This window comes from Ornithodoros turicata, chromosome 1, assembly GCF_037126465.1.
Source record: "Ornithodoros turicata isolate Travis chromosome 1, ASM3712646v1, whole genome shotgun sequence".
Classification (NCBI taxonomy): Eukaryota; Metazoa; Arthropoda; class Arachnida; order Ixodida; family Argasidae; genus Ornithodoros; species Ornithodoros turicata.
Genome location: NC_088201.1, coordinates 26237205 through 26769316, shown reverse-complemented (window position 1 = coordinate 26769316; position 532112 = coordinate 26237205). Strand labels below are relative to the sequence as shown.

The window sequence follows — 532112 nt, the reverse complement described above, 5'->3', positions numbered from 1 at the left end:
CCCCCCCCCGCCAAGGACGAAATTCTGGGCAAACCACTGTACCCGCAGGCAGACCTCGGCAAAACTCTCATGAGCGCGCTCACTCATGCTCACTCACGTTCAATTCGGCTAATGAACTGAGCGTGAGTGAGCGATCCTAGAGCTGAGTAGGCGGTGAGTGAGTCTGAGTGAGCGAGCCGAGAGATGAGCGGACCATGAGTAAACCCGAGTGAGCGAGCCGTGAATAGACGAGTTCAGAAAATCCCAGAGTGCTTAGCACCGCTTTGAACTGTGGGAGTTTACTAATACGAAAGAAACGGGTGGCCTCCAAACTGTTCCGATTTCTCCCCTATCGGTCCATTGTCCGTGACGTGTCAAGGTCAGCGAAAGCGAAATGTGAAGGATTATTCTTCGTTCCCCCGCTCAGCGAGCGCCCAGGATGCAATGCGTGCGAAAGAGCACTGGGATTTTCTGAACTCGTCTATTGAACGGGCGGTGAGTGAGCATGAGTGAGCGGGCCGAGAGCTGAGCGGGCTGTGAGTGAGCATGAGTGAGCGGACCGAGAAGTGAATGGGTAGTGACTGAGCGTGAGTGAGCGAGCCAAGAGCTGAGCGGGCAGTGAGTGAGTGAGCATGAGTGCGCACTGAGTGAACGTGAGCGCGCGATTCGAGGGTTGAGCGGCCAGTGACTGACCCCCGTATTTCCAACCAACCCTGAGGGCTCCCTATGTAACCTCTAGCCCTGAGGGAGGAGAATTTTGTTTCCCAAAGCGCCCGTATCTGCAAGGGGCGCCCCAAGGGCACGCGCCAGCCAAGTGAGCCCGCGAGCTCACTGTACGCTCCCTGAGGGACGCTCGCCTCGAAACAAACATGGATGGCATGTGCATTTGTGGATCGCGTCGTGCGATTCGAGCGTTATACCCTTACGGTAGTATTGCCGTAGTTCGACGAATTCTTGTGCTCTGTAAGCTATATCCAGGGCCTCGTCCACGGTTGGAGCTCCGGTGAGCAGGTCGTCCACGTAAAATGAATTGAGCAACGACTCAGCCAACTTTTCATCGAAGTCCAGAAACGACTTGAAGTGATGCTGCAGGGTAGCGCTTAAGACAAAGGGGCTCGCTGTCGTCCCAAATGGAACCCTCTTCATTCTCCAGCACTGTAACTGTGGGTCCTGATGGTCTGCAGTCGGAACCTCCGAAAACCACAGGAACCTCTTGACTCCGGACTTCCACTTGTAGAAAGGCTTTCTCGATGTCGGCTGTCAATGCCACTTTGTGTAGCCGGAAACGTAGCAGTACTCCAACTAAGTCGATGTTAAGCTTTGGCCATTTTTTCAAATGATCATTTAGAGACAACGTCCCCGCTGCATGTGACGAGGCGTCAAATACAACTCGTACCCTTGTTGTACTCGAGTTGTTCCGGATGACAGCTCGGTGTGGCATGTAATAGACCAAACTGGATCCCTTGTCCTCCTTGACTTCTTCGGCATGGCCATTTTTTATGTAGCTTCGGATAGCTTCATCATACTCCGAAAACGGATTCTACTGCAACCCGTCACTCTGGCACCTCTTGACTTTTCCTGAGACCAACTTCCACAGCTCGTCGCATCCGATGAGTAGTCCTATTTCGCCTTCGCTCTGTACACTAGGAAATAAGAGGTCATCGGCGATGAAGTTGCCGTGGACACGCACAGAAGACACGAATTCGTTACTGGCAGGAGGTTCTTCGAGGTCCTTACAAATGAAGTCAACGGTGGTTGCGCGAACCACATATTCCTTCGGTGCGAACTGACTTCGACGAACTTCGACAACTTTGCACTTTCGAATATTGTCCCGACTGGCATCGCCTGCGAAAGTGTTGAGCTGAAGCGTTGTTTGCCCAATTACTGGCACCTTAGGTTTGCGGGCTATGTCATCGCGTATAAATGTGTGCTGGCTTCCTCCGTCGAATATGCCTCTGAGGTAAGCGCATTCGGTGTCCGATGATGCCCAGGCACGGAACGTTTGCAGCATTACTCTTGCTCTCTCGCACCGTTGTGGATTGTTCGTTGTAGAGACGCTCGTCGTGGTAACCACTTCACTGACCGGAGCCTTTTCTACCGGATGTCTAGACGGGTCACAAACCGATTACGCATGTCGTCTTCGACATTTACTGCATTCCACTTTTAATCTGCAGTCCGATTTGACCGATAGCACCTCCTATCTTTGGCCAGTTTCTTGAATCTTTCCGCTAGGGTAATGTCTGCTTTGCAGTCATTACCCTCGCTGCTCCTCGGTGCTGTGTTCTGCGGCACTGCAGAAAACGCAGTTCCTTTTTTCGCTAGGCTGCCCAAGTCCAGCGTACAACACAGCTCCAGTCGTCATACCTCCAGTCCTTTTGCCCTTGGGGCGCTGATCGGGATACCTGTCACGGCGAATTTTAGTTGCGACCGGCTCTCGGCTCTCTATTTCTACTCGCAAGTATATAAGCAGCCTTTTCAACTCTTCCAGTTCTTTTGTCTCTGTTTCTGCGGTCGATTCTGACTTAGCTGCTCCTTGTCCATCCTAGTTAGCTTCGAAACTTTCTGAATGCATGGCGTCGTGTACAATCCTCCTTTGGTAGTCTATGACTAGGGCTTCTGGAAGCGCCGACAAAAGGATGTCCACCATCATGGAAGCATAACTTTTCTTTGTTACTCCTAACGCTCGAAGCCCTCTCACGTGAGCCTAGACATGATCGTAAAGTGCTCGAAGCCCCACGACATCTTTCGTTGACTTCACTGGTGGGAGTTTTCGTAACCTTGACAGGTGCTGACGTTCTATCTGGGTTGTATTCCCGAAACGTTGCTTCAGTATGTCTATAGCATCGTCATAGCATGCCGCTGTTGCCTGTAGACCTCGAATAGCTGATGCTGCATCTCCTTTCAACCAAGGTCCTCAAGTATTGAAATTTCTCACTCTTCGTCAACCTTGCGTTCTCATCAACTGCCGGACGATACTGCTCCCAAAAGGATATCCAGTTTGTCAACTCGCCTGAGAAAGTTTGGAGCTGCAACTTCGGGAGTTTGACTCCGCTCTGCGACTGCACAGGGTTGACTCCGCTCTGTGACTGCATAGGGTTGACTCCGCTCTGTGACTGCACAGGGTCCAGTCTCAACTCATCCAAACGTGACTGGATCTCCACTATGGCTTTTACGGTCTTTTCTTCGTAGGTGATTGCGCCCTGATACTCCTCTTCAAGCTCCTCCACTTCAAACAGAGGCTCGATTTCGTCGTTCACCGCTCCAAGAGCTACGTCAGCAGTCTGAAGTTTACCCAAGAGTGCTTTCAGCGTTACGTCCGTCACTGTTCGGTCCGCTCGGAGCTCGGCAACCTCGTTGCAGAGCTTCGTCACTTAAAGTGACAGTCCGGTCGAAAACATAGGTCTGGGAAACACCGCCTTATGATTTCTAATACTCCTCACAACAGCTGTGCAAAATATTTCAGAAGAAATCTTATCGATTTATAAGAAACGAAGAAGTTTTATAATCGACATTTTTCTATGCCGCAGTTGGTCCCGAGTAAAGGCCGCAGCGAGCTCTCGCGTGACGTGCATAAGAGCAATGCCGCACGTGACTTGCGCATGCCTGTTTGCGCGATAGTTGATTGTTGCGTGCTAGCATTTGTCCATTATGATGTTTTTGAGTAGCAATCACGCGTTATGTAGACTAAAATGCAGAGTAGCGTCAATGTAAACATAGGTATCACGACGTAGCCTTCTGCTCAGTACACTCATAGACAAAAACACCTCTCTGCATTCCCAGCAACGGCGCAGTCCTTCGCTCCACTTTGTCCATTGGGGACGTCATGCTCACGTGACGGCTGACGTACATAGAGGATCCTTGGGGCAAGGAGTATGCGAGGGAGAAAAACGAAACCGGATGTCTTCAGAGGAGTATTTCGTATTCGATATCTCGAAAACCACGCCGTTTTGTGAGCTGAAACTTTCCACCCAGCATGTAAGCTTCCGTGACAGTTGGAAAAAATCAACTTCCGGTTTTCCCGGTCTGTCCCTTTAAGCCCTTCTGGCCGCTCTCTTGCACTTGACCCGTTCCATTGTTGATGGACAGAAATCCGGATGGAAATTGCAGTGAGGTCAGGTTCCCGGGTTTCGGCACCATTAAATGAAGATCCCTCTTTGTGGAAGAAATGAAGCTGAAGCCTCGCAGCTTCTTCTTCTTCTTCATCCTCGGGGAAATGGCCGTTATCCGCCTCGCAGCTCTTAGAAAATCCAGCAACCTTTTAATCCGTCCACCTCGTCCTTACAGAATCGAACATACAGAACGTGCAACAAGTCAGTTGACAAAAAAAAAAAAAAAAAAAAAGAAACCATCATCCCAAAACTACAAACTCCGTCGTCTTTTACGTAACATATTCAACAATGCAGTGTCCGTTGCTTGTTTTGGAAATATCTGCACAGGAATAACGCAAGCACGTGATGATACGAACTAATAGTCCTCGAAAGAAGTGACAGGGCGCTGACAAGCTGGTGCATGATGAGAGAGGCTATTTGAACGTTCTCGACAACACGATTCGGTCTTTCATCTCCCGTTTTGATGATGGTGTGTTATTTGTCCGAAGATACGTAGATGACATCATTGTTCTTTTTGATCCCAGTGTCTATTCAGCGGAGAGTTTGGTCACCACCCTTACTTCCTTTGCCCCCGAGCTTAAATTCTCTGTTGAGTACCCCTCAGACAGTAAGCTGAAGTTTCTTGATTTAACAATTTTTTCTCTGTCAGGCATTTGTTGGTGTTACGGTAAGGATGGTGCCAAGCCTCTTCTGCCTCGTTCTAGCTCACACTCTAAGATTGTCAAATCCGGTATTATATCATCTTTGTTGAACGCTTCTGTGACAAAAAGTTGCTTCCATCATGTCAATTTCAGTTTGTTGCGCCAATGCTCCAGATTATGTTCTGCTGGGTATGGTTATGATGTCATTTCTGCTCGGGCTCTTATGTTGTTTCGAAAGCTATTTTATCACAACACTTGTTCTTCAGATGTCCCCCAATCTCACTCTGGTCAAATTGCTGTCATCCCGTACCATCACTCTGTGTCGCACAACATTTATGCAGTCGCCAAGGATTTCGGCATAAAGATCGTTTTTTCAAATGCTTTGAAGCTAAGCAAGTTAACACCATTTTCTTCTGTTTTTAAGGGATGCAATGTCAAGCACCGTGACCCGCTTGTGCCCTGTAACCGCTCTGTTGTCTATTCTATCCCCCTTGAATGCGGCTTTTGCTATGTAGGGCAAACGGGACGCTGCCTCAATGACCGTTTACGGGAACACTCGCGCAACAATGAACGGAGCTTTGTGTCGAGCGAACTCGTGCAGCATCTCCGTGAATGCAGAGGCTGTAAGCCGGTTTTCCCCGAGACCCAAGTTTTGTGCAAAGAACAGAACACTTGGCGTAGGTTGCTCAGGGAGACTTGTGAGATTAGTACACGTGGCAACTGCGTAAGCAAGCCTTCCCTCCTTCCTCTTCCTCCTCTCCGGAGGTTTTTGAATATATAGAGCTCTGGTAAATAAAATTTTTTGCTGTGTTCGAGAATTCTTGTTGTGTCGTCTCTCTCCTTCCCCGTCTCGGGTTCCGCCTCTCTCATAATAGTCCTCCATTGTTTGGGATTAGCTGCGTGACCCGGCGGAGCCAGACTCTCCGAAGCACATTTGTCGTCCCGGGCTCGGCCCGGAGCACACAGCCAATAACAAGCCCTGCACGGGCCCCCGACCCGGCCCGCGGGCCGAGCCGAGCCGAGCCTAGACTGAAGTGCCGGTTAATGTTGTTCGCTCTTTGGACGATGCCGAATGCAGTGACGGGAAGGTTCCCAGCGGAATTTCTCCTGGGCCAGAGACCGAAGACACTGCTCGATCGGGGATGTAGTTCCGTATCGGGACCACTGGCTTTTTTTAAAAGAAAAACGAATAAAAACAAAAATCTAACGCTTTTACGTGAAAGAGGAAGTAATAAGTAACGAAACTCAACAGGAATGTCCCTCGTATATTGCGTAAAACGTATAAAAATTAAATTTTATCGCCGGTTTCATGATGGCGATCCGCCATCTTGGCTGAGAACCTTACTGACCTAACCCGAGGCACAGTCTCGACGCCCGCACCGCCTAGTGCGTGCCTGGGGGGGGGGGGGGGGGCGCCCCCCCCAGACCCTCCCCAATCTGTAGAACCTAACTTAACCTAACCTCACTAAAGTGAGGTGATTTAGCCCATTTCAACGACCCTACCTTTCGCAAGACGACAAGTTTCGAATCCGTTAGGCTTAGCATTCCCGTGTTTCTCCTGCGCTAAAAGTGAATCAGATGGGGTTGTTTAAATGCATATAAAAAAACTTCTAGTCCACAGAATTTTATAATTCTTACATTTTTAGATTCAGTATATGATCTTCTTCCACTTTTATGCAATATTTACTTTCCTAACCGTTTCAGTAATTTTTAAAAACGAGTGGTCCCGATACGGAACTACACCCTCGATCGGATACAACCAAGCGCTCTTCAGCATCAGGAAAAGCAGCCGAAGTGGGGAGAAATGAAATGGGTCCGTCGTTGAGAGCAACTGCATCTACGAATCCAAGCGCACTGACGGTGTGGTGCAAAGAGTGCACACGAATCAAATTCGCAAGCACATGCAGAAGCCTGCTTCGGAATCTTCAGGCGACTGTTAGTTACCGGCACCAGGAGTGTCAGCTGACGAGCAACAATAAGCACCAGCCAAACGTTCTGGTACTTTGCCAGCGTGGGAATTGCAGGAACTACCACTACCACCACAGGCTTGCATCAATCGGAGGGTCGACGTCGGTCTCAACGAAAGAGGGCGCCTGATTTCTGCGGAACTCCAGTGCTGTACTAACTCGGAGGGGGGGGGGGGGGGGGCAAGAGTCTGTCGTGCCTCCCTGCGTATATACAGTCATACTCTCATCGTGCTTCTTGACGGATGCCACGTGTGTTCTTTGTCAACGTTTTGTCTGCTTTTCTCAACGTTTGCTTTTGTCGACTTTTGTTTGGACGAGCACAAGGCCCACATCGTGTACGAGTTGGGAAGAAGGCCTTAGAAGTCGTCCCAGGACGCACTTCCCCAGGGCGTTAGTCGTGACGTTGCCCACATCTGTGAGGCCGACAACGGCGAGCGCTTTCATCATCACCACCATCACCACCACCGAGCAAGAACCTCGGTCTCCTCGTACTATTCAGATATAGGATTTTGGACATATACGTAAGAGCGTAAAACGTACATTCATCGAACATTGGGTGTCATTGTGGGATGAACCGAAACCGCGCGCCTGAGGAACGCATGACTTTCTTCGTCGTCGGCTTATCCGGGCCGCAAACCGGCACACCGGGGCGAATTTTCTTATTCAACTCTGGCAACTCGGAGTTACTCTTAGCGGGCGAAAAATAGCCAAAGTAGCGGAAATGAGGTCATAACTCTGCGGCGAAAAAGAGCCAGGGTTAACCCTGGCAACAATTATTCTCTGCTCCGCTCCTAAGCGTGCGGCTTTGAGCCCTTTTCTGCTCGGTCTTGATGGATCTGCCGACTACAGATATCCGCGCGCGTCTGGGCGCGTTTTCCGAGGAGTGGACAGAACGATGGCCGCCGTGTGGTAGACAAAGTTACGTATGAGTAGCTCGCACACATTTTTGGGACACCATCCACCACACGTAATTTACTTCTACATTTCAACGATATCTGGAAATGAATGAACGCAGAAACCGTAGGAAACAATAACATCGGCACATGCTAACAGACATTTGTCGTCGACGTGGGTATACAGGGTGTTTCACCTAAAGTGATAAAAAATTCTACTGGCGACGTACTCGCCGGAGGATTGTATGGCTTTCGGCAATTACCTTCTGGGAACGTTTGCCGCCATTTAGGAAGGCTTTGGACAATTTTTAATTGAGGGAAATCTATTTTTTTCAATTGAACTTTGAAAATTGCTAAGCGAACCTTACTTTTTGTAACAGAAATATGAAGTCCTCCACGGATAACCACAGACCCAACAATATCGCGACAGAAATAGTCTAAAAATTTAGTAAAAATTCCGCTTTAGCACCGCCTGCTTGATTGTCGCAAAGAAGAGCGCACGGAAGGTGTGGGGAGAGGAGGAAGTGTTCCCGCCTCTTGTTTTACCTTTCTGTCCCCTGCTTTGACCTTGATGCTGGTGCAACCGTCTTATCACAAACAAGGCAAAGCAAATGAAGGCGGGGACACTTCCTCCTCTAGACGCACATTTCGCGCGCGCTTGTTTGCGAAAATCAAGCAGGCGGGGCTATTTGTTATATATATATATAACTTTATTTATTATATATATATATATATATATATATAAGTTGAAATAAACGAATGCGGTTGACCACGAAAAATAAAGGTATTCAATAAAGATCAGAAGTGGAGACGGTGCTTCTACAGGACAAGGAATAAAAGGGGAACTTTATTAAAAACTAAGAGGGAGTATTCGACGTTTCGACAGCAGCGCTGTCTTCAACAGGAATGGGATATTATGGTGACGCAAGACAATTGCAAAGAATGAGAGGGGAATATGTACAAGGGGAGAGGGCAGCACACGTGCTTTGTCAAACAAAGGTAAAAAGGTACAATGAATCACAGGCAGTCATATTCTTCGCCGGAGGGCAATGATTTCATGGGGTGACCAACCGGGGAGTCTGAAAGAGATACAAAAGAGTGTATGTATTTTGAGAGAATTAGGAATTTAGGTTGCGAACTGTTGAGAGGACGCCGGGGTCCTCGTTAATCTGGCTTTTAAATTTATAGATCAGGAACGATTCTCTTTGTTCTCTAAGGCGTTGGGATGGAAAACCCGATTGCAGAACGAAAATGGCTATGTCGTTATTTGAGTGGCCGGGTTTACTAAAATGTCGAGACACTGGCAGATTAGGTTTCTTTGATACGTCGGACCTGTGGTTGTTGAATCGGATTCTGAAGGATGTAGCTGTTTGACCGATATATTGGGCCTTGCACTCATTGCATTGAAGGAGATAAAGGACGTTAGAAGAGTTACAGTTAAATGGACCATTAATTTTTGTGCGATAGCTGGAATTTGTGCTTTCTACTCTGGTAGCAGTTTGCATTAATTTACAGATCTGGCATCTGCGTCCGTTGCATGGTTGACAACCGTTGTGTTCCGACGGCTTGTTTAACTTGGCGTTCACACGTCTGTCTTGGATGTTCCTTGCTCGACGATAAGTAACGCGGGGTGGTTCCGGGAACACCTGACTCATACGGTCAGATTGGGTGAGGATTGCATAGTGCCGTTTAAGTATGCGGTTTACGTCCGGGGCATAACCGTTGAAGCTAATAGTGAGGTTTACCGAAGAATTCTTATCGGCTCGGGGCTGTGTTTGGAATAGGTTCTCTCGATCGGTTGATCTAGCTCTGGCTATGGCATCTTTTACGACCTGATTAGGATATTTTCTATCTGCGAAAATTTCTTCAAGGCTCTCAAGATGATTGTCTAGTTCATCATCGGTAGAACATATTCTCCGGTAACGCAGCGCCTGACTATAAGGGATAGCTAGCTTAGTGTGTCTGGGATGGCAACTCTGGAACGATAGATACTGTTGGGAGTCGGTAGGCTTTCGATACAGACTGGTGGTTATGATTCCATTATGTAGTTTAACTTCCACATCCAGAAAATTAACAGCTGAGGAGGAGTAATTGAATGTAAATTTAATACTGGGATGTACTTGGTTAAAGTAGTTAACAAACAACTGAAGGTCGCATTCGGAGTGGGGCCAAATAATGAATATATCATCTAGGAATCGCTTATATAGGAGTGGCTTCAGTGCACAATTGCTGAGGAACGGTTCTTCCAAGGATGCCATGAAGATATTTGCATAGTTAGGAGCCATTTTTGTTCCCATTGCTGTACCATTGACCTGTATGTAGTGTTTGTCGTCGAATTCAAAGTTATTGCATGTTAGGATCAGATTCAGGAGTTCAGTGAGGACGGACGTATCATAACCCTGATCGGGTTGATTCTTAAATGCACATTCTGCTGCTGCTATTCCATCTGAGTGAGGAATGTTAGTATACAGGGAAGTGACATCTAGGGTTGCTAACAGACAGTTAGGGGGAACGTTTATTTTACGTATATCTTGAAGGAAATGGTTGGTATCCTTAACGTATGAGTCGAATTTAGAATAAAGAATAAAGTTCCCCTTTTATTCCTTGTCCTGTAGAAGCACCGTCTCCACTTCTGATCTTTATTGAATACCTATATATATATAATAATATATATATAATATTTATTATTTGTTCCGACTATTTCTGTTGCGATACTGTGCATAGTGTTTGTTGGGTCTGCGGTTATCCGTGGAGGATTTCATATTTCTGTAAAACAAAGTGAGGTTCGCTAGGCAATTTTCAAAGTTTCAAAGTTCAATTGAAAAATAAAAATTTCCCCAAATTAAAAATTGTCCAAAGCCTTCATAAATGGCGGCAAACGTTTCCAGAAGGTAATTGCCAAAAGTCTCACAATCCTCCGGCGAGTACGTCGCCAGTTAGAATATTTTTTGTCACTTTAGGTGAAACAACCTGTATACAGGGTAGGAAGGGAGTTGCCTCGGGACAGAAGCCGCCGATATTTCGAACAGAGACTGTTCTTCTTCTGGGGGGCACCGTCCTCATCATTGGCATGGTATTGAAAGGGTTAGGTGTGACGCGTTTAAAGGTTCATGCGAATTGTGGGTCAACAGCCCGAAGGGAAGAAAGGTTCCGTACGGGCTTCTACGGCCGGAGTGAATGGCTGCTTTGTTAGAGTGTGGAGGGGATTATGTGAACGTTGTGATCTAGGCTACAGACCGGTTACAGAAAAATGGAAGGTTCACGAACACGTTTAAATACCATGCCAATGATGAGGACGGTGCCCAGAAGAAGAACAGTCTCTGTTCGAAATATCGGCGGCTTCTGTCCTGAGGCAACTCCCTTCCTACATTCTACCGGTTCGCTGGATTTCTACCCATCTACTGTATACAGGGTGTTTCACGAAAATCCCCCGGTCGAATAATTTCGAAAACGGCGCCACCTATCGGGAAACTTTTTTCCGGTTAGCATCCTTGATGCGCCGGCCACAAACTGGCCGCTCAGTTTCTCATTTGCATGCGCTCGTTAATTAAATAAACATCCTGACTTTTTTGTTTTACTTCGCAGGGCTTTGGTACCTGTGCCGTAGCAATGGTCACCCTGAGACAGTGCCAAACCAGTAAAAAGATAGCTTCGACTTTTAGTGATTTCTTTCGAGTAATTAACTGGTTTCGGTTTACAAATTTCTTGCGCGGAGCAGTACAGGAATGCGCTCTTTCGCTCAACTATCCTGCGCTCAAATTCGTGTTCATCCGCTTGCATTGGTGGCGGGGGAGCCGCAAGATAAGGAACAGCCGCGAGCGAGGGTTTGATATGGCTTCTCGTTTTCTACTAAACTCGTAAACAGCATTGCGGTCGTGTCATTGAATGGGCCAGACAGTGCGCCTTTATCGCCATAATGACAATTAATCACTTGCCAATTTCTTTCTCACACTGCATTCTCTTAAAGTATTCTTTCTCTATGTGAAGGGGAAGTACAGTCAAACTCCTTTACAACGAAACTCAGGGGACAGCAAAAAAAATTCGCAGTAAAGGTATTTTCGTTAAAAAGGATGCCCATTATTGGACCTATAGGGCTCCAGCGGGACCGCAAAAAAATTTGCTGTAGTGGTATTTTCGTTAAAAAGGTGTTCGCTATAAAGGAGTTTGACTGTATCATAAGATTAATTTCTAATTTTGAGAAGCATGACGTCATAAGGGTGCTCAATCTGCAATGCGTCTGGCATCATTGTTTCCCGAATGTCGACTTCTCTCTTCGCACCGCAGTTGCTGGCAGACTTCCAACGTTCGGCGAAGAGTGGAGACGGCTAGGACTAGAGAGACGCTAGCTTTCGATGACGTCACATGCTGTTAGAGAGTCTGTATCTATGGAGCTTGGCGGCTTGTCTGGAAAATTCGTGGAACCGCGTATATTTGCCGCGCGGAGTCCTTGAACGACCTTGATTTATAGTACGAATCGTAGCGACACTTTAAGCGATTCCTCCGCGACTTGTTATGTCGTAAGAAATAGCGCGGAAGTCTGTAGGCGCTCTTGGTATTGAAAAAAAAAAAAAAAACTTTATTGACGTACGTAACAGTTAACAGACACTGCACAACATACGAGGCATGGAAAACAAACACTGGTCAGACATGAACTCGTACAGGTTCTCTGGAGGAGCGCATCCACCCATCACTGCGGCACGTTCAAAAAGGTAGAGAAACATGCACAGGAGCCATGGCTAAACGTTAGGCGATTAACGTCGCCAAAGCCATTTACTACGGAGCACGGGAATGGTCATTCCCGTGCTCAGTATAGTCCTAGTTCTCAATTACTACATAATTTGATTTTCATTCATTGATAGAGGCGTGTGAGTTGCAACACCAAAAGTAACAAGACCGCTTTTAATTCTAGCTCAAATGCAGTATCGTTCTGGCCGACTGTACCATGTGTTAGAGAAGAGCTAGCGATGGTTCTTTATTGTGTGCCTAGGATGAACATCCTGGCCAAGTCCCTGGTTTTATCGAATTCAGGTTACGATAAATTTAGCATTCAGAATTAAACTACAAAATTTGGTAAGTGACTATCACGCCAGAAAGAGGAAGCACAGGTGGGATTCCATGCTGCAGGCAGATCGCAATGAAATGCCACCCACCTATCAAGCAACAACCAAGACATGCGCTCTGATAAGATACACTGGCAAGGAAGAACCCAAGCAGCACAATGCACTGAAAGTCGAGTGCAATAGGGGTGGGCGGGTAGGTGGAAGGCCTTGAACAGACTTGTGAAACTGAAGGACATTGATAAGACACATGCCGGCCACCCCTATTGCACTCGACTTTCAGTACATTGTGCTGCTTGGGAAGCGAGTTCGCCGTCATGACTCCTAAGGCCCAGGACGCACATTCCCCCGGAGCGTTAGTAGTGACGTTGCCCACATCTGTGAGGCCGACTACGGCGAGCTCTTTCACTAGCACCACCACCACCTTCGCCGTCATCAAGTGTCGCGAAAAGGACGTGCCAGCAACGAGGTGTACTTTTAGAATTAACGTCAGGCACTTAGTCATGGCTGTCGGCGAGAGATAGGTTTGACGTCACGAAAAGAGTGAAGAAGAGAAAAGCTCTCTCATTGAAAATGTATGGCAGCTGGTCCATGTGCGTGACGTTATCGAAAGAGTGCTCAGGCAATGCCACATAGATAATAAAAGGCCTTAACACTCTTTCGATAACGTCATGCACCTGGACCGGCTGCCATACATTTTCAGTGAGGGAGCTTTTCTCTTCTTCGCTCTTTCGGTGACGTCACCTATATCTGTCCGCAACAGCGACAGCCCTGCCAAGTGCTCAGGCCTTCTGTTATCTAGGTGGTATATTGACCTGCCCCATTATCTCCCCTCTACCGGCTCCTCCTGATAGCGGCAGCGATACCCGTAACCAAACCCCGGTATAGTTTGCCGTAGCCGTTCTGCGGCTGTCATGCTGTCCTGGTAGTCATAACTGTTGCGGACTACTATGCATATTGCGTACGTTTGCTCTGTTTGCTTAGGTAAGTTCTGCATTTCGGCCTGTGTAAAACACTATTTGCAACTCTTGTATGAACGCATGCATATGACGGATTTACGAGCAACTCGAGTAGACTAGCACTGCCGACACTGCACGAGCCATAAGTGTAAATAAGGGCCATCCTTCGAAAGGGGGTATTCTAGGAAAAAGGACGGTTCGAGCGTCCCATTTTAGCACTCCACATACCGTTTGAGCTTCTATGATAGGACGGCGCCATCTTTGTCTGCTAGAGGGATAACTGGCCGAGTCACTTCGTTGGTTTTCCACTTTGTGAGAATACGTACGTATAGCTATGTTTATATATGTATATATATATATATATTTGTATGACATAGTTAACACTCTGCACACAACCACGTTCTGCGAAGAAAATAGAGTTCGTCACTGATTGTTATGCTATGGTAACTAGTACATGAACATTGTGAAAACACGGGACCAAAAGGCGGGCGTGCTCATCGAGTCGCAACTGAGAACCTTAAATCGACAAATGCGGGCTGTAGTAGGCCATGATGTCAAGTTCTGGACCTATATTACTTAATTACAAGTTACTTTGCTGGAAAAGTAATCAGTTACGTCTGCAGATTATCATTATTTCGACGTCGTTGGCCGATTGCTTCGAAGAGTACTCGCAAATTGCTTTTCAGATACTCCGCTGCACAGAAAAAAAAAAAAGAGTGAAGACACCAACAATGAAGTTCGCATTAAATATTTTGTAATATGAACTAGAGAGCGTCACAACATGGATTTCAAATGGGAGCTACTGAATCTTTGTGCTTACAGCCGTCGAACGCGCTAATGAGCATGGCAGGAAGCGTCCCTTCAATTGCGGTGCTTTATTAGAATAACGTAGCTGAAACAACGAGAAACCCTTTGGATGACACGCAACAGACACCAGGTGATATCCAAGCGCTTGTCATGAGCAATGAATTTCGTAAACACCCACACAGTGATGCCGTACGATGCAACAAAACAACGTCATCCTGCACGAGCATGCGTCGAGGAATCACTCCCCTGCAAGATTCCCTTCGGTTAATCTGGAGACCACAGATGAAAAAAACGGCGGGGACAGGGGAAAGAAAAGGAACGTCCATGAGTGGAATTGGCGAAGACTAAGGCGTCATACGCCTAAATGCGAAGGATGGAAGGGCCGCTTTTCGTTGCACATCAATAGTCTCACTAGTCTCTTCTCCCTGAAACGAGCGAGGAAATTTTCGTTAGGCGGCGAGACGAGTCACCATAGAGGCACAATAAAGGGAAAAGAAATCAGGAAGGGATGAGGAATAATGGGGGGGGGGGGGGGGGGAGTACAACGCTGTACGCTTTCCCTTCCTTTCTCAAGGGGCGCGGAGATGCCTCTGATTGGTTTCCTCAAGCGATCTCTGGCAACGATTGGACGTATCGTTTGAGGAGACAGAGACCGCTCCGCACTGTCGACCCTTAACAGTGTGTACCTTGGCTAGCCTTGCAGTCGGAGATCTTTTATCCATCTGCCAGGGGCGGTGTCACCCAACCGTACTTTTCGTGTGTCTTCACCAGGCTACGGAAGGAAGACTCGGCCAACTTCCGATTGAACTGCTTTCCAGGCCTGTTTGAGATGCGTGCCTGGCCCTTAGACAATGACGCTGCCACCTGCGAACAGTAATTCAAGATCTAAGACATACCTAATGGACAGTGCCAATATTCCGTGATAGGTCTTATGGCCGGGGATCGAAAGTTTGACCCACCTGGACTAAAACAGCTTCGACCGTGTAGGCGGAAGCCCATCCTCTGGGTGTGAGGAGCTCCATGCAGATAGCACCGCCTTCCATGACGAAGCCTTTTTCTACGTGCGGGGCCAACACACGAACGAAAGGTGGCGCGAAGGGAAAATTGTCCGGGAAGGAGACGTGGAGTTGTACGCACGATAGGCCAGCCTCTTGCATGTCCCGCCACAGTTGGCTCTCTGGGTCAACCTAGAAACGGTTCGAGAATATCATCATGTAAAGCTTGTACGGAACGTCACATTGCGGAAGAGAGAGTTACAGGTAATGCGTGATAATACGGTGATAAGAACAAGTACTGCAAGTTCCTTCTGCTTGTTTAAGCATCAGAAGCCTCCCGTTTGCCCTCAACCAACGAATTTCATCAAATTCAGCTCAAATGACAGTTCTGGAGAAAATTTTACGGATCACCGGAGCGGCACGTTTCTTCATCGAAGCGACACCCTAAGCAGAGATAGGAAGCAGGCACACTTATAGACGGGTGCCTATATGTTACCCAGTCGCTCGTCAGTAAGTATGTCCACTTCCAGCCTCTGCTAGCGTGTCGCTCCGACGAAGAAATACGCACGTAGTACCAAGTAATATACCAATGTTCCGTAAACTTTTGTCCAGAACTGTACTATCGTTTCAGGTTGGTATTCACCGTGCAAACATCGTTTGGAACTTTGGTTGAAGAGTTTGTCAGGAACAAGAAACCAAGTGTACGACTGTACCGCACACGCATATCCGTAATGGGCGAATACGCGATGAAGGAATAAAAGGTTTCCATGTTCTCGCGTCAATAAATGGGCAGCCTGCGCTCTAATATTATTCAATCAGATGAGCGAGTCACTGCGTACCGAGAATACTTATCTAAATGCATGTTTACTGGCTATGATGCAAACTCCCCAGTTGCCATGGACGATTCCCTGTTCGTAATTACCGTCACGATTGAACACATTGCAACGCTCAGCGTAGTGCTTCATTATCCACACGGTGCCGTCATATTCGCTGACGGCTGCCAGGGAGAAACAGTTGTGACCATTATTATACTTCGGTCGAGTAGATTTGGGCGCTGATCGTTTCATACGCTACCCCTGTGGCCGAGCAGCGGCGCAACGTCTCCATTCCTATGGGATCATCCCATCTACACCCGAAGACAAGTACAACTGGAACGTAGGTCGATGTTTCCTGGGCGTTCGGGTTGTCTTCCCTCAAAGGAACGGAAATCTTTTCCAATCGATTTCAAAACTATAGTGTCATTTTATTCCTCCTGGACCACTGACCACCGTATCCGAAATCCCACGCGATATCGAGGCTTAGTTCGACTGTTATTCGACGGAATACATGACAAGAGCACGTGCCGGGTGTTGAAAGTATGCCGGAATTCCCTCTCTTGAAAAACGATAAAACGTCACTCCCTAAGAACCAATGAGGGCGCGACCTTGAGAAAAGGACTGCCGCGGCTGTGCGGGCGTTAGAGTTATGGGGAGTCTGGACGGGCGTCTGGCGGAAGCAACGCTGATCTTTAAAACGGAAAAATTTAGCCGAGTAGATTGTCGTCCTACGCTGAACATAGTGGTATAGGCATGGTTGTTAAGTAACTAAGTAAAAGTATCTGTGTACGTGTACTTGGATACTTTTTGTGTAGCTTGAGGAAATATTAGGTACATTTTCAAACACGCACTTCTAACTGTAACTTAATTACTTTTTTCAGTAACTTGTATCTGTCTTTTTGAGTACTTTTTGAGTAAAAATCACGAAACACCGTCGCCGATCAGGAGGCGTAGCGAAGGGCGCACCGACACTGGGGATCCTCCATGCGCATGAGAAGCTGCAGCAACCCGTCGAGGCTCCCTAGCCGACACCAGGCACAAGCTCCACTCCCCTTCACCCTTGCTGCACGTGCTCACGCCCTCACAATCTCACGTGACATTTCTTGTTCCTCGCCACTCTCTTGGCGGCATTGGCCGTAGTGACAGTAAGAGAATGGCCGAATTTGAAGGCGTCGACGCCTCCTCACCTCTATTAACTTCAGTGGTCTGTTGTGTTTGCAGAGCGTAGATAGTGCTGTGCTGCACATTTTTTGCTTGTGTGATATACTGTATTCATTGTATACATTTTGTATAATTTACCCACCAGAATTGCAGTATCGCAGAGAAATAGTCGGGGCATAAGACCATGGATCTGATGGCCATGCGAAACTCGGTGAGATTTTTTGGAAATTAAAATTTTGTTGCTCAGTGAGCCAATTTTTGTCCCTGTCTCGGTTACCCCCAGTTTAGGCGTTGCTTTCAATGTTTTGCTGCAATTACGTACGATTACCCAAGAAGGGATGTCTCTGTGGCACCTATTATGAGCCAAAGGCGAAAGATATGGTCTGCGTACAGAATTGCAAAGAGTAGCTCCACCCTTACTCGGATACTTTTCTAAGGTATTTGTAACTGTATCTCAGTATTTTTTCCTGTCAGTAACTCTAACTGTAACTTAATTACTTTTGAAGCTGAGTTACTGTAACTGTAACTTAGTTAGGTACATTTGAAAAGTAACTTTATCAACCCTGGGTATAGGTTCCATAGATGGGTTTCTGGATGCGACCAACAACGGGCTACAAAATTATATTTAATTTAATTCGTATTATAAATCAACCTCGCTCAAAGACACGGTACACAAAATATAAATGGCGTCAGTGAACAGTGCGCGCTTCCACGAAGTTTTGAAAGAACCCGCGTAACTCCATAGATTCGGATTCTCCAAGAGCAGGTGCCGTCATCGAGAGTTGGCATCTCTCTGCTGGCAACAGCGGACGCGTTTCCCAACGTTGGAAGTGTGCCAGCAGCTGTGGAGAGGAGACGGAAATCGACCTTCGATGAGCAATGTTGCCAGACGCATTGCAGATTGCGCTACCACATGACGTCATCCTTCTCCAACTAGAAATTAATTTTATCGTACTTCCCGGCATTCACATAGAGAAGCAATAGTTTGGGAGCATACAGTGGGAGATACGTGGACCGCAGTGGCATCAGATTCTGAAGACACGAGGGTTTAGTCCGTACGTAGAATGCGTTCTTGGGTTCACTTCGCCTGAGCTAGGTTTCATCGTGCGTGCGTAACGTTCGCGTTTGTACCTGCATATACACAACGGCATATATACCCCAAATGCGATACACTGCCATTTCGGGCCTGTTGCTTGGTGTGAGCCCGCGAAACGTGGTTGCATTGATTGGAAATAGCCCCGCATATTTGGCCTCCGTCGATATATTTCGGTTACGCCACGTCGCTTTATGTTAACATCCACATAATCTTTGGCGTCCCGCGGGTCACAACCACGGGAATAGTCTCGAACGATAGGCAATTTATTCCTCTATTAAAAGTATCAACCGTGCTTTTTCCTGACAGAATCAGGTGGATATGCTTCTCGTTAATTAGGCGGACGAGCTGTTGCGGTCACTACGACACCACTGTTTACGTTGAACATCAAAGTAAGATGCAGGCGAGCTGGTGGCGGCATTCCTTGAGATTGAGGGACGACAATGGACGAACATGAAGCAACTTGAAGAGACTTATCATGTTGCTTCACGTTCGTCCGTTGTCGTCCCGCAGTCTCAAGGAATGTCACCGTGTACAGCACTGTTTACGTCTCGATATCCAAATCTCCGTTTTTTCCTACATCAATGCAGACGTCACTCTGTCGGCAGCGCATTGAAGTGGAAAAAGTTTCTATGTACATTTTACACACATCACGGAACACATCGCGCTTATGCAGCAACATAGTTACCATGTAAAGGCGCACGTGCCACTCGAAGAGGTTATCATCCACAAGGTCGACGGTGAAGGTAGGCGGCCGCATCTCAGCTGCTGCCCTCAGCTGTTGTCGGCTGATCTCTCGGTACTCCCGCATCAGTCTCCGCGTGCGCACAGCTAGAGCGTTGTTGGCTGCCCCCGCTGCTCCTACTGGTGGGTTGTTCTCTGCAGGCGCTACGCGATGACTGGGGCTACGCGTGCTTCCCATCATCAAGGAGGAACCCTTGCTGGCTGAGGCCCCCGTAGCGCTCTCGCGGGCAGGGACAACCGGTGGTGTACCGTCGGGTTCCACATCGCGGCTCCTACCTGAGGAAGAAGTAAATGCGGATGTTATACATTCCATTTCCCCCGACACCAAATATGAATCGACAAAAAAAAAGGGGGGGGGGAGGCAAACTGTTCGCCGACCTCAAGTTTATAGTGTAACTCATTTATCGCGTAGAATATGCAATTACTGAGCGAATGGTGCTCAAAAGCATTTAGCTTACGGAGAAAATCGTAACTAGCTTTTGTTACATTCTCATTTATAACTGCGTGCAGTGACACTTGGAAGCAAACGGTAAATTGTGGCGTGAAATGGCGGCTATTGTCAGTCAGTATGCTGCCTCAGCGTGGACAGAAAGGTTAGGAAATGAGCTTTCCTAACTACAATATATTCTTAATGTCCTGCACAAGGGTTAACGTTCAATTGCGACATGCCTTTCATCGAACACAGATGCCTTGGACCAGTGCTTCTCAACCGGGATTCCGCGAACATGAGATTGCCGAGCTCCCGCGAATGAAACTTGACTGACAAAGTTCTGACAAGTTCTGGCCAAGGGTGAGCTTGGTGAGCAAACCGAAACGTTTTCATGTACACCTGGAGCACCATACAGCATGATACCGTGTTTATTTTACCGGTGAATTCTAAAATGAAGGCGGTAAAAAAATATCAACGCAGTGAAAATCGCGTCTTTTGCATGTCCTATTTGAGGGTGAGAGGGAAACCTATTTTGCATGAGGTGCATAGGGTAGAGTGTCGCATCTCCCAATGACATAAAAATCGCATTTGGAATGTTTGAGAATGAAGCACCAAACAATTACTGTAAGGTACTGTAATGTAAGGTGCACTTTTCTCATTCGCCGCAATCTTTCGAGCACTCTCAAATATTGAAGAAAACATATTTTGAGACCTTCGAAACTACACTCTTCCCTCAAAGTCCTCTACCTGCACATTAAAAAAAATTAAAAAAGAGAAAGATATCGGTGATGGTCGGGCGGCATGTTTGGATCATTTGGCGTGGAATGGCCCTGCTGCTAAGTGGAAGACATGGACAGTACGCGTGTGGCGGGTCTTGAGGTTCCTACAGAACCTGTCTCTCACGCTGGGTACCGAAAATGCGTGAAATGAAGAGGAGTCGAGTTGAGTGTTGCCATGAAATGTTAGCCATGCTGATGGGTGCTCCCTTTACTGGACTTTGGTGACATGGCACGCAATACCGCTTGGTTTCTTAGAGCAAGCAGGAAAGCATGGCACGCAAACATGACGATTCTCATGAAAGCACTGGAACATTAAACCTCGGAGAATAAGATAACATCTGCAAGTATGGTCAGAGTTTCTACTGTCCATAGCTATATCCTTCAACAACTTACAGTTGTCGTGACACAAAGCTGTTGGAGTGAGCATATCTCGTTATTAACAAACATGAAAAATAACAAAAGAAAACAGAAGGTTTGCCAAATTGTTTCTGAATTAACTTCGTTGCTATCCGTGAAAGAATGACGAATTCCACTGGTCGTTGTAGTGCAGAAAATCTTACACTGGCTTGAGTGCATATTGCAATATGGTCGGTTCAGTGCGTCGCGTTTCATTGGTCGTTCCGTTCGCTCTCCGTTCGTGTCTTCGCTGAACCCACACCGGCACACCACACTGCACTGCATGAAAACAACCAGAGGAATTCGCCAAAGTGATGTGTTTTCCTTTCGTTATTTTTGTGGTTATGGAGATCTACTGGCGGTACGACGCTTCTAACATGGGAGAGCCACACTTATGCCATTTTCCCTGCAGAAGTAAAGGCGTAAAAGACAGCTAACCTTTAGGGCCATTTGAATTTCCGCTGCAGAGGCTGAAAAATCTGCGACTTCGGTTCCGTTCTTCGGCGCAGTTTTTCTTGGCCGACGCATCGTTGCTGCTAATCCGGTGTCGGTCCGGCCGGAAGAGCTTCCTCAGCGCCGCTGCGGCCATCACTGAGATCTTCCGTTCGACAGGTAGGCTCGTGCCAAGAGACAGTAAAGCTAGGCTACTTTTGTTTGGTCGAGTCTCATCGGCCACTCAAACAGAAGTGGAGTGATCGGTACCGTCACCATGGCATCATCTGCAAAAAAGGAGGCATGCATTACGTCAGAGTGAATATGGAACAGCCTCTTACTAGCGTCGTCTCGAAACTCGGAGTTATTCCAGTGCAGAAGAAGTTGAAATGCTAGCAGCAGCATACGTCGGTGTACCTTTATTTATTGTTGACCCGAGTCGGCTAGATAACCCCCACATCCACACTTCATTTCAAAATCTCGTTACATCCCAAGCGTAATGTCTAAACTGAGGGGGACGCACGCCTTTAATAGACAACTGGAACTTACGTCAATTGGAGAGCTTCCGCAATGCCCCAAAAATTGCGTTCGAATATGGCCACGTGTTTCACATACGCAGTGTGCTGTCTTGCCTGCTGACACCCGGCGTCAATTATTCAAAGCTATTCTTCTTCTTTGTTTTCGTCAAGTAATGTGGAATATGTCCTTCTTCCTCTTCCTTACACTCGCTATCCTGTTTGATGTCGCACCTACGAGCTTGTGTTTATTTCCTGGCCGCACTATTGCGCTTCAGTACGACCGTCCGTCAGCGTCTCTGTGTGACCGACGCATGGGTTTCCAATTCACGTCCGCACTTATGCGACGCTGCTTTACGAGAAATGGCTTACAGCCGATTCCGTGAAGTGAAGTAAAAGAAGATAAAGCAGCAACCGCGGCAACGACCGGCATTTCTTGCGTCGCTCCGTCCAAAAATTGAACTCTGCGAACCTATGCGTCCGTCGCTTTCGAAGGGGCTTGCGTCGATTCGTGGATGGACGCAACACTGACGGACGCATTGAAACGCAATAGTGCGGACCAGGCTTTACGCTTTGTCTATGTCCGTGTCTGAGCGCGTGATTTGCAACCGCAAAATGTTTTACCTTATGTTTACTTTTTGGCATTGCACTATAAAATCTGCTCAGCACGCCAATGTGCCTTTGTTACTTTGTTGTCTCCGCTGTTTTATTCGATTGAATACGAACGACTACTTGCCAGAGTGCGGTGTGACCTGTGATATTGTGTATGGCTACCAGGGTTGCGGAATGAGGTAACCCATTCCACTCCAATTCCATTTCGAGGAATGGAGATTGGTGATAATTCCATTCCTTTTGGTTCCTCGGAGTGGAAAGGTGTGGTCAATTCCCACTCCTGGGATGGCTCGGCGACCCCATTCCATTCCTTGAATTCCATCAATAAAAAGAAGAAGAAAAGGGAAGAAGCAGGACCGGTAACAGCCCAGCAGTGTTAGAAGACTTTGGCATTACCCGACACAGAAAAAGCACAAAGACAAGGTGCGGAGAGGTTCCTAACGTCACAACAACATCGGTACACTGCTATTTGTGATGATATTTTTTTTTTAAATTCGGAGATGTGAGGAGTCTTGCTGATATCGTGTGTTCCGGTACACAAACATGAGGTGCTCGAAAGAGGTGCCTGATAACCAACTTCGCTGTGTTGTCACAATATGCGAAGCTGTGGAAAATATTCGTTCCACGTCTGCTGAAGCTGCGCGGAGTTCTGGGTGACCGCGGAGAGCTTCCCTGTATTATTATTTTCGAAATGAAGGAGAAAGGAAGCCCCGTTTGTACATGCCGAATATTCAACAATGTTATTTCGCTTTTGCCCGTGTGCAGGTGCGGTGGGTGTGTGCAAAGGGCGCGCGAGGGCAGAAACCAGTGGGATGAAATCAAAACTACCACCGGAGCACCCAGACCATTCAATTCCAATAGGCCATTTGAAAAAGTTCCAGCATGAGTTCCAGGGAGCAGCGCGCGCTCTGGCAGGGCGTGCCGGGAAATCGTCGTCGTCGTCGTACTGGCGCATGCGCCGTCGCTGTCGGTTTGCACAGCATTTCCCGGCATGCGCGCTTCTCCCTGGAACTTTTGCAAATGGCCTATTCCATTCCTGCGAAAAAAGGCCTAATTCCATTTCCGCCATTCCATTCAAATTCATTTCCATGCTCTGTTAAATCTGGAATTGTTCCGGAATCATGCCAACTGCGGAGTGGCAACTCTGTGTCGTTTCGCTTTTCATCTATCTATCTTTGTACAACTACGCTGAGCGACATACAGGGTGTATTTTCGTTGTTCGTTACAGATTTTTTATAAAGAAGCTATGAGATCGGCAGCGATGCCGTTTTTGTAGTTGTGCCAGGCAGGCATCCTACCGCAGACAGTATGTAAATTCTAGATGACTCGTGAACTAAAATTCGCTAGTTAACTTTTTAATGACGGGACTTTGGGCAAAAGCGAGCGTTCAGTGTGAGAGACAATCCTCGATGAAAGCCATTTTATCTTCTAAAAACTCTGAAGCGAGCGCGTTCGTTAAAATATCCATCGCCGAACACTGCTATGCAAATGAGCCGAAAACGAAACTGCTCGCCTGAGAAGTTCGTGCCCTTGACCCATTGCAGCCTTATCTGGGCCGCAAAGCGGTTGATCTCGTCAGCTGACCTAATCTTCTCCATCGCTCTAAAGCACGTGGTCCTTTGACGTGATTGAACCCTCCTTCCACTTGCATCTGGTTTGCGCGCTTTCGTTTTCGCCTCATTTGCATAGCAATATTCGGCAATGGATATTTCAACGCACGCGCTCGCTTCAGGGTTTTTAGAAGGTGGAATGACTTTCATCGAGGATTGTCTCTCACTCTGAACGCTCGCTTTTACCCTAAGCCTCCTAATTAAAGAGTTAATTAGAGTATTTCAGGTAATTAATCGTTTAGTAGGTACATACTGTATTCGAGAGGACGTCTGCCTTGACGTGTAACTCAATTGCAAAAACGGCATTTGTGCCGATCTCATAGCCTTTTTATAAAAAAATATAACGAATATGATCGCAATTATCTCGCGACGTATAAAACCTCGAATTATTATGTAACGAATATAAAAGACACACACCCTGTATGTAGAGAAAGCCATTCCGGGTGGTTGGGTACCTTACTTAACTACAGCATGCCTTGCCGTAGCATTGGATACGGTGGTGGCGTTCGTCGTTCGGTTACCGACCGAACGTTCTTGCCTGCCTGTGCACATATTGCTACGATGCGCGTAATTCACCTTTGTAAATTCTTTGTACTAATCGGCTGTTGGGCGCATATGACACATACTAGGGAGTAGAAAACGGAGATGATGCCCCTTGAGGGGTGACGCTACTCTTTGTATTCTCAATGCATGTGCTCCTTTGACGAGCAGTTGGTTCGAGGAATGGCTGGATATAGTCATTGACGTCATAAAGACAGCTTTCTCGGCGGCGGTAGGAAACACGGAAAACATGGCAGCCACCGTAAATCGTGTTTTGTTTGCGTTCGGATCGCTACGCTGGATGAATGAAATAGAGTATGCGCATGTGTAGGGAGTTTGATTTGTTTACAATGTGTTTTGATTGCGAGAAGTAATACCAGTACTTTATTGTGTCACAGCCTTCACGTTGGTGCACAGTGAGAACAAAGAGACACACACAAACATTGTGAAGACTATATTTTTCTTTATTCCGAACACTATTTACAGGTACAGCCTCCATCAAACGAGAGCGATGAAACGACTGTAAGGTTTGAACCTCAATTTTTCCAGTTGTGCATTCCTCATGTATGCGTACTCTACGAACTACGTTATTGTTCTACTTGTCCTGTTCTTCGCACTGTAGATATATGGGTCAGTTGGCAACGTGAGGGTGTATAGACATAGCGCAGCAAATTAGGAACAGGGACACAACACAGAAGAAGACGAGACAAGATCAGAGTTGTGCCTAACGCGTTACAAGTAACTCGTTACTTGGTAACGGTTACTTTTTTTGGTAACGAAGTAACGATTCAGTTACTTTTTAAAAAATTGTAATAGTAACGGAATCAGTTACAAAAATTGGTAACTCGTTACTGACGTTACTCGTTCCTTTTCTTGAGCACTGGGAGCACATTTCGGCATTCCGTGTGGCGCAATGCCTGCAGATTTGACCTGCGTGACGTGTGACTCAAAGTATTATTGCAGTCCCTCACTGGATGTGTTGTTGTCCTTTCTCTTGTTTCCGTAATCTCTGACCATCACTCCTTCCCAAGAATGGCCACCAATTGTGCTATGGCTACAAAAAAACGTGTTTCGACTTTTCTTATCTTTGCTAAGCTTCTGAGCGCTCTAAATTATGACACAGCCCCTCGTCTGTTTTGGGGAACCGTTGGTGATCTGTGGCACGAAAACCAGTGTTTTTTTCTTGTTTTTTCGTAATCTCCGATCACCCCCACTTCGGAAACAAGGGAGAAGGTCCAGGCAAACTGATATAGATTCATGGTAACGGGCCGAGAGACACGGAACACGAAGGACGGACGACAAATTTCGAGTGTCAGCTCCTCCTGAAGTGCAATTCCTCATTAATAAAGAGTTGAAGGCAAGTGACGGCGTGTTTGTTGGCTCCTTTAAATATGCTGCGGTAACGTAAAAGTAACTCGTTACCTGTGAGTAACGAGAACTCGTTACTTTTGTATGTTGGTAACGAGTAACGTATTTAGTTACTTTTTTCTGAAGTAACGGGTAACGGTATTTAGTTCCTTTTTTTCGGTAACGGGCACAAGTCTGGACAAGATGCAGTCATCGTGTCTTGTCTTCTTCTCTGTTGTGTCCTTGTCCCCCGTCCTGTTCTTCGCTGTTTCTTCATCCAAATTGTCCTTATCCTCAACTCCTCAAACTCAGGGAGATGCTATACCGTCGCAGACTTGTGCCCGTTACCGAAAAAAAGGAACTAAATACCGTTACCCGTTACTTCAGAAAAAAGTAACTAAATACGTTACTCGTTACCAACATACAAAAGTAACGAGTTCTCGTTACTCACAGGTAACGAGTTACTTTTACGTTACCGCTGCATAGTTAAAGAAGCCAACAAACACGCCGTCACTTGCCTTCAACTCTTTATTAATGAGGAATTGCACTTCAGGAGAAGCTGATAATCGAAATTTGTCGTCCGTCCATCGTGTTCCGTGTCTCTCGGCCCGTTACCATGAATCTATATCAGTTTGCCTGAACCTTCTCCCTTGTTTCCGAAGTGGGGGTGATCGGAGATTACGAAAACACAAGAAAAAACACTGGTTTTCGTGCCACAGATCACCAACGGTTTCCCAAAACAGACGAGGGGCTGCGTCATAATTTAGAGCGCTCAGAAGCTTAGCAAAGATAAGTCGAAACGCGTTTTTTGTAGCCATAGCACAATTGGTGTCCATTCTTGGGAAGGACTGATGGTCGGAGATTACGGAAACAAGAGAAAGGACAACAACACACAGTGAGGGACTGCAATAATACCTTGAGTCACAAGTCACGCAGGTCAAATCTGCAGCCATTGCACCACACGGAATGCCGAAATGTGCTCCCTGTGCTCAAAAAAAGGAACGAGTAACGCCAGTAACGCGTTACCAATTTTTGTAACTGATTCCGTTACTATTACAATTTTTTAAAAAGTAACTGAATCGTTACTTCGTTACCAAAAAAAGTAACCGTTACCAGGTAACGAGTTACTTGTAACGAGTTAGGCACAACTCTGTACCGTCGTCACATATTCACTCAACACTGCGACTCTCTGTGGCCGCAGCGCTTAGAAGCAAGAAACGCAAGTGTTCCTACAATTCGAGCATTACTTCTCGTCATCTAAACACACAGTAGACAAATCAAACTCTTTACAGGTGGGTATATAATCCATTTCTCCGAACGTAAACACAACACGGTTTACGGTGGCGGCTGCCATGCACACGCATATTTTCCCTGTTTCCTGCCGCTGCCGAGAAAGCCGTGATTGATGACTGCATTGACCAGAACCGACCACTGGGACTGTGCGACTGTATCCAGCCATTCCTCGGAGCAGCTGCGTGTCTTCCAAAAATACCTCGACGTTGGACGTTATGGCACTGATTTTCATGCGCGTGATAATCTGGTAATTAATTATTATCTAAAGAGAGGTTCGTCGTCTCTAACGCTCTCGACAGTTCGCAACTTTTCGACTGAACTCGTGATCTTGTCAGCAGATTTTGAGTAACCTATATACGGACGAGAACCGTGGTATTCAGCGTGGTATGGCCGATAGCCATACTGTGATGCGGTTTCCAATTCTGACACCGGTCGGGTGTTTTTCTTGGGTTTTCATCAAACGATAGAAGGCAATGTCAGCATTGTTCCCTATAAAGTTGGCCCAAGACTCACATTCCCCTCCCACACTCCGAGCAGCGTGCTTGTCACATCGGAAGGCAAACAGCTCGGTAAGTAACAACATTACCACCACCATCAAGGAAGGTGCTACTACTCTAATGCTACACAACGACATGCGCACCCATGCAGAAGTGTGTAAAGTGAACTGGACACCATCATGTTCGCATAAGCCCTAGATTTTGCGGAGTCCTGTTTGAGAATATACTGCGCAGCGCTATGCAGTCAAGAATATTATCGTGGCATCCGATGACACGACTGCAGAGTCCGAGAGACCGAATCATTCTCACAGAGAATTGAGATGCTGGGAAGCCCAACAAGGGTTCCAAGCATTGCACGCTCTTGTGCGGCGTATAAGGACACCACCGGATATCATATGACACCTGCATGCGCATATGGATTAGATTAAACAGTTTCGCAGATACAAGCGAGAACTTTACACTTTTTTTATGCACGCGCTATCACCTGAGCACGAATTATAATGAGCATACATTGTCTTTGTAGGTGAATTTATTTGTTTTGTTTTGTCGATAAGCTGTCGACATTGAGCTTTACTGTATGTTATTAGGGGTTGCATCACAGTACTGTATACCTTGCAGGCTTCATTGTAAACTGCTTATTTTTGGTGTGTAAATAAAGAAGCAAATTACCTGTATCATAGTGCAATTTAAATGTGTTTTTTTTTTCGTATGTTTGGTACAGGACTAGTAGGGTCCGTAATACGAATCTCTCTCACCCCTCTCCTCTTTTAACCCCCATGTGAAAACTCTCCATAGAAAACATAAGCTAAACTTCCTTCAGCACTTGAGCTACATTTACTGTCTCGATAAGGACTTCCAAGTAGGTAGTTGGGTCCGTCAACGTTACGACCCTTCATTACTCCTTTCCGTTAGATAAAGTGAATACACACAATCTGGCCCCAATAAATCATACGGTGCCCATAGTGTTGTTCTTTTAGTCTGTGGTTATTGAAGTCGTCCATCTTTCGCTATACCCCGCATAAGCAGAGCTGTCAATGTGATGTGGTCAAAGTGTGATCGCCCTTTCCACATTATTTCGTCCTTCCGCTGCTTGCTATGCCTTTCAAGCAGACAGTTCCTTTTGTGTGTATTTCGCTGCAGACCAAAGGCAATCAGTCTCTCGCGCTGTCGTCGGCTGAAATGTGTTGACTGCGATTGTCTTTTGCAGTGGTGGGATATATAGTAGGATCTCACTGTGTGCACGCAACGGAGCTGCGACGAGGTTCGCCCGAAAGGTTGAAGGTTTCCTCTGCCGTCTGGGCATCCAAGCCGGCGGTGGTCTCCAGTCCTGACAAAGTTCAAGGTAGAACGCGCGTAAATCTGTTCTATCCAGACTTGTACGTAACGGGTAACGGGTAATTGTGTTACTAGTAATCAATTACTTTTCTGAGTAATTTGTAACGTAACCGATTACTTTTGGGGCCCAGTAATTTTTTGAGTAATTCAATTACAATTTTCAGTAATCAATTACCAAGTAATCGATTACTTGGAAACTAAAGAATCCACATTGTTCGGGACGACGCACACACACACATATGGGATGATTCACCGCCGCGAGAACACAAAACCAACTGCCCTCTGCAAGTTCGGTGCAAGGCAGCTGTCTTATCTCTAGGACTTTTCCCGAGGACCCCGAGATCAATTGCCACAGTGTTCCGACACGTGTAGTGTATTTTTGAGTCCACTGTCCTCTCCCCATTCATGTGTACTATCTATCCGTAACCCGGCCTGTATGCAGTACCGTAAGTTGGACTGTAGGTTGTACCGTGAACCTGATGAGTCATTTGTGGGAGTTCCAGTTGGGACTCCTTTTCACAAAACTCTCAACCTCTGTTGAAGGTGTTCCTACGGGACAACACTGCAGTTCCTTCAAGCGCGATGGTGGAGAGAGTGTTCAGTGTGGCTGCGGACGTTCTGACAAGAAAACGCGGAAAATTAACGGACGAAAACTTCGAGAAGCAGCTGCTACTAAAGTTGAACACTGCTCTTATGAAATAAATTCTGTTTCAATGCTGACTTCGTTTCGCTTCGTTTTTGGTGTTTCCTTTTTTTTTTTGTGGATATCTTTTTTTCTATATATCTTTTTATATCGTTTTCTCAGCTATCGAAAGTAATTGGCAAAGTAACGCGTTACTTTTCAAGGCGTTACTTCATTACTTTTTCCGGCAAGTAATTTGTAACGGTAAAAAATTACTTTTTCGTACAAGGTAACGGTAACGGTAATCAATTACTTTTTTTTAGTAACGTGTACAAGTCTGGTTCTATCCCCATGTTCAATTGGTTCAAGTGGTCCCTCTATATGTGCATATTCTTAATTTATGAGCTCGTTCTGCTGCAACGCAATTGTCTACAGCTTAGGCTTAGCTCAACTTATTCGGTGTGCTCATGCATGCCAACATCGACAAGGATGTTAAAATTAAACGAGGAAGCTTGTAAGAACACTATAGCGAGCACAAGTGAGCTGGAGTAGCCGGCCTCACACTTGTGGAGCCACAATCTCCATACTACTTATAAATCCAAATCCAATCCGGCACTAAAAGGGAAAAGAAACGAGGACTTATTAGGTGTTTTACCTCTTTCTGGGGTTCCAGAGAAAATGGTCCCGGGAAAAATGGTCCCATGCCCGACGATGGTGCCTAGAGGCTGCGTTTGTCGATGTATATGAAAAGATAGATAGATCCACAAAATTCATTGCTTCGTTTTTGGGGTTCCTGTACGTTTTAGTGACAGAAGGCTCGTTCAAATGAAATTCAGTTTTTGGGACCGAAGGGCACGTTTTGGAGAACGCCGTTCTAACGAACTAAAATTCAGGTTTTGGAATCATGGGATGTACGGCGAGTCAGCAGCCCGTATGAAACGACAAAGTATATGCCTTTTCCAGCATACAACACTCTCTATTATCTGAAAAAAATTCCACGAAGAGCTGGTATTTGATAATTGTTTCAGGAGGCTGTACGACTGAACTATGGTCAGCAACTGAAAGCGCCAACGCCTTATAAATGCGCAATTTTGTTGTTGTATGAGCGTCCTGGGGTGAAATCTCAAAATATGTATTGTATACTGCAAAGGTCATTCAAGGTTGACCGAGATTTTTATTTCTTTCAATACAATGGAAAATTCGGGAAGCATCAAACTACGTTAGTTTTTCAAGGTATTCACCGTGTGCATCTAGACACCGCTGCCACCTATGTGCATCTCTTTGATGCCGTTGGCGTAGAAAGTATTGGGCTGCTGTCGTAGCCACTGTAGGACATCTTTCTGGAGGGCTTCATCTGTGTGGAACGTCTTTCCTCGAAGGTGCTCTTTAAGGGGACCAAACAAACGGCAATCGCTTGGAGCTAAATCTGGGCTGTAAGGGGCATGGGGCAAAACCTCCCAGCGCATTTCGGCCAGGGCTGCTACCGCCGAATTCGCCGTATGAGGCCGGGCATTGTCATGAGAATGACTCTTCCGCACAACATCCCAGCCCGTTTCTTGAGAATTGCGTTTCGCACGGCACCCTTTAGTACTGGGCATTAACCGTGACCCCTTGCTCCAAGAAGTCCACATGGATGACACCTCGCGTGTCCCAGAAGACAGTTCTCATGGACTTCCCTGCAGACGTCTGCATCTTACTGTTCTTTGGCGGCGGGGAATCCTTATGTCGCTATTCCGTGTTGCTTCTTTTTGTCTCTGGGGTGAAATGATGCATCCAGATTTTGATTGTAAAAATTCGTCCCCGTCGGATTGAAACGGGTTCAGCAGCTGCTTAGAGACTGGTCACAAGTGAGGTGGGAAACCGATCTTGCATCAGACTTAGCGGAACAGTAAGTGCTCGTGATTGATTGTCTCCACACTGCCGACACCTACGCTGGGCTGCTATGTCCCGAAGTTCCGAACTGTTACTCGCCGGTTCTCGTGGATTGCTTGCTCAACGCCTGCAATGTTCACTGGCGTGACTGCAGTAGGACGAACGTGTCCAAGTGGTTCATTCGTCACCATATCCCGTACGTCCTTCGCCAAACTGTCTGCATCATTCGTACACTCTTCCCCTTGGCATCGCTTGTTCCCCATACACGTGCCTGTAATCTTTGCAAGATCTCAGCTGGTTTGACGTTCTCCTTCACAAGGGACTTGATTATGCATCACTGTTCCACAGCTACAGATACACTGCTTGCCGCCATGATAGCTGCCGCTGACCCGAGAAGGATTGTACTTTGTCCTCCGGAAATTTTATTCAATTACATTTACTCACTGGTTTTTCTCGAGCAAAAGTATCAGTCAACCTTGAATGAACCTTATATTTGTATTCCCTCTGCCTTTTGAGTATACTATGATACGGGGGAAGCCTTTTCAAGCGGATATGGTACTCTTCGGACATCTATCTGAAAGGGTAGGCACCTTCTACAATCTCAGAAAAAAACAAAAAGAAGGAGTAACGGGGGAGTAACTTCCCACACTTACTCCATTTCCGCTCCCCCTGTCAGTCGCTTACCCCCTTTTCTTCTTACATTTGCGATGTAACCCCATCACTGCAAATGGGTACTCCCTCTTGCCGGCCAAATTTGAATGAACAAGTGATGTGTGACATCACCCTTCTTCTCGTACGGTCACTTTTGAGTTATAAGGGAGTTTTAGGAAATCGTAAGCCCCCTCCGATCCCGACTCCGTATCTTTGTCAGTCAATCAGATATCAGCAACGTGATATCAGCCACTCCAAAGGAATCAGGCGATTGGCTTATCACGTTTTCGGAAACGTTATCGTGAAACTTCTACGTTCACCTAAAACTCGATCCCTACAAACTCCCTATATAAAACTTGTGAACTACAGTGCAACCATCCATATGTTGCGTCATTTTTGTTATATATATTCCGTGGTTTTGCATTAAGACTCTCAGTTGGTGAAGTTCTCACCCTTACGTGAGAGCATATCCTGAAATATGTTCTTTTGACACACTAATATTACGTCGAATACTTATCCCGGAGTTTACCGTGTTCGATGGTGCTTCCCAATGAAGGTTACTGAGGGAAGCTCGGACGTTTTTTTTTTCTTTTTTTCTAGTGAGTAGTTCCCTGGGACTACTCAAACTTCTTAGATGGAGATATCACACCCCCTACCTCTTGTACACTATCATAGCACATCCCTTCCTCTTTCACGCACAACTTTTCCCATCCCCATCGAGTATGTACTACGACGAGTTGCTTATAAGCGGATACACAGATATTCCCAAGTCCGAAATTTCATACATGATTCCAAAGCAGCTGCACAGGCACTGGCATAAATCTGTTTCATGGTGTCAGTATGATGCATGTAACTGGTGTCATGGTTCCTCCTGGGAAATGGATCAAAGTAGAACTCCCTCTTGGAGGGTGTTCCACTTCACTCCAAAAGGAACTGTTCTAAGGGACAAGCCATTTACTCCTCTAAAGGAGTTGTTTTTGTTTTGTTTTTGATTCCGTGTTAGCGCCGTGAAGCAGCTGTGGCTGCGTACAGATGTGGACAGATGGAGAGAGGACAGCAGGGAGGAGTGTGCAGGAGAGTGACAGGGGGGTTAGTATGCGTCCTGGGCAGACTTCAGGCGGAACTGTGCCGACATTCGTCGTGAAAGCCTTGGGAAAACCCAGGGAAAACCTCCGACAGCACAGCCGGCGGTAGGATTCGAACCCACCATCTCCCAGTCTTCAGCACGACCTTGGCTACCACCAAGGAGCCTTAAAGGAGTTGTGACGACACCAGTTTTCCTCAGAGTGATAGAATATTATGATACATGTAGTACTTCAACCTTGTGTATTATAATACAGATAGAAATAATTTCGGATAATGGGTATGATGATACATAATACAAATACTCAAAGGTATTTCAGTAATAGTATTATAATGCAAACATGGGCGTTCCCAGGATTTTTTCCAAGGGGGCAAAGCGCTTCCAGGGGGGGGGGCAAGAGTGCAACCCCCAATCCCTACGGTACCGTGTCCTCCCAATCTGCCGAATCCCAACTCGCCGAATGCATTGAAGGCCGGGAGACAGCTGTAATCCCTTGACGTCCAAATGTGCTGGTCCGACTGGCCGAATGACTGACATGTCCCTTCCCAATTCGCCGAAATTATCTTACCACCGTGACTTAGTGGCTAAGACCATCGCCTTCCACATCGAAATTGGGAGGTGACCCGACTGCGCTGTCTCGATGGGTTCTCCTCAGATGTTGGCAAGGTTCCCTATGAACGTGGCCCAGGGGACACCGTCCTCCCAGCCGTGCCGGTGAGAGAAATCACGGACCCTGGGGATGCAAGACTACGGAGTCCTGCCCGGACCCCCCTCACGTCTCCTGATGTTGGCAACCGTCGGGCACTGGATCGGGCGGGCCCGTGAAGAGTTGTGGGGCTCCATTCCTCCCCCCCCCCCTCTCGCCGGTCCTGTCTCCCAGTGTAACTTGTCTTCCACCGCACCGGCAGGCAGAACGCTCGGTAACTAACATGTCGTCAACCAATCAATTCGATTGTTCGTGGGACGTTCTGTTCTTCCTACGTTCATCTCTCATGGGGATTTTTCATTGCCTTGACAAGCATTACGCTTTCGCTGAAATTCATCCTCATAGCTAGCCACAACGTTACTATGACAGGACCTCTCACGATAGTGACGCAGAGTTTACGGCTTCTAGGTCTTGGAACCGTGGATTGGATTGGATTGGAAAAGAAAGAACCGTAATAAAATACCTTTAAAATATTTTAATAAAAAGCACAGAAAATTTAACGGACTGAAATGCCTCGAAGAGATAGGTTTCTTAGTCTAAATGAACAAATTACTAAACAACACACATATTGTTAATGAAAGAATGTGAGCTGGTGGCAAGGATTGAATACGAAAAAACCTAGAGCATAGGAACATAGAGAGATCACACACAAGAGAAGTTTGATACAGAGATGTCCCCCTTTGTTACTCTGGCCATGGATAAATTTATCGTCTTCCTATTAAACGCTTCAGCTGTGGCCTTATCTGCATATGCTGCTACGTCCCTTAGTCGGTGGTTTTCGTCATAAATATTGCTAATGATATTGTGATTCGTGGGTGTCATCTTTCAACATCATTTCTAATCCTCCAGCCACTGTTCACTAAGGGACTCAATGATTCTCGCACGTTTCTATAGGTCATTTTCCACCATACCCAACTCGCCGAAAAGCTCCTATATCATTTCCCAGCTTGCCGAAAGGGGTTGACCTTTCCCCTCAAAGATAATCCGCTTAACTGCATTCGGTGAACTGGGATTCGGCAGATTGGGCTGTGACCTACGGTACGGAACAAGAGATCCAACGAGTCAAGAGATCCACCGAGTCAGGAGATCCAACCGGTCATGTGACAGGAGAGTCAAAAGATCCAAAGCGTCAAGAGTTCCAACCCGGTCAAGAGATCCAACGAGTCAAGAGATCCATCGAGACAGAGGATCCAACCGATCACGTGACATGCGAGTCAAGAAATCCAACCAGTCAAAGCGTCATACTGGTCAGGATTCCCGACAAAAAAGAAAGTATATCCCTTACCATGTTCATTGCAGAACGATTGCGCTGTACATAGTATTAAGTTAGGAAGTAATATGCCCGGTAACAGTGAAGGCTTTTCGGTGTTTTCTCTCTTCTTACCACACACGCACACGCACAAAAAAAAGTAAGCGAGAAAATCATGAGGTTGCGCTGTAGGTTACGGCGGCGAGTCCCCCTTTTGCCTTTGCACGTTTATGTCCATTGCCCCTAGTGCCGTAACACGCTATGCCAGAACGAATGCTTGTTACCAAGAATATTCAGCTCAACTTACAAAGAAACGTAGGCCGCAGGGCTTAAAACTTATCCTCGTCGCGTTCTCTTCATTGGCCCCCACCCTTATCACATTATTCTATTCTTCTACTGACCGTGCGGGAAAATACTGTCTGACTGTGCTTTCCAATCAACATTGACATGTCACGTTCACTAACCTCAACCCCAAAATGCAGGGTATACTGCTGGACTCAGAGTTGTCTTCGTACTTTTGTGTCTTTTGGCGCAGCCGTCCTCACGTTATGCTAGAACTGAAGTTTGTAACCAATAATAATGGGCCCAGCCGCAAAGTGCTTTGTCTTTGTCCTTTTGTGGACGGCGGGAAAAATTAAGGGAAAACTTGATACAGAAACACACACACACACACACACACACACACACACACACACACACGCACGCACGCACGCACGCGTGTGTGCATACTATATTTTAGTAGGTACATCAGTTACAAACAGCGCTTCATTCGCGGACTATAACATTATGCACATAGCAAAATCCCAACGTCTATTACGCGTTTCAGGTACATTTCGACGTCTTCATATTGAACGGGGACACACAAAAAATAGGGGCGAAATAGTTCCATCTCTTCGGCATATCGGGCGTTCCTCTGCGGATTCGTGGCGTTTGTGGCTTGGGCAGCGGTGCAGGGTCGCATAGCAGAAGCCGCAGCTGGTACTTTGCGGCGTGCTGCACCTTCTGGAAAAATGCAAGCAGTTCCGCGAGACTTGGGTGCTGGTTCGGGAGTTGGTCATGGAATTCATTGTGCCAACCCTCAACCACATTCGTCGTGCGTGCTCCAGAGTTGCCAAAGTGGTTCTATACGTCACGGACGGGAACGTATGTCAGCCAAAATTGCGGAAGTAGGATATGAAGTGCTGCAGCAGAGCGCTCTGAAGAGGTGATACTTGCTGAGGTGGATTGGAAATGAAATCCTCGCTGAACGGGAGACGGAAATGTTCGGGGAGGAAGGGCAGGTGCCTTACCACCCTGAACCACTCTCGTACTTCTTCATTGTCCTGCAGACGGTTCTCAAGCAAAGCTCGTTCCACTTTTCATTTATCGCCTTCGCATAATGAAAGGCGCAGCCACTTATTTTTATCCGCTGATTCACACGTACAGCGCTGAACACTCACTGCTGCATTCATAGCTGCAACTTCGAAGTGAAACATCCAGTGACCTGAGCTTTGTAGTGTTCCCAAGTGGCTGAAACAGTGTAGGAGTGTGTCACGAATGACACCAAGGGTTTATTCATGGGCGGCTGTGTCACGTCGCCTGGTGACCGCAAGCATCACAGGGTGACACTCTTCTCGTATCGACACATATGAAGGGTATACAACGGGATTCATGAATTCTGGTGTGTTATGCTTAAAGTTTCCGTCCCAAAACACTTACTCGGCCGACAAAAGCGCTTCCAAGTCGCTATCTCCGCACAAGACAATCATTTCGCTGCCAGGGGTGGAGTCTCTGAATCGGAGGAATTCTTCTCCGTCCAAGCAGCAACAATAGCCCGTTTCTCGGTCAACCCGTGTTTTTTCCTGGATTCAGGTGACCAGGTGTGTGCACCTTTCCAACCCAATCTGGTATTCACACCAGATGATTCACACACAGGACGCCATCCCATAGGTGAAGGAGGCCACACTCTTAGAAATGAACTTCACCACATAGCACGCTCCTAGCCAACCATCATCCCGAATGACAACGTTCTCGCCCCTGATTTGCTGAAAACGGGAGGAGGAGCCTATTTTGTGGCCATTATGCACGGCACAAAATAGGCTCCTCCTCCCGTTTTCAACAAATCAGGGGCGAGAACGTTGTCATTCGGGATGATGGTTGGCTAGGAGAGTGCTATGTGGTGAAGTTCATTTTTAAGAGTGCATTGGCAATAAAGCGCAGAACAGCGACATTCGCATTGGGACCACTCACCTATAGGCTCTCCTCCTACACTCTTAAAAATGAACTTCACCGCATAGCACGCTCCTAGCCAACCATTATCTCGAATGATATCGTTATCTGCCATGATTTGTTGAAAACGGGGGGCGTACGCTATTTCTGTGACACTTATGCTGTTCATAATTGTCACAGAAAAGGCGTACGCCCCCTGTTTTCAACAAATCAGGGCAGATAACGATATCATTCGAGATAATGGTTGGCTAGGAGCGTGCTATGCGGTGAAGTTCATTTTTAAGAGTGTAAGTTTGAAAAAAAGAACGAAGGAATTAACGACCTCAACAATTGCTGGCCACTGACGTAGGCGTGACAAAAAAGTACAGAACAGCGATGTTGGAATGAGCCGCGTTTGAGACGGTCGATGGAAGGCGCTGCGTATCAAGCACAGAACACCGACGAGAACATTGACCGAGTGTTCTGTGTCCGTGGATGTAATGGCTCGTTGGACGTACTAGTCCGATGGATGTGATGACTCGTTGGATGTACTGGCACGTTGGATGTAATGACCTGTGGATGTAGTGGCCAAAAATGGATGTAACGGCACAATTGATGTAACAGCATGTTGGATGTAACGGCTCGTTTTTGGATGTAACGGCACGTTGGATGTAGTGGCGCGGTACGGGGCCATTACATCCAACGAGCTGTTACATCCCTCGTGTCGTTACATCCATCGATGGACGTAATGGCACGTTGGACGTAACAGCTCATTGGATGTAATAGCACGGTATGGATGTAACGACGCGTTTTCCTAAACCTCGCTATTGTTTTATTGTTTTTATTGCGTTTTCTGTGACGTCCTCATGGAAATTCGTTGCAAAAATAAAAATAAAGACAAGATAAGGTGTCAGAATGCTGTCGAATGTGAGCAATTTCTCAGTGTTCTGTCTGAAGAAATGGGACGTGCACGTCTACGAACAACCGGTCTGCCACCACAAATGGTGATTTATATATGTTCAGAATGCTGTTTGAGCACGAATGATAGCACTTTTATGACAGCAGTCTCCGCATACATCTTTGCTTTTTAGCGAGGCGCGGATTTACGCACAGGGTCGTCAGATGGTCGTGCTTTTCCTGCGCGTGGTCCCAGGAGAAGATGCAGCGAGGTAAGGCACCGTTGCCCGGGCGATCGATGCGACGTTGCCGTGATTGTACGGACAGCGTTTATCAGTGCAAAGTTTCTATCAGTCCGTACGGTATCGATGCATTTTAAGTGAGTTTTAGTGCATCGTACCGTACGCTACGGCCTTTGCGTACGTAACGGACAGCGTTGGTGGTTCTGCGCACGCGCAAGACACAAGCAGAGCTTTGCGCATTGTGCAGAACCACCCCACTATCTCTTATGCACAAAAGGCGACAGCGTACGTTATACTAAAACTAACTAATAGTGAGTTTTAGTGCATCGTACGCTCTCGCGTTTGCGTGCGTGATAGCGTGGTGGTTCTGCGCACTGCGCGAAGTTCTCTTTATGGTTTGCACGTGCGCCGGCAACGCTATCCCTTACGTGCGCAAAGGCGATAGCGTACGGTACACTAAAACTCTCTAATATCCCGCCTAGAGTTACTAAATAGGCTATTTAGAAGAGATTTAGAAGGCTATTTAGTGACTCTAATCGCGCCGTTAACCGTTCGCGTTCAAGGGTGTTGCTGTTCAGATAAACATTTCACGCGTGATTTTAATACGATATCACCATAGACGACTTTCAGTTTACGAACATGTGACGTCACGAGAAGACCGGTTCGAGGTTATATTTTGCTGTGGTGGGCACGAAGCGGGAAAAACGCGTGAACTGATAAAGCTGGTAGTGCCCACAAGCATGCTTTGCGCGGTGGTGTTACGTAATCAATGACGTAGGGGCGCGGATCGTATATCGGATAACTGTGCTTATTCGTACACATGTTACTGCTGGAGCGCACCAACAAGAAGCAATGTCTTCTCAACGGTAGATCATATTTGTCACCAACATTTAAACTGATTATATCAGTGTGGTCAGTGTATACAGCGTTTTCCAGTGTATAACGATCAACACGAAATATTCAGCGGATATCAGACACCGATGGACATATCATACACCAGGGGGTTTCCGTGGCATCCTTCGCTATGCTCTTCCACAGGCAAGAGCGTAGCAAAACATTTACCACATTTAGCACGTAGTACTTTCCTAGCACGGTCCGTTCGATATTGCACGGTGATGCACCAAATGCATAGCTGGACCTCCGAAAATCTTCCAAAAATCTTCGATGGACCTTCGATGGAAGTTGCGAGTTCGATCCCGGCGCCAACTCGGTTGCATGGTACACGATGTCTTTCGCGTGAGATGTTAATCCACACAGCTCCCACTGTGGCGTGGCTCATGATCATAGTTGTCTCGCGACACAAAGCCACGAATTATCATTAGTGAGTTTTAGTATATCGTACGCTATCGCCTTTGCGTACGCAAGGGATAGCGTTGATGGTTCTGCGCACGTGCAAGACCTAGCTTTGCGCATTGCGCAGAACCACCACGCTATCCCCTACGTACGCAAAGGCGACAGCGTACGATATACTAAAACTCACTATTATCATCAACCTCCGGCAGATAACGACCTATAAATAACAAGTATTTCTCGGCTCGATTTAGCGCAACGTTTGGTGAGTGCGAGACTTTTCTTTGAGGAGACCATACTTTTTAAAAATTGGCCCAATAATCAAATAAGCGCGCTGCATCTGAGTAAGCAAAACTTAAGCCAGAGAACAGTCTGGCAACGGGTATGATGGAGACCCTGAACAATATCCGTCTTTATGGTGCTCGGTGCGTTACCATGGTCGGATTATTCTTACAACACTGGAGCCACCATTGAATGACAGTAGAAAAATGATGGCTCTATGAGCTTTCCCACCAACCAAGATATAGTAATGCATTGTACTGAGATGAAGCTCGGATTGCTTTATGTCCTGCAACTAGGTGCGCAACTTAACCCTAATAACAATGATAATGGACTGGGGGTATCATAACTATTGATGGGGCGGGAAATGATGAAGTGCTTTCGTTCCTATCCTTTCTTGTGCATGGTGCGGGTAACGGCTTTACGGGATTACCCTCGTTATGGGCTCACGTGCGAGGCTATCTTCGTCTCAAGGCTATATATATATATATCTGTCTCCTATTCGCCTCGAGATCGAACAGCGTCGCCACCATGCGGCTGCTCCGTGAACTGCCTTTAGTGGGGACGCTCGGCTTGAGCCGGTGCTTTCGCTGTGGTCATCGCGCTCGAAAACGTGCTCGAAAGGCTCAATTTCTGAACACCTGAGCTGTTAAAATCGCTTCAAAATGAGTGAAAATTACTTGGTGGAAAACTTTTTTGAACTTGTCTAGTTCTCTGCACCAGCGCACTTAGCAGGGAAGAAAACTACAGAACGTGCATATGTTCCAGTATGCGGATCCACTATTTGTCACTGCGGTTCTGTGCGTCAAACAAAATGTACCAAGAGCTAAGGTCAATGGTGTAATAGTTTTTTTATCATATGTATAAAACTATGTCACAGTTACTTATAGAATGGTTTCTGTGATAGCTGTTCTAAGTTACTTCATAATGCTCACTTAGGATATTCTGCACGCGCTAAACACAAGTTGTATCGAATGTATTAATAAATGGAATATATGAATTCATGAATATATATATTTATGACACGGGTGTTTTTAAATGTGTGAATTTCAAGCTTTCATTTCATTTCATCTGACCGTATGACAGACTAGACTTTTATCTTTCACATATACGTAATCATTGGAACGCACGCATTCAAGGTAAAATGCTATCTCCACCCCTGAACGTAATATGTAAAACACACTTGTTTTTTGGGGTATGAAGCACGTGTGCAACAGCGTGTTTCCGAACATATACCTGCCGCTGGAACCAAAAACTTAGTTTATATGTAGTTATTACTTGACCGGTAGCACCCCACACAAAGTCAAGTCCACCACACAGGAGTGGTCATCTCGTAACATATTTTAGCACTACTTAGTGAATGCCCGCCCAGGAAACAAATCAAACCTCGAACCTCTCCCGTACTCGCTCGACGCAAAGGGCTTCAATACTTACTAGGCTATTCTGCCCTTATGTTACATTCTTGCACATTTGTACATTTAGATTTATTGTTATTGTTGATTAGTACATTGTACATTTAGATCAGTGGAGACAGGAATTTTGAGTGAGTGTTCTTTTTTTAAAATCCTTGTTGTCTCGACGTAAGATAAAAAGGTACAGGGAAAGACAGCAATACACAAGCCACGAATAAATGTTCGAGCGAGAGCAGCAAAAGACTAAAACAAAATCGCGCTTGGAACAAAGGAGGTAGTGTTTCCCTTCAAAAGCACACAGGATATTTTCTTTTCACAACTTCGCGACTGGAGAGCTTCGTAGTGCAGCAATATTTGTCAGCTTTCACACCTTATCGGCGTTCTAAGTATCGCATTTCAACACATCCGCAATATGTGAGGCACTGCATGACAGCGGCATTTCATCCAGAAACACTGCAATATCTGCGTAGAAAAGCCAGAGCCTGCTGCGTCCGATCATGCCGTATCCCCAAAGGGGATCCGTCGCAGCACCACCTACAGTTCGATCTCGAGGCGAATACATTTGCACGCTTGTGCGGAAATACAACCAGTACTTTCGGTTTTCATTTCGACAAGGCATAATACGATACGAGGAATATAACCTAATGGCAGGTACTAAGATACTAAAAAAGACGACGACTAAAAGCAAAGAGCTTACTGTTGACTACATACTTCCGCAGACTACTCTTTCTATGCAGTTGAAATTCATTGATGTTTCGCTTTTCGGCCTTTTTAAAGCGCAGATTCAAAACAGAGACACAGAGAGGAACACGAAGCACATGCACTACTACCGACAGTTTAATTAAACACCGAGATAAAATATAATGACTACCCAACGACCCGCTAGATGTGCTACCTTTGCGAATGCCTCAGGTAACTTACTATCTCCTTCGTGGGATGCGCAATAGGTAGGGTACTGGCGCATCCCGCACCCTGAAGCATCGGTGTGCACAAATGCCAACCATCCGTCTTTTCCACCTTCTATACATTTCGACGGTGATCACCTAATCTTGTCCTATATCACCTCATCCCATTGTCATTCATGTAGTTGTTGTCTTATATGGAATATCTTCCAGAGGAAGGGGGGACCCTGTAAACAACGTTGTCTGCGCAATACGGCGGCTTATGTTTTTCTAGGAACAACAAGCCCAATTTTCTCCCGTGTTAAAACGCAAGTTTCCACAAATTTCCTTTTACAAAGTGATGCACCGAAATGCTATCGGAACTCGACTAAGGTCAACGATAACGGCACCTACGACACATTAGAGCGTTTTAGTGCATCGTACACTACTATCTTTGCGTACTAAGGGATAACGCGGTGGTTCTGCGCACTGCGCGAAGCTCTCTTTATGTTTTGCGCATATGCGCAGAACCACCAACGCCTCCCTTACGTACACAAAGGCGATAGCGCACGATGCACTAAAACTCTCTATTAAAGAATAGAGCTTGTTACTATAGACCTACCATAAAGTGGCTTCCGGAGTACCGTGTCTACACCACACAATCAGCAGATAAGATTCTGATCAATGCTACGGCGCCTCACTACCGTTTTTGTTTTTTCGGCAGTTTTATTTGTGCTTGGTATTTATGCATGGCGGCCTAAAACGTTCTTTGTCCAAAACCGACTGCTTTGTCCGCAAACTTCAAACCGCCGAGAAAACAGAACACTTCAGCGTGCTATACCGGGCTGACCTCGAACTTCGTTACGAAAGTACCTAAAATACGTGCGAGCCGCGTTCCAACAATTGATTTTACCGTCCATGGTGTTGAAAGAAAAGTATGACAACGATTTGTTTTCGTAACTTCATTGCACATCATATAGCGCCGTGGTCGTTACATCGTTGTTACGACACACGATCTTGGATATTTCATTCCCTAACCTGCAGTGCACCGACGCAAGCCAGTTTAGACGCTTAGCAATGCGACACCATAACAACCGTCTCATTGTTGGCAAATCATATGCGCTCTAATGAACGAGTTTGAAATACTGCGATTTCAAAACTCGTAAACTTTATAAACAGCTATGGAGCAAGTGTATCCCAGGCTTTTGTGCTGCGCTTATAGGTCTATGCTATTGGGTTCCCTGTTTCGTAGTTCTCGTATTTCGCGTTGCAGTTGTATGGGGGTGGGGTAACATTTCTTATCCTTTTCTTATTTGGGGGAGGGGGGCGAGGGGGTTTGTATGGGAGTGGGAAAATTCATCAGGTGACACGTTTAATCTATTTCCTCGCGTTACGTTTAATCTATTTATTTTTCTCAATCCAGGACAAGCCAATCCATTCCATTTTCAAATTATCCGAAAAGAGTGATGGGTCCATTTATATGTGAAGGGCATCCTCATGGCAAAGGGATCCTTTTCGATCAAGAATAAAAGGCTTGATTCCTTCTCTCAAGGACACACACAAAATACGAGAACAACAAAGCCGAATGCACTGTGCGTTAGGCTTTCCCTCATTTTATATAACTATGCGGTTTAGCCAGCTTGCCGTTTCTCTCCTCCCGATCGACGGCATGACCCTGAAAATGCGGACAACTTTCGAATCTGTACTGCCACGAGCTCCGGGTTGCAAGTCCTCCTGAGTGGAGAATATTTGATCCTTGTTGTTCACACGCTGGAACACCCTGGGCCAGTGTACGCAGCATAGACGACTCCAGAAGTGATGAATAGGTGAGGGCAGGCTCCCCGGAATTTGAGCCTAAGTATTAATTTTAAAGACGTTGTCCATTGAAGTTCCTTTTTTAGCAGGTTATAGGTACAGTGTAGGTTAGTTTTCGTAGGTTAACCAATAACACAGGATACCTAGACCACGACTGAATCAGAGGAAATTTCACATAGGATGACACCTTCTGAACATACCCACATAATACGGCAGGCACTAAAAGAAGAGAGAGAGTGAGTGAGAGAGACAAAAATAAGCAAAAGCACTACGTCTGTACTGGTTAGTGGACACCCTTTTAATGGTAATACGTATTATCTGACTTAATGTAGCACTGTCTTATGTTTCCGAGGGCCTCCACAACCACCAGAAACTCTCAAGCCCCCCAACTCACACAAGCCATACACATAGAGAGAAAACGCATTAAAGAACTGGTCATCATTACCTATCGCCCGCCTGCAACATGAACTTGTTTGCTGCATTCAAATAATGTACTTGAGAAGGACAATCCTCAAGTGGGTTGGATTGGCACTGTGAATACATATATCGCAGTAAGCACAGCTGCTCAAACAACATCGACAGCTGAAACTATGAGCGGATCTGAGTAACTCCGGAGAAAAGCTACCGAAACACGAGCCTATACTTCGTAGCAAGCACACCAAGCAGTCAGATTAAACTGCATGCCGGTTCAAATCAATAACGGTTCTCCAGTGACTATCGCAAATGTGGGGCAGAAGCCGTGTTCGCTAAGCCGAGAGGTATGATGCTTCGGTGATACGAAACCGTGCCGTGTAATTGAATGAGCTGCCGTCAGTCAGCGAACGGTCGAACGTCTGGTCGATAGAATCGGAGTTATTTTTGAAAGCTGGAATCGCACGCAAATGGCCTTGATGCATGCGGATACCTGTACTTACGCATTCGCCATGCATACAGTATGCGTGTAACCCCTACCGCACTGTTAACGCACGTCTTTCCGCGCTGGTTGTTTTCGATACTTGGCGCGACGAGGGGCGCCGCACGGAACTCCAACTTGCAGCAGATGGAGGACACCGGCTTATATGGTAGTATTTTGCAATGTCACTGTAATATCTGATGGACGAGGCAAATGAATAAGAAGCGTATAAGCAAATTTGAAGTTATTAACGACGACGACTTATTAAAAGGAAAAAAAGGTTAAAACTTGGGCGGGTTGGTAACTCATATTTAAAATCTATAAAACCCTCAGTGCGGGGACAAAGACAAGGACGTATACAAAGAAGAAGAAGAATTGCCAACCAAAGAATTGAAAACGACGATAAAAACCAGAGACACGGAACAGAAAAAGACAACACGACACGTTCTCAAAACGAATTGAAACCGGATAACCGGATAACAGACATAGACTTGAACCTACATTTCAAGTGTTATGGCAGACGGGGTGTTATACCCGTGACACACGGGCAGGCTAGAACTCATTTGAAGTAGGGGTCCTTTACAGCTTTGAAGGACCCCTTAGGGCAAGGAGTTTGCATCACTAACACACGACAATGGCGGTCTCGCATTAGTGTATCTCTTAGTGCACTCCGGAATTGCTCAATGCCTCGGCGATACGGGTGTAGACTTCACCATTGTGTTTCGGTCCACGCAGGTCATCTAAATTGTCTCCCCATAACTTTATTACAGCCCATGTATCCCTTTCTTGCACCTGTACACGCGGCTTTTTGGGCGCGAGATTATTGCATTTATTATCACCAGAAAAAGTTATGATAAGGACCCTGTAAATTTGGAAAACTATTTTAACGACTGATAAAAATGTTGAACATAGGCATTTGTGTGTTAAATAATCGGGATCTGCTAATCATCGGCGGATGCTGCTATCGAGGCTATACGCCTTTTCGGTCGGAAATGAGAGAGTCCATATCCTTTTTCGAAAAGGCCCGTTATCTAAAAGGAGAATCTCCGTTATCGTGTGTCAATGGGCGCAAAAGCCGTTCCTGTAGGTGTCCTTCTCTGGAAAGACCTTTAGAGTGTCCGTGTGTCAGGGGTGTTAGACACTTAGAAAATCGGCTCCGCGAATACCGAAATTCATCCGACGGTGACATCACTGCGGAAAAGATCACGGTGGTTACTAGATCCAATATGGTATGGCGGTGTCTCTTGCCCCTCTGACGTCAGAGCTGGATGCAAAAATTTGTTCAAGGGTTTATATCTCGCCAACAACGACACGTAAAAAAATAATACTTTATTTTACACTATACTCAGTCGCGTAGTCAAGAGTGTTCCACTCGCTATTGGCCCCGTTTGTTTTCCGCATAACGTGCTTTTGAGAGTTTTCGTTTGGCAAAAATCGAGGGGTGCCCACCGGAGTTCCCAATTTATGGGAAATCTAGACTTCACGCAGACATTATCAGTCTGACGTATCGCAGACGGGCACGCTGTGTTTCCGTTGAAACATGAATCGGTACATGATTGAGTACCGTGTTTTTCTGCTCCGGACTTGTTGGAAAACTGAGTCTATAAAGGCGTGCCCAACCTCCGATGCGAGCATGGCACCCGATCGCGTCATCTCGAAGGGCCTGTTAGCCACCGAAATCGCCTGACCTTACAACTCCTGATTTCTTCCTGTAGAGCATGTAGAGAGGTAGAGTGTACTGGAACAAAGCAAGAACTAGCGGAGTACTAGAATAAAACGTGCGCCGCGAAATTACGCTCCTGAATGCGGAACAGCTGGTACGAACCTTGGATAAGATATAAACGTCACGTTCAAGCACGTCTGCATGCCAAGGGCGGCCACTTTCAGCACTTCACTTGACATCATCATTTATCGGAACAGTGCAGGGTTAGTACACCTTTAATTTAATTTCACCATACGTTGGGATATTTCGCGCGTTATGCGAAAAAAACCGGGGCGAATAGCGAGAGGGACACCCTGCGTACAATATGGGCATTGTGTAATGAACCACACATATCAAAGTCACGACCCCTTAGGAGGGGTCTACACTGTTAAAATAGAACTTCACCACGTAGCACGCTCCTAGCCATCCATCATTCCGAATGATATCATTCTGCCTCCTTATTTGCTGAAAATGGGAGGAGGCGCCTATCTGGGACACATTATGCATGTCCCAGATCGCTCCTCCCCCTGTTTTGAACGGATCATGATCATGACTCATGATCCGTTCAAAACAGGGGGAGGAGCGATCTGGGACACGCATAATGTGTCCTAGATAGGCGCCTCCTCCCATTTTCAGCAAATAGGGAGGCAGAATGATATCATTCGGAATGATGGATGGCTAGGAGCGTGCTATGTGGTGAAGTTCTGTTTTAACAGTGTACTTGGGCGTTCAGCTATTATTTAGGACGTAAGAGTTAGAGTGGGTCCACGTATCAGTGGAAGCTCTTCCTTCGATAGCACGAAGTGACTCCGTAAACTATGGGCTATGAAGTCTACCAAGCTAGCCCGCCGACTGTGTCGGCACCAAACCGCGATTTTAACTTGTTGACTGTGACACCTTTGATGATGATGATGATTGAAAGAAAAAAATGGGGATTGTAGCCCTCATCACGAGGGCCGGCTACCCCAGATCACCTAAGGAAAGGAAAGGAATGCCAGACACATCCACCCACACCCACTGGAGATGTCGCGAAGCGGCGACGAACGCCACAGTCAGGGTCATAGCCCGTCTAACAGCTTGGTGTCCCTTAAAAACTGTGTAACTGCTCGCAAAGCTGTCAGTTGAGTGCTCGTTGGCCATGGCCCCAGCACCTTCTGCATTCCGAAGGGTCGATTGTCAACCCGGCCTAACGCGGCTACAAGTCTGTCACGACACTCAGAGTATCTTGGGCACATAACTATAATATGTTCGACGTCTTCGATAGAGCCACAGACTGAACAATTGGGAGAGTCCGCCTTCCCAAGCCTGTACAGGAGTCTTGCACTGTATGGCACACTGAGCCGGAGCCTGTGAAACAATGACGTAAGCTGCCGTGGCATGGATGTTGGGAGGACCAGGGCTAGTTCGGGGTCAACCCGGTGCAGAAGGGAAGATCCAGCCTCGCCACAAAACCATTGATCTATTGACAGCTTATGGCTCAGAGACTTTAAGGCACTCTTGGCGTCCGCCTTCGTGAAGTAAACACTGCGGACTGTACTATTTCCATGTGCTTTCCCGGCGTAGTGATCGGCTTCATCATGTCCGGTGATCCCACAGTGGCCAGGTATCCACCGGAAAATCACGTCATGGCCAGCGGTCACTGCTTTTTGGTGCGCTTCTAGTATGTCATTAAGTACAGGAGCTGAGAGGTGGTGTGTACACTGTGTCATAAGGGTCCGTAAAGCGGCTTTAGAATCACAAAAAAATAACCCATTTTCCCTGGGAAGGCGCGCACGACATATGCTCTATGGCTAGAAGAAGAGCGTGTAGCTCTGCTGCTGTCGATAAAGTTCGATGCGATAGTCGAGCACTGCGCGCAGTATTCGACGCAATTATTCGACGCAAGTATTCGGTACAACGAAGGCACAGGCGGATCCTGTAGATATTGTGGAGCCATCCGCATATACCGCCTTGCGATCATCCAGACGTTGGATCAGTTCCAAACTCAGCTGTCGCTGCATGCAAGGAAGTGAGGACTTCTTCGACGAAAGGCCTGGAACTTCTGTATTGACTCTGAGAGGGACAACACCCCACTACGGCAAAGGCGATGCTGGAATGCGTTTATATGATGATGAGATGCCTCGGTATGGCAGAATGGCCTGGCGAAAAGTGGAATTAGCTCTCTTATTAATTGCTTCAACAAGGTGGTGCCGACGATGCCGCGTTGACAGTCGGATGAAGTGACGAAGTGATTCCTGAACTCTTAGAGCTGGTACCGGAGGTTCCTTCGCTTCTGCAACTGCGAGCTGGTTAGAAGCTGACCGATGAACCCCCAAGCACACTCTTAGGCTCCTGGCAGCCACACTCTCGAGGATAGATTCTGAGGTGGGGCACAGGCCTTGTAGAAGTGGCAGGGAGTACGCCAACATCTGACGAATTAGTGAATGATGCAGACCGAGCATAGCCGTCGGAGACGCTCCCCATCGACTGCCAGCGATGTAGTGCATGACATTAACGACGGATGTTGCTTTCTCCTTTATGCGTTGAACTTCGGCTGACCAGGACAGAGATCTGTTCACGATGACCCCAAGGAACCTGTGATGTGTTACTCTTCGGAGGAGTTGTTGACCATTGACTTGAAGCTGAAAGTTGGTAAGCGTTTCCTCGTGAACGGCATCACTACTGTTTTCTCTAACGACACATCCATGCCCCGTTGAGACAAGAAGATGGTAACCTTGTCTAGTGCCTCCTGAAGACGTGTACGAAGCGCTGACCACTGTTTCCCGGAGACTTCAAACATAAGTCATCAGCATACATACTTAGACGTACACCTCGTGGTAACAGGGACGGGAGTGTCGCCAGTAGCATGGGACTGAGTACTGCCCCCTGCGGCACTCCTGCGGTCACTGAGTGCTTCTGTGTATCCCCGGTGCTGGTACGCATGAACACCGCCCGGCCACTTAAATAGTTAGCAATCCACCTCAGCGCTCGCCCCCCTATGCCGAGGGAATAGAGGCCATGCAGAACATGAGGGTGCCTTGCAGTGTCATACGCCCTTTTGATGTCAAGGAACACAGCTGCAGTCATTCGTCCACCCGATCGCTCCTGTTCAACTGTTGATACCAGGTCCAGTACGCAATCCATTGTACACCTTCCTCTTCGGAACCCCGCCATCTCTTTCGGCAGACGATTGCGATTCCAAATACCACTCAATCCGAGATAAGATAATACGTTCCATAATCTTGCACAAGCAGCTTGTCAAGCTTATTGGGCGAAACGAGTCTATTTGACTTGGTGCTTTCCCCGGCTTCAGAATAGGTATTGCTCGCGATACCTTCCAGCCCTCAGGGATAGTACCCTTTTGCCATTGGTCATTCATCAACCGAAGCAATACCTTCCGAGCCACATGGCCAAGATGCATTATCATTTGGTACGATACACCATCCGGGCCCGAGAACGACCGGCGATTGCACGCTTGAATGGCTGTTTCCAGCTCCTGAGGGGTGAAGTCAAGATCCATCGCAGGAACTTCAGCATTGTGGTTTAAGTCGACAGCGCAAAGTGCCTCTTACGTTGACACCTGGTACCCAGAAGTTAAGGACGCAGTCGATGGTTTTAGGAGTAACGCACAAAATTCTTCCCCAGCAGCTGTTTCTGACGTACCATGATGCACGGTAAGAGCGCGGAATGGAAAAAGCTGACTCACCGGTGCTCGCCTTTCTAAGCCTTTCACAATTCGTCACATGTGTCCTGTAGTGGCATGTGGGTTTAATGTTTCACAGAAAGATTTCCACTGTTTGGAGGAAAGCTTCCCCAGATGTCTGTGGATAATGACTTTAACCCTACAGGCCTCTTCGTAATCTTCGATACGGCCAGTTCTACGGAAACGGCGCTCGGCACGGCGTCGAATTGCCCATAGGCGTTGGTACTCAACGTCCACCGACTGGTGTGCTCTTGGGGCTGAAGTGAGGATTGTCACTTTGTCCACCATAGCAGATATCTGGGCCTCAAAGGCCGCGATGTTGGTAGCACGCTGGACTGTGGCATCCGCTTCTATTTCAAATAGCTTCCAATCTGTGACCCGCACTCTGTGGCTTCGAGTAGCCATTAATGAATGTAAAATAAGCACTGGTACATGATCGCTCCCCATGGACTCCAAGTTAGTCGCCCAATGTAGGTGCTGCGCTTGGTCCTCAGAGCAGAAGGTGACATCGAGACAGCTCTGGTACCTTGGGCCTCTATAGAAGGTGGGTGATCCATGGGTGGGTTAACACATACTATGGCCCTGACTTCCTCTAGGCACAGTTCGATGATCTGCCCTCGCCCGTCAGACCAGGCGCTTCCCCAGACAACGCTGTGGGCGTTGAAGTCGCCACATACGATGAAGGGTACGGGAAGGTCCCTAAAAAAAGCTCTAACCTGGTCTTCGGAGATACGGACGCTCGGGGAGATGTATACACTGGCGACAGTCAGCCGTTGGTTATTCATCAATAGTAATTCATCAATACACAACACTGTACATGTTCAAAATGCTCGTCACTGGACACTTTCAAGTTTCCTGATGGTACGTCCTTTCGGACTGCTAACATAGCCCGACTCACACCGGAAACTCGTTGGGAAGTGTACAGGACATGGTTCGACAGTCAGAACGTCATGCCAACGTTAGGTTCACTGAGCGCAAGGATCGGAAACCGATGACGATACACGAAGTTCCGGAAATCGCCCAACTTAGAGCTTAGCCCATTGCAGTTCCACTGAAAAGTTGTACTCCTTTTATGTGTAGTCCTTGTAGAGCCGCGCAGGAATGAAAGTCGAACAATGGCTCCAGAGACAGCAACCCCTGCACTTCTGGTAGATTCGCTGATGCTGAAGGCAGAGAACGCAGAATAGCTCGCACCACATATAGCACGCTGCTAGCCAACCATCATCCCCAATGACAACGTTCTCGCTCCTGATTTGTTGATAACGGGAGGCGGAGCCTATTATATATCTGTTATGTATGTACGGCATTCTGGCTACAAAATAGGCTCCGCCTCCCATTTTCAACAAATCAGATGAGAACGTTGTCGTTCGGGATGATGGTTGGATAGGAGTGTGCTATGTGGTGAAGTTCATTTTTAAGATTGTCGAGCAGAACATTATGTGTACCTCCGTGTTGGCGTCTGATTGGGTGCTACAGTTCTTCAAATGACGTAGCAATGGATAGAGGTATCTGGATGGCCGTACGTCTACTCGCCCGTATCCGAAAAAGAGTGCGCATTTGTATTAACGCTGCACACGTTATGAAGGAGAAGTATTGGACAATAAATTGTAAATAGAATTACGAAGCGTAGAAGAACAATATTACACCTATTACACCCCTAACTAAATACCTTCAGATAGGAGTTCTTATCTCCTTTATAGAGTACATATAGTTAATTAAAATAAAATTTAATGCGCGTGCACATGTGAAACGTATATTGCGGTGTAGCAACGGCTTCGTTAGGAAGAGATTATGACGCCCTACACTCTTAGAAATGAACTTCACCGCACAGCACGCACCTAGCCAACCATCATCTCGAATGATATCGTTATCTGCCCTGATTTGTTGAAAACGGGAGGCGTACGCATTCTTTTGTGACAATTATGAACAGCATAAGTGTCACAAAAAAGGCGTACGCCTGCCGTTTTCAACAAATCAGGGCAGATAACGATATCATTCGAGATGATGGTTGGCTAGGAGCGTGCTATGCGGTGAAGTTCATTTCTAAGAGTGTACGCCCCACAGAACGTCGCCACATAACACGCTGAAGGCAACCGTTAGCACTCCCGATTTGTGGCGCGGGGCGTACGCCTTTCTGTGACAATGGACCTTTGTCACAAGGGCCTATGCGCATGACCTTCATGCGCTGGAAGGGTTATCTTCATCTTCACTAGATGGAGCAATATAGGGACGACAGAAATGGGGACCAGTGGGGAGACCGCACGAACGGCGCGAGCTCGTCGGTCCCACTCCGGACCGGATTGGGTCCTTGGTGCTATCCACGTGGATATGTTTTGGCGCAGCGCCAAGCGTGGTTCGCTGGAGAGCCGCTAGGATACGGCGCGTATATGAAAAAGGTCCATTCACGTAACTGCATATGTGCCACAAAAAGACCTTCCGTTTCCATGTTTCCAACAAATCAGGGGAGAGAACGACGTCATTCGGGTTGGTGGTTGGCTAGGAGCGTGTCATGCGGTCAAGTTGTAGAGGAGATGTTCCGAGGTTTCCCCCAGAGGGTTAGTCGTGACGTTGCCCACCTATGTAAGCCCGACAACGGCGAGCTCTTTCAGAAGCACCACCACCTGTAGAGGAGATGGTGTTACTCTAACATGAGTCCTGATTTGCGATGATAGAATGTCCCGGAGTGTCGGGTGTGCTGGGGAGCTTCTCAACCCATGGCCATTCCAGGACTGCACCGATAAAAGTGAAGCTTGCGCCATGGCACACGGTTGTAGAGGCGCGTCGTCGTCGTCGTCCACTGCTCGCCACAAAGTTCTGTTTAAGGGTGCAGGGAGTCGGGACCGGATATACTTTTTGGGAATATTTGGACACAAATGCAAAGTTAAAGTGACGGTCGCGTCCGGAAACCAATCTATGGAAACTATACCACTGTGTTCAGCATTGCCCAACAGTCTACCTGGCGCGCAGAGGAGGAAGTGGCATTCCTTTTCTCAAAGGCGTGCCATCATTGGCCGGTTACAGAATGACGTTTTCTCGTTTTTCCAGAGAGGGAATTCCCGAATATTCTCAACATCCGGCGTCCTCTCTTGTCATGTATTCCGTCGCATAATACTGAAAGTACACCAGTATTTCGCGTGGGATCTTCGATACCGTGGTCAGTGGTCTGCGAGGAATTAATGAATGAGGAATGAGTTTCGAAATCGACTGGAACGGATGCGACCGCCCCTTTAAGGGACCAATCCGACCAATCTAAACGTACTTCTAGGTTTGAAAATAAATACTTTAAAAATCTCTCAGCAACAGTGATCTACGCCAGGCATCTCCGGAACTGCGTGAACTTCCTAATGGAACTGCGTTCCATTAGGATGTGTTTACAGGTCCCAAATGTCGCCACACCAGCACTGGACAGCTGTTACGGCCTTCTTGGGCCTCTTCAGCAGTGCGCAGGTGGGCAACGTCCGTTTTCTCCTGTTCCATTAGGAAGGTCGTTCAGTGCCTTCCAAAGCTTGGCTTCCCATATCTTATACATAATCTATGGGTGAATTAATTGAGACGCATTTTAGAAACTAGACCGGGTCGAAAGCTTGAATGTCCAGTAAATTTAGTGGATGGCCGTATAATATGCATGGAAGCGCATTGATGACGATAGTTAGGTACCAGTGGCAGAGTGGAAGTGCATGCTTATTTACTGAGCTGTTTGTCTACCGATTTGGCGGCATGCTGCAAGGAGAGGTGGATTCTGGTTCCTGGGCCGACATCATAGGGAACAGCACCGACATTCCCCTCGGAAAACCCATAGAAAACACACAGACAGCAGTATCAGCAAACGAGCAGCCGTGCTTTCACACGAGCGACATTTCCCAGGTTACTCCAGTGGGAGACGTGAAAAACGTCATAGCTTTCTACCATCACGTGAGCGAAAGCGCTCAACGTCATGTCTTTTCGTGCTCTTCTAACAATGGGGAATGTCATGCGGTTCAGTCACAAGACATTCCTAGCAGACGACAGGGCCAATTGGTGTCGGCTGCTATGTCTGCAGTGCGCCACTCCCGATATCCTGCCGAGCGAATGCTCAGCCCGAGCACAGTTTTTCGCTTTTGCTTCCACTATAATATTCCGTTAGGATGTCGCTCGTGTGAATACATGGTAAGAGACATTTTCTATGACACAAAGCGCGTTAGGGCAAAGAAGGCGTAAATGGAAAGGTCGAGCGAAGGAGCCATATATACAGGTTTCTACATCGCAGATTGCACATTTGTGGTGTCCCGCCCCCAGTACGCGAATCTTATTTCGTGACTATGTACAGGAACTGATTTGAATAGATTGTCGTCGAAGACCGGGTGCTACCATTGAATTATTGCAAATGGGGCGGGTAAAAACAAACGTTTCCATTCTGCCGGGGACCGTGGCTTCACATTTTGCTGCGCGTTTGTGAGGGAAAAGGTCATATCAAAATGAATGGCCTCTTGAAAATACGCGAGCAGCGGCGAAACGCGCTTACTGGATGATGTGATAAAGAGATTCTCACATCCGTAGAAGGAAGAAACTAGAACGAAAAATCGCTGAAAAAGAAACTCGGGGGCGAGCGAGCTATTCGCGGTCTCCGAGTAGAATTCGACGATTGGCACGCACTTTTATCAGCGTCATTCGCAATAAGGCTTTCATATTGAATACGGCTCGCTCGCGCGTTCTTTCTGTATTTCTATTACGTTAGATGGTGATGTGATAAAGAAAAAAAAATTACGTTACATATTTCATTTATTATGCGTATGTGGCATAGCACTCTACTACGACACTTCGATTTTTATTATTATCAGAAATCAGGGAACTGCGGCACTCTTTCAAAACAGGAGACACCCATAGCTTCTTTGAATTGTATGTGCTGGTTTCTCTCGTTTAAGAGGGCAGCTCTTCTGCTTCACGCATTTTCTATGGGACATATATTTCATGCTTGGTCGCGGGAAGCGACTAACGGCTTCACTGACACGAGGACGACGATGAGGATCAAGATGAAGCAAATCACTTCTTGAAATATTGAAACGGTTTTTACGTTTTTTTGCGGAAACGTCTTTTACTTCTGGGGACGTTTTTTCAACAGCGGTAGATATAAATTTATTTGTCTGCACTCTGTACACATGCTTGAGAAATGTTTCAAGGGTGAAGAAACATCGACCTTCACTCATTCGCACTCCAATCCATGACGTGCACAAGTGGAGGAACAGTTTACTTCCCACCGCATCACCAGCCAAGAGTCTAAGTCAGGGGTGCCGAAGTGGCGGCCCGCGGCCCGCACGGCCCCCGAGCAAAAAGAAGAAACATATTCAGCCCAAGCTTCCTGAACGGCCGTGGCGTTATCATTGGGCTCTGTACTCGTGCAGTTTACCTTGCGTTAATTAGTGATAGAAAATTGTTGCCACCGACCTGTAACAGCCGATGACTCTCTAAGAGACCAGGGAGGCAGGTTGGCACATGACAACGGCGAAGACAACAAAGGTAACACAAAGGCACCCAGGGAACGTCGAACTTTTAACATTTAATCCTAATCAACCTTTAATCATGATAAAAGGTTGAAAGTTTGACTTTCCCTGTCTGTCTCCATGTTGCTTTCGTCGTCTTCGCTGATGAGTCTCTAAACCTGTCCCTGCGTCTGATTTCTACTTGATTAATATTACTAGTAAATTCCTACCAAAAGTTTCTGAGCACACCCTATACATGGCCGATGTGTAAAGGTGCGTCCTCAGTATGCCGATCAGAAAGGCCGATCGGCTCTCCCCGCTGTGCTTTGTCTATGGCTCGCTATGCCAATCGGCCTTGCAGGCCGGCATTTTGAGGATTCACCTTAATATTGGTACCTGCAATGCCACCAGAAACGGACCGGTTCAGTCGAAGGCTTGGTGACCTCCCGAGTGAATTCGATCAAAGATTCTTTGAGTGCAGGAGACTCGAAACGGAGCTTTTTGGCTCGCCGTTTTCCGCAGTTGTTGACAACGTTCCTGATGATTAACAAATGGAACTGATTCACCTGCAGTGCGACGCACCGATAAGTTCCCTGAAGTTGGTTAGTTCGTTTTATGCTTACGTTGGGAGAGAGTATCTCACGATTCGTATGTTGTCACGGACAAACCTGTCCATGTTCGGTACTACACATACGTGTAATAATAATAATTCGTGGTTTTACGTCGCGAGACAAACGTGTCAACATACTTGTGCGAGCAGGCGTTTTCTGTGATGAACCTGAAAAGTCACACTCCGCAGCTAACAAACGAACACCTCCTCGCTTTCACGCGATGTTGTGTTGTCGACGCAATAGTTAAAAACAAGTTTTGTCAAGTTTCCTAATGACACAGCAAATAAAAAGGATTGGTAACCCTGTGATTGAGCAACGCTAATTAACACAAATGTATACGTTTTATGTCGTTTTAAGTTATATGTTGTATCATCTATATCAGAAACAGGCTACCCTAAAGCCGTGGTATGCGGCCCGCGTAGTTCCTCCATGACTCAATGCGGCCCGCGGACACGAATGAGTTCGGCACCCCTGGTCTAAGTACAACGCTGCCGTTTCTGTCCTTCCGCCATCAATCGCCATGAAAGTCAGGGACCTCTTACTCCATCGTATTGAAGATCAGCCTTACACCAAGCTCAAAGACGCAATCATGAAGCTCACTACAGCGCCCAAACGTCGTCGGTTACACGAGTTATTGACAGCCGAAGACCTCAGCGACCAAAAACTTACGCAATTACTGCATCGAATGGAACATCTGTTGCGAGATAGGTATTTAGCGATTGACGAAGCATTTCTTCGTTGACTCTTCCTCCAACGCGTTCGCAAGTCTCTGTGTGTGGTACTAGCTTCTGTTGGAGGCGTTACGTCCTGTTGTTGTTGTGCTCAAGCTCAAGTCTTCTTCGAAATGGATCTTGTCCAGCAGCTTGCGTGCGTGTATGCTATTTTATGCCATTGCATAACCTCGCTCAGACGGCGGACAACATCGTATAGGTCTTTTCTCCAGTGTTGGCTACAGTCTCCCTGGTACAGCACTCACGAATAGCGGATCTACGCGCGGAAGTTGCGCGCCTGAGGGAGTTAGCACGTGGGTACGTGGAATCCTTACTGTTTCCCGTCGCTCATTGACACCCCGGTGTCACTTCTTCCGATCACCGTATACCCGTCCAAATTCGTCTCCTGCCAACGACTCCGGCATATCCTCTTACCATCGCAAGTTTTGCAACCGTGCCTGACGCTGTACTACGCCGTGTTCCTACAACACACGGAACAGGGAAACTACACCGCCCTGCACCAATGGCGTTGTGCGCTGTAGAGGCTCATGACGACCACAGTCACCCCCGTCAGATTCCTAATCGACACCGGTGCAGAAGTTAGTGTCCTCCCAGCAACGCGAGAGGATGGTCGCACCTCTCCAACCGGACACTTACAGGCAGTAAATCACAGCCCCATATCTACTTCGGTCAAAGATCCGCAACTCTCAACCTCGACCTACGGCGTACTTTGCGGTGGATTTTTCTCCTGGCAGACACATCATACGCTTTCCTGGGAGCGGATTTCCCCTTACTTTGGCCTTCTTATTAATATGCGCCAAAACACACCGACACTGTGACTAGCCTAGCCATTCAAGGCACCACCTGCAGCACGTCATCTCTGAACCTTACATTGTCATGTACAGAGATCCAAAGTCCATACAAGAACCTTGTACAGCAGTACCCCCAGCTTGACCCGCCCAGACAATCTCCTACCTCCAGTCAAGCACAATGTGACGCAGACACAAGGGGGGGGGGGGGGGGGAGACCATGCACTGCACCCGTTTTCGACGGCTTCCACCCGAGCACCAACGCATCGCCCGTCAGGAATTTCAATTCATGTTGGAGTAGTGTACTATAATACATCCATCATCCAGTGCTTGGTCCTCGGCGCTCCACGTGGTCCCCAAACCCACACCAGGCGACAGGTGGCCGTGTGTGGATTACCGTGTTCTCACCGCATCGCAGCTTCGGATACCCTATCCCGCATACTGAAGATTTTTGCTTCGAACATATCGACGGTGTCACAATCTTCCCAAGATTGACCTCATTAAGACGTATCGTATGGAGCCGGAGGGTATACCCAAAACAGCAATCACCACCCCGTTTGGATTATTTGATTATGTACGCATGCCTTTTGGTCTCACAAACGCTGCACAGACATTTAAACGGTTCATCGATGAGATTATTCGCGGACTGTACCATTCTGTTTCGCGTACCCTGACGACATGGTAATCCCCGGTCACACCCCAGAGGAACACGTTGAACATTTCCGCCTCCTCTTCAACCACCTCGATCAGTATGGTGTGATCATCAACTCCCCAAAACGTTAATTCGGTGTTTCTACCATTAATTTCTTCGTCCACAGCGTCGACGCCCAAGGCACCCGACACTTACCAGACAAAGTTGAGACCTAATTTCTACCGCCGGTTCGTGCATCCATGTTGTAGCCCTTTCACGGCCTGCTGGGTACTACTAAGAACCACGCGACCAGCTTGACATGGAATGACGCCACGTCTGCCGCATTCGTGGTTGCCCACAAGGCTTTAGCCATTGCTACATGTTGCTCATTCACCGGCAACATTGCGGCCTTACTTCACTTGCCGTCGACGCGTGAAACCATGCAGTTGCGGCCGTTTTACAACAGTATATCAGCGACACATGGCAACTCATTTTCTCATGATGACCTTTTTTTTTTCTTGTTCCCTCCCGCCCAACCAAACAAAGAGTGGAAGCCTGTAACGACCGACGAAGAGGAGGCAGAAGAGGAGGACGAGAGCAGGCCTTTGTGAGAACGAGGACACCGAGACCGCGCCTCACTAACGATAAAAATTTGATTGACTTCAACCTTAGAGGGTGTACAAGTGTTCACGGGAGTTCTTTGGATGCGAAAGCTATGTAGTAACGGCCTGTTTCTCTTGAGCAAATGTCTTGTGTACATCCTTCAAGTCGCGTTAGCACACTGGCTAGTGAAAAAAATGAACTTGATCCTAGCTGAGCTTGTAATATAGGCATATTAGCGCGTGTGTGCTACTTTTATTTTGTGGTCCACTCACTGTGTTCTTGGTGTTCTTTCAACGGCTATGCCGCTCAACATCGGCCATTCATGGTAGTACCCACGGCTGTACCACGGCTGTATACAGCTATCGCTGCAAAACAGTGGCTGGCTCGACGTATTCAGGACGACCTGGGGATCATGGAGCACAACTGTTCTTTATCCTGGAGCACAGAGGTCAAAGTAAGAACAGAGACAATAACATCCTCTGTTGTCCTTCCTCCAGCTGGGACGCTTCCTGCTCTTTAGTGACATAGGTATACGCAGCTTATTAGTCTCGTAAGTGGTGACCTGAAGTTGCACTTCATGCTCAGGAGTCATTACGACATTACGCTCGCCCTAAAGTAATCCTGGAGTAATCATCACCTTTTGTGATAAGACAGTGATAGTACTCAAGCCACGCAGCGCACAATTTCGCAGCAAATTCATGAGATGCCAAATTACGCACTTGCACCATCAATGTCAATCAATCCAGCCTCTGTTCCATGTGTGGGGTGCGCGGTGACCTCCATCACATCCTCCTGGTCGTCTGTGGACAGTATGATCGCGAGCGCGCCCTCATGGAAACTGCTCTGCAACGCGTCGATGAACGCCAGTTTGACTTGGCCAAATTTCTCGGGCCATGGTCGAACTCCTCACATCAGATGCAAGGTCTACGAGTTGTTGCTGAGTTCCTCTCCAGTACTCGAGTAATAGACGAACTCTAAAAGATCACCTTTCTATCATCATCACTTTCTAATCCCTTCCACAAGCACAATGGGGCAGTGTACCGCCATAACGGCGGTGAATGACCCACCACATCATCATCCCATTTATGTGTGTGTGTGTGTGTGTGTCAATCAATTCAGCAACTAATTGGAGAACTTGATATCCAAGCCATTGGCCTGCAAAAAATTAACTCTCTGCTCTCATGCAATACAGTCCAGAACCCGTTGTCCCTACAGACACATTAACAAGCTTAAACAGTCACCGCTGCGCTTCTGGGACGCCAAGGTTCAATCCCCTGCCGGAGGCTCGAATCTACCATTCAACGTCTTCAACTTCAGCGTATAGCGCAGGGGTGCCGAACTCATTCGTGTGCGCGGGCCGCATTGAGCCATTGAAGAACTACGCGGGCCGCATACCACGGCTTTGGGGTAGCATGTTTCTGATATAGATGACACAACAGAGAACTTCAAACGACATAAAACGTATATATCTGGGTTACTTAGCGTTGCTCAATCACAGGGTCAGCAATCCTCTTTATTTGCTGTGTCATGACTCATGAGGAAACTTGGCACACCTTGCGTTTAACTATTGCGTCAGCATCGTGTGAAAGTGATTGCGCAATTGCATGCTCAAGGACTGCGTTGAGGTGTTCGTTTGTTAGTTGTGAGCGTAACTTTGATTTATTCAGGTTCATCACAGAAATACCCCTGCTCGCAGACGTATATGTTGGCACCATTGTCTCGCGACTTGAAGCCACGAATTATTATTATTAGACGTATGTTGTACCGAACATGGACAGATTTAAAGATAGACCAAAAGCCAGGGGACATCACGAGGGGGCATAGGGTCTTTGGGGTGACATAAAATATTATACAGTGTTTTGATGGGTTTTAAACACAGCCTTTAAACCCATCAAAACACTGTATAATATTTTATGTCACCCCAAAGACCCTGTGCCCCACATGGAAGAATCTGGTGTTGTATACAGGTTGGAATGTGAACAATGCAGTGCCTGCTACGTCGGAGAAACTGGAAGAAAGAAAGCCACAAGACTGAAAGAACATCAACAACAGATATCAAAACCACCGGCAGTGAATCACCGCACAGAACTTGTCGAGCACGTGCTAAAAACAGCTCATTCTTTTGACTTTCACAATCCAAAGACCGTGGCATACGAGCATATGGGGGGGGGGGGGGGGGTAAGAAATTTTTTGGAATCTTGGCACATTCACCGTAATGATAGCGCATGTAACAGTCACACAGGGCCGCTACCTGATTGCTACAAGGTCATGACTAAGCTATAAGTAGAACTCGGATGGCGTACTTTTTCTTGTTTCATTCTGATGATGATGCTCGAACAGGCATCGAAACGTCATATTACATTTTGTTTCATTGTTACGTCAAGCCAGTGTGTGTAAGTTTTCCTCATGGACAGATTTGTCCGCGACAGCATACGTAGCTTTAGATACTTTAGTCCAACGTAAGAATAAAACGAAGCCGCACCAACTTCAGCGAACTTGTCCTTATCGGTGCGTCGCACTGCGGGTCAATCAGTTCCATTTGTTATTCATCAGGGACGTTGACAACAACAGCGGAAAACGGCGAGCCAGAAACCTCCGTTTCAAGTATGCTGCAGTCGAAGCATCTTTGATCGAATTCACTCGGGATATCACAAAGCCTGCAACTGAACCGGTCCGTTTCTGGTGGCATTGAAGGTATCAATATTACAAATAAGCATTGTAGGGTTTGCTCGGAAGTTTGGGTAGGATTGTACTTGTAGTAATATTAATCGAGAACATGCAGGGCAGGTTTAGAGACTCATCAGCGAAGACCATGAAAGCAACGCCGAGACAGATAGGGAACGTCGAACTTTCAACCCTTTATCATATGATTCACTGTTGATTATGATTAAAGGTTGAAAGCTCGACGTTCCCTTGATGTCTTTGTGTTACTTCTGTCGTCTTCGCTGTTGTCATGTGCCGACTTGCCCCGCTCGTGTCTTAGTTAGAGAGTCAGCGGCTGTTACAGGCCTGTGGTAACAGTTTTCAAGATAAACTGCACGAGTACAGAGCACAATGATAACGCCACGCCTGTTCACGAGGGCCAATTTTTTTTTTTTTTTGCTCGGGGGCCACGCGGGCCGCCACTTCGGCACCTTTGGTATAGCTACTGGCCAATAAGGCATTCAAATCATTCTTATACCCCTGTCACACGGATAGTTTTGAATTATCATTGAAACCACCGGCCATTGAACATGCGTAGCGCCACCAAACGTGTCAACCTGTCAGGGAACATTGGATCCAATGCTCTTTGAAAAGTTGACGCGTTATACGCTCGGTGGCGCAATGCGCATGTTCAATGACTGTTCATTGCGCATATGTTCACTTCACGGGATACGGCGCCAAATGAATGTTTATCAGAGTACTATGAATGACCAGAGCACGGCTACGTGATTAACAGCGGAACTCTCCTTGCTAACCAGAAGCGGCGATACTCCGACGTACAACATCACGACTTGCGTCCTAGAAAGCCTCAGGCGACCACTTCGACTCTATGTTCTTTCGGCACTGCCTTTCTGCACAAGAAGTTGCAGATCTGTCGAACTGCCTCACGTGTGAAGGACATTGACAACGCACATGCTGCTCCACTGCGGACGATATACCACCGGTGACATCTACAACTTCATCCAGACAGAGTTGACACTCGTCTCTTTTAGACGCGCGCGAAGTGTTGGGGCTTGGCCTCCAGCCTCCAGCAGGCCTCCAGCAGGCGTCGATGTTGGCTGCGCTCCCTGCAATTACCATCTTCATCCTAGACAACCAAACGCACAAAACATTCTGGTTGAGTCACATTTTAACGCGGAATATGTCTTCCCTATGGTGGATAATCTGTAAGATTTGTTTTGTCCCGTCGTGTAATGCCTGTCATTGAAGACTGGAGGATGGGACATAGCTTCTCAGGCAGGGGCGGGTCCAGACCCTCGTTTTTTTTTTTTTGGGGGGGGGGGGCGGTTCCTTTGTCGGAGCGCGTAGTGGGGGAGGGGAGAGAGGGAAATCCAATCTATAAACTGTCGTTTTGGGGGGGCGATCGCCTCCCCCCCCCCCCCCACGCATGATCCCCGCCTTCCACACGAACAACATTCCACGACACCGGTACAGGCAGGCGCTCGGCAATAACACGCCACCAACCAACGGCGACAAAATGAAGAACAAGGAGGCTTCATTTAAAAAGAGACTCCCACGTACTCTTGTGAAGACGCCCGTTGTTACCGCAATGTAAAAACGGCATGCAACAGCTCTCTTTAATGTCAGCGCTTCCTTATTATAAAAGGTTACGCCAAAGTAAGGGAATCATCCACCGAGTTTGAATTACCGGAATAATCACCCGTGAAAAGTTCGCTCTAATTGATAGAGGTCTTGGTGCAGATGTCTAGTCGCTCGTTAATTGGACTGCATCGGCCGTTATTTTTCGGATGAATCGAACAGTAATAAAGATGAAAGGCGTCGAGAAGCTTTATTGTGTTCCATTGTATTTGATCACAAGGTAGCGCGTCATCTTTTTTCGTCACTTCCCTTCTTTGTCCGCGTTCGTAGTGCGCTCATGCATTAAGGTCGTCGAGAGCTTCATCAAACGAATAACGAGTGTGGGTGCGCGAGAGCTATGTAATTAGAAGTACGTCGGTACGCTTGAGAACGATCGACGATACTGCACTTAATGGTTATGTTATTCCGTAAATATCCGGAGTAAATAATCGGTTTTGTGCACGAAGAGGAACTATAATTCAAAATAATCGTTCCTTTATGTTGTCTTTATTTCTCCCTTTTCATAGACCCCATTTTATGCGGTAACATTTTCAGTGTGCCGCGTGGCTGCAGCTTCCCCACGCGGATGGTGTGCACGAGGAAGTCAATACACGTAGTGGCAGATCTGTCTTTTTTAAAAATGTCTTCTGCCATGCGCACATGGTGGTACCCTGACGTGACGTCTTGTGTGGTGTGGTATCTTGGAGTTACCCACACCCTACAAACATAACTTCACCGCAGAGCACGCATCCTAGCCAACCATCATCCCGAATGACATCGTTCTCTTCATTGATTTGTTGAAAATGGGAGGCGTACGTTTGTGGCCAATAAAGGCGAGCCAATTGCGACATTACCCCCCTCTGTCTTTAGAGTGCAAGACGTCCAACAGGAGACGATTTCAGAAAATCCCAGTACTCCTTGCGCACGCGTTGCATGCTGGGATATTGCTGGAATGAGGAAGGGAGAACTGTCTCACGTTACGTTTTCGCTTACCTTGACTCCGACAATCGGTCGAGAGAGGGGGAACCGAAACAGTTTGGAGACCTTCTCCTCTTTTGATATCGGCAAGTTCCCATAGTTCAAAGCGGGGCTAAGCTCTCTTGGGGGGGGGGGGGGGGATTTATTGACAGAAAAAGAAGAAAAGAAAGGGGAGAGGTCAGCCATGCAGCTCTCTGGGATTTTCTGAAGTGGTCTAGTATTTGGGGAGTCGTCTCCGGTTGTGTGATGGCATTGCGGCTTTCCGGTGTCTACACACAGTCTCGTTTTTCTTCTTTTTTGACAATTTATGGTGATTGAGGTGATCAAGTTCAGCTCCACACTCTTAAAAATGGTGGTTAATGAAAGGGCTCTTAAAAATGAACTTCACCACACAGCACGCTCCTAGCCAACCATCATCCCGAGTGACATCGTTCTTCGCATGATTTGCTGAAATCGGGGGCCGTACCCCATTTTTGTGGCATTATGCAGTTCATAATTGCCACAAAAATGACGTACGCCCCCCGTTTTCAGCAAATCAAGGAAGAGAATGTTGTCGTTTGGGATGATGGTTGTCTAGGAGCGTGCTATGCGGTGAAGCTCTGTTTTTAGAGTGCAGGAGTCGATTCCACCTGCCTGCACTCTTAAAACAGAGCTTCACCTACACAGTACGGTGAAGGCCAACCACTGCACAGAATGGTACTGTTCTTACTCCTGATCAGAGCCGTCGCGAGAAGAGTTTGCGCCCGGGACAGGGCAAATCTGAAGCGCCCCTCCCTCACTGCCGTCAGAAGCCTTGTAAAAAAATAAGAAGAAATGAAAACGCTTGTGCGTGCGGTTAGGCGCGAGCACACGCACGATAAAGTCGCGGATGCGTTCCGGCGCGGTGCGAGGCGAGAAGTAGCGCACGGCCACCACGAGTCCTGTGGGAAGCTGCACGGCACAGCTGACGCTGGAAAACTGACGTACTTTGGCTTTTATTCCGTCGATAGCGGTTGTAAACTAGCGGGATTCTCCTCCTTACTCCCAGCGCTGAGCGCACATGCGATAAGATTTTGTGCGGACATACGAATGCCGCCGACGACGACGCGATCTCGGGAAAGTCTCCGCTATACAGCTGACGCTGTAAAAGGATCACCTGAGAACGCGCCCGCGGACTTAGCGAGACTTGGCAACTATTATATATCCAAGTTGCCACAAAAAAAAAAAAAAAAAGAAAGAAAAAAAGGCGCACGCCCCACTCTATTGGAATCAGAAGCGATAACTCTATCATTCCTGGCAATGGTTGGCGCACAGCGTGCTAGGCGGTGAAGTGGTGGTGCGGAGTGTGGACTTGATGTGGAGTGGGAGAGCATCTGCATCTAAATTATCTTGTACCTGTATCTGTATGTACGTGTATCTCTGCTGCACTCAGCATCTTCTTCTTCTTCCCCCTCACTGACGACACTTGCGAAAACGCGTAATCAAATTTGAAATGCTGCTGAGAAACTACGCATTAAGAGACAATATCGGAGGCAATTTAGTCGGAGAACAAGCATATTTCTTGCTTTTTGCGCTTCGCACATACGCACTCTTAAAATAAAAAAAAGGGGGTGAATAGACTTGCCGTTGTTGGCCACACGCGAGTGGGCATCGTCAATAGCAAAAAAAAAAAATAGCAAAAAAAAAAAAGGATGAAGGAGTGAAGGTGAGCTATGTACAGGATGAATGAACCCGATGAGACCGAAGTGCACCGCATGCAGTGCAGTGCATGTAGCTAGAGGGGTCTTCACCGCATAGCACGCTCCCAGCCAACTATCATCACGAATGCCATTTTGCTCTCCCCTGATATGTTGAGAACGAGAGGCGTAAGAGGCGAGAGAGGGTATATCATTCCGTGCAATGGTTGACCTTTAGCGCGCTATGTGGTGAAGTCCTCTTTTAAGAGCGCACCCCCCTCCCCCTAAAAACACGTACACCTGAAAAAAAAAAAATATTCCAGATAATATCTTGAGAGGATTTTTGTTTTAGTCGAGCACTCAAAACACCCCAACTCTCACCAGAGAAGGGGGCCAATGGTGGTGGCGTGAACACTTTGCCGTTGTAACACAAGCCACGTCCCTCAATGCCAACAGTAAGTCACTCCATTTTCTTTATTGTTTTCATAAAAATAACGAGCGTATACTCGAGCAGTACATCAGTGGTTTCGGTTCCTTCGAGATGTTCCTTCCTACCGAAGATGTTCCTTTTGGCAGTTTCCATTGGCAGTATCCCGAATAGAAGGCGAGGGATGAAGCTTTCACTGGGCAATCAACCTCAAACTGCAGAAAGAGCACCGCGTATCGAATTGCGCTTCCTCGGGAGGATTTTCTGTGATGCTATGAGGTTGTGCATTCATCAAAGCCGTATAGAAGCCATCAGGCTTATGTGCAGACCTGCAGAAGCAAAACCTGATTCGCACGTTCCTGTGTAGAACTATTTTGACTTAGGCACGTGCGAATAATTATTTTAAAACCGAAGTCGATACCACGTCAGTAGATACATCACCGAAGCGAATAGATACATAGCCAAAGCAAACACAAAACGAATACTTGTATATCCAGACCGGGTACATATACGTATTATATTCATACGGATCAGAACATTAAGTAACGGTACGCCACTTCGTTTTATGCCTTCCCCCGTGCCGTTGTCCGCCTTACCGTTGCGCTTCTTTGTAACTATTAGAACATATTCGGTTTGGAAGAAACATTGATTCGATGGAAAATTCAAATACGATTCGGAAATCGAATATAGAATTGTTCGCTTCGGCGTTCGAAAAATTCGAATCTTCGCACGAGCCTGCATGCTTTTGACCTTTCAGCTAAGGTATAGCTCAGAGTGCACGAAATCGCGAGGAATACCGAGTTGTACAAGTCTTGTTCGTACATGACTCTGAACAATCAACCACGTGACGTACTTTCCTGTACGCGTTGCCACGCATCATGTACTTGAACGCGAACGTTTCATCCCCCCTTCGATGGCACAGGACAATGACCTTCCACGGCTAGTGAAGCCATCGCGTTTGCGCGTTGACGTTTCAGTGTAAGTGTTGTGTATACGCCTGTCTGGAAGGTTGTCGACAGCCCCAAGCAGGTTGCCCACAGCCCACGCCGGTTGGAATACACGCATGGGTGTGGCCGCTGATGATTGTCGTTCCTTTTATAGGCGCTCTTCAGCTGTTGTCGACAGACGACCGTCGGTAGCAAAGAGAGAGAGATGCAGTATAAGGTCGACCTCCGTGTTTTGGGGTATAGAACACGTTTTACCTCATATACCCCGAGAAATGCCAAAAGAATTCGTGACTTTTAAGTCGCGAGACAATGTGGTCACCACGGTGGTCCGTCCACGGAATAACCCTCCCCCCCCCTCAAAGAGCACGGCACACCGTCCCTCGCGGAGGATGTCGTGTCTGAGCAACTTGTACCATGGTACCAGGTTGCCCGAAATCCTCGGAAGATCCCCATGAAATGTTCGACCCCCAGCTACGTTTTGTCTCGTCTTACCCTGGGTCGCTCTGTTTCTAACGAAGAGTATAGATCCTGTATCCTGATCCTGTATCCTGTATAGATCCTATATTGGCAGCTTTCTAGTAAGCGCACATCAACGTTGATGAACTTGAACTTTAAAGTATATCGGTCAACCATCGGCCTTATTGGCAAATCGGATTGATCGACCTGGATGGACGTTTTCTTGCTCACCGGCGGAGCATGCGTGGTGGACCCGGAGCGGTTCGCGTGGTTCGCTTGTCGTTGTTTCAAAAACGAACTCGCTCCTCCACGGAGCGCTCTTTCCTGCTCCGGCGAGGAACCTCGGATTCGGCCGGAACTCCAACAGAGCGCTGCCATCGCTTTGGTTTGGTACATGGAAAAATCAAATCTAGATTTTGGCGCTCATGAAGAGGACCGCCTATACTCCAGTCCAGCTAGAGATTAAATCAAGTAAGTAAACTGATAATTAAGGAGTACAGGAACGAAAAAGGAAATGGCAGACATGGTCGCGTGTCACATCACAGCTAGTACATCCTCCAACTTTGTGTTCTGTATGAAAATGCCCAAACGCCAGCCGGGCTTGGAAGTGTTTTGTTGACCCTTGGTGACAGGAGGGCATTCTTGTCGGGGACGATACAACCAATGGCGGCGCAACAATATCGCCGGGACATTACAGACAGGTCCTTGTTGCACGCCGTAGACACAACTTTGTCGTTTTCCCTCCCAGGCCGTTAGCCCCGTTGTCTCTCCTCCCTTCTGCATCGACTCCGCCTCAATGTGGTTTTCACCCCGCAGGTCAGACACAGACTAGGGTATGCTTCAACCAGCTCGTGTTCCAACTGCGGCATGGCGGCAGGCATTCAACACGTCCTCGTCGACTTCCCTCTATACAGTTCGGAGAGTGCAATGCTCCAGTCCCAACGGACTCGTATAAACAACGAGCCGCTCAGCCTTGTCGCAATCTTGGGTACTTGTTCTAACCCTGTACAGTACCGTCAATGCCTTCTTGACGTCTACTAGCCTGCTTGAACTCCTCTGACCTGAGAGCTTTTGCCATCAATGCGGAGGTGTGACCTTCACAGAACTACATCTCCGGTGACCGACCGGATGAACTACTATCCCCATCAGTTACGACGCACCTGCGTGTGTGATATCTCATTTGCGTGTGTCGTGTGTGTGTGCGAGTGTGTATATGCCCCATCTTTTTCATCGTCATCTCACTCATATATTAACCCACACGCACTGAGGTATGGTACCGCAATTGTTGCGGTGAATCACGTCATCGTCATTCATGTATAGTAGTAGTTGTTGTTGGAAGTGTTTGGCCGGGGGCAAAGCCCGCAGGACCTTCATCGCTCCCAGCGCCCGTGGCTCAGTGGTTAGCGTGCTAGCCATGTCACGTCGAGACTGGGAGGTACCCGGGTTCGAATCCCGGTGCCGGCTGTGCTGTCTGGGGTTTTTCCTGGGTTTTCCTCAGACGCTTTCAGACATATGTCGGCACAGTTCCCCTAGAAGTCGGCCCAGGACGCACATTTCCCCAGGGCGTCAGTCGTGACGTTGCCCACATACGTGAGGCCGACAACGGCAAGCCCTTTCAACATCACCACCACCACCACCTTCATCGCATCAAAATGTCCGCTCTCATTTCGGGCTATAGAATTGCTTGGAGGTGGTGCCGCTGCTGCTGATATCGTCGACAGGACTCTATGGTATGTCCTGTGTCTTCTACAGACCCGCACATGTAGCTTCCTAAACGTATGTATAGTAATCGCCCACTACAGGGCACATTTAGTAGAAACCACCACGCTCTTTCGTCGCCTTGGAGCCACCACGCGTTTTTCGCTAGTGGATTCGGATGGGATTCCTCAGTACCGGATTTGATTGCTCTACAGCTGATTCGGGTGCTCGCTTCTCAGTTTGCCATCAAAGCCCCCCCACATACACTGTTAAAACGGAACTTGACCAGATAATGTGTCCAAGCTATAGGCACCTTCTCCTGTTTTCAACAAATCAGGAGACAGAACAGAGTGTTATATGCTGAAGCTATATACGCTCCTATAGACAACCATCATCTCACGTCGTTCTCTCCTTTGGTTTGTTGAGAAAGAGAGGCGAAACGCCTTTTACGTGACCATTAACGTAACGGTATAAGTGTCACAAAAAAGGTGTACGGCTCCCGTTTTCAACAAATCAGGGTAGAGAAAAATGTCATTCGAGATGATGGCTGGCTACACTCTTAAAACAGAACTTCACCGCATAGCACGCTCCTAGTCAACCGTGACAAAAAGGCGTACGCCCTGTGCTTTCCAGAAATCAGGAATGATAAAGTTATCAGTCTGTGCAACGGTTCTCCTCCAGCGTGCTATTTGGTGAAATTCTGTTTGAAGAGAGTACACTCTTAAAAATAAACTTCACCGCATAGCACGCTCCTAGCCAACCATCATCCGGAATGACAACGTTCTCGCCCCTGATTTGCTGAAAGTGGGAGGAGGAGCCTATTTTGTGTCCATTATGCACGGCACAAAATAGGCTCCCCCTCCCGTTTTCAACAAATCAGGGGCGAGAACGTTGTCATTCGGGATGGTGGTTGGCTAGGAGAGTGCTATGTGGTGAAGTTCATTTTTAAGAGTTTTGGCGTTTTTGGAGTTTTTTGGCTATAGTCGTGACGATGCCCACTTGAGTGCGGCCAACAACGGCAAGCTACCTCGACACCCCCCCCCCCCCCCCTCATTTTTAAGAGTGTAGGGTCAGTGTCAAACGGATGTGCAAAAATTAACGCCATGAGAATAGCATAATTTTTGGAATACAAGCAGTTGGAGACGCTGCCGGCTGGTTTGAAATATGCAGTGGAATATAAGCGACTTATGCCATTTCTGTATCCAAAGTTATACACACAGAGCCAACATACAAACACCACCATCACGCATCATTCCACATTGACGGTTGAGAGCGCTATTATGTGCTTCAATCTGGACTAAATATAAACAAATAAAATATACCAATGATCATACTCGGAAAACGTTCGACTGTTTTGCGAACGATGCGTGGAAAATTAAATTTCGATTTCAGTAATTCCATAGTTTCCGAAATCGATATGTATGTATGTATATCGAGCGAATATCCCTCCGAAAAAATTAGTCGCGAGAATTAAAAACGTATTTCATCTGCAACACGCAGGATCCCGAATGATTATTTCGACCGCAGTTCCGCCTATACCGGGTGTTTCAGTTAAATCCCCGGGCTAAATAATTCGCGAACGGGTGCACCAATCCACGAACTTTCTTTTTTACAAATATCTGTCTGATACCACCTACAAGCTGCACACCGTGTGAATGAGTGAGAGGCGCTCATTATTAAAATAAAAATGCAAATGAGTTTCGTAAAAAAGAGTAACTTCTAAAGCAGGGCGCTGTCGGCATTAAAATGGGTACTACCCCTTTTGGGACCTTCAGTGGAAGCCTTTTAGAGAAAAATCTGCCACCGAAGCGGGTCATTTGTTGCAGTAATTAATTGGTTTCGGTTTACGTATTTTTGTGGCGGCTGGTCGCGGCGAAGCGTAAAAGGGCGTGTTTCATTGGTGTATTTCATTGGTGTATTTCATTGGTGTAAGGACGTAATTCATTGGTGGATAAGGGAGTGAAAGAGCGTCCTTTTACGCTTCGCCGCGACCAGCCGCGACAAAAATACGTAAACCGAAACCAATTAATTACTGCAACAAATGACCCGCTTCGGTGGCAGATTTTTCTCTAAAAGGCTTCCACTGAAGGTCCCAAAGGGGGTAGTACCCATTTTAATGCCGACAGCGCCCTGCTTTAGAAGTTACGCTTTTTTATTTGCATTCGAAACTCATTTGCATTTTTATTTTAATAATGAGCGCCTCTCACTCACTCACACGATGTGCAGCTTGTAGGTGGTGTTGGACAGATACCTGTAAAAAAGAAAGTTCGTGGATTGGTGCACCCGTTCGCGAATTATTTAGCCCGGGGATTTAACTGAAACATCCGGTATAGTATAGCGGTAGCTAATATTTCAGGTTGTCGAATGATCTTCAATACCCAGCGCAACAGACGGTTTGATTTTCCTTTATGCCCGAACGTTATTCTAATTTGCATGCATAGTGCACTGCTATGCATTCGAACAACAAAATACAGCGTTATTTAGTACAGTTTGATGCTTCTCTCTATATAGCCGAGCTTAAATATTTTTCGGCCCTTTTTGCTATTAATACGCCTTTCCTTTTTCCTTTCTTTTTTTTTTTTTATATACCAGGACGATTTTTGATTATAATCGCACTCTCATTCGTGGGCGCCCGAAACGCTATACGTGGCTCATGGTTCGCATAGGATGATACGGAAACGCGCACGAAATCGGGAGAAAAGAAACTTTTACACTGAAAGGAGACCCGAAAAATCTGAAAAGATTCTTGTTATACTCTATGGGGAACAAAAAGAAAGAGGGTAAATTCAGGAGCAATTACATGTTCTAGTTCCTTATAGATTGCCATTTACTCCCCATTTTAGTCCCCAGCGCCGCAAATAATCCCCTAAACTTCGCATAAACTTGCGCGCATTTTGTCCCGAAAGGGACCACTTGTTCTGCCAATCACCCCTAAATGACTAAAATTACTTTTGCTAACGTGAAACTGACTCTTAACGTGTTAACTGAAAAGAAAATGATCTTTTAACGGTAACTAATTTCAGGAGCTAGCATCTGCCTATAGACTCCTGTATACTTCGGGGGGGGGGGGGGGGGGGGGGGATATGTTTATTAAGAAAAAAGAAAGGAAGAATACTTCGATATTGTATGCATTGGGTTCTTCTCCGCAAAGGTGACGTGGATGGTGTACGGTCACTGGAACGGGTTCGAGTTCTTTGAACGCTTCAGTTGAAGGAAGGAAAAAGAAGAGCACAGAGAATAGTATAGAATAGAAGTAGAAAGGAAAATATGGAAACGGGGGGTAGGTCGCGCTGGTGCGACCTGCTGTTCCATGACGCTTGATGTGTTAAAGTACACAGAGAGAAGTATGAGAGGTACGTATAGATTCGCCAATTGCCATTCCAACCCACCAGATGATGCAAAAAGGCAGATAAAAATCGTACGAGGCTTCGAGCACGTTTTCGCGTAGTGCTCTTCACCAGGCGAGAATAATTACATCGCCTTGTCATTTTATATTATTCAGCCCGTTTACGTTTACTATGTATGCAGACTCCCCTTCACTGATTCTGTTGCACGCACGTAAGCTATCTCATTGTACTTGTCATCGTTCTCCCACTAAAACATGATAGGTTTCCAATAAGAAATTAAAATAATTTCGAGCGATATTTTTAATTTCGTAATCGCTTTCTGGACGCGTTCCGCTTCTTTTTATTAGTCGATTTTCTCCACTTTTATATCGGTGATCGACGAAACAGCTAAAAGGACACCTCGCTCTATTTTGCTAGCCCAAGAATAATTGGAGTCTGTTGCATTTTCGTATCGACTGTATAAGCTATTCTATGTTTTTGCCATATACCGGGCGTTTCACGAAGGTCTGAATAATTCCTAAACAGGTGGCGCCATCGAAGAACTTTCTTTTTGGTAAAGATCCTTGGGACGTCCGCCATGAACTGAGTAGTAAGCGGCTCATTTGCATACGCTCACTAATTAAATAAACATCCTCACTTTTAAATTTTACTTCGCACGCTTATGCAACCTCTGTTTTACGTATCGGGACCTTCGGAGAAAAATATTCCAAGAAAAAAAAAAGCGTCGGAGTAATTAATCGGTTTCGGTTTACATATTTCTTGCGCGGAGCAGTGCACCAATATGCTCTTTGGATCAGCTGTCCGGCTGTCAATTTCGTGTTCATCCGCCTGGTTGGAACCCGGGGGTGACGGCAGAAAAGGAACAACCGCACGACCGCAGGAGACGCTTTGGTGTTCCTTCTTCTCTACACTCTTAAAAATGAACTTCACCACATAGCACGCTCCTAGCCAACCATCAGCCCGAATGACAACGTTCTCTCCATTGATTTGATGAAAATGGGAGGCGTACGCCTTTTTGTATCAATTATGACGTACATAATGGTACATAATAGGCTCCGCCTCCCGTTTCCAACAAATTAAGGGCGAGAACGTTGTTATTCGGGATTATGGTTGGCTAGAAGCGTGCTATGTGGTGAAGTTCATTTTTAAGAGTGTACCCCACTAATTCGCAGCGCTTGCAGCGCATTCGTCATCATCCACATTCTTAAAAATGAACTTCACCGCATAGCACGCTCGTAATCTCGAATGATATCGTTATCTGCCCTGATTTGTTGAAAACGGAAAGTGTGCGCCTTTTTTGTGACAATTATGAACAGCATAAGTATCACACAAAAGGCGTACGCCTCCCGTTTTTAACAAATCAGGGGAGATAACGATATCATTCGAGATGATGGTTGGCTAGGAGCGTGCTATGCGGTGAAGTTTGTTTTTAAGAGTGCGTGATAAGAGCACGCTATCTCACCTATGGAACGACAGAACCGCCAGCGCTATTTACCAGTCGCTTTGAGAAGGAATACCAAAGCGTCTCTTGCCACTGTTCCTAATCTTCCGTCGCCCCCGTGCGCGAACCAGGCGGATGAACACGAAATTGACGGCCGGATAGCTGATCCAAAGAGCGCATTGATGCACTGCTCCGCGCAAGAAATATGTAAATCGAAACCGATTAATTACTCGGAAAAATCACTAAGTGTCGACGCGTTTTTTGTTTTTTTTTCCTTGGAGTATTTTTCGCCGAAGGTCCCGATACGTAAAACAGAGGTTCCGTAAGCGTGCGAAGTAAAATTGAAAAGTGAGGATGTTTATTTAATTAGTGAGCGTATGCAAATGAGCCACTCACTACTCGGTTCATGGCCGATGTCCCAAGGATCTTTACCAAAAAGAAAGTTATTCGATGGCGCCGCCTGTTCACGAATTATTCATCCGGGGGACCTTCGTGGAACACCCCAGTATACACCTAGCGGATTGCTTGCGGTCGCTTAAATATGATATGGAACATATTGCCACGCGGAGTATATATAAGTTCTTTCTTGTGTTCGATATCATAGGAAGTGCAGCGCCCCGCATGAGCGGCGCAGTACTGCATTATTGATATGTCTGGAGAACGGCTACTATATCCTGCCGTGTACCGAGGTGATCTATCACGCCGGAACATGCGAGCCAGCATCGAAAGTTCGAGCACAACTAGTACGGTCGCTATGCACTCTAAAAAGAACGTCGATCACCGCATGACACACTCTGCGCCAATCATGCATGGCGCCGAGTGATACAGCTGTGGCTTCTGATCTAAGGAGAGCGAGGGGCGGTTGCCTATTTGTGACAATTAGCATAACTGCATAAGTGCCACAAAAAGGCGTACGCCATCCGTTTTCAACAAACCGTGTTCAGGGAGAGAACGATGTCACTCGGGGCGATGTACACTCTAAAAACAGAACTTCACCGCATTGCGCCAATCATTGCCGCGAACGATAGGATTATCGCTTTTGATTCGAGGAGAGAGGGAGGCGTACGCCTTTTTGTGGCAATTACCATATACCCAAATTGCCGCGAAAAGGCGTACGCCCCTTTTCTCTTCTCGAATCTGAAGCGATAACCCTATCATTCGTGGTAATGTTTGGCGCACAATGTGCTATGCGGCGAAGCTCTGTTTTTAGCGTGTACTGTTAACCACCATTTCAAATTATATCAGTCTGTGTCCTGAATTTGTTGAAAATGGGAAGCGGCGCATATCATGGACACAGTATGCGTGTCGAAGATAGGTGCCTACTCATTTCCAACCAACCACGAGACATGATTATACCATTCAGAATGGTGGTTGGCTATGGGCGTGTTATGCGGTCAAGTTCTGCTTTAAGGGCTACTGACGGACGTCCTCTTCCCCGAAGGTTCTTGTGCGGAACGACTTTCAAAAACTCGCGGCCTCGTGCGCTTTCTTCAAGAAACGGGCCTAGCGGAAAGACCACTCTAGTGCACCTCTCATCTACAGTGTGCCTCCGTCCCATCAGTATCGGTCATCCTACACTCTTAAAAATGAACTTCACCACATAGCACGCTCCTAGCCAACCATCATCCCGAATGACAACGTTCTGGCCCACGATTTGTTGAAAACGACAGGCGGAGCCTATTTTGTGCCGTGCATAATGGCACAAAATAGGCTCCGCCTCTCGTTTTCAACAAATCGGGGACCAGAACGTTGTCATTCGGGATGGTGGTTGGCTAGGAGCGTGCTATGTGGTGAAGTTCATTTTTAAGAGTGTACCTATGCTTCACTTTGAAGTCCTCATCCCCTCTCCCACTTTCCTTCTTTTTTTTTTTTTGTGGCTATAGTCGTGACGATGCCCACTTGAGTGCGGCCAACAACGGCAAGCTACCTCGACCCCCCCCCCTGCTTTAAGGGTCCGGTGTATTATTATCCATATACACGATACTCTGTCGAACTCATTCGTGTCCGCGGGCCGCATTGAGCCATGGAGGAACTACGCGGGTCGCTTACCACGGGTTTAGGGTAGCCTGTTTCTGATGACACAACACACAGAACTTGAAACGACATAAAACGTATACATTTGGGTTACTTAGCGTTGCTCAATCACAGGGTCAGCAATCCTTTTTATTTGCTGTGTCACGAGGAAACTTGGCACACCTTGTCTTTAACTATTGCGTCAACATCGTGTGAAAGTGATTACGCAATTGCAATCTTAAGGACTGCGTTGAGGAGTAAGTTTGTTCGTTGTGAGCGTACCTGACTTATTCAGGTTCATCACAGAAAACGCCTGCTCGCACACGTATGTCGGTACAGTTGTCGCGCGACCTGAAGCCACAAATTATTATTAGACGTATGTTGTACCGAACATGGACAGATTTGGCCGTGACAACATACGAATCGTCAGATACTCTCGCCCAACGTAAGAATAAAACGAAGCCGCACCAACTTCAGGGAACTTATCGGTGCGTCGCACTGCAGGTGAATCAGTTCGGAACGTTGTCAACAACTGCGGAAAACGGCGAGCCAAAAAGCTCCGTTTCGAGTCTCCTGCACTCAAAGAATCTTTGCTCGAATTCATTCGGGAGATAACCAAACCTGCGACTGAATCCGGTCCTTTTCTGGTGGCATTGAGGGGGGCACCAGTGTTACAAATCGGCCATGTAGGGTTTGCTCGGAAATTTTGGTGGCAATGTACTAGTAATATTAATCAAAAAAAGATCAGACGCAGGGACAGGTTTAGAGACTCATCAGCGAAGACGATGAAAGCAACATAGAGACAGACAGGGAACGTCGAACTTTCAACCTTTTATCATATGATCAGAAAGGTTGATTATGGTTAAGGGTTGAAAGTTCGACGTTCCCTGGCTCTTTTTGTGTTAATTTTGTCGTCTTCGCTGTTGTCATGTGGCAACCGGCCCCGGTCGTCTCTTACCCCCGAATTCATAGATGTGACTTGACTTGAAGCCGCATTTTGACTTGTGCAAGTCTGCGCCAATACGTATCCTCGCTCAAGACGGTTTGCGTCTTTCATGAACCCTCCCGCTGGCTTATTTCGTCAAGTCGCAGTCGCTGCGTCTGGGAGCGAGACTTTCGGTCAAGTTCGCACTCAAACTTTGCTTTGCAGTATGAAAACGCGACATGTCTTAGCGTCAGGACTTATAATATGTGTCACACCTGTCATCTGGCACCAACACTCGTGCAACATCCCTGTAAATAAATTGTTGACGCATCAGCCCATGTAAAGCCAAACCAAGGCAAAATACTGAGTGTCATGTGGCTCCCCGAAGCTGTCGTACTGGAGCGTTATCCAAGTCGGGTCCAACAAGGTAGCCCGAGCGTTGACTTGAAATTTTCACCACACGTGTCAAGTCGAGCTCGCCGCGCAAGAACGCTTCAAGCTGAGCAGGTTTCTGAGGTGTCTCAGGGTTTCGCGTCCCAAAATTTTGCAGTATGCTGTCTCACCAACTAGCTCAACTTTCTGCGCTTGTTCAGTTTCTGAGGTGCATTGACACTCTTCCAAGGCATCTGCAAGTCAAGTCGAGATCAGGTCACATCTACACGTATTCGGGGGTAGTTAGAGAGTCATCGGCTCTTACAGGTCAGTGGTAAGAGTTTTCTATCACTAATTAACGTAAGATAAACTGCACGAATACGGAGCCCAATGATAACGCCACGACCGTTCATGAAGCTTGGGCCGAATATTATTTTGTTTATTTATTTATTTTTTGTTTTCCTCGTGGGCCACGCGGGCCGCATGGCACTGCTTCATAACATTATATTATAGCTTCTGCAAGAGCGTGCAATTCTAAAAAAAAAAAAAAGAAATGGAAACCTGAGACCAAGGAATTTTCGCACTCACTTTCTGTCGGTACCTCGCTTTTCAGTACAGCATTTAACACGTACGTTTTTCAAGCTTGTTCTATGGAACCAGAAATAATGTGCACCTCGAAATGAGGTAGAATTATAGCGAATCAATACAGAAACTATACAAGATATAATTCTGAAACTGAAAAGAAATCAGCGAGAAACTTCATTGGGTAACATTACTCCTGTTTGCGCCACCGCCGCTCCAATCAGGACATTTTCACTACAGAGGCCAATGAAACTTTTGGATTTTATTTTTGCTTACTAACTAACACTGAGTTTCCAGAGAGCTCATGACATCACACTTTCCACGCACTATTTTCAAGTACCGAAGTAGTGGGCTAAATGGTGGTGCATAGTGGAGTGACTTCTTATTCCTATTGGAAAGAACAAGAAGGACACGTGATGTCCTGTGACTATTGTGTGATCTCGAACGCGATTAGTATCGGCATAAGACATCGCAGATCAGAAGCCCCTGAAACGCTACTCATCGTGTGGACGCAGAATCACGTTTTGCTAATAACGTTAAGTAAGAATGTGTTAACGTGTTCCGATATAATAGAAAACATGCGCAGTTCCAGAACAGCACTAGAAAAACACAAGAAGAACGAGAAAAAAAGAAAAAAACAAGGAGACTTTCGGCATTCAACCATGATCAGTACCGCCTGAACAGATATGATTGCACCGGAGAACCATAACAAATACATGATGTCCTCGCATGAATTATTTAGTTAGTGAACTAGTTTAGTTAGTTGAAAGTAACTGGAGGGACCATTTGCTGTCCTCTCTCACCGAGAGTTTTGCAGCCGTGGTATCCTCTTCGGAAGGCCTAAAAAATAAATGCCAGTTTAAAAAATCAGCTCCTTGAACGTTACGTGAAACACTTTCCACATGGAACGGCTCACTTATCCCGCACTTATAATACTTCTGGAAGGGAGACGGAAGTTTGGACACCCGTCATTGATGCACCAAGTGATTCCCAAGTAGTGAATGTCTTTTCCCATTGGGATGCGTACAGAGGAAAAGCATCTTTGACTGAGATGTACCGGTTCTTTTCACTTAACCTTTTCACTGTCGTTTCCTTCTTTCGATGTGTGGCGTATTTTACTGCTTCTGCAGCAGCCGTGGTAGTGCTTCGCTGCGTTATCGTCAGACGTGATATGTGTGTGTATTCCCTTGTACAAAGCCTGAACGTCCCCGTGAATGGCTGAATCCATATGAATTCAGTCTGTTTGCGACACATGTATATTGGCTGCCGCGTCGAAGGATATATCAGCATGATGGTGACCTTGACTAGGCTTATTGATAGTCACCACGAACAACAACATCACGATCAAATTGACTCGGTACATCCTGCATGTGCCTATTTGTGTTTGCATATTGACGAGCATGTTTTACGATCACTTAAAGGAATAATAGCGAGTAACGCCACCCTGTTTTCCAATCATGAGCACAATCTCATTAATACTGAACCGTCAAATTTTACTAAATTTACGAGCGACGAATGTTATTTCTTGCTTGGTTTTACTTTTAAAAAATAAGCTCAGCAGACCAAATGCAGGTTGTGATTAAGATTGCATGTACTACGTATAATGAGCTGAAGTATCGCGCCTGGCGACAGTGCAGCTCATTATATTGTCCGTTAGAAACCTGGAAGAAGTAGCAGCAAACGGCCCTTCTTCCTGAGCAGTCATTTAAAATATACTTTAAAGAGCACGAAAATTGAACGGTTCCGTAAAATCTACCAGTGTAAACAGTGATGTTTTGCAATTCGCCCCTACGATATACATTTGTTATCAAGCTCACTAGTCTACAAAATGAAAGACGTCGGTACTCACCGGTGTGAGATCCTTCTTCAAGAAAGGCGAAGGATTATCTGCCCGATGAGATGTCACGCTTTTCTCGCAGCACGCTGTTTTCCCCTTGCCGGTTTTCCGAAATAATTCCTCCAGTTTCGAACGCAAACCAACGCACAGTTTTCCGATGCGATAGACCGAAATTTATTAGCGCAATATTCTCCTACTCAAAGATCAAAAGACGCCAGGGGCATGCAGACGACCCGACTGCGCCTTCCGCAAGGCGACACTGCGATAGCGTCACGTGAGCGCTAAAGCGCTTCATGACGTCACCCTGCACGTGCACCAGCTGCGACGATCCTAGCGGCGAGCTGAAGAAGTTAAAGCGAAGGGATAAAAGGAGGGAACTATGCGGGTCGATACGGAACAAGTCGATGCTGCAGCATTCGAAGAAAGAAGGCGATCTTTTCGTAACTTGCAGTTTCTGTCGCAGTGTTGCTGGGCAGTGGGTGGCGCATTTTACGGGTAGCCTTCTTTCTGCAGGGCATGCAACAAAAGGATAAATCTCCGTCTAATATTCGCGGAGAGAAAGCACGCAATTCCTTCTCTTTCTGGTTATGTTTTCTGCAGAGGAACTCGAGTTAACAAGTCGGGATTGCTTTGTTTTGTTTTTCTATCGAATGAGTGTTAGTTCTTATTTCATTTGGCTTGGATACGCTGCTCCGCATTTGGGTAGATGATTACTGTGAAGGATACGCAGTTGAGTAGTGTGTGGACCTCAAGTAGTCGTGTGTCTGTCTCTCTGTCAATGCCGTGAATACAATAGAGAGTCCAAGAAAAGCACAATACGATTTTATTGAGCTTGCACTACACGTGACTCGACAGTGTAGCTTAGAGACATTGTGCACGGTTCTGCTACCGATGCGCTTCTTTGCTGCTGCTTTGCGCGGAGAATACTTGAAAAGAAAAAAAAAAAAACTAACTGATTGTATTTTTCCCTTCCTATGATCCCAGCATAGTTTGCTCTGTGCCGTTCACAGTGATCTTGATAGCTCCATACGCAAAGTGCACCCATATAAAGCACGTGCCCCCGATGTGGAACAGCGAACACGCGTGCAAACCCGTGCAGCGCGACGTTGCTCAATGTCAATCTCTGCGCGGGAGAGCAGTGGCCTGTCTCTATTTAAAGGGAGCAACTCTCTGGCTGATTCGCTTTTGCCAGCATCTGAAAGAGCGATGCCCAGTGATTATGAGTCATGCGGACTTGTTTTCAGGGCAGCGTGGCTTCTACGAACACAGTTACGTAGCGTGTGGGATGCTGCGTGCGTGGTAGGGGGCAATCGACGCCCCCCTGCCGGGAAGGAGAGGAGCTGAAGCCAGTTGAGGTGTAGTGTGCGATGACGGGTAGGCTGCATTCGAAGGCGAAAAATAGAAACATTGTGCATAGGATCAGGCGTCAAAAAACCAAAGTGCGCGCTGCGACCACTGGCGTTGCGGACGGGTTGTGCGTCGAGGTGCCAGCATACACTCTAAAAACAGAACTTCACCGCATAGCACACTGTGCGCCAACCATTGCCACGAATGATAGGGTTATCGCTTCTGATTGGAAGACAGAGGAAGGCGTACGCCTTTTTGTGGCAATTTTCATATATCCAAATTGTCACAAAAACGCGTACGCCCCCCTCTCTCTTCGAATCCGAAGCGATAACCCTATCATTCGTGGCAGCGGTTGGTGTACGGTGTGCTATGCGGTGAAGTTCTGTTTTTAGAGTGTAGGAGGAATAAACTGAACGAAACCAACACGAAACAGTGCCAGCCGCTGATGTAAACAGCTAACGCCATCAGCCGTCAACTAGGGGCCCTATTCTCGTCAAAGCATCCGACCTCGATTACTTTGTGTCTCGGCTGTCATTGGTTGTTACGTGAAGAAGGCGTGAAGAACAGAAATTAATGTCACGCGCCCTCAACCGATAGTCGAGCTCTTGAACCTGCAATCTTCGTGATAAAGCACACTCTAAGAACATAACTTCACCGCACAGCACGCTGGCCGCCAACCATTGCCACGAATGATAGTGTTATCGCTTCTAATTCGAAGAGACAGGGGAGCGTACGCCTTTTTGTGGCAAATTTGGACATATGGTAATTGCCACAAAAAGGCGTACCCCCCTCTCTCTCTCTCTCTCTCTCTCGCTCTTCGAATCAGAAGCGACAGCCCTATCATTTGTGGCAACGGTTGGCGGACAACGTGCTATGCGGTGAAGTTCTGTTTTTAGAGTGTACACTCTTAAAAATGAACTTCGCCGCATAGCACGCTCCTAGCCAACCATAATCTCGAATGATATCGTTATCTTCCCTGATTTGTTGAAAACGGGAGGCGTACGCCTTTTTCGTGACACTTATGCTGTTCATAATTGTCACAAAAAAGGCGTACGCACGCGTAGATAAAGCATGAAGAGTGCAGGATCAAGTGCTCGACTATTGGTTGAAGGCGTTCACCTCTGTTTTTCACGCCTTCTTCACGTAACGGGCAATGACAGGCGGGACACAAAGTAATAGAGGTCAATTGCGAATATGACGAATATTACGAGGTCTGTGCGAATATTCAGATTTTTCGAATACAGAAGCGAATATACCTGGTATATTCTAATCATCTCAAAATAAAGTTGTTGTTGTTGCTTACCTGGTAGTACGGTCACGGAACTATTCACTTCGCATTTGGTATGACTATCCACGTATTCGCTTCGGGTTTGAAATGACTATTCGCACAGGTCTACCATCTACCACTGTAGGTATTCAGAACAACATTAACGCGTTATAAATTTTGTAATCAAAATATGTGTCCCTCAGCTCGGAATAAACGATTCAAATAGGTAGTCAATTTTACCTCAAGATAAAGAAAACGTATACGCGCAAATTTACGGCTCTGTCGGTGGTTCTGGTTGTGCAAGATAGGAGAAGAGAATGTAAAGCAGCTCCTCGTCACAAGCGTGGGAGCCGAGGGAGCCATCTCTAGTAATCTCTAGCGGAGCAAGGCGACAGCTCTGCCTGCTCGCGCGGGTGAATTATGATCGTCCTGTTCTGACATGTCTCTCGCTCTCGTCTTGAGCACAAATGCAAGTTGGCAGATGCGCCAACAATTTCATGCGGCAGCATGGCAAAAGTGAAACATCCGGTTTTACATCAGAAGACGCGGCAATGTGGTCTTCTGTGGTTTCAGTGTGGTTTTCGGTTTAATGTGGTTTTCTTATACGTTTCGAAAGACCCTGTGACCCAAGAGATTGAATGACGCGAAAGTTACAGTGTGGGGACTCGCAATATTTACACCAAGGAACTGCGGCTCATCACAATGCACTTCATTTTTAAAAGAGAAGTTCGCCACATAACACGCTATAGAGGCATGGTACGGAATGGTACCCCATCACTCTTTATTTGTGGAAAGCGCGGGGCGCACGTCTTTTTGTGACAATTAACGTTACTACATTCACATGCATACGTGTCACAAAAAGGTCAACAAATCAGGGGAGAGCAAGATGACATTCGTGATAATGGTTGGCTATAGGAGCGTGCTATGCGGTGAAGTTCTGTTTTAAGAGTGTTAGAAGTTGCGTCACAATGGACGCAGACATAAAGATACAAACTCCTACTGCCATTCATCACAATGTAGTACCCTTCGAGTACCAGTGGCATACCGGGTCGATGGGCAACAAGACCGTAATATGTTGAAACACAAACATCGGAGCCAGCGTTACGCAATCCGTTTCAAGCTTATATAACGGGACACTTCGAATTTCGTTATATTTCCGCCGTAGGAAACTGCCCACATCAAATGCAGCTTTTGGGCTGATGTAACCAATAGGGCTGAGTAGAGACGCAAAATTACTGGCATTTTTTTGAACTGCTGAAAAAAAAAAATTCCGGACCCTCTCATGTTTTTTTTACTTGAAACGAAAATTTCACCTAGCACGACTTAGATGGATCAGAGAACATTAGAGAACAAATTATATTGTAATGTAAATTATAACTATAGTTTTTATTTGTTTGGCGCACAAATACGAAATATAAAAGTTTAGATCAATTGAACCATTAGCGCAAGGCTTGGGTAGAACTGGCAAACGCATAAAGTTGTTATGTGGAGATGCAAAATTCCTGGTAATTTTGATTTACTGAAATTGAAGAATGACTGCAGTTTCTCAGATTTCCTTTTGAGGAAGCGTTGAAACAATTGGAGATCGACTAACTTTTCGTTGTTCAGTGACCAAGATTCATGAGAGTAGGATCGTTCACCGTATAAGTAAAATGTGGACTCTCCTTTATTCGATCTAACTCAAAAATTCAAAATATAGGGTACAACAGACAAACTCATGTTAAAAAAGTAAGTGCAATAGTTTATTAGAATGACTAAACAGGTAATTTTCGCCTCGTGTATACATTATTTTGGTACTGGATTTTATATGGTTTATTTTATTATCTCATTTCAAAAACAAAACAAGCCGTTTTTCTTTCGCCTGTCTTTCAGTTTTTTTTGTTTGTTTTTTCTTCCTGAGTTCTTACATCGCTAGTGCTGAAGCGCACCTGTTTTAGACACACCGTTTCTTACCGGCGCACAGTATTGATTGATTGTTTTTTAAAAGAAAAAAATTGAGATGTTAATCTCGAGCCACTCGGGACTGGCTACTCCAGGACGCGTTATTAAGAAAAGAAAGGGAAATTACACAAAACTCGACGCTTTGCAACAGAATGGAAACAGAATAAATGAGAACATCACCACCTAGCTTGGCACCAAAAGCGAAATCTCAATGCACAAATACAAAGAGCGTCACAATCTGTCAGAGAGGTCCGTCGAGACGAGAAATTGCACAAGGGCGCGCATGGCAGGTATGAGCTGATTTGCTGGCCAGCACACAAGAACCTTTTCGGTGGAGTATGGCCGATTATCCAGGCGGGACAGGGACGACACAAGGGTACAACGGTGTGCACTGTACCTCGGGCAGTCTTGGAGTATATGATCCGCCATGTGGCTATATTTGTTATCTTCGTTAGGACGATGTCTCTTTGCACAGGAGTTTCTTTTTTTTTTTTTTTTTTGAGAGAGAGAGAGAGAGAGAGAGAGGGACGTCAATCTCAACAGAGTAAGAATAAGCCGTGAAAGATGCGCTCAGGAAGGAGCTGATATAAAAGTCCATCAGTTCAAATATCGGAGCATTGACTGCGTTAAACGTCTTATCACACTTCGTCAATGCACTAAGATCATCCCAGAAGGAAGGTCCGGGTTCTGATATGGAAATCAAAGCCATTTTAGCCCTGGTATAGTGACACCGCAGAACTGAGTGCCTCTTTGTTTACTTTTATGAAGCGCGCATGCTTTGTCAGTCCAATCAAAAGCACCCATAATAACCCTTCTAAAGTTCTTCATAGTGCAAGAACCTTTCTCTGAACCTTTCCTATCTTCGAGAACGAAAGAATGGCTAAGGATCTCCTGGCGTCATACTTTTGAAGAACCTTTTAAAAGTGAAAAATACGGACAAGCCGAATAACTTTAAAAAGTTATCTTTTTCGAACAGTTATTTTTCTGTGTGATAAGAATGGCAACTCGGACGCATGAAGGAGAACTTTATAACATAGTTGTTATTACATTTAACTACGAAAATAAGTTTTGTCCAACGTACGTGTCACCTGAGGAAATCACTTGCATGCACAACGTTCAAAACCCTGTCTTCTTCATACGGAGAAAAAGAGGCGACGAAGAAGTGGATTTTTTTAGAGTGGGGCTGCGTCACCGGGGAGATTGTGTATGTACATAACTGTTGCTATTTCGCAAAACCCATAACAAGTATTGCTGGAGTGGAGCAACGAATGTCGTCCTATCTTCGTCCGTCTATTTCGATCCTCCTCAAAAAATGAGATTGCACAAGTAAGTTCAACCCGCACTGCTGAACAGATATCCAAGTTGTAATAGACAGTGGGAGTAGAATTTGTATCTATGGAGTCAACCGTCGCACACTCCAACCAATTTAACCGATATTTAAAAGGGCAATGTAAACCAAAGCGTTCAATGGCAGCAGCAAATTGTTTAAAGACTGGGACACAGATTACGCTTAAACTTTCTGACGGCGAAATAAAGACTGAAGCTCCCGATGAAGACCATGAAGCTCTAGAAGAGTTCGAATACGTACTCGAAGTGAATAATTGTGTATTTGATATGAATTCTGAATCGAATATCGAACTGTATATTCGAATGTGGAATCGAAGCGATGTCTCTTCCAAACGAAATATATTCGAATAATTTCGAAGCTGCGCTCATAAGCCCAGAAGAGAGGGTACAAAAAATGAGATAAGTGCTGTGAGCGGATTCACCTTACACGTAAATCTACTCCTAATTACTATTAGAAAAAGCGAGTGCTGCTTCATGCGAATATTCATATGCATGTGTCACGTACATGTTGTGTATATCCATTTTATATGTCGTATGGTGTTCGGTTCGGGTTGTAACTATTCTGTTTGTAAGCCATGTCAATGACACCAGCTCGTGCAATCCAACAGGAATACAGGAAATGGGGCTCCTCTCACACCAAGACGCAAGAGAATGTCAATTTTGAGATGCTCATGCCATTCATCATTCTTGCCCTGCGCTCAATCTTGAAAGCGATCCCTGGAGCATCTGAACTTCCGGAGGTGCAAGCTTTGCTTTCTCTGGAGCCGATGCTCAACATGTGTACCACACTGACCAGAAATGACCGACAGGTACAAGCTTACCATGTACTTCAGTGGAATATCAATGGCATGCAATCTAAGTTAGGCGACTTTCGCAATTTTGTGTTTAGGCACAATTTTCCTATGGGGTGCTTTTGAAAGGACATGCCTAGCAGCATCTTGTGCACCTCTAACGATGGAGACTTTGTTGGGGAGTTTGTTGTCTGCAGTGTTCTGTTCCGCACGCGAAGGATTGCTGTGGCTAGTATATACATCGCCCCCTCTGTTCGCTGACCTTTCCTTTTTTCTTAATAAACATATCATCCCCCCCCCCCCCTGTTCGCTCCATATTTGCTTCGGGTACGAAACCTTTCTTTTCGTAATTCGTACATAACTATTCGTTTTGTATTAGCTTCGGGAACCTAAGTATTCGCCTCGTATCTTTTCGTTTCCTATTTGCTACGGGTACGTAACTGTTCGCTTCTTATTTGCTTCGGGCACGTAGCTATTCGCTTAGGAAACGTAACTATTCGCTTCGCATTTGCTTCGGGTGCGTAGTTTCCGTTTAGTATTGACTTCGGGTGCGTAAGTATTCACCTCGTATTTGCTTCGGGCGCGTAACTGTTCGCTTCGCTTTTGCTTCGTGTACGTAATTTTTCGTTTGGTATTTGCTTCGGGTACATAACGATTCGCATCGTAATTGCTTCGGGTACATAACGATTCGCATCGTAATCGCTTCGGGTTTGTAACAATTCGCTTCGTATTTCCTTCGATCAGGTAACTATTCGCTTGCTATTCACTTCGGGAACGTAACTCTTCGCTTCGTATTTCCTTCGGCTACGTAACTATTCGCATCGTATTCGCTTCGGCTACGTAACTATTCGCTACGTGTTTGCTTCGGGTGCGTAATTCGCTTCGTATTTGCTTCGGGCATGTAACTATTCGCTTACCGTTCGCTTTCCGGAACGTAACTGTCCGCTTCGTATTTGCTTCGGGTACATAATTATTCGCTTCGCACCTGCTTCGGGTGCGTAACTTCTCCTTTCGTATTTGCGGGTACGTAACGATTCGCTTTGTATTCTCTTCGGGCCCGTAACTATTCGGTTCGGGTACATAATGATTCGCTTCGTGTTCACTTCGGATACATAACTATTCGCTTCGCATTGCTTCGGGCATGTAAATGTCCGCTTGCTATTCGCTTCTGGAACGTAACTGTTCGCTTGTTGCATGCTTGTTCCGGCTACGTAACTATTCGGTTCGTATTTGCTTCGGGTACGTAACTATTCCCTTCCTGTTCGCTTCGGTAACGTAACTGTCCACTTCGTATTTGCTTCGGGTACATAACTATTCGCTTTGTATTCGGTTTGGGAACCTAAGTATTCGCCTCGTATCTTTTCGTTTCCTATTTGCTACGGGTACGTAACTGTTCGCTTCTTATTTGCTTCGGGTACGTAGCTATTCGCTTAGGAAACGTAACTATTCGCTTCGCATTTGCTTCGGGTGCGTAACTTTCCGTTTAGTATTGGCTTCGGGTGCGTAACTATTCACCTCGTATTTGCTTCGGGCACGTAACTGTTCGCTTCACTTTTGCTTCGTGTACGTAATTTTTCGTTTGGTATTTGCTTCGGGTACGTAACGATTCGCATCGTAATCGCTTCGGGTTCGTAACAATTCGCTTCGTATTTCCTTCGATCAGGTAACTATTCGCTTGCTATTCACTTCGGGAACGTAACTCTTCGCTTCGTATTTCCTTCGGCTACATAACTATTCGCATCGTATTCGCTTCGGCTACGTAACTATTCGCTTCGTGTTTGCTTCGGGTGCGTAATTCGCTTCGTATTTGCTTCGGGCATGCAACTATTCGCTTACCGTTCGCTTTCCGGAACATAACTGTCCGCTTCGTATTTGTTTCGGGTACATAATTATTCGCTTCGCACCTGCTTCGGGTGCGAAACTTCTCCTTTCGTTTTTGTGGGTACGTAACAATTCGCTTTGTATTCTCTTCGGGTCCGTAACTATTCGGTTCGGGTACATAATGATTCGCTTCGTGTTCACTTCGGGTACATAACTATTCGCTTCGCATTTGCTTCGGGCATGTAAATGTTCGCTTGCTATTCGCTTCTGGAACGTAACTGTTCGCTTGTTGCATGCTTGTTCTGGCTACGTAACTATTCGGTTCGTATTTGCTTCGGGTACATAACTATTCGCTTTGTATTCGGTTCGGGAACCTAACTATTCGCTTCGCATCTGCTTCGGGTGCGTAACTTTTCATTTCGTATTTGCTACGAGTACGTAACGATTCGCTTCGGATCCGTAACTATTCGGTTCGGGTACGTAATGATTCGCTTCGTGTTCGCTTCGGGTACGTAACTATTCGCCTCCTATTTCCTCGGCTACGTAACTATTCACATCGTATTTCCTTCGGCTACGTGACTATTCGCATCGTATTTGCTTCGGGCATGTAACTATTCGCTTACCGTTCGCTTTCCGGAACGTAACTGTCCGCTTCGTATTTGCTGCGGGTACATAATTATTCGGTTCGCACCTGCTTCGGGTGCGTAACTTTTCGTTTCGTATTTGCTAGGGGTACGTAACGATTCTCTTCGTATTCTCTTCGGGTACGTAATGATTCGCTTCGTGTTTACTTCGGGTACGTACCTATTCGCTTCGCATTTGCTTCGGGCATGTAAATATTCACTTGCTATTCGCTTCTGGAACTGTTCGCTTCATGCTTGTTTCGGCTACGTAACTATTCGGTCCGTATTTGATTCGGGTACGTAACTGTCCGCTTTGTATTCATTTCGGGAACCTAACTATTCGCTTCGCATCTGCTTCGGGTGCGTAACTTTTCATTCCGTGCGTGACTATTCGCTTCGTATTCGTTTCGGGTTCGTAACTGTTGGGTTCGTATTTGCTTCGGGTATGTAATGATTCCCAGCTTATTCGTTTCTGGTATGTAATGATTCACAGCTTATTTGTTTCGGGTACGTAATGATTCGCTTCGTGTTCACATCGGGGACGTGACTATTCGCTTCGTATTTCCTTCGAGCATGTAACTATTCGCTTCGCATCTGCTTCGGGTGCGTAACTTTTCATTCCGTATTTGCTAGGAGTACGTAACGATTCGCCTCATATTTCCTCCTGGTACGTAACTGTTCGCTTCGTACAGATCCCGGCAAAAGTTTACGGAACACCAGAACGACGTATTTCTTGATCGGAGCGACACACGAGCAGTGAACAGGAGAGGACACACATACTGAGAGACGCATGGAATACCCAGTCACCTGTCTGTAAGTCTATCTGCTGCCGTTTGCTGCAAGGGTGTCGCTCCGATGACGATATATACGCCACTCCGGTGTTCCGTAAACTTTTGTCGGGGCCTGTACTTACTTCGGGTGCTTAACGGTTCGCATTCGCTTCGGGTTCGTAACTATTGGGTTTGTATGTGCTTCGGGTATGTAATGATTCGCTTCGTATTCGCTTGGGGTACGTTACTATTCTCTTCGTATTCGATTGGGGTAGGTTGCTATTCGCTTCGTATTCGCTTCGTATTTTTGCTTCGTGTACGTAGTTATGTACGTGTTCGCTTCTAGTACGTAACTATTCGCTTCGTATTCGCTTCAGGTTCTTAGCTATTCGCCTCAGGTATATACCTAATGGTTCCCTTCGTGTTCGCTTCGGATGCGTAACCACTCGCTTCGTATTCGTTTCGGGTACGTAAATATTCGCTATGTATTTGCTTCGGGTTCGTAGCTATATATTCGCTTCGTATTTGCTTCTGGTATGCAGTTATTCGCTTCGTGTTCGCTTCAGGTTCGTAACTATTCGGCGTGTATTCGGCTCGAGTACGTAGTTTCGGGTTCGTAACTACTCGGTTCGTATTCGGTACGAGTACGTAATGATTCGCTTCGTGTTCGCTTCGACTACCAAGTTATTTGCCTCGTACTTGCCTCGGGTACGTCACTATTCACTTCGTATTGGCTTCGGGTACATAATTTTCGCTTCGTATTTCCTTCGGGTACATAACTATTCGCTTCATATTCGCTTCGGGAACGTAGCTGTTCGCTTTGAATTTGCTTCGGGTACATACTATTCATTTTGTATTCGCCTCGGGTACCTAAATATTCGCTTCTCATTTGCTTCACGGCGCGTAACTTTTCGTGCCTTATTTGCTGCGGGTACGTAACGATTCACTTCGTATTTGCTTCGGGTACGTAACTATTTGGTTCGTATTCGGTTCGGGTACATGATGATTCCCCCTTCGTTCTCGTTTCGGGTTCGTAACTATTCGGTTCCTATTCGCTTAAGTAATGTAACTATTCACTTCGCATTTGTTTCGGGTGCGTAACTTGTCGTTTAGTATTTGCTTCGGGTACGTAACTATTCGCTTCATATTCGCTTCGGGAACCTAACGTACTATTCGCTTCGCATTTGCTTCAGGGTGCGTAACTTTTCTTGTCATATTTGCTGCGGGTACGTAACTATTCGGTTCGTATTCGGTTCGGGTACGTAATGATTCCCTTCGTATTCGCTTCGCGTACATAACTATTAGCTACGTATTCGCTTCTGGTACCTAACTGTTCCCTTCATATTTGCTTCGAGTACGCAACTATTCGTTCGTGTTCGCTTCGGTTCGTAACTATTCGTTATTATTCGCTTCGCATTTGGTTCAGGTGCGTAACTTTTCGTTTAGTATTTGCTTCGGGTACGTAACTATTCGCCTAGTATTTGCTTCGGGTATGTAACTATTCCCTCCATATTCGCTTCGAGTATAGGTAACTATTCGCTTCACATTTGCTTCGGATGCGTAAATTTTCGTTTAGTATTTGCTTCGGGTACGTAACTGTTCGCTTCGTGCTTGCTTCTGGTACGTAACTGTTCACCTCGTACTTGCTTCGGGTGCGTAACTTTTCGTTTTGGTATTTGCTTCTGGTACGCAACGATTCGCATCGTATTCGCTTGCGGTACGTTGCTATTAGTGAGTTTTAGTATACCTTTGATAAAGTTATCATCTCTATCGGAACCAATCGCACTCGTGCGTGACTCAGAATCTTATCCACTGATTGGTTCCGGTTGATACGGTGAGACGCTAGCCACGTTATCAACGCAGAGGCGTATCTAGGGTGGGGCAGGTGGGGACACTTGCCCTGGGCGCCGTTTCATGGGGGGCGCCGATAGCGCTAACCAAGGTTGTAAAGATGGTGCGTTAGTGATCGTCTTCGCAGAGAGATGGACGAAAGATTCATGTATTTGCGTGATACTGACGTCATGTTCGGATTCCTTCTCGATATCGAGGGTTGGAGAAGTGTAGCTGCTTCGGTAGTTTTTACGACTGTGATGTTGATGGGGAGCAACTCTATGAAGAAATTTTAGATTGCAGAATGTTGCTGTGAAGTCGTTCCAGTCTGAAGATAACGAGTCCTGAGGGCCTTCTTGAATTTATTGTTCGGTACGGAGACGAGAGCGTATTCCGCAATCTTCGTATCGCGATCCAGATGATGCTAACGATAGCGGTTTCTATCGCCAGCTGTGAGAGGTCTTTCAGTAAATTAAAACTGATACTTTCATATTTGCGGGCTTCCATATGGGTCAAAGAAGGCTCTGCGATCTTGCTCTGCTGAGCATAGAGAGACATGACACTGAAAAAATGGATTTCGATGACATGAAAGACAGTCTGACAGCAGCAAAGGGTTGGAAAATTGTGTTGTAATTGTCCAATCTGACAATTGTTTTTCTTTTTATGTCGTTTTTGTGTGTATTCTGGGTTAATAAAAACACAAGCGACAAGCCAGCGGTGTTCCTTGTTTATCGCGAACAACATCATGGGGATACACAGCGACAGGGGCGCAACTGCACAGCTTGCCATGGGCGCCGTCCTCTCTACACTCTCTAGATACGCCACTGTATCAACGGTCTGCTAAAACTCTCTATTCTCTTCGTATTTACTTCGGGTTCGTAATTATTCAGTTTGTATTCGCCTCGGGTATGTAATGATTCGCTTCGTATTTGGTTCGGGTACCGTAACTGTTCTCTTCGTAGTTGCTTGGGGTACGGAACTATTCGCTTCCTGTTCACTTTGGGAATGTAACTCTCCACTTCGTATTTGCTTCGAGTACATACCTATTAGCTCTGCATTGGCTTCGGATTTGCTTCTGGTACGTAACGATTCGCTTCGTATTCGCTTGGGGTAGTGTCTATTCGGTTCGTATTCGCTTCGGGTATGTACTGATTCGCTTCGATCACGTAACTGTCCGCTTCGTATTTGCTTCAGATGCGCGCGTAACTATTCGCTTCTGTTCGCTTCGGTAACGTAATTCTGTTGGTTTCGTATTTGCTTCGGGTACATAACTCGCTTTTTATTCGCTTCGGGAACGTAACTATTCGGTTCGCATCTGCTTCGGGTGCGTAACTTTTCGTTAGATATTTACTACGGGTTCGTAACGATTCGCTTCGTATTCGCTTCGGGTTCGTAACTATTCGGTTCCTATTCGTTTCGGAATCTTACCCTGTATTCACACGAGTCAGTTTTCTGCCGGCTGACGCTCAGGCGGCAGGGAACGTCACCGCTCTCTGGTGCCACGTGACCGGCGCTCTTCGCCACGTCACCACTTTCTGATCTCCGGAGCGGCAGTCGGAGGCAGCCGGATATCTTGTCCTCCCGGCACAGATTCTGACGACCGACGGCGTCTGCTGCCGGCAGAAGTAGAATGTGACGCAACGGATACTTATCGCGCTTGCTTTTTATTTCATGAGGATTTGTGGCGGCCCGTGTGTGATGACGAAGACGTGCCTCTGCTGCCACGCGCTACGGCGCTGGCACGGCAGTTCTACCGGCACCGTCCTAGCGTGAGGCCACGTCCATCTGCCCGCTGGGACATTCCATCATCGCCGGTCAGGACTCATGTAGGGGAATACCACCTCCTCTACATTTGGTGACCCGAACGACGAACACCATGTTCGGCATAATTCGGCCAAGCACCATCCCAAATTACTGCAAGCCCACCTCCGAAGGTACGGTGCAACGTTCTACCGAGGAACCGCTAGGCGACGACGTCAATTCACCGCGGCTCCACTCGTCGCAACGCCCGACCGCGCCACACCATGGTCCTACCCACCTTACCCATCTACACAGATCACGTCGCCATGGTCTCGCACTCTGCGTCACGTCGCCACACGCTTCACGATGGCACTCCTCGGGCTACCACCAGCGGCACCTTCCCGAGCATCACGCTCCTGTACCGGTCGCGGTACGCCGCTGTCGACCGCCCCACCCGCATCTGCTACGCTTGCGGTCCAAGAACCCTGCCCGCCTCGCCTTCCCACCAGGCTTCCATACAAGACACTGGCAGCTCGTCCAGATGCGGTCAAGAGGCTCCGGGACCAACATTCCACCGGGGACACGCACGGAGGCCACAGTGAGTTTTACTCCCGGTCTCCCCGTGCTTCACGATGGTCCTCCCCGCAGTCTCCTTGGCGACAACACTACGAGCCCAGCGCTCACGAACCGGTCGCGGTTCTGTCGCCCCACTCTCTTATCACTTCGGCCTACATGCATGCTCTCCGCTTTGGCCCGCCCCTGGAACCCTCCCGGCCAGCTCTTGTCCGCACCGTTCAGCCCGCCACTCCTGCCCACTCATCACAAGACGCAAGACCAGCCGTCCCTGTACTGCGTGTCGCCCGTCTTCCTCCTCTTCCTGTATCGACGCGGAATCTCAACCGCCAGCTCTACACCGCTCCGCGTCTGAGGGGGGGAGTGATGTGGCGGCCCGTGTGTGATGACGAAGACGTGCCTCTGCTGCCACGCGCTACGGCGCTGGCACGGCAGTTCTACCGGCACCGTCCTAGCGTGAGGCCACGTCCATCTGCCCGCTGGGACATTCCATCATCGCCGGTCAGGACTCATGTAGGGGAATACCACCTCCTCTACAGATTGTTCTGTATGTGTCCCATACAACGACATTCACTGTACTATGGCCAATTCTGAATTGGAACGCCAACGATGCTTGGCTTTACCGCGAAAGTGGTGCGACGACACACCGGCGCAGCAGCTTTGGAACAATTATGCAGTGCATAGATAGATGCCTACAATGTAGTGTTGCATAGGAAGCTTTTACTCTACGTCAGACGAAACAGACACGGAATACAAAGCATGAATTTTATAAACTCGGATATTTCTTTCGCTGGACAGACGTTGACTACACATAATCGTTCGCTTGCACCTTTCCAATACATGCATAAAAACAATAATTGGAAGCTACTCGTCCTAACGAAAGGGAAATAAAAATTGATTTAATTTAATTTAATTAATTATTAACTACCTGTAGCTCGACATCACAGCTTCATCGCCAGTCCATCACTTGTCAGCACGCTGTCGCGCCTATATTGATGCTCAGCATCGAGATACGCTTCATTAGTGGAAAATAAAACCGAATGTGACAACGTCTATTATCAAAATACTCCCACAGGCGTTAGGGTCGTCCACACGGAGATTTGGGTTAATGCTGTTTTACATTTCATAGCGATTCTTCGGAACCTATTCTTTGGCCCATATCTTGTCCCGTTTCTCACGTGAATGCATCTGAATCATCCACAAGGAGCACAAGCGCAATAAGTTTTTGCTTTCATTGGTCCATCCTACGCTAGACACAGACGATATGCAAGCGCGAATACAGAAGGGATCGGAAAACTGACAGCCGCCGGGAAAATGACTCGTGTGAATACTAGAGAACGAGCGGGTGTCTTCAGACGCGTAGTGACCTCGTTTATCTCGGATATCCTCTCTCTCCTTCCCGACTTGCTGCCGGCAGAAAACTGACTCGTGTGAATACAGGTAATACAGGGTTAAAGTGCCGCTCCGGACTCGGAAAGCAGCGTTTATTTTGTTTAGTCCGTGAAAAAAAGGTGCCTCAAGAATTCTATACGAGAAATTTCAGTCCTGTTTACGAACGCTGTGCATTTCTGTCAATTTTTGAAGATCTGCTGAGCCTCCACAAGTTTCGATGACGCAGAGAGCGGGTGACGTAATCATAAGCCCATAAACTGCAATGATATCATGTTCTGGAGAGGGCACACATCTCCTAGCAACGACACCGGCGTCCAGGGAGGGTCATGTGGTGGAGAGGTCACGTGACGCTGATCGAAAGAGGAGAAAATGGGAGAGATGTCTTCTTTCTCCTTTGTGTTTCCTCCAAGGTCGGAGCAGTCGGATGATATGTCACGTGGGGCTCCGCGAACGGAGCGCAAAAAGTGAGCCCTCCGGAAGACGCGAAGGGCAGCAGCGTTGCCAGATGAGAGCCGGGCGCTCCGTCAGGGCCTAACATGACGTCACAGTTTTTTCCCGTCACGTAGAGCCACAATATTTTGAGAAGAGACGAGATTCCAGTAACCTAACTTTGGTAGGATTCTGAAGACACGAGATTTAGTCGCGCTTCGTAACCATTCGGTTCAGGTACGTAAGGATTCGCTTCGTGTATGTAACTATTCGCTTCGCATTTGCTCCTGGTGCGTAACTTTTCGTTTAGTATTTGCTTCGGCTACGTAACGATTCGCTTCGTATTCGCTTGGGGTGCGTTACCATTCGCTTCGGGAACGTAACTGCTCGCTTCGTGTTTGCTTGGGGTACATAACTGTTGGCTTCGTATTTGCCTCGAGTACGTAACAACTTCGCGTCGTAATTGCTTCGGGTACGTAACTATTCGGTAACTATACTTGACTTCCGGTTCGACACTTTCAATTAGTGTATGTAAGTGCATTTAATTAACATTTAATTAGCCTCAATTACTTTCAGTTGCCCTTTAATTACCGAAAGTAACCGCAGGTTACCTGAGGTAATCTTGAATTTTATTCAGTTCGCTTTAATTACGTTTACTTGCTTTTCCCTTTAATTGACATTAATTACCTGCGGTAATCTTTAATTTCATTTAATCTTTCTCTTAATTACATATATCATACATTCATTACCTTTAACCTCAACTTTCTTGCTTTAATTACCTCTAGTTACCTTTAATTACTCTTACCTCTTACTCTTAATTACCTTCAACTACCTCAGTTTCATATAATTTACCTTCATTTACCCTCTGATCCCCCTTTACATCTCCACTGATACCTCTTCTCGGTGAGGCTTCACCATCTCAGACGCACACACACATACAGCTTTTTCCACTTTGACACTCCTAATGCTAACGCATTAATATCAACTAATATCTCACGGCGACAGACGTTATTGCTTACACTACACTTGCACGGTTTTCGTACATTTTGAGTGTTGAAAAGTTGGGAAGAACACAACTGACAACAACGCCTTACACAAACACAACTGACGCAAAGAAACAACTGAACGCAGTGCACTTCCGATATTTGCGACAGCCATGTCGACAGTTGAAACCTTATTATTAGGAAAGCAACCGTAACTATTGTTCACTGTTTCACAATTCTAGAGAAATACCTTGAAGCTGAAACCACAGAGTCGAACCGAACCCGAACCAAAAACCGTTATTAACGGTTATTTTTCGCCGAACCGGAACTGAAGCGAACCGAAACAGTCGACGCCATCTTGGAGCTGAACCGGAACTAAACCGTTAAAAAAAATACCGGTAACCGGTTCAAATAACGGTTCATACGGGACTAAAGGCGGAACTTTGCATTTTGTGCATTAACATAAAAACTACTTTTTTTCGTCTTTTCCCCCTTTCATTACCTTCGTAGCCTTCCTCTTGCTTGCCGAAAAAGTCGTGCCCTGCAGGAATGCTCTGGATTTTCTGGAGTCGCGAAATAACAACAACAAAGATGGTAACTTGAAACTGTTATGACTACTAATGTCTAAGACATACATATGAATATACAGGGTGTTTCACGAAAATCCCCCGGCTGAATAATTCGAAAACGGCACCACCTAACGGGAAACGTTTTGTTTTTTTCGGTTAGCATCCTTGATGCGCCGGCCACAAACTGGCCGCTCAGTTTCTTATTTGCATGCGCTCGTTAATTAAATAAACATCCTGACTTTTTTGTTTTACTTCGCCGGGCTTTGGTACCTGTGTCGTAGGAATGGTCACTCTGAGACAGTGCCAAACCAGTAAAAAAATAGTTTCGACTTGATTTTTTCGAGTAATTAACTGGTTTCGGTTTAAAAATTTCTTGCGCGGAGCAATGCAGGAATGCGCTCTTTCGCTCAACTATCCTGCTCTCAAATTCGTGTTCATCCGCTTGCATCGGTGGCGGGGGAGCCGCATGAGGAACAGCCGCGAGCGAGGATTTTATATGGCTTCTCGTTTTCTACTAAACGCGTAAACAGGATTGCGGTCGTGTCATTGGATGGACCAGACTGTGCGCCTTCATTGGCATAATGACAATCACTCGCCAATGGCGATAAAGCTATTTCGTGCGGGACGAAAGTGGGCTGCCCATGCCCTCGTATCGCTGGTGCCAAAGTCATAATGACAACAGAAAACGTTTTAGACTTCACAGGGATTGCAGCAGCGGTGACCGGAAAGGTTCTCAAAAAGGCACCAGACCGCTTTAATACGATGCCCTTGTATCCCAGCCCTGCGAAGTTTAAAACGTTTTTGGTACCATTATGACTTTGGCACCAGCGATACAAGCGCATCGTATTAAAGGGGTCTGGTGCTACTTTTTGAGAATGTTTCCGGTCATCGCTGCAAACCTCTGTGAAGTTTAAAACATGCTTTGTTGTCAGTATGACTTTGGCACCAGCGATACAAGGGCACTTGTCCATATTAAAGGGGTGCGATGTTGCTTTTTGAGAATTTTGCGACCATCGCTGCTGCAATCCATATTAAAGGGGTCGGGTACTCGACCCCTTTAACATGGACCAATGCCCTCGTATATCGCTGGTTCCAGAGTCATAATGATAACAAAAACGTTTTGAACTTCACAGGGATTGCAGCACCGGTGGGCGCAGAATTATAAAAAAGCAGCACCAGACCTCTTTGATATGGACCAATGCCCTCGTATATCGCTGTTTTCAAAGTCATAATATAACAAAAACGTTTAAACCTAACAGAGATTGCAGCAGCGGTTGCTGCAAAATTCTCAAAAAGCAGCACCTTCAAAACCCGTCACACTGACTTTAACTTCAAAACCCATCACATCACAATCACATCATATCCCTTCACCTCACCTCAGACCCCTCATTCTTCATGATGTGATGGTGAGTGAGGTCGGCGAAGGCCATCATGAGTGAATTCGCCGACCTATGCCCCCCTTGTCCACATGCCAAAAACAACACAAACAACAAGAATTGGCCGAGGCAAACCACAATTAGGGAGGACACAGACACGTAAGCCTCAGCAAAAAACTGTTTTTAGCTTAGGTGGTTAAGGTTTTTTTTTTTTTTTTTTCTCTACCCTTTTTCCGCTAACGATATAATGCGGCGAGACCATGTGTCAGGATGGCCGAGTGGTCTAAGGCGCCAGACTCAAGGTATTTCCTTACCTCCTATGGAGGCTGATATGAGAGTGTTCTGGTCCACGAATGTGGGCGTGGGTTCGAATCCCACTTCTGACACACACTTTTTTCCCAATCTGAATTGTGAAAGCCGCTAAGAGAGGTGCCCACAGACAACTTTTTGCTGAGCAAATTGGAATGGATTCAAACAACTCAGGGAAAAGAAAAAATTGGAATGGTGCAAGCGAGCTCATGTACTCGAAGGAACACACAAGACGAAGAAGACATACACAAAAATAACAAAGGCCCCCTGTAACGGGGTGTGCAGGGAGGAAAGGGCTCTGGAAAGGGAGGGAGATGAAAGGGGGGGACTATGGATAAATTTGGTGACGTGCCCCTAGCCAGAGCCGTAACGAGGCAAGTTTGCGCCCAGGGCAGGGTAAATTTGAAGCGCCCCCCCCCCCTCCAATACCGTCAGAAGCCCCGTAAACAAAGAAATAAAAACGCTTATTTGCACTGCTGAGATCGTACATTCAAATTTTCTTCGTTCCCGATTTTCACCTGTCCAACCAACCTGCCAGGGCCTCCCGTTCGGCGCCCTCTCTGGCAAGGGCGCCCGGGGCGGCTGCCCCTCTCGCCCCCCCCCCCCCCCCTTTACCTTTAGAAGCTGCGGAATCGCTTCGGCTTTTTCAAAAGTCAACGGATATGCAACATTCATGGGCGCCGTGACGGGGGCCCTGTTGCCCCCCTCCCTGGCTTTCATAAACGTAGGGTTTCTGAGCCAAGACAATGTAGTTGCGGGCGCAGTTGACGCCCCCCCCCCCCCCCCCCCCCCCCCCGAAAAAAATTCTGGCGGCGCTCCTGGCAGCATTGCAGTCATATATCTGTGCCGCAATGTTTGACATCTGGATCGAAAGCTGTGCACAAGGTAACATCTCGTTCTTTCTTTTTCTTTTAAGTTCCGTATCAGCGCCGCGAAGCAGCTAAGCGGCGTACAGATGTGGACCGATGGAGAGGACAGCAGGAAGGACTGGGGGACAGGGTCTGCACGTGTTATTTTTGTTCCATGTTCTACAGACAAGATAATAAACAAGACAAATGTGCCTGACAGCATCTGAAGCATGGAGGTAAGAAACCTCCATGATCTGAAGTGCCGTTCATTCCATGCGGACAGAACGACAGAACCAAGCGACCTCAAGAACGACCAATAAAAAGAACCAAACCAACACCCAAAGTAGACCGTTTCCTATCCTGTATTCTCCGCTCTGAACGCAACGCCATCTAGGCGTCGACATGGCATATTGATATTTTAACTTTTAACCTTCTTTAGTCTAGATCTAGATGGCGTCACGTTAGCTTACCCGTTTTTCTCAGATCAGATATGTTGTTTCAGTTTCCCTCAACGTGTACATTTCGGTTCGTGCGTTGTGTTTAAATGCCAGCCATTGCAATTTTATTACGTGAAGGGATCGTAATGAGCTTATGCATCGCAGCAGACCCGAGCTTCTTATATTTTCTTATGTCGTTCTCTTCATCCTGACTTTTCTGACAAACAAGGTATCTCCAAGTTCTTCGTGCTATGGCCACATTTCTTGTAACAGCTGTCAGCGGTGAAATGAAGTATTTACTGACTTCGCGGTGGTTGCACTCGACATGTTGCTATATATAATGCAGTTTCTTATTGAACACAATTGGAAATTAACCAAGGCAGACAATTTTTGTGTCGTCTGTGCCTTCTGTCTACATCAAGCTGGTGCTCAAAAACAGTGAAACGATAATTCATATTGCCTGAAGGGTACAGCTTTTTCCTGTGTCATGTGCTCGTTCATTTGGTAGTCTGTGCTTTATTTTTATTACGTTGAAGATGATACACAAAGAGTATAACGCGGGTCGAAATATTTGCTAAAAACGCACAAAAAGGCAGTCTGTTAATCTGTAACTTTCATATGCTTTTCAGTATGTCCTGACTGTGGAAGGATTCGCATACCCAGCTGTTTTTCAGAGGTAACTTGCAATCCGGTCCCTCCATGTTTCATTGTGTGTAATAATTTATGTGGAGCACATTAATATCTGTGTTGCAGCTGGCAAGTGTTTGCAGGGTTCGTTGGGTTTCTACTAACAGTACTTTTTTCAAGATGGAAATGGCACGTTGGATGTTTTGTGTAAGTAGTTGCGCAGAATATGGTCTGTACAATACAACAGAGCTGTACGATACATTTCATTCATTACTTACTTTTCAGAACTGTCGTCCAATATACATGGAAGACCATTCCTTTCTATACTCTAAGCATCTATGCTGGCTCACGAGCACTCACAACTCTTGTTAGTGTACTTTTGTTTTGTTCATTCTAATTGTCATCATTTTTGTTTGTCATTTACGTTTTTCTGCTATTTTTGTACTGTAGCCATTGGCCATATTTTTGGGAATTCATAATTCACTTTCGTTACTCCATTGTGGAATGGACCTGGATATCACTGAGCAGGTATATGTAACAACCGCAGTATAACTTAACTATGAATAGCTTCTTAATGAATGCTTTATTACTTGTTCCAGAGCATTTTCTTCAATCCCACTTCAAAACAACTTGTTGCTTTCATATCAGTTGCTGTAAGCAGCATGATGCTAGTGATTACAGTGCCAAAAGTGAGTATTAAAAACTGAAAACTGACAATCATTGCTTTGTTATTCATTCTAAGTGGTGAATGAATTTGGCAAAAGATTAGTTGGCCGTAGATACATTCAAATCTCCATGAATGCAACACTTTTCCTTTCAGAATTTCGGAAATGCCATGTGGTGGATGTTGTTACACGTCTGCAGTACTGGTGAGTAGATACCATTGAAAATGATTGTTTCTGATTGACGTTTGTGGCACGCCTATTTTGCACTTAGTCCCAGTTTTGGAACCCACAATTTGGTGTCCCAGTCCAGAGTACCAAAGATAGTCCAGAACAAGTCCCAGAGTTTTGGGTTTAGTGATGCTTCAATAGCGTTAATTCGCATGGCATCACTCACCAGGGAGCCAAAATCGCTAGTGGATTTCCAGTGACTTTATAGTAGATTTCCCACCATAATGTATATCCTGACAGTCGTGACCACTGGCATAACCACCGGCAACCGAGTTTGTAACTTCTGACGGGCCCAGCTCACAGCTCCTCACGTCTTACCTGCATCAGCCCAGCTCACACTGCCTCAGACTTTTACAAGATACTCCAAAAAAGTATTTAAGTTACTGAGTACCAGACAAAAAAAGTAACTGATTAGAGCACCAAAATACTCAACTTTGAAAAGCATTTGAGTGAAATAAATACTACATACTCATGGAAGTAACTCGTTGCTTTCAAGATACAATTTGTACTATCAACTTACAATTTGTAAAATTTACTGTCAAACAATTATGAAGAAAGTGAAAATAAAAACGGATACTTGTTCGGATGCTCTAGTTTTACCGCTATATCCTCTTAGTACACACTCTCCTCCCTGGATATCTCGCCCATGAACGTCCCTCGCGCGGATACCCGATGCTGCACTCAGAGGAGGTGGAAGAGCCATACAAAACAAACATAACCGAGCAAGCCACGTTAAATTATACCTCTTGTTTTAATCAACTCTCCATTTATTTTCATTCGTAACATTTATGGTTGTCCTCGCTCACTATGACTCTGAGACACCGGTCTTCTCCCATGGCTTCTACAGACCCTGAGCATTGACCAACATGCCCTTCTGGCCAACACATTGTCCCCCGCTCCACTAAACCCAAGGCACTGCATGCTTCTGCAGGCTACACTGCAGAATGATGGGCGTACACTGGTATATCTTAGACGAAAATGCACACACATGTAAGAGGCGTTGAGCCCAGCAGCATAGCCAGAAAATTATTTCGGGAGGGGTTCTATGGGGGGCGATCTCAAGCAGATTCAGGCAGGGTGGTCCGATCGACCTCTCAGATTTTTTTTGTTCCAATATATATTGAAGCCTAGTGCTTAGGAAGTACATTGGCGGAGGAAATAGGTAAAAATATCTTATTGTTGTTTTTAAAAAAAATGATCTTCAAGACTGAGCATTTCGAGCACAGCACTTCCTCACAATTTTCAGGCCTCATATCTTTGTAACCATTAAGGCCATGCAGTTAATTTTTTCCACACTTATTGTCTATGGGCTGCAGTACTGTTTGCTATATGTTTGAGGTTATAGGTTCTACAGGTGTCCGGATAAAAAATTGTGAAGTCGCCTCAATTGCAAAAAAAATCGCACTTTTTCGGCACGTACCTGCGTTTCTGCAAGCACCAGAAGGTTAACCTGAGTGACATCGTTCTGTTTGTCTTTAAACGCTGTTTTCATTAATATAAAAGAGTTTGTTGGAACGCGTTTAGTGAGGGATGGTAAAGCAAAAACTCGTGCATATTTTCGATATTCACCTTCTCGTGACATGGTTTATGTTCCTCACACATGTTGTTCATAACAAGCTCACACAGCGTTGTGAAAAAATTTCACTTCAGAAATGTCTGCAGTTCATTTTCGTGCTCTCCGCGCACACCTGCCGGGGTTGGTTCGTGACGGGCGGACAGCAAAGTTTCATGCCTTCGTGGCTTCATATTACATTTGAGATAGTCAAGTTCTGGTTTATAAGGTTTATTACAAAACAAAGTTCAAACATCGATCTACAAAAACGGGAGTTACGCTCAGTATTCTGGCATGAACGTTGGCCATACGCAGAAAACACAGTTTGAAAGCAGGTACGGTGCTTAATTGATGACAAAACAGAAATGGGACAAAGTCTAACAGTGGAAGACTACTTTCCCCCATGCACTCTTCGAAGTTTTTGCTGTGTACACTTCACAAACGCCATTACCTGTTCGTCCTGCTTTCCCCACACATGTGAGGACTGTATTCCTGGAACACACTGGAAGTGTTCCCATTCTCGTTTTTTGGTTGTATGATAGTTTGCAATGCTTTGCGCCGGCAGATGAAACATCTGAATATTGGGCAGCTTCGCATTTCTGATTACCTTATTTGCTGTACATCTCAGGTTGTACAGTGTGGCATTGTGCTTAACTACGCCACCGACACCATCACATCAACTCTTCCCATGTCCCGTTGCAGTAAACACCCACTTTGCTACTAGGTAGTTTTGGCTTCGTAGTTCTTACCACTGCAATGCTTACCACCGTTGTCCGCACAGAACACACGGTCTGCGCTATGAGCTCTGTTCATTGTACGCTCTTACAAAGGAGCACTGAGGTTTTTGTGTTCTCACGCACAGCAGGAATAGAATGTGTTCTGCCTAGACAAAGAGGCATGAAGACAACAGGAGCGACGGAAAGAGGCGCATTCTCCACTTGTGTCGATAGCCTATCCAACAAGTAGTGAGAGAGCAGATTATGTTTCACTGCTTTATGACACATGGTCTCATGCATCCTGCATGAAATGCGCAACTTCTTAGTTCGCACCTTGTGTGTGACCTTCGTCAAATTACGGCGCCATAAACTGCTACTACGGCTTCGACACAGCGCCATACATGTTACTGTGATGGGGTTATACTTTTGAGTGTCCGCAACGGAATCTCGGCCATTTCTGAAGTGAAATTTTTTTCACTACGCTATGCGAGCTTGTCATGTATAACATGTGTGAGGAATATGAACGACGTCACCAGTGGCGAATATGGAAAATACGCTACCGAAGTTGCACGTTTTTGCCTTACCACCCCTCACTAAACGCGCGTCAGGAACTACGTGCTAGATTTTCCAACACACTCTTTTCTATGCCATGCTTTTGCATTACAGGCAGACCTTTCAATGCAGAGCGGATGGCATGTGAGGCATATTTACAAAGGAAATCACACACCTCTAGTAGTGTTCTCCCCCCTCGCTATCATTCTGGGAAGTTTCGCGTTCCAACAGCAGCACAGCGGGGAGCTTGAAACCTAATTTGTGCGCTTTTAACCAGGGTTGGCTACCGGAAACGAGAAGCGGTAATTACCGAAATTCAACAGGAAACGCAAATGGAAATGGAAACAAAATTGTTTTAGTTTCCACTACCATTCCACTATGATGTGCATGTATGTGCGGCAACCATGATTGATGCCACGACAATGTGATTCGTTACTCATTTGTATACTGTTCACATTGTTTTATACATAAAGATTAAATTCCATGTGGTGCATAACGTGTTATTACCTTTCAGCTGTCTGTGTAATTTTTTGGTAAGCACACAAATATGTAATCAGTTAGATAACTGTATAGCATGATCGTGGATTGCAGAATACCAGGGAAATATTTTAACATTGTTAGCCGCATTATCTTGGAGGACGTTCACATGTACATTATGACCAGTCAAAACTATACTTTGGACATGTTGGTAACTGACTGGATTCATCGTTAAAAAGTGCTAAAGAAAAGAGGTGAAGGACTCCATGACACAGAGCACTCTGTGCCGTGTTGTCGTGTTTTTCGTCCGTTTTTTAATAGCGCTTTTAAAGATGAATTCAGTACATTATGGCCACCTATTGTCCAAAAGACAAATATAGAGCTGTTCTGCAAAGCTCTAATTATGGTAAATATGCATTTAAGTGCCATATATTTAGGTAAGTGCAATAAAATATTATCATATGCACATTTCACTCAGTGCTGTCACAACAGTTTCTCTGTGCGTGACATGAGTTTAGAAAATTGCAACAGCCATGCCTTAAATTTTTTACTTTAGCGTGTATATCGTCATTATCCACTTTTTGTTTTTCACACAAAAAACATCTTTACTGTCATGTGACAAAATCTTCTTTTGTCATGATTTAACGTGCCTTCTTGAGTGATCTACATTGTCGTTTAACTCAGAGTAACATAATTGTATGCAGGGCTTCCAGAATCCTGTTAGGGAATTCCAAGGCTCCCTAGTACCCTTTCAAAAACAAGGAAAATGTAACTGGTCAAAATACACGCTCAAGTCTGCATTCAGCAGTGCTATAACATTTTCGTATGCAAGTCATTAGGAAATAGAATACTAATAGTTTCTTAAACCGGTTACATTCATGTTCCAGGGACACTGTCCACGATAAAGCATGGCACCGAAGCTTATACTCATTCTTGCGTGCACTTTCCGGCACAGTGGTGTATTAATGTGTTACCTCAACTTATCAGCTGATGAGTGAGAGGTGAAGGCATGTATCAGGTGTAGCTAGAGATTTTAATGTATCTATTGGAATGAATGTTACTAATATTAGGATGTTAGTGAGTGAACCCACTTTCTTTGAAGCATAATACTATGTACAAAATCAAAATATGTACATGTTTCTGAGTTGTCAAATTATCCAAATGAGAAAGGAAAGCAACAGTCAACTCTCACGGCGTTGAAAATAGGAATGAGAGAGCGCCTTTCCTCCACACTTCACTTTACTTCTAAGATTTTGGAAGCAAAGCAGAGCTATCCAACACAGTTCTTTTCTCTCTCTCTCTCTCACTCTCTCTCTCAGGAATTTTGGTCAGCTGTGAAGTTGGAAGTTGACACGTTTCCGTATAACTGAATCAGGATGACATTGGTTCTGGAACATTATTTCCCGTATGTCAGGTCACTTATAATGATTTCCTGATAACCGGCGGGTGAAAAACTAATGGCAGCAAGTTTGCTTCTGATCACAGAGAATGGGTAACAAGTTTTCCGGTTAACTGGGTTACAAAAAGGCTAGACATGACTGTAATGTCAGCTGCCATCATTTGCAATCTTTGTGCATGTTTGAAGGCACGCAGTGGTTACTGGGCTATGAGGAATGAACTAGAAGCCATATACTGATTACATACAAATCAGGATGGTGCACTAAAAGTTTGGTGACTTTTCTGATTTACAGGTATTGTTCTAGCCCATGAGAAGATTTTTACGTATTGCTCAAAAACAGAGTAAGCATTCTTGGCATTCAGAGGGTTCCAAGAAGTACTCTATAGTGTGTAAATATATTGATAACTTTATTCTTTCTTTGTTTTCCAGCACATTCAATAGACAAGTTATGCATTACATATCAAGGTAAGCTATGTGAATTATCAGTAAACATCATTGATACTGGCCACGTTTACAGCAGTGCTCTAATTATTAAAGCACTGCTGTAAACGGTAACTGCAGTGGTAACTATTAGAGTCTAATAGTTACCACATGATACGACACTGCAAGGGCTCAGTGAATGGTCGTGCTCTGCATGTTTTTAATGTGGTATTGTAGCTTAGGTGTGACAGTATTCAGAACCAGGACTTCAATGCTCATCACAAGAGCGCATTTACTTTTACACTAACCATTTACTGGGTACACAATTGTTGTTGACCTTGTGATATTCATAGCCTTTCACCATCCTTTCCTCTAAATCTCCTTTCATGCCATATATTTTCATCAAAGATTGCAAACTATTTAATACTGTAAAAGTGGTTAATTTCGTGGTCTTAATAATTTGCGAATTCATGTGGGAGTGCGATTCGAGAATATTTTGCGGGACCTTAATTTCACAAATTTGTGTGGAAGCGGAAATCGCGGGATACTGCCGGCAGTATCATGAAGCTTCTACATGCCGGCCGGGTTATAGAATCTTAGCGTGAACTTCAATCCTGTAACAATGACATATGTGCTGGTTTTGTGAAAGCAGGTATCTGCAATGCCAAGTGACACAGTATGCAAATAAACTAGTGATGTTAAAGTGACATTTCGATTATAGAAATGTTTGACAAGAACAAATTTGTGAGAATAAAGGTCGTGAAGTAAGTTGATTTGTCTTTGTGGAACTCATATCATCGCCAACTCCAGCGCCCATACTTTTTCATCCCACCTACCGATATTTTGCAAAACCTTAAATTCGCGAAAAAAGTTCGATCGTGAAATTCGCGAAAATTAAGTCCTCTTTCTACTTTTACAGTATGCACCTAGACATGTGCTCCGATGTCTGTCCTTCACATGGTGTTGCATTTTCCACAACCTTTCTGAATGTGCCTTCTGCACCTTCAGAACCTTTCAGCAATCTGAATGTGCCTGTTCTGCAAGAACTAGTCCTGTATGTAGTGTGCCAGCACGGATTTAATATAGCTACATTTTCAACGGATGAGGGATGTTGATATGATTATGCGATGATCACGCAGTGGTGCTTTGATTTTTAAAAAATTTGAAATCCCAGGGTACAGTCGTGTCTCCCTTAGAGTGCTGCTCCAGCAAGAGTAACGTCTTAGAAAGATGGTCCCACGCACATGTTTTTGATATAAGCTCCGGCGCATCTTCAATATTGCCAGTTTCATCTTCGTCTTCGATACCATCACACTGCACCTGAGCTAGCATGGTGTCATCTGCCATGAAGCACGGATGTCTGCTGTGTCGTCTTCTGTAACGAAGTTTCCCTCTGTGCTTTCTGGTGCCTTTAGATGCAATGTGCGGATAGCTCGTTGAAGCTCAGCTCACACACATCAAAAGAGTCTATTACCCCTGAGGAAAGGGGAGCCAAACAGTACCAAAGGACCCGGTGAGATGTGACCCATTTACGGAACATTGTGAACACAGCGCATGCCAAGAACAGAGGACGATAACAAATATCTGGATAAGCGAATCAGAATGACATAGGTTGTGGAACATTGGTCCCTGTACTTGGTGTCCGGATGCGGATAACGAATTCCAGGTAACCGAGACAAAAGTCAATGGTAGCAGGTTCTTTCCCGGTAATATAGCTCAGATAATGAGTTTTCAGGATAAGCGAGACATGACTATGCATTGATTATAGTTAGTGAAGTAATACCTGCAAAATGTTCATGTTTGCTGCGTAAGCAAAACATGTTACAAAAGCACATTTGTCCGTTTCCTAATGACATTGCAGTAGCTTAAGCCATCTCGCCTACATTGCGTGTGCTTTGTGAGGAAGTGCCGAGCCGTTTCACGTTCACGTAGAACCTAAACCCGGGAGTTCACCAGCTTCAGCCAGGACTTGCCGTGTTTCAGTTATTCTTGGAACTCCAAGGCAGCGATGAAGGCTTCGAGCAAACAGGGTCCGAAGGGTATTTAATGATGATGTTGAGATCCTGTGCAGGATGGGAAGGCTGTAAAGCACGGTTGCCCCCACCAACACCACGTGAACTGCGAGCAGGAAGCGCTGATCACAGCCCCATCCTGAGCCAGAAATATGTTGAATTGCAGGGAGCCATTGCTGCACTTTGGTTTCAAGGTGCTTAATGTGGCCCATGAGCCCAGCGCAGGTCTGAGCCGAGTACAATGCCAAGGAAGCGATGGAAACGTACAGGCTCAAGCTTATTGGCATCAACCCAAAGAGGGAAATTTGTGATAGCCTTGCGCGTGAAAGGGAGCTCGATGCACTTTTCGTGTGAAAGGTCCATCCCAAGTTGGGTGTGAGATACGTATGGACATTATTTAAAGCCAGCTGCAAGCGACGCTGATGGCTGGGCATGATTTTCCTACTGTCCAAAGGGCGATGTCATCTACATACACGGAAAACGACACTTTGCGAGGAATTACCGATTCTAGGCCGGCCATCACCACATTAAAGAGTGTTGGACTGAGAAGCTTCCTTGGAGGACGCCTTGATGAACAGGATGATTAGGGCTTTGGCCTTGGGATGTACGTACAGCGACAGTTCGGTCCATAAGGAAGTGTTGGAGCCAGAGGAAGAGTCGACCGAATACCCCAAAAAAGCGCAAGGCGTGCAGCACACAAATGTGCGAGACGGTATCATACACGCGCTTGATGTCCAGGAAACTGGTACGACGAGCCGCCGAAGAGCCAGGTAAAAACTCCGATCACAGTGACAGAAAGCTAAACTGATAACCTGATAGTATAAAGTGACCATATTCCTCCGACCCGAAGGTTGAACATCCAGATTGAAAGGGGGGTATGCTGTCAGTCAACAAACCAAACTGTTCTTGTTGCACTTACACCTTGTTCCGTTATTTTCTCCTCTTTTTTGAGTTGCATTTTATGTACTACGTGTCTAGTGTGCACATGAGATACTTTGACAAGAATGTACTGTAGAAGTGGTTAAATTCGCAGGCTCAGTAATTCGCGAATTTTTGAGGAGCCTGCACCAGGCAATTATCTGCGGAACCTTAAATTCGCGATACCGAGGTACGTCGACCCTGTATGGGCCCTTCACCTTGAAGTTAACAAAAGGTACCACAACTGGGTAAATGACCCGTCGCATCTGTCTTTCTTTTGAGCGCTTGTGATTGAGAGGGCTGCAATTAGGGGGTGCTTACTCGGCTGGTACCTGGGTCATTGCCGAATTGCCATGTCTCCCGTCATTCTTGTCGCCACATCGAGCAGGTACGATTGAGACTCGATATAGTGATGCGGCAACTTTTACAAAGGGTGATCAGCGTGGCAAAGTGGCAACGCCATACACGCTTGCTGGATGATCCAGGCTTACTGGGAGCTGGAATCACGGGACGTGGACATCCAGGCGGGATTTGTGAAGTCTGGACTACTATCTCCACTTACAACGGATAATACCTGAACATACTGCGAGGCAGTGCAGTGTAATAGCGTAAAAGAGAGGGAGAGAGAGGAGGGGAGAGAGACACGAACATAAGTTACCCCAGCGTCCTGGTCAAATTTCTTCCATATTTCGTTCGCGTATTTTTCTGTCATTGGTTCGAATATTTCGCGGAAGTTAAAATTCGCGAAGAAAAGAGCGCTCGCGAATTTCGCGAAAATTAGTTCCTCGTGAAAATTACTACTTATACAGCATTCTCTCGTCCTGAACTTTTCGTTAAACTTTTACCTCTATTGCACTGTGATCGTAAGCGGAACCAAGACAATGCTCTCGCTGAGGCAGTTTGATGAGCAAAGCATACGCAACCGAGTGTTGGTCCCAACAAAATTTTCACTATGGGGGTGGCTCGTTAGCCATCATGCTGAGCAGTTTTATTGGCTAGGTTGAGGAAAGGTGTGAGCTGAGAAGGGGCCACATAGAAATCGATAGTGCTCCTGCTGTTTTGCTCTAGTCTTTCTTCCATTCAGCATTCGTTGTGACAGGAGTAGGACAAAACGCTGTCCCACGGGCAGGCTGGTGGCACAGCGGGACAACATCTGAAAAAGTTGAACCTGTCCCGCTAAATTGTGTCATCTGGGCACTTTATGATAGTGGTTATTTCATCTGCAGAGATGCAACAGATATTCCCCATTGTATGTGTGGGGATGGCTCAGTAGGCACCTTTCATAAATGCGCCAGCGCAACAATAATAACCTAGTTTGTAGACTGTAAATCTGGAATGATTTGATCTAATGTGGTATTGTGTTTAAAAAAATACACTGCACTGTGACAGAGCAGTAATACACATGCTCACAAGTGTTCTTGCCTCATTCTCTTGTGGCCTGAACTAGAGCCCAGTATGTTTCCCAGTTTTGCTAGTTGAAACATCAAATTTGCCTAGAAATTATTGCTTTTTTATTGCGGTAGAAATTTCATTCATCCTGCACCATATTCCAAAGTGAACAGTATAGGTAGCCTTGCTGTTCATTCAGAAAAATTGCATCTGAAAATCCTGTCTGCATTGTGCAATTGCAACCGTACGCTCTGTTATGCTCTGTTATGCTCCATTATGTTCCTACTTATCCTGTCATTCTTTTGTACGTGGTACGTGTCCTATCAGATAGGCGTTTGTGAAACAGCGATCCACTTTCCTGGTTTTGCCTTTCCTCCTTCCTTTTAGCTCATAGGTTCTGTAGCTTCCAAGGAATGAGGACAGGCAATATTTTCCCTTGTGTGGACAGTGGCAATGCAATTGTTGGCCACCAGATTTTATAGTAAATGTTATGTAGCCCCACATCGTTTAAGTTGGAATGCAGGGTGGTGCCTGTGGCTTTCCCGTTCTTTCAGAACAGAAATGACTATTATAGATATATTTCAGTTAGCAAAATTAGATTAATTAATGCAGCCCTTGGTTACGAATCATGCTGGAACAAAAAGGTCAATTTCAAAATATTAGCATGATTTTGGAAATTCTTAGGTGTGCGAGGTATTTATTAAAACTCAAGATTATGCCAGGTGATATACCTCATGCCTTTGTGTATGCAGTGACTCAGCTAAAATGCCAGAAAACCATAGTACAAGAATTATTTGTTAAAAAAAAGAAATGTGGAGTCCAGGGTATTTATATCTTGCGTGCTTTTCGTAATGCTAGAAGTAATCAAAACTTAATTTGTGAGAAATTGAATTTGTAGTTGGGACTATAAAATTTGCTGAGGTAAAGTAACATGTTCGAACCAGAAGTAAATACATGATTTACCCCACAAAAACATTGTTTGAACAAGTACAGTTACTGGGACACGCTCAGTTCTTTATCTGATAACTAAAAGGAGTGCAAGTGGGATGACGTAGACGTCCATGTCCTACTTCTTTCGCATTCCTGGCACTCGTAATAGAGGCGACAAAACAGCTGTGGTAAATCTGACATGCTTAGTTTCCCCGGTGAAAAAGCTACTCTTGGAAAGGTTACATTTATGTTCAATTTTGAAAATTCAATTTCTCGCACATGAAACTTCAGAGGATAGTTTTAGCAGAAAGTTCCTAAGTACCATTAGGGTTGCCACCAGGCCGGTATTATACTGGCACAGCCGGTTATTTGCTAGCTCTGTCGGTTGCCGGTAGGAAGATGATACCGGCAGCCTTTTGCCGGTATTCGTGGCTCAATACCTTTCATAGGGGCTTTTACAGGGTTTTTCTTTCAACATTCCACTGCAGCTTGAATAAATCTGGAGCACAGACCCAACTCCGTAGTCAACAGTCTGTTTCTTAGTTATTCATTATTATTATCATTGTTGTCTTGAGCGAGTACGCTGGTTCCTTCTTTCTCTCTCTCTATGTATACTCTCCACCACTCACCCACTTTACCATTCCCGCGAACATTTCCTCCTTTCCCTCTATTCCACTTCCTCTCCCTCAGCCGGTATTTATCACTACGAAAGGTGGCAACCCTAAGTACCATTGACCTCATATTTTTGACTGTGTGTTTGTTTGTTTTTAATGAGGTACAGTATTGGTATTCACAAGCAGCCTTTATCGTTACAGTTTTGTAATTCTGTTACCTACAAGCTACATTTTAGGTGAGTCTCGAATTTTTTTTTTACCTAGTCTACTTAATTGGAGCTAGTCCACCTAGCTGATTGCAATTGATGTTCTGAGGCTGGAACACACATAGAAAGGACAAATACATACAAAGCCTCAAGTGCCTAAGAAATTCAGGATGAATTTCTAGCTATTGCAATTTCACCTAGCTATTGCAAAGCTGTGCTAAAGGGTAAGGTTAGGATCCTAGAATGATTTATTTTGCAAATGGCGTGCTAATGGCTGTAGCTATTTGTTATTCTGCTAAGCATTACTAGAAGATAATCTGGTGGTAGTGGTTTGAACTTTTGACTATGTGGGCTCAAGAACAAACAAAGAATGCATTAGTTTCTTTCATTTGAGAAAATAGTGCATGATATTTGAATATCTGATAGTAGTTGTGAATATGTAATAAAGTTTCTGCATTTGAGTGCAAAGACATCACCTTTCTTCATGCCCATAGCTGCTGGTGGTAATGTGTAAATAACTGGCATCTATTCATTAGATAATATGGCATAGATGCAAGCAAGCTGGTGAACAAACTCCATCTTGAGATAGTGTGTGTCAGCCATTGCTCAGGCTTTCTCAAGATGATCTATTCATTACATTGATAACAATTTCCTCTTTTGCTGGGAGAAAGCGTGTCCTTGGAGACAATATCAACGATTGCTTATTATCTATTTTACAAATAATGCTATGTGTAATCATTACCTTTCATTTTGTGCTAATTAATCATTACACATTTTACAATTGTGTAATCAGCCTTCTTAGCGAACTCTTGGTACTGTGTAATAATTTTTTCAGGGGACTTCCATGCTGTACAGCACTATCCTTTTCTATCCTCTCCAGCTTTCTGGTCGACATTTGTTATAAGGTTTGCACGTCGTACTTTTGTGAATGTAAACAAAGAGAGTCCTGCTACATTCTCCACTTCTAATATTTCCTCTTTCCAATCAGTGGCATCGTAGGTTGTCTGCTTGCGTTGATTCATCAAAGTGCTCTCAGGGTAGACATACCAGAGATTAACCTCGTTGGGCTTGCAAAGGTATGTGCCTTCTGATATGTGGTGGAAATTTTTTGTAAAGCCTCTCTGCCTTTCATGACATACATACTGTACTGTTTCTGTACATGCTGCACATGTGCAGGGGTAAACATGGCAGAGAAGGGAGCATTTAAAGGAGCAGTGAAGTTTTGTTGCATTCTTCCATCAAAACCACTTTTACTTAAGCATGTGACCATCATGGCATTCGGTGCAAAATATTGGTGCATGGCTAAATGGCTGTTATACTAGTGGTAACTATGTACTACTAACATTATTTATTGTCTTTAACACTGTGTGTACTATTTGGTTAGTGGTATAATCTCGTCACTTTCCAGGCACTCGTATCATTATTGTCCTTGGTATTATTCGGCTTGCCACCTGTTCCCGAGCGTTACTTATTTTGGTAAGGTCATTTTCGAGTTGCACGCATGATTCTCAGTGTTCTTACTTATGTTATTACCATCTTTAGGACTACCCTCTCTTTATTTGGAGCCATGTTCTTACCGAAGGCATCAAATCAAGACTCCAATATCTGCTCGCAAGCTAGAGCTCGATGTACTCTTGAGCATGTATAATGAGATTTGCGCTGTAGAGTCGTAGAAATCAGGTCTGAATGGTCACAGAACATCAGGATAATTTCAAGATAAGGGAGCATTGAACGTGGTTCTTAGAAGCATAATTTTTAGGGCATGGAAATTTTAGAACGTGAGCGGTATTACATATTCAAGGTAATACAGTCAGGAAGGAGGTAACATATAGGCTTGAGAATAGGTCATTGTACTCCTGAATTCTTGTTGGGCGAGTTCTGTATGGCACTCAACTGTCGTAATGGAGGTGAGCATTTTTTTTGAAGATATGTATGCATTGCAGTGACATTCGTACCTTGAGTCCATGTCCGAAAAGTGTGAAAAGCATTAAGCTTGGTGAGTGATGAAGCAGTGAGGCAAGTTAATGAAAGTTGAAAAATGATAGATTATGAAGTCAATTTTCATATTGCTGCAATGCTGGGTGTTTTTTCTTTTTTAGAACAATAGCAAAACGTGTATAACTCATGAAATAACATGTAATTCATGTTTTCCTAAAGGACCCTTGGACTTGGTTAGTTTTGTAATATACGAATGCTAAATTCTGCTTGATTACTAACTTACCAGAATAAGAGGTGCCTGATAGAAGTTGAGGTCTGTTGCTTAAGTTAGAAAGGCACATGCTCGAACAATATCATTTGCTGTGATATCCATGTTGTCATTGTTCCTCCCCCCCCCCCCCCCCCCCATAAAGCTTTTCGTGTAACCAAAAGCATATTCTGTTTTGTTTTTTTAATCATGAGTTTGTAAATCATTTTGCTCTGTCTTACCTAGTTGCAGTTTTGAGATTGCTTGCAATAATTGGTCTGACACGTGAGCAAAAAGTGATTTTAATGTCAAAAACTTGAGATGCCATACATTGTTACTGTTGCAGTCCATATGCACTAACCTTCTGCTCTGCCGTGAAATTTATTTTTCGTTTATTTATCCGTTACTCTGTGGCTGTATGTATAATCCATGTGATACTTGAGTGCCTCATGAGAAGCAAATGTTGGACTACACAGATGTCATTCTGAACACATGAGTTGAAAAATGCAACCCATCGTGAGAACTTCACGAGAATATTGCTTGAACTGTACAGCTATGGACTGCTCATAGAAGTGATCAAAAGACAATACATGCTAAAGAGTTCATTTGTTGTTAGACCTGTCAGGTAGCTCTAGCTTGTGTCAAGCTCTTTAATTGTTTTTGTTTTTATTTCATGTAAAGTTTTTACACATATGTGCTAATCATTTTGCACTTTTGTAAAAGCAGTCCTTGGGTACATTTAGAAGTCATGGAGTCATGGACTGCTGTTGTATGTGTAACCACTGTGATTACATTTAGCTTGATAGTCCATCAACTGCTACATTTTAATTGCAATTTCTACCGCTATATATTGTTAGTTTTATGAAGAGTTGAATGCTCAGTTGTGAAATTGTATGAGTAACAAAATGCGTTTAACAATCATCTTCGCACGTTTGAGTTGAATGTGAAATTGCAGCAGAGTGAGAATGCTATTGAATGTCTTTTGAATTGCCCTTTGCAAAGCAAACAGCAGCTCAAACCCTTCATGTACCTTGTGTTATCGTGCCAGATTTGATCATTAGAAATGAATGAATGGCAGTAATTTTACGTCCCTGTGGAGTTTTAAATTTACTTACATTTCCAAATGACTACGGCAGCTACAGTAACAGTTAGCATTATCATATGGCGAAAGTTTACTCTTTTCAGTGACACAGGTGACACTCTACAGTTCTGTTGAGGGGAGTTTAGCGTAGTAGAAATATCTAAGTGAAAAACTCACTTCCTTTTGATTTGCCGAACAAGTGTATCTTTGTACTGACATGCATCTTTTTTGGAATCATCATTTATGGGTATGATACTTTTTGGGAGTTAGGTATATTGACAGCTGCTGACTATGCTGCTGACATGTCTGAGAAAAGTTATTTTTTATAAATTCAACTGTTCAAAGACGTCAGGTTTCCTGTGTGCTTGAATGCCCCTCACCTTTATTTGTATTCCTTCTGTGTACCTCTACAAATATGAAATGCATGGCCTTTGAATTACAACACTTTTGCGACCAACTCCCTTCTGGCTAAGCTGGGTTTGCGCTTGCTGATGCGCACATTGATACAAGGAGTTCTGCACACCCGAAGGATTTGAACACATCTGCACATTCCCTTGGGAAATAGTGCATGCCAAAGAGATGTAATGAGCAAAAGATGTTACTATTCGATGCATTCAGCTGATGCGCACATTGATACCAGCAGTTCTGCACATTCCCTTGGGAAATAGCGCATGCGAAAGAGATGTAATGAGCAAAAGATTGTTACTACTCGATGCATATTCAGCTGATGCACACATTGATACCAGGAATTCTGCACGCCCGAAGGATTGTGCACATATCTGCACATTCCCTTGGAAAATAGTGCATGCAAAGGAGGTGTAATGAGCAAAAGATTGTTTCTACTCAGTTGATGCATTCAGCGGATGCACACATTGATACCAGGAGTTCTGCACATTCCCTTGGGAAATAGCGCATGCAAAAGAGATGTAATGAGCAAAAGATTGTTACTACTCGATGCATATTCAGCTGATGCGCACATTGATACCAGGAGTTCTGCACACCCGAAGGATTGTGCACACATCTGCACACTCCCTTGGGAAATAGCGCATGCAAAAGAGATGTAATGAGCAAAAGATTGTTACTACTCGATGCATATTCAGCTGATGCGCACATTGATACCAGGAGTTCTGCACACCCGAAGGATTGTGTACACATCTGCACATTCCCTTGGGAAATAGTGCATGCAAAAGAGATGTAATGAGCAAAAGATTGTTACTACTCGATGCATATTCAGCTGATGCGCACATTGATACCAGGAGTTCTGCACACCCGAAGGATTGTGCACACATCCGCACATTCCCTTGGGAAATAGCGCATGCAAAAGAGATGTAATGAGCAAAAGATTATTACTACTCGATGCATATTCAGCTGATGGGCACATTGATACCAGGAGTTCTGCACACCCAAAGGATTGTGCACACATCTGCACATTCCCTTGGGAAATAGGGCATGCAAAAGAGATGTAATGAGCAAAAGATTGTTACTACTCGATGCATATTCAGCTGATGCGCACATTGATACCAGGAGTTCTGCACACCCGAAGGATTGTGCACACATCTGCACATTCCCTTGGGAAATAGTGCATGCAAAAGAGATGTAATGAGCAAAAGATTGTTACTACTCGATGCATATTCAGCTGATGCGCACATTGATACCAGCAGTTCTGCACATTCCCTTGGGAAATAGGGCATGCAAAAGAGATGTAATGAGCAAAAGATTGTTACTACTCGATGCATATTCAGCTGATGCGCACATTGATACAAGGAGTTCTGCACACCCGAAGGATTTGAACACATCTGCACATTCCCTTGGGAAATAGTGCATGCCAAAGAGATGTAATGAGCAAAAGATGTTACTACTCGATGCATTCAGCTGATGCGCACATTGATACCAGCAGTTCTGCACATTCCCTTGGGAAATAGCGCATGCAAAAGAGATGTAATGAGCAAAAGATTGTTACTACTCGATGCATATTCAGCTGATGCGCACATTGATACCAGGAGTTCTGCACACCCGAAGGATTGTGCACACATCTGCACATTCCCTTGGGAAATAGCGCATGCAAAAGAGATGTAATGAGCAAAAGATTATTACTACTCGATGCATATTCAGCTGATGGGCACATTGATACCAGGAGTTCTGCACACCCAAAGGATTGTGCACACATCTGCACATTCCCTTGGGAAATAGGGCATGCAAAAGAGATGTAATGAGCAAAAGATTGTTACTACTCGATGCATATTCAGCTGATGCGCACATTGATACCAGGAGTTCTGCACACCCGAAGGATTGTGCACACATCTGCACATTCCCTTGGGAAATAGCGCATGCGAAAGAGATGTAATGAGCAAAAGATTGTTACTACTCAATGCATATTCAGCTGATGCGCACATTGATACCAGGAATTCTGCACGCCCGAAGGATTGTGCACATATCTGCACATTCCCTTGGGAAATAGCGCATGTGAAAGATGTAATGAGCAAAAGATTGTTACTACTCGATGCACTCACCTGATGCGCACATTGATACCAGGAGTTCTGCACACCCGAAGGATTGTGCACACATCTGCACATTCCCTTGGGAAATAGTGCATGCAAAAGAGATGTAATGAGCAAAAGGAATGTAGCATGTAAAAGAGCAGGACTGCATTTGGATTTAACCATCGTACATTTATTTACTGATCCATTCACTCGTAACCTTTTGGATGTTGAAGTGCTTGTCCTTTGCACAGGTACTTATGGTATAGGATGTTTTCTGATTTGCTCCGCTTTGAGTTCACGCCGTAGATATTGTCCAGCTGAAGACTTGGGAAGTTGACTCACAAATTCTAAACCTCCATGTAGTTGCTTTGGGTATTCCACTTGCTCTGAAATTCATACAGTTCTGCTGTATAGTTTGCCCATGTTGTAATTCATAGGAGCTCCGGGATGATATCGGAAGGGCATGCAAAAGCACAGATTCTTCACTTCACTTACGTGCACTGTCAATGAAGACGTTTCTGAGCATCTCTGTTACCACTTATCTTCACATTACGTTAACACATGATTTTCGCAAAATCTCGTCTACATACGTATGGGCCACCTTATGGCCGTATTCGCAATCCCATGTGTCGCTGCTCTTATGAATTTTGATAATTAACTTTGTAACCATTAAAGATAAAAGTTCAGCGCAATTATACCTCTGCTCCTTTTGGTGCGCTGATCCCGTTGCCGTTTCAGAAACAAAAGATCGAGCCAATATAACAGCGTGAAATAAATGGCACCGGAAACAAAGGCAGATACGTACGCCCAGAAACGCGCTTTCTCCTTTGCCCTTAAAAGCGAGGGAGAAAGCGGCTGATCCCTGCGGCGAGGAAAAGGTTTAACTTGCACAAACGAAAGAAAAATCAAAGTATCACGGAATCAGGGCCGGCGTCTACATTTTGGTCCTGGTGGGCACGCTCCGAGATTCCCTTCCCTTCGTACACTCTAAGAGAAAAAGGAGTAAAATGGGGAGTAATTGCAGCTTTTAGTCCCCTAGACAGCAATTACTCCCCATTTTAGCACCCCTAACCCCGACGTTTACTCCCCAGGACTGCAAATTGTCGCTGAACTTCGCGAATGGTCTTCCGAATGCAACAGTCTACGTAAATATGTGCTCTTGGTCAATTTGATGCCACAAGGCTGTATAGAACTCAGCCAACTTCGAAGTTTTCCACTCACAGAGGAAGAAACAGTTAACGCTTCTTTCTTCGCAAATTGTGCCCTATGTATCTTCGCAAGATTTTATATCACTCAATATATCGCGGTTGACGGTTTGATTCAAAGTATTTTCATGCATGCACATGAATTGCGTACATGGGACTCTTACAACAGAACGTGAAATTCAGTCTCCACTCTGTGACGTTCATTTACTCCCGTGCGTTGACTCCCGAAAGGGACTATTTTTTGTGGCAATGCATTTAGTCCCCAAAAGGAGTAAAATTCTCCTTTTTTCTTAGAGTGTACCATACAACTTCTTTGACCGTGCGTTCCGTGGGTGATCCCTAAGCACATGACGCCCCGAAACGAAACAAAAGCGTACCATACGACATCCATGCAACCTTTGATATATGATATTCTATTGCAAGGATAGGCGTGTACACAATGCGTTAATATATGCCTTGCAAAGATCACACTTGTGACCGGCTAACGACGCAGCAGAGCTTTACAGACGACAGGTTGAAAACAGTGCACTGTGTCCCTCATTGACACACGCCCCAAGTAAGACTCCCGAGGTGTCCAGATAATCGATACATGACTGTATAAGTACGGAGAAGACTGCAATGGGTGTCCCCCAAAGGGGGCAAATCTGAAGCGCCCTCCCTCACTGCTGTCAGAAGCCTTGTAAACAAAGAAAATACAACGCCCATTTACACTGCCGAGACCGTAAATTCGAATTCTCTTCATTCCTACTTTATACTGTCCAACCGACCTGCCAGGGCTTGCCGTTCGGCGCCCTCTCTGGCGGTGGCGGCTGCCCCTCTCGCACCCTCGTCGCTACGGCTCTGGTCAAAATTAATGAGACAATGCCCTGGGAGTGTGTTAGTGCGGCCATAAGGTGGTCCACTTGACTTACTATATATGGGCATCTATTGTAATTGAAAAGTCATTTCTCTCTTTTACAAATTTCTCTCCATAGTTAGCACGGACTCGTTGTATGCGCATAATAAAAATGGGGATCCAGGGATGGGGGGGTCGGATGTCTTGCCCCCCCCCCCCTCAATTGTTGTCGTCACATAGTGCTTCAATCAACCTTGGGTAGTGTATGTAGCATGCTGTCCAAGGCCGGAACCCTCCTCCCTTAAGAAAAATTCTGGATTCGCTCTTCCGTATAGTATTCATTTGCGGAGCCGAGAGCACGCTTGTCGTTGAGTTGGATGTGAAGCTCTATGTGAACAATGTAATACCCCTGTCACATGGGCAGTCCTCAATGATTATTGAAACCAATTACCATTGAACATGCACGTAGTGCCACCAAGCTTGCAACGTGTCAACCTGTCAGGGACCTTGGACCCGATGCTGTGAACCGCGATGCGGTCCTGATATAAATGATGGAAGTATGAAAGAACGCCTCCGAGCGAATAAACATAAACGCCCTTGGTTGAACTGGACGACATCGCGACTTCGTTGTTGGAAGACTTTTGACCACCGCTGTGTAACTCCCACTGTAATCAATGGTGTATGAAACGGTAGTCCCGATGACACCGTTCGCATTTCGTCTACGAAATTGAGATAGCATGTTATAAAAGGATTGTAAAAATGGTCGTTACCAGAAACATATAGCAAAAGTTCTTGGGTGAGGGAGTCCTCTACTTCAGGTGATATTGTCACAGCCGGAATGACGAATGCCTTGGGAGCTTCGCCGAATTCTAGATGAGGCACTCCGACCACGACGGCTTCCGCAACACTCGGATGCGAGAGGAGGACCTCTTCCAGCTCAGCAGGCACTACGTGCACGTCGATGCACCGGATCAAGTCCTTAATACGTTCCACGACAGTCACATTGCCGTCATCGTCGAAGTGACCGATGTCTCCTATACCAGAAAAAAACTGCAGTTAACACTCCCATTCGTGCGCAACCTTTTTAACCTGATTGATTGTTTCACAAACCTGCATTACGTTTCAACTTTCCCGCGACGAAAACCCCCAATTATGAATTATCAACGTTTTAACTTGTTAATTAGCCTTCTGTGGTTATTCATTTCAATTTAAAGCAGTTTAGTGAAGCTTTTTGAAGCAATTATTCTCGCTTCCTGTATTTTCCAAAAACCGCCGATAACCGTGCGCCGGCAACTTTTTCATGCATTCGGCGAAAACGAGCCTTATCCGCCGCGAGAAGGTTCCAGCGGCCCGGGCTCCCTGGAAGGTCTAGCTGGCTAGAGCGGGGGCGCCAAGAAAGAGGCCAGGTACGAGTTGAGTCGAACTCTGTTGCAGGAAGCTAGACTCGACAAAAGTATAATGGAAGCAGTGGCGGCAGTCCTTATTGGTGGGCTTGGTTAGATGCGAAGGAGGCTGAAACCAGATTTTGATGAAAAGGCAGTGGCTCTTTTGGAGTGCATCGGCGTGTCAGATAACACAAAATGCCGGACAGTATTCCTATGACGTTGTTCGCGACAAATGGGACTCTGAAACGGAAAGGAACCTTCAGTATAATAAGCATTGCCATTGGCTGCTTTGTGACAATCTAAGGACATTGTGTCTCGTCAGGAAATCAGGGTTAGGTAACGATGTGGAAAACAATGTGGTGCGGCGAGCCCCCCCCCCCCCCTCCCCCCGTATGTACATGACAATCTGAAACAACAGAATCAATTTCGAGGTGTGTATCGCGGTGTGAGAAAGTATAGCTGCCCCCCCCCCCATTTTTTTTCGACTATTGTCGCCATGTCAGCCATAATCCAAATTTTCGAAAATTAAAAACGTTTCTTGGTTTCCCGAAAATTCAACTTTTTCACGCCGAATTTCGAAAATATAACCGCCGAAAACGAGGGACCCTAATTATAACCCAGTAGAATTAGGAAGTTTATTTCAACTAGTTTAGTTGAAGCAGGTAGCTTCGTTCTTTCGCGGGCGCTCAGCGTATCATGGCCACAGTACGAGGGTAATTCCAATGAAAACTGCAAATGAATCTGAGTAGGGCTCAAGTATGGTGCCCTGATGATCTCAGGACAAAGTGAGCATCAGTATCCCAGCCGGCGGTCACGTCCGAAATTTCTTTAGTCACGGTGACGGGGAGTCATGCCATTCTTTGCCATTCTTCGCTTGACCGCATTGCCTGTGACGGCTAATGATGAACCCATGATGATCTCCTTCGGGCTCGTAACACCGTAGCGACTCCTCACAAGCGTCCACTCGCCGTTCTCGCAGTTTGGGTGTCACTTGGCGGGTACCCATCTTGCGGACACCTTCCGATACTTAGCTCCTCACGAATGATGAATGATGTAGGCCGAGCCAACGCTCATCTGATGCATGTTGGAGATTTCTACCACGGTAATTCGCACATATATAATCCCCTCAGTGACACAAATATTCTCCTGATTAATGATTCCGTGCACCTAGTCTGGACTGCGGACGTCCGCCGTACTACTTTAAGAAATTCTTTAACTTGTTAGCCCACTCGTACGCTGCCTCTCATGCATCATGGTGAACCGTACTGCCTTGTCATCCGACGGAAAATTTCTAGTGGTTTCATATCTTCAGCGGAGAGAAGTATTATGACAGCACGTTTCTCTTCTTTCGTGCACATTTCCAAACGAGTGACTGTTTTTAATAGTGTCGTCACACTGCTATGGGGCAGAGTGGCCAGATCTGGGTGCTCTATGAGCACCGTACCACGCTACCGCATCGCTGTGCAAAGCCTTCAATGTTTATTCGCACATATGAAGTTTTCACTCGGATCACACCGGCAGAGAAAGCACACATAAAATCGGATACTTGCACTCACCGTTTCAGTGCGACTTCACACACTAGAGCACTGCACGGGCCGTATTCTTAGGCCCAGGCCCGGCCTTCCTTTGATTTACCCGCCCGAGCACAGCCCGACGGCTCCATACCTGGCCCGGGCCCGGCCCAAGCCAGGAGAATTTCTAGGCTTCCCGGCACAGGCACAGCTCGAGCCGGAGAAATTTATAGGCTACCCAGCCCAACACAGTGCAACGGGCTGTAAAAGTCAACCGTGGTTAACTAACAGTGGGGTAAAACATGCTCCTGGGCCCTTCAATGCACGGGCCACGACCCGGCCTGAGCACATAATGGTCAAACCCAAGCCCAGCCCAGGCCAGCATAAAGAAGGGTTTACCTGATCCGCCCCCGTCCAAGCCGGGCTCGGGCTTTCGCGTAAGCCGGAGCCCGTGCAGTGCTCTACCACACACATTCGCCTCACGAAACTTACCTTTCAAGCAACTCGGTTCACTTCACCTCATACACGAAACCTTTCATTGGCTCTCGAATGTCGCCATGAGGAGCCTCTTACACCCCCACTTTCAAAGCCCTTCTTAAGCTGCCTCACTCCCAGCCCTTCAACTCATTACCTCGTAACCTCTCATGGCGTCACTGCTCCTCACATTCCTTCGACTCACAGGATGGCCTCACCGCTCCTCCTTCTCAAATGTATTCCACTCGCATCACATCCCCTCAAAGCTTCAATGCCTCTCACATTCCTTCTCCTCGCAGGATAGCCTCACTGTTCGGCACCCTCACATGTATTGGTCTCCACCACATCCTCTCAACGCTTCCGTGCCCCTCACATTCCTTCGACTCACAGGATGGCCTCACTGCTCCTCACCCTATTCGACTCGCATCAAATCACATTTCCTTCAGTGCCCCTCACTTTCCTTCTCCTCACACGATGGCCTCACTTTACATCACCCTCACATGTATTAGATTCGCATCATATCACATCCCCTCAACGCTTCTGTGCCCCTCACATTTCTTCGACTCACTGGATGGCCTCACTGCTCCTCACGCTCAAATGTATTCCCCCTGCATCATATCACGTCCCCTCAAAGCTTCAGTGCCTTTCAAATTCCTTCGACTCACAAGATGACCTCGCTGCTGTGACCCTCACATGTATTGATCTCACATCACATCCCCTCGAAGCTTCAGTGTCCCTCACATTCCTTCGACTCACAGGATGGCCTCACTCGTCACCCTCACATGTATTGGTCTCACATCACATCCCCTCAAAGCTTCAGTGCCCCTCACATTCCTTCCACTTACAATATAGCCTCGCTGCTCTTCACCTTCACATGTATTGGTCTCACACCACATTCCCTCAAAGCTTCAGTGCCCTTCACATTCCTTCGGCTCGCAGGATGGCCCCACAGCTCGTCACCCTCACATGCATTGGTCTCAGATCGCATCGACTCAAAGCTCCAGTGCCCTTAACATTCCTCCGACTCGCAGGATGGCCTCACTGCTCTTCACATTCAAAGATATGGGGCTCGCATCGTATCATATCCCCTCAAAGCTTCAGTGCCCCTCACATTCCTTCGACTTACTGCTGCTCTTCACTCTCATATTTATTGAACTCGCATCATATCACATCCCCTCAAAGCTTCAGTGTCCCTCACATTCCTTCGACCCACAGGATGGCTTCACTGCTCTTCTCCCTCATATGTATTGGTCTCACATCACATCCCCTGGAAGCTTCGGTGCCCCTCATGTTCCTTCGACTCGCAAGATGGCTTCACTGCCCTTCATCCTCAAACGTATTGGACTCGCATCATATCACGTCTTCTCAAAGCTTCAGTGTCCCCCACATTCCTTCGACTCACAGGATGGCTTCACTGCTCTTCTCCCTCACATGTATTGGTCTCACATCGCATCCCCTCACATTCCTTCCACTCACAGGATGCTCTCACTGCTCTCCACCCTCAAATGCATTGGACTCGCACCGTATCACATCCCTTCAAAGATTCAGTGTCCCTCACATTCCTTCGACCCACAGGATGGCTTCACTGCTCTTCTCCCTCATATGTATTGGTCTCACATCACATCCCCTGGAAGCTTCGGTGCCCCTCATGTTCCTTCGACTCGCAAGATGGCTTCACTGCCCTTCATCCTCAAACGTATTGGACTCGCATCATATCACGTCTTCTCAAAGCTTCAGTGTCCCCCACATTCCTTCGACTCACAGGATGGCTTCACTGCTCTTCTCCCTCACATGTATTGGTCTCACATCGCATCCCCTCACATTCCTTCCACTCACAGGATGCTCTCACTGCTCTCCACCCTCAAATGCATTGGACTCGCACCGTATCACATCCCTTCAAAGATTCAGTGTCCCTCACATTCCTTCAACTCACAGAATGGCCTCACTGCCATTCACCCTCAAATGTATTGGACTCGCATCATATCACATCCTCTCAAAGCTTCAGTGTCTCTCACATTCCTTCGACTGTTGGAATCACTGCTCATCACCCCTACAGTGAACCCTCGTTAATATGACCCCCGATAATCTGACATACGCGCTTTACGACCATACTCCTGGGGAACAATGCAGTGAAACATCTGCAATCCCCCCCGTTAATATGACAATTCCGCATTATGACCAAATTTTTCGGGAACGACCATGGTCATAATAAAGAGGGTTCACTGTACATGTATTGGTCTCACATCGCATTCCCTGGAAACTTCGGTGCCCCTCATGTTCCTTCGACTCACAGGATGGCCTCACTGCCCTTCATCCTCAACTGTATTGGACTCGCATCATATCACGACCCCTCAAAGCTTCAGTGTCCCTCACATTCGTTCGACTCACAGGATGGCTTCAGTGCTCTTCTCCCTCACATGTATTGGTCTCACATCGCATCCCCTCACATTCCTTCCACTCACAGGATGCCCTCACTGCTCTTCACCATCAAATGCATTGGACTTGCACCATATCACATCCCTTCAAAGATTCAGCGTCCCTCACATTCCTTAAACTCACAGAATGGCTCACTGCCATTCACCCTCAAATGTATTGGAGTCGCATTACATCACATCGCCTCAAATCTTCAGTGTCTCTCACATTCCTTCGACTGTTGGCATCACTACTCATTATCCTCACATGTATTGGTCTCACATCGCATTGCCTGAAAGCTTCGGTGCTCCTAACATTCCTTCGACTCACAGGGTGGCATCACTGCTCTTCAACCTGGTATGAGACTCGCATCATATCATATCCCCTCAAAGCCTCAGTGCCCCTCACATTCCTTCGACTCACAGGATGGCTTCAATGCTATACTCTTTCATATGTATTAGTCTCACATCACATCCGCTCACATTCCTTCCACTCACAGAATTATCCACTGCTCGTCACCCTCAAATGTATTGGACTCGCATCATATCACATCCTCTCAAAGCTTCAGTGTCTCTCACATTCCTTCGACTGTTGGAATCACTGCTCATCACCCCTACAGTGAACCCTCGTTAATAGGACCCCCGATAATCTGACATACGCGCTTTACGACCATACTCCTGGGGAACAATGCAGTGAAACATCTGCAATCCCCCCCGTTAATATGACAATTCCGCATTATGACCAAATTTTTCGGGAACAACCATGGTCATAATAAAGAGGGTTCACTGTACATGTATTGGTCTCACATCGCATTCCCTGGAAACTTCGGTGCCCCTCATGTTCCTTCGACTCACAGGATGGCCTCACTGCCCTTCATCCTCAACTGTATTGGACTCGCATCATATCACGACCCCTCCAAGCTTCAGTGTCCCTAACATTCGTTCGACTCACAGGATGGCTTCAGTGCTCTTCTCCCTCACATGTATTGGTCTCACATCGCATCCCCTCACATTCCTTCCACTCACAGGATGCCCTCACTACTCTTCACCATCAAATGCATTGGACTTGCACCATATCACATCCCTTCAAAGATTCAGCGTCCCTCACATTCCTTAAACTCATAGAATGGCTCACTGCCATTCACCCTCAAATGTATTGGAGTCGCATTACATCATATCGCCTCAAATCTTCAGTGTCTCTCACATTCCTTCGACTGTTGGCATCACTACTCATTATCCTCACATGTATTGGTCTCACATCGCATTGCCTGAAAGCTTCGGTGCTCCTAACATTCCTTCGACTCACAGGGTGGCATCACTCCTCTTCAACCTGGTATGAAACTCGCATCATATCATATCCCCTCAAAGCCTCAGTGCCCCTCACATTCCTGCGACTGTTAGCATCACTGCTCGTGACCCTCACATGTATTGGTCTCATCAAATTTCCTCAAAGCTTCAGTGTCCCTCACATTCCTTCGACTCACAGGATGACCTCACTGCTCGTCACCCTCACATGTATTGGTCTCACATCGCATCCCCTGTAAGCTTCAGTGCCCCTAACATTCCTTGGACTCACAGGGTGGCTTCACTGCTCTACTCCCTCACATGTATTTGTCTCACATCACATCCCCTGACATACCTTCCACTCACAATTGACCCATTGTTCGTCATCGTCACATGTACTGGACTCTCATCATATCACATCCCCAAAAAGCTTCAGTGTCCCTCACCTTCCTTCGACTCACAGGATGGCTGCACTGCTCTTCATTCTCAAATGTATTGGACTCACATCATATCACATCCCTTTAAAGCCTCGGTACCCCTCACATTCCTTCAACTCACAGAATGGCCTCACTGCTCTTCACCCTCAAATGCATTGGGCTCCCATCATATCACATCCCCTAAAAGCTTCAGTGTCCCTCACATTCCTTCCAGTCACAGGATTACCCACTGCTCGTCATCCTCACATGTATTGGAGTCGCATCATATCACATCCCCTCAAAGCTTCAGTGCCCATCGCATTCCTTCGACTCATAGGATGGCCTCACTGCTTTTCACCCTCAAAGGCATGGGACTCGCATCAAAGGTTCGGTGTCCCTCACATTCGTTCGACTGTTGGCACCACTGCTCTTCACCCTCACATGTATTGGTCTCACATAAAATTCCCTCAAAGCTTCAGCGTCCCTCACATTCCTTCGACTCACAGGATGGCTTCAATGCTCTTCTCCCTCACATGTATTGGTGTCACATCACATCCCCTCACATTCCTTCCACTCACAAGATGGCCCACTGCTCGTAACCGTCACATGTATTGGTCTCACATCACATCCCCTCAAAGCTTCAGTGCCCCTCACTTTCCTTCTCCTCACACGATGGCCTCACTGTACATCACCCTCACATGTATTAGACTCGCATCATATCACATCCCTTGAAAGCTTCGGTGCCCCTCACATTCCTTCGACTCATAGGATAGCCTCACTGCTCTTCACCCTCAAATGTATTGGACTCACATCATATCACATCCCCTCAAAGCTTCCGTGTCCTTCACATTCCTTCGACTCACAGGATGGCTTCAATGCTATACTCTTTCATATGTATTAGTCTCACATCACATCCGCTCACATTCCTTCCACTCACAGAATTATCCACTGCTCGTCACCCTCAAATGTATTGGACTCGCATCATATCACATCGCCTCAAATCTTCAGTGTCTCTCACATTCCTTCGACTGTTGGCATCACTGCTCATCACCCTCACATGTATTGGTCTCACATCGCATCGCCTGAAAGCTTCGGTGCTCCTAACATTCCTTCGACTCACAGGGTGGCCTCACTGCTCTTCAATCCGGTATGAGACGCGCATCATATCATATCCCCTCAAAGCCTCAGTGCCCCTCACATTCCTGCGACTGTTGCCATCACTGCTCGTGACTCTCACATGTATTGGTCTCATCAAATTCCTTCAAAGCTTCACTGTCCCTCACATTCCTTCGACTCGCAGGATGACCTCACTGCTCGTGACCCTCACATGTATTGGTCTCACATCGCATCCCCTCAAAGCTTCAGTGCCCCTAACGTTTCTTCCACTCACAGGATGACCCACTGCTCGTCACCCTCACATGTATTGGTCTGACATTGCATCCCCTCAAAGCTTCAGCGCCCCGGACATTCCTTCGACTGACAGGATTGCCTTACCGCTCTTCACCCTCAAAGGTATGGGACTCGCATCATATCACATCCCCTCGAAGGTTCGGTGTTCCTCACATTCCTTCAACTGTTGGCATCACTGCTCGTCACCCTCACATGTATTGGTCTCACATCACATCCCCTCACATTCCTTCCACTCACAGGATGGCCCACTGCTCGTAACCGTCACATGTATTGGTCTCGCATCACATCCCCTCAAAGCTTCAGTGCCCCTAACATTCCTTCGACTCACAGGATGGTCTCACTTTTCCTCACCCTCAGATCTATTGGACTCGTATCATATTACATTCCCTCAAAGCTTCGGTGTCCCTCACATTCCTTCTACTCACAGGATGGCTTCTGTTAGCAGAGGGCGTTATATCTGTTAGAAGAGAGCGACAACTACTGTGGGCGTGCGTGCACTTTGTCGCGTGCCTCCGTTCTTAGCTGACTTTGCGCTGCCCACCCGCACAGTAAACCTGTCTTATTCGCTGGCATTGCCTGGTTTTTGCGTTCCTTCCTACAGGTTATGATACAGGCTGCGCTCTTCACCACTAGTTGCCTCCGTCTCGTTTGCTGGGTCAAGCCATGGGAGACTCCAGTAAGTTCACAGTGGCGAAGCTGTCGGATGGCAACTACCAGGCGTGGAAGTTTAAAATGAAAATGCTGCTGATCAGAGAAGACACCTGGACATACATTGCAGATGCTGCACCCGAAAATCCTCCCAGTTCGTGGGTTGCTGGAGATCGTAAAGCCCAAAGTACCATCTGTCTCAGCATCGACGATAGCCAAATAGTGCATGTTTGCAACTGTTCGACGGCAAAGCAGATGTGGGACGAGCTCCGGAAGGTACACGAGAGGGCGAATCTCAGCAACAAGCTATACCTGCTAAGGAAACTGTACCAATCCAAACTGGACAAGGACGAAGATATGCAAGGGTACGTCAGGCGCACATTGGAATTGGTGGAGCGATTATATTCATGATAATATTTAATAATTGATATAATAGATAATAATATGTGATAATATTTGGCTCGTTCCCTGTGAGTTCTGTCTATCTTTATCCGGCTACAGTTGCCGAGATTGAGGGGATATTGTGCGGATTAGATAATTCGCTGGCTGCTGGCGTCGACGACCTTAAAGTAAAGCCAATAAAGCACATATTGCCACTTATTAGTGACAAGCTCTGCTACTTGTGTAATAATATTTTAGAAACTGGTACCTTCCCTGACGCATTAAAAATAGCCAAAGTTACACTAATTTGCAAAGGAGGAGATGGAAATGACCTCAATAACTACCGCCCAATATCCGTTTTGCCACTCTTTTCAAAAGTGGTGGAGAGAATAATAAATGACAGACTCACCAGATTCGTTTTGAAACATAACATAATAACAAACGCACAATATGGATTTCAGAAAGGGAAATCCACTGAAACCGCATTAATGACAATCAGAGACCAGATTGTGGAAAATATAGAAGATAAGCGGTATACTGTAGGCATATTCCTAGACCTAAGAAAGGCGTTTGACTCGATACAGCATGATATTTTACTGCGAAAATGTTATTCCTATGGTTTACGCGGGAAGATTCACGAATTAATAAAAAGCTATCTGTCTGAGCGCTTCCAATACGTCAAGCTTCATGGTTATGAATCTAATAAGCTTTTAATAAAGTACGGGGTACCCCAGGGATCCATTCTGGGTCCACTCTTATTCCTTCTTTACATCAATGACATCGTCTCCATTCCTAACACACCAGATATAATTTTGTATGCCGACGATACTGACATCTTTTTTTCCCACCATAGCCTGTCACACCTTGCCACGTTGATAAACAGCTATCTAGAACACCTTTCCAGATGGCTAGCAGCAAATCGATTAAGGGCAAATGTCAGCAAGGCGAAATTCATAATATTTCGATCTATCAACAAGGTCTCAGACCCGACGTTCTCGCTAAGCATTAATGCGATTCCCTTAGAACAGGTTTCTGAGATAAAATTCCTCGGCGTATGGTTTCACGAGAATTTATTATGGAATACGCATGTTGATCACCTTACAAAACAACTATCCAAGGTAATCGGTGCTATCAGTCGCATTAGAAGAGCACTGCCAAGGTGGCTCATGAGCAATATTTATTACGCACTTGTCCATTCCAAACTCTCCTACTGCCTGTTAGTATGGGGCAACACATCAGCAAATAACCTAGGCAAATTACACATTCTCCAGAGAAGAGCAATACGTTTTCTAACAAATGCCGACTTCTTTACTCCTTCTCCAGACCTCTTTTCCGACGCTCACATTCTTACTGTTAAACAAATGTTCATTTTAAAACTCGGAATTCATATTCATAAAGAAGTTAAGGAAAATCGCATAAACCTTACAACTAAAACCACGACGTATGGGCTAAGGCACTTCAGGAATTACACAACGCCATGTGTGCGAACCAACTACGGGTATCAATCCATGGCCTATCTAGTGCCTCAATTTTTAAACAAATTTGCAAATTTTGTAAAGCCTGAGTACACACAGGCACAGTTCAGAGGACTCTTCCGCTCATATTTAGATGTCAATTATAACATTAAGCTATTTTAAAATGGTAAACCTTAGTATGGTTGCGTGTGCCTTTGGCTAAAGGACACTTTGCACAGCGCTGTATTTCTTTTTTCTCTTTTGTGTGTACCATCTAGGTGAGAGATGAACATCCACGAACAGTGGAGTACTTGTACTGTACATGTAAAAAATGTTATCGATGTTACTACTGCATAATCACGTTGCAATAGACACTGTAATGGCGCACAGATATCCGCCGACTGTTTATGTTTGTCTGTATGCATTCCTGTTTGTCGGTCCAGGTACCTCGTCAGGCTCCGCCTTTTGTACCTGGACCTCATTTCTGTATTTTTGGAAATGAAATAAATAGAAATAGAAATAGATTAAGGGGCATCGGGCAGGAAACGACAGATTTTCAAGTGGCTGCCCTCCTTCTAAGCGGCCTTCAAGAGACCTATGAGACGCTCGTCACAGCCCTTGATGCGCGCCCAGATGACGACCTTACTCTGGAATATGTTAAAGGGAAGCTCGTGGATGAATTTAAACGGAAGCAGGAGTCGGCAGGTTCGACACACGACTCGGAAGCAGCGCTTCAAGCTCATGGCCAGCGGAGTTCTAAGACAGCGGCTTCGACAAGAGAGTGCTATTACTGCAAGAAGCTTGGTCACTTCAGGAAGGACTGCCCTGCCTGGAAGGCGCACGGGAAACGTCCGCAGAAACAGCGGAACAGACAACGGGCTAGGACAGCGATGTCTCAGCATTCATCGTCGTCTGAAGTTTCTTTCTTGCTGACGAGAGATTCTCCGTCGAAGAACTGGGACTGGTACGTGGACTCCAGCGCCACAAGTCACATGTGTAACGATCGGAACTTCTTCACTGAGAACTACAGGGACAGGACAGAAGTTGTCACCGTGGCAAACGGGCAATAGGTATCTTCCCAGGGAGTTGGTGACGGCATCTTGCACTGTAGAGTATCCCCATCAGCAGTGAAGAAGGTTCGTGTAAGAAATGTACTCTACGTACCCTCCTTGGACAGCAACCTTCTATCTGTTAAGAAGTTAACGGAGCTCGGCAACGTGGTGTCGTTTTGCGGAGAAGAGTGCACCGTCACAAAGGGCAAGGTTGTCATTGCTACAGGGAAGATTAACCGTGACCTGTACCGTCTCTCGACAGCTGGAAAAGAGATGGCGAACCTCACGCAATCGTCGGACCACCGGAATTGTATCCATGTGTGGCATCACCGATTAGGGCACCGGGATGCTGATGCGGTGAAGCTTTTGCATACGGATAGTCTGGCGGATGGAATCGATGTCAAAGCCTGCAACCATGTTCTCAAATGCACTAGTTGCAAAAAAGGAAAAATGAAAAAAGCATCATTTCTAAAAGCGAGCTCTTCTCGAGCTCAAGCAGTTCTGGACTTAGTGCACACTGACGTCTGCGGGCCTATGAAGGTTCTTACACCAAGTCGGAACCGGTACATTTCTTACACTCATCGACGACTTCTCCAGATACACCATTCTCTACCTCCTGAAGTCGAAGGACGAAGTTGCCTCGAAACTTGAAGAGTACCTGGCGTTCGTGAAGAACAAATTTGGAACCCGAAGGTCCTACGTGCGGACAACGGAACCGAATATACTGGCGGCAGAACACGGCAGGTTCTGCGTTGCCGTGGTGTAGAGTTACAGACCACTGTCCCGTATAGTCCCGAGCAGAACGGCGTAGCTGAACAAAAGAACAGAACTTTGTGCGAGAGCGCACGAAGTATGCTCTTTGGGGCGGACTTGCAAGAGACGTACTGGGGTGAAGCCGTCCTGACCGCTTGTTACCTTGAGAACCGTCTTCCTTGTAAGGCCGTCGACAAGACTCCGTATGAGTTGTGGCACGAAACAAAACCCAATCTAGAGCACCTGCGAATGTTTGGAAGTCGAGCATTTGTGCATGTCCCAAAAGAGAAGCGCGGAAAGTGGGATTGTCGTGCTGTCGAGGGCACTCTACTTGGGTATGGGCGAGCTCAGAAGGGATACAGGATCTTGCTCAAGGGCTCTCACAAGGTAACAGTGACTCGAAGTGTGGTCATTGACGAGAGCCCAGTCATGGAGAAGTTCTGTTCCGAGTCGTTACTGAGCAGGTCAGCGCGTCCTCGCCCCGTGGAATACCCAGGTGACCGTACGAAGTATGGCCCGAATACGCCTCGGAGAGGAAGCGTTTCTGGACAAAGCGAGATTGAATTGGAGTCGTGTTCGGGCTCACCTGAGACGCAAGACGGAGCACACCATATGTCTCTCCCACGGGGGATGAGACCGCCACAGAAGCGCCTGGACCTCGACGATCAGCAAGGAGCAACAAAGGCGTCCCTCCAAGTCGCCTCACATATGTTGCTCAAGCGACAGTTCCTGCAGACCCGGCGAGCTGGAGGGAGGTGCAGATGTTGCCTCCTGTTGAAAGGACCAAGTGGATTGACGCCGCTCATGAGGAAATCGCGTCACTCCACCAGCTGAACACATGGGTCCTTGTGGAGTTACCCCCAGGAAAACGACCTTTCGGCTGCAAATGGATTTTCAAGACTAAGCGGGATAAGGACGGTAACGTTGAGAGGTACAAGGCGAGGCTTGTTGCCCAAGGGTACTCGCAGAAGTATGGGGAGGATTATGACGCTACATTTGCCCCCGTTGCGAAGCTGACTACTCTGCGAGTACTCCTTACAATATCTGCGGCACAGAAACTAAAGGTACGCCATTTTGACGTAAAGACAGCCTTCCTGAACGGTGACATTAACGAAGATATAGATATGAAACAGCCAGAAGGATTTGTTGCCAAAGGGGAAGAACACCTCGGTTGCAAACTGCAGAAGTCTCTTTATGGGCTGAAGCAAGCCGCGAGAGCATGGAACGTAAAGGCAAATGACGTGCTCCTGCAGGAAGGGTTCAGCCGCAGTGAAGCAGACCCCTGTTTATACTCGAGAACAATAGGTGGCGGTCGCATGTATATTCTACTGTACGTAGATGACATGTTGATCTGTCACGAAGACGACCTAGTCATTACCAACGTTTGGAGAAGCTTGAATCGGCATTTCGTGCTGAAGGACCTCGGTTACGTCAGCCGCTATCTTGGAATTGAGGTCGAAAGACGGCAAGATAATTGTTTCTTTATTCACCAGAGAAGCAAGATAAACGCTTTGGTGGAAAAGTACAGTCTGGTCGACGCTAAGACAAGGCGCACTCCAATGGACGTGGAGTATGCTAACTGGGGATGAGGACTTGCTCTCCAGCAATAAACAATATCGGCAGGCTGTAGGAGAGCTTCTGTACCTTAGTACGACCACCCGTCCGGATATTTCATGCGCAATTGCGGTCCTGTGCCGCCGCATCAGTAAACCGCGGCAGCGAGACTGGGATGCCGTCAAGAAGTTGTTGCGGTACCTCAATCATACTCGAGACCTCAAGCTGAAGCTTACAGCAGACCCAGGCATGCAGCTAGTGTGCTACGTAGACGCGGATTGGGCTGGAGACTTGTCGGATCGTAAATCGACCAGTGGATACCTGATACAATTCGGAGGCAGCCCCATCTCCTGGTCAACGAGGAAGCACCTTTCCGTTGCTCTGTCTTCTACTGAAGCAGAGTACGTCGCGGCAGCGTACGCTTCACAAGAAGTCCTTTGGCTACAACACCTTTTGCCAAGTTTTGGTCACCGTCTGGCTGAGCCCACTCGCATGCTTGAAGACAATCAAGGCTACATCAAGCTTGCGCTTGGAGAAGGTCTGAGCGCGAGAACGAAACACATCGACGTTCGCCACCACCACCTCAGAGACTTGGTGCAACGCGGACACGTTGAGTTCGAATATTGTCAAACGGGCGAGATGGTTGCCGACGCGTTGACGAAGCCCCTTCCACGACAGCACTTCGAGACCACCAGAGAGCGCATGGGCCTTATTAAGCCCTAGTTGTCGAGGGGGGGGGGGTGTTAGCAGAGGGCGTTATATCTGTTAGAAGAGAGCGACAACTACAGTGGGCGTGCGTGCACTTTGTCGCGTGCCTCAGTTCTTAGCTGACTTTGCGCTGCCCACAGTAAACCTGTCTTGTTCGCTGGCATTGCCTGGTCTTTGCTTTCCTTCCTACAGCTTCACTGCTCTTCTCCCTCAAATTGGACTTTCATGATATCCCCTCACATTCCTTCTACTCACAGGATGGCCCACTGCTTGTCAACCTCACATGTATTGGTCTCACATCACATCCTCTCAAAGCATCAGTGCCCTTCACACTCCTCCTACTCACAGGATGGCCTCACTGCGCCTCACCCTCAAATCTATTGAATGAATGAGTGAACGAATGAATGAAATTTATTTTATTATTTTGCGAGCTATGATTAACGCAGTCAAAGGCCTTTGTAAGGTCTAAGAAGATACCTAAAGTAAGCTTGCGATTTTCCATATTTTTAAGTATACATTCTTTTTGACATAACAATGCATGTTCTGTAGATAAACCTTTCCGAAAGCCAAACTGTTCCCTAGCAATCAGCTTATACTTGTCAGCAAATTTTCATAATCTAACGTGTATTATTGATTCTAGAATTTTAGAGAAAACAGGACTCACATCATATCACATCCCCGCGTCTGTGTCCCTCACATTCCTTCGACTGTTGCCATCACTGTTCGTCAGCCTCACATGTATTGGTCAACACTGAATTCCCTGGAAGCTTCGGTGCCCCTCATGTTCCTTCGACTCACAGGATGGCCTCACTGCCCTTCATCCTCAACTGTATTGGACTCGCATCATATCACGACCCCTCAAAGCTTCAGTGTCCCTCACATTCGTTCGACTCACAGGATGGCTTCAGTGCTCTTCTCCCTCACATGTATTGGTCTCGCTTCACATCCCCTCAAAGCTTCAGTGCCCCTTGCATTCCTTCGACCCACAGAATAGCCTCACTGCTCGTCACCCTCACATGTATTGGTCTCACATCACATCCCCTCAAAGCTTCAGTGCCCCTCACATTCCTTCGACCCACAGGATGGCTTCACTGCTCTTCTCCCTCACATGTATTAGACTCGCACCATATCACATCCCCTCGAAGTCGCATTGCCCCTCACATTCATTTGATTCACAGGATAGCCTCACTGCTCGTCACACTTACATGTATTGGCCTCACGTCACATCCCCTCACATTCCTTCGACTCACAGGATGGCCTCACTGCTCGTCACCCTCAATGTATTGGACTAGCATTATATCACAAACCCTCAAAGCTTCAGTGCCCGTCACATTCCTTCGACTCACAGGATGACCTCACTGCTCGTAACCCTCACATGTATTGGTCTCACATGGCATCCCCTCACAGCTTCAGTGTCCCTCACATTCCTTCGACTGTTGGCATCAATGCTCTTTCCCCTCAAATGTATGGACTTGCATCATATCCCCTCACATTCCTTCGACTCACAGGATGGACTGACTGCTTGTCATCCTCACATGTATTGTTGTCACATCATATCCCTCCAAAGCTTCAGTGGCCTTCACATTACTTCTACTCGCAGGATGGCTTCACTGCTCGTTGCCCTCAATGTATTGGTCTCAGATCACATCCCCTCAAAGCTCCAGTGCCCCTCACATTCCTTCGACTGACAAGTTGGCATCACTTACCGTCACCCTCGTGTTTATTTGTTTCACATCACATCCCCTCAAAGCTTCAGTGCCCCTCATATTCCTTCGGCTCACAGGATGGCTTCACTGCTCGTCACCCTCAGATGTATTGGGCTCACATCACATCCCTTCAAAGCTTCGGTGCCCTTCACGTTCTTTCGACTCACAGGATGGCCTCACTGATCGTAACTGTTACACGCATCGCTCTCACATCATATTCCCTCAAAACTTCAGTGCCTTTCACAATCCTTCGACACACAGGATGGCACCATTGCTCTTCAGCCTCAAATGTACATATTAGATTCGCATCATATCACATCCCGCTCAAAGCTCCAGTGCCCCTCACATTCCTTCGACTGACAAGTTGGCATCACTTATCGTCACCCTCGTGTGTATTTGTTTCACATCACATCCCCTCAAAGCTTCAGTGCCCCTCATATTCCTTCGGCTCACAGGATGGCTTCACTGCTCGTCACCCTCAGATGTATTGGGCTCACATCACATCCCTTCAAAGCTTCGGTGCCCTTCACGTTCTTTCGACTCACAGGATGGCCTCACTGATCGTAACTGTCACACGCATCGCTCTCACATCATATTCCCTCAAAACTTCAGTGCCTTTCACAATCCTTCGACACACAGGATGGCACCACTGCTCTTCAGCCTCAAATGTACATATTAGATTCGCATCATATCACATCCCGCTCAAAGCTTCAGTGCCCCTCACATTCCTTCTCACAGGATGGCCTCACTGCTCGTCACGCTCACATTGGTCTCACATCACATCCCCTCACATTCCTTCGACTCACAGGATGGCATTGGCCAAGGCCATTGGACAAGGTGAAGAGCTGTGAAGTCATTCTGACTTCACAGCTCTTCACCCTTAAATGTATTGGACTCGCATCATATCACATATCCCCTCAAAGCTTCGGTGCGCCTCACATTCCTTCGACTCACAGAATGGCCTCCACTGCTCGTAACCCTCACATGTATTGTTCTCACATCACATCCCCTCAAAGCTTCAGTGGCCCTCACCTTCCTATGGCTCACAGGATGGCGCAGTGGAATCAACATTCCACTCGAAATATGAGTTCTGTCTCCTTACCTGTGTGCAGCCATCCCTCTGCATCTATCGTCTGCTCTGTTGCTTCTTTCCTGTTGAGGTAACCCTTCATCACCTGAGGCCCTCTCGCACAGATCTCTCCGTCTTCATTAGGACCGAGCGATTCCTTGGTCGCAACGTTGATTATCTACATATGGTCATAATGTTCTCACATATTTCCTGATGTGCTCCAAGGACGCACAGAATGCGCCTTTACTGGTACCTTTATTTCCGTCATAGGAAAGGGTGCTCCTATGGACTCCGGGTTTGTTGTTGGCATGGTCAAGAAGCCCGTGAGCTCTGTCATGGAGTAGCCTGCGTTGGTGTAAAAAGAAAAGCACATCAGTACGTTGCATCGGCACTACAGTGTTGCATTGTGCACGATGTGTTCTTCGCTTCTGGAAGTGGGGATTCCTTTTAGTTTTCGCAGCCAGTACATTGTTGTTAGTTAGTGCACGGCGCAGGCCACCAAAAAGCCCACTGCTACGAACACGGTTTTCATGGCTCTGATATTATCACCTGAGTAGTACTGTGTCTGGCCGAGAGAGACCGGGGGCTAGTACGTTGTATGGACCCCTGGGCCCTGCCCTGAGTCCTGCGCGTATATGTTCCCGCGCGCGGCGGATTCTCCGCGCTTACCGGCGGGGGGAGGGCTGCGCGTGCGCTTATCGTAGCGTATTTTTCAGCCTGGGCCGACTTCTTTCGTCAGTTTTGCACCTGGGCAGACTTCCCTCAGAATTTTTTTCCGGTACAACAAGTGTGCAGTGGGCGGTTTACATGCAAGTATAGACATGCAAAGGATAGCCATACACAAAAGTACAAGTGAAAATATATTTATTAAAGTCAATAGTGCAAGGAATTATGCTGTGACTGTGTTGAGGAGAAAAACCCAGCCAAAAAACCTTCACGACCTGAAATAGAATAAATAAAAACACAATACAATACATGTAACAAAGAATATACTTATTACAGGTACGATACAATAGCATTGAATAAGTATCACAGATCAAACACCATATTTCTTATTAACTGTAATCATACACACAAGTTTTCAATGAATCAGAATTAAAATGCAGTAGCACATTTAATCAAAGAAGATATTCTTAACCAATACGATTACAATCAAAATTACAAGTTTTATTATAAAAAGTCTGAGACGTAAGAACCTGATAGACGTAAGTAATTTCGAGCACAATATGGAAGCTAAGTTTAATATTCCAACATGACACAAATTTAATTAATCAATTTCTTATGAAGTGAATAGCGCAGACATAAGGAAATAATTCGAATCAACACGATCAACACATAGCATTAATATAGAACCTAACCGACATATCCTTCAACATGTAGGGAAATAATAGCTACACAATACCATATCAAAACGAGAAATGTTATTGAATTTTGATTGAAGAAATTTGATTAAATGTGCTACTGCATTTTAATTCTGATTAATTGAAAACTTGTGTGTATGATTACAGTTAATAAAAAATATTGTGTTTGATCTGTGATACTTATTTAATGCTATTGTATCGTACCTGTAATAAGTATATTCTTTGTTACATGTATTGTATTGTGTTTTTATTTATTCTATTTCAGGTCGTGAAGGTTTTTTGCCTGGGTTTTTCTCGTCAACACAGAGTCACAGCATAATTCTTCGCACTATTGACTTTAATAAATATATTTTCACTTATACTTTTGTGTATGGCTATCCTTTGCATGTCTATACTTGCATGTAAACCACCCACTGCACACTTGTTGTACTGGAAAAAAATTCTGAGGGAAGTCGGCCCAGGTGGAAAACTGACGAAAGAAGTCGGCCCAGCCTGAAAAATACGCTACGATAAGCGCACGCGCAGCCCTCCCCCCGCCGGTAAGCGCACGCGCAGCCCTCCCCTCCGCCGGTAAGCGCGCAGACAACCCTCCGCACACGCCGCGCGCATTAATTTAATTTATTCCTACACCGAATCGCACCGCCGAAACGTTACATGATTTTTTTTAAAAATAGCATAAAATGGCAAAAATATGTCAGGAGGAGTAGAAAGTTGGATTAATGCACTGGAACACAGGCTCGCACAAAAAGTAAGAGTACCACGGGCAATTGTGGTGCGCAAGATAGCTTCCGTTTCTCGCGGGTCCGAAAAGCTCCTTCCCTCAGCTGTCAGTCTGCGACGTCACATCTACCACCCAATAGTGAGGCGCGCACTTTCTTTTAGAGCGCAGCTCTTGGCGCCCGTTCCTGCGTTGAGTGGCGTCGGCGTTGTAACCGGCAGAGCGAACGAGGAGCGAAGCGAAGGATGAAAGTACGGGAGAGCGGGAGGACGAAAGCAGCGGCGAAGCGTACGGTGAGAGTGAAGAGGGCGGGAGGAGGAAAGCGAAGAAGGAGGGCACGCTTGGGATGCCGGAACGCGTCTGGTTGCAGTTCGGTGAGCTTGGCTCCAAACATGCGATGCAACCGTGGCGGCCGCAAAATCGCACGTATGAAAATGTCGTGTACTCCTCTGCCAAGAGTCATCTGCAGAAGTTGGTATATACGTGGCACTGAGTCGCGCTACAGACTTAACCGGGCTGTACCTCACCAACGTGGACAACGACTTCACGCTCTGGAGTGCTACCTGAAGTACTATGTGTGGAGGATAAAAACAGTGGAGTATAACTCAACCTCAACAGCTGCGCTCAAATTTCGCATTACCGACTATCGTAATCGCCCAGTGATTTTTTTTTCTTTCTTTCCCTCTGGCGCCGCGCGACTCGCGTGTGACGCGGAATAGTCGACCGGTCGCCTTGGTCCCGAGCTGTAGCAGACGATTCTCGTCAGCCAATGGAAGTGCTCGGGTGATCTGACGACACAACACGCCACAAGGAGCTGGGAGAGTTTGCCGCCGCTGGCGCGCATTGTTCTCAACTAATTTTCTCAGGAAATGCGCCCTTCACAAAAGAAATACGTTGTATGACAGTTCTCGAAGGTAGTATGTTTGTATGACGTGGTAAAAAGTACAATCCTATCCTATATGTTCGAGGTGCCCTCCACATCAGCGATCGGAAACACGTAAATTCTACGTCAAAAAACTAAAATGCTGCTCACGTTGAGGTTTGTATCCATATGGGTGGGAACAACATCAACAACAACAAATACGCTGAGGATGATGAATGGGGAAATTCGCCACCTTGGAAACTGTATTATATAATACTGTTTCTGTAACACTTGGGTGTATTTGCATATATTGCTCGAAGTACACCAAAGTGAAGTATTATCTGCATTAAGACATAACAGGGCTTGTAATAAAGGGCTCGAACGGCCCACCTGCGCACTTTATCTGTAATTTCGCCAGCCAATGCCCCACAAATCATAGGTCACAAACTACTATTATCGATGTTGATGGTATCATTTCCTGAGCTTGAGGCGATGGTAGGGACCGGAACACAAACCACAAGTAGACAGGACTAGACTAGAGTGTGCTAGGAGCTAGAACTTGCTAGGTGCTAGACTAGAGTCTAGACCTGTCTACTAGTACCACCACCTCAAGCTCAAGGAAATGATACCATCGACATGGTTACACCAGCTTGCTTGCGTTTTAATGCTTTGTTCATACTATTATCGGTTTACTCTAAATTCTCCCAAAGACTCCTATCCAATATCTGAACTGCATGAGCTGGACTCAGGGCGGTGTCACTAAAGGTTCTTTTGCATTCTCATTCCTGATTTGGTCAGCGTCCCTACAAAGATGAGACGTTGAGCCAGTTGCAAGGTGCGTCCAGTCACTCTTGTTGCCAGTTGGGTATAAATGGTCGTACCGTCGTTAGGACATTAATCGTATATATATATCGTATCTATCGTATCCATGGGCGTTCCAAGGATATTTCCAGGGGGGGCAGAGCTTGCAACCCCCACACGCCACTTTTCCTGGAGACGTACGCGGCGGACTGTGGGGGTGTTCAGAGCTTCATATTATGACATTTGAGAATAATCATGACGACCTATGACTAAAGAGCGCACAACTTTCACGAGTGACCTTGGAGCTCCAGGAGGGGCACGGCCCCCCTTGACCCCTTTCGCGGCACGCCCATGATCGTATCGTATATCGTGTGCTAGAGCACTGCAAGGGCTCGGGCTTACCCAAAAGCCCGGCACGATCCGGGCTTTTGACCGTTGGGCCAGGCCGGGTAATGCCTTCTTTTTGCGGGCCCTGACCGGGCTCGGGTTTCACAATATGGGCCCGCGCCCATACATTGCCGGTCCTATATGTCGGGCTCGAACCTGTGTTACCCCACTTTTTGCTAGCCACGGTCAACTTTTACAGCCCGCTTCGCTGGACCGGGCCGGGTAGCCTAGCAATTTGCTCGGGCCCGGGAAATTATTCGGGCAGAATGGCGTAGATGCAGGCTAGCTGGTGGATAAACTCCATGATAGGCAAGCCTGAGCGATGGGCGAAGACACGTAAACAAAACACAACACAATGACTCAAAACCAGCAAAGACGTTTAATGGGGGGTGGGGGGGTAGGGATTTTCAGGACAAAAGAAGGTCACAGAAGGCGTCTGAAATCCGGGCGGACAAACACCCGGGCTTAGGACAGACAGGCCTGGACAGACACACGGGAAATTATTCGGGCTTGGGCCGGGCCACGTATGGTGTCGTGGGGACGAGCCCGGCCGGCTAAATCTAAGGGAGGGCTGGACCCAAGACGGGCCTGGGCCTAAGAATCCGGCCCGTGCAGTGCTGAATCACCGAGCTAATCGGTAACCTAGATAAACCAGGACTTCCCATGCAGTTATGCTCATCAAGTTACTGGCGTTCTTGCCGTGACGTTATAATAGGATATCCTGCTGCTTACCAAAGTAGACTGTTTCCAGCTGGAATTTGCGCTTGAAGGCTTCGATAACTGCGGACGGAACAACCCCACCTCCCACTCCAGCGCTGGTCCAGGTACTCGTGTTGAACTGGCCGACGAGGTCGCTATTGTGCAGCATCATCAACCGTGTAGGCATCAGGGGCATGTGGGTGATCTATGGAACAACAACAACTACATGAATGACGATGGGATTAGGTGATTCACCGCAACAATTGCGGTACCATACCTCAGTGCATGTGGGTTACTATATTAGTGGGATGACGATGAAAAAGATGAGGCATACACACTCTCACACACACATGACTGAGATATCACACACGCGGGTGCGTCGTAACTGATGGGGACAGTAGTAGTTCATCCGGCCGGCCACCGGAGATGTAATGCTGTGAAGATAACATTTCCGCATTCATGGCAAAAGCTATGAGGTCAAAGGAGTTCAAGCAGGCTAGTAGACGTCAAGAACAGATAGAATGAGTGCAGGCATTGACGGTGCTGCACAGGGCTAGAACAAGGACCCAAGATTTCTGCAATGCTGAGCGGCGTGATCTATGGAATGTGGCATGCAGATAGCTGATTTTCCGCGATAACACTGGATATGCCCGATGCGAACATTAATGCAGTCATGTGCTGACACGCAGCGGACGCGTGAGTGCAGAGGTGCTGCACTTGGGTCCAAAGTAGGAACACTTTTGGTTCTTACTTTTCCGCCACATTTATGCGTTTTAGTGCCCTAGAAATTGATGGTTACATCCATTAGACGTCTGGATACTGAGGGCATTATGGGAGACTACATACTGGTGTAGAGCAATTCGCTCCGAGATCGAACGATGTCGGCGCGCTGCGGAGAACGGAGAACTACCGCAGTGTGGACGCGTCGTCTGCTTTTACACGTTTAGTCCGCGTTCAGTGCAGTAGGTGGAGCACTGGGGAACCGAACAGTATCGTACCATCGCGGAAAAAGTGATCTTCCGGTGAATATACACAAGAATTGCGGAAAAGAACCATTAACTCCGAACATCGGCCCACGTGTTACCCACACTAGAATGGTGACAGTGTCGCCCCCTATAGGTCGATCTCGCAGCGAATAGGGACCTGAAAGCTTTGTTACATTGCTCAATACTTTTCTTGTTGCTCTATGCTAAGTATCAATGATGTTCCTCAAGCAGTGTAATACGAGGTCCCTAGAGGACAGTTGGTGAATGTGTAATTCTACAAAGTAGTCTTGCCACGCCTGCCCGAGTTTTTTTTTTTTTTTTTTTCTTCTTTCGCAGACACTTCCCTGGGAAGCTGCCTAATTGCTTGCCATTGATTGCTTACAGGATTGTAGTTACAAATGAATTTTTGATGAACCCGCACCTTCTCTACTCCGATGACCTTGTCCTGTGCAACTTCTTGTTCCCATAACACAATGAAAGTTCGCCGATTCAATGAAATTGATGTGATTCAAGCAAGTTCGACATGACAAGTGAAGGACAGAAAGTGACTGTACCAAGAACCGACACCTGCTAACACAAAGAAATTCCCCTAGGGTCGAAAAATTTAGTCAAGAAATATCAATCAAACCAGATTTTCAGGCATTAGGTTGCATTCAAGCTCATGAACTCAGATGTAGTCTTATGGAAAGAATAACGTATATTTTTAAGTTGCTGCTCATCCTTTCAATACTTGATTTGCGAACACAGTTTACTTCTTTCTCTTGGTATGTCATGTGGGGCCTCATTTACCCACTGTCCCGCACCACAATAAGAACACTGCTACTGTTCTTATTCTTGCAGGTATGTTCTGGTTATTACAGTCATTTCTTTTCTGTGCCACTTTCCATGACATAGTTTAAAGGCAATGCGACCCACGACTCGATCTGAGACTGGAATCTGGGTTTGAGGCACCTTGTCTAGCAAGTGTTGCATGATCACTCGTAAATCTACTTAAAGAACAATCAAATCAATCCAGGAATTAAAATGATCAGTCATCGCGCATCTCATTGTTCTACCGTTGGTCACAGCTATACTTTTGTTGTTAACGTTTCGCACACTTCCAAAAACTACGAAGTAATGTGTTGCATCTTACGCCATATTTCTCGACGGCTGCTAAGATGTCTCTGGGTTTATCAGATGACAGCAACACTGTAGTGCATCCTCTGAGACAGTTGCCCAGCACTGTAACTATGCCTGAGAGATGTACAGGGGACATCCAGTCCAGGGTAATTGGCTTGGCTGTCCTGGAGTTTGGCACAGGTAGCATCATAGTCCACCTGATTAATGAGCGTACGTAGTACAGACTCGTGTGTCATCAGTTCTAGGATCATTCCCGCATTTGTACTTACGCGTCCCACATGATCTGAGTGGCTACGAAGTTGTGATGCGTGAGCATGACACCTTTTGGTGGTCCTGTCGTACCTCCGGAATATGTGATGACCATCACGGCTTCTTTGGGATCTAGAGTGACTTCTCGAAGCCGACCGTCGGTTCCGGCGACAAGGTCAGCGTACAGGGAACAGCCAGGCGATTCTCCAAACGACGCTACACCCTGTGAGTGACGAAACCGACAACCGTAATAAGCTGGTTCGAATCCGCTCCTTAGAATCCTCCCACCTTGAAATTTTCGATACCTTGGGATGCCTCTAGAATCCTTGCGCAGTATTGCGGTTCTGCAAAGACTAGGACAGGTTTGGCGTCCTGCAGTTGATACTTGAATTCGCCTGTTAAAACAACAACTGCGTTACGTCAACTGCTCTGACTTTTCTTTGGGAGTTCATTGAAGCCGTAGAAGCCAGGGTGTCGAACCGAAACGTTTTTCGTTCCGGTTTTCGTTCCGGTTACATCATAAACGATCCGGTACTGGTTCTGCTCCGGAGCAAAAAAATAACGGTTCATACCGGTTTTTAACCGGTTCCGCTTCTTCTGGGAATATTCATCCCCCCCCCCCACACACACAAAAAAAAAAAATCAATGTTACAAAATGTAAACCTGTTTATTCCGCATACACGGTATTTAATATCAATACGTGTCAATATATCTGTGAAATTGGTAGCTCCTGGTTCCTGTAGGTTACTGTCTGTTCAAATGGGCTTTCTCCTTTATTGAAGCGCATGCTACAAACGGACTTGTTTGTCGTGATGTCATACGTAAAGTACTTTCTTGCTGGGTTGGAGTGATTGCGTCCCATCCGAATGTCTGTTGCTACTGTCTAGCCAGCAAGCACCACCGCACGAGTACGACGCAAATAGAGGAACACTTTCATTCACAAACGCGCTCGACGGCTCCGTTTTATTTTCTTCGTGTCCTGTCCACAAAAGAGTTGCACGGGCTAGTCCTCGCGTATACTAAATGTATTCAACTTAGCTGCTCTCAAACAAGGGACGCGTTGCGCGACATTACCGATAAAGAAGCCGTTATGCAGCCCCTTTGGGTCGCTGTTTAGTTGAGGAGAGTTTGGGGGGATCAAATTAAAACGAACACTGAGGCGCATTGCTAGAGAGTCACATGTACCTCGAAGTCTGTGTGCGTGCGCGTACTATAAACCATTACAAAGGGAGCCTAAGGGTCATACTATACCGACATACATTCCACCGTAACCGTAACCCTCGTATAGTATCCATGACATGACTTCAGAGCACACGACGTCTGTTTCGTTCGCCGTAGTCCAAACCGGCGAAGTTTTTTCTTGTACCGAAAACCGTTAAATATATTTTTCGGTTTCCCTCCTGAGCGAAAAAAACGTATACGGTTTCGATTCCGTTCCGGTTCGCACCAAAATAGTGTTTTTTTTCGGTTTTCGGTTCCGGTTTTCGGTTCGCTCCGACACCCTGGTAGAAGCTGCGATTATTTTATTCTGACGTTAGCGATACGTTCAGTAACATCGGCGATATTTTCCTTCTCAAATAACAATCCTAATGTCGCGTCGCGAACTCGGGGCTCCTAAAACATTTTGTTGTATTTCGTGTTAGCGCCGCGAAGCAACTGTGGCTGTGAGCGGCGTACAGACGTGGACAGGTGGAGAGAGGACAGTAGGAAGGAGTGAGGGACAGAGGGATTGGTATGCGTCCTGGGCCGACTTCAAAAGGAACTGTGCCGACATTCGTCTGGAAAGTCTGCCGGAAAACCCAGGAAAACCCCAAGACAGCACAGCCGGTGCGGGGATTCGAACCCGCGTCACCTCCGAGTCTCGGCGTCGAAAGCGATCACCGACCACTATGCCACAGGAGCTGGTGCTCAGAAAGTTGTGATACCAAATGTGGTATAGCTCGCGTTATCTGTGAACCTTTTATATCTATGTTTTTTTTTAATACGAAACTAGCTACACACATGCTACCACTCGCTTCAAAGGGAAAACCCGCAGTATCCATCCATCCGTCCATCCATCCATCCACGAGACCTATTAAAGGAACTGTAAAGTGAAATATAACCACAATCATTCAAGATACCATGATGTAGAACTTGGTGGTGTGATCACACACACAAGTCATCACCTCTCAGATCTTCATATTTGTCGCACTAATTAATTTTGAACACCCTTAGAAGCTGAAAGGTGGCGACCTCTCAACGTTCGCAAGGAACAAAGTTGGAGTCGGCCCCGGATTGGCGGACAGTCATCACGTGATATTGAAGTACAAGGTAACGCATTTGAGACAAGTTACTAATTACCATTGTACTTTTTTTTTTTTTGAAGAACAACAGCAATTCTTGAGAAGTTCGGTTTAAACGGGTAACGGTAGTAACGTCCGAGTTCCGTGCCTGCGAGATGATCTGCGCTATCTGTTAGCCTTTCTCTCTTTCCGCGTCCCTGTGTCGTCTGCTCTGGGCTCGCTGTATCGCTGCTGTTTGCAAAACCTCGCATCCAAGTGACTTAAACGTGTATGGTTTGTGTTCTTGTGTTCCGGAATACTCGAACCGTGCACCTTCGCAATAAAATGCTTACTGCACTTGACTGCAGTCGCGAGGAACGCACTATCTTGTCAGATGTATTGTCTAGTTGCTTGCGTTCTCAATAGATGGCGCGCGAGTCGCCTCAGGGTTGGGGCGCTTCTGGAGTCCGCTAGTTTGCTTTGCGTAGCAATCTTTGAAATCCGATTGCTACGAAAAATAAATGGAACGGTTAGAAGCATCAATATAGTTTAATTTGACAAGCTTTCGGACGGAGTCCGTCCTTCATCGCACCGGATGAAGGATGGACTCCGTCCGAAAGCTTGTCAAATTAAACTACTATATTGATGCTTCTAACCGTTCCATTTATTTTTCGTGGCTATTCCTTCCTGAACTTGACATGGTTTTTATTTTTCATTTTTCACTTCTCTGTTCAAATTCGATTGCTGAAAAAATGCTCAATATACAGCAGAACTATTACGTCCAAGCGTCCAAGTTACAAGCTTTCATACGGTTTCTACAGGTTTGCCACTCACTTTACAGTTCCTTTAAGGTATATAGTTCGCGCCTCGCCGATTGTTTCGTCTGCCGTTTCCTCTTCCTGTAGGATTGGTTCATGTTTATCACACGAGCTCAGTAGACTCCCGGTGAGTCGTGATGTTGCCCACCTCTGTGAGGCCGACAAGGCGAGCCCTTTCACCACCATCAGACTCCCGTTCGTCTTTTACCAGTGTAGTTTTGTCCGCGTGCATCACGTTACTAACAACGGCCGTCTGTGACTTACGTGTCGTCTGCCCTTTGAGGGAGAGCACAGTGCACCCTGCTCGAATGATGGCAATGGCTGTGACCAGGTACTCCAGAATGATTCCGCACCTGACCCCCACCAGGGCTCCCGTCTGCAGTCCCATCTTCTGCAGACTGCATGCCAAACGGTAACTGGTCTCAAGCACCTCCCGGTAGGTCTGTTTTCGGCCGCTTACTGCTCCAATCTGAAAGGCATAAGGATACCTCAACATTCTCCGCGCTGCCCTCTGGATTGCAACGTACATGACCACAAGTTAAACGGAAGTGTGTGAAACAGACCTACAAGTTGCTTGCATCCTGCTGTGCTTCCAGCGCTTTACTCAGGGGTTCAGAATCGCAAGCACGCAAAATATTGTGATGGGGGAGGTCATTATTATAATTACATTGTAAGAGATTTATATATCATTGCCGACATGTGTCTAAAGTTGAAATAACACCACCACCACCCCGGGGTGCACGAGAAAGAAAGAGAGGGGGTGTCGCCAAACATTTGGGGAGAGGGTGTAGGGGGGGGGTCTGTATAGATCACTGGACTTATTTATCCAGTTTCAGCTGAGTCCCAGAAGCAGCCCACCTGAGACAATACAGAGACAGCATTTCAGGGCACAGCCCCCTTCACAGGGGGCTGTGCCGGCATTTGTCTTATAGCGTCTGAGGAAAATCCAGGGAAACACCCAGACTGCACAGCCGGCGCCTGGATTCAAACCCGGGTCACCTCCTAATCTCAGCGTGGAAGGCCATCGCCGTATAGCCACAAAGCCACGGGAGCTGGAGTAATGGAGTCACACTTGAGCTCTTGTAATACAACTTCCTCACTTTGACAATGGCAGGGTGTACCGGTCATTTGCCACTTCCTGAGTTCGAGCCCGGCCGAGGACGTTGGCAACTTGCTGACATGGTACAAGTTGCTTATAGACACGTTGTCCTGCAGTGAGGGATGTTATATATACTAGTATCGTGTCGTCTGACATTTCAAAGCACATTAAAGAACCCTCATGTGGGCAAAATTCATCGGCGGACCGACCACTGGGGCCTCGCTTATGATCATAGTTGTCTCGCGACGTAAAGCTACCAGTTATCATTATGATTTGTTTCAAGGGCGCTCTCGGGGCAGCGGGCCCAAAGACATTTGTCTCCTCTCCTGTGCAGTTGTAGTTATACCCTGCTCCTCTACAGACACTTTACGAGTGGCGTAGCCTGAAAAATGTTTCGGGAGGGCGGCTCTATGGGGATTTTATAGGAGAGAGGAGGATACCAACCACGTTTCACTCTCTAAAATGCGCTACCAAGCGTACGATTTCGAGGGTGTACCCCCCCCCCCCCCCCCCCCCCGGCTATACATCACTGGACACTGCCAAACCATGCCAAACTTAGACAAAATATCGATCCGATCAAGAGTCGGTCGCAACGCTCCAAACCAAGCAACGCGCAAATTCACGACACCTGCCTGACATGTGGCAGCTTGACGCAGTGTCAGCCTAAGGGGAAAAACAACAGGGGGGAAACAACGTCGGTAAAATGCCGGGTCGACGTATGCGTCCGACTTAAAAGTCATTGGGCTGTGCTTGGAAAAAAAGTTGGGCCAAGCTTGGGGATTGACATTGGCCTTACTCGGCCCGACTTAATACCGCCAACCTTGGGCCAATGTAGCAAACTGACCTATAAAACATGGAGCAAACACAGGGCCAGTGTAGAACCAAGTCTGGGCAGTAGGCGGCCCTTAGTCGGCTAGATTATGGCCCACCGATTAACAGCAATGATAGGCCAACTCTGGACCACTTGTAACCAGGAGCACTGCCAATGGTTATGCAGTACTCTGATCAGCAGTGCGGTACCATCCCAACGGGAAAAACAACGTTGGGAAAATGCCGGGCGGACGTGCGCTTCCGACCTAAAAATTGTTGGGCCGTCCTTGCAACAAAAATGTTGGGCCAAGCTTGCGGATTGACATTGACCTTACTCGGCCCGACTTAATACTGCTAACCTTGGGCCAATGTAGCAGGCCGACCTACACTATTAAAAATGAACTTCACCTCATAGCACGCTCCTAGCCAACCATCATCCCGAATGACAACGTTCTCGCCCCTGATTTGTTGAAAACGGGAGGAGGAGCCTATTTTGTGCCATTATGCACGGCACAAAATAGGCTCCTCCTCCCGTTTTCAACAAATCTAGGGCGAGAACGTTGTCATTCGGGATGATGGTTGGCTGAGCGTGCTATGTGGTGAAGTTCATTTTTAAGAGTGTATAAGACATGCGGCCAACACAGGGCCAGTGTAGAACCAAGTCTGGGCAATAGCCGGGCCTTTGTCGGCTAGATGGCGGCCCACCGATTAATTTCTAAAGCAGGGCGCTGTCGGTATTAAAATGGGTACTACCCCTTTTGGGACCTTCAGTGGACACCTTTCAGAGAAAAATCTGCCACCGAAGCGGGTCATTTGTTGCAGTAATTAATTGGTTTCGGTTTACGTATTTTTGTCGCAGCTGGTCGCGGCGAAGCGCAAAAGGACGTAATTCATTGGTGTAATTCATTGGTGTAAGGACGTAATTCATTGATGGATAAGGGAGTGAAAGAGCGTCTTTTTGCGCTTCGCCGCGACCAGCCGCGACAAAAATACGTAAACCGAAACCAATTAATTACTGCAACAAATGACCCGCTTCGGTGGCAGATTTTTCTCTGAAAGGTGTCCACTGAAGGTCCAAAAGGGGTAGTCCCCATTTTAATACCGACAGCGCCCTGCTTTAGAAGTTACGCTTTTTTACGCAACTCATTTGCATTTTTATTTAAATAACGAGCGCCTCCCGCTCATTCACGCGGTGCGCATCTTGTAGGCGGTATTGGACAGATACTTGTAAAAAGAAAGTTATTCGATTGGTGCGCCGGTTCGCGAATTATTTAGCCCGGGGATTTAACTGAAACACCCTGTATATGCCCAAGCAACAAAGTAGTGTAGGCCAATCTTGGCAATAGCTAGGCTGGCCTACCCGGCCTTGGTTGGTACATCATCGGCCAACAAAGCTTGTTTCTTGATACAGACCTGTATCCTGGCCAATAAGTTGCCAAGCATTGACCAGCCTGCATTGTGCCAACTTAGGCTAAAGCAGTCCTGTGGCGTCGCTCGTATTCATACTCAGTTGTCTCGCGGCGTTAGGGTATAACGGCGTAGGGGAGAATCATAAAAGCTCGCAATATGCCCGAGACCACTAGAATCAAACAGCTCACAAAGAAAAGAAACTCCTGAGGTAGAACAGATACTATACATAGGTTGTCTCGCGAGCTTCCACAAATTCGAGAGTCCTGTTCGCGTGTGAGTCAAAATGAACGGTGAGGTGTCTAAGTTTAATTCTACGTGTACACAAACAACGCTGAAGTGAGGAACAAAACCTCTACCCGACAAACGTCATCATGACGTTGGTAGACAGCCCGAAACCAAAACAGATCGGAAGGGGAAAGCTGGGTTCCACGAATGAGCAATTGTTCGCTTAAAGAAAAGTAGGACCGAAAGTCGCGTCCCTTTCAGGGACCATCGTAATCCCCTCAACACCGTGTCTTTCAGGTGCGACCTTGTTCGCCACTATAGCTTTGAACGTAGTTCAACTCTACCAAACTCGTGGCGCTGTCGAACATTATGACGTCATTTGTTTACAAACAGGTAGAGGTCTATCGATTGTCGTATTAGCTCACCATGAAGATAATATCTCAGTTTCTTACTGCTTTTGGTTTGAGACAATCACTTGGCCAATCGAAAGTCGAACTTACGCAGTGCTACACCATTCCGCGTTTCCCTCTCCCCAGGGCAACATACCGAGATTGGACCAAGCTTGGCAAGAGCTTGGCTGGCCAACCTAGCCCTGCTTGGCAAGTGTTTGGCCGACGAGCTCGTTTCTTTCTATAGATCTGCCCCCTGGCCGACGGCTTGCCCTACCTCGCTCTGCCTATCACTATGCAACATTGCGCCAACGTTGGCTGGCCGGCCGAGAGAGTCGTTGGCCACCTGTCATCCGACGTTTTGTCAACCGTCCAAGCGCCTTTTCTTCAGCTGCGTTGTTTTCGAGTTTGTTTGCAGTGCAGAGCCGACATTGGTCCGTCTTTATTATGCCAATCTCTCAATACCACGCCCGCAACGCGTCGCACAACGTTCTCGGCCCAAACGTCGTTCGCCAACCACCACTGTGAGCGACATCAGACCAACGTTGGTTCAAGGTGCAGTGGCCGACTAAGTCGCTCGCCGACCAAAAACCGACCACTGGCCGATGGTTGGCAGTCGGCAATTTGCACTTGGAAGGGGGCGCTTCAATTTGTACGGCTGTGTGCGTGCAGAAAAAGGCTGTGTGCGTGTCTGTGTGCAGCTTACGCAGTTCAACTTCCAGTACGTTGTACCGCATGGAGCGAAAGCTTTATGGGAGCTAGTGTAGACCAATAGGTTCCCAGTAAACCAGAAATGTCCCAGGTACGTCTCACAAAGGTCGCACACGTCGCATACGTCCGCCACGTCTATGCGATGTTACCTGTATCTCCACAATGTGACTTGGAAAAATGTCTTACTTTCTATACCCCTGGGACATCTGGTAGATGTAAAAAGAAAGGAGCAAACGTGCGTTATTTTTCGGAGACATCTAGGTCACGTGATCCTTAGTGGCATGACGTAAGCAAACGGGGAAAATTTGGGGGGGGGGATTTTTTGGGTTTGCTACTTTATTTACCAAGTAATCACATTCTAGACGGTGGCTTGAGCTAAAAACACGATATTTGCCAGGATGGGGTGTCGGGAACGTTCGCAGGCATACGCTGACGTCGTTTCCAAACTCACAAGTTAACTGCAAAGATGTTGTCACCGTTGCAAACGTGGTACGCGACGCTACACTTCATGAACGTACTCCAACAATTTGTATTTCAGTATATGCTCGCTCTTTTATCTCTTCAAATCCGCATATGCGGTGGAGGGGACAAAAAGGGAACCTGCGGCTCATTTAAGGGTAAAAACACATTTAATAACGCGCGGTCTGCATTTTCTTAGATTATGGCCGAAAGGTCGCTGGGCACCCCTCCCCAAGTGGGGTGTGCTGCCAAAAGCAGATGCCTTTTTGTTCAGTTAGTGTTTGCAGCATTCATTTGCTATTGCAATCAATTACTATAAATTTCAAATTGATTCAGCACAAAAACAGCATACATTATAAAATATCCCAGGAACATCCAAATGTCCAAATTAGATGTCTATGCGACGGTTCTGGGATGTGAAAACAGTAGGAATCCGGCAGTCGCATGGATGTACTTTCTACGTAAACGGGCTCACTGCGAAGCTCCCACAGATATCCTAACATCCAATTTGCGATATCATCAGGATGTACCTGGGATGTATATGGTTTGCTTACACCTGAGCTTTCCTCTGTGCACAATTTTCATAACGTGCTATCAAACGCAGGTTCTAATGCAATACATTCCTGCTGAAGTGTCTAAAAAACTAACAAAGTGCTTACCTGACACACAGAGTCTCCATGCTTGAGCAGGGCGTTCACCATAAGCTTCGTGTATGTGAGTTCCCTCGGGATTGGTACAACTGGGTATACGGAACGAAGTATCTTACTTTCAGTATCGAACGACATTTTCTTGCCTGGTAACGGTGCGAAGAAACGTGCGAGTCTTTTTCGAGACTCCTGGTCTAATAAGATTCACGCAGGTCTCGCAAATTTTGCGAAGTATTGCGCAAACGGCCGGGCAACGAATGAGCGAGATGTCTCTCCGCACGCTCACTATCACTCAAGTGCACTATAGCTGCGACATCTCCCTCCTTTCTCTTTTTGTCTTTTTGTTGTTTTGAGAAACCGTAGCCTCCAATCTCTTTTATCTCGGGCCTCTAATCGAGCTTCGAGTTAATATCAGTGTCCACGTGTTGTTGTTGTATATCGAGTCAGAAGGTCATGTTTGTGCGGGTACAGGCCGTTCTTGCGGCCAGTTCAATTTTTATTTCATGACATTAGCCGAGTGGCCCTTTAGCCAACTAGAGTTAGGGCCATTTAGGCTACCCACCAGCGTAGTTTTCTTTTTTCTATTTTTTTTTTTTTTGAAGACCTTTTGTTCTTCTATATATACCCTTTATTTAGCCGGAAAGACTTGCTCTTCTTTTCTGGCAGCAGTAGTATGAACGATAGTTTATTTTGCTTCCATCATAACGGTTGTGTCATGTTATGTAGCAGTCTCTGATGTGCTGTTACAAGACGACGAAGGGGCGTCTTGTGATGGTAGGCTCGCTATGACGTAATTGGTCGCCGTCATGCACAGGATCATAGTATAGTTGGTCATCGGTTTATCTTCTTCCTGTGACGAATGAAAAAACGACAGCCGTTAAAATGTCTGAAGCAGCCAAAAACTTTTATTCATTTTTGTGTTTATTCAGTGTTAGCGCCTCGAAGCAACTGTGGCTATGGGCGGCGTACAGACGTGGACAGATGGAGAGAGGACAGCAGGAAGACGTAGGGGACAGGGGGGGAGCCAAAAACTGTGGAGCGGCCAGTGTATCCTATATGAAGCAAAAATCAAGCTTGATTAAGGTCTGTCCAGCAGGTTCCTGGGTTTATCATGTGGCATCAGAGTGCAATACTCCCTGTATGAGGTAGGTGATCTGGCGCCACTTATAGCATCTATATATACAATGGCAGCTACTCTGTGACTTGTCAAAGCTTAGTTCTGGAAGAGACCAACGGCATGGAGTGGATAAAAGCATACGCTCGTTGGTGGTGTCTCCAAGGTCGTGCTGAAGACTGGGAGGAGGTGGGTTAGAATCCTACCACCGGCTGTGCTGTCTGAGGTTTGCCCTGGGTTTGCCGGCAGACTTTCCTGACGAATGTCGGCACTGTTCCCCTTGAAGTCTGCCCAGGATGCATACTAAACCCCCCTCCCCGTCTCCCACCATTCTTCCTGCTATACTCTCTCCGTCTTTCCATGTATGTACGCCGCTCAAGGCTACAGTTGCTCGGCGGCACTAACACCGAATAAAAAAAAGTTCTGTGAGAGGAGCCACCACGTGTGCGACGTGTCTAGTATAAGGCGCACGAGGGAATGGAAGGTCAAATTTCGGTATATCGTCGAGCGTATTACGTCGGAGTATGGCGGTGTTAAAGGGACGGTCGCATCAGTTTTAGTCGATTTCGAAATCATGCTGTCATTTTATACCTCGCGGACCACTGACCGCGGTATCAAAAATCCCACGCGTAATAGTGGCGTAATTTGACTGTTATTCCACGGAATACGTGACGAGAGCACACGTCGGATGTTGAGAGTCGGCCAGAATTTCCTCTCTGGAAAAACGAGAAGACGTCATTCCCTACACCACCAATCAGAGCAAGGCCTTGAGAAAAGACATGCCGCGGCCGCGCGAGCGTCTGGACGGCGCCTTTCTCCTCCGAACGCCGCCCTCTGACTCCTCCTGTTATGGAGTGACGTCACGCCGCCGGAGCCTCGCTCTGCAGCTGCACGCAGAAGCAGCGCTGATCTTTAAAATTCGTTTAATTAATATCTAAGCACTTTTCCGACGAAAAAAAAAGCCAAGTAAATTGTCGGCCGATGTCGAACATAGTGGTATCGGTTTCATCGATAGCTTTCCGGACGCCGACCGTCCCTTTAAAAGCCATCTTCCCGAACCTCCTGATTATCTCAAAAGGATTACTTCAGGGACAAACCTGCAGGCAATTTAACGGTGTGACGAGTTTCTGATTGCACTGACTACAGAAAAAAGACCCCTCAATCTCGGGGTTTTAAATATGGAAACCCAGTCCTACCAGCTCACCTGCTTTCTCGCCGTTCTCTCTGCTACAAAAAGGAACATCTGGAATAAGGCAACTGACAAGATGGCGTATATGCAGGCCAGCTGGTGGATGAAATCCATAATGTAAAAGCCTGAGTCTGCGCGCATAGAGGGACGACACGAACTCACGACTCAAACCAGCAAAGTTTACTTTACCAGCAGAGTAAACTTTGCTGGTTTGAGTCGTGTGTTCGTGTCGTCCCTCTGTGTGCCCAGACTCAGGCTTTTACATAATGGACCTGGAATAAGGGCCGGTTCCCCCGGACAACCACTGCGTACGCACTTCCGGCAAAATATTTTTAGCCTGTGACGTGACACGGACTTGAGACTTGTACGCTCTACAACATTTAAAATGCGCAAAACTGGCTAAAATTGCAATATCTCTCTTCATATATGGGAACCCAAACTCCTTTCCCCGGGACAGCGATTTGATCAACTCAACTATCGTGGCCTTCATTTAACTTTGACAACCCTATACGGTTGCAATGCTACCGTGTCCTGCCTATGTTAATACTTATGCTAATATGTATTCCTGCTTACCCTAACTTGCAGAACCGTTAATTGCTCCTACGAAAGACGAGAGTGGTTTAAATCACACTGGAAAGAACGCTGTAATGATTCGTTGCAGATATCACCTACAAAGTTGTTCATAACTTGTGGGGAGTGGTCACACCATTCATTCATCACTACGACCGGGTCCCTGTCCTTGAAGATGCGTTTTCCTCTTCGGTGCAAGAAATCCACGACCTAGATAACGGGACACATCTTTATTACCACAAGCTGAGCACGCATTTCTGAAGCTGTATAAAAGGTGTCAAACTCACACGCTGAACGAGTATGTCTCTGGCACACTCAAAAGCGTGCCTTTTCATCTCAAAGCTCATCTCTGAAAAAGGACATGCTGGTCACTTGGTCATCAATGACACTGTCTGGGTGGCGGAAAAGCGCCAGAGTGAGACTCTAACCAACACCCTCTGATTTCCAGTGAGAGGCTCCTGCTGCTGCTGCCTTTTCGTCAATCACCTTTCTTTATCCGAAATACGCCATCTGCGTTTCATTCACCTCAGCTACTACCAGTGATTTATCCAGACCCCCCCCCCCCTCTACACCCCTCTAACACCCCCCAAAATCTGGAGGAGACCCCCCGAAAACTTTGCGAGATTGCGTAATATTGAGTAAAAAGCATGTAAATACACCCCCTTGCAGAACCCATCACCTCCCCCAAGGACGAAATCCTGGGTAAACCACTGGGCTACTACAACGTGGCAATGCCGCGACATAGCCCCTTGTCCGGCAACCATGTTCGGAATACTGAGGTCGCTCCGCATTTTTCCGTCTGTGTTCCCCGACATGTTGTGTTAACAACGGTTGCGAACCAACTTACGAAGACATTTACGGTGTTCGAATTCTACACATACTTACGAGTGACTTCATTTTATTCTTTGGTATCATCTTGCGGACGAAGCGGGGGGGGGGGGGGGGGGCTGTGAACGGTTATTCGGATAACGTAGAGGACTACTCGGCTTCAAATTGCGAACTATGAATAGATTCCGGAAATTTTACGGAGAAGTTTCCGGTCACTATTTTATGGAGTTTTCTGTCACCACGATATTTGACTCGAGATCGTTCAGGAATACAGGCACGTACAAAAATAAAAGTTTATACCAGGAGAAGTTACACGTAAAGAACTTCAGCATAAAGATCGATCGTATACTGCATTTCAACACCCACAGCAACGACGGTACCCATGTTGACACGTTGGAGTCTCATGAGCTGTGTCTGCCTTGGGCTCAAAGTATATTTTCTCGGAGCTTCCTCTCACAGTTGTTGTGCCATCTTTCTACACGCCCCCATAAGTGAGTCTTACGGAGGATCACAATCTAAGTTAGCTCTCTAACGTCAATGACTACAAGTTAAAAACAAGGAATATCCGGCGATCCATTGCTACTGTAGCTCAGAGATACAGAGACTGCTCTTCTGCTAGGAAACAAGTCGAAGAAGAACAGCCTCAGTCTGAAATATAGGCGCCAGATCTATATGTTATCATTCTTATCAATGACTACAGTAGTAATTAATATGAACGTGGAAATAAGAGAATACTTACCACAGAAGCGGTACCATTTCTTAACCGCTCGTTCATCGGCGTAGACGACAATAGTCGCTGTGGCCACCAGGACCAGCTGTGTGAGACGCATTACGTTCTGCTGTCTTTCTACTTTTGAAGCTGCATGAAAGCTGACCCATTACGTTTTGTGCATTAATGTAGACCTCTGTTTGTTCAGGTTGTAATTGCGTCCCAATTGCCTTCAGCTGCTTACATTTCTGATGTAATTGTATCGTAACGTGATTGTCCTCGTGGTACACAGTACACGATCATGCAGAGACATGAATCTTTTCAAAGGGGAAAACGGCACGCGGAAATCCGCCTGGTGACCAGCAGATTTTCTTGATAGCGCAAACGATACTTTAGGAACAATTGAAATTGGAGACTTACGTATATATATTTTTTAGGTCCGTGTTAGCTCCGCGAGGCAACTCGTGGCTATGGACAGACGGAAAGAGAATAGCAGGAAGGAGTGGAGTGTGCGGCTTCAGGGGGAACTGTGCCGACATTTGTCTGCAAAGTCTGCAGAAAAATCCAAGGAAAACCTTAGAACCTGCATCACGTTCCAGTCTCGGCGTGGAAAGCGATCATTCTAACCACTATGCCACGGGAGCTGGTTTCACAATAGTATGACGATGCGCAATTTTCACAAGTGACCTTGAAGCTCAAACCCCTTTCATGCATGCATGGAGATTGGACAGAGCGTCTGGTATTCTCTCTTACAAGGCAAAATTTTACGGGATTTGATGCATGTCCTCTAGTATGGATTTAGCTACTACGAGTAACGTTCTTTTCTAAGTACGGAAGATATCTTCGCATCCTTTCCGTATACGATGCACTAAATTTAGTGCATCGTACGCTATCACCTTTAGCATACGAAAGGGATAACATTGATGGTTCTGCGCACACCCATAACAGAAAGAGAGCTTCGCGCAAAATCCCTTCCGTACGCAAAGGCGATAGCGTACGATGTACTAAAACTCTCTACTATCATTCACATCACTACTCGTTAGGACGCATGCTAACCCCCCTGTCCCCCACTCCTTCCTGCTGTCCTCCCTCTATCTATCCACGTCTGTACGCCGTTCATAACCACAGTTGCTTCGCGGCGCTAACACGGAATTAAAAAAAATAATATTATTATTATTATTTAGGTAAGGGTACTCCGTGGGACGATGTGAGGTCGTGGATGTGAGAAATGTCATCGCCATTACCATCAGCGGCACACGTCTGTAAAAATCCAAATCAATCCGACGCTGCTGCCACCTGATTGCGGAAGACATGCGGAGGAGTTTCTGAACGCATTCCCTGACAGATTACCTAAAAATGCTGGAAAACTTGAGAGAAAAGTTCTATAGTGTGCAGCAGGATCTTACAGAAAGGTAAAATGTTCGATTACTGAACCCATGAGTTGCTGAAGTAACACGCATGGTTCGGAAGCGAGGAATTTTACAATATGCTAGATTGTTTTACTGAATTGTTGAACTATTGAACTACTGAACTATTGTTTTACTGCTACTGTTTAGCTCAATTGGTAGAGCCCTGGACCGGCAATCCAGAAGATGTGGGTTCGACTCCTACAGCTGGCTAACCTTTTCAGTGACTTTCATCTTTCACTGACAGCCTCCTTCAGAATTTGTGCTGAAAGAGATAACTGATCAAAAATCTGTGTTGCTAACATGGGGCCTTGACTTTCTGTTGATTTCGCTTGAAATTCGCTCACCCCAAGCGACATATATCCTGTATCTGCGGTATCTATTCCGCATTTTTTTGCTAAAAGCAAAAGAATGCACAAGCTGTGTTGATAGAGTTTCCGCGTTCGAAATATTAATGCAGGACACAGAAACCGTATTTTTCTGCGTATTCTGTACATATCGATGAATATACCATTCTCTAATAGCAGAGATCGTGGTTCTTTCTGGTGCATATGTTCCAAATCGAGCTTACTGCTCATAACCAGACCCCGGATTTTTTTGCACGAATGTCTGTGAAATATGCATCAACTTTGGAACACATTTACTTTTACTTACTGTGACTTGTCCACAGGCTACTAGCCCCTCAATGCTAACACGAAATGACTAGAGGATGGAAAGAAACACATTGTCATTCCCTACTTGTGGTTCTGGTGGCGGTACACTGTCATATAGTGCTCCAATCAGTGCTCCAAGTTCTCATGGCTGAAGCTCTGAGGTTTGTCTGTTAGCTTGCAAGCTGAGCAATTGAGCTCAATATCACACACTGTTGCACACAAGAGCATACTTGAAATGTGGGAGCCATTTCGGTAACATCTGCTAAGGCAGTAAAGCAGCAGGCCAACACCACCTGGATAGAAGGACAGCGTAGCTCTGCGTGACATCATCCTACTCGGATGGGTGTTGGCCAATTACACGAAAGTGCTGTCCCGGCAAAGCAGACGACACGCGCTTCATTGGACAGAAAGCATCCGTGTAGGCTGACGTATCGCGGGGGGATATTGGAGAGGATATTTCTTCTAGGTGGTGTTGATCAGGCTCACATTTGAACACTGCACAATTTTTTTTGAACATCTGGAAATCCAGGGTGTCTCGGAGGGACTGTGCTCAGTTTGGTGGTCAGTTATTTCTTGTTCAGATCTACTCCAAGCGTTATTGCAGTAGCTGCCAAATGCTGTTCAATGGACGACACTCCATCCAAAGGTTTGAGCAGGTTTTCGCGAGCAAAGATTCAAGCGGTACCTGAGTTCTGAAGAAATGGGAATGTTCATCACAATCCATGCACAACACAATCTTACCATTCGTCCTGTACACTTTGTCACTGGTCACCACTTCTGAAGCATAGTATACTATGCCTTCTAAAGCTCTTTAAAAGTAAATTATAAAGCTATAGCTTCAGAATTTTTGACCTCAGGCTTTTCTCACTTACATTTGTGTCTGGGTTCATTGAGCATACACTTGCCATTGTGAAGCATAGGTCAATCCTCCAATCTCATGTGCATCCAATAGATTTGAGAGGAACAGATCAGGATTCGTAGAGTTACCTCCAGACAAATACGGCACAACTTGCATTGAAGCTAGTCCAGTCTGCCCTGTCTCCCTGTGTCGTTACTGTCCTCTTTCGTCATCCCTGTCTGCCTGTCGCAATGTTCTGAGCCTCAGATGCACTGCCGTGCCAACAGGCCAGACTTTATTGTAATTTGTTGGCACGTCTTGCCAGTCAAAATATGCAATATTCAAAAACGTGCAACAGAAATCCAAATATGCACTAGCCTGCAAAATATGCATTTTCATGCATTTTTAATTTCTTCCTATTGCATGTAGTCCCAAAATTGTAGTTCTCAAAATATGCAAATGAAATGTGGTTTATTGGAAGCTGGACATACCCAGGAAAACGCATGGAAAACACGAAGATCCATTGTCTGCTCATAACACCAACAACACACTGAAATAGATGATGGGCCAAAAAAAACTGTGTGGAAGAGAGGGAAAGAAAGCGTCTAAGGTTTGCCACACAATATTTTGATTGTCGTAGGAATGATTGCGGGAAATCACAGCATCTGTCAGGGGGCTAAAATCGTTGTGAGAATACTGCTGAAGCTGTTCTTTTCTGCTGTCAGCGTGAAACGTTTGTGTTGGTCCGTACTGTTGTCACTGTAGTGATAATTGGCATGCATAACGGTGGTGTACTTCTGACTGGCTGTTTGACAAATATACTAGTGGTAGGAACTTCCAGAGACTGTATGTAGCATTTGGCTCCCAGTATCCATGGCCCAAGATCAGCAGGTATCCTAAGATCCCATTTGTCATGGAAAAATGTGGAATATTCAGATTTTGAATTTGGTCATGGAAAAACACAGATTTGTCATTTCAAAATAGCAATTCACGAACTTTATTTTTTGAGTGCTGAAAGACATAAATTTTGTTTCTCCTTGTGGAAGAAAATAGCGCTACACTTGGACACAAGTTTTACACCATTGCTTCGCTACAGCTTCTGGCGGATCATAGCAGCCAATCATAATCTCACATGAGAATGTGTGCAAGACCCTTCGACAGAAGGGAACAACCCATACTTTTTCGGGCAATCATCGTTCAAACTTGCATGCTTTCACAAATTGTGATACCCGTGCTTGAAGTCCCAGTTTTCAAGTTGGCTGACATAGAGCAGAGGTTCTGTAAATTAGGAATTTGGTTCTGCTCCCAATGCCAGCGCTTCAAAGAGGAAATTGTAGCCGGGTTGTTATACTTCTGCTTTAACAATTTTGTATTGTGGAGAGGTTACGTTTCAAAATTTTTCTGCTTCATGGGGATGCGTGTTACTTGGTGGTGCAAGTAACTGGGTATGTGTAGCCCGAAAATAACAGTAGTGACAAGCTAGGAGCTCAGTTTTATTGCAGGAGATGCGTGTGTAATGTTTCAGTGTTACCATTCGCATCGTGATGTGAGACAGGGCGAGATTATTATGCTGATGTGGGACCAGTATTATGTGTAATTTTTGTCATGGAAAAATGAAAAATTTGGATATTTTTGTGCGGAAAGCTATGATCCCTGATGATCAGCAACAGTGTTCCACATACTTGAATTGTACAAGTAACCGATAGTTATATCACATATGGCTGTGTTAGATTGTCTGAAATTCAAAAGTGCCCATGGTCGAACGCCCTTCTAGGCGATCTGTCATGATGAACGCCAATGCAAAGCGTATTGGCAGCGTGAAAAGTTGGAATTAGCATCATTAGGTACCATAAAACAATCATAAGTAACACATATACCACATTTACTAATATAAAATATCTAATTTGCATTAATCGCACTGTTGTTTACTGATGCAAGTAAGTGTTCTACATATGATGACTTGTCGGGTATAACCAAAGCACTGCTCAGACTTTTTGGTTTGTTTGCTATATATGCACAAAGTTCCAGCTTTTTGCTGCCTGCAGGCAAATGGAATGCAGCACTTTGTGGCACAAGACAATTTTTCTGTTCACACTCATGCAGACACAGGAACTGTGGTGTGCATCAGTTTTAGATAGGAATGTAAATGTATGGACTAAATCAACAATTAAGGACAATGCACAATGCCCAACAACCCATCATGAACAACAATGCCTAAAACAAGTCCAGGCACCCAGCTTCGTTGCTTATACATTGGCAATGCTACAGGTGTTATGTTTGTCCTAATTTTATGTTGATTCAGGCTCAGCATTCAAGTTTCTAGGTCCTCTTTAAAATGGCACATGTTTCCATAATAATGATAGAATCAGTCTGAAGAAACAAATCAAGAGTTAGCTCTATTTCTAGCTGTATTTCTTACATTTTGCAAAAAATATCTATGAAATACACCAGATGGTAAAAGATGTTTTTTTTTTTAATTCCGCGTTAGCGCTGCGAAGCAACTGTGGTTATGAGCGGCGTACAGATGTGGACAGATGGAGAGAGGACAGCAGGAAGGAGTGGGGGACAGGGGAGGGGGGGGGGGGGTAAAAGATGTGGGTAGTTGGATATACATAGCACAATTAGATCTAGCTAACTAGTGTCTCACAGAGGAGTAACTGGTTAGCGATATTTTCAACTGTACTTGTACTTTTTTGTACTTGTTTAACTTTCATTAAAAGTTTTGCTCTGCTTTCGATAGTAACAGAGAATCACGAAAATGAAAACGAAGAAATTCCTAAACCACCAATGATACATCACCAGCTGTGTAAGACACATAACAGCAAAAAAGTAATCTTTGAATGAATCTAGAGACCAAGGTCATTCTCATTTCCCACTCTAGCACACAAGCTGTTGGTGTGCAGCACTTGCTTATTGCTATAACTGTTTTATTGCAGTCTGCGAAATTTCACGCTAGGAGAGGCCTCTGCCCAAAAGTATGTATGTCACTTGCTTGTTATGTCTTGTCTGAAAGATGCCAATGTGTTAAAAGAGAAAAAATTACCACAAAAAAATGCATCTTTTGACTGCTTAGTGCTCATCTTGAAGGTACTAATCACTATTCTGACTTTTTTTTTCTTGTCAGGCACAAGTTAGAGCATGACTATGAAAGGCGTCTCACAAATGCTGGAGCAGAGCTACTCCATTAGTAAGTTAGTTCCCATTCTAGCTTCACAGAGGGAAGCAGACATTATTTTCATATCATAAATGTTAACCTTTCAGCTACCAGTCAACTTGGGAAGAAATTCATAATGGCAACGAAGAAAACGCCAAGAAAGCAGAAGTAAGTGTCAATTGCTTCCTACCACATAGTGCACTTTTGCATTTCTGAGAATATCCGTGCCTGTCATTTTCTGGAAATTTAGGAGGTGGATACTCTCATTGACACCATGCACTGCCAGTTCCATCAGCAGTTGTCGTGGATGCAGCAACTAAATCAGCAACTAGGACAACTACCAAAACTTCAACAAAATGTGCAAGATCTGATGAAGACCATTGGTAATGAATACATTATTCATTTCCTTTAAAGTAGCATAGAAGTCATTTTCAACACCCTGTTTTCTCTCTGTAAAACAGTTAAGCAGGCTAGTAAAATGCACCATGTGAAATAATTTACCCCACGGAGTCGTAATTATCGCAGAAATAGAATTTAAAGTGAGCCACAAAAAGTGACCATGGACGACAGTGGTGGAGGGCAGCACCAGCCTTTCACCTTGCGCTGACATGAAACTGACGCAGCTCGCTGACTGGTTCAGAGAAATGTCGTCTGCTAGTCAGCTGTTGAGGGCTCTGAAGAAGCTTTGCACACAGGGAAATTCCAGCGGGACAACGAAATCCTCTGTCACGGTCACCCTTTCGTTCCCTTGGGGGGCCCCCAAGGGAACAGATTTACCGACTACAAAAGGCCGCACAGTCACTATCACAGACGCTGGCTAAGTGCATCTGGTTTACCGACAACAAGATAGAAAGAAAGGGACAGGTGCTGACCCCGATTGGCCAGAACGCGCTGGCACTATTCGTCATCAGTCATGTGCACATCATGCTTCTCCTCCTCGTTTCACCCAAGGGGCGAGTCGAGAATTCACACGCGCCGCTATTCTTGTGAGAGTTTGTTTCTGGGAAAAAATTGCACACATCAAAACCTTTCGTGCTATGGGCAAATTGGCGCACACACTTTTTCCAACCGGCTTAAACTGAAAATATTTTGGGCAGCCCTCTGTGCTCCTTTAACAGTGGTAATGAGATCAAAATGGAACGAGAAAAACATTGGAATATTATCTTATGCCCCCATTTTGCTGAAAACATCACACAGAATTATGTCTTTCACTCGAGTAAAACAGAAATAGAATACAAGTCACTTTTAATTCTGTGGAGCTGCGCAGTTATAGTGGAAAATTTTAAACAATTAGCCATTTGTTTGCAGGTGAACTAGAAGGACTTTTTGAAGAAGTAGAACTGCATCTTGTAGGATTAGAAGACATCATAGAAACACAAGCCTTGCAAGAGAGGCAGCTGGATGAAAGGTTTAAGCTGGCTCTCTACAAAGAGAAAAAGATGGCTCACTTTGAGGAACTAAGAGGTAAATTCATATCCCAAACCAATCTCACAAGTGAAGACACGATGTGTGTTCCACAGTTAGTTCATTAAACCTGTGCACATGAAAGTGTGGCCTGTGAACACTTGGTGGTTTCCAAGGCTGCGTAATTAGAGCCCTGTGCTTTAGGGCTACCCGGTAAAACCCATTGTTACCCCCGATTTGCAACATCCTCACTTTGGGTAAAACCTGAAAAAAACCACAAACTTGCCAAAGTGCAAATTTATCCACCAATATGAGCACTGGAGAATGCTAAGCACTGCACATTAAATAAAGGCACTCAGCATTTTACCTGATTTTACCCTCTTTGCAGCTTCTGAAATAAGACCCAGTAACAATAAGCAATTGTGCTAATTGTGGTCTGTTAGGTCCTTAAATGCAACATGATGGGAAGAAAGGAATATCACATACGGCAAATTTCATTGAGTAAGCAAATTTTGCCCCACGACAGGCGTGGGTCAAGCGCTTACTCCCCCAGTGTCATCTGGGCTTCCATCTCCAACGGAATGCCATCTGTGAATGTTTCGTACGATGCACGGCGCTGAAATCCAAGGCTCTTTTCTGGGATTGGATTGACCGCGCACTGTATGTAGCGACATAGCCACACCAGGATTTCTCGGAACCACGACCTACCGTACATGGTGTTTATTTTTGTGCTTTACAGATTTTTGCTACAAAAAAAACTATGAGAACAGCATAGATGTTGTTTTTGCACTTGAGTTATATGGCCAGGCAGACATCCTCTCAGAGAAAGTACGCAACTATAAGACGACTGATTACCTAAATTCATGAATTAACTCTAGTTAAGATATTTCGTGCAAAAGCGAGATAGCAGAATGAGAGACTATCCCCGTTGAAAGCCATTCCACGTTTAAAAAATACTCAAACACGCATGTGAGTTAACATATCCATCCCCGAATTTTGATATGCAAATTAACCGAAACCGTGGTGACTGAGAATACAGGTACACAGAGCTCATTTCACGTCAGAGGGCCACATGATTTGCAGCGATGGAGATGATTCGAGATGGTACTCTAATTGAAGAGTTAATTAATTTTAGGTAATTAGTCATCTTGTAATTGCATACTTGCTTCGAGAGGATGTCTGCCTGGCCGTATAACTCAACTGCAAAAACGACATCTATGCTGTTCTCGTAAATTTTTAATCTCAGTTGTCTCACGACGTAAACACCCAATTATTTATCGTAGCTTTCTTATAAAAAAATCTGTAAACAATATAAATGAACAGCCTGTATGTAATAGTGCTTTTTTGTTAGTGTGGCACTAATATTGGCACTACCAATAACACAAACCCTTGCAGATGATTCTCCATGTGAGAAAGAACAGATATTTGGGGTCTTTTGAACATCACAATAACTGTCATGATTATGAACTGCTCCTGGCTGCTGTGGAGAAAGAGGAAAATTGAGTGTGGAAATTTGGGATGGACCTTGTTACTCTTATGTTGCACATGTGGAATTTTGAATGTGACAGAAATGCACGATTGTCTTTATAATGTGGGCACAAAATCTCAGTGGTGACCTACAAAGCAATGGGCACCTCTAATCAAAAACAAAAACCAGCTCCTTAGGCAATGTCTTATTCTTTTCTGAAGCCTTGCTTGAAAAAAGAAAAAACTGATTTTGGGGGGATGAAATAAAAGACAAAGTTGTACTCCGTTTTTGTGGTACAGTTTAACAGATAAGTGCGATGCCTCTTTTGCAAAGATAAACTAGAAGAGGACCATCAGCTGAGACTTCAACAGGTGGAAGAGCATGAGCGGCACATTTTGCAGGAAAGACAGCAGACTTTTGATGAAGTGTTTCGCAATGACTTGGAGCTCTACAAAGCACAGGGGAAAATTGAACGTATGTCTCACTCTTTATTGTAACAAGACAGATTCAGATGATGATGTTAATGTCATCATTACATTTTCTCAAAATGACCGTGGACCCTGGGGTGTGGAATATTGTCCGTGGTGACGACACATTGCAAACTTTGTGTTCCAACTAAGCCACCAGTGGGTTTTGGTGACAATGTTTAAGTGTTTAGGAGGTCAGCTTGCTGCCGGGGTAATAGCACTAGGTGCTATAGAGTGCAGCCGTGGGTGGCATAGAAACATGTTGAATTTAATACAGGTTTACTCAATCCCTCTGATTGAAAACAGGTATCCCTGCAAACTCAAACAAGCAAGCAGCCCTGGAGGAAATTGATTTGGAAGGTGATGAGCAAGCCCAAGCAGCCCTCAACGAATTTCTTGAAGACACAGACCCTCCTCTTTCAGCCGGTGAGGAGTCTGATTACAGTAATAAACTACTCCATGTACAAACTACAGGTTTGGGACTAGACTGTTAGAAGTATGTATCGTGTGTATGTCGAACAGAGAAAAATTAGTTTATGCGGTCAGGAAGTCATCAAGAGACATGAATGAATCAGACTTGAGCAAAAGTTCACAAGAAAGTAATTTATCTTCATAAAGTAGTTTTATCTGAATAAGCCAAAAAGTGTGGCTAGTCACGTAATTCTAGAGGCAGAAAAGGTTTAAAAGTAGAGTTATGTTTCAGAGGAAGTTCATCCTCCAAGAGTTAAAGGAATAAAACTTTCTGTTTCTGTTCTTTTTCTCACTAGACATCACTGATGATCACGCAAAAGCCCATTTGAAAAATGTTGTCACGTGGTAGTTTATGAAAATTTAGGAGAAATTGGGTTCAGAGTCTGTTCATGGGCTGACATAATGATGTTGTCTTGTGTGCTGTCCATTGCCAATCCAAGCAGGGCCATTTTTTCTGGGAATAGATTGCATAGTAGGTATTACATAGCACCTGCTAACTTACAAAGTAATAAACTGTGCAGTTGAAGGCGATACTATGATTACGAATCATGTACATGACAACGTTGACGACGATGGTGATGTGGCCTAGTTTGTACATGTTTCACAAAGGAGTGTGGGACATGGACAGACAAGAAACAAAGACGACACAACAGTGCTCCTATCAACAAGATTTATTTCACACAAACCAGCTTCTTTTACAGAAGTTACGCAGGTTTCACAATGTTTCTGAAATGCGCTCACATGTGATACTTCAATTGTGATATACTTCACATTTCAGTACCACTCACACATGAAGAATTAGACTACATTGAGGAACATTATAAAACCTGTGTAACTCGACAACATTCGAGACAACTTTTGTAAAAGAAGCAGCCTTCCAAAAAATAAATCTTGTTGATAAGTTAGAGCCTGAAGTGTTTGGGACATATTTTTTTCCCAATTTGGGGGGTAAAAATTGGGGAAATCAACATGTGCTCTAAATTGATGCAAATTCAGGTGGAAAAACTTCCAGTATGCTAAATTTGGGGAGAAATCGGGCTCTATTACTCAAACGAACTGTACTGGTTTGGTACAAACGGTGATGTAATTGCATTTGCTGACACAGCTACACGCTAGTGTGCATTACTACAGACGTTTCAGTGAGGGCAATTTGCCGGGTAAAAATCGGGTTTCACCCTAAAGAGGCAACCTCCAATTCGGGGTGCAAATTCAGGAAAGAAACGGGTTAAGCCCTAAAACGTCAGGCTTTATTGATAGTCTGTGTGTCGTCTTTGTTCCTTGACTGTCCGTGTCCCACACTTCTTTGCTTTGTATGACAGTGTGACAGTGAAGTTGACAATGATACAGGGTCAACAATGTCTTGGCATACGAGGCTTAGTAGGGTGTTTTAAGCCATTGGAAGTGAACAGCATGGTTAAACTCTTAACTTTCACAAGTTATAGGAGAATGGCTCAACCAAATGGCAATATGTGTATGATGTATTACCTTGTAAAATGTCCTATCCAAACGGTCAAGCAAATTTTCTTCTCCAGGTGCATTAGAAATGATAATTAATGTAGTGAAAACTGGCAAGTTACAAGCTGGCCATGTACTATATGGTAAAATGATACTGATAACAAGGGCACATTTCCGAGACAGGAACAATTTCCAGTGATGAGGAATGCTCAGAAGCATGGGAAACCAAGCTGACAATTGTTACATTACACGAATACATATTCCATTAAATTCTTTCAGTCAGATACGAAACAGAAGTATAATATGTATATTGTGGAGATCATTTATAGTCATATCGCTCATAATGAACTACCTAGTACGCTGAACTTCTTTGTGTAGATTACCAGACTTCTATCGATTGCCAGATTTCCATGCTGCATATAGTCACCTACCAGAGCAAGCCTGTCCTCCTAAAACTACTGCTTGACTGTACATAAAAAAAGTAATTAAAAAATCAGGAACGGGCTCAGTCATGTCCGAGCCGCAGTGTTTTACATGAAAACGTCACAATATCAGATTCGTTTGCTCGGCTCTGGATGCACTCCATCATCTTTGTAGGTCTCTTCACGCTCGAACGAGTCAAAGTTGCCCCACTGGTAGAGGGTAAGGTCTCGCTGTGCGCCGGCAGTCGCACACTCACAAAAGGTCCTACACTCCACAAAAGGATTCACGTGTTTTACATGACACCCCAGCCCTGTTTTTGTACGCAAAGGTAAACTGGATAAAATCTGGATAACACAAGTAGAAGTTGTATTGAATTGATCCTTTATTGAAGTAAACACATAAGCACTTGATGAGAACGACTGTGATGCAAGAATGGTAGTAAAAATTTACAATTTGAATCACCACAAATTTGGAACAATTTCGTGCAAATTCTGTGGTGCAACCAGTTATCAATATCCTGCTACTGTGTATTTCTTTATCATTTATGACTAACAGCACATACCTCCTCCATACCCCTACCCATTTTACAGACATATCATTTCCTTCTGGTGACACCAGTGAAAGTGATGCAGCTGTTATTGATGAAGCTGGATGCAAACCAAAAGATACAGGACTGTGTGATACTGCTAAAGCTTAAGTCATTTCATTGCACACAAAATATTTGAAGGGAATGTGCATACAGCAAGGAGAGAAATGCTATGATATATTGCCTTCCAAGTGTCAGATGGTAATGTGAATGCTAGTTTCACTTCTTACTGACATTTGCAGTATTTTTCTTATCTCTCTATGAGAAGCCAGTGGTAGATGTTACCCTGGGAATCTCTTGCAGCCAGTCATTTTCCTAGTAAGCAACACTGGTAAACCTCATTGGGTTTGACCAGATACTGTGTATGTTGAATGAAACGGGATAAACAGCAACGGGTCAGGAGAAGAATATAGTGAGCTTCTCTGCTGTGACGTTACAGCATGCTTTTTAAAAACTAGGACTACTTCGAGATCTAGATGTCAACTGTGATAAAGCTGTGAAGGCTCAAATCAGATGCTTGCTCTACATATGTTGCTTTTGTCCCAGTACTACATTAGTTTCATAATTTCTATTTATTATGACGCCATTCCCAAGGTTATGGATGCAGGCATTGTGTTTTAGTTATTTCACACACCTGAAATATGAGTACCGTAATTTCACGCGTATTAGCCGTGGCTTATACACGTTTTTTTTTTTTTTTTATCTCACGGGCACTCTGCGGCTTTCTGCTGACTATTTTTCCCTGGTACTTTCCCTATGCGCTGGTTTTAACGAAAGGTCCAACCGTGTCTCTGGAACAGCACCGCCCTGCCAATGCACAAACAATGCGTAACAGAGGTGCATCTACGTTCGAGTAGGCTGACCTTCCTGGTGGGTTCCCCCAAGCAGCTTTAACGAAAGTGGTGACAGTGATTCATGTCTTCTGGAAGGCCACTGACCCGTCAGTCCATGAAAACACACAACAAGGGCACAATCCGATCTTGGTAGAACACTAGAACTGACCTCCATTGTTGTACACCCTGTCGACCCCAGAGTATGGACCACAGGATTTATGGCCTTCTCTATGGTCTCCTTTATCGCACAAATCAGTCGCATCGTATTGCCCGCGGCTTATCTGCCCGAACATTTTCAAAACTTTCCTAAAAACGGGTGAAATTACGGTAATGCTATAAAGTACCATTGCCTGACACTAGGTTCCAGCAACACATCGGCACGGCAGAAGATTTATGTGAGTAGGATGTGATGAATCAGGATCTAGCGAAACTGACATCACAGAGTTGCTTTGCTTTGCAGAACACCTGATTGGATATTTCCTTGTAGAAGTTTGATGTGGAGTTTTTAATGGTTTAATGGCAGTGCAATGTTACATATTTGTGTGTGGACAAGTGTAAATATGTATTGCACAAGGTAATAAAATATGCTTTGTGCTTAGTGTAAAGTATACATAGTACCGAAAATAAAAAATATGGAAAGTGTGTATACTCGCCTATGAAAAAAAGTTGTAAAATTTGTATTTTACAATGTAACGTTGCACACTAAAGCATGGACTTTGATGGGGTTTTGAAGGTTCTGGCAAACATAAATTATGTGAACAGGCACCTTAAGCCATATGGAAAAGGTTATAAAAACAACAGTATGTTGTACAAACAACCAGAAATTATTGCTCTCTGCTGTGTTTTCTATTTCCTGGCCACCTTCTTGTGGTACATGCAGCCCACAGAATGAAAATGTGCACTTAAAGTATATTTGAAACAGGGAAGTTACACCACAGAAATATGCCTTCCCCTACTTCCCTGCTACCAGGAGGCCCATGTAAGACTCCCTCCTAACCTCTACCGTTCTAGGGTACTACCCTAGATCGGGTCATCTTTCGCAAACATTTGGTTATATTGAATGTTCTTTGAGCTTCGATCCTGCTGCAGAACTTAGTATTGCTTACCTGTACGAAATGTGCAAAGCCCACAGCTCTCTACATCCCCCATAAGTATTGAAAAGGTTAGAGATTTGCTCAGGTGCTGCAAGAAAGGTGGATAGCACAGAATGCTGACAATAACAGTGTTTGTTATGCCTGTGCATCAGGCTTTTCAACTTCTTAGCTGAAATATGAATTGCTAACCATAATTTTTTTACTGCTTCATGTCCAGTTAAGCTTTAGGGTGCCACCAACACTGACAGTAAGAAGTTCTGTTTGGTTGTATCCTAAACTAGTTAAAAGTTAGTTCTGATCCCTGGTCTGACCAATTTGAGATACCATAGAATGCTACATGAAAAGCTATATTACTTCACTTTGCCAGGCAAACTTGCTACTCTCAGTATAAGCGCTGTTCTGTGTAGGTGTTCGTGATTTCAATGTAAGGCTGTTTTCACCAGTAAAGTGTGCTCAGCCAAAAGGCAGTACAACTGACACTTTTGAAGAACTCTAACTTGGGAATTAGAATTCGCTATCCTCCCAAAACCCAACAAGCGCTTTAAATTTTGCTTTGAAAGGTTGTAACAGCTTGCTCTAGGCTTTCCTGAGTAGATATACCAGACTGTTCCTCACGTTAGTGCAGAACCGTCCGAGGCCAACCTCCGTCTAGGGCAGGATGACTGTGAAGCCTTCCCCCAAGAAGTACTGTCTAACGATTGCACAATAACCAGAAAAACAATTACTTGAATGATTTACATATGTGCTTTCCATCTTTAGCTATGCATGAATAGTAATAGTATATTCTGTTCCATAAATGTTCTGCAGTTCAAAGCTGTACAGAAAAGTTCTAAATGAAACGGAGTGACTCGGATATTAAGCGAATTCGAAAAATTCTATTCTGTGTTCTGCTGTGAAAACTCTCTTGGCCCTCGCTCTATTCCCCAGCCTTATGAGCCGCAGACACCTCACCCATCCGTTTCCCCTCTGGTGAAGGGGCAATAGCATCTGCCTTTCTCGCGACCTACTTGGAACGGCTCTGCATTGATGGGAACCAGCAATCCAAGTTACACCCTTCTTACAACAGGTGCCCTATGCTCCATCTCAAATGCTCCTGGGAATGTTCAGTCAATTCACGGTCGAAATATCTGTAATATTTGACAGCATGTTCTGGAGATTTAAACAGGGCAATAGGGAAACTGTGGATTGTGACGCTTGTGTAACGGGGTGTGCCACGCTGTGCTGCATGTGACAGAGGAGCATTTCATTCTGATTACCCTGGCATGCAGAGTTAGGGGCACACCATGCTGTGTTCCACTAAGCGTAGTGTCATCACACTTATGGCACCACTGTTTCGTAATAGGTCTCTAGCACTTGGTTACTGAACACAAAACACTTCACTGAGTGTCCAATGTAAAGAAATATCACAAGTATGGCAAAGTACTGCATCCAAGCATGTTGCACAACATGCCAAAAACCTGGGCGGTAGCTTGGATGAGAGAAATGTTAAGGATTAATGTTTCTCAGTTGTGATGAAAGCAGGCATATTGTCGAGCATGGTTCTGCTTTACATTTGCGTCTGCATTTTGCTGCCATTTCCTTTTACTTGCACTTCATGCACTTCAACAATTTCTTGTACACATTTATGTTATGGTAGGCTTCTTTTTCAATTTTGGCTACAGTTAAATAACATTAAGCAACATGAGCAAATTTTAAATTTGCTCGTTAATACTCAGCAGGGGCAGACTAGGATGAAAAAAATATACCGGGAAATAATCTCTGACTGACCCACGGGGAGGAGAGACAGGCAACTCACAAGACTCCTTTCTGGGCGGCCTACGGTGCTGCCCCATCGGGAACTTTGGGAAACATTTTGATAGAAAAGCATACACAAGGCAAACCATAACATGCTTTGTCATTGTAAAGGATACAAAATTGTTTCCACTGGGTATCTAATTTTGATGTTCAGTGTGAAATCTGGTGACTTCTTTGTGCTTCTCCAGGTGCTGAATATATTCTCTAGGTTCGTAGTAACTGAAATAGAGGCGTACCACAAATGACTGCAGTGTACTATAGTTGAAAATTATACTATGATGGTGATTAGTGTTGAAAACAAGTGTTGTTACATGATAAAAGGGTGGTTGATGGCCGACAGTGCCTTTTTATTGCAACTCTGCATGTTGTGTACCGACTGCAGCGAAGCTTGTATGTCTTATTCGTCACTTGTGCCAGTAATGCATAATTCGTGCGTGGAGCATTACAGATGTTTCATTAGGTGTGCAGCAGCAGCACTGTATAATATTCCTCCTGAAGGAGGAAGTGAAACCCACCAAACTTCTGTGCAGATTACAAGCACAGTATGGTTACAAAAAGATGTCCAAGGGAATTGTCGACGATTGGCACAAGAAGACCATGAACCACATTCTCAAAAAGAGGAAGGCAAGGCTATGTGGCAAAGATGAGTGAGAGTCATTCATGAGCACTTGCAGCTCAGAAAAGTCTGTGCACATTGGTATCTAAGGCATCATCACGTGATCAGAAGTCGCTGCGCATCTTCGTGTGCACAGGGTTTCTACGCTGTTTCCAGGCAGTACGAGAAAGATTCCTGCAACACTGTGGCTTCTTAAGGGGGTTGTGTGACTAATTTTACTATGGATACCAAGTGATCCAGCCACGAATAGAGCAATAGGAGCTCCCCAGAGTTCAAAGAAACATGGCAATGCCATCACCAAGGACGGTAACTCCTACGATATTCTGTATACCAATGGATTTCTCGTGAATTTTCTTCCATGGAGAGCCAACATTGAATGTGCAATACTATGCAAGTGCCCTAAAACAGAAGTATGCACAACATCTGCACAAAAGGGCTGAGAAACCTGTCAAACCAGTCAAAGCAGGATAACAATATGACGCCATACACAGCTCAAACGAGAACGAGAGCATTGGCGTCAATGGGCTGGCGAGTAATCAGCCGTCTACCCTTTGTCCTAACTTGGCTCAGAGTGATTCTTGGGTGGTTTTTGATTTGGCTCCACCTGTTTGGGCCACTTCAGGAGGGAAGAAGGCCTGTGCAGGGTGAAGAGCTAAATCAGTTTCACCTAGAGTGGCTATCCGATCAACCTGTTCTTCCTACACGACCGAAATACAGAATCTTATAGACGGATGAGAAGTGTGTTGAGAACTGTACCCCTACTAGTTACTTTTGTACATTTTGTACAATAAAAAGTCCAGGTCATTCTTGAACCACCATTATGCACAACATCTTTGTAGTGTGTAAATGTACATTCTTGAATCAAAATTTCCCCTTACCATTCCTGCTTGAATAGTCGTGAAGTAACCTTTCACTGCTGAACCCTGATACTGTAGTGGTCTCTTCGTTAATAATCGATTTCTACAGAGCAGAATTTTCATTTTAAAAGTGTGCTGTAGCATGGCGTGTATTATTTACTTACTTTGTTGCGGTGATCATAGCCATGATAATTGAATAAATTTTGCTGTTTTAGTCTAAGGTCCCCAGTAAACATAAATTCGTCACCAGGAACACCAGAGCTATGCTGTACAAGTCCAATTCCTTCATAGGCAACTTGAGCATAGGTCTGATGAGAAAATTGGGAAGTTTCTGATGCAATAAGAGAGCCACAGCTGTATTGCAAAAAGAACAATTCTTGCACGTTGCCATTTACCTGTATGCTACAGTCAAAAAGCAGCAACAGTTTGGCAGCAAATACTTTAGTGTTCCCTGGTAACGGAACTTTGATCATTAGATGCAGTATGTCCGGCTTTCCATCAAAGTTAGCATCATCTTCTTTTTCCTGCAAGGTAGTCATGCTAGTGGTGATCTTCAGTTCACCAAGAAGTGTAGGCAAGGCAGTATGCAGGAGTGCAAAGCAAGTGGATAACAGGTGCTGCCCTTGTGCAAAGTAAACTAAAAATCTGTTCAATAGAAAACTGTAGGTACGTCGTTTCTGTGTCGCAGGTTTTGAGTGAGTTGTCTTATTGACGGTGAATGACAACGAAAATGTCGCTAGATGTATGCACGGCTGTATCCATGCCTGCATCATTGCCATGGGAAGCTTGTACCGTGAACATGTTCCTGTTTGCCCCCATTACGTGCTCTGCTATGGAGAATATGCCACTTGAAGTGAAAGCTTCTGAAACTCATCAGCAGCTTTGTCACAGCGTGTCATGGTTGTCAATGCTTGGAGTACTGACGGTGTGCATTGTCAAGAAGCAAGAGCCCCGTGCAAAAAAGAAAAAGGATTGGCGCGATTGAGGATACGCTGACACTTTGCAGATCTGTCCGCACTTGATCTTGAGCAACATGCTGCTCAACGCGCATATCTTTAGCATTAACTGCATGTGCAGTGCTTACCTCAATGTGAGGCACACGAACACCAGATACATGATCGTTTAAAAATGGGTAAGAACTCCAATATATAGGCGTTTTGTCCGTTTCCAAGATTAAGAGCATCTTCCGCTTGAATCGGACATGAGGCTGTTCTTGGTACTTATCAATTTTCTTCCAGAATCCTAATACAGAGAAGAGCTACGATGAAACAAAGCACCTTATAGTGAATATCATTGCCAGCTTACCAAACCCTTTGTACGATAATACAAAAGGAACTACCACGGTAAACAATGTGACTACAAATGCAAATACGGCAGATTTCGAGCATAGGTTTGTCCGGTACTTTTTGCGAACGCTATGTGCGAAGATTGTGCAGACGGCCATTTTTAAACAAGAATGATGGTGATAAGGTGATGTCTAGTTTTCGCGGCATGCATAATGTAGGAGGAAGATACCTGTAATTCAATGGAACACATTTTTTTCTTTTTACGGATATTTGCTTTGCGAGACACAGCTTTGAGACTTTTAGGATGCTACAAAATTTTCGTTTCGAGAACCGCCATATTTGGCCTCCGTTTCGGTTTCGATTCTTCCGGTCAACGGTAGTTTGCTGAAGCGATTTGTCTGGTTAATTCCGATAACCAACATCTGCATCCAGTAGCGTAGCCAGAAAAATACTTCGGGAGGGCTTCTATGGGGACGTGGGGACTTTACATTTTAAGGGGAGGAGGTTTTCCCCCTCTCTTCCTCTCCCAAATGCACTACCAAAGGTACGATTTCGGGGAGGAGGGTTGAACCCCCGAAACCCCCCTCTGGCTACGCCACTGTATGCATCTTTCACCCTTCGTAGAAGGGCCTTCTTCGTGATTTGGATAGGGAATTGGAATTATTCCTCCTGAATGAATACTTCCCAGTAAGCATGAGTCATCATCCCGTCGTAACTACCGATTGGATGATTTACTAAGGTAAAACACGATCGGAAAGAGTAAATAATTCAGGGCAACTACCCTCTTCAACCCTACCCTACCCTGTCCTACCATGCGGCACGTGCAACTCACGGGGCGGATTTAGGGGGGTGGGGGGCAGGGCCGTCTACTTTTTGGTCCTGGGGGCACACTCCGAGATTTGCGCCCCCTTCCCTTGCGCAGCCCGTACGGTATCCCGTCCAAGCCACGTGAAGGACACTGTAACGTTACACCTTCTTTTTCTTAGGAACTAAGAGTGGTCTGCTTCCGACACTAGTCGGACACTATAGTTTGGGCAAGGCGATTGGTGCTGTGCGTGTTGTCAGTCAGGCTGGTCCCGCACCAAGCGACGCGGTATTGGCCATCGCTAAGTACGGTAGTTTCCGCACGCGGCCGCATTGGCCAAAACATATCCTGAGCTTCGCCGTTATGAGCAGCTGCGGCACAGCCGTTTAGATCCGGCATTTCCCTTGAAGAGCGCAAACCACAGTGCATACCACACCATGGTATGTCGTAGGGGTTGTCCTTCCCGAAATAAGGTGATCATACTTGTCTCACTTATTTTCGACGCAAACTTTCCACTAATACCCACTCGAGTAAGGTGCGGAAATTCAACCTACAGACCGACCACAATGACGTCGCTCGATGGCTACACTTATCTCGCGACACAAAACCACGATTTATCACTTCTAATACTCGGAAAAATTGCATCAAAAACACCTAGTTGGATTCCAATACTAGGTTTAGAGCGGCACTAAAGTGCAAAAATTATTCCTCGCCAAATAAAAGATGTCTTTACCTTGACAGCAATACAAAAGAAAGTGGATTCATCGATTCCGTGCCACTACATCCAACGTGCCATTACATCCAACGCGCCGGTACATCCAAAAACGAGCCGTTACGTCCAACATGCTGTTACATCCAGTGTGCCGTTACATCCAACGAGACGTTACATCCATTTTTGGCCACTACATCCACGGGTCATTACATCCAACGAGCCAGTACATCCAACGAGTCATCACATCCATCGGGCCAGTACGTCCAACGAGCCATTACATCCACGGACACAGAATACTCGGTCAATGTTTTCGTCGCTGTTCTGTGCTTGTTACGCAGCGCCTTCCATCGACCATCTCAAACGCGGTTCATTCCAACATGGCTGTTCTGTACTTTTTTGTCGCACCTACGTCAGTGTCCAGGAAGTCTTGAGGTCGTTAATTCCTTAGTTGTTTTTGAAACTTAGGAAACTTAGTTGCTTTGAAACTGAGTGGTCCCAGTGCGAATGTCGCAGTTCTGCGCTTTATTGCCAATGATCTCCTTCACCTATGAGATAGCGTCCTGGGTGTGAATCACGTGGTGTGAATACCAGATAGGGTTGGGAAGGTGCACACACCTGGTCATCTGAATCCGGGAAAAACCACGGGTTGACCCAGAAACGGGTTATTGTTGCTGCCTGGACGATTACACAGACTCAACACCGGACAGCGAAATGATCGTCTTGTGCAGAGATAGCGACTTGGAAGCGCTTTTGTCGGCCGAGTAAGTGTTTTGGGACGGAAACTTTAAGCATAACTCACCAGAATTCATGAATCCCGTTGTACACCCTTCATGTCTCGATACGAGGAGAGTGTCACCCTGTGGTTTTGCTCTCACCAGACGACGTGACACAGCCGCCCATGGTGTAATTCGTGACACACTCCTACACCGTTTCAGCCACTTGGGAACACTACAAAGCTCAGGTTACTGGATGCTTCACTTCGAAGTTGCAGCTATGAATGCAGCAGTGACAGTGTTCAGCGCTGTACGTGTGAATCAGCCGATAAAAATAAGTGCCTGCGCCTTTCATTATGCGACGGCGATAAATGAAAAGCGGGACTAGCTTTGCTTGAGAACCGTCTGCAGGACAATGAAGAAGTACGAGAGTGGTTCAGGACGGTAAGGCACCTGCCCTTCCTCCCCGAACATTTCCGTCTCCCGTTCAGCGAGGATTTTATTTCCAATCCACCTCAGCAAGTATCACCTCTTCTGAGCGCTCTGCTGCGGCACTTCATATCCTACTTCCACAATTTTGGCTGAACTCCGGAGCACGCACCGCGAATGTGGTTGAGGGTTGGCACAATGGACTCCATGACCAACTCCCGAACCAGCTCCCGAGTCTCGCGGAACTTCTTGTATTTTTCCAGAAGGTGCAGCACGCCGCAAAGTACCGCTGTAGGATGGGGCAAGCTTACGCTTGTCCCATCCTACAGTTGGCAATACAAGTACCAGCTGTGGCTTCTGCTGTGCGACCCTGCAGCGCTGCCCAAGCCACAAACGTCACGAATCCGGGAGAGGAACGCCCGGCATGCCGAAGAGATGAAACTTATTTCGCCACTATTTTTTGTGTGCCCTCGTTCAATATAAAGACGTCGCAACGTATCTGAAATGCGTGATAGATGTTGGGGTTTTGCCATGTACATAATGTTACAGTCCGCGAATGAAGCGCTGTTTGTAACTGATGTACCTACTAAAATATAGAATGCACTTTGCTATTATCAATTATGGCCGCGCTGCTCAAGAAACTGTGATCTTTTGCTGTTAAGTCACTGCTATACCTTTAGTAATGGTAGCGTTGCGCAACTATATAGCGAGAGCAGCACACAGATAAGATCATTAAAGCCACGTTCATGCTTAATTCATTTTATGTATTTTATTTTCAATGTCTGCCACACGTTGTGGACGTGAGGCTGGCAGGTCAAGTTAGCGCTTGAGCAGCTTCCCGTCGTGACGGGCCATCTTATGCTTGTAAAAGCTTTATTGTGTGTGCGTGTTTCTTTTCTTTTTCTTTTTTGAGACTGTCTGCGGTTAGTTTGTACTGGTTCACGTTTCAAGTTCGTCCGGGAAAGAATGAGGTGAAAATGAAAGCCACAATGCGATAAAGTTTTCGCATCGAATTTGGATGCAGACGTCCGCGCGTCCCATGTAGCGTATGTTTATTGAAAAAAAAAAGCGAGAAAAGGTTAGTCAGGCATAGGCCGACTTGCTATTCCTTCCATATAAAGAAAACGAAGAAAAGAAAGAAAGGAAACACACACACACAGCAACCGCCTGCGGGTTGTAGTCGTCTTGACTGTTCACTCCTGTCATTCCTAGTCCGGGCTTCGCCTCCCGTCGGCCTTCTTACCTCTCATCGCCCCCATGGCGACCCAGATTTTTTGGCCGTTACGTCCATCGTGTCGTTACATCCATCGTGTCATTACATCCATCATGCTGTTACGTCCAACGCGTCGTTACATCCATACCGTGCTATTACATCCAACGAGCTGTTACATCCATCGTGCCATTACGTCCATCGATGGATGTAACGACACGATGGATGTAACAGCTCGTTGGATGTAATGGCCCCGTACCGATTCATCCATGTTCTTGTATCATATCCATGTTCAAATGTCAACAATGTTCACAAGTAGAGGGAGAGGGTAACATTTGAAGTTGTGTTTAAGCGTCCGCCGTGTTTTTTTTTTTTTTGTTTTCGTTTTTTTTCAATAAACCTGTTGGTAGTGAGTGCTTGTACCTGTCCTTAACCTTCACTGTCTGTGTTCTGCCTACGTGCACGTCCCTTTTCCGATGGATTCATCCGTCGCGTCCTTCGTGACTTCAGACCCAAGGAAACCACAATTTACGCTTTTTCTCTTTTCTCCTTCTCAAGAGGCACAATGTAAATAAACTGCAGCGGTGTCCCGATTGCTGTTGCTGTCACGGGTCTCCTAACGACAAAACTTTCCGGAGTGAACAAAAGAAATACATACTTAATTCAATTTTTTTTTTGTAGACAATGAAACACCCCTCTCATTATCATCAAAATAAAACAAAAACAACAATTCTATTTTGATTATGATGATCGGAGTGTACTCCACCCCATTGGTCGGTAATTTGGTAGAAGTGAGCCACACAGTGAGAACGAAAGTCCAGACAGGTTAGCACTACTTTTAGGGCAGAACGTTACTGGGCTGGATTTGACCGTGGACCAAGTAGAGAAACTGATGTTCTGAGGCTGGAACAAACATAGAAGGGACAGATACAAACAAAGCCCAAAATTGCCTAAGATCCCTACAGCTGGCTAACCTACCTTTTCAGTGACTTTCATCTTTCATCATGGACCAAGTACTTTTGCCATAGTATCAGAGTAGAGCAGAGCATCAAAATAAAGTTGTTGTTCTGTTTCGTTTTTGATTTTGCGAAACAATAATGCGTTGTTTGTCATAGCTAGGGTTTGTGGTTTTCGGCATTTATTTTCAACCCAATTCGGGGGTTGTTTATCGGCATTTATATTGGGACTATAAATCGGATTTTTTCGGCATCTATATTCCGCCCAAAAAATAAATGCCCGAATACGGGCATCTATTTATTTCGCATGAAGGAGAGCCTATTTTCCGGGCGAAGTAACAACGAACCGAAAAGAAGTGAATTGATTCATGGTTTCATTAACAATGTCTTTTATTGCCTGTGCCAAACCAGCAAACAATGAGACTACCTCTTGTTGTAATAGATGCAAGCGTACATCATCATGCTCGCATCTGTCATAGCGGCTCGCTCCTTGCGATTAATAACAATGGCCATGTGTTGGAACGGGTCGTCCAAAACTGAATAGGATATTATATCCACCTGAGGGGCAGAGCATGCAGCATATTCGAAAAACTCGCGCTTTATATCATCCATACGAGATTCATCAACAGAGCTGAGGTCATCCTCCTATAAGCGCTTACGCACAACGAAACAAGGGTACAGCCCAAAGATAATGCCACGCTCGAGAAATAGTCGACAAAGGGAGATTCCAAGGGGATATTCCTTTGCAGTTCCAGGAATGGCAGCTGTCAGGATACGAGAAATTCGTATTTTTTCGGAATATTCCGAATCTGAAAAAAATCATTGGGGGGGGGGGGGGTATTTTCCGGCATTTTTCGGAAAATGCCGAAAACCACGAACCCTAGTCATAGCATACTTTTGCCCCCGAATACATTCGTGAATTCATTCGCTGTTTTGAGTCGACTTTTCGTGTCTTTATGGTATAATGGACGGATGCACAACGTGCAGCTACACCTGGAGCACCGCAGCCGCGTATTTTCAGTATTTTAGCAACATGTTGATGCTGCATAGTCAGCGAGCGGGGACAAGTTTGCTGGAATAACACAGCAAGGAGTCAAACGTACGATCCTTTTGCTGTTACGAGAGACACGCACGAGTGGTTATTTTTGACGCACCACGAGCTCGTGCGGGTTGACGTTGAGAGGAAGCGTCGATAAAGAGAATTTTCGCACAATATTTCTTGCGGTGGTCATCGTCTCTGTCAGGTCCTCGTCTACAATCAGAGAGTCGTCCTTCTGCCTGATCGTGCCATACTCTTCTTCCCTCTTGTTCCTGTCTCCAACTTCGACCTCATAATTGTTTACCACCGACTATAGAGCTCCAAAGTATTTACTGTCATTAGTCGTTCGTATAGTTCAGAAAACGTTTTGCGTATTTCCTGCGAATCTTAAACTCATATTAACGAGCGTCATATTGTATATAACGGGACTGATTGAAATGGGTTGGAAAAAGAGGAGGTAGAGTTATTTAGTGCATAAATTCGAAAAACATTCACGCGTACACGCTAGGGGTGTGCATAAGTACATTTTTACGTCTTTAAATACCAATACAAAATACATTGTTTAAACTTTTTAATTGTATTTTAAACGCACCACCCATCCCTGGAACACGCATGCCTATACTTCTTGGCTTTTATGGGCATATTTATCGGTTGTGACTCTACTGACAGTTATTATGGCTGCTATGACAACTACGTTCCCTTTTTCGCAGAAACACCTGAAGCTACCTTTTATCAGGCTGTTACGCGGTTATAGGAACACATTCACAGACAATCGCCGAACCTGTCAAGGATGTCCACTTTTCTTTTTTTTGCTCTGGAACTGTTTTTACGATACTTTACGATGACTTATCCTTAGAGTAAACCGAGCCCAGAGTGCACACGCTCCGGTTCACCTATATCTAAAAATAGATCACCGAGCCGTGCCACACCCTTTCCTCATTAGAATTCCGCCAGAAACTTTGCGTATTATACGGCATCAATGAGGTTAGATACGCGGTGTATACCTTTCTGCAGCACTCACAAGATGACAAAAAATTGCATGTCATGCTGTTTCCATTTTCTCTCTCTCTCTCTGTCTCCTTTGATTACTTAGGAAACAAAACAGCAAACTGAAATTCTAACCTCATTGAACGCTAGAAAAGTATATCTAACATTGATTCATACAAATGTGATTCCAACAAATGTGAGCGCGAGTGTTTCAGACTCCACTCAAGCGACACTCGCGCACCCGGAGAGTGCGAGACTCCGAGCCCCTCCCCGCGCACCCGTTTTGAAATTGGGGCTTTGAAGCAGACGACAAGCGCCCGGGTGCTTGAGATTTTTTCGTGACGAACTTCCGTTGAGCGCCGGCAGAACGACCTTCGAAGTGTAGTCTCGGAAGCAAAATACGGACTTACTATGTTACCCGATGATCTCATTTCGGGAAACTGCAGCTGTTTTCATTGGACAACTTCTGCACGGATATTGGTGGTTATTCGCGGGAAATGCAGTGCTTTAATGTAGACATCTTTACATCATGCAGTCACCTTCACAGCAAACAGCTCCTATGGTGTCTGTTACAAATTCCCACCTTTTCCATTTCATTCGCTGTTGCAAAGAAAAGTCTTCACAGCCGCCGTCGTCTTTTCCAACGTCGCTATAGGTTCAAACTAAGCCAACGTGTCCTCCGTCTGTGCACTGCATGAGCAGACATCAGGAAGCGGCATCAGCGTGCGAGCAGTGTGGCGCTCCAAGTTGCTTTTCGCTGTTTACTGGCAGCTCCGGGTGCCTCATACTCCCGTTTTGAGTTCACCAAAAGAGGGGCGCCTACATAACGCAACCTATACCTGCTAATACACGATTATTTTTGTCAGCTATGATTAGCTGGCGCTCACTCACCAAGGTTTCGGTTTCAAGATAGGTGCAAGTCGTAACGTAGTCACAGGTACATTTCATACAGGGTGTTCCACGAGAGGATGTCACTAAATTCCTAAAAATAAGTTTTACTTCAAAAACATATAAAACTACTTGGAATAGACTCATACCGACTTTTGCTACAGATTGAGGCCGTTTGTATTCGTGCCATGTATTAATTAAGCTAATTTGCATAATTAAACTCGAAAAATTGTCAAGAAAGGCACCATTTTTCTTTCTGAATTCGGCAGCCTGTGGCCACAACACACTATTCCAATCAAAATCACGAGATTTTTCGCAATTTTTCGACAAAAATTTGACAGCCGAAAATCAGTCGCTGGGCGAAGCGCGCTCGTTGATATTTACGTTTGCGGAAGCGTTGGCTCCATCCAAATACCCTCCCTCCTGTGCAAGAAGAAAAGAAACCACGCTACAATCCCACCTTCCGCCTTTATCAACGTGTCTGTTATCAGCCGCTAGCCAGCTGATAATGACGGGCTGCGCGACGAGGCCCTCGATCGGAATAAAACTGTGTCGCTCCTTTCCACTTCGCCTCGATAAAGGCGGAGCCAAGAGTTCCGCAAACGCAAATGTCAACGGCCATGCATCGCTCACACTCACCCCCATAGCACGCTCCTACACTCTTAGAAATGAACTTCACCACATAGCACGCTCCTAGCCAACCATAATCTCGAATGATATCGCTATCTGCCTTAATTTGTTGAAAACGAGAGTGGTACGCCTTTTTCTTATTTTCCGGGGGGGGGGGGGGGGGGGGCTTTCAGTGGGCTGCCAGCTTCCCGGTATGGCACTAAAAATTTGAGGTTCTGCTTCCTGCTACATTGCCCTCTTTTCTTGCTTTTTAGTTTAACAATGCGACAGGGACCAGATCAATGTTCGACGATAGCAAAGAATCAACCCATCTCCAGTTCACGGGAACGCACATCGACAGCTCCTGCAAACTGAGTTTACAGAACACTGCACAGTTGAGAAAACATGAAAATAAAATGCTCTAACATTGTCACAGTGACCTTTTATACAAGTTTCGACAAAATGGCCGTCACCGTTTTTGAACATCGCCCACGCTATAAAGACAGCTGTACTCTCTCGAAAACGAAACGGCGCACAAAACTTCCAACGAACATAGAGGAGATTTAGTGAACAAAACCAATGTGGGAGTGAAAAATCGATCTTTTTGTCACCAATGGGACAACGCTGACAAAACACAAAAAACGAAACTATATTTTACTCTGAACCACGCAATAAGTTATAGGAAAGGATGGGGTATTTCTACAAGGTTGGTCCTTTGTTGGTTCCAAATTGTTAACGAGATCGCGAAGTGCGACCGCTTATCGTTTTACTTTCAGTTCTCCAACACAGTTCTCTCTCTCTCAGAAGAGACTAGAAACAAAAACTGTGGCTGCGTGGCCGTCTACAGACGCGCCCCTAGCGGTCGCTTACCGGTACCGGCACTCCTCTGCCAAATGGCCGCGCCGGTTGTGCAGCGATGATGGTGCATACAGCTATGATCTCTACTAATTGACTGCAAACACCATGCAACATCGTCCGGAAGTAGAGGCCCGTGACAAGTAGGTGACTTTCACTACGTTGCATCATTGCGTTATGACTGTCGCTCACGCATATGCAAACCAAATCAGTTTGCATGTCTGTTGCGCGGGCTGTTGCATATCAAAGTAACTGAAGCCCCGCATGTATCGTCTGCTGTGCAAAACTCACGGCAGAAGTTGCGGTCGCCCCCCTGTAATGCGGTCTTATTTCGCTATCAAATTTGTAGGTATAAGTGACTCGTGCGCACATTGCATCCTGTTATTCAGCACCAGTTCTTATTGCACATAAATTTGAACGGAATACGCATGATTTGCTTTTGGAGGAATACAACACTTTCGTGGTGGAAGAAACCATTGCCCGGTTAGGCTTATTGGAGCAGACGATATTTTTAGCATTCCGGCCATTTCTTTAGGACAAATTTTACACAGCGTCATGAGCGGTTGCAGCGGCTCGATCAACCTGTGTGGGTGGATAGCGCTGCTTGCATGTGTTTCAGAGTATGACACAGTGTAGTCATCCAAGGCGGGAGAAAAGAGTTCGACTCATTAGTTTGCAGGAGTACAATCCGCTGTTCAAGGCCACTTCGTGGTGAACACAGAAGAGGAAACTGCATGCGTTGCACTGCGATGCAGTAACCTGTCTTTGGTTTATCCGACCACGTTGCTTTGGAAAGTTGGAAGGATTGTGGAAGAAGGGCACACTGAAACGCTTTCATCAGATGTAAAATGCAGCCATTAAACAATGCGTCCGCGTACAATTATTACGAGGGCACCTAATGAGTATCGTGTAGGTCGGGTACATTGCAGATACGTGTTGTTTTATATTTGTCACACTTGCTGGGGTCCTTTCGTTTCTCTGTGCTGATCACTAAATCCAAAATAAAGTTTTGTCCATGCAAATTTTTCGTATGATCTTACAGAAAAGAGAGAGAGAGAGAGAAGTGGGGGGGGGGGGTATGAGATATACGAAACGATTAAAAACCAGTGAGTGTTATACTTGTCTCTTCATATCTTATCAGTTATCACGTCGCCGATGTTTTAAAGCGCCGAATTGCGAACAGTAAATTTGAATTATAACGTACACTCTTAGAAATGAACTTCACCGCATACCACGCTCTTAGCCACCCATAATCTCGAATGATATCGTTATCTGCCGTGATTAGTTGAAAACGGGTGGCGTACGCCTTTTTTGTTACAATTATGAACAGCATAAGTGTCACAAAAAAGGCGTAAGCCTCTCGTTTTCACCAAATCAGGGCAGATAACGATATCATTTGAGATGGTGGTTGGCTAGGAGCATGCTATGCGGTGAAGTTCATTTTTAAGAGTGTAGGGGCATCCTCATCACAGGAAAAACATTCCCAAGTACAGTTGGTGAGGACGTCATGACGATGTCAAAAATGGCCACCAGAAAATAGAAATAAAAATAAGTGAGAATTTGGCGCGAATTTAAAGTGAAATAGAACACCAGTTATATGAGCATGGAAGGGTTCGAAAAAAATATGTCAGGAGGATTAGAAGTGAGGACTGTAGAAGCCTTGGGATATATATTTGCACAAAAAGTATGACAGCAGCGCGCATTCCTCGTGCACAAGAGAGCTTTAAATCTCACGGGGCAGACCTCTTCCCTCGGCAGCCAGTCCGTAACGTCACGTTAGCCACCCAATAGCGCTTCGTATACCTGAGTGACCTCTAGCATTGTTTGACGTAGCATTTTTCTCACATGGGGGCATAATTCATCGGTCGTGTTTCAGGAACAGTGCACACAGTTCGTAGAAACGCATCATCCCGTACTCTCACTTTCGAAAGTGAAGTTGAAACTCAGGCTTCACAATACCAGAATCGATAATGATTTCGGCCTTACTGACCGTATGTCGATTAACTTCCTCTAGCCGCACAGCCCGGTGCCATTCCGTTTAAATCGTATTTCATATTGGGTTCCTCCGTATCCCCTCGACGGAGTCGCTGCTATGTGTTCACTGTTATCACTGGGATGCCTTTTCACAAGGAGGTGTGCGCCACGAGTGAGTGACTCAAATGGACGTTACCGCTTCAGGAGTAGAAATTTTCCAGAAAGCTATGCAACTCCAGGAGGCATGCGCGCCAAGAGACTCACGACTAGATGGAGTAAAGATCTAGATGACTGCTTCAGCAGTGTGGGCTAACTTAGCTGTTCCTCAAGAAGTGTGTCTTGGAAGACACGAGTCAAGAAGCTTGGGGGCATATTGTCCACTAAGGGGACGAAATTCTACACAAGAAGAAAGGCTAGGTGGTCGTCGTCGTCCTTTTACAGCGAAATAATATCCATGAGCTTAGAACGTTTCTTGGACGATTCCTATCCTGTCGGAGCTGAGAACTCCTAGCTGAAGTAAGACACGACACAAGACAGGAGAGTACTGAGCCACTTGATTCAGAAAGGTTTGCACAAAGAACGTAGCGACTTCTGGCGTAGCTCTAGTGGTGCTAGACCTGAGGGGTATCGCGAACAGAGTATTTATTTATTTATTGAGCGATCAAGGGCGCGAACAAGACTCCACTACCCAGACATTATCGGCTATCATTTTTGTACTCTTTGCCCTCTGTCAGTTTTCCGTTGCCAATAATAGCTAACGCAAATACAGAGTTAGTGGACGATTTATCGGGCTGAACTTGGAAACAGTGTCGATCGATAACATATTACTGGAATCCAGCACGTAATAGTGCGTCCGTGAGTCGCATGCTCCATAGACCTAAATCCACGCATTTGCGGCAATTTTTATTTATATATATATATATATACAGGGTGTTTCAGTTAAATCCCCGGGCTAAATAATTCGCGAACCGGTGCACCAATCGAATAACTTTCTTTTTTACAAGTATCTGTCCAATACCGCCTACAAGATGCGCACCGCGTGAATGAGCGGGAGGCGCTCATTATTTAAATAAAAATGCAAATGAGTTTCGTAAAAAAGCGTAACTTCTAAAGCAGGGCGCTGTCGGTATTAAAATGGTTACTACCCCTTTTGGGACCTTCAGTGGACACCTTTCAAAGAAAAATCTGCCACCGAAGCGGGTCATTTGTTGCAGTAATTAATTTGGTTTCGGTTTACGTATTTTTGTCGCGGCTCGTCGCGGCGAAGCGCAAAAAGACGTTCTTTCACTCCCTTATCCATCAATGAATTACGTCCTTACACCAATGAATTACACCAATGAATTACGTCCTTTTGCGCTTCGCCGCGACCAGCCGCGACAAAAATACGTAAACCGAAACCAATTAATTACTGCAACAAATGACCCGCTTCGGTGGCAGATTTTTCTCTGAAAGGTGTCCACTGAAGGTCCCAAAAGGGGTAGTACCCATTTCAATACCGACAGCGCCCTGCTTTAGAAGTTACGCTTTTTTACGAAACTCATTTGAATTTTTATTTAAATAATGAGCGCCTCCCGCTCATTCACGCGGTGCGCATCTTGTAGGCGGTATTGGACAGATACCTGTAAAAAAGAAAGTTATTCGATTGGTGCACCGGTCCGCGAATTATTTAGCCCGGGGATTTAACTGAAACACCCTGTATACATGTATATATTTGACGACCCATCTTTTACCAATCCAAGTTGCATCGCTTGCTGATCTGAAGCTGATATCATCCTACACTCTTAAAACAGAACTTCACCGCATAGCACGCTCCTAGCCAACCATAATCTCTAATGATACCGTTATCTGCCCTGATTTGTTGAAAACGGGAGGCGTACGCCTTTTCTGTGACACTTATGTTGTTCATAATTGTCACAAAAAAGGCGTGCGCCTCCCGTTTTCAGCAAATCACGGCAGATAACGGTATCATTAGAGATTATGGTTGGCTAGGAGCGTGCTTTGCGGTGAAGTTCATTTTTAAGAGTGTGGGTACCCCTTGTAGAATGCTAGAACGTCGAGAGGCTTTTAGCGTTTGGAAACCGTCCACTTAACCGCAGGCGTGCGTTAGTATTTAGTGCAGTGGCATTTAATACGCGTGTCGGTGGCGCGCGATTGCGTTCACTTACGCAAGTTAAACTAAATATGACTTGCCAGCTACATTCTTAAAACCACCATCCCGAATGACAACGTTCTCGCCCCTGATTTGTTGAAAACGTGAGGCGAAGCCTATTTTGGACCATTATGCACGTGCATAGGGGCACAAAATAGGCTCCGCCTCCCGTTTTCATGAAATCAGGGGTGAGAACGTTCCCATTCGGGAAGATGGTTGGCTAGGAGCGTGCTATGTTGTGAAACTCATTTTTAAGAGTGTAGGTGTGAGTGAAAAATTATGTCCATCGCGATTGCGCACGCACTACCGGCACATACACTCTTAAAAATGAGGGGGGGGGGGGGGGTGATGGCAGGATAGGCTCGCCGTTGTTGGCCACACAGAAGTGGGCGTCGTCACGACTATAGCCAAAAAAAGAAAAGGAAGACGCATAGCAAAACAAAACACAAAGGAAGGACGGACGGATGGAGGATAGAGGAGGTTGAAGGATGGGGATGCGGTGAGGTGCACTAGTTCATCGGGGAGAGTACAGTATTAGATGGGTCGATCAGCAAGGCCTGTCTTCAGCAGGAAGAGAATGAGGTTTCTTGCTTTGGCGGAACGTTCGGCAGAAGAACCACCGGGGTAGAGCATGTCTGCTAGCGAGCCCGAGGTGGAGCGAGGGAGATGTGTTTCGCGCGCAGAATGGTATGCTCGGCAGTCTCGCAGGATGTGTTCGAGTGTTTCGGGTTGTTGACAGTGGCCACAGCAGGCTCTTAAAAATGAACTTCACCGAATAGCGCGCTCCTAGCCAACCATAATCTCGAATGATATCGTTATCTGCCCTGATTTGTTGAAATCGGGAGGCGTACACCTTTTTTGTGACACATAATTGTCACAAAAAAGGCGTACGCCTCGCGTTTTCAACAAATCAGGGCAGATAACGATATCATTTGAGACGATGGTTGGCTAGGAGCGTGCTATGCGGTGAAGTATATCTTTAAGCGTGTACGTTGAATGTTGGGTGTACCTCCAGGACCTGATGCAAGTTATTTGCTCACTACTCACGTTACTCGAATAACAGTTACACTGGGTGACGTGATACATTTGCATGCCGGATTTTGTACGACAGGTGACGCACAATGTGTAGCGCTTCAATGACTCAGGTTGTGTAGCTGGCACGGCTGAGTGCTCGCAGTTCCGTGTGTGGATCCCAATCCATATTAAGCGCTCTTCCTCTGTGTGAGCGTTCACCCCCAGACAAAAGCGCGTATGTTGTTTACGCAGTTTCGTCGTTTCCTCCCGCCGACAACATGCTGTCGCTCCCAGTGACGTTATACGTGAGCCCGTTATGTATAGCGCGCTCTGTAGCGTCGTACACTCTATAGAAACCAGTGGCGTAGCAAAAAAAAAAAAAAAATTCGGGACGGGTTCTACGGAGAATTTAGATGGGGAAGGAGGATTTCATCGTTCACTCTAAAAACAGAAGTAAACCGTATAGCACGCTCTATACGCCAACCACTGCCGCGAATGATCACTTTTGATTCCAAGAAGAGGTAACTGAGGTAACTTCGCCAATAATCGACCTCGTTTCTACAGTCCAACATGCTCGTGCACATCGGCGGATCGTTGTATCAGTTTTCCTCGACATCAAGCGCGCCTATATAATACCGTCTCGCACATTTGTGTGCTGCACGCCTTGCGCTTTTTTGGAGTATCTGGTCGACTCTTCAGCTGGCTCCACGATTTGCTTACGAACCGGACTGTCGCTGTCCGCACATCCCACGGGCAAAGCCCTACGCGTCCTGTTCATCAAGGCGTACGCCAAGGAAGCATTCTAAGTCCTACACTCTTCAATGTAGTAATGGCAGACCTGAAATCGATAATTCCTCGCAAAGTAGCATTCTCTGTTTATGCCGATGACGTTGCCCTTTGGACAGTAGGCAAATCACGACCAGCCATTCAGCGCCGTTTGCAGCTAGCCTTAAATAATGTCCATCTGTACATCACGCGACTTGGGATGGACCTTTCGCCCGAAAAGTGCGTCGAGCTCCCTTTCACCCGCAAGGCTATGAGAAATTTCCTTCTTTGGGTTGGTGCAAAAAAGCTCGATCCTGTACGTTCCCATCGCTTCCTTGGTGTGGTCATGGACTCGGACCTGCGCTAGACTCGCCACATTAGGCACCTTGAAACCAAAGTGCAGCGATGGCTTCCTGCAATTCGACATGTATCTGGCTCAGGATGGGGCTGTGATCAGCGCTTCCTTCTAGCCGTTCACGCGGCTTTGGTGAGGGCGACTGTGCTTTACAGCCTTCCAATTGTAGGGTACCGGAGACATAAGCGAGGAAGAAGAGGGTAGAGGAGAAAGAGAACGGAATAAACGTGGAGAGTCACGGTTGGAAAGACTGGACATATTACATTGGCGCAGCCGCAATAGGACTTTCTTGAAGTATGTGGGTACAATTGACGCTTCGAGGGACTGTAGAGTCCCCATCCGTCGAGAAATGCTGGGTGGACGACGACGAGACCTTTGATCTGTCCCACCATGAGGACATCCGGGACCTGGTGAACTTCATAGCAGAGAAAGCCAAGACCGATGTCGCTACTCTGCTCTCTAAGGAAACGATCAAGGTAAATATGAAGATGGGTGACTTCGAAAAAGAGGATTCGGCATCCCACAACGACACGACGACCTGCGGAGACAACAGATGTGAGCTCTTCTGACGACACATCTGTTCTTAAACTTCTTCGGGATCAACAAACGCACATGGCACAACAGCAAAAAATACTCCTGGATCTGGTGTCATCGTTGAGCCGAGGAGGACATTCGTACAGGACTACCATCCAACCAAGTCTGTTTGATGGTAACTCCGAAAGTGCTGTCCATTGGCTGTCAGCATATGAGCATGCCTGCGACGATGCTGGGCGACAATGGATGGGCAACCGATGAACAGAAAATAGACAATATCGGATATTTTTTGTCTGGGACAGCGAAGAAATGGTATGAATTTCGCATACTGCAACAAGAGAAGGGGACTTGGTCTTCATGCAGGGACAGCTTTGTGTCTTCGTTCTCCGAAAATGTCGTAGAAAGGTGGACTGACGCAATTGACTTCAAGTACAGCAGCGGATCACTCGTCGAGTACTACTTCCAAAAGGTTCGTCTCTTGCGACTAGCTGAAGCACAGCTTCCCGAAAAGGCGTTTATCGCTCTCACGCTTCATGGCCTCCCGAACGACTTGCGACAGATGATTCAGATACGAGGACCGAAGCAGTGTGAAGAACTCTTACAGTGCTTGCGAGATATAGGAGCAAACAGTGGGAGATCGGGTGCTTCTGTTGAAAAAGGGACGACGACCGCAAACGATCGCCCAGCTCATTTCCAGAGCCCTGGAGCCTCTCGACACCACAACTGGCGATCCAGGACCGCAGGAACAGCTGGAGATGAAGTCCACTGTAACGATGAGGAACGAAAAAACTAATAAATGAGGGCGACGGTTTCTGCCCTGAGATCCCAAACGAAACCGTGTATCTCTGCAACACCAAGTTGCTATACGTCAAAATGCGCGTCAATGACGTCGTAGTCAACGCCCTGGTGGACAGCGGATCCTCGATAACATTTGTCAATGGCGGATTCATATCACATGAACTAATTAAGCTTGGCAAATGTGTGCGAGTCGTTGCGTTTGATGGTGCGGCTAACGTCTTCAAAGACTGGGCTTGGGTTACTTTGAAGTACGCCGAAAATATCGTCACAACGCATGCCTTGGTAATTGAGAATGTTCCGTACGATCTCCCACTCTCGCGTCCGGACATGAAACGGTTGCGACTAAACATATATTGGGATGATACCATATCAGTGGCAGACCAAGATCTCCCACCTCGGACGGTGTCGGCATATTCCGGCACATCTGTAGAAATACATGACCATGGTGACGTCGCTAAGCACTATCCGGAGCTTATATCAGTGTCCGGATATCCTTCACCCACTTCTGCAATTCAGGTCCCCTTTGAATTGACAGACACAACGGTGGTCAGGAGAAAAGCATACAACATGACGCGCGAAAAGAAAGAATGGCTCAAAAATGAGCTGCAGGCCATGCTTGACGCAGGTATCATACGACCGTCAACGTCAACGTTTGCCTCGCCTATAACTATTGCACCTAAGGCTGACGGATCGTTTAGGCTGTGCACTGACTTTCGACTCATCAACAAACAGACAGAGATCATTCCATTTCCAATACCAAACGTCGACGAGATCATCAATGACACAGGTGGCAGCCACGTGTTCTCTACAATAGACCTCTGCAAAGGTTTCTGGCAAATCCCATTAACAGAGGACACCAAGAAGTACACCGCTTTCACAACGTCATTTAATCTCTACGAGTACAATAGACTACCATTCGGATGGAAGAATTCATCATCCTGGTTCCAGAAACTTACGATCTTGGAACCGTACAATGGAAAGTTTGTGCATGTCTACATTGACGATATAATCATATATTCTAAGAACGACGAAGATCATTCATTGCATGTCACTCAAGTTCTGGATGCCTTGAGGGAGGGCAAGCTGAAGATAAATCTGAAAAAGAGTGTTTTCTTCAAGCGGAACGTGGTGTTTCTGGGCCGCATGTTTGACGGGAAAACCAAGACTACAAAAGAGGAGTCTGTCAAAAAGATTCACAGTCTTCAAAAACCTCGGGACGTTCATTCCTTAAGAGTGTTCCTTGATCTTACAGGCCACTTCCGTGCATTTATTAAGGATTATGCGAAGAGGACAAAATGCCTTACATCTTTACTGCGTAAGGGAGCAGCGTTCCTATGGACGCCCGAGTGTGAACTGGCTTAATTTGACATGGTAAACACAATATCTTCCAATCCAGTACTCACGATTTCCGACTTCAGTTTACCATTCGAACTCCACACTGATGCCTCCCAGTACGGAACGGGTGCCGTGTTATATCAACGTGATGAGTCGAAACCACCGCAGCAGCAGCTAGCCGTTATAGGTTATTACTCGTACACGTTCAGCGACACCGAGATCAACTACTGCACCACAGAGAAGGAGCTATTGGCGGTCTTACGGGTGGTCAGATACTTCTGCACATACCTAGAGGGACGACCGTTTAAACTTTTTACCGATCACAAGCCAATAGAAAGTATTCTCACTTGTGCTGAACTCAAAGGGCGACTGGCACGATGGACGTTAGAGCTACAGCACTACGACATCAAGATTCACTATAAAGAAGGAAACAGCCTTACTGACGCAGACGCCTTGTCAAGGCTCGCACTCGACGGGCTTGTCGCGGCATCACTTGAAGATCCATTAATGTGGGAAGGAACAGAACAGACAAGACGCAAATGGTCGTTATGCCGTGCCGGAAACAATGAGGTCAAAAATTCTGTTAATGTACCACGACAGCCCTGAATCGAGAGGACATGACGGCGTGTCGCGCACATATAGGAAATTGTGTCAACGTTTCACGTGGCCGAAGATGAAACAGGACGTGAAAAACTACATTCGGTCCTGCGAGGTCTGTCAAACACACAAAGTCAAATACCGCCAGAGAAGTGACATCATGGTTCTGCCCAGCCACTCTTCCACGCCATTCGAAATTGTTCATCTGGACTTCGCGGAGCTGCGAAAGAAGTCAGAAGGTGTCAAACGCACCCAGTCCTTCTTACTAGCCATCGACGACGCCACAAGGATGGTATGCACACGACCTGGAGGAGAAGACACCAGCAGTGTTATTAAACTACTCCAAAGGGACATCTTTGCGTCTACAAGAGTGATTATCTGTGACAACGGTCCCGGTTTCACGAGCAAGCGAATGCAAGCATGGGCTCAGGAAAAGGACATACGTATCAAGTTCACGGCACCTTACCATCCTGCGGCAAATGGTATGGCCGAAAGGGCCATAAGGGACATCAAACAGTACATACATATCTATCATAACTTCCCAGGCGGATGGCGTTCTTGCCTAGAGGCCGCAACACACCATCACAATCGATCGCATAACAGCGCTATCGGATGTTCTCCATACTTCGCCCAGCATGGTCCGCCACCATTCCTGAAAGCAGACCACGACTTAGGAATTGTGACGTGATTTCACAAGCAGGAGTTGGCATTGCACTAGTTCTAGTTTTAGTCCTAGCTTGTTGAGATAGTTATATGGGAGTCAGTCCTTGTGACTGGTCTTCCGCCTCGATGCCAATACACAGTAGGAATTGTTCATAATATCAGTCTCAAGGAGGAACGGAAGAGTCGTCAACAAGAAGAAAAATACAGGACATCTGTCAGGAAGTACTTTGACCGACGACACAGTCCTAACATCCCAGACATTCACGTCGGTGATCAAATCCTAGTCCGTAAAGGCCTACCTGGTGCACCGACCTCACTTCTCGGGCCGTTCTTTGGGGTGCAAACAGCCACAAAACAAGGCATATTGAAAACTGTCGGTTATCTGGACGAAGCACACCGGTTTCAACTGGCTGCCATTAGAAACGTGTACAAATACCATCCCAGGAGGGATGGACATCAGACCCCCCGGCCTATGTAGGGTACCGGAGACATAAGCGAGGAAGAAGAGGGTAGAGGAGAAAGAGAACGGAATAAACGTGGAGAGTCACGGTTGGACATATTACACCAATCTTGCACAGGATTTCCAGAACATCATTAAATACCCTTAGTACGCTCTTTGCCCGAAGCCTTCGTCGCTGCCTTTGCGTTCCAAGAATGGCTGAAACACGGCAAGTCCTGGCTGAAGCCGGTGAACTCCTTGTGGAGGTTCTCCGTGAGCGTGAAACGGTTCGACACTTTCTACGTTTGCATACACACATTCCCCGTCACCCACTCCTCAGGAAAATTCGATACTGTCCTGAAAGTGATTTCCATCGCATAGCGCAGAGGACACGCCATGCTCTCACTGGCTTCATAGCCAAGGACATCACACCGCTGGACACCCCCTGGTCTCTGCCTGTGCCACCCACCTTCGTACGTCTTCCGGACCTCCAGGAACGAAGAGATCAGGTTCCCCCTCAAGTCCTTCTAGCCCATTTTTATGTTCTGGTAGACGCGAAGTTTTCTACCTCTGCCGCAGCATACACCGTTGGCGCATCTCGAAATGGCAAGACCGCCTCGGCATTCGTCATCCCGCCCGAAAGCGTAGTGCAAGGACGTCGCCTTTCGCATGAAACTTCATCCACAGCTGCGGAACTCTATGCCATCCTTTTCTTTCTGCAGCACATCGTTGATTTTACCCCGCGGGAATGGGTCCTGTTCACTGACTCTACATCTGCGCTGCAAGCAATTGAAAATTCTGGCATCCGAGGCTCCTCCGCACCGTTGGTGTTGGATGTGTTAATGGCTTACAACCTTGTCTACGGAGCAGGGCACAGGCTTGTTCTCCAATGGGTTCCAGCCCATAGCGGTGTCGAAGGGAACGAACAGGCCGACAGCGCCGCAGAAGCAGCTCTCTCGTCTCGGAGACGGACGCGTATTGCGCTGCTGAGAGGAGATCGTCGTTCCGTACTTCGACGCCTCGTGACTCCTCTGGCTTCCCGCCAATGGACCGCTGACATTCTCCCCCCAGCCATGCTGAGCAGAGTTGATCCAGCGCTCGCTTTCCGCATGCTTCGACATACCTCTCGTCAAGATGCCGCATAAGTTCATCGAATGCGCCTCGATGGGGCTTTTACAGCGCGGTGGCGTTACCGCTTGAGGCAAGTTGACTCTCCCCAGTGCAGTCACCGCGGTGCTGTAGAAGATCTAGAGCATATTCTTCTCCATTGCCCACACTACCAACCTTCCCGATCCGTACTCTCCGGATCCCTTAACGAGCTAGACTCTCGCCCCCTATCTCACAAAACTGCTTGGTCCCTGGCCACATCCAGCCCACCATAACGCTCTGCCCTCAAAGCTCTCTTCACCTTTCTGGATACCATAGGACTTCGATCCTTATTGTGAAGGGGCTCATTATTTCATCCCCGCGTCACCACCAGCAATGGGGTAGAGTATGGCCCCTTTCGATGAAACTTCCCATTCATCATCTCCTAATAAAGTTGTTGTTGTTGTTGTTTTTCGCCAATAATCCTGGTGGTTGCCGTGGTACAGGGAGCATCCCAATGAAGACTACTGAGGGATTCTCGCATCTTGTCTATGGTGGGTAGTTGTTCACTTGGACTACCCAAATCCCAGAGCAAGATGGTTAGCACACCGCTCCATCTCCTGTGTCACCATCTCTACCCTCCCTCTTTCACCCTCCCTTCTTCTCTTCCACTGAGTAGTGGGTACACCGAGCCGCCACTCCAGAGCAGGCTGACCGCACCTTCCCCCTACACCCCAACCCACCCGCGTACGCCTTTTTGTGTCAATTTGGATGTATGATAATTGACACAAAAACGGCGTCCGCCCCACTCTCTCTTCGAATCTGGAGCGATAACACTACCAATCATTGCCTGGCTGACATCTCCTTTGTGTGAATAAACATATACCCCCCCCCCTACCAATCATGACAATGGTTGGCGCACAGCGTGCTATGCGGTGAAGTTCTGTTTTTAGAGTGTTGTTTCCCTCTCCCAAATACACTACCAAAGGTACGATTTCGGGGGGTGGGGGGTGGACCCCCCTCTGGCTTCGCCACTGATAAAAACAGAACTTCACCGCACAACACGCCAACTATAATCCCGAATGACCTCGTCCTCTCCCCTGATTTGTTGAAAACGGGAGGCGTTCGCCTTTTTTGTGGCACTGGTGCAGTTACGTTAATTGTCGCAGCTTGGGACAAAAGTTTACTGAACACTGGGGAGTCGCATTTCTCCATTGGAGCGACACCCTCGCAGTAAACAGGAGGGCGCACATATACCAAGAGATGGATAGAATAACCGGTCACCTGTTTCTTATTCGATCTCTTTGTGATATCTAGTAGAGCGCCGCTCCAACGAAGAACCACACTAGTGCCATGTTCCGTAAACTTTTGTCCCAAGCTGTCACAAAAAGACGTACGCCCTGCGTCTTCCACAAATCAGGAGTGGTAATGGTATCATTATCTGCAATGGTTGGCCTTCAGAGTGTTATGTGGCGAAACTCTGTCTATAGAGTCGCGCTTTAAAAAAAAAAAGGTCATTCGTGACTTTACGTCGCGAGAGAACTACAATCATGACTCATGCATCAGCGACGCCACAGTGCAGTAGTCGGTCTTTGGATTATTGTCTACCGGAGCTTTTTTTCCCTTCTTCTTTTTGTATGTGTGTGTGTGTGTCTGCCTGTAACGCGCGCTGAAATACTAGCATACACGGAGGACGACGCGTCTGAACAACATGTACCGTACCACCAGATTGCTGGCGTTATCAGCGGGATGGAACCCACAGCCTTGGGGTCAGTAGGCGGACACGTAATACCAACTGCTACAAAGTTACTGATAATAGACACATTCGCAAACCCGTGGATGATTTCCTTCAGTGTATAATACCCTTGTTACACGGGCAGCGCTAACCACGGTTGGCGTAGTCGCGGTTTGCCGCAGTCACACGGCCGACCAAACGGAGGTTACGCCACTAACCGCGGTTATGGGTAACCGAGCTCGGCTACCTCGGTTTCGCGAGGTAACCGAGGATATGGATGGTTGCCTTAACCGCGCTTAGCGCTGCCATGTGACATTTCCCGCAAATAATCATGTGCGTACCGTATATTTAAGGATTGTTAAGCTTTTTAATTACTATTATGCCCTTTTCTTTTCACGATATACAGCGTAATCAAAATATACCTGGTGCTTGTGTTGCAATCACGTGGTCACTGCTAACATGTCACAAACTGCCGTGTGACAACAACAAACCGTGGTTCACTATAACCGCGGTTTTGTCGGGTAACGCGGTTAAGCGTGACCGAGGTTAAGAGTGCCCGTGTGACAATGGTATAAGTCGCACTCTGTGACATTTTTTTCTCCCCTTACCTTTCCTGGCGCGACTTGAACTGGAATGAGTTCAGATTGGTACAAGTTGAGCGCGGTATGAATTATTCCTTGGTATGAGCTGTCTCTGTATGAGTTGTCCCGATAGGAGTTGTTCCGGTATGAGTTTTCTTGGTATGAGCTGGGTGGTCGCCGAGTGAGACACCCGGAACGCCATTGAATCCATTGTTCCTGAAGTGTTGAAAATCAAATAAAATTAGCTCGGTCCAGATTGAATTAGATTGGTGCGTCACAGGCACCGGATTCGAATGCGTATAGTGAGAGAACATGTTATTGAACGCTGCGCATTAAAAAAAAATATTTATAAAAAAATGTATGCAGCACAACAAACATAGCGCATTGTACATTTCGTGCGAATTGGTTAGGAAGGACAGCCTATAACCGGAACTGTCCGTGAGTCCTACACCTGTCACTGTTCCCCGCGGACAAACGTGGAATTTACCATTACGGGTGTACTGCAAAAAAAAAAAAATATTTTTCGAACAAACATGGCAAGGGAAAGGTGGTTATATAAATCTAAAACTATTTCCAAATAACCGTGCGCAGGAAGCTATATTGAATGACGATGTTTTCCAGTCGGCTACGAGCAAAAGAATATCCGATTTATATTCGAAATATGTACTATATGCGCCGTTGTCGAGTGTGACGCTGTTTTGCGCTCTGTGACTACTCTGTCCTAAATATCTTTGGGAGTAACTTGCAAATACTTTTAAAGGCAGTATTGACTATCAACTTCAACACTTCTTGGAGGCAACTTGTACTCATTTCTTAAGTTGCTCCTAAGATACTTTCTTTCATTTTTATTATGTTTTTATTTGTTTTTCTTGTTGTTGTTTTTTGAGGGGAGAGACAGGGAGGTTCGGTGAAAAAGATGAGCTTCGTGTGTTTTTGTTTGGCGCTATGCCACTTACATATGCATAAATTTCATCTCAGATATTCCGGCGCCTCATGTGTAGTAAATACGCGGAACAATGGTTGGCCGGTGAAACGGATGCTCAAAAAGAATGAGAAGTTGCCTCGCAAAAACGCTTACTGTTCTCGGCAAAGCTGAAGAAAGACGCGACATTGGACAGGAGACTACCGAGCCACTTCACTCAGAAAAGTCCGCACACAAACGTAGTCAGACTCACTCCGTGCCGGGGATATCGCAAACAGAGCAGAGTCGACCAACGGCGCGAAAACTAGGCCCCTGCAAGGCTACGCTTCCCATCAGCAGAAGTGGTACACAGCTTACACAGTCTATGCTTCGGATAACTTCTCGTTGGCAGATGACACTAGAACACAGAATAGTGCTCCTGGTGTTAGAACAGTTTACGAGAAAATTCCTACGAAAAAGTGCGACGTGGAACTAAAACAATTCCCGTGATGCAATTTAGGGATGTGTGAAGGTTCGAAAATTTCTGTACGGCATTTGACTACTACAGCGATTTTCAACGTAATCTTCCTTTGTGCAGCACATCACTCTACATATGGGGCGCGTAAAGCCACTTATTCGAAATAGAAAACTACGCAAAACGGAATTATTTACGCTTTGTCTCGTGCTTCTTGAAAAAAGAAAGAAAAAAGAAAACATAGATATCGTGAATCTTTAGCGTCCTGAGCTCAAACAAGTGCAAGACATCTTCTCCGCACGATGCCACTTCCTCGCAGGGAAGCTCGCTTTAGGGAGATCTCACCAGTCCGCGTGACCTGCTGCTGGTTTAGATTACTTTTTCACTCAAAACGTGTGACTTGTGACTTTTTCACTCAAACGTGTGACACTGCGAAACGTGTGACTTTTAGTGAAGGCACAGTAATGTTCCTCGATTCGACCGTCTGGGCGTCTCTGCAGTCCCTGTAATTTTGTAGCGCATACAATTCGTCAACGTTAATAACACCACTCACGGATCATGCTCATGTCGTTGGAGATTTATGAGTTCCACGACATACCTCTTCCTATAGGAATTGCTGTAAATCGTTAGAACACCATATCGCCCCCTGGCGATGAAACTCTCCACTCAAGTTTGCTCTTACAACACCAGGAGCATTCAACGTTCACCTTTCAACGTATAGTTTTCTGAGGCATATTCCAAGCTGTACCACATGTATCTGACAGCGATGGGGTCGGATATCTGTGTTCAGTGGGGGGAGGGGGCAACCCCCGAAATCGTATCTTTGGTAGTGCACTTGGGAGAGAGTAAGCGAGGGCCACACCCTCTCCTACATATAGAGTTCCCTTAGAACGCTTCCCAATATATTTTTGTGACTACGCTACTTATTGCTGTTTTATTATATAATTATGCGTAGATAATTATATTATATAATATATATAAATGTTTATTATCATTCATATTATTATTATTATTTATTTATTTCTCAGCTACTTATTCCTTCTCCCAAATGCACTACCAAATGTACGATTTCGGAACGGGGGAGGGGGGTTGAAACCCCCGGAACTTCCTCTCCACTGCACGCAGATATCCGACCCCATCGCTGTCAGATACATGACGTACAGCTTATACTGTATCTTAGATAACTCAGACGACATTCCCCCATATGTTTCAGATGATGCTAATGGTTGTATTGCAAATAGGAAGCCAAGACACGTTGATCTTTTCCGTAAGGCTTCCGTTATCTTTACTTGTAGTATCGTATAAACCACGAAAAAGTGCACGTCCTTTTTCTGCCTTCCTTCAGAGCCGTTTCCTTTCGGAGACGTGGGTACAGAAACCCATCCGGCAGTCAGTCGACAGTCGCTTTGTGTCGCCACCACGTGATGCTCAGTGGAAACTCCATGAAGACAGTCACGTTCGTCCGCTGCACGTGTCCCGACTCGTCCTATTGACACTGTGGGATGAAGGCATGGGCTCAACGTCCTTGATGACGTAAGCTTGACTCCACGTAAATGACAATTGATCAGGCTATCTAACTGCGCAGGATTACGAAACATATAGAAAGGGGGGGGGGGGATATGTCTAATAGAGTGAATAAAAAATAAAACGGAAATGTCAGCCAGGCTATTGCCAACTTGCTATTCCGAAAAAGAAACTGAAAAATAAACAAATAGAAGGATGAAGAAAGGAATTGAGAATAAACAAATGAAATAAAGGAAAGGAAAAGACGAAAGAAAAACAGGCACACAGTGCAGTGCAGTACAGGCACGAAGGAAAGTTCCAAGAATGTCCAGTCAAGGGGCAGACGCAAGGCTAGAGTCATTTAAGAAGCGGAGCAGGGCTGTGGTATAGAAAGGCCTCTTTATGAAATATCCACAGTGTGGGGACAGAGTGGAATTTTGACGGCATCTGTATCCTTCCGATGGTTCGGTCTTGCTGGATGTCTCTATCAGGAAACCGTAGAGGTAAATTTTCTCCTATGCTCCAAGAGAAGAATGGTCTGTGTGTCCAAAAGTCCGGGAGTTTAATATACGCTATATACAAAGCAAAACGGGCTTGCACTTGGATCAAGAACTCACAGGGGGGGATGGTAGGGTCTCGGACATTCTAGTAGACGGTGAGCCCCGCTCAAGAACTCTTAAAATTATCTGCGTCCGCTTATACATATAAGACAAAATTAGCCGCTGCCTCGAGAATACATTTCCCAATAGCAATGCTTAATAGAAAAGGAAACTAACAACTTAATTGGATAAATAATTAGGTTGGTCACGCGATAATCGCCGCCCCGTGGCGGCACAATACGCTATCGATATTTACTGACGACAACCCTGTTTCAACTGACAACCTGGGAAGACGGAGGTGCAGCAATGGCGGTCGATGATAGCGAACCTTACAGTGTAGATAAGACATCTACGAGCATCATCCTGTGAAGTTTCCTTTTTGGTGGTTGCCAAATACACACTGGCAGTAAAGTAACAGTGTTAAAACAGGTGGTGGTAGAGCCGCTTGCCCTATAGTCGGCCTCGCTCAGGCCGCGCGTCGTAGGCCAACTTCAGAGCGAACTGTGCCAACATTTGTCTTAAAACAGGGGGTATGTCTGAATCGGCTCGCCGTTGTTGGCCACACGGATCTTCACGTCTATAGCAAGAAAAAGAAAAAGGATGGAGGATGACGGCTGGAGATGCGTAGAGGGTGCGTGAGTCCGTCGGGGCCTGCAAAGGGCTAGAGGGGTGGTTGGGCAAGACCCGCCTCCTGCAAAGAGAGAACAAGGTTTCTTGCTTTAGCGGAACGTTCGGCATAAGAACCACCGGGGGGGTAGAGGATGTCCGCTAGCGTGCCAGAGCTGGACTAAGGGAGGTGGGCTTCGCGCGCAGAATAGTATATGCTCGGCATTCTCGCAGGATGTGCTCGATTTGTTCAGGTTGTTGACGGTGGCCGCAGCCGGCGTCGCCGCTATAGGGCCGATCTTGAATAGTTGAGAGTTTGTGAACGCAGATCCAGTGCGTAGCCTATGCAGCATGGTCTGTATATGGCTCGAGGGAGGTCTATCATGGGATGATGCATGATGTCCCGTATCCCACACTCTTAGAAATGAACTTCACCGCATAGCACGCTCCTAGCCAACCATGACGTCGAATGATATCGTTATCTGCCCTGATTTGTTATAAACGGGAGGCGTGCGCCTTTTTTGTGACAATTATGAACAGCGTAAGTGTCACAAAAAAGGCGTATGCCTCCCGTTTTCAACAAATCAGGGCAGATTACGCTATCATTCGAGATCATGGTTGGCTAGGGGCGTGCTATGCGGTGAAGTTCATTTTTAAGAGTGCAGGGTGGCGCAGTTCAACAAGTAGCTGAACGGCCATTTGCATGTCGGTGTCGTCTTAAAACGGGAGAGGGGGAGGGGGGGGGGTGATGCCGGAATAGCTTGCCGTTGTTGGCCGCACGCGAGTGAGCATCATCACGTCTTTAGCAAAAAGAATAAAAAAATGAAGAAGAAATGTGAAGGGTTCAAGGTGAGGTAAGGGCAAGATGACACTGATGAGACTGAAGTGCAATGTGTATGAAAGAAAACAGGTGGTGGTGGTAGTGGTGGTGGCGGTGAAAGAGCTCGCCGTTGTCGGCCTCGCAGAGCTGGGCAACGTCACGACTAACGCCCTGGGGAATGCGCATCCTGGGCCCACTTCTAAGGGAGCTGTGCCGACATAGACAGAAAACGGGGGGGGGGGGGTAATGGCAGGATCGGCTCGCCGTTTTTGGCCGTACAGAAGTGGGCGTGGACAGAATACAGAATTGACTACATAACACGCTCCTTGCTTGCAGCAGCGCAGATGTAGATGCCCCGCAGAAGACCCCGAAGAAAAGTATCTTGTCTTTGTCCTGATGTCTCCTGGGTTTTCCTCGGACGCTTTCAGACATATGTCGGCACAGTTCCCTTTTTATACCCCTCCCCTGTCACACGGGCACCTTCGAGCTGCATTGAGCCAATGCGCATCAAACTCAATGCAGATCAGGCGTAGACAAACGGGCACCGCTGAGCAGGATCGAGCTTCAATGCAGCTAAGTCGGCCCAGGACGCGCATTCTCCCAGGGCGTCAGTCGTGACGTAGCCCACCTCTGTGAAGCCGACAACGGCGAGCCCTTTGACCACCACCACCATCTGTTTTAACAGTGTAATGCTTCTGTTCTGTCTTCTGCTCATTGCAGAGTAGGTAGGGTTCTTCGTTTTCGGGTTAAACCCGATTTTTCACGATAGTTCCTCCCGAACACGTTTTCAAGAATTCCGGTAAAACCCGACATCTACCCGAAATTCTTGCGGTCCTTCAACTTGTCGTTCTCTGTAAACCGTCGGAAAGGTGACTCATAATATCAGCAAAGAGAGCTATTTGTCACAACCTATTTGTCCTCCTTTTATAATCCCCTCCTGCAGTGCTTTTGTGGAGCTCGGGCAAGTGTTTGAATACCGCGGTCATCCACTGCCCCAGTTCCGAGCAGAAAAATATAAAGATTATTGTTTCTAGCCCCAGTGTCACAGCAGTGGCTTGTTTCATATGCCTTTCGTTTCACCCGAAAATTCCCCGGTGACATATCAAACAGAGATCATAGCGCCCGATTTCTCCCCGAATTCTCGGTTGTAGGGGCGCGCGCCTGGAGTTTAGCGGAACGACGCCAGCGCCAATTTCTTCCCTGTCGACGGAAGGCGAAACTACCGTCCCGTGTATGCCGGAGTGTGCTGCTGGGCGATTCCACGCGAAATGATCCAGCTGACCTGCTCGGCCCCCACAAAACGATCCCGAATTTTTACGAAAAATTTTTTTAGCAGTCGCTAATAGTGCAAAACGACACACCACGAAACATTTCTTCCCAAATCTCAATGTGGCAGGTGCTAGACACGAGTAAAGTTCGCAGCGCTGGCGAAAACCGTGCCTGGCGTGAACGGCAGGTGCGGCTCATAGAAAGCACCTAGAACTGTGTGGTTTTCTTTTGCGGATAGAGGAAACGATGCTCTACACAGCATCCAAATCCCGGTTGTCGTGCTGTAATCGGTGCAGGGATACAAAGGCCGGAAGTTTCGCAATTTTCCTCCTACTTCGCGATTTTTTTGTGGACAATCAAACCATTAAATTTTAATGAATATTTTTTTCTTGCCAAGGCCCCAAGGAATACTTCAACAGGAAAAATCGCCAGACACGTAACTTTCACAGTCATTGCAGGAAAAAAAGAGGAAGTATGCGATTTTTCCAAAATTCGCCACAATCGAGCGTAAAACACGCAATGAAGAGGTCGGAAGAGACGCCTGAAACCAACGCAGTTTTATAGAACGAGCCTTGCTCTACAACATACTAAAAAATCTCGAGGGTGTTTTTTCGTATACAGGAGAAAATATTTTTTTGTAGTAGAGGGTATTACGACCACAGAAAGAAAAGAAAAGGGCCAACAAAAAAAGCTGTCACCAAACTTCATCCACACGGGTGACTTCCTGTCTTTCGTTCTGACAGTGAAAACCCCGGAGCGGCATAGCTTTTGTAGCGAGGACAAGTCCTCAGCGTCCTATCATCAACTCGTGCACTCCAGTCCAAAAAATGTATCCCAGGGCAGTGGATATGTCTCTAAACCCTATGGAACGTAATTTCAGTGGGGCTTTGAAACAACAGTGTTGGCACTTTCCTTTTAACCACTGAAGTCAGTAACGCACCTTTGGCTTCCATTTGAGCATCATTTATTCAGTTGTTAGAACATTGCTACAGAATAAAGCAAATGTTGATATTCAGATAATATAAGCCACAAGTTTATTCGGTCTCACTGAGCTCATTGAGGAGATATGTAAAGTAAAAATACTCTAGCTTTGGGATTAATTCTGAAAGAAACGAGTCATCCCGAGTGACTACCACAGTCTGTGTCTCCTTCGGACTGTACACAAACAAAACACCCCTGGACAGGTTGAGAACATATAACTGGACTTGGATTTGAGTGTAGTAGCAATGTTGATTCCTTAGTGATACCTGTCCAGTACACAGCTCTAGATATTCTACCAAACATCGTGCACCATCTTCAAAAATAACGCTCCTGTGAAGTATGCTTCCACGTTCTCCACCTTGCCGAATCCACAAAATAGACGCAACATTGCCATAGCTAGGAAAGCACGGCGGCACAACGCAGAAGTAGCCGTTCACTTGCTCTCGCTAGAAACAGCTGCGCCTATGGCCTGGCTGGCGCGAGACGGTAATTACTCCGCCACCGCGAGTGGCGCTGTACGCAGTGAACTTGCACGCCACCTGGCCGAGGCGTTCCCTCTGTTTAGAAACACGTGACGTCATGAGAAGACCGGTTCGAGGTTATATTTTGCTGTGGTAGGCAAGAAGTGGGAAAAACGCCTCGGCTGATAGGCTGATAAAGCTGATAGTGCCCACCAGCATGCTTGGCGCGGCGGCGTTACGTAATCAATGACGTAGGGGTGCGGGTCGTCTATTGGGAACCCAGTTACAGAATGGCGATAATGTAGTGACCGTACAAAAGTCTATCAATCTCTCTTATGATCCATATCTTTATCGGTACACTGCAGATAAGGCGTCCTACCGCGTCCCAGTATACAGGGTGTCCCAGAAAACGTGTCATTGAATTATAATAAAAAAAAAACTAGGCCACCTAGAAATATGCTGTTAACGGCATTTGTTCTTATTAGGATTTTGCCACCTCCTCATGTGATTGTCATGTATCAAGTTTAATTATGTAAATATTTGCAAACTGAACTCGTAAATTTGCTAAGTGAAGGTCACTTTTTTACCCCACCAATATGGAGAGCGAGCAGAATTCACTCAAATTCATGACAATTGACAGTGATATCCATGAGCTATCCCATCGAAAAAAATAGCCTAACATCATGCTTTTCCGAGCACCGGACCATAACGCGCGATGGATTTTTGAGCGCAATCGCTCACAGTCCGACGAAAGGAGGTTCCAAAGCCAGCCCACAGAGTGATAGTAGAAAAAGTGACAATTTCTAAAATTGGGAGAGGGCAAGCATTATCCCAACGAAAGTCGGACGTGATAAGTCGTGATTGTGTTATCTCTTGCTGCGATGCCGCGGTGGGCTGGGTTTCCAACCTCCTTTCGTCGGACCGACAAAGATTGCGCTGAAAATTTCACTTTGCGCTATCCTGTGGGAGCTACGTAAAGCATGATGTTCGGCTATTTTTTTCGATGGGATAGCCCCTGAATATCCCTGTCAATTATCATTAATCTGAGTAAATGAGACACGCTCTTCACATTGGTGGGGTAAAAAAGTGGCCTTTACTTGGCAAATTTCAGACTTAAGCTCGCAAAAATTTACATTATTAAACTTGGGTTACGTGACATGCACATCAGGAGGTGGCAAAAATCCAGTAAGAGCAAATGCCGTTGACCGCATGACTCTAGGTGGTGTAGTTTTTTTATTATAATTCAATGACACGTTTTCTGGGACACCCTGTATATTAGGGCGGCCATGAGATTATATGTCGATGAACCTTTTATCAAACTGCTGTCGTCATCCTAATTGGAATCTGGCATTCGGACTAAATGTAATGGGGAAAAGAAGTTATGAAAATCGTGAAAAGAATATTAAAGTTGTTGGCACCACGATTAAACATTATAAAACGAGAATTAAAAATTACGACATAAGGATTAAGTACGGAACATATTGTCTCCTTTTCGACCGGGTACCCCGTCTTGAACATTAATGTACTTCATCAGTGCTTACGTCCATACTCATCGTGTGATCCGCAAAAAAGTACCGGCCGACTAGAGCGTAGGTAGCAGCGGCCGTGACGTATCTATCACACGTAATTTTTTCTTTTTTTGTTTCTCCCGTAAAATACCAAGGAGACTAATGCATTATTTTTTCGCGACGCCCACACCTAATGTGCATGACGTAAGGTACGGTAGACGGCACCCCGGAATAGCGCAAGTAACGGCCAAAATAAAACCGCTTAACCACCTGGCCAGCTGCGTACTTTGTACTTCCCCGAAAGCATTTGAAAAGAAGGCAGAGAATGAAACACGACACAAGGCCCCAGCTATATGGATGAGGGGACAGCAACAAAGGCTCTTGGAGCACCGCTATACGGCCCTGGTGTGTCACCTCAGAATATGAGTCAGTGGAAAGGATCCTACAAGGAGACACGATGTTTTTCTTTCCTTTTTTCTTGGTTTTTTTTTTTTTTTATCCATATACGGGTTTCTGGCCAACTGTATGAGTCACGGTATAGCGAGGTGCAGCCACCGAGCATGCGAGTGCGTGGCGGTGGTTTGCAGCCGATGTTTGCGGTGTGTGCTACTAACAACGGAGCTTTCTTGGAATGAAATAAAAAAAGGGGAGGCCCGTTGAGGTCGAAGAACGCCGAAGACCTCGGACCCGGTGACGCGTAACGAGGCAGATGTTTTTCGTTGCATCCATACTAATAAGCTAGCTTCTTAAGATGCTGGCTGCCTGATAAGATTAGTCCCCAATGATTAATTTCGAAGGCGTGAGTTCTGTTGTCGTTTTACAGTGCTGGTCTCGCAGGGACCGGCAGAAGGCCCCGAAGAAAAGTCTATGTTTTCTGATGTTTTGTCAAAGCAGTGCAGCATTTCGCGAGCGTAGCGTCGGCTCCGTGTTCTCGGGAAATCGTTGTTTGTATCTGTGCGAATAGTAATCTTAAAACTGAAGTGAATGCGAATCGAATAATTGTGTAACTGAACCGAATACACATACATCACACGTACGTTATAAGGTGGGGAAAGATGAGACACGGGGCAAGACGCGACATTTTTTGCCGCCTCTCTCACAGACGCGTTGCACCATGCGCTTGAAACATTACTCATTGGTGGCTCTGCGTCTTCGCTTTATTGCACGTGAGCATTGTCCGGATTGGTGTATGCATTGAAGAGCAAAAAAAAAAAAAAATTGGTTACTTCTGCCTAGAATATAAAGACCCGCCAAAAAGGCGCGATTTTCTGGAGTCCTTTTTCTTGTCATCTGCGCAGCAGCGTTTCGCAGGCTTATTCTGTCAATGTAAGTTCACATCCTATTTCTTTATTAATCCATCTAGATATACGCATAATATGGGCACTCTTGGTTATCCGGTGTTGAACAGAAAAATTAATGCATCCGATTATATGCACGGGGCAAGACGCGACAATTTAATGTAACTTAAATTTAATGTAATTTAGAAACGGATAAGTCAACTATTAGGTGGCTTTATGCTTGTTCCTCAGAGATTTGTTCCTTTTTCTTTTTCCTTATTGCGTAGGATTTTCCAGCAAATTTTCCTGTTTCATAGGATATTTCCAGCAAAGCAGAAGTGCACGCTAGAGCGAGCAACCAGCGACACATCAGACTGGCGGTGCCTTGTTTATAAAGGACGGTGGAGGGAAATGGCACCGGGTTCTGTGTGGTGGTGTGGGCGGTGGGCTCGGGGGGGGGGGGGGGGGGGGGGCACAGGTCGGGGAGGACAAATAACTCCCTGTGTTCGCATGCAAGCTTTATATTGAAGGAAGACGAAGTCCAAATCCAGTCTTCGCCGACACGCCGCAAAATTAGGGGGGTCCGAGTAAAAGAGATAAATACTTTACGACATATGGCAGACACTAATTTTAGCCAAGCTCCACGATGTTCATTGGTCATTCATTGGTGTATTTCGCAACTTTTTCACGTCAGTTGCTGTGCTATAAGTCCGCATCGTCATGCTCAACTGGTCATTGACAAATATACTAAATGCAAGGAATGAGTTCTAAGTTTGAAACAACGGATTTGAGCGGCACGTTGGGTGGATTGCCGTGAAAGCGCTCTCTCAAATACGTGATCGGCGCGACGATACAGCGAGAAGGACGAAAACTTTACGGCAAGTTGCCTCTCTTTCACAGTAACTTGGTTGTCGTGGCAGATTACCACATAGAATTAGTTTCCATTTTGTCTTCTCCTTTGACTGTCTATGCAGGCAGCTTCAAATCGCTCTTTTCGAACGACGAAACTAGCACAGCACTGCTAGACGCTGCTGGCTGGTACCAGGGCATTACGCCGCGTTTCCCCTCGAGGGGCCGCTGCCGTCGATAGAAAACTCTTGCGCACGGTGCCCATAGTTCATTACCACGGCGTGTCTCATCTTTCCCCACGCGGTGTCTCATCTTGCCCCGAGGGTTGGGGCAAGATGAGACAATCTGCATTTTTGAATTTCTTGTTCTGTGTTCATTTTAGGCCGGCTACGTCCGTTCTGCATTTGCAGGTCAGAAGCTCTAGACCCCTGATAATGTGTCTATGGCTAGTTTTTTCAAAAACATGAAAAATGAAAATTTCACGTTCAATTGCAAATTTCTGTCTCATCTTGCCCCACCTTACCCTATATTTTTTCTTTCGAATTCAATTCAATTGTGTTTCTGCCGCCGCACCCGCGTTCGCACACAGAGCCAGCAGAGCCGTTAGCTATGCAATGATCTTGTTTTTCGTTTTCTATTTTTGCAGGATACGTTCAACAAACAGCGCCATCGTCGCGCGGCTACCAGGAGGAAGTGATGTAAGTTAGATTGTGTCCTTCCGGGCCCATCTCACGACAGTGCATACTTGGTGAAAGCAGTCCATTGATACTGAGACAACGGAAAAGAATAACGGGGAAGTGCAGCTTTTTAGGATGTTCCAGGATGTGCGTTATACCTTTTCACGTAGGGGAGTCACGAAATATAAATTCAAAGTACGACAAATATCAGCCAATCAGAACAGCTATAGTTAACATTTGCGAAATTTACTGAATCAGCCGTTTTCGTCCGCACGAGAGTTCGGACGTGCCGACATTCCGGTGCACGTTTGTTCGCTTGTCGTTTCATGCACAGCTATAGCAAATCACTTGCTCACCGGCGGTCAAAGCTTGTGAACTGAGCATCTCAGGTTCATTAAAGGGGCACTAAAGTGCAAACATTTCTCCTCACTGAGTGAAAAAAATGCCGTTACTTTGACATCAACACAAAGGAACGAGATTTACCCGTTGCATCGTTCGTGATTTATCATCGATAGAAAAAACGCGCTTTCCTTTCTTCTCTCCTTCTCAAGAATGGCGGCAATGCGGAGAGGACGATCTCCCGCGATGATCGGACAAATCGTTTGAGGAAACCAATGAGAAGCCCTCTCCGGATCGTCGGCCATAAATCACGAACGACGCAACTGATGAAACTCGTTCCTTTTGTGTTGATGTCAAGGTAGCAGAATCTCCCATTCCGCGAGGAGAAATTTTTGCACTTTAGTGTCCATTTAAAAATGGTGGTCAAAGTCAGTGAATTAAGTATCAGAGATTCGAAACCGACATCTACGAGTGTGCTTCTAAGCTACGAGTGCTTCTAAGAGTGTGCCTTTTGCCTTCTTTGTGATGCTAAGACGGTTGTTTTGTTTTCTTTGTGATAAGACGGTTGTCACGAGCATCAAGGTCAAAGCAGGGGAATGAAAGGTAAAACAAGAGGCGGGAACACTTGCTCCTCTTCCCGCATCTCTCCTGCGATCTTCTTTGCGACAATCGAGCAGGCGGGGCTAAAGCGGAACTTTTACTTTTTTTCTTTCGACTGTTACTGTTGCGATACTGTGCATAGTTTTTGTTGGGCCTGTGGTTATTCGTGGAGGACTTCATATTTCTGTAAAAAAAAAGTGAGGTTCGCTTGGCAATTTTAAAAGTTTAATTGAAAAAATAAATTTCCCACAATTAAAAATTGTCCAATGCCTTCCTTAATTGTGGCAAAAGTTTCCAGAAGATAATTGCCGAAAGTGCCACAATCCTCCGGCGAGTACGTCGCCAGTTAAAATTTTTTATCATGTTAGGTGAAACACCCTGTATTACTAAGAAAAATGATGCATCTGTTATGTTTCGGTGGACACACGCGGTGCAATGTATTCCACGCTGCACTGTCGCAAAATTGTTTTCTTTGCTTTGCTTTCCTCCCGCGATTTAAGGAGGTACTGTAATCGGCGTCAGCGTGCAGAACATGCTAGCAAACGAGAAAGCCATCATTTTCATTCGCAGGGATCTGGAAACCTGCAGTACGCTGGTCGAATTTGTTGATTGCAATCAATGCCCCGAATATTACTGTAGGGGATGACATCATTTTGGTCCAAATATCACGGGCTGGCGTGCAGAGAGAAGCGATTTTGTTGCATCTCCCAGAGACTCCCATGTATTGAAAATTTGACAAACTTTAATTCGCAAAAAATTGGTGGATCGTATCATACCTTCAAAAATATGTCACCCCCTAGATAAACTCGAGGGGAACACGCCTGTACCTGTTTCGTGTAGAAATTCAGTGAGGTTTACGAGAACCCTGCGAACAAAAATTCCCGATAGACTTCTTAAGAGGTCAGTCCTCTTAACATGGCGTCCTGCTATGGGTCGGGGACGAACTGTGATCAGGACATCTCTCTGAGGGTCTGCCGGTAAAGCCGTGGGAAAACTCGGACAACATATCCAGGTGACGGGAGTGGAGCCCACAACCTCTCGGAGCAGATCCCAGCCACCAGCACCCGGCCATGCCGGTGGTCGATCTTGCCACATAAGGATTTTTACGAGTGGTTGCAGCTCCTTCTGGATCACGGTCAGAAGCACTGGTGTCTTTTTTGAGGGGGGGGGGGGAGGAGGTGGAACACCTCATCCCATCGGCATTACTTGGCGTGTAAGTGGTGCATGTGGTCAGCGCATGTGGTGTTGAAGCATTACGGGCCTACTTGACGATTACTTCAGATATTACCTGGGCGCCATTTTAGCAGCAGTGTAGCAACTTGCCGAACATCAGCGGAAGGGCATCAGTTTTCAGTTGAACGAGGCGTCGCTCTCTGAGAAATGTTTAAATTTGTGACAAATTTTATTTTTACTATCGTGTTATAGGAAATACTATTTTATTTCGCAGAAGGGACCCTTTCTATCAATCAATCAGTCGGCCCATAAAAATACGGTATTTCAACCGACAATAATTTACGCTGCAACGACAGTTTAGATGGTACAGGGTTGTGCAGAACTGTCTACAAGAACTCTCTACTGTATATGAAAGTGACACAATTGTGCCATGTTCCCCCTCGAATGGCTCGCTCAACAAGTCTTGCTATCACTGTACAACGCTATAAGTTTTAAAAATAATCATAGGCACATTTTCCCACTATGTGCATTTTTGGTTCGTGACAATATAACATCGATAAATAGCGGGAGATTTTACCCCTAATTACGTGTAAAAAATAGCACCGGATTTCGCCTACTGACGAGCTTATGAAAAGTACTTACGGTAATCCAAGAAGAGTTCCCCGAACTTATGTTATATCCGCATTTCCCAGTCATATAATATACCTCACCATACTATATTATACCGGGTGTTTCAGTTAAATCCCCGGGCTAAATAATTCGCGAACCGGTGCACCAATCGAATAACTTTCTTTTTTACAAGTATCTGTCCAGTACCGCCTACAAGATGCGCACCGCGTGAACGAGCGGGAGGCGCTCATTATTTAAATAAAAATTCAAATGAGTTTCGTGAAAAAAGCTAATTTCTAAAGCAGGGCGCCGTCGGCATTAAAATGGGTACTACTCCTTTTGGGACCTTCAGTGGACACCTTTTAGAGAAAAATCTGCCACCAAAGCGGGTCATTTATTGCAGTAATTAATTGGTTTCGGTTTACGTATTTTTGTCGCGGCTGGTCGCGGCGAAGCGCAAAAGGACGTAATTCATTGGTGTAATTCATTGGTGTAAGGATGTAATTCATTGGTGGACATGGGAGTGAAAGAGTGTCCTTTTGCGCTTCACCTCGACCAGCCGCGACAAAAATATGTAAACCGAAACCAGTTAATTACTGCAACAAATGACCCGCTTCGGTTGCAGATTTTTCTCTAAAAGGTATCTACTGAAGGTCCCAGAAGGGGTAGTACCCATTTTAATGCCGACGGCGCCCTGCTTTAGAAGTTATCTTTTTTCGCGAAACTCATTTGAATTTTTATTTAAATAATGAGCGCCTCCCGCTCGTTCACGCGGTGCGCATCTTGTAGGCGGTATTGGACAGATACTTGTAAAAAAGAAAGTTATTCGCTTGGTGCACCGGTTCGCGAATTATTTAGCCCGGGGATTTAACTGAAACACCCGGTATAGGGCCGGTTTGCACAAAAACTGGGAGGACCTCGATATTCCCGGTTGCGAAATCCCAGATCACCTAATGCAACCGAAATTCACGTTCTCGAAACAAGGACCATGAAGGAGAATGCTCGATTGCTTCGTAAGATGATATGTCGCGTCGAAAAACACGAACAAAAATAACTGTATTTTGAGACATTCCCCAAGCAGCACAATGTACTGAAAGTCGAGTGCAATAGGGGTGGACGTGTAGCTGGAAGGCCTTGAACGGACTCGTGAAAGTAAAAAACATTGATAAGACACATACCGTCCACTCCTATTGCACTCGACTTTCAGTACACTGTGCTGCTTGGGTCATCAGGTTTTCAGTTGGCTGTCCAAGTCGTTTCAGCCAATGAAAGCCACATTGTAGCGGCCGTTAGTGTTAGCAGGGCGGGCTCGACGGAACAGCACGTTGGCTAGTTTATTATTAGGTTAGTCTAAGTTCGCTGTTGACAGTTTCCCGCGCGCGACTGTGCATTTTATAGTCGGATAACATTTATTTACAGTAGTTTGATTTCGATCACTTTATTTCGAGGTACACGCCAAAACTTCTGCTAGGATAAGGAAAACCCTTAGCCACAGCTTTGGCAGTGTGTTCGGCCCTGGAAGGCCTGGAAGGCCCTGGAAGGTTCCCCGCACCATTTTTATGCACAACGTTTTTTCTTATATACATGCTGTCATGGCTGTGTCTCCCAACAAACAAGTCTCTCTGGGCTACGAGGCAACCCCGGGGGTATTAGAGACAATAGATTAGTCACGGTTGGTGCAGCACAGAGGAACGCATGGCCTCATCCTCTATAGGATCCCTCCCCCAATTCAAGAGTATATATCCGACGGCCAGCCACACTAGTACGAGCAGCCGCCATGCGAGGCAGCACTGGTTGCTCAGGCAGGATTTTCGGAGGAATGTCAAATCTACCCCATCGTTTTAATGGAAATGAGTGTGTGCATCGAAGAAACTTCGCAAAATGCGGATACCACAGAAATGCTGTATTTTCTGCAGCATAACCCACCATCGCAGACAGCTTTGCTAGGCGTCTGAGACTGACATCCTAACAGTCAGCCTTGTTTCACCTAGTGGCCCTAGTTTCGACTAGCTGTTCACCCTATGCGATGCTTTTAATGCCATTTAGTTTTCGGTTTCACTCTTTCTGTAACCGACTCAAAGGATTCACCTACTGCGGGGCACCTTTTATTCTGAAACAAGTGCATCGTTTAACACTCAAGAACGCTAACACATTTTTATTCACTTAATTGGTGAAATAAAACAAAAAAATGAAATCTGTCTCTTTTTAGTTCTATTCTTCTTTAAGCGACGGCTTTGAGCAGTATCAGGCCGACACGTATAGTTTCTAATCGCTGCTACCGCATCGTCTTCGGTAGTATACGTAAGAAGCTGACGTGAAATTCCTGGAAGGATTCGGAGACCGGCGAAATAAGAGAATAGAGGGCAGCCTCCGCCGAAGGTAGCACGATAAACACCGCTCACCTGGCAACACCGCATGAACGGCACGAGATGCCGAAAAAGAAAGCAAAAAGAAGGAAAGCGAAACTCGTTTACCTTTTTCTTTTTGTGTCTTGTGCGTGTAACGCATAAATGCGCCGTCTCTTCCAGCAGGATTATGTGACCTTTCGCCTTCCCCGAGTGCCGGAATGTACGATTACGAGGAGGGGAAAAAAGTAATAAAAGAGACACTACAGGAGCGTACTACACGCCTCGAAGCAACACACACGTCTCTCGTTTTGCTTTTTCTCGTTTCGAGGAAGATACGAGCGCAAGAAGGAGGATGCATTGTAAATAAAAAGGAAGCAAGATGGCGATGGACGTTGTATGTCCTCTCGTCGGCCGTTCATAGCTCCCAGGGAAGACACCGAAAGAATTGCTATAAAGCAAGCGAGCTGGTGACTGGAATACATGACGGTACAACCCCGAGACCAGGGACCACGTCTCTGTGTCCGTTCTCGTCGTCCCTTAGTCTCGGAGTCATGGTATTCCAGGGAAGACATACCTGGCGGGAATTTCGAGCTGCGCGGAGCGCCGTTGCAGGTGTCGCCGTCGGGATTAAGAATGCGTGGGAAAAGAAAAGTCTGGAATTTTCGAGGGTCTCTAAAGGTGAGGAATAAATAATATCCGTGCGACCGGCGGGGATATCATCCGGCGATGCGGATCGGCGGTATTGTTTTTCGTTTCGGTGCGCCAGTGAGGGCTATGAGTATGAGCCACGTTGTGCATTCATTAAATACGCTCTGTAATATGTATTATACGCTGTTAAAACAGAGCTTCACCACATAACACCGCCCAGAGCCAATCGTCATTCGGAATTATGTCGTTCTGCCTTCTGACTTGTTGAAACTACAAAGCGTACGCCCCTTTACGAAACATTATGCAAACTGTAGCATAGTGAAAAAAAAAAAAAAAAAAAAAAAGCGGATCCATCCTATTTTCAACAAATCAGGAGACAGAACGATGTCATTATTGGAATTTTTGGGTACACTCTTAAAAATGAGTGCCACCGCATAGCACGCTCCTACATCTGTTTCTCTCTTTGTGTGTGTGTGTGTGTGTGTGTATGTGTGTGCGCGTTTTTCTGTATTAAGTTTTCCCCGCCGTCCACAAAAGGACAAAGACAGAGCACTTTGCGGCTGGGCCCATTATTATCGGTAACAAACTTCAATTCTGGCATAACGTGGGGACGACTGCGCCAATGAACACGAAAGTACGAAGACAACTCTGAGTCCAGCAGTATAACCTGCATTTTGGTGTTGAGGTCAATAAACGTGACAGGTCAATGTTGATTGGAAAGCACAGTCAGACAGTATTTTCCCGCAAGATCAGTAAAAGAATAGAATAACGTGATAAGGGTGGGGGCCAGTGAAAAGAACGCGACAAGGATAAGTTTTAAGCCCTGCGGCCTACGATGCCTTGTAAGTTGAGCTCAATATTCTTGGTAACAAGCATCCGTTCTGGCATAGCGTGTTACGGCGCTAGGGGCAATGAACATAAAAGTGCAAAGGCAAAAGTGGGACTCGCCGCCGTAACCTACAGCACAACCTCAGGATTTCCTCGCTTACTTTTTCTTTTTGTGCGTGTGCGTGTGGGGTAGGAAGAGAGAAAACACCGAAAAGTCTTCACTGTTACCGGGCATATTACTTCCTACTACTAATACTACTTCGGCAATGGACATGGTAAGGGGTAGACTTTCTTTTTTGTCGGGAATCCTGACCAGTATGACGCTTTGACTGGTTGGATCTCTTGACTCGCCTGTCACGTGACTGATTGGATCTCCTGACTCGATGGATCTCTTGACTGGGTTGGAACTCTTGACGCTTTGGATCTTTTGACTCGCCTGTCACGTGATCAGTTGGATCTCGTGACTCGATGGATCTCTTGACTCGTTGGATCTTTTGACCGGAAGCGGCTCCTAGCCAACCATCATCCCGAATGACAACGTTCTCGCCAACAAATCAGGGGTGAGAACGTTGTCATTCGGGATGATGGTTGGCTAGGAGCGTGCTATGTGGTGAAGTTCCATTTTTCTTTTCAATGTAGGGTTTGTAGCCGAACCTTCTCCCGAATGTTCGTGAGAGCATTGGACAATGAATCACGAACCGCGAAGTGCGGTGTATCCTATAGTGCATCGTCCAATTTGAGTTTGGCGTTTATTTAACCTGGCTTTGAAAATTCGAATTGAAAAAAATTTCGACCTATTTTTTTTCTTTCTCTCTCAGTTATGAAAGCGGAGGAGGTGGGCGTATATCTCGCATCACGTTTGATTTACTTACGTACGCTCCGAGGTGCTTTTTCAGAAGATTATAATATCTGATTACGGCCAGACTCTCATTTCCAGCCAAGTATTTCATTTCACCCAAACCTTTCATTCAGCGCATACGTCCCATCACATCCAAATGGTTTAATCATACCCGAATTCCTTCAACATGTGCTAAAGTGCTTCATTACGACAAAACTGTGACATTCTGAACATGTCATTGCCCAATCTTCCGGTCAATGAAACCCGTTTTCCAATCAGACGTTGTGCTATAGCATGCACTTGAAATCATGGTTGCCAGATTTAGGGTTGTTGGGCTGGGCCAGAGGGCGCTCCTGATTACGGCATTCAGCGCCACTTGTGGCGATAGTGCTAAGTTTTCCAAAGTAGCGGTGTTCTCTGATCACGCACATGGTATGTGCTGTGTGAAAATGGCCAAGCTGTGTTGCGACTTTTATAAGGCAAAAGAGACCGGGGATTGTTTCCTCATCAAGTCGGAAGAAGGGAAACCGTCAATAGCGGCGCGTTTTTGGCGCATGGCAGAATATCATCGGACAGGCTCGAAATACGAGTAAAATGCCAGTGCTCCCCAGGTGCCGTAGATCTACTAGCTCTGAGCGAAACCTAACTGAAGAATAAAGCATGAATGCATACAGTTGGATATCTCTGGTTTCAAATGTTTTACTCGGGTTTACGAAGGAGGTGTGAGCGCCGGTGGAGTAATGATTTATAAAATGAACGGAGCGAGCACTATGCATACTTGTCAGTAGCCAGTAGTTGGGTCTTTTTATGAGCGTTACATTCCCTCTTTTGCTTACTCGAAACCATGCTACCACTTATCACATATCCGTGACTGTTTCGAAAGATAAGAATATGGGAGTCAGATCAGAACAGTCATGAGAACAAAAATGTAAATGTCTTTTTGGCTGGGATTACTGACTTTGAGGCATTAACTTAATGAGAGACATGTCTCGAGTGCAATACAACTTTCATAATCCAATGACCAATTGCAATGACCCCCGGTGGATCCTGCACAGGCCTGATCATTTCGTGATTTACATGCGTTCGTGATATCTCATACTTCTCCTGTGCGTGCCACGCACTCGCTGCCTAGGAATTTGTTCCACCTATATCTGTAGAATATGTAATTAAGAATTTAAAAAAACATAAATGAATGCGTAATCCACATTACTCATGATTTTCACATAGTACTACGCAGCCGCAGACATAGGTCTACGCATGGGTATACGTCTACGACAGAATGGCATAGATGCAGACGAGCTGGTGGACGAAATTCATTATAAAAAAAACTGAGCGTGGAGCACGAAGCAGGTACAAAAGACCGAACAGTTCAAGTTTATAAGCTTGCAGAATCACACAGCTATCAGCTTGAGTTTGAATGCAAAAAATAACAGGAGAACAGATATGATACAGGTACGCTCTGGTGTTCTTTGTGCAGTTCGTACATTGTATAACAGTAACGTGGTCCAGGCTTTTATTTTTCCCGTTCCACGGGCTGTACATTCCCAGATATTGCACGAAGCAGGTGGAAGGTCGTGCACAGCGCATGTAATCACATTCGTCGCCCGACGAGTCCTACTTTGAAACTTAGCCTCCCCGTACCACCAGGGGAGAAACGCAGCGCTAGTGTCGCGCTGCCAAACTCCAGGCGAATGTCCCTAATGACACCGAAATTTGGGCAATGGCGACTTGGCTATCTTCTGGCTGCTTTGCTGATACGTCATATATTAGCTGTACATTTGACACTCCAGCATATCAAAATCAGGGTAGTGTTCATTGTGGCGTCACATCTAATGCCGAAGTTACGTAAATGCGTTCATTTCTCTCTCCCTTGATGATTATCGCTATGTCACTCTGAGTCGCTATGATGTCCTTCGGACAGCCTTCTGTGTGCTGAGATTTTAACATTCGTTAGGGAACCCTATAGGTGGGTTACATTAACCGGTCGATCCCCCGCTGCGGTGTCGCTTGATCATGTTCTTTTGGGACGTCAAGACACAAACTATCATAAGTGTAAAGAGCGGCTAGAAAGCAGGTGAGCTGGTTATATCTGATCTCCATAACGAACCCTGAGACTGGTGTAGAACTGGGGTATAGGCAGGGGTTTGTGTGTTTCTGCCCCAGTCTCATGGTTCGTTATGGATATCATAAACTTTCTCTTTGATTAGACAGTGGCCATTAGGTTAGTCACGTTTCGCGTGGAAGCTCAGTCATATCGATATATCCATCGGACCCTGCTTATGCCGTTCTTTCTGAACATGTCGTGTACCTCAAGAACTCGACCCGAAGATTTTGCTGCTAATTCGTCCTTGTGCATCACGTATGCTCTAGTCTAAATGACAGTTCCGCATTCATCATTGATGGCTACACACAATTGGCTACGCAGAATTGGCTACGTACAAGGGAAATTGGCTACTTTTGGCTACTTTCTCAGGGCGCGTTGGCGACTTCAGAATTTTGACCCGACAGCCCTGCTTGAAATGCTTTCCTGCAAGACATGTGCGCCGCCGCCGTCGAGTATTTGTCACGCGGCGACGACGACGCCGGTGCCCATCCGGCACGTCGATGTGTTTGCGCGTGTTCATGGTTCACGTACGGACGCATGGCAACTTTCGGTTTTGTGCTCTTGGGGAGATCACTCAGACTATCAGACACCATTGACGTCGCAAATAGAGTTCCTGCTTGTGAAAAGGGTGCGCTTGTTTTTCGTTGATAAGACTTCACATTCACATAAAACGAGCGCAGTGTAGCGTTACCTTGGCGCTCTAATTTTGCAAGGTAGGGACAAAAAGCGAAAGAAAAAAAAAACAAAAAAAAAACGCTGTGACTTGTTCTGCGAAGAGTGCCTAGCGTGGTGGAAAGGGGGGGGACAAATTCTTCCGATGCGAAAAAATAAAGTGAGTTATGGCAACTGTTTACGAGGTGCTAGAGACGCCGCTGTGCATTGGCTTATTAATTTACCACCCGGGTTCTATTTTGCATGATTTCTCATGATGAATTTTCATTATTCTTTCTGTAGTCCTTGTTCTTCTGCTGTTACATCACCGTGCAAATTGTGTACCAACTACGCCGCATCAATCCGGACTTTGATTCCCCATTACGCATGCTTAGTGTGGAGAAACACGTTTTAGGTGTGCAAAAAAAAAAAAAGAGAAAAAGCAAGAAAGAAGACGAAGAAGAAGAAAAGAGTGATCAGTTGTTGTCCCTCAACGATTATTTCAGAACTCATTCACTACCCTATTTGCTTATCACATGTGGTTAGCGTGGCTAGATAACGGGGCTTCGATAGTGCCCATGTAGTATATGCCTGATTTCGCGCAGCCATCGCCGTCGCCGGCCATAATGCCATCGGCGCGCATGTGTATTTCCTGCTTTCCTCTCTCTGTATGTGTTTTCCGAGCGTTCTGCCTGCCAAACGGTAAGTGACGTCACGAGAGCGAGACTGCTGACTTAAACAATTCAGTTTCAAATAATTGACTGTTAATTTAATTGAACCCTTGAAATAACTAGAAAAAAAAAGGAGCGTGCGTGAAGGGCTCAAAAAATATGCCAGGAGGAGTAGCAACTAGAATGACAAAACAGGCGAGCGCGATCCTGGTGCGTAAGAGAGCTTTCAGTCTCGCTGGTCGGAAGTGCCCTTTCCCTCAGCTGTCAGTCTCTGACGTCATCTCGTCCGCCCAATAGTGAGGCGCACGCCTTCTTTCTTTCCTTCCTTTTGCGCTTGCATATGGCGCGCTGGCGTCCAACGTAGAGCAGTCGTCCAGTCGCCTTGCTCCCTTGCCATAGCAGGCGCTTCTCGGCAGCCAATAAAAGTGCTCGGATTATCTGACATCACTACACGCCAGAATGTGTTGCACTGGCAAAGCATAACTTCACCACATATAGCACGCTCCTAGCCAACTGTCATTCCCAATGATATCATTCTGTGTCCTGATGGGAGGAGGCGCCTATCTGGGATACATATTATGCATGTCTCAGAGAGGCACCTCCCCCTGTTTTGAACAAATCAGGACACAGAATGATAACATTCGGAATGGTGCTATGTGGTGAAGTTCTGTAGGAGAGATCGTCGCGCCGCTCTCTTTCGCAAATGAAACATTTTGCGTGACAGTTCCTGAACGTGGTATACTCGTATCACTCGGTAAAAAAAAAAAAGAAAAAAAGTTCCTAGTGCCTTCCGTGCTCCTTTCAGGAAAAGCAGAGGGAGTATAAGGATACAGTCGACGTCCTCAAAGCTGCAGGGTGCTGATCGAGAACAAACATTCTTATTTCTTTATTACACACAAGCTTTCATTTAGGAGACTACCTTTCTTCAGGTGAAGAAGTGCACAAATGAAGTCTCCTACATGAAAGCTTGTGTGTAATAAAGAATAAGGCTTCACTGTTTGTGTTCCATCGGCACCATGATCCTTTCAGGAAAACTATATAGGTTCCCCAGAGTCTCAGCGTACACAGAAACGACACGCTGTGTCGCCCATTTATATGAAGTACCCCTCCTGCCGTACCAATGGGGGACGTCCTGTCCGAAGTGTTGCTATGGATCACGGATCGAATAACGCACGTGCGTCCACAAGCGAGACAGATTCATCATCAACACTCGTCTCGCCAGCCAAAGTTCTGGCGGGATGCACTAAATTTAGCACGCGCCCTCGCAAAAACATCGCACGCCAGATGTGAACTTCCAAACGTGATCCATTTGCACATGGGCGGAGTTTGGGATGAATTTATCTGGCTTCTTCTGTCTTGTTCATGGCCTGGTGACTGTGACAGCGGTATGTTCCAACAAAGCGTCAAGTGATATCACTTCATTATACTTGTACTGAATGAAAACACGAAAAATAGTTCGAGAAAAGCCCAACTGGACAGGTACAGCTGGACGTAAGCATAAGTCATTTCACGTAGGGTTTGCTTCCTTGCAACCAAATGTAAACGTTGTAAAGCAGAAGGGCTGGGAGCCACTGAACAAATAAACCTTATGCCGACAGACTTGCCTGAAAAGGTCAGACACTTTTTACATGTACATTTTCAATGTTTCACGGCTCCGTTACAGCGGCCGGTCTGAGGATAAATCTTGCCCATCTGTGGCCTGAACGAGCACACAACGAACACACAGCAGACGGCGCACCTAATACCCCTGTCACACGGACACTTTCGATCCGTATTGAGCCAATGCTCATCGAGCACAATGCGGATCCGGCGCTGCTACAGGGACGTGTTCGAGCAGGATCGAACTCCGATCCTGCTTAACCCGATCCAGTTCGTTAAACGGGATTGAGATTCTCGAGACGGCTCGAAGACCGCCATTGGCATCCTCGAACTCAGCGAATTTGTAGCAGTAAACAAAAATATTACATTAATTTGCGAATGTTCCTATACAAGCCCATGGAATTTCACGATTACGGTTTTAGTCTAGGTATGACGGGCGACTGCGTTTGCTAATTTGTTTAATCTCGACCACTCTCGACACCACGCCCCCCGTAAAGGCTTAGAAAATAGCACTATGCGGAAGCGGATGCGGTTTTTCTCTACTTTTTTGGAACATATTTGTCAATCCCAGCGCACTGCCACGGGGCTTGAGAAACTCGATGCGGACCGGACTCAATCCGCATTGAAGGTGCCGTATGGCAGGGGTGTAACTTGCACTCTGCCTTCGAATTGCTTGCGCCCCCAAACAACCTGAAAGTGCCACTCCGGGCTGAATTCAGAATTCTAATAGTTCTTCTTCAGTTCTTCTAATATGGTGTACCAGATAGGGTGTGCCAGTAGTCCCTTGTGCCCGGAGTGTGGTGTGTCAGCGACCGCGGACCATGTGATCATCGCATGTCCCACTTATCGGAGGGAGCGTCACTTGTTGGCAAACGACTTTGCGCGGATTGACAGCCGACCCCTTGACCTCAGACTCATTTTGGGACCATGGGACACACGAAAGCAGATGTCCGTCTTGCGACCCTTCATCACATTTCTGCAAACTACCGGCCTGATCGACTCTCTCCAAAACCCTGTCAGCGTCGTCAGCATCATCCTCATCACCATCCTCTCATTTTTCCGCAATAGCAATGGGGTAGCATTCTGCTCAATGAGCGGAAGTCATCCCCATATCATCGTCATCATGTATTTCTCTCTCTCTCTCTCTTCTAATATGTATATCATTGAATTCTACATGGTTCGAATGGCGCTTTCGCAACATATATTGTTTCCCTGCGTGAGAGGGGGGGGGGGGGTTCTATAAACGAATTTCCGACACGAGGAAGCATCACGATGTACGTGACATAGCTCCCGCCTGGCAAGTTGCACGAGCGCCACCAGCACTACAACTGCTGGCCACAGGGCTGCCCCACGCCGACACAGCGAGGTGACCCGGGTTCGATCCGGGCACCGGCTGTCCTCTCTGTGTGTTTTCCCTGGGTTTTCCTCGGACGCTTTAAGACAAATGTCGGCGGAGTTCCCTGTGAAGTCGGCTCAGGACGCACGATCCTCCAAGCAACATGCCGCCACACCGGCAGGCAGACCGCTCGGAAATAGCACATCACCCACATATCGGTCCATGGACGATAGCGTGCCAGGTGAACGCAACGCATTCTGGACAGGTCCTGGTCACATGTCATTGCAAACGTCATGCAGGTGTACCATAAACTAAAGTCACTGGATGTGACCCCTACATCCAGTGACTTTACCATAGACATGTCCGCGCCTGGGATCAGTGGCTAAACTGATTGTAAACAACGCGATTGATGTTTCTGTGCGTTGTTTTCCAATCCATGACGACGACCCTGTTCCCACGTCGATGTTTCCTTTTTTACCTCCTAATCCTTTCTTAGGTGCTTGTGACTTCGTTTCTACATGTCTGTGGGGGCCTGTATGATATATATTGCAACGTCGTTTTGTAATTTCTTTCGACCTCGGCAAGTTTATCCGATATCCTCGCAGTAAAACACCGCAAGTGAAGCCTCGTACAGCTGACCACTCCCGCAAATGTGATAACGACAACGGCGCTACGACTCACTGAACCGATGGGATGCACTCATACTTCGATGGAATAAGCTATATGGCGTAACAAGCACCCCACAGTTTCCACTGGCAAACAGGGGCGGGGGGGGGGGGGTGATTTGTGGAAATCGTGAGACGTACGCCTTTTTGTGACAATTTACATAAATGCACAAGTGGCACTAAAAAGTGTACACCTCCCGTTTTCAAAAAAAATCAGGAAAGGGAACGATGTGATTTGGGATGGTGACACTTGTCTATAGGGGCGTGTTACGGTGGTGAAGTTCTGCTTTTAGAGTGTGATGTACACTCTAAAACCAGAACTTCACCGCACAACCCGCTCGATACATGCCGTCATACACAATCAGACTCATTCCTGATCATTTTGCTGAAAATGGGAGGCGAACACCTTTTTGTGGTAATTTAAGTATAGGTTCGCCAGAAAAAAAGAAGTGAAAAAGAAGAAGAAGAAGAAAACGCTCTCTCCTCAAATCAGAAGATGCGGATGCTATTTGTATCCGGTTGACGCAGAGCATGTTATGCGGCCAAGTTACATTTCGAGCGTGTATCGTGCAACAGTCATATATCGTTATGATACGACGAAGGACTGCTGCAATATTTTGCGATAATTAAGGTACTTTATGCAAAGTGCCACAAAAAATCTACAGGTCCCGTTTTCTAAACATCAGAAGACAGTACGGCAATGGTTCCCAAACTGTGGGTCGCGACCCACAAAGTTAAAAAAAGAAATGCCACGCCGTGCCCGCTATTTTGCGTTACCAGGAAGCCCGTGGCAGGAGACCCGGAGGTTTCTCATAAATGCGCTTGCATGCGGGGTACGCGACGCTTTCGATGCATCACACAGCCTCGCTTTCACGCCTGATTTCACTTGTGCACGAAGGCCAAAATATATGTCGTGAGAACAACACTCACTCCCACTATAAAGGCCACAGCGTCTGCGTCTATCGCGGCATACACGAACGCCCCGCCTTCACGGCGCACCGCGCACTCGTGGCGCATGGCGCACAGTCGTGTGGCACAGCTCAAGTCCTCGGTTATATTAAATGACATATCTCGGTTCTCAAGCTTCAGTTTGAGAAGTACTTCCCCAAGAGCCAGTTCAAGAGACATGGCTAGATCAGGGATCCATTTGGCACGATATCTCTTCCCGATGGTTTTATATCGTACAACAGACGAAGAGCATGTTCATGAACCTGAGTTCATATTCAAGTTTGAGGTTGCGGCTTCCGCCAAAAAAACACTTCCAGAATTTGGGGTAGTTTTGGCCACGGAATACCCGAATTGACGAGAAAAGCCATTAAAATATTACTTTCGTTTGCGACAACGTATACTTATGCGAGCTTCGCTTCGCCGCTGTGGCGACACTCGAAACAAAGTACAGCAGGTCACAGCTCAAGATCGAGCCTGGACTGAGGGTTGCGGTGTCAAGCACCGTTCTGGTTTCGAGAAACTATGCTCCAAAAAACAGGCTCACTCCAACCACTAGGGAGAGGTAGCTATGCTTCCATGGCACTGCGCTCCTGCCGTTGTGCAAGGCATTTTTGGTGCAGAGAACTCACTCTGAATGTAGCTCCAATAAAATGTCATTGTATCAGTTTGGCTAACCTTTTAGTGTGTGTGTGTGGGGGGGGGGGGGGGGGGGCGACGAGGTCGCTTCTTTTTCTTCTTCTTCTTTTTTTTTTTTTTTCTATGGGCCACGGGGCGCCGAAGTTTGGGAACCACTGCAGTACGGTATCAGGTCATCTCAGGTGCCGAGGGTTCCAGGACGTACATGCACAGAGGTGGTGGTGGTGATGATGATGATGATGGAACTGAACTTCGCCGCATAGTACGCTGTGCGCCATCCAGGTTCCAGGTGTAGGGTTATCAGAGTTAACCCTATCTATCATTCATGGCAATGGTTGGTGCACAGCGTGCTATGCGGTGAAATTCTGTTTTTAGAGTGTAGTATGAGGTCTCTTGCCCGTCCGTGACAAACGGCGTCAATGAATTAGGAAATGCAGGAAATAAACGCTCTGGTGCCCTATTCTGAAACTGTCGGTCTACTTTATTGATGACTTCAGCTGCGATGGATACACTTGTCCGATCATTTGGGCACCGTGAGTTTATCGTGAAAAATTCCAATTCCAACGTTGGAAAATGTGACAACATGTGGCCCTTTCCCATTAAGTTTGTCATTTGGGGCCATTCTACCAACGGGGACAGAACTTATGTGTAGCAAAGTTGTCGAAAGTCACTGCTGTTGGCGGTTAACACACCGATTCAAGGTCGTTCAACTGGGTTCAAGGCTACGTTTCAGTCACGTGTCACGAAAGGGGCTGTGTGCCGTCGCCACACAATAGGCGATGAGGCGCCGGTCACGCCAGAATTCACGCGAATTACTGCCAATGAAAGGATGGCACGAGATGGCAACATTGAGTAACACCGCTTATGTTCAGGCTCCTTACAGCTTTGCATTGCTTGACGACACCCCATTTAAAGGGGTGCCGTCACGGTGGGTGCACGGTAACGAGTTTTTGATTCATGTTTCACTGGGGAAGTTAAAATGTTTCATTATATAAATGCTAATTGTTCAAAATGTTTAAACGTTTAATAGAACTGCGGTTTTTGCCGAAAACAAGCTGCAGTGCTTTTCACGCCTGTATTTGAATTAAAAGTATAAATATTTTGCATAAAGCACCCCCAAGCACAGCGAAAACGCATTTAAAAATTGTCTTCCCCGTCGTATGCTACCCCTGTAGTGTTGAAGCCAGTGTGGAGAAATGGGCGAAACACGGAAAATAATTTTTTTTTGCGAGATTTAGACCAAAAATGGTGCACCCACTCCCGCTCTCTAAACACAGAACTTCACCGCATAACACGCTGTGCGCCAACCATTGCCACAAATGATAAGGTTATCGCTTCTGATTCGAAGAGAAAGGGCAGTACGCCTTTTTGTGTCAATTATCGAAATACAAATTGGCACAAAAGGGCGTCTCTTCAGAAACGATAACCCCATCTTTCGTGGCAATGATTGGCGCAGAGCGTGCTATGCGGTGAAGTTCTGTTTTTAGAGTGCGGACCGTACTCCTCATTCACAACAAAATAAGGCAGTCATTACAGTAATCACACTCAGTTCAAGATGGGGAAGTGTAAGCAACAAGAAGTGTGGAGATCGTGCCTTCTGGTGGCCCTGTACGGGATAATTTTCCAACAGCTCGATCCCTTGCAATTTTCTACACTCTCAGCCCGACATGCTGAAGCAATACGTAGCTTCTTTATCAAGTAGTCAGTCAATCAGACTCTTCAGAAACTCGAAAAATACGAGAGACAATCGAGATCTCGAGACTGGTCTCCTCTCTACCCTATAATCTGCCTGCGTGCCTGTGTGCTGTGTGTGTATTTTTGTGTGCTGTGGTTTTGCCTACCGTTCTGATGTCATACTGACTCCACTGACTATCCCTATTTAGCGTCGTTCATCACCTCATCATCAGGACACATCACATCCTGCCCCATTGTGCCTTGGGGTAGTGGGCCGCACCTTAAGTGGCGAATTTCCCCATTCATTATCATTAACTTATTTGTTGTTGTTGTTCGAGTATCTCTCGTATTTTTCGAATTTTCGAAAGGACGGATTGACTGGCGACTTGATAAAGAAGCTTCAGCACGTTGAGCTGAGAGAAAGATCGACTGTTAGGGCGGGGACAGTCTCTGAAAAAAGAAGGTGGTGGAGGATTTAAAGAGAAACGCATAAACAATAACGAAGGTTTGCACATTATTGTGAGACAACTCGCAACTGATGCTCACCGGGACGGCGTTGTACGTTGTCATGCAAGAGTTGGTTGAACACTACGTTCCATCAACTAACCTCCCCTACCGCGACTACCTTTTCGTTTACCGTGCTCAGCGACGAGGCGAAAGGTCTGGTGGTTGACAGGTCTCCGCAGCTTGGTGCCTTGATGGGGTCCCACGAATTTGGTGCATTGGGATGCTAAACAGCAGGATACTCGGAATGAACTACAACGTTCTTCTCATTTTTCTGGCTCTATTTTTTCACCCAGAAACGCGTTTTGGAGTAGCCAGTTCTGACTGGGTCGGGACTAACCTCTCCATATTTTTCTTTCTTTTTCCAATCCAATCCCAAGAAGTTGATCGCCGATAGCATCTACATATTTACAGATGCGTTCACTTCACAAGAGTCGTCAACATGTGAATTCGTTGTGCCATCCTCGAGAGGGCACCGTGCGAGCCGTGTCTCCAGGTCGTCTTCAACTGCTGCAGATCTCTACGCCATTGAGGACGCTCTCCTGCAAATAGAGCCAATAGAAACTAATAGAAAAAATCAATAGAAAGAAATAGAAATGGTCTCAAATTACTGCAAGGTGCTGCGAAATCCTCTCTTGCAGCAATAATCTCCAGCGTCATTGCAGCTAACAACTCTGCAGTAAAATAACCTCATAATACAGTGGGACACTGCGGCGGAACGGATCACACTGTTAATTTTAAAAACAGATGGGTGGCGGTGGTGCTGGTGAAAGGGCTCGCCGTAACAGAAACAGAAAACAGAACTTCACAGCACGCTCTTAGTCAACCACCATCCCGAATGACATCGTTAATTCTGCTCCCTGATTGGTTAAAAACGTGAGGCGTACGCCTTTCTGTGACACTGATGCAGTTATGCTAATTGTCACAAAAAGGCGTACTCCCCGTGCTTTCCACAAATCAGGAGTGCTAACGCCATCCGTTCTGTGCAATGCACTCTAAAAACAGTACTTCGCGCCGCATATCATGCTGTGCGCCAACCATTGCCACGATTGATAGGGTTATCGCTTCTGATTCGAGGAGAGAGGGAGGCGTACGCCTTTTTGTGTCAATTATGTATCCAAATTGACACAAAAAGGTGTACGCCCCTTTTTTCGAATCAGAAGCGATAACCCTGCACTCTTAGAAATGAATTTCACCGCATAGCACGCTCGGCCAACCATCATCTCAAATGATATCGTTATATGTCCTGATTTGTTGAAAACGGGAGGCGTACGGCTTTTTTGTGACATTTATGGTGTTCATAATTGTCATAAAAGGCGTGGCGCCTCCCGTTTTCAACAAATCAGGGCAGATAATGATATCATTCGAGATGATGTTCGACTAGCGCGCTATGAGAGTGTGCGTCTCAATGCATCCAGACGCGCTGTGTGCCTTGGCGAGCTATCTCAAGCTGAATTAATGCTCTCACGTTCATATCTCTCCATCATAAAAAAAACTCACCCGGTTCACGCTATTTACCTATTCCTTCGAGTTTTGGTCTGCGTTAGAAAGTTTCGTCCCGACCTTTCCGAGAACTACGTAAAGACATTCTATGGAACTTTTTCTTAATTCCGTGTTAGCGCCGCGAAGCAACTGTGGCTATGAGCGGCGTACAGACGTTGACAGATGGAGACAGCAGGAAGGAGTGAGTGGGGAACAGGGGGGAGCTAGTAGTCGTCCTGGGCCGACTTCAGGGGAACTTGTGTCGGCATTTGTCTGGAAAGTCTGCCAGAAAACCCAGGGAAAACCCCAGACAGCACAGCCGGTGCGGGCATTCGAACCCGTGTCACCTCCCGTGTCGAACCAGTGTCACCCCGCAGCCCAATGCGTACGCATGTTTCAGTTAAGCCATATGATCGTGACAGCACGGAATGGTTTATTGATGCTGAGGACACTGTCCATTAGCGAGCCACTTTTCCCAACTGACAGACGCTGTGGCCACTGCTGACATGGTTGCCAGCTTACTGATGCGAAGCGTACCAGTCTTGGTGTCGAAAGATGTGGCAAACAACAACAACAACTTCATTTTGAGATGATGAATTGGATATGGAAGGTCGTGGAAAATATTTTGGCCCAAATGTTCGCCATGAATCGGGTCATACACCAAAATCTGACGAGTTGGTTTTGCGCCTGCGGGTATTGCGGGTATGCCCGCGTAATCCGCGGAGGTAGTGCAGGTCTACCCGCACCTTACCCGCAACCCGCGATGACACGGAAATGTGTACCCGCAAACAACAAACTTGCGCCGGTACCCGCGGGTACCCGCACCGCACTCGGCACATCTTTAAATGTGAGCCCAAATATATATTTGTATTCGCTAACTTCTGCAATGACCTTTTCGTTACCGATGCTACATTAATATTGAAATACCTCTTTGATTGATCTTAACCACGAAGACAGGACAAATGGGTTTATCTTAGCCTTTGTAGAGGGGCATGCACATTCAGTATATGTCTCCGGCAAGTCTGTGACCGCTATCCAGCGCAAAGTTCCGAAGAGAATTGTTGTGCTGAAAATAACCACTGTACGCTCGAGGGCGCTTTCCAGGAACTGCATTCCACTTTTACGCCGTGAATCGTCTGCAATGAGTGTAACTTTCTTGTCAATTGGCAGATTGGCTTGCATGTGGAGCACTTTGTTAGTTACGCCTTCCTGCGAAACTTGTGGAAGGCGCACGAAGACAGCACGAATCGCATAATCCTCCTGCCCTTAGTAAGCTTAGAAGCAGGTTCATTTGTGTCCCTGTGGGCACTATGGTCCCGAGTTCTATGGCGAGTAGGAGCGAATAAGAATTGCAAATCCGTGGAGAGATTCCCTGGTGAGCTATATCAAAAGAAAATTAGCAGCACGTACGATAAGTGCTTATATCCCGTTTTCAGTGAACGCAGGCAGTGAATCTATAGGCTTCAAATAGTGCGCGTCTCTTTTTTTTTTCTTTTTTTTTTTCTACATCTGACACAAGGAGAAGTGAAGATAAGCAGGAGCGGGGACCTATACGACCTTCTGTCACTGTCTGTTCTATACGACCTCGGTATTAAATGCATGGTGTCAAGTACATCACGAAGCGGCTACAAGCAGAAGTGTGATTCGAAGAGAACATTAAAAGTCCTCCGAGAGAAAAAGAAACGCAGTCGTGACCTCAAGCAGACGACATTAAAGCGAGCAGCCAAGCGAGGAACAATGCGACGCATCATTCTTTCACCGCACAGTGTTGTTAACCTCGCCAGTATCACCTGCACAGTTATGAAAAAAGTATCGCAACTTGTAATGAAGCAGCAACACCATCATATATACTCTGTATATTTACACCTCTCCAACGGAGCGGAACAGAACGAGTCATTTTTGTATTCCCCCTTCCCTGCGAGAGTTCCGGCCTTGAGGCGACCCCTCAAAATGCACCCCTCTGCACACCCCTCCCTTCCATAGAGGGGTATCGAAAAACGTGCGTGTTGTGTGTATTTCATTCCCTCTCGCTCTACCCCTATTTTTCTCTCGCCGGCAGTATACCCGCAGTTGTGCCTCTGTTTGTTGTCTGTGCGAGTCTGCTCTCTCTTGAGCACGTGACTGCGAGGGGACCAGTCGGATTGGTCGGGTGGCGAGTCGGCGGTACCTCCGGCGGGACCACGAGGTCGGTGTTTCACCTACCTGTCAGTGCAAAAGTGTCTCAGGTGTCTGACTATACGATGTGGCTCAAGAAGGATATGTATGACAACTGTCTGTGATTGCAATGAGTGTTGCGGTTCACTGTGTCGTGACTATTTCGTTCAGACGTTATGGAGTATTGCTTCAAAGCCTGCGGAACGACAATGTTTGAAGAGAGGAGCAAAACGACTTCGCCCGGTGCTTCTCCGTAAAGGAGGAGCACAGCGGGACCTCAATTAGTGCATCCGCCGCTGAAAGTGGATTCAGACTTTGTAAAGGCGGTTCCGAGGATGAGTGTGAACGTGGCCATGCCCTTGGCTGCGCACAGCCGCCAGACTTCTGGTAAGTACACGCATACTATGTTCAGGGAATGTGGAAGCAATTGTGCATGTCTCTTCTCCGAGCTCCTTTTGTGCTCTGGAGCAACGACTTGCACTGCTGGGATGGGCGCCACCGAACTCCATTCTATATAGTTGCGCAGACACGCGCACGATATGGTGCATTTGATTATCTCGAATCTGTACTCAACTAATAGTTCTTCACACGGTGAAAGCTTCCAAGGGTTCTCCCTGACCTCAGAGAACCCAAGGGACCTGCCATCGTTGGAAGAAACATTCGAAATTGTACCGAATTTAACTTTAGTCACTTTAGTGTTGCGCCTATAGTGAGTATGCTGTGCATTGTAGCTTCAGCTACGTACCAGGAGAGGGGTATAAGCGGTATTGAGGTGAGATCGGTCTTCTGTGGTTCCGTCAGTTCAGATAGAATCCTTCTTTATTCTCAGACCGTAGCTCAACCGACAGGCTTGAAAAGAAAATACTAGAAAATGCAACGTGCGAAGGCAACGGAATGTATTTGAACAACTGCCAACTTGCCTGGAGACGAAAAATAACTAAATGGAATACGAGGGTAAAGGCGAATGACCAGCAAAATGACAAACAAAATCAGACAGCGCCCGGTAGTTCACGCGGTCGTTACTGCAACCGTGTGTCTCTCTCACACTGAGGGACAGCAATGAGCACCATGCAAAGCGGGTGCATCGCCGTTGTCCTGGCAACAGGTTCTTGTGGTTTAGGAAAGACCCGGATAGTTTTTGTGTTTTTATTGGGTTGGCTATACGTGTCAGAAGTTACGATAGTCACGTTCAACCTATACGAACGGCATCTTGGGATCTGTAGGTGAACGCATGCGTTTTGGATTGAACTATGAAAATAATTATTGCAAGACATGAATATGAGCAGAAACTATTAATACAATGTTTCAAACATTATATTGCCCTCTGGTGCTCAAATGTAGGGAGAAAAAGATACATCGACAGCGCCACGACTATAGGTAGTCCCTGGGAAGGGAACGTACCGGGCGCTGAAGAACTTGTTTTCTCGTTTTCTCAGCCGTTTTGGTTTTGTTGTGTTTGCCTCACGGTATCAACTGTGGTTTACCAGACCGGTAGATGTTAGAGTACGCTATTGCCAAACTAAACATGGAGCAACGTTAAGTTTGCAAGGTTATAGTTAAAGCTAGGTCGTGAAAATAGTAACTGAATTCCAGTACGTTACTTTTTAAGAAACGAAATCCGAGTAAACGTAACTTCCACTACTGTGCTACCGCAATTACGTAAAAACCCCTGTCGTAGTAGTATTGTTCTTTCTCGGAGTTCTCGTCAGTATAGGTCCTATCGCTTGAGATCACTACTGTTCTGTCTGGATGTCCTTGGATTTTCCTCATGCGCTATGAGGCAAATACTGGCTCAATTCATCGTGAAGTCACCCCAGGAACACGATTCCCCCTCCAAGCATCCATGCCGCCGTAGCAAGCAAAGAGCATTGACATTGATTACACTTCGAGGTACAGCCTTATAGGGGAGCTTTTTATCCTCAACATAGAAATTATTGGTAGGCCCTTCATTCCTCATTGGCCTTGGCTACTTAAGGAGGAAAGTGCAAAAATTCCTCGCGGAATGAAATATATCTTTACCTTGACATCAATGCAAAAGGAACGGGATTCATCGGTTCTGTCGTTCGTGATTTATGAGCAACCCGCAATTTACGCTTTCCCTCTTTCTCTTTTTCTCAAGATGCGCGGCAATGCAGAGAGGGCTGTCAGACTTGTCTACTCAGAGATTGTCCCCTCAGACAACCTCCCGCGATGATTGGATGAATCGTTTGAGGAAGCCAATGACAGGCCGCTCCGCATTGCCGCCCTTCTTGAGAAGGAGAGAAGACGGAAACCTTAAATTGCGTTTTTTCTATCGATCATAAATCACGAACGACACAATGGATGAATCACGTTCATTTTGTCTCGATGTCAAGGTAACACCATCTTTCATTCCTCGGGGATAATTTTCTTCACTGTAGTGCCCCTTTAAATCCAGAAAATCCAGAAAAAGAATGTCTGATCTGGCTGATTGTACCGGCGCCCGCGGTCCACAGTCGTCCTTGAGCCACAAGATCAGCTTTGATAGCGACTGCAGACGTCGCAGTTCGAGCACTGCACGGACAAGTTCGACAAACAACATTCGAATTTGTGATGATCGGCTCGCCGACGCAACCTCTCGCCTTGCCCGAGTATCACATTTCAATGCTACTGCTGTTGGAAGAACAAGCCAGGATGATGATGATGGCGTTGTGAGTGACGATAAATGTTGATTTGCAACGATACTTCTCGTGTAGGGCTGTGCGAATATGTATTCAGATTTTCCGAATCCTGAAACCAATAATTGTGTACTCGATTCGAATTGCGTATCGAACATAAAATACTACATATTTCGAATAGTTCCGAAGCTGCACGCGTAAGCCTGTCGGCACAGTTCTCTGTAAATTCGGCCCAGGACGCACATCCCCCCCCCCCCCCCCGAGCAACATGCCACCCGGCAGGCAGGCAAACCGCTCGGAAATGGCCACACCACCATCACCCGTAAGCCTGGAAAAGGCGCACGAGAAGATATACAACTGAGTTGCTACTTCATACGAAGATCTATATGCGCATGTAGTATATCACGTATTGATGCCGCATGTTTCGGATCGGTTATATAACCATTCGGTTCGAATTCGCTTCGGTTTTACAATGATTATTCGCGCCACCCGACCAGTTTCGTCCCATTCCCTTTACAAACTGATGCACATTGGATAGCAGTGCGAGTACCGTTATCAGGTGTATCAAAGCGTAGGAGCAGTGCATTGAAATCCTCCGGTATATTAATTTGCAGAATTTATTAGCAAAACACCCAGGGAGTCCCGCCTAGGTAGCAACTGCTTCGCACTGTACAATGAACCCAATGACCGATTCCTACCTCCGTAGCAGTAGCACTACAGTGATTGATGCGGCTGCTGCAGTGTGCAGTAAGCGCGCACGCAGTTGTCATTAGCGCGATGGGCACGTTGCAACTGTCGTCGCAAAGAGCACAAGCAGCCGAGTGCATGAGGTGGAATGACACGGTATGTATGCTACATGACGAACCCGTCTGCACATGCGCGCTTTCTTACGCGCACAAACAATTCTTTGGATGAGAACTCCTGAGATATTGATCATCCCCAGATGCACTCCACTCCGGCCCGAACGCTAGAGTGACGTCAGCGTGACGCATATATTTCAAGGTCACGTGCTGAGCAGCGGGAGAGGACAACCAGAAGGAAAGGAAAAAAAAAAAAAAAAGTGTAGCAGACGGCAGGTGCCGTGCACATACTAGAGTACGCAGGATGGGGGGGTGCGAGTGGCTGTCAGAAATGGACTGCGCCAGATGTCGACTTCGGCGGCATCGCGGGGGATCGCAAGAGAGGATTTTCAGGTTTGCGCATGCGCGCTTGCTCTGAGGTAGGCACGGCAGATTTTATCGGCGATGGAGCTTTTGCGTGTCACTCGTTGCCTTCGGATGCGTGTAAAGGTGCGTGTAAAACGACCAGATAATAGTGCCGCTCCGGTATGCTTCCCAAACACTTGTACAACCGTTCAACCCCAAAAGGGAAGATCATGCGCTAACGATACCAACAGTTATTCGTCCCGTCAAAACACGGTAATAAGACTAGCGACAAGGCACCACTTACGCTTCTTTCAATATTCCGAACCCACATTGGGTCAGTTGGATTCGGCGCCTGAGAACGGAACGAATTATTCCGACATGAATACTATGATACGGGTACTCCGATATCGTGGACTTGAGTATGAAACAGCGAAGGATTTGTCGGCTTTCCCATTTTTAGACTGTACGCCAGAATAGTGATCTGTTTTTTAAGCGCGAACTCCAAATGCATACATCTAAGAATACTGTACTTTGTGAATCGAGTGATTTGTGAATATAGGTAATAACTAAAAGGATTAAGAAAACATCCCATGATGGTCAACTGCATGAGCATGTTGCACGTACAGCAGTCCTGTTGTTTTTAGCTAAGTCAGATCCATAACAACTGTGAACGATGACATTTCGTCGTATGCCTATTTCCACCGACGTCCCAAATCAACCAAAAACTCATTTCATCCGAAAAAATGTTTGGACGTTCCGGGCTTTCGGGTGATCTGGGCACGGGGGTGGCAGTGACCCATATCCCCCAAATGCTCTTTTCATCCGAGCGCCCGGAACCGCCGAAAGCCGGGTACTTGAAAGAACACGCTTCCCCCGTTTGTCAGGGAGAGGAGGAAGGGTGAGCGGTTCTTGGGTGTGCGGGAATCCAATGTACTTCCTGCAACTGACTCAGAAGTGAAGTTTGCCAAGGAAAGGTATTATTGATGTCGATCGCGTTCAAGCAGTGATCCGATCCGAATAGAGAGATATTTTCCATATGAGTGACTGGAGTCCAGGCACTGTGTAGGTCATGATAGTGGAAAACGAATAGTAACAAAGCGCCCACGGCACAGGTCCCGAAAAAGGTTACAAGAAGGACCTCCTCCTTTACTTTTATTTAATGCTTTCTGTTAATACAGTTCAGACGTTCAGAAAACGCTCTATTAACAGGCTGAAACAACCCCTAGAAAAAGCTTGCAAGCAGTATGAATGCATGAAACCAACATATCATCTAAACCGTCAATCTCCTCAGAAGGCGCTTGAGGTTTGTGTGTTTTCCGCCGTCCCGCTATATGTTCCAGTCACAGGACATACTATTCCCATCATGTTCTCCTTCCGTGCCTCATGACGCGGACCTCCATAAGCTTCCGAAGATAGTGATTCTCCCGTGAGCAACGTGCATACGAATAAAATTCATTTTCGAAATATCTCTCTGTTCAGATCACTTCTTGAACGCGATCTCATTTGTACACACCGAGTGTCGTGTCATTTCTACCCACCCAAGCTCAGGCTTCTTTAATATAGATCCCGTGCATCAGCTCTCATTTTTATATCAGTCATATCTGTTACATCTCGCGGAGATCTAGATGCTAGACCTCTAAGGAGAATTATTAAGCACGGAAACAAAAGAAGCTGTAGAAGCCAGCGGGACCGCTACATCACGTTACAGAACATTTCGAGCACCGGATGAGTAGCACTCAGGGACCCACATGATGGCTAGGGTCACGTCACCCTCTCTGGTGAGCTGCAGGAAGCACAGCTCGAGGCAGACTTAACTGGAACGCGACTTCGACCGTCGAATCGGGAAGAGAGCCACCCTAGCGACGCTTAGGAGAAATACAGGGAAATAACGTTTCCACTGTCCTACTTATGGCGAATTCGGGTGGTCATTTTATGGCAACACGGCCTAGCGCTCGGAAATTGCTAGGTCGGCTCCCGAGCTGGATCACGTGACAGTTGCCACCCGAACACGAGTGCCAGGGATCTAGCGGTTTTAGGATCAGGATCAGGCTCGCGTCATCCCTTTTGAAGCAGGGCAGAGTTCGTACACTTGGATCAAGCTAGGGGCATCGCGGTCGCCCGTCTTCGGGTTCCGTCGTCTGCTAAATTACGTGAACTTCGACGTGCGGGCCAATGAGGGCACTCGTCACCGTTGCAGTGCGGATTTGACGACACCAGATATAGTTGGGCAACCCGCTGCTCGATAGTTTCGAGACCGCGCGAAAAACATCCTAGCTGGCAAATTCTGGGCGCTCGGAAAGCGCCACGCGAACATGCGAGGTTGCTTTGCTTCGCCCAAACGAACATGACTGTTCAGGATCTGGAAAAAAAGTTGCCACGAAATGATCACCCGAATTCGCCATTATGCTGCGAGGGTGTCCGCCTTGGCATGAGATGTGGACTCGGCATTACCCTCAACTGTGGTTATCATCGCGACGTTTGTTTGGGTTTGAGGCGATTAAAGGTGCATGCTGACCGATATCACGCGGATGCGATGCTGTTATCTCATTAGCACAGAAACGTGGACACCAAATCCAATAAATTTCCCACTAGACTCCGTGCATCCTCATTTGGTTCATCACAAATCTGAAAATGCCCAACTGAGCGACCGCGACTATCTTCGCCTGTATGAATGAGATAAAGTCATCGCATCCGTGCGATATCAGCCGACATACACATTCACATAATCGCCGCAAACACAAACAAACATCGCGATGATAACCACAGCTGAGGATAATGCTGAGTCAACAGCTCATGGCAAGGCAGACGCTCCAGCAGCAACAGTGGGACAGTCGAAACACAGTTTGCCTCTATTTCTCGTAAGAGCCGCTATGGTTGCTCTCTCCCCGACATTAGCTCCGCCAGTCGAAGTGGCTTCGAGCTGTACATTGGATACCCGCACAGCTCACCCTTCCTCCTTTCCCTGTTAAACGGGGGAAGCGTGTCCTTTCAAGTATCCTGCTTTCGGTGGTTGTGGGCGCTCGGATGAAAAGAGCATTTGGGGGATATTGGTCACTGCCACCCGCGTGCCCAGATCAACCGAAAGCCCAGAAGCTCCGAATATTTTTTCGGAGGAAATGAGCTTTTTGTTGCTTTGGGACGTCGGTGGAAATGGGCGTTTGGAGGATAGGAGCTGCCACCAGAAAAAGTCCAGGACAAGATAAGTCAAAGATAACATGCATCTCCGTAGATATTTCACCTTCACGCAGGAGCAGCTGCCAGGTCTGCGTTAACGTCAACCTGACGACCGGGGGGTGCGTTTAATTTGCCTGGAACTGTTTTCTGCAATGCTCTGCAGGAAAATAGCGATAGAGAACGTGCTCTCACTACAGAACGTACGGTTTGGCAACACGAACCTTGTGTAAGCATTTATGTCCCGTTGCGCCAGAGAGAGAAGGGCGATAGGCGGAGTTAGCATAGATCGAGAAGTTACCCGTCAAAAAGAACTCGTTAAAGTTAAGTTATCGTGTGGAAAATGTAACTAAGTTAATAACGAAGTTCTTCAGCCTTAAATGTAACTCGCAGTTACGGAGTCACTTAAAAAAAAAGAACAAGTTACTTCCAAGCTACTTCGGACACAAAATAGCACTACACAGGTGCAGCGCGCGCGAGCAGTTGAGTTTGACCTTGAGTTGCCTGCGGAGGAGTGCACCGTGCTTAGATTGTTTTCGTTTATGTCCAACAGCTCGAACGCTTCGCACCTTACTCCATGTGGGCGCACAATGGTTCAGCTTCATTTCAATGGCAGCTGTTCCTACTTCCTGAATAGATACTGCCATTGATTGAATATCACGCTTTATGGCATAAAATGCCATGAAAGAACCGGAGTAAAAGCAAGAAAATATGTGGACGTGAGTGAAAAGCGAATTAAAAGTAACTTGGAACCACAAAGTTACTTTGGCAAAGTTACCTGAAAAAGGAACGAGTTCCTCTGAAAGTTACCACGGCGTAAAAGTACCGAGTTAAGTTATAAGTTACCGAAAAAAGGAACTTAGTTACAGTAACGAGCTACTTGTAACGAGTTACCTCGAACTCTGGGAGTTAGTGTCGAGCCCTGCACGGCTGTTCTTAGGCTCGGCTCTATCAGATGACGTGTCCCTCTGTAGTTGTTGCGTAGTTATTGCGCTCTTGCATTGTATTTCATCACTTTAGATTTTCTTTGCGGGGACGGACATTGCCTGGCGAGTGCCAGGTCAGTCATGTACATGTTGTTTAGTCATATGTGCTTCTAGAAAGTACTTTCTTCTAACGATTGCAGCAAGCCTCGCTGAGGAATCGCTCCAGAAACGTTATAGTGTTTCTGCGTGTAGAGCTCCGTGATGTGTGTGTGTTGTCATGGAGGACATAGACAAGGTCTCTTGGACGTGACTACACTCGCTGCAACAGTTCAGCAGTACTTTCGTATTCGTTTTTTTTTTTTTTTTTTTCATCGCTGCGCACGCCCTGTGCACTCTCCTATTAGTTTTATAAAATTCCGCGTTTTGTTTCGGACAAGTTCACGGCCAGCCTGCACTTGGTGGTAAGAGGCGCAGTAAAAGTGCAACTGGGCGTCGAGCGAACGTATGCGACTCTGCAGCGACGGCGTATGAAAGGATACCACAGCCGTCTGCAAAATGTTTGCAACATTATGAAAGACGAAAAGCGACAGGGCGAGCACAAGGAGCGATATGGTGGCGACGTCTGCGGAGTGCCTCTGTACTGCGTCTTGGAAACGACCGCGGACTCGGAGCGCTAGTGTCGAAGCTGCAATTGAAATGTGTGAACCGTCACTGCTACGCTTACGGCACATTCGCGGAACCTTCCAGAACAAGTGCAGCCAAATCGAAAACACTTGTAGAGAACATCCTACCGCATAGGTCACGCTATGAAGACGATTGCTGCCTCCCTAAGTCTGACCTCGCTCCAATAGGCGATCGACCAATCACGATCGAGAAGTTTTTGGGATACAGTACAACGTGTATTGCAACCGCATGGCGATCCTTTATGCGCGCGTAGCAGCGTGCTTTACTGCTCACCCTCAGTCCACCGTTCACATAAGAAAGAAAAGCTAGCGTTTCGGTCTTTCTCTCTACAGAGCTGCACAATACGGGACAATTTGGCGTCTTAAATTTTAACGGGGGGGGGGGGGGGAGATCGCCATCGTTCTGTGGGGACGTTTGCACCAGAATAACGTCGACTAATAAAAACGGGAAGAAAAGACGGCGCGCATCTGTTGATCACCGCCACTGGGCCGTAAAAAATGCGGCTCTACCCCTCCACGTAACCGTTTTCACATCGCCCCCACCGCCCCGCACCATTGTTGATACCGTTCTTCTCTTTTTTTAAACTCATTTTAGCTGTTACACTTCTCCGTGTGAATTATGTGACCCTCCACCTGGAATACTTAGGTATAACCTTAGAGGAGTCCGACGTCCTCTTCAATGGTCGAAAGGTACCGCGTGTCTTTTTCGCTTTCTTTCGATATCCGGGTGGCTGCACCGTTATTATAATAATGCCCCTGAAAGCAACGTGACGGTGCATCGGAGATGAGGGGTCTCTGTGTTGGTTTCAGTCGTCGCTTTTTGGTTGGCCTTTACGCACCTGCGAAGTATGTGACTCCTTTTTGTTGTTACTCTTTGACATTCCTAGGTGCCCGTATTTTCCTTTTCAGCGGGTGCTTAGACCTTCTGTGCCCGCTCCAATTTTGCAGCGATGTCCCGAACGGTTGCCCTCCTGGGTGGTGGGGTGCCTTCTTTTGTGCTCGTTTGTCGTCGAGTGTAGGGGAGGGCACGTGTATTCCAAAAATCCTGCTCAAATTACCGTATTCTAACCAGCCCGCCATAGTCAAGCCAGTAAAGCCTACCCTGTAGCGCCCAGCCTAACGCGCGAAATTTGACATGAAATATGAGTAGCACCTAGTTCTGTTCTCTCCTTCTGTCTGTCCTCGTTACCTATAGTGCTAGTCCATCATGCAAGAACGACACCAACTTGCCCAGTTTATCACCCTAATGAAACATGGAACTTTTTCCCGTTTTGAAATATTAACATTGTACGGTTTTTTTAATCTCAAAATGACATCATATCTGCTGCACTTAATAATTACGTTTTGCTAGAGTGTGCTGTCTTTTTTTTTTTTTTTTTCATTCGTTTATTTTCTCCACAACGAAAGCGGCGACACGCAAGTAGTATATTCCACACTTGTCCATCCTTTCAATATGGTTTAAAGACGATCCCCTTACTCAAATATGGGCTATACGGAAACGTAGGACAAGGAAGACAGTGTCCCCCTGAAAGGCCCTAGTCCACAATTGGGGTAAATTTTTGGCGAAAGTGTTTGTAGTTGGTTTGGCTTCGTGCATGGCAAAATGAAATGGAGCGTGTGACGCTTATGAAGAGAGCCAGCTACTCCAGTTCTGTTAAAGATGAAATAAAGTAAGTAAAATGATCATTATGGAATAAAGGAATGGGGGAAAAAAACGGCAGACAGTCGAGTGTCATACAGTGTGCAGTGCAATGTTAACTACAAATTTCCACCGTCACAAATCCCTTACGAAAATCCCATTAATGTTGATAGTCCACTGCATGCCCTCTGATAGCGGTTCAATCCCGTACCCAGGAGTCTTTGTCTTTGGCGAGAATATGGAACGTAGGAAATTGGGCTATAATGGGTATTACATCACCAGAACTCTGTGCGAATAGCAGCGTTGCCGGTGGCATCCAGCACAACGACGTCACTTACATCTGACCTACAAATAAATGTCCGCTTTCGTTACGAGCGTGAAACGTGTCTTCCTCCCTTTGAGTGTTGATGTGCAACGAAAGAAAGTTGCGTACTGTATTTTGAAATATGTGAAACGAAAACGTAACGTTTGGAAAATTTAAAACTACATTTGAACTGTGTTGAGGGTAACAGCCCAGCTCCCCTCCCCATTCCCAGGTTTGATGACACGGTGGAGTTTCTCCGCGTCGCCGTGTTTGCACCCCCTCGATGTCAGGGACCTGTTACAGAAACCCGCCACACCGTTAGACCAACCCGCTTACCTTTTACCGTATAACCACACCAGCGACGTTCCCACCGAATATTCTAGTGGAAGAAAAAAGAAAAAAGCTGCTCACGGAGCAGAAGTTACGCCGCATATTACGTTGAGCATTCGCAGGGTGCCGCAATATCGGGACTGGAGTGGCGTACTGCGCACTTAGCAGCCGACGCCCTGTGCGTCTTTTCCTGTCATCTGCTATGGAATATCTTGTGGCTGCACCGCATGATATTCACCACGGTTACAGTGCACGAAAAGATATGACGTCGAGCCCTCGCGCTTACAGGCATTACGGGGCAGCAGAAAGCTACGTGACGTTTTTCACATCTTCCGCTGGAGCATTCTCTGGAATGTCGCTCGGTTGAAAACAAGGTTACTCCTTTGTTCAAGCGGAACGCGCCGTGATGTGTCGTGCTCTCGGAGCAACACCGCACACCGATGCGCTGTATCCGCCCCATCATTTCTTTTTCTTTTCGTTTAGTTGCACAGCATTTCATATGATACTGCAAGATGTCCGCAAATCGATTCCATATACCGGTGAACGAGAAGAAGGAGATTAAACTGTCGACAGTTTTTTTTAATCCTTCACATTCAGCGTATGGCTTCGAGGAAAGCGGTCGCCTTCTAGGAAATCGCCTGCTCTGTTCTTTTGCTTTTTAAGTTTTCCGCTCTCTCCTGCTTCGATTTTCTTCCCATAGTTCTTTCGTTGCCACATAACTGCCTTTCACTCTTTTCTTTCATTTCACGTTCTCAGTGGCTTCTGCCAACACAGTGTGGTCCATTCTCGGATACACTAATGTCGAAGTCCATTGAGAGAGCAAACTTTGACCCACGGCGGGCGTGGGTCAAGTGCCTACTCCCGGTGGCAGCAAAACGGTTTGCGTCCCCAATGGAATGTTATCTGCCCTCCGCGTGTGCAAAGCGTTGCAATCCGAGTCTCTCACTCCCTCTTCTGATTGAATCGACCACGCCATGCACATAGCGACGTAGCCACTCCAGGATTCCTCGGAATTCCGACCTACTAACCAGTGTAGTACTCGTGCGTAGTACCACCGTGGTAGTACCCTATATGACATTACTGGCCCTCATTTGTTGCGCCAGTGGAACATTTCGCGTCCGACCTGGTTCTGCCAACGGAACTTTTTTTGCACCTTCCCATGGGCGTTCCGAGAAGAGGCAAGGGGTGGGGGACGCTCCCCTGGAGGTCCAAGACCTCCTGTGGAAATTGTCCGCTCTTTACTCGCAGGTCGTCATAAGAATCTGAATCTTATTCACCGGATCCTCTGCATATCAGAGCGATTGCCGTCATTCTGTCGTATAGTGTCGATTGGTTGCTAGCACCCCCCTCGCCCCGCCCCGGTAACTGGAACTCTTTGCCCTCCCCGGGAGGAAATCATGCGAACGCCCGTGCACCTCCCCGAAACAAAACTTTGATCTAGCTTGGCCAATGGAATTCGTCATGACAGGAAATCACAGCGCAAATCAATGTAGGGCCACGTGACCTCAAGTTTTATTTTTGTTCGCTAGAGGGAAGGGGGTGAGAAGGAATGAGTCAAGGCACTACATCCTCGCTGTATCGCCAGCCAAGTTCTTGCAGGTCGTGGTCCGCTTTGCGGTATTGCTGCTGGCACTCACCGAACAATGGTTGCCAACCCCCTGTGAGACGGATTCCGTTTGTAGCGTGAAAGAACGTGCGCCTCTATGAAGTAAATAAATAAAAGATAGCCTGACAGGTGGTGCACCCCGCTGCGCAAGACTGGAAATAATAGTAGAAAGAAAAAGACTGGCAAGGAGGGGGAGAATCCTCCGAAGAATTCCTTCTCAGTTTATGGGCATTGTTATCATTATTTTCCTCTGGCGGTCGATTTTGGAACTCCTTCCCCGGCCGTTTTTTCGGGAGTCTTTTACGGGTTGGAGTGGCATTTTGAGAACGTGTTTTAGACTCGGTTTAGCAGCGGGATTTATTTCGAGAGGGTCAGGGGAATTTGAAAGCATTCGTAACTATCGTTGCCCATTCCCTACGCTTTGCAATACTGTAAGTGGTGGAACTGCTGTGTGAAAGGCAAGGCCCTGTACACGCCAAGTCTCTTTTCTCTTTCGAAACTGGTTGCCTCGAACGTGGCACCCACTTACTACATATATCATAACCAGTGGCATGGCTGGTTGAGTGGGTAGAGCCGCAAGGTTGCGCTAGAGATTACTGTACACCTGCCACAGCCACAGTTGCTTCGCAGCGCTAACACGTACTTTAAAAAAATATCTCCCATTCCAAGTGGAGCCAGCGCGTACAAAGGGGTGGACCTCGATATTCCCGATCTGGAAATTCCCGTTCTCGAAACAAGGAAAATCAAGGAGAATGCCTCGTAACATGGTATGATTGATTGATTTTTCTTTTAAAATCAATCAATCATGGTATGCCGTGTTTAAAAACACCAAATTCACGGGCATTCGAAGTCTGTCCAAGTTGGTTGGTTGGTGGTTGGTAAAATAACAAGGGGAGGTCCAAGTCGTTTTAGCGAACGAAAGCCAAATTTTAGCGGCTGTTAGGCTTAGCAGGGCAGACACGACGGAACACCACGTTGGTTAGTTTATAATTAGGTTAGTTCCAGTTCGGTGTTTGCATTTTGATGTCCAGGTTAGTCTACGTTCGCTGTTGGCAGTTTCCCGCGCGCGACTGTGCATTTTATAGTCAAATAACGTTTATTTCCAGTAGTTTATTTTGCAGTGGGGATTTCGATCACCTTATTTCGAGGTACACCCGCATAAAAAAAAAAAAAAAAACATTTCGTTACTTCAATCTGTCGTGCACGTGGCTTCGGCACTGATTACCTCGCAGTTGGCACTTACTACTCAAAGCAAGTAGTTCAGCTGTCTGCGCATCCCTCCAGTTTCCCTCTTTCCCCCATTACCCGTGGAGCGACCTGATTGGTCCCTCTCCAAACAAGGGGGCAACATTTCAAGGTGAGACGCACGTGGGTTCTTCTGTGGACCCATGCCTGTCCACGAATACCGCCTTATTGCTGCCTTGTGAGTGGATAGACACGTCGTCACGTGACTTCTCCAAACTTTACCCTCTTTCCTGTCGCAGCGTATTATGAGCGCTGACGAAGCCAGCACGTGCAAAAGATAAATTTCGTTACTCCGCTGGTTTCGACACTGGCTGCCTTACACGTGACACTCGCTATTCACAGCAATACAAGTGACGTTGTAGAACCCAGCACCTGCAAGATAGCATAACTTAGCGACATTCTCAGCGTGAACCCCAGGCCCGCTAATCCCGCAAGCCAAGAAGAAGAAGAAAAAAAAAAAAAAGAAGTAGTTTGGCGGCGCCGGGGTTTATTGTTCCATGACGTCACGGATAGAGCAGCCGGCGGTGCGTCCTTGACAAGGATGTCGTTGTTGTGCCAGTCAGTTGCGATACTGGCTCTGGTTGCGGGGAGCTTGGCTAGGTTAATCTGATGGCGGACGGGAGTGTAACCAGTCACAAAAGCAAGAAACTGGTAGGTAAGGCGTACGGACATCGAGGAATGTTGGGTCGTATCGTCGCTGGTCCACGGCAGAATATATATATCGCGGGGAGGAATATTGCACGTGTTGCAAGTTTGGGATTCGGCGATGTAATGTCAAAATGTTCTGTTACATCCTGATTTCTATGTGTCGACCGAAGAACAAAGATGACAAATAATGTGCATAATTAATACGGGATTTCGGTAGGCGAACATCCTTCCTGCTTTGGAAGACCATATTTTTATCACCAATGCAAATATTTCAAAATTACTTTCTCTGCCTCTATTCTCTTCTCGAGAGATTAGATTCTCTCTTCAATAGCTCAAGACATAAAATAAAATAAAACTGGGATTATTGTGCCGCTAAATGAGTACTGTTGAAAATAATGTGAGGCAGGAAGAATATACCTCTCCAGTTGAAGTCGTAGTCCATGTCAGAGTTGTGTGATGGAAAAGGGGCCTCATATTGTAACTGTCCGTTCCACTGACACACGTGCATTTTCTGTTCCCTGTGGTCAATAAATTGCGATACGGTCCTGACTTTTCTTTGGCAAGTACAGCGGGTATTTAGATGCCATTGCAGCAAAAATACTGAAAAGAGGTTCAACTGAGGTAACAGTAATATACTTTGGAGGGTCAACATTACTTTTCACCTGGTGTACGCGATAATATTGCCGTATCTGAACCAGTAACTCTCGAGCGAAATATATTTGTGCATCTTCGTTATTTCTCAACTGCTTCGAACCACCAACTTTTCTTTCCCCTTCTCTCTTTCTTTTTGCTTGCTGTACTGTTGATTGTTTCCTATAAGTGGTGCACGATGTCTGGACCCTGGCCTTAAGAGCACTCGCAATATTTGAAATTCGACATTAATCAGCCGCTTTGAAAAGTGCCGTAGGGTTATCTGTCATTCTTAGTAGTGCTGAAAAAAAGAAAAGAAAGTTGCTTATTATTTAAGAGTAGTCAGCTAATATCCGTGCAGCCGCGAGAAATGGAGCAAACGCATTGTCAAGCTCGTCCCCAAGGAAAGGAAACACATGAGAAGGAACGTCACGCAATCAACTCATTCCTTGGCAAGTGTATCCTGCAGGGTCACCTTCAACGCTAGGAATATTACCCCTTGCGCTCTGACGCTCATTTTACAGTTTTGCGTTACTCCTCGTGTAACAAAAAGACGGCCTATGCTTATTGTCTCCCACATTGCAAGAGGCGGGGATGCAAAGTGCTGCTTGTTGCTTCATTTTTTTTCTCCCTTTGCATCAACGCGTCTGCCTGGTTTGCCTTCCTATTGTAGACCGCTGGTTCTTTCATCGCTATTCAGGTTACACAAATTTGCCAATGGCATTTCATACCTGACAGATACTCGTATTTATTGAGAAAAACAGCTTCAAGGTGATCCGGCTGTCGTTTCATTATCGAATGAACGAATAAAAAGAACGGGGGATAAGAATCATCTCAGTGGATGCCGCATTTAAGTAGCTCGCTTATCTCTGGCCTGGCAAGAGAGAGAGATAAAGAGAAAAGAAAGGCGCACATTAGAATAGGAGACCTCAATCGTTTGAATCGACTTTTGATGGAAATGTTTGAACTGCATCGTAACGGAAGTTGGTTGCACCGTGTCGCGCTCTCTGACGAGTTCCTGTAGAGGCAGTTTACAAATGATGGCTGATCTGCGAATCAACTGCATTCCCTTTTGATTGGCATTTGCTGTAAAGATGACAATCATCAACCTCGTTCAACCGTTCCCGAAACCACCTAAAACGTCATCTAGTTTTTGTGGGCTTAAAAGCCCTTTTATATAACTATCAAATCCCACGGAACTTAATGGACCAATTACGCCAAAGCCTCAATTCGTGCGTTCAATAAAAGTCGCCAGAGACTTTCCGACGTCTATCTAACTCATCAAAAAGTTGTAGCCTATACTGCGGAATCATGTTCTCGACACGCGCAAGGCGTCTTGTTGCCGTGAGAGCAGGTTTCAACGAAAGTTGAGATTTTATGCATTTTTTTTATGAATTCCTTCTGCGTTTGGTATCACCTTTATTTCCTGCGTCGCGAAAGCTAGTTATTTCAACCAACCAGACTAATTAGCTGTTTCAAAGTTTTCGCGACCTTGGCGGATTTTAATTCTCGAGTCAAGCTGCGAAAATGCATTTTGGATGGCTATACATTTGGTGGTCAACGTCATTTCGTTGTCATTTCATTTCCAACCGATTATAAGTGTGTAAATAGCGTAGTTCTGCAACCATTATTACACCACGTCCAATATAAACCCAACCGTGCTGCGACAGTGGAAGGGGTAGTGCAAAAGCCTGCAAGCGCAATTATTGATACATATTTCATTACACACGTATATTTCTAGATATGTATATACTTCACCCGAGGATATTATAACTCAAACGTTGCCATACAAGCACTGGGCAGCTGTTCCAGCCTTCATTGACACCAAGCGCGCGCACACACATACCTTTTTTTTAAGTTCCATGTTAGCGCCGCGAAGCAACTGCGGCTATGAGCGACGTACAGACGTGGAGAGAGGACAGCAGGAAGGTGTGGGGGAACAGGGGGTTAGTATGCGTCCTGGGCCGACTTCAGGGGGAACTGTGCCGACATCCGCCTGGAAAGTCTTCGCACACACACCTGATTATAGCTGTTTACTGCACGCTCTGTAGTATAGTCATGTACATGTATCTCTAATTCAGCCTTTTTGGAACCTGCAAGCAGGCGTCAGAAAGGTATACGTGCAACGTGATTCCCGTCAGGGTAAGAGCCTAACCAACTGACAGCCTCAGTGCTTTCTGTGTTGTACCCTTTACTGGAATCTTGTATCGCAATACCGATACTCGTTAATTGAGTAAGAAGTAGCGAAATACCAATATGAATACTTCTGTTTTAAGGTGACGGAGTCAAAAAAAAAGTCACCCGATACTTTTGCTGAAAATAAGAAGTTGCGTGAAATCTGCAACATCGAAATCTCGCTTACGTGAACACTCCACTTGCATGATAGCGAATTGGGAGAATACAGTTTTTGCAAAAAAAAAAAGAAAAAGCCGAATATTTCTTATGCAGCTTAGACACTTTGGTTGACTTTTAGGACAATAGCTGGCGCTCAAAGTTTTCGCCTGTCATCCGAACCGCTTCCCTGCAAGCGTGTCTGCACAGACACTGTACAGACGTTCCGCTGAAGCACTAGAGGGAACTGCTATGTTCACTTTTGTTGAAAACACAGTGAACGCTCGGAAAGCTGTCCTCGTCACTGGTCCGCGCTAGGCGGACCAGTGACAATGAATAAAAGTAAGAAGTATGACCTGTGAAGCAGTGTTGTACCCGCTACCCGAAGAAGGTAGCGCAATACCGATACGCGCTACCTGAGCAAAAAGTAACGAAATCCCGATATCGTTACACGTACCTAAAAGTAGCGGAATACCGCTACCGTTACCCGTAAAAAGTAACGCGATACTTCATGCGCTACTTTTTAGGAGATCAACAAACAGCATCGTTGATGACGTACTTCAAACGTCTTAAAATAATAAATAATCAAATAAAACAATATCTCAAAATAATAAATCGACGTCCAATGGAGGTTACACGTAGGTTGCCTGAAGGCTAAAACTTTGAAAACCGTTTTTACAGATTTACTAAAGCCCACTCGGTATCCTGCATATCTTTTTCTCTTCTTCTAAAGCAAATAAAGCACAAAGCAAGTCTACCTATAAAAGGCTCAACAGCTTTGTCACAAAAAGAACTCGGATTGCCCGGAACGAGATTTTAGTAAACATACCATGGTGTGCTTTTTCAAATTGGACGTTGACTTCCTTGGCGCACAGATAAAGCTTTCCCACCGAGGCGCACAGTAGACATCTAAACACCACGCTACTGTTTTGTACTGTAGCAGGCCATGGTCCCTCCATTGCAGCGGACAAGAAATTGCAACTGTCAAGCACCTGAGCGTACGTGGTGCAATATCATGTGGAATGTCATGACTCATAGCTAGCGAGGACGGCTCCAGAATGGAGTGACGTCAGTTTGCAGACAATTCCGACAATGCACCAAATCTTCAAGAAGGTTCATCCCAAATAGGGAACACGTGGAGGACACATCCTCTTTGCTAGGTAACGGCCTCTGTGCCCTCCTTTCGGCTATTTGCCTGGTCCCAGAATGAGTTGTGATATCGGGCAGCTTGATCGAAGGCAGGCAGAGTGGAGGTTTGATAATAGGTCCAAGTTGAGTTGTCGCGAACCCCAGCTCGGAAAGTAGCGGTAGCGCTCAAAGATTGCGCTACCGCAAATTTGTAGCGGAAGTACTTCTTTCGTTACCGGTTTAAAAAAGTAGCGCGATCTCTACTCCGCTACCGAAAAAAGTAACGGATACGGTAGCGCCGCTACTAACGGCTCTACGTACAATACTGCAGTGTGAAGAAAGGGTGGGGGCACTAAGCATCGGTGACTATACGGAGATCGCGTATAGCATAAATTTATAACTGAAACACTTTCCCGATCGTATCGCTTACGGTAACGGCGTTACGTGCAACACTGGACTGCTAATCCAACAAAGCAAAAGGCAAAGGAAGACGAAGTTCAGTAGCAGCAGCGTTATGTACGGTGTTCGCTGTGGGCCTGTGGCTCCTTCATCTTCGTTAACTCTCGCTGTTGGTTACCCGCGTTCCAGAACTGGGAGCTCGGAACGGGCTTTAGGGGGCGCTGACGTCGGGAGAGCTGAATTACATGCTGAACTTTGTGATCGGTAATAAATCGGTCAAAAATTGTCATTCTTGTCTAAAAGTGATACGTATTACCTTTTGTTGCTTCCGATTAATGATTGCAGTATAACTTATGAAAGCATGACCGTGGTTTCCTTTGTTTTGAGTGGTTTTGTCAGCTTGGATTCCCTATTTTATTTCTCTCGTACCGTGTGGGTTACAAATTGCGAGTCATCTCCGACAGTTGGAATGTGAATTGTTGCTATACGCTGTCATCTGTGTTTAGAGGCCACGGCGGAGGCCAAACCCTCGGAGGGGCAGATACGTTAACGTTGCACCAGTCTCAACAAGAGTCAATCAAAACTGGCTCAATTTCGAAACGAGACCCGGCACGGAATGCAGAGTAAGCCAACCTGTACCTTATGTATCCTATAGCCGCTGCGCACAAAGAAATATGCCGTTACATTGCAATCCCCCTCTTTTTTTGTGCAAATGTAAGACCATGGCTAGAGCATCGCCGCACTGGTATCAATGGCTCAATCGCCGGCCGAAAACATCCTCAATCTTATAACGGGATACATTAAAGGAGCACCAAGGTGCGAACATTCATTCAGCGGGATTCATCGGTTGCGTCGTTCGTGATATATGAGAGAAAGAAAAGCGCAAGTTACGCTCTCCCTCTCCAGCGCGACAATGAGGAGAGGCCTCGGATTGGTCCCCTCAAGTGATCTCCCGCGATGATTGGACCCCGTTTGAGGAGACTCCGCTCCTCATTGTCAGCCTTATTGATAATCCCCACAGATACCCTATGCAAGTAGGTCAGCTTTCTGCGCAGCTCCCTGGTTTCACTCTCTTCCCTACTGCCCGTGGAGCGACCTGATTGGTCCCAAATAAGGGCGGCCAAATAATTTCAAGGTTGAGGCGCACCTGGTTTCTTCTGTAGACCCATGCGGCTACGAATTGTTGCCTTGTGAGTGGACAGACACTTCGTCACGCGGTTTCTCCAAACTTTTTCCTCTCCCCTGCGCACAGACAAATTGTCATGGCGTATACAATACGCATTATCGTAACGCACGCCCCGCTTCATGGGAAGGTGCGAAGGTGTACTTCTTCCCATGAAAACTCCCTGCTCCTCCGCAGAAAAAAAATATCCGTTTGTCCTGTCTAAACTATGCTGTCTACCGAGCTCTGGAAAGCGTATTCTTGTAGACGTTATTACAAGGGCAGCGTGTTCCGTAGACAAGTATGACTTTGTGTGTTGAATATATGGACATACAATATTACAAACGATGCATTAAAAACATGCGGTCAGAGATGGTTTCTCAACCCCTTTAAAGTATCCCCAAGCTTGCATATCCACTGATCGACCAGTATGGTTGTTTGAAAAATAATGACCGCCTTGGAGCAAGCTGTTCCCACGCTTCCCCTAACAAAGTTCCTCTCTCTCTCTCTTACGATCCCCAGAAGACAGGCAGGATGGGGTAACTCCGCCAGGTAATCCTGGCGGTTACCGTGGTACGGGGAGCATCCCAATGAAGGCTAATGAGGGATGCTCGCATGTTGTCTGTGGTGGGTGGGTGGTTCTGCGGAAGTATCTGAATTCCAGAGCCAAAGGGACTGCACACCCTTCCCTCTTCTGTGCCACAACCATCTTCCCCCTCCCCTCTTTTCCCTCTCCAGGGTGCACCGAGCCGCCACCCCCGAGCAGCACCTTCCCCCAACATCACCCCCCCCCCTTTACGATCCCCACTGTGTGCGCAATGCATGCTCCGGGAAGGATTGGTGAGTGCCATGTACAAGCGGCATCGGAATGATTCGACTAATGTATTCACCTACTTATCTGCTGTAATCAGTAACGACAAAATCACGTCACCAAAGAACAGCCTCTTACTGGTAGTATAAGCACGGCGTCTATACTGGTGCTGCTCCCCCCTGGTGTGGTGCTGGGTGCGTGTGTCCAATATGCGTCAGCCTTTCAGTGTGCCTTGGCAAAAAGAGCGAAAGGCTGCCTGATCAAGATTCCATTCTGATTCCACGTCTTGGCTTCTGTCCCATCCCTTCATTCATTCTTTCATTCATGGCAGCAAGTCTTGTTGGTCTCGACTCCGGCGGTGTGGATATCTATTTTGGAACGAGCTCCATTGTGCTGAAGGGCGCACAGAAAACCTGCAAACCCGTTGCGCATCTGTAAATAAACACGTTCTTTTTTTTTTCTCTCTCTCCGTCTTGTCTGCGGTTTTCTGACGCAGCTGGCATGGGGCTCGTGTCGCGGTTCAAACAATGGAGGCATGGAAAGTTTGCGTTAAAAAAAAGGTGCATTGTATGCAGCACAGATGCATTGATGCAGTACACGCAAGCACACGTCTTGCGAGTGTGCCGATGCTTGTGCCTAAGCTGATTGCGTCCGAAGGTGCTCTTGGTGCAATATTTGATTGGTTTCTTGCGTGCAGGATGATAGTGTAGACGTTAACTTTGACTGCAATGAAGTCTTTGTTCTCTCGTGGAGTGTGCCATCTGCTCCAATACAATAGCCCCTTCAAAAGTAAAATCCAGATGCGGTACGTTGGTTAAGAGTAAACAGTTAAACCTAGAACGTCCATATTTTAACATTTTTCTCTCTACCCATAAAGGTACTAAAGTTTTAATTGTAATTATCTGGAGTTTACGATACATGGACTGAACATATATGAACCACAATCATGCGCAGGCATGCCGCAATAAAGCGGAGGAGACCATACACACACACACACACACACACACACACTGGGATGATGATGTGTTGGGTCATTCTCCGCCGTTGTGGCGGTACACTGCCCCATTGCGCTTGTGGAGGGGACCAGCATGTAGCAAAACATTGCATTTTGTGGAATGCTTTCGCGGCATTTGCCGAAAAAGGCCAGCGTTCAAACGTTCAAAGAACCCATACAAGGCGCTGGACTCCCTCGAATTGTACGACACGCCCAAAGTGGGGAACTACGGCACGTGTACCTCCCTAAAATTGAATTCTGTCTCCCTGATTACCTTCGCCTCCTGCGTTCGGCTTCCCGCACGAAATATTGACTTGAATCCGAAAGTGAAACTGGTCGAAGCTGACGCCCGTTCACGCTTCCCGTACACAGCTCTTCATCTGCACGTCAAGGCAATGTCCACGGCCCACCAAGAATATTTCTGTACTGTTCCATCGTATTCTATCAGCTTCCCTTCTTCATACCTCGTTCCTACAGGATATTGTCGGGGAAGTGATGCATTCCTAGCGACGGCAATCAACGTTACGGCCGCCTTGAAACGTTGAATACAGCACTTATGCAATGTGACGCCACTTGGGGCGGAATGGAACGCAATCGTGACAGCTCATGTGTTTTTGTAAGAGTCTTCTTCGATATGTGAGCTATATGGCGGGTAATTAACCTCAAGGAGGTCATCCTCACATCCAAGGCCATTGGATAGAGGGCCGGGTTCTTCGGTTCAACTCACCTCTGGGGACAATGACGGAGGTCAGTGGGAAGTCTTCTCACAGCGGGGAAAAAAGTTTTGCTTCTTCTGTCGCTCGGTAGGATGGCGCGACTCCGCCCTGAATTACGATAACGCCACGTCGAAATTCGCAACAACACCCTGAACCCCTGGGTCAGTTCCTACTTGCAGGGTGTTGCGTGTAGGATTATTTATTTTATTTATTTCGATACACTCCCAAAGGACCCTTAAAATGGGTATGTATGTAAACAAAGGTTCAGCGGCTGGGAGAATTTTATAAAAAAAAGTGAAATAAAAATGCGAACAATCTCGTGTCTATCATATACTTCGGCCTTTACAAGTCTCACTTGTGGACAACGGCCGTTTGGCGTCGAGAAAACAATAACAATAGAGGCAAGCGTGAATTTTTGCCCACGCAAAGTCTTGACACACGCCAGTGTTGCGGTTCGTCTGGAAGTCTCCAGGTAGCGTTTCCGCACGAGTAGCACGGGACTTCCTCGCCCATATTTTGAGGTTCTTCGGTTTTTGCTAAGATGCACAGCATATTGCGTTTTGAAATGAAGAACTGGACGCATGCATACGCAGCATCATAACGCAAACTAACGCTGTTAAAGATCATCAATATACTACTACATCAAATGTATTGTATTGTAATGGAGAAAACCAAAACGAAAAAAAAAAAAAAAAATACGGAGGTGTAGCCTCCAGCCTCCGTGCCCAGCCTCCTTTCAAACTCACTATCAAACGCAGTGACGATAGTATAATGCGAGAAAAGATTGACTAGTCTTTTTTTTTAACATCAACATCATCATGGTACAGCACTGATGTGAAAACGGTCTACGAGTCACAATTTATCTGGGAAATTTGATACTCTCTGAAGCAGGTGCTGGGGAAAGGGGGAATACCGAACCCAAATCTAGCTCGTGCTGTACAAGTCTTCAGGAACGCAAGAAGCAGAACGGATATTATGCATATCCTCAAACACTGAAAATGGACCGCAAGCTTCTAAAAAGAATTCTGCCGCCAATTCATAGGGTCTGTATTGCTATTCTCCGATAAAAGCCTACATGGGTGGAGCGAATCGACGTCGATTTTACGCGCAGATAGAAAGAAATCTAAACGAAAAGCCTCAAGGTATTCCTTCTTTCTTTCACCCTTCCCTCGCACACTGAGCACCTCGTGCACCTCGTACGATTTAGGCAGCCCTTGAGGCATTGCTTGTAGTTTCCGAGCATTTCCGAGCTACGCAAGGTCGAACCAAACCCTTCCATGGGTGCGTGTTGTCGTAACAGAAATGCACCGAAACATCCGTCAGAGGTTCACGTGGTAATGTTGTAGCTTGAAAGGCGTGATCGTTTATCACGAATCAAAGAAAAATAAAGCTACTCAGCGCTATTCAATGCGACCTACATTACACAAGGCCTAGTTCATAAATAATTCTTATGGCGGATTCCGCTGGCCGTTCTATAGTGAAGAAAAAGTTACACTGGTCGCGTTAAAAGGGGAGTTCCTTGGTCAGTCACGTGAAGCCAGAATGAGAATGAAGTGTGGGCAAGTGAAATTAACCGCAATGTACAATACACGCAATACAGTTCCCCGAGAACTACGCCATCGTCACGTGATCTGCCCACTGGGGGGCAAAACGAGCACGCGTGGTCATATACGCCAGTACACACGAATAGTTCCAAGGGTGGCCGGCACCCACCACTGTGACGCTTCAGTCGCTGCAATGTTTACATAACACGTGGAGCTCTATTACGTCGGCAGCCGTGAATGACACTTTTGAGCTATGACAAAAAGAAACACGTGTGATTTTCGTACAGCTTTAGTAGAGGGACATCAACTATAGTACAGTAAAGGGTCGATAGTACAGTGCTGGACAAAAGATTATGGAACACGGGAGCGTGGGCACTATTCTCTCCCTCTGCGACACCCTGGGCGGTGGACGGAAGCGGGTTGGTGCACCCTTTTATAGGGGTGGACCAGTGGAAGTCCCTGGGGGCGTTGATGACGACCTTAACTGTGTATATTCACACGAGCGACATCCTATCCAAATATTCTAACGAAAAAAAGAAAGCAAAAAAAAAAAAAAAAGAACAAGGAACTGCTCACGAGGCGGAAGCTCCGCCGCGTCTTGCGTTGAGCATTCGCACGGTGCCTGAATATCGGGGAGTGGCGCACTGCGCACATAGCAGACGACACCATCGGTACTGTCGTCTGCTTACGCCTTGTGGCTGAAGTCGCAGGATATTCCCCATGGTTAGAAGCGCACGAAAAGAGATGACGTTGAGCGCAAAAGTTATGGCGATAATGCGCATCTTCCACTGGAATATTCTGGGGAATGTTCCTCGTGTGAGTCCACGGTAACGGAACGACAGTAACCCCTGGACTGTGACCCCGGGACAAATGACGCCGTTCCGTGTTCCTTCAACTTTTGTCCAGTTCTCCGGACAGACGTGTAGAATAAAACACTTGGCATTAAAATATGTCGTTCTGACCCCGCGACTGGCAAAAACATCGGAGTTGATGGACAACAAGACAGAAATCGGGGAAATTCCCAAAATTCAATGAAGTGCGAGTAGTTTATGGCAATCCTGCTCGGCAGGCTTTGGCATTGCCCGGAATAACTTGCATTTCATCGACGGTCAGTTTCGAGCGCAAATTACTTTCTGATATAACTAGCGAAACGTGATGCCAGAGATATTAATAGGCCGTTGTTAGCTGTCATGCGGAGTGGGACTTACTGGTCCGCAAACATAATCCTCCACTGTCTATATGAATCACTCGACTGGTTTTAATTAAGGGGGGGAAATGTCAACATGGTTTTGTATACAGTAAACGTCTGCGTACGTATCCTGCGTTTAGTTGTACACGCACATCTGCGTTTCGAGAGAGGGCAATTATACTATACATGCCACTGGGCCTAACTTAAGGAGCCTAAGGAATCTTCAGTTTCGTCATTCTTGTACCGTAACTGAACTTTTGCTCAAAGAGCGAGCAATAAAGTTTGTATCGTAAGATTGATCGAAAACGTGATTTCTTTTAGTAAAGCCCTACCGTGATCCTGAAAAAAAGATAAAAACAGTTATGGCTCGCCTATAAACGATTATTCTTCTGCGTCAGAGTTTCAGTCACGTGTGACGTCACTTCTTGCCGTATTGCGCCGCAGAGAAAGAGAGATGTCCCCTACACTGGCAGTGCTCATGGATGTCGTGAAGCTGGCCTTGAAGCGGGATATAAACGTTGAAAGGAATAATGAAGCTGAAATCAGGCGACATCAGCATTCTAAGCAGCACCAGATTAACAGTATGGGGCAATTTTTTTAGTAAAGCTATATGGGCTGATATTATTTTTCGAGTGGAGGTGACACTTGGAAATTTCCGTTGGTGGACACTTTCAAACAATTCAATAAATATTGGGACGCTAAGAGCTTACTCCTTCCATCCACTTGGTTGCTTCTCAATTCCTTTCCGACATCACGAGCCATTCCGAGGTTAGCGGATTAACCCGACCTCGACGCCACCGTGCGTTCGTACAGATTTGCATGCTGCTCTTGCTCCCATAGATTTTGCACCTCCAGCTACGAAACTGCAAACGCATATTTCGCACGTGGAGTTCGGTATCCCTCGATAGGCTGGAGTGGGTTGGAAAATAATGTGAGCCGCGGCTACTCCAGAATGCAGTTGACAGAGGAAGTGACAGGAAAGTGAAATGAGCAATTCAATAAGAGAAAAAAGAGGGATATCTTATGCGTGTGCAGAATTACTATGTGCGTGACCGCTAAATCCCACTCTCTTCGTGATACCGCTATGCGTCTGTGGCGAAGTCACCAAGCTATGGACACGCGCCACCAGAAGAAGTTCTACCCGGGCACCGTCCTATATAGCGTGAGGCCACGAACATATGCCCTCTGGGACATTCCATCGCCGCCGGTCAAGACTCGTGTCGAGGAACACCATCTCCTCTACACGTCAAAACTTGATGTCCGTTTGGATGTCCCGGAAATATGTTTCAACACTCGATGTCTGGCTTGGGAGTACCACAGCCCCACGGTACTTTGAGACCACTGAAAGGCCGGTTGTCCGACTGAGTGAGGAAACGCTGCATCGAATGTCCTGTATACCAGCTCGCGTGGCATAGGCATCTTGTACATATCATCATTGCATTAAAGTTTGTTTTAAAAAATACTCACGTGGCATAGTGGTTAGGATGATCGCCTTCCACGCCGAGACTGGGAGGTGCGCGAGTTCGAATCCCGACACCGGCTGTGCTCTCTGAGGTTTTCCCTTGGTTTTCCGGCAGACTTTTCAGACGAACGTCGGCACAGTTCCCCCTGAAGTCGGCCCCGGACGCATTTAACCCGCCGTCTCCTCTCGTTCCTGCTGTCCTCTCTCCATCTGTCTACGTCTGTACACCGCTTATAGCCACAGTTGCTTCACGGCGCTGACACGGAATAAAGAAAAAGTGTACTGTATCGATAAGTCCTCAAAGGGAACAGTATTTTAATTCGCGGTTTCTTACATAAGGATCTACGTGGTCAGTTCTCGTCTTACGCAATATTTGGCTGTGACATTTAGACGTGTGACATAGGTAGCGTTATTCGCATTAACATTTATTACTGAGCGCACATATTGCACGTTGCAGTGCGGACGTTTGACCCGCGGCGAGGTTATTTTGTCTTTATCGAACATGTCCCTGCACGCAACGGTGTCCCGACAGGGCCAATTGCAAGGAATGACCAGTTTGGGCATGAACGATCGGTCTCGATTAATTTCGCGGTAACGTGACCAACTACTGGCAGCAACGTTGCGGGTTTGAACCCCGCGAAGGACGCGAGCGTACAAACTGCTCTGACGCATCACGGTCCGCGAGGGCCGATGTGTACCAGTGACCAAAGCTTATCGCGAACCACCGTTAAAGTGTACCACCGTCAAGTGACTGACGCCGCCATATTGTGATCCAGAGTTGCATGGCGGTGTTTTCCAGCGCTTATAAAAGTTTCTAACAAATAAAGACAGCATAGACACAAATAAAAGTTTCTAAAATGGGTGATTGAAGACGACGTTGAGTGGCGTGGCGTGTTTTTTACTGTGGTAGATCGTTTAAACCGTTTAAACTGATCGTGAAGCGTTGCGGCTACTTCTGGCTACGCCGGCTGCGGTTTAGATTGGACTTGGATTGGATTCGTAGGATTCGTAGCACGCTACGATCAGCTATGAGCCAACTTCGGAGCACAATGTATCCAGACAAGTTCTACTTCGACCCAGATTTGGGTGGGGTATTGCTTGGCGCAATTGCTTGATAACATTGGGTCACAATATCGCTGCCACCAGCGCTTGGCGCGCCGAATAGGAGGAAATTAGGGAGCCTCCATGGGTTGCTGCGGAAATATACGGTATACACAAGCTGCTCAGGGAGGCATCCGCGAAGCCTCTCCACCTGCTTCGAAGCAGAAGGGAAAAAATCGTATGAAATGACGCATATTTTTTTTCGGAATAAAGGACTAACAACATGGAAGAACGCGAACTTGAGATGGTAACCTACGAAGAGCCGCAGTTTGAGTTCGTGGAAGCATTATCCAGCACCTGCCCTGACGCTTTCTACTAAAATCGGGACTGACGCAAAAAGAAGTATTGCGTTCCAATTACAAATGTACGTACTGAGAATGGAGACACTAAAGATGAAAAAAAAAAAAAAAGGCAAAGGTTGCTCTCTGCAAAAGGTGCGAATCCTTCGTTGATTTCCTATTTTACAATCGTCCCACCCTTGGTCGATCTGACGCTCCCGACTAATAAATATCCACAAACATTATCTCACTGACGCCAACTTTTATTCGCGTTAGCCGGGAACGTATTGTTACACGGCAACGGGGCCCAAAGGAATGTACGAAATGGCAGAGAGCACAGCAGGAAGGGACCTGCACTTTATTCGTGCTTTCTCGTAGTTCTATACGTGGTCGTTCATTCTACTCTGTGCACGCTGTCCATTGCATTGTTCATTGCCTTGCTTGCTTTCTCCGTTTGGGTTTACCAGAAGGAGAGTAAGGTCGAGGTTTTGCTATGAATCAGAATTGCATTTCGAAGCCATTATCAGTGCATGTATGGCAGCATCGGGGCCGCAGGGGTCGAAGATCCTATTTTGCGAAAAAAGCCCCCCCACATGCGCCACGGGACCTACACCACCACCGCATGTGGTAAATGGCGAAAAAGAGCTCGCGGTCATTGACGCTTCCATGCCACGTGACCCTATCCTCCTTTCGCTTGCTGCCCCGTGACGTCACCTCCCAGGAACGGACGCCCGGGTGTTGCTGACGTCATCTGCGGGCATACGGGTTTATATTGAGCCAAAGAAATCTCTTTTTAGCCAGCTCGTCTATATGGCTTGCCGAGCGAATTCATATTTCCTGGACACGCTTTGAATTTTGACGGATGGGGACACTTGCGAAACATTCATGATTGCGATGCGGTATCGAGAAGAGTACTTTCGAGACACCTCAGGGAACCTTCGGGATGGAAGTATGCGATGTAGTTACAATTGGGGGATTTAGGTTCGGTAGGCACAATATGAAAAATGCGAGACTGCAAGTCTTCGAGACCGAAAAAAAAAAGTAGAGAACTCGACTTGGCTAATCACTTTCAGAGTCACTAAATACAGTGTACCCTTCCTGCTGAATGACCCCTGGTGGCCATTATGTTAATGTGAATTCTGTGAATGGTGAGTGAGAAAAGTTCACCTCTTCCACGGTGATACAAAGCAGTTTTTTTTTTTTTCAGCAAATGTTTCTTCCCGCAATAAGGAATTAATATGAGCGCACGTGTATTGCACGAATTGCCGTTATTTTAAAATAGCTAAATATCCAATGAACTCGTACGGCAAAACAACCGCTGCTGTCACTTACTGCGGTTAGTTGTCTCGTAACCGCTGCACAACTTTATGCACGTCACTTGTTCTTCCTACATGTTTAATACCGCGCTTACGTATAGTACTTGAACACGTGCGTTATTATGCGGATGTAGCTTTTAGAGATGTGGATCTGGGATGGCGGGGATAGGGCACGATATGCCCTTTCATTGCATGCAACACGCGCATCCATATTGATGGAGCCTACATCTTCGTGTTTTTCTTTCTTTTTCCAGTATGATGCCGTTTCTTGTTTGACGTATCCCATCCGTCCAGCAACTGTTATCACCGTCAAAATTCTGTCGAAGAGCTGTATCTCGCGTTACTTGCAGTGATCATCATTCCTTATCGCTATTTTTTATGCACTTTGATTATATTTATTTCATTTTCTTTCGTAATCAACAGTGTTCAAATGCTCAGTACGTAAAATATAGATGCCGTCAGTGAACACTACGCGATTCCACGAACTTTCCAAAGAACCCGAAGACTTCATTGTTTGAGATTCTCGGAGAGCATGCGTGCGCGTGGCGTCATCTAGTGTTCTAACGGCGCTCTCCGCCTCACGTTGGAAGACTGTCAGAGGCTGCAGAAGGAAAGCGACCTTCGAGGAGCGATATTGCCAGACGGGGGATTGCGCGTCCTATTTGACATCGCATTTCCGCGCACACGGACTGATCGCCCACAATGAATTCCTTCTCTGTACATACCCGTTGGCAGCAACATTCGAAATGCATCCGTATGCCCTTCATTTTATGAGACTGCCGCGTCACACAAAGAAACAATATTTTGAGAGAATATAGTGGGAGACGCTTGGATTGAGCTCGGTAGGATTCTGCAGACACGGCTTGTGTAGTTTGCTCTTTAAAGGGCCGCGCCGATGTCAACAATACCACAAAAACGACGTGATATACGGGGATTCCGTGCCACTACATCCAACGTGCCTTTACATCCAAAAACGAGCCGTTACGTCCAACATGCTGTTACATCCATTGTGCCGTTACATCCAACGAGACGTTACATCCATTTTTTCCACTACATCCACGGGTCAATTTACATCCAACGAGTCATCACATCCATTGTGCCAGTACGTCCAACGAGCCATTACATCCACGGACACAGAACACTCGGTCAATGTTCTCGTTGGTGTTCTGTGCTTGTTACGCAGCGCCTTCCATCGACCACCTCAAACACGGTTCATTCCAACATCGCTGTTCTGTACTTTTTTGTCGCACCTACGTCAGTCGCCAGCGAGTGTTGAGGTCGTTAATTCCTTAGTTGTTTTCAAACTTAGGAGGAGAGCCTAGGTGAGTGGTCCCCATGCGAATGTTGCTGTTCTGCGCTTTATTGCCAATGATCTCCTTCACCTATGAGATAGCGTCCTGTGTGAATACCAGAGAGTGTTGGGAAGGTGTACACACCTGGTCACCTGAATCCGAGAAAAACCACGGGTTGACCCAGAAAAGGGTTATTGTTGCTGCCTGGACGATTCGACGGAGAAGAATTCCTCCGATTCAGAGACTCCACCCAGCTCAGGGAAATGATTGTCTTGTGCGGAGATAGCGACTTGGAAGCGCTTTTGTCGGCGGAGTACGTGGTTTGGGACGGAAACCTTAAGCATAACTCACCAGAATTTATGAATCCCGTTGTATACCCTTCATATGTGTCGATACGAGAAGAGTGTCACCCTGTGGTGCTTGCGGTCACCAGGCGACGTGACACAGCCGCCCATGAATAAACCCTTGATGTAATTCGCAGTGATGGCCAGTAGTTAACTAGATGTAGTTAAACTACTAGTTAAACTACCTGATTGTAGTTATAAAGTAGTTATCAACCACTTGGAGAAATGTAGTGGCAACTACTAATTAAACTACTATTTCGAGTAGTTAACAACAGTAGTTAGGTTACTGGCAGGCGCAAACTACTTCCGATTTTGCCGCAAGCCTTACGGCACGATTGTGCTTCCGACTTTTACATTGAGCTATTTGTTTGATGAGAACGGAGGTGCAGAGCAGTTGTGCCGTGCATGTGTACTACAACTTTACTTTTGATGCATGTCTAGTGAAGCCTCATTTGCCGTGAAATAATTCTGCAACTCAGTTTATATATTTGTGCGTGGCACATTGATCTGTGACGAAGGAGCCTGAGTGTAAATCTCGTACATGGTCCGTCGTATGTTGTACGTACCTTTATAGCGGAAGCTTTCACTCCATAGAAAATATTTCCGCGAGACAGAGAGTGGAAGAGACAGGCAGTGGATATTACGACAGTATGTGCATTAAGCGACGTAGGCACAAGGGTATATTCTAAATATCATTATCACTGCTTGTGATTAGGTGTCCAAGAACACTACAAGGGATTGGTGTTGATGGACAACGTTATAGATGTTACGTTACGACAACGTTACAAGTTATAGATGTAGTTAAAATACAGTGCAGTAGTTCAAAAAGTAGTATTACTCCCCTGAAAAGTAGTTGACTACTAGTTAAACTACTCCATCGCGAAGTAGTTACTAGTTATAGTTAAACTACTGTAGAAGTAGTTAGTGGCCATCACTGGTAATTCGTGACACACCCCTACACCGTTTCAGCCACTTGGGAACACTACAAAGCTCAGTTCATTGGATGTTTCACTTCGAAGTTGCAGGTATAAATGCAGCAGTGACAGTATTCAGCGCTGTACGTGTGAATCAGCCGATAAAAATAAATGGCTGCGCCTTTCATTATGCGAAGGCGATAAATGAAGCCGTCATGGCGACCCAGATTTTTGTGCCGTTACGTCCATCGTGTTGTTACATCCATCATGCTGTTACGTCCAACGCGTCGTTACATCCATACCGCGCTATTACATCCATCGTGCCATTACGTCCATCGATGGAACGTAACGACACGATGGATTTAACAGCTCGTTGGATGTAATGGCCCCGTACCATATACGGGGTGTCCGCGGATAACTATGGACAGAATTTTATTAAATAGCAAAATAGCCTTTCTTTTCTCGATTACAATAAATGGCGATATGGGTCAAGTAGACCACCCTATGACCGCACTATAGCAATCTCTGGGGGCATTGTTAACGTTAATCTTGGCCCTTTTCAACAGTTAGGCGCCATGACAACATCTGTTCGCTTTGGTGCGCTGATGCCGTTTTCAGCAAGGGGGATGAGCCAACATAGTGGGACGATATGACCACCGGAAAGAAGAAGAAGAAAAACGGCATATTTGAAGGCACCCTTGTCGCTCCGCCAAAAATGCGCTTTCTCACTTGCCTTTAAATGCGAGAGATGAAAAAGGGGAATACACCCAGAGAGCACGGAAACAAGGAAAACGACACTAATTCATCAAACGTCTTCATGCCGGCTGCACGCTCTTTTTCAATAATCGCGAGTTTATTTACATGCTATGTACACCTCCACACACCCTCGGATACACCGCTCAGAGGCCCGTACGGCAAATAGACAGCAAGAGCTAGCTGCACATTTCTGGAGCCACCGTGACCATACTTTGCTTCCAAGCCGATCTTCACGCCAGGATCGACATAGGAATAATTTTGCATTCGTTTCTGGAGTACGTGTACAGTCTGCATGCCTTTGCACTCTCCGCGAACAAAACACCAGTCGGATTCTTCTTGCGCGAAAAACATGACTGTTGATATAGAGTATATTCATGGTAACAGAGTGACGCAACCATATCTCGCACCTGTCACTTTGTACACCGGTCTGCCGGCTTGAAATGTATCTGTCACGAAACACAATGCGTGTTGATATAGGAGGAGCGCACGAATCTGCTTCGGAGAAAACGGCTTTGAACGGCCGAGTCCTACCTCGCAGGGACGCGCTGGAAGCGTTGCTTTTCCGTGATTGCGAAGTTCCTTATTCACCGAAACACTTTAACACTGTCTCCAGAGCAGCTGAAAGCTTTGCGCCTCGTTGCAGCCAGGATGACATCGCTTTTGCAGGTCACTACAATTTCCTCACTCGTCGTCGCTACATGTATTTGTCGTCTTCGTTACAAAATTACGTGAACGAAATGGCGAAATAAACAAAAATTTAACTCTCGTTGCATAGTGCCGCACTATTATCAGTGGCGCTGTCAAATAATATCGGTAAATAATATCGATACGATGCAGTCTCTTTTACATGCATGTCACCATCCACAGTTTCCTTCTATTATTTTCCTTGTGCCTAATTTCAGCGGGAAAAGGCTAATCGCCTCTTGAACGGGAATAAATATGGTAAATATAACGCCGGGAATGTTGCTGGATGACAATATCGCGTACGGGGTTACGGTCATTCTCCGTCATCTGCATGATCGTGGTATAGCAGGACTATGAACTGGAATAGCGTGAGTTTTGATTCCATCGCACATTAGACATCGTACAACATCAACAACCGATTGAGTGTACTCCCCATTTTGTCTCACCACAGACTGGCACTTCATCGCACACAATGAATTCCTTCTCTATACACACCCGTTTGGACAGCGACATTTGGAATTAATTCCCTGGAAGTACTTTCGAGTAAACCGTGCGTTCTGAGACAGCGCTGTCAATCAACATCCATCTGCACATTGTTCTGCTAGTGTAGCCCCATACTCACAGGCTGTATGACATTGAGCGAGAGATTTGTAGGCCTGTTGGCATCCATTCTTCACTTCATGTACTTGACTGTTGCGGTGCGTGGACACTTACGTGATTGAAATACGGGTGATGTGATGAGATGTCATGTCGGTTGAAACTCACACGGTCATCGGCTGTTCCCTGAGGTGTACTTCTTTGCACGTACAGGAACATTCCCGCAACGGTAAAGTTACTCATGTTTCTGATATACGTAGATGTCTGTTTTTCTGACACAACAGAGTTTTGGCAAACCATTGGCGGCCTCACTGTCGAAGCATCACCCCCACGTAGGTACGTTACTTCAAACAGGGTGCTCTCAAAGATTTGCTAAAACTGCCTGGTGTCTCTGTAGGTATATAGTAGTTTGAAGCTATATCCACAGCTTTGTAGACTAGAAACCTCTCGTTCCTGGGATATGCTTATCGCGGACCGCACTCCGTGGACGCTCCAGACCAGAGCAGCCATTGTGGGGAATATCCTGCGGCGCAGCCACAACATATTCCGTAGCAGACGACAAGAAAAGACGCAGACGGTGTCGTCTGCTAAGTGCGCAGTACGCCACTCCCGATAATCCGCCACGGTGCGAATGCTCAGCATAACACGTGGTGGAGGTTCTGCCCCTTGAGCAGTTTTTTGCTTTTTCTTCCACTAGAATATTCCGTGGGGATGTCGCGCGTATGAATACGCGGATGGGCTCCGTTGAAACCTCATGACCGTTCTTCGGTGTTGTTGCAGTCTCGAGAAGCCAGCTGTGACACAAAAGTCGTCACACTTAAAAATCAAGACAAGAGCACCGCCAGACGGTGCAAAGGCAATGACAATCGTGGCAGGGGCGACGAAGCGCGCAGCTGATGTTCGGTCAGACATAATGACCTACCCTGCGGCACGTGCAGCATGTCGCCACACAAATAGGCTGACTCACCTTACGTGTAAATCTACTCCAAGTTCTTGTTATTATTATAATGTCCGGCTGCTATATACATGCTCACGAACTCCTATGCGAACGGTATACCTAGCGCCTTTCTTGAAATTCCGAATGGCATCCAGAATGGGAATCTCGATCGTGACCAATGAGCAGAAAAGGAACGAAATGGACAGCTTCACAAGTTACGAAACTTGCTCGTAATTCGTTGGTTTGTTGGTTTGGTGGAAGAAAAAAATTACTATTCCACTTCTCCTAATTCGAAGAGGAAAGAAGAGAAATGAAACAACGAAAAAAGAAAAGAAAAAAAAAAAGCGGTGATACGGGGACCCCACAGAACTCACAGTCACGGTCACAGTGAATGTGAGTCCACCAACTTTGTGTCTGTAACATAACGGACAAATAGCCTGCAGGACTTGGAGATGTTTGATAGCAGGATCCTCGTGACGTCAAAAGGTCCGCTGACCTGTTGGGTCAAGGCTGCGCTTGCTCGTATTACATGTGTAGTTACATCGTTTTCTTCTTATTATTCTTCTTTGTGTGTGTGTGTGTGTGGTTTCTGGAAATTTTTCTTTCCGCCATGGAGACGTATGCTGCGTTTTGACGTTTCATATTCGCTTCGTATTTAGTTACAGATCGAGCGCGTTGACAATGGGCGATACGCAATGCGCAGTGCACCTGGAAATGAAAATGTCAAATGAAACTCGCTATTTTGCAGCGCTAAGTCGATCGAAAGTGTGGGGGGACAGAAGGTCGAGCTGCCATTACGATTCCCGCATTTGTTGGCAAAACTGCTGGTGCACGATGCTTCGCGTGTTCAGTACGTGAAACGTACAGATAACCGAGCAAGCATCTCGTCTTGGAAGGATCAGAGTCCACAGTAAAAAGCGTGAATGTAGTACCATGCTTGGCTACAAAGTGTTTGACGCGATTTTTCTGAATCTCGTATCGTCTAGAACCTGACCATTTCAGAATGGCTGCCGAACGAGAAATCGAAAAGAGCGCCATTTAACGGTTCGGCTAGCTGACCCGAAATAGTAGCAGGCAGTAGTCGCAGTATGGGCGAGCAGACAACACGTGTCTGTCGTGTACTTCATAACGGCCGGGGGAGGGGAACATCACTGCGAGTCATTTTTCCCCCTTGGTGAGATGTCTTTTCCTCGCCTTATCATAAGTTTACGACGTGTTTGATCGTCTCGGTTTGGTTCCGTCGTACGCACCTTGCATTGCCCTGAATGCCTTGCGCTGAAGTCGCTTAGTGAGTACCGATTCCGTTCTGAACCAGCGGAAACCTTCTTTTAATCATATGTACATTGTGGTTCGTTGTGTTACATGCAAATGCGTTTTCTACGCCTGCGGGTTTGTTCAACAAGAAGTGCTTAGAAAAGGCACTTCTTGCTGCAGTAGGCGTCTCCACAGCTGCGCACACACTTAGGAGTTCAGCTTCAAGAACAGCTCTTGAAAAAAGAGTATTTCCGGTACCGCCTTTGTCCTTCAGCCCGGATGGGCCCTGTTGCTGCTACAAGGGCTCGATGTTTCAAGGAAGAACGTACCTCATAGAGGTCAATAATTAAAAGGTATCTCAGTGTTTAAGGCCAATAAAATTTGTTACTTGCTCGGAGCCTGAGCAGTAACTATTTGAAATTTCGAGTCTTGCTAAAGATACCGTAAAGCATCAAACTTATAAAATGAGTTCATTCAATATGTAAGTCCTCAGAGTCTCAGACCATCTCAATTTTCGTCGCACTCACACCGAGTTTTATTAAAAATCAAAATCGAAAATTTCTGGCAACACTGTACACTACCTTCGCGTAGCCTGTGAAGTACGACTGCAAAACTACATTGCATGTGCATAACACTGGATATATCGAGGCGACGTCTACAACGATCGGCGTGAAAACCGATATTCCCAACAGAATGCGGGATCCATGAGCGCCAGTATTGCCCGCTAAAGTGAGACCTCTCTCACATTAGGCGTCGCCTCGACCGCGATTTTATCACAATTTTGACAACAAATTAAAAAAGAAAACGAACTTTGGAGCGACATATCACGTATGCGATACGTTGCGAGGTATTTATAAGCAACAAGTTCTTAAATGACGCCAAACATGTGAGCTGCTTGCTTGTTGGTGTCATTTAAGAGCCTGTGGCTTATAAATACCTCGCAACGTTGCACACACGTGATATATCGCTCTAAAAAGTTTAACTTGTTGTCAAAATTGCGACAACATTGATCGGGGCGACGCCTAGTGAGAGATAACCTTCATTTTAGCGGGCAACACGGGCGCTCGTGAATGCAGCATTTTTCGTTGCGATTTTGGTTTACATGCGGAGCCCCGTAAACGTAGGGTATTTTTCGGGTTAAAACCGATTTCCCCCGATTATTCCTTCCCGAATAAGTTTAGGGCCAATTCGGGTCAAACCAGACTTCTCTCCGAATTCCAATCACATACCACCAGCAATCATATCTGATGTATACATTATTTGAGCGCAACAGCAAACAATGCTAAGCACATTTGATGTTACAGTATGTGGTGCTTGTGACTATATAACTCGCGAGAAAGTCATATATGCATTATTGAATGAAGTAATTTTATGAGATTGTGAGCTGCTTTGCTGCTTGTGCCTTTATTAAGTTGATCCGACGGCGCTGCAAGTAGTGGCGGTATTTTTTTTTTTTTTTTTTTTCTGAGGCCCAGGTTATTTCGCTTCATGCGATGCCGGAGTCGAGGAGATGCCGTACGTCAACGCAAAATATCTAACGGCGCTTTCCAACTGCCGCGACGTGGCGCGTCGTAGCAATCACGTTGGTGAAAAGAAAATAGTGCCTGTCGATTCATTTTGCGACCTTCAGAAATTCTTCATCTTGGGTGTGCTGTTCTTGGGGTGTACGGGGATGTTTTGGGGCTTATGAAAACGGAACGAAATTCGAAATATAAATAAAACGAAATAAGTAGTATAAGTATAAGTTAGTATAAGAACCGCTGCCGTAGTCATATAGGTGTCCAACGTGCTGTAGTGTAGATTATTGAAAAAAATTACTCCGCTAACATCAGTACATCGTTTCCTATCTGACACGTGAGTCAACCTGCTCACTTACGTCAGCCTTCTCAAAACGTTTTTTGACGGAAGTATGCTGCCTCTTTTGTACCTCTCAGGAGATGGTTTCCAATTCCGTAGGTTCTGAGCTGGGCCGCTGAACATTCTGTGCTACGTGGTGTAGATCATTCGTAGTATAGTAGGAATCTGCCGTAAAGGAGAGGTTTCTGGAAACGTGTTACATGAGCATTCCGACTGTTCTGCCTAACGACGGTGAGCACGTCTCGGGATACAAGCCATCCTCTTCTTCTTACTCGCATTCGATGGGATGGCGTGCTTTTGTAGGATTGTTGTCGTTTTCGTATACGTCCGTAGTGCTACTGTGAACCGGATAACGTGCAAGTAAGCAGCATGATGGAAAATATCTGCTCTGAGGCTGGAACACACAACTATGACGAACACAACACAAGCTTCAAGGTGCCTATAAGCACAAGAAAGATTGAAATGTGGCAGTCGCATTCTTCTCGCATTATATGGCTTTTTCGACGGCCGCCACATCCCTAAGTACGCAGGAATATGCGGGACATCGTTTTGCAAACACTGTCTCATAGTGTAATTGGGATAGCTTCACCCAAAGGACAGACACAAACCTCTTGCATAAGTGTGCGCGTTGTCGCCAAACAAAACGCGGAGCAACCGTGGTAGTCCACGCTTGCACGGGGAGAGGGAAGAAAGGTCACCCGACCTCCGCACGCGCGCTGTTCCGGATTGCGCGCGGCAGCCAGGCGCCGTCCGTGCCTCTCTCGTGTGGGCAGCCGCCGTGGAGAGACGTCGACTGGTTGGGCAGGTAGTACGTACCTACATACATGGAAACGTAACCTTGCTTCCCGGAGGTGGTCTCATTACTGCCGCGTGATTCAGTGGACAACAGGCTACTTGACCCCTGAATTGTCTTTTCAGTTCGACCTCTTACGCGTTTAATTACGCTTTTCCAGTTAACCGCCAATGAAATTTGGTTTAGATCGATGTGAAGTCAAACAGCCTGGACGACCGCAGGGTTTGGCTGGTCTGAAAAAGTAATGAATATTCCCAATGAGTATTAATATTGACAGAGATCGAGACCGTTGAGACTGAGACTACCGAGAATGTTTACAGAGAGACAAAGTGAGACAACTTCAACGCGCGATACTTACTCAGTTAAACAGCACCCGCCCAAGCAGCAAAATGTACTGAAAGTCGAGTGCAAGAGGGGTGGACGGGTAGGTGAAATGCCTTGAACAGACTCGTGAAACTAAAGAATGTTGATAAGACACATACCGTCCACCCCTATTGCACTCGACTTTCAGTACATTGTGCTGCTTGGGCGTTTTATGATACTCGATTGTTCGTCTGTGTAATTCTGTTGCTTGATAATGACCTTTCAAATAACACTGCGCTTCCTTTAACCTGTGGCAACCATATTGGACGGGGAGTTGATCCAGCAAAAACAGTTTGGGGGAGGGGGGGGGGGGGCAAGTTGTAATGCGTGGGCATGACCGTCTGGTCCGCGCGATTTCTGATCGTGCCTTCACGGCATCAACTCAAGCCAAAGGTAAATCAACGCAATCACGGTGCAAAATCATCCGCAATCGATTATTTTCAATTGACTTTTATGGCCAGCGCTTTCGCTAGTGGGACGTCAACGTTTGTAACTTCCGATTTCTGTTCTACCAAACAATGAAGCCACCGACTCGACCCAAAACTTGCTGATTCCGCATATCTCAAAACGGTCCTCGCTCAGCGTTATCTCGGTCGCAAACCGCCGTGTGACGTCGGCCAAGATGCCCTGGGCTTAATAGTGAGTTTTAGTGCATCGTACGCTATCCCTTACGTACGCAGAGGCGATAGCGTACGATACACTAAAAAGCGAGTTTTAGTATGAAGTACGCAGTCACCTTTGCGTACGTAACAGATAGCGTTAGTTGTTCTGCGCACGCGCAAGACACAAGCAGAGCTTTGCGCATTGCGCAGAACCACCACGCTATCCCTTACGTACGCAAAGGCGACAGCGTACGTTATACTAAAACTCACTAAACTGTCCATTGTTTACGTCACCGCGAAATCGAAACTTGATGTGTGACTTGATGTGTCACTCTTGATGTGAACCTGCGCACTATTCGTTTTTCCTGTTGATATCATGCTTTGCTGAATGAAATTTCGCATATGGCATCTGGGCAATCCTAATCTAAAAATATCAGTCGACAGCTCTGGAGTGTCCCTTTAAACGGTTGGAGGAGAACATTTTTTGAACGTTTAAAACTGAAAACCATTTTGTCCTGCTGCGCAGTTCCATATCTGGCAAAGGTATAATTCAAACTGGAGCACCGCAGTTCGGCGTCAGATTTCATCTCTCTCTCCTTTTTTTTTTTTTTCGACTACTTTCGTTGATGCCACACCGGCACGCCAAGCTCACGCAGCGTAACAAAGTATCAAGCGTATCAAAAAGAGCACACATTAAAACAATGGCGCACTATATTTCTCCGTCTGGCGCTTTTCCTACGAGTACAAAAATTCATTGAACCCTCTTCTGAGAGTCACAGCCGGGGTTGCTGCAGGTGCAGACGTTCGTATTCCAGACGAGGTTTCACTACACTCATGATTCAGTCTGCGGAACACAATGCTGCTCCATGACATTTTCGCAGATGTCAGGCCTACAATAGGCAGGGCATTTTCCGTTATAAGTGTATAGTACCGTTCAGGGATTTGCGCACGATTTTCATCTCCGGGGTGTTGGAATTCCGTGTAGGGTTGTGACACCTGTCTCTGCTGGTTTTGGGGACATTTTTGACCTGTTTTGGAGGGGGGGGGTGTTGCAAGATATAAACACACATATAAACAACGTAAATGGAAAGGGCGTTTAAAGTCGTGCAGAAAAGCTGTTTCGCACCGAAAAAGTGCGATTGTTTGCAAATTATCCGACTTTGCGATTTTTTATCTGGACACCTGCAAAACCTAGAACCTCAAAGATAGAGCAAACACTACTGCAGCAGATAGGCAATAAGTGCGGAAAAAATTAACAGCGTGGCTTTAATGGTTACGATGATACGAGGCCTGAAAATTGCAGGGAAGCGCATGCTCGAAATGGTCAGTCTTGAAGGTTTTCTGAAAAACAACTATAAGGTATTTTCACCTATTTCCTCCTCCAATGTGCTTCGAAAAATCTGAGAGGTAGATCGGACCACCCTGTCTGGCTCTGCTTGAAATCACCCTACGGTAGACCATCTTTTACGATCAATGGCCACATAATGCAGGCACGAAGTCCACAATAATATTGCAGAAAGAAGCACTAGCGTACCTATATATCTGTAGATATAACTTGTTTCTAGCATCTGCGATGAGGGACGTCCCAGATGCTGGAAACGAGTTATATCTACAGATATACTCTAGTGCTTCTTTCTGCGATATTCTTCCAAGTATTATGTATTGTCGACTTCGTGCCTGCATGGAAAACAACCGGCATAGTCTGGCCGACCTTTTGTCCCATATCTCCAGCGTCCAGCACTATCTTCGTGCTACGAAGAGCCCCGAAAAACTGCCTGAATTGGAGTCACAACGTGGAGTCAATGGCGTGACCCGCGCTTGCAGATGGCGTCGACTAGGGCTCATGGAACACACCTGTTGCGGCTGGGGACCCACCTCTAGAAATCGATGAGACGGATGCCTCTCCGCCTTCCGCTCTGAGAAACTAGGTCACCAGTTCATGAATGGAGTGCTCTTCACTGACGGAGTTCATCCTGAAATTTTCATTTAGGAAAGGGAGCGCAACAGTCACTGCTGTTCTCTGTCGTGTACTTGACAGCATTTTGTGGTGATGTCCTCGTTATAGCACATCATTTACGTAAGGCACCGTTACGTACTGAGTTTGGAGTGTGCTTCTAAGCATGCTTGTCTCATGTTGTTTCCGACGAAAAGTGAAACGTAACACGCGACAACGCAGTTCCTCGTGCGTTTGTCTCACGGAACACATAAATTGGCCTTCTTCAGTTTCAACCGAACACGAACGCTGGAGATGATCTTTCCAAAATTGCGTATCTACTAATATGATTCGTTTTAGATTATATTCGCGATTAGCACTTGTAACGGTCCAATGGTTTTTGTGCAAACGCTGAAGATTATATGAACACGCGCAAATGCCAACTCATCACTTGTAAGCGCTCATATAATCTGTGTCGTAAATGTCGGCTCATCGCTTACTGTATGACCGCATTAACTGAACTCACTCATTAGTTAGTTTTTGTTATGCCTCTTGGACATATTTGATTGCATTTGTTTCGCTTTCTCCCTTGGGTGTTTGCGTTGTTCTTCCACCTTCTCTTCTGTTTACGTGTCCTGGGGTAGCCTATCCCGACTTTATCGGGACTCCCACACCCATGTTTTCCCTTTTTCATTAAATCAATCAACTCATCACTTTCGTACCCCTATTCCAGCACACGAAGACGGAGCAATGGAAAATAATCTTCTTTACAAGCTATCGCGGCCAAGTGACCGCGCGCCAATGTGCTCTCACTGTGTTTTCCTTCGGTTTCCCTCGGACGGTTCAAATGAAATACGGTGTGATTTTTTGCTAAAAAAATACTTACAATTTGAAACTTAGTTACCATCGAGGTAGTCCCCTTCCGAAACCACACACTTAGCGCAAGCGCTGTTTCCACTGACCGAAACAGTTTATTTTTTCTGTCTTTTTTTAAAGCCTTGCTCAGAACTAACAAATCAGATTCGTCTGAATCTCGTGAACACCCTGGAATATTTATACTTTGAACTGCATTTTGACGTGTTCACAACTTCTCAGTAACAGGGGGAGTCGCCCCGTGTGACTTTTTCCTGCTGTTGAAAGGAAACGTTTCAGTGTGTTTGTTAGTTCTGAGCCAGGCTTAAAAAACTGTTTGGGCCAGTGGAAACAGCGCTGTGTGTGGTTTCGGAAGGGGGACTACTTCGATCGTAACTATAAGTTTCGAATCAGTAAGTATTTTACATTTTTAAATAAAAATCCATCCCCATTACTTTTGGTTAGTCCTCGTATATGTACGCGATCTATCGTGTCCCGCTTTCACTTAAGTCACGTGAATTTGGCACGAATTTGTACTCCGAAGTGAATATGTGCTTTGGAGGTGCGCGAAACAACACACAATGCGAGCCCAAGAAAGCTTCGTTTCTGGGTAACGATTTCACAAGTAATTCTTCTACGGTTGGCCAGGGAGTCACAACATTGCACATGCAACGTGTGTCTCGACGACTCGCGAAGTAAATAGCGCAAATCATTATTTACGTACCCTCCTTAGAATCTCATGCATAGCTTAGCGATCACCCCTTGCACTGTGGAGCGCCCAAGGGCACGATCGATATCTCCTCTCAAGTATATTGATTGAGTACCGTAACACGAACCATTTGTTCTACAGAAATCGATTGCTGTCGAATGTGCGTCATGTCAACGTTTGCGTGTCCTCTCGGTTGTTCCGTTTTCTTAATAATGCATCTGTAAGCGGGCAGGCTTACGCGAGGACTTTAATCATTCAATGAAGTGAGCTGGAAGCGATTTCAGAATCAAGTTCTGACACATCACCGCTCCGACGGTTACGTCCCATTTCGCCTATTCCCATTTCGCCTAATGCGATTTTTAGGATTAAGAGGGCGAGTGGGGTGCATCTGCGTCAGAGTCAGGCCCGCGGCGCTTGTGGCTCGACAGTCTACGAACTCTTCTTCGAACGGCACATCTGGAGATATTGTCCTTTTCACCAAGCCTTGTGAATAACACTGCAAACAATACAATACTTTTCAGTATTTTCTGACTCGGCACTTCCAATCAAAATGTCAAAATATCACTTGTCTTCCCAGTGGTGTCAACCTCTGATTGCCTTTTCGCACAACTCGGCGAAGGCTTTTCGGAGACCCGAGCGAGAATAACGCTGCATTAGTCTGGAAGTTGTGGCTGCCCCTTCTAGGTTCTTCAACTCGCAACTTGAACTCTTCCTTTCGACCGGCAAGCTGAGTGACCAAGCTGTGACAAAACTGTTCATCTTCGGTTGTATTTGCTCATAGGCATCAACGAGTGAGCAAGAAGTGTTGTTTTTGACAACGCGGCGAGAAGGCAAGCAACTTGAAGTCGGCGAACGAAGGCTGTCGGACATCTAATTCATTAACTTTTTACATTCCATGTCAGCGCCGCGAAGCAACTGTGGCTATGAGCGGCGTACAGACGTGGGAAGATGGAGAGAGAACAGCAGGAAGCAGTGGTGTACAGGGGGATAGTATGCGTCCTAGGCCGACTTCAGAGGGAACTGTGCCGACAGCACTTGAACTGAACATTGTCGTTGAACTATGCTCGTTACCCTTTAAAGATATGTTTAGTTCTTCTGGCTTCCCCCATTCACCTCCGCATTTTTTCTTCTACCCATCCCCATCACCATCATCTGGCTTCGTGCTTCGCGAGTGAAAACTTTGAATGCAAAATACAACCTCGTTCAACACGGCGAATGTGTTTTCGTGCTTGTATAGGTGAGGTTGGCACGATAGGAGTGGAGAAACAAAATTGCTTAAAATGCGATCTTCAGTGATGGTCAAGCACAGGGCGCAATGAAAAAGTAGAACCGCATTCTTTCTTCACGTGACACGCCTCAGTAGGCGAAATGGGACTGCCTGACACATACCTTAGGCGAACTGGGACCCTGTGTGGTTCCGGGGGAGGGAACATGGCGAGGAATTGGGAGATAATCCGATAAGAAGCATTAGGCGAAATGGGAATAGGCGAAGTGGGAAGACACGCCAAAAACGCCCAGTAGCTGTTGTTCCATGATCAGACAAACAACCAAGAAATTAGCCTCTTCGCTTCGTTATTTTTTCTCAACGTGTCACTATTTTCTTTTTCTGCACAGTGGCATTCTCAAACGACAGAAGTTGGCACAAAACTTGGGATTTTCTGCTTCAACGAACGATGCACAAACCTGTCGCTGTGACGCACTGAAAGAAAAAAAAGAAAAAGTGGTGTTAGTTTCTGGTCATGCTTTAACTTTCTTTTCTTTCTGCTGAATTATAATAACGGAAGTTAATTCGTGTCATTGTTAGTTAGTATTTTTTCTGCTCGGAGCGAACACGCGGATACACGTAACACGTTTCCTCTGCATACGGCTGTACGCTTCCACTCATAATTACCCCGTAAATAATGGAGTACCTCTGAAACTGGGACAAGCGCGCTCAAAGAAGCCAGACGGGAAGGTATCAGTTGTTCTCATCTTGGTTGGACAAATAAGAGCTCGAGTTGCAACTTTCCATCGAGTGTGGCTCGGCGAAAAAAAGAAAAAGGGAAAAAATACTCGTTTTTCTTTCCTTTATCTGCGCCACAAGAAAACGAAGTGCTGTATTATTATGAAGTCTCATATATGTCACCCGGAGCTTCATTTATTTTTCCGGCCTCCCTCTTTTTGCCACACATGCAAATGACTCATACACTACAGGAGTTTAAAAAGCACTGTCCTTTTGCGTGTTGTGCTTGCGGATCCCTGTCATAAGCATTGGTGCTCAAAACTTCGGGAAGTTGAGGGTTTGCGCCCTTCAAGGCAGTTTCACCAAGCTTTGTAGGTACGTCGTTTCCGCTGACACAATTTGGAGACATGCCATGAAACTGGTTGCACCGTCACGCTAAAATAATGTAACTGACGAGCGTGTGGAGTCCGCACCTGTCTTTTGCAAATATGCTTTACAGATCCCGCTGCGTGATTACTGTGGGCTGCTACAGGCTTACCCATAGCTATCTGTGGCGCAAGGCGACGTGCTCACCACGATGACATAACACCGGGTAGAGTTATTGGGGCGTCTCGAGGGACATCACAATCGAAGGTGTCGCAAACGCCAAACATTGCGGTCGGCACTGTCTCTAAACTGTAGAGACGCTTCCAATGGGAAAGAGAAGATGTCCGTCAATGCTCTGGACATGGACGTCCACGAGCAAACACGCCTCGGGAGGAGTGACTTCCCGAGCTCAACGCCATGTAAAACAAGACGAGCACAGCGGGGGACATATCCAGGTACCTGGTGGCGGCCACAGGGATCGAGGCACACCGTGTACGAAAGTTGCACGGGCATGGTCTGTATGCGTGGATGCCCATGCGGGGCGTACCCTTGACCGTGGCCCACCGAACACAGCGGTAGGAGTTGTGTAGAGTACACACGTAACGGTCACAAGGGCAATGGGGCCGTGCGGTGTTCACTAATGAATCACGGTTCAGTCTGGAAAGCGACGTGTGAACACCTGGAAGGAACCCGTAGCAGGTTCAACCCACTCGAACATCCCCGAAGTGGATCCACTTCGGGGATGTTCGAGCCTCGAAGTGTTGGTGTGATGGATATCATGTTGGGCTCACGTTCGCTGCACCACCTCTTCGTAACGGCATCCTTCAAAAACATGTGCGACTTTTCCGGGAACCATTCCGTCATATCTTCCCCGCACGTACAGATCGGGACAAAAGTTTACGGAACACCGGGGTGTAACATTTCGCCATTGGAGTGAAACACAATCAGTAAAACAGGAGTGGACATGCATACTGAGAGATGGATAGAATAGCCGGTCACCCGTTTCTTATTCGATCTCTTTCTGACAGCTTGCTGGACGCCGCTTGGTTGAAGAAACACGCCAAAGCCGTGTTCCGTAAACTTTTGTCCCAAGCTGTACATGCACCGTTAAAACAGAACGTGATCACACAACACGTTCCTAGTCAACCATCATTCCGAATGATATCGTTCTGTCTCCCGATTTCTTGAAACCTGGAGGAGGCACCTATCTTGGACATGTGTGACGCCTCCCGGCTTTGGAGAAGACGGAGCACAAAGGGATGGGAAACGCTAACGTGGGCAACCCCCCCCCCCCCCCCTGTTTCAACTGCGTGGATGACACTGCCCATCCACGCATGGCCCGCATCGTGGAGCAATGCCGCCGTTAAGAATCCACCGTTTAAAACCCCATATGTTCAGAATCCCAAACGGCGCTATAGCATATAGCGTTGCGCGCGTGCCCAGCTGTGGGAAGCCCCTCAACCTCGTGCTGAACTGTCAAAAACAACCTAAACTAACCTAACCTCTGAAAAGTAACCTAACCTAACCAAATTCTGACACTGATGTGGCCGCCATGCAAAGCCTAACGGTCGCCAAAAAAACTGGCTTTTATTCCCGACAATGACTTCTACCGACGTCAGAATCGCGCAATACTGCGAGGTTTTTCTGTAATATGTATTATTCAACACTATCATTGCGCCATTCTTCATATTAAAGCTCTTATTTAGAAATCTGGGATTTTGAACATCTGGGATTTTTAACGGTGGGATATCGTGGCATCCCCCCACGGACCTCAATCCGATCGAGCATGCGTGGGGCTCTGCAACTGCAAGGAGAGGTCAGGAGGCGCAGAGCGCAGGAGTGAGATGTGCTTGTGGGCAATATTTATTTTTATTAGCTTTTTTTTTTTTTTGGCGACACGGCACCAGATTGTGGCGCATGCGCTTCGTCTGCTCCACTTCAGTGCACTCACAGATTGCCATCCGTGTCGATACGACATGTCACTTGATGGTTCTAGATATCGTATCTATGAAAGCGTTGTTCAGCACTTGGTTTTCACACCTGGGTAATACAAAAAAAAGCTTCCGTCTTTATTATTTTTTTTTTTCTGAAACACTAATGGTGTGATTAAGTCAAAGTGCGTTATGAATTGCGCGTGTGTGGCGTAACAAAGTCATGTAACACGTTTAAGTTTGTATCATTGTTCCCCGTCCAGCAAACTCTCCTCATTGCGTTTATAACCGAGCAACATGTCATATCCGTCCGGTATGCGCGGCGGCGACACTATTAGGGGGTGATGTAAGCCTGATCATGCTGATACACTGCCAGCCTTTTATCAGCTTGGCACAATCATGTTTTGCAAGAACGCTTCCACCTGAGCAGTGTGGTAAGTAACACGTCAGTAGTAAACGAGTTCCTTTTCTTTTCTTTTTTCTAATCATAAAACCAATTTATTACTTTTAAAAGGCAACGTATTTTCGTTATAAAAATTCATTAAAAAGTAGTTCGCTCGAGTTACTTTTACGAACGGTATTGCAATGGTATGTAACGTCACAAACTGTATTTGTTTTTGATGCTATCCTCAATGCAGCACGTACATTTTCCGTGCACAGAGTAGGATGCACGATAAGAACGATTGTCTTGTGAACATTTGTTGCTTTACAGAGCGTTTGCCCTGGAACAAATACCCGCGTCCCTGTGAGCAGCACCGATCCGAAATTACAATTTCACTGGGCGAGGGAAAATCCGTTGCCATAGTTACAGCGTGGACCGCGATGAGTTGGCAGTTGGTACCCTGGGTTCCAGGGATCCAAAGAGAACATACATCCTATAGAGGCCTTTGACCTTGGTAAACGCGCTTTCCACGGGGAGTTCGACCCAAGGTTGTCGGAATCGATTCGTGGAAAGGAGGAGATCCTGAAAGTGACGTTGGCTTCTCGAGCCGTGTTGGCAAAGGGCGCCCAGGCAGGATCAGGGGCCCGAGCTCTTCAGGCGGGGGGCCTTTCTCTGTTTTAGCTTTTAAAAATTGCAAAGCTTACATGTTGCGACGGTTCGCTGAGAGCTTTTTCCGCGTTCAGGCTTTTTTGCGCGCAGGACACTTTATAGACGTTTCTTGCGCGCGCTTCTTTGTTTTGTTTTTGGTGCTAGGATTGCATTACGTGCAGTGGAAAGTTCTGCGCAGGACGTTTGAAATCGAAGTTTCGGAAGATTGCTTTTGCGAACCGCATGCAACACAAAACTGGAGTTCAGAGATAATTTCTAAGCGGCTCTGCAATAACTCATACTCTTACACAAGACCGTTGCAATCAGAAGAAACTGTGCACGAAATGCCAACACGTTCAGTGCTAGCGAAAAACCGATACATTTGATCCCCTGAACTTCCATTACGGTTGTTCACCGAACAAGGACGTCGGAGGTGGGGGCAGATCTCAGACTGCGGGGGCCTCACCCACTTTTCACGCACGCATGGTTTTCCCTCTTTTTTTATTATTAAGGAAAACCTGTAACTTCGCCAAACAGTATAACCCATAGTATGGTCACACAAAGCACCACCGTTACTCACATAGAGAAAGACAACAAAAGGACGGTGCCCGAGACAAGGACAGAAAATGATCATTTCCCTTATTCCCGTCATTCTCTTATTAACCGAATTCCGTAAGTAGACGCTTTTTGCATTCATTCTGCACTGCCTGTTGTTCTTTTGCGCCATCTGCTGGTATTGAAAAGGTTCCTTATGTATACTACATACGAATTGTTCCAACTTCAGCTGGCCCCTTCCCCGTCATGGTGAAGGAACTTCCGACGTCACCGAATGAAACGTCCCGCTGTCCTAGCGCCCTTTGAGCTGTTCCAGCATACAGGTGTTGAGTAACCAATCGATGTTACGCACTAGGCGCTTTATCGAGATGTGAGGAGAGTCTCGCGGTTTTGCGGTCGCCGGAACACGCATAGGCACGAATTTGAATGCGTTAACTTCGAATGTTTGTGTTCACTTGTCGCTGTTTGCATATCTTCTGTCACGTCGCTTTGTCGTTATGTAATGTAGTTGGACTTTTCCGAAGGTTGGCCGAGTGGATAGGATAGACGTCGTCAAAATTGGGACCTCGGCTCGAGCCCTGGCTGTGTCGCCTATCAGATGGGCACTGTTCACCATCAAGCCTGCTTAGGATGTGCGAATATCGCCAATGCAATGCCAGAAGGTGAAGGATGTTGACGAGCGTGTTCCTTGAAATTATATGTGGTCAAAGAACGCACAAGGATAAAGCACACACACACATGGGAAGCGTTCAACTAGCAACTGAGGTTTATTCAGAAGCAGCTCACGCAGTCACTTCAGCAGTCACGGGCAACAAAGGCGACCTCGGAAAGGGCCAAGGTTACCGATCCTAGCTAACGTTATCGGAAGAACCTTCAATAAAACGAGACTAAACAATCTCTCGACCCAGACGGAAGCATGTAGAACAGTGGCGTTGTCAAACAAAGGGGAACAACTGTGACAAGACTGGGTGGGCTTGTAGGGATAAGGGGATGTCACTGGAGGAAGAAAGACCTGTGCTGACGAAGTCCGGTCTAATTGTTTATCATAGGATAGGGGAAATGACTAAACAACGTTCATCGCGCAGGGATTCCAGGGAACGAACTTATTCCGGCGATTCACCACGCACGAATCGAGGGGATGGGCGCTTGACAGCGGGAACCATTGCTGCGCTTTCATGGAAAACAAGGAGAGAGCTCGCGACTAAACAAAAGGAGCAGAACGGACTCCTGTACGCACGTAACGAGGGTTCGCGAATCGATACACTGTTTTATAAGTGACCACGTGAAACAGCCCTTTGGAGCTTTGGGTATTTCGATCCGCTTGAAGTGGAGGATGACGCCGCTTCCCCGACGGCCGAAATTTAAATTACGTACTTCAAATCAATACTCTACGTCGAAATTCCAAACGTGTATTCGAACACACAGTGAGAAAGGATTGCACACCAGTGGTACACACAACGCGTGAAACAACAATGGGACAAGCTCGAGGTCAGGATAAAGTTGCCGAGGTGCAGGTGTACAGTATAGCTGTTCCTCGCTGCGGATTGCGGTAATGCTTAACTGCTCTGAAGCCATGACTGTATATCTCATACAGTCCCGTCGGTAGTGGGTTAGTGGGCCACAACTAGGGTGGGAATTTCCTCATTCATCATCATCATTATACCTGTTGTTGAAATCATGTAACCAACGCGTAGGCGATTCAACTGCTTACCGGGTAGAACAGACGGGTGTAGCACGATTCACCCGCTCTCATTTCCCCCGCCGCCGTTTCTCTTGCGTGTCAAATCCCCGTGCGCTGATTTCCCTGCGGGGTCACAGCCCAATCTGCCGAATCCCAGTTCGCCGAATGCAGTCAAGCGGAGTTGGGGGGTAAGGTCAACCTCTTCCGGCAAGCTGAGAATATGGGAGAATGAGCTAAATAGGAAAGGTTCGACAGCTGACATTATCTTACAAGATGAAGGACAGCTCAGTGGCTCATAGCTTGGAATCACTTAGTGAACCATAGCCCGATAACTATAAATGGTGTAGAAAGATGACACATGTACCTGCGACCAGCCGGCTATGGAACGGTCAACTATATCCGAAATTGACGAAAAACGACCAGGGAATGTAAAAAGAACACACACAGAAACAAGGTGTTAAACATATCTGAGAAGTCTGATACGGAGATAACCCATTTGTTGCACTTGCTGTAGATAAATTTGTCATCTTCTCGTGAAACCTTGTCTCGCGTGCTTTCTTACCATTCTTGCAGCAACAATTCCCGTCCCGTTTTGTAATTTGTTCACTTACAATAAGGAAAATTATCTTGCGGCGCCTATTTCATTTCGAGACACTTCAGTCCATGAACGTTCGTCTGATGTATCGGATGTTAGATATTTTATTACGGCTTCTATTGGTTCATACACTTACCGTAGTAGTCATCAGCTCTGCGCCAGTCATGATCGTGAGAAGCGACTGTCCCGTTGCAACGTTACGGCTGGCTATGAGGATGATTTCAGGGCCTCTATAGCCACTTATGAACAACTTACAGCGAAAGCGTATTGCTCACCACGAATAAAAGCACTCCATGAGAGGGGAACGAAAGACGCAACACAACGTCCCCCGCACAACCGAATTCGCCGGCGAATTGGTTGGTTGGTGACGCGTTATTACCAGACCTGTAAAGTAATTAATTACAAGTAATTGAATTACTGTAATTAATTACTTCCTGAATTACATTAGGTTTTATGTAATTGTAACTGTAATTTAATTACTTTTACAAGTAACGCGTAACGCATTTTGAATTACTTTCGGAATTACTTTGAACGCTATTTGGGAAGGCCCAATGTTTAAAGTTTGGGTTAGTTCCACACCGTTTTCTTTTTCATTTTTTTTTTTCACAGTAATTACCCAAAGACGTGATTCAGATCGGTACATTTTTCGGTACAGATTTTTTTACATTTGAATGTGGAAGGAGAAAAACTCTTGCGCCTTGGGAAAAGGAGTACGAATTGTGGGTATCGACCCGCACTTCAGAGTCGTTAGAGTGCTTGAAATATCTTCCTTATGTGCTCGAGGTGTTCATGAAGTACAATGTTGGGCTGCCCAGCAGTGCACCAGTGGAGCGTCTGTTTTCGGTTGGTGGTCTTGTTACGACAAGGAGACGTGGCAGCCTTACAGACAAGAACTTTGAGAATACCTTACTCTCGAAAGCCAATGGACGTTACAAGGTGCACTCATGATCCGCACTTTGTTCACATACCTGAAGAAAGAAAGCCTTTTGACTGTGGTGTTCGGTGTTTCTAGAGACTTGTCCTTGTGTAAGATTTCTCTAACTTGTTTTTCTACCACGAGCACAACTATCACCATCTTTCAGAACATGCGCAATAAATATGTACAACAAATCCTGCAGTTTGCACGTCGTTTGCCCGTTGCAGTCAACTTTGTGAATGTAATTCAGTGTAATGCAATTACTTTTTTCAGTAATTGTAATCGTAGTTGAATTACAATAGAAAATGACTAATTGTAACTGTAATTTAATTACTTTTGTGAACATGTAATTGCAATCGTAATTCAATTACTTTGGAAAAGTAATTTTTACGGGTCTGGTTATTTCCGACAGATCTGCCTGTCGATGTGACGGCATGTTGCTCGGCGAGGACCGAGCGTCCTGGGCCGACTTCATAGGAAACTGTGCCAACATTTCCCTTACAGCGTCTAAGGGAAACCTAGCGAAAAACAGACAGACAGCACAGCCGCTGCCGGGATTCGAACCAGGGTCACCTTCCAGTCTTGCCATGGAAGGCGATGATCTTGGACACTGAAACACGCGCCGGTTGGAACCTTCAATGCCTTCGGGGAATTGGGATTCGGCAGTCACGCCCGGCGATACTTCGCTCCAAAGTTAAAAGGTCATCGGGAAAGGGTCGATTGCGGTCCCTTCTTGAAAGGATTCGATGAGTGTAAGACATAAGCAAAAGAAATAGACACGACATAAAAAACAGTGAAAAAGAAAAGCTGAAAGTGGTAAACTCCTTGAATACTGTGCTTCCTACTGCGGCCGCTTCCTCACATCTGCATCCGTTGGCCGTATACAGTATAATTAGAAGTCGATTTCCACGTAAGGTGCGTCATTTGTGCGGCGACATGCTGCACTATCCCTAAACCATTCTCCCGTTCTACCATTTCTGGGTTACTCAACTGAGGCGGGGGAAACGCGGGACGGTGAAAGAGTCAGTTGCTTTGTGCCGAGGGAATCGAAACGAAAGAGTTCAAATCGGGGGATCGTGCTCCATCCGAACAAAGACTTACACTCACTTCTCTACACAACGCATCAAACATTTCAGTGGTGCATTATGTGATGCTTCATCTCTGAAAGCATAGGCTCGAGTTAAACGAAATAGTACTCGATGAAGCTCTCTGACGCTGCCCATCCGTTCATCTTAATCGCGAGAGTAAACACCACTCTAGGTGAAAGATGGAAGTCACTGAAAAGGTTAGCCACCTGTAGGACTCGAACCCACATCTTCTGGATTGCCGGTCCAGGGCTCTACCAATTGAGCTAAGCTAACATATCTAGCCGCTAGCCCCCACACCCGGCTAACACACCCAGCCTCAGAACATCAGTTCTCTCATGACCACTATAGGATTTGCTCACTTGGAACGTTGAATAAAAGAATACGCACAGAACGACCGTTTTTCAAAGCCAAATCAATCTAGCAGCGTATGGGGCAACCTACGACCGCGACATTCTTGGGATGTGACGATTGACTTTGTGCTGACTTTTGTGTCTCGTAGGTCTCAACAAACGAAACAATGACACTCCAAATAAGCTTCGATAGCGCGCATCACTTGTAGCAGTACAAAAGGTCTCGGTGACTCATCCTACGAGAATCTGTCAATGACCGACCATTCATTGTCATTAGTAAACACAGGTACGGTATCACTCATTTGCACACAGGGAAACGATAGAGAAACAACTTAACAACTCTCCTTTTCAAGACCAAGATTCATTTTCGGCTATGTGGAATGAGAGAGGAGCACAAGTGCGACACGGAAAGGTTACCACTGGTGGTCTTTGCTTTGCTTACACGTGGCTTTTTGCTCGCTTTACGGTCGTTCATCACCTTTTAGTAGCAGCGTATTCTGTGCCTTCAGAACACATCGTTGCGAGTGTTTCCAAACTACGTTGGATCTCAGGTACGCAAAGTGGAACAAGCTGTCACCCTCTATGGGATGCGTCGAGTTCAAAGGAAACGAGGCAAAGACGGAAATAAAGTGGTATTCACTGAAAGTTCGTTTCCCCAGTGTATGAGCGTATTGTCCTCAAATGATACATCGAACATGAGGTCCCATCAGACATTGGACGCGACCGTGGGCAATCACGGAGCACACATCGATCGAAGCCTGCAACGCACGCACGGCTGATATTTGTATAGAAAGGCGGCCTCGCAGACAGTGTGTGATGTCTTTTTTCCTTCCTTTGCACGCTAAGATTAGGCGTGTGTTCTACAACTTTTACCTATTTTCTCTTTTACTTCTGTTCTTGTGTCTAGTTTATTGAAGGCACAATCCATAACAGTAATATTGAACCGCTCCCGACGGATTCGGTGTCACACCGAGCCGAGTTCAGGCAAGAGATTTGACAGCTCTGCGATCCATTAGTAGTTAACCCGTTCACCCCCCCTTTTCTTTCCCCGTTTCCTTGACTAAGTACACTGAGTGCTACGTGCGCGAAAAAACCGCGCTGCATTTGCGGTATTCCTCATGGTGCAGCGCGTTGTTAAATTGCCCTACCTCGTCGTCACGAGTTCTGAGCGTACAGCTTCACATTTTGGAGAGGAAATGAGGAATATGAGTACCGCAATGAGTAGACAAACGACGCATCACTGATGTTTTTCTACTGAAAGCGTCAAGAGCAACATCGCGATATAGGAATCATCAGGCGTTGAGGAGAACGTAAAAATTACGAATGCACAGCTACACAGTTCCTCCCCACGCTTTCCGGCCGTCCTACAGAAGAGTTGGTGTCCCTGCATTGATCTACAAGAAAGTGAAATTCTCCGTATCTACAGAAAAAGTTGCTCGCAACCAGGTTACGAAGCCAGAGTATCGCGTCCCGCTTGAGCCGAGGGAATTTCCGACGCGGACAGCTAATTTCCGGTGAGATGTAGTGCGACTTCCTTTGAATCGTGGGTCGCGTCGAGCGCTTCTCTGGAAACACGGTATGTCTCCATCGAATAGTTATCTCCCGTTTGAACGAATAGAGGAAGTTCATTTTGCGAAGCATTGAGAAACAGGCCGAAATCAGTACATTTTTGTTGCACATGGCCGGTCTTGCGAGGCATTTATGCAGGGAGAACTTTCCCATGCGAACGTTGTGGCCTCTCGTGGACTACCACCAGCGTGCATAGCACGCATTCCGTGTCGAACCCCTGTGTATCTAACTGGTGGTGAAATGACCTATCATCATTGCGAAATGGAGACACAGGCGGCCGATCGAACGATCCCCTCCCGCGGCGAGCAACCCGGCCACAAACAATGATGCACCTGCCATTTCTCTCAGCAGCGGTCGCCACAAAAATCCAAAGGAACGTATTCCGGGGCTACAACGAGTGCACGTGCAACACGGCCCAGACAACAAATAAAAAGCCCACTCGGGTCGGTCCGCGTGCAAGAGCAACGTTGAAGCTCGCGCTTCTGTGCGCCCCCGAGAGCCACCTTTTCTTCTTCATTTCCACGGGAGAGGGAGAGAGAAATCCCCGGGACCGGTTCCCCCTCGCTCTCCATAGGTGTCTCTTGGAGCGGAGAAAGGGCGAGAGGTCTCCAGGCTCGCGCTTCACTCTCCGAGTGTGACCTTGAGTTTCATAGCGTGGCACGTGGGAGCATGCACAACTTTCTCCTTCCCCTCTCAATCGCTCCCGGGGGTAAAATGGAGAAGGGTGAAAGAAAGAGAGAAGGCATGAGCGAGTTACTTTTTTGACCGCGTCGATTTTGTTTTTTCGCGGCCTCGTAGCAGACGAGCCAGTCGGTTATTACGAGCATACGAGGACGCGGGTCGCGCTCGCTTGTCGTCTGCGTGTAAGTTCGTCGACGTCTGCATTGTTGTGTGCGCGTCCTTTTGGAATGGAGCGCTGATGAAGTGGAGCCGGAAAAGGCAGGCGTCTCGCAGACGATGACAGTGACTCGGCGACGCGCGCTTCTCCGTCTAGCAACCGTGGTGGTACCTCACCGGTGATTGTACAGTCGACTCATGTGGACGCTGCATCTCTTTGAACCGCATGCATCGTCGAGAGGACAAACGCCCCAAAGTGAGGTGGGTTGGCTCGCCCAACGTAAATATTTCACTGCAGTAAACATGAACGTAGGCATTGCGTTGGTGTACGACACAGCCGGATGTTGTAGCACAACTGGTATCTTAGTAGTGGTGGTAACGCTTGGGTGTGCGCTCATCCTAGCTGTTGTAAGCATAAAAGTTGCAAACGTAAGCCCCAACCAAACGTACAGCAACAAACAAACGTATGCAAAAGCAGCGGTTGGTTATCACTCTGCTGACCACTGCTCTGGTCGCTCAAATTACGTTTTATCGTGCCTGTGCTCACGATAGGATAAAGTCTATTCAAGAATATATACAGATATGCGTGGAGCTATATCGTGTGTAAAAATAAGTGCCTTATCTCTTGTCGCGAACGGGGAGCATGAATCTGTGTTAAAACATTTCCGCCAGTGGTAAAAACAGAGAAAGGAACGCGTTGTCCGCTTGGTTTCGATTAAAGAAAAAGAAAGTCGAAACCGGTACCAGCCATTATAGCAACTCCAAGTCGAGCAGAGGAGCTGGCTTTGAGGGTTGTTTGCGGTACTATAAAGACCTAAAGAACGGCTGTTGTTGTTTGCACTCGTGCAAGCAAAAAAGGAGAACCTTGCATGGGCTCGAGTAGTGCTTGCGGCACAGGGCTGTTTCGGGTGTTCACATAATGATGTGAGATGGAACCCACATCGTCGGGAGGGTAATTCGGTTGGAAAAAAGGTGAGTCTAGTAGACATTCCACTTTCGTTGTATGAAAGCAGCATGTCCATGGGTCGAGCTGCTTACATACATGCTAGTTTTCTTTCCTAAATGTCTACTTTGTATGTCGTAGTATGTGTCCATTCACGGTGCTAGTTTCTGTGTTATGCATGCAAATCTGGATATGGCAGGTGTAAAGATAGCACTTGTGCACCAAGAAGGACCTTACATGCGCTATATTTGCCCCCTATGCTCATGTGACTCAGGTTGCTGCATCTGTTGTACTGTGCTGAGCGACGTCGGGCATGAGATTGCAGAGCAGTTCCAAGCGAACCATCTGTTCTGAACCCTCTGTGAATTTACAAGAACAGTTCTCGCTGAGGGAGCGTCTGAAAACTGCTTTGTAAACTCAGCGAGAGCATATTTCTGACCCCTAAATTGCTTTGCGTCATCAGTTCGTTAATTTTTACCGACAATATCTCTTTATTTGAAGTGTCAGAAAGCCTCTTGTGCTATCAACAATCCGCCACTGAAATACAGGATATGTATTTCTGCATGCAAGTATTTCCACGATGCCTCTAGCGTAAATGTGCTTGTTGCGATGCAACAGTGGGAAAGCACGGACGAATTCGCATCACGTTGGATGTGAGAGAGCTGTTACATACTCCGGTGACTGCGTCAGATGAGTTATAGTATAACGAAGTGCAAGCCACGACGTATAAACAAGCGAACACAAAAAAATACGGCCAACTTCGGCGAGCAACACAGGAGCACATCGGACTGCGTGGGCAGGGACGGCCCCATTTTCCTGTAGTGGACAAGCGCAGCAGGTGTACGTTCGACCTTTCTACGCATTTCTTGCTGGTGTGTGACTAGTGTGAGATACTCCCCCGTCGCGTGGTTGCACCTCGCTGCGTGCACGTGCTGCTGGCACCACGTGCGTTGCACCTGTTTGCTTGCTCGTCGGGGTTGTTGCCACCACTGGAGCGTGGTGGTCGGGCGACGCGTCATAGAAGTGGGCCTGATTTCTTTCTCCGGCACTGTGAGTGGGACAGGATTTTAGTTTGGTAGCCTATGTAAAGCTTCCGTGTTTCACGCTGCTCGTTGCCGGATCCTGACGTGTTTTACCACATTTCGTATTCCTTTACTCCTCGATTAAGTTAAATGTCATTCGGCGTTCTGATCAAGTGCATATTTTGGAGAAGGAGAGCGCTGTGTAATCGACAAGGGTACGCAGGCATCTAGCTTGTGCAGAGCAGGAGGAGTGCTTCGCCACGAGCAAACGTTTTGTACCAAGCTGTACGCACATACTGAAATTTATTTGGGATCCTCATGCGAGGTTTTAGTTTCAGCCTATCGAACAACTTTGTGCAGGTTTACTAGTTAGTCGTCTGCCACCGCGTCAACTCCATGATTTCACTGGATAGTGGTAACCGAACTTATTGGCTTTCGAGATTTCGCACATTTCTTCCCCATGCATCCCGGTTTTGGGCCGTCGCGTTCTCGAATACGAAGGCATGGCCGTGCGTGCGAGATGCCTCGACAGACACTAAATGAAAGCATGAATGGGCATATCTTGTAAAGGTTTCACCCGTGGCAAGTAGAGCAAACACCACGGTGGAAGCTCCAAAGGTCAATTATTTGTATTATCTTTTATGAAACCTATAGGATCCTACATCTAAAACCCCTTATATCATGATAAATTGCTCATATGCTTGTGCTACAAACTTGCACCCCAGGTCTCGCTTATTCTTACTGCCCTCGTTGTCCTCTGAATGCCTTTTTTTTTCATATAAATGTCATATACATGGGATCATAATTTTCCTTTTAACTTTAACATTTAACTTGAAGTTCATCACGTCCAGACGACCGATGTCATGATCTGGTGTGTCTGGATACGGTGTTTGTAAGCCTCTCAGTGGCCCGTGAGATCCCTCAGCCGAACTAGCTGTCTTTTACTTTCCCCAAGTTCCTTCTGCAAGTGTGTATGGTCGGTGATACGTAGAGTTTCATTTCTGTCGCGTTTTGTATGAGCGTGATCTGTAAACACACTTTCGCTCAGGATCCTGTTGTTCTAAAATGTTCATTTTTTCATGACGAAGTGTGCGAGTCTATTTTACCGCAGTTGTTGTACAATATACAGTGGTTGAGTCCAGTGAAAGACACACTGTGTATAGCTAGTAACTGCAGAAAGGACGTTAACAGAGTGTTGTTTTGTTAAGCCCATGGCTTCCCGTCAAAGCTTCCTGTCGGTTGACATCACAATGAGTGTCCTGACGTTGACTCATCAGTCGCCTCGTTCTCCTAAAATGGGAAATCATCGTGTACGTGTCGTAACTCTACAAGGAGAGCTTTATGGAAAGCGATGCTATATGCTCAATTTTTTGCAGTTTTCAGGAAGGCCCCAGGCACCTCTTAATTTACGTACTTCCGTATATATCAAGGGGAAACAGAACCACACAAACAATGTACAGTCCAAGAAACGTTTCTTGTTCTGTACAATTTATACCAGGTTTTCCTGGATGTCTTCTCGATTTCTTATTGGGGAAGAGAAGATTTCCTGTTGAATAGTCACGAATAGTCATTAACGTAGATTTACAAATTATGAGCCACAACCAGACTTGTGCGTAACGCGTTACTAGTAATTGCGTTACTTGTAATCAGTTACTTTTATGAGTAATTTTTAGAGTAATCAGTTACTTTACTGTCAAAGTAATTTTTCGAATAATCAATTACTTTTCTGAGTAATCGATTACTCAGTAATTGTTTACTTTTCCGGTAGAGATTAACTCATCTTTCAGATGTTCTGCCCCAAGTCAAGACCCTCGTGCAGTGAGCCTTTTTTGGACCGTTCTACTATACCAAGCGGAGGTCATTGTAATAAGGTTATGGAATTTCAGGGCCTCTCTCCCTAATTTCTTACTACACCAGTGTGGTGGTACCATTGTGGTAGCTTTGGAGGTGTAGTGAGTCATGGGAAGATCCACGCAATGCTCTTCCACAATCGGGTCAACGTCTTCCCAGGCGATAAATACAGTAGACGTACAGATCTACTTGTCCTGCGCGTTTTTGTTTTTCGTGTTATTTCAGTTGTTCCGCTGTTGAACGATTTCTTTCTTTCTTTCCCCCCTCTGAGGTACACAAAGACTGGTATAATTTGCGTGAATGCAGAGTAACGACCGGAGTAACGCGTTACTTTTCTACTCGTTACTCAATTACATTTGGAGTCCAGTAATTGGTAACGGTAATCAGTTACTTTTTCCGTACAAGTAACGGTAATCAATTACTTTTTTTCGAGTAACGGGCACAAGTCTGGCCACAACGAGTTGTAAATCAAAAGACACGAACGTGATGCATTATTTCATATAACAACGTCGCCGAACCCTTATTTTGGGCTGGATTCTTCGACGATTACAACAACAAACAAACGAATGTTTTATCATATCGGAAAAGTATAAGCTGGCGAGTTATTCGGCTGAAAGAAGTCCGTTACGAAAGCTTTCCCTTGCAAGGCGGTACAGCTAAAATCATATTGCCCCGCAAAAGGTGTGGGACTGGTTGGACCGACGACTGTCCGTATAGGTAACGGTGGGTTCGTGGGAGTATAGTTCTCGTTTGGGCTCCAGAGCATTGGTGAGGGGCATCACCAGTGTTCCCGTAGATGAGCATACAACCTCCCCTGCAAGCAGTTTGTGGTTTTTATTGTCCGACCAGGTTCATATCTCTTCACCAGGTGCTCTCCGTAAGTGACCTCAGCTTGCGTGTTGCAGCAGGCATGATTTTGGCTGTGCTTTCCAGATTTTCAAACCGAAATTTGCCGCATACTGTTCAAGTAGTGTGGGCAATCGCAAAGCATTGCGTGGGGTCTTGCCGTGTGGTGCTAAAACATTCTAGGAATTCTGGTGACTCTCAGTGAAATTAATTCCCCCTTTTCCTTTCCTTGACACCTTGTCCGAGCACGCTCTTAATAATCACATGTTGCGTAACATTAAAGCTACGAAAGCGCCACAGACAAGTAGAAGCTACAAAACTGGGTCCTACAAAAGCGTCCTCTCAGTCGATGACGGTTGACCACCTATTCTTGCTTACACTCCCACCAGAAATGACCAGCGAACTTTCACTACCTCCTACGTCACGATCAACCCGCTAACAGAGTTAACTCTGCTGGATAAATTTTCCGGCACTATTTATCACAACGTAGAGTGATGCGGCTAGCTATTGCAGCTAATAGAAACAAGCATATAGGGCGGGGTTTAACGTGCCGTTCTTATGCTGAAACACGACTTTAGTCTTATTGCTGACACATTCGACTCCTCGGTAGCGACCCGAAGTGCACCCGCGCCACGGACGCTTGTCCTCTCGATACGTGTTTTTCCGAGCCATCTGCTTGCCCGGTCTTGCTGCTTGAGGGCGATCGTGTGTCCTGGGCCGACTTCACACGGACGTGCCGGCATTTGCCCGAAAGCGCCTGCGGAAAATACGAGGAAAATTTCCACCAGCACAGCCGCTGCCACATTTCAAGCACGGGTCACCTTTTTGGTCTTTAGCGCGTGCTGTCTTCCCTGAACAGAATTTCATCCGGCATAAAACGACGAAGGCGTACCATTGCACGAGCGATCACTCCTGATTTGTGGAAAGTGCTGAGCGTACGACTTACTTACCGTAACTGCTTAAGTTCACTGAAAGTCGTACACCTGCCGTTTTAAATAAATCGGGAGAGAGAAGGACGTCATTCGGGATGGAGTGTTTTATACGGTGAAGTTACGTCTCCTCTCGGCAAAAGGGAGCTCGGCCTTTGGGTAGCAAGAGCCGTTATCTGAACTTTACCAAGAAGGTGTACATAACGTGCTACTCAGTTGTGAGACCACGGAACGTTGAGGATCACATGAAATGTGGCCAGCATTAGAGCCACGTGGTTTTTTGAAATTTGCCTTTCATTCTTGCGTTTCGGCTGCCACGCTCTCTTCCGAAAGCCGGAAGTCTGCTGGTGACGCGACGCACAACGTAAGCCTTTGAAATAGTTGAAGGAAATGAAACCACGTTGCCGGAAGGGGCTCGTTATTGCTACGAACGTGTAATGCACGTAAACAACGAGAATTGGCTGAAGCTGGCCACATACAACGTGAGCCTCCAACGCCCATAAATTAATGAATTCAAGTAACTCGGGGAAAAGGTGCTGACGCAAGGAATCGAACCTGGATCTTACACCACGACACCGCGTGGTGTAGCGGTAGCATATCTGACAGGAAATCCCAAGACCGAGGTTCGATTCCTGGCGTCAGCACCTTTTCCCCCCGAGTTACTCGAATTCATGGTGCAATGCACGTCACTGTGCTGAAAACGGGCTGGTCTGAGAACCTTTAAAAAGCCCTCTGCCCTAGATACAAATCTGAGAGCCTCGTCAAGGTCAGCACGGTTTTCTGAATACCAACGACTCCTACGGCAGACTCAATTACGATGTTGGGACTGAATCCAAACGATAGAGCACGACAGCAGTGTTCGGCCTTTCGTTTCTTCCGAGAATTTTACTCCGAACGTCTGGAGGTTGCCAAGTTGTGTCAAGTCAGGTAAACTTTATCGACTGCATAAGCACTCCCTCCGACCAAGGGGGGAGTCTCGTACGCGTACGAAGCTAGACGCCTCCGGTGAGGAGCTAAATCGAGTAAGGTGCACCAACCGTCGTATGTCGTGGTGTTGCCAGAAACGCTTGAAAAAGTGCACTCCGTAGTGACTTCTTCCTCTCAGCCTGTAGGGAACGTGGGATAAACGCTCGTGTCCTGTAACGTTGTCTCGGAAATTACAAAGAAGCCAATGCATTCTAAATGCGACAATTGTGTTAGGCATGACTGCAAGGTAGCAGGAAAATTCGCCCTATCTGTCCAAAAGTGAACAGCGCGCTTTTCGACGAATATAAAACAGTTGTTCACGTTTCGTTTTCGCTGACACGTCGTGGACAATGGGCCGAGAGAGGAGAAATCGAAACAATTTGGAGACCTTCTCCTTCTTACCGATAACACAAGTTCCCACAGTTAAAAGCGGGATTTTCTGAAACGGTCTATTCCAAGGTAGTGGGTTCGAATCTAGCAGATGTCGGCACAGTTCGCCCTGCCTTCGGCCGTGACGCATACTAACCCCCATCTCCCATTCCCCTCTGTCTGTCCACCGCACCATAGTTGCTTCGCGGCGCTAACGCCCAACCTTTAATAAATGTGGCGCTTTCATTCGATCTGACCCACATTCTCAACTGCTTCGTTTTGTGTGTGACAAAGAGGGTTGGATAGATAAAAGTACGGGAAGACTGTCGGTTTAATGTACACACGATGAAAGAACTTTTATGCGTTGAACAGCCGGTAGAAAAAGCCCCCCTCAGGGTCGGTCCGGCCGGTCGCACCTCTGTGCACGTTGGCACGCTTGTGTCCTCGTCACAGCGCAAGAAGCTGTTTACGATGCTGTCTCCGTCCGAACGCCCGCGCAGACGACAACAACACGCATTCCGATGTGTCTGAGGCATCCCTCCGCAAACATTGTGGCAGGACACGCTCTTACAAGAGGTCGTTGTCCCCAAGTGGCACAAACAGCTGCTTCCACCAACGTGGGAACTCATCCGTATATGTACAACGCGGAGGAGGAAATGACGTCGCTACGCCGCCATTTCTTTTTTTTTTCCCCTGCAATTTAAGCGCTTGTCAACTTTTTTTATTATTTGAACGAAAGGGTGGGGGAACACATGGAAACGCTGTATTTGCAAACAGTGGCGCATTCCACTGTAGCGCACCAACTTTCCCCATTGAAGGCTTTCTCACTATCTTCATGGTTAAACGCATGTGTACGCCGTCTGCGGTGCACATCAGAAGAGAAGTCGTGCACTCACGATCGACAACGACATAAAATCTAATCACGATACTAAGAATCTACGGGGTTAGCCAGGATAAAGTACAGGGTTTGTAATGAAGATAAAGTGCAGCACTCGGATAGATACGTCGAATGACGTATTATGCGCTACAATTTGATGCGAAAACTGCTACTTGGTCCAGTTCTTTGCCGATAAATTGTGAAAATGAAAAGAAATGACGGGGCCCTCTTATCATTGCCAATGGCCAATGCCGCCTGCTGAGCCCCGTATGGATGCCGGCTCGCTTAGTTTCGTAGTATAGCCTAAACTTTGCTACGATAATTACTCTGCCGCTTTTTAACGAGTTCGAAGCGTAATACGCACTTTTGTCGCACCGCTTTTAGTAAGTATGCCTTCTGGAGCTAATTGCAAAGCCCCAACGACAGCTCAAGGAAATGGCGGAATAGGATAATGACCGGTCGTCAGACGTAACCTAGTTACCTTAGTTAGTACCTGTTACTGTGTGTGTTTTTGATTCCGTGACTGTGCGTACAGACGTGGACAGATGGAGAGATGACAGCAGGAAGGAGTGGGGGACAGGGGGGGTTAGTATGCGTCCTGGGCAGACTTCAGGGGGAACTGTGCCGACATCCCTCTGGAAAGTCTGCTGGTAAATCCTGAGACAGCACAACCAGTGGTAGGATTCGAACCCATCATCTCCTAATCTTCAACACGACCTTGGAGTAACCAGCGACGAGCGGATGCTTTTATCCACTCAGGTACTAGTAACCGTAACTATAATTACTTTCCTTTAAAATCTCAAGTTTTTCGCTTTCCTTTACACTTCTCTATGACTATTTCCATTTCTTCTCACTCCCTGTTGTCGACCGATTTATTTCTGTCCGCAGTTCTGAAGAAACAGCTAGATGTTTGGAATAAAGGAGCGGAGTTATCGCCACCACTATTCAGCAACAACCGTGTGGCGTGACAGTGATTACTTTGTTTTCGAAAGCCTCGATATGCGTCGGTAACTGAAGAATGTGAATGGTGGAAGTGAACCAAGCCGCGTTTACATGAATACGACACAGGCGCATCGAATCCGCCCATGTAAACGGGCCGATTCGCTGCGAGAGCGTATCGTGTATTCAATCCGCGAACCAGAGGTGGATTGAGCATTCGGATTGTGCATTTAAACTGAAGATGCGCATCGAGAGAAGAAGAGGATTATAGGAAGGCGCCCGCGTCGTCTGCTACTGCCAGTCGGATCGACAAAATGGCGACTGCAGGGAGTTCCAAGCCACGCTCCGTCTTGGATGTCAATGTTAGTCCACACTGACAGGGACAGGAGCAGCAGGACCTGCAACCGTGCAGTAGGGCTCATTCTGAAGTACGCGTGCAAACGTGGCGTAGACTCGACGTTTTCGCCATGTTCTATGCACCATATTTTCACGTTCGGCGGCCGCAACACCGGAAAGAGCAATATTTGCGGAAGTACGCTTCTAACTTTCCAATATGACATGGCGTGGCGCAATCTACGCCCCACAGTGGACTGTGGAAAGCCAGCCACAGTATCCATCCATCCATCCACCCACCCAATGCGCATCCATCACCCATACATCCATGTAAACGGTGGCGCGTCGTTTTCTTTCCGGTTTCGACTCGATTCGATACGCTAGTGTCGTATTCATGTAAACGCAGTGGTAACGTTCGAGTGATAACAAAAAAATTACCACGAAGAGATAGATAGGTAGATGATAGAACTTTTTCACCCACTTGCGCCCGGGTGGGCACTAGGAAAAAGCGTTTCTTTTTTTCCTGGGTATAATTTTGCAGCAGTTGTTCAGCGTTGTTAGGGACGTTTTTGCAATGTGGGACAAACTTACAAATACAAAACCCCCCTGACATAAAGCTTTGCGTAACAGCTATTGCTCAGGTGCATTATGTACCCGTACATACTTACATACAGGTCTGGTATTGATCATGGATAGGAAGGAGCTGTGAATTTTTCCTAATTTATCGAAACAAATCTGGAGGCTAAAAAGTTTTTGACACAATTTTTTAGCACTCCGTACGTCCTTGATCAAAGTCTCTGCGTCGGCCGTGTCATTTTTTACGCAGCGGGAGCAACACGGTGCATTATTTTGGGTAACATTGTTTTACGTCGGTATTGTACCTGTAAACTGCCCAAAACGATTCCACGGTTCATAGGATGTATACACATGTAAGGCAGCCGCCAAACTGGGCAAACTCCATCGGAAATGTGATGAGGCATCGTGATACCACAGACGCTGAATTATATCTACGCTACAATGCTGTCAAACCTTGTAAACACGTCTTGTGAGTGTCAGGAGTCGCCGAACATCTTATTAACATCTAAGTTCGTCCAATTCACGCTTCTGCGACTACATTTGCGAACTCATTCTTGCCAAAAACCATAGGCCTCTGGAATAAACTTCCAGACAATGTAGCAATGATTAGAGACAATTCACTTCTTTAGCAGTCATTAACCAAACATTTGAAAACTTTAGATAAGCACTAATCAAATATAGAACAACGTAATACCTCGTTTTATTGCGTCTTGCTTGGATGATTACCAATGTCACTGTTTGTCTACTGTTTCGTACCATTCTTATTTACTTTTATTTGTGGTTACTGTCTCCTTTTTGCCTCGTATTTGGTTGAATGACTCGTTCTATGTTCCGGCCCCCGTCCCACCTTTTCTTTAAGCGACGTCCTCTGGTCTTTGAGGGACAAATAAATGAAATGAAATTAAACACACGCAGCAAAGGACACATACAACAATTCCTGTTCGTGCACTCCTCAATGTTCTATTCACAAAAGGGCGACTTTCGGTGTGGTCGGCTAACGCGCATATATGACTACTTATAAATGAAATGCAGAAGCGAACGTGGTTTCACATTTAGAAGCGTGTCTCGGCTAACCTAAATGGTCTTTCTACTTTGAACGCGTTAGAAATGAAAGAAAAAGAGAATAGTGAAACATTGGAAGGGTGGCAATCTCATGCGTTGTTGCGACTGCATGTATAGGAGCTGGAAAATATACCCATTCCGTCTTTAAAAGGGGTGGAAGTTACCCCTTTTGCAGCTTCCTTGACTTTGTTATGAATCGGTTTACAGCATCTGTGAATCACCAGAGCGTGACCAGAGATAGCGCTTGCGTCGGGGGAACCAAGTCTGCAGTCCTCGTATCTTGTTTCGTTTATTACGAGCGTCATAATTTCATCGTCCATCGGTGGGATTGGAACCGAACGGGGCAGAGCCAAACCGAACCAACTATAGGGCAGAGGTTCTCAACCAGGGGAGGGGGTGTTCCCTGTTGATGGGAAATTTGATGCCACGTATATCATTCATTGGACATCTCCCTCACCAATATGTGTCACGACGGTCCCTGAGGCGCGCACGGTGCTCAAAGGCCCCGCGCAACGAACAATACTTTTACGAAACTCGGAGGACACAAAAGAATATTTTCAATTTGACGTGTGTATTGCTCGAGTCAGTTTTTTCCCCCCTGCGAGGGGGGGGGGCGATAACGCTTTGATAAATGGCAAAAGGGGTGCTAGGGAACAGAGGTTGAGGACCACTGTTCTGGGGGATGCGACTGTTGGCAAAAATGTCCATTTTATCGGTAGCCTTCCTTTTTTGGAACTGAGATTTGCTACCGCTGCTGGTGCTGTTAACGAGCTGCGGTATATGCTGCTTGGGAGGGATAGTGCATCCCGGGCCGACTTCATTGGAAACCGACATTTGCATTGTAGGGTACGGGAAGTACCCAGGTAAACCACCCAGAGAGCGCGCCCGGCGGGAGATTTGTTACAGAATAAGCAACGAATGTTGTCCAATCACGCAGTAAATGTACTACCAGCAGGATCCGTCTTGCATTATGCAGACATGGGAACGCGCATTGCCATATAATAACTAGGGATGTCGCGAACCTTTTTCGAACCGCGAAGTTCGATGTCGAACCTGGGGGTTCGAATGGTTCGACGAACCTTCGAACTTTTCAACAGGTTTGCGGAGGTTCGCAAAGTTTACTTTTTAATGTTCTTCTTAAAAGCAAAGCATTGGCTTTTTTGTGCTTCCTTTGTGCTCCTTACATGTATTTCATTTTACCAACGACATCAGGAATGATGTCGTTGAAAAAGTGAAATACATGTAAGGCTTCAGAAATAGTTGTATCTCAAGTGCAGACGGCTCGCCGTTCCATAGCTATCACTAGCTCTCTGGAGATGAGCAGTTTGCACAAACTCTGAGGAGGGTATAAGAAAAGTGCACTACACGAAACGGAATAAAAAGTATTCTATATACGAGCTATAGGGGCAAAATGACATGGCATGGCACGAGCCACTGAATGGCATGGCACGAGCCACTGAAGAAACACAAACGGGCAAGCAGCAGATGGTGCCACAACGATGGTAGAATAAACATTACAGTGACGTTACGTACATATAAACTGTACACTACAAGGTAGACAAGTACAGAACGATCGAGGTACGCTTCAGGACTGAGGATAGCGGCCCAGCCCTTGACGTTGATGTCAGTTGCAAACTGCAAACAGTATGCGTTGCGTACGTTTTATGTCATGTTTATGTGTGCAGTATATATGGTTCCTGAGACCAAAAACGTTTTCCTCGCGTTCCTAAAGTGATTTATAAAGAGATTTCTTCAGCCATCGAAAACTCTTCTTCGGAAGTCGCGCATGCGCAGACCTGTCGAAGTTTATTCGAACTGTTCAGCGGACTTTTTACAAAAGTTCGTTTTTTTGTTTTTTTCGAACCAGTGCGAACTCGAACCGCGGCCGGTTCGCGACATCTCTAATACAGCCAAACTCCTTTATAGCGAACACCTTTTTAACGAAAATACCACTACAGCAAATTTTTTTGCGGTCCCGCTGGAGCCCTATAGGTCCAGTAATAGACATCCTTTTTAACGAAAATACCTTTACTGCAATTTTTTTTTGCTGTCCCCTGAGTTTCGTTGTAAAGGAGTTTGACTGTAATAACCCGCGCCGCTCGGTTTTCTATCGTGTCAGTACGCCAGCATCCCCCCCCCCCCCTTCGTAAGTCACTACATTATTGCCTCATACGTGCTTGAGGCTTGCTACTGCGGGCGTCTGCGGACATCTGTGCCAATCAAAACGGTGCGTGGTGTAAACTGGTGTCCCGTTAGAATGATTTCTTGGTCCCAAGCTGAAATACACTGGACTATTCCCGAAGCAGCGACGTCAATGAATAGGAAGAAACAGGAGCCTTTGAGAAAATGGCCGTCCACAGTACCAACACCACCCAGAGACAAATCCTGTAACAATAAGAGCCCGCCAATCACCACGTTGCTTTCATCGGCCGTATAGCTATGGAAGCGAACCACCATCAGCCGCATGAGCAGCCACTGGGAGCCACAGCAAACCTGTGTTTCAAAATCGTCTGCGACGATTGGCTGACATCTTGGGTGACTGCTGCGATTGGCGGACTTTATATGTGTACGTGCGAAGGAGACATTAAGCAGGCCTTCTGTATCTAAGTGGCGTTGACTGTACTCATGTCACAGAGGCGTAGGAAATGTCGTCCTCAGAGAAAATGTTTTTGTTTTTAAATTATACAGCACAAAGAAAGCACGCTTAGTCTTCATTAAAGTTGTTTTTTAAAAAATAAAATAGAAAGAGACTGTAGGTGGTCAACGAAATTTGTGCTTTCTAGTTTCGTTTCGTTTCTGTCGTAAATGCCGATTCATGTGTCTAGATACTCCTCAAGTCTCATGAACGGCAATACAGCAACGAAAGACGTAGCATTTCACAGTACACCAATCGCAGGTTCGACCCTGGCCGAGGACGGTATAGCAATGTGGAGGAAATGTTCAGTGGTTTGCATCTCGCCAGCTATGACACTAACAAAATAATCTTCCCCCGAATGCCGTTCTGTCGCGCTTCCGGTCAAGAGATCCATCGAGTCAGGAGCTCCATCCGGTCGCGTGACAGGCGAGTCAAAAGATCCAAAGGGTCAAGAGATCCATCGAGTGAGGACATTCAACGGGTCACGTGACAGGCGAGTCATGAGATCCAACTAGTCAAAGCGTGATACTGATCAGGATCCTGACAGAGAAGAAAGTATATCCCTTACCATGTTCATTGCTGAACGATTGCGCTCTACGTAGTATTAAGTTAAGAAGTAATATGCCCTGTAACAGTGAAGACTTTTCGGTGTTTTCTCTCTCCTTATCACACACGCACACAAAAAAGTCAGCGAGAAAATCTTGAGGTTGTGCTGTAGGTTACGGCGGCGAGTCCCCCTGCAGTGCTTAAAGTTGTCTTTGCACTTTTATGTTCATTGCCCCTAGCGCCGTAACACGCTATGCCAGAACGGATGCTTGTTACCAAGAATATTGAGCTCAACTTACAAGAACCGTAGACTGCAGGGCTTAAAACTTATCCTTGTCGCGTTCTTTTCATTGGCCCCCACCCTTATCACGTTATTCTATTCTTTTACCGACAGATGTGCGGGAAAATACTGTCTGACTATGCATTCCAGTCAACACTGACTTGTCACGTTCATTGACTTCAACCCCAAAATGCAGGGTATACTGCTGGGCTTTGTCTTTGTACTTTTGCGTCCCTTATCGTGAGCCGTCCCCACGTTATGCCAGAACTGAAGCTTGCTGCCGATAATAATGGGCCCACCCGCAAAGTCATTGCCCTTTTCTGGACGGCGGGAAAAATTAAGGGAAAAGTTGATACTGAAAAAAAAAAAAAAAAAAAAGAGTTCGGGCACATGAAGCTATCTTTCGTAGTCTGCGCTTGGAGACTGGGAGGTCCGCGGTTCGAATCCGCGGGCCGGCTGTGCCGTCTGGGGTTTTTCCTGGGTTTCCCTCAGATGTGTAATAGGCGTATGCCGGCACAGTTCCCCTGAAGTCGGCCCATGGACGCAGCTATCCTCCCCCCGAGCGATTCCGCTCGGTCTTCCACTTCACCCTTTCCTCTCCTCCTCTCCACCACCTTTCCCTTCCCGAGAAACATGCCGCCTAATCAGGCAGGCAGACCTCTCGGGTTCCTCCCAACGACACTCCTCCTCCTCCCCCTCCTCCTGAGAGAGTCCATGATCAAACGGTTCGGCCATGTAGAACGTCTGTCCGCAACAGAGACTTGGCTCTTCAGCTATGAGCCTACTGTGATACGAGCCGTAATCAACGTGTTTGAAACAGCAGCCGGTCCACCCAACGTGATTATACGTAGCCCACGCTAACTGTAGAAATAATCTCTAACACAAAGCGCTGTCAAAAAAAAAAAAAAAAAAAAAAAGTGACAGCACTCCTATAAGTCTTGTGTTACAAACAGGTTGATCTTACAATGCACCGCCTGTTTTTAACACAAATGGCATAACAGAACTGTCGGCATTTCTTTGACTGCGCTATGTGTCACAAAGTAAGTAATAGGTCAATAAAAATGAGATGTTGATTTACCACCCGCATTTGTATTCTATTTATACAGCACATAAGACGAGTCTATTTAGATGCGAGCAATTTCTGCTTAGCGATATTAGAGTTGAAAGATCCAAGCCTGGCGAACCCTCAGACGAGTCAAGAGATCTCTTGACTCGGAGGATCTCTTGACGTGGAATCGTTCTGTCGTGTAGTATATTGCGCGCATGCTGTAATGAGCCATGGTTATCAAAGTGTCTCGACCGCTTTAATTTAGTGAAGCGAACGTATAGCCATTCAGGAAATGTAAAGAAAAGAGAGTGAAAATGTTCAACAACAGATACACAATGATGATGACAGGAGGTTTGTCTATCATCACGAGGTGGTTCACCTTGAAAATGTTCAGCAAAGCGTTTACGTATGTATTATTCGTATATTACGAAATCACAACTGTAGCCACAACAGGCACCGCACAGACAAAACGCGCAGTGTGTAAGAAGATTCGAATCTGTAGAACAACCAGGAAGTGCAAAACTTTCTCCTCTTGGCGGAATGGAAGTTGATGTTACCTTGACACCGATACAAAAGGAACGGGACTCATCCGTGGCGTCGTTCGTCGTTTTGCGCGAACGAAACAGCGCTTTCCTTCTCTCCTTCTCAAAAGGCGCCTCCCATTGGTCTCCGCGAGCGATCTCCCACGATGACTGGCTACCCTATCCGCACGCTGTGTCGCGCCTCTTGAGAGAAGGGGGAAAACGTCACAAAGGAGGCAAAAGACGAATCCTTTTGTATTGCTGTCAAGATAACGGCATGTTTCATTCCGAGAGCAGAACATTTTGCACTTCCGTGCCCGCAACGAGGCTGCCGGTCGCCACGCGGGCGGCATCCCTGAAGCAGGCTACGTGCTTCGTAGTACCAATACTATTTACATGAATGAGGCTCAAGATGCTGCATTAATTCATCGAATCCGACTCGATGTGGCTTTTACAGCTCAGTGGCGTTACCGCTTGAGACAAGCTGACTCTCCCAGATGCTGTCACTGCGGTGCTCTAGAAGATCTAGAGCATATTCTTCTTCATTGCCCACACCACCAACCTTCCCGAACCGCACTCTCTGGGTCTCTAATCAGCTGGACTCTCGCCCCCTCTCCCTATCAAAATTGCTTGGTCCCTGGCCAAATCCAGCCCACCAACGCTCTGCCCTCAAAGCTCTTTTGACCGTTTTGGACACCACAGGACTTGGATCCATATTGTGAACGGGCTCATTATTTCATTCCCCACATCACCACTAGCAACGGGATAGAGTATCGCCCCTAGCGATGAAACTCCCCATTCATCATCTAAAAATAAAGTTTGTTGTTGAGGCTTCTGCTGTCTCTGGTCTACCACGTTCACTACGTCTTGATCACACGCAAAACTTAGTCCCTACTAGCCCTATATACTATTTACTAAAGGAAGCAAAAAAAAAAAAAAATAGCTACCAGACATCGTCTCGAGTTTCGAAAAGGAAATCGTAACTGGAGTAATCGGAAATTGGCAACGGAACTGCTTCTATAGAAGTCGTCGCTTCTGTAGAAGCAATTCGGTTGCCATATGTATGTATATGGACGGCCATATACAGGGTGTTTTTTTTTTCGCCTTTACAGAATTTTTATAAAAAGCTATGAGAGCAGCATAGATGTTGTTTTTGCAGTTGAGTTCTACGGCCAGGCGGACATCCTCTGTAAGAGAGTATGTAACTACGACGTGACTAATTACCTAAAATTAATTAATTAGCTCCTTAATTAGGGAATTTCGGGCAAAAGTGAGATGGCAAATTGAGAGACTATCCTCGTTGAACGCCATTCCACGTTTAAAAAGATCCCGAAACGCGCACGTGTGTGAAAATATCCATCCCCGAATATTTTGATATGCAAAGAGCCGAAACCGAAAAAGCGCGCATAGGAGCGCGTCACCCTCGCCGACAAAGGCTTATCTGGACCGGAAAGCTGTTTATCTGGCCAGCTGAGCGGCACCTACTCCAATCATCTCCATCGCTCCAAATCACGTGGCTCTCTGACGTGCCAGGAGTGCTGTACTCCCCGCGTTCCCGGTCGCCGCGGTTTCGGTTTTGGCTCATTTGCATAACAAAATTCGAGGATGGATATTTTAGAGCACGTGCGTGTTTCAAGATTTGTTAAACGTGAAATGGCTTGCAATTAGGATAGTCTCTCAATCTGCTATCTCGCTTTTGCCCACAATCCCCCAATTAAAAAGTTAATTACGAATTTTAGGTATTTAGTCATCATGTAGCTGCACACTTTCTTCGAGAGTATGTCCGCCTAGCCGTAGAACTCAACTGCAAAAAACAACATCTATGCTGCTCTCATAGCTTTTTTATAAAAATTCTGTAAAGACTAAAAATACAAACAAACCTGTATATGTTGAACAAGAGAGAGATTGATGTTCTGAGGCTGGAACAACATAGAAGGGACAGATACAAACAAAGCCTCAAATTGCCTTTCCGTCGTATGAATGTGTGTATGAGTGAGCAAAAAATGTAAGAGTGAAAGGAGGGTGAGTGAGAGTGAGTGGCTGGTTTGTCGTCCCTTCAGATGACGTACCCGAAAGTCGCTGGAGAGGCGTGTTAGCTTAGCTCAATTGGTAGAGCCCTGGACCGGAAATCCAGAAGATGTGGGTTCGATCCCTACAGCTGGCTAACCTTTTCAGTGACTTTCATCTTTCATCTGTATATGTTGCCATATAGACGGTCCACCAACTGAAACAAAGAAGAACCGATTACGAAACGAACCCGTTAAAAGATTGCCGCCTGCTTGGAAGTAGTCTATACACAACAGCGACGTTCTGTCATCAGATTTCTGAAACCAGAGGAAATTTACTTTCGGATAAGAAGGCATTGGGGTTCATTATGCATCTTCCAGAGCAGTGGTTCTCCACCGGGGTTCCACTAACCTTGTACCGTGGATATGGTACTGTCGAGCTCCCTCAAGTGAAACTTGAGTGCGTACCAAGGGTCAGCCCTAGTATTCAAACGTGCCCGACGTCTCATGCATCGTTGGCATCGGGATCAACAGCTGCTTGGTCTATACTCTATAGAAACATCCACCGACGATTCAGCCTCAAAATACATAATCATATACTAAAAAAATAATTCGCTACTTGTACAGTGCTCGCAACTTCCAACTTGCAGTCTTGGGAAAAGTTACTTTGAAAAGTAACCAGTTATAGTTACAATTACCCGAGCCAAAAAGTAGTTAAGTTATAGCTACAGTTACATCGCGAAAATAGTAACTAGTTAGGTACAGTTACAGTTACAAGTTAGTTACTTTCAGAAAATTTAGTAATGAAGATGACGTATCAACTTTTATCGCAGAATTACTTTTATTACACATATTATGTGTACAGCTCGAAGCAAAGTTAACTTGAATGCGCCTCCGACCTGCGGAGCGGGAAGAGAGCCACCCTAGCGGCACTTAGGCGAAATGAAGGGAAAGAGTGTTTAGACTGTCCCACTTGTGCTGCGGGGGTGTCCGCCTTGCCATGAGTTGCTGACTCGGCATCGCATTACCCTCAGCTGTTGTTATCATCATCGCGACGTTTGTTTGGTTTTGCGGCGATTATGTGGAGGTGTATGCTGGCCGATATCGCAAGGATGCAATGGTAATGCAATGCCGAGTCAACAGCTCATGGCATGGCGGACACCCCCGCAGCACAAGTGGGCCAGTCGAAACACTCTTTCCCTTCATTTCGCCTAAGTGCCGCTAGGGTGGCTCTCTTCCCGCTCCGCAGGTCGGAGGCGCGTTCAAGTTAACTGTGCTTCGAGTTGTACATATTGCACTTAAGGAGCAGCTGCTGCTCGAAGTTCGCATCATCTGAGTCTGCCTCTCTTAATTGCGAAAATATCCCGGCCCACGCTGAAAAGCCGCTCAACTGGGGCGCTGGAGGAAATGCCGGTATTATATTTAACGAATATTCTTCTTATAATTGGGAAATCATTCAGGGCAGCTAGGGTGCTGCGGTTGCCTTCTTTTCACCTCTCGAATACCTCGGCCTCCTGTACAGTTCTTCTTTGTCCCGTCCTGTTTTTCGTTGTTTCTTTCGCGTGTAGAAACTCAAGGCGGTCATACGACACATGCTTCTTTCAGTGGCAGCCTAGGCTGTGCCACGTTTATATTCTTCAAAGATGGCAGTCCTTATTGTTTTGAGAGTAAGGAACTACAGCATAACCGCAGAGGCGGTCAAAAGGTCGTTAAAAAGAGAAAAAGAAAAAGAGAAGACAAATGAAGTGTGATGCGAGGTGTCTCCGAAATGGAAAATCTACAGCTACAGTTAAAAGTTACATTTCCCGTACCAGTAACTAAGTTACTTCCCAAGACTGCTTCCAACCAATCTCCCGTTACCATGGCCTCGTTCCGATAAGCCCGACTGGCGGCGAACATCGCAATCGGTATACCGGGTCTGATTCATGTTGTTTCGAGGGGTGGCAGGATGTTGACATGCTGTCGCCGAGCCTTCATGCTCTGGACTTCACAAATTATCGTCTCCTCACACCAAACAGCGATTTATCGCAAACTTGTACAATAATCTTAAATATATTAGTGGCAAAACAGACATGTTGCAACGTCCCGAAGATAGCCCTATTTTGTGTGTGTGTGTGTGTGTTGTCGAGTCTGTTTCCACGCGTGTTGACAACAAGCAACAGCATGTCAACATCCCGCCACCCCTCGAAAGAACATGGGTCAGACCCGGTACTGATTGGGATGTTCGCCGCCAGTCGGGCGCTTATCAAAGCGAGGCCACACGGTAACGGGAGATTGGTTGAAAGTTGCGAGCATTGTACTACATGTAGATCGGCTGAGCCACTTCTACACAGTTGTGGCGTCTACCATCGTGTGGTAGAAGGTTCCTCGGAAGTCACGGGTTCCCTCGAACAACATAAGTTGACAACCATTGTTCTATAGAGACAAGTGTACGAATTGCTGACACAAGGTTTTGGCCTCTACGTTCACAACGGAGCCCCTGGCATTAGTGGCGCAAGATGTGCTGCACCTATGATGCTGCAATCTCAAGCGGACATAGTATCAGCTAGTTTCAATGGGTCACTGTGGCATTGCCGGAAACGAGGCTGCGGATGCCGCTGGCACGCCGAGCACTACAACGCAGTCACGTCCAGCTGTGGTCCATTTACTTCACCGAAGGCGACGCAAAGAGGATAATTAGCGAACTCAGCCAACAAATGAGCAACGCTTCTTGGCTGACAGGATCTGCTCGGTCTTCTCTGCTGTACAGTGTTCACCCTGAGTTACGCTTTCCAGTACCTCTGTCCTTCCTTCGACAAACTGCGTCTCTTCTACATAAGCTACTACCGAATGTACCGTACAGCGATCGATTGCCTCCACAATGTGGTCAAGTCTTCCCCCAACTGCGGCGAGTGTGAAGTCGTGGAAGACACAGAACACATACTTTTTGTGTGCTCCACGTACGCTAGAACAAGTTTGGCTCGTCCGGATGCCCGACCCTTTGACACAGTGAAAATTCTGGGTCCTCAGCCATCTCTTCGTCAAGCATCTGGTTTGAAAGCGCTTTAAAGTTTCCTTAGAAAAACCCAGCTACTACAGGTTTCCCCGCCCGCTTTAGTCCAAGTGCCGTCTGAATTAGTCCAAGTGCCATCTGAAATAATCCACGCCCCATTCAATTTCATCCGGGCGCCATCTGAAAAAATCCAAATGCTATTCAGTTTAATCCGGGTGCCATCTGGATTAATCCATTGTGTTGTCATGCACTATAACCGTGTATTCACACGAGAGACATCCCCGTAGAATATTCTAGGGAAAGAAAAAGTAAAAAAAAAAAAACTGCTGATGGAACTGAAGTTGTGCCGTGTCTTATGTTGAACATTCGCACGACGCTGAGATATTAGGAGTTGGAGCGGGAGTATAGCAAACGACGCCACTGGTGCTGTCGTCTGCTACAGAATATCTTCTGACAGAACTGCAGGATATTCCGCACAGTTAGAAGAGCGCGAAAAGGCGTATGACTCGCATAGCAGACGACACCACTGGGGCTGTCGTCTGCTACATAATATATTGACTGAACTGCAGGATATTCCGCGCAGTTAGCAGAGTGCGAAAAGGCATGATGCTCCTAGCAGACGACACCAGTGGTCCTGTCGTCTGCGAAGGAATATCTTGTGACTCTGCCACAGGATATTCCCTGCGTTTTGAAGAGCACGGAAAGACATGCACATCCTGCAGCTTAGTCACAAGATTCCGTAGTAGACGACAGGACCAATGGTGTCGTCTGCTATGGAGTCATGCATTTCGTGCTCTTCGAACCGCGTGGAATACCCTGCAGCTCAGTCGTAAGACATTCTGCAGCAGACGACGGCACCAGTGGTGTCGTCTGCTATGTGAGTCATGCGTTTTCGCGCTCTTCTAACTCCGCGGAATATCCTGCAGATCGGTCACAAGATATTCCTTAGCAGACGACATGACCAATGGTGTTGTCTGCTATACTTCCGCTCCAACTTCCGATATTCCGGCGCCGTGCGAATGCCCAACATAAGATGTAGCAGCAGCTTTTTTCTTTTCCTTCCACTATATGTCTGTAGAATATTCTGCAGGGATGTCCCTTGTGTGAATATACGGTTATAGAGCTTAAAACACCATGGATTAATTCAAATGGCACACGGATTAAATTGAATAGCATCTGGATTTTTTCAGATGGCGCCCGGATTAAATTGAATGGCGCTTGGACTATTTCAGATGGCACTTGGACTATTTCATATGGCACTTGGACTATTTCAGATGGCACTTGGACTAAAATGGACGGGAAAACCTGTAGATATTTTGTCATGAACCCTGCTAGTCGCTGTTTATTTTTATTTTCCCTTTTCTCCTTTGTGTGTGCATTCCCCCACCTCTTTTAAAACCGTCTAGGTGTACTGGTAGCTAGCAGAACTTTGTCACGGCTTACGTCCCAATTTTTTTCTTTTCTTTTTATCATAATCTAAAATAGAACGCGAATCGTCAGAGTGCACACCTTGTACGAAGAACCGCAGCGTAGACTCACCAACAAAATATAACGCGAACTTCTACGTACTGACCCGCTATTTGTCGGAAACGCAGTCGTTCCTTAGGCAATGGTGTGTTGCTTCAGCACGACCAAGCGTGTCCTCGTTCCGCTGGTAGTTTGATGTCTCCGACACCTTGCACGTTCTCATGACTCTCCCGTCACCTCATAGTCAAAGAAACAAACGTGACAGAAAGTAACCAAGCTGTACCACACAAATAGGCAAACACAACACCAACGTAGAACGAAATAAGTAGAGGTCTGCACGGATACCCGCACTAATCTCGGATATGCGAGTAGAAAACGTGACTTCGATTCGGGTCGCCCGTGAAGCGCGGGTGCACCCGCGTTGCCGCTGCGGGTCGTGCGGGTACCCGCGCTGTACCAGCGTTCAAGCTTTCTCGCGAAATAAACGCGCAAAAGATCGGACTTCCAGTGCGTTTTACGATAATTTAATGGGCGTTCTTTCAACAATTACGTATGTATCATGCATTTTATGTACCAAATGTAAAGTGCGATGTCCGCAAACGCTTTCGCGTTTTTTTTTTTTTTTTTTTTTTGCTGCAGTACTCTATACTTATGCAATTCGGCTGCACGCCCCTGTTCTGCGGGTCCGCGGATATATCCGCACGACCCGCGGGTGCGAGTAGCTCCACCAAAACTCGTGGGGGTACAGGTGCCGATTGGGAAACCGTGTCTGCGGGTGAGGTGCGGGTGCGGGTCGAGAATTACATACCCGCACAGACCCCTAGAAATAATGCAATCGTCGAAACAGGAAAGCGGTGGGATGACTGTCGCTGACAGGCTTTTACGACGAATGCCTTATTTCGAGCTTCTACGGAAGCTTACGTGTCATAAAGTTGGAAGTAGAAGCCTCAGGACGGAAGCGGCATGTAAACGCAGATGGCCACTAAATAAAACGAACCGCCCATTAATGAGAAATTACTTTAAAAGAAAAGTTCGTCGGTTAAATAATCCGTGACTTATGTTCTCCAGGATAGCGATGCGAGCGTTGAGGAATTGCCTCGATTGCCTTTCCTTATTTCTAAACCTCGAAGCGATGCTACACTCTTGCGGGTGTACGTATTTTGACGGGAAACTTTGCAGGGGCCCCTTCAAATCATCGATAAGTTATCGGAACTATCGATGAACGACAATGTGTTCCAAAGAGAGGTCGAACCGTAAACTTTGAAAATATCGTACGCTGCAGGCATATGCAAGTGCTCTCAACTCTTTCGTGTGTGTGTTGAGAAACACTGGTTTTATTTCGTCCCCGCATGTGGACTGTTACTGGATATCCCGATGAAGCCGTCCTTTTAAATTGCGGACTGATTGGATGAGTGTGCTTTGAAACGGAAGCGTCTGTCCACTCGTATTATCTTGGCTACACCCAGTAAGCGGAGGAGGAAAGCGGAGGTTAGTCATCTTCAATGTGGGAGTAGCGAAGGCTGCGTGACCATCACGTTCAAGGTTGACGAGCTATAACGGTTTCGTGAAATCAACGTTGCCTGCCAGAAGCGCAAACACGTCCGGAACTAGTCATCTCACGGCACTCTATTATCGGGACGATATAAATATCCCGTCACCTCTTTGTTTTGCTCCCGAACACTGCAGGCATTACGAAAGCGATGGGCAGGTTGCGTCAGTTACTGGCTTCATTGACGTGGATTTGACACGTTGCATTTCAAGGGAGATAGTGTGAGAAGGTCGCTGGTCGGTGTAAACTTGGTTCGTGAGAGATCCCAAGCAACTTCCCCAGCAGATCGGTCGTCAGTGGAAGAGGTGCAGTAGGTGTAAGCATTGACGGGGAATATTATCCTTCCTTCTAGTCCCATCGTCATGGAGAGAAACGGTTACAAAGCGTTTCTGTGAACCGAAAGCGCCCATAGTACCCGCAATATTATGCGAAAGGAAAGTTCAACTACCGGTACATAATTGCGGTTTCCGAGTGTTTAGTTCTTTTTATCTCCTTTCATATGCGGCCGAATGGACGAAAATGTCTGCTCTGTCTGTTTTACATACTGATACTGCACAGCCACGTTTCATTTATTATGTACTTTCGCCGGTAGCTAAAAAATATCCAAGTGGTACCGAGCGAGGAACCCCGCCAACCCGGACAAAAGTTGAGCTGTTGCGCGATGAAAGGGGCAGATTCTTCAGAATTTCCCCATGCTGAACATTGGCGTGACAATGGAAGAGTTTTATTAGACTCTGTGTTAGAGGCATTTCGTCTGGTCCTGATGAAGTTTGTATTCAGCAAATATATCTGCGAAACACTAAATACTTGACACATAACAAGGAACCGTAGCATTGTTCTTCGATGCAATGAAATTGAGTGGACACAAATGTGAGTCCAAAGCGAGCCTCCCAGTGCCACCCCTGCGTCCGAATCGCTACGCAACTGATTCCGCTGGTGTAGTTGCAGTTGAGCTTTGAGGTGATATGCCTCGAATTCCCAATGTAATAAAGTGTGGCGGGTTTCAGGGAAACCCTAGCCAAATTTTACAGCCCAGCAAATGGAGACAATCTTTGAAACGTTTCCTTCGTGTTACTGGTGCTTGGCTGGCGAGCGCCATTTCCTGGCTGTGTAGGAAGGACCCTCCCGTGCGATTTTACAGAAGTCAAGCTGTTGAACTGTTCCAAGATAGCTAAGCTTGTGCCCTACTAATAATTCCTATTTCTGCAAAAGAACGACTGGAAGTCTTGCAATCGTGATATGCAGTTCAGTTTGACGTTATTGCTTCCTGCATTTTCGGACGGTGGTCTTAACAAAGAATATAGCATGCACGTTGATGCTACATGTAGTTAGGCGATTTCGCGCAACTGCTACGTCTGAGCAAACGTGGTGGTTTCCGCGACAGTCGCCTGACCTCATGGGAAGACTCTTTGGAAGGAAGAGCGGTTGTACATGGGGGTTGATATCAACGGAATCGAGCGTCCCCTCGAAAGTGCACGACTGACGATATTTCCGGCGGAGCTGTTGTCATGGGGTGCTGTTCTATTCTTGCTGTCCGGAACACATCATAAATGAACAAAGACTGGGCTGCAGTGGGTCTGTTTGTGTCGGCATAAATTGGGTAGACACTTTCTGTCCACGTTAGAGCATGCGCATGTCACAAACTAAATGTAGGGTGTAAGACGAACACGGTGGTGGTGGCAAGAAAAGCACGATGAGACTTGCCGCAGAGGGTTGCGCCGCACTACGGCGGTAAGTCTGTAGACTACAGTACACCGCGGGTATCACAGAGCGTTACGTCGCTGTTGACCTTACGACAACTAGGTGGAGACGAACGCAGATGCTTGTATACTAGAAGAAGCAGATCCCATTGTGTTGCAACCATCCATGGGACGTGTTATCTGAGCCCCGCGTATTCCCAAAGGTACCGAGAGATCCGTAATTTTGATCGTGATTTCTGACCTCGCCTCACAGTCTTGTGGGCTGGAGAGTCGACCTCACAGTGCTTCAGCCCATGGGCTCTCACGTGGATGAGGGAACTCACGACAGTTTGACCTCCCCTCATGAGTGGCTAGCTACACCTCACTGACCTTATGGTAGGTAGCTGGAAAAAAAATTCTAAAAAATTGTCAGTCTTGCCACTGAAAAGAAATATGACAGCGTCTTATCATACGTAACACAGCTTCCTGAAATGACAGCGTGGTATGCGAAGCGACATTACTATGAGATCTTAGAATGTCTCTCGACAATCTGAAAGTACATTACGAACGTGCGTTTACTTTTAATAAAATTAAAGCTAGATAAAAACAAAGGTTAGCTCAATCAGAAGAAGTAATGTATTGCTAGATATCGCTGCGCGTATCAATCATTTTTGAAAACGTATTTCCGCAAAAATTGAACCTGATTCGAAAAATTTGTGGCAAAAATTTCGCCACACAATACACTCATTCCTTTCCCCTGGGAGCATATCGTCGGACAACCAGAGACAATGAGTCAGACAGTCGTTAGAGCAATCGATGTCAGACAGATTGTGCGGAGATTTCATAGTGGTAATGAGGGATTTTACGCCACGAGACAGCGCCACAGTGCCGGATTAACGTTCATGGATTAATTTTGCTCACCTGGGGCTCTTCGACGTCCTCTGTCACCCAATTAATGGCGTCCTTGACCAGGTTCGAACCCGCATACTTGCTACCGCAACGGAGATTTCAGCGCACTGCAAAAATAGCCCAGCAAAACAGAGGCCAGATAAACGTTGGAATTGCTCACGATCACAGTTTGTCTTGCGCCATAAACGCCGTATTTATGGTTACAGTATTTGCTCGCACAATTGGCGCACCCCAAACTTGAACGGCCAAATTTCAGTGCTTTGTTTCACCGCTACTCTAGCAGCATTTTTTCCTGGCATAATTAACGCACCTCCTCTATGGTGTCGCGTTTACAGCTAAAGAGTGCGTTCATTATGCGAGTAATACGGTATAATTTTGAATTTTATTTTCGTTTTACGTGGCACAATAATCCAAAGGACTTTCAAGCAGAAAGCCTTGAGCCTGATGGGGATACTCAAGGAATATGTTGCCTACAAGTCTGTTACACCAGCTTGCTTGCCTCCTAATCCTGTGTTCTATACTATTTAATTAAGCACTCATCAGCGTCGCAGTATGGGCGACGGAACTACCATGAAATTGTTTGTGACGTATAAGCAGTGCTGTGATAAAACGCTCCAAGGTATATACAGGGTGTTTCTTTTTAGCGGCAACAAATTTTCATAAAAAGGGAAGTTGCCTTAGGACGCTTTTACTTTCGTCATTGGATTACTCGACGGGGCTGCTTGTTGCAGGCCTTGAGCAGGAAGCAGTATTATTAACAGATATTTTAATCAACTTTTTAATTATTGACTTTAGGGAGCACATTGCAATTGTAATAAAGCCTGATCTTCACACGATGCGCTCGAACCATTGACGAAGCACGAAAGTAATCGCAGCGCGCGCCACAGACCTAATTATTTCAGCACCGCCGTCTGTTGCGCACCTCAGGTGATCGCAAAAGAGCGACAGTGACGTTGTTGAGCGAATGTTTCACGACCTTTGTTTTGTTTTTCTTTTTTGCTTGCAAAGCGCTTTGCGCATCACCACTACTACATCAGCGCTTATCGTACTGGGGAAGGGCAAGAGCTGTGTCCGGCAGAATGAAATGACTGATACTGCAAGCGACTGCGAACACATGAAGGAACGAAAGGAAGGAAAACGCAAAACAAAACAAAGATCGTGAAACATACCGCGATAAGTGTTTGCCTGAATCGCGTATGAAGTTTTTCTGCGACGCCAATTCCGCCATACGTAGAATACGTTTTTTTTTTTCGGCCTTCGGTGTATTATTTGTTGCATTATCGTTTCTGTGAACCGGTTGAGCAACGGCCCGGTACGATCAGTTGGGAGGTGAGAGACCGACGCCTTCCCGCGTGGCGATCCTCCAGTAACCGCTTCGAAATGACGATCGGTTCGCTTCCGATCGTCTTCCTTCGGGGTCTCCCGAACGAAGCGCTCTGCAGCATGGCCGACGCCGACGCGATGGTTTCCAGAGTATCCCGCGGGTGGCGTAATAGTTCCTCATAAAGTTCCGTTCCTCGAAAACCGCGCGGAGTATTAATATTTCTGGCTCATCGTCATTCAGACCTATGGTGGATCGTGGGGTGGATGCACTCCACCCCTGGCGATACATCAGATCAAACCTTAGTTTTCGTTCGTAGGAAGTATTCGTTCGAACAGGTATATGAAACATACTACTACTACTCAATTTGCTGTGTGCATATCCTATTCTTGTATTTTTCATTTATTTTTAACTTGAAATATTGCGAGAGTTTTTTTCCACTTCCACAAAATAAAAGCGCTCTCATTACAAATACAAACTAGGTCTGCTTGACCTTTCGGAATGACACAGCCTCAGCGTAACTTTTTTTTTGTGTGTGTGGGTGTGTGTGTGTGTGTGGGGGGGGGGGGGGGGTCATGTCGAAATTGGTCGTAATGAGTGTGATGATGCTGGCTGCTGCCTGTAGCGAGATGCACTAAAAGTATAGTAATGATAGACAGTGATACTTCAGGATCTGTGGAAAAAGTACCATATTCATATGGCGCCGTGGCATAGCTTCAGGCGCACTGTTCAGCTACAAAGTAGAGCATGCGGTATTGAGCAGTATCATATTTGCTGCGCATAAATGTGGTGTTCCTAACTGATGCGCAGTCTCCTTTGTACCTTTACGCAACTCGCAGCAAGTACTGCTACGGGCACCTAACTCTATCTTAGTACACCTAGGCCATGCTCTACACATTGAATGCATTTGTTTCAGTTTCAATAAAATATTTAGCGCAATCCAAATTACACTCGAATAATATCATTATCGATATTGATATTATAATATTCTATCGCACTTAATAGTGAGTTTTAGCAAATCAGTTTGCAACGACCCGGTACGGTACACGGTATCACGATACGCGGGACTGACGGTTTTAGTACACGGTTAATTAACGCCGTAGCGCTCCCGCATGGCAAATCCCGAACCCTGAACCCTTTCGATGTTACGCTGTTGACGAGTTCTGATATTGCAATCCATTTCGTTGCATCCACGAAAGGTTTACTCGCAATCACCTTGAGCAGCATAAAACTACTACGGGAGTCCGCACCGCCATCTTGCTTCTCGCGTAGCTGGCCTAGTCTTGTAATTACTTTTCTCGCGGGGCCCCACAACCCGCGTGACATCTCCCAAAATACGAGTCAAACGCGGTACGCTACTACTCGAGGAGATCCGTACCGGCGATACGCTAGCTGAGCTCCGATTGCGTCGCGCATGCGCCATGAGATCAACGCCGTACCGGTTGTCGTATCGGAGATGCAGAAACGGTCTATCAAAACTCTGCAACCTGATGTAGGATTTCCGACTCCGTGTCGTCCAAGTGTGCATGAGAGGCGCGAAAATCCACGTTAAACCGAAAACGTCACGTAATGCGCACGAGTGAAATTAAAGCGACGCCCCGCCGGTGCAGACAGAAACCTGAGCACTCATATTTTGCTTCCGCGAAAGAACATCGAGTTACGTGCATGTCTTTCAACCTGGAAGTGATATTGGAGGAGGGTGTTGTGATCCACGCATGTCTAGCCTAAGGGCGTGTAAAGGGGCATGTACTGGCACGTCCTTCGTTTTGCATGCCGATGCGGTTGTGTAACTCGCCTGTAGTGATCTTGTTCTTGACAGACACCAATGAGCTAACAGATACAGTTGCCGTACTCCAGAATGGATAGAGCCATGGGGTGCCCAAACAAACAAAGTGCATGACGTTTCATGCTTTTGCTTATTGACCTGTGCCTCACAAACTTGTGCTATGTCAGAGGCAGACCTAGAATTTTTCTGAAAAAAAAAAGAAGGAAAGAAAGAAAAGGGAAGGGGGGGTCCTGCCTTGGACAGCATCATACTACTTCCTGAGGACAACTGAAATTCTAACAACAGAAATTGGGGGGGGGGGGGGGGGGGTCAGCACATCCAGACCCCCCAGATCTGACTCTGGCTACAGTTATAATACCCCATGGCAAAAATACACTGATAATTAGTTGCTTCCAAAAAAGTACGGTGCTTTTGCAATTCTTTATTCCATCTCCTCCAAAAGTTAATGAGATGAAAAACATTATCGGGGCACCTGATGTATTGAATAATGTGGTTATTTGCATATTGAAATTTTCTAAATATTCTACCTGGGTGACCAGTCAGAATATTATTGACAAAAGAATGACTAGATTAGGCTAGGTTTTGTCGACAAAAGAATGACTAGATGAAGAAATACACAGTAAAGTAAGCAATGAGGCACAAAACACACTAGCATCCCTTTACATGCCCTTTAAGCACCAATGAACTTCAGCTGCCAATTTACCCCACAATCCCAGTTGGCTAATAATAAGTGATGAACAAGGAGGAGCAGGCAAGCTAGCTGGTGTTGACTTGATGTTAACATTGCCTTGAGTTTGAAGGAAAACTCAAGGCAATGTTAAAGGAGCAGTCTAGAGGCCCACAACTTTTTTTCTGTTTTTGGTCAGTATGGAATGTTAGGCGGCCGAAAACAGTTTTCCCACAATTAGTGCAACCGTAGCTAAATTGGGACGCCTGCAATAGCTCCCCGAACCTCCCGCGCGCGAAACACCCTCCTTCGCCTTCACGACAGGCACGTGATGAGCGCCACCACACACGTCACTATGTGACGCAAGTGGTGAGGACGCTCCTCATTGGACTTGGGATCACATGATCGAGGGGAGCAACATCGCCCATGCCGGAGCGTCTGCTACCGCTTGGGAGACGCCATGCGTTCTCCGGCTTCGTGATGTCCGAAACGGAGGGTTTGAAGGCTGTCAACGACACAACCACGATTTTTTGGGACCGCAGGCACCGCGGGAAGAACGAGTGGTGCAGCCCGAAATTAACTGCGTTTGTACAGCAAAAACCCCGTGCTTCTCGACAGTGTGCAGCCTGTCCGGCAGTTTTCACCGCGCAGTTGTTCAGTGGCTAACTGGTGGCGCCACAATACAGCTTCGCAATAGCTTTCTGCTGCTGTGAATTCTGAGATTGCACAGAAGCCACGGATATATTACTCTTGTGATCGTAATCTTATTTTCTCAGGCTGCGTATATGCTTCTTCTTTTAAAGAAAATGTGATATAAATCATATAAATAATAGAAATCAACAAGAAGCAGCTAGCAATGTTCGTAGCAGACGGTTTTTCCTACGAACGAATGAGGGGCTCTCTACCACGAACGTCACACTAGAGTGGGTGTGGTCTGCAGTTGGAGCGCTCCGGCCTGTCACCGCGGCAGCGATTTTCCAAATTAATTGCACCGTGGTGATACAACTTTGGACAGAAATATTTTGTGGGAATGCTTTTCACATACTGCTTTACAAGATGACAGCAGTTTTGGGCCATGTTAGATACCACTTTAATGCTCCTTTAACATCAAATTCATAATAGTGGGTCAGCAATGTTTGTTTTGTTTAATCTTTGTGCCTCTACCATTAATGTCCAGAGCCTCCATATGACCCTTGCATTCATTCTCCATGTCTGCAGCTGAATGCCCCATCCCAGCATCGCAGGATATCGGGTAACTCGGGTAGTGTTTTATTGTGGAGTGGTGTGTCTGCTGATATTTGTTTTTTATTCATACACCTTAGGTGCCCTGAGGACATTTCATAAAAGGGGGGGGGGGGGTTAAAATAAGTACTGGGTTTTACATTCCTTACAAAATCGTACAACATGCTCAGAAGGTGAATTCCATTCTCGAATGGCGGTTTGCATAGGTGAATGATAACAACAGTCCGTTGAACTAAATGCAGGTTGAAGCTTAAATGCATTACAAAAAGACTGCTTGAGCAGTGCTATGCGATTTGTAAACACGGAGAACCTGAATGAAGTAATTTATACATAAGAGACAATCTGCATACTTTTCTTGTTTTCTAAAAGTGGTATGCTTCTATTTTCCTTATACTACTCAGTTATACTTAGGGTCAGACGCTCTCGGGTTAAACCCGATTTCTCCCCAGATACCATTCACATATCAGGTAGTACCATGTACGCTATTTACTAGAAACTGATACGAATGTGTGAAGTAGAAGCATATGTGATGTTACAACATGTGGTGCTGGTCGCGAGGTAGCCATGTTTGACCAATATACAGTCGACCCTCGATTTATTTCTACTATATTTACCCTATTTATTACATGTACATGTACCCTATTTATTACACCAACGGTTCCCAACAAAAATGCTCATAAATTGAGGTGTGCAGGAAAGAACAGAACTGAGGCGTGCTATAAACGAGAAAAATTTCCAGAGACGTTTATTTTTCAGAAATACTAAGTTAAGGTGCTTTGTACGTTACCTTCATTTGTGTCTACATTGCTAGGAAGGGATGTCAACTACTTCGCTCGTCGTTCTTCTCTTTGAAATATATTATAGCAGCTTCAATGTGATCCAGAGCGGATCTGCAGATTGTATTCAACTTAAGAAGGAAAAGAAATCTAGTCTGTCAGCTCTCAAAATATTACTGCACCGCGGATAGGACGGCTGGATACACTGAGGTCATGCTCCCTGCTTGCGCCAGATAATGTAATCCATCACACTCACTCTGCTTCCGTATTGGCTGCTAAGACTGGCCGCATGACACTACGCTGCGGCAGAAAGTGCGCTTCCAAATTGATCGCGCATAGTGGCGCTGCAGTATTTCTCCTGGCGCGCTATTGCTTCTCCTTATCTCCAATGGCGTATGTAGTTGACAGACTAGATTTCTTTTCCTTCGTACGTTGGACATGAGTGTAGTCACAGTAGCACTTTCTACACTTATTTTGCTCGCTATCATAGCCTTTTTTACCCCAGTGGTAAGAGCTGAGCGTTTCCGTTTCTCTGCTCCAGACATGCCGATTTCGGAATCCGAACACAAACTCATAGCTCTTAGAGGTATGCCAGTCTGTGATACCAAGGATGAGTCACGTTTCCTCATACAGTATCCTCATGTCACTCGGTGGTGGTAGCTAAGGTAGTGCTCAAGACTGGGAGGTGTTGGGTTCGTATCCTACCACTGGCTATGCTGTCTGAGGTTTTCCCTGGGTTTTCTGAAGACTTCCCAGATGAATGTCGGCACAGTTCCCCCTGAAGTCGGCCCAAGATGCACAGAACTCCCTCCCAAATCCGGTAAAGGCATTCAATCTGAAAAGGTCAGACCCTAGTTATACTATAGAATCATCATATTTTTTGTAAATGAATCGGACGGCTCTATTTTGAAGTGATTGCAGTTGATCTACAAGATATTTTTGATGGGGACTCCATATCAGTGAATAATATTCTGTCGTTCAACAAACAAGTGAGTTATAAGCCAGTGACTTAACATTGCAAAATATAATGTTATTCTTAGAAACCCTAGTGTTTGATTTGCTTTACGACATATTCTGAAATTTTGATAGTTCCATGTGAGATTACTTGTTAGATGAACGCCTAGGTACTTTATACTTTCTCTAAATTGCTATTATTGAAAAGTAATTAAATGTAAAGCACCTCATAGTTCTTGAGAATGTACACATTTGGTTATGGCTACATTGACCTTCATTTGCCATTTCTGGCAAGAATTTTAAATGACATCCAAGTCTGCCTGCAAAGCTACACATACCTTGTGTAGCCCTACACATACCATGAATTAGTTGCTCGCCATGGATTGTGCATCCTGGGCTGACTTCATAGGGAGCTCTGCCAACAGTTGTGTTAGAGAGTCTGAGGAAAACGCAGGGAGGGAAAACACCCAGACAACACAGCTAGTGCTGGCATTTGAACCCAGGCTACCTCCCAGGAAGCAGTCCATGCAGATTGCATTGCATTTGATTAGAACACATAGCTTGCCGCTGTGCCACCTGTTTTGTTGATCGTCACCTTTTTAAGTATCTAAAAAGTACTCTGAAACAGCATACGAGTTACTGAAGAAAAAAAAAAGTGATTAGCAACAGATACAGAGCACACGTATAAAAATGTATACAATATTTTCCTCAAGATACACAAAAGGTATCTAGATATAGGTACTCAGTTACTTAACAACCCTGGCACAAACCACAAATGTGAGTTATCTAGTTAACAAGTTAAGTTCATATGGCCTCTTCTTTAAACAGTAATAAGAAATGTCTTGCAGTTCTCTATGGTTCCTAAAAAAAGGCAACAAATAAAGACCAAACTGCATTAAAAGAGGATGCTAAAGTTAGAACATGTGCACAAGTTTTGAGGATGGCATTCTCTGTTGTGCAGGGTACCCAGCACAGAGCAGGTCCATGCTATCCCTCAGCCGTCCAGACTACGTAGCCCCACTGGCGCTATGCAGCAAGGAGAGGTCAAGCGAACCTTCCCCACTCAGCCCAGAGAGTCCAACTCGTCCCTGCAGTGGAGCCCACCATCCAAAGTCATCCTCTGTAATTGCTGAACCACGCCCTCCACCACTGGACGAGTCAGCCCCACGTCCTGCCTTTGGCCCATACCGTGCCTCCCTGGACACTCGTGAATGGCCCCACATGAACGTGCCACCTCCTCGGGCACCTCCTAAGATCTCTTCCGAAGCAGGAGCCACTGTAACCACCACGACTGAGTCTCCTCTCGTCTGGCTCAGTGACGTTTCCAGCGGACCACAATCTGATATCCTTTCTCCTGCCGCGAGGCTCTACCGCCAGCAAGTCATGGCAGCATCAGTGAGTGAACCCATGTTCCAGTATCCACCCCCAATGCCACCTCATCACACCATGTACCAAAGTGCAGCGAGATTTGGTGGAGGGCAGCCCTTCAGCTTTCTACCCGTTGCGCAGTATGGAACGGCAGGTTACGGTGCTTCGGCGATACCGACACGTCGACCTCCCTACATGGATCTGTCCTTGTTGAGCCGGCCAAGCCCACAGGTTCCCTTTGTGTCAATGCCTGTTCCGGTATCTCCACCGTCCCCTGCTACGCCGAGTGGAAAGACTCAAAGGCACTCCTTTTCTTCTCTGCCCAAATCACCTGAAACGCCGTCCACAAGTTTGAGAACACCAGAGCATGGTCCACTGCCGCCGAGTCCAAAGGCTTCACCTCCAGTGAGAGAACAAAGGCGTCATTCGGTGCAGTCTCCAATTCCATTTGCCATCTATGAGAAGGAGACAGAGGTGGAATCTGTGATTGCAAACAGGTCGCCTGGGCCATACCGTATGCCCTCTGGGAAAGAGGGAAGTCTCAAGCATCGCATTCTCCACCCACCACCGAGTATCAACATAACAGAGCCGCCACCAGCAGTTCTGGACAGTGCTCCCCTTTCAGCACCACCCATTAGGACGTCACGGGAGGATGCCATGCCTTCACCAAAGTTTACGCGGGTTTTGGACCCTGTTATGCCAAGACTTGCAGTGTCTGCATCGCCATCTAGCAGCAAGACAGAGATTCCTAGTAGTCACACAGCAACACCAGCACTTCACTACCCGGCATACTTTATGAAGGGTTCTATCATTCAGCTGGGTAATGGGCTTTTAAAAAAGGTGGAAGATCTCAATACTGATGACTTCATCAACAGCGCCAGTGTGAGTAGAGACCTGCGAATTGACTCAAGTCGTGTTGTCCGAATCGCAGACCTTCCTGGTTCAACCGAAGCTGGTGTGGTTGCTTTGCTCAGTTTCTCCGTAGGACAAAATCAAGTCCAAGTCACTGTTGAAGCACCTACAGAGCACCCATTCTTTGTCTTCAACCAGGGTTGGTCATCATGCTCTCCTGAACGTTCTTTGCAACGCTACAGGCTACGGTGTCACCAACTTGCTGTGGGTGATGTGTGCATCTCATTAACACATCGTAGTACATTAAAGCCACATGCAAGCCCAACACCGAAGCTACCAATGGTGCAAGAGGGATCAGTTAAGTTGGAAGCTCCTGTTGACGTGGTGGGTGAAACTTCAAGATCAGTTGTGATGTCTGCTGCCTCATCGTTGGAGCTGAGAAGAGCTACAACAGCTGTTAAGGCAGATCCTATGAACCCCTTGAGCATTGGTGAACAAGGAAATAAACGTAAGCGGCGATGGTCGGCTCCTGACCAAGTTGCCAGTGGGGAAAATATCCCGGTACCAGAGCGGACGGCTACAACGTGATGATCATGTTCATTTAGCCTGAGCTGAAGGAGAGGACAGAACAGCACTTTTTCTACTTTAACAGATCTTCGTACCAGTGTGATGGAACTTCTTTCGAATGCAGTGATGCTAATGTTTTCAAGGACACATGAACAGGGCATAGTGTAGTAACTGAGAAAAATCTCTGGGACCTGAATTTGCATGTAGTAGTGCAGACATTGACATTGGATAGTGAAGACAAATAACATGTTTAGGTGCATGGCACAGCCAAAAGCATATAGAGTATACTGGTCTATAATCACTCTCTTCATTAGACCTCTCATTTGTGCATTATCCATTTGTGGAGGTGGGCAGAGGTTTCCCTGTGCTATAGTGTATCAAGTGAATTCTCTAAACTAAGGTATTGGTGGAGAGTCACTTAACATGTGTTACAGGACATTTAGAATGCAATGTGCCAACCCGTGTGAAGATCAGTGTTAACGCAACCCTCACAGCTCACTGAATACAACCCCCCCCCCTTTTTTTTCTTCTCCCATTCAAGAGTTCCTGCACTCTTTAAAGACCAGTGTTTGAACAACCTTTATTCACTCCATTTTAATGGGACCATGCTCCTAAAAGAACTAGTCTGTTGTGCTTCCATGCATCAATGTCTCCAATGTTACATGCATTCAAAATTGTGATGTCCCAGAACATAGCAAGTCCAGCAGAAAGTGTGCCACAGCTGCACATGCCCTGAGTGACCAAACTCTTGTTTTCAGTGGCAAGGACAGCAACAATCTGTCTTTTATAATGACCATGCTGGCCATGGAATGCTTGTTGCAATCTCCAGTGATAATTGTTTCATAAGTGTTTTCAAGTGACGTTTTCTGTAGCTGTTGTTTGTTGCTGATGTTGTTTGCCCCGTCTTTCAAGCATTTGTAGCTTGTGCTGTGTTTCATGTCGAAGGTTCGGCAGAGACACAAAAAAGCAAAGTCCCCCCATGGGAAAATGTGCGCATACAGCAGCAAAGGCCCAATGCGACAGGTTTTGGTTGGTTTAGCTCTTCTTCCAGTTTTGTTTTGGGATGCAGTCATGAAAAGAGAAGTGTTTTATTGGAACAGAGACGTAAATGTAATTGGAGCAACCCGTAACAAATATACACATAAAAGCAAAGATACTGTATGCAGTAATTAAACGACAGCACAGTGATATCTTTGGTTATGTGCCGCATTTGTGGCACACTTCCAAAGCTTTGCATTACTACCTTAAGTTGCTTGTCAATTCAATTATTTTATGATTCATGTTCAAACATCAACACTGCAGTAACTACGAAAGCCCTTTTTACAGCCAGTGTTTGTGATGGACCTAGACGGCTTAGATAAAGGAAGAACAGCTCAACAAATCGTACCTGCTATTTTGATCTCCAATTTATATCTGCCATTGTAATGCTCGATGCCAAGAAGCTGAAGGTTGCGACTTCTGAATCCTGTTCTGTTTATCGGCACTTGGGCACCCTACACTGGGCCTCTGCTGGAACATTGCGACAGTGACATGTACATACACACCAACCCCACGGGAAAACTTAAGTGGACGTTATGTATTTTTATACAGATGGTTATGAAAAGTAGTTAGGCGGAGTTGTATGCCACACTTGCTCAAAAGCAATGTTGCCATTCAATCGTGGACTCAAAACATGTGTCTCAGTGTGGTTTTTGTACACTTTTTTGACGTCACTTTGCTGAGCTGCTGTTAACCGTAAGAAAGTGCTTGAACGTAGTTCCAGTACAACACAAGTTATGCAGTGAACAGGCATACAGATTTATGCTCCAGGAATGGTTTTGCTTCCCAGTTATGCTCTTGTTTCTTAAAGTGTGCAATATTTTTGTGGCCTTGCACACAGAGTATAGCTTTTGCTGTTAGAGGTCTCTCTCCAAAAGTGTAGACCTCCTTCTGGGAACAATTCACATGGTCCATGTGGCTGGTAAGAGTTGTTGGTTCACGTTCCAGACCAAGGGTACAACAATAGTATTTGTTACTACTTATGATTGTGTAAACCTGGCAAGACCAGCCCAATGGTGTTGGCATGCATGTTGATGGAGCGTGTACAACACACTAACTAGCCACCGAAGCTCACAGTTCAAGAGATTACGTCTGATTTCTTCTGTGTCCTTACACTAGAAGATAATCCACTGATGCCAATGTCGTCATGAGTAACACCATGCAGAAAAGAACAGTACCCTCAAAAGCATGTTCAGATACCATTGCTTGAAACATGTTACTTCTCTAACCGTTTGTGGGCATTATCCAAGTGAGCATTTCTGAGCAAATTTCTTGTGTCTTGGCTTCTAGACAAAACAAAGTTTGTGAAGTGTTTGCACAACATTTTTTATCAAGAATGTGCACAGTGTCGGGTCAAAAACCAGTCATGACCAAGCTACTGCTCGAATGAGCCACCAGTGTGGTTGTGTGTGTGTAGTTATAAAAATATCACTCAAGTAATGCTACTTTAAAAAAATATTTTTATGAAATCCTGTTTGAGCACACATCAAAGTCTGTCAATGAGAAATTTACCAGCACTTGTTAGTTTTGTAAACTGGGGAAGTCTTGACCAGATGTTATGAAACTCTATAGCTCCTTTGATAAATACTACTAGGCATGATATGTATGTATACACCTATACAGTTAATGTTACCGTCAGTGTTACCAGCTTATACTAGGCACCAATTAAAATCCAATGTTGAAGTCTTGTTGTATTTTGTAAAATAACATTCAGCAGCCATACATTACCTAAAGTAAATCGACAGTTGGACAACAGATGTACGTATTGCACACATGTTACTGCCAGTCACTGCTGGGCAACACACAGGGCTGTTCCTCCTGCTGCCACATAATGCTTTGAAGGTGTACCTTAGGTGCATGTCAGCTGAGCTTGGTGGATAAGTTGACAGGAACATGAGACCCTGACAAAGAAATGCGTAACAAATTACTTTCAATACAGTGGAACTGGTGGTGCAATTCTATTGCCATTGGTAAGCAGTGTCTTTTACAGTTATTTACATGGTCGAAGACATGGTCTTGCCATAACGAATCACGAAAATAATGACACAAATGAATCACCATGAATCGATAAGACTAAGAAGCATGGCTCCCAAGCACTGCCAGCTTTCCATTCTGCTCCTATAGATATTTAAGCAGAATCTTAAATACAGAGCCATATAAAATGAAGTATAACAAATTCCTCAGTGGTGTGATTGGACTTTGCCGTTTTGGAGCAGAAAGCAGAGCAAAGAAAATTCCTGTTTGGAGAAGCAAAAAGTAGTTTAAAAGCAGCTCAATAAACTGACACTGGTGCAGTGAGATGTGAAACGTTTATTAATTAGCGCATTGTTAAAGTGGCATACAACATGAAAACTCTGCTTAAAACAACAATAAATTACAGTTTTAGTAATAAAGTGACTAGGAATCTACTAGGTGACTATTTCTATTGCGCTGTGCCTTTGTTCTCTTCTAAGACTTGCAAGGGCTGCTGAAAGCTTGATTCTCCCGTGTGATAGGAGGGTGGGCCCGCTCTTTCTGTCCCCACAATTTTTTGGCTTCATACCATTTGCAACGAGATCCTCGGCATGACACAACATTCATCTAGCATTTTCAACGTCACCCTTTAGTTTTCGCTCCGTATTTTTCTTATTAGCACCAATTCATGGGAAAGAATTAGGATAACAGCAGATTTTAAAGGGGCACTAAAATGCAAAAACAACTAGTTCACTAATGAAAGTCCGTGTTTCAATTATTATAGTGGAAGCAAAATTAGTTCACAGCGCTACTGTTTAGAAGAAAAATGCATTGAAAACAGAGCCATCTTTGGCAGCAACCAAAGGGATCCTCCGGAAGCAAAGATTGGCGGCATCCAATCAGACAGCAGGAGAAGTGCACGCATGCCTATTGTGTGCATGTGGATTTGGAACAGGGCCGGTAGTAGTGTTCCATAGATGCGCAGCATGATGCGCATTGCTGCATTTTTCAATACAGATTTATTAAATTGTAGCTAATGACAGTTATCACAAACGTTCCACTGACAACAATTATCCTCACGTCCTTCGGACAGCAACACCAGATCGCTTCGTAACTCGCACTATGTTTTTCGCTGAAACTGCTCCATGGCGTGGCACACTCAGCATGGACTAAAAGTACCCGATGTATACCCGATGCACAAGCTGAAGCGCCGTTCACTGCTTAGTGACGAAGCAAGAAAGAGTCCGGTATAATTCTGATTGAAGCTTCGTAATGGAATCAAAGTTTCGAATTATGACAACAAGTACGAAACCGACTGAGAGAAGCGTGCTAGTACTCTCTCTCTAGCCGTGTTCTCGCTGTAATATCAGCTAGGAAAGTCACATTACAACAAATACATCGATGAGCTGATTACCTGTTAGTTTCGACAACGCCAAAGCCATGTAAGTTCCGCAATGTGTGTTTGAGTGCGCCAACCGATCGTGTCACCACAAGCACAACTGAAACCATGTGACCGCAACGTATGGTACACAACACACTGCAGAGTGCTCGACTTGGATTGGATCCGATAGATAGCTTAGCATGGCTTGAACTGGCTGTATAGTCTACAAAGTCAGCCATCATAAATAAGCCAGTACAAGCAGAGACTCCTTTTTCCGCACTTTTGCTGTTCAAAATTAGGGAAAAAAAATCCAAATGGGTGCACAGTGGTGCAGAGTTTAACATGCCGACTTTTTGCAGCAGAATGAGGCAGGACCTCGTGTTTGGCGCAAAAATGCGCAATCAGCGCAGCAATCACACCCTGATTCCTATTTTAATTAGAATACATGTGTAAAGAAAAATGTGTGCTTTATAAGTAAAATAAAAAATGTTATTTGTCAGGTATCAGATGCCATTGGTCATCACAAGCAGATCAGAGTAACCAAAAAACTAGCAACCATCATAAAAGGTCATCCACTTTATTGTAGGGCCCAGTATTTGGGCTGCGAGGACGGACGGAGCATATGATGTGCTGTACAGTAGTTTTTCATATCTGCATGTTGCATAAATTTCTACTGTACAACTTGCACCCATATGTGGTTAAACGTGGTATGCATAAGTACGACACCGGAATATCTCAATAATACTGGCCCCCATTATATGGACATCTTGACTTATTGATGATTGTTTGGGAACCAAGCTTTCCCTGTGTCTTTGTCACATTAACATGAAGACCTGCTTTTCCAACTATGGACAGTGAAAATTCGAGATGCTGGCCTGCCAAGCATTTTCTTTTTTGTTGTGAACACGTAAGTCAAATGCAGAGGGCTGCAGGGAATGGCATATGATAGAACATTCAAGATGAATGTGGTGGTGGATAAGGCAATAGTTCAATGGACGTATAACTGAGATTTTTGACAATGGCCCTCCAGCCGGGAGGCCCAGCAATCGGGACAACACGTGTCCCTTTCAAGGCCCCTGAGGAAAATGGAACAGCTCCACGGTGTCCACACTCCCCAAAGTCCTACTTGAACATCTATATTATGTCATAATCAGCAGCAAAACAAGTTCAATTAGTTTTATAGTCTGCATTTTGTGCAGCCAGAAAAGAAGTGACACTGAACAGTCGCTTTTGTTCAACCTGCCTACTACATATTACTACAATACTAGAATTTATCTCCATCTGTTACAGCAATGTGCAAAGTATCCAGTTTGTCATCCAGCCACATTTCCCTTACCAGGTAAGCAGCCTCTTTCCCCAGAAGGCATGTGTAATGCTCACATGGCCTAACAGTAACATATACACAAATTTCTTACCTCGAGTGCTGGTAGATTACAACAAGGCCTCTTGATTCATCTGGGTGATGGCTCCTCCACCTTCATTACGGAGCACCAACTAGTGCTTCAGTTTGTGCCTGTAGATCACCTAGCAACTCGGAACTTGCCAGAATCTGTATCTGTTGATTCTGATCCAGCTGTGCTATCTCCTCTGCTGTTGCATGAACTACTTGTATGTCGCCATGCTCAGTATGGATTATCTGTGCAAGGAATGCAACACATTTTTCCTTAGCACCTTGTGCCTGATCTCCACGCATGAAAAAGGCAGGCTACGTCCTCACAGCCCGATTTTAGGGAGGGCAGCTGCCCCCCTTGCCATCAATCCTCATCCACTTTGTTTCCAATTTCATCAACAGTGTTCACTCCTAGCTTGACCAACGTTCATTGCAAAGCAGATGAACTTTTAACCCGTATTTTCATCAAGCTTAAATCATCCTCTTTTCAACTTCATCAGTGGTGTCTGCTCTTAGCACGAAGGACACTCATTGCAAAGCGTACAAAATATGGATGTGTGTTTTCGTCACGTTTCAACCTGCACTCATCCTTTTTGCCAACCCTGTCTGTCTGTGTCTACCTGCATTTTCATCGGGTTTCAACGTCATTTCCTTCTTCCCAACAACATCGGCATTGTCTGTTTCCATGTACAGTCATGTCTCGCTTATCCGGAGTTAGGACATCCGGGAAACTCGTTATGCGGACTACATTCCCGGGAACGAACCTGCTACTACTGAATTTCGTCTCGGTTATACGGAATTCGTTATCCGTATCTGGACAACAAGTACGGGGACCAATCTTTCAGAACCTAGGTCATTCTGACTCGCTTATCTGGAAAGCGTGAACATCCTCTGTGGCTGGCATGTGCTGTGTTCGCATTGTTCCGGAAAAGGGTCACATCTAACCAGGGCATTCTGTACTGTTTGACTCCCCTTTCTTCAGAGGTCACTCCCTTTCGGTGTGTGCAGGCACACGGTAGAGATGGTAGACGATAAGCCGGAGAGGTGCCCTGTATCCAGTGGTGCAAGAAAGCCACATTTGAACGTCAATGTCCAGGCCACCCAAAGCATCGCCTGTCTTTTGGCCTATGCCAAAGACGTTTGCGCAAAGACAAAAACACGTGCGCGGGCCCAAATTTCTGGGACAGTACCCTTCTTTGAACAGCAGGGCGATGCAGGGTGTGCTGTGGCTGTGACCAAAATTCTGTCACACGCGTGCCTACTAATTTCAGGTAGCTCACTTCTCAAGAATTTTTGAAGCAACAATATTTTCCTTGTTTCCTTTTCTGGAGCTATAAAGAGGTTTCCCAATTTTTCAATGTTTCCCCGAAGGTTTGCTTGGTTCCGCTATTCGGAAATTCGTTATCCGGACGAAAAGCGACGACTCCCGAGGTGTCCGGATAATCGAGACATGACTGTACCATAAACGGCATACACTAATAAGCAGATGAAGTATGAACCTGCATTTTCATCATCATTCAATCTGGATCCACACACTTTTGCTACTTCATCAGTGGTGTCTTCTCCCAGCGCGACAGACAGTCATTGGAAAGCAGACAAACTTTTAAACTGTATTTTGAACACGCTAAAATCTGCATCTATCCTCTATCCTACCTCGGCAGTTGGCAAAAAATTTCTGAACACTGTACTAAGTTGTTCCTACCTAGTCTATTTTAAAAATTCAGTAGGAAGTTACATGAAGCACCCTGTAGAAGTGAAACAAAACTTTGAGTACTTTCTTTCAAAAAAAATCTTGATAATCAGTCCTGCGTAAAATGTTTTGAGGCCAGCACACATTGTTCTTAAATATGGTCGTATCCTGAAACCCACCTATGAAACAGATACCACTAGGTTCGGCTTCAGTCTACAATCTACTTCGCTATTTGTTTCATCCGAAAAGTGCTTATATACTTGTACCTTAAACAAATTTTAAAGATCAGTGCTGCTTCTGCAGCTGTGGAGGCTCCGGTGACAACAAGATCAGCATGATGTCACTCTAACAGGAGGAGTGAGAGGGCCTTGCTCAGAGGAGAAAGATGCCGTCCAGATGCCAGCACCGCAGCGGCATCCCTTTTCTCAAGGCCGTGCTCTGATTGGTGGTGTAGGGAATGATGTTTTTGCCTTTTTTCAGGGAGGGAATTCGGGCATATACTCAATATCCGGCGTGTGCTCTCGTCACGTATTCCGTGGAATAACAGTAAAATTACGCCACTATTACGCGTGGAGTACGCTCGTACGCTCAATATCCGTCACCTGCTCGTGTCATGTATTCCATCGAATAGCAGCCAAACTGCACAATTATTTTGCGTGGGATTTTCGATACCATGGTCAGTGGTCAGCAAGGAATAAAATAACATAATATAGTTGCAAAATCGACTGAGACTGTCCCTTTAATATCAGCAGCGTGTGACCAGAGGGTTACCCCCATCGTGCACAAGGTTTGATGTGATTTGATGTTTTCTGGTGCAACAACAGCAAAGGTGTGCACAAGGGTTCACGTGCCATCTGACATCAAAATTTAAGTTATGTGAAACCTCCTGTGACCTGAAGTAAGTAATAACCCCCATATTCTTAAATTATCCTCGACTTGACCCTCCACTCAAGCTGCTCCTCAAGACTGGCCTTGTCTTCATAAATCGACCTCGAATCAACACGCACCCCAACCCTGAGTGGAGGAAACCTTCCACGCTAACCACGGGTACCTCAAGGTAGCGCCAGGGCTTCCTTGAGCGTTCAAGTTGAGTTTCGAGGGTATTATGGCAGCTGACAAGTCATTCGCTAAGTCCGTTGACTTTGTTTATACATTGACTAACAGCATTACAACGGTGCAGAACACGTACATAAAAGAACCAACTACAGTAGAACCTCGTTAATTCGAACTCTGATAATTCAAATTCCCGGTTAATTAAACAAATTTCGAAGTTTTGTTTGACCCGCTATGTTTTCAATGCATTTGAAGCCCACTTAATTCAAACCTCAACTCCGGTTAATTCGAATTCCGTGTGAGAGGGAGAGCTGAGAGCAGAGTGTGCCTCTCGGAAGGTGCAAGTGTGGCCGGTAATTGCGTACATAGTTGCGTTTTGTCCACTCAGAACAGCGTGTTGCGTGCGTCCTCTTCGCGAGAAGTGAAACCGACGGTGTCCGCGGTGTGCTGTAACCAACGAGTCAACGAGGGCCAAGTATAAAACGCTTTCCCCGAAGGAAAGCTGGCTGCTATCGACGAAGTGGAGTCGGGATTGAAGAAGACTGTTGTCGCGACTAAGTATGGCATCGTAAAAAGTACTATAACGGCGATCATGAAGAGTTAAGACAAGATTCGAGGGAAGGCACATGGCTTTAGAGCGAACCGGAAAAGGCTTCGGGAAGCTGCGCACCTGCGTGTGGAAGAGGTACTTCTCCTGAGGCTGAAACGAGCCAGAAGTTCGAATCTACCGGTAAGCGGCCCTATCCTGCAGGCGAAAGCCAACGAACTGGCGCAGCGTCTCGGACTTGCGGATTTCAAATGTAGCAACGGTTGGATCTCAGCAGTTGTCAATTGAAAAGTACTTCATTAAGTAGGCTGCTGAGCAAACAAAAAGTTGGCTGTTTTCTGCATGTTTGAGACCACATGATGTTTACAACCACTGTTCTGTGCTAGTATGTGCCAAGACATGTTTTGTATGAGGCCTGCTTATTCTACAAGCCAGAATCTTGCATTGGAAAACAGGTTCTGATAATTCAGACTTCCTGATAATTCAAACAAAAATCTGTGGTCCCCTGAAGTTCGAATTAACGAGGTTCTACTGTATGCTCATTTTCTGTGCCATAATTGTGTTTTAAATGTAACATGTGGCATTTTCGAGGTGGCATGAAAAATGCCACCGGTGGAGATGAGATTAGGGCTGGAGTGAAGGACATTGCATGTGGAGCTCCTCGCTGGAGGAATCGCCTGAGCACATCATTGAAGCCCAATAGCTCATCAAGTGGAAAAGTGCTTTTTTCCTCCCTCCACAGGAGTCTAGGTGGGGTATCCAGTCAGGGATAATTTAGAATACGGCCGTAAATTTGCTGGACGTTATCATCTGTCATTAGCATGTGAAACGGAGAAAACCTGCACGTTGTCCTCACAGTGGAGCCTAACCCTTACCTGAGGTTCTCCTGTTGAGATTCCCTGCAGTGGTAAAACTTCACCAGATATCAATGTCACGGGCACTGGGGCAGATGCAAGATCCAGGTCATTGTCCATGGAAACATCTGACTGTGATGCACCCAGAGAACACTCTGGGGATGACGATGAGGCCTCTAATGATTGTCCTACTGCTGGTGCCTGACCAGCCACTGGTGGAAGCCTATAGAATACACACAAAGGTAATCTTTAGATACAAAAGAAACAATACACTGTCTTGTTTTTGGGTGCGTGAGTGAAATGATTTGTTAAAAACAGTGATAGTATAAGTAAGGTGCATATGTGGAGTGTGCATAGAATTTTAATAGCTTGCATTTTAACAAACTACAATGGGACACACCTGTCTCTGAAGGCTTTCACAGTGAGTGGCATTCCCCTGGTTTTCCGCCTGAAGGCAGTGCGGCACTTGGAGTCGAGATTTTGTTTAATCCTATGCCAGTCCTTCTCCCCAATGGCAAAGTGGTACACAAGGTGACCTGTAACAGCAAAAGCAGATATTTTAAAGTAGTCTTTAAAGGGACAGTCTGGAGGTGTCGAATGATTTTGAGATCAGGATTGTATTCACTTCCAAGTTACGTGTAAACGACGCACACAAAATTGAGATAAACAAGAAAAACTAACAGCATGTTCACAACTGGTTTTGGTTTCACAGTGATGTAAGCACGAGCTACCGCGCCTTGGTGGATGACTGAAGATTGTTTTGAAAAGTGGTAAAATGTAATCGGCAAGTTTTGTCCCGAATTGGTTGCTTGATTGCTTGGCACAACAGAAACCAGAAGTGGCTGACAATGACGTCACGGCTGTAAAGGTGCTCACTCTAAAGTACTACATAAATAATTGGCTGCAAATTTAATTAGAATATTTGGACTGGCAACACTGGTCTGGAAAGCATGTGACAGCAGTTGTTTAGCTTTTGTTTGCATCCTGATTGCCGCTTAATACCCCCTGTCAGACGGGCGCACTTATGGCCTTCAAGTATGAAGGCCGTAAACAAAAACTGAGATAAAGGTCAAGCCAGATGGTGACGATAAGGCCTTCGGGGGAATTTGAAAATAAGAAAGGAACTGAGTTCGCAGAACTCCGTTGTCTCCAAACTGCCTAACCTGGAACGGAAAAGGAAACTGGATACTCTCGACAGTAGGTGTTGCGCCAGCATGAAAGCTGGGTGACAACATTATGGCGACGCGTCTGCCACACGCATTTATGAGATGACCCTTGGAACAATAAAGACCTTCTGCAGCTGCTGTGTAGCAGCGTCTTTGGAATTACGGCTATTATCTAGCCACTGCCTTTTCTTACCGCCGTTACGTTTATGGCCTTCAGTTGTGCAGTCTGACGAGGGTATTAATGACATAGAAATCTCTATTCATGGCAGATTACCAATGGAAGCTTTCTAGAACATACATGCACTCTAACCAATGTTACTCCACACGATATTAGCTAGTGCAGCTATAACGGAAGATAATAAGATTCAATTACACATAGTACCAAGAGCAGTGAGAAGCAAGTGACTCGTAAGGTGAGTTGTATGCCTCGTTAAATGGATCTTTCATGTCATACTGCAAAACCCCTAACGTTTCCAAGCTCCAAGTTTTTGCGAATTGAGGAATCCGTGGATTTTAAAAGAGCAATGAAGGTCCCGGGACCTTCAAAAATTCTGGAGCAGATTATGCAACAGATAACATGTGCCCTTGCTGCTTTTAACCAGCGCGACGATCAGGACACACGCAACACACAGATGTCCCTTGCACAAAAACTATGATCCTAGCTGACCTGTAGCGTGCATGCAATATTTTTTATCTGCATATCCTCTACAAGCCCCTCCTTCAACAAGCCCGAGTGACATGGAGAGTACCTCCGTAAGTAGCACAGCACTGTGCATGCAACAAATTTTCAGTGAGAAATGAAGCCTTGCAGCTGCTTCCCACACTGATGCTACATCACATGAACCTAATTATGTTACGCCAGGAGATGAGGCCATGCCTCCAAGGTTGTGCCACATTGCTGCATGCTAAATGTCACGTCATTGCACCTCTAAGGGCACGCAAAAATTTCTAGGAAGGTTTGACGCTTCAAAAACTATGCTGGAATTAAAAATTTTATCTTCACAGTTTGTTCTGGTAAGCATTTCAACTGGATTACAGTGTGTGCAATGTCGCCATTAGCAAATGTGGTACAGGTAATCTTGGGCCAATTACAAAGTAACCCAATCAATGCACATATTTTAGCATCCGGAATTCGAGAAATTTAGTGGCCGTAGATATGAAGCTCGACTTGCAAAAAATTGGGGCCGCAAAATGCAAGGGCTTTATAGGTACCTTACTGTTTGAAGACCAATCATGTTATACATAATACACTAAATGGGCTGGTTAACAAATGGAATCATGTTAGTTTGTAGGAGCCAACACATGTGTACTGTAGCTTTCTGTGGAGGAGCAAATATGTGCAAACTTGATGGTAGAAGTGCAAGGATGCAGGCGAGCTGGTACATTGTAAGTGCATTGCTGGTGCAATGACGTGTTGTGTTGTTATTTTGCTATTCCTCGTCTCAGGTTTTATCGTCGTTTTTACAATGTGGACGTCGTTTACAGATGCGGATAACAAATTCCGGGTAGCCGAGACAAAATGCACTGGTCGCAGGTTCGTTCCCGGTAATGTAGTCCGGATAACGAGTTTTCCGGATATCTGAACTCCGGATAAGCGAGACATGACTGTACCCATAAACATATCCCCCTTCCATATCACACTTCCGATGCCGCTGGCTGCGGACGTATTGAATGTGCAAACTGGCTGTGCTCTGCTCAGTACTACACTTGCATATTTCTCTTCCCCTTTGTACACCCGAAGTAGAGCGTTCCAACCACTGACAGCTCAAACAAGCTTGAGGAAAACCAACAACTCCCAAATATTTGTGTTCATTTTGGACTCCACTGCCACCAAGATCCCAAGAAAAAAATAGCTCCCAGTGCTTCGAGCAGGGCACCGGGCTGATGGGCGTACTGAGAGGGGGCCGGGGGGAGGCATGGTCCCCCCTGGAGCTCCAAGGTCGCTTGTGAAAATAGTGCGCTCCTTAATTATACTTCGTAATGATTATTCTCAGGTGTCATAATAGGAACCTCTGAATAGCTGCACAGTCCGCAACGTCCGCCTCCATAAAAAGCGGTGGTAGGGTGGTACACGTTTGCGATTTTGCTGCATCTCCCATAGACTGCCATGTATTCGAAATCTGACAAACTTCGTAAAAAATCAGTGGTTCGCTTCAGGCCTTCAAAAATGTGTCATTCCCTAGATAAACCTGAGAGAGGGACATGCCAGTACCTGTTTTGTAAAGAAATTTTGCGTGGATTACGAGATCCCTGTGAACAAAAGTTCCCCATAGACTTTCTTAAGAGGAGAGTCCGCCTTAAAACATTTCTCTTGAGATCGATGTAAATTAGTTTACATTGTTATTGCAGACAGCCATTCAATTGTCCAATAGTTAAAGACACAGCAGTTAATAAGCAAATAATAGCAATTAAAGGCACAGCAATTCGAGCGATGGCATACTTCAACATAATATTGGATTCACTTCTAACTCTCAATTTTGGCTCCTCCAAGGGGACGTCAGCAGAGACACTAATGCTTATTTGCGGATAAAACATGGATATCCGCGGGCACCACAGGGGCATGCGGTTTTATCTGCATTTTTATCCATGTGGATTTCAAAACCTATTTCTATCTGCAAACGAGAATGTTGCACAGTTATCCTCGCAGATTTGTGGATATAACCGCACCCACCTCTATTTATGTAACCTGGTTGCAGGCATCACTAGCAACCCAAGGTTACCAAATGTCCACAGAACTATGTGGACATGCAAGACGTGACAACTGAACCAATAACAACGTACGTATCAGATCCAACAGTGGCCATTGTGGAAATGTCATGCACGTTTACAAGCTCTCCATCAGGAAAGATCTGTTGATCAGACACGTGGCTGTTGATGCTTTGCCCATCCATCACTTCCTCTCCGCAAAACAATTAGCCTTATCACTTCTAAATTGAGATGCATCTAGTATTAGAATCAGGTCATCCAGAATTTTCATACTTGCAGATGTCCAGCACTAGTCGATCACACTGGAGTCCTGCACCCGACAAACTTGAGATATTTTCCTAAACATAATAGAATTAACTGCTGCAAAGAACGATGACAAGGGTAAGAACAGGAACGACACAAGCACTGTTCTTACCCTTGTTGTCGTTGTTTGCAGCAGTTATTCTATTATGTTTATGTACCAACTACCCCAATATATTTTCCCTTTTTCTGCTTCTACTGGCACTGCACTTACACCTTATTCCGAATATCCGCATGGGGTCCAGTTGTTGCTTGCCGTGCCGCCCAGTACCCGAGATGTTTGAAGAAGCCTGCACTTCACGGTCAAAGAGATAGTCGAGAAGGGTAAGCGCCATTTTCTCCGGTGTTGTACAGCTTTTGTTCAGCATCTCCAAGTCCCTTTAAGACGAGTTTAACAACATTAATATGCAAGGTAAGAAATGTTTGGATAGTAAATTCGGTAGATCCTCGACTCAATACCTCGGTGGAAAGTTTGCGCTATCTAAAAACCTCTCACTCGTGCCCAGGGGGTCATAGCCATGTTGTGCAAGTCAGGCTATGTTAGGTACACAGAGGGAAACAAGTTCCAACATTTGGACTCCCAAGTTCGGGGTGCGTTAATTATGCGAGCATGTCAAGTACATGAGTGCACACTATATGTCTAACCAATCCATCTAGACTATAACTTTTAAATAAAATTTCAGTTTTGTTTCAGAATTCATCTGACAGGACAAGACCATCCCACCAAATCTTCACAATCTACAATAAAAGCCGTTATTCAAAAACATGTGAGGAGCGTACGTACTGCGGTCGGATGGGGCAGCGTACTCTGAGGTCAGGATTATTAGGGTCACCAAGCCAGGATCCATTTGGATAGTCCTCATCTGGAACAAAATGCTTCGTGGCTAAAGTGCTTCAATATTTTTTTTTTTGTAAGACAGACAATCTGTTTTGGAGTAACACTCTTCAGACATACACCTAAATTTGATGATAGCCCTTCATACAAAACAGAAAAAAAAGAAGCTTACAGCTGTTGGAGGACAATGATACCAGACGCACTTCCGACTTCTTACTGGTAGAGGAGTCTGAAAATGGAGTATATATGTAATTTAACCTACATTTAACATTATTTACATAAACATTTTGACATTATTTGACATTACACATTATTTACATTTGACATTTTAAAAAGTAATGTAATGATAATGCAATCTATTAAGTAAATGTGAACGGGGGCGGCACAACGTCCTGAATTCAGGGGCACCCCAGATCCCAACCGGCGCCCCCTTCCATCCCTCACCGCCACCACCAATTCATCCCCAGGTCCCAAAAAGACAAAGGAAAAGCGTTTCTGGCATTTTATTCGCATGCGGCACCTGAGATAACACTTTGGCGCCTCACCTCCATGGGAATTTTGTGCCCCCTTCCAAATTCAGAGGGTCTACAGCAACCCCTCTAGCCCCCTTCCACCACCCCTGAATGTGAAGTAATCAACACAAAGTGTCGGTTTATATGGAAGAGGGTAAGCTGGTGGGGAATAATGTTTAACCGTTGTGTGAGCAGCATCTGTGCTCTCAGGGCCAGCGTCTACGGGAGGGCAAGGGGGGGGGGGGGCAATTGCCCCCCCTGAGCCCGCCTAAAGGGTGCCCGCAAAAAGACACAGCTCAGGCAGCAAGAATGCGGGGGGAGGGGGCGCAAATTTCCCACTTGTCTCCTCGGAGGCAAGAAGTAGACGCCGGCCCTGTGTGTTCTATCTGGTTTTATGGATGTTAAGAAGTTCAAATAGCTTACCTGCAGAATTTGTCAGTAATGGGACACATACTGCAACAGTGTTCCCTCTGTAAGTTTTTGAAACACAAAGGTCTTTTAAAAAGGGCACAGTGGTGGCAAACTAATGTCTCATATTAAGAGCTCAACATTACAGTGGTCAAGAAAGCACCAACAACTGATTCTGCTTAACACACTCCTTGCTGCACTGTGGTTCACATATAGAGTGTGCAAAGTGTCATTTTTTGCCAGCAGATCCTTAACATAATAACCTTTACAACACAATACATTTTGAGGAATAGGATAGTTCCGGTAGATGTGGTGCATCAAAGCTACAGGCACAGTGGAAACCAGAAAATAAAACATGACTGGTGCACTTTATTCAGAAGCACTGAAAGCACACACACACAATCATTAGATGCAATGCTGTATCACACGTTATGCCATGATCCCTAGGACCAGTTCTAGCCCCACTAAAAAAAATTTAGGTTTCTGTTGTGCTATGTAAAATGTTATCAAATATTTCTTCATAGTTACATCCGATGGACTACTTGATGAACTAAGCTGAGGTTCCAAAAATTTCAAATTATGTGTCCCTGCTCCTTTAAGAGTGGGTGCATTGTTTCACAATTTTTTCCCAACAAAAGTCACATTTCCACGTTTCTGCAAGGTGCCAATTACAAGTAACCCAATAATTCAGGGCTGCCTTTAAGCAAATGCAGATATGATATTGCCCATTCAGAAAATGCTTCTATTATGTGGGAGGTGATACACCAAGCATAACCTAAACTTGTAATCTGACTCATGAATTAGTAAAACTGATAATAGAGTCCATGTAAAGTCCATTTGAAAAATCTGAATAGTCAATTGCAGAACGCAAGATGAAAAACCAATATAATCAGAAATTTGTTCTCATCTTTTAACATTGTGTGCCTCCGTGTGTGCCATCGTGTGCCTCCACATTTCACAATGTGGAGGCACACGAGTAATTGGTTCAAATCACTCGTCTTGTACCTCCACATCAAGGGTCACATCAACTGCTAAAAAACTGTTAGTTTCATTGGACTTTAATAGTCTAATTGCATGAATAAATTTTCAAAATGTGCGAGTTAAAAATGTTAGCACTATATTAACTGTGCAAATAAAAATTGAAATATATTGTCTACACTGCAGCCTATGTACATATTCAAGCATTTAACAGACTTCTCATGTAACTTGCTTCGGTGTACAAAAATCAATGTTTATATCATATTCATACGTTCATAGTGTTTATCAGTTCCCACCTCCCCCACACCTAGCATCTGTTACAAAACCAGATATCGAAAACAAGACTATCTCTCATGCACTGGGTACTGCACATTGGGTGTTAGGCAATGAGTAGTACATCCCGTCATGGGTGGCGATGCTTTGATGCAATCTTAATGGAGCAGTGAAATTACACTGAGGATATTGCAAAACCTTCCTTAATTACTCAAGCAGACTACCAGGAGTGGCCATGTAAAATATTTTCGCTGAACAGTGTCTGATCATTGTGCGATTCAAGTTACAAACGCTGTGAGAAAAAAAACCCGGAACAATCAGCCTTGCGTGGTTCCACTACCGTGATGTACGGACCATAGTGTGAGCAAACCACCTGAATCGCACCCCCATCAGGGCCCCCATCTACGTGACATCAACTTCACTCATTCTCATCGCACCAGGATCAAACCTTTCTCGCATGCTACAGGCCAGCTCTGTTGTTTGTTAGCTACACATTGTTTTTGCCAAAGAATGCTTGCTATTTCTTGTGAAACCTACCGCAGTTCAACACCAAGAATTTATGGACGGGTCTCTCACTGCTCCTTTAGGGCAGCCCACTGGAGTTTATGATTTATTTATGAAAATACCCCTAGGGCCCACGCGGACATTACGATTAGGGAATTTACATTATATGTGCGGAAATTTGGCATCAGATACAGTCCTGGCCAAAAGGGGTAAAAACTTCATTCTGTATACAGACCCCTTGTCCAGATTAACATAAAAAGGAAACTTGAAAAGCCCACTGATATGTTTATTAACCAATCAGCTTACTTTCCCCTGCAGGATGGTGCCAAAGCCGCACGTGGGATAAGAGCAGTTGTGCCATGGCTTGAACCTGATTGCACTTTGCTGGTTACATCCTTGAGTTTGTCCTTGAGTCCCTTGTAGCATGAGCCCACTTGGTCTAACTTCTGAGCAAGGGCATCTAGCCGAGATAAAATCTCGCTCTGCATCAGCGCAAGCTGGTCCTATGATTCAGAAATCGACATTAGGATCTTCATAGTATACCTGTACTTATATTCAAACGTAAACTGAAAGTAAACAAGTTACTGCAGGAAGCTATTTTTATTGAGCTGGACAGTACAAGAAACTTCACACTTTTCAGGAATTTTGCGCCTACAGTAGAAATTCAATGACAGGTTTTTAGTGGAAAGGCAAAAAGGTGTTTAGTCCAATCTCAGTGCAAAAACGCTACTGTGTTCAAAACTGATGCAAAAAAACAGTATTTTTGGATGGTTAGTCCAGCACAGCTGATGGTTTATCATAGCACAGATAATCCGGTTCAGCAGTGTACTTGAGCAGATTGATTGCACAAGACATCCCTTATGAAATCAAACTACCGTAATTTCACTCTGATAACGTGCACCAGCTGAGAATTAGACTTTTAAAATAATAAAAGTAGCACGTATAGGTTCATGCTTACTAAACAAGAAAGTATCACACTGAGATGAACTATCACTAGATAATAATTTGTGGCTTTACGTCACAAGATAACCGTGATCATGAGTGGCACAATTTATAGTGCGCCCAAATCTCAGCACACGGCACACCGTATTTAGCACCTGTCACGGATGACTCCGTGTCCGAGCAAGTTGTACCTTGCCACCAAGTTGCTGGCATCCCCGGCCTGGATCCAACCCACAACCTATGAATCAAAGCTTGCGGCTGCGACAGAAAACATCATGTACGCCTTCGATCCTTATTCTGAAGGGGCTCATTATTTCACTCCGCACATCACCACCACCAATGGGGCAGAGTATCGCCCCTGGCGATGAAACTCCCCATTCATCATCTCAAAATAAAGTTGTTGTCGTTCATGTACGCCTACATTGCACACTGCCGCAAAAGAGGCAGGAAGGGCCTGGAGACCAGATTTTGCCGTATGACATTCACATTATGTGGCAGAAATTGCGTTACACACCTTCACAGGTTTCTTACTTCTTTACATTTGGTTTCTTTTAGTTTTATGTTTGTTCATAGTTAATGTACTTTCTTTCCTCAGCATAACACCATAAAGGGGTTTATTGAAGCAGAAGTCTCAGGACGGGAGCCGCCGATACTTCGAACAGAGACTGTTCTAGTAGGCGCCATTCTCGTCACTGCGCTGTAGAAGAATGGTCTGTGTTGGAAATTTCAGTTCCATGCATACTACATTACTATTATGCATAAACCAGGCTCACCCTCAAAGACTCCTCAGCTTCAGCATTGCAGGAACTATTTTCTTCATCAGCACCACATTTTTCTGACGTGTCACACGTTGCTTGGGCATCAACACTTGCAGTGCTGTTTGCTTCCAGCCTTTCTGCTGTACATTCAGGCAAACCGAGGTCCTCAGAGATGTCGTGGTTTGTGCCTACTCCCATTTCAGACAGTTCTGACACCTTAGCTAGCATGAACTGCCCATCCCCCACAGAGATCAGGCGCAGAGGAGCTGAGATTAACGAGTTACCGCTCGGGCCTTCCCCAGCAGCACCCAAGATCTCTCCCAACTGATCGACAACGAGAAGATTTGGAAGCGAAGCATCTGTTGTGTCCCCTGTATATGGTAGAGAAGAATTGAATCACTATTTTGGCAAACAACACACACAGTATGAGAATAGGCTCATTGTCAGGTGTGTTCTTGCTGATACGTTGTCAGACACAATCCAGTGAAACCTGTCGCAATGCCGTCGCCGGCACATCGTGGCAGCAGACGTCCTCGCGCCATCTATCCATTGGCCGCCAAGCAATCTCATAAACCACCACAATTTATGGTCAGCTTACCAATCAACAAGCTAAACAACGAGAATTAGCAGAGGCAGGCTACAAACATAGACGACACAAACACGCCTGCTGTTTGATTTCATCTGAGCTGTCCCGGCACCTTTTGTTTGGTTACCACATGGTGACCGACAACGCCAGTTAAGTTTGCACCCACCGACATGTAAGGCGTATCACCGTACAGCCTACAGCTCATCATTCTGCATCTCTGCAGAGTCCCAATTTCCTACTCTGAAAGTGGCAACACATGTCAATATTCCGCAGGCACTTCGAAGTCCTCCATTATTCACCACTTGACAGCGAGAAAGCAACGAAAAAAAAAAAAAAAAACAGACAGCGCTGACCTCGATAGAAGCATGGTCGCCCCTTTGAGCTGTAATGACATCACTTATGACGTTTTCTCCTCATTTGACCCTGTGGAGCAAGTCGAGCGGGACCGCGCACGGTGATGTTTAAGTGTGGTTTTTTTCTATGAAAAATATCGTGTACAGAGAAAATTTGTGTGTTAATGATCAAGTTAAGTTACCTGCTTTCACAACATGCTCGGAACTGAAATTTTTTTTTAGATGTTTTTCTGTGCTCCTTTAACCATGCCACGAGCCATGGACGAACTCAGCTCGTCGACGGATTCCTGATTAAAAATGCTGAGGACAAGTGTAGCTCGTCCGCGAGTATTTCTCTCTCTATCCCTACCAGTATTTGTCGTGCTCTATACTGCCACAGACGGGTACAGCTCGTCGGACTGCTTCTGTGCTTTGAGGACACATGGCAGCACCAGTCTGTGTTTGCTCCAAGCATTTCGGCTGTGCAGCATACATTTAAAAATGGTGTCACCAAATGTGGCTGCGGCTCACATGAGTTTTAGAGATTCTGAAGAAACAGAATTGCTCGTCCAGTGAAGATGACTTTCTGGCAGAACATAGCTCTACAAGTGAAGAAGAGAAGAGAGGCAAACTCCGGTGGTGGTGCTTGTGGTGGTGATGGAACGGCTTGCCATAGTCAGACACAAATAATCCACCGTCACATCTGCCTAGTTTACCGTTTTTGGCTGCCACGGACTTTTTTTTTGTTATATAATTTTCGTTATGCCATTTTTGGTTATATATATTGTTTTGGTCATATATATGCACAAATTTGGTTTTATTGGTTTTGTTGTACATATATATATACAGTGAACCCTCGTTAATATGACCACCACTGTTCCCACAGATTTTGGTCATAAAGCGAATTGTCATACTAACGAGAAACGCACAATCCGCTGACCTCAGAGACCGCTTCGTTCTGGCCATTCTTAGGTGCACAACAGCAGCAACAGCATAGTGTGACCTGGTCTCGTGGTCACTGCTGTTTTAAACGAGTACAGAGGGCCATCCAAAAAATTTCAGATTAAGACATCTGATGAAAGTGTGTGTGTCATTATACCGAATAGCGCGAAAGGTTTTGATGTGTGCAATTTGTTTCCCAGAAAAAAACTCACATAAACATAGTTCCACGCGTTCACCCTTAACTCGCCACTCCAGCTATAACGAGGATGAGGAGGTATGATGCCACGTCACCGATGACGGTATAAGGAGAACTCGTTCTGGTTCGCCGGTCAGTGGGGGTCAGCGCCTTGTCCCTTTGCCGCCGTAAACCTGTTTTGCCAGTTCTCCCGGAGAATTGGGGATAGAAGGAGCGGCCGAAGCATTACCGAGCAAGGAGAAAGGCTTTATCAGAACCCCGAACAGCCGAGTAGCAGACAACATTTCTCTAAGCCAATCAGCGAGCGTTCTCCTTATAGCGTCAGCGCGAGGTTCCAGGCAGATCACAGGCTCGTACTGCTCTTCACCGCCGTTGCGCATGGTCGCTTTTTGCGGCGTATTGTAAATTCAATTTCTGCGATAATTATGACTCTGTGGTGTAAATTACTTCGCATGGTGCATCTTACTGACCTAATTAACAGTTTTATAGGAAGAAAACTGGGTGTTAAAAATGACTTCTGTGCTACTTTAAGCACTAGAGTGCTTTGGCAGTCCGAAAAGCGCTATGAGTAATTCCGAGGTCAACAACATCAGGAGTCATCCCAAACCTTGGCGCCCTACTTCAACACGTGTCACCCTCTGCCTGAGGTATGTGTGTAGCCTCTCCCTGGGGCTACTCTGTGGGTCATGTGACGTGGTCATAATAATGAGAAGATATCTGTGTTTGACCCTACTTGTGACAAAAATCTCAGTCATAGTTGGATAAGCAGATTGTCATACTAACAAGATGGATTTACATGGCGGCGGAACGGTTCCCAAGAAAAACGGTGATAAAGTGAGTATGTCATATTATCGGGGGTCATATTAACGAGGGTTCACTGTATATATATTTGAAATTTTGGTTATATCAGAAACCTTTGCAAACAGTCATTTTTATGTACTAGGAATCGAACTATGCAATTAAAAAATTTGGCGTTTTCAGGTTATTTTTCTGAACAATAATGTGGCACTGAAGGGGTTAAAAGGGAGTTGAAGCCACTTGGAACTTGGATGTTTTTTGCCACGTGATATGAACATACTACCTTCAAGAACTGTCATGCGAAATATTTCCTTTGGAAAGTGCGAATTTCCTGAGAAAATAAGTGCACAAGAATGCAGGTAGTGGCGGTGATCTTGCCCAAGCTACTCCTGGCATGTGGTGACATCAAGTCAGTCAGAGCTCCTCATTGGTTGGTGAGAATCGTCTGCTAGCGAGAATGGCCAGTCGATATGTGGGAGGAGTGGTGCAAAATGAGACTGCTAACAGAAAGAAAGAAGGCGGCACGATCCTCACTATTGGGCGACTGACATGGTACCCCAGACTGGCAGCCGAGGGAAGAAGTTTTCCTGACCCGCGAGATTTAAAGCCCTCTTGTGCAACAGGAATGCACACTGTTGTTATACTTTTGGTGCGAATATACATATATCCCAAGGCTGCTGGTCCTAATTTCTCATCCTCCTGACATTTTTAATGTGTTAGCATTAGAGTCCTTGCTAGGCAAGAATCGCGGCATGTTGTGTCTGTAGCCATGGAAGTGGAGAGAGGCACTCAGAGGGGAGAGGGCACGTGGATATACCCGACGCGGTGCCGGCAGTGGCAGGTGCAGCTGTGGCAGTCGACAGTTTCAGATGTGTCTGCGTGAGTTCGCCATGGACTATGAAAGCTGTGGGGAGGACCAGCGACGAAAGAAGGCTAAGGCTGCGAGACAGGGCCATCAGGCTGAATAGGAGCAAGCCCGAAAAGCTCATTTGCCTGCGGATGCTGTCTTGCATTAGCGTTGTGTAGGGTCATGTGAAGGGTTGTGTGAAGGGTTGTGTGAAGGGTTGTGTGAAGGGTTGTGTGAAGGGTTGTGTGAAGGGTTGTGTGAAGGGTTGTGTGAAGGGTTGTGTGAAGGGTTGTGTGAAGGGTTGTGTAGGGTCCTGCAAGGGTTGTGTAGTGTCGTCAAGGGGAGTTCCAAAAGGGTTTTCAAAGTCTTAATGCTAACACATTTCCGTCAGATCCACCATTTTGTTTTTTCCCTAGTCCTTCCATGCTCCTTTAAGGCTCAGCGATTATTTTGCCTGGGATGCAAAACCAATTTATGACCAGGGCTTCAATATTTCACAAAAATATAAGTTACAGGCATCACATGGAGACTGAACAGTAGTGATCCCACAAACATGATTGACAACTCCTGAATGTTGAAGATAATAGAAGATAACGTAAAATATAATAGAAAGGAAGTTTGATGAAAACAATGAAGAGCATGGCTCGTTACTCACACTTCTGGTTTCCATAACAGATTCCTATTGCGACCAGTGCTAACTCCTGTGGTTTTGAAACTACAGTTCTGAATCCAGATAGGTGGAATTTGCACTAGCAGCCCCCTGAGAATAAGGAAAGGATGAAAAATCAAGGGTTTTCAAGGAGTGTGGAAAATTGCAGGGTCCTCATAACCTTGAAAACAGCAGTTTCAAATTCCAGGGTATTCAAGGGTTCCGAGCACCAGTGGAAAATGTGGAAGATGAAAATCCTGCACAAATCCCTGCTCCGAAGTATGACTGTGTTAGAGCACCCAGTAGATTTGGTCACAGTGCCTCAAAGCATTGTGATGCCATCAAAGATGGCCGCTCATTTGGAAAAGTGTGAAAGAAGAGTGAAAGAAGAGTGGAAGAAGAGTTGTGTGAAAGAGAAGAGTCCTATAATAAAGTTGTTTGTTCTATTAGATTTCTCACCGCACATGTGAAACTGCTGGAAACTTACTATCGGATAACAATGCAGTGCAGTTCGTCATGCACGTCTCAGAAGCAAGTGTACGAGCGGGCTAACACGTTCAAAAATGGTGCGAGTTCAGCCTAGGTACACAGTCAATTCTCTAGAGACAACTTTGGTTGTCGAGGGGCTTATTGGTGCGAACTGGCACATCACCATGGCAGAAATAGCGGACACGCTTCAGAATGAGCGTAGGCTTAGCCTACCACACCACCCATGACAAGCCCGAGTATCGGAACGTGTTTGCAAGATGGGTACCCCGCCAGCTGCGAGAACAGTGAGTGGATGCTGGTCGAAAGCTGCAACAACGTTGAGACCGAAGAACAGAGCTTTTTTTTAGTTGTATCATGAATGGGGATTAGGGTTGGGTCCACCATTACCAGCCAGAGCGGTCAAGCAAAGTATGGAGGTATGCCACATCACCTAGACCAACGAAGTTTGGGACACAACTGCCAGCAAGAAAAGTGATGCGCACTTTGTTCTGGTATCCTCAGTGTCCCTTACTTAAGCACTGCTTAGAGAAAGGCTGCACAGTCACCAGTGAAGCCTCAAAACTGCAATTTGCAGAAAACGCTAAGGGTTGTTAACCAATGGCATTTTGCTTCAGCACGACAACGCACTACCTCGCTCCACTCGTAAGACGGTCACAACCATTCACAATCACTGAACTGAAATGTTTCCCACTGCCTGCTTTTCCCTCGGACATAGCACATTCAGATCTTCACATTTTTGGAGCTCTCAAAGAGCACCTTGGTTGCACAAAGTTTGAAGACGACAGTGAAGTCAAGAATGTGGTGCGTAATAGGTTGAGCACACATCCGAAAGATTTCTTTTCGCAGATTATTCATGCTTAAGTGCACTATTGGTGCACGTGCATTAACACCCATGATAGGCAAGCCTGAGCGATGGGCAGGCTTGCCTATCATGGAATTTATCCACCAGCTAGCCTGCATTTACGCCATTCTATCAGTGCATTAACACCATGTGCTGAAAGACAGATGAACATACTTTCACTCACATGTAAGATACACTTAGTGAAAATTCATTTGAGGTTTTCATTTGAATCACCCTCATAATTTGTATGCCAGACATTAATTTAATTTCATGTGTGAGCATTTCCAGTTTGCACTAATGGAACAAAAATTTAATCCATACCACTTAGTTGATTCACTGTCAAATGGATAGTTTCTGGGACTTCATCAGAGGCCATTCTGAAAGGAGCAAAATGACCAACCAATGAAATGTGCAAATGATACGCTGCACTGTAAAATAAGGGGGACATCATAAAGTACACTTATAAATGAGAATTCTGAACTTCAAGCTCGAGTAACCAAAGATTGCTCTCAGTGAGACATTTTATTTGAGAAATTTCGATTCACTGCGATACACCTGGGAACACATGGAAACAGATAACAGACCCTTCTTTATAAATGCACGATGTCACGCAGATACCGAATTGTGCACATCACTCAAGAGAAGTAACTTGCAGAAGACATGACCCTGAGTTTGGGGTAGACACACAGACGCCACACGAAGTAGACAGGACGAGTCTCATCCTGTCTACTGCTTGTGTCGTCTGCGTCTTTACCCCAAACTCAGGGTCATGTCTTCTACAAGTAACATACACCAGCTAGCTTGTGTTCTTCTACTATGTTCTACAAAAGTAACCTGTTAAAGTTACCTCAGCAAAAATGCAATGAAATTCCCAACAGATGGCTTTAGGTGATCTTCATGAGTTTAAAATTCCAACAATGGTTGGAGCACAACGCAGGGGTCTTAGTAATATCACGGTCCCTGGTAATATATTCATGCTACAGCCCTAAAACAAAAGTATCAAAATTGTTGACGGTGACAGAACATGACAAAATGTTATTTCATCAATTATTAAAAATAACACACAAGGTACAGCAGACAGGACGATATAAACACCGCCTCACTGGGCAGACAGATAGGAACACAGAGGAAATGGTTACGTGACAAACACAAAATTTAATTCTGATGTCCGCAGTGTTGCGTACGTTAGGCAGCGAGGTTCACCACACATGTTTTCGCCTGCGGATACTCTCACCCGCTATACTATTTACGAACAGCACTGAACGAAATCATATCGAGACCCAAGGTTGGGCCATGAAAGCCAGTCTAGAGATAACATTGTCGTAGCTTGGTAAACGTAACATACCACGATCTTAAATTCACTGGCACAATCTAGAGCATGTTTTATCCCTCGAAACTGCCCTCTGGATCTTCACAATTTTGTGTAGAACTCGCAAAGTCGGCTGCTCCGAAAATTGACCGCTAGCTGTCCTCGCCAGTTTTCCATGAAAGGTCCCCCGCTTTAATGGAGGGCACAGAATAGGGTACGCGGATCTGTGAGACGAATAACGGCTCTGTTGGCATGTATCACCCATTTTTCTATCTTTAATTTTACGACAGATGATGTCAAAGACGCGAAAACGGTAAGTAGCGCGGCAAAACTCTTCAATATCCCACAAATCTCAGATGAAATCACGTACCTTCTCGATACCGCGATAATGGCGTTCCTTCTCGACCAGTGCGAGACAAATTTTAGTGGGTGACGGCTGCTGGCACAAGTAACGTCACATCCGGTTACCATAGCACATCTGCTCCTTCGTGTTGCTATGGCAACGACGCGCGTCAGTTGCCGACTTCGCGATATTGGCAATGACAAAAGATGCAAGCGGTGCGAGCACTTGGTAAGAGCTATAACTACATTATTGAGAGAAACAATGTTCATCCATGCAGCTTTTATTGCAGCGAAGATATATCTAAATTTCTTCAAGAAAGACTCAATCAGACTGAATGCCACATTGGGGAATTATGCTGTCAACTGAGCCACTACAGCCGAAAAGCGGCCAGTCTAAGGAATGCTGGCGACAACCTGGCCACTGCGCTTCTGAATTATTCTCAGGAAGAAGTTCTGAATCCCTCACTTAAAACGGCGCTAGCAAACACCGCAGAGGTCGTCGCAATGGAGCAGGACTTCCGCAATACCCTGGTTTGTATTTGAGATACATACAGAGCATGACATTTACAGTGACCCACACAGTCTGAAGTCCTGGCATTTCTGCACATCGTACATATGAATAAATGTGGGCGATAGATCTGTGACCGAGGCGTATCCAGGATTTTTCTGATTTTTTTTTTTTTTTTTTTGGGGGGGGGGTCCTGCCTTGGACAACATCCTACTCACTACGTAAGGTCAATGGACACTCTGTGGAACGACAGAAATTAGCGGCGGGGTCAGGACATCCCCCCCCCCCTTTTCTGTGGCCGGTGGCATAGCCAGAAAAATATTTCGTAAGAGGCTCTATGGGGACTCCATGGGGAAAGAGGATTTCACCCTCGTTTCCCTCTCCTAAATGCACTACTAAAGGTATGATATCGGGGGAGGGGGGGTTGAGCCCCCATCTGGCTACGGCACTGTCTGTGACACAACTTGTATCACAGATATCGCTTTAATTTGTTCGTAAATCATATACTTGTGTGACACAAGTTGTTCTAATTTGTTACGGGGAAATGGGAAATCGTAGAAAATAGCATTTTTATAGAATTCACAAGTGGCACGAGTTTGGCATTGGATAAACTCAACTTTTTAAACTACTTTTCCTGTTCTGGAAGGGATAAAGCAATGCTATATGAAGGTGTGTGGAAGCTTGGAGGTGAGGGAGATCATAAACGTGTGGAGAATTTTCATTCAAAGAGTGTATGGGCTACATAACTGAGACATAATGTATATTTCAAGAATGTCCGAATATAGACGGGTGCATTTCTGCTGAATTCCTGTATTTTCAGGTACACCGTGTTCATAAGAATGTGGTTTATGAACTGTCACATTATGGAAAGATTTGCAAAGCAGCAAAGGTGAATATCATTTGTGAGCATTAGCCGATATGTTAACATACACATGCAGGGCCAATCCAGTATAAGTACACTGTAGGTGCAAGTGAAAGGTAGGTAGCATTTTCTTCAGAGTGATGAGCATGACAGACAGGACAGGACAAGACACAGGTCTGTGTACCTTGTGTTATGTGTTGTGTCTCACACCCCAGTCTCAAGTAAATGCTACATACCTCGACATTTAAGTGCATTCTTTTAACATTTTCACTTCTAGCCTCTCGCAGTGGCAGATTTCAAAAGATGCATAAAGTATGCAATCCATTCACAAGGACACTTCTGTCACCACAAAATAATATGAAAGGGGGAAGCAGTGCAAAATGGCGTTTGGTTGATATCTGGAGAATCGAAGTGATTCATGAAAGCAGTTAACCTGGGTGTGGATGTCATGCGGATGTCAATCAGTTTCCACTTACATGTAGCAATACAAAAGCAATTCAAAGTACAACAATTATTATTATTTATTACTGTTAGGTGCTGACAGCAACATTACCAACAAAAAACTATGTATCATACCAATGAGACCATAAAAATTACTTTTAAAAATCCTCAACTGATTCCCCCCCCCCCCCCACACACACACAGAATATTCAGAGTAGCAAAAATGTGCAAGTGCATAACTATCATGGCTGTAAATCAGTGTCACGTGGAAGCCATTTGTACAGCATGCTTTCATCAGCTTGTAAAGAACACTACAGGTCGCTTTGGTTTCTCGTGAAGCATAGCCGATTGTTAAGCCTCACAAGGCTCAACTTTGCCACCATAATAGGGCATTACGTTGGCAAATAATTGTCTCTCAATAGCAGTGATGGGCAAAGTACCTCAAAATTGTACTTAAAGTAAAGTACCAAGTGCCTGGTCTCATTAAAACTACAGCACAAAGTATCACGCTGCAAATGTACTTCAAGTAAAGTACAAGATAAAGTACTTTAAAGTACTCGTCAAGTACACTGCCAATTTAGTTTGTATAACTTTGACCAGTTCCCATGGCCTTGTGGTTATGGTGTCTTCCTTTCACGCCGAGACTGGGAGGTGACGCGAGTTCGAATCCCCGCACCGGCTCTGCTGTCTGGGGTTTTCCGGCAGACTTTCCAGACGAATGTCAGCACAGTTCCCCTTGAAGTCGGCCCAGGACGCATACTAACCCCTCTGTCCCCCCACTCCTTCCTGCTGTCCTCTCTCCATCTGTCCACATCTGTACGCCGCTCATAGCCACAGTTGCTCCGCAGCGCTACCACGGAATTAAAACAAAATATATATACATATATATAACTTTCAGTTCCACTGTATGGTAGTTGTTTTGATTTCTTAGTAAACTTTCGGCAAGTGCTATGAAGCCTTGCTAATTAACTGCTTACTCGTGAATATAAACTGAGTCAGATGTCATAATTTGCATTTACATGCACGCAGGCAATCAGCTATGCAGTGATGGTGCTGAACAGTGGTGGGAAAAACCCTAGAACAACATGAAAGTTCTGATAACTTGTCAACGATGGATTTTCTCCTCCAAAAAATGTCCCTTCAAGACACAGAAATAATCAAGAAAAAATAAAGTCACTGAAAAGGTTAGCAGGCGACAATCCAGAAGATGTGGGTTCCGAATCCTACAGCTGGCTAACCTTTTCAGTGACTTTCTTCTTTCTTCGTTAATTTCTTAGGCAATTTGAGGCTTTGTATGTATTTGTCCTTTCTATGTTGTTCCAGCTTCAGAACATCAGTTCTCTCTTGTTCAACAGAAATAATGTTTTCGCATTTTCCAATTTTTGTCTGGAGTCCCCAATTCTGTATTGAGTACTTGACAGGAAAGTAGTACTAGAGAAAGGCACTTGTTTTTTTTAAATTCCGTATTAGCGCCGCAAAGCAACTGTGGCTATGAGCAGCGTACAGATGTGGACAGATGGTGAGAGGACAGCAGGAACGAGTGGGAGGACAGGTGGGTTAGTATGCATCCTGGGCCAACTTCAGGGGGTACTGTGGAGACATTTGTCAGCAAAGTATTCGGGAAACCCAAGGAAAACCTCAGACAGCACAGCCGGTGGTATGATTCGAACCCACCACCTGCCAGTTTTCAGGACGACCTTGGCTACCTCCTACGAGCGGGACACCCTAACCTGCTCGGCCAATCCGCAGATCAAAGGTACTTTTACAAAGTATGTTTACGTAATTTGAAATGTACTTAAAGTAAAGTACAAGCAGGCGTGGATCTAGAGGGGGGGGGGGGGGTCTGGATGTCCCCCCACCCCACCCCCCTCTCCATTTCTGCCTTCACACACTGCTTCAATTGTACCTAGATAGTGTGTGTAGCATGCTGTGCAAGGGTGGACACCCCCCAGAAAAATCCTGGATCCACCCCTGGGTACAAGTACTCAGAAATGTACTTCAAGTGGAACTTGATTATTTAGCACTTCAAGTACTCCCCACTACTGTTGAATAATAACAATAAATATCTCTTGATAGCCACTTGGACTTGTGCTACCTCAAGCTCTATCAGACACCCAACCCCATGCAACTCATGTGCGTCGCCAATTCCCTACTTCCCAATACACATTTTGACTCCCGATATTTGTACTTGTTATTGAAGCTGTGATGTAACAATGCCCCTGAAACAAAACAAGGAGAGGAGTTCACTCCCACTTATGGCTCTGCTTCTTTTGCTGCAGCCAGCACAATTCTATGCTGCATTTCTGTTTCAATAGCTGATGCCGTCAATGTCGAATGGTATTGCTTGAGTTGATGCCACAAAGCTGCTGTTTAGGTGGGCCTTAATGCTGAACTAAGCCAACATTGGCTTGGTAGCTGTGAGTGCTGAAGTGTCACCTTCTGAGAGAAGAAGAAGGTTTTCTGCTATTATGTCTACACCGCACAAAGATGTTCAGGGTCTAGCTAATACACGTGGAAGCACCATCCCAGGGCCATCTGGGACTGCATTTGCAGATAGGAGATGAGGCCTACACACAAATACTTGTATGGGAACATGGCTTTCTGGTTCACGCTCAAAAAAATTTTATGACTAGCTTTTCCACCTTCCAGGTGCTCACACGGTACAGGTAGCACCTTAGTAGGACAAGTGGTGATTTTAAAACCGAAGCGAATACGAACTGAGTAGTTACATACCCGTAGCAAATACTAACTGAATAGTTATATATAAATGAACAAACACACATACAGCACATAAACGGATATACAGCAATGTACGTGATATATGCATACAGATCTTCTCATGAAGCAGCACTGTTTTGTGTATCCTTTCTTCTGGCATTTTTGGGTTTACGAGCACAGCTTTGAGTATATCCAGCTTGGAAGAGACATTGCTTTGCTTCGATATCAGAATATACAGGGTGTTTCACCTGAAGTGATAAAAAATTCTAACTGGCGACGTACTCGGCGGAGGATTGTGGGACTTTCGGCAATTACCTTCTGGAAACTTTTGACACCATTTAGGAAGGCTCTGGACAATTTTTAATTGAAAGAAAAGTTTTTTTTTTCAATCGAACTTTGAAAATTGCCAAGCGAACCTCACTTTTTTTTTACAGAAATATGAAGTCCTCCACGGATAACTGCAGACCCAACAAAAACTATGCACAGTATAGCAACAGAAGTGGTTGAAAAAAATTAGTGAAAGTGCTGCTTTAGCCCCGCCTGCTTGGTTGTCGCAAAAAAGCACGCGCGGAAGGCACGGCGAGAGGAGGAAGTGTTCCCGCCTCTTGTTTTACCTGTCTTTCCCCCGCTTTGACTTTGATGCTGTTGACGACCATCTTATCACAAAGAAAACAAAACAAATGAAGGCGGGGACACTTCCTCCTCTAGCAGCAGATTTCGCACGTGCTTTTTTGCGACAATAAAGCAGGCGGGGCTAGCGCAGTACTTTTACTAATTTTTTTCAACTATTTCTGTTTCTATGCCGTGCATAGTTTTTGTTGGGTCTGCGGTTATCCGTGAAGGACTTCATATTTCTGTAAAAAAAAGTGAGGTTCGCTTGGCAATTTTCAAAGTTTGATTTTTTTTTTAAATTCCTTCACGAACCACACTACAGCAATATAAGTTTGAATTGGCTTATAACATCCTATGATAACAACAGAACTTATCTTTTTCACCTATATCCACCCTACCTCATAATACTTCAGAAAATATAATACTAGCAGAAAATGAGAAACCGTATTTATAACACATGCTTTGCTACACCAAGAAGTGTCATGTGGTAAAGTCCCTTGGTATAGTCCCTGTGTAAAGTCCCTGTGGTAAATCCCTTTCAGGATGAACTGAAAAGTAATCTCGATATTCACATCAAAGAACTGACAAAAAAGGAGAAGTTAGAAAAGTTGCATGCAGAGAGTACATCTAATGTCAGAGAGACTGCCGTATCCTTTCATTCCAAGCCAAAAGCTTGAAATGCACGACACAGATAATAGTGATCTTCATTAGGCTTTCCTTTCTGATAATTTTTTTGATGTCATCATCATTGTCACATGTGATGTAACTAATGGATCAAACAGCCAATTCAGCATCAAACTTCCTTTTAGAAGACATGCAACTTGCACATTAATCCATATTGCACATGGTCATAGTAACCTGAAAAATGGGCCTTATTATTTTTCTTGGTTGAATCCAGATGTTTCATTGTGGTGGACTAAATGGACATTCAGAATGCGCGTCGAATTCATTTATGTGATAAAAGTCATTGTGCAAACAGGCATCAGTTCCACATAACTAGCATGATTACGTTCCTTGACATAGTCTAAACCAGGTGGACGAAAAACTTTTCAAGGCTACAACAGAAGAAAAAAGGTCCAGGCAGAAACTTGAAAGGCAAATGGAGACATTTGAACGCAGGAAACTGTCTGACATTAAGGTATGTCTTGACAGCTTCTGCAACCAGTGACATGGGGAGAACGGCACCAATGGCAAGCAGTGAAATTGTGCCTGGGGCCAATTCAGCCCCACAGCGTCTGGAGCCCATTAATAAGATAACGTTATCATATTATTGAAATAAGAAATAGAGTCAAGTGTATAAATAATAAATTTAACAATGTAAGTCACTCAAAACAGATTTAAACATCATTAAAAATGAATGAAGACACTATAAGAAAATTACAACTTAACCTTCTTTGTTTTCACTGCTGCAAATTGGTCTATGGTGTGATCAGAGATCTCTTTCTACACTCAAGAAAGTGCAGTTGCAAAGCCTGCCTTGATCCATGGAGGCCGTTGTTGCACTTGAAACTGAGTTAATTGCTTCCCTTTAGCATGCTTTTCAGGCTTCATAAGTCCAATGTGGTAGTGTTGAATCACTTCTTTTATGCGGGTTGAAGGCTCTTTGACAGAGTCCAGTTCACTAGGTCCAGTACTGTCAGGTTCAATCTCATGAAGTGCATCCTCTCTCCTCTCACGTTCTCGTCATCAGTGGCAGCCTCACCTTTTTAATTTCATTTCTTCACAATATATATAAGTGCACCAAAGGGCACTCACGGCAGGTGTCCCCACTTGCCACAGCTTAGATCAAATGTAACTGAACTGAATCTGCTCCTTCCTGGATTGAAAAATATAAAAAAGAGATACGACATACCTCAACACTGCAGTACACGTTATGCAAATGCACATACCTATACCACAGCTATTTGCAATCATTATGATTATGCATGGTATCACTTTTCAGAGGATACTTCTTGAATACATAACAGCAGAGATGGTGTTCCACAGCAAGGCATTAGAAGGGCTCAGTACCGCTCACCAACACATCATCAGCATCAGCGTGATGAACGATCTACAGGTAACGTGATGTCTTCAAAGAGGGGTGATGAAGGGTTTCAGTGTTTTTGAGCAATACAATATGAAGATGCTGGCATTCACAGGCTCAACATTGCTTGATCGAGTCCGCAGAGGAACACTACACAGTGTACCTTGTTAGATTACTTCTTTTATCGCTTCTTAGGCAGTGGATACTGCCTCATTTATACATACAATCACATGACCCATCTGTGACCCACCCTGGAACAGAATGTGGGAGCAAAACTGTGGTAAACGACTGCAAGTGTGGGTTTTTAAAGAACTTGAAAACTCCTATCTGTGATCCACTATTGACGTGTGTTGTTTACCAGAGATTTGAAAATACGTTATTTTTACATCTGGGACCAAAATATCATCCTCAAACGATCGTTCGGATGATGAAGGAGAATGTAAAGTGCAAGAGCATACACAATATTTTTAACCTGTTTTGTCGATATGGCTATAACAAACAAAAATATTCTAACTTTTCTACTTAGTGTTGTACGATTTTTAAATGTTGACCTGTCGTCTTGTGTTGTCTAACTCCGCTGAGTGTAGATGCAGCTAATCATACTTTCCTGATGAATGTCTCCAGAGTTTTCTTGGTGTTCTGAAGAATGGAAACCAACGTGAATTGCTCAAACTCAAAGACAGTGCTCAGGAAACAGAATACACAGAGAAGCACAGAAGGGAAATCGCGGGTTCTGTACCTGCACTTGTGACCACGACAACAAGAACCCCTAAGCCTGCTGAGCGGCTTTCAGTGTCACAGACGTGCCTGACAGATGACACTGAGTATGGCAGTCATGCATACATGCACTGTATGGACCCTGAAAGTGACAGTGATGACAGCCAGATTGACAGCAATAAAAACAGCTGTGAGGAGGAGTAGGTTGTGCATCAGAAACAGAAGTATAAAGGGAGGTAACGATCCTCAGTACTGAACATAAGTTTTGGTTGTATGATGTTGTGGAGCATTGCAGTTTTTTTTCTTCTTCTTCTTTTTTATTTTTTTTCAACAATCACTTTTGAATGCTTTGATGGTCCGGCAAGGCATGTACCCCTGCATTACATTAAAAATCTTGCCAAAACAGGACAATAATGCCCAGACTGGTTAAATATGACTTTCTATATTGTGTATTACCATAATTTTTGGTGTATAACATGCATGTTATACACGAAAAAATAGGCCATGCGTGTTACCTATGAGTGTGTGCTATACATCGATACATTTCCGCATAGGACCGCCAGTGAACTTGTACAAGACGCAGGGTGATTACACCGACATTCTCGGGGGCATACAACTGACCTTAACCCTTGAATTCTGACTGACTGATTTTACACTACTAAAGGCTGCGCCCCAACAAAATGCGACATAGATCATGAACAATCGGTGTCCTGGTACATAGAGCTGTGCTTGGTGTATTGCTGCCACTCGTGCTGACCGCTGCTCGAGACAATGCCAAAGTGTGTATGGTGTGTTTTCTGCTTCAATTATTGGATTTGTACGTGCCTAACACTGATGCCGCATGCGACACGAGCAATCTGTAGGTGCGTATTATACACCGAAACATGTTCCTCGAGGGGAAAAATCAACGGCTGCTTGTTATACATGGGTGCATGTTATACACGAAAATTACGGTACTCACCTTTTGTGGTAGCCCAAGTGGTTGTAAAGTGCTGATTGCCTTTCGGAGGACTTTCACAACATATGCCAAACAAAAAGCAAAATATGTACATACAGGGTGTTTTTGTTATCTGATAGAGAATTTTTATAAAAAGGCATAGAACAGCATATATGTCGTACTTGCATGCGGGCTGTACAGCAGGTCGGACATTCTGTTGAGGAGTAACTAATAGATGACTAACTCACCTAAACTTCCTTAATTAACACCTTAATAGAGGTTTTTTGGGAAATGTGAGATGGCAGAACTGAATTGAAGAAATGTGAACAAATGTGAACGAGCACATATTCGAGCTCCCAAAACTCGGACTTTACAATTTTTCGGACAAAACTGTTGCCACCGTCAAACGCCCACAATTCTGACCGTTCCTTGTTTGTCGTTCGTACTCATCTCGCTTCAAATCTGCATGGCTTTTGGGACTTACATCTACCGCGAGCGCCAAAATACAGCACAGCAATGTGCTCCCGCGCCGTTATTTCATACTGCCGAAACGCATGCCATTCCGACATGACGCGTGCGGGAAGGCGGAGCTTATGCGCGCGACCGAAACGAAACCAACGCTCCGCTCCGCTTCAGACACGTTGCAACATCGTAAGCTTATCGATTATCTTTCAATACGTGTGTATTCTACTATTAGAGTATCTTTGAGTGTCAGAAATACTGAAATGTCGACGTCACCTGCAAGTGAGGATGTCGATGACGTCACTGCGACAGACGTGAGGCGAAGACGCAAATTCATCGACGATCGAGGCTAACGTGACGTCGCCGTTTGACATTTCAGCAGGAGCGTTGCCATCAACGTCGTCTTCGGCACCGACAACATAGAAAAACAAAAAAGGAAGGGTATAACTGTTGAAAATCGACTGCAGCGACGATGCACCCCTGTCCACAGCGGCAGTCCTTGCTGCGGTGACTACATGATGAACGCGTACTGCACTCGCTGAAACTTAGACTTGACACTTAGTCGCGTTGTTTCTCCACTCGTGCGCGGCCAACAACGGCAAGCCACTTCGACCCCCCCCCCCCCCCCCCCCCCCCAAGCTTTACCCTCTCTCCTGCACAGAGAGAAACTGTCGTAGCGCTTTCGGACAGCCCGATAATTCAGACTGATTTCGTGGCTCCTAAGAGACCGAAAAATCGGTCAGCGAATTGTATTTAAAAAAGTGTGGCTCCAATTCTGCTATCTCACATTGCCCCAAAAAACGAAATGAATTTTAGAGAATTAGTTATCTAGTAGTTACATACACTGTTAGACAGAATGTCCGCCTGGCCGTACACCTACTTGCAAAAATGGCATCTATGCTGCTCTCGTAGCTTTTTCATTAAAAAATCTATCAAATAACAAAAAATTCTCTGGATAAAATAAGAATGTCAGCCATATGTCTACTATATCTGCTGAACACCTGTCGTGCAACTATCATCACTTATCAGCTATATAATTGCACATCCAGCAGTAACGGCATAAACTATTTTGAGGCTGTCAACCGCATGAAATACACCATGAATACAACCACTGACAAGTTCAAAATATTTATGTCTAACAACTCCAGCACAACTGTTGAGAAAACAATACATCGACATGTCCTTAGTAATATATACAACGCACTTTATGGAAAGGAATATGATCCAAATCATTTGCATGCTTGCGGCGGTAGTCCCATAAGAAGTAGTCCACTAGCACAGAGTTTATGCTGCCCAATACATCATCATCCTTGGCACGCCTGCTGAGCTCCTCACGGACGAGCTGCAATGTGTGGAAAATGTTATCTGTTATTGATACCTCGATAGTAAAACAACGTAGCAATGTTTTAATATGCAAACTGCTATGTACTTCACAGGCATGAAGCATTGCTCCTCGAATTTCCATTTCTTCTCGTTGTCCATTTTCCATGATTAGATCTGGGAAGAAACCGAAGCACCGTTTAATACATACCTTTGCTCGATCATTTTCTTTGAGGAGGAATAATGGCATCACTTCCACAAAAATCCATATAAAATTATCGAGTGGGCAGCTCGTGTGGATGGATATTTCGAGCATGCTGTCGAAATCATCTAGGTCCAACCCTGCAGATGGGTGTTATCTTTCACCGTGGTCCAACCAAATAAGTGTACAAGTATGAAGTTCAAATCGTGTGAAGCACGCCGAAGAATGGAGGCAAAAAAAAACAAGTTTTGCCAGTTTTAGCATCCGTGTTAAAGCAGAAAGAACTGCAGTTCTTTTGAAAGAGGCTCGCACGGTATTGAATACGACCCACTACAGCTGAACGGAATGCAAATGGAGAGAAGAAGAAGTTGAGTGCTAACACGCACAGCACAGCTCAGTTTCTCGCATAAGGACAGCAACGTGTTTGACCGGAGCAACACATGGCATTGCATTAAGCATATTATACTGCACTCTGCTGTTACCTTTGGCAAGCATTTCCTCCAGATGCTGCGAATACTGTAGTGCTCCAAAATATGCCAGAACTTGGGGTACCCTGTAGTCCGCGAATGCTGTGAGCGTTGCTATGTCATGGAAGCGGCCAAGGTTTTCCCCCTCGAAGCAGGACCATAAATCGGCAACAAGTATCTGAGCCCGTTTGTAGAATGACACTGTACATCAATGCTTACTATTAGAATGCAGGACAATAAACAGCAACCCACACAAGATTTTGCATACCTCTAAAGCCCTCAAAGACAGCCTCATCACGAAATGATGGGAAATGTTCTGCCAACAGATTGATGAGCTTCTGGCAGCTTTGACTGGACTGAGTAATGCAGTTGGTAAAGGATCCACCAAATGTCTGACGAGAAATAGAAAATTTGAAATATTTTAGTGTACTGTGCTGCTTCTCAACTGATCTTCGGCAGCACCTACCAAGGATCCAGAACCTTTGCAGAGAGTTCCATAGTGTTCCTCGATATGGTAAAGCAATTTACACAATGTTATTACCATTAAAAGTACTGGATACTTTTGATGCTATTATGACTCACATTCTACTGTTCTGCACTTATTAGTGTTTGGTTTTATGAAGTTGCTCCCCAAAGGCATCCATCACATAAAGCCAATAAGTTGAGCATGGCACTGGAATTCACCTAAGGCTACTTGCACCTTACTTGCAGGGTTTACTAATATTACGCAGGTTCTTCAACCTTGCAGGTGGCATGGTGAGGAGAGTGAAATCTATTATATTAGTGGACCATGCTAGAACTACCGTATTTATCCGCATGTAGTGCTAAGCTGCGTACAATGCAAAGTAGATTTTTTGCATTCCCATAGGAGAAATTTCACAACTGTGTGTGCTGGACAGACAAACCAAGGCACTGAAAGTGAACACCGTGAAATGATTTAAAGAAGCAAGGGAGGGATCGAAGAAAAATTGTCAGGAAGAGTTGAAATGATTACAAGCTGTATGATTCATATTTGCACAAAATGCACAACTGCAGCACGCAATCCTGCTAAGCAAGAGAGGTTTCAATCCCTCGGCTGCCAGTGGGGTGTTCGTTTATTCAACTCGCGCGACCCGCGAGTCGAAGTCGTGACGTATGAGAGTCATCGTACGTCATCAACTCCAGCGACCCATCATCTAAAGGAGACCCAAGTGGAAATTGCCGACTGCCAATCATTGGCCGGTGGTCGATTTTTGGTCGGCAAGCGACCTAGTCGGCCACTGGGGAACCGGAAAAAATGTTCCCGGAAGAAATGTCCCCGGAAGAAATGTTCCCGGAAGAAATGTTCCCGGAAGAAATGTCCCCTGAGAAACATCCATTTTTGGTACGCGTGGAATTGTTGCGAAATCCCCAGTTGCGATATTGCCGGTCTTGAAGTCCTCGGACTCAAAATAAATACTAAAATACCTAACAACTTATTAAGTGTTTTGACTTGGAAAGCTTGGGCCACTTTCATTTATGATTTCGCGTAGAGAATACACTGCAATCAATTGTCACGCTTGTTGATACAACGTGCACACTTGGCTGGGATATTCTTATTTTGTTTCTTTCTTCTTATACTAAGAGTATATCCTGCGTGAAGTCACACTGACTGGTGTGCAATCAGAACGCCGGGTTTTTGCGACAAACGTAAAGTGTCACAGAAAGGCGTACGCCTCCCAGTTTCAACAAACCAGGAGAGAAGATGTCATTCGGAATGGCTAGGAACATGTCAAGTTCTTTTTTAAAAGTGCGCGGATCGACGTGCAGGGTGATGTGTAAAAAGGAGAATAAAATGGGGGGGGGGGGGGAAGCAACAAAATTGACAGGCAAAAATGTGTTTCAATATGTCTAGCGGTGTCACGCGTTGCGTCCCAATTGAAATTGGCCGACGGCCGACTCTCGGCAGAAAGTCGGGGACCAGTTGGCAGCCAACTAAGTCGGCCAGCCAGTCATGTTCTAAAGTCTGGGCAACGTTAACTGCCAACTACGTCGGCCAATGACGTTGGGCCAACAGCCCGTGCCGACGGGACGCCACCGTAGCTTGCCGTCAGTCGGTTACCGAACTCATCTTCACGTAGTACCAAGGTAATTGGCCAATGATGTCTCTGTATGACGATTTCAATCAGTTCTCGGGAGTGCACATATTACCTAAGATTGATACAGTCACGTAGACTCTGTTGTAGTCGTTGAAACTGTCACAGAAGAGTCATATACGCCATATGAAAAAAGAGAAAGTGTCCTCTAATGTCCTCTATGTGTTGCATTGTGATAGGCAGAGCGAGTGTTTGGCAACCCGTCGGCCAGGACAGATCTGTAGCAAGAAAGCTCTGTACCAAGCTCGTTTGCCAAGCACGGCTGGGTTGGCCAGCCAAGCTCTTGCGAGGCTTGGTTCAATTTCAGTATGTTGCCTCGGGGAAAGGGAAACGCGGAATGGTGTAGCACTGCATAAGTTCAACTTTCGAGTGGCCAAGTGATTGTCTCAAACCAAAAGCAGTAAGAAACAGAGACGACATCTTCATGGTGAGCTAATACGACAAGCAATTCCTCATTTCAGTGTTGTTTGTGTACGCATCAAATTAAACTTACACACCTCACCCTTCATTTTGACTCACACGCGAGCAGGACTCTCGAATTTGTGGAGGCTCGCGAGACAAACCTATGTATAGTATCTGCTGTTCTACCTCAGGAAAGAAATGCAATTTCTTTTCTTTATACTGACCTGTTTGATTCTAGTGATCTCGGGCATATTGCGAGCTTTTACGATTCTCCACCTACGCCGCGAGACAATTGAGTGAGTTGGGTCATGCATTTTTTTGGAACGGGCCGTGGTTGGCCCATGCACAGGTGTTGTTCCATGGGCCATTCTTGGGCCCACGTTTATCCAATCAGTACCCAAGCTTGGTTCCTTATTGGCCAGACATCGGCCTACTCTGTCAGGTCGGCCCTCTACATTGGCCCGAGCTTGTGCCGGCTAAGTCGGCCCGAGTGAGGCCATTGTCAATCCCCCAACCTTGGCTTAAGCTTTTTTTGCAAGCTTGGCCCGACAACTTTTAGGTTGGAAGCAGACGTCGGCCCAGTCTTTCGCCAATATTGCTTTCGCCGCTGGGAGGTAGCGTTGTCATGCAAAATTTCTCACTGGGCCGTGATAGGGCCATATATGGGTCAGCGTTTGCCAGGTTGGCCAGAAAGGTTGGCCCTATGTTGGTGGCCAATGAATGGCCAGTCTCAGGCCATTGTCAATCCCCAAGCTCGGCCCAACCATGTTGTCTTACCTTGGGCCAAGGTTGGCTTAGTTGGCCAACTCCTCTCAGCCGACCTTGGGCCAAGCACGTTTTTTTCACTTGGGGTCTTGGGAGCCCCATGACTGTACAGGCCGCTTTATCGCAAGAAATAACGAAGTAAATGCACCAAAACTGACCCTATGGTCACCCACAGCGACCCCCTAGGCAAAGAAATGTTATGTGTGAATAGTCATTTTAAAACGTAATTGAATACGAATAAATTAAGCGACTCGTTGAATAACCTAATTGGATACATATACAGCAGATGTTGGAATATAAACATGTACGGTATGTATGCGTAAGTATAGCGCTCACTTTGTTTTATGCCCTCCATGTGCCAGCCTTACATGTGCAGCTTCGGGACTATTCAAATATATTCGGCTTAGAAGAAACATCAATTCGATTCGGAATTCGAACATTGAATTCCATATTTGATTCGGAAATGGAATAGGATATACGATTACTCACTTCGGTGCTCAAAAATCCAAGTATTCACACCGTCCTAGTAAAAAGCCAACGTCCGAAGTCAACCAGTCCACGCTTACCAAAAGTGAATGTTCCTCAGGGGACATTTTTTCCGGGAACAATGTTTCTGGAGGCATTTCTTCCGGGGACATTTCTTCCTGGACCCCGGCCACTACACCTTCGACCAACGTCGGTCGGATGTCGCTCACAGTGGTGGTTGGCAAACGACGTTGGCCCGAAAACGTTGTGCGACGTGTTGCAGGCGTACTATTGAGAGTTTGGCATAATAAAGGCGGGCCAATGACAGCCGTGCACTGCAAACAAACCCGAAAACAATGCAGCTACTACTCGAAACAAAAAAGAAAGAAATGCCGCTATTTGACGATTGGCAAAAAGTCGGATGACAGTTGGCCAACGACTCTTTCGGCCAGACAACGTTGGCGCAATGTTACATACTGATAGGAGAGCGAGGTTTGGCAAGCCGTCGGCCAGGGGGCAGATCACCCTTTATTTTGACTCACACGCGAACAGGACTCTCGAATTTGTGGAAGCTCGCAAGACAACCTATGTATAGTATTTGTTCTCCCTCAGGAAAGAAATGCAGTTGCTTTTCTTTGTGAGCTGTCTGATTGTAGTGGTCTTGGGAATTGTGAGCTTTTATGATTCTCCCTCTCTATTTTTTTGCACTTTGAAACGCCGTGCACATTGTCCATTAAGGGAAATTTTTGTGCTTTAAAACGCCGTGCTCACTGTCCGTTGTGGGAAATACGAGCAACAAACAAAGAATGATAAACCACTACCCTACGCCGCGAGACAATTGAGTATGAATATAGGCGACGCCACAGGACTGCTTTGGCCTAACTTGGCACAACGTAGGCTGGCCAATGCTTGGCAAGTCATTGGCCAGGGTACAAATCCGTATCAAGAAGCAAGCTTGTTGGCCGATAATACACCAACCAAGGCCAGGTAGGCCAGCCTAGCTATTGCCAAGGTTCACCCAATCTTTGTTTATTGCTTGGGCATAGTTGGCCCATGGTTGCTGTTAATCGGTGGGCCGCCATCCAGCCGACAAAGAGCCGGCTACCGCCCAGACTTGGTTCTATACTGGCCCTGTGTTGGCCCCATGTCTTATAGGTCGGTCTGCTACATTGGCCCAAGGTTGGCAGTATTAAGTCGGGCCGAGTAAGGCCAATGTCAATCCCCAAGCTTGGCCCAACCTTTTTATGCAAGGACGGCCCAACAACATTTAGGTCGGAAGCACACGTCGGCCCGACATTTTGCCGACGTTGTTTTTCCCCTTGTGCCCAAGTGGAGAGTGCCGACTACCGGCCATCAGCCAGTAGTCGGTTTTTGGGCTTCAAGCGACTTAGTCGGCCACTGTACCTTGGACCAACGTCGGTCTAATGTCGCTCACAGTGGTGACTGGCGAACGACGATGGGCCGAGAACGTTGTGCGACGGGTTGCGGGCGTGCTATTGAGAGTTATAAAGGTGGGCCATTGTCGGCCCGGCCCTGCACTGCAAACAAACTCGAAAACAATGCAGCTGCTACTGGAAACAAAAAAGAAAGACAAGACGCTATGTCTCTGTAGCTCTCCGAATGCAACGTATCTGAGTAAATTTCTTCCGCTTGCAAAATTATTTCTAGACGAGATGAAGGCTGCCTTCCGATCGCCCTCGGTAGCTCAGGTAGCCTGTGGCTTGCTCAGCACAAGATCGCGGGTTCGACCCCGGTTGGGGACAGTAGCAGTATGTGGGCCTTCAAGCACCCTGTGTCTGTGGTTTCGGTTGCACGCTAAAGAACCCCACGTGGTAGAAATTACCTGCAGCCCTACACTCTGGCGCGTAGCGTATCTAGCTACACAAGTGTCGTCTAACCCGCCTTACTTGTGAATCTACTTCCAGTGATTAGCGATAGCGACTCCTTTTGTGACAGCCAAAGAGTTTTTTTTTAAATTCTCGTGTAGCAATTGTATGCCTCTATGATTGACACTGAGGGAATGCAATAGCATGGCATCAGAAGCTGCACCGTACCGCACTGCTATAGGATCAGAGTACTGCATAACCATGCCCCTGGTTACAAGTGGTCCAGAGTTGGCCCATCATTGCTGTTAATTGGTGGGCCGCCATCTAGCCGACTAAGGGCCGGCTACTGTCCAGATTTGGTTCTACACTGACCCTGTGGTGGCCCGTCGTATAGGTCAGTCTGCTACATTGGCCCAAGGTTGGCAGTATTAAGTCGGGCCGAGTAAGGCCAATGTCAATCCCCAAGCTTGGCCCAACTTTTTTTGCAAGCCCGGCTCAACGATTTGTAGATCGGCGTCGGTCCGGCATTTTGCCGACGTTGTTTTTCCCCTTGGGGAGTCGTTGGGAGTCGACTCTCGAACACCTCTAGTGTTGAATCCTCGAATTTTCGAACGGGAGTCGCTGCTACAGGGGTTGACGTCACGAGCGTTGTTGCCCACCAAGAGTCGACTCTCGGCTCTCGAGTTGCTCGCTGATATGACGTCACAACACGCCGCACGGAACTGGGAGAGATCGCCGCCTCTCGCTCACTCTTGCCAACAAATTTCCACCTGAAATGCGCGCTTCTCAAAATAATTATTTTGCGTCACAGTTCCTGATAGGTAGTACGATCATATCGCAGTAAAATATATATACACAGAGTGTCCCAGCTAAATGCGAACATATTTAAAAAATATATATATATATATCACTTTTTCCGCTGCTGAAGGGCACTCTTTAGGAGGGCATTAGCAAACTTCTGAGGCAATGTCTTGATTAACTTTCAATAATTAACTTTTTAATTATAAAAGCTACGAAGTTGTCGCAATGACACCGGATACCTGATATCGGAGCCGATTTCAGAACAAAAATCGGTTCGATAGGTCGTCCGCAAAAAAAAAATCGTGAAGGAACACCATTTTTTTCTTTATTTTGTTGATTGCGCATCTTCGGAGACGCGTCTTTCCTTCACCCCCAATGTGAGAGGGTGAGGGTGATTCTAGGTGGCATAGTTTTTTTGTTAGAATTCAATTACACGTTTTCTGGGACACTTCTGTAAAGCAGTAGACAAGCATGATATGCCGGTGATGTGACTAGAGACTTTGTTGCTTCTAAATACCATATGCGGAACTATACGACTGACAACGAGCTATAAATATTTTTAATTTGCCATGAAAGATGCGGCGTAGCACTGCGGCGTAGCAGCTGCGTAGTGGAGCGGTGCGACGCCTGGTGTCAAACAACCCCCTGTACAGCGGGCAACACTGAAAATTGGTATTACACACTATTACATCGGAACTTCGTTATTTTAGTAACCATATTATTAGTTTTCCTGTTTACCTATGCATTCTTAAACCCCTGTTAACAGTTTAACCTGTTAACCCCTGTTTTTGCGAAGTAACCCAGCGCTGGCCGCTGTCTCTGGCACTGATCTCTATGTATAAAGGCTGGATCGCGCATGGGAGAGGGGCTCATGGGGGAGAGGCGTGCATTCGGGCCGCCATGTTGGAAGGCCCACTGGCGCCGGCTGCTGTCATAGGAAACAATAGGAAGCGATTTGATTTGGAATAGTTATTGCGGTTTAAACTGGCATGACATGCCCTTTAGTTTAAAGGTAATTTTAAAAAATACGGGCAGCCCCGCTTGAACTAAATGCAGAGGACAGAATGCGTTGGGCCCACCAATATGGCGGCCGGTGACCACGCTGTGGAGCACCCTATGCGCGGGTGGGGTGGTGGTGGTGGTGAAAGGGCTCGCCGTTGTCGGCCTCACAGAGGTGGGCTCACAGAGAGAGGCCTCACAGAGGTGGGCGCGATCCAGCCTATACTATAGAGATCAGTGATCTCTGGCCGCTGTTCGATGGAGGCCCTCCCTACTTCTCTGCTGCGCCTGCACGCTCCTTCTGTTCGCGGCCTCTTTCGAACAAACAAACTTTCTCTGTGAACCTCTGTGAACAAACAAGTCCCGACGCTGTCCGGCTTCTTGAACGTCTGACACATTTTTTTTCAACGGCTCAGCATTTCATTTCAATTCGCTTATCCGTTTATCCTCAGATGTGGATCGTTGTGTGGATTGCAGGGGCGGATTTTATGGTGGATTGTGGTGGATTTTTATGTCGGGCCCAGTGGTATACGCATGCAATGTGGTTGCCGCCGTATGTGTCAGGAGTACGGATTCATTTCGAATACCTAGTATACAGTGTTGCCCGTAATCTTTAACTGTAATTTTCTAATTAACTGCACGGTCTACTGGAATGAAACTTGCGCAGTTTTTGTCCTGGTGGCTTGGACTATCGACTAGCCACACTAAATGACATTTGATTGGTGATGCTTTACAGTACCTTTAAAAGCGTCATGCGTAAGGGTAGCGTTATGATGGGTTAGCTGCGTCGCCTATACGTGTCTTCGATATCATGCACGCTTTTACGCTGACGACGCAAAAGACGAATATCCGACACGCTGACGCCGAACACGTTGTCGCGGCAAGACACGAAAGCGTCTTTGCTACCGAGATCGGCTTTTCGAAAAATAATTGCAGAACGCGGAGCGCCAAGAGCGACTCCGCGAGGGCTTTTCGGCGATGCAGCATTTTCAGCGCTCGACGCAGCGGGCCTTCGACGAAGTCTGTCGGACCCTTTTTCACACCAGCATCGGGAGGGCTGTTCACAGTAGCGAAGGCAGAAAAATATTCCGGGAGCGGTTTTATTGGAAATTTATATGAGGGAGAAGATTTCACCATCGTTTTCCCTCTCCCAAATGCACTACAAAAGGTACGATTTCGGGGGGGGTCGAACCCCCCAAACCCCCCTCTTGCTACGCCAATGGCTGTTACTCACGACGTATTCCTGGACAGTAGTGTAGCTAGCAAAATGTCTTCGGAGGGGTTCTATGGGAACTTTACATGGCAGGATTTCACTTCCGTTTTCCCTTTCCCCTTTCCCAAATGATGGTCATGATGATTCGGGTTTTCCTGGTACACGGGCGACGAAGGCCATAATGCGCCAAGACAATGGTAAGGAAAGTACTGTATTTTCCGGTGTATAACGCGAACGTTATACAGTAAAAAAGTGCTCTGAAGATGTCCTGCACGTTATCAAACGGTGCGCGTTACACACGGTAATATTTTCCTACAGAGTTCCTTTTCTGGTCGGTGTCGTACAAATTCTAGCCTCTTCCAGGGTGTGCTGTGAGTTTCTCACAAATCTCTTAGGGTCAGTTGACAAAGCCGGCGAAAGGGCGCTGGACTTCATAAAACTTAATGATGCTGCTTAAGGATGTTATTGGGCAGTCAATAATCCTGAATTCATTTCAGAAGGCTGGTGTGATTGAGAAGGGACGCGAAACTAAATATGTTTCAAATAAAGCATACATGCATATATTATACGCCGCCTCGGTTTATTGTGCATAGTGGTGGCAGTACAGAAGCTTGTAGCAACATTGCGGTGCGCGCGTTATGCACCGGTGCGCGTTATACATTGAACTTTCTTCAAATTCGGCCCGTTTTTAGGGGTGCGCGTTATATACACCGGAAAATACGGTAGTAAAATCAAAAGTATAGGGATTCAGCTAAGATAAAGGTATACAATTAAAGCATCAAAGAAATGAAATAAAACTATAAAACTACAATGTCTTTAAAAGACCAATATCTTGGAAGAAGTTAAAAACCCGTTCAAACGGTAGAAGAGCCTCATCCCCCAGCAAAAGGGGGCCACAGTTCAAGGCTTCTACCCTTCGCCTTTCATCCCCTCGGCACGGTACGATAGCACCTTGGGACTGGGGGCTGGGGTCCATGGTGGCGCCACTCACCAAACACCAGTAAAAACACCAGCATATACTGATGCCCCCTGCGGGGCTTATGTGTGAGTGTGCCTGAACCCACTGTGCCCACTACGCCACTGTGACTGGAGGTCCCAGCTTCCGGTATACCTTGCCGTTGGAACTTCGCGCTCTGTGACACACGTCTTGGCAGCATTTTGCGTCACTATCGTTTCAAGTAGGACGTCGTTTCGAACACGAAGCAGCACTGGCAAATAAAGGTGAACGGAAAAAGGCGACCCTCTGTATGGTTTACGTGGTCTCGTGAGTTGTGACGCTGGGAGGAGAGGCGAAGTCGCTACTGCGACACCACTGCTGCCGATAAACACGGCACTGCAAGCTTGTTAAGGGAAAAGCCCCAGGACGAGAGCCACCGATATCTCTAACAGAGACAGTTCTTCCGGGCGAATTTACTTAATTTGCTATTGCATCAGACACGCTACTGAAAGGCTATTTAAAAGAAGACAGTTTTCTGACCTCGCAGAGACCTTTGCCACATTCCCTGATGATTCGATGACGCTCCTCTAGCAGTGGCATTGGCACACCAGAGTCTGAACGGAAGATTTTCTCAACTGCTTCACGTGAAATGTCCCGGCGAAATTCCGGGTTCAGCAATGGAGTCCCTTCCTATGTGTAAATAAATAAATTTCCTCGTTGGAGTACCATGTTCCTACACTCCATGCAGTAAAACGCGGATTTTACAACTACCCAACATTAAATCCCACGCATCTGATGTACGGATACATTCGAGTGTTCCACGGGCCATTGCACAAAGTTTCTTAATATTTCGCGGTAGTGACGGGTAAAAAAAAAAAGAAAAAAAAAAGGCTAGTCGGTTTGAGACTTCTCATTGTGCGTGAGAAAAGCATTAAATTTTTAACTGTTTAGATTACTTTTTTTTTTGCAGATTAACTGTCTCGTTATTTAAAGTATTGGTGCGACCAGAACTGTAGAGTTGTAGGGCACCATGGATGGGGGGGGGGGGGGGGATTTCTGAACGTATTATGCCGGCGCAAAATACTGAGTAGTACGGACCACAGCGCTGTTGGTTACTGTGCCAAGTGGCCCAAACTGTTGTGGCGGCCTGCCGGGAACTATCCTGGAATGATCTGGACAGTCAGGGATTAATATTCCTCTCTCGTGATAGAAAACATACAGTTACTACTCCACAGATGATGCTGAAACAACATTCCACGAAGTTTTAAAAAAAAAGTACCTGAAGAGCCCGGTTGACCGCTGCGCATAGCGACCAGTAGCCAGAGTACTTGTTTCCTTCAAATGTAACTTCATACCATTGGTCATCCTTAGACCAGAACGAGAAGTTGAGTGAATCGACTAAGAAGATCCACTCTGCTGCCCTGTTGTCTGCTACTTTTGGATGCAAATGGTGCTTCTTCCAGGAGTGGATGCTGAATGTTCCAGCTCGAAAACCGTCCTGGACCTGAGCCAACCAAGGTGGCATGAAAGGAAATAACAGAACATAGTGAAAGTGATCACATAAAAGAACACGTGTGCGAGTGCAACACACTCTTAGTTAACGTAAGGAAAGTTAAGCGATTCGGTGACAAGAGCGGGAGCTGCTACCGATACTCCGGCCAGAAGGATGTTCTTCCGAAGACCCAGAAGGTCAACAGGCTTCTATTCTGTTCAAAATATTGTCGGCTCCCAAAATGAGGCGTGTCTGTCCACATTATTCTCGAAGATTGCAGTGAGCACTGTTGCCCACAGAATACGGGGATGTTTTTTTCTTTTTTTCTATGGGGTGAGGGTCCGCTTCACTATCGTCACCCTCCATTGCAACAGCGCCGGCAACATTACGTCTGCTCTCTACAGACATTCGGGGAGAGCCTGAAGCAAGCGCATTTCACTTCATAGGACTCGACAGAATTTTGCTTGAAAACTGCTTACAAGATCTGCAACCTTGGAGATGCCTTCTTGGGAAATGGAAACATCCTTTGAAGATTCAGCGATGAGCCTGGCAGAATCTTTGGGGCCTAAAACTTCCATTACTGAAAAAAAAGGAAAGAAAGATCACATGCACCCATATCATATCATATTTTTTGTTATTAGTATTAATTTACACTCAAGATTTCCAAAAAATGAAATTTCCTGCTTGTACATTATACACATACTGTACATATTGTCTGTAAACAGCAGCTCGGATTTTCTTCAGGGATGCTTTTGCCGCTTTGGAGCATTGCCGCACACCAAGCCACAACAAGAGTGATGTACCACTGGCACCAAACTGGTGTGCACTTCCTTACGGATTCCCGCCATCCTTTCGATTCTTTCGGCATTACACTACGATCGCCAGCACCGCAAGAGGGTGACAGGGTTAAACATATCAGGTACCCTATTTTCCGGTGTATAACGCGCACCCCTAAAAACGGGCCTAATTTGAAAAAAAGTTCGATGTATAAAGCGCACCGGTGCATAACGTGCACCGCAATGTTGCTACAAACTTCTGTACTGCCACCAGTATACACAATAACCAAAGGCGGTGTATCATATATGCATATGCGTTATTTGAAACACATTTAGTCAAAGCTATTGAACTCCGATGCAACAGAGTCGGTGTCATAGAATACTTCAGTCTCTTCTCCGCTTTCGGTTTCTTCTCAATGAATCACGCCTTCTCAATCACGCTCAATCCTTCTCAGTCACGCGAGCCTCCTGAAATGCCTTTGAGAACGTGTTGTGTGTTCCTTTGTGCTCCTTGTCTCAGGTTTTTCGTCAGGATTTCGTCGTTTTACAATCTACCAGCTCGCCTGCACCCTAGCACTTTTACCGTTCTGAAATGAATTCAGGATTATTGACAGCTCAACAGCATCCTTTATCATGTCCAGTGCGCCGGTTTTGTGAACTGACCCTAAGAGGTTTGGGAGAAAGTCACAGCACACCTTGGAAGAGGCTAGAATTTGTACGTCACCGACCTGAAAAGGAGCTCTGCAAGAAAATATTTCCGTGTATAACGCGCACCTTAGATAACGCGCAGGACCTCTTCAGAGCACTTTTTTACTGTATAACGCGCGCGTTATACACAGGAAAATATGGTACTATTGGTACGACTGCATGTCTATAAGAATTGCTGTCACCCGTTTGGTTCTTCGGCCAGAACACAGAGGTTACCTTTACAGGGAAGAATTTTCGAAAACCTGGGAAGAAGTGCACCCTACAGGCATGGCGACAGAGGTACGAAATTCAATACTTCCCAGCTCAGTACTCTTCACCCATAGAAGAGTAATTCGCATAGAAATGGTACCAATTATATTAAACTGAACGTTATAGTCCTTCTCCAATAAAGGTGATAACAGTGCTGGACAAAAGTTTACGGAACACGCTCTGGCGCATTCCTTCCTCAGAGTGACACGCTTGCAGCGAATGGGACCGTACGGACTTACAGACATGGGCCTAGGTAACCCAGTCACCTGTTTGTAAGTCCGTACGGTGCCATTCGTTGCTAACGTGTCACTCAGAGGAAGGAATGCACCGGAGCACCACCACCAACCACCGAATGCGCCGGAGCGTGTTCCATAAACTTTCGTCCAGCACTGTACAAGAAATTATATGGTTAGTGTGGTGTTGTTGAAGAATACGAAGCGGGAAAGAAAGTCATGGATAGAACATAATAAGTTACGCCATAAGGATACTATACCCATTTTACATAGTTCCTTCCTCCTATATCACTACACACACATCACTACATATAGTTACTGATAGGGTCACATTCTACATCCCTGGCCAATTTTCCCTTCGTGGGTCACTGCCACTGCGTATGTGGGGGAAGAACATAATGGCGACTATGAAAGTAACTCAGTTCGTTGAAATCAGCTTCTTTACCAATGCCCGGGCAGCCGAATACGTCGTGGGAAAAAATGGAAGCAGCTGTTCTTTATCTTCTTGAGAGTTCTCACCGCCAAGGAAATTGGCAATCTTACTACATTGTTTGTGGGCAGAAGATAACGGATTTTTCATGCGCTAGAGTCGTCAACTGGGCCACTGGCAGCGACGCATAGTACGACTAACGTCTTGGACCAGGCAGCTTCTCTTGGATAAGAGATTGCGTTACCGCAGTGAACGTCTCACTACATGTCGTCTCACTACGCTGGCCATGTCACGTCGAGACTGGGAGGTACCCGGGTTCGAATCCCGGTGCCGGCTGTGCTGTTTGGGGTTTTCCTCAGACGCTTTCAGACATATGACGGCACTGTTCCCTTAGAAGTCAGCCCAGGACGCACATTCACCCAGAGCGTTAGTAGTGACGTTGCTCACCTCCGTGAAGCCGACAACGGCGACACCTTTCAGATGCACCACCACTATAGCGACGCCTAGATGTGACAACGAACACCAGAGTCCGGCACACAATTCATCATCCCAAATTTCACCAGACCACCTACGAACCACAGCGGAAGTCATCGCTGGAAGTACGGCGCCTTGTTCCTCCGCCGCGCGCCAATGCACCAGCTAGTCAGTTCTACCGGCGCCACGCGTTCGGAGGCTCCCCAGCACATCCGCTCGGCCCTCCGGGACGTTCCATAACCCCCGATCACCGTCGCCCAACTGATTTTTAATGAATGGTCTGGCGCGCGGTAGTGCACTGCGATATAAGCGGCGATGGTTTTTCCGGTAGAGTACCATTTGGTATACAGCCACTTGGGAGGTTACTCAGACAGACGTATTTGTAGGGTACAGAAGGACCAGCAGACAAGGCTGAATGCGAAGTGTTTAATGTGGCAGCCAGGCCAACAACTGAAAGAATCGATGGTACGCGCACTCGATAGAAATCATGCGCGATATACGCGTCGTGACGAAACGTCCGTGGCGGCGCTCGTCGTCCATTTCCGTCGGCTGCTACATATTCATGGAGTGGCAAAGCAGCTCAAGCGTTCCAGAAAGTTAAAAGTCCTTCGTGAGGAACTTATACTCCAGGGAAAAAGCGTATTACGCGTAGTTTTTCGTATTGTCAAACGCTTTGTAACAGGGGGAAAAGCCGAAGCTCTTTGGCTGCACGTAGTGCATGTGTTTGTAATTGCTCAAACGTCGCCATACCAGCACTGGACAACTGTTTCGGCCCTTTTGGGCCTCTTCAGCAGTGCGCAGGCAGCCGACGTTTGAGCGTGTGGCGTCAGAAGGTCACGTGGAACGTGATATCCTCCCGTCAGGGTGAGACTCACCACCGAAAGCCCAGTTCAAAGCCAGTGAAGTATATAGGGGACAAAAATAGCAGAAGCGCTTTGGCTGCACGTAGTGTGTGTGTTTGTAATTGCTCAAACGTCGCCATACAAGCACTGGACAGCTGTTTCGGCCTTGTTGAGTCTCTTCAGCAGTGCGCAGGCAGGCGATGTTTGAGCTTGTGCAGTCAGAAGGTCACGTGATATCCTCCTGTCAGGGTGAGAGACTCACCACTGAAAGACCAGTGCAAAGCCAATGAAGTATATACGGTTCAAAAATAGCCGAAGCTCTTTGGCTGCGCGTAGTGTATGTGTTTTTAAGTGCTCAAACGTCACACTACCAGCACTGGACAGCTGTTTCGGCCTTTTTGAGTCTCTTCAGCAGTGCGCAGGCAGGCGACGTTTGAGCCTGTGGCGTTAGAAGGTCACGTGGAACGTGATATCCTCCAGTCAGGGTGAGAGACTGACCACTCACAGCGCAGTGCAAAGCCTGTGAAGTATATACGGATAAAATAGCCGAAGCTCTTTGGCTGCACGTAGTGCATGTGTTTGTAATTGCTCAAACGTTGCCATACCAGCACTGGACAGCTGTTTCGGCCTTTTTGAGTCTCTTTAGCAGTGCGCAGGCATGCGACGTTTGGCTTGTATCGTCAGAAGGTCACGTGGAACGTGATATCCTCTCGTCAGGGTGAGAGACTCACCACTGAAAGCCCAGTGCAAAGCCAGTGAAGTATATACGAAAAAAATAGCCGAAGCTCTTTGGCTGCACGTAGTGTATGTGTTTTTAAGTACTCAAACGTCACCATACCAGCACTGGACAGCTGTTTCGGCCTTTTTGAGTCTCTTCAGCAGTGCGCAGGCAGGCGAAGTTTGAGCCTGTGACGTCAGAAGGTCACGTGGAACATGATCTCCTCTCGTCAGGGTGAGAGTCTCACCACTGACAGCGCAGTGCAAAGCCAGTGAAGTATATACGGAAAAAATAGCCGAAGCTCTTTGGCTGCACGTAGTGTATGTGTTTTTAAGTGCTCAAACGTCGACATACCAGCACTGGACAGCTGTTTAGGCCTTTTTGAGTCTCTTCAGCAGTGCGCAGGCAGGCGACGTTCGAGCTTGTGGCGTCAGAAGGTCACGTGGAACGTGATATCCTCCCGTCCGGGTGAGAGACTCACCACTGACAGCGCAGTGCAAAGCCAGTGAAGTATATACGAAAAAAAATAGCCGAAGTTATTTGGCTGCACGTAATGCATGTGTTTGTAGTAATTGCTCAAACGCCGCCATACCAGCCTGCCGTCAGGATGAAAGGAAAGCCGTCGAGTGGCTGGAAGAATGGAAGCATGCCATGGGTAGGCAACAACAGTAACTTGTAATTCCTGTGAGACATACCTAAGCTTTGGTGCAGTATGCCAACAGGACTCAGAAGGCTTTATATTGTTCTTGGAGGCGTTGGCCCTGGCGAAAGCGCGAGTAAACATTTTGTCATTCGTTTCATCTCTTTTACCACCTGGTAGCTACTTATTGATGACTCGATGAGTGGTCGCGTATGAATTATGACGGCAGTTGCGCCACTCGACCACAGGGAAAACTGATCAATCCGTCAACGGTAAGCAGCCGGAAAAGTTTGAGGTTGAGATTCGCGGACATCGCGAACAAAAATACTCTTCTTGCATAAAAACAGTCTTGTGTTCAAAACATTCTGACGGGAAAGTATTAAATGCACATATGCGCTATGTGCATTAAATTATGCCTTAAATGCGGATCATCTCAACGTCAAAATCAATGTGACATAATAAATATTGACTGTAAGTGGTGGTAACGTAAATACCGCACAGTCTTTCGACACATTCGGCAACGAGATGCCTACGGTATTGCCTAGAAAGGGGCAACAGTAGCGGAAAAGTAGAGGCATAATATTTACGTTACTTTTATTTGGTAGCGGCAGCTGTATCGCGTTACGTTTTCAAATCGACGCTAGTATTGCGCTACTTTTTTGTGGAGTAGCGCGGCTAGCGGTATTCTGTTACGTCGTTTTCGTAGCGGGTTCAACATTGGTTACCACTGATGCTTATAAATCTAAAGTTGATTTAGTCAAGGGAGAAGCTCAGAATTTCAAAGACTTTCGAAACATAAGAGAAAAGCAAAAGCGTGCTACAGAGACAGAGAGATTGCCGGTTGAGCCAACCGATAATCACGATAGCTCCATTCTTTACAAAGCGAGGCGGCCACGGGGTCTCGATCTCGATGGCAATCCCAACGATGAGATGTCGAGCACTGTCGGATACAAAAAAAGGTTGATCGAGACTATACAGAGCGGGCCCTGGTAGTTTCACTCGCGGGTGATGGACAGTATCAGTTATCATGTTCGCGAAACCCCGGTTGAGAACCACTGTTCTAGAGAACAAAAAGGCGCTAGGAAACTGCAAAATATTGCAATACCTGAGTAACGTAGTTACAGTTAGACATTACAGTTGCTTCAACCAAAAGCGGTATAGTTACCGTTACACCAGCTCGCGTGGCGTAGTGGTAAGGATGATTGCCTTCCACGCCGAGACTAGGAGGTGACACGGGATGTGCTTTCTGAGGTTTTCCCTAGGTATTTCGGCAGACTTTCCAGACGAATGTCGGCACAGTTCCCCCTGAAGTCGGCCCAGGACGCATCCTAACCCCCCTGTTCTACCTCCTTGCTGCTGTCCTCTCCATCTGTCCACGTCTGTAGGTTGCTCATAGGTACAGTTGCTTCGCGGCGCTAACAGGGAATTTCAAAAGTTAATTACGTTACTTTTGTGGAAAAGTAACTAGTTACAGTTACAAGTTACTTGTAACTTAGTTACTACCCAAGACTGCCACACAAGAAACTACGTGCGTCTCAACCTTGAAACAGCAGCCCCTTATTTGGTAGACGAACCAACGAGGCAGCCCCATAGAAAATAGGGGAGAGAGGGAAACTGGGGAGCTGCACAGACGGCAGAGCGACTTGCATATAGCGTATATACCGACAGTTGTATTACTCATGCCTCTCTATCATGAGATCTCACCGCATCAATGGCTAGCCTTCATATAACGTCCCATGGAATCTGCAAAATAATCGAATCCCTAAACCCCATCTAGTGCGCGTCCCTATGCCATCAACCCTTAGGTGATATGTAACATATGTAACACAACATCAATTTCAAGTAAAATCTTTTGCGTGTTCAGACAGTTGCCTTCAGGAGTCTGCATTACCCCGCGACTGGAAAGGTCATTCCAATCCACAAATCATGCAACACTCAGAACGTCAGCAACCCGTCCTATATCATTAATACAGTGAAACCCGCGTATAACGATATTAACGGTAATCGCGAATTCCATCGTTATACGGGATACATCGTTAAACGAGGGATGACTTAAATAGCGCGTCCGCGAAAAGCCGCGTGTCACCCCGCGTGTACCAAAGAAAAAGAAACAGATGCTAAAAAAAACGCGAAGCTGTGCGACATCGCACTGGCTTCGGAAAGCAGCGATCAGAACTCGTGGAGGGAACATAACAGGACAACTTCTGGCAACACTACACGTCACCATTCCTCAAGTCGGCTTCACCTAACACCTGTGTGCTTTAGGAGAAGCTCGCTTTAGAACACCGTCGCGCAACTCGCGGGTGGAAAGTACGTGCTAGGCCTTTTGAATCATCTCGCGAATTTGAGCAGCATTGGCCAAATACGGAGACAAAAAAAGCGTTACCACCTACCTCTTTCACTGACAGTATTGGAAAATGAACAGTCGCTGTCTATTTTCTTGCCTCAATTTTTATTTTGGTTTAATTTTTTTTATGTGAATTTCGGATTATACAAATTTTTTCCGCTGCCCCGTGAGATTAGTATAATCGAGATTCTACTGTTTCTTATCGCGGCGATTTTCGCCGCGTGGTTACGCGCACGGGACAGCGCCCAACATCGTTATACGAGTACTCGGAACCGCGGTCTCCATCGCTATACGCGGGTCGCTTCCCCATAGAAACAATATATATTTTGACGGTAAAATCATGAACAATCGTTTTACGAGGGATATCGTTATACGCGATATCACTATCCACGGGTTTTACTGTACATGTAAATTACTCGAACACACCATACATTCAAACCTGGTGAACTTCCTCGAAACAAACAACTTTTTCTATCATTTGCAACATGGTTTCTGAAAGAATTTGTCATGTGAGACACTATTTGTTTGCTTCGTCCACAACGTCTTTTCCCACGTGGATACTAACCTTCAGAGTGACGCCATATTTATTTGATCTTCGCAAAGCACTCGACATGGATACAAACCTTCTTTACAAACTGCTCGTTCTTAACCTGGACTACCGTCAGTTGTCATAATTGTTTCTCCCCCAGTGACCCATTACATAACGTGTACCTCAAGGATATGTTCTTGATCCTCTCGCTTTTTCACATTCTGCGTCCTGTATCGCAAGATATGCTCTCCTTCCTGACCAATCCGTTTTATACAAAGACCCAAGTTACATACATAAATGGTGCAAAACATGGCTAATGCCTTTAAACGTAAGTTAAGCAGATGTATCTTCAAGCTGCCCCCATATTTGAACTTCTGAACATATCTTTTTCTTGTAAGGTTTGTATAGAATATAACAGTGGTTCTCAACCGGGGTGGAGTGCATACCAAGTCTCGCCATCGGCCAGGCTTGGTATCCGACCGTGCTCGACAGTGTTGAAGTGGAAAATGAATACCGCGAGCTGTGCAGCGATATCACCCTCAAGCTGAAATTCCAAAAGGAGGGACTTTTTTGGTTGTCAGTCGAAAACCAATTTCCATACTTGTGTCGACGAGCAGTCAGTGTCGTCTAGACCTCTTCAACAGCCTACGCGGGCGAACTATTGTCCAGTATGGTGTACCTGAAAACGTAGTACAGAAATAGTTGTTGGAACATTAAGGGAAGACAGCCTTCTAGAAGAAAGGCAAGTACCCAACTGACTTCAATGATCGGGCTGCACACGGGACTCAGCTCAGCGATGAAGAGATGACGATATGGATGGCAGGATCACAACAGAGTAGCAGTCGTACGAGAAAACGAACCGCTATGCCCAGTGGACGTGGTGCGATGATGATGCTTGAGATGTGGCGCAGGATGTGAGAGCTTGTATCCGCGGGCGCGAATGCAGGAGATCTAATGGAGTATTCCATTGGGAGAGCAGAATTTTCCCCGCGCTGGGTGGGGTTTGAGTGCATGCTCCCGGCGGGGTCACACGGGTTTGCTTCGTCAATGGAATGCTAACAATCGTTCGAGGTACGAAGCACGCGCTGCGCATGAGTCCGTGCTTTCCCGGGTTAGCTTTGGTCTCGTGGCTCAAAAACTATTGCTCTTTCGAGCAAACGTTTTGCCCTTGCTCCGCCAATGAAACATTCAACGGCTGACACGATTCTGCCAATGGAACCGTTTTTGTCCCTTCCCGGGGCAAAAATTTGACCCAGCTCTGCCAATGGAATGCGCCATAAGAAAAGATCTTCCCGGAACAGCAGGAATGCAGAAGACGACTAGAAACAGGGTTGTTGTCGGTGCCACCAAGGAAGGTAGGTTTCAGGCGGCCGATGGAAACTACGTCGGGTCGGCCTGTAATATCGACGGTGAAATGTTTCGGCGAGCGCTGTGCGACACGAAAGGCGCCATTGTATGGAGGCTGAAGAGTTAGTTTCCCGCACACCATCGCATCTGACGAAGACATGGGAAGAGGTGGTGATTTCAGGGTGGGAGAACGGGGTACGGCACAATCACGGGACGTGGAGGGCGCTGGCGAAGACCGTGCATGAGTTCCCTGAGGCCTTCGGCATAGGAGGAAAAATCGGGAGAAGTGGCTGGTGGAGGTGGTAAAGTACTCTCCAGGAATTCTTAGGGTCGTTCCATAAACAATTTCCGCCTGCGTAGCTGATGCATTCCTTGACAGTGGCGCGAAGGGAAAGAAGCACAAGAGGGAAGACGTCAGTCCAACGAGTGCTGGAGTGGGCACTCAGCGCACTCTTGAGCTGCCGATGAAGCCGCGCTCGACCAGGTCATTGGCTGCGGGGTGGTAAGCAGTGGGTCGGGTGCGGTGCGAACCGAGCATACGCGTTAATTAAGTAGGCGAAGAGGACAGACTCGAACTACCGGCCACAGTCGGTTGTTATGGTGGAGGGGACGCCAAAGCAAACGACCCAGGTTTGGACGAAGGCGGTAACGACCGTGGAGGCAGTGACGTCAGGGATGGGAGTCTGGCGCAGGGAACTTAGCTGGAGGTGTCACCGTGTGACGGGAGACTTTGCATTGCTGGAAAACAAGACACGAACGGGCACCCATTGCTTGATGTCACCGTGCATGTGAGGCCAAACATAGCGGACAGAGATTAACTTCTGCGTGTCGCGTACCCCAGGATGAACCATCGAATGCCGTTGGTCAAAAATGGGACGGCGAGCAGAGAAAGAGGTCGTCGGGCGGAGGTGTCGCAGCACAGAGTGAAAGTTGCTCCAGGAAACTGGACATCTTCGATGTGTAAGGCGGTTGACGCACCCGAACGAAGTGATCGAAGTTCTTCGTCGTGATCCTGATGTCGAGCGAGTTGACAGGATCGAAGCAGAGGATGTGAGTCCAGAGATGTTAGCTCTACTGAGCGCGTCCGCAACGGGGTTGTTAAGTCCAGGAAGGTGACGAATGTCTGTTGGAAACTCTGATACAAAAGCAAGATGACGCTGCTCTCTAGTAGTGTGAGAGGAGTGGAGCGCATACAAAAGCGGTTTAGGATTCGTGAAAATAGTAAAACGACGGCCATCGATAAAATATCGGAAGTGCTCGACACTCAGGTAAATTGCAACAAGCTCTCAGCCAAACGTACTGTATCGCGGACCAGGGGAGCGGATCTTGCGGGAGAAGAAACCGATTGGCTTCTAGCGCCTCTCAGCTCCGACAGCTGTTGTGGATGCGTCTACCATTATGCAGGTCGGTGTATGGTCGGGGATGTGGCATTGGCTAATGCTCCCTTGGTCTTCTCAAAGGCGGCTGCAGCATCAGAACACCACGCAATGGGCAGAGGTGTGGACCGCGTGGTAGAGGGATTCCTCGAGGGGACGCAGGATTCCAGCAAAATGAGGAATGAAACGCCGATAAAAATTTGTAAGGCCCAGGAACCGCCGGAGTTTCCTTAGCGATGTAGGTCGAGGAAACTGCGATGTCCTTCACTTTGGCGGGGGTGGAGTAATTCTCTTAGAGGAGATCCAAGGATGGATGGCGGTCCGCGTGACTGGCGGGAATAACGCTCACCTCAGCACCTGTCGTCAACAAGGAAACGGTGGGCGGATGTTCGCTCTCGGATGTAGAATAGGCGACTGGACGAAGACCGTGGACCCTTGGTCGCCATCAATGGCCCACTGACGGGTTTTCCTGCTGCCACGTGTACGGGAAGAGGCACTGATAGGCTGAGTCACCAAATCGACGGTGGTAAACTGTGCCTCGGACTGAATAAACTGTACTGCAGGGTTGAGATCGAAGAACGGTGGAGGCTTCAGGGCTTCAGGGAGACGGCAGCCACGGCATGAGTTGGAGGTGCCGTGCGCTCTTCGTGGTCCCCCGAAACACTGAACGTTGGCGATAACCGAAAGATTGTTTCCGAAATCGCCCGAGTCACCCCAAGGGAAGACAACAGGCAACTGCCACACACCATAGGTCGGCGAATTCATTCATGATGGCCTTGACCGACCTCATTCACCATCACATCATGGGGAATGATGTGAGGTTGAATGGAGGGCTATGAGGTGAGGTGAGATTGAATGAAGGGTTATGAGGTGAGGTGAAGTTGAATGAAGGGCTATGAGGTGATGTGATGTTGAAGTTGAATGAAGGGCTATGATGTGATGTGATGTTGGGGTTGAATGAAGGGCTGTGATGGGATGTGATGTTGGGGTTGAATGAAGGGCTATGATGTGACGTGATGGGTTTTGAAGTTGAAGTCCGTGTGATGGGTTTTGAGGTTGAAGTCCGTGTGACGGGCTTTGAAGGTGAAGTGATTGTGCTACTCTGCGAATTTTGCGGCCTCCACTGCTGCAATCCCTGTGAGGTTTAAACTTTTTTTTGTTTGTTATCATCATGACTTTAGCAGTAGCGATACGAGGGCACTAGTCCATATTAAAGGGGTCTGGCACTACTTTTTGCGAATTTTGCGGCCTCCACTGCTGCAATCTCTGTGAAGTTTAAAACCTTGCTTCTTATCATTATGACATTGGCACCAGCGATATGAGGGCACTAGTCCATATTAAAGGGGTCTGGTGCACCTTTTGCGAATTTTGCGGCCTCCACTGCTCCAATACCTGCGAAGTTTAAAGCGTCTTTTTTTTTTTTTTGTTATCATCATGACTTTGGCACGAGCGATACGAGGGCACTAGTCCATATTAAAGAGGTCTTGTGCTACTTTTTGCGAATTTTGCGGCCTCCACCGCTGCAATCCCTGTGAAGTTTAAACGTTTCTTTTTTGTTTGTTTTTTTATCATCATCGTGACTTTGGCAGCAGCGATACGAGGGCACTAGTCCATATTAAAGGGGTCTGGTGCTGGTGTTTGCGAATTTTGCGGCTTCCACTGTTGCAATCCCTGTGAAGTTTGAACGTTTCTTTTTGTTTGTTTTTTATCATCATCGTGACTTTGGCAGCAGCGATACGAGGGCACTAGTCCATATTAAAGGGGTCTGGTGCTGGTGTTTGCGAACTTTGCGGCTTCCACTGTTGCAATCCCTGTGAAGTTTGAACGTTTCTTTTTGTTTGTTTTTTATCATCATCGTGACTTTGGCAGCAGCGATACGAGGGCACTAGTCCACATTAAAGGGGTCTGGTGCTGGTTTTTGCGAATTTTGCGGCCTCCACTGCTGCAATCCCTGTGAGGTTTAAACGTTTCGTTTTCTTTTTTTTTTCTTTTTTTTTATCATCATCGTGACTTTGGCAGCAGCGATACGGGGCACTAGTCCATATTAAAGGGGTCTGGTGCTGGTTTTTGCGAATTTTGCGGCCTCCACTGCTGCAATCCCTATGAAGTTTAAACGTTTCTTTTCTGTTTGTTTTTTTTATCATCATCGTGACTTTGGCAGCAGCGATACGAGGGCACTAGTCCATATTAAAGGGGTCTAGTGCTGGTTTTTGCGAATTTTGCGGCTTCCACTGTTGCAATCCCTGTGAAGTTTAAACGTTTCTTTTTGTTGTTTTTTATCATCATCGTGACCTTGGCACGAGCGATACGAGGGCACTAGTCCATATTAAAGGGGTCTGGTGCTGGTTTTTGCGAATTTTGCGGCCTCCACTGCTACAATCCCTGTGAAGTTTAAACTTTTTTTTTGTTATCATCACGACTTTGGCACCAGCGATACGAGGGCACTAGACCATATTAAGGGGGCTGGTACTGGTTTTTGCGAATTTTGCGGCCTCCACTGCTGCAGTCTCTGTGAAGTTTAAAAGGTTTTTCCCCCTTATCATTATGACATTGGCACCAGCGATATGAGGGCACTGATACATATTAAAGTGGCCCTGTGCTGCTTTTTAAGAATTTTGTGGCTACCCATGCTACAATCCCAGTGAATTTTAGAGCATTATTTAGTATCATTATGGCTTTGGAACCAGCGATACGAGCGATTGGTCCTTTAGCTGCTTATATTAGTGAATGAAATATAAAACCTAAATCACAGCACATCACCCCTTTAAAATGCACGATGACAACATGTGGGCCACGAGTACCAAAGTGGTAAATGGTAGGCAGAGAATTCTACATGGTTTACAGCACCCGCAATAGCAATATAACAAAGTCACGGAAAAGGAGTGTGGGTTCCCTTGAAAATGTGCTACTCCCCTCGTTGTAAGTCTTTCAAGAGTGACAACTAACGGATTTAATCGCGCTTCGCACCCATTGTAGTGAATGAAATATAAAACCCTAAATCACAGCACATCACCCCTTTAAAATGCACGATGACAACATGTGGGCCACCAGTACCAAAGTGATAAATGGCAGGCAGCAAATTTTATATGGTTCAACCGCAATAGCAATAGCCAAGTCACGGAAAGGAAGTACGGGTACACTTTAAAATTCTGCAACTTCCCTCATTGTAAGAGTCTCGTGAAAGGGACAACTAACGGATAATAACGCTTCGCTGTGATCGTTGCATGTGAAGTATAGAACCCTGAAGCGCAGCTCAGCACCCCTTTAAACTGAACTATAACAAAGTGTGGGCCACCACTATCAAAAGAGGCACACACACAGGACTCAGATGAGCGATGAAGAGATGACGATGTGGATGCCGCAGGATCACTACATAGTTAAGAGAAGAGCCTGAGGACGAGAGCCGCTGATACTCTTTCGAACGGGGACTGTTCTTCATCTGGGCCTAGAAGACGAAGAGTTTCTGTTAGAAATATAGGCGGCTCGCCGAATTTTAAACCTATTTAGTACAAAAATGGGCTAGACGTGAGAGCTGATATGAGGCTCTGCCCAAGTAACTACGAATCCATGGATGGATGGACACGCTGACGAAAGCCAAGCAATGCAAGTATCCACTGACATCACTGTTGTCCAGAGTCTCCCGACTGTTTAACGAAGATAAATAATTTGCTGCTTGTACGACATGCAGTTCGACTGACCCACTGCCTATTATTGCGTAGTAGTAGGTTCCTCGAAGTCGTGCTGGCACGATCACGGGTTCCCTCGAGTAACACAAGTTGAGAACCACTAGGTTAGAATATTCTTCCTCTATGTGCGACCCCTCACAAAGATATCTTACAGAAGTCATCGAGTCTATCGGAACTGAGCAATCCCCTTTCATGGCAAACTTCAACTCTTCTTCTACATCAGTGACTGCGATAAAACTTAACTTCAATCGCACTCTCTTGGAACATCCACACCGCCATTACCACATGCTCCTTCAGCGATTTTTTTTTCGCATGGTACCCACAGATCAGTGCCCTTTTTTTTTTTTTTTCGCTTTACTGTTTTCTACCCACGCCCCGATCATCCTAATAAAGTTAAGCGCTTTAAAGCTGCAATATTAACTCGTTTTCTAAATCAGTTTTTGTTCCACGGCCGTCAACTGGAATGACTGACCGCAAACAGATGACTGTGTCAGGGTTCGTACAGAACATTTGATCCAGAATTCAAGTATAACTCAAGGACCTCAAGCATTGCAAAAGGGGAAAATTCAAGGAAGGTTCAAATATTATTTTAGAGTTCCTCTGAGATTTGAACGATGCAACGCCTGACGCAGCTTGACATCAACATCCACTTGCTTTCGCTTCAAGTATGCATTCATTGTTTCATAAAATACATAGCAGGCCCAGAAGAAGAACAGTCTCTGTTCGAAATATCGGCGGCTCCTGTCCTGAGCTCCCTTCGTACTTCTCTACCGGTTCGCTGGATTTCTACCCGTGTACATAGCAGCAACAAGTGCTCTGATTTCATCACCGTGTCTTCAACATGGGAAGCAAAAAATGGCCGCAGACCATGACATGGAATGCACGCATTTTTTTTTCTCTCCACAAGTGAAGTTCCTGGTGATTTCACTATAAAAGAACATTTGTTGAAAAACATGAGCACCATTTACAGAAGAACTGTAGGAGAAGCGGGAGGGCACTACCATTCACTGTCTACAAAGTCTCAGCTCCTGTAAGCAGATCATGCTTCCTACAGTACGCTTCAAGGATTGGACACGAGAGGAACTTTGTGCGTTTTCACTCACGAGTTGAAGAACTAGTACAAAGATATGCAGTGATGGAGAGCTGCCTTCGCTTGCTGCTGCTCGGGATACGTGCTTTGAGCATCGTAACTGACTTTTCAACGCCGGTTCGCCCATTGAGGACGTTGATTGTCTTCTCATATATCGCGCACCTTGCTCGGCGGGGATTACTTGGGTTTGGTCTGACCCAGCAGCGATACTGTTTATGTCTCATCCAGGCAGTCTGGAACTAACATTTCCTACCCGAATTCGAAACATGAGACTCACTTGAAAGTTGAAGCAAGAAGCGAACCGCGACGTGCAAGCCTTCGTGTGTGCTAAACCGAGAGTGTCCAACAGGGTCCGCTCATCACAACAAACCGCCCTCCTTCGTGCAAATGCTTTACCTCTCCGCATCACCTTGCAGTGTGTTGATTTCGGTTAAATTAACAAGCTCTGCCCGAATACATGGAATCAGTTTTTTTTTATCGAGGGTAATCAAGTATTTCAAGTGCATGCTGTGTAAATTTCATAACGATATGTTCGACTCCCTCGTTATCGTTTCTTTTCTTTTCAGTGTATACGAGCCCTTTGCATAGTATCTACCCCTCGTGTATCTGCACTGGTCTGTGTTGTGCGATTTGTCACGTCGGAAATACTTTATTATGCATTCCCACGTACTCTCGATGTAATGTCCGTAAGGACCCTTGAGATATTGTGAAATATTTATAATTAGCAGATTTTGTGAAAGTTGCTGTACAATGCAAAATGCAATGAAGTTGCTGAGGTAGTGGTATTTTTTTTTTTTTTTTTGCACGCAGCAGTTTCCAAATGTGTTTTATTTTGTTTAATGCCGACATATGCAGATTAAACACTGTAAAATCTTAGAACGTTTTACAGTGAGAAAGCTCCAGCGCTCCTGGACTTGGCGGGAGCTTCCGACAATGCCTTCAAAAAACAAATATGGCCCAAGTGATGTGATGTACCTGCGGTTCGACAGTATAAGTACTAAAATTTCGTTTCCTAAAATGTAACTTCAAAGTAACTAAGTTATATAAACCGGCTACTGAAGCTGCAACTAGTTAATACACAACAGCAACTAACTCACTCTTTTCACAAGCTCACTGTAGCTGCAGCTTTTTTTAACGTTACTTACTTAACGTAACGTAACTTACTTAAAAAAGTGGAACTGGACAGCGGCAAGACTCAGGTTATGTAGCCGTGTAGTGCCTGCCAAGATACAGGGAATCCCCCCAGCAACACCAGTAATCGAGTAAGTACCGGGCTCTCCCCTTTTCGGCACGGTGGAGAGTGGAATGCGAGTGAATTCCGTCGTAGACGTGAAGTTCCCAATTTTTTAAACAGGCAATGCAAATTACACGTTCCACACTTGTAGACTTTCTTTGGAGGCTACCATAAGCTGACATCTTGCGCTCCGTCGGAAAAGTCTCTCGACGCAGGGCGATTCTTTTTTTTTTTTTTTTTTTTTTTGTGGTTCTCGTGTACTACGGCAGCTAGAGGCGAAAGATTTGCTGTTCCGTTCTCAATTAGTGCGAGGCTACGACATATTTTTTTTTCCTGAAAAGTCGGCTATGTCCAAACGACTTTGCATGTGCTGAGACATAGGCGCCGACTGCGGGGGAGGGGGGGGGGCCCTTGCCCCCCCGGAACATGAACTAGGGGGGGGGGCGCCGCCTCCCCCGGCAAGTCCCGGTAAGAGACCGACACCAACCCTTGGGGCTCGGCGCGCCCAGGCCAAAAGAGCGAAGAGGCACCAACCCAAAAATGCATCTTGCAATTTGTAAAATATGTATCCGCCCACCATACTCATTATCACAGTAGAAGGTGAGGCGAAGAAACACAGAGGATGACACAACACATAGCCTGAATTTCGTCCAAAGCATTCAGATCAATGAAACAAAGCAGTCGAAAAGGTACCAGCAGCTGCCAGTGATGTGTAACGGTAGGATCTTCGGAACGCATATTCGTTGGGAGCGGATTCAACTCCCGCTGCTCCATTTCATTGACCATATTCATTATATTGCGCGCATTTCGGGTCAAACACCGAGGATTCAATACATTTTGTTCTTTTTGCACTCAGTTTTCAAAGGCGTAATGCCTTCAGTTGTGCACATGTTCACTGTTTGCGTTCTCTCTGTTTTGTTTCTTTTTTTTTCTGTTCTTCCTTCCTCTTATTTCTATACCAGTTCTGCATACATCATAGGATCCCGCCAGAGTGTGTGATTCGTCAGCTTTAGTTTTGTATTCTTCATTTTTCTTTTCCTTTTCTTTCCTTCTTTTTGTTTTCTTATTTTCTTTGCCTTTTTTGACTTCCCACTTTTACTGTTTTTTTTAACAACAAGCCGACATCCATCTGGCTTACCTTTCCTTTCTTTTTTTCTTAATAAACATACCCCCCCGCCAGAGTACTTACTTCGCGGTGCGCCCTTGCCCCCTCCGGGAAAATGAAAACTCTCCGCCTCTGTGCTGAGATGTGATCACACAGATGAGCAGAAATACCGTGTAATACAAACGTAGAAGAACTACCGGTTGAAAGCTACAAAATAACCCCTGAGAGCGAGACAGTTGGCGTTGTTCCACATTTTCGACAGAAAACGAATAAAAACAAAATAAACTCAATTTGCGAGAGTATTACTTTTGTGCGACACGAGCTGGTTGAAGGAAACATGCTGCGCGTAAACAATGCCGATAATCAACAGAAAAACGACTGTGGACTATGGATCATTCCTCAGTCCTCGGCATTATACGGCGTTCACTTTTGCCCACAAGTTAAAAGCGCGCGCTCGTGCAGTCTCGAGCTGCGCCACAACGTGGCAAATCCTATAACTGTACGTAAAGCCCGCTGGCGATTTTTGAGCCGCCGTAACAGAATGCGGTCCGACCATGCAAAAAAAAAAAAAAAAAACACAGTGCGAAGCCTTGCGCAACGAAAACGAGTCGATCACGTGACACACGCGCGTACACTCACCTGTTCCCTCCAGTTGGGTCGCTAAGGTGAACGTCCGGTGTTCACCTGTAAACACTCTCGGTGCAAAACAAGCGCGCTATCGGGAACGTCGCCTCAAGTTCACAACCGCATCTCATGGAGTGAAATCATCCCTGTTCGCATCTGCGTGCTGTGCGCTTGTTTGTTGACGCGTCATGACTGCTACCGGCAGAGGGCATCTTCAGCGGTGCAATGCTTCAGCAGGTAGTAGTAGCCGTACGTGGCCTCAAAGGGTGTGTCGTCTTGCCCACAGGGGCCGTTGCCCCCCACAGTAAACGTTGCGATAACAGCGGCTATTCTCTCGTCCGCGAACTTCGCTGCCATGGCTCTCAACTTTTCGGCGTGCGAGGACTACACAACTTTTAAAGGTCGTCTGGGCCGCGGTTGTTCGTGGACTAGAGAAGAGACTATGCTACTTCTGGATCTGTACGAGAAAGAACGACTGGCCGAAGACAGCTCCGGTGACTTCCCGCCACGCAACACGCCGAAATACCAGAAGGTTCATCAAGCCATCTCGGGGTTCCTAGGTGCTCACGGGTACAGCAGAACGCCAATGCAGGTTAGTCAAGTCAGTGCCCACTGACAAGTGTTGTTAGCAAGCAGGAGCAACCTACACGGATCCTCTCAGATTTCCACGCGGAGAAATATTTGACATGATGGAATTCGTTTCCCAGGATGGGCTGTAGAAAGAGAGATCTCGCGCTTATGCCAGCTATATGTGGGAAGGCAGGAGGGAAGTCCTTTTCCTTCCTGCCTTTGCACATTATGAGAGAAATGCACCTCTATATGCATGTGTTTAACATTTCCCCTAGACTCGGGATAGCAGACTCGGGGCGGGCAGACATAGACGGACGAGACTCGGGGAAATAACAGCTTGCTCGTATTCTGTTACAATATTCCAGTTTGGATGTGATTGTATCCTTATTTTTACTCTTAGATCACCCTATCAATCCTGCATTTTTCAACATTTTTTTTCAGCGTCAGACTCTGGGCTTGTTTCTGTTCATTAGTTATAAAAATCCAGTTACTTTATAAACCTGTTTTTTTATACTTCAATGACAATGACTGTTCATGGTGTATCTGTTTGCTTATCAAACATGTCATTATCCTGGCTGTGAACTGCTGTGTCGCCTAAAATTGGGGCTCTTCAGCACAGTGCAGGAAGGTGACATGCGTTAAGGTTGGCACAGTGTATACACATGTTCCTTCTGTTCACAGTGTGCACACATATTTCTTTTTTACCCAAAGTAGGCAGAGCTTCCACTGCAACCTTGATATCTTCGTAGCTTTTTTTCTGTCTGTCTGTTTATTTTTTTGTGAAGTACTAAACTGTTTATTACTTTTGCTATTGTTGTTGTCCATGGCCTCCCTCAAAGACCTTTATTTACTTGCACCACTTCGTGGCCATCCGACCTTTCACTTTTTAACACATATTGAATATGTAACCAAATATGTATCAGCATCATCCTAACTTTTGCAGAAAGATAATCTGGCCAATGTAGATGGCCACTGACGCTGTAGATAGTCCTATAAGAAAAGGGAGAATAATGAAAATTAAAGCACTTATACTGTGCTGGAAAAAAAGTTGCTAGAGAGACCCCGCCATACTCAAGTGATTTACGCTATATTAGCCAATTGGAGGTGAGCATGCGCTATTTTTCCTATATGAGATCTAATAATTTGCAAACTTTCTGGTAGTATGAGCTGAACTATAAGGTGCACAATTGAAATTCCAAGTGGTTCTCACCACACAACTCTTGCTGGAATCAGAGTGTGAAAACCCAATGTGAAGAGAACGAGTGTGTGTCCCGTTAGTTGAAAAACGTGTAGGGACAGAGGTGGAGAGACTGACCAGGAGGCATGTTTCTGGTACGCTGTACGAGGCACATCATTTCTATCCCTGCCTTTGGCAGTAGGAACACATAGGACCACACTGACTTGAGGAAGCTTTTTTTGTGTGTGTGTCTGCATAAACCATTCAAGCCCAATCACATCTCACACGAACTATGTATTGTTTCATACTACATGTACGTGGGAACCTGGTTGCCCAAGACGTCTTGTCGTGGAGAAATGGCGGTTTTCGTTTTTTGTTCGGAGAGATTTGGATGTTACATTTTCAGGTGTTGGTCACAAGACAACTTAGTACAATCATTGGGTGAAATTGGAAGTTGGCGATTACGTTTGGTCACCATAAAACCCATTTTTTATGTCACATTTTATGTATGTACGTACATGGTAATAGCTGTGCCTTTCAAACTGGCTCTGGTCACACCTGTTATGTGGAGTCACACAAATCTCTGTTAACTGTCTCGTAGGTACGTGAGCGCTTGAAGAGGCTCAAGAGGGACTTTCGAGAAAACCGCCATGGGGAATTCACAGAAAGGGTTGGAGCCATCTTGGCCAAGCGGGCAGCAGCTGCCAGTGCAGAACGGTACGCGTCAGCAGTCATGGCAGCTTCTACGAACGGTACCACTACAGCACTCTCCACAACTGTGACACCGACACAGCCGAGCTCGCCGGAACAGCCAATGGAGGCCTGCTATCCTGTAGTGCTAATGAAAACTGACATGAACTGTCATGACAACTTGGAACGTGATGGCGAAGGTTTGTGATGTGTCCATTTTCTGCTCAAAGTAATCACTAGAAGTTGGTTACCTTGCATTGTACATTGCTTTTTGGTTATTACTAGCAAGGAAAAATGATCAAATTGATGAATCAAATGATGAAATTCATCAAAAACTGAAGCTGGTCTGGTTGGTAACTCATTGTGAGTGTATCAAGAACTGAATACACTCAAGACGAGTCCCCAACTTACCAACTAGCCCAGCTTCACTTTTTGACAAATCAAGATGAAGTTGATACTCTATGCTTATTGTGCATTAATCATATTCCTAAAAAAATTGTAGTAGGTTACACAGAGTGCTCGATGTGTAAAACCTGTGTTTCTTATCAGGTGAACCATGTGTTGTAGAATTGTCAAGATAGACACACTAATTAAGCTTTGTAATTAAAAGAGCTGGTCTAAATCTTCCTGGACAAACATAGCACCTTAGTGGATAGAATTGCAGTGAATGTGCAACTGTGTAGTTGAAGTAAAAACATAAGAGCTTTAAATATACACTGTGAATACGAGGACAGTATTGGGCATACAATGTTTTTCATAATTGCATACCCTACGGCAACCTTTTCTGCTCTGTACTGAGCACATGTCCTATTGTTTCAGGGGAACGAAACCATCACCCCACATCAGCTGTGGTCCCAGAAATCACTTACGACAGCCCAGATGAGCAGGATCATGGTTCGCAAACAGAAACCGACCATGACAGACACACAGAGCCTGCCACTGACACAACAGGCAATGGCAACAGCAATATCCGAATGCAACAAAAGGTCATACGCCTCCTCAGCCAGTTGGTCACAGAAAACCGGAGGCAGGCACAAGCCACCGAGGCTTTTCAACGACAAATTCTCTACCAGCTCCACCTGATTACCTGCTCACTTCAGGTGATTGCAACAAGCAGGACCCCTTCAAATCATCACGACGACGATCGACATGATCGGCACCCAACCTCTGGAGCCAGTTTTGGGACTCCGGAAAGTCAGACGTCAACGAGAGACTCGCCGATGAACAGCGTTATACATGTTAAACAGGAAGTATCTGCCGAGGACAGTAGTTGATGATGAAGGAGATATTAGCATCTTCCATGAGAATCGTGATTTTAGGGAGTGTACGAGAAAGTTGCTAACAGCTGCTTGGAGGTAAGGTAAGGGTGGCAACTGCCCATACTGTTTGATCTTGGAGATCACAGGAACAAGTTTGCATATGTTAATTGTTTCGAATGCAAGGTGTTGGCAATATTTATGAACAGAAACTACCTTGAGAACAGATTCATCGAAAATGGTTAAAAATTGGGGTTTTATCGCTTTTAAAGTAAACAGATTCAGTTATGTAGATTAGAAAAGTGCCACACTTTTCTATGTTATGTGAAGATTTTCAGCGTTCTGACTTTTTACAACTAGTGTGCACAGATAAACTAACACCATATCACTGGGCATCCTATAGTACATTCAATGGAAGTTTACAAACCCAGAAATTAGGCGAAGTTGGTGCTGAACATCTTGTGGTCGTACATACCTGCTGGAAGTGGGTACAGTACTGTTGCCTGTTAATTCAGTGCACCCAAGTGCCTGAACAATTAGAGATGATGCTGCCGTTGTGACAAACATATGTGATATTGTATTCGAGACATCATATTTTAAATATCTCACCATAGTGTTAACTATTGCTTTACAGAGAGGGCCATAAGTAGGAATTGGCAACAGTCCTCGGCTGCAAAATATACCGGTGAATTTTTTCTAATGCAGTCTACGCTGTGCAAAGAATGCATAATTTCAGTGGAATGATGTCTGGGACGATGCAGTGTGTCCTTCTATATCCACCATTCTATTGTCGCTGTTGTCCTATAGGTAAACTGGCTCACTTTCCTTGTTAGTTTTCTCACCACAAAACGTTTGCAATTGAAAGCATGTTTAGCTCTGTGATATCTTATGTGTACAGGGTGTTCTTTTAGCTGCACCAGATTTAAAAAAAAAGCTATGAGAGCAGCATAGATACTGCTTTTGCAGTTGAGTTATTCGGCCATGTTGACATCCTCTTGAAGAGAGCATGTAACTACTAGATGACAAATTACCTAGAATTCATTAATTAACTCTTTAGTTATGGGCTTTTGGGCAAAAAGTGAGATATCAGTATGGGAGACAATCCACGTTGAAAACCATGCTGTTTTTTAAGTGTCTTGAAACGAGGACATACGTTGAAATTGGTATTTTCTGGCGCAAAGATATCAAACATACGTTGAAATATCCCTCGCCGAATTTTGCTATGCAAATGAGCCAAAACCGCATAGGGAGCACAGCACTCATTCCACATCAGAGGGCCACATGCTTTGGAGCGATGGAGATAATTGGAGTGGGTGCAGACCTGCTGGCCAGATCAACCGATTTGCAGCCAAGATAAGCCAATGACGAAGGTCATATGTTCCTCAGGTGCGCGGTTTTGGTTTCTACGCGTTTGTATAGCAATATTCGGTGATGGATATTTTGAACACATATGTTCGCTTCAGGATTTCTAAAAAAACAGAATGGCTTTCAACGGGGATTGTCTCCCATTCTGCTATCGCACTTTTGCCCAAAATGGTAATTAAATTATTAAGGGCAATTCGTTGAAGAGGTAATTAGTCATCCAGTAGTTACATGCTCGCAAAAGATGTCCGCTTGGCAGTATAACTCAACTGCAAAAATGGTGTCTATGCTGCTCTCATACTTTTTTTTTAAATTGGTGCAGCTATAAAGAAAAACCTGTATATAACATATATTAAAGCACTAATTTGTACAGCCATTACATGCTGAATTATAACGAAAGGAAAGTTAGGTAGCAAGCGAGCTGGTGGTGACGATCCATGACTTGAAAACCCGAGACGAGGTAGGGACGTGTTTGTGTTTGTCTGTTATCGTCCCTACCTCGTCTCGGGTTTTCAAGTCATGGATGCTGAATTGTTATTTTGAACTGCATAATACAGCTGTGCATTTACAGCAAACCCTCATTATAAATTGCTCCTTTTTTTTATTATCGCTTTATTGGTAGTTTTATGTTGTCCCTGCTGAACCACACGTTTTGGACCGGATTATTTTAAGTGTACTGGCCTGCCGACCCCGCATAGTGCGAAAGGCCGTAGACTCTAAACACAGAACTTCACTGCATAAGAGACTTTGTGCCAACCATTTTGCCGAATAATACAATTATCACTTCTGATTGGAGGAGACAGTTGGGCGTACGCCTCCCATTTTCAACAAATCAAGAAAGAGAAAATGATATCATTCAGAATGACGACTGGTTCCGAGTCTATCGTGCGGTCGGGTTCTGTCTTTAGTGGTATATACGTAGGGCCTTGTACTTTTGTGCCCGGTAAAACGTAACATATGATGTACCTGATGAAATTTCCATGAATTTCAAGCAAGCTTTAAGGTGTTCAGTGATTTGGCATACCATACAAGTCATCGTTTTCACAACCTCTGTGGTGATAATTTATAGTCACTTGCCCGAGAAAAAGCAGGCTATCTTCCATTCTTGACACTTCACGCAGGATAGGCGTAATTGTTTCTGTGGATATGCTACATACTCTGTCATGACTTGTGTAAGCTCTCTTGTAGTATATGCCACCTTCCACAATACTCCATACCAAAAGTACGGATGTCAGCAATAATTGCCGAATGCCCTACATTTACCAAAGCATAATAATTCAGCAAATTGCACAATCATTTTACAGCTCTTAATATGCACTTGTTTTTTAGTGGAGCGCTAGCCGCAAGAAACAGAGGAATGGGACAACAAAGTGCAATAAGTTGTATGTATGTGTTCACACAAAGTGGATCAGCTGATGAAGGAATAGCTGTGAATGGGAGAGATACATGTGTGCTGGCAAAGCAGCTGAGGCAGAAAGCCTTTTGTCTGATTAGTAGACACAGGAACATCAAGACAATGCATGCTTCACGTATATCCCCCGTTGTCAAATGCTGTTTGTAAGCAGTGTTATCATGAAGCACACATAAGCATATTTTAAGGATTATTTCGCATATTTTGTACTAGTGGTGCTATGCAGCAGGGACGGCGCTGCCCCCTCCATGTCTGGCAGGTGATATGGGGGTAAGTAAGCCAAGGCAACCCTGCAACACCATTGTTACTACACATCGTGCTGATTACAAAGTGTCACAGTAGTGACATGTAGTAATTCTGGAACTGGACGTTTTTTTGTTGCATGTATACAAGGTCTGTGCACTTCAGTAGCTCTACGGTCCCGAAATATGATACTAAAACGTATGTTCTGAGCTGTGTTCTGCTTCACTAGACTACACAGGCGCGGATCTAGGGGGGGGGGGGGGGGGGGGGGTCCAGGGGTCTGAACAGACTTAAACATAGGGTTCAATGGTCCAATCCCAGCATGCACGTGGCACTTGTCCACAGCGCCCCCCCCCCCTCCCCCCCCCCCCCCTCGGGAAAATCCTAGATCCGCCCCTGAGTGGAGTGTCTGGAGCATTAAAGTGGTTGTGACACTTCACCCCATGTTGCGCTGTACAAATTCGAAAGACTGTTATCTAAATCGATCTGACCCTGCACCCCAAGTTTTACAGCAAAGGGTATAATGGATGTGTAGAAAATCTGCATCACAATTATCAAAACTCATCTGGCCTTGACATCACGGCAGGTGTCTCCACCAGTCAGGCAGTGCGGGAGAGGTCATGTGCTTACGAGAACCAATGGGAATGGCTGAAGCTCTCGCTCCTCTGATGTCAAAGCCTGATGCGGGCGTGTGTTCAGTCGGTATCTCGACAACTATGACACGTGGAAAAACAGTTCTCTTATCCTCAACATGCTGGCGTGCAGTACAATATGTGCATGATGCAATGAACCACAATACCAAAATGTCACATCCCCTTTAGTGATCTGTGAAGGCAACCATATTCCTTAATTTTCTTCTCTTCTGCGCTCCCTTTCTTATGATCATACCTGTTTGTTCGCCTGTCTCGTGGCTGCTCAGCCGTCACTGTGAGGTATTTCATGTTGCAGTGCAGATCACAAATACCATCTGGTGACTGTATTTGCTGTGCACGCGAAAGAATGAGCATATTTATGTTGCGAAATTTTAGTGCACAAAAGTTCAACCTCTGGTGATACGAGACCCTGCTGAATTGGTTGCCTATTTCTGTGCTCTATAGTGTAGGTAAGCAGTACTTCTGAGAGAGCACGAGCAAATGAGTATGTATGCATCTATATGTTCATCAGACAATACTGAGTTATGTGCTTTGATTACACATGCTGATAGGGCCAGCAGAGTGGAAAGCAGTCTAGTGACCAATGTGCCGAATAGCTGCGCTGCCCCTATATGTCAACAGAACAGGCATTTGCTATAACCACCACGGTATGCAAGCCATATTTATGAGAATTCTCAGCTGGAAGATGTTGCAAGAAAACACAGACGTTGAATACTCCCACACACCACCTTTATTATATTACACAGCACAACGTGTATCCCCTCTTCTGTAATTACTAGAGCTGGGTTTTAGTTAATCAACATTCCACGCATTTTGGTGCGGGTTGGTCCTGTTCATCCCCAACACAAGTTATACCTACACTCCTCTTTCTACAGTTTTGTCAATTTTCACTAATGGAAAGTCCACTATTCATGCTTTTCATTTTCTAGAACTTTTTGACACCGGTGTCGCTGTACATAAAGAAACATTATCTTGAACGGAAGAAAATTCACATATTTTGCTGTCTATTTATGAGATGCTTTTTATTTAGTGAGAAGTGACTAGTGGTGTGGCAGGAGACTAATGCCATGTACTTATTTATGTAACTTGGAGTTGGATGCAATACAAAGATTATATTTTTTATAATATATTATAAACAACCGCATCTTGGGAGCTGTCTGCTCTGGTTTACACAACCAAAGCTGTATTATTCACAGAGTAAAGCAAATGTATTGCTTCATAAGTGACTGTTTTCCTTCTACTTTATGCAAGATATTGCACTTTAAAATGATATGAAGTTGATTAAAAAGTCTATAATATTGAACTTCCAATGGTTTTTCCACTTGTTACATTTTTCCTACTTAACGAAGAGCACTTCTTCCAGTAACAGCACTAGATGAGTCAATACTTGGAATGGTATGAGGAGGGACCAAAAAATAACGAGATTTTTTTATAGAGACTGGAGGGACGTTACTACAGACGTTTGCGGAATCTGACAGAAGAATCTCGCATGAAACGAGTCCGTGCAAAATTTGTTCCTCGTCTGCTCGCTGAGGACCAGAGAGCTAACCACCGGGACGTCTGCCGTGATTTGAAGGATCAATTGGAAACTGATCGAGACTTTTTGTCCGAAATCATCACGGGAGACAAATCGTGCTGTTATGGGTACAACCGGAGACCAAGCATCTGTCAAGTCAGTGGAAAAGTGAATCTCATCTCAGAGATGAAGAAGGCAAGACAAGTGAAATCAAACGTGAAAACAATGTTGATCTTCTTTGACATGAAAGGGCTTGTCCATTTTGAGTTTGTACCGCAAGGTTAGACGGTTAACCAGCATTTTCACCTAGAAGTGCTCAAGCGGTTGTGTAATGCAGTTAGGAGAAAATGCCCCGATTTGTGGAACTCGGTTCAGTGGCTTGTGCATCACGACAACGCTCCCATACACACAGCACTGAGCGTGCAGCAGTTTCTCATGAAAAACGGGATGACAATGGTTCCCCAACCCCCTACTTCCCAAACCTTGCCCCCGAGATTTTTTAATTTTATTTCCTAAAGAAGAGCTAAAGAAGAAAACAACGGAGGCGCTGAAGGCTATCACCTTGCAAAAGTTCTAGAACTGTTTTGAACAATGGAAAAGCAGTGGGACAAGTGTATTGGGTCTCAGGGAGAGTACTTCGAGAGCAGGGGTGGCGAAAAAGGGTGGGGGGGGTTACAGGGGTTACTGTAGACCCCCTGAATTTGTGAAGGGGGTGCAAAATTCCCATGGAGGTGGGGTGCCAAAGTGTTATCTCAGGTGCTGCATGCGAATAAAATGTCGTAAACCCTTTTCCTGAATCGATCAAATTGCCAGCATAGTCAAGGCCATAGGTGGAGAGTTTTCAATCTGCCGGAGGGGGCCGGGGCACAACGTCCCCCCCCCCCCCCCCCTTTTCATGCACAGAGGTTGGGCAGGGTGTCGGGAATTCTGTGTTGCGACGTTGTGAGGCAAATTTTTACAGGATTTTCATGATCACTCGCATGAAACCCGCGATTCTTACGATATCCCTCAAAACTTTCATCTTGAGTGTCAGCTGGGTAGACTTCACGGAGGGAGCCTGGCCCCCCTGGGAAAGTTCCGGGCGGGGCTCATGCCCCCGAGTCCCCCCCGCAGTCGGCACCTATGGTCAAGGCTTTGTCGATTGATGCGGTAGGACTCACGAGGACATGACCCAAAAGTGTTCACGGGTTCCAGGATGTTTTACACAACTCTCAGTCTCGTGTGCCATGAGCTGTAGAATCGAAAGCTGCACCCCACAGCATGGCGCATACGATTCCAGGCTCCACAGAAAAGACAGACATAATGCAATACACATTCAATCTATACAAGACAAAAACAATAAAGCATTTGTCACTTTTTGCCATTCAGACTGCCTCGAATTTTTGGGACCCGGGCATGAGTTGGTGGTGGGGGATGGAAGGGGGCGCCGGTTGGGATCTGTGGCCCCCCTGAGCCATTGAGCCATTGACGTTATCACTGCATTACGCAAGTGTGAAAGAAGTACCCAAATACCGCGCAAACGCTGACGGTCGGGAGGCAAAATGCCGGCCCACTATACCGCTTGTGTACCGGTGAAGTACGTCGAGACGCTGCTGGAAAACGCCGGTAGTCGCACCTGACAACCGAAAGCACGCTATGCTCGCCAGGCGCGGATCTGGGGGGGGGGGGGGGGTTCCAGGGGTTCGGACCCCCCTCAATTCCACACTAGAACATAGGGTTCAGTGGACCATATCCCAGCATGCACGTGCACTTGTCCACAGCTGTACACTTGTCCTAGATCCGCCCCTGATGCTCGCCAACTTTGCCATGTTGTGCTGTATGGTTTGTCATAGCGTGTTTGTCCCGCGTTTCTTTCCGCGTTTTGTAGTTTGAGTGACAGTATCGTCCATCGCGTCATTGGACCATCACCCGAAAGTGTGCGCAACCAAACAAAAACATCGCAATAACTTCGTAGCACAGACGGTGTTGCGAAACGCGATCGCTACGATCGCTGAGACGCGCGTGCCAGATACCCACGCGCGAAATCGCGATTTTTTGTTTTCGTGTCATTTTTAGTGCTAAACTAAGGGTGCGCAAATATGCGATGGCGCAAACTATGCGAGTAAATACGGATAGACGAATTTTTGAAAAAAAATTCTTGTTATTTTTGGGTCCCCCCACCCTCGTATGTGTACAGGGTAGTGGTATATTACGTACGGTCAATTTCTAAGTAGAGTACAGAATTGAATAGTCATATCAACGTTTCTTCAAAATGAAATGTGCTCCAATGGTGTGGTTCTAACTGGTCCCAAGCAACACCAACTCATTCACAGTCAATAAATCGAACACAGGCTGAACGAATCGGTTCCTGTCAGTTGGAAAGATTTGTCCACGAGTTCAGTATGGCTATTAAACTAAGTGATACACTGGGGACACTCCACACAAACATATCTTTCTCAATAACGGTACTGATTCGGTACAATCTTTCTGCAGTCGGTGTCATGATCTACGCATCAATACGTTGCTAGCTTGCCTACTTTAGTGTATCAGCCGTGAAGTTAGACTACAATTATATGTATCTAGATTATAGCTACAATTTGCACTGTTCCTCAGTGCTGAAATTTTGAGGTTACTGACAATGCTGGTCACCAGAATATTCGTATTCAAACTTACATTACATTATGTATAAACAGTACATCCCCCTTGAGAGTTACATTCTTGGAAAAATAACTTAAGTTAAAAAAGTGACAAAGTCATAAATTATAGGTGCCTTGGGAGCAGCTGTACAATGAACTGCATGCTGTCATCTAGTATGGTAGCGTGTCCACTTCTGCCCTTCCAAAATTCGTTTCAACTGTGCAATCACACTGCAGATTGTGTGGATGTTGTGTAGCACCCCTAGCAGATGGTACTTCCATAGGAGTGGAAGATTATGACATAGTTGCAATAATCTAGTAGGGCACGGTGCAATGCTGCGACTGAGAAGATAACGAACAGGCGGCAAGGCAAGGGGTGACGATGATGACTGAGTAATTGGAGAGGACATCGTTTGTTAGATGCACTGAGTCAGTGGTGGACTTGCAGCTCCAGGTGATGATTCGTTCATCATAGCTTGTTCACTTGTTCAATTAACTCACAAGTTTAGAAAGCAATTTTTTGCTCAGGCAATATGTTTGTTTGCTTGCCTTGTAATGCAGAGCGAATGCAGTACCCTCTCTGCGACCTGGACCTGACTTTTTTTGTCAAATGTCTTCTTTCATAGTCTTTTAAGGGGATTTTATTGTGTTGTAGCACAAGTTATAGGATGCTCACATAGCTGTGCACATAAATAAGAAAAAAATTCTTCTACATATCCCTTGTGGGTTGCACCTGATGAAAAGAAGGGTTCATGAATGGTCGTGTAGAGCTCTACTGTGATACACCGACCACCTTTTGCATGTCTAAGGCGTACTTTCTACATGAATATTACCTGCTGGGCTCTGGCACTCAAGTTGGGCTGTGACATGACACCCGTATCAGCTCGTTACTGCCACATATGTTAAAATATATTTGTATCAGCAAATCTTGGAGTGTTGTGTCTTCCCAAGCAAGCAATGGTCGACGGTTGGCAAAAGGTCGGATGACAGTTGGCCAACGACTCTTTCGGCCACCCAACGTTGGCGCAGCGTTGCATAGTGATAGGCAGAGCGAGGATTGGAAAGCCGTCGGCAAGGGTACAGATCCGTATCAAGAAACGAGCTCGTTGGCCAAGCACTTGCCAAAGCTTTGACTAATCTCGCCTGGGCGAGAGGGAAACGTAGAATGGTCTAGCGCTGCATAAGTTCGACTTTCGGTGGACCAAGGGAATTTCTCAAAACTAAAGCAGTAAGAAACAGAAGCGTTACCTCCATGGCGAGTTAATAGGACAAGCAATTCATCATTTCAGTGTCGTTTGTGTACGCGTCAAATTAAACTTAGACACGCCTCACCCTTCATTTTGACACACACGCGAACAGGTCTCTCGAATTTGCGGAAGCTCGCGAGACAAGTTATGTATAGTATCTGTTTTTCCTCAGGAAACGTTGTGGGAAATACGAGCAACAAACAAACAAATAATGGTATATCGTTACCTTACGCCGCGAGACAATTGAGTCTGAAATGAGGGACGCCGCAGGAATGCTTTGGTCTGTATCTTGGCACAAGCTTGGCACAACGTAGGCTGGCCAATGCTTGGCAAATCGTTGGCCAAGGTACAGATCCGTATCAAGAAACAAGCTTGTTGGCCGATGATGTACCAAGCAAGGCCAGGTAGGCCATCCTAACTATAGCCTAGCTTGACCCAACCTTTGTTTGTTGCTTGGGTTGTGTTCACAAGAGAACTACCTGTTGATCCCGCCGATTTTCCCCAGCATTTGACGAACCCACTCTTTGATCAATGGTAGCATTTTATGTTGTTATATCGCGTGTCCGTTTCTTTGTAGAAGGGCTATAGCGTTCGGTCTGGTTGGAAAACGACCGAAAACCAGTGTGGGAAGGTCGAAACAAGACAACGGACACACAACTGTTTTATTGTAACAGAACATATACTTAGTGAACATGAAAGAACTGATGTTCTGAGGCTGGAACAACATAGAAGGGACAAATACAGTCGAACCTCGATATAACGAAACCCACGGGGACTGCAATTTCTTTCGTTGTATCGAACATTTCGTTGTACCGAATTGAAGGTCACGGATCGCGACCTTTGCGAGGGTGCGCGCTGTAGATAAGCGTCGATAACTCCCGCGACGATGCGGAAATGTTTTTCGTGAAAAATGACAACAACTACAAATACAGCGCCAAGGTGCACCTACAGCATTTTATTCTTGCGTGAAATAGCCGGTTATACGCGTCTGCGTCGTGCCTAGAAGACGCGGTGTCACGCATTGTTCGTACGCCGCCGAAGCCTCCGCAGCTTTCTCCATATCGTGTTGCGATCTCCCGCAAACCTTCTACGTCTATGACAGTGCGTTTTCCGTAAGGCTCTCCGTTGCTACGGCATGTTTGTCCACGTCAAGAAAATCATCTAGGCTGATTTTGTCATTTACGCCGCCACGCGAACGAAGCGTTTCCCACGCGCGCGATGGCGCCTTGCGTCTCGTGCTCTTTTTAGTTGGCTGCAACCGGACGGTTCAAAACAAGCGCGAAAAGGAGAAGCCTCGGAAGAAAATCCCTAACCTTCCAATGACTCAGACTTCCTTTTGTAGGCACCAGATTCCTCCCGACCATAATCGCGCGTGCCATCTTTCGCCGCGGGAACAGGACGCAGCTCGCGCCCTTTGTTTTCATGACCCTAAAGTCGGCTTTGGGGTCATAAACCTTATCTCGTTCTTTCGTTGTATCGAGGCGGGGGCTAAAAAGTGTTTCGTTGTAGCGGGAGTTAAAATACATTGATCTCTATGGCCATCTGCCGGGGAATCCAAATTATTTCGCTCTATCGCGAATTTCGTTGTATCGCGTTTCGTTGTAACGAGGTTTGACATACAAAGTCCTACAGCAGGCTAACCTTTTCAGTGACTTTCATCTTTCATCGTATACTTAGTGTGTTCTGTTCGATGTATTAACTGAAATGTACCAACTTACCGAAACAGAACCTCGGACGTGCGCACGCAAGAAGTCGGAACGCAGTGGCAGCAGTACCGAACATGTATTTTCCTATCCGACCGCCAACAATGCTCAACAGCGACTCTTTCGAGAACATGTTCGAGAACATCCAAAGGTGGCGCCACTATACTGCAGCACTTTGGTCCGTAGTCCACTGCGTCTCATGAGTGCACGAGCTTACGCCAGCCTTGTCATTCAAGAGGGGAAAAAAAAATCTGTGTTTTGGGGTATGAAGTCCTGTTGGGACAAGAGACATACTTTCAGAATTTATGCATCTCTACTCAAAATTCCTCAAAACGCGTTTAGCCTTCATGTGCAATGTCCGTCGTAGGCATCGAGTATGAAGGCGATCGGTAATTTTCCGAGGACCCCCACACTCCGAAATATCTTGAACACCTCCAAATTACCTGTCAGGAAGGCGAAAAAAGGCCGAAGATTCAGCAGGTATGGGTGCCACCCCACCCCCAGATGAAAACCCTGGGGAAATCCATTTAGCGATGGTGCTTACGCGAAATCGATGCATAGCATTGGACCTGGAACAATAAACTAGTCAAAGGCAAACGAGCAGATAAATCCGAGCCGTGGTGTAAAATGGCTTAAGAATTCAGCAAAAAGACGATACATGTGTGTCGAGGGCCGGCGAGAGAAATTAGAGGGCCCGGGGAGGGGTCATGCCCGGGCCCCCATTCTCACGTCTGGATAACATAGTCCAAGTATTTCTTCTTTGTATGATTACGATGGGCCTTGGGTCGTGCGGGCCCCTGATGAGGCCCGGGGCGTAATCCCTGCCTCCCCCCCTCGCCGGCCCTGTGTGTGACCCATTTTGTGTGTCTTTCCAGTTACCCAGTTCCACGAGCACCATGCTGAAAATCGTAACGCCTATATTAAACAGCATACCCCGTTCCTCAATCAGTTCCTACAGACCATAGGCATATACCTATAGTCATAGGCGCCGACTGTGTGGGGGCTTGGGCCTCCTTCTGAACTTTCTCATGGGGGCCAGGCCGCCTCCGAGATGTCTATGCAGCTGACACTCAAGATGAACGTTTCCAGGGATATCCTAAGAATCGCGTGTTTCATGCGAGTGAACATGAAAATCCTACAAAAATTTATTTATTTATTTATTTATTTATTTATTTATTTACAATACCCCAAAGGCTCTTGCGAGCATTGCATGGGGGAGTGGGGTCGTACAGATATTAGGTATAACAATAAATACACTTGACAAATAACAGTGCGAAAAGCAAGGAATCAATTGATTATTAGTGAATGGTTAAATGGTAGGTGATATCTTCCTATGAAACGTGGTGTGATCAGTGAGCTCCGCAATATTCAAGGGAAGATCATTCCAGTTAATAGTAGTCTTACAAAAAAAATGATTTAGCAAAGATATCAGTGTGGCAGGCGAAACGAGTTACCTTGTACAAATGGTCGAAGCGGGGAAAGATTGTGGAAGAACGAGTGATAGGGGAAATGCTAGGCGGAATGGTATGAATGAACTTGTGAAACAGAGACAACCTTGCAATGTATCGACGTTTTTCTAGGTTAGGGAGTTGAAGTTGTTGTTTAATTACCGAGACTGAAGAATGGCGTGAGTAATCACCAACGATGAAACGGGCTGCTCTATTCTGGATGGCTTCAAGAGCGGAAGATAAGTATTGTTGAGGAGGGTCTCACAAAGCTGAGGCATACTCCAGTTTTGAACGTACTAGTGATAAGTATGCTAGTTTTCTAATTTCCTGGGGTGCGAGTTTCAGGTTACGTCGAATATAGCCAAGAGTCCGGTTAGCATTGCCAGCAATGAATTCAATGTGCTTGTTCCAAGTTAGGTCTTGGGAGAGGTGAATGCCAAGATACTTGTAAGAGCTTACTTTAGTGAGAGCAATGTCGTTTAGTGAGTATGGATATGGAGAAAAACGGCTGTAATTGCGACGGGCAAAAGTAATAACATTACATTTGTTAAGGTTAAGAGGCATCTGCCAGGTTAAACACCACGAATGAACTAGTGAGAGGTCATGTTGGAGAGCAACCTGATCAGAAAAGGAAGAAATCTTGCGATAGATAACGCAGTCATCGGCAAATAGCCGTGTGGTGGAAGAAATATTATTAGGGAGGTCGTTAATATAAATAAGAAAGAGAAGGGGACCAAGCACCGATCCCTGAGGGATACCAGATGTTACAGCAAAAAAATCGGAACGATGATCATTGCATATTACGAAGGAAGAGCGATTCGTGAGGAAGTCTTGTATCCAATAATAGGTTTTACAGTCAATATTAGTAGCACGAAGTTTCTGTAAAAGGTAATTATGAGGCACTTTGTCGAAAGCCTTACGGAAATCTAGAAATACGGCGTCAGTTTGTGCAGATACGTCAGCGTTAGAAAAGAGGTCATGAAGAAAAGATGCAAGCTGAGTTTCGCAGGAACGGTCCCTACGGAAACCGTGTTGGAGTGGATAGAAGAAGTCATTCTTCTCAAGAAATCTCGCAACATGTGAATAAATAATGTGTTCTAGCAGTTTACAGCAGATACTTGTTAGTGATATGGGTCGGTAGTTATTAGCTAATTGGGTGTCGCCAGACTTAAACACTGGGATGATCTTCCCTACTTTCCAATCATATGGTAGCATTGAATTATGCAAGGACTGTGAAAAGATGTATGCCAGGATCATGCTAGAGGTTTGCCTGGTCATGATTAGTACTTTGGTATTGATATCATCTGGCCCAGAGGATGTGGATGATTTGAGTGACTCGATTAGCTTGCAGATGCCTTGGGAAGTGATACATTCCAATGGCACGCATTCTTCTTGAGGTATGTACGTAGTATGGTCCTTATGGCTTATAGTGAAGACAGAGGAAAAATGTGCAGCAAATAATGAAGCACACTCGTTCGGGGGTATTGAATTCCCACCGGAGTCTGACAGACGGATGGCTTTGTCCTTAACAGGAGATATCTCATTCCAGAATCTCCTTGGGTTGTGAATAAGGAGCGAAGGTAAATCCTGGCGGAAGTATTTGGTTTTTGCTTTTTTTAGTGCACATTTGTAGGAGCGAGCGCACTCGTGATATTCGTTCCAGTGGTCAAGAACAGTTGAGGCCTTGGCCTTCTTAAATAATCGCTTCTTTTTGTGACGAAGGACTTTTAGTTCTTTCCTAAACCAAGGAGCATTTTTGTGATTTATTATGCGTAACTTAGGGACATGCAAGTCGACAAGCCGGTTAAGGGTGTCGCGAAAAAGACACCAGTTTTCGTCAACAGATCGCTTGTGAAAACACAAAACAAACTCATCATGAAATGTTCGTAGACCGGCGTTAATCGCGTCAAAATTGGCCCGTTTATAGTCTCGAATAGGTTTGGTGACTATGTTATTATGGTGGATGGATGAGGCAGACGGTAACATGAAATGTACAATCTTGTGGTCACTCAACCCATCAAAAACAGAGAGAGAGGTAACGTCCTCTGGATGCGAGGCAAAAACAAGGTCAAGTATGGATTCGGTTAAAACAGTACTTCTAGTTGGTACAGATACAAGTTGCTCTAAATTAAAAGTTAACGAAAGGTCGATAAAAGCTCTAGCATCTGGAGATGAGGGGGCACTCAGGTTAGTCCAATCTATATGCGGGTAATTGAAATCACCAAGCAGAAGAACATGACTTTTTGGATGCTTATTGCTGACGAATGCTAAAATGTCATGCAAACATTGGACAAACAAAGCCGAGCAATTAGGTGGGCGGTAACACACACCAATGACAAAGTCAGGGTAGGTATGGGACAGCGACACCCAACATGATTCAATTTCAGTATCAACGTGAATAGAGGTAGCGGACAAGTGCTTTTTAACGGCGATCAGTACACCACCTCCTTTCTTTACTTGCCTATCACATCTAAATACATGATAGTCGCCAAAGCAAGTGTTCATCTCTATATCGTGTATATCAGGTGACAACCAGGTCTCTGTTAGGATGACGATATCCGAGGAACAGTCGTACAAAACACTACATAAAGCGTCAAGTTTTGGAATAACACTCCTAATGTTCATAAAAACCACGGAAAGCGAATACACTGATCTGCTATTCACAACAGGTGATACACTACTCACATCTTGTAGCTACGCCGTTAATTCTTTAACATGGGATTCGTCGTGGTTGTATTGGTAGCACTTCGAACCGATGAATAGTTTGTCATACCTGAGCTTAAAGGGCTGTGACTGATTTTTGCCAAATTCGACCAGTTTACGGCGGGCGAGTCGCGTGGCACTAGAGAAATCGTTCGAGATGCTTAAGTCGGTACCCTTAAGCGCTTTACTACACGTTAGAACCTGATCTTTAAGCTTGAAGGAACAGAACTTTGCGATAATCGGCCGAGTCTTATTCGTACGGAATGTGCCTATGCGGTGAACACGCTCAAAATCAGAGGGCGTACACTGCATGCCTAACTTTGTATTACATACATCAATAACCTTTGACTCAGACTGAGTCCAGGTCTCGCTGGCTATGTCAGGGATCCCATAGAAAATAATATTTGACCTACGAGAACGATCTTCAAAATCATTCATGCGAGATTCAAGGGCCCTTACGTGGGTTGCGTTGGTGGCGTTCGATAGTTTGATCTGAGATATGTCTGCTTGAATGCCGTTGAGGAAATCTGTTTGTGTGCTCTTGACGTCCGACAAGTCTTTTTCAACTGAGTTCAGTTTGGACGATAAGGCTGATAAGGCTTCATCAGTAGATTGCTGCCTGAGCTGGAGCGTTCTCACATCAGCTAGCAACGTATTAACATTCGTATCTAATCTGGACAGGATTTCCAGTGCGGTACCTAGTTGTTCTTCCTGTGCCTTAGTCATAGGGCCGGGATTTGTTTCAATGTCACCGGATAACAGAATTACTCGCAACATGTATACATACGAATGACACAAGTTACATAGGTCAGCGAATTGTGGGGGTGGCAGCAGCAGTAACAAGCAAACATCATCACTACAGTATGATGCACTGTGACTGACCTGCAATACAATGAAGAACGGGTAAGGCATCATGCTCAGACTGCTGCTGCCGTTCCCACTGAAGCTGAAGATGTGCAGACACGGTTTAAATTCGTCCTGCTGTGATGACGTAGATGCGGAGCGGAAGTAGGGGGCCTGTAGTAGCGTGCCGTCTGGGTAGACAGTAAATCCACCTGACGAGCTGCAGTAACCGTCTCCTGGCGCGGAGACAGTGCCCTCGCCGGGGACATCATAGAAAGCCGGCGACCATGTGTTGATAGGTAACGGCACGTGTGTGCCGCAAAAAGCAGAAGATAGCAGCAGCTGCAATACAATGAAGAACGGGTAAGGCATCATGCTCAGACTGCTGCTGCCGTTCCCACTGAAGCTGAAGATGTGCAGACACGGTTTAAATTCGTCCTGCTGTGATGACGTAGATGCGGAGCGGAAGTAGGGGGCCTGTAGTAGCGTGCCGTCTGGGTAGACAGTAAATCCACCTGACGAGCTGCAGTAACCGTCTCCTGGCGCGGAGACAGTGCCCTCGCCGGGGACATCATAGAAAGCCGGCGACCATGTGTTGATAGGTAACGGCACGTGTGTGCCGCAAAAAGCAGAAGATAGCAGCAGCTGCAATACAATGAAGAACGGGTAAGGCATCATGCTCAGACTGCTGCTGCCGTTCCCACTGAAGCTGAAGATGTGCAGACACGGTTTAAATTCGTCCTGCTGTGATGACGTAGATGCGGAGCGGAAGTAGGGGGCCTGTAGTAGCGTGCCGTCTGGGTAGACAGTAAATCCACCTGACGAGCTGCAGTAACCGTCTCCTGGCGCGGAGACAGTGCCCTCGCCGGGGACATCATAGAAAGCCGGCGGCCATGTGTTGATAGGTAACGGCACGTGTGTGCCGCAAAAAGCAGAAGATAGCAGCAGCTGCAATACAATGAAGAACGGGTAAGGCATCATGCTCAGACTGCTGCTGCCGTTCCCACTCTTGCCTCACAACGTCACAACACGGAAACCCCGACCTCTGTGCAGGGTCGGTGAGAGGGTGGGGCAGCCGAGGATGGCGCCCCGGGTCACTTCAGGGGTCCGCGGGACCCAAGGCCTGTCGTAATCATATAAAGAAGAAATACTTGGACTGTGTTATCGCGACGTGAGGAGGAGGCTCGAGCATGACCCATCCCCGGGTCCCGTACTGCATCCGTGTACGAAGGGGGAGCGTTGTGTCCCCTCAGGCAGATTGAAAACTTTCCGCCTATGGCTATTGTTCTTCCTCGACACGTTCCGCTGGAATGGAGTACTGACGTACTACTTCAAGTTTGCATTGCAAATTTTAAGTTCGTTGCCCTGGAAACCGTTCAAAGTGTCGCGACGTCTAGGGAAGTTCCAGGACGGTTCTATAAAAGCTACGGTTCCCTCGTCCGTCAGCAAGGGGGAGGGAGGGGGGAGAGTCTGGCAAAAGACAACAGGACAACAGTTAATGAATGCCCATAGTTCCCAAGGTTAAAGACGTCAAACTTTCGGGAATCCGTCCAGGATTCCGCCCTAGGATTCGATGCCCGACGTGTCCAATCCCCAGCCACATCTCAGGAAAATACAGGCAGAGCAACTCAAACGAAAGGCACGTTGATTCTTTTATCTACAGGGTGATTTCAGGCAGAATCAGGCAGGGTGGTCCGGTAGACCTGTCAGATTTTGTTCGTTCCAATATACGTATATTCAAGCCTAGTGCTTAGGAAGTACATTGGCGGAAGAAATAGCTGAAAATATCAGTGATGGCCACTAACTACTTCTACAGTAGTTTAACTATAACTACTAACTACTTCGCGATGGAGTAGTTTAACTAGTAGTTCAACTACTTTTCAGGGGAGTAGTTAAAACTACTTCTTTAACTGCTGCAATGTATTTTAACTACATCTATGACTACTTAACGTTGTCCATCAACACCAATCCCTTGTAGTGTTCTTGGACACCTAAATATGAATCACAAGCAGTGATAATGATATTTAAAATATACTCTTGTGCCTATACGTCGTTTAATTCACACACTGTCGTAAAATCTACTGCCTGTCTCCTGTATATTATGCGCTGACAAAAGAGCTTGCTGCGGAAATATTTTCTATGGACTGAAAGCTTCCGCTATAAAGGTACGTACAACATACGACGGACCATGTAGAGATTTACACTCAGGCTCATTCGTTACAGATCAATGCGCCACGCACAAATATATAAACTAAGTTGCAGAATTATTTCACAGCAAATGAGGTTTCACTAGACAAGCATTAAAAGTGAAGATTTAGTACACATGCACGGCACAATTGCTCTGCACCTCCGTTCTCATCAAACAAGTAACTCAAGGTAAAAGTCGGAAGCACAATCGTGCCGTAAAGTTTGCGGCAAAATCGGAGGTAGTTGGCGTAAAATAGTAGTTTAACTAGTAGTTGCCACTACATTTCTGCAAGTAGTTGATCACTACTTTATAACTACAATGAGGGAGTTTAACTACATGTAGTTAACTACTGGCCATCACTGGAAAATATATTATAGTTGTTTTTTTAAAAACTAATGTTCAAGACTGACCATTTCGAGCACTGCGCTTCCTCGCTATCTTCAGGACTCGTATCTTCGTAGCCATTAAGGCCATGCAGTTATTTTTTCCACACTTATTGCCTATGTGCAGCTGTACTGTTTGCCCTATCTTTGAGGTTCTAGGTTTTGCAGGTGTCCAGATAAAAAAAATCGCAAATTCGCCTCATTTGCAGAAGAAATGCACTTTTTCGGCGACATTCGTCTGGAAAGTCTTCGGAAAACCCAGGGAAAACTTCAGACAGCACAGCCGGTGGTAGGATTCGAACCCACCACCTCCCAGTCTTCAGCACGACCTTGGCTGCCACCAACGAGCGGCCATGCCGCTGGTATCCGCGCATAACATCTGTTGTTCTATTACATCTTTCAGTACACAGCAAGCTTATTGGTGCATCTGTCATTCGAACTTCACCTCGTGTACGAACCCGTGCTTTCTCGCAGTTTGCGTCTCGGCCGTGCGCCGTATGGTCGGTGGATTACCGCGCGTGATAATTCATCAACCGACAAAAGGGCAAGGGCGCAAGCTAGCTGGTACATAGTTGAACGAGGGGAGCCGGGAGACATTGAGAATCTGTGTTGTGTCTCCTTTAATTTCTGCCTGTGTCTCCCGGTTCCCTTCGTTCAATTCATCAACGTCACGTTAAAACATGTCGTCCCGTTCGTTTCGTGCTATAACTTTTTCACACTGTCGCTTTTCTTTCATCTTTTTTAGCACCTTGGACAATCGTCGTCAACCGATGTTCGATTTTGCAATCTCAAGGCATCTACGTATCCTTTGGTGTCATTTTGATACCTATTTGAATAGCAAGGCGCTACTGCTAGTCATTTGCTTTGTCACTGCTTGTCATGTTTTTCTCTCTCTTTCTCTGGGCCGATTGGTACATCCCTGGGAGTAAACGCGCGCGGTGGCTCTGTGGAACCTGCTGGATTTAGCGTGCCACAGGTGTAACGCAGTATATAATGCACAAAACACACTTTGGTTAGCTTTTAAGTTGCGTTGTGTAAATTGTAGTTTCCATCTTGCAACCCCCGGTGCAGAGCCGTAGCTATGGAAGGGGGGGGGGAGAGGGGCAGCCGCCCCGGGCGTCCTCGCCAGAGAGGGCGCCGAACGGCAGGCCCTGGCAGGTTTTTGTATAGTATAAAGCGGGAATGAAGAGAATTTGAATTTACAATCTCGGCAGTACGATCGAGCGTTTTCTTTTCTTTGTTTACAGAGCTTCTGAACGCATTGAGAGAGGGGGGTGAGGGGCAATTCACGTTTACCCTTCCCCGGGCGCAAGCTCCCCTCGCGACGGCTCTGCCCTGGTGCCTCTTTGGCTGCAGCAGAGAAAGTGCATGATCATGGAAAAAGTTGCATCCTGGTGGAATGCAAAATTTCGTGTAACATGGGCCTAGTGCGGCCAATGAGGCTGTCGACACTAGAGCACTGCACGGCCTCTAGGTTACTCGAAAGCCCGAGCCCGACCCGTGGGCCGGGCCGGGCCGGGTAAGGCCTTCTTTTTGCGGGCCTGGGATGGGCACGGGTTTGACCATTATGGGCCCGGGCCGGGGCCGTACATTACCGGGTCTAGGTCGGGCTCGAGCCTGTGAACCCCACACTCTAAGAAAAAAAAAAGGGTGTGAAAAGGTGGTAACTTTTATAGTTACCACCTAGGTCAACATAGCGTCTGATAAAGGGTGTAAAAGGGTGGTAAAAGAAGATGTCGTATATCCAAATTGCTACAAAAAGGCGTACGCCCCCCTCGCTCACCGAATCAGAAGCGATAAACCTATCATTCCTGGCAATGGTTGGCGGACAACCTGCTATGCGGTGATGTTCTGTTTTGAGAGTGAGGTAGCAGGTAGAACTTTGCAACCTTTTAGGCACAACATATGCGACAACTATTACTTCCTAAAAGGTGTAACTGCTCCACGTTTTTTCTAAGGGTGCACTGTCAGTTAGCAACGGTCCACTTTTACAGCCCGCTACAATGGGCCTGGCCCGGGCCGGGTAGCCTATAAATTTCTCGGACTCTGGTCAGGTCTGGGCCGAATAACTTCGAAATTCTTCGGGCTCGGGTCGAGCCCGGGCCAGGTATGGAGCCACAGGCTTTCAGTGGCTACCAGCGGCTTCCCATGCGGCTCATGGCGGCTCGTCTCCATATCTATACGGCCGCCGAAAGCACGGTCGTGCGATTGGCGGACTCTTAATGACTACGTCATGTCGTGAAGGCCAAACTCTGTTTCCGACTTCGAGTGTGGGACATCCACCGATCCTGCTTAGCTTTCCGAGAGGGGGGCAGGGGGGGGCGCAGATGGTCATAATTTAAATTCAAAAGTCGTTATCATTACCCTGTCGCATATCAGAGGTTTCGATTGTCGTTACGCTGCTATCTAGTGTCTCGTTGCTGCACGCTTGACAAACACACAAGAACAATGTGCACTAAAGTGTATGTGTAGCACTATACAAATATCTGGTTAGACCTGACCTTGAATATACATCTATTATGGAATGGAACCCTATAGGCATTCTGTATTTACTAACGAATGGAGCAAATACACAACCGAGCTACCCGTTTCATTATAAGCAACTGCCATCGAACTTCCAGTGTGACACTAATGAAGACGCCACCTATCCCTACAAACTCGACGTAAAAGTGTCATGTTTCATAAGATATATAACCATAACTTCTCATTAAAACGTGAATTTCTCTCACCAGTCCGCATTACACTCCCATGAGATCAGACCACATTCATAAAGTTTTTGTTCCTCTTGCTATATGACTATAACACATTCAATGATTCATTTGTTCCCCGTACATCACTAAGTTAGAATCGCCTTTCCCCACCAGTTTGTGGCTTTACTTCTGCAAAACATTATTAATGACGTACTAAATGATTACATTCCCTGTACGTCCTCTGTGACTGTGGATCATGAGTAAGTATTTTGTGTGCTACCAACTCCCCTCTGTAATGTGCAGCCTTGAAGGAAAATCTCTCTCCTTTGCTCAAGAGATCTAGTATCTTTCTTAGATATCTATGGTCTGTCACTTTGTTACCTGCCGCTACATGGACTACCAAGCAATGGACCCTTTACTTTGGTGTATATTTACTGAAATTAAAGAATGGCATACGAAAATATACCGGCAGTGGGATCAGAGGCGCATCCAGGATTTTTCTGGGGGGGGGGGGGGGGGGCTGCTCTGTAACGACAGATATTGAGAGGGTCAAGACAACCAGACCTCCCCTCTAGATCCGCCCCTGAGTGGGATTGGAAGTAACCCGTAAACCAGTCCCAATTCCGGTCAGACATCCAGTTACAGCACGCTAGCTACTCTCTCATTAACGTACGAGGCACGCTATAGGAAACAGCGTGGTCACGCAGTCAGCCTCAACACAGCCATTGCCGGCAATGCATGGGGTATATATGGTACCACCACCAGCAATGGGGTAGGGTATCGCCCCCCGCAATGAAACTCCCAACTCATCATTTAAATAAAGTGGTGGATGTCGCTTACATTGTTACCAGTCATATCCACACAAGCATGACGACGAACACGATTCTTCGAATATGAAAATGTCCGTTGTGAGACCCAGAGGTCGGCATTTGTGACTCCTGCTCACTCACTCCCCGCTCAGCTAGCTCTCCGGTTGCTCAACTCATTCGTCACATTGAGCACGAGTGAGCATACTCAGTCATGAGTGTGAAATTGGACAAGTATGTCAACGTTCCTCCGTGTAGCAGCTGCAGGCGCCGAGATTGCCCTTCGTCCATGGTCTTGGTACCATTGTAACTGTTCAGGATAGGCTAGTGGGATGGTGAGATTGATAGTGGGAAAGGGATACACATGGTACTCGTCCGGCTGATCTACACAGCGCCCGCGGTAATCCGGACACTTTCGTTACCGCTCACTGCCGCTCTCCGTTTCCTCAGTCATGCTCACTAACTCCCGGTCCCTGCTCAGCTCTCCATATGCACACTCAGTCTCCGCTCAACTCTCGATTTGCTCACCCATGCTCAACTCATCCGCCGCATTGAGCATGAGTAAGCATGCTCATGCGTCATGAGGTATAGTGAGGTTCGTGCAATCCTTATTCCTCCAACCACGTATATGACAGGAGGACTCTGTTACGACTATGGCGTTACGTACCTGTTATGTAATACCTTGCAGCTAGCTCGAAGCTGAAATATTAGCAGTCTTCCTTTGCTATAGCCATAGCAGAATATGGTAGAGTATTGCCCCTAACGATGAAACTCCCCATTCATCATCTTGAAATAAAGTTGCTGTTGTTAGCCATAGCAGACAAAAGATCGTGTATAGGAGGTATGGCTCAATTCTAAGCGAAATATTCTTGAATGTATTCATTTTAGAGGTATTTTTCTAGGGCTGAATGAGATTAGAATTCTCGTTTGTGGCGCCTTTATTTTGTTAAGTGCTAACAAAAGTGAATACAGCTGGAACTGCGATTTATTTATTTTTTGTCATCCCCTGAGCGCTGCAGGAAGGTTTCTATGGCACCGAAAATATAGCCTCTATGAAGTCGCCGAAATCTACCAGTCGGGACACATTTCACACACATTGGACAATTTCTTGTGGCGCTATAGGATTCTAAAAATGTATGGGGAATCCCACTGAGGGTGTCGCACCCACTTCATGTTCCGGAGCCTCAGCTGCTACTGCGACGTTATCTCTAGAACACAACGTCACAACTTTGAAGCACGTGACATACAGAGCTGTCCAGGCATGCGAAACAATTGGAGCAAGGCTTGTTTACGGGACTGAAAACAAAGCACAGACGGAACGTCTCCATCCTATAGAATCTCCGATAGAAAAAAAAAAAAAAAGAAGAAGAAAAGAAAGCAATACGTGTCACATCGACCTCCTCTACTCTTTAAAAGAAACAGGCTTTCTAACCCTTGGGCTACATTTAAAAGACATCCACAAAGAGTCACGAAGGACAAACACACAGAGGAAAAGGGGCCAATGCAAACATGTTACGTGATGGAGATTAGATGTGTCATTAATAAGCCAGCGTTAAGTGCTTTTCACCATCAGAGGTAACTGATACAATAACGTGTTTCCTATGTGTTCTTTTATGGTATGCACTGTGCTCGTTTATTTGGCCAGTCGAGATACCCTTCGACCAACATCGAACAGGGTCAGAACAACATTATGCAAAAGGAAATCTTCATTGGAATGTCTGCAGTGACGAGAAGCACGGGGCGCCTTTCTCACCAGCTCGGTCTGCCAGTCACACCATGAACAACACTGAAGCGAGGCTCGCACACTCTAAAAACAGAACTTCACCGCATAGCACGCGGTGCGCCAACCATTGCCACGAATGATAGGGTTATCGCTTCTGATTCGGAGAGAGAGAGAGAGAGAGGGGGGGGGGGAAGCGTATGCCTTTTTGTGTCGATTTGGATATATGATAATTGCCACAAAAAGGCGTACGCCTCCCTCGCTCTCAGAAGAATCAGAAGCGATAACCCTATACACGTTTAAAACAAAGCTTCACCACATAGCACGCTGAAGGCCAACTATCACTCAAGATTGATTTGTGGAAAGCGCTGGGCGTACGGCTTCTTGTGACAATTAACATTTCTGCATAAGTGTCACAAAAAGGCGTACTCCTCCCGTTTTCAACAATTCGGGGAGAGAACGATGTCACTCGGGCTGACGGTTGGCTAGGAGCATGCTATATGGTTCATTTTTGAGAGTGTATCATTCGTGGCAATGGTTGGCGCGCACTGCGTGCTATGCGGTGAAGTTCTGTTTCTAGAGTGATAGGAGAGATCGCACCGGGTGCTTACTTTGAGGAAGCCAGAAAAGGTGCCGTCGCGAGAACCTCGGCTGCAAGCTCCCACCCTTCGTAACGAGGTGAGAGATGGCCGTGCACGTCATCAGATAGTACAACGAAGGACACGTATTTCTGCGATGTAATGTTGGTTTCTACGAAGACCAACGAAGATGGAACACAAAGTAAAGAGAAACCTTAACCTTGTCATAGTGCAAGGTACTTGCAGTGAAGCATTACAAATTCCACTGCCAAACTGCCATGTAGGGACGTTACATAAAACATCTTCTCGCTCGTCTGCGTTGTTATTGTTGCTCCGGACTTCAACTCGACACTCTCACACCCTGAAGATAGTCCTTCACCGCATAACACTCTGAGCGTCAACCACTGCACAGAACTGATACTCTAAAAACAGAGCTTCACCGCAGAACACGCTATAGACCAACCATCATCCCGAACGACATCGTTCTCCCCCCTGATTTGTCGAAAACGGGAGGCGTACGCCTTTTTGTGACAATTAACGGAACTTGATAAGCGTCACAAGAGGGCATACTCCTCTCGTTTTCAACAAATCAGGGGAGAGAGCGATGTCATCCGGGATGATGGTTGGTTAGCGTGCTCCGCGGGGAGGCTCCGTTTTAAGAGTGGCAGCAATTTAATATTTCTTGCTATTCCCCGTAAGGTCGAGCAAATCGATACGGTCTGTAAAGAAACTGCCTCGTACATCGTCGGGTGTGCAGGAAAAGCCGACGAGTGAGAGCCGAGTGAGTAGAAGACTCAGAGAAGAAAGCGGTTGTCAGTAGCTGTGGACGGCCTATCGATTGGCAACGAAGAGGCGAGCGGGAGGCCAACTCTGGGCATCGCTGGAAGCTCAAAGGAATTGTTTCCTGCTTCTGGGAAGCCTGTACAACGGTCGATGATGAGGCTCGAGAGAAGAAGGCGGGCATTCAGTGGCAGAGAACCGGTCTTCAGGAGATGATAGCCGTGCCATTGCTTGCCAAGTGTTTCGAGCATGCGCCCGTCTGCAGAACAGTCGTGTCGTTGGAAATACACTCGAAGCTTCGTATATCCGGGCATCGGAGACAAAAGAATCGAGGAGGGTAACGCGCACATTATTACACTTACCTGCATTTAGTCTTATATTATGAAATCAACGAGAGACGTTCACACAAAACCTCGGACCTTCCTGCGTGACACGCGCGTTCACCTGCCCTCCAGGAAAGCCTCTCGATGACCGTTCTATCACGACGAGACAAGATGTAGCGACGCAAGAACGCGGAAAAGGTAGATATAGACAGGTGAACTGATAGGGAGATATCGCGCCTGTAGCTGCGTTTACATCAATACGACAAAAGCGCATCGTATCGACTTATCGCGAGAAATCCTCTCCGACAGGGCCACATCAACCAATCCACCGGCAGGGATAGCGAGGGGTGCGATAACGCGATACAATACGCTTGCGTCGCATTCATGTAACCGCGGCCTATGAGAACCTGCAGTACAGAAAGGAAGGAAACATTTGCTGGCCAAGAAAGCGTACGACGCCTTCCACTCGCACTTTATTCTTGTTTTTGTGATTCCAATTCATTTTAAACACAAAAAATAACTTTCTCGCCAAAATGTTTCTATCGGACTCGGAACACTTCGACGCCCTCGAGGATATTCCCACAGGAAACACGACACAAGTTGAGTAGGTCGTGTCACGTTTTCTGTGCGCCCGCGCTCTAGCTTTTATTAGCATGGACTTCACAAACAAGTACTGAATAGACAGTACAGAACAAATACTTTGATCAATGTAACGCGCACCACGGCGCTTTCCGCCGTTGTGTAAGTGTGGTACAGCGGACAGGGGTGAGCAGGGTGAAGCAGTGCACGCGAGACAGTAAACTGTCCTACCACAAAACGACAAAGAAACGCTTGAATGTGCGTTTAGACAGGAGGTGGAAGCACGGTTATAAGAATTATCTGTTCGTGTGAGAATCTGGGGGAGGTGTGGGTGTATTCTTACTCTCAGGTGTAGCTCTCTCTCTCGAAAGTGTAGCCTCAGTGGCATATGCTAGGATTCTTAAACCGAAACTGTTTCCGAGTAACTATACAACCATACGGGTTAAATGTCGATGTTTCGAGGAAGCTTTAATGCAGATATATGCTGCGTTCAGTGAGAGTTTTCGCAGGATTCTGACAACGCCAGGTCAAACTGGCCATATAGACCTTACGTGGAAAGTTTTCGGTGGGCCGCAGGTCACGGTACGACGGTACATGGTAAGTCTTGTGTGTGGCCTCCCATCAGCCGGTCGGAAATCTTTGCCCGGTAAGATTTTTCGTCCCACTTCGCCCCTGGGCCTCACCTAGTATTCTGCTTGCTTCCATTTGCTTCTTCTCCTGTTCTTTTTTTTTTTTTTTTTATCTTTGCTAATACATGTTGCTGTCCCTCTGTCTGAGATTCGGGAAACTAAGAAGCAAAATGCCGGGGAGTTATTTATGAGGAAGGTATAGCATCTCCTTGAGTGTGAGGAGTTTGGGACGAGGACAAAACAGTACGACAGGACACGACAGATTGAGTCGGTCCTGTCTTGTACACCAGCTCGGTTGCTGACTGCTTCTAGGTTATTTATGTATGACCAGGTGCGGATTTAGGGGGGAAGGGGGTTACATCCCATTTCGCCTATTCCCATTTTGCCTAATCCGGATTATCGGATTAAAGAGGCCGGAGGGGTGACAGGCGTTAGGCGAAATGGGACTCCTGCGCAATCTCATTAGGCGAAGCGGGACTGTCCACAAGTGGGCGTTACATACATGCCCCGCCTCGATAGTGACGTCTGCAAGAAATGAATGCGCTCGTCCGACGACAACCTTACGTCGTCCGAAACAGGGACCCTTTACATTTGCAAACGAAGGTGTGTGCGATACCACAAATAATAAAACGAATAGATTATTATCGAGTAAAACGTTTTCGTTGATTCATGAATGGATGGATGGATGAATGTTTAACGCAAAAAAGAGATAAGTTTCCATACAGACTGGACGCGGAAATGGACCTGCTACACTCTAAAAACTGAACTTCACCGCATAGCACGCTCTGCGCGAACCATTGCCACGTATGCTAGGGTTTTCGCTCCTGATTCGAAGACAGAGGGGAGCGCACGCCTTTTTGTGTCAATTCGGATACATGATAATTGACGCAAAAAGGCGTACGCCTCCCTCTCTCCTCGAATCAGAGGCGATAATTGTATCATTCGTCACAATGGTTGGCGCAGGACGTGCCATGCGGTAAAGTTCAGTTTTTAGAGTGTACCATTTCGCAAAATCGCTAGCAGGGCCACAGGTTTTTCGTGCGGCTGAGGGAATGCGACTTGGAATGGGGGAAAAAAAAACAAGGAGGCAGATTTTTTATTTTTGCTCACTCCAAAAAAGAAAAAAAAAGAAAGAGGGAAATATAGAAAACTCCACCTGTGAAACACGAAGGCATGGCGAAGGGTACGCCGTGATCAACCAGATGGTCGTGACATGGTCCCTGTGCACGTGACCTGTGACAGACCTCATTAGTTTAGCACACAGATACGAAATATAACAGGCAAAGTGACTTTTGGCAGCACGCTTGAATAGAACTAGCAAAGGGATAAAGTTGCTACGTGGAGATGCGTAACTAACTTTGACTTCCCGACAAAAAATAACAAATTTCTCGCATTTACTTTTCAGGAAGTAGTAAAAAATGCATTTAACGCAATTCTATGCTTGAATAAAACCAACGAGGTTCTAAAGTTATGTGAATATGCGAAAGTGACTTTTGCCAGCACGCTAGTGGACCGCCTTCTTTCATCACGTGACACGGATCAGTAGGCGAAGTGGGACTGTCTGCAGCATACATTAGGCCAAATGGGACCACCTGGAGTTGGAAGTTGGTGAACCCCCTCACGGATTGCGAGATAATCCGCTAAAAAGCATTAGGCGAAATGGGAATAGGCGAAGTGGGAAGACACGTTCCGGGTGTCCTGACACCCAGTGGCGGATCCTGGAGGCAGTTAGGTGACCCCCCCCCCCCCATCCCCCCAAATCACCAGGTTAAACATTACATTTCCCCCTCTCCCCTCGCGCGCTTCGACAAAGAACCCGCCAAAGTGAGAGTCGATCTGCATCCGCCCCTGCCTCCACCACCTCCCACCATATCTGTCGTTACCGAGTGCTTCACTTGATCTTCGGCTGTCCTATACTGCTCTCGATCCGTATCTGTGTGTGACCGTTTTCAAGACCACTTACGCGGGTGACACATCATGTTGTATCACGTACTTGTATCTCGTGAGCGATGCATTTAAGGAATGGACACATTGGTGATGGCTGCTTTTTTTCTTTTCTTTTTTCGTCGGGTGACGAATTCAATTTTGCCCCCTTTTTTTTTTGCATTCAAACTGAAACTCTCTTCTTCTTTGTCACAACTCGGAAGATCATGCCCGAGGAATTCCTGCTCGAGCCGCCACAGAATCACGCACAGCTCAACGCTTCCTTCTTTCCTGAACACATTCTCCGGACTTCTCTCACGAACTCGTATCCATCTCGATATTTCTTTCTATCCTCCTCTTTGCCTTCTTTCGGTTAAGGTGTTCTACAGTGTCGGTCAAAAGGTCTGTTAGGGCAGTAGTGAACCAGTGAAATGAATCCAGCAAAGAGGTGGCGACGTTACACAGACCCACTACTACACGGCCACTGTTCGCTAGAATCTTGCGTGTTTATTACTTTTCACCAACAAGTGCTACTTGCACTGAAAAGAATCGGGCAAAGTACACACCACACCCAAACTTGCCTGGTATTTTCCTGGACACACACTATGCCAGAGAGATCCAGTATCCTGAAACCAGATCTGAAAATTGAAGCGTGTCATTCGAGTAGGGAATACCGGGATCACCAGTCAGCAGTGTACCGAGCGAGTCTGTGAGCTGCTGTTCTTGTCTGGACTCGCTCGATAGTCGATACACTGCTCTGAATGTCGAAGGAGAAATTAAAAGCGTGCTGGTGTACTGTAGGAAGGAGAAACATTTTCTTGCGTCTGAGGAACGAAAAAAAAAAAAAGCGAAAAGCACGAAACGAAGATGACACACTACAGATCTCAAGCCAGCAATGAATCTCAGCCAGCAATGAGAAAAGAAGATAAGAAAGGAGGACAAACTCCTGCCGTTATTACGGCAAGCGTCATTTAACTGTCGGCGTCGACTGGCGTTTTGTAATACTAAGAACGAGATCAACCGGTATTTGGATTCACAGCGCCAACTGTGAAACGGTCGTACGTTCAACAGAAGCCATTCCTCCACTGGCGTCCGTTGTCTCAAGCTTTGGGCTAACACAATGTTGTGTCGCGCATTGTGGCATTCTTAGCATATAAACTCACGGCTGGCTCTAAACCTCTCTGGGGGCCGACGAGACTGCCCTAAATTGTCCGGGAGCCGTTCATTCGCATCGCTTGACAGCTGCGCCATGCGGCTGCGCAGACACTCCTGCATGGCTAAAGATGGCGGAATCCCAAGGTGCTTCTCCCTCCAGCGCGACTGGGCTACCAGACATGACTAGTCGAGCATCGCGCGCAGCTGGGACAACGCAAGGATGTCTGCGTGCCAGACTTTGGAAGGAGGGCTTCGACAGAATGATGTCAGCAAGATAGGCCACTTGGAACTCATGCGTGAGATATTGGGTGGCATGCGCGCACCGTAAGCGTGAAAGCACGCATCGCCACGTGTGATGTTAACACGAGAAAGGAAACGTAGACATGATTTACAGAAAAGATGGAGAGAAAGCAGGCGAGCTAGTGGCAACGAATATCCACAACAAAAACCCTGAGAATGAGGGACAGACAACACAACACGACACGTATATCAAGCAGATAAGAAGAGATACGCGTCGTGTTGTCTTGTCTAGCTGTGTCCCTCATTCACAGGGTTTCTTTCGTGGATACAGGATTTACTTTCGTTTGCGGTGTCCAAATAATGGTTTGCTCTTTAGTTCGCGATATTTGTTTAATGTAATGGAACAAAGGCAATTGGAAAGTCCATGATGGTCTCACTTTCATGATGATCCCACCTTGAACACCCTCTGGCTTGTCGAATATGTAACAGAAAAAGAAGGGGTGTTCGAATGCAAAACCGATAAATACATATCAAAATCAGGAATAAGTAATTTTCGAGATTTATCTCCATTGAGAACCATGACCTGCTTTGTCGACGCCCATGATTTATGAATGCTGCTCACTAGATGGAGCCAGACAACCAACGTAAACTATGGAGCTCCACATTTTGAAGTCAACGCTGCGTTGCCTTCAATGGTCCGCCAGGAATGTCGACTGAAGCTGCTTCGATGCAGAGAAAAACAGCTACAATCCATTTGGCACCTGTGCGCATTCCATCTGATAGACGGCATACGCTAACAAATTCGCTTTGGAAGACAAAAGTAGGACCATTTTACGCTGGTCACGTGCACCAGTGGGTACGCGAGATTCCTTTGCCTGTGGGTGATGTATATAGAACACCTCGGTGTAAGGCATCTCGGTTGTGGACTTTCGGATGCGCCAGAGCTGTCCCGAGGTAAATTTCCGCTTGGGGCAGGAGTGCGAATCCCCTCAAGAGCGGACTAAAAGGATTGCGCAACATAAGCCAGGGAGGATAGGCTCAGAATTCACATGCGAGCACTTGATATTTAGCAAGCAACACGTAACAGTTTACCTGCTAATAAATGTCTCGCACTATGTAAAGCAATATTCTAAATTTTGAATTCTGCTGTGTAAAAACCTGTCGTCCAGCGCCCCCTCCGGGGAAGGGGCCCGGGATGGACGCCCCTCTCGTCCCACCCACGGAACGACTTTGGGATGCACGGATGTTTCAGTACACATATATTTCTGGTAGTCGCGGACATTCCAGTGTTGGTGGTCAATTTTAGATGTTACCTCAGCGAACTTTTAGTTTGGTAACGATGATACTGGAGAAAGATATGGAGGTGTAGGCCCTACTTATAGACTTAGTGACGGAATTCTATTCTAGCTCCAGCCTCAGGGACACCTAGAGCCTAGAGCGGTCCTCTCTCCTTTCAATAGCCTTGCCTTGGCCATGCCTTGGCAGTGCACTGAACACGCGATCGCTACGCGTGCAGGAAGCGCTGTCGAGCACTTGTGCTGCAAGGGTTATTGAGAATCGCAGGCTACTAGGGCTCCTTGAGAGCGGAGCGAGAATACGCCGTATTCTCGCTCTCCTTGGAGCTCTCACCAACTGACGGATGCTGAACCGCTATGCCACGTCCTTGTTCACATCGTGTCGCATTGCTAAACGAAGACAGACGTCGAAAAATTGATATGCTGAAAATATCGGATTATTCGAAATTTGTTTAAAAAAGTGGCTCGGTTTGCAAATAAATAATCCGCGACTCTTTTTGCAGAGTCTACGCGATGCCGAAGAGTAACAGTGCGCCTGAATGTTGCTGTCATCGCCGGTCAGCGTTTTCCTAAAGCATGACGCCGCTGTGACACTGTCCCTGCGTACAATGGATTACAGCGAACAAGGCGTATACGTGGAATGGCTGCGCACCGCTGTATCGGAATGTCCGCGCTCCGAAATGTCCGACACCGCGTTGTCCCACAGGGAAATATCCACGCCCTGTAAGCGGATATTAAGCGCCTTACGGTTGGTCGATTATACCCTCCTTCGAAATAGTATAGTTCGCGCTTAAAAAAAAAAAATCATCTTTCATCGAATAACACTTGCAGAGCTGGTGCCCATTCAGGTTGGTATCGTTGCGTCCCCTGAAAAAGAAATGATAGTCATCACAAGGAAATTCGTCACTTTTTGGGACTGAACGCAAGAACTGGACTGGACAACTTTCTATGGAAACTTACCGCTAGAAATGAAATCATCTCTATAAAATAGTTTCTGGAATGTACACGAAAATTTCCAACGAAAAACGAATGTTTTTGTTGTGTTCCGCTGAGATCAAACACAGAGGAAGTTGCGCCGTCCTTATCTTGTTGGCTCCTTAACCGGTTGAGGACGTGTCCACAAGTGCGCTTACGTATGGCGAAGTGGAAGCCAGATAGTCGCTGAGGACGATGAAACCCAACATTACATGATACAATAATGAAATCTAAGCCCAGGCACACTCCACCACCTATTTGCCGTTCCCAACAATGTGATCAGATCCTTAATCATAAGAGCGCGCCTGAAATAATCACGACGGCTAGCAGCATCTGACATTGTGTATCTTATTGAAAACACTTATCGCGTTTCATTTAACGAGCCGCAAAGTGTCAGGAAAGCGCTTCGAAATCTGTCGCCCTTTTACAAACAGGACAACGGTCGTGCTGGTAAACCGCGGGATAACACCAAACTCCCCGTACGCAAAACAGCGGAACTCCTGACAAGGTGGCGTATATACAGGCAAGCTGGTGGGAGAACTCCATTATGTAAAAGCCCGAGTCTGGGCTAGAGATGCGAAGCCCCGAAAAAAAACCCAGAAATTTTGGGGAAAAAAAGTTTTTTTCGGTTTTTTTTCCTCGTCTCTGGAAAAATTGCCCAAAATTTCCAGGCGACAAAATTCAAAAATATAAATTTTCGTGCCTTCGATGCGTTCCAACCCGCTAACAGTGCCTTGGGTGCCTCTAATCCGCCAACAACCACCAACTTAGAGCTCCGTCTAGCTGCTCCAAGCGATCGCCGTCGCGTTCACATAATCTCGGAGTCCTGGTCGGAGTGGACGGGTTGTTCCAATTACTACCTATCGCTGAGTAGACAGCAGTCTCATGGGATGCTCTGCTCTGCATTTATGCCTAGAGGGTGAACACTACTAAAGTTTCTAGCTCATTGTATGCTGTGGCTTGGCCGGCAATGCTTCGACTCAGCAGTAACCGCGTTTGTTTCCATTTTTTTCAAATTTTTCGGAAAAAAAAACGTTTTTTTTTCTCGAGCGATTCCAAATTTCCGGAAATTTTGCATCTCTACTGGGCACACAGAGGGACGACTCGTCGTGTGTTCGTGTCGTCCCTCTGTGTGCCCAGACTCAGGCTTTTACATAATGGAGCGGAACTCCTACACAATCTCGAGCGCGTCCGTCCTGCGGGGGAATTGCACACGTTGATGTGATGTGATGTGATGTGAATAAAGAAAAAAATGGAAAAATGGACGTTGAAGATACGTGTTCTGGGTCTGTTTTGTGATTTCTTAAAAACTCACAATTTCAGTCACTTCATTTATTTCTCGCCGTTACACCATAAGCGATAAGGTCATTGTGTCTAGCTTTGTTCTCCAAATCACCGACTTTCTGTTGAAGATCGTAGCATTTTAAAGACAACAGCACTTCGTGTCTCTCTTTCGGGGAATTTGCTGGGACCTCAACTACATTTAACTTGCCCGTCAGGATTTTGTGATTTTGTGCTCTGGTAGAAAACAACGGGCGCAGTACGTTCGTTGCAAGACACTTATCGTCGATAAAATGCAATTACCATCAGACCCTGTAAAAGATATGTACACAGCAACGTGAAATAAGATCGTCAGGGGGAAAGTGAATACCACTTTTGTGGGGTCCATGATAATATACCGGAGTCCCCTGGCGAGTGTTATATATGAATATGCAAACCTACAGTCACTACATGCGTGCAAACCTACCCAGCTACCAAAGTGTACACGGTCACGAACATGATACCATAAGCTTCCGTCTTAAAGCACCGGAGGTAGGAATAGAAAGGGTGTCACAGGTCGGAATGAATGTGAGAGACAGCTAGATTCAGCCCCATATGGCGAACTGCTCTGAAGGAGCAAATTTTAGCCGACGACGGGCGTGGGTCAAGTGCTTACTCCCGGCGGTGTCGTTCCGTCGCTAATGGAATGCCATCTGCCATCCGCGGGAGCAAGGCGCGTCTCACACTGTTCATGGCGCTGCAATTCGAGTCTCTTTTCTGAGATTGCATGGATTGACCACGCGATGCACATAGCTATACATAGCCATGCGGCAAGATTTCTCGCAACCTAGACGTATTCGCTCCGAGATCGAACGGTGTCGGCGCGCTGCGGAGAACAGAGAACTACCGCAGTGTGGACGCGTCGTCTGCTTTTACACGCTTATTCTGCGTTCAGTGCAGTAGGTGGAGCATTGGGGAACCGAACAGTATCGTACCATCGCGGCACAAGTGATCTTCCGGTGAATATACACAAGAGTTACGGAAAAGAACCATCAACTCCGAACATCGGCCCACGTGTTATCCACACTAGAATGGTGACAGTGTCGCTCCCTATAGGTCGATCTCGCAGCTCGTTTTTGTTACACTCTAAAAACAGAACTTCACCACATAACACTCTGAAGGCCAACCATTGCACAGAATGATACCGTTATCACTCCTGATTTGCGAAAGCGCGTATCATTCGGGGTGGTGGTTGGCTAAAAGCGTGCTATGTGGTGAAGTTCTGTTTTAAGAATGCATGCGAACCCACGTAAACCGCTGGTCCAAAAAGTTTTGCCTCTTGGAGCAAATGTTTTGCTTCTGCTCCTCGAATGATGCCTGACCTGGTTCTGCCAGTGGAACAATTTTTGCACTTTCCCCGAGCAAAACTCTGATCCAGCTCTTGCCAATGGCATTCGCCAACGAACGTATGTGTAACTGTTGGGAGAAAGATAGGACACCAGGGAGTGCCACATCCACCCACCAGTTCCACCACCAGGACGGTGTCTGATAACAAAGCGCTTGATAAGGAACTACACACTGTCATGTGACTTCCAGAATACATATAGGGCAGCTCTCGTGCTGTCAAACAACGTGAAAAGCCTATCCCGTTTTATCATCCTGACAATAAACTCCCATAGAAGCGGTGCGCCCAATCTGCGCTTCATTTACGGCATCTTCCTGGTGACATATCGCACGGTGTGAGTTCCTTTACCTCGAACTCCTATATGCCGCAGCGGTAGACCTTGTAGCACGTACCCTTGACCTCGCAACCAGTCTGGATATGGCAACCTCGTAAGCGCACTGATCTCCCTGCTTGGGTAACCAGTTTGGAACTGCTGCAGGACCATCAGTGTGCTTTACGCGGCATTATAGTTGAACTGTTAACCACGGCAACTGTCGCCCATGTGAGTTATCAAACATTCGCACATAGTGCAAGTTACACGGGGACGCGCCGGTAATGTCCCCTCTTAACGAACAGTGCTTCGTGCTACTCTCCTAAGAACTGTCTTCTTCGCTGGTGTATTATTTATGTATTTACAGGTTAACACTCTCTTCCACTGACATGTGACTCATTCCGTTAAGTAATAAATGAGTTCTTCTGTGTGAGTCACCTGAAAAGAAACGCCGTCATATTAGCCTTTGACACCAAAGGAAAAAGAGAAGTAGGCTACATGGAGCTCAGGTGTTTCACAACGCGTGTTCTCTAGTCCCGAGCTCTCATTCTTTCAGTGATGCTTTGTGAGGACTTCTTCGAGATCACGACGATCGAGATCATGTCAATACTGGAGCGGCGTGCTTGGGCGTATCATGCAAATTGGACCCCCCTGCTTTCATTTTGGTAGCACCCGGCTGCAAGCTAACAACGCAGAGTATCAGGCCCTATAACTTCTCCGCATAATCTTTTTACATATCGCCACCCCCACCCCGTGATGATTTTCGCGTTATTTTCAGTAAATAAGTATTTAAAGAGATTGAAACATTTATTTTACTGAAAAACAAGCTTTCGGACGGAGTCCGTCCTTCATCAGGTCACCTGATGAAGGACGGACTCCGCCAGACTCAGACAGGTAGGATTCGAACCCACCACCTCCCAGTCTTCAGCACGACCTTGGTTGGCACCAACGAGCGGATGCTTTTACCCACTCGGCCATGCCGCTGGTTTCAGTCTTTATGTTAGCAGACTCAAAAGTCATCAAGCAATCGAATCAATCTGTGTACTATATAATATCCATTAATGCTCCCTAGTTATATTATATGCTGGCGGTGGTATATGTGTGGTGCTAGATATCTCTAATTTCGACAGCAATTGAGCAACACAGGAACTGTGGATATACGGTTTTCTTTTTCTGAGTCGTTAACATACGAAGTGCCGTCTGGCGCAACGAATATAACGTGTTATAAACAGAGTATCTGCTATTGCACGGCAATTCCTCAACTGTGTCGGTGATGATAAACATTAGTTGAGTTGACATTGACAACCATCTAGGAGCAATAATTGTAATGCTGTCTACACACACACACACTCTAACTAACAGTGTTCAACCCAACTGTATAACCAACACCATGTTTATTGCCCTCAGCTTCCTGAAAGGCGATCATCTGAAAGAAACGTGAGCATCCCCCTGAAGTCGGCCCAGGACGCATACTAACCCCCCCCCCCCCCGTCATCCAACATCAAAAAGCGTGATGTCGTCCCCTGACGTGACACTGGAAAAATCTTCTGATGCTTGCTCTGGTGTCCTGAGAGCATCCTGATGTGACATCAGACCAGAGGCGCCCATATACAGCTGAGCAGGGAGTGAGTGAGCGTTAGTGAGCGGGAGTCACAAGTGCCGACATCTGGCAAAGTATGATCGAACCAGAGCAGTCCAAACTTTATGAGAGGGCAATTAAAAAAAAAAAAACTTGCCATATTACGTCACTAAAGGTCTCCACTGAGTGAGTGAATGTAACCGAAAGTAATATGGAGAAATTGGCATCTACGTTGGATACCGGCCTCCATACTATACACTCTAAATCGTTTCACACCTTTAAAGGTGTAAAATAGGTGTATTAACAAAGATCACACCCCTTTCACACCCTACAACTTTGTTTTGGAAGTTCCTAAGGGTGTAACAATGGTGTACTACACCCTCAGGTGAAATATGGTCATTAGTGTGTCGCCTGGGTGTATAAAGGGAGTATGTTTATTTTTGATCACATGAACAAAAGTAAATATATACAACAACAGGGAACGGGAAATTACATTACAAAAGTGCATGGCGTGGATTTAAAACACGTCTACCATCAGATGATATATGCAGATTTAGAAGATCTGTTGAGATAGTGCTTAAATTTCTTAGAACACGTTGCTCCACATTTCAAGACAGAACAAATACATGACAGTGCTCATCAGATACTCAACTGCAGTTAATGTTTGTATGAGAAAAGTGGTATCAGAGTTAATAACATATATGCCTGCAATCTCAACGAACACGGGTAAGTCCTCCTCGGAAGGTTCTTTTGCAACAACACAGCCAACAGCAAATACGTTATCATTATCAACTGCACTTTTCACATAGACTATAGATTCTGCGTGAATATCACGGTCATGAATGTAACTCTGAATTGCTTCTGGGGCATGTTGAAGTAGTAGCTCCTTGGAACCATCAGTAGATGTGGCATTTCTGATGAAGGGTTGCGACCACACATACATTTGATAAAAAGTATATCTTCTTGCTAATGAAAGGGTTACGTTCTTAAAATTTCGAGTTTTTCTAGCAACATCTTTAAAATGCTAGTGTTTCCCTTCGAAACGCATACACCATAGAGCTAGGAGAGGACCAAACATCCTGATGAGTCGCGGTTAATGAACAATGTAATGCATTTTACAGGGGTTAGATATTTGTGGGTACCACACTGCAAATCCTTGAAGAAATGAATAAATGCAACGTTCTAAGTAATTAACATGCACATGGGGGAGGTGCCTGCTCATGAGGTCTACAATTTCACGAAAGGCTATATTTAGCTGCCATGCTTCATTGCCATACACAGCTGCCATGCCATACATGATTGTCTGTTTGTCGGCTGTGCATGTTAACACACATTTAATCACCTTGACGTGCATACATATATGGACCTCAATGTGATTACATGCAATATGCTGGTAATTGTGAATACACAGTTACCAGCATATTGCCACGAACCCAGCAGTTTTATTCAGCGTTACAGCCTTTACACCCCAATTACCATGAGGGTGTTAAAATACACCTTAAAAGGTGTGCGCCATGAACATTTTGATTTACACCCTTTAAGGTGTAAAACGATTTAGAGTGTATAGCCCCGTTTCCCAAACGAAGTGTGCAGCGATTGTCATGTGTCCGATTAATGGCGTCCCCCTTACGTCCCGTGTCTGCCAATTGAACGTCAACCGCTTCTAAACCGGTAGCATACGACTCTTTGTGCAAAATGCTCTCAGAGCTAATGCATTCTTGCGATCGGTTGATCCGTCGATGATCCAAGTTCTGCGAGGACGTATATCACGGAGGGAAGAATAGCTACTCCATCGACTGCGCCTCAACGCTGCGTGAACTCCGCTGCTTTTGTTTAACATGGGCCAACTGGATACCCCAATTTGCCCCACCTGCAATGTAGCAGCGGATACACTTCACCTCCTCATCAACAGCCATCGATGCGAGTCACCGTACTGTACTCCGAACGTGCCTCGTTCATCTGCAGATATCACATCTCTCTAGCGAGGGACGACATGGCGCGGAACACAGACAACACACACAACTGGCGGTTGTGTGTGTTGTGTCGTGTGTCGCGCCCTGTCGTCCCTCGACAGTATAACCAACGCTCTCTTGGACATCTCTCTGTCGACGTCACTTGGCCAACACAGTGGCCAACACAGTGACGTGACTGCAGCGCCAGTCAGGTTCCTCAGGGAAACGGAACTCAGTTGCAAGCTATATGATGACTCCACCAACAACGAACAGTGACGGAACGGTGTGAATTATGATTAGACATCAAGCCGACTCGAGTGTGGTAAACTTTCCCCTTGTTCCTTTATAATAGACATATCCCCCTCATGTGTCTTTCGGAGATCGTACCTCTGAGAAGCCCAATATCGTTCAGGGTGTACCGTTCTTGCAGTCCGCTTTTGGCGCGCGATCATACGCGCGACAGACTAAACTGGGAACAGATGACGCACTCTTTATTGTTTGTTCTGTGCAAGATTGAAGAATGCAAAGGCAGAGTCCATAGTCTCGATGGCGTACTACAGTCATACATCATCATCGTCTCTGTACATGTGTTTACACTACAGTGCAGCCAGGATGATGCAAATAGAAAGAGCAATGCGCGTACATGGGGGATGCCGTGCTTGACCATCCGCGGGCCGGCTGTGCCGTCTGGGGTTTTTCCTGGGTTTCCCTCAGATGTGTAATAGGCGTATGCCGGCACAGTTCCCCTGAAGTCGGCCCATGGACGCAGCTATCCTCCCCCCGAGCGGATTCCGCTCGGTCTTCCACTTCACCCTTTCCTCTCCTCCTCTCCACCACCTTTCCCTTCCCGAGAAACATGCCGCCTATTCAGGCAGGCAGACCTCTCGGTTCCTCCCAACGACACTCCTCCTCCTCCTCCCTCCCTCCTCCGTGCTTGACCAACGTGCTCGAGTCTGCGTGTGCTTGGGGTGGGGCCACGAAATTAAAATGGGTCTTATTACTATTGGTCTTAAACTATAATTGATCAACAAAAGTTGGTCAGAGCCTCAATAAACATTGGTAAGTCATGCTGATCACAGGGAAGCAACCGCGGATGTGTAAAGTCTTCTTCTCCCTCAACCGGGCTTCTGCCCAACCGAGGGTTCCGAACTGATCTTGTCCTGCGGGTTCGTGAACTTGATGATTTCGAGCTCAGTCTACACATTTTTGCGTAAGTCGCACGTAGAGGAACGGACTCTGTGTCTGTTGACACTGACAAACTGTCACAGTGATTGAGTTGACACTTGCCAGTCTATAAATTAGATAATAAATCAGATTTAGCCCCTCACCAGAAAGACCTGAACCGAAAACCGTTAAAAACCCGTATTTTTCGCTGAACCGGCCGGAACTGAACCGAACCAAAATATTTAAAATATAACCGAAATAAATTTAGGCGGTTAATTACCGGTTCGCGAAACGATTCAGACATAATGTGTGTTGTGAAAGATCGGATCTACATTTACACAGCGGATTGAGCCGCGTTGCCAACCAAATTAGAACAACCTAACAGAACAAAACAAAACTGAATTCAAACAACTCGGGGGAAAAAGTTTTTTTGTCATCCAGCAACTTCCCCCCCCCCCACACACACACACATACATTGGACGGTGATGGGGTGGGCGATTCACCACCGCTGAGGCTGTACACTGCCCTATTTCGCGTTGGGAGAGGATGAAGCGATGATGATGGTGGCTTTCCAAGAGCCGTCGCCAGACCGGTGGTGCACAAGTCCTCCGCCAGAAGACGAAGGCCCTGCGTCTGGTGGGCAGCGTTCGACCACGGACCGAGGATCTTCGCTAGGTTGAACGGCCGCTTGTCAATACGTTGCATAGAGACTTCCATTAGGGCACGCTCGTGGTGGTATTGCCCACAAATCAGGATGACGTGGCTGAGGTCGCCGTGTACTCCACAAGTCGGGCAGAGGGAAGGCGAGGTGGAGCCGAGCAACCCCAAGTTTTCATCTTGGGCTGTGAAAATAATGTCCAGTCCCTGAGCAGGATGTAACAGGGTGTATACGATGAGTGAACATATCGAGTACAGTATGCTACCGTAACGTTCCACCTGAAATGCAGATCTGTAACACGCAGTGTTGCTGTGAACCATTGCTGTGTCGACAACAACAAAAGTACATTTGTGTTATCTGAGAATCGTAAGGATGTGCTTACTTTTAACCCAGGGCAACGTGTTCAAAATTCACATTCCCGAACCGGTTCGAACCGATATTTTGCGCTGCTGCGGAGCTGAACATGAACCGAACCGAAAAAAATAACGGTTCCGATCCTTGCTTAGAACTGCATCTTACTTCTAACTTCTCCTTGTCTAACCATACCAATACTACGATGTTAAATGAGTCTAATCGCAAACTTGGCAACCTGAACGAAGCTTGCGCCTTGCTCCTCTCCCTGTTGAGGAACTTACCTATACGGTCTTATTACACGTCCAAAATTAGAGTGCGCCTCCGGCGTCTGAGACCCCCATGCAGTTAATCGACCCGATCTCCTTGAAGCTTTCCAAAATCGTGCTAGTCGCTTCACTGCTAATAATTATAGCTACCCTTCAGGCATCTCCGCCATTATAAGCTCCATTAAGTTACCCGATGTTTACTTACCTAGGAAACATACAATCGTCTGTATCTGTTTCACAAATTCATATACAGCCCTCATATCCGACCTCATTTCCTTACACGGTGTCTCGCGACGTAAACCCACGAATTATGAATACCATTTCGTTACACCCGCTCCACACGAGTCCCCACGACAAGATCCTTTTCAATTACAAACCATCATTCGTTATTCAGAGCAGTTTCTGCGGTCCACCTTTCTCCGTGCCATAACAGAATGGAATGATCTCCCGCCTCACCATAGTCGATCATCCACGATGAAGAAAGCCAGAGCACAAAACGGGGGACACGAAGAGCCCTTCGTGTCGTGTTGTCGTTTCATCATGAGGAGAAGAGAGGTTGCCCATGCTCAGCAGGCCTGTCCATTTTTTGTGCTCTGGCTTTCTTCATCATGGATTTCATCACCAGCTTGCCTGCGCGTATGCCGTTTTCTCTGATAGAGTCGGTCACATTAGTTTTAAACATGATATCGCACGTTACATCCTTATCCAAACTGTTAACAATCACTACCTGTTTCTGCATGAGATTTCAACTGTATTACTGCATCACCCTTGTTCTTGCCATGATTTCGACTCATGTGTAGTAAACGTTATACACTTGCGTGCAAATCTATTGTTTGTAAGTCATATCATTGTTGCGTACTATTCTTACGTATTACGTATTAGAACAAGGACATACGAAGCATATCATGAACAATGTTTCACCATGTGAGCTCATCGCTTCTATATTTAGTGAGATCTATATACGCGCAATGATGGACACGAGTATACAGTTAGCAGAATGGTGGTGGTGGTGATGCTAATGAAAGAGCTTGCCGTTGTCGGCCTCACAGAGGTGGGCAACGTCACGACTAACGCCCGAGGGGGAATGTGCGTCCTGGGCAGACTCCTAAGGGAACTGTGCCGACATATATGCATGACTGCGTCTGAAGAAATCCCAGGAAAAAACCCAGACAGCCCAGCCGGCACCGGGATTCGAACCCGGGTACCTCCCAGTCTGGACGTGACATGGCCAGCACGCTAACCACTCAGCTGGTGTGAGCAGAATGAAGATCCAGCGACCCTACAATGGCTGTGATGAGGACGGCGCCCAATAAAAGACACAGTCTCTCAGGAGGAGTTCCAGAGGAACCCACACTTCGAAGACATCAAGGAGATTGGAAAACGTATGGAGCACAGTTGTTACTTCACGACTTCGCCAGTTTTTCTTCACGGGCAGAGGCAACCCCCCAAATCTCGCATCATTTCCAGCGCACGAGGAGGGCGACGACGGCCGGAGATTGAAATCGCCTTTCGCGCTGGTTCTCAGACAAATGTATACCCCAGAAAATGGGAGCATGGTCAGCAAAAACGGGCGCTCGTACCAGTCTAGTGTGGCCACTGTACACTCTTCAAAATGAACTTCACCGCATAGCACGCTCCTAGCCAACCATAATCTCCAGTGATATCGTTATCTGCCCCGATTTGTTGAAAATGGGAGGCGTACGCCATTTTTGTGACACTTATGCTGTTCATAATTGTCACAAAAAAGGCGTACGCCTCCCGTTTTCAACAGATCAGTGAAGATAACGATATCATTCGAGATGATGGTTGGCTAGGAGCGTGCTATGCGGTGAAGTTCATTTCTAAGAGTGTATTGCCAACACATAGAAGTTGATAGAGGTGGGCAGCCTTATGAACTGCGAGTGTCGAAACCAGGGATATTCCAATCACGTAAAACAGACCACACTGCACGCTGAAGGCCAACCATCAGCCTGAGTGACATCGTTCTCTCCCCTGATTTGTTGAAAATGGGAGGCGTACGCCTTTTTGTGACAATTATCACAACTAGGTAAGTGTCACAAAAAGGCGTACATCTCTCGTTTTCAACGGGAGAGAACGATGTCATGTGGGATGACGGTTTGGCTAGGAGCGTACTATGCGGTGCACTCACTCTAAAAACTGAACTTCACGGCATAGCATGCTCAGCGCCAACCATTGCCACGAATAATAGGGTTATCGCTTCTGATTCGAAAAGAGAGGGGGGTGTACGCCTTTGTGTGTCAATTTGGATACATGATAATTGACACAAAAAGGCGTACGCCTCCCTCTCTACTCGAATCAGAAACGATAGCCCTACATATGGCGATGGTTGGCGCAGAGCGTGCTATGCGGTGAAGTTCAGTTTTTAAAGTGTGAAGTTCTGTTTTCAGAGGCAGGGTTTCAATCTCTGGGGGTGTTGGTGTCTCGTAGGTTGGGGGGGGGGGGGCTAAAAAAAGTTTAGGTCCGCTCCGAGCCCAGCCGGGGAACACTGTTTTACTTACAAAGTACACTGTTACTTTTACAAGTTTTACTTGGTAGCGGCATTACGTACACCATTTTCTTTTTTAGATTAGTAGCAGATTAGTGTAGTAGTATATAGCGGTATTCTGCGACTTTCGTTCAGATAGCGTACACAACACGGACCATGCAGTGTGAACCAGGTATGCTTCGAGGTGAACTGGAGCTTCAACGCCAGTCTATAAGGGTACTCCCAGGAGAATCATTTTTATCCCGCAAGTGACATGGATTCTAAGGGCAGTATTCGGCCCTCCCCAGTCAGGCCATTAAATGATAAAAGTCTCTAATCGCCAGTTACCCCTATGACAAAGGCCAAGTCATAAATCCGCCAACGTCTGCACCGTGCGCACTTGGCGTTTCTCCAGGTCTCAAAGTTCTGTGCACATAAGGCGCCTATATAGATCCATCTCTAACGTCACCCTTGCAACCGTAGTACCACGGTCCGGGACCGTGGTAGCACTAAGGCGGCACGAAGGGTCACGCGATCCAAAATCCGCACTTTTGGAACTAGCAGGACGCCATCTCCATTTCTTCACACGTATAGCGCAGTGCACCGTCCGAACTGCAACCTGCTTTCTGAGAAGCTCCATTCTCGTACCGTGAGGCGGATACTTCGTGCTCGGTTGAATTTTGCCGGCACGAAGTTATTCAACCTTGCTGCAATTCCTATAGGCCTTTGGGCTTTGTCAGAGCCTTGTGCAACACCGTCGAGATCTTCAAATGTTTGTCGAGTTCGTGAGGACTATCGGTTTGCTCCAGATGCTTTAGTGTTATACATGACATCCTCGGGTAAACATAAACAAGCCCCCGCCACAACTTCCGGTGCCACGAAGACTTCCGGTCCTTCCGCGACTAAGGACGCTCGGAACAGCCGCCATGCAGAATTATATCTTTCGCTTTCCTGATTTGTTGAAAACGGTAGGCGTATACGCCTTTCTGTGACAATTTGAATTGCCACAAAAGGCGTATATGACCCTTTCTCTCTTCAAATCAGAAGCGTTAACTCTACCAATCGGCACAGTGGTTGGCGCAGAGCGTGTTTGCTGTGAAACCGGATGTTGTTTTGGCACCAGACCGAAAGCGGTGAAGACGGCATGTATACTCTGTGTCCAATCGCCCTCGGTGGTATTTTTTTCTGTCCTCTTTTGGTTATGTGTAGCACAGCCAACCGAAGACACCTCAATTGTTTCGTGAACGCCTTGTGCTTAACTCATTTCACTCCATCCTGATTTGTTGTTGTTGTTCCAGTATGTGAAGCACGCCTATCCGGTCACACTCTCAAAACAGAACTTCACCCATAACTTCACCGCATAGCACGGTCCTAGCCAACCACCATCCCAAACGAGATCCTACCTTCCCCGATTTGTTGAAATCAGAAGGCGTATACGCCTTTTGTGACACTTATGAACGCAGCAACATTACTTTGAGGGGGAATCATCCCACGCTTTCCACAAATCGTACCCCGCGCCGCTGAAACGCGCATTGTGGTGGCAGAGGCCCGCGAACTGCCAGTAGAGGTCTTACGTCTCAGAGAAACTGTGCGCCATTATCTACGCCTCGTCGCGGAACACCGTCGTTACCCCTTAGTTTCGAAGCTCAAAAGGCGGAGGCAGAGCAACATTTCTCACTGCATCGCTGCTGTAAAGCCCTTGCTACCGGCTTTTGTTGGAAGATCAGTCGTCCCCAGGTCCCCTCCGTGGGTCTTTTCGATACCTTCGATCTCCACTACCATTCCTGGCCTCAAGAGCAATAAGAGGAATCACGTTGCAGCACCCGTGTTGAATCAGTATACGACATGTCCGTCAGTCATCTGTCTCACATTGCGTTAGACGGACAAACTGGCAACACTATCAAGACGCCATCAAGATTGCTTCTTCAAGTGGTGGGCTCCGAAATGAGCAGGACTTCCGTCGCGCAGTGGCTAATGCGACGCAGGAGGCTACAAGGACATTCCGGCTCCCTTTTCATTTCTCTGCAGTGGACGCCGAATACGAGCGGCTCCGTGCCCTTCGTCGCCGCGCGGAACGGCGTGCGCGACGCACCCATCTACCACACGACCGCCAAGAAGCGCGACGTGTCCAGAAGGCTGTCCACCGGCACTTGTGTAGACTCGGACGGGATCATTGGCGTCGTTTTTCGACATCTCTCTCTCCCCGTACCCCTATGTCTCGGATTTGGGGAGTGCTGAAGGGACTTTCTACTCCTGTGGTTCAACGGCACCCGTTCCGTTCCCTGTCCTTGGCCACCTCGCGTTCTGAACTGCGCATTTCGGAGGACTACTGCGTGCGCCTCACAGCGCAGCCTCCAGGCGTGCTCTCATCAGCTCAAGGTCTTCCACCCGCTTTGCAGGCTTCGAAAGACCCGGCTCTGGACCTGCCCCTTACCCTTCTAGAGCTCGACTCTGTACTACGGGACTCTCCTCTGCATACCTCCCCTGGAGCAGACCAGATTACGTACAAGGCCCTTCGGAATCTTCCCCTGTCAGGGCGAGCATCCCTCCTACGGATCTTCAACGAGAGCTGGAGCCAAGGGGAAGTCCCTAACGAGTGGAAGACCGCGATGGTGGTCCCTTTACTGAAACCAGGTCAATCACCGCATCACATCGATTCTTTCCGCCCAATAGCTCTTACAAGCTGTGTGGGGAAGACCTTGGAACGTATAATATTCAATCGCCTGAGCTGGTACCTTGAGAGCACGGGTTTTTTCCCCGAGGAGATGGCGGGTTTTCGCCCAGGACGGTCAGCAATAGACAGCGTCATAACTGTAACCAGTAGGACACAACAGGCAAGGGCCGAAGGTTTATTGACAGCCGCTGTCTTCCTTGACGTCAAGAAAGCGTACGACAGTGTCCTCCATAGCGCAATCATGGCGACCCTTTCAGAAGCTGAAGTCGGGGGCTGCGCCTGGTCATGGATTAAAGACTTCTTGACTGACCGCTCCCTGTTTGTGCGCACCGCTGACGGGGACACTGCGACGTTCCGCGTGCACCGTGGTGTCCCACAAGGGAGCGTCCTCAGCCCCTTATTATTCAATATCATTATGGCTTCTCTTCCTGCGCAGCTTCATAATCACACTCACATTACAATATATGCTGACGACGTATGTATCTGGACTTCCGCCGTTCGGCGTGATACGATCCAACGCCGACTACAAGGTTCATTAGACATCATTTCAAGATACCTTTTGCACCGCGGCTTGGTTGTCTCGCCTAGCAAGACAGTAGCCATGGCATTCTCACGAAGATCATTTCATAAGTACCCGCTTTTCATTGATGGCTCACCCCTGACCTTTGTCACGACCTGCCGATACCTGGGGATTACAATTGACCGTGGCCTGACGTGGTCCCAGCATGTGAAGCTGCTTGCTACCAAGGCAAACGGTTTGGTAAATGTACTCAGGCGTATTGCTGGTGCATCCTGGGGCCCGTCATGTTCTGACCTCTATCGTGTCCATCAGGCCCTGGTGTTGGGGACATTGCGGTACAGCTTACCCATCCTGCATGGTCTAAGTCGAACCCAAGAACAGGAACTGCTCAACATCCAGGCCCGTAGTCTCCGTGTCTGTTTGGGAGTCCCCAGGACAACGGAGACGTATTCTGTCTTGGCAGAGGCGCGAGAGCAGCCGGTTCACATACTGCGGGATGGTGATACCCTCCGCGCTTATACACGCTACATTACACGGCACCCGCTCCACTCTCTTTGTCGCATTGATGAGGACTGCCCGGCGTCTGCTTTCGGCAGTGCCATTGCCCGCCTGAAAGGGAGCATTCCATCTCCCGCGTCTACACCATCCTATGCACCGGCGATGTGGACTCTTGAAAGACCCTGTATTCACTCTAACATCCCTGGACTCCAACGCAAGAAAGACGTCCGTTTTTTGTTTCTTGTTTTCTTTCCCTTTCCTTTTGTTTCTTTTCTTTTCCTTCCCTTTCGTTCTGTTTCTTGTTTTCTTTCCCTTTCCTTTCTTTGTGTTGCTTTTTGTTTTTCTTTCTTTCCTCTGTTTCGATCCCCCTTTTTTCTTTTTCCTTCCTTTTCTTTTTCGTTTGCCCCTTCCCCTTTTTTTTTCGGAATAGCAAGCAGGCTCTTTGCCTGGCTAACCTTTCCTTACTTTTTTCTTAATAAACATATCCCCCCCCCCCGTGTTGAAACAACTTGCGCTAGACATGATGCAGTGCCGTTACCCTTCGCACACTGCAGTATTCACAGATGGGTCGACCAACTTACACTGCTCCACTGCTGCCTTTACAATCCCGACTATGTCGTCGTGCCACGCATACCGTCTCTCGCACCGCATCTCATCCACGTCTACAGAGTTGCATGCCATTTTGTTCTTCCTCAAGTACATTGCATCCGCCGCTATCAGCAGCTGGGTGATATACTGCGACTCCAAGGCAGCTCTCCAGTGTGTAGCGAACATGGGTATTCGTGGATCACTTGCGCCTGTGCCTAAGCCGTCTTGAGATCAGCGGGCACTCTATCTACTTCCAGTGGGTTCCTGCACACTGTGGCATCCGCGGCAATGAAGATGCTGACGCGGCTGCAGCAGCTGCGTATCATTCCCGATCAAGCGTGCGGATTACCCTCCCCAAAGGCGACAGGCGAACCTTCCTAAATGATGTGGTGAGGCCTCTCGCACATGCGCAATGGTCTCGGGACGTTCCATCAAGAGTTCTGATGCGTGAACCGGACCCTGACTTTGGCTTCACCATGCTTTCTCGTGTGCCTCGCCATTTTGCGTCGCTGATACACAGGCTTCGTCTTGGGGTTGCATTCACCCCCCATTTCAAGCATCTGATCGGCCGCTCTGACTCGATGCTCTGCTCTCGCTGTGCTGTTTTGGCGGATACCAAGCATGTGCTCCTCGACTGCCATCTGTACGCCTCCCAAAGAGCAGCTCTACGGTGTCGCCTGCAGTCGCTCACGGCCGCACCATTCACATTGGCAACCACTCTCGGCCCTTGGTCTAACCAGATTGACCATCGCCAAGTTCTTGAGTATTTCAAGATTTTTCTCCGGGACACTGGTCTCCTTTCTACCCTATGATCTGCCTGCGTACCTGCGTGCTGTGGTTTTGCCTACCGTTCTGATGTCTTACTGACTCCACTGACTATCGACCCTTTAGCATCGTTCATCACCTCATCATCAGGACACATCTCATCCTGCCCCATTGTGCCTTGGGGTAGTGGGCCGCACCTTACGTGGCGAATTTCCCCATTCATTATCATTAACTTATTTGTTGTTGTTTCCACAAATCATTCTGTGCAATGGTTGCCCTTCAGCATACTATGAGGTGAAGTTCTGTTTGAAGAGCGTACTTCACCCCATAACACGCTCAAGGCCAACAATTGCACAGAATGATTTGTCGAGAGCGCGGGACGTACTGTTGCGATTCCCCCTCAAAGTAATGACGATGGACCAGGTTTTACCAGAGCTCTAGACGTTCTTTAATTAAGACTGACTGACGATTATGGCTAAGCATATTCTTCAGGAGGAGAATATGGATCATCGGCCCTCGACCAACCCGGTTTTGTCCATCCGACCATGCTCGTGGGCCCACGAGAGCCATGACGATCACGGTCATAACATGAAGATGATTGCATGAAGGGGTGACGGCTTGCTGCCTTTGCTCCCGAGGGCTCCGCAGTGGCCATGGAAGTGAGGTAAAGATGGTCTGATGATGCAGATGGGGGAGGCAACTCCTGCGCGTACAAACAGAACCCAACAAACCACCAAGCCCCCAAGCAGCTCGGGCGAGTTCCAGCCCGCTTTTATTTTCACCAGGATAAATGTGTCAGCTTTGTCCTAGCCTTAAAGATCAATGAGCAGGCAAAAGCAGTATGAAATTAGAGGTGCCATGAAGGACTACTGCAAAGGGACGCAAAAGTGCAATGCAAAATAATCCTGATTAATTAGTTCTGAATACGAGAAGAACCATTGGGCTGATAAACGAAAGAAATGAGACGAAACAGAACCTTAAAGAAAAGAACTGAGAAAGAGTGTCAATGGCCACTGGCCTGTCTTCCCCGTAAAATCTCAACTCCGTCTATACGGTTCTTGCTCTTTCTACGCTTACGTACACGGTAAAGGTTTGCCGAATTGTAACCCCTTTCTTTCAAGAATTCGTCTCACAGGTTAGAAAAGAGATGCTGGCATGATATTGGCAAATTTTGTGAAATCTCGGCTTCTGTGTGGAGCTCGCCAAACGGCCCATTACTAATTGTAACTTTAGCTATAATGGAAGGCCAACGCGTCCAAACCGTCTCTTGGCTGCACGCGTTCTCCTGTGTAATCTTTGCGTTGTAAACGAGAAGGATGAATTGTGTTTACAGTTGATGCAGTATCTCTGAGAACCGTAGACGTTCTTCCATTTCCACTGTCCAACGTAAGGCTTTAGAAGGATGTCGCTATCCTTGCCCTCTTCAACAAAGGAGCAAACAACGTTTAACTTAGGACAATTTTTCGCTTTGTTTCCTACCGCGGTACAATTGTAACATCTAATCCGTCCTGTGGATTCAAAGACTTCAGATTCACAACGACTTTCCTGTACTTGTTTCGGAAGAGTCGTTTCTCTGCCTTTGTGCGGATCATATTTTTTTGAATGGGAACTTACTGAACTACACCTATTTACTGACACCTGAGGGAACGGATTATCTGCTTCTCGCGCTTTGAAACGCGAGTACCGTGCCAATGCGGTATTTCCTTTTGTTGTTACGTATTCGTCAGCTAGCTCAGAAGCTTTTTCCACTGAGTCAACGTTACGTCTATCCTGAATCCAGAACATCATGTTGCCTGGGATGCGATTAAAACATTGCTGTAAGCAAATGTGCTGTATGACTTCATCGTGGTTGCCAAAAGCTTTCACTTCCTTCAACCATACTGTTAAATTCCATTTTATATTACTATACAGTGAACCCTCGCTAATATGACCCCCGATAATCTGACATACGCGCTTTACAACCATACTCCTGGGGAACAATGCAGTGAAACCTCTGCAAATCCCCCCATTAATATGACAATTCCGCATTATGACCAAAATTTTCGGGAACGACCATGGCCATAATAACGAGGGTTCATTGTATACGAATTTGACGTACGGTTGATTTTGTTTTTTGCATTCTGACCTGATCCTTTTACGAAATGCTTCAGCGGACATGACGGGTACTTTCTCAAGAGACTTCTCTCTTCCTTATCGTAATCTTCCAAGCACTTTTTACTGAGCTTCACCGGGTAAAAGAGTGAGAAGCCTTTGTGGCTAAGAATTCTTGTAATTTTTTTTTCCTTTCGCAGGTTCGAGATAAGTTTACGAGGTAGAGACCAATGTCATCTCCTATTCTGTAGGGTTGCATAAAATTTGTCATTTTAAAGGATCCCGTTCGATCCACTTGAGGGAAAGTAGTCCCAGGAATTCCAGGTGAAGTTCCAGAATTTCTTTTTGCTGAAGAATACTCCGTCTTTCTTCTCCTTTCTCTCCTGGTACCATATGCCAACATATTTCTTTCTATTTAATCGTCATCTATGTCAGAGCTCAAAATGGCTTGAGTGATGTGAGGCTTTCCATTAAATTTTGAAACGTCAATTTCCAACTCCTCACATATTCCTAACGGGTCTTCCTTCTTGAGCTGTTCTAGCCTCATACTATATGGACAATACTTTTGCCTGTAACTGTACTACGAGGAATTTAAACGGATATCCCTCGAGAGTGACGTTAGCTACCATGATTTTGAACGCTAAGCTAAATCCTGGTTAAAACTGGTCGGCAAAGGCGTCCATGGGATCCGTCGTGAACCGCTGCCACCACTAGTTGCGCTTCCCCCTCAAAGTAATGATGATGGACCAGGTTTTACCAGAGCTCTGGACGTTTTTTTAATGACGACTGAATGATGATGATGGCCAAGCATACGCTTCAGAATAAGAACAGAACAGAATGCGGATTATCGGCTCTCGTGGTGCAGCCCGGGTCTGTCCCTTCGGACCATGCTCGTGGGCTCACAAGAGCCCACGACGATCATAACAGTACGCCTCTTTGTGAAAATTATCAGAACTGCATAAGCGTCACGAAAATGCGGTCGACCACGAAAAAAACTCTCCCGTTTTCAACAAATCAGGGGAAAGCGAACGATGTCATGTTCGGGATGATGGTTGGCTTATGCGGTGAAGTCCTGTTAAAACAGAACTTCATCCATACACTATTTCTAGTTCGGCTCGTTGGAGAGGAAATCATTTCGGTTATGGCGTTTCCCTCCAATTGGTCCATTTCGATACCACCAGTTACGTCGTGGTGGATACAGACGGCGCCGCACAGGTGGCGACACGACACGACTTATGGCAGACCCTTTTGCTAACAGCTGCTGTTGCACTAGCGGTGCATCCAGAAATAACACACACCAGAGAAAGTACCCTGCTGCACCGACCACGGCTGATCGATTGCTATAGCTAAGAATGGAGTGTCCACAAGTCATGGGCGCGGCTGTTTTCGTGCAAAGGATAGCGCATGGCCTGCAGAATTACGAACCACCCGAATGCATTGCCTTTTCTCGAGTGAGTCACTGGCGTGACGTGGCGCTTATAATAACAGCCGGGCGCAATCACTTCTATACACAGAGGCATCGCGCGCCTCATATACATTTCTGCGCCCTCTTTGGCTGTGTTCACAACGCGGCGGTCGGTCAATACAATCTGTATTTCACTTTCATCCAATCAACAGACGTCCATGCGAGTGCGCAGTTTCCAATACCTTAGAGGTCATAAGGTGAAGGGCTCGCACGACAGTGGGGGTGGTTTACATCTTGGCTCGTGAGGTGCTTGTCGCCGAATATAGAAAGTGAACCCTTAATTTAACTATTAAGTAGAGAAATGCGATATTTTGCATTAGAAAATATGAAGTGCATCATGGACACCTGCAGGATGAAAATGCAATGTGTTAAATGGCGATCCGAAAGGGCAGACTGCAAGGCAAAGCGTGCTAATTGGAAACGTACGCAGACACTCCTTTCCAACGGAAGCGGTGCCAAGTAACGTTGAGACACCGCAGGAGCTTTGGCATTCGTTTCTGCTGCAATGGAGCCAGAGGCTCATCTCCGGTGTCCAGAAAGGGAAGTTCATAGCGACTATAGGCGAAAGACCCGTTCCCTTCGGTTTTCTTTCCGCTTTTCATTTGTCATGTTCCTCGTCGAAGCCCCGCACGGAAAAACAATGAGGGATTGAATTTTATGACTCCCGAACATTCGGGAGTTCTAGGAATCAGGTTAAAACTTGTACTCGGACACGAAACACTCGAAAAATACCGAAAACACCCTGGGTAAACACAACCGTACTTTAAACTTGGGTCGACAACCGTACTTTAAAGACGGGTGTCTGTAGAGTCTATACGAACCCACTCTATTCCATCTGTCCGCACCTCATCATGTAACTAGAGACGTTTCTCGGAGCTAACGTGGAATTTTAAAAAAAGAAAGAAAAGGAGCGAGAGAGAGAGAGACAGAGAGACGGTCTTCCGATATCAGAACGACAGGAGGACTGATTGTACTTGCACGCCACTAACATGGAAGCAACTTTCCGGTGTCCTCCTCTCGTTCCACCTATAGTATAGACCTGTAGTATAGACTATGGATAGAACGCGGATTTTCATGCAAATCCGAGTATTTTTCTCGACATGGTTTCGTATCTGGACGATGCAAAAATATTTTGGTCTTCGTTTGGGGCCGATCAGAAGGGTTCTATGGTGCGGTGTACATCCCATACCCTGCATGGCTGCTCATCCTCTACTGCGTGCAGCCGATGGGCCGTACTTCACCTTTGGCACATTACCGTTACGAAGACGGGCGACGTTCGCATTTTAATCGGCATGATGCAGTGCTGAACGCAAAGCCATGACGAAACAAACCTGAGCATGGGCAACACGAAAAATACGAACATACGTGTATGTTCGGGTTTTTCATGTTGCACATGCTCAGGCTTGTTTCGTCATGGATTTCGTCCACCAGCTAGCCTGCGTTTACGCTATTTTATCAATCACGAACGGAAAACCCTCATTCTAAAAAACAGAACTTCACCGCATAGCACGCTCTGCGCCGACCATTGCTACGAATGATGTGGTTATCGATTCGAAGAGACAGGGAGGCGTAGCCTTTTTGTGTCAATCATCATATATCCAAATTGACACAAAAAGGCGTACGCCCCACTCTCTCTTTCGAGTCAGAAGCGGTAACCCTATCATTCGTGTCAATGGTTGGTGCAGAGCGTGCTATGCGGTGAAGTTATGTTTTTAGAGTGTTCAGCTCCATGATTTATATCTGTGGCGCAAGTATTCCTTGTTCCTGCAGAACGAAGGCGGCTTTATTTTACCGATTTATATATAAAAAAAGAAAATGAGCCATTTGGTGCATTCCTTTCGTACCAAGAACACTGAAAAACACTGCATATATTGAGTATTTTTACTGCATATTTCGAAGATTTTCAGTGCATAGTTGCATGCATATTTATCCGCGCCTATAGCAGGTTGCTGAATGACCTGTTAAATGTACTACGCAACTGAGCTGTGACAACCAGGACCATGCCAGGAGGCGTCCACAACGACGACTCGTGTCCTTGGACCAAAAAGATACCGGGGCTACGATTAGCACCACGCCGCAAGGCAGAAGGATGGAAAATTCTCGCCGAAAGACGACAATGGCTTACCGCATAACAGGACGTGAGCCTATATGTGATGTCAAGCACTTCCGTTGAATCTTGCCTTTCTTAAATATATTGTGCGCTGTGGGCTGTGGGTCAATTCAAAAGCGGCAACAACGGCTCCCTTGCAATGCGACAAGCGTTAACCCGCGGCCAAATTTAGTCTGTGACGAGTTCTCGATCGAGCTATTGGGTCTACGAGAAATTTAAATCATTCGCAGCTGGTGAGCGAACATATCTACGACTTACAAGAATTCCATTTACGCTTCATCGACGCAATATTGATTTTAAACGATACTAATATTAAATGTATCAAGACCATTGTACTACGTCCAGGTGTTGAGATTACAGTTAACTTTGCTAAAACTGCATAAAACTCTACTTTCATGTGAAAATGGCGTGCAATGCTACTGAAATTCTATTACGGAGCTTTTGGTCAGAGAATAGGGGACGAACGAGTGAAATGAAAAAAAAAAAAAAAAAGAAGAAAGAAAAAAGTAGGCTAGTGATCGTTAACTTTATCTACATGCAACTACAACAACTAGTACATGATGACGATGGCATGGTGCGGTTCACCGCTTCAGTTACGATACCAGCAGAGACCAAATTTCACCGCACACTGAGTCACAAAGGGTTGGACACTCATCGATACCACATAGATAAATATAAGGCCTGTGAGCTCGAATCGTGACGTCACTTCCGATGGTCGCTTTCCGAGAGCCTGAACACCTGTGTTCATGATCAGCAAATGCGCCATCATTTTCAGGAGAGATTGTGTTTTGAGATAATAATATTAGCACTTCAGGTGAACTTGCCCTACCTCCGGCACATGTACTATTAGTTATTTCCCTTTAAACTTTTACAGGTGCCATGTGCTGTTTACTACAAAGTACGCGAGGCATTGAGAGAGAGAGAGAGAGAGAGAGGGGGGGGGGGCTTGTAACGTTTAGACTATTTTTCGCTGAAAGAAGATGCGTTATGTGAAAGAAAGCGTGTGTTTTGTGGCTTTTAAACGCTTCTCTGAATGACAGAAAAATGGCATGGGATAACCAATTCTCCTACACTCTCGTTCGACTGGTGTTGAGAAATCTAAGATTTCCCGGGAGCGAGAAAAAAGAAGAGGACGTTGCATGTACAAGACGATAGCTACACCAATGTAACGATAAAGATAAAGGTGTACTGTACGCGTGTCACTGGGGTCCGTTCACACGGGCCAACTTTCTCCACCAACTATGACCGACTTTGGAGTTGGTCCGAGTCGACCGACACCACTGACCACGACCAACTCGAGTTGCTCCGAGGCGGTCGTCGATTGGAAACTCGAGAAAGTTCCCAGGCAGCACACGACATCGGGCCGATATCGGCAGTAAGTTGGGCATGGCGGCCCAACATATCCCCGACACTGCCAACTTGTGACCGATGTACGACAGAAGTTGGCAATGTCGGCTCGATGTTGAAGGAAAAACGCGACATCTAGCCAACACTGCCAACTTGCGACCGATATCACGCTGAAGTTGGCAATGTCGGCTCGGTGTTGACCGAAACAAGCGACATGTAGCCGACAATGCCAACCTGCGACCGATATCCCTTTGAAGTTGGCAATGTCGGTTCGATGTTGATGGAAAAACGCGACATCTTGCAGACACTGCCAACTTGCGACCGATATCACTCTGAAGTTGGCAATGTCGGCACAGTGTTGACCGAAATAAGCGACATGTAGCCGACAATGCCAACTTGCGACCGATATCACTTTGAAGTTGGCAATGTCGGCTTGGTGTTGATCGACACCAGCGAGATGACGCTGACAATGTCAACTTGCGGTTGACATCCCACAGAGATTGACAATGTCGGCTTGATGATTATAGAAACCAGAGACATGACGCCGACATTGCCAACTTGCGACCAACATCCCACTGAAGTTGGCAATGTCGGCTCGATGTTGACCGAAGCCAACGACATGACGCCGACACTGGCTTTCCATCGACTTCCTTGGTGTCCCGCGCCAACAGCGAGTAGGAAACACATTCGTTACGTTGATGTCGAGTTACTATTCGAAGCAATTCCTCACTTGAGCCTCGTCTGTATGCTTGAGCGAATTAAACTGAGACACGACACCTCCACCATTTTGATTCCGAGACGAGCAGGGCTCTCGAATTTGCGGAAGCTCGTAAGACATGAAATATATAGTATCTGTTTTCGCTTGAAAATGAATGCCGGTTCCTTTTGAAAGCTTCTTGCACTTCGTGGTCCTAGGAGCTTTTAAACTTTTTTCGTCTTGCTTTTTGTAACGCCGCGCTCATTGCCCGCCACGGGAAATACGAGGAAAAAAGGAAACCATCAGAAAATGAAACGAGTAAGAAACAATGGCAGAAATAAAACGTTGTTTCGTCGCAAATAACCAGTCTAACGTTTAGTTACGATCGCCAACACACGAATACAAATACAAAATTATGTTGGCACAACATCGGTCACAAATCGGTAGCATGTCGAAGTGACATCGGCAGCATGTCCAAATGATATCGGACCAATATCCTGACCCGACATCGGCCCAACTCTGGGCGGTGTTGCAAAGTGTATGTTGGGCCGATATCGGGGGTGTCGGCAGGAGCACATCGGGCCGATGTCGGCCCGACATCGGGGTGCTGCTTGGGTTGGTGGTGTATATGTTCTAGCCAATCAACGACAGGAGCATTGCCACGTGACTCCAGATGGCGTGATGTGATTTTATTCGTGCAGTACTACCAGGCAGCATCAGCCGGATTCGAACCCACACCCACCGATTGCCGTAAGGTTGTTTGTGGGTGGAGCTACCGAGTTGGTACGTATGAACGCGGATATTGCACCGTCTCGACGTTGTCATAAGACGTTGGTTCGAGGCAGTGGCGTTACGGCGTTCGAGGCAGAGAGGGGTTTGGGGGTTCAACCCCTCCCCCCTCCGAAATAGTACATTTCCTTCGGTAGCGCATTTGGGAGAGGGAAAATGAGGGCGAAATCCCCCCCCCCCACGTAAAGTTCCCGTAGAAACCCCCCCGGAACATTTTTTTTTCTCGGCTACGCAACTGCATCGAGTTGGTGCCGAAAGCTGGCCCATATGTGAACGCGGGCTGACTCTTCTGCAGTGAAGCAATGTTCCGCTATGCAATTCCGGAACCAAAGCAGATGTTCAGTTTCAAGGTCCCTTTAGTTACAATGCCGCTTTATTGGAGTACTAAGAACCATGAGCATTATTCTTAACTCGCCATTGTCTGCCCTTCACACACAGAAGGCACCCGGTGCACCCTATGGTGACTGCTACTCAAAAATCATCCAGAGCCTGACTTTGTCACACGTGTGATGCAGTGTACATTCATAATAGAATAATGCTCGCATCTCACTGCAGGTGGTCACGATGACTGTGCAAAAGACACCTTGATTTCTCGGATTTGTGTTGCGTGCCTCACGCTGTCTGTATTTCGCGGCAACAATGCACTCTTGCTACATCTGCGCGTAATAGTGATTGGTTTATCAACGTTGGCCATAAAGCGATAACAGATTGCATATGCACGGTGCGGAATGCACTGAACAGTGTGTGGCAAGTCATGTGGTTTAATAAGGCGCAGATGGACAGAAAGCTTTGTAGAACAAAACAGAAGTGTGCGAGCGGGCTGGTGTACGTTGCGTTGCCTTGATTCTGCAGGAATTCATAGTAAATATGCAGCACAGGGACGCGGACACGGAATGAGGCACTCGCAACTACCCCGTCTCCATACTCTCATTCTGCAGGAAGAACGACGAAAACACTGAAAGCAACACAACCTTGCGACGAAACAAGACTCAATGTATCTCTCGGTTTTTCTTTCTCAATCTATTCTGAATGTTTTGAGCCTCGTGTCATCCTCAGTGTTTTCGTCATCCTCCCTCAGTCTCAAGGAAGTAACACCCCTGTCCTATATGGAAAGCCTTTACTTGCACTGACAAGCAGGGCCGGCAAGACGGTGGGGCAGCCAAGGATGGCGCCCCGGTGCCCGGACCTCTTCAGGGGCCCGCACGACCCAAAGGCCCGTCGTAATCATATCAAGTAGAAATACTGAAACTATGTTATCGAGACGTGACGAGGGGGCCCGGGCATGACCCATTCCCGGGCCCGTAATTTCTCTCGCCGGCCCTGCTGGTAAGCAAATGATTAGTATCGAGTTCAAGGAAAACTATGACGTGCGATGTGTCCTTGATGCGCAAAAGTATATTAAGGAAAATTAACCCCCTTCAAACCAGGGTACGGCAGCGTATGAACTGACAGTGTAACTGCACTCTAAACTGCAACGCTGTGATCCTATTCAAGACACTAAGCAGGTTCTACTACCGCAGGTTCCAAATACGTGCTTCCTCAAAACGCCACGGCAGGTATTTCGTGACTTTCCTGCTTCTAGGTACATGCATATACTGCGATTGTGTCTACGCCGGGGATATTATCATCAGTTGAGTTCTCATCGCCTCTTTTCTCTCTCCTTTCCTCTCTCATTTCCTCTTCCCGCTTTTCTTTTCGTTAGCCTTGTATACAGAGCCAGACCCGACCTGGTCGCGTCCAACACCCCCACATTTTTCTTTTTTGAGACAATAGGAAATCAATATCCAGATGTAAGCACTACTCCAGCCTCAACTAAGAGGCTGAGCATTGCATGGCCCGCGCTATGAATCCTCGGCCCGGCCAAGGCGAAGCACGCGAGGACCTGCTCCGACCCAGCCCTCCTGTGCCCTTCTTGTTGCACATGGCTGCAGTCGGGAGGGAAGACAAAGCTTTTCTGTAGAGTCATGAGCGCAATAAGACGTCAGCCTGCAATTTTACCGTTTTCGTTTCTCTACCCAAGATTACGACGTAACGGATGATGGTAATCAATTAAGCCATTCCCTTTGGTAGCCGCGAAGGACACACTTTCGTTTCATGAAAAAAACATCACGAGAGACCCTGTGACGTCTGGTAACCTTCCTGTGCGGTTCTTTCGAGACTCCGCTAAGGCAGTTGTCTTGAATCCTACTTTTTAATGTTTCTGAATATTGCGCATAGCTATTAACATGCCCAGCGCAATACGCACGATGAAACGTTGGATGCTGATAAGGGTGCTCCATTGAAGTGCGACGAGCACATGGCACGGTGCTCTGAGGGGGAGGTTCCCAAGCAGGAATACGGTGCCCTCACCGAATATTTTTTTTTCTCCCGAAAGTTAGTCTTCTCACTAACGTTTATTGTTTCTCCTAACCACGGAGGTGCTCCTAACCTTTTACTTCACGCCCGTCCCTGTCGGCGCTTCTGCTCGGCGCTGGGTCCGCGGTTCCAATTAATACAGTTCTGGCATGCATGAGCTAAACCACGATTTACAAGCGAAAGAAGCGTTTCATACCGCGTTCTTTAACCCGTATTAAATGGCAGCGTCTATCAAACTTTGTGCTGCGAATAAACGAGGAACGCCGTTTCGCTTCGCTATGTTTTGTGTGCTGTTTCTTTAGCATCCCTAACCGGTTACGGAGGGAAATACGCAATGGCGCACTGACTACTACGTGCGCATGAAGATTACCAGGGGGTTCTTCTGCTCTCGGCACGTGCTAGGAACCTGGAGAATATGATGGGCTACCTGGAGCGCGACAGAGGGAAACACAACAACGGATACAAGGCATCAACTGCGACGATAATGACACCGGGAGAGACATCAGAATGCACAGCAGAAGCCTGACATGCCCCCCCCCCCCCACACACACACACAGTTTTGTGACTGCTACAACAGAATCAGATATACAATAAAATCAAACAACTCAGGAAAAAGGTGCTTATGCCAGGACTCGAGTCTACTCCTGACTTCCTCCTGAGTTCCGGTCAGGGATGCTACCGTACCACCACGTCAGCTGGCGTGGTGTAACGGTAGCATCCCTGACAGGAAATCAGGAGGGTCTAGGCTCGAGTCAGCACCTTTTCCCTACATCGTGTGGCATGCGATCATGCATTTAGATTTTACAAACAGAAGAAAAATAACCGTAACAAGGAATAATTGACTGTGTTGTCTGCCTCACGAACAACAGGATGTAATGTTTTCTTCTGCACTCTTACGGCGGTTCCCCACAAAACACCGATGCTTTGGAACAACGCTTCTTTGGCTCGCGCGCATGCCACCCAATATCTCACGCATGAGTTCAAACTTCCAAGTGGCCTATCTTGCTGACATCATTTTGCCGAAGTCCTCCTTCCAAAGTCTGGCGCACAGACATCCTTGCGCTGTCCCAGCTGCTCGCGATGCTCGACTAGTCATGTCTGGTTGCCCATTCGAGCTGGAGGGAGAAGCACCTCGGGAGTCCGCCATCTCTAGCCATGCAGGAGTGTCTGCGCAGCCGCATGGCGCAGCTGTCAAGCGATGCGAATGAACGGCTCCCGGACAATTTAGGGCAGCCTCGTCGGCCTCCAGAGAGGTTTATACGTTAAGAACGCCACAAGCACGCGTGTTGGGCCACACTTCTCGGGGATCAACATGCTCGAAGCAGAGTATCGACTATCGAGCGACTCGAGGCAAGAGCAGCAACTCACGAGGTCGGCCGTGAATGCGAAGGACATCCTTCAACTTAGTGTTAATTTCGGAATGCAGAGTAACTCCTGCACAGAATGCGTCCAGCAAATGCCAGACAATGTTTACATTATGCATTTGGCGTTATTCTTTCCTATACAACCAGCGTTTGTTGACGAAAAATATTTTCAAAACACGATACCGGGCGAATATTGGCCACGCTGTGGGTCTATGTAATGTCACCAGGACACAACCCAGCCCCGGTTTCTGGCATACCAGAGTCCTAAAACAGATGCCGAGAGAGTGGAATAAAAAAAAAAGACGGATGAATAACAAGAAGGATGCAGGCCAGTTGGTGAGACTGAGACAACAGAAATGAGGACACACAGGAAAGGAAGCGTTGACGATGGGGCGATTCTTTGTAAGTTCAAGCAGACCGTTCACAGAGAAGGGATTAAGATTACTACAACAATAATTAAAGGGCCAGTGACGCTTACACGATTATGTATGTATTTTGAAGAAAAGTCCACGGTGCCCATATCTGTACTCATCGCTAAACGCAGCAACTGGAATTCGTGAGTTGTAGCATCGGGGTGTATATGACAGATGCAGGCCAACTGGTGCAGGACAAACTCCATAACGAAGACTCGGGCTTTTCAAAACATTATGCAGTTTTAGTAGACCCCTGGCACCGTCACCGTGACGTTATTGTACCTTTTGGAAGCAATGGCAGCGGTTGCGACTCAGAATCACATTCGTTGATTGGGTACAGTACGGACTTCGAAGGCCACGTTATCAATGATCTGCTGACACGTGGTTATCTCGTGACCACACTTTGCTGGAAGGAGATTAATGTTACATTGTTCACGTGACTTGCCTTTGGCTATAGCACTCTCCGATTATACGAGCATCATGTTGTTGAAAGAACATCTGCTCAAGGTGGGCTGAATAAACTTTTATTCAGCTGTATTTGTACTAAACCTGTAACGCGGGTCAGTGGCTTACAGCAGACAGCGACTTGGATGTGGATGACGTGAGAAAGCCAAATACAACTATTACGCTTGAGGAATGCAGCACCTAGGGTTAGATCAATAACGAAATCGCAAGCATCAGTGAAGTGTTGTTGGATTATTAGAGAGCTTTAGTACTGCGTATACGCAATCGCTTCGCGTACACTCTTAAAAATGAACTTCACCGCATAGCACGCTCCTAGCCAACCATCATCTCGAATGATATCGTTATCTGCCCCGATTTGTTGAAAACGGGAGGCGTACGCATTTTCTGTGACAATTATGAGCAGCATAAGTGTCACAAAAAAGGCGTACGCCTCCCGTTTTCAACAAATCAGGGCAGATAACGATATCACTCGAGATGATGGTTGGCTAGGAGCGTGCTATGCGGTGAAGTTCATTTCTAAGAGTGTACGCAAGGCAATAGCGGGTGCACACCACGCATGCGCCGAACTTGGCCCTGCGTACAGCCAACTGTTGGTACAGCGCGTGCGGAGTGGGAGTACGCTATTTCCTTGGGTACGCAAGGCGACTGCGTACGCTATAACTAAAACTCTAGATTGACCATAACTTAGTATCCCGGACCACATGTTCCATCGCTGCGTCTGTAGTACCAAGCGGGAGGTCACGCCCAAGAAAGCGAGGGATTGGTTTGGTTTGAAAAAAAGACGAAACATATGGAGAAAATAAAAGACATTTTCAACAGTGTACTTCATTCTCCAAGTACGTTCCAAGCACTTTTCTTTTCCCTTGTCTACCCACAGTGACACGTAGGCACACGTACGTTTGCTGAACGCAGCAGGAGGAAGATTTTTGTTTGCAGACGCTAGTGTTGATCGTGAAAATGGCTCAGAAGTTGCCAGTGTAGCAATTTCTCAGCGACAGCGATGTAGTCCGTTTCCTCGAGACGCGCTTCGCGAGCTTGATCTTCGAAGCGTGCCGGCTTCCTCTCGGTTAGTTCAGTTTCAGTTGCTTACATGGCGGCCGCCGAATAAAGACGTTTCTCTTCCTGTCTCCGGTTAGACTTGAACCACACCAGCAACGGCAATGGTAATCCTATAATAGCCATCAAAATTAGTTGCGTGTCTCGAGGAACTGCAAGGTGCAATTAAAAGAAGGTACCAAAACAGCGAGAGAAATGTTATGGGGTATCGCAACTCCAGTGGTGAAATACCTAATCCCATCATCATTACGTATTTGATGTTGTTGTTGCAAGTGGTCTTGTCAGTCATCAATGACGCTTGACTGTGTTGGACGGACCACATGCACTTTTTGTTGCTACATCCTTTGCAGTTCCTAAAGTTTCCAAAGAACCTGGAAAATTTCAGACAATAGGTGGATGCAGTTGATGACAGCAGCCTGATAACGTTCTGATGCATTAGGCGACTTTCCATATCTACCTCAGTCACCTGGTAAGCAGGGCGCTAGAGTTTTGGAACAGCCTGGCCCGAACGCAGTGCCAGTCAGCGAGTTCTTTTTCTCCACAGAACTATCATCTGACACAATAACTTGACACATGGCGTCTACCTGGAGGACTGCTGGTGTGACTCGTGAGTGACACACGTGGTATTTTCGGCGAAATTCGTACGAAACATGTATCAGCCAAGCAAAGTACTCAACTTCCAAAACCTGACCTATGAATGATGTGACGTGCCTATGAGACGGAAGCGTTTTATTAAGGAGGTAAGAACTCCTATCTGCATGTATTTAGTTACGGGTTTAATAGATGTAATATTGTTCTTCTACGCTTCGTAATTCGATTTACCCCCAATTTATTGTTCAATTCTTCTCTTTCATAACTGGTGCAGCGTTAATACAAAAACGCACTCTCTTTCGTATTCGGGCGAGTAGACGCACCGCCGTCCAGATACCTCTATCCATCGTTACGTCATCTGAAGAATTGTAGCACCCAATCAGACGCCAACGCGGAGGTACACATAACGTTCTGCTTTACCCTCTTCAACATGAACCACACTACATGGCACGCTTCTAGTCAACCATCATCCAGAATGACAACGTTCTCGTCTCTGATTTGTTGAAAACGGGAGGCGTAGCCCATTTTGTAGCCGTGCATAATAGATACATAATAGGCTCCGTCTCTCGTTATCAACAAATCATGGGCGAGAACGTTGTCATTCGGGGAGATGGTTGGCTAGGAGCGTGCTATGTGCTGAAGATACGCACCTACCAAATTCACCTATACAAAAGCTGTTACAGACAACACGTTGACATCGCCGTTTGGAGCCGACATAGTCGGCGTGCTCGCTTGGTACAGTTCATAGCTCCTTTAAGCGTGCTCACTTCCAAAGCTTGAACCGAACGCCACAACATTTTAACCATATCCGCGGTCCAAGTTCGCTTCAACCTCCCTAATTCCAGGCGAAAAAATTGTTGACAGCACCCCCCAGTCAGCTCAGGTTAGGATACTATGTAAAATGAGGGAAAGAGAAAAAAGAAAAGACAAGATTCCAAAGGCGAAACGCGGACCTTTATCTCCGCTTGAGAGGACGTGGCGATAAAGAAGTATTTTTGGGACGACCTGCGCCCCTATGTCATTGATTACGTAACGCCATCGCGCAAAGCATGATGATGGGCACTATCAGCTTTATCAGCCTATCATCTGATGCGTTTTTCCCGAGTCTTGCCCACTACAGCAAAATAACCTCGAACCGGTCTTCTCGTGACGTCACATGTTTGTAAACTGAAAGTCGTCTTATGTGGCGTCACGAGAAGACCGGTTCGAGGTTATATTTTGCTGTGGTTGGCAAGAAGCGGGAAAAACGCTTAGACTGATAAAGCTGATAGTGCCCACCAGCATGTTTTGCGCGGTGGCGTTACGTAATCAATGACGTAGGGCTGCAGGTCGTCTATAGACGACTCTCTGATTACAAACATGTGACGTAACGAGAAGACCTGTTCGAGGTTATATTTTGCTGTGGTGGGCAAGAAGCGGGAAAAACGCTTCGGCTGATAGGCTGATAAAACTGATAGTGCTCACCAGCATGCTTTGCGCGGTGGTGTTACGTAATCAATGACGTAGGGCTGCAGGTCGTCTATAGTTTATAGCTTCTGCAGGCTTGTATATCGCCATCATTGTTAAGTGTCAACTCAAGACAGGGAGGGAGCGCTACTGTTATCGGGAACAGCACTACGGCCTGATACAGAGATCAATAAGGAAGAGCTGTCAGTTTTGCCACTGGTTCCCGTGACCCACATCATGTGGTTGCAGACTGTATATCGGTTATGTGTTTGGCCTCATCCACCATATGTCAGCACATCCACTGTTAAACATCCACTGTTCCACGCGGATGTTAAAGCGCGTTGTATGAAATAGCTGGGTGAATGAGACTAAAGTCGCTCTAGATGAGACGGCAAGGGATGGACCTCCCAGCCCTTTGTATATCCGGCACAACGTTCGCCCGCGGGGTGTACGAGGTCATCGTTCCTCGTCTGGTAATGCTAGGTGATGGTCGGATGCGCAGCTTAAATCAAGGACGATTAGCTCACATTAGAGAGTTTTAGTACATCGTACGCTGTCGCCTTTGCGTACGTAAGGGATAGCGTTGGTGGTTCTGCGCACTGCGCGAAGCTCTCTTTCTGTTATGGACGTACGCAGAACCATCAACGCTATCCCTTACGAACGCAAGGGCGATAGCGTACTATGTACTGAAACCCTCTATTATTCAGCACGGAGATTTGTGGCAAAACGAAAAGAAAGCGCGATTCGGCAGAGGAATACGACGCGTCTTCAATCAATACTGCTGGACGGACATAGCTCCTGCCGATATTGGGTGCAGGCTTGCATCGCAACGGTAGACGAGCATTTCACAGCAATCCAGTAACCCTTTGAAGGAGAGGATTAATGGTATGCATACTAATTTATACAGGAACAGATGGCAACATCTCCTCGGGCTTACCCGAAAGCCCGAGCTCGAGCCGGGTAGAGCATGCTTTTGGCGGGCCGGGGCTGGTACATTGACGGGAGTGGATTGGGCTCTGGTCTGTGGTACACCACTGTTAGTCAGCATCGGTCAGCTTTCATAGTCCGCCACTCTCTATATAGTTGACGTGGCCGGACCGGGCAGGGTATAGCTTAGAAATTTATCGGACTCGGGTCGGGCACAGGCGGGTAAATTAAAGAGGTCGGGCCCGGGACATGTCCCATGCAGTACACTCTTAAAAACGAACTTCACCGCATAGCACGCTCCTAGCCAACCGCCATTATATTTATAACGAATTATATCGTTATCTGCCCTGATTTGTTGAAAACGGGAAGCGTACGCCTTTTTTGTGACACTTATGCGGTTCATAATTGTCACAAAAAAGGCGTACGCCTCCCGTTTTCAACAAATCAGGGTAGATAACGATATCATTTGAGATTATGGTTGGCTAGGAGTCTGCTATGCGGTGAAGTTCATTTTTAAGAGTGTAGCTTCACGCAAGCTAAAACAGTTCATAGCCATTGTTAGAGGGATTCGATCTAGGATCTTCTCCCTGAAGACTTGCGGGCTTACTTTTCACCGGGGTACTCAACATCGGGTTAAAAATTCGTCTCATGAAACGAAAAGACTCGTGTGGGTTTTGTGTGCTTCGGTGTCTTGGTATTTTTGAAAGGCCCATGGTGCCTCAAAGCTCTCCTGGGAGCATAAATATAATTGCAAAAAAAAAAAAAAAAAATAGGAACAACGATAGCTAATAGAAAGGCCAGCAAGGTTACTGGCGGAACTGAAACCCACACCGCTCTGATTACCGGTCACAAAGACTCCCCTGACAACACAGTGTAATCACACCCGTGCGGAAATGCGACACGAAGGCCAAAAGCTCAGCAGACGCGTTGTCATCTTTTTATTACGCTGAGCTTACGGAAGACAATGAAGAAATCATTCCAAAACATTCCAGAGGACTACCGGTTGACGTACACTGTGTGTTGAAGAAGCAGAGGTAGCGAAGACATTTTGTACTTAATTATAGTAGTGTATAATGAAGATTATGTCGTGTATTTGGAAACCCGAATACCCACTTGCTTAAGAAGCAGCCTTTTCCTACAAGGATCCTTGAGTAGACTAACAAGGTCTCCTTTGTCCGGAGATTTCTGGCTCACGTTAAAGATACCCAGGTGATCGAAATTACTCGCAGTCCTACCCTGCGGAACGTGCAGTATGTTGCCACACGCATATTGGCTGACTCACTTTAGGTGCAAATACTGTAAACGTATTTTTATTCGCGATGTATTAATTTTCGCGAATCGCGCATTCGGTCATTCGCGAAGTTATTCGCGAGTATTTAATGTCGCCATTCCACGGCTGCTTCCTTTCGCGCGATCAACGTCAAGCTGTGTTCGCGAGTAACATTTTTCGCGATTTTTTAGCGCTCGCGAAATTCGCGAAAATTAATACATCGCGAATAAAAATACGTTTACTACAACCCAAAGTTTTATTTCGGAAGATGAAAGCAACGAAGTTATGTGGGAACTATCAAGCCAGGAAGCAGGACTGCGCGTCAATTGCTCACTCTTGATTGGGACCTTTGCCATACTGCAGTCACATGCATTAGTATTAGTACACAAGAGGGAATACTTTCTTGACACAACAATTTTATATACGGTAATTTAGAGGCCTTGCCAGCGTTACGCGTAAGTTAGTCGAGATAGGTGTGCATGTGAGGGCCTGGTTATAGGGTCAGGAAGTGGTTCTGCTGATCAGTCAATGAAAGTACACATATGTTAGCGCTGAACCTATTCTAAGTTATCATCTAATAACAACAACAACAACTTTATTTTAGATGATGAATGGGGAGTTTGATCGCCAGGGGTGATACTCTACCCAATTGCTGGTGGGGATGTGGGGAATGAAATAATGTGCCCCTTCACAATAAGGATCGAAGTCTTATGGTGTCCAAAAAGGTGTCCAGCTGATTAAGAGACCACCCGGAGAGTGCGGTTCGGTACGGTTGGTAGTGTGGGCAATGAAGAAGAATGCGTTCTATATCTTCTAGAGCACCGCAGTGACAGCATCTGGGAGAATCAACTTGTCTCAAGCGGTAACGCCACTGAGCTGTAAAAGCCACATCCAGTCGCATCCGATGAATTAATGCAGCATCTTGACAGAGGTGTTTCGTGGCATGCGGAGAGCGAGGGTTGAATAAACTCTTCTCAGCGCATAGATGGGGGAAGAAGGTCAGTTGTCCATTGGCGGCATCATCTAATAAGTACACAGTAGTAGTAGAAGGCAGGGGAGTCGAACGCGAATTTGAAACGCGAATTTGAGCTCAATGTTCAAACATACGAGAGACCAACCCATCTGTTATACGTATATACCACCACACCCGAAAATGATAAAGCATAAAGTGAAGAAAGCTTTTCGGTAATGGAGTAGCGGAGTGTTTGTACGAAACCCTCCACGGTGGGAATAAAATGCAATGGGGTTGGAAAAGAAAAATAGGGAGATGTAGGGAATAGTTCACTCTCCAAACATCGATTCGTTGATTTCTGTTGCAGACGGTATAGTGTATTTCGAACTTTATCAGTTCCAAGTATAACATCGGGCAGATTTACACGTAAGGTGTGTCAGCCTATTTGTGTGGAAACATGCTGTACGTGCCACAGGGTAGGACTGCGGATAATTTCAACCACCTGGAGTTTATCAGGTCCGTGCATCAGTTTCAGGCAGCTCGAGCGGTATGATTTATTGTAGGCAACTGAAAGCAACGAGATCCACATAACAGGCTGCCACATGTCGGCTGCTCCAGAGAACTCATAGCTAGAGCTGAGGGACGGGTGCGCCCACAATTACATGCAACAACAACAACAAATAAGTTAATGATAATGAATGGGGAAATGCAATTACATGCAGATACCCACGCAGTTTTGCGATTTGCAGGTATAGAAATTCAGTGTCGCTGTGGGCTACGGGTGAAACGTGGGTGTACCCGCAATGTGTTCGCGGGTAGTGCGGGTATAGACCAGAATGTTAGCTATACGTACCAGCGCGAACGAGACTCCTCGCTTACTCTCGACACAGCGGGCCACCTGCAGGCACGGGCGGCGTGAGGACGGCGACCGCACAGCTCATACCAAGACAGCTCAAACCTGGACAACTCATACAGGGACGCGTAACTCATGCCAGATAACTCATACCAGGACAACTCATACCAGGACAACTTATACCTGGACAAATCATACCACACTCAACTTTTTTTGCGGGAAGGGGGGCTGTCAGGGCATCGTGAAAACAACGCCTGGAGAAGCGTGCCAATGGACACCTTTCGAATGGTATTGTAATAGGCTGGAATACGGACTGAGCCCATTGACCACATATTCAAAGGATTAGTGTCTTAAGTGTCCCATGTGACGACATTAGTGTTTTTTCTTTTTTATTAATTCCCAATTTCCTATTACAATTGCAGCGCGCTTTAATTGTCATTCAGTGCGCATCGGCAAATGTCATTTGTGGGGTTCGTACATTTACTTCAGTATAAGACACATTCTGTAACACTCTGCGGGAGAGAGGAGAAAGGGAAATTCAATGTATAACCTGACGTTTTTTCGCCCCCCCCCCCTCATTGATCCGCCAGATGGGCAGGGCATGGGATGGGCAGATGTCACCAGAGTTCCCCATTGACGTTGGCCCAGGACGCACTGACCTCCCCTGTATCCCACTAATTCCTGCTGTCCTCTCCGTCTGTCCACGTCTGCACGCCGCTCATAGCCACAGTTGCTTCGCGGGCTAACACGGAATAAAAATATAATCTGCGGGAGCCGGATATACGAATTTTCTTCCCCGCGCTCACAGCTGCAAGTTTCGAACGTACATTACAGGTGGTATCAACAGGTGGTATCAACAGGTGGTATCAACAAATCACAAGGCACCCTAGAAACACTTCACAAATAAAATATGCTTTTCCCATCTACCTCCATTATCATCTGTTATGTTCTGCATGGCCACTGCTTTCTGCTCTCTTTATTGCATGCCACAAATTTGTATTACAAATATATATTTAAAAAAAATATAAAAAAAATTGCTCGTTCTGGAATTTTCCCCACGTAACCACTAACCTCCTTATCTTTCGCTATGCTTGCGAATTCTTGCCTGTTGTCCCGTTTCGTCCACGTATTCGTGAACCTTCCATTTTTCTGCAACCGGTCTGTAGCCTAGATCACTACGTTCACATAATCCCCTCCACACTCTAACAAAGCAGCCATTCACTCCCGCCGTAAAAACCCGTACGGACCTTTCTTCCCTCCGGGCTGTTGACCCACAATTCGCATGAACCTTTAAACACGTCACACCTAACCCTTTAAATACCATGCCAATGATGAGGACGGTGCCCAGAAGAAGAACAGTCTCTGTTCGAAATATCGGCGGCTTCTGTCCTGAGGCAACTCCCTTCCTACATCTCTACCGGTTCGCTGGATTTCTACCCATCTACATTACAGGTGGATGTCCCATATGTGACTCTCATGCGTAGGTACATGACAGTCTATAGCCTTTTGCGTTTGAAAGGGTGCGGTGCGAGACCCGGATCAAGCAAGGTTTCGGGTGCAACCAGTGGAGCACTTGGAGGCCGACGTGAGGTAAGGGCATCGGTGCAGGTGACTGGTCAGAAATTATTTCACAAAAACCCGCCATACTTTTTGCTCCGCTGCGAATGCATTTATATACTTACCTTCCTGGATGAGCTAATTTCGTTTTCGTTAATTAATTTCATTTCGTTTTCATTAATTTCGTTTTCGTAACGGTTACGTTTTCTTTCAGCGAAGACAAGCAAGAGGAACATGGAACCATTCCTAGATTTTCTCTTATGACAACCAATTCTCACATTGCAGCGCGACGTGAAGCATCCCCGACACTTTCTAAGGTTGCCGATTCTTTTACGTTTCTGCATCTGTAAACCAGGGAATCCTTTCGATGTTCCTAACACATACGGCAGTCATTTTCCTCAACTGAATGATGGCAGTTGAAAAGACACCAGGAGTGGGATTCGAACCAACATCCTTTGATTCCCGGTCAGAGATGCTACCAATAGACGATTTCAGAAAATCCTAGTGCTCCTTGTGTACGTGTTGCATCCAGAGAGATTACTGGAATAAACTGTCCTTCACGTTTTATTTTCGCTGATCTTGACTCCTCGTGGACAATCGGCCGAGAGAGAAGGAAGCGAAACATCCTGAAGACCTTTTCTCTTCCTTTGTTACTAGCAAGTTCCCATAGTTCAAAGCGGCGCTAAGCTCTTTGGGATTTTCTCAAGTCCATGACCCATGCTAACAACCCTCTCTTCAACGTACCAGGCCACGCTATATATAGGAAACACGGGGAGGTGTTGAGGTTGAGTGCGCGTCCCCATGTTTCCTATAGCGCGACTTAAGGTACGTTGAAGACAGGGTAGCTAGAATGGGGTGTAATTGGTAGCATCTCTGATCGGGAATCAGAGGGTGTGGGTTCGAATCCCACTCCTGGTGGCTTTTCTTCAACTGCCATCATTGAACTGGGCGTGGTGAGGCTTGTGTTGTGTTTGTCCTTCTGTGTTTAGAACTGCATCATCCACTACAACGTTCCTTTTCCTCCTTCCTGATACTCAAAAAGGCGCAGGCATTATCTTTCACAATACAATCATTAGATAATGGGTCCCGATGCACGTCACCTCTTGCTGGTCCCTTTGACCGGCCGCGATAACTGAATGGTGTATGGAATAGTGGACACGGGCGCTGACCGGTCGCTAGGATACGAGTTGGACCCCGCTGAAAGACGCATACATGGCGTATACAAGGCTATGATACAAGTTGCCCGCCGTCTCCCGTGAGGGAACGTGTGTGTCATGCCCCGAGATTTCAACGCGCGTGAAAGGCTCTTCTGGCGGACAAATTCCATCCACGGACCGACCAAGGTGGACCACACCCCTTGGGTCACTTTTTATTTTGTGACGCAATATTATTGTTTATCATAAATGATGACGATGAGTTGGGGTGTTTCACCAGTGTGGTGCGGTATACCCTGCCCCATTGCACGTGGAACATTATGTGAAGATGATGAAGGAAGGATGAAAATACAAGAACTAAAGCGTCTGTTATACAGCGTTAAGCGTTATTGTTTATCGCGATATTTGTCTACATCGGAAATACCCAATTCTGAACATTTACCAGCAATAACGATGTTCCCACAAGCACATACATTGCGCAATACCACCCAGTGCAACGACCTTCACAGGCGAAGTATGGAATCGGCTTGTTCTCAGACGTCCCTTGGATAATGACTATCATCCGTATTTCGAATTAAACTGTAAAAATCACCGTTATAAAACGTTTCCCATTCAGTGCTTTTTATCTTTTCCGTTTTTTTAGAGTGATGGTAAAGGGTAAGGCAGTTAGGAAGCAGGCGAACTGCACGATCACTGGACCACAATCAAGCATATAGCTGGCATCCTCCATGCAATCAGAAATATGTCGGCGCAGTTCCCTTAGAAGTCGACCCAGGACGCACATTCCCCCAGAGCGTTAGTCGTGACGTTGCCCACCTCTGTGAGGCCGACAACGGCAAGCTCTTTCCTTAGCACCCCCACCACCATGCAATCAGGACAAAACAGACACTTTCATCTTGTCGGGTTACTCTATTGAAGCGTGGCAGTCATGAAATATGACATATACCTTCCAAACTTTTTGTTTAAATGTTGATACTAGTCCCTTGCCTCAACTGCACGTACACTTCGTATTTCTCAGCCGTATATGCTTCAAATATGGAACCTAAAGGCGATTGAGCTCCATATAGGTTCCAATGGATCCGTTGTGGTCCTGTTAAAAACACGCCCCCCCCCCCCCCCCACCACCACCACTACACACAAAAAAGTTCCATGTTCGTTCAACCTTCATGTTCATTACTACCAGTAAATACCAAATGTCAGCACAGTTCGCCCTGAAACTGGCCCACGGCGCCCCCCCCCCCCCCCTCCGTCCCATACTCCTTCCTGTTGTCCTCTCTCCATCTGTCCACGTCTGCACGCCGCTCATAGTCACAGCTAACTCGGAATAAAAAATGAAAAAAAAATCTTGTCACGGTATCGTCGACCCGTGGCACTGTAAATGACTATACCTTGTAGCCAGTGGACTGTTCGAGGCCCGATCATTTATTTCCGGGACCGAATTTTCTGCTCGGAAACCATGAGACGCGAAATTGCGGCGAGGCGGTAGGTCGTCTAGCAACCCTGTGCGAGTACATGTGGAAAGTCGCTAGTCGTCGGTAACCTCTCTTTCTTCTTGTTTGGGAACTTCGAAACGGAGTGGTACCTGCAGTGTACGTCGTGTTTCACTATGGACGAGAGAGTTCAGCAACGTGCCTGCATCGACTTCAGTGGCTTATCCAGAATCCCAAGCACGGAGGGGTGTTAGAAAAAATGGGGGGGGGGGGTCATTATTATAGTTACGTCATTACACCTTAACATATCATTACCGACACGTGTGTAAATTGGGGGGGGGGGTGTTAGGGGGGTAGGTGGGATCTGGATAAATCACTGATCGACTTCTGCCTCCGTCTCGGAAAAACCGGCACTGAGAAGTATGAAATGTTGCAAGCAGCCTTTGGGGAGTCTTATCTAAGTAGGTCGAAGACTTTTGAATGGTATTCTCGTTTTAACAGAGGACACCGATCTTTTGAAGACCGAACCAAGACTATGTTGATTGCTTTCTTCGTCACTGACGGACGTACTGCTTTAACATGAATACGTGCCTGGAGGGCAGACAGTGAATGGGAAGTTTTACCCAACAGTCCTGCAACGCCTCCGCGACGCTCTGCACAGACATCGCCCTGAGAAGTGGCGCTCCACGACAACGACCCTGTCCACAGGTCCTTCACAACATGCGAATTTCTTGCGAAGCACAATATACCATTGCTCCCCCACCCACCCTACTCCCCTGATCTTGGTTCATGCGACGTCTTCTTGTTCCCGAAACTAAAGAAAACCCTGAAAAGCCGCCGATTTGATGCCGTTCAAGAGATTCAAGCCAACTCGACAAGAGGAATGAGGTCTATCCCGAAAAATGACTACCAGAACTGCTTCCGTGAGTGGCAAGAGCGCTGGAGCATAGCCATAGAGGCGCAAGGGAAGTAATACCTCTGTCAGACGGGCACATATACGGCCTTAACAGTCACGGCCGTAAATGCATACTGTCATTAACTTCCTGCCAGACGGTCAGCAATAAGGTCTTTGCGACAAAACTGAGGTAGAAGGGCAACGGCGTTCCCGCAAGACCGTTCACGGCGTTCCATCGAAACTGCCCAAGCCTCGTCACCAAGCATACCATAAACAGGATTTAGCACATATAATTCAATTCGAAATAAAATGCTTTTTACCCGACGTAATGTTGTCATCTTTTTTTTTTCGTCTTTTTCTGGCGTTTTTGCAATTTGCTTCACTTTTTATCCCACCTGTACAAGTGCTACGTTTGTAGTTACACCCTCGAACCACTGCACACGGCATCGCACCGTGTCGTCTGCATCCAAAAAGTCCGACGCCACTCAAAAAAATATCCAAAGCACTTAAAAGCAAATATAGTTTGCTGTTGTATTTTGAAAATACCAACAAAACGTTGTTTTCGTGTACTTTCAGTAAGAAAAAGCGTGATTTCGCTACATTACATTCAACGTTCACAGACTTGTTTATCGACTTGGACATCATCGACAAAATGCCTTCGCGGATACCGTCTGGCAGCTCCCCAGAGCTTAGGGCCGTATGTAACTTACGGCCATTCCTTAATGCCGTAACTTTAAGGGCCGTATATGTGCCCGTCTGACAGAGGTATTAGTACTTTGAGGAGACAGTGCGAAACAGCCGAGATGTGTATATATTCAGTGGCAAATAAATGAGACCCGGAATTAAATGATCAGGCCTCGTACTTGGAACCATAGACACCGCTATGGAGTTTTCTATATCCCTCGTGCTGTGGGCAGGTTATGAGCATCTTTACTGCACCAGGTTCAAGCAAAAGCCTCAGATCCGGAGCCGCCGCCGATATTTCGAACAATTAAAGGCCGACTACGTCTAAATGTTGCTACCGGCTCCACTTCGGATGTATACAAAATTAGAAAAAGTGCGAACACGGAGCATGTCCTCCTCCACTGTACTGCCCACGAACGACAGCGGTCTTGTTTGCGTTTGTTCATGGGCAAGATTACAGCAAATCTTTTGAGTTTGAAAGTCTCACTTAGTGTGAGTGCGACCTACGTTGTCCTCTAGGTGCTTTGAATTATAATCAACCCTCGATTTGTGCACCCTCGCTTTACGAGCGACACTTCCCCTTCCTCATTCCAAACCTGGATTTGTGAAAACCTCGATACATGATAGATTTTTCCTGGAATATTAACCGTTCATAAGTCGACAACTGACTGAAAACTACTCAGTATTGGAGAGTTTACGCGATACAATACGTGAAACACCATGGTCAACACTGTCTAGGCTGTTCTCCTTAGAGGAGGGTGCGGTTGTATCCGCGGATATCTACGCGACATCCTGGTGTGCGGATTGAAATAAAACATGCTGAAACCGCACGAATAAAATGTGGATAAAACCGCACGCCTCCCCTCTGTGCGCGGTATCCGGATTTCATCCGCTTAGTGTATTTCTCTACGTCGCCAGACTCGGTTCTGATTCGAAGAGGAGGGGGGCGGGGGGCGTACGCCTTTTTGTATCATCATATATCCAAACTGACACAAAAAGGCATACGCCCCACCTCTCTCTCTCTCTCTTTCGGATCAGCAACCCCACACTCTTAGAAATGAGGTGGGTGGTGGTGGTGGTGGTTGTGGTGGTGGTGACGAAAACCGGCTTGCCGTTGTTGGCCTCCCTTATGTGGGCAGCGTCACGACGACGGGAGGCGTACGCCTTTTTTGTGCCAATTATGAACATCAGCCCGAGTGACATCGTCCTCTCCCCTGATTTGTTGAAAATGGGAGGCGTACGCCTTTTTGTCACACTTATGGAGAAATGTTCATTGTCACAAAAAGGCGTACGCCCAGCGCTTTCCACAAATCACGAGTGATATACAGGTATCACTCTGTACAATGGCTGGCCTTCAGCGTGCTATGCGGTGAATGATGAAGAATGACATAACGTTCCTGAGAAAGTTTGTACGTTGAGAAGGTAAGAACGTTTGTTGAAGATTTTTTCCCCCAAATGCAATGATCGCGAATGTGCGGCTATGCTCAATATACGAGCGGATACGCCTATTTCAACTAGCGCAGTTATATGGATGCGGTCGGCGAGGATATCGTGCGGATGTAGATACTGTCCCTCTTATCCGCACTCGCCTCTATAGTTATCGTGATCGTCCACACTCCGGCAGTCTTGGGAGCTTTAACTATGCGGAGATAACGGAGTTGAGGTAATCTCCGTACGTTCTAGGAGTTTGGGAACGCATGTCTCTCGTGCCTTACAAAGAATGTACCCTCTTACGCTTGCTAACGGGCCCCACACGAGGCTGCATATTGCCGGTCCACGAGTGGCAGTTTCCGGAAACTTCCGAAACACGACACAGAAACGAGAGAGCAGGATGTGCGGGTGACGGAAATATCCGTCGGATACGTTGCAAAGGGATATGACGCCACAGATTGTCGTGGGCCGTTGATTACCCATAGCAGTATACTATACACCCTAAACACAGAACTTTGCCGCATAGCACAATTGCAATTGTAAGTAACAAGTTAAAACACTAGGCTCCTTTTCTTTCTACCTCCTGGAAAACCATTCGGCCGCGTAAATCCTGCGCACAACAAAAGCTATGAGTGCGAAAGAAGAGATGATGTGTCAAATTGCGTAAGTAAGTAAGTAAGTGCATCGGGTTTGGAGTGTGTGCTTACATATAGAAGCACAGGGAGCCACAGTGGTTCACTTCCTCTGCGGATCACGCACTTATTTTCTGTCCGTAAGGTGCTCGGCCGGAGTCGCATGAACTACACTCTAAAAAGAAGTCAGAAGCCTTCGGCCGAACTTCGGCTTCCAGTTCAGTATGCGGTGATGCGCCGAAAAAAGTTCGGTCCCGATTTCGGTTCGGGCAGAATTCGGTTAGTTTTTCGTGCCATGCGGTTCAGCCTTTATACAGAATCACACTCACAACTCTCAAGTGTCATCTGTGCTCAGTTATCCCTTGTCTCTTGTGGCTTTGTCCCCTTTGTCCTCCTTTAGGTCTGTGGCGTATTGCCATTATTTCATTTGTTGTCGAAATATAAATATTTTAGCTCTGCCTCTTTTTCTCGTCGGTTGCAAACGGCAGTGGAGAAAGAAATGGTACAAAGACCTGTCGAATGTTGCTTTTCGGCCTCATTGTCGACTTTTGCTGTATTTTCGACGATTTTCCTACAGTCTTCGAAATGGGGGGGGGGGGGGGGGGGGGTTATGGCAGGGTCGGCTCGCCGTTGTTGGACACACAGAAGTGGGCGTCGTCACGACTAGAAATGAACTTCGCCGCATAGCACGGTGAAGTTCACTGCTATGCGGTGAAGTTCATTTTCGTGAAGTTCACTGCGGAGAAGTTCATTTTTCAGAGTGTAAGCCAAACCCAGTGCAAGCCAGTATTTGGAGGCCAAACAGGGCTCTCCAGCCATCGTTAGCATGAATTTCAGGTGATACCACATATGAGATCGACGCCCCCTCTAACATCTAACGTGTGTTTTGAAAAGAAAAAAAGAGAGAGAGAAGGTGTCTCCACGATCTATATACACATCTGATTAACGAACACACTAATGTCTTGTTGTGAAACCTCGCGCTGATAATCGATTCTGAACAGGCACCTAAATTAGCCTTGCAGAACCATGGTTTCGAAGATGCACCCAGAAGCTGCTTCTTCCGTAACATTGGGTATGTTTCGCAATTGCTCTACGGCAGTCAATTATACCGCAGTAAAAAAAAAAAAAATCTGTCTAGAAGCCTTTAATTAGTTCGTGTAATCTTGTGGGCATTAAATACGAATTGAAGAACCTTAGGTGGGCAAGGTGACTGGCCACATACAGTTGTTACCACAAATGGGAAACAATTGAGGGCTTCATCAAGCCGTTAATACGGGCGCCTCTACCACGGTATCTTTCACACGGAGGCACTAGAGTCACTAAATAAGCGTAGCTTATTTAGTGACTCTAGGAGGCACGTACCATAGCTCGTCAGCATGCAAGAATTAAGACACAGCTCTGACTCGTTGTGATGCATACAGTACTTCGAAGTGGCGCCGAGGTACGGTACCACAGCGGCTTAGTAAGATTTTCTAGTAGCCCCCTACAGCATGTTGAGTCTGCGTGCTTTAGCAAAACAGCCCGATAACAACGGCCCTGAAAGATAAGATGTCATCTTTCCCTCTATACTGTATTCCAGTGCCATGCTTATTGAGCTTGGAATAACTCGTACGAACTCATTGACTTTGGTCACGTCGGCCATGGGGCCAATGGCGCCATTTCAATTCACGATAGTTCGACCAAAACGGCTTCTTTGTAGTTTTGCCAAGAAATGGTGGCCCAGTTATATTCGTGCAATTCAAAATGATTACAACGTGTTGTGCTCCGCAGCTCCCAACCTCAGTCAGAAGGTCCGATTAATGCAAGTGGGCAGCGATGAACAGATTAAAATGGTGCAAGCGAGCTGGAGTATTGTAGTAAAAGGTAACATTTCCTTGAGTATAAGGAACACGTAAGACAATGAGGACATGCTCTCCTCAAGCCATCCTCTTGTGTGCCCCTCCTACTAAAGGAAATGTTACCACTTACTGCAGGTTGCTGCTGGAAGAACCCATAACTAAGCAGACATGGACCCCCAAAAACAAAAACAAAAAACAAAAAAAAAGAAGAAACGAAATAAGAAATAAACAAAGCCTCGACGTCACAGCCATGACCACATGACTTCTCCCATCTCAAATTTCGCTATGGACCCGTTTGAGGAGGGTCCTCGTAGACGGCGGGTCTAAAATCGGGAGCTCGCGTACAATGTCTCTCGACGAAGCTTGCTGCTTGTCGTGTTCCCCCATGCAGAGAGACGGCTGCTCCAAGGCCACCCTCCTACCTCTACGCATGCGTGTGCCGCACCGAAAGAAGAACAAGAACGCCCGCGCACTGTTGCAGAAGCGAAGACAGCGTTTGGCCAGTTTGGCTGCCTCTTATAATGGCGGGGTCATAGGAACTCTGGAGGGTAGAGTAAAGCTGTTCGCGTCACTTGGCGGAGCTCAGATGTACTCGAATTTTTTTTTTAAAAGAGTAGCTCCGGCAAGGTGCTGCGGTATTGACTGTGAAACAGCTGTCCGCTTTGGAGAAATCAATGCGCTCCACGTTAGCCAAGAAGGAATTTCATCCAATGGATAGGACACTCCTTCAACAAAGCGCCTTTGCACCCAGACAAAATTGAAATTATTCTCGGGGAAGCTCTTTGGCGATGCGTATCTTCGTACGAGTAAATGTACTCTGTGTGCGCTCCTTGCGATCAATGGAACTCTTCAGAACGAGCAGCCTTTGTTTGTACTATTTTGTTTCATTACGGCCGCTATTGTTGCGCAGCTAGAAGGAGCCATCTATACTGCTGGGACATTGATAACTGGACTGACTGGGGACGACTCATTAGCATTCGGGACGTGCAAAGTACCACGACGAGCAACGGTACGAGGTTTGCGCACACAGGAAAGGTTATCGGGTTCTAAACATCATATACTCCACTGAGCCTGATGCAGTTACTATACATTGAAGAATACATTTTAAAGACGTAAAAACAGTAGTGAGACCGATATGGAGAGTTAGGATGCCTCTTTGACCGTCCGTTTGAGTCCGTGACGATATTATTGGCCGAGTCCATGATTGTCTGAGGTACCACATGTCCGACATTGTATACTAACGTGCCAACCTTGATTTGAAGATGGCATTGAGCCGAATGTACACGAATCCCTGGTTTCTGTCATTGATGTGTATGATGGCCTGACATTCGCGGTAATTGGTTGCGCCAATCGTCAAGGACGAGAGAAATAAATAAATAAACGGCTCGCCCCACGGAACAGAAGCGTGGACTTATTCCAAGCCGAATGCACTACGTCAACCTCAAGGCGCAGTGTGCGGCTTTGCCAGCAGCGTCAATGAAACTGTAAGCCCCCTTGGATTCACACACGTGTGAGATGCAGTTACAAGAAAACTTGCCGATAATTATCGCAAGAGCACGATTTTTCGCACAAATAGGTGTCTTTTTGTCAATGCGATAATCCATCCAGACTACAGAATAACATATTTGGTCGTTATTTGATGCTAACTGGGGGGCTTTTGTTCACCCCTCCAGTTTGGCACGCAAGGCAGCCACCCCGGAATGGGCGGTGACCGGAGAATGAAGGGCTCTCGAAGGAAGTGTGCGTTCCATGAGCCACGTCGTCGTTCCAGAAACGCAGCACAATAAGCGGATGGGCGGTGTGCGCACAACATCTGCGCAGGTGACGCGTCTGCATGGCTCCCTGTCTGTGCGCCATGAGGAAGCAGACGACAGCAGTCCCGATAGTATTAAATGGAGAGAGGCTGCCGTTGCTATGGCAACCGCACCGACAAGCGCACAGAAGGCCACCTGAATCCGCTGCATCGATCCATGTTGGTTGCGCCTCTTGTTAGGGTCTTTTCCTGTGTGTTGACCAGAACGTGCGAAAGAATCTGTGAGGTCTAGGATGAAGTCATATCGTCGTTGAACAAAACTAACACCAGAAACAGACGAGAGTACATCGGAGGCAGTGCCGTAAAAAAGAAAAGAAAAAGAAAAACCGCTCATAATAGTAGAGATACCCGTTGACACACACACACACACACACACCTTTCCAGCACTCACGTAATTGTTTGTCCGTGAGTACATGATCTATCACAGTCTGTGAGCTTTTCACTTGGCACAGAGCCCGATTAACTGCCGAGACGGCCATTTCCACTGCAGCAACCACGGTACCAACTTCGTGTTATTGCTGTCCACAGCCGGATTAAAGAAATGCATGGTTGCAATGGCTTCTCTAACAATGCAAAAGCCTTAGAATCATGCTTGTACTTCCATACTGGCATGCCTCCGTCACAAGACCAAGATGTCGAAGAACGCGTACTCAGATGCACACTATAACACCTGGCGTTTTTATTAGGTCAAGGGATCCCTGTCCGCCTTCGAGCCGAGCGTGCGTTGATTCTTATCGTACAGTGTGCGACAACTTGGGCTTGTTTGTAGAGGCGTGTTGAAGCGTTGGGTGTGCCGTCGCTGCTTAGTTCATGTACCATCCACAAAGGAAGCAAAAGGACAACTTTGAAATGTACGAGCAGAAAACTAATATAAAGCTACGAAATGCCTTCTGCTGCTGTCCTACTGAGCGTGTATCCATGGAAACAACTAGTGTGGGCGTAATTTCAACTTGTATGGAGCACGATTTTCTCACGAAAGGTGCAGCGCGTCAGAGCCTGAAGGGAGGGTGAACTTCGTCCCCTGTTTATCTGATGGCGCCGGCGTGTCAACGGCCCCTCACCGTGTCTCTATATCTGGAGACGAGGAAGCCACACTAGCTATGGTGATATAGCCTTGCGAATGGCTTACGAGCAATAGACCAGGGCCGGTTTGCATAAAGGTTGAATACGAGTCTCAGACTCATTCTCCATAGTGCTCAATGCAAGACTGTTTTGTAAACTGAGCTGGCAGTTAACAATAAAACTGTCCGCAAGTGTTCGTTGGGCACGAATCGTACGATATCAAAGAAATGTAGCGGCCTGCGTTATCACGCGACTGTGGTTTACAAATCGACTGGCTGCACAATGCTTTCTGTCATGAGCGCAATAGTTTTTTGTGAGCCGCAACAGAGCAGCTGGTTGGCCTGTCATCAGTTTCTCGTCAAATGGCATGGCGGCAGGTACATTGTGCGAAGTGCACGGTTCTGCAAAGATTGATCGGGGAAGAACAACCTGATGGATGGCGGTTCAAATGAACTGTTCGTGAATTGCCATTCGGTTAGACGAATGGAGCGAGTGGGCACCTTTGCAACGTCCCGTGAGCCAGGTTACATTGCGACACGGTAACGCATCATAGTTACAAAGGACAGTCTACGAAGGAGAGGGAACAGGGACGATATAGGGGATATGACGACGCGCAAAAGTGACGAGGGAAAGAGAAAGTACACGAGTTCCTGGGAGGTTCACTATGGTCCAGAGCTGTACCAAGGCCACCTCCGCGTGTGGCAGGATCATCCTTTAGTGCCCTCCTTCCTAGAAGCATTAGCTAATAAAGATTGCACAATAGCTAGAAAAAGAAAATAGGTGTAGGTCTTACATATGTGCTCTCCATTTTTAGCTGTACAGAACGATTCCAAATGAAACAAAGTGAAATGTGAATTGGAAAAATTGTTCTCTAAATTCTACAATGAAAATTCTCCCGGCTCTCGCTTTATTACCCATCTTATGAGCTTCCTTTCCGGGACCCCTGACATCTGGCGTCCCCTCTGGGGATGGCGCACCCCCCCCCCCCCCCCTGAACTCCTCTGCCTGTGGATTCTACTTGAGGATTCTCCAGCGTCTTTGAGGTTCGCAGAGAAGCTTTGGTCCCTTGGCAGGGTTTTGGTGAGTGCAGAAGGGAAGATCAGCCTAGTGCACAAGGCCTTTCCGTCCCGTAAGAAGCAGTACGTTTTTCTTAGTTTTGAGCCTCAGCATCCTATAAAAGCTCTCCATTTTGTCTCCATCGGCTTTCTTACAGAAACGCCGCGGCGACATTAAAGAAAAACCCGACTCATAGTCATACGAATATTCAATGAAAACGAAGCCGTCGTTGCTCTGCACGACGGTGTTTGTGAAGCAGAATTCGCACAGAAGTATACCTGGTATCTTGTCGGTTCCAGTGTGGGACTAACTTCTTCGTTCCTCCCACCTCCAAAAAGAAAGGAACAATACATCCCGAAATTTTACGGGGCTATTTCAGTCAGGGAGCATCGAACATGTATTGCAAGTGTAACAAATGATCGACGCTCACGCAGCTCACCTGGTCAAATTACATGATGCCACTGACTAGCAGCACCCAGCTGCCACAGAACGCACAGGTTCCTCGAAGAGTGGTAAACCACTAGTGCGGAGCTCTTAGTGAACACTCAACGAGTCTCGCCGACGGTTTAGTCCCCTGGTTCCCTATATGGTACGGTGGTCTGTTGCGTTCAACGAATGAGAGGCAATAGGAAAACAAAGAAAGAAGCACTCTGCGTGTTGGTCTGGAGCACATAATACATCCCAATACGCCCCATAGCGATTACAGAATGAACCATTTCCAAATGGCATTAGTCATAAACAAATGACACGAAAGTGTGACAACGCTCGGTCCGTCGCCAAATATGTGATACACGCGACACTCGTGCAGGCAGGCAAGCAGGCCATAAGAGATACGTGCTATCAGAGGTGGATTTAGGGTTAGGGAGGTCCGCATGCCCTGACCCCCTCAATGTCTGGCCGAGTTGATGCAGCGTTTGCTCGTTGCTGGTATAGCTGGAGAATTGGAAGTACCGTCTGAGGTCTCCCCCGCGTTTCCTGGTAGTCTTCCCAGACGGGTGTCGGCATAGTTCCCCATGAAGTCGGCCAGGGACGTATACTAACCCCACTCCCCGTTCTCCCGCACCTTCCTGTTGCCTTATCTCCATCTGTCCACGTCTGTACGCCGTTTATAGCCACGGTTGCTTCACGGAATAAAAAAAAAAAAATAGAGTGACTGAATTGATCTCGGGCAGCATCCCAAGAAGCACAACACCTTGGCCCAATACTGGCTGGATACTGGCATTAGTGGTCCAATATGGGACCAGCATTGTCAGTATCTAGCCAGTATTGTGCCTAGATGTTGCTGCTTGAGATGTGTAAAAAACGTACTCCCGGAAGACGAAACCGATGCACTTCATTGGAAACCCTATCTGATAAGATATAAGATATACTGGCGCTTTTCTACACGTTACCTGAAGGCAGAGTACCCGTGCACAAGTCTTTATTCTGTCCGTTAATCGCAATCAGAAGGCCAAATATTGCTCATCTGTTGTCCAGAGGCGTTGTCAGTTCACCTCCCGAAGGACAACAGAAGAGGAATCTCGCCTCACCAAGGTGTTTTGATGCTTTACGGCACAAGAGCGACTAAGGCGAAATAATGCCAAGACACATGATTTATTTTCCGTGCTGTGTTTGCATGTTTTGTGCTGGTTTGAGACAAGTAGGGTCTTATGTGTCATTGATATAAAAAGAGCGGTGACTGTTTTTGTGAGGAACTTTACACGTACTACAGTTGCTAAGAAAGAAGACATAGGTGCGTGCCTCACCAAGGATCAGGCTCGTGCGGCGAGTGTCCAACGCCGTCAAACCCTCAGTTACTTTCAGATGCGCAGAGTAAATTACACTGGAAATTATACGCTGTAATTTATTGTACAGCACGTACAATATATTTAGTATGGGATTCTGTTATAACGTTAATAAATCGTAGACAAATCAGTTTCTGTCCCTGGTAGGTCTTATTTTATCAGTATCGAAAATGCCGGTGGACCAATTTGTACAAAAACCATCTTCATATCTTCAAGACTCCAACTCGACGGTCTCATCGGCACGCTGTCCTGGACCCCCCCCCCCCCCCAAATCCTCGGGAACATCCTGTATCCGCCCCTGCGCGTGCAATAACCAGAATGATGACGGTGTGAAGCTCCGCCATCTCCAAGATCCCCCTCGGCATGCTCGGTACTACTTTGCACAGCGGTGATGACGATCAAATCGGATGACAGGAGCGGAGTTTCTCCCCGCTAATGTGTGCGCACGGGGTTCATCGCCAGTATCGGATTTTCCTTTGTATGTAATGCTGCAACTGCCGTATGCGGGGCTATGATTTCTTCCGCTGCATGTCGTGCGGCAAACTGCTTTCTTGTCCAGCTTCAACGCTGAAGACGATGCATTTCGCAAACGCATTTAGCCGGCTCTAGACGAGTATGAGAGCTTCATGCTCATGAATAGCGAGGAAGGAGTGCAAGCTATCTGCGTTGTAGTGCAACCTAGGACCCCGCTTTTGCCTCAATGGTCCCCATGAACGCAGCTTACAAAGGACAATATTGAAGCCACGGTCGCGCAGGTGGGGAGGTGGATGAAAGAGAACGGTGGCGAGGATCTTTTCTCGTGGCACGCCTCTCAGGCATCGTATTCAATCTACTAGAGATCCAGTACTGAAGACACTTCTCTCTCGATAGCATGGCTTCCCTGCATCATGAGCCAACATACCGATTTCAGCTCAATGCCGACCTTGGCTCTCTGCCGAGAATTTCTGCGGCGCATTCCCCAACAAGACCATTACGCCATCTTTCCATGACTTTCCGTGCAGCATATTTTTGGGTTGGTAATACCATGTGGTAATACTGTGAGCCCCGTCGGGCCATAACGGGAGAGGATAACACATACACACAAGTTCACACAAGCTTCCATCACCTCTTCTATATAGCGCTTTCATGAAAATAGGAACGTCACGTACGCAATGAAATACAAAATTATAAGGTACAGGGGTGGAACGACTTGCAGTGTCTCCCCCCCCCCTAAAAAAAATGAAGAAGAAGAAGAAAAACACGAAGACTTAATAGCGCCTTTCACCTCCGATTGAAAGGCTAAAAGTGAATTTTGATACTGCGCGCGTTGGGGTGTTGCTGTTACAGGCAGGGGCGGAGAGCATCAAATTGATGTGTATGCAGTGGCGTATCTAGAGCTACCTGCGCCCATGGCAACCAATGAGTCTGCGCCCCTGTTCAGGCACATATCGATGACACAGTTGGTCATGTTTTGTAAATACTTTAATGAAGTCCACAGAACTACTACACATGCAAATGGCCCACTATCGTCACATGATAGCCTTTCTGGCTTTTGCTGCTGCAAATTTGTCGATAATGTCACTGAAATCAATTTTTTCTGTTTCTTCTCCTTCAACACTTAATTAGGAAAGCAAGATCGGAATGCCTGTTCTGGCCCATTGATGCTCTTAAATACGAAAGTATAAGCTTGCTAAGCTTGCTTGTAAAGTATAAGCTTGCTAAGCTTGCTTGTAAAGTATAAGCTTGCAAAGCTTGCTTGTAAAGTATAAGCTTGCTAAATGACCGCTCACAGCTGGCAATTGAAACCGCGATCGTAAGCATTATCTGGACCGCAACCCGAAGGTTCGGGAAGACATTCTCATCTCCATAGTGAACAATAAATTCAAGAAGCTCTTCGGGTCTCGATATTTTGTTTTCTGTGCGCCTCGCGAGCAACATTCTGCAGTCCAAAATTTCTTCGTACAGCTCGTTGCCGTCAAGATCGGAAGTGTAAAATTTGCCGAAATCGCCCCTACACCTTTACACCTGCCCCAGCCCGGCACACGGGTTCAGGTCGACCCTCTTGTTGGTCCGCCCGATACGAACTCCTCTTTTCGTCGGGTCGATTTTCTTGCTCAGATATCTCTCTCAAAGTCCCACTGCTGCTGTCACGTCTCAAGTGGGATCTCCCTTTTGTTTAGGCTGCTTTGGTCTCGGCTGTGACAGTCGCTCACTGAGCTGGTTCGGTTTGCTCACGGTGCCCCGTTCTCGTCAAATACGTCACGTGCCCAGCTTAGCTACCTCGTGGTTAACATGATGTCCTTGGGGATGCGTTTTCGTGTGGTCCGCACTACGTTTCACACTACAACCTCTCTAATGGCGGGTGCATACATCATTTATGAATGTGCCAGGTTGAGTGCCCGACCTGGCACATTCACACCCGACCACATAATGGCGCCCCTGTTCACCTGGCGCCCATGGCACCTGTCCACACCTGCCACACCCTAGATACGCCACTGTGTGTATGCAGCATGTGTGTACGATTTATGTGTATAGCATGTATGTGTATGTAACATAGCCATACCCAAAACCTCGCCTCCACCCCACAACTGTGCCACACGAAGGGCCGCCCCTCGGTTCCAAGAAAAGGGGTAGAGGACCCCTTCAAGGAACAATTTGGGAGCGACGCGGCTGTTGTTCCAAGCAGTCCGCATGCAGCCATCGTCACAGCCAGTTCACTTCCTTGCGTTGTTCCTATCTGTTGTAAATAGTAATGTAAATAAACCTGTAGTACTCTCATCATCATCTCACCCCCTCCACCAAGCCACCGCCACGCGGGAGTTACATAGCACGCTGACCTAGACCCCGGACCCAAACCCCACCTCAGAAAAACCCTGGATCCGCACCTCGTTGCCGGTAATGTTTCGGAAAACGGTGTCTCCTCGACTCTTGGCAGATGAAAATTGCAGTATTTTTTCGCTGCAGCCCCGAACCGTAGAACAAAGGTTGTCCGTGCACATAATTACGGTCGCTTGCATCCGTGTCTGTTACCTGGTTATCAATCCGGTCCGCCGAGTCGAGCGTTCTCACTTCTGGTCACACGTGTACCGTCAAATACTTCTCAACAGCGGCATGGCGCGGAGTGGGTAAAAGTGTCCACTCATTGTTGGTAGACGCAAAGGTCGCGCTGAAGACTGGGAGGTGGTGGGTTCGAATCCTATATCACCGGCTGTGCTGTCTGAAGTTATCCCTGGCGATTTTCCGGCGGACTTTCCAGACGAATGTTGGCACGGTTCCCCTTGAAGTCGGCCCAAGAACACATACTAACCCCCTGTCTCCCGCTCCTTCCTGCTGCCATCTCCCCATCTGTCTACGTCGTAGTCACAGTTGCCTCGCTAACGCGGAATCAAACATGCACTTCCCGAAACGTGCTGTCTTCACTTGCAGGAAACGGTACACGTGATGCACATCTTCTGGTCTTCTGTTACACAGTTTTTATGCACCAGCTGCGCACTGTGTAACATACAGGGTGTACTCTATAAAAGTCTACCTTGTCGGCATGCCAGTTCGACAAGTACTCAATACAATATCCAACATTGTGTTGTCCAAAAATAAAGCTCTGGTGCAGATTCACCGCTGTATTCTCGCTCCCCCCTCGGGTATCCCTATAGAGCATATAGTGCGCTTGAAGAGAACCTTTTTTCAAGCTCTTTTCTCGCTCCGCTCTCGGACATCCCTAGAGCCTAGTGCGCTTCGAGCACTGCCACAGGGCCTTCCCCTTCCGTTCTTTGCACTCATGCAAGGGCCACCTTTTAGCAGCCCTACGAGTGTTGCGATGTGAGCTTCAAACAGAGCGGACGATTGTGGTGACATTAGTGTTGGCTTTGTGGGATATATCGTTTGGTTAAAACAACGTCAAATTTGACTTGGAGCGCACTTGGCTCCAGGGATCCTTGGAGCGAGAATAAGGCGTTTAACCCTGGTAAATTTCAAAGTAACTCAGCATCGTAGCGCAGTTATAATACGAAACGTATGAATCCCGCATTCAAAACAATCAAAATAGCGGTGTTGGGAAGGGTTGTTGAAACGCTGTACCACCAGACGGCGTCATGTTGAGCTGTTCTGCAATCACAGTCACTTCAGTGTTATGCGTCCGGGGTGCAGCGGGATTCGTACGTTTTGTATTATGACTTTGCATTACGATATTCAATCATGCACATCGAAATTTTGTCTCCAATCGCCTCCAGAACTTTATATGCATACGACACAATGTTCCACGATGCGGGTAGATTTTTATGTGGTAACACCTTGTTGATCTTCGTATGTAAACAAGGTAAAGGGTGGTAGCAACCTACCAAAGCGAAGTGGTTTCGCGATCCGTGACAGAAATATATCGCAGAGACACTGCCGTCCTCCCCATCTGAAATTAGCTCTCAACGGCGTCCGCATAGAGGACGTCTCTACTGTTGTTGTACAGTGCGAGAAATGGCACTGAGATAATGAGACGATCGCACTTGATCTAGTAGAGTTCGTTGGAGTTCCGCACTACAGTTCACGGATCAGTACTGGAAGTTGGCGACAGGGTCTCTACATGTATCGGCAAAGAGCACCTGCGAACCTTCACCGATAAGTGCTGCGCTGGTCGTGATCCAGGAAGGAAGATTGGCCAGGGCAGGGCTATATACAGAACTATATGTAGAATGAATATAATATATCCCTATGATCGAGTAACTATGTGTAGTGATACGTGTGTAATGCAATGGCGTAACCTCCAAACGTAGGGGGGGGGGGGGGCTCGATACGCCCCCCCCCCGTCCCCGCTGATCCATCCTTGGTACGCCAACACACACATACTGGTGCATGAAGCGAGATGAGAGATGAAAATCAAGGATATTGGAATGTTAAAGGGGCGATTACATATGGGCTGTCATGACCGTCGAGACAGCGTCACGAGATTGGAAGTGTAGTTTGGAAAGCTCATAATCCCAAAACTATTCAATAATGTTGCTTAGATAGACGCCAGCAACTGTAGGACATTTCGCGATCGTCACACTGAACCCCCTCCCAACATAGTTTTTCTCCTCGGATTTGCACGATTTGTGTGGGTCGACGCGAGAGGCAGGGAGGGGGGACCGAGCCCCCCCCCCCCTCCCCCCGTGGGTACGCCACTGCTGGAGTGACATAGAGGGGATGAACTATGTAAAATGAGTATATCCCAGATGGGAAGTATCTATATTCGCGTTTTGCATGCATATAAACTCCAACATGGCGGACGTATCCAGGTTGTCGCTGAGTTTCGATTTTGAGATATATGAACTGCAATGTTGATTCTTGATGCGTTGAAGGCGAACGAGTATTAAACGCGGCCCATATACTCCTGGCAGGCGTAACCGAGTTGTCCAAAGAGAAGGCTATAGTCATCGCGTATTATTTGCGAGGTTCCGGCGTGTTTGATCGACCACACTTCGTGAAGGTGAATTTCACGTTTACCGGTTGCGAGGCCGAAATAGCAAGCAGCGAGTGTACTGCGCTTCAGAGACATTCAAGCACACGACATCTGTGCTGATGCTCTCTTACAGATAAGATCTTCTAAGTATGTAGCGCGTGTACGAATGTAGATTATAATGTACAGGGTAATGGCCGCGGCACCCGTGTGTCACTGGTGCTCGTGTTTTGGGGAAACTTCAACGAAACGTCAAATTCTTTCTTTTTTTTTTTGATTGCGTGTTAGCGCCGCGAAGCAACTGTGGCTATGAGCGACGTACAGATGTGGACAGACGGAGAGAGGACAGCAGGAAGGAGTGGGGGACAGGGGGATTAGCATGCGTCCTGGGCCGACTTCAGGGGGAACTGTGCCGACATTCGTCTGGAAAGTCTTCGGAAAACCCAGGAGAAACCTCAGACAGCACAGCCGGCGGTAGGATTCGAACCCACCACCTCCCAGTCTACAGCACGACCTCGAATTCTTTCTGCATTCTTTCCCAAGTGATTCGAGCTGATTCAAATGCACAGTTACAAAACTGACTTTGTATATGTTTTCGCGCTATCCCTTGCGCTTTCTTACACGTAATGGCTACTGCAGTTTGAAACAAACTTGTTCTGTTTTGCCTAGAAAAGGTTTTGCTTCCCTTCCTGACGTGAGCTGCAAAGAAGTGTGCTCCAGAAAAGAAAAAGAAAGAACGTTCATCAGATATGTAGGTAGCACAGCTCCAAGAGCTCTGCCATACACACACAAACATTGCTGATGTAACAGGTTCGCTGATTTTGAGTCGCTCAATCCATCTCTTCCGAGGATGCGTCAAAGTAGGTGGTATTCCATGTGTGAAAAGAAGAAACCGCGGAAAGACAAACTGCTGTCCCCTCGGCGTGCAGAGTCGCATTGTATCACAGAACAAAAGTCGTTTGGCTTAGTTTGCAGGCCGTTGTTTGCACTGTTTCCTTCATTCATGATTCTAACAACAAAATACATGTGCAGCTCAGCGACCCATGCGAAAAGCAGCAACTTCTCCGCAAGTGAACGCGGGGTCGGCCGTGTGTACCTGGATCGGCTAGTCCAGAGTTTCAGCGCTGTGCGGCGTCGATTTGGCGAAAAACGTGAATACAATAAACGTATTTTTATTCGCGATTTTTCGCGAATGGCGCATTCAGTCATTCGCGAACTTATTCGCGAGTATTTAATTTCGCGATTCCAGGGCTGTTTCCTTTCGCGCGATAAACGTCAAGCTGTGTTCGGGAGTACAATTTTTCGCGATTTTCTTGCGGTCGCGAAATTCACGAAAATTAATACATCGCGAATAAAAACACGTTTACGTAGCGATATCTATACAAGGGTCGTTCCAGGTTGTCCGAGACTTTTGCTCGAGAAAAATCAGTGAGTAAATGTAATTGAATAAACCTTTCGGAGGACGAAGTGCAATCCTTCTCTTCTCGGGTCAGCGGCAAGTGCTGCAGTGTCAGCTATCATGACGGCGAGCAGTGTGTCTAGTTGTGGAACAGTGATGCATAATCAAGTCCCTTGTGAAGGAGAACGTCAAACCAGATCAGAGTTTGCAAAGATTACAGGCACGTGTATGGGGAACAAATGATGTCAAGAGTGTAAGTGTGTGAGTGGAAGTACGAATGGTGCAGACAGTTTGGCGAAGGACGGGATATGGTGACGAATGAAACACTTGGACACGTTCGTCCGACTGCAGTCACGCCAGTGACATCGCAGGCGTTGAGCGAGCCATCCTTGAGAACCGGCGAGTAACAGTTCGGCACATTGCAGGCAAGCGTAATACTGTATCAGTGTCGGCAGTAACATAATAATTCGGAGCTTTACGTCGCGAGATAACGGTGAGTCGGCAGTAAGGATCGACACAATCATTCACGAGCACTTACTGTTCCGCAAAGTCTGTGCAAGATGGGCTCCCCCACACCTCACTAAGGGAGTGCGCATGGCAGTCTCTGAGCAGTGCTGAACCGGTTTCAATCCGAGGTGGACGAATTTTTGCAACCGATCATCACCTGGATGCACCATTTTACCCCAGAGACAAAAGAGAAGCAGCATGGAATGGCGACATAAAGATTCCCCGCCGCCAAAGAAAAGCAAGACGCAACCGTCTGCTGGAAAGTCCATGAGAACTGTCTTCTGGGACATGCGGGGTGCCATCCATGTGGACTTCTCGGAGCAACGGTCACGATTAATGCCCAGCACTACTCCACGTTCATAAAGGGTGCCGTGCGAAATGCAATTCGCAACAAAAAGCCTGGGATGTTGCGTGGAAGGGTCATTCTTCTTCATGACAATGCCGGGCCTCTGTAGTATAGCCAGAAAAAGATTTCGGGAGGGATTCTATGGCGACTTAATTTACAATGCGCAGGAGGATTTCACCCTCGTCTCCCTCTTCCAAATGCACCACCAAAGGTGCGATTTCGGGGGGGGGGGGTGATACACCGAAACACCCCTCTGGCTACGCCACTGCCCGGCCTCACACGGCGAATTTGACGGTGGCAACCCTGGCCGAAATGCGCTGGGAAGTTTTGTCCCATCCCCCTACAGCTCAGATTTAGCCCAAGCGCTTACCATTACCACCTTAGGGGAAAGACGTTCCACACAAATGAAGCCCTCCAGAAAGATGTCCTGCAGCGGCTACGACAGCAGCCTAGAGCTCTGCCTCTGCACGGGCCGACTTTTTCGAGCCCGGGTCGGCCCGGACGCATCGAAAAACCGCTCGGTCCGGCCCGGGCTTTCCTGTTTTTATGCGGCCAGGCCCGGTGACCCAGCGAATAATGCCCGGCCTGGCATCTCCAGCTGTGACTTACGCATAACAGAACAAGGTTATAAAGTCCAGAACAACAAAGTCCGGAACGCACGCAGGCAAGCGCGTTATCGTTGCACTACAAGTTTTTGTGGAAGTATAGAGGATGTCGTGGACGGACTCCTACTTCCAATCGCTACCCAAGCTTTGCGAGCGAGATGGTGAATATGTGAGGGGTCATGAGCAATGCGAAGGGGCTTTGGGTAGGTTCTAGGGGGTCAAACCATGCGCATAATGTAGCGCCCTCTGTTTGTTTTTGAAAATGTATGCACAGGAACCACGCAAGACGGGATCAATAATAGTTCTGCATTGTATGGAATCAGCTGCGCGACCGGGTTCGGCTGGGCTCACGGAGACATATTTGTCGGCCCGGGCTGGGTCTGGGACCCGGGCCCGTGCAGAGCTCTACGCAGCCCACTTCTTTCTACGCCAAAGGCATCAAAGAGTTGCCAGAGCGATGGCAGCGGTGTCTAGATGCGCACGGTGAATACTTTGAAAAACTGACGTAGTTTGGTGATTCTCAAATTTTCCTCTGTATTTAAAGAAATAAAGAGATCTCGGTCAACCTTGAACGACCCTTGTATGTTGCGATATCCTTGGGGTGAGAGGAACCCCAGCCGGAAGGAATGCAAGAAATAGGTGGCAAGATGCCAGGAAAGAACAGAACTATAGCCTACACTAAACCCGATGCATGGGACTGAGAGACGAGCGCCACGGACTTACTCCACCGTCCCGCCAGATTTGCCCCAAATGAGAGAACTCAGGTTAATGAAACAGGGCCCCCTATTCTGTGCAAAGGTACAGATAAACAACACTAAACGTAGATTGCCCTATAATCGACAATGGAGCAGCAAGTGCTTCCCACTTTCTTCGCTTGAGTCTTCGCCGTCTTCTTGTCTACGTAGTTTTTTTTTTTTTTTTTTTTTGTGAGTTCAGAGCACCAGTACAGTACAAGTGTGAGCTAAATAACGCTAAACTATGCTATAGATCACCGGATCACTGGGATTTTCCAGACACAAGCATTGCTGTTGATGCTTTTCAATTTTTTCGAGTTACTACCAGTTTGAGTACTTGCACAAGATAAGTACTGTACTGTTGGGAACACGGTTAGCTAAAATCGCCTGTCAGTATTTCGCCGTCCCGTATTACCCCTGTTGCGCTTGAAATTGTTGTGCCAGTACTGTATTTCAGGATAGACCATGTGCTGCACGTGTTTGCTACTCGAAAGAAATAGTCTTGCAACACCTGGAGATTTGAGGTGAGATGAACCACGGACTGCTGATTTTAGACAACCGTGTCCCCTACAGTACAAGCGTACCCCAGGTACGGTTTCTTGGTACTTCAAGTAAAGTATCAGCACTTAAGTGTTTTGCACTCTCAAGCGCTCCCAATCACTGTTGCGAAGCCCTGCTGTAGATGGCGATCCACATTTTAGTTTCTGTTCTTTGTGGAGCGGATAGGCAGCCACATGACTCCTAGCGCATCTCTGATACCCCGAAATTAACAGCTCCCTATGTGCGCCATCACTTGACCCAGTCTTGCCTTACTTGCGCAATGAGTTGTGAAGACTTCCCCGCCCTCAGACAGTCCATGATCCATCTGGAAGGACAACGCAGAAATTTATGTGAGAATGCCGTGTGTGTCACACGCCAAGTTGGTTTAAAATACCTCACAAAACAAGAACTGAAAACAAGAAAGAAACGTTACAAAAGAAGAAAGAAAATGGGACAAAATTCATTACTGGGCCGTAGGCAAGTCTTCACAACGCAACTGGAGAACATCTTTGCCAGAAACGAAAAGAAGTCTAAAATAGCACGAATCTCAGTTGAGCTGTGTGTTACGGAGTTAATTACCTTGCTCACACGAAGAGCTCCGCCTTTGGTGCATGGCTGCCCGTATTTTTCGTATGAGGCTCACTGAAGATTATGGGAGACGTGAAATATGGGCCAAAAATTATTGTTCTAAACGCGCCACTTCTCTCTCCCGCATTCAGTGGAATGCCATCCTCAAAAAACACTGTAGGAAGCAATTCTGCCGTTGTATACTTTTCACATCAAGTTCGCCGGTGCAAGATCTGAAATATACGCCGAATGGGCGGCGTCCAAGTTACTCAGACAGGCTGCCTTCCGTAAGAGGCGTTAAATACAGTGTGATGAGATTTCGGGGCACGTTATAGCAGCAGGGGAAGAGGTCGACAACAAAAAAATGTGAGGGGGAGTAGAATCAGGATTACATCTCCTGGGACACAAATTCGCACGAAAAGTACGAGCGCAGCACGCAATCTTTGTGCGCAAGAGAGCTTGCAATCTCGCAGGTCAGAGCAGCCCTTTCCCTCGGCTGCCAGTCTGTGACGTCACATCAGACGCCCAATAATGGTTGCGTTGAGTGGCGGCCCCAGAGTCAAGAGAGTTGTAGCTCTCTCCACTAAACGGCCAAGCACACTTCCGGTGCTCGTAACTCCAGTCAAAATTTCGGACACCTTCTCAAAAGCGGAGTCAGGGGGCCAAAGAAACGGGGACGACAGCGAAGTGACGTAGATCCGCCATCTAGCAGACGTGTTTCGGTGCATGGATGCCTCGTTTGACCTGCACGAATTTGCAAAGACGAATGATGCTGAAAAGAATCGATCAAGAATCAATTGATCTATCGGTTGATCGATCCACTAAATGATAAAGGTGGGATAGTTGGTAAATACCCATTAAAGTTGTTCAGTTGAGAGTACGCAGTTCTCATGTTGTCTTCGTCCGTGTCTTTTGGGCTGCGCTACAAGTACGAGTGATCGATTCACGTCGGAAAACTAACCATCGCTGATCACATGTGTTAGCGGTGGTGTAAGAACGCAACGACTCAGCCTTTCGCAAGGTCAATTTATTCAATGCTACGCTTTTAAAAATTACGTGCCTGCAATGTCTGTCAAAACTCCAAAGCAGAAATAGGTGAAAGCGGAAGCGTGGATCCTCGCCAAGCAAGCGAGGATTTGGAGCGTTAAGCAGAGGCTCCTTGTGGGGTTAGACAGAGTCCCTTTGGAGCGCAAGAGTCGCGACTCAACGCACCCAATGATACGCGCGCCTTCTTTCTTTCTTTTTGCGGATGTATTTGGCACCGCCCGTGCGACGTCTGAAGATGGTGGAGGTGGTGCTAATGAAAGAGTTCGCCGTAGTCGGCCTCACAGAGGTGGGCAACGTCACGACTAACGCCCTAGGGGAATGTGCGTCCTGGGCCGACTTCTATGGGAACTGTGCCGACATATGTCTGACAGCGTCTGAGGAAAACCCAGGAGAAACCCCAGACAGCACAGCCGGCACCAGGATTCAAACCCGGCTACCTCCCAGTCTCGACGTGACATGGCCAGCACGCTAACCATTCAGCCACGCGAGCTGGTACGTCCGAAGCAGAGCAGCCTTCCTCCCGCGCCGTATGACGATTATCCGCAGCCAATAAAAGTAACCGACATATCTGACGTCACAAAACGCCCGAAGGAACTCAGAGAGATCGCCGCCGCTGCGCGCATTTCTTGTAAACTAATTTTTCGCAGGAAATACGCGCTTCCCAAAGGAATTATTTTGCATCGCAGTTCATGAAGGTAGTATACTCATATCACGCGGTAAAAAATATATATGTTCGAGGTGCCTTCCATGATCCGTTAAAGAACCCCCAGTTAGTCCACAGACCGACCATTGTAGCGCTGCTCATGTCCATAGTTGTCTCGTAACGTAAAACCGTTATGAATTATCCTAAGCTGATTGTGTCATCGTTTGACATTTGTCATTCCAAGAAAAGCGATTGTTTTGTTCTGAACCTCCGAGAAATTATGGTGCCCCCATAGCGATGAAATCCCATTACGAATGTGGACACGTAAAACTTGAACTAGTCTTTGAGCGAGGCTGCCTCGATGTCCCGAAGTACTGATAGGTTTTCTTCGCGTATGTTCGACTTTCTGCGACATTCGACCTTCCGGCTTCGCCAAACCTGTTGAAAGCCGCTTGCAAACAATCACGACATGAGAGCGGAGAGACGGGGAGCTGAACTGAGCCCGGAGTTCAGGAGGGAGGATGGTGCACTGTTCATTGATTACCTCCCAACTGAAAACAAACTACAATGACGAGAGACGTTCGATTGTGCAGTATCATTAAAGAGAGGCTGAACAAAGCTTTACCTTGGGCTAGTTGGTAATCCATAGATCAAAATGATTCCAAGTGCTGTAATAACTGTTACTGGGACGGGACAAAGTGGAGACGCAAGACGAACACACAGGACGTGCGCTAACTGTCAACTTACTTCTGGAAATAAACAGCTGGCAGTTAGCGGTCGTCCTGTGTGTTTGTCTTGCGTCTCCACTTTGTCCCGTCCCAGTAACAGTTATTACGGAGCTTGGAATTACTTTTGATCTAAAGAGAGCTAGGCGCCGCACGAATTGGACCGAAAAATTATGCCGCTGCATGACAACGCCCCATGCAGCAAGCCCGTCCCATCTGGTAAAGAAGCGACTCTGCGGGAATGTGGCTTTGAAGTTGCGAATCACCCACTTTATACTCCAGGCCTTTTCCCCAGTGACTTTTTCATGATGAGCAAAACAGTAAAATATAAGCGAGCTGATGTCATGGTGTAGACTGTAGAGGGTAACATTTCCTCTCCCTTTTTCCAGTGTCTCTGTGTTCACCTCCCCAACTGAACTCGAGGAAATATTAGCCTCTACGACATTTCCCTGTTCCATTCAAAACCTAGCGGCGGAGGAATCTTGCGCTTCATACTGTACGTTCAGAAAACCGCCCGAAGCATTCGAAAGATAGGCAGGATCGATGTACCAGTTCAGTCCCTGAGGGATTAGAGAAGCTCTGTCACAAAATAAATAGTCCCCGGAAAGCCTTCTCCTTGTCGAGCACACGTCGAACAGCGCAGAGGATACATTGCGCAGGATACATTGTGCAGTACATTGTGTGGACTGTGCACGTTTGCCTTTGTTCGAGGAAGCAACGCTGGCAGCTCGACGTTATGACTAACACGTGAGACAGCCATTGCTTGCGTTGCAAACTTCCTGGTAGTCTCGCATCTTTCGCGTTGGCATTCCACAACGGATGCGGATCGATATCCAAACCATCACGAAGAAAGGCGAAATGTCTCGTTGTGGCACACTTTAAAACTCCATAATGAATGTGCATGAGCAATGAGCAGAAGAGAGAGGAAACACGACACTGCCCATTGCTCAGGCACCTTCATTATGGAGTTCGTCCCCCAGCTAGCCTGTATCTACGCCATTTCATCGTTCACAATTGAAAACTTCGCTCAAGGAACTTACTTCAAGAACCTCAACATTTTAATTAATCGGTGCACAACGCTGCTGTCCAAGGCATGAGAAAGCGACGTCGAAACGAACATTTGTCGCGTCGTTCTTCAAGTTTCTCCTGTTTCCATTCTCCTGTTTGATATATGTCTTCTCTTATTCAGATAGCAACGTAAATTACAGAGGCTGAATCAGCAATCGGAACAAATATGTAGCGCAACGGAAGAGGAAGCGTGGCACTGGCGGGTTTTCCTTTTTCGCTGTTCGCAGGGATTTTACAGCACCCCCCCCCCCCCCCTCCCCACTCACCCCCAAAAGATCTTGCAACACCTCCCCTAAAATGCTTGCAAGAAGGCAAAAAAAAAAAAAAAAAGCCAGCAGATACTGGTGTCATTCCCAAGAATTCCAACCGCCCCCGAGATAAACGTCCCCCCGCGTAAATTCCTGTATGTTCGGTCAGTAAACGACTAGCACCTGTTCCACTTGCGGGACAAGGATTCATTCTCTTACAAATATACAACATTTTGAGTCTCACCAACGCCCCGGCAACGGTCCAAAGACGGCAGCCGGTGGCAGGAATCGAACCCACACTCCCCTGGATGCCGGTCAAGTGTGATACCATTACACCGCTTCTTTTTCCTTACATGTATTCTCACCTCGTAAAACCAACAACGTTACACCACGCCAACATCGTGCTCTCGTCAACATACCAAGGACTCGTTCAGAGAGAGAGTGTGTTGCTTTCTGAATCGAGGCCCTGCATGGTATGTTGACGAGAGCGCGATTTTGTTTTTCAGTCGTCACGTCGAACGCTCTATTGGACCTATCATTCTGCTTCCGCAGTACATCGGCAACGTTTTGGTCCAGGGCCGGGTGTGCTTGTGAAGGCGAGGCAAATGCCTGTGGGGGCCAAAGGGAAAGTTTCTTCTTTCTTTTGAATATATATATAATGATATAATATAATAATATTTGAATATAAGTCTGGTTGCGGGGGTTATTCGTTGCTTTTAATAACTGTGGACTGTGTCCAGAGGAGGAGACCGCTGAGCCCTATTTTCTCTCATGTCGAGATGCAATATTTTTCTGTGATGTGTCAGCTGCCGTGGGACATGCTTGTTTTACTACGTCTGTACTCGCTGTGGTGTTGCACGGCGCATTCGTTACCCCAACAATCCTCATGTCGGGTCGTGACATTTCTTTTGAAGACTGTGTGATTCCCATTTGTAAATTCCTATCGGTTCCATGTCCTTCTTTTTGCGAGTCCCCCGAATTCGTAGATCTATAGGCTTGTGAGCTGTCATAAGCAGTTATCCGCAACATGCATTGTGTTTTGCGTTACTGGTCACGTATTGTTAGTGGGACGTATCTTACGCGCGGTAGAGTGGCATGTATTATAGACATTTGTACTACTTGCGACATACACCTTGTCTGGAATGAACAGCTTGTGGTCTATCCTATTTGAAATACCCAGGTGTTGCAAGATTATTTCTCCTGGCTAACAGAATCGTGTGGCATACGGCCCACCTTCGAACACAATATTGGTACAGGCCTTTCAAAGGCGACAAAACCGACACGGGCTGTTGAACCACTGACTGAAACAAGTATGTCGCAAGAAGTACACAGCTCACCTTAAGCATTTAATGCACAGGACACACACACAGGACATCTCTTGTCCATTGCTACTCTTCCTTAGCTCACATCTACATTTGCAATTGACTTCCGTTTTGATGGTTGAGCTTATTAAACCACAGTGCTTGCTTGCACCCAGTACGTGATATTATTCTTGCTTTGGCATGTTTGCTGTTACTACTTATGTTCAAGTAAACTTTTTTTTTTTAATTCCGTGTTAGCGCCGCGAAGCAGCTGTAGCTATGAGCGGCGTACAGATGTAGACAGATGGAGAGAGGACAGCAGGAAGGAATGGGGGGACAGGGGGGTTCGTATGCGTCCTGGGCCGACTTCAGGAGGCACTGTGCTGCCATACGCCTGGAGGGTCTTCGGAAAACCTCAGACAGCACAGCCGGTGGTAGGATTCGAACCCACAACCTCCCAGTCTTCAGCACGACCTTGGCTACCACCAACGAGCCGGACGCCTTAACCCGCTCTGCCATGCCGCTGGTAAAGTAAACATACCACAGCTAATATACAGTGTATGCTCGAGCGATTCGACAAAAGCTGCTGAAGGGAAAAGCCCCAGGTCCGGAGCCGCTGATATTGTACCCGCGCGTAACACATCCGTCTTTCGGAAATAATGTTTTTTTTTTTTTTTTCTTATAGCATATGAGCTTCGAGTGTTACGCTCACTTATCTCGAACGCCATGATTTCTCATGCCCGCATGGGTCACATTGTCGCTCCAGCTGTACACAGAGTGCTGTACCACACGTTGCATTAAAAGGTCCGTGATGTCAGCCACCTGCTGAGAACCGTTCGCGTGGCCTCCGGCTACAGAAGGCTGCCACCTGCCCATGTTGCCATAGAGACGGTCACCGCTCTTCATATTACCTGCTGCGGCGAGCTCGTCGGGGATCAAACCTGGACATCGATGACATCGGCAAGGGGATCCTACGTGCTACATGTCATCTGCCTAGTGCAGTGAAAATACTAAAAACACGTACAAGACAATACAGAAAGGTAGAAAATCCAGCGAACTGGTGAGGAAACCTTAAAGGAAAACCCTCAGGACGAGAGCCGCCGATATTCTGTCTCGCGTCTGGGGCTCTTCCCTGAACATATAGGAGAGAATAGGTGCACAAAGCCGTGACGAAGACAAAGACAACGAGATTGACTGTGCACGTTAACTTAGAACGACGAGTGAGCTTATAACGTGAAAACATGTATCTGTGAAAGTCGGGCGTTTCGGGAACGTTTCCACTGTGAAAGTACTGTACAGATGAGAGTACAAGAAGTAGACCATCTATAAGACAACAACGCAAAAGCCGTAAGAGCAGTAGGGAGCACCGAACGGTACTAAGTACCAACACCCGAAGAATAACATGAATTTTACTATCATATACCAGCAGTCAGTGCGACTGGCGATCAATAGTTGCGGCAGGGCAAACCAGAACGTGCCTATATCGCATCCTGTTCTGGACAAGACTCGGCGACATCGTGGCTTACGTCACGACTCCACGTTGCGCAGAGGATGCCAATGCCCGGAGTAGTTCCGGCACCAACAGCAGTGCCAACAAACAGGAAACGAAGCGGATACGTCAGGAGTTTACCGGGGACAGCAGACTGCTTTCTCAAAGAACCCATTCTGGCAACCTTTGTTATAGCTGTGTGCCAGAATATGCTTAGAACATGTTCTTTGTCTCCTACCTTTCAGGAAAATATGCTACTTTGATCATTTCTGAACCACAAGAGAAGCACGACAAAATAATACGGATGGTTCACGGAGAATTGTGTAAAGAAATAATGTACGTATTAGCACCTTTTTGTTTCAACTGAGGCTTAACGGCAACACTTTTTTGGAGATTTCTTTCCATACACACACACACTGAAGCAAAAAGCTGGCGAAATAACAGCACATAGCATGCCTTCTCTCAGCATATTCACCGACCGCGCCGCCTCTGAGCGCTCGATACATCTCCTGCTGGCACGATTCTTTATGATGTGTTCTAAGAAATGTCCCTCCGGCCTCCGCGGAGCACCCCAGCAGAAGAGGCATCGGCTTGAATCACTTGCGTTCCAAGATAGTTACTCGTACATTCCGAAACTCTGTCGTTCGGATACTTGTGACCGGATGACCACATGTGGTGAGTACGGTGGTATACAGTAGAATTTGCTCCCTGCTTTTACCAAATTCTTCTGTATGAGAGTGCGATGTTGGTCAACGGTGACCTCTGAACCACAGTTTCCACAGACATGCCGCAAGTTCTCCACAAGCCGCTATGGAAGATGCTTTGACGAAATATATATCGCGCTTTTCGCCGTTCAGTTTTGAATACGGAACTCGACGTCATAAACACAGACTTGCACAACCTGCTATAGGGGGAAACCAGTAATGAAATAGACTCGTTTAGCTTTTCTTGTTTGCTTTACCATCCAGATGTTTTCCTGATATTATATAGTTGTCGCCACGATTTTCAAGCCTTAAAAAGAAGAAGAAAAAAAAAGCGATGCGATTTAAGCTTTAGGGGCTAATGTTTCGGAGTTTGATCAGGAATATTTGATATTAGCGGGACCTCCTCTTTTTTATCCCAGACACGCACTTCCATGTGAATGAAGGGTTGGATCTCTTCCCCGGCTGACAAGATGGTCGACCGCCCGATTTCCAGTCGGAGAAATCGATGTGATGATGAAGAGCCAACTTCCACTTGGTAATAAAGCCAGTTTTAATGAATAAACAACTTGAGAATACTGTTACATGCTGCAGAGACACAACGAAGATAATGTATGATGCATGTAACATGATGTCCTTGTGAATACACAAGGAATATGCACCGTGAATGAAAGCACTCATGAACGGACTATTCACATCGCTGAAAAGAAGAAAATACACAAGTCAACTGACCAAGGTCTCACTCTCCGTGTCTTTCTGAACGAAACCTCTGCAATGCAGGGCTGTGCGAATGGTGATTTTAAACCAGAAGCGAAAACGTTGCGAATATAGTCATGCATAACCGGGTAACGCGTAATGGCATTACTTGGGTTGAAAGTTCAGGCATTGTTTGAAGACAGGCAAGGAAAATCCCCAAGGTGGGTTTTCCCACCGTTGTCACCGACCAGATCACCAATGAGGAGAACAGAATCCAAGATGGAATCTTCAATATGAACTCTTCCTAGGCTGAATCTTATCTATGGTTGCTCATTACTGCTCTCACCTCTCCACGAATCATTCCTACGTGGCGATTTTGCAGAAACTCTAATTACTATCACCGGTATATATATATATAACGAAGTAAAAGATTAATAACGTCTCGTTATACAGGGCGTACTTCAGACACCACATAGGAATGTTTTTTAGAGACTTCCGGACAGGGGCGGATCCAGACCCTGGGTTGGGGCGCGAGGCGATTTCTTTGTTGAAGTGCGTATTGGGGGAGGGGAGAGAGGGAAATCCAATATATATAAATTGACGTTTTTGGGGAGGGGCGATCGCCCAACTGTCCCAGCCCCCCCTTTGGATCCGCCATTGCTTCCGGGTAAAATGTAATGTCATTACTTGAAAGTTTCTTTGATTGCGTGTTAGCGCCGCAAGCAACTGTGCCTATGAGCGGCGTACAGACGTGGACAGATGGAGAGAGGACAGCAGGAAGGAGTGGGGGACAGGGGGGTTAGTATGCGTCCTGGGTCGACTTCAGGGGGAACTGTGCCGACATTCGTCTGGAAAGAATGCAGGAAAACCCAGGGAAAACCTATTACTGCACAGCCGGTGCCGGGATTGGAACCCGCGTCACGAGAGGGGATCCCCACTCTCGGGCTGACCTAAATAGGTTTTTTCTGAAAAATCCAATCTTGCAAAAAAACAAACAAAAGAAAACAATGGGTGTCTATTGGATTTTGTCGAACTAAACTGGAGCGCATGGCCGTGCGCGAAACGGACGCATTCTTCATTGGCCACATATGTACGTAACGTTACATGAAATGAGGCTGGCTATCGACCACATTACGTCTTTGAGTATCAACCTCGCTTGATCGATGCCAGACCCACACCCAGTGCTGTCATCAACTTCATCCGGAACAATGTTATGGAGGCACATAACATTCTCGAGGCACATTGTTCTGACGATTTCCTCTCGTCTCCCATAGCATGTTTATTGTCCACTAGAAGCCATTCTAATCTGCACGAGAGGGACCTTTTTAAAGGCGTCTGAAACCGACATTAAGGTTTGCAATTCATCCCGTTTGCGACATGAGTTGGGCTCGAAGACTCCATATTGTACCGGTCTACCAGACACACGAAGAAGTGTGGAAGCAGAATAATGAAAAATTGAAGTATGGGAACATACGAAAAACATTACGCAAACGGGTAACTTTCTGCCTTTTGACGGGCGTGGTATCTTAAGGGGCACCCATATCCTCTAAGGCTGCAAGATCCCAAAGAAAACGCTGAAAACGTCGGTGACGCCGTATACAAAGCAGATATTCGCGTTCCGTAAGGTATAATGCAAACGAACATTAGGTTCCACCGTGTATGCTGTATGATTTCTTGAGCAGTGCGTATGCAGAAGACCACAGACGCCGACTGCGTGGGTTTGGGGGGTGGGGTGGGGTGGGGGCAGTTACCCTCCGAGAAGTCTACCCACACGTCACAACACGGAATCCCCGACACCCTGTTGGACCCCTGTGTATAAGGGGGGGGGGTTGTGCTCCGACCCCCCTCGGCAGATTGAAAACCGCCCATGCAGAAGGCACAACCTTTCGAACAGGGTGCGGTTTCTTCGCAGGTTAAATGGCACGTTCTGAACCCATGTAACATGTACTCACGTTCCACGATTCTATACCAATAAATTACATTTACCAATGTGTGACGCAGCCACTACGGTTTCTTGCGCAATGTCTATGGCGCTACCGTGTCTAATGCAACAGAACCTCACGTGCCCTGTGATGGACAGTACAAAAGGCACGATACGTGCCGGCAGATGGAGTTCACCGTTTCGTTGACGTCATCAGTTCAGGCGTCGACACCTGTTTCGCGACTACGAAGCGCTTTAGTATAGCAGATCTCAACCATTTCCTCAATATTGTATTTTCCTCGTGTATTTAACTTGGCACTCAAACGGAGCTCCATACGACAAGCGCATCAGGAAAAGCTCCCTAAGAACCAGTGGCGTTGCCAGTAATGAAACTCGTACAGAAACAGAAGTACAGGAACAGAACTCGTTATCTTTGGTAGTGCACTTGGGAAAACGGGTTGAAATCCTCCCTCCCCATGTTAAGTTTCCATAGAACCCTTCCCAAAATACTTTTTCTGGCTACGCTACTGGTGAGAATATGCGATAAACCACCAACTGAAGTTGTACCTTACAGTGTGACCTGAATGAATGCTCGCATGTTGGCATTCTTTGCATTGGTGTTCGCAAGGCGGAGGAACACTGCAACTCAGGGTTCCGTCGTTTAGGAAACTTTCATAGCCCATGCACTCTCATGCTGGCAACCGCAGAAAACCTGAGGAGGCTTGTATTCGACATATCGTCATTTTTTTCAGGTGTAGTAGCGGTACAGCGAAGCTGGTCCTGCCATTTCGAGAAGCCACACTGTACCTCATGTTTGTTCAACCCGCTTCTGATTAATATGCCAAACCTTACGCCCTCAAACATCTGTCTGGTTTACGAAACAGACTTTTTTTCATCTAAATACCAGTTTCCCTCCACATGTCTCGCCGTGGTGCAGACGTTCGATGACATTTCCACATCACCTTCATCGTTTAACTTTTTCTTACATCCCGTCGTCCTCTTCAGTACATAGTACTCTTGTACATGAACCAAGGTGCAACTCCTGAAATCGTGTTTTCTGAAGTCAGAAGTTCTCGGCAGTCATTGGCCACACGGAGGAGGGGAGGCAAGCTGATTTTGAAGTATTCGTACACTAACAGCTTTGGGTTACATAAAAAGAAATAAAGGAAAGTCTGAACATCTTCAGGTTAACGAATGTGTTTTGTATCAGAAGGGGAGTGTCGGTACTACTGGATATGTTGTAGCGAAGTTGCAGGTCTTCGCAACAACTACATAAAAGAAGAAAAAAAGAAAGAAAGAAAGGCTGCCTGCAGTACAAGCACAATTTATATGAGTGATTATGCAAAAATCTGTAGAAATCTGCGTGATAAGATTGAAGACCAGGAACCATGCATGCCCAATCTCCATGCGTTAACGGGGGAGGGGGGCTTGCCATCACCTTCCGACGCGCTTGTGCCGACTATAGCGAACACTTCAGCTAAATAGCTTAGCTAAAATGAGTCAGGATTGTTTGTTCTTTATTCCCTTGCCAGGAGACATGTGAGCAAACGGAAATTCACGTAATACCGGGGAAAGACACCATGCAGTTGCACCGACTTTGCGCCGACACTACTCCATACTGCTGTGGCTTCTAATAGCTACGTTGCTGCACATCCGCCACTGCAGAATTGTCATCATTCCCGCGCTCTAGTGAGGCTGCTTTTTCCGCAGACGTCCCGTCGGCTGCGAGTGTGGTCAGCCACAGCTAATGACCACTCGGAGGGCATCGTTCCCACTAGAGCAATACCCAATCAATAACTTTACGCCGCACTCAGATACGGGGGCCACGGAAGGAAGTGCGGAGCATCCGTCCGCCATCGTGTCACGTCGTCTGCTATGAAAGGCAACGAACACGCCTGGACGAGGCGGTACCAAGTCTGCTCGCGAGGAAGGACAGATAAAAATGCGTTAGGCTTACGAGCAGGAAACTACGCAGCGGCGCGCCAGCACAAGGTCAATTAACTCCTGGTGCTTTAGTACCTGCGTGTACATCGGTTTGGTGTATCAAGAAGGGTGGAACATTGCGTTCGAGGAGGAGGATGTGGTCCATCGAGAGGAAAAAAAGAAATATCGCACCGAGAGAAACACTCCCGTCGTTCCAAACTATTTATTGCTCTTTTGTATATGTGGGCAGAAAAAAGAAAACGAAGAGTTCATCGCTTCAATTCCGTCACTCCACTTACGTACGACCGCCAAAACAAAAAGAACTGTCAACTTACCACAATGAATCACTGCTACGCTCTCGACAATGAACCTCCCAACCACAAGTTTGACATCTTGTTCCCGACCTGTAGAGGGCGTGCTCGACATAGTATAACGATACAGAAGGACGGAAACGAATCAACAGTGGAGCAGCTGTCCCCGTATAATCTCTGGCTAAGGTATCAGCCTTGCCAATTAAATCCTACATTTCACACCAGGACACCAAGGCGGTAGCAAGGTCGCAGTGGTCCCAGAGGCAGGATTTTAACCCTTTCCCTGGCTATACCGCCATCACCAAAAAAAGACGTAGACACCAAGAGTCACCACGTGATATACTCGGGATGAGGACTCGAACCGTGTATTCATACGAGTAAAAATTCCCCAGAGCACTCCAGCGGAAGATTGGAAATATGTCATAGCTCTCACTGCCACGTAAGCACGAGCGCACAACGTATATAGTCTTTTGTGCACTGCAAACAGTGGGGAATATCCTGCAGCACAGGCACAAGGTATCCTGCAACAGATGACAGGAAAAGACGTCATATGCTAAGTACGCTACTACCGATGTTCGGGCACCATGCGGATGCTCAACGCAATGCGCGGCGGAACCTTCTGCCCCGGAAACAGTCTCTTGCTTTTTCTTCCACTAGAATATTTCGCGGAGATGTCGCTCTTGTGAATGTGTGTGCCACATTGAGGCGGGACTAGAATTTGTTCCCATCCAAGCAAGCACGGACTGGCCCACTGGACACGCCCCTGGCTGTTATGGAAAACAAGAAGGCCCTAGAATAGGTGCACCTGTACCTTTCTACCATGACGATCTGTGGTCGTCACACGCTTTTGCCAAATCTTCGGACCCAGCAACGAAAGTTCAAAACTTCCGATTTTCAACAACTTTTTGCTTTCATTATCCAGTCTGACGAGACCGCACAATACCGGACGTAACACCTGACAGCGACGGTGCGCCGTACACTAAAAATGGCAAAGCGCAGTTGGTTATCCTGCCAGCGCCAAAAGTCAACTGTTAGGCCGCTCACGCTCGACCGTTCCGAAATCAATAACCTGACCCCAAGCACAAACTTTTAGCGCGCGCACACAAATACGGACCTTTAGTACGCCCGTGCAGACGTTATCTGTGAACGACCGGCCGGCACAAATTGCTCGTATATGCTAACGCCACGTCTTTCCCGAAGAATTCTCCCAACGCCTCCCCGCTCCCCTTCCGCGGACCACAGAGGCACGACACAACGGTAGAAATCAATATATGCCGATCTCATCAGCTCCTTCCGTCATATTCTGCTCGTCGCCGCAGGTGCAGAAAGCATTCGTTGAAGATGCTCTCATCATACCCAAGGCCACACACTGATTGCGCAAGCTGCAGCACTGTCTTTTTTTCGTATGTGTAATTCTGAACCACTGTACTACGTTACCAAAGAATTGGAGTCTCGTATCTGCTCTTCTTGTATAATGTCCATTGCGTTTTCCCTTTCTGTCCTTTTAACTAAGTTTCCTGGGGCGCGCCTCCACCCTACAAGAATATGAAAGTGCAAATCTGTTCTACTTTCAGGAAAGCACGACGTGAACCCCAAATGCAGTAAAGACGAAGCACTGTGTACCTCTTACCATGCACTTCACGTGGTACATGGATGGCTACCATTTGAATATGATAATGAATATATTTAAAAAAGAGGAAAAAAAAAAAAAAACAAGGAAAAGAAAGCTGGGGCAACCGAGTGAACTACCTCTTGGAAGTATTCCACTGCGTCCGGGAACACCAGATAGGAATCAATGCCGCTTATTGCCAACGGTGACACCTGTTCCGAAACCATGTCCACAAACAAACAAACAAACAAAAACAAACGGGCACCCGACCTCCTATGATCAACTTGACCATTGGCCTAAGGAATGAGCTCCGTCAAGCACCTCAAACTCGAACCCCGGAGGAGCTATCCGTACCCCGATGAGCCAAGCCCTGCAAGAGATCACGTGATGCTCCTTCCCCTACCAGAGGAAAGCCACCAGATCGACTCTGGCTGTCGCCATACGAGGACGTCCGCCAGCAAGCTGCATCGCTCGTCGCCGATTCGGTTGCCTTGTTAGCTTTTTTAAAATTTGGATATTCCGTACAACTTGCCTCGTAAAGAACTCCAGCGAAGCCCTGCGAGTCGACCGCGAAGGGCCTAGAAGCATATGTGCGGGTGTGCCAACGGACGGCGTCCGTGCACAGTTGGCAGGGCAGGCAATATGGCGTGCAACCTTGTCCCTACTACAAAGAGGTGTCGTCTGCCCCGATTGCCGGTGTTTCAACTTCCAAGAGTCCAATGAGGTAAGAACCTTTCAGTCTTCCGATACAGGACACAAACTTTGTACGATGTGCGGCGAAGTTCACGCACTGTTTTGACGATGGAAAGTCGTGCCAGAGTACTCTTGCAGAAGACGCGAAGATATATCCATCTCTCCGGAAACCATGTTGGAGTGAGCCGACGAACGCCAATGGTAGCTGGCGCATGAAATCACAGATGGAAACAACCGGATTGCAGACCGATATGAGTTAACTTTTCATTTTACGTTTCTTCTGGTGGTTTGTAATTTGTATTTTGGACATTACACGCAGAAATGCATTCGAAACGTGCTTCGTTGTATGCGAATTTTCAAGCCGGGTAATCCGGCAACCTTGTGTTTTTTTTTGTCGTCTGCTTGATCACTCTGGTAGTTTTCTGGACCCCAAAGACCCTAACCATGTTCTCATTGACAGAGTTTTGGTAATATGGGATGTAAAATCTAGACGATACTAGGCAAGAGTAAACGACGCTCTCTGATAAGGGTTAAGGTGGCTACACGGACGGCGGTCTCACGACAGGGCTACGCCGCGTTGCGTTGTCTAGAGTGAGGCGTTTGACTTTTACAGAATTTCAACTTATTGTACATGCTTTTTAAAAGTGAGTGGATATTGAATCCTCTGTTGTCATCATGTGGGTGGTGTGCACCTTCTCTGTTTATTTAATCGCTACTCATCATGAATTATATCTGCATACGTGCTTTCCTGAAAGACTGGTAGACCTTCTTTGGTAAAGAGAGATCGAAATTTTGTTTCACTTGCGACAACGGACATACGAAGTGCAGTATTACTTGCAATAAGTAGTATTCTTATTTGCGTTTGCTACTTTTTGGTTTCCTTGTATGCGTTGCTCATGCCCGATCGTACTTGTACCCTTGCACTATGCGAGGACACCTGCGTGTATCTGTTGCGTTGCCTTGTATGTTTGAATCACGCAAAGCATTCAAATGTATACCCCACATTTCCATGTGTTATGATTTTGATCGATTTAAGGGTTCAAGTGTGACCAGAGAGCTGTTTCGTTCCAGGCTTCAATACGACTTTGTACATGCCAGAAGACTTGACGGATTTCTTAGGAAGCACTTGGCGTGCTCAACATTGGTAAGAGCCATTACCTGTTGAAAGTTTACTAAAAATCTGCTTAATTCTTGTCTAATGGCTACGTCTGGAGTTGCCAAATTTTGGTAGCATTTCAAAAGTGAAGGTGGGGCTCACTAATACACATTCTGGAATCGTGAAATCAACTTGTCATGTTATGTTTATCTATATGTATATATTTAAACAAATTTATTGGCTTTCTAAGTGCTCTAGATTTGCGGAGTTGTTCAGGTGTGAGAACATGACAAGCACACAGGGATGATCACACCGGCAGGTTTGCATGCACATGGTGTTGGGCACACTTAACAGATCCACCAGCAATGTACCTGAGAGCATCTGTGCACACTTAGGAAGATGAGCAGGCCTTCAGATGTGTTAGTCACCTTTCCCTGTGAATCAACCTGCCCATAACCGAACAGGTACGCAGTGGAGCAGTATGATGTGTTGTTTGTTTGGCAGCTTGTCTGATTTCTAATTGGTAGTTGTAATGTGGCATTTACAGATGATCAAAGGGCAAGCCAACTCCACACAGAGAGCAACTGTGTGCAGTTGGCAAGGCAACTATTAAACTTTAGACATATTTATTTTTCTTCACTTTGAGGCCCTGGTACTTTTTCTGCGGCATCCAAATTTGCCCTGCATGTACTGCATTACTGCAAGTTGTCAAAACAGCAGTAACATGCACAATATGTTATTCAGCATTCCTGTTTCCAAAGACTGGCCATTTTCGCATAGTTTTCAGGTATGCTCAGTTGGTCTAGGTAGACCTGCAAGAATGGTGTTTGTGCAGTAAGGTGTGAGACATGATTGCCTGATTTTGCAGGCTGGTAGCTTCCCAAGGTCCTGCAACATGCTGTGCTAAGCCAGTCTGCTCTATACGATCACTGTTTGTGCTCAGTTGGCAAGGCAAGGAATGAAATGTTAGATGTGTTGGTTGGTCAGACTTGCAACTTCTCAAGGTCATTTGAGCATGTTTTGCTGGACCAGTCAGCTCTGCAGAGACAGTGTCTGTGCACAGCTGCATGGGAAAGTAGTAACATGAGAAATATGTCCTGTGCCTTTTCTGGTTTCCAAGCATATAGCAGTATTTGACATTGATTCAAGGAACAAGCAATCCTGGATGAATAGTAGTGAAGCAACCTTAAAAAAATGAAGAGTTTGTCAATTTTTCTGACTTGGAGAATGGTAGCTTTGCAAGGGCCTTCAAACATGTTCTGTTGGACCAGTCAACTCTGCAGAGACAGTGCCTGTGCACAGTTGCCTGGGAAAGTAGTGACATGAGAAATATGTCCGTGCCTTTTCTGGCATATAGCAGCGTTCGCGACATTGATTCAAGGGACAAGCGATCCTGGCTCAGATAACAAATATGAATAGTACCGAAGCAACAGTAAAAATGGAACAGTTTGCCCATGTTTTTGACTTTGAGCCTGGTAGCTTCCCAAGGGCCTTCAAACATGATCTCCTGGAACAGCCACCTCTGCACAGACAGTGTTTGTGTACAGTTGGCAAGACAAGCAGAGGTGTGAGGCACGTTTGTCAATCTTCTTCGCTTCAGAGAGCGATAGCATTGCAAGAGTTTTCAGGCATGCTCTGCTGAGTAAGCGAACTCTTCAGGCAGCATTTGTGGGCATTTTGCTAACTGTGCAGCTAGATCCAAAGTATGTCTTGCATTTTTTCTCCTTTTCAGCTAGTTATTGGGTAGTGGCTTTTAGGAATGACTCAACAGATCAGCACTGACACTGTCTGTGCAAAGTTGCAGTAAGATACAATACATATTCACAAGCTTAGTTTTCAAAGCTGGTAGCTTTCCATTTGCCTTCGAATATGCTTCAGATGGTAGAATTTGGCAGGCACTTGTTCAGAGAGAGACTCTACGGCAGACCCTAGTTTCAAAGTGACTTTTGTAGCCACTTACCAGGGACAAGTACAGTGCTGGATAAAAGTTTACGAAAAACGCTCCGGCGCTTTCCTTCCTCAGAGTGACACGCATGCAATGAATGGGACCGTACATACAGTACCATACGTTGCAAGGGTGTCACTCTGAGGAAGGAATGCGCCGGAGCGTGTTCCGTAAACTTCTGTCCAGCACTGTACTATGCTGAGCAGTATACGTTGTTGGGCTAGTTGGTGCACTGCAGTAGCAGTTGCTCTTCTTTTGCTTCTTTGAACCTTTATATCTTTGGCTGATGCCAAATAAAGTTAGTTGTAAGTAAGCGCTCGTCCCGTCTACATCTTCTCAGTGGTCGTCTGTTCTTAGCTCTGTCTTCTGTACCGTGCCAAAAGTGCACGTTAGATTAAGAGCAAGATTTATGGCACCTTTGGGAGTATGCTGACCAACATATTCCTAGGGTATCCCTTGTGAGGACATTGACAGCCTCAAAACCGTGGTTCATGAAGAGTATACTAGTCCAGTTCTTTGACTGCAAACGGTGGCTATTCTCCAGAGAATTGCCCTCTGCTTACAGAGGCTCTGTCCTGGTATGAGGTTCATAAGCTTGTTGGAGCAGGAGGTGAAGCAATGGGCTCAGCATTGGGGTATCTACTGTGTGTGCCGCGCACAGCAGTGGGATTCGAGCCGGAATGATGATGGGTATTCTTGGCTCATAAGCAACTAAGGCCATAGAATGCTATGAATGAAGTGCGCTAAAGTGTTTTACACAGCACATAATCGCGACACGTTGCTTGGTTTGTGAGCTGGGGACAACTGCAATGATGCAAGTTAATGCTCCATACGTGAGGTCGAGCCTGCAGGGTGAATATTCCGACGTCTTGACCATGATGCTTTGCATTGTAGAATTTTATTCGAAATGAAAGAGTCTTAATTTAGCTGCTAATATAGGTGGTATAAATGCATCAAGGTGGTTGTGACCCATTAAAGGCACAGGAGTACCACGCACACGGGAACTCCTGAGTGTTATGCACAGTAGTCTCCACAGAAATCGATCTCTGGTGGTGGTGGTGGGGTTACCGAGCTTCCAAGTGGGAGGGGGATATGCCTATGGATACATGTTCATGGTTTTTTGTATTGGTAGTGGAGCTGTATTTGGTAATCTCTGCAATTTTTTTTTGGGGGGGGGGGTTGCAAACTACCAAGGGGGTTTGTAGGGAAATCCCTGGCTGTGTGTGACACAGTATTTACAGTGAGTCACTTTATGGCGCAAATGACTCCTTACAAGGCGGTGCTGAAAAGTTGATAAAAATTGTGACACTTTATGGCTATTAGACACATTCATCTTGAAGTTCAACACACTTGACACATTGGGTCAGAAGTTTAAACCGTTAGAAACCATGGCATCTGGTCACTGATGCACTCTTCCGCTGCTGCTATCACTACGAGTCGGCCAAAAGTCTCCTTCCTTCTCCTTCAAAAGGTTTTTTTTTTCAGGTTAGAGAACAAAAAATAGAGAGACAGAGCATGATCTGGTGAGTATTGTGGATGTTTGGTGCACTCAAGCCCCAGATTCTTCAAAACATGCAGTATCTTGCCAGCCCTGTGAGCAGGTGCATCGTTCAGCGTGGAACGAATGCCTTTGCATAGCTCTCCTTTCAGTTTTTATCTTTTATAGTCTCTTTTAATTGGCACAGCAAGCTAGAGGAGTATACTGTATTAACTGTCTTAGCCTTCTGGAAATTGTCAGTCCTTAAAACATCTTCCTCGTCCCAAAAAGAAAACTGTGACCATGACCTTCCCTGCTGATTTTCAGTCTTGAATTTCTTTGGCCTTAGAGAACCTGAGTGCTGCCATTGCAATGACTGTTGTCTGGTCTCAGGATCATAGTGATTCAATCATGTTTCATGGATCGTGACAAGTCGTTCAAGAAAATTGTTAATAGAGTGCCCAAAATGAACTTGGAGGCGCCTATTCTATGGTGTTCCTCATTGGCATTCCAACATTTGCCCAATTTCCTCAATTGCTCATGTACTGCAAACCCAACGTGTTCCTGGTTGTTCCTGTCGTCTCAGCTATTGTTTTAGCAGGCCGCTGCAATCTGCCAAAATCGGATCATGAACATTGTCAACATCAGGAGTTGGTAACCTAGCATAAAGAAAACAAGTTACACAATCAAGATGTCGGATGGTCTAAAGCCGAGAGGTCGACCTTGCGTGTGGAATGCCATCTGCATCATCATAGTTTCTATTGTAGAAGAATTACACATCTTTGGAGTGAATGAAATGTAATTTTAAATGTTCTACTAGATGCTGGGGGCACAGCATCAACATTGTCGTAAAATTACAAAAATTACATCCTAATAAACATTAATATTCGAGTTTGAAATCGCCACTGGTTAAATAAAGTGAATGCACAATTCACCAGACGTGTAAAGTAGTTCACCAGGTCAGGCAATCGCCCCAGCTCACGTACCGTGCAGCGTGCCGTGGCGAACAAAGCATGAAAATGCAAGCAAGCCGGTCTAACAATGTTGGCCGTATCATTTCCTTTAGTTTGAGGAGGTGGTAGGGACCTGTCTTGGTGCACGGAAGAGCCTCTACTCTCACATTCAGAAACGCTGCTTCCCTCGGCTGCCAGTCTGCTATGTCATGTCCAATAGTGCCCAATAGTGAAGCTCGCACCTTCTTTTTTCCTTTCTTTCTTTTTGAAGTTGTATTTGGTGCTGCCCATCTCGTGTCTGAAGCAGAGCAGTCAACCCGATGCCTTGCTTTCTTCCGCACCAGTAATAGTGCTTCGTTGGTGTGACGTCACAATACGCCAGAAGGCAAATTTGCTCAGGAAACGTGGAAATATTTTACGTGACACTTCCTGAGGGTAGTGCACTCATAATGCACGGTAAAAGAATATATGTCGGAGGTGCCATCCATGCTATTTAATACTTTCAAATGCTTCATGCATATCTTGTTCCCAGGGATTGACATTTGCAACTCCCTTTGTGGCAAGGTCAAGTTTGCTACCTTATCTGTGTAGTGATCAATATAATCCAGATAATAAAGTAAGCCTAATACCCATCGTAATCTTGTCTTCAATTCATGGTTGTTTTATCTCTCGAATAGGAGTGACATTTGTGGGGATTTACCTTCAGCCTGACCTGCTTAATCGTTTCCCACACTTCACAAAGATGCCCTGTACGTTCCTAACACAACTTCGGATACGCTGCTACATTGTCACTATATGCAACAACTTAGCACAGATGATCACTTAGTATCCGCTCCGAGATCGAACGGTGTCGGCGCGCTGTGGAGAACAGAGAACTACCACAGTGTGGACGCGTCGTCTGCTTTTACACGTTTATTCCGCGTTCAGTGCAGTAGATGGAGCATTGGGGAACAGTAGAGTACCGTACCATCGCGGCACAATTGATCTTCCCGTGAATATACGCAAGAATTACGGAAAAGAACCATCAACTCCGAACATCGGCCCACGTGTTATCCACACTAGAATGGTGACAGTGTCGCCTCCTATAGGTCGATCTCGCAGCGAATAGGGTTCATGATTCTTTGGACCATGGCAGCTGAATTCTGCAACCCAAATGGCATTATTTTTCATGCATACAAACCACGTGGTGTCGCAAATGCTGCCAGTTTTTGTGCCTCAGTATCCATCGTGGTGTGCAATTAACCATGCATAATATCCAGTGTTGTGATGAAGTGCGCCTGTGCTACACCATAGAGTCTCCCGTTAAAAAGTGACTCAAACTATCTGGCTCAGTGGTTGCATTCAATTTCCGATGTTCAACACACGTGCGCACTTGCCATGTTCCTTGACTCCGCAGGGGTGAGTGCACTTGCTCTCTACCGGGAATCCCCATTGCAGTAGTTCCACCTACTTATCTACTTCCTCGCTTAGTGCCACCAGTATTTTCTACGACTTGTCCAGCTTGGTGCCAGGCACCACCATGGTCTCGTGTGACCCAACTGTACACTTGCGATAAGCCCACGGAATATGTTGCACACATTTCCATTTCATTGGTGATTACGTACAGCGTGTCTTGACATCACTTTGAATGTTCCATTGAATCTCTCTACAGTACCATTGCTTCAAGAATGCTCGGTGTTGAGAAATGCATGTGTACCGCAGTCACATGGTAGGGGACCGAGAGACACAGAACAAGGACGGACGACAAATTCTCAGACTCAGTTGGGTCTCTGTAATAAACCTTTTGCAGAGTCTAAGAATTTGTTGTCCGTCCGTCTTGTTCCGTATCTCTCGGTCCCCTACCATGGGTCTATACCAGCTTGCCTGCACCCTCTCTCTTCTTACCCCAGTCAGTCACTAAATGCTTGTGCTAACTGTGACACAAGATTAGACCCGTGATCACAGCAGATCAACTCTGGCATTCTATAGCATAAAAAAATTTGCAACATTCCGACACGTTGCCTTTGCACAGCGGTGTTACTTCCACTCAATGTGCACAAATCCACTAAAGAAAGTGTATATTGATGCTCTCATGCCGACAATAGCTCTGGTGGACTAGTACAATCCATATATACAACCTCAAATAATGCTCTAATCCTAGTCAATGGGATCATGGGCACCTTATCCTGACGGGGAGAGAGTGTAAATATCTGGCACAATCTCCAGCTCTGACATTACTTCTTGATATCAGCTGTCACAGAGACCCAGTAAAATGCACTTGTGATCCATACCATCTTCCTTTCTGAAAGGTGACCACCTTCTGGCATGTCGTATGCGAACCGAATCACCTCCACTCGACGCATTGTTAGCAACACTCATTGCTTTACTCTCTTACCATCAATATTTTCCTCTCTTGAAACAACCTATTCTCAGTGAGCATCCCCATAAGACACTGCTCTAGCCACGTGTCCTCCGAAGTTGCAGCCTCTCTCTGCTATTGTTTGAACGACTTACTCACCCAAATCTTCCTGCCACTCATCAGTGCCCACAGCACATATACTCACCTCAGAAGCTGCTTACTCCTCTAAGGCATCCTCATCATCCTTATAGTCCCTCTTGATTGATATCAACCATATCTCCTTTCCTTTCTGTTACCAACATCATCTGCGCTTCAGTTTTCAATTCACCATCTGTTTTACAAACCTTCACATAGTGCTCTAGTCTGATCAGTGCCCCAACACCATCATCTGAAGATTGATCTGTCACAGCACACAACTGAACTTGCCACCCAGGTTCACCAGCATCGTGTCTCAAGCCGCTACACACATACAGCAATTCTGCCATAACGTATCGAAATGTCCCCTTGATTCTGATAGACCTGCTGCCTTGATCCTGGCATGCTGACCCCACTTCACTGAAATGCACTACCGTTATCTTCACCTGTGAATCTCTCCTCACAGACTCCATCGACTCATCCACAGACTCATTTTCCATCGACAGTAGCATCCACCCACCGACTACCTTCATGACCCCCTGTCCCTTCCAGGATAGTCAACGCCCGTGCCACTAACAAATTCGTTCCGTTACTTCTCTTGCCTCTAGCTCAGTACCATCTCCCTGGACAATTTTCTCTGTATCTTCTCCTTAGACATGTCTCGCTTCGGCCTGTTAGCCACCACTAGCTCCAGGGTGCCCAATCGAAGAGCAGTGTCTGTTTGAAATATTGGCAGCTCCTGACCTGATGCTGCTGCTTCAATCCACTTTCACCGGATTGCTGGATTTTCCACGTCAGTTTGTTAAAGAAGCACTGTGGTGACCCCCCAATAATTATTTTGTCTTTGGCTGCAACAAACAAAGTGAGCTCCTCTTAGAAAGAGTCTATTGGAGAATGAGGAAAGGAGGAGGGTAGTCACAGCCTGCTCCCCTGGCATGTGACTCGTGATGTAGACCAGTGCAGCTCAGGCTGGTGTAAGCAGCGCTTGGGCTAAGAAGGAAGAAACAGAATGGAGAGGTACGGGGGACTTGCCGATGTCACTTGAGGATCCTGACGGCCATCAGTGGCTACTTTCGCAGACTGTTTCTGAAATTTGGTTGCGCAGTGGCAATATACCACCCAGCAAGAATACTTTGCGTGGTGACTCCGTGCAGCTTGACGAATGGAACAGGGTTCTGAGCCATGTTAAATGTCTCCTCGTTGCTCCTTTAAGGTCTCCAGTTTTTTGAGCATTGATATACACCATATTTTGTCAGTAAATGGAACTCCTGATGAATGGAACAGATTTTTGTGGTTCCTTCCGGTTCTGTTTGTAAGGATTCCACTGTAATAAGACAAGTTAACATAGTACCAAGTCAACAGCTTAATGTAGCTTCTTAAAGCTCAGGTCATTCTTCTCTCCCTCCTGTCAGCTCGCCTCGAGCTCTCGTTGCCATTGTTCTTCCCATTGCCATCCTCAGCGCTGTAACAGGCGCTAATTATATAGTGTGACACAATGATATCCCTTCACCGATCATGCCACAAAGGGACAAAACAGTACGAGTCATGCGCATCACACTGTCAGTCTCCTCATACCTGACAAGTGATAGCCCATACCACATATCGCCTGGTTGGCTTCTCTGCATCCATGTCTAAGTTTTGAGGCAGAAACGAATGCATTGTGATTGCCAGTTTTGGTGATTTATTCTCACTCAATATTGTTCCCTTATGTTCCATAAATCTTACCTGTAATGTTTTATATCTGTCAGTCAAAAACCAGTCCAGTACTGCTACTAGTATGTGAAAGAATCTCAATTATTTGCAGGAAACCTCACATAACACGTTGTCGAAGTACTGCATCCTATAATCAAGTTTGTAGAGATGGATTATTGTGCCTACTTCATAGGACTTACTGTAATTGCAAAGGCAGCACTGTACTGATTAGAATAACATGTACATAGCATTGTTTTTGTTTGAAAAATAGTGGAGGCGTAGTTACATGCACAAAATCAGTATGCCTTGACAGGTACTCTCAGATGCAGGCAGAAAAGGATTGATGGAAGTGCAGAAGCACACTTTTCCTTTAGCTTTTAATTGGACTACATTTGCACAAAAGCTCATGCAGGTGGGGAAATAGGCTATATTGCAAATATTGATGATACTAAATTTGGCAACTCCTGTTTCATTGTAGTCTTTGTTTGAGGTTACATAGTCTGTTCAATTTATTTTCATTTCAGAATGTTGCATGTCCTTGCCTTCTCTTCTGTCCAGAGCCATCTTCTACTAACAGACGCGTGTGTAAAAAAAAATCATGTGTCCACTCTGTCTCGGCTGACTAACCGCATCCACTCTCTGCACTTCCAAGCCGTCAACAAAGATGCTCTCTGTACTCAGTTACAACTGTAAGAGCTGCACCTTTGTGGGCAAGAACCGAAAGCATCTAGCCTGCCATGTGGCTCTGAACCACAGCTCCAAGGTTTACCGTTGCACGCTATGTCCATTCGTGACACGGCACCAGGCCAACTTTTACAGGCACCGTCGCAGCATCCACCGGCTCAACAGCGCCAACGTGTGCGAGGTCTGCGGGCGCCTGTGTGATAGTCAAGATGACCTGGTGTCCCACACGTCTAGCGAACACCCAGAGCTTCTGGATGGGCTGCTGAAGAGGCTAGAAGCAAAAAAAGCAAGATACGCTCGACAAGCATCCCTGATAGCTCAGTCTGGTGAAGGCAGTTGTAGTGTAGAGAGCAGCAGTAGGATAGAGGACCTAATGCACGACTACGCTCAGCCAACACCCATGCAGAATGGTGTGCAACAAGTTGCAGACAGGGAGGAAGAAGACGACGAAGAGGAGGAGGAGGCTACTACCACTCCAGTGAAGAGGCCATTGGAAGAAGACTCTTCTTCTTCTTCAAACAAAAAGGGTAGAACAGGAAGACGGACGTACAGCTGTGTGCAATGCGGGTTAACAACCAAATGGCCAAGGGAATTTTTGGCTCACAGGAAGGATGTGCACGGAGACAGGATTACGATTCACGACTGCCCTTTCTGCGAGTATGCTTCCAAGCAACCACAAAAGCTCCAACGGCACTGTAACATAGTTCACAAAGATGAGATGCAGCGTGGGGAGGCTACAATGCGAGAAGCAACCACAGCACGTAAAACAGTGGTCGCAGGATTTGCGAGAGACACTTTTTACAAATGTGGGCAATGCTCATTCCAGGCTAAGAGCCGCTTTCTTGTTGCCGAACATGAGCGCACGTCTCACTTGAAGAAGAGGTTCTTCCGTTGCCTTCAGTGTGGTTACGTGAGTCACGATCGTGCCCGTTATGCCAGGCATTTACGACATCACAATTTGCCCAAGGTCAAGTGTCCTCATTGTGACTTCAGGACTGCATACAGATGGAACATGGATCGCCACATGAAGTATCACACCAGTGAAGGAAACTTTCAGTGCGACAAGTGCGTGTACAAGACCATGTCAAGGCAAAGCCTTACTGCACACTGTCTCCATCATCACAATGATAACCTGAAAGAGTTGTCTGATACTGAAGTAGGAGGTGCAGGACCAACTGAGGGTGATACAGATGACAACAGGCTAATGATAGATGAGCGCCCTCAAGAGAAGCAGCCGCAGCAGCAGCAGACAAGGAATCCACCACTCAAGCTGACACTGAGGAGAAGTGGGGGCATTATAGAGTCCAAACCAAGCAGTTCAAGCACCAGTGCCATCTCTATGATCAAGTGCCGCTACTGCCCACAAAAGATGATGTGGCCATCAGAAATGAAGAAGCATGATGCAACACACTTCAAGATGACAAAAAAGCATGGATGTCCCATGTGTGATGTCCGCTTCGATCGTCTGGAACACATGGAGGCTCATATCCTAAAAGATCACCGCAAAGAGGAAACACCACAGCGAGCGCACCAAGCAAATGGCACACGTCAAGGTGGCAGCCCAATTCGCACAACGAGTACCCCTATAATTATTGAGCTGGGAAAGTCTGACGATGCTAGGCGTGCCTCTTCATCTGGGAGGACTCTGGACATACCTATTAAAAGCAAGCAGGCGTTGCACCGTTGTACTACATGTGGATACACAACACGGTGGATCTCCGAGCTGAAGAAGCACGAGTTAGTACACGGGACTACAAAGCCATTCAATTGCAAGTACTGTTCGTACTCAAGTCGCTGGAAGGGAGATATCACGCGACATGTCTTCCGGATGCACAAGGATCACGTGGGAGACACGGACGAGGAGGAGGATCCAAAGTCAAGTCACGTGCTAAGGTTTCTTCTTTCCCAGCCACAGGAGTCTGGTGAACAGCAGCAGCCTGCAGCCCCAGAAGTGAAGACGCTTGTCCCCAATCAGCAACAGAAGAAATCTGTGGAAGCTTCACCGTACCAGCCAAACATAGAGTATGTCCCAAAGGCCCCTTCGGGGCAGATACCAAAGATTGTGAAAAAATTTAAATGCCCACAATGCTCCTTCTTGACAAGGACAGCTTCACGTTTCCATGTTCACATGATCCAGCATTTGAACAAGCGTCCTTTCATGTGTTCGACATGCCACTATCGTTCCAACTGGCAGTGGGATGTTAACAAGCATATCAAGAGCAAGTCTAACAATGATACGGACCACAAGAATGCTGAGCTCATAGTCATGGATGAAACCGGGTTCAAGAACTATGCAAAGTACCAAATTTATCTGGTGGATGTAGAAGAAAGTCCAAAGGGGGATCGTATCTTGGAACTGACAGAAAAGACTCAGCAAGTGCAACATGTAGACCCAACTGATGCAGAGGAAACAGAAAATATTGTTGTGACACCAGATATTGTTTACCCAGACCAAGAAGAGCAGGGCTCTTGCTCAGCATCGGAAGCACCACCTCAGGCTGCTTTCTATTGTGGACACTGTAACTTTAGTAATCTGGACAAGAGAACTGTTGTCAACCATCTTGGAACCCATGCTGGCAATCGACCATACAAGTGCCGAATCTGTGATTTTGTGTCAAAGTGGTATCACTTGGTTCTGATGCATGTGCGCCACCGTCACAGTGGCACGGTTAGAGATGTGGAAAGCAGGGTGTCTTACGTTGAGGAAGGCAACATCCTACGAATAGGAGAAGATGAACCAGAAAAACAACACTCCATTGCAAATGATGGGGATTCACGTACGTTCCGGTGCAATATCTGCCCATATCGCTGTGCAAAGTTGTGTCACATGGAATTCCATATGAAGCAACACACACAAAAAGAAGGTGCTATCTTCAAATGTGAGTATTGTCCATACTACGTGAAGTTCAAGAAGACGTTGGCAAGGCACCAGATGCTGCACAAGCAAAAAGGAGAGATGCCAATACAGAGTAACAAGAAACTTCCGGCATCATCAGTATCATTGCAGACCTCAGATACATCAAGACTTGATACACTGCACAAGAGCCCTAAGCATCCACTGGGCTCCATGTTTAGTGGCCAAGTGACAAAGAGACATATCTGTGAGCAGTGTCCATACACTTCTGACAACAAAACTCAGTACCTATACCACAAGCAATTCCACAGGCCAAACAAGCATGCTCCCTTCAAGTGCACTCACTGCTCCTACTGGTCGACACATAACCATCTTATGGCACAACACATGAAAATACACAAGCCTTCTGACCCAGTCAAGGTGCAACCAGAGATAAGCATGACTAGTTCAATTCCGACTACCATAGCAATTGTAAATGGTGCACCTAGGAAGATGTTCAAGTGCCGCTTCTGCCCTTTGATGAACAAAAGGAGGGCTAATGTTAAAGTACATGAGCGCATGCACATCGGGATGAAGAATGCACGCTTCCAGTGTGTACTTTGCAGCTACAAATGCAACAACACTGGTGTGCTTGCAAGCCACATGAAGCTTCATAAAGCCGAAAATCCAGATCTTGATGTGGCCCGCATGCGAATGTTCTGCGACAACCTCAACTCTCTCACCACTCCAGCAACCAACCGTGTGGAGACATCACCATCACCAGTCCCACAAAAGATTGCTGCAGTGAAGGAAAGTGCAAAGTCACCACATCGCAAGAAGATATTCAGCTACTTCTGTGAGAAGTGTCCTGCAATGTTCAAGAGCCACACAGACCTTGACACCCACAAGACATATCACAGCTCACCGTACCCATACCATTGCCACTTGTGTGATTACCGGGCCCGCCACAAGCCGCATCTACACAAGCACCTTTTGGTCCACACGCCAGAGTATGCGGAGAGGCAAAACGGTTTCACCCTTGCAGAGATCAGAAATCAAGACCGCCAGCAGTCTCCTGCCGAGCCGGATGATCCGTTGCCATCTGGTGCTGCGGACCAGATGCTCCTTTTAGAGGAAGCAGAAACTCGTGCCTTTGTGGATGCAAGCAGTTGTAGCACTGGACCTCCACAGAATACCCCAACAAAAGTGTACAGATGCAATCGTTGTCCAGCATCATTCCAAAAGGCAACCACATTGGAGTACCATGTTAGTTTACACGGCAGTGCTGGTGTGTACGCGTGCCACTTCTGCAATTACGCCGCAAACAGTGCTGCAAATGTCAATGCTCATTCTCAGTTGCACTACAGGGGGGCACTTAAACAGCGCCAACCTCCTAAACTGTTTCGGTGCCACAAATGCCCAGCCTCCTTTTCAAAGCAAAACCGGTACGAGAGCCATCTCACTCTGCATGGACGCAATGAACGTTTCCGCTGTAGCCACTGTGACTATGCAGTCAAGTTTGCTGCAAACTTGGTCAAGCACAGAAAGCTCCATGAAGGCATGCCCCCTGAACCTGTTGCACTCAGCAGTGTTGCATCATCATCTGCGGCAGCGTCCCCAGCAGTTATCACATTGTCATCACAATCGTCGACACCTGATCGCAGTGAGAAGGCTCCTCTCACACCAGTTACTCCAGCAGTTGTAGAAGAGAAAGTGGTGTACGGGTGTAGTCGTTGCCCATACACCTATCACAGGAGGGAAACCGTGCTAAATCACCTGAAGCATCATGGCACGACGGATGGGATCTGCTGCTCTTACTGTGACTTTTATGCAGCATCAGTGTCTGTAATGAGGGACCATGTCCGCATTCATTTCCAGCTAACACGACGCGTAAAGCCACAAGCTTTTATGGCTTCCAACAAAGTTGAGATTTTGTATGTGAGTGCGTCTGAAAAAAACATGCTGCTCTTTGGTGATGCTGGTGAAGGATGCAAAGGAGATCGTTTCTATCCTGATGACATACCTGATGAAGAAGTTGAAGAGATCCCACCGTTGGTTACCATCAAGCAAGAGGTCGTGGAAGAAGAATGCTCAGAAACACGTGACGATGAATCAACCATCGTTGATGTTGCATCACTTGAAGAGGAACGCCAGTGCGAGTCTATTGAAGAAGACTATGAGTGTGATGAGATAACTGCAGCAAGTCGACAAGCTCTCGAGGACCTCCTCACCAATGTTGTTACTCTTACAAAGAATGAAGATTCTCACGTCAGTGAACCTCGGGTAGTTGATGTTGTCATTGTTCCTGAACCACCAGTGCAAGAGGTAGATGATATGACATCTGACGAGCCAGCAATGGTCTCAAGTCCAAAGGTCGATATGCTGCAGAGCAGTGATCCTGAGCCAATCAGTGATGTTGCACAAACAACACAACTGGAGGGGGACTTGAGCCCACAGGAACAGGCGCTGACTCTAAGTCCCAAATCTGACACACAAGAGAGTGCAGAGGAGCTGCTCAACATGATATGCTATCAGAATGGAATGGACTATGAGGAAGGGCACAGTCCGCACAGCCCAACGGAAGAAGTTATTGTAGGAGAAGTGGAGTGCGAGACAGTTGATGACGATGTTGTTGATGAATGCCATGACGAGTTTATGGTGCTTGATGAAATCACAAGCTCCCATGGAACCTCAATAACAGCTGAAGAGGACAAGAACGTGAGTGACGTTGCAGAGGATTTAATTTTAGACGAGGCAGATGAAAACAAGTTTGAGGAAGAAAGATACTTGGAACATGGTAACTCCGACAAGCCACTGGTCGAGGTTGAGACAATCAACAGCGCAGCGGAAGACAGAGAAGATGTAATTGAAATAGAAGACACTGTAGTAGAAGAAAGCATTGAAGAGCATGTGGAAGAAAGCATTGAAGAGCATGTGGAAGAAAGCATTGAAGAGCATGTGGAAGAAAGCATTGAAGAGCATGTAGAAGAAAGCATTGAAGAGCATGTGGAAGAAGAGCACTGTGTTGAAGACAGCATTCTGGAAGGAGTTGATGATAAATCAAATTGTCCATCAGATGAAACCAGTGGGGATGTCCTTGTACCAGAAGATGTCTTCAAAATGCAGTCTCCTAACAAAGGCAAGCAAGCTGCATCGATAGAGAACGAAAATGACCAAGTTGCCATAGAAGTTGATATCAGTGTAAGCGTCGATGATGAGGAACAGCCTCACAATGTCAACGGCATTGATGCTTCAGACCTCGAACATACAAAACAAGATACTGAAATGTTAGAGCAAACCACCAAAGAATGTCTCCAATTTTCTGAAACAACCAAAGAAGTAGCTGAACCGGACAATATTACAGTGCAAAATTTTGTGACCACGACGTGATGTGCATACAAGGTGACTTTTATAAAGCCACTGTAGCATTGGTATACACATGACTGCTGTGACACATGGACACGGATATATGTAATGCATCGTGAATAGGAGGTGCTGTGTTGTGTAGACTGTCTATGGAATTTAAACACCATTTGTGCAGACAGTGAAAATCAAGGTTGGGAACTGCTAGAAGCACTGCCTTGGCTTTAGCATTTGTTTATGTTGGCATTCGCCGAGACAAGCAAAGGTATTCCATTTCAATGAAGTGAGATGTGTGTACTAGTTTATATTTAATTCACAATGTGATTTTACACTTTTGACTCGAGTTGTGAGCAGCAGACCTTGCTTGTGTAGCTTTGGTTTTATATGAATGAACCTTTTCACCAGTCAGGTGTTAATTTTGTTTCTGCATGATAACTTCCGAATAACAGAAGAAACTGTTCGCTGTACTCCGACATGTGAAAGATGGTAATAAAACTTTTGTTACACCAACACATCCTTCTGGTCTATCCATTTTCTTCGGAATGAGTATGCAGCAGAACTTCGCATGACATAAACCTAGATTTAACCGAAAAAGCAAGCTTAAAGGAACCTAAACTTATATGGTGATAAACTAGCGGAAAGACGCGAATACAAGGGATATTTGTTGTATTTTATTGTTGTAGTTGTGTATTTATATTTCTTACTAGCCTTTGTGAACCATTCAGTACACCACATTGGGCACCAACGCAAAAATAAATAAACAAGGGGTTGACTTTGGCATTGACGCAGGGACCCGAACCCAGCGTCTCTTCGGGCCACGCGTTACGGTTAAACGTGAGGATGTCCTTTACCAGCCATAGAAACCAGCAATACAGCAACCTGCATAGAGTTCCTTTTGTCGACTAACCTCCTCATCTCTGGGCCAGTCTGCACAAAAATTGTGCGAGGAACGTAACAGTAAGGAACTTGCTTTAGCGCAGCTTTGCCACTGCTTCAAGCACGTGCTGCAGCCTTGAACTTCGTTATCTTCTAGCTCGTGCAAAACACTGTCAAAGCTGTGGTAAAGAGTTATCCTTACGTTAGGTTCCTTGCACAATGTGCAAACGTAGCGGACGATTGTACTGAAAATGTGTGCAAAATCAACCTCATTGTCCTGAGGCATTGTGGTTGAACACAAATCCAAGATATCAGCGACATGGCCGAGCGGGTTAACCCATCCGCACGTTGGAGCCAAGGTCGTGCTGAAGACTGGGAGATGCCATTAGACTTTGGCTGACCACTCTCATCCCTTAACAAGAAAAAGAGGTGGGTTCGAATTCTACCAACCGGATGTGCTGTATGAGGTTTTCTCTGAGTTTTGTAGAAGACTTGCTAGACGAATGTCGGCACAGTTCCCCCTGAAGTCGACCCAGGACGCACACTAACCCCCCTACTCTAGCAGTTTTCCCACTCATTTTAATCGATTGGTCATTCAATTTAATCCAAAGGCTGTCTAATTTAAGGAGTCACTAAATAAGCTTCGTTACTCGTCTTTTTATGACTACTGCTAATTTAAATGTAATAGGGTTGTTCATGACCACTGTCGGTTATTATGCCTTCACGACTAAGTTGCAGGATTCGTGTCCAGTGATTTCCCCAGAAATTCACTGCTGGGGGGGGGGGGGGGGGATATGTTTGGCGCAGGTTCCACTTACGGAATTTTTCTTAGACACGGAAAGAATCGTAGCATAATGGTGACATATCTGCACAGCTTTCCCGTTTTATTTGTACATGTTATAACGTTAGAATACAGATTCATTATAAACGGCATTTCAACATTAAGATGCATAATCACACGACCGACACAGAAAAAAAGACTAGCACCTTGCCTCACGAAGCCCAATGAATACCTACGAGGGGTGTTCAAGTACAAACGGGGACTTTCTGTCTCCTGAGTGTACAAATGGCTCGCGCTACTTCTTTTTCGTCATTTTCACACGCGACAGGCCTCCACGTTCACCACGTGGTGGTCCAAAGTTTGTGCAAAACAGAAGACACGTGCTGGACAAGATGGCCGACAACGAGGTGAGCGCGCACATCGAACAGCGAATTGTTATGAAGTTTCTCGTGAATGAAGGCGTAAAGTCATCTGAAATTCACAGAAGACTTCAGGCTCAGTATGGCCACGATACTCTTAGCCGCAGCAAAGCGTTTGAGTGGTGCAAACGGTTCCGAGACGGCCGTCATCAGTGCAGGACGTTCCCGGCCGGGGCGGCTCAGAGCCCATGCAGTGTGAGAGTTCCTGAGAACATCCAACGTTTTTCCACGGTTTTCTGGGACAAGGCTGGCTTTGTTCATATTGATTTTCTGTCCAGTGGTACCACCATCAATAGTGCATATTACTGCCAGGTTCTCAGGGATGTGCATAAGGCGCTGAAGGAGAAGCGACCGGGCCTCATCACCAAAGGAGTCCTCCTCCTATAGGACAATGCACGCCCGCATACCGCGCATCTCACGACACGCACCTTACAGGAACTTAGCTGGGAGTTGCTGCTACATACCCTTACAATCCAGACATCGCCCCCAGCGATTTCCATCTCTTCGGGCCACTGAAGGCGTTCCCTGGGGGCCGCCACTTCAGTGCGACGGCGAGGTCAAGAATGCGGTCCGATCATGGCTGCTACGCGCCGGTAAGGATTTCTACGCTGCTGGCATACAAACCCTCGTGAAACGCTGGGACAAGTGCATTAGTGCAGCTGGAGATTACGTTGAAAAATAAAACAAATGTCTCGCATGTAAGTTCATTTTACTTTTGCGAAAAATGAAAAGTCCCGGTTTGACTTGAACGCCCCTCGTAGCAACCAACGGTGAAAACCTTAGACGAAAAAAGCAGAATACCTCGCTTGACTGAGTTGGGCCCAAATGGTTCTTGATGATCCACATTGAGTTTGCGTGCCCGCACGCATTTTTGCTCGTATATGCATGCAATATATGCATTGAACAATCACTTTCAAATGATTTTGGACAAAAGCATGGTACGATCATCTGCATGACTGTGGTCCTAGTCTTACAGCCCAAGTTTGACAGTACGGGATGTAATTCGCTGCGTCGGACTCACTACCAGAACGTGTTGGTGGCCGAGCTGCGTGGGGTCACCTGAGAAATTTCAGGGGGGGGGGGGGTTGCAAAAATGCAGGGGGGGTGTAGGGAAATTCCTGTTCGTGTCATAACTGGCCTTTTTGTGACTACCCCTGGTTCAAACAGTGTCATAGAGCCCTGCACGGGCCGACTTTTCCGGGCCCGACCCGGCCCGGGCGCATCAAAAAATAGCCCGGCCCGACCCGGGCCCGGATCTTCATATTTTTATGCGGCCCGGTGACCCAGTGAGTAGTCCGGCCCGGCCCGACGTCTAAGCAAATAGAGCCCGGCTCGGCTCGGCCCGGTGACTCGGCGAGTAGATCCAGGACTAGTATTTCCGGCCGTGACGTACGCGTTTCTGGCGCTTATCAAACAAATTTATAAGTAAATTTATAACGAGAGAAGACAAGGCCAACATACAAGTGATGGCGGTTTAGCACCGTAACCGCACGCGACTAAATTGAATCCAGAACGCACGCGGTCATGGGCGTTATCGTTACACTGTCAAGTTTTTGCGGAGGTAGAGGATGCTGTCGACAAACTCCTTCTCCCAGTCCTACCCCTCTCACCTAGCTTTCCCAACGTGATTGTGAAATACGAGAGGAGTGAGGAGCAATGTAAAGTGGCTTTGAGAATGTTCTAGAGGGTCGAATCATATGGTGTCCTTTGCTTGTCTTAGCAAAATATGCACAGGAATGACGCAAGCGCAGGATGATATGAACTAATAGATCTCCATTGTGTGGAATTAGCTGCGTGGCCCGGCCGGGCCTGACTCTCGAAAACATGTTTGTCAGCCCGGCCCGCGGTGCCTGCGTATTTTGTCGGCCCGGGCTCGGCCCGGCCCGGAGCACACAGCCAATAACAAGCACGGCTCGACCCGCGGGCCGGGTCGGGGGCCCGGGCCCGTGCAGGGCTCTACAGTGTCACGTGGTATTTTATGGCTACTGGTCATTAGACATTCCATGACTGTTTCCATATGTGCCATGACTCGACCTTATGTGACTACTGCTGCTTCAAACAGTATCATACAGTGTTTGATGACTACCGACGGTGATTATGACATTTCACGACTATTAATGCGTTAACATTAAAACCCCGTTTTGAAGAAAAGCCAGCGTCGTAGCGGGGTGGCTGTGGTGTTCGTGTACAGCGCGGCACGTGACGGAGAATAGCGAATGAGGCTGCGCTCCGCAACTGATTCGCTCTTCTCCTTCACGTGGAAGCGCGGGTAGCGCGGGCCTCGTCAGCTGGATCTGGATTCTGGTGCCGTCGCCGTCGTCAGTTGCGCCTCGTCTCTGGACGCGTTCAAACGTGTCTCCTGCATTCTCAGAGTTTCGCGAGCGGCTGAGTTTGTGTCTCATGTCTGTGGCAGTTTAAACTGTATCACATCTATAAAGTATATATCAAAGTATATAAAAATATAAGAAGCAGAAAAGCATAAGAAAAGCAAGACGAACGTCAATGCTAACACATTAATTACACTAATTGCCCTCAGATTTTTTCATGGATGTGCCATGGCTCGAGTTTTTGCGACTGCCGCTGCTTCAAACGGTCATTATGACATTTCATGACTATTTGCAACATATGTGCCATGAGCCCATGACTCGACTTTATGCTACTGCCGCTGCTTCAAACAGTGTCATAACAACAACTTTATTTGATGGTGATGATTGGGGAGTTTCATCGCCATCCCATTGCTGGTGGTGGTGTGATGGAATAATCTGTCGCCCCACAGTGACGACCGGAGTCCTACGGTGTCCAAAAAGGTCAGAAAAGCTTTGAGGGCAGAGCTTTAGTGGGCTGGATTCGGCCATGGACGGAGGGAGAGGACGAGAGTCCAGCTGGTTGAGAGACCCGGAAAGTGCGATTCGGGAAGGTTGCTAATGTGGGCAATGAAGAAGAATGTGCTCTAAATTACCACACTAACGCCACTGAGCTTTAAAAGCCACATTGAGTACCGATGGTCATTTATTATAACATTTCATGATACGTGCCAGTGCCATGACTCGATTTTACGCGACTGCCGCTGCTTCAGTGTCGTACAGTGTGATGTCTACCGGTGGTCATTATGACATTTCATGACTATTTTTATGATATGTGCCATGACTCGACTTTTTGCGACTACTGCTTCAAACAGTGTCATATAGTGTACCGACGGGCATTATGACATTTCATCACTATTTTCATAATACGTGCAAAGGCTCGACTTTTTGCGACTACCGCTACTTCTGGTAGTCATAAAACATTGTGTGACACTGTTTGAAGCAGTGGTAGTTGTATAAAGTCGAGTCATCACACGTTTCATGAATATAGTCATAAAATGGCGCATAAAGTCATAAAGCACGGTATGACACCGTTTGAACTAGGAGTAGTTACAGAAAGTTTAGTTGTGAGTCGTATCATGAAAATAGTCATGTCATGAAATGGGGGTCCTAATGACCAGGAGTAGTCATAAAACACCATATGACAGTTTGAACAGGGGTAGTCACAAAAAGGCCAATTATGACACGTATCATGGAAATAGTCATGAAGTCATAAAAACCCACAGTAGTTATGGATAACCCAATTGCAACATTTAAATGAGCAGTAGTCATAAAAAGACCAGTAATGACTGGAATACTGGTATTTGCATCAAGCTTACGGTCGTGACAAACTGCATTATACGGTTATGGGAGCGTTGATTAAATTCGATGGCGTTTGGAATGAATTGGTTGACCAGTGGATTAAACTGGGTAGCGCCTGAATTAAATTAAGTGACCAATGGATTAAAATGAGCGAGAAATCCTGTAGATACGAAATGGGATCTGCTACGACTACCTATACATAAAATCACACACAGGTCTTCCATGCAACTCAGAATTGTACTTTCTGCTAATGTTGTGTTGAAAAACGTTTTCTGCAGCACTCAAATGAGTCCGCAAGGCCTTTTCAAAGTATAGGAAGCATCTTGCTGCCTTTTTTTAACTATTCTATGCTTTATAGTAGTCTCTCTGGTTCAGGAGAGTCGCTTTCATCTTGTTATTCAAACTGTCGTTAACATAACGCTACATTAACATCATAACATAACGCAAGACATAACATTAATTTCTTAGGCGCTTGAGGCTTTGTATGTATTTGTCCCTTCTTTGTGTTCCAGCCTCAGAACACCAATTGCCTTCATCATCAACATAACGCACTCAGCTCGGGGTGGTAATTTTTGCGCAGGCAGTAGTCTAGTCTTGTCTTGCGTAGGCGCAGCCTTGTCAACGCGCGTTGTGCACGTTGAAGGCCGAAACGCATGGGACATTTTTCCAGCGTCAAAAAGACGTCGCGTGCACGCCGTGGCCTTGTACGCTCGGCGAAGAAACGCCCGCGAGACGACCACCTGAAACACATGGGACGCGTACAGAGCGAGTGACGCGAACCAATGTTGCCATATTCGTCGACCACAAGCGTTTTTGGAAGGTGCCGATGCTGTTGTTTTCTACGGTATCTGCGTTCATTCTGCAGAGGAGATGGTGTTCCTCTACACGAGTCCTGACTGGCGGTGATGAAATGTCCCAGCGCGCAGATGATCGTGGCCACACGCTAGGACGGTGCCGGTAGAACTGGCTGGCAGACACATTAGCGCGCGGCAACAAAGGCGCGTCGTCGTCGTCCACGGGCCGCCACATCACCCCCCCCCCCACCTTATGCGGTTCAGGTTCGCGTCGATACCACGAAGGGGAGATGAGGACGACAAGTGGACCAGGGACGGCTGGGCATACGGCTTTTGGTTATGGCAGTGGGTGAACAGCTGCATGATGGCATGGGCAAGCGCGATGTAAGCGGGGCTGGTTCCAGGAAGGGCTGAAGTGGCGTGGGCGAGAGGGCTACAGTATACCGCAACCGGTACATGAGCGGTGAGCTCGAAGGGTTGTCGCCTGGGAATTGCCGAGGAGGACCGTCGTAAAGCAGGTGGAGGTCAGGAACAGAGCTTACTGTGGTAGCCTTTTGAGCCCCCGTTGGAACAGTGGTCCCGGAGCGACTTGTCTGCCAGAAGGTGGTTGGCTGCTGATTTGTCGGAAAATTTAGGATGGTGAATGGACGAATTACGCCGAACATGGTGTTCGTTGTTCTGGTAACGAAATGTACAGTAGATGGTGCTCCTCTACATGACACCTGACCAGCGGTGATGGAATGTCCCAGCGGGCAGGTAGAACGGTAGGCAACGGTGACCGTAGAACTGGCTGGCAGGCGCAGTGGCGCGCGGCAGCAGGGGTGCGTCGTCGCCGATCGTCCAGGGGCAGCCACAGTTCGTTCCAGATATCGATGAAATATAGAGTAAATTTAGTGTGGTAGAGATTGTCTCAAAATGGGGGGGGGGGTGCGAGTTACTCATACACAACTTTATTTCCCGCACGACGGCCATCGCTCTGTCCAGTCCTCGGAAAACGCGCGCGAATATCTAGTCGACAGACTCTGGCGTATACTCTCCGCGCACGTTTTTTTTTTTTTTTTTTCGAGATATAAATCTCAAATGAGGTGATACCAGAACTACGCACTTCTCGAGCGCAGAAACGACATTACGGCATATCTGGCCCGAAAGTCTGCCACGCTCAGGCAGACGACGTCACGACTATCGCATGGATGGGGATCGTGCGTCCTGGGCCGACTTCACAGGGAACTGTGCCGACATTTGTCTTAAAGCGTCTGAGGAAAACTCAAGGACACTCAGACAGCACAGTTGGTGCCTGGATTCGGACCTGCGTCACCTTCCGAAAGGAGTCTGGTGGTGGTGGTGGTGGTGATGGAACTGCTTGCCGTCTAAAGCTGTCTATCTGGGCAACAGATCAGCGTTTATTGCAATCAGCTCGATCGCTACAAAACACGTGGCCCTCCGGCGCGAACGCCCTTTTCCTTGAATGATGACAGTTGAAGAAAAGGCACCAGGAGTGGGGTTCCAACCCACACCCTCTGATAGCCGGTCAGAGATGATACCAGTAGCACCATGCTAGCCACCCTTTCTTCAACGTACCAAGCCGCGCTTGGGAAGACGGGGACAGGCACTCACCCTCAAGACATTCTGTCTTACATTAATTGTTGCACTCAACTGCCATCATTCAATTAAGATGCTGCGTACCTTAATTGAATGATGGCAGTTGAATGCAACAATCAGTGCCGGATTCAGGGGAGGGCAGACGGGGCACTTGCCCCGGGGCCCCCACCACAAAGGGGCCCCCACCAGTAAAGGTCTTGTCCAAGGGAAATCTGTTTTGCATGCCTGAAACGCGTCCCTGAAACGGAAACTTGGTAAGAATCTGTCCTGCGTCCACGCATATCGACCCCGAATAACACATTGGATAGACATAGAATACACGAGGGAGCCCCCACAGCACAGTGCCCCGGGGCCCCCACCACTGTAAATCCGGCACTGGCAACAATTAATGTGAGACAGAATGTGTTGAGGGTGAGTG

The 532112-nt window shown here is 46.3% G+C and overlaps 12 protein-coding genes and 1 non-coding gene across 34 annotated transcripts; 7 read left to right on the top strand and 6 right to left on the bottom strand.

The window, feature by feature from the left end:
• Window positions 1–14465: 14465 nt before the first annotated feature.
• On the bottom strand, window positions 14466–80478 carry LOC135377730 (ubiquitin-conjugating enzyme E2Q-like protein 1). 3 transcript variants are annotated; one of them, XM_064610364.1, is made up of 7 exons: window positions 80261–80478; window positions 30284–30353; window positions 21264–21544; window positions 19165–19496; window positions 15372–15599; window positions 15099–15276; window positions 14466–14837 (listed from the first exon to the last, which is right to left on the bottom strand). In XM_064610364.1, the coding sequence occupies exons 3-6, from the start codon at window positions 21412–21414 to the stop codon at window positions 15127–15129; spliced, it is 861 nt and encodes a 286-aa protein (XP_064466434.1). In that variant the 5' UTR covers window positions 21415–21544; window positions 30284–30353; window positions 80261–80478; the 3' UTR covers window positions 14466–14837; window positions 15099–15126. The 3 variants fall into 3 exon arrangements, with proteins under 3 accessions (XP_064466434.1, XP_064466435.1, XP_064466433.1); XM_064610365.1 differs by lacking the exon at window positions 30284–30353; XM_064610363.1 differs by lacking the exons at window positions 30284–30353; window positions 80261–80478 and adding an exon at window positions 21807–21936.
• Window positions 80479–99311: 18833 nt separating this feature from the next.
• On the top strand, window positions 99312–99433 carry Trnal-caa (transfer RNA leucine (anticodon CAA)). Its single transcript has 2 exons — window positions 99312–99349; window positions 99388–99433. It is a non-coding gene; the product is annotated as a tRNA-Leu (tRNA).
• A 1243-nt stretch (window positions 99434–100676) lies between these two features.
• On the top strand, window positions 100677–116958 carry LOC135377728 (UDP-N-acetylglucosamine transporter TMEM241 homolog). Of its 3 annotated transcripts, XM_064610360.1 has the most exons (14): window positions 100678–100870; window positions 101271–101317; window positions 101395–101475; window positions 101554–101635; window positions 101719–101796; window positions 101868–101957; window positions 102089–102137; window positions 107150–107198; window positions 107287–107322; window positions 113342–113376; window positions 114182–114251; window positions 114335–114422; window positions 114755–114822; window positions 114889–116958. In XM_064610360.1, exons 1-14 carry the CDS (start codon window positions 100796–100798, stop codon window positions 114992–114994), a joined length of 954 nt encoding a protein of 317 aa, XP_064466430.1. In that variant the 5' UTR covers window positions 100678–100795; the 3' UTR covers window positions 114995–116958. The 3 variants fall into 3 exon arrangements, with proteins under 3 accessions (XP_064466431.1, XP_064466430.1, XP_064466432.1); XM_064610361.1 differs by lacking the exon at window positions 101719–101796 and having other exon boundaries at window positions 100677–100870; XM_064610362.1 differs by lacking the exons at window positions 114755–114822; window positions 114889–116958 and adding an exon at window positions 114523–114730.
• Window positions 116959–119256: 2298 nt separating this feature from the next.
• LOC135377727 (uncharacterized) lies at window positions 119257–155659 on the bottom strand. Its single transcript, XM_064610359.1, has 10 exons — window positions 155372–155659; window positions 149874–150078; window positions 146819–146925; window positions 146551–146753; window positions 146295–146478; window positions 144210–144381; window positions 139602–139693; window positions 139382–139526; window positions 121903–122166; window positions 119257–119478 (listed from the first exon to the last, which is right to left on the bottom strand). Exons 1-10 carry the CDS (start codon window positions 155495–155497, stop codon window positions 119348–119350), a joined length of 1629 nt encoding a protein of 542 aa, XP_064466429.1. The 5' UTR covers window positions 155498–155659; the 3' UTR covers window positions 119257–119347.
• A 399-nt stretch (window positions 155660–156058) lies between these two features.
• On the bottom strand, window positions 156059–158576 carry LOC135397795 (uncharacterized). Its single transcript, XM_064629366.1, has 4 exons — window positions 158520–158576; window positions 158335–158442; window positions 158236–158262; window positions 156059–156209 (listed from the first exon to the last, which is right to left on the bottom strand). The coding sequence occupies exons 1-4, from the start codon at window positions 158565–158567 to the stop codon at window positions 156078–156080; spliced, it is 315 nt and encodes a 104-aa protein (XP_064485436.1). The 5' UTR covers window positions 158568–158576; the 3' UTR covers window positions 156059–156077.
• Window positions 158577–161040: 2464 nt separating this feature from the next.
• On the top strand, window positions 161041–187353 carry LOC135377726 (dysbindin protein homolog). Of its 2 annotated transcripts, none has more exons than XM_064610358.1 (9): window positions 161041–161181; window positions 165603–165641; window positions 165791–165853; window positions 165928–165988; window positions 166071–166203; window positions 167129–167284; window positions 169026–169166; window positions 169466–169585; window positions 187198–187353. In XM_064610358.1, exons 1-9 carry the CDS (start codon window positions 161126–161128, stop codon window positions 187200–187202), a joined length of 774 nt encoding a protein of 257 aa, XP_064466428.1. In that variant the 5' UTR covers window positions 161041–161125; the 3' UTR covers window positions 187203–187353. The 2 variants fall into 2 exon arrangements, with proteins under 2 accessions (XP_064466428.1, XP_064466427.1); XM_064610357.1 differs by lacking the exon at window positions 187198–187353 and adding an exon at window positions 172099–173578.
• LOC135377725 (transmembrane protein 231-like) lies at window positions 171873–178732 on the bottom strand. The gene is made up of 7 exons (XM_064610356.1): window positions 178594–178732; window positions 178373–178530; window positions 177684–177812; window positions 177453–177596; window positions 177310–177391; window positions 175932–176034; window positions 171873–175489 (listed from the first exon to the last, which is right to left on the bottom strand). The coding sequence occupies exons 1-7, from the start codon at window positions 178730–178732 to the stop codon at window positions 175339–175341; spliced, it is 906 nt and encodes a 301-aa protein (XP_064466426.1). The 3' UTR covers window positions 171873–175338.
• A 453-nt stretch (window positions 187354–187806) lies between the features above and the next one.
• LOC135377716 (ataxin-1-like) lies at window positions 187807–330275 on the top strand. 4 transcript variants are annotated; one of them, XM_064610334.1, is made up of 3 exons: window positions 187807–187920; window positions 213698–213749; window positions 325729–330275. In XM_064610334.1, exon 3 carries the CDS (start codon window positions 325752–325754, stop codon window positions 327573–327575), a length of 1824 nt encoding a protein of 607 aa, XP_064466404.1. In that variant the 5' UTR covers window positions 187807–187920; window positions 213698–213749; window positions 325729–325751; the 3' UTR covers window positions 327576–330275. The 4 variants fall into 4 exon arrangements, with proteins under 4 accessions (XP_064466404.1, XP_064466402.1, XP_064466403.1 ...); XM_064610332.1 differs by lacking the exons at window positions 187807–187920; window positions 213698–213749 and adding an exon at window positions 235631–235922; XM_064610333.1 differs by lacking the exons at window positions 187807–187920; window positions 213698–213749 and adding an exon at window positions 291592–291937.
• Window positions 309510–354317, bottom strand: LOC135377718 (protein BANP-like). 6 transcript variants are annotated; one of them, XM_064610337.1, is made up of 15 exons: window positions 354202–354317; window positions 352844–352899; window positions 346858–347213; window positions 345449–345645; window positions 343403–343449; window positions 342640–342696; window positions 342417–342495; window positions 341847–342010; window positions 337861–337996; window positions 337482–337683; window positions 333342–333562; window positions 330321–330493; window positions 318034–318128; window positions 313991–314121; window positions 309510–309643 (listed from the first exon to the last, which is right to left on the bottom strand). In XM_064610337.1, the coding sequence occupies exons 1-11, from the start codon at window positions 354300–354302 to the stop codon at window positions 333407–333409; spliced, it is 1551 nt and encodes a 516-aa protein (XP_064466407.1). In that variant the 5' UTR covers window positions 354303–354317; the 3' UTR covers window positions 309510–309643; window positions 313991–314121; window positions 318034–318128; window positions 330321–330493; window positions 333342–333406. The 6 variants fall into 6 exon arrangements, with proteins under 6 accessions (XP_064466407.1, XP_064466408.1, XP_064466410.1 ...); XM_064610338.1 differs by lacking the exons at window positions 309510–309643; window positions 313991–314121; window positions 318034–318128 and adding an exon at window positions 323757–324648; XM_064610340.1 differs by lacking the exons at window positions 309510–309643; window positions 313991–314121; window positions 318034–318128 and adding an exon at window positions 353370–353507 and having other exon boundaries at window positions 330036–330493; window positions 354202–354229.
• LOC135377723 (CBY1-interacting BAR domain-containing protein 1-B-like) lies at window positions 353946–362468 on the top strand. Of its 4 annotated transcripts, none has more exons than XM_064610350.1 (7): window positions 353956–354402; window positions 354452–354704; window positions 355502–355570; window positions 359857–359961; window positions 360348–360452; window positions 361257–361370; window positions 361962–362468. In XM_064610350.1, exons 1-7 carry the CDS (start codon window positions 354371–354373, stop codon window positions 362256–362258), a joined length of 975 nt encoding a protein of 324 aa, XP_064466420.1. In that variant the 5' UTR covers window positions 353956–354370; the 3' UTR covers window positions 362259–362468. The 4 variants fall into 4 exon arrangements, with proteins under 4 accessions (XP_064466424.1, XP_064466422.1, XP_064466420.1 ...); XM_064610351.1 differs by having other exon boundaries at window positions 353960–354402; window positions 354464–354704; XM_064610354.1 differs by lacking the exon at window positions 359857–359961 and having other exon boundaries at window positions 353946–354402.
• Window positions 362469–364568: 2100 nt separating this feature from the next.
• On the bottom strand, window positions 364569–507219 carry LOC135377720 (queuosine 5'-phosphate N-glycosylase/hydrolase-like). 4 transcript variants are annotated; one of them, XM_064610346.1, is made up of 10 exons: window positions 506884–507219; window positions 492376–492427; window positions 376936–377036; window positions 376244–376468; window positions 375505–375654; window positions 365909–365947; window positions 365711–365834; window positions 365458–365643; window positions 364883–364950; window positions 364569–364795 (listed from the first exon to the last, which is right to left on the bottom strand). In XM_064610346.1, exons 2-10 carry the CDS (start codon window positions 492425–492427, stop codon window positions 364637–364639), a joined length of 1104 nt encoding a protein of 367 aa, XP_064466416.1. In that variant the 5' UTR covers window positions 506884–507219; the 3' UTR covers window positions 364569–364636. The 4 variants fall into 4 exon arrangements, with proteins under 4 accessions (XP_064466416.1, XP_064466415.1, XP_064466418.1 ...); XM_064610345.1 differs by lacking the exons at window positions 492376–492427; window positions 506884–507219 and adding an exon at window positions 409323–409403; XM_064610348.1 differs by lacking the exons at window positions 492376–492427; window positions 506884–507219 and adding an exon at window positions 394880–395303.
• LOC135377722 (uncharacterized) lies at window positions 394829–400731 on the top strand. The gene is made up of 3 exons (XM_064610349.1): window positions 394829–395456; window positions 397213–397501; window positions 398121–400731. Exons 1-3 carry the CDS (start codon window positions 395220–395222, stop codon window positions 398573–398575), a joined length of 981 nt encoding a protein of 326 aa, XP_064466419.1. The 5' UTR covers window positions 394829–395219; the 3' UTR covers window positions 398576–400731.
• LOC135377715 (zinc finger protein 142-like) lies at window positions 506768–524072 on the top strand. 3 transcript variants are annotated; one of them, XM_064610331.1, is made up of 3 exons: window positions 506768–507075; window positions 508116–508188; window positions 517500–524072. In XM_064610331.1, exons 2-3 carry the CDS (start codon window positions 508136–508138, stop codon window positions 523585–523587), a joined length of 6141 nt encoding a protein of 2046 aa, XP_064466401.1. In that variant the 5' UTR covers window positions 506768–507075; window positions 508116–508135; the 3' UTR covers window positions 523588–524072. The 3 variants fall into 3 exon arrangements, with proteins under 3 accessions (XP_064466401.1, XP_064466399.1, XP_064466400.1); XM_064610329.1 differs by having other exon boundaries at window positions 507056–507075; window positions 517205–524072; XM_064610330.1 differs by lacking the exon at window positions 506768–507075 and adding an exon at window positions 507106–507688.
• Window positions 524073–532112: the final 8040 nt, after the last annotated feature.

Coding starts and splice junctions, on each gene's coding strand:
- LOC135377730 (XM_064610364.1), bottom strand. CDS start 21,414: ATGGCCGCAGCGGCGCTGAGGAAGCTCTTCCGGCCGGACCGACACCGG. Junction 19,497..21,263: donor AAATTCAAATGGCCCTAAAG/GTTAGCTGTCTT, acceptor CTTCTTCCTCAG/GTAGGAGCCGCGATGTGGAA. Junction 15,277..15,371: donor TCGAAGCTGTTTTAGTCCAG/GTGGGTCAAACT, acceptor TACTGTTCGCAG/GTGGCAGCGTCATTGTCTAA.
- LOC135377728 (XM_064610360.1), top strand. CDS start 100,796: ATGCATCGCAGCAGACCCGAGCTTCTTATATTTTCTTATGTCGTTCTC. Junction 101,636..101,718: donor CACGAGCACTCACAACTCTT/GTTAGTGTACTT, acceptor TTTGTACTGTAG/CCATTGGCCATATTTTTGGG. Junction 113,377..114,181: donor ACCTACAAGCTACATTTTAG/GTGAGTCTCGAA, acceptor TAATTTTTTCAG/GGGACTTCCATGCTGTACAG.
- LOC135377727 (XM_064610359.1), bottom strand. CDS start 155,497: ATGTCGTTCGATACTGAAAGTAAGATACTTCGTTCCGTATACCCAGTT. Junction 146,479..146,550: donor ACTCAGATCATGTGGGACGC/GTAAGTACAAAT, acceptor CTCATTAATCAG/GTGGACTATGATGCTACCTG. Junction 119,479..121,902: donor ACTTTTGCTATATGTTTCTG/GTAACGACCATT, acceptor TATGAATTTCAG/AGCAAGTGGAATACCCAAAG.
- LOC135397795 (XM_064629366.1), bottom strand. CDS start 158,567: ATGAAAAGGCACGCTTTTGAGTGTGCCAGAGACATACTCGTTCAGCGT. Junction 158,443..158,519: donor GAGACATACTCGTTCAGCGT/GTGAGTTTGACA, acceptor CCCGTTATCTAG/GTCGTGGATTTCTTGCACCG. Junction 158,263..158,334: donor CACAAGTTATGAACAACTTT/GTAGGTGATATC, acceptor CGTCTTTCGTAG/GAGCAATTAACGGTTCTGCA.
- LOC135377726 (XM_064610357.1), top strand. CDS start 161,126: ATGCTGGAAAACTTGAGAGAAAAGTTCTATAGTGTGCAGCAGGATCTT. Junction 165,854..165,927: donor GGAGCAGAGCTACTCCATTA/GTAAGTTAGTTC, acceptor TTAACCTTTCAG/CTACCAGTCAACTTGGGAAG. Junction 166,204..167,128: donor AGATCTGATGAAGACCATTG/GTAATGAATACA, acceptor ATTTGTTTGCAG/GTGAACTAGAAGGACTTTTT.
- LOC135377725 (XM_064610356.1), bottom strand. CDS start 178,732: ATGGCCGTCTGCACAATCTTCGCACATAGCGTTCGCAAAAAGTACCGG. Junction 177,813..178,372: donor TTCGTGTGCCTCACATTGAG/GTAAGCACTGCA, acceptor ACTACCTTGCAG/GAAAAAGAAGATGATGCTAA. Junction 176,035..177,309: donor CGACTATTCAAGCAGGAATG/GTAAGGGGAAAT, acceptor CCTCTATTTCAG/TTACTACGAACCTAGAGAAT.
- LOC135377716 (XM_064610332.1), top strand. CDS start 235,871: ATGAGTGTGAACGTGGCCATGCCCTTGGCTGCGCACAGCCGCCAGACT. Junction 235,923..325,728: donor GCACAGCCGCCAGACTTCTG/GTAAGTACACGC, acceptor TCTGTTGTGCAG/GGTACCCAGCACAGAGCAGG.
- LOC135377718 (XM_064610337.1), bottom strand. CDS start 354,302: ATGGTAACCGGATGTGACGTTACTTGTGCCAGCAGCCGTCACCCACTA. Junction 352,900..354,201: donor ATTATCGCGGTATCGAGAAG/GTACGTGATTTC, acceptor TGCTCCTTTCAG/AATGGCCTCTGATGAAGTCC. Junction 342,011..342,416: donor CGCTGCCCCATCCGACCGCA/GTACGTACGCTC, acceptor CTCGTCTTAAAG/GGACTTGGAGATGCTGAACA.
- LOC135377723 (XM_064610350.1), top strand. CDS start 354,371: ATGACAAAAGATGCAAGCGGTGCGAGCACTTG. Junction 354,705..355,501: donor AGGACTTCCGCAATACCCTG/GTTTGTATTTGA, acceptor CTGTATTTTCAG/GTACACCGTGTTCATAAGAA. Junction 360,453..361,256: donor GGAAACTGTCTGACATTAAG/GTATGTCTTGAC, acceptor ATCACTTTTCAG/AGGATACTTCTTGAATACAT.
- LOC135377722 (XM_064610349.1), top strand. CDS start 395,220: ATGGCTCTCAACTTTTCGGCGTGCGAGGACTACACAACTTTTAAAGGT. Junction 395,457..397,212: donor ACAGCAGAACGCCAATGCAG/GTTAGTCAAGTC, acceptor ACTGTCTCGTAG/GTACGTGAGCGCTTGAAGAG. Junction 397,502..398,120: donor CTTGGAACGTGATGGCGAAG/GTTTGTGATGTG, acceptor CTATTGTTTCAG/GGGAACGAAACCATCACCCC.
- LOC135377720 (XM_064610345.1), bottom strand. CDS start 409,386: ATGTTCGGTACTGCTGCCACTGCGTTCCGACTTCTTGCGTGCGCACGT. Junction 365,948..375,504: donor GTGGCAAAGGTCTCTGCGAG/GTCAGAAAACTG, acceptor TACCATATCGAG/GAACACTATGGAACTCTCTG. Junction 365,835..365,908: donor GCAAAGGTTCTGGATCCTTG/GTAGGTGCTGCC, acceptor ATTTCTCGTCAG/ACATTTGGTGGATCCTTTAC.
- LOC135377715 (XM_064610329.1), top strand. CDS start 517,345: ATGCTCTCTGTACTCAGTTACAACTGTAAGAGCTGCACCTTTGTGGGC.